Here is a 576,716-nt window from a genome sequence, read left to right as displayed (position 1 = left end):
CTCCCCCTAGAATGTGGAAATGTAATCCCTTTTGGCTAGAATTAATTAATGCTGATCAGGTGATCGCCAAAGAAATTGCAGAATTCATACATATACATAGAGATGAGCCTAATAGAGTCTTGGTCTGGAACACACTGAAGGCCTTTCTAAGAGGTATCCTTATCAAGGCAGTATCTTCCTTTAAAAAAGAAACACAACAGACAGAACTGGACCTACAGAGCAAGGTGCAATATCTAGAGCAGGAATACTTGAGGGACCCAGTGTCGGCTAAATATGAGGAATGGCAAAAATATCTTAGAAGTCTAACCAATATACATGAAGAAAAAGCCAAATCTGCTATATTTTTTCAAAAACAGGCATACTATAAACAGGGTGAACGCACAGGTACCCTACTCACTAAAATCTCTAAAACATACTCCACCCCTCCAGTGATCTCATCGATATTAAGCCCTCAGGGCAGTGAAGTTAAATTAACACTACCGGGAAATTAACACTACCTTTAAAGAATTCTATGAAGATCTATATAAATCCAAATCTCCTGCCACTCAGATCGATTCAGAAATTTATTTATCAGAACTCTCCCTTCCTAGGTTGACTCCTGAGCAACGCGACCAACTAGATGAACCCTTTTCAGTAGCAGAACTTGAAATGTCTATAGCCAGCTTTCCAAATAAAAAGGCCCCTGGACTCGATGGTATACCCATCGAAATATATAAGAAATTCTCTGATGAATTAACCCCTATACTTCTAGAAACATACAACGAAGCTTTTAAAGCTGGAGAACTACCACCCTCTATGCGAGATGCTCTCATAGTAGTAATCCCCAAGCCAGGGAAGAATCCGCTGTTGTGTGAATCCTACAGACCCATCTCCCTTCTCCCTGTGGATATTAAAATTCTCGCTAAGGCCTTGGCCATAAGACTAAATAATGTGATATTAGACCTGATACACCCAGACCAAACTGTCTTCATGCCAGGTAAAAATACTGCAATCAACATCCGCAGACTAATGGCCAATCTACAATGCACACACACAAATACAGGAAAAAGGGCAGTGGCCTCACTGGACATGGCCAAGGCCTTCGATAGTTGAATGGCCCTATCTACAGGCAGTATTGGCGAAATTCCTGGATCTCGGAACCCTTCAATCTTCACAGAGGCACCTGCCAGGGCTGCCCCCTCTCTCCCCTTCTCTATGCTTTGGCAGCAGAACCCCTTGCTTGCCGAATTAGGGCAAACCCTGCCATAGTGGGTCTTAGAACAGTACACACACATGAAAAAATATCCATGTACGTGGACGACACAATCCTGTACTTGGCCGACACTGGACCCTCCTTAACTCAGGCACTTGAAACTATCCAGGAATCTGGATATTATTCTGGCCTCCAGCTGAACAGGGATAAATCTGTGGTCCTTCTTATAGATGAACCACCTGATATATCCTCGGTACCGGCATCTCCTCTCAAAATTGTCTCCTCTTTCAAATACCTTGGAGTCACCATTCATCTAGACCCCAAAGCCTATCTTAAAAATGAAGTTTATCCCCTTCTTCAATTGGTTAGGGACAAAACCAGAGTCTGGACCAAGCTGCCATTGTCGGTCGCGGGAAGAGTTAATATAGTTAAGGTGGTGTTGCTACCCAAAATTTTGTACATAATTCATCACTCCCCTATATATATATAACCCAACAATTCTTCAAAAAGTTACGATCCCTAATTCTCAGCCTGGTTTGGGCCAATGGGCGAGCAAAACTACGATACCTACTTATGCAAAACCCCAGTGGGGAAGGCGGACTGGCACTACCCGCATTTGATAAATACTACATAGCAGCTCAACTGCACCAGATGGCAGTTTGGTTCACTACTGACATAACATATAACCCTGAGCTATATGGGTATGAAAGCGATCCGAGACAGGCCTCTCTCGCCCTTGATCTTCTTCGAGGAAAGCTTCCTTCTGGAAGACAAGTCAACACACTCCTTGACCAGGCAGCCAAAGTGTGGCGCCAGACACTCAAATACTTCTCGCAAACTAAAGCCGAATACTACACTCCAATCTGGGAAAACCCCAATCTCCCCCAATTTCAAACTGTACCGGACTATCATGCATGGGCTTCAAAAGGTATTGTTTTTTTGGGCCAACTTCTAACAAGCGGACAGTTTCCCCCATTCTCCTACTTTGTATCCAACTACTCGCTCCCTCAGACGTTCCTATTTAGATACCTGCAGCTCAAACACGCCTTTAAAGCTCAGTTTCATTTACTCCAGCTTGAGCTGGACACCTCACATGTTCTAAATGCCATTAAAAATGGCCAATATAGACACATGGTTGGGGACCTCTATCTTACTCTAATAAATTTTAAAGCAGATATATACAATACCCCCTCCCGAAGCAAATGGGTTAACTGTGGCCTGGTTATCGAAGATGATGACTGGGATGATATATTGCAATCAGTGAAAATGGTCTCACCATCCATCCGTGAACCTATGACCCAGCTTTATATCCTTCATCAAACTTACCTCACTCCTCACTGTGTTGCTAAATATGATGAATCATTTTCTCCCACTTGCCCTAAGTGCTCATCAACAGACCCCTCTTTTTATCATTTAATTTGGGAATGTACAACTATTAATACATACTGGAAACAGATCATTCAGTTCCTGCACGATAAAATGGTCACCCTTGACCCATTGCTATGTCTTCTTGGCCTTATAACTAATGAATCCCTTGACCAAAATATCAAAATTTTTATGTCTCAAACACTTTTCCAAGCCTGCCAAGAGGTGGCGCTAAAATGGCTGGCCACAGAAGCTCCCACCCTAGAGTTGAGCTGAAATTTTCGTAATTTCGCATTACTAAAATTACGCATGCGAAATTTGCGATTACGATGCGAAATTACAGTAGCGTAATTGCCATTAAAATCGTAATTGAAAATACCGTAAGCATAATTTTCAACGCGTAATTTCGCGTTTCGTTCATGCCGTAATTTCGCATTAAACGCTACCGTAATTTCGCGTTAAACCGTAACGCTCCGTATAATATAAAAAAGCCGCCGACTTTAAGGGTTAATAGCAAAGCCCCCTTAAATGCTAAGAGCCTCAAATTTGGAGAATATATTAAGGAGATCAGGAGGAATAAGAGGAAAAATTTTTTTTTCAAAAAGACCTTATAGTTTTTGAGAAAATCGATGTTAAAGTTTCAAAGGAAAAATGTAAACATTTAAAAACCCGCCGACTTTAACGGTTAATAGCAAAGCCTGCTTAAAGTTTAGGAACACCAAATTCCCAGGGTATATTAAGGGGATCAGTGGGAATAAGAGGAAAATTTTTTTTTAAAAAAGACCTTATAGTTTTTGAGAAAATCGATTTTTACGTTTCAAGGGCGAAAATGTCTTTTAAATGCAGAAAATGTCAGTTTTTTTTTTGCACAGGTAACAATAGTGTATTATTTTCATAGATTCCCCCAAGTGGGAAGAGTTTTACTTACTTCGTTCTGAGTGTGGGAAATATAAAAAAAAAAAACGACGTGGGGTCCCCCCTCCCAGACCTCTTTAACCCCTTGTCCCCCATGCAGGCTGGGATAGCCAGAATGCGGAGCACCGGCCGCGTGGGGCTCCGCACCCTGACTATACCAGCCCGCATGGTCCATGGATTGGGGGGTCTCGGAAGGGGAGGGGCAGCCAAGCTTTCCCCTCCCCCTCCGAGCCCTTGTCCAATCCAAGGACAAGGGGCTCTTCTCCACCTCCGATGGGCGGTGGAGGTGGAGGCCGCGATTTCCTGGGGGGGAGGTTCATGGTGGAATCTGGGAGTCCCCTTTAAAAAGGGGTCCCCCAGATGCCCACCCCCCCTTCCAGGAGAAATGAGTATAGAGGTAGTTGTACCCCTTACCCATTTCCTTTAAGAGTTAAAAGTAAATAAACACACAAACACTTAGAAAAAGTATTTTAATTGAACAAAAAACATAACCACGAAAAAAGTCCTTTAATATTCTTAATTAACCATTAATACTTACCTGTCCCTTTAAATAAATGATCCCTCGAAATAGCCTCGGAAATGTTCTATCAGTTACAATGTGTTATGATCGCTTCTGTAGCGTTTACTGCTGACTGCACTGGTATTGCAAACCAAGCAGTTCTAATGTCATTACATGCATTTGCTTGCATAGTTTGGTTTGCACTTAAGCTAGTTGCTGATTCCATCTGCAGTCGCTCTGAAGTTTATGACAGTTTAATATGCTTTTGTGTAAACAAACATTGTCTGCTGCAGTGGAGGGGCGGTCCCTTTCCTGCAGGCTGCATATCATTGTCTGCCTTTTCCTGCTATCAGCCTGTGATTAATTACCATTCACTTGTGTGGGAATCTGCAGGTCTGCTCCCATTGGATGACCTCAGTATAAAGAACTGCTTCCTGCAATGCCTCATGGGCTATCATAGTTTCAGACTCTATCTGTTACTCTGCTCGTGCCCCACCTCGTTCCTGGTCCGTGTGGACTGCGCTGACTCCTGCGAAGGGGTCAGCGAGTCCTCCTAGTTCTGCTCTTGTTCTAGAAGTTGCTACTTGCTTGTCTTGTGTCATATATTGGTTCATCGCCAATATATACGCATACTTGCGCATTTTGTTATTTTCCTTGTATTCGTGTTACGTTAATATATCAGTGTCGCTGATATATACGTACACGAACTGTTTATTTCCTGTGTTCAGCTAGTCAGTTTTCCAGCACGTTTTGGTAGTTTGCGCGTATCGTGAACACCCGTGCTGAGCTAGTTATCCTGTTCCTGGTCCTGTTTGTGGATTGCGTTCATCTCTGCGAAGAGATAACGAATCCTTCTGAATCCTGTTCCTGGTCCTGTTTGTGGATTGCGTTCATCTCTGCGAAGAGATAGCGAATCCTTCTGAGTCCTGTTCCCTGTATTACTTCAGTCTTAGTCAGAGTTCCTGCTTATGTCATATATCGGTTCATTGCCAATATATACATATGTTAGTCAGACGTTACGAATAGTTTCATTGATAGCTGTAATTGTAATACGCTAGGAAAACATACTTATTGTATATTTATCTGTGTTACGTTCATCTATCTCGATCCTGCTATTTCCTGTCTCTCCTGTCCTGTTTTTGTGAGGCACGCCATCGCCGCAACGCATTGGCTGCCTCATTCCAGTCTGTCTGGTTTTGGACGCTTGCTGTCGCTAAGTAATCGCTAGCTAGCAAGCGTTCATTCTGTCTACCTGTCCTGATCTCCTCAGTCCTGGTTTATGCGCTCAGCGCTACCTTGCGCTGAGACGTTATTACGAAAGTGTTTGTGGCTGTTCAGATCTGCACCGGCTCTGTGCACCACAATCTCCTATTGGAGTCAGTCCTCTCCTCCACTAAACTGGGGATATCCTGATCCCTTGTGCTGGTGTGTGTACCTCCTTCACGTCAGCTTATGTGTTGTATGCTGACTGTGGAGATTACACCCCCAAGCTTAACATTATGATAGCCCCATTACCAATCCCCATTGTGGGGGGGGTTCCCAGCAAAAATGACACTGTTTGTTTTGGTTCCTGTTCCTTTAAGAAATTTGAGAAGCTCAATTCTGAAACAGAAAATGAGTTTTTTTCTGAATGTGCCAGGTTCCTGGCCAATCCTGAGCTCCAGGCTACTCCTGTTTCAACGTGGGCCCCCCAGCTAGTTTATGTTTTATTTAAGGGAAGATTGTTTCAGTGGGCCTACGATGTCTTGGATCATACCAATTTAAAAGAAAGACCACTGGAATTTCTAGCGTTTGTGATCCATAACTGGCTGCGCAAAACCGATTTGCCTAGCCCTTTTGATAAGCTCCTGGCAGCTTGTCAATCAGCTGCTCCTTCTACTGCCTACAAAAATAATCAGCAAGCAGATAATTGTTCTGATAACTTTTCTTCTGCTAAGGCAGCAGGGTCTAAAGCCAAACGTAAACGCTCCAAAAGAAAAGCGTTACAATCAGCGGAGTCGTTGCCCGTGGCGACTGCGCATCAGATCTGTAACGAGACTCCACCATTAGCAGATAATAAAATTCAGTCACCATTCAGGGGAGTCAAATGGACCTATGAAACTACTAATGAACTTTCATTGCTAGCCAGGGAAAATAAAGGTTCTTGTTTAAATGAATTATCTGAATATGATTATGAAGATATATTACAGAGTATTGAACAGATCAATTTATTCGTGCAGCAAGGGAAATTTGCATACACTACAGTTCAATACTTGCTACAGGTATTGGAGATCCTTAGGAATAAGAAATCGGCCAATCACCTGCTAAATAACCCAATGTATGTTTCTGCCACTAACACATTTGCAAACTATGATCAGCCGGAATGCTCAGCTGTTAAATATGCATGGGATCCTCCATTTGAGAAAGGAGAGATGGAAGCTCTGGTCTATGAATGGAAGAAAGATGCAAGTTCATTTTGTCAGTTTTACAGTGCAAAAAGTGAATTAGTATTGAATGCATGCATTAAGTCTGCTTATAACCTAATAAAAACTGGTGTGTGTGGGTATGACTTTGTGGCTCCATTGATCGATGTGTGGAGAATGATTCTGGACGATTTTTATGCAATTCAATCAGTTGATACCAGGGAAGACACACTGTCAAGTGGAGATTGTTCCACTTCCTCAGTTCCTGAGGACTCGCCTGCTTCAGCACCTTTGGCTGATTCAGCGAGTGATTCTGAGCTCCTTTTGTGTGAAATTGAAGTTCCTGTAATTCCACCCTGTACCATGGATAACTCAGTGTTACTTCCCAGTAAGACAGAAATTACTAATACTTCCTTAATCTTGCCCTGCACAAATTTCTCAGCAGAGGACCCAGAGGTCCTGCTGACTTTCGAGTCCAGCCTAGCCAGTACTCATGACTCTTTGTTTAGTGAAACAGACACCAGAAAAATCTTGCCTGTCTCTGCAAACACTTCTGCAGAAATTACCTGTGTTAATAAAGTTCAACTCCTGTCTGATCCAGCAGATGCCAATAGATGCACTACATCAGTTTCCGAGTCCCAGCAATCCTGTCTAGTAAACTCAGAACCCCAGCATCTGAATTTTCCAATTTTACAAATGAATGGTGATTCAGATGCGCAAACATTGTGTCTTGATCTTCCTGTTTCTACACCTCGCTCTAGTTTCGTGAATAGCTCAGAGCATCTGCTATGTGAACCTGAAATCGCAGAATTATTACCTTGTTCAGAAAATTTTCCAATAAATTTGCCCTGTACCATGAATTGTGCAGTAGATCTCTCCAATGAAACTCAGGTCACAGAATCATTATGCTGTCCAGCAGGTGCTTCCATGGTTTTGCCCTGCAATATGGACTGTTCAGTGATCCTGTCCAGTGAAGCTGTGGTCGCAGAGTCTTATGCTTCACCCAGTACTTTGGATACTTTAAACCCTTTAGCAGAGGAGGCTGAAGCACTGCTTACCTCAGTTGGTGTTGCAGTAATATTCACTTGTCTAGCAGCTGTTTTGGAATTACAGTCTGCTCTAATAAAACTTGATGAATTTCTGCCCAGCGAAGCAGAAGCCATTGAAATATTGTCCTCGTCAGCAAGTGTGTTAGATACCTTGCCCTGTACACAGTCTGATTTAACCAATGTTGTTGAGTCCCTCTCCAGTGTTGTAACAGCCGAGGAACTCCAGCCCTGTCCTCTGAATGTTTCAAAAGTCTTGCCCTGTAACATGGATAATTCTGACTCGCTGGAAAAAATAATAGAAATCTCAGAATTTCAGTCCGGGTTAATGAGTGTTTCTGAAACCCAGCCCTGTATCCTGGAAAATTCTGGTTCTCTGGCCGGTGTGGCAGAAGTTCCAGAGCCCCCTTCCTGTCCAGTGAGTTACTCAGTTTTGCCTAGTTCAGTGGGGATTGCTGCAATATTGACTTGTTTTGCAGCCCTTCATGAGCTCCAGTCCAGTGTTTTTGATGAGTCTCTGTCTAGTCCAGAAGAAGCTATGGGAACCCTGTCTAGTTCAGTGCATACATCAGAAGATTTGCCCTGTCTTGTAAATGCCCCTGAACATGATTTGTTAATAACCCTGCTGGAATCAGCGACATCTAAGTCTGATCCTGCAGTTTTTAGTGAGAATCCAGTAACTATGAAGTCTAGTCATGATGAATTTTTTTTGCCCAGTTCTGGTTTCGGTCCTGTCTTGACTGACTTTGAGGTTCGCAGTTCCTTGACATGCCCAGAGGTTTCTCTTGTGCCGGTGTGCCCAGATGTGCTTCGTATGCCAGACTGCCCAGATGTGTCTGTGTTAGCGTGCTCACGTGCTTCCCTAGTGGAGACATGTTCTGATGTTGCCGGTTGGCCTGCATGCCCGGAGATGGTTCTGGTCCCTAAAAGCCCTGATCTTGATGTTTGTCCTTGTGACCCTGACTCTGGAGTTGCCCTGGGTTCCATAGGGGTTCTTGATAGTTCTCCATGTGAGCCTAAGGGGCGTTCTGACCTGTGGGGATCTCTTTGGAGCTTCCAAGTGTTCTGGGAGATCTCTGAGGAAACTTGTCCTGGTACCTTGGACTGGTTCAACGGTGGGTTTTGTGTTGGTAGGGACAGTTCCGGTGGGCATTGCAAAGGCTTTGGCGTTTTTGGACAGTCCTTGGAAGGCGGTGGGTATCGCGCAGAGAGTTTCTTGGGGTTGTTTTCTGGAAGTCGTGGTTCTGATGGGTGTCACACTGAGGCTTGTAGTGCTGACGGGCATGGTTCGGTAGGTTCTGGTTCCAATTGGTCTAGTTTTGGTGAGACTGATTCGGGAATTTGGTTTTGTCGGACGGATCCGACCTTCATGAATTTTCAGTCAGATCAGTTTGCTGGATTTCCCACTTCTGATTTTTTGGTTTGGGTGGTTCAGGAGAAATATGTCAGTTTTCATAGGCGTCCAGAGGCCGCGTTTAAGGGAGGGGGTACTGTTATGATCGCTTCTGTAGCGTTTACTGCTGACTGCACTGGTATTGCAAACCAAGCAGTTCTAATGTCATTACATGCATTTGCTTGCATAGTTTGGTTTGCACTTAAGCTAGTTGCTGATTCCATCTGCAGTCGCTCTGAAGTTTATGACAGTTTAATATGCTTTTGTGTAAACAAACATTGTCTGCTGCAGTGGAGGGGCGGTCCCTTTCCTGCAGGCTGCATATCATTGTCTGCCTTTTCCTGCTATCAGCCTGTGATTAATTACCATTCACTTGTGTGGGAATCTGCAGGTCTGCTCCCATTGGATGACCTCAGTATAAAGAACTGCTTCCTGCAATGCCTCATGGGCTATCATAGTTTCAGACTCTATCTGTTACTCTGCTCGTGCCCCACCTCGTTCCTGGTCCGTGTGGACTGCGCTGACTCCTGCGAAGGGGTCAGCGAGTCCTCCTAGTTCTGCTCTTGTTCTAGAAGTTGCTACTTGCTTGTCTTGTGTCATATATTGGTTCATCGCCAATATATACGCATACTTGCGCATTTTGTTATTTTCCTTGTATTCGTGTTACGTTAATATATCAGTGTCGCTGATATATACGTACACGAACTGTTTATTTCCTGTGTTCAGCTAGTCAGTTTTCCAGCACGTTTTGGTAGTTTGCGCGTATCGTGAACACCCGTGCTGAGCTAGTTATCCTGTTCCTGGTCCTGTTTGTGGATTGCGTTCATCTCTGCGAAGAGATAACGAATCCTTCTGAATCCTGTTCCTGGTCCTGTTTGTGGATTGCGTTCATCTCTGCGAAGAGATAGCGAATCCTTCTGAGTCCTGTTCCCTGTATTACTTCAGTCTTAGTCAGAGTTCCTGCTTATGTCATATATCGGTTCATTGCCAATATATACATATGTTAGTCAGACGTTACGAATAGTTTCATTGATAGCTGTAATTGTAATACGCTAGGAAAACATACTTATTGTATATTTATCTGTGTTACGTTCATCTATCTCGATCCTGCTATTTCCTGTCTCTCCTGTCCTGTTTTTGTGAGGCACGCCATCGCCGCAACGCATTGGCTGCCTCATTCCAGTCTGTCTGGTTTTGGACGCTTGCTGTCGCTAAGTAATCGCTAGCTAGCAAGCGTTCATTCTGTCTACCTGTCCTGATCTCCTCAGTCCTGGTTTATGCGCTCAGCGCTACCTTGCGCTGAGACGTTATTACGAAAGTGTTTGTGGCTGTTCAGATCTGCACCGGCTCTGTGCACCACAATCTCCTATTGGAGTCAGTCCTCTCCTCCACTAAACTGGGGATATCCTGATCCCTTGTGCTGGTGTGTGTACCTCCTTCACGTCAGCTTATGTGTTGTATGCTGACTGTGGAGATTACACCCCCAAGCTTAACACAATGTAACAAAGTTATTACAATGTAACAACTTTGTTACATTGTAACTACGCCGCACCCGACGTCACTCGCCGCCGCCGCATACGCGTCTGCGCTGCACACATTCCCGACAGAGCTCTGAGCTATATAGCTCAGAGCTCTGAGAAGCATCTTTGTATTTTGGCTCCAAGGAGCCCCATTGGTCCTTAGCAGACCAATGGGGTTCCTTCAAATCAAAAGGAACCCCATTGGTCTGCTAAGGACCAATGGGGCTCCTTGGAGCCCAAATACAAAGATGCTTCTCAGAGCTCTGAGCTATATAGCTCAGAGCTCTGTCGGGTCCGTGCAGGACGCTAAGTCCCCGCAGCTCCCGCTGTCCACCCCGCCCACATCTGTCACCCACATGTCACCCACATGTGGGTGACATGTGGGAGAGGCGGGGAGGGCAGCGGGAGCTGCGGGGACTTAGCGTCCACCCCGCCCACATCTGTCACCCACATGTCACCCACATGTGGGTGACATGTGGGTGACATGTGGGAGAGGCGGGGAGGGCAGTGGGAGCTGCGGGGACTTAGCGTCCTGCACGGACCCGACAGAGCTCTGAGCTATATAGCTCAGAGCTCTGAGAAGCATCTTTGTATTTGGGCTCCAAGGAGCCCCATTGGTCCTTAGCAGACCAATGGTGTTCCTTTTGATTTGAAGGAACCCCATTGGTCTGCTAAGGACCAATGGGGCTCCTTGGAGCCAAAATACAAAGATGCTTCTCAGAGCTCTGAGCTATATAGCTCAGAGCTCTGTCGGGAATGTGTGCAGCGCAGACGCGTATGCGGCGGCGGCGAGTGACGTCGGGTGCGGCGTAGTTACAATGTAACAAAGTTGTTACATTGTAATAACTTTGTTACATTGTAACTGATAGAACATTTCCGAGGCTATTTCGAGGGATCATTTATTTAAAGGGACAGGTAAGTATTAATGGTTAATTAACCACTTGAGGACCTAGGGCTTTACCCCCCTTAAGGACCGGCCACTTTTTTTCCATTCAGACCACTGCAGCTTTCACGGTTTATTGCTCGCTCATACAACCTACCACCTAAATGAATTTTGGCTCCTTTTCTTGTCACTAATAAAGCTTTCTTTTGGTGCTATTTAATTGCTCCTGCGATTTTTACTTTTTATTATATTCAGCAAAAAAGACATGAATTTTGGCAAAAAAATGATTTTTTTAACTTTCTGTGCTGACAGTTTTCAAATAAAGTAAAATTTCTGTATACATGCAGCGCGAAAAATGTGGACAAACATGTTTTTGATTTAAAAAAACCCATTCAGCGTATATTTATTGGTTTGGGTAAAAGTTATAGCGTTTACAAACTATGGTGCAAAAAGTGAATTTTCCCATTTTCAAGCATCTCTGACTTTTCTGACCCCCTGTCATGTTTCATGAGGGGCTAGAATTCCAGGATAGTATAAATACCCCCCAAATGACCCCATTTTGGAAAGAAGACATCCCAAAGTATTCACTGAGAGGCATAGTGAGTTCATAGAAGATATTAATTTTTGTCACAAGTAAGCGGAAAATGACACTTTGTGACACGAAAAAAAAAAAAAAAAAAGTTTCCATTTCTTCTAACTTGCACCAAAAAAAAATGAAATCTGCCACGGACTCACCATGCCCCTCTCTGAATACCTTGAAGGGTCTACTTTCCAAAATGGGGTCATTTGTGGGGTGTGTTTACTGTCCTGACATTTTGGGGGGTGCTAAATTGTAAGCACCCCTGTAAAGCCTAAAGGTGCTCATTGGACTTTGGACCCCTTAGCGCAGTTAGGCTGCAAAAAAGTGCCACATATGTGGTATTGCCGTACTCAGGAGAAGTAGTATAATGTGTTTTGGGGTGTATTTTTACACATACCCATGCTGGGTGGGAGAAATATCTCTGTAAATGACAATTTGTTAATTTTTTTTTACACACAATTGTCCATTTACAGAGTTATTTCTCCCACCCAGCATGGGTATGTGTAAAAATACACCCCAAAACACATTGTACTACTTCTCCTGAGTACGGCGATACCACATGTGTGGCACTTTTTTGCACCCTAACTGCGCTAAAGGGCCCAAAGTCCAATGAGTACCTTTAGGATTTCACAGGTCATTTTGCGGAATTTGATTTCCAGACTACTCCTCACGGTTTAGGGCCCCTAAAATGCCAGGGCAGTATAGGAACCCCACAAATGACCCCATTTTAGAAAGAAGACACCCCAAGGTATTCCGTTAGGAGTATGGTGAGTTCATAGAAGATTTTATTTTTTGTCACAAGTTAGCGGAAAATGACACTTTGTGAAAAAAACAATACAAATCAATTTTCCGCTAACTTTTGACAAAAAATAAAATCTTCTATGAACTCACCATACTCCTAACGGAATACCTTGGGGTGTCTTCTTTCTAAAATGGGGTCATTTGTGGGGTTCCTATACTGCCCTGGCATTTTAGGGGCCCTAAACCGTGAGGAGTAGTCTGGAAATCAAATTCCGCAAAATGACCTGTGAAAGCCTAAAGGTGCTCATTGGACTTTGGGCCCTTTAGCGCAGTTAGGGTGCAAAAAAGTGCCACACATGTGGTATTGCCGTACTCGGGAGAAGTAGTACAATGTGTTTTGGGGTGTATTTTTACACATACCCATGCTGGGTGGGAGAAATATCTCTGTAAATGGACAATTGTGTGTAAAAAAATCAAAAGATTGTCATTTGCAGAGGTATTTCTCCCACCCAGCATGGGTATGTGTAAAAATACACCCCAAAACACATTGTACTACTTCTCCCGAGTACGGCAATACCACATGTGTGGCACTTTTTTGCACCCTAACTGCGCTAAAGGGCCCAAAGTCCAATGAGCACCTTTAGGCTTTCACAGGTCATTTTGCGGAATTTGATTTCCAGACTACTCCTCACGGTTTAGGGCCCCTAAAATGCCAGGGCAGTATAGGAACCCCACAAATGACCCCATTTTAGAAAGAAGACACCCCAAGGTATTCCGTTAGGAGTATGGTGAGTTCATAGAAGATTTTATTTTTTGTCACAAGTTAGCGGAAAATGACACTTTGTGAAAAAAACAATACAAATCAATTTTCCGCTAACTTTTGACAAAAAATAAAATCTTCTATGAACTCACCATACTCCTAACGGAATACCTTGGGGTGTCTTCTTTCTAAAATGGGGTCATTTGTGGGGTTCCTATACTGCCCTGGCATTTTAGGGGCCCTAAACCGTGAGGAGGAGTCTGGAAATCAAATTCCGCAAAATGACCTGTGAAATCCTAAAGGTACTCATTGGACTTTGGGCCCTTTAGCGCAGTTAGGGTGCAAAAAAGTGCCACACATGTGGTATCGCCGTACTCGGGAGAAGTAGTACAATGTGTTTTGTGGTGTATTTTTACACATACCCATGCTGGGTGGGAGAAATAACTCTGTAAATGGACAATTGTGTGTAAAAAAATCAAAAGATTGTCATTTACAGAGGTATTTCTCCCACCCAGCATGGGTATGTGTAAAAATACACCCCAAAACACATTGTACTACTTCTCCCGAGTACGGCAATACCACATGTGTGGCACTTTTTTGCACCCTAACTGCGCTAAAGGGCCCAAAGTCCAATGAGCACCTTTAGGCTTTCACAGGTCATTTTGCGGAATTTGATTTCCAGACTACTCCTCACGGTTTAGGGCCCCTAAAATGCCAGGGCAGTATAGGAACCCCACAAATGACCCCATTTTAGAAAGAAGACACCCCAAGGTATTCCGTTAGGAGTATGGTGAGTTCATAGAAGATTTTATTTTTTGTCACAAGTTAGCGGAAAATGACACTTTGTGAAAAAAACAATACAAATCAATTTTCCGCTAACTTGTGACAAAAAATAAAATCTTCTATGAACTCACCATACTCCTAACGGAATACCTTGGGGTGTCTTCTTTCTAAAATGGGGTCATTTGTGGGGTTCCTATACTGCCCTGGCATTTTAGGGGCCCTAAACCGTGAGGAGGAGTCTGGAAATCAAATTCCGCAAAATGACCTGTGAAATCCTAAAGGTACTCATTGGACTTTGGGCCCTTTAGCGCAGCTAGGGTGCAAAAAAGTGCCACACATGTGGTATCGCCGTACTCGGGAGAAGTAGTACAATGTGTTTTGGGGTGTATTTTTACACATACCCATGCTGGGTGGGAGAAATAACTCTGTAAATGGACAATTGTGTGTAAAAAAATCAAAAGATTGTCATTTACAGAGGTATTTCTCCCACCCAGCATGGGTATGTGTAAAAATACACCCCAAAACACATTGTACTACTTCTCCCGAGTACGGCGATACCACGTGTGGCACCTTTTTGCACCCTAACTGCGCTAAGGGGTCCAGAGTCCAATGAGTACCTTTAGGCTTTACAGGGGTGCTCAACATTTAGCACCCCGCCCACTTGCCAGGACAGTTAACAAACCCCACAAATGACTCCATTTTGGAAAGAATACACAACAAGGTATTCCATGAGGGGAATGGTGAGGTCATTGAAAATTTTATTTTTTGTCACAAGTTAACGGAAAATGACACTTTGTTAAAAAAAAAAAAAAAAAAAATTCTGCTAACTTGTGACAAAAACTAAAATCTTTTACGAACTCACCGTGCACCTCACATAATACTTTAGGGTGTCCTCTTTCCAAAATGGGGTCATTTGTGGAGTCTGTCCTGGCATTTTAGGGTCTCTGCAATCATTACATGTATGGCCAGTATTAGGAGTTTCTGCTATACTCCTTATATTGGGTATACAAGTAATGCACTCTGGGCTGAAAGGAAAAATGAACGGCAAACATACCTTGCTCCACATCAATGGCAGATCTTCCTCCACATCAATGGCAGTGATAACCTCAGGAGAGAGACACCCCGTGCCACCCTGCACTCAGGGTGAGCCACCAACTTATGTGACTGGGCCTCAGAACTTTAGTATACAGCATTATGCCTGTAGGATACAGCAATATGCCTGCCAATAGAGATGACTCTGTGTGGCATTAAAGCATCATCATAGGCCCAAATCACATATAAACCGGGGGTGTCCACACTCAAGGGAAATTCAAACATGCCGTCTTATATCGCCAACCCAGGACAGATCAGCAATATCAAGCATGGAAACCGATCCTTCTTCCCATTTTTATGCTTACCCGTTTGGTCTTCAAGCTTACCTCTCCTCTCCCTGCGACAATGTGCGAAAGACCACTGAGTGTGTGCCTACTCCTGTGTCTGGAGTTCCCTAGGTTCTAATAGTGTACCTGCTCGTGGTACCTCTCAAAACACGGCCCTACGCATAGACCAGGCTGGTCAGGACAGCGGGGACAATAATAAACGGTGTCACTCCTTGTTCCAGCCCTGCTGCAGACACGGCAACGTTTTCTTCGGATGCGTTGACCTGGGGCACACGGAAGCTGATAGGCGTAATGCCTTCCATGCAGTCGGCTAGTTGCATCTGGGGGGGGGGGCCTGGCACCTCCTGGATACAGGATGTCCATAATGATCTCTTCCTGAAATTGGAGGAAAGATCCAGTTCTCCCAGCCTTACTGTAGAGAACAAAGCTGTTGTAAACTGCCAATTGAATCAGATAAAAAGACACTTTCTTATACCAGCGTCTTGTTTTCCGGGTAACTAAATAGGGCGCTAACCTCTGGTCATTGAAGTCCACCCCTCCCATGTTGACATTATATTCGTGGACGACAAGGGGCTTTTCAATGACCGCAGTTGCCCGTTGAATTTGGACTGTCGTGTCTGTGTGAATGGTGGACAGAAAGTAAACGTCCCTCTTGTCCCTCCATTTCACCGCGAGCAGGTCTTCAGTACGCAAGGCGACCCTCTGCCCCCGTAAAAGTCTGGTGGTAACGAGCCGTTGGGGGAAGCCCTGGCGACTAGGCCGCGCAGTGCCACAGCATCGGATTCCTTCTAACTTTAAGTGCTGAAAGAGGGCCACACTTGTGTAATAATTGTCCACAAAAAGATGGTACCCCTTCTGGAACAAGGGTGACACCAAGTCCCACACAACCTTTCCACTGCTCCCCAGGTAGTCAGGGCATCCGACCGGCTCCAATTTTGAGTCTTTTCCCTCATAGACCCTAAAACGACATGTATAGCCTGTGGCCCTTTCACAGAGCTTATACAGTTTCACCCCATACCGGGCGCGCTTGCTTGGGATGTACTGTTTGATGCCAAGGCGCCCGGTAAAGCGTAAGAGGGACTCGTCTACGCAGATGTTCTGTTCAGGGATATAAGCATCTGCAAATGTTGATGACAGGTGGTCTATGAGGGGCCGAATTTTGTGGAGCCGGTCATAAGCAGGGTGGCCCTTTTCATGACAGGTTTTGTCGTCGTTGAAGTGCAGGAAGCGCAGGATGGACTCAAATCGTGTCCTGGACATGGCAGCAGGGTACAAGGGAACATGATTTACTGGGTTCGTAGACCAATACGACCGCAGTACATTCTGTTTCATTAGTCCCAAGTGAAGGATAAGGGCCAAAAAGATTTTAATGTCGGAAACTTGGACTGGTTTCCACCCGAAAGGCTGGGCATACATGCTCTCCGGGTGCTCGGTGATGAATTGTGTGGCTTTACGGTTGGTCTCAACCACAATTAAGTCCAAGAGAACCTGGGTGATGAACAGCTGCAAAAAGTCTAGGGCTGTTCCTAGATGAGCTGTCGCCACCTGGACTCCAGACTGGGCGGTGAAAGGGGGCACTACGGGTGCGGCGGAATCAGGGGATTGCCAATCTGGTTGTGCCAGCACCTCTGGGAGTCTATGGGTACTACGGGCCCGTCTTCTTGTTGGTGGCTGCGACGGGGGTACTACTGCACTTGCCACCGTACCAGTTTCAACTTCCATGCTGACGCTCACCACTTCGTCAGGGTCTACGGAAGCACTGGCACTAAGTCCAGGAGATGCTGCGCTGCTGGTGCCTGCCTCACCAAGAAAACTATCAACAGCGCTAGCACCACCCTGCTGCCCTTGAGGCGGATCCTGCGCCACCTGCGGTCTAACGACTTGGGGTCTGGTACGCCTGGCTCTAGCCGGGACCATAGCCTCGTCATCAGTATCGGTCAGGGAACCACTGCTTTCTACAGGTTCAAAATCGGACCCGGAAGATTCGACGGATGATTCTTCCCAAAAGAACTCATCCGACTGGTCCATGTACCTGTATACCTCGTCATCGGAAAGCCCCCTTCTTGCCATTTTGGATTGCTAAATTTATGGGGTTTTCCTCCGAGACTACCCAGAAAAAAAGAGCACCTACCTAGCAAAAAGGGAGTATTTGAGAGGTATTGGGGTTGGTGGGAAGTGGGGTCTCAGAGGCAATCAAACAATCACGGGACAATCAAATCCAATTACAGCACAATCGACTCCAATCACAGCACAAGCAGATCTGATGCACTCGGAAGGTGATGGGGGGAGGGTGGGATTGGGTGTGGCGGGAAGTGGGGTCTCAGGCAATCAAACAATCACGGGGCAATCGAAGCCGATCACGGGACAATCAAATCCAATTACAGCACAATCGACTCCAATCACAGCACAAGCAAATCTGATGCACTCGGAAGGTGGTGGTTGGAGGTGGTGGGGGGTGGGGGGGTGGGGTTGGGTGTGGTGGGGGGGAGGGTGGGGTTGGGTGTGGCGGGAAGTGGGGTCTCAGGCAATCAAACAATCACGGGGCAATCGAAGCCGATCACGGGACAATCAAATACAATTACAGCACAATCGACTCCAATCACAGCCCAATCAAATCTGATGCACTCGGAAGGTGATGGGGGAGGGTGGGATTGGGTGTGGCGGGAAGTGGGGTCTCAGGCAATCAAACAATCACGGGGCAATCGAAGCCGATCACGGGACAATCAAATACAATTACAGCACAATCGACTCCAATCACAGCCCAATCAAATCTGATGCACTCGGAAGGTGATGGGGGAGGGTGGGATTGGGTGTGGCGGGAAGTGGGGTCTCAGGCAATCAAACAATCACGGGGCAATCGAAGTCGATCACGGGACAATCAAATACAATTACAGCACAATCGACTCCAATCACAGCACAAGCAAATCTGATGCACTCGGAAGGTGGTGGTTGGAGGTGGTGGTGGGGGGGGGGGGGGTTGGGTGTGGTGGGGGGGAGGGGGGGGGGGTTGGGTGTGGTGGGGGGGAGGGTGGGGTTGGGTGTGGCGGGAAGTGGGGTCTCAGGCAATCAAACAATCACGGGGCAATCGAAGCCGATCACGGGACAATCAAATACAATTACACCACAATTGAATACAAGCGCAGCACAATCGAATACAAGCGCAGCACAGTCAAATACAATGCACTTGGACGGTGATTAGGGGGGGGGGTCTGAGGGCGATTTGAGGGGATGGGGGGTTGATCAGGAGCCTGCACGGGGCAGACTGAGTCCTGATCTGATGAGAGGCAGACACAGGGGGTTACTGATCAAAGATCAGTTAGTGATTGCTGGGGAGGACAGATGTAAACAAACAGCAGGGGATGTAATCAGAAGGGGGGTACGAGGGCAATCGAGGGCCTGGGCAGGTGATCGGTTACCCCCGCGGGGCAGTTAGGGTCTGCTCTGATGGGTGGGGGTGCTGAGGGCTGATGGACAGGTGATAGACAGGTGATCAGAGGGGGATCAGAGGGGGATCAGAGGGTAATGTAGCTGTATACAAATGTATACAGTATACAGGGGGGTAGTCTGGGATGGGGTGTGGGGGTGATCTAAAGGTAGGGAGGGGGGATCAGGGGTGACTAGGAGGCAGTTAGGGACCTAAACTAAGGGGCAGCGTCGCTAGTTAGTGGCAGGTGGGGGGGTGGGGGTTTTGCAGGGGTGCAAGGGTGCTGGGCAGGGGTCTGCTGGGGTGATCAGGGGGGGTATGAGGCCTGGGGTGGGTGATCAGGGAGGCTGTGGGCAAAATCAAGCTGCGTGCAGTGAGACTTACAAGTGCTTCCTCCTCGCTGGTGGTCTCTGGAACAATGAGACCACGAGGCGAGGAGGAAGCACGTATAAGGCACTTTGTTTACCTAACAAAGTGCCTTATACTCAGGGATTGGCTGATCCTGCGGATTCCTCCGCTCGCCGGCTCTGCTAAGTGGCCGGCGAGCGGAGACAAAATGCCCGTGCTTCGATCCCGGGCGGAGGATCGCGTCACGGATGACGCGATCGCTCCGCCCATGCCCTTAAATGGACTGCCGCCTCTGTGGGTGAGGCCGTCCTGCAGGGCTCCACTTCCCCGCCGCCCCTGTGTAGTGGGCGGTCGGGAAGTGGTTAAGAATATTAAAGGACTTTTTTCGTGGTTATGTTTTTTGTTCAATTAAAATACTTTTTCTAAGTGTTTGTGTGTTTATTTACTTTTAACTCTTAAAGGAAATGGGTAAGGGGTACAACTACCTCTATACTCATTTCTCCTGGGAGCGGGGGTGGGCATCTGGGGGACCCCTTTTTAAAGGGGACTCCCAGATTCCACCATGAACCTCCCCCCCAGGAAATCGCGGCCTCCACCTCCACCGCCCATCGGAGGTGGAGAAGAGCCCCTTGTCCTTGGATTGGACAAGGGCTCGGAGGGGGAGGGGAAAGCTTGGCTGCCCCTCCCCTTCCGAGACCCCCCAATCCATGGACCATGCGGGCTGGTATAGTCAGGGTGCGGAGCCCCACGCGGCCGGTGCTCCGCATTCTGGCTATCCCAGCCTGCATGGGGGACAAGGGGTTAAAGAGGTCTGGGAGGGGGGACCCCACGTCGTTTTTTTTTTTTTATATTTCCCACACTCAGAACGAAGTAAGTAAAACTCTTCCCACTTGGGGGAATCTATGAAAATAATACACTATTGTTACCTGTGCAAAAAAAACGGACATTTTCTGCATTTAAAAGACATTTTCGCCCTTGAAACTTAAAAATCGATTTTCTCAAAAACTATAAGGTCTTTTTGAAAAAAAATGTTTTCCTCTTATTCCCACTGATCCCCTTAATATACCCTGGGAATTTGGTGTTCCTAAACTTTAAGCAGGCTTTGCTATTAACCGTTAAAGTCGGCGGGTTTTTAAATGTTTACATTTTTCCTTTGAAACTTTAACATCGATTTTCTCAAAAACTATAAGGTCTTTTTGAAAAAAAAAATTTCCTCTTATTCCTCCTGATCTCCTTAATATATTCTCCAAATTTGAGGCTCTTAGCATTTAAGGGGGCTTTGCTATTAACCCTTAAAGTCGGCGGCTACCTAACATTGATACATGCGTCAACTTTTCCGCTTCGGGAGCATGAGCATACGCATTAATTTCGTAATACCCGTTGCAATGCGAAAATTACGCGAAAATTATGCTTACGCGAAATTTCGCGAAATCCTTCTTCATTACGATTATGTACTTACGGCCATAAACGTAATTACACTAATTACGCGAAATTTCGCGAAATCGTAATTACTCCATTACGCTCATCTCTATCCCACCCTTCAGAGCTGGGTATCAAGAATCGACCGGGCACTCCCGTACAAAAAGCTAGTATACCTCCACAGAAAATCCCCCTCAAAATTCAATCTAATATGGGATCGATGGATAGAGCGGTAGACATTATTTATTCAATATAATCTAACAATCTGCTATACAACATTTAAGATCTATATGCCATTGTATTATATCATGCAATATGCCCTGGTAAAATCCAAGGTGAGACTCATAGCGTGTGAATTTTGATATAAAATTCCTGACTGTATACATGAACCTTCTCTTCCTTTTATAATGTAATGCCCACATTTCAATGTAAGTCTTTGCATTATTTGAAATGATGTTGTATTGTGTTCTGCCTTGCACCGGCAGTGTTTGTAATTTATCCTTCAACAATCAATAAACTTGTTCTTGGGTTAAAAAAAAAAAAAAAAAAAAAAAAGTTTATCTCGGATCCACTTTAAAAAAATGTAATTTTCCAAATTATGATCAAACTTGGGAAAGTTTCTGCAAGCCCTGGTTATTAGCTTATCACAAAGGTTGATATTTGTGTCCTTTTTCTGGTGTCCTGAGTCTTCTGGGGCTATGCAAACAAAGAATGGCGCTGTAACAATTAGTGAAAAAAAATGGCTTGCAAAAATGCCGTAGGCGCACCTTTAGAATAATGGATTGCTGTGCATCCGGTTTGTTGTCAAATGACTTATATGTGACCTCGATTTAATAATGAGTTGTAGAATTAATTTTGATGTGTCTTATAGCTTGAACCCCTGTCACATAAAAATAGGTAGTGACAAACTCAATCCGTCATGAAAGAAAGATGTCCTTTTTAAAGTTATGATCTTAGGAAAGTTTCAGTAAAATTACACGAGTCGGTAGCTTACAAAACACCCACCTTTGAATAGCCCTGGTTGATAGCTTTCCGTAACAATGACATTTGTATGTCAGTATGGTGCAAAAATACTTTGTGGAAAAAAAATGGCCTGTCCAAAGCTACCTGGGCACTTCGTTGTTAATGGCATGCTAGGTGCCCAGATAGTTATCAGATATGGGGTATCCTTTTAACCGTGATAAATTGTAGAATATATTTTAGGGGTTTTTTTGGGTTGAGACCTATGTCAGACCTAACTGAATCAAAAGCAACATTTTTTTTATTTCCATATATTCAGTACCAAAATAAAAAGCTTGTAAAAAAAAAACAAAGTGACAGAATTCAAAACCGAATAGATAAATCGTTGTGCAGTAACTACAGGGGAGACAGACAGGAGCTGCATCGCCTGGATCGATCAGGAGGTGAGTGTGTGTATCTCCCACTGCCTTTGCTACACTGCGGGTTGGGAGAAGCGAGCGAGAAGGGTATCTGGCCAGCAGCCTTTTGATTTAATGAGGTGAAGGTGGACACGTTTGGACCCCTATAGATGAGGGGCCTTGGGGCAATTGCCCCCTTTGCCTCTATGGAATCGCCAGCCCTGCACACAGTAACATATTGAAGCCTAACATTGAGTGCCGACCACCTTTCTCTACCTCCCAAAGGTATTGGGCAGTGGGAATAATGTATTCCATATAAAGATCTGCATGTACTGAATTCATGTTTAAAGGCTACCTTATATTTATAGGTGACTCATAAGGTAAGTGCAGTTACAATGATGCTGTTTTGTTAAAATGTGATGCATAACAGAGTCTGGAGACCAAATAAGTCCTTGTAATGAGTATGGTGTGATACATACGATTCCAGAACAAACCCATGGAATTGAAAAATCCTTAACATACCAACATGCTACATGAAATGTTGCATTTAGATTGTAACATGCCTACAACTGTCTTTACAATCATAAATGGCAATAATCAGGTCAGAAGTAGTTTAGGGAGCAGCATAGTTTTGATAACCACCACACATCCAGTTCACCATATGTAATTGATCCACTCCTCAATCATTTTAACTGAATGGGTAATAGTCTGGTACTTTGCCGTTTGCCGGGAGCATCCACTAGGTGGCGTTAATTACTATTCCCCCTTCAGGCCGTCATGGATAGTAGGGAAAGATGTAATTCTGATGGAGTTTTATCGCCACCTAGTGGATGTGCCCTGCTAACGGAAAAGTACCAATAGTCTTAATTATTTTTAAGAGCAGTAAAGTCAATGAGGAATGCCTACATCTGGAATGTTATATTTGCTGAATTAAACAATAGCTTCATGCAGTGTCAGTCTATACCTAGGGATATTATTTGGAAGACATGTAGGCTTAGTATAATTTACCATCAGGCTAGAATTTTTATGGCTAAACAAGTTTTGTTTTCCAAAGTCTAGACGTTGTCATTCCTAGCTTCAAGGGTCTGGTTTAAAATTTGATTGCCATCCATTCACTGACCAATGATACTGCATATTCTTTTCTTTCTTTTTTTTTTTTTTTTTTTCAGATTGGATTTAACCTCTTGAGGGCCAGAGGTTTATACCGCCCTAGTGACCCACCCATTTTTTACAATTCTGCACCTCACAACTTAAACAGATTATTGCTCGGTCATACAACTTGGCACCTAAATTAACCACTTCCCAACTGAGGGGTTTTACCCCTTGACCACCAGAGCAATTTTCACCTTTCAGCGCTCCTTCCATTCATTTGTCTATAACTTTATCATTACTTATCGCAATGAAATGAACTATATCTTGTTTTTTTTTCGCCACCAATTAGGCTTTCTTTAGGTGGGACATTATGCCAAGAATTATTTTATTCTAAATGTGTTTTAATAGGAAAATAGGAAAAAATGTGGGAAAAAAATTTATTTTCAGTTTTCGGCCTTTATAGTTTTTAAATAATGCATGCTACTGTAATTAAAACCCATTAAATGTATTTTCCTATTTGTCCCGGTTATAAAACCGTTTAAATTATGTCCCTATCACAATATTTGGCGCCAATATTTTAATTGAAAATAAAGGTGCATTTTTTTCAGTTTTGCGTCCATCCCTAATTACAAGCCCATAGTTTATAAAGTAACAGTGTTATACCCTCTTGACATAAATATTTAAAAAGTTCAGTCCCTAAGGTAACTATTTATGTATTTTTTTTAATTGTAAATTTATTTATTTTTTATTAAAAAAAAAAAATGTTGGGGAGTGTGGAGGTAAGGAGTTAATTTTTTGTGTAAAACTAGTTTATTTGTATGTAAAACATGCTTTAGGGTGTAGTTTTACTATTTGGCCACAAGATGGCCACAGTAACTTTTTGTTTAATGCGACCTGCAAGCGTCCTTCCGGAAGCTTGCAGGAAGTACTAGGAGGCTGGGAAGTTTTTTTTATCTCACAATGATCGCGCTGCTCAGCGGAGCAGCAGCGGATCATTGCAGGGCTTAGATCAATGAACGGGAATGGATTTTCCCGTTCATTGATCTCCGGGCGAGCGGCGGGCGTCGTGTTTGCGGCGGGAGTGCGTGCTAGAGCGAGGGGGAGCGCGGGCAGCGGCGGGAGCGCGGAAAGTACGGATTTCTCCATCCCTGGGGGTTAAAGGATGGAATAAGGGACGGAGAAATTCGTATGCGTGGGGGTAAAGTGGTTAATTTTACCACTTTTTCTTTTCACAAATAAAGCCTTCTTTTGGTGGTATTTCATTGCTGCTGCTATTATTATTTTCTTTATTAGTAAAAAAAAAAAGCCAATATTTTGAAAAAAAAAATAAAAAAAACTATTCTTCTTATTCCCCCCCACCCTCCCCCCGCCAAAAAAATGTGGCCCTAGACTACATAACATACACTAAACAATACTTATATAGACATGGCAGGGATGGCAGACATATACGGCTATGGCAGGGATGGCAGACATATATGGCTATGGCAGGGACTAGATTGTGAGCCCCTCCAAGGGACCGTTAAATGACAAGCCTTTACTCTGTACAGCGCTGCGTAAGATGTCAGTGCTATATAATTATTTCTATAATTAATTATCTAAATAAGCAGCCTGCCAGCTCCGATCGCTGGCTGGCACGCTGATCGCTAAGGTCTCAAGTGCACAGTGACGGGAGAGAGCGCTTGTTCGAGCGCGAGCCCCTGTCAAATCTCGCTCCTCATGAGATGACACAATAAGATGGCGCAGAGGAACAACAGAGCCAATCTGCCGTCACTAAATGGCGTTAGCCGGTCAGCAAGAGGTTAACTAACTTTAAGAATAATTTCTACAATTATGATACAGTGTTACAGATAATGCTACAGGTCTCTGCACATTATTCCACATATGAAAAATGCTATACAGTATGTCTGACAGGCCACGTGCCCTATGGCCTGGTTGGCATTTAATGCTTTCTTTTCATGCACAGAAAACAATCTTGCAGTATGCGGCATGCCTTCCACCCACTACATGTTTTGTAAAAGTATTGTGTAGTAGCAATGAAAGCATTTGTTTTAATACAATCGTACGTGTGGTATGAGTCATACATTTGCATTTTGTAGCCTTTCCAATCTGATTTTCTACTGTAGGCCAATAGATCTTATTTGTTATGCTACCTTAAAAACACATCTACAAAAACAACCCACATTTATATAACAAGATATTTCTCTCCTCATCCTCCAGGATGGCTGCATAACATGAGAGATAGCCTAGCTCCTCCCCCAAAGGAAACACCCCTGATACAAACTTTTGCATAAGAAGCCCCTTCCTACCCACACACCTCAGTTTTGCTGTGTTTCCCTCCTTGGAAACATCCGGATACGAACGTTCGTGGACTCCTCTCTCCCTGGATGCCTGGATGCCTGCATGTGAGCTAGCGTTGCTTGCGCTGGCGACAAGCGGAGGCGTACTGTCGGTCGCTTGCGCCTGCTCCTCCTTTTGGGATTGGAGGGGCGGGTCGGGATCCGTGGGAGCGGTGGTCTGCCGCTCGTTTAGGGAGGTGGTGGCAGAGGAGTGTCCTGCGTGTCAGGACGACACCCGGAAGTACAAAACAAGCTACTTCCGGGTCAGGTCATCTGGCCATGTGACTTCCGCTTTTTAAGTGGGAAGGCGGCGGCGTCTCAGCGCCATTTGAGTCCAGCCACAGGACTGTCCGGGGGAGCATGGAGCAGGCAGAAGGCTCCTCCGTGGAAGGCCGCAAAACCTCCAGTGACACAGCAGAGAAGGTAGGCTGTTTGTCGGCGGTGGTATCGCTGTCGGTAGACAGTGACACTGGTGTAATGTTAGCCTGAAGGGGCTGTGTGGGATTATTACTCCAGGTGTTACCTACTGACATGCGTCTATGTGTCCAGCCATGGCTTCCTAGTGGTTTCTAGTGGCTGGAAACACAAGGGGAAAAAATAATGGGATGCTGTAGCAAAGGGGCAGGCTGGAGACTAAAAGAAATGTTTTGTTTCTCTAGGCATTGCCGGTACAGCCAGCTACAAAGCATAGAGAAAAATCCAGGAGATGCTCTAAGTGTGATGCAAAACTTTCAGCCTCCTGGTCGAAATCAGTATGCCAAAATTGTATTGCAAAGGATAAGCCTGATCCATCGATTGTGATGCTAAGTTTTTTTTTAAATATATTTTATTGATTATTTGTGGGTGAGAAAAAGGGTACATATGTACATGTAACATGAAGCAAACGCATATGTTGACACAGAAAGCATTTATGTCATTAATTTTCCCTTTTCCTCCCCTTTTTTTTCCCTACTGTCCCTCCCCCCTTCCTCCCTTTCCCCTCCCCCCCTGTGCTCAATGCCAATGACACTTATATTTATATCCGCACTGGTACCAGAAATATCTCGTAGTTTTATGAATTGTGTTAACTCAAACTTTCCTCAAGACTGAGGTCATACATTTCCCCTTTACTCCTTGTTTATTTCAAACCTTCCCAAAATGTATCCACCCAAGCAGATTATGGCTTATATTTAAGGGCTCCCAGGTTATCACCTATATCTTCCAGGCAATACCAAGTGGTAAAAGTAAAGTTTCCCATCAACGTATTGATTTCTTCTTGAGTGAAAGTGTCCAATATGTAATTTTTCCAGATTTTGAAGAAGGGTTTAGTCCTTTTTTCCAGGGATTGCAAAGTGTAGAGTTTTTCTAATAAAAATAGAGATGCCAGTTCCTGTTTAAGTAGTGACAAGGTGGGAAAGTTCGGTGAAATCCACTGTTGAAATATAGCACGCCTGGCTGAGGCCAGTATTATATGATATAGAGCTGATGGTTTTTTTGAGGAGTCTTCCTGTTGCTTGTCACAGTAATGAAATAGGCACAGTTTCATTTCTTTTGCCACTTGTTTGTGACATATACTATTTGCATAATTAATAACCCTATCCCAAAAATGATCTATAGCATAACATCCCCAAATACAGTGTAGTAGGTCTGCCTGTGAATGCTTACATTTGGGACATTGCGGGACGTAATAACTTGGAGGATTTTTGTACTTAATATTAAATGCGTACTTTGCTTTATGTAGAAATAATAGGTGTGAGGTTCTATGCTGCTCATTCTTAATTAGGGATCTATATTCGCTAAGTCCCTGTATAATCGTATGACCAATATCTTCCTCTGAGATATCTTTTTTCCAAACTTGGAATGCTATGCCTATCGTTTTGTCCTCATTAAACCTGGATAGGCCTGTATTGATCAAAGCCAGGGACTGTGCCGGTTTCCCGGGAGCTATCAAACTATCAAATGCATCCGGCAGGGCTACAGAGTTCAGATTCTTTACGTGGGACCTGACTAGAGATTGTACTTGCAAATATTGGAGAAAGCTGTTTTTTGGGATGGAATATTTTGCAATTAATTCTTGGAATTTCAGCCACTTCCCAGTTTTCAGGTCAAAGAGATTTCCCAACCTGGATATTCCCCTATCCTCCCAATCCGAGAAATATTGTTGGGTTATACTGTCAGGGAAATGTGGGTTACCCCATATCGGCATATATTTGGATATGTATATTGGTAGGTGTAATAGTTTGCGGACATGCTTCCAGGTTGCCACTGTGTCTCTTATAATTGCATTTTGGCGGAGACGCAGAGGCAGATCTTTTAATTTAGAGTGCAGGAGGCCAGAGAGAGCCCAAGGTTTTGCTACTTCACTCTCCAGGGCATAGTTGGAGTATTTGTCCATGTTTTTCAGCCAGTCATGGACATGCCTTGTTAAAGAGGCTAAGTTATACTTTCGTATATTTGGTAGGTTGAGTCCTCCCAAGTCTTTGGGGGATTGTAGCTTTTTTAAGGACACTCTGGGTTTTCTCCCTTTCCATATGAATCTGGAGAATGCTGCTTCCAGTTGTTTTATATCTTTATGTCTAATGAGGAGTGGTAATGTCTGCATTGGGTATAGTAGTCTTCCCATTGTAGTCATCTTGATCAGGGCCACTCGGCCTGCAATGCCTACAGGGAGTTCATGCCATTTTACTAGTTGTTCCCTTATGCTAGAGAAAAGGGGGGTATAGTTTAGAGCATACAGCTGAGTAGGGTCCCTAGGGATATTAATTCCCAGGTATTTTATTTGTGACTTTACTATCTTTATTCCTAGGTTTGAGTAATCTTGTTTGTTTGCTTGCTTGGATAAGAGCATCAGTTCGCTCTTTTCTTTATTTATTTTAAATCCTGACACTTGTGAGAACTCCTTAAGAATTTGGAATACCTTAGGCATTTGGTTTGTGGGGTCTTGGAGGAAGATAAGAATGTCATCTGCAAATAAGGCTTGCTGCGTCTCAATCTCTCCGATTGTGATTCCCTGAACATGTTTTCTGAGTATTGCTGCTAATGGCTCTAGAGCTAAGTTGAATAACAATGGTGACAGGGGGCATCCCTGGCGTACCCCTTTCGTTATGGGGAAAGATTCTGAGATGAATCCGGGGGTTGAGATTTTGGCTTGTGGTTCTGAGTATATTGTCTGAATAGCGTTTAAAAAGAGGCCCTGAAAACCCATTGTTTTCATGACCCCTAGCATCCAGTCCCACTCCACATTATCAAATGCTTTCTCCGCGTCTAATAAAAGCACTGCTGCAGACTTATTTGTAATTGGGTATGCTCTAATGTGTTCTAAAATTGTTAATACTTTTCGTATATTTGACACTCCCATCCTTCCTTTGATAAACCCTACTTGGTTGGTATGGATGACCGATGGCATAATAGTAGATAACCTATTGGCTAAGATTTTGGAGAGGATTTTCGCATCTTGATCTATAAGGGATATGGGACGATACGCCCCCGGGTCTTGTAAATCTTTACCTGCTTTAGGCAGAAGCCTAATATATGACAGCTTTCCGGTATTAAGATAACTTTGGTCTTTTATTATTTTATTAAAAAGTTTTGCTAGTGGCTCTACTATTTCTGTTTGCAGTATTTTGTAGAATTCGCTTGTTAGCCCGTCAGGGCCCGGAGCTTTTTGGTTTTTTAGACCTTTGATGGTCTCTCTGACCTCCTGCACCGTTATTTCCTCATTTAAGAAGTTGATTTGATCATCTGTGAGCTTGCCAATTGGTAAAGTTGACATGGTCTCTTCCAAGTTGAGGGGGCCCTTCCTTTCCGTTGTATATAGGTTTGCGAAATATTCTCGGAAGAGATCGTTAACTATTTTGGGATGTGAATGTGTCTTCCCTGCAGCGTCTTTCAATTGGGTGGGTATCTGTTGTGTGTGCTTATACCGCGCTATGTTCGCTAACAGTTTACCCGCTTTTTCCCCATATTTGTGAAATGTTAGATTTGTGTATGGTTTTTGGGCTTCTACCTGTAATTTGAACCATAGATCTCCTTTAGCTTTTGCTTGCTGCCAGCTATCTCTGTTTTCAGGGGTTGGGGTCTGCTTAAACCTTTTGTAAGCTTCTCTTATTTTATTCACTTCCGCTGTATATTGGCCATGGGCTCTTCTTTTTTGGGCGGCTACATATGAAATAATTTTTCCCCTAAGGACTGCTTTTGCTGTCTCCCAGTGTAAGATTGGGGAATTTTCATGTTCCTTGTTATCTATCGCGTAGTCTGACCACCACATTTTAAGCTTATTCTCAAAGTCCTCATTCTGATAATATTTACTTGGGAAGCGCCATAGAACATCAGTGCCTCGTGGGTAGGTTTCTTCTAGTTCCAGCAATACTGGCGAATGATCTGAAATAAGCATATCTTCGATGCTTGCTCTATTTAGTCTTGTTAACATAGAGCTGTGTATCAGTATCATGTCTATTCTGGAAAAACTCTTATGCTTTGGTGAGTAGTAGGAATATTCATGTTCTTGGGGATATCTATATCTCCACGAGTCAAACAGATTGCATGCTTCCATAAAAGGTTGCAAGTATTTATCTCTGTGTTGGAGATTAGTTTTAGGATGACTTCTGTCTTCCCACATATTAGGCACTGTGTTCATGTCACCTCCCACTAGTAAGTTAGGGCATTTTTCTGCTAAAAGCGTGTTCTGTAATTTAGTTATAAAGCCTTCATGTTTGTCATTTGGCCCATACACGTTATATATCACCATACTTTCTCCTGACAGTTGAAGCCGCACCACTGCCCATCTACCTTCTGAGTCGTGGTTTTCTGATAATAGTTTATAGGTTAATTTGTTGCTGATTAGGATCAATACTCCTGCTTTCCTGCCCACCGCAGGGGACCCGTATACGGCTCCTACCCAATATTTTTTCATATATTTAAATTGGTCTGCTCGCAGATGGGTCTCCTGCAGAAGGCATATATCTGGTTTAAATCTTCCCAGATGTCGAATAACTTTTGATCTCTTCTCAGGGGTCTGTAGACCTTTAATGTTCCATGAGATTAATTTCATATTATGTTATCCAGAAATTTGTTTGAGCAATATTGGTGCGGCTTCTTACCTCTATAATGACATTTTTGTACATTTGGCATTGAGCACTAATACCCTGTCGTCTTTCCCTCCCTTTCCCTTCCCCCCCTTGCTGATTTCCCTTCTGTCTATACCCCACAACTAGCCACATCATCGACTTCTCTTTTTTCCCGCAAAGTATAAAACTCCCATTACTTCTCCGTAGATCATTTTAACACCCATGATCCCCTTTCATGCATAAACACTTATCAAACCCCTCACTAATAACAGCAAAGAAAACTTTTTTTTTTTTTTTTTTTTTTTAAGTGAGTAACAGTACACAGCAGGCAGCAAGACAAGATGTCAATGTGTGTTCAGGGATTCCCTTTCCCCTGCTGCCGCGGGCCGAAATTAAACTATTCAGCCCTCTGTAGCGTGTAGTCCCAGTTCAGCCTTATATTGAGTCTACCTGCTGGTCATGTATCAGGACTTGATCTCACCGGACTCACTGGTGTTTCTTGTTGTCCGCGGTCATACCGCTGTAAGAAAGAGCGTGCAGCCTCTGGTGTGTCAAAGGTGTGCTGTTTGTCTTCGGTGTCTGTTATTTTCAAGATGGCTGGGTAGATTAAGGCAAACTTCAGGCTTTTGGCCAGTAGCGATGTGCAGATAGGAACAAATGCCTTTCGTTTTTGTGACACCTCTGCCGAGAAATCATTAAAGAGCCTCACTACGTTGCCTTGTATGATGAGATCACTGCCTCGGGCTCTATATGCTGACATTAGTGAGACTTTGTCTGAATAGTCTAGGTAGCGCGCCATTACCATGCGGGGGGAAGGCCTTTTGCTTTTGGGCTTGAGCGGGCCCACTCTGTGCGCTCTTTCTACTTTTAGGGGCATCTGCAGGCCCAGTAATGCTGGTATCTCTTCTGCACACATCTTCTGAAGCTGCTCTGGGGGTATCTCCTCAGGTATTCCTACCAATCTCAAATTGTTCCTACGTGATCTGTTTTCTAAGTCTTCTATGCGTGCATACGCTGTAGAGTTGTCATGCTGTAATTGCTCAATGATCACGTTGGCTTTATTCAGATCGTCTTCACATGTCCCCAGTCTCTGCTCCGTTTCTGCTATGCGCTTAGCTTGTAGGGTAATCTCCCGTTTTAGAGGCTTAAGCGAGTTGGCAATAGACTTTTCTATGGTGGCCTGCAGATCTGGTGTCAGGACCTTCCCCACTTCGGCTGCTAACCGTTTATAATCTATGTGCATGGCGTACCTTCTTTGAGAGCGGGTGCTGTGTTCCGTATCTCCAGAGTCAGTGTCTGATAAGTCTCTTTGCTCTTCTTCCGCATTCTTTCTGCTCTGCGAGTTCTTAGCCTTCTGCGCGGATTTTGCCCCCGCCATCTTGGGCGTCTCCTTGTCCACCTCGCGCTGTTCCGGCGGCTGTGCTGTGTTAGAGCGCGTGAGGTATCTCTCCATGCGGCGTATGTCCTCCTCTTGCTGTTATGTCGTGTTTGAGGGGTTTGAGGGTAAGCTGCTGGTGCGTTAGGGGATCTTAGGGCGTCAGATCAGCCGGAGCTCTTCTTCCCCTCAGCTTCCATGCGGGCGCCGGAACCGGAAGTCGTGATGCTAAGTTTCATGGAGTCAATGCAGAAAGAATTTACTTCAACTTTTCAGGCCTTGCGCTCAGTAATGATGACAAACCCAGTGCCACCGCAACTGCCACCTGTGTCGGCCCATGTAGAGTTTCCTGTACCCGCTTCGAGTCAGGAGTCTCGATCGCAGAGAGGGGCAGGGGCTGCGGCCCAGGAGGTTCAGGGTTATGTTGTTTCTACTTCAGCGGAAGACTCGGTTGAGGAGATTGAATCTAGAGCAGATTCAGGATCAGATTCCATTGCAAAGGATATGAAATCAGCAAAGTACCTATTTAGTGCAGAGGAAACGTCAGAGCTTTTGAGAGCAGTCTATGATGCGGAGCAAATTCCTGACCAGGTCACGATCTCCTCTGCACAGGACGATATTTATATGGGATTACAGGGTAGTGAAGGTAAGACTTTCCCCATTCACCCAGCAATTAAGAAGATAGTTACAGACCAGTGGATTGATCCAGAAAAGAGGTTATACATACCAAAGTCGTTTAAACGCAGATTTCCTTTTAAGGAGGAAGATATAGCCTTATGGGCAAAGTGTCCAAAGTTGGACGCGGCACTCTCACAGTATTCTAAGGATACGGATCTATCCTTTGAGGATTCGGGTGCACTGAGAGACCCCATGGACCGTAAGGCGGAGACTATGCTCAAAAGGGCCTGGGAGGCCATGGCATTTGCATTTAAACCAGCAATGGCTTCCATTTGCATTGCAAGAAATTTAATTAAATGGTTGTCGGGTCTAAGAGACCATTTAGTAGACAGGGACCCCAAGAGAGCCGGAAAGAGCCAGAGCTCTGAAAGAATCAGTTCTCACCTTATTGAAGCAGGATGTGATTTGCAGCGTGCCAGAAGAGCAGTTGTACCAGGGTTACTACTCCAGGGTATTTCTAATCAAAAAACCCTCGGGGGAAATATCGCATGATTTTAAATTTAAAGAATCTAAACCCGTTCATTCAGGTGGAGAAGTTCAGAATGGAGAGTATATTTACCATTCAGGCCTTGATCCCCAAGGACGCGTTTATGGTAACTTTCGACTTAAGAGATGCTTACCTTCACGTGCCCATCAATCCAGCTTACCAAAGTTATTTAAGATTTGCAGTAGCTCTGGGAGACAAAATATACCATTTACAATATCGGGCACTCCCGTTTGGTATAGCAACTGCACCGAGAATTTTTACAAAGATCATAGCAGAGGTGATGGCACAGTTACACCGTCTGCAGATCCGAATCATTCCATACTTGGACGACCTGTTGATTCTGGCAGATTCAAAAGAAAAGTTATTGGCCGATTTGCACCTGACATGTCAGGTATTGTCAGACCTGGGTTGGCTATTAAACATAGAAAAATCAATGCTGAATCCCAGTCAGACAGTGCTGTATCTGGGGTTCAGGGTAGATTCGGTTCAGGAAATGACTTTTCTGCCAGCAGAGAAACAGGAAAAAATAAGACAGAGGGCATATTCTTTCAGAATAAAAAGCAGGGTATCGTTAAGAGACGCAACTTCCTTGTTGGGCCTTATGACCTCGACCATACCGGGAGTGGTATGGGCACAAGCACATACGAGAACATTACAGGAATGGTTCCTGCAACATTGGAAGCAGGGAAGAGTGCATCTCGACAAGAGGTTCACCTTATCGCAAGTAGTCAAGGACTCCCTATTGTGGTGGGAGGACCAGAGCAATCTCAATCAGGGCAGGATGTGGCATCCTCCTTCTACCATCCGAATATTCACAGATGCCAGTCTGTGGGGATGGGGAGCGCACTCAGATCTATGGCACGCTCAGGGAGTCTGGAGTCAGGGCATGTGCAGGGAATCATCGAATTTCAGGGAGCTCATGGCGGTAAAGCTGGCCTTGGCCCAATTAGCCCCCCACATAAAAGAGACACACGTTGTAATTCTCTCGGACAACATTGTGACAGTCTCTTACATTCGGAAACAAGGGGGAACCAGGGTAAAGAGGCTCAGAGACTTGGCCTTGGAGATTGCAGCTTGGGCAGAGCACAATCTAAAATCTCTAACTTCAGTTCATATAAAGGGCTCTCTAAATTTTTTGGCAGACCAATTAAGCCGACCCAAGTTGCTGGAAACAGAATGGGCATTAAACTCAGAGGTGTTCCACCAGATAGTACAAATGTGGGGGAGCCCGAGTGTGGACCTCTTTGCGTCCCCCAACAATGCAAAGACAGAGTTTTTCTTTTCCCTAGATCCAGCGTGTCCCATGGAAAGGCTGGATGCTCTAGCATTGCCATGGCCCAGGACTCTCCTTTATGCCTTCCCCCCGTTTTCACTGATTTCTCGTTCAATCTGGAAGATAAAGAAAGAGAAGGCCAGAGTTATATTCGTAGCGCCCTTTTGGCCACGAAGGATATGGTTCCCAGATTTGTGTATCCTGGCAGCACAGGGTCCTTGGTTTCTACCTCACAGGAAGGATTTGTTAATACAACAGGGGAGATTCCATCAGAGTCCAGAGAAGTTTTCCCTGGCAGCCTGGCTCTTGAATGGAGGGCGTTAAAGAAAAGGGGGTTTTCGAACAGAGTGATATCCACGATGGTTTCATGTAGAAAGATTACTACGAGAAAGATTTATTGTAAATTTTGGAAAGTTTATTGTTCCTGGAAAATGAGAAAAAATTTAGTAGGGAACGATATTGCTACGATTTTGGAATTCTTACAGGATGGAGTGGATTTAGGTCTATCACCTAGTACATTAAGGGTTCAGGTTTCGGCCCTTTCCTTATTTTTGAATATTAAGATTGCCAGAGATTCGGCTATCATTGATTTCTTAAAGGCAGTATCTAGGGCTAGACCGATACCGACAAAATTTGTTCCCCCATGGGACCTAAATTTGGTCTTAAGGGCTTTAGCAAGAGATCCTTATGAACCCCTGAATAAGGCTTCTCTAAAGGCTCTGACGTTAAAAACTACTTTTTTAGTCTCTGTCACATCAGCTAGGAGGGTTGGTGACATTCAAAATTTATCAATAAAGGATCCGTATATGCAGATATTTCCAGATAGGATCATATTCAGGACAGATCCAGCATACTTACCTAAAGTTAGTTCACGCTATCATAGGTCTCAAGAGATTATTATACCTTCCTTTTGTGATCCACCAAAGAATGATAGAGAAGCAGAATGGCACAGTTTAGACGTCAGGAGAGCGGTAATACAATATCTTGACAGGACAAGATCTTTTAGGAGATCAAATCATTTATTTGTTTCCTTTTCAAACACAAAGAAGGGTTTAGCGGTGTCGAAGGACACGATTGCCAGATGGCTCAGAGAGGTAATAGCTTCAGCCTATGTGCAGGAAGGACAGAGTGTGCCTAAGGGCATCAAGGCTCATTCGGTTAGATCACTTTCGACCTCGTGGGCTGAAAGGTCTGGTGCATCACTAGAGCAAATTTGTAAAGCGGCAATATGGAAGGACCAACACACATTTGTCAAGCATTACAGAGTGGACCTACTATCCAGCCAGGATTTGTCATTTGGTAGAAAAGTTCTTCAGAACATCATCCCTCCCTAAGGTAATTTATTTCTCGCTGGTCTCTCATGTTATGCAGCCATCCTGGAGGATGAGGAGAGAACTCTGGGTAGAACTTACCGGTAGCGGTATTTCTACGAATCCTCCAGGATGGCTACCTTAGTTCCCACCCGATGATGGTCTATTGTGGCCGGATTCAGGGGAATTAAGGTAGCGGCTGTTCGGAAGGTGATACTCTGCAATAACTGAGGTGTGTGGGTAGGCAGGGGCTTCTTATGCAAAAGTTTGTATCAGGGGTGTTTCCTTTGGGGGAGGAGCTAGGCTATCTCTCATGTTATGCAGCCATCCTGGAGGATTCGTAGAAATACCGCTACCGGTAAGTTCTACCCAGAGTTCTGTATGTAACCGTTGCATACAAGCTACGTGTCCTGGATAACTTTCAATTTTTTTGCAAACAAGGTGAAAGAATCATGTAACTTGATTCAAAGGATAAATAAAATGAGGTTGTGAACAGACTGAAAATCACACATTGTGTATTATTACCTAATATGAGAATATATTCCTCAAACAACCGTAAGATTTATAAAGCAGAAAATTATGTAATGTGTTATCCAAGCACATAGTTTATTGATGTTTATGCGTGCGCCTGTTCTGTTTTTATTACACATATTTGTATACTTAGTGCTCCTTTTTAAAGAAAAGCTTGACCTTACCAAGTGTTTTAACTGGTTTATAGTTGTTCTTTTACGCTGTATTAAATGCCACGTCATCTATTGTTTTGGGATTTTTTTGTAAGTATTCACTGTTTGGTTTATAGAACACTGGAATCCAGTGGTATGGTCTATTAATAAGTACTTAGTGCAGTTGTATGTTCTCTTCATGTCTGCACGAGTTTCCTCCGGGCACTCGGGTTTCCTCCCACATTCCAAAAACATACAGAAAAGTAAATTGGCTTCCCCATAAAATTGTCCCTAGACTGTGATGGACACCTAACTATGGTAGGGATTAGATTGCTCCTCTGAGGGACTCTTAGCAACAAGACTATATACTCTGTACAGTGCTGTAGAAGATGTTGGGGCTATATAAATAATAATAATAAATTGTCTAGTGACTAGTCTCTAACTTAAGGGGCCAGTTTACAAAGAACTAGGAAATTCCGTAAGTATGTCAGAATTATTTTAACACTTGATGTAGCCATTAACCAATATTAATAATGGTAACCAGTGAATTCCTTCTGTAGACTTCTGATCATGCTGAAAGTCATCAAAGGAAATTTTTATTATCCTATTTTTGTATATGACCTGGCCTAGTCTCTACTCATCAGATACATTTTGACATGTTTAAGCTTTTATAAATCTTCACTGTAATTTTTATGTATTTTTAGTGTAAACAATAGACAATATATTCCTGCTATGTGTCCATGACCTAGGTAACCTTGCCATATACACTCCCTCATTATTGAAGAAACTACGTTTTGCACCTTAAAAGGAATGGTATCATTCTAGATTTTTTTTTCCAGCATCTTATGTTATGTAATCCTAGTTTGACTTGGATGGATTTTATCTGGAATGGAATACATCAAGTTGATATATTTGAGAAATTACAGGAACTATAAATATCAGGTAAGGTCATATTTTATTCTAAGTATACACAGTGCACTGAACTTTAATAATACATTACTGATGATGAAGAAAGTCAAATACAAATTAAGTATTATGTAAGCAACTTAATACACTTTAAAAACATCCAGAAAAATATGGTTTGATGTACTTTAGTTTACGCATTAGAAAGTGTTACCTTATTAATAAAGGTATACACACTTTAACATTTCTTCAACTCTAACATATTTTCCAAGGTGTACAAATATATGCAATGTATATGTGTTCTTTTATTTCAAAAGATGCTGCATTCCAGAACCAAGAGCAAATCAAGCATCAATGCAATACTTTTCTAACATGATATGAACATTCACTCAGTTTTGCTTTGTTATCAGTGTGCTGCAGGATTAAGAAAAAAGATAACTAAGAGAAGCAAGTGTGTCAGAGGGGAGGTCTACACCTAAGTTCAGTAGGTAGGATGCAGTAATGTTCTTTGTTGGTTGACAGGGAGCAGAAAATCATTGCAGCAATTGTTTGGAAACTTCACCATAATGTTGATAGATATAGGGAGGTTAGCATTAGTATTGGATTAGCGGTATGTATTACAACTAAAATACATTACTGTTTTTTTTGGGATTAACAAATTATCAAGACATAAGGGTTAGGGTTATTCTTTCAGCTTTTTAGGTTTGGGGACATATTAAAAGTAAGTTAGGAGTATTGGGGGATGATTCATGAAACTCTGCTGCTAAAGCAGCGCAAGCTCCATGACCAGCACCGTCCTCCAATTTTAAGGCTGCATGCTACGCTCGCTCTTACAGAGTAGCATGTCTTCCTTAGTTACGTGCTTTGCTTACATAGAGACGCAAGTTCCTTTAAATCCCGGCCACTGCTTTGAAGTATTGCGACCGCGATACTTCACTAGAGTGGCCGCTACTGCGTTAAATAATATGGTTACTATGTTAATTAAGATAGTAGCGGCCACTCTAGGGAAGAATTGGGCAAGCAATGCAATTTGCGCCTTTCACTTTGCCACATAGACCACAACTGACGTTGTTTTGTACTATACATTTTTTGTAAATGCTCTTCCTGTTTCCTGAACACCTATGAGCTACTTGGGTACAAATAGGAACAGAAAAAGATGTGCAGTGTTCACTGACTACAGATGACAGATATGTAAGTCCAACTGATTTTGCACATACATGGACATTGATTGGGGTATGGAGAGAGATGGGGAAAAGATTACTGATATTTTACTATTGGAATTAACTAGCAAAATTGCTGTAATCTTACCAGTACTCTACCAGTGGCTATCTTCAGCGTCCTTTTTGAAATTTCTTAAATGTACATATCCTTTCTCCATGTGCTGCTTGTCATGTGATCGCAGAATGCCGGTAACTGTTTATTCATCAGCAATAACATACCCCCCCCACCCACCCACCTTTCCCGTTCCTCCAAAGAAACCAGAAGGTACAGTGTGTCTCAAATAAAATAAATGTAATGTTTACTTAATTGATTATTTGAAAACTGCTGTTACTTCCTGGACAACCCTCATAAAAAGCCTGGAACCCACTAAAAAGCGTTAAGCGCCATCGCAATTGCTAGCGATTTGTGATAGCATCTTGGGAGCGTTTTCCCTGCTCCTATACAATTCATTAGAATGGAAATGCTCCCAAAATGCTGCATGTCCTGTGATTGCAATTTGCTTAATAGCAATCTCTCTAGTGGAATCTGTCCCATCCATTTACATTGACAGAGCATTTAGGGAAATTGCTACCTATTGAAAGCGCTCCCTAAACACTCAAAAAAATACTCTAGTGCAGGGGTCTCAAACTCAATTTACCTGGGGGGCCGCAAGAGGCAAAGTCAGGATGAGGCTGGGCCGCATAAGGAATTTCACAATCGCGGCGCATCGCCGCCTCTGCCCGCTCCTCTCACTCTTCCTTCACCGAGAGGGGCGGGGAGAGGCTGCGATCCGTGCGGCGATTGACGTCAGGAGGGGCAGAGCTGAAGCTGAAAGCTCTGCCCCTTCCAGGAAATGCCGACGGATTGCCCCCCGGGCGATTTGGGGGCTCTGCAGCCCTCGTTTAGCGGCGGGGATGTGGTGGATTACTTGGGAGCACTGAAGCAAACTATAAGGAAGCTTTTGCCGGCGAGGGCCACAAAATATTGTATCGAGGGCCGCAAATGGCCCGCGGGCCGTGAGTTTGAGACCCCTGCTCTAGTGGGTTCCAGGTCTTAGGCAGCTAGGGGGTTGTCCCCACAGGTCTTTAGGGAAACAAAATCAGTATTGCATATTATTATCCTTATTTAGCATTTTTCGACACCCACAAGAGGTAGTAAGTAAGTAATTCAAATTACAACAGGCACACAGCAACAAAGTAAGGGGCACTAACCTTTCATTGTTGCAGGCAAAGAGAGTGTATGCATTTTTTTTTATTGTATTTTAGTGTTGACTAGCCAAGTGTTCCTCATTTTCCTCATTGGACTATGCAAAGAATGTGTTGACATCTGTGTGTTATTTTTTTCCTATACAATATGAAGTTCATATGTTTATACTGGCATTGTAAAATCTGCAAGTTAAACTCAGTGCATTTAAAAATATATAAAATAAAGGTCCTTTCATGTAGAGGACATGGCATACAGTGTCTAGAAGAGAACTGTATAGACAAGTGTTTAAAAAAGAAAACTATTGCATGGTAGCAATTAACTGCTGCCTTTGTGTTTTTTAAACAATGGGAAATATAGTTACATGTAAGAATAATTCAGAGTTTGTCTTTGAATCTTGGCTTTCGTGTCCCTGAATAATCCATGCCAAATACACTTGCTGACACATGTCAGTAATGCCCTGCACTTTCTTTTTATGTCAGGACATTGGAAAGTTAATCAGCCAAGTTTTGCAATTCTAACCTGTTGGACTGAAAATGGTAATGTCAGAGGATTAGTCTACAGTAATTACTACATGATGTGGTGAACTTGAGATGCCTCCTTTTAGTTTGGGAGTTTCAAGCTCATCAAACCTTTGGCTCCCATTCTGAGCATTTGTCCAGTTAATGTCTTACTGTGGGCTGCTTTTCACCATCATATGTTTAGTTCTTGGAACAACTGCAAAAAGTCCAAATAAATTTGAAACTGGACCTATCTCATGAAATCACTTAAACCTTAGACCAATGTCTGTAGGTGTCCTGTGTTTTCACATCAAAAGCTATTTAATACAAAACTACTTCAGCCTGCAGCAAACGTCTATAGACATTTTTGTGTCCCCACATTCCTTTGCCACAGATGTCTAAAAGGCGTTTAGTAGAAAGTTTTGGCTTAGTGCCAATATATATGCAAATAATTCTAAGTTGATACAGAAGTATGCAAATGTTACTGAAAATCTATGCAGCTTGAATATGGACCAGTGAAATGCTTTTACTGCAAATTCGATTAGACCGTTTTACAATAGATTTTCATAATAATTAGTATAATTTTGTATCATAATAATTAGGATATTTCTCAATAATAATCCTACTGACTAATTTGGACTTTGGTACATGCAGATTTGGGCGAGACATTTAATAAACCCAATACAAACATAGCTGGCACTGGTGTGCAGCTTTTTCGTTAAGGAAAAAAAAAAGCTGGCACTCTAAAGATGGCCACACACATGATACAATAAAATGATCTGATTTTACGGCAATTCGATAAATATGATCTGATCGCTTGAAAAAAATCGAAAGCTTTTTTTTTTCATTCGACTGAAAAATCTGATCGGATTTCCCGTGTTTTTTTTCCGATTTTTATTGATCCGGAATGCAGGAAATTTTTACTTCAGTTTTTCTAAAGATTGTATGGTATGTGTTAGATTGTCAATTTATTGATTTACACACCCTAGCAATTTTCTCTGCGTTTCCAAATATTTTTAACATAATTGGGGGGAAATTGAACATATATGTGTGGTACATTGGTCATATTTTTGAAATGTTACAACTAGTCAGAAAAATGGATTGCACTTCTTGAATTGAACAGATATTTAAAAAAATTGTATGGTGTGTGGCCACCTTTAGGTTTAATTCAGGTTGTTTTATAAAGGCTTGTTATGCTTGTCTATATCTTCCTGCAACAAGCTCTATGCAAAACTCAATTTCAAATTTTTTATATATTGCTTTGCCAGATACAGTAATAGATGCTAAATTCTAGCCAAAATATTGTTTTAAGTCTTGGATAAATTAGGAGAGAGTTAGACATTCTGGTGGGTTTTGTATTGCTGTCTGTATCTGTGTTTGGTAGATTTCTTTTGTTTTCACGTTCCAGTGATATCATCATCATAGATCTAATATGATTTGATGGTAGCCAAAAGTGTCACCACACCAGTAAAAAAAAAAGTGGGAATGGAGGAAATAACTAAAAAACTGAGAGGTACTATCTTTCCCCTACTTTATATTACTCTTGTTGCAGAGATTTACTGACCTCCTGTCTGCACAGGAATTGTGAAGTCTCTCTCCAATCGAGGTACAGTCACCCAATGGCAGTAACACAGAATTAGTTGTACTGAGCGAACATGATTGAGTTTTTCTTTATGTGATTTATGTAAATATGATATGAGATGTTGCCATTGTACTATTTTACTATTAATTGTTCTACTTTAACTAATTTATGTATTAACTGTATAATGGCTTTCAATGAACAAGTGATAGTGTATATTTATGGCCAGAGCATATTATTATTATTATTATTATTATTATTATTATTATGTATTTATATAGCCCCAACATCTTCCAAAGCACTTTACAGAGTATATCTAGTCATGTCACGTAATTAGGCAGGCGCATACATTTTGGCATGACAAAAAATAAATGAAATCAATATTTAGTAGATCCTTCTTTTTCAGAAATTACAGCCTCTAAACGCTTCCTGTAGTTTCCAATGAAAGTTTGGATACTGGTTGAAGGTATTTTAGACCATTCCTCTTTACAAAACATCTCTAGTTCATTCATGTTTGATGGCTTCCGAGCATGGACAGCTCTCTTTAACTCACACCACAGATTTTTAATTATATTCAGGCCTGGGGCCTGAGATGCAGGGATGCTCGAATGTACCCAAATTTGATTCTAGTACATTCGAATTATGGTCTGGGTCAAATTCGGATTTGGCCGGTTCGAATGGACTCGAATCCGGGTCAGGGGAAAATTCGGCCGTGATCACAAATTCGTGATTCAAAACCCGCCGACTTTAAGGGTTAATAGCAAAGCCCCTTTTTAATGCCAGAATCGCCAAATTTGCAGGTTATGGTAAGAAAAGAGGGAGCAAGGGAAAAAAATTTCAAAAAGACCTTATACTTTTTGAGAAAATCAATTTTTAAAAGTTCAAAGAAAAAAACCGATACATTTAAATGCCGGTCAATGACAGATCGTGAGAAATCTTTCCCAGCAGTTAATAGCAAAGGCCCCTTACATCCTAGCAACACCAAATTTGCAGGATATGTTAAAAAGATAGTGGGAAACAATATTTAAAAAAAATGTAAAACATTTATTTTTGGGGAATGTTCTGAGTGTGGGAAATCTGAAAAAAAATGGCGTGGGGTCCCCCTTCCCGAGCCTCTGTAACCCCTTGTCCCCTATGCAGGCTGGGATAGCCTTCGAATTCGACTTCTGGATTCATAAAAAACTACCCGTGATCTGGTAAATTTAAATTCGAGATCACTGGCGAGCACCCCTGCTGAGGTGGTCATTCCAGAACGTTGTACTTGTTCCTCTGCAAGAATGCCTTAGTGGATTTTGAGCAGTGTTTAGGCTTGTCTTGTTGAAAGATCCAGCCTTGGCAAAGCTTCAGCTTTGATTCCTGGACATTGGTCTCCAGAATCTGCTGATACTGAGTGGAATACATGCATCCCTCAACTTTGACAGGATTCTCAGTCCCTGCACTGACCACACAGCCCCACAGCATGATGGAACCACCACCATATTTTACTGTAGGTAGCAGGTGTTTTTCTTGGAATGCTGTGTTCTTTTTCCTCCATGCATAACGCTCCTTGTTATGCCCAAATAACTCAATTTTAGATTAATCAGTCCACAGCACCTTATTCCAAAATGAAGCTGGCTTGTCTAAATGTGCTTTAGCATACCTCAAGTGGCTCTATTTGTGCTTTGGGCGGAGAAAAGGCTTCCTCTGCATCACTCTCACATACAGCATCTCCTTGTCTAAACTGCACAGAATGGTTGAACGATGCACAGTAAACTCCATCTGCAGCAAGATGATGTTGTAGGTCTTTGGTGCTGGTCTGTGCGTTGACTCTGACTGTTCTCACCATTCGTCACTTCTGTTTATCCAAGATTTTTCTTGGTCTGCCTCTTCGAGCCTTAACTTGAACTGAGCCTGTGGTCTTCCATTTCCTCAATATGTTCCTAACTGTCGAAACAGACAGCTGAAATCTCTGAGACGCCTTACTGTATCCTTCTTCTAAACCATGATGGTAAACAGTCTTTGTCTTCAGGTCATTTGGGAGTTGTTTTGAGACCCCCATGTTGCTACTCTTCAGAGAAAATTATGCAGGTCAGGGGTCACTGAGCTTACCAAGACAATTTGAGTTCCAATAATTAGTTCTAAAGGTTTTGGAATCAATAAAATGACAACCGTGCCCAAATTTATGCACTTGCCTAATTGTATTTAAACAATTATTGCACACTTTTTGTAAATCCAATAAACTTAATTTAACTTCTCAAATATCACTGTGTGTGTCTCCTATATATTTAACTGACATTTTTTATCATAACAACCAACGATTTATACAGGAAAATCATGCCAATTAACAAGGTTGCTCAAAGTGTTGCAAGGATATAAAATACAAACTCTGCAGATAGTGGCCTGGTTGAAGTTTAAACTGGGCACCCAGCACTGCAAGGTGAGAGTGCTGCTCACTACGCCACCAAAGAGCCCAATAGCAGACTCTCCTAACACGACTCCCAACCTTAACTTTTTTTTTTTTTTTTTTAACAATTGGATTTTATTAACGAAAGATTCAACAATATACAGAGGAATGCAAGAGAATGCGGTAGGATCCAGGTACATTGGGTACATATTACATATTACAGGCAAAACAGTTTTTAAAGGCAGGGTGAAAATGAAGCATTTGCAGTTGAGCTTTGCCTGCGCCATAGTAGGTTTTAGAGGTTCTTATAATATATTGCTACATGTGTGGATCGCAGCCGCAATCCACATAACAGTATAACTAGTTGTTTTACATTGCTGACTTACAGTGCTGGCTCGTCGTAGGAAGATGTAGGCCCTGGGTGGACATTCAGTTCATGGGGAAAAGACAGAGAAATAGAGATAGAAAAGGTGCAGATGAATAAGTCCTTCTTTCAAGTGCTTCCCATTATTTGTTTGTAAGTAGCAGATTTCTTGGGGGTGGGATATCCTCCATGGGTCCGTTAGGGACAATTTTTGTAGGTGATTTTTAATATGGCGTAGTGCCGCGTATGAGAGAGTGGTCGAGCCGTTGGAGCAGTCCTGAAGGGGATTCAACGGTACATTGAGATCTCCTCTTAGAATCAATATGCTCGTGGTGAAGTCTGTCAGTTTGGCTAGGGTAGCGGACAGAAAGGAGGGTTGTTGCTTATTGGGGGTATATATGTTTGCAATGGTGATCATTTGGTTAGCTAATCTTCCCTTAACAAATAGGTAACGACCTTCTGTGTCTCGGAGGGTCTCCTCCAACGTGAACGGCATGTCCCGACGCATGAAGATTGATACGCCTTTGGTTTTAGTCGTTGGGACGTTGCATGAAAAGCTATGGGGTATCGTGAATTAAATCTGCTAGGTATATGATTAGATCGGAGATGTGTCTCTTGTAGGAGAGCTATTTAAACTTTTTCCCGGTGCAAATAGTCAAAGATTATGGATCTTTTCTCGGGAGTGTTAAGACCGTTCACGTTGAAGGAGATTAACCTCCATTTCGTCTGGTCGCCAGGCATTGTCAAGGGTTTTTTACCTTTAAAGTGTACTGTCTCAGTGGAAAACAAATTCCCCCTTAAAGTGAGATGAGTCAGGAAAGGAAGGACTAGGGTGGAGAGAGAAAGTAGGGAAAGAAGAACGAGGGAAAGAAGTAAGTCAGAGATGTTTCCACGACGAGCCAGCATATACGCAAGTGTATAGTTGCAGGGCAGCTGTGAGGGGTAGAGATCCCACTTGGATGCGGCCTGGAGGGACGCACCCAATTCCGGTAGTGGGGTAAACAGTTCAGTGTATAGTTAACACACTGGATGGGGGTTATGGAAGGGGCAGCGAGGGACGGCCTAGTTAGGGAAAGTATATGTACTATATGAAGTAGAAATATACTGTATTGAGAATCGGAAAATTGTACAAATAAGCTGCCCTGGCCGCCAAGAAAAAAAGTGGGTTCTAACCCACCAGACCTATAAGTGCAGAGTGAACCGTCTCCTCAGTCTCTTCTAAAAAGAGATACGGGAAAATAAACCTTCCCCCCCAGGCGTGGATAGAGAAACACACCGTCTGGGAAGGAGTGCAGAGACTCACGAGAGGGTATTCAAATTTTCAACCAGGCTAAGTTCTTTATCATAACTTGAGATACGGCAAGGAATATTTTGCTCATGCCACATGACACCATACATCGGGGACTATGGGGGTGGAGATATATGTTGAAAAGGGGGGAGTTGGGGTTTTGAAGAATATCTTCATCTCGAGGAGTTGGATATGCCATGTTGGTGTAAATTGCATACACCCAGGAAGCGTGTATATAGCCCCAGGGAGGGCGCTTCTGTTTCTTAATACTGTAACCCATTGGTTGCAAGGTAAACTCCCGATACGCGGTGTGATGGGGTAGGCAATACTCCGAAACACAAAAAATCTAACCTATTCAACATAGTCAATACAAGTAGTGTGGGAAATGCATATAGAACAACATACATGAAAGTAAATCCTAAATGTGCATGACATTTCGTCCTATATCACAGTAATGAGATCCTCAAGAAGAGTATTGGAGAGTCTTTTTACTAAACTCAAGCACACCCCAGAAGAGAGATGGCATATTGTACAACAGGATACTCAGATTAGGGTGTGTCCACCACCATTGTCCCATGCTTGTATAGCAAAGACACAGAAAAAAGAAAAAATTATCAACAGTTATTTTGCTTGTAAGATTTATGATGCTTGGCAGAAGAACACAGCCTTTATAACGGTGTAAATAATAAAACGTTAAGGCAAACAGTGATGTCCGGGGATAAGCAAACTTATCTTTTAAGGCTTAAGCATAAGGGAATAGTTACCAGGCATTGATGGTTGAGGTAAGTGCGACATCGCTCGTAGTGTCAGGAGTGAGGACCACTTATTAAGGAAATTATGGAGAGCCGTCAGTCATCCTCCGCCGATGAGCTAGATTCTTGCTGAGATCGGTTGGAAGTTGATCCAGCTCTTGAGTCACGGCTTCTTGAGCGGTGGAGTGACTTAGTTGCTGGATTCACAGCAGGTCTGGGACCTCCGGGTCCCTGCATGCCCGGACGTTGAAGTGCAATGTCTCCATCCCAGTCTGGGAGAGTGATTGCAGGGATTCCGAGGTCCTTGCAGAAGTCTTCCAGATCCACTAATGCACGCAGCGTATAGGTTTTCTCATCTGATGTCACGGAGAGGGAGAAGGGGAATCGCCATTTGTATGTCAGGCCCTTCTTCTTTATGGCTTGTAGTAAAGGCTTCAGTAACCTTCTTTTCGCTAGGGTGATGTGCGAGAGGTCCTGATATAGTTGCACCGGTGTTTTGTTGAAGAAGATCTGGTCTTGCGTTCTTGCTGCCCGCATGATGTTTTCCTTGAGCTGGAATGATTCGAGGCAACAGATGATATCTCTTGCTTTATCTCCATCTGCTCCGCAGGGACGCAGGGCCCTGTGTGCACGAACGAAATCAATTTCCGTATCTGCCGGCCTTTCCACAAGATTATTAAAGATGGCGGAAAGTGCGTCACAAATTTTCTCAGCCGACACCGATTCTGGTAGGCCTTTCAGTCTGATATTGTTTCTGCGGCCTCGATTGTCTAAGTCCTCCAGTTGTCTAGTGTGATCAATCAACCTGGATGTATGTTTAGAGGAGGTTTTCGCCAGGGTTTTAAGCTGGATCGCTTTTTGGGTGTCAGCGGCCTCCAAGTTGTGAAGCCTCGCACCTAGTGCAGCGACGTCCGCCCGGATCTCCGAAACTGCCGAGAGCATAGAGCTTTTGATGTCTTCGGCAAACTGCTGAAGGTCAGCTAAGGTAGGGGCACGTTGTTGGTTGCCCGATGGTTGTATGGAGTTTCCCTTGGGCGAGGAATCCGGGGAGGATTGAGCTTGTCCTTCTCGGGCGGGCGCCATCTTGGAGCTCGGAGCGGTCTCCTTCTGAGAACGAAATAAGTCTGGTAGAGTCTTCCCTGCCTTGGTTTGTTTGCTTTTGCCGGTCGCCGGTGTGTTCTGTTGGCTACGGGTACCCGGCATATCTTTTTAGGGTCCGGTGGGAGAGCTAAATATTAAGTTTAGGCGGCCGTGGAGCAGGAGAGGTGAAGTTAAGCGGCCATCTTCCTGCAGTGCCAAGCCACGCCCCCCAACCTTAACTTTTAACCCCACCGTCCTATAAATCCAATACTCGCCACTTGGCTATATAATAGCAGACACCTGGTGGTCGGCAAAATATCTATAAAGCTGTTATCTAGAAAATGGGTTATTAAATAACAAAGCCTTGGCACCTGTTAAAATATCAACTATGTAATAGCCAACCAACTATGTAATAGTCTGCTGGTAGGCACTAAATTTATAGCCCATTGAGGGGCACCCAACTGTTTCAGTCTGAGCCTGCTGTATACTGTCAGTTACAGCCTTGGTCTGCAGGTGGAGCTCCTGAGCCCTGCTCATGAGCAATCCAGTTCTGGACTCCAGATACTCAGCTCCCACCATCTCTCCAATGTAACTGCAGCAAGTGTCTCCACTGGCATATATTCAATAGCCATTAATTATTGGTGTGAGATGATGTCTGTAGGTCTGGACAAGGTGATGATTGAAACTTTGAAACCAAGTGATACATTATTTAGAACAGATGGGACAGACTTTTAACAACGTTGAAAACAACAGCATTATATTTCATGTGTTAATGTGTGTACATTGTACCTATTCATTTGTGTCTAAACTTACAAACTAAACTCCAGTCCTGCCAAACTGTGGTAAGTAATCTATCTTGAACAGCAGGCAATGTTTAATAAAACACATTTGTAGCTATAAATAAAGAAGGCATACTGTTAGATAATGATGCCAGCATGATTCTGAAGGCACCCTGTTTTAACTTGTTGCCCCTACATCTACTATAAACTTTAGTGCATTAGCTGCTTCAATGTATTTCATAAGTGTAGCAGATGAGATGATGAATGAAACACTTTTCGGCCCTTCCAACATAAATTTCACATCAACGCAGGCTAAAACAGCATTTCTTGAATAGTCAGGTGTAAGGGATGTCTTTGGCAGGATGGTTGGAAGTCTTGTGTGTGTTTACCATATGGGGCAGAGTTTTCTATTTCCAAGAAATGCTGTGAGCAGAATTCATATTTTAAAAGCAAAGAAAAGTTATTTTATATGTTATTGTGTTAGATGCACATTTATCAGCAAGTGTTATACTGAACGGCAATCATTTTAATGCATTCTTTAGTAAGCTGAAGGCCTGTTTGGTCTACTACATTTGTCCTTCAGCGAGAGAAAAATATGCCAGCTTATGTTGCACCTATATGCACTAAAGCACTTTATTTAATCCTGCATGTTACTTGTGCTACATTTCTGTTACATGTTGTAAGTACTGCTGCGGTGTACTTTGTAGAGTTTGCACTTTCTCTACTGCGGTTTTTGTATACATTTTTATTTTTTGCTGTCTCAGTTTCCCACTTATCAGAAATCAGTTACAATACAATACAATAACATTTGTAAAGCGCTTTTCTCCCATGGGACTCAAAGCGCAGTTGTGTTAATCTCTGTACAAACACCTGATTAAACTTGGATAATAATGACCACCTCTGTTGAGAATCCTGGGTGTGCACGCCAGCCCCCAACCCCTCTCGACCGATTGGCCAGAAATCCGTCCTGATGGAGCACTGCGGCTGACAGCATTGTTCTCCCTGCTTACCTGGCTCTCCCTTTTATCACTCCGGGTTTGCTCCGGGCTCTTTCACATCTAATCTGATTTTCAGTGTTTTGACACAACGGCAATAGATTGTGTTAACCAAGGTAAAATGAAAGTCCATAGACTTTCATCTTACCTTTCAAATGTAACACTGCAGTTTGGCGCATTGCGGTTCGATGCACCTGGGAGCTTATAGTCGTCCAGTGCCAGCGTTTCCCTCCGGGTTAATTAGAACTACCGCCGCTAATCAGTGTTGCACCGCAATTTCCCACATCACACAACGCATGCACAAAATCAGGTTCGTGCACGCGTTGCTTAATGTGAAAGAGCCCTCAATCTTCACTAGCCTGCAGGCTAGTGATGTGTCTGTCAGCCGTGGCCCTGTAATGTCGCTCGAGGCATTGTGTACCGATTTTCGCCGTGCATGGGTCTTAAGTCTTACTACAACAGTCATACAGGTTACTTTGAGCCTAAATGTGGCCTTGTTCTGGACCTACATGTTAGCAGCAAATTCCTCCCTGATAAACCTGAATCTTTAGTTTAGAAAAAAAGCATACAATCAAATTCAGACTGGCTTTCCACTCCACTATACAATGCAGATGGCAGGTCGTTTGTACATCAACATATGGCTTCTGTGCTGCTCTTTATTGTAGTGCTAATGCCATTCAGCACTGCAGGGCAAAATGCATGCAGGAGCATGTTATCACCATACACTACTGTGCATTGAATAAGTGGGACTATCAGACAGTGGCAACTATGCACTTATGATGTACTGCAAAAGAGCACTTATGCAGTAAGACAGTTGACATAGAGCATTGCCACGTTTTTGCCGGAATAGAAAAATACCTCAAAGGTTAGTTCATGGGAGCCAACTGAGAAGTAGGCAAGCTTATGATAATTAAGAGGGAGTGCTTTTAAAGAGGTTCTGAGCATTAATGTAAATACAGGAGGTATTGGGGCAGTATACTGTCCAGTAATGCAAACTAGACTGGCACTGGCAAGACCAGTAGATAGCTGTGTGGATGATTGTGTTACAAAGATAAAAGCTAGATGTCCATAAATGCCAGACTAATAGATGGCCTTTCATTTTCATTTAACCACTTGCCGACCGCCCACAGCCGATGGGCGTTGGCAAAGTGGAAGCCGAAAGGACCGCAATATGCTCATGGGCGTTGCGTCCTTTCGGCATGCCGGGGGAGCGATCGCATCACTGGTGACGCACGCTTCCCCCGGCAACTGGCTCCGCCCACGACAACCCGCCCAACCTTCGGAAGCGCCGGCGGGTTGTTAACCCCACGATCGCCGCTACAAAGTGTATAATACACTTTGTAATGTATACAAAGTGTATTATACAGGCTGCCTCCTGCCCTGGTGGTCCCAGTGTCCGAGGGACCACCAGGGAAGGCTGCAGCCACCCTAGTCTGCACCCAAGCACACTAATCTTCCCCCCCCCGCCCCCTGATCGCCCACAGCACCCCTCAGACCCCCCACCCCCCAGACCACTGTTTGCACCCAATCACTCCCCTAATCACTAATCAATCACTCCCTGTCACTATCTGTCAACGCAATTTTTTTATTTTAGGTCCTAACTGCCCCCTGGGGGCTCCTGATCACCCCCCACCCCTCAGATTCTCCCCAGACCCCCCCCCCCTGTGTACTGTATGCATCTATCCCCCCGTAATAACCCACTGATCACCTGTCAATCACTAATCAATCACCCCCTGTCACTGCCACCCATCAATCAGCCCCTAACCTGCCCCTTGCGGGCAATCTGATCACCCACCCACACCATCAGATCGCCCGCAAACCCGCCGTCAGATCACCTCCCAAGTGCATTGTTTACATCTGTTCTCCTCTCTAAACACCCACTAATTACCCATCAATCACCCCCTATCACCACCTGTCACTGTTACCCATCAGATTAGACCCTAATCTGCCCCTTGCGGGCACCCAATCAACTGCCCACACACTCAGATTGCCCTCAGACCCCTCCCCCCCTTATCAATTTGTCAGTGCATTATTTACATCTGTTCTTCCCTGTAATAACCCACTGATCACCTGTCAATCACCCATCAATCACCCCCTGTCACTGCCACCCATCAATCAGCCCCTAACCTGCCCCTTGCAGGCAATCTGATCACCCACCCAAACCATGAGATCGCCCGCAAACCCGCCGTCAGATCACCTCCCAAGTGCAAAAAAAAAATCTTCTATGAACTCACCATATTCCTAACAGAATACCTTGTGGTGTTGTCTTTCTAAAATGGGGTCACTTGTGTGGAGTTCCTAAATTGCCCTGGCATTTTAGGGGCCCTAAACCGTGAGGCGTAGTCTTGAAACCAAATGTCTCAAAACAACATGTGAAATCCTAAAGGTACTCATTGGACTTTGGGCCCCTTAGCGCAGTTAGGGTGCAAAAAAGTGCCACACGTGGTATCGCTGTACTCAGGAGAAGTAGTATAATATGTTTTTGGGTGTATTTTTACACATACCCATGCTGGGTGGGAGAAATCTCTCTGTAAATGAACAATTGTGTGTAAAAAAAAATCAAAACATTGTCATTTACAGAGATATTTCTCCCACCCAGCATGGGTATGCGTAAAAATACACCCCAAAACACATTATACTACTTCTCTTGAGTATGGCAATACCACATGTGTGGCACTTTTTTGCAGCCTAACTGCGCTAAGGGGCCCAAAGTCCAATGAGCACCTTTAGGCTTTACAGGGGTGCTTACAATTTAACACCCCCCAAAATGCCAGGACAGTAAACACACCCCACAAATGACACCATTTTGGAAAGTAGACACTTCAAGGTATTCAGAGAGGGGCATGGTGAGTCCGTGGCAGATTTCATTTTTTTTTTTTGTCACAAGTTAGCAGAAATGGAAACTTTTTTTTTGTCTCAAAGTGTCATTTTCCGCTAACTTGTGACAAAAAATAAAATCTTCTATGAACTCACCATGCCTCTCAGTGAATACTTTGGGATGGTCATTTGGGGAGTATTTATAATATCCTGGAATTTTAGCACCTCATGAAACATGACAGGTGGTCAGAAAAGTCGGAGATGCTTCAAAATGGGAAAATTCACTTTTTGCACCATAGTTTGTAAACGCTATAACTTTTACCCAAACCAATAAATATACACTGAATGGGTTTTTTTTATCAAAGACATGTAGCACAATAAATTTGGACAAAAATGTATACATAAATTTTACTTTATTTGACAAATTTTATCACAGAAAGTTAAAAAAATATTTTTTTTGACAAAATTCATGTCTTTTCTGATAAATATAATAAAAAGTAAAACTTGCAGCAGCAATCAAATAGCACCAAAAGAAAGCTGTATTAGTGACAAGAAAAGGAGGGAAAATTCATTTAGATAGTAGGTTGTATAACCGAGCAATAAACCGTGAAAGCTGCAGTAGTCTGAATGGAAAAAAAGGCTCTGGTCCTTAAAGAGAATCTGTATTGTTAAAATCGCACAAAAGTAAACATACCAGTGCGTTAGGGGACATCTCCTATTACCCTCTGTCACAATTTCGCCGCTCCTCGCCGCATTAAAAGTGGTTAAAAACAGTTTTAAAAAGTTTGTTAATAAACAAACAAAATGGCCACCAAAACAGGAAGTAGGTTGATGTACAGTATGTCCACACATAGAAAATACATTCATACACAAGCATGCTGTATACACCCTTCCTTTTGAATCTCAAGAGATCATTTGTGTGTTTCTTTCCCCCTGCAGCTATCTTCCACTGAAGTGTCAGGCTGTTTCTTCCTGCAGAGTGCAGACAGCTCTGCCTGTATGTAATTCCTCAGTATGTGAAAGCCCAGCCAGCTCAGAGGAGGATTTATCCAGCTTGTAAAAGATAAGAGAGAAGAGAGAAGCCGCCCTAATCTAAATAACACACAGGCAGTGTGCAGAGAGGGGCCTGGAGGGGGGAGATGCATCACAGAACCACAACACTGAAGAACTTGGCAGCCTTCTAGACACAGGCTGACAAGTCTGACAAGAGAGAGATAAGTTGATTTATTACAGAGATGGTGATAGTAGAACGTGCTGCAGTAAGCCAGAGCACATTAGAATAGCTTTTGGAACTTGTAGGATGATAAAAAACAGGATGCAATTTTTGTTACGGAGTCTCTTTAGAGAGAACCTGAGGTGGGAATTACTAATACTATTGGGGCACAGAGGCTGGTTGTGCACACTAAGACCAGCCTCTGTTGCCCCATCGTGTGCCTCCATGTCCCCCCTGCTCGCCGTTATAGACCCCGCAGTGCTGGCGACACGCAGCGTGTCGCCAGCACAATGTTTACCTTAGCGCTGTCTGTCAGCGCCGCTCCTCCGCGTCGGCGCACCCGCCCGTGTCCCTTCCCTCCCGCTGATAGGAGTGAAGTGACGCGGGCGGGTAGCGGGGATGCGGAGGAGGCGGGGGAGCAGCGCTGACTGACAGCGCTTAGGTAAACATTGTGCTGGCGACGCGCTGCGTGTCGCCAGCACTGCGGGGTCTATAGCGGCGAGCAGGGGGGACATGGAGGCACACGATGGGGCAACAGAGGCTGGTCTTAGTGTGCACAACCAGCCTCTGTGCCACAATAGTATTAGTAATTCCCACCTCGGGTTCTCTTTAAGGGCTAGAAAGACTGTGGTCCTCAAGTGGTTAAACTCTTTCATGGATTAATCTGTGAGTAGATTGAGTAGTGTTGTAGGGAGTTCCAAAGGGTAAAGACAGCACAGCATGCAAAATCCCTTTTCCCGGGCTCAACCATTTCAGCCCGCGAGTATTTTCACCTAATGCTGGGGATACACGGTACGTTTTGTATTGTGTATCGAGCCGCACGATAGATTGTGGCGCATCCCCGCGCACGGCCGGATCGATTCCCGCTCGTACCCGCGGGCGGCTTCTTATCTTCCGCTCGTTTCTTCTATTGTCCTGCCTGCCGATATTGAGCGCGGAATCGATCCGGCGGGGTATTGGACACGTTGGAAATTATCAATCGAGCCATCAGCGGCTCAATTGATAAAAAAAAAAAATGTACCGTGTATCCCCAGCATTATGCATCAGAGCAATTTTCACCTCCCATTTATTCACCAATAACTTTATCACTCCTAATCACAATTAATTTATCTATATCTATATATTTTTTCCGCCACCAATTAGGCTTCTTTGGGTGGTACATTTTGCTAAGAATTATTTTTTTCTAAATGCATTTTTACAGGAATATTAACCCTTTCCACTCTGAGTTTTTTCCTAAAGCGAGTCGTTTTTTTACAGAAATGCACTCTCCCTCTTACTCTCTCTCCCATTCTTACATGGAATGTAACATAGTAAACATGGTATATCTTATTTTAAATAACACATTATAAAGTTTAATTTAATACCTTGTTTGGACAGTTTGGCATCTTCTATTGGCTGGTAGCAGAGAAGAAAGACAAGGTATGGTAAATTTTACAGCAATTTCCTGGGCGTAATCCTGGTTTGCGTGAGCAAGTTTCGCAATAATAGGTGGTTTTATGTCTGCCACCCGGTGTCTTCATGTCACTACACACGATGCAATCTTTGGTATTTCGATTGGGAATCTGAGCAATGAAATGCTGGCTACTATTTAGACGCTCCTCCACGTCCATTGCATAGGATGCCATTGCTCCTCTATGCAACTTTGCAAGCAATCTGCAATGGAATATGCAAGGAATCTGCAAGAAGGAATCAGTAAGGAGTAAGCAAGGAATCAGCAAGGAAAATGCAATGCATTGGTCACTTCCTGGTAGCGTTGATTGCGCACTTCCGATTTGGGGCAGGGGGGTACCACCTGTGTGGGCATGTACTCTTACATGCCCACTATACAAGGGGAGAGAGATCGGACTTTGCCCCCCGCAGATGTGCCTGCAAACTGCTGCTGAAATTATGTCCCGCATAGTGGGGCATACGAGTGCAACGGGAAATTTGCGATGTCCCGCTATGTGGGACATACGAGTGGAAAGGGTTAAGAAAACAATGTAAAAAATTATTTATTTCTCAGTTTTTGGCTATTATAGCTTCAAAATAATACACGCTACCATAATTAACACCTATGTATATTATTTTTCCCGGTTATTACAACTTTTAAATTACGTCCCTATCACAATGTATGGCGCCAATATTTTATTTGGAAATAAAGGTGCATTTTTTCAGTTTTGTGTCCATCGCTATTTACAAGCTTATAATTTAAAAACATGTTCGTAATATACCCTCTTCACATGCAAATTAAAAATGTTCAGACCCTTGCATAACTATTTATGTGGCTTTTTTTTTTATTGTATTTTTTTTTTTCATAAAAAAAATTATTTGGGAAATTTTTGGAGTGGGAGGTAAACATTTAATTTTAAATGTTATAATGTGGGTTTATTTTATTAAAAAATGTATGTAGATGTAGCTTTACTATTTGGCCACAAGATGTCCACAGTGAGATTTTATTTATTTTTCTTAGCCCTGGAAGTGAAGTGCTCGCTTTCAGGAAGTATTAGGAGGACGGGAAACTTTTTGTTTTGATTTGTTAGAAAGCGGTTTCTGATAAGAAACCTTCGGTCTTTCTACCAGGGACTTAGATCAATGAATGGGAACTTTGTTCCCATTCATTGATCTCTGGGCTAACGGGGGACCACACATGCACACAAGCACGGGCGCCCGCGTGATCGCGAGCGGCAGCGCGCAGCAGCCCTACAGCAGTCGCCTGGACATGACAGCCACGTCCAGGCAGCATAAATGGTTAAAAAGAACCCTAGGTGGAAAGTTTTTTGTTAAGCAAGATCTGGGGGGCTGGCTGAATCAGGTAGCATCAATTACCGCTGCTCCTGCAGCTCCTACATCCCGCAATCATGAAAAATGACAAAAAAAATTGGCAGCATTCCATGGGGTCGTGTCGCTGCTGCTCTGGCTCTGAAAGCAGGGGAGAAGAGTGCCAGAAGCTTAGAAAGGATGGGGGAGAAGCAGAGCTAGCCAATTAGAGCAGGGGAAGGGGCGTTCCTAATGCCAGAGTGTGCATTTTAATGGAGCTGCTCTCCTGCAGGGGCAGCCCCTTCCTCTCATAGATTGCCAACAAGCAGCTTGTTGCCAATTTTGGAGGGCCGAGAGTGGCGCGGAGGGGACACAGAGGTATGGCATGAAGCAGGTAACATGCCTCTATGTCCCATCTGCACCCCTTGCGCCGCCTCGGGTACACTTTAAATTATGATTATTATTATTATGATGTAGACATTTCAATGTTAGAAGCCAATCTTGAAGAGGGCTCTTCATTTTATGGATAACTAGTGGAGTGATCAAGGAATCAACCTTATGTGGTTGACAAGGGTGACCTAATAATATAAGAAGTCCTCTGAAGCACTTCGCCAGTTAGAGAGGCTTTTATAATGTGAGCTACATAGATTGCACATCTGAGATTTTTGAGGCAGTATAAATTCACTGCAAAGTCTAGCTAACCTGTGACATGTAACTCTTCACACAAGAGAAAAGGTTAATGGCAACAGCTTTGTTTTGATTTACACTTGTAAATTTATACAAGGTTCAAAGTAATTAATAATCCTACTCCAGATACCAAGACTGTAACAGTTCAACAGCCCCAACCTTTCTAACAGATTTACACATAATACTGCAAAAAGATCTGCACTGTTCTCTCGCCTAATAGCTTTTCTGATCATCCAATATTTTTCTGTTTCCCAAAACGTCAAAGGTTCCTTCAACATACCCAAATATTGCTGCAACTGTATTTAGATTTTCCATAGGTATTCAGAAATAAAGCGATTACCATAAAAATGTCAAAATTAATAAATCTTTTCCTTCCAGCTTCATAGTTCAAGCACATTAATCTGTAATGGCTTTGACCTGGCTTAAGTTGTCACTCAGTTTTTGTGTAAAAGCTAGTGACATAAAACAGTTTGGCATCTGCTGCTGCATTGTATGTCCCAATATTCCTGCTGCGTGCATTAACAAAATTGATTTGTAAATCACATTTGTGCTATTATTTTACATTCTAGAAAAAAAGTACAATGATATACAGTTGATGAATATACTGCTAATGGTGCAGTTACAATTGTGTTCCTTTCTCCCTTTTTAAAAATACTGTATTTAATTTGTGGTGCGGAATATTAAAAATTGCATTACTTTTTTTCAACTTTTCTAAAATATTTGGTTCCAATGAATTGGATGTAGAATAGTAAAGCTAGGAGCAGGGGTATATCTATGCTTCCCCGAGTCCCCCAGCAAACAACAGTTATGGGGCCCCCTGCAGAAAATACCCCCTCCTTCCCCTGGGAGCCCGATGGCTTTGGGAGCTTGCTCCTCCTCCCTTTTCCCTTGTAGAGAGCAGCAGAGCTGTGTAAATATATTTACCTGCTCTCATCACGCCCTGTCTCCTCGTCCCCCCCAGAAGTCTCTCTGCTCTTTACCTGTCTTTATAGCACATTAGAATTAGTGCCACGTTTACTTTAAAAAGAACCTAAAATGGTTAAAAATTAGAGGACAGCTTTACTAGTTGCTGCCTTACCTCTCAGTGGTGACTATTTACTAAATTATACCCTTTAATCATGGGTGTAACCTGGCTGCATGGGGCCTCCCGCAAAAACTTTGTGGGGCTCCATGCTTAAATATCCTTAGAGCCCCCCCCCCGGTATAGGTAGCCAGCGAGCCCCAAAGTATAGGTAGACAGCCCCCCTCCCCCCCCCCCGTATAGGTTACCAGAGAGTCCTCCAGTATATGTAAAGGTAACCAGAGAGCCCCCCCCCCCCCAGTGTAGGTAGCCAGAAAACAACCCCAGTATACGTGGTGACAATGGGCAGAAGTTACTCACCTCTCCAGAATCCAAACGGACCTCCTAGACCTCCCATCTGTTCATTACCTTGAGTACCACAGGCTTACACCCTCCTAGTGGCCAGGCCATTTCTCACAATTCAGCACTTTGCACCTTTAACAGTTTATTACTCGGCCATACAACTTAGCAGCCTAACGAATCTTGTCTCCTTTTCTGCCCACCAACAGAGCTTTCTGTTGGTGGGATCTGATTGCTGCTGCAATATATATATATTTTTATTAATATAATTGTTTTTTTTTCTTTTTTCCCCTCTTCCCTCCCTCCCTCTGAGAGCCAATCATAATGATCATCTCTCATAGGCATCAGCCTATGAGAGGGGTCTGTTTTCGTTCCACTCCAGGGGACAGCCAAGTGACAGGGCTGTCTCCAGTACAGCGCTGCGCTACTGTAGACCGCAGCACTGTGCTAAGTAAATACCAGCTTTTTTTTATTTAACAGCCTGTCAGCCACTAGAGTTGGGCCGAACGGTTCGCCTGCGAACGGTTCCATGCGAACTTCAGTGGTTCGCGTTCGCGTCCCGCAGGCGAAGTTTTGCGGAAGTTCGGTTCGCCCCATAATGCACCATGAGGGTCAACTTTGACCCTCTACATCACAGTCAGCAGGCCCAGTGTAGCCAATTAGGCTACACTAGCCCCTGGAGCCACTCCCCCCTAATAAAAGGCAGGCAGCGGCGGCCATTAAGCTCACTCGTGTGCCTGCGTTAGTGAGAGTAGGGCGAGCTGCTGCAGACTGTCTCTCATAGGGAAAGATTAGTTAGGCTTAGCTTGTTCCTGGCTACATACCTGTTCTGTTCAGTGAGCCCACCATACCTGTTCTGTTCAGTGAGCCCACTGGATACCTGCATACCTGTTCTGTGAACCCACCACTGCATACCTGTACTGTGAACCCACCACTGCATACCTGTTCAGTGATTCCACCACTGCATACCTGTTCAGTGAACCCACCACTGCATACCTGTTCAGTGAACCTGCCACTGCATACCTGTTCTGTGAACCGACCACTGCATACCTGTTCTGTGAACCCACCACTGCATACCTGTTCAGTGAACCCACCACTGCATACCTGTTCTGTTCAGTGAACCCGCCACTGCACACCTGTTGTGTTCAGTGAACCCGCCACTGTATACCTGTTCTGTTCAGTGAACCTGCCACTGTATACCTGTTCTGTTCAGTGAACCTGCCACTGTATACCTGTTCTGTTCAGTGAACCCGCCACTGTATACCTGTTCTGTGAACCTGCCACTGCATACCTGTTCTGTGAACCCACCACTGCATACCTGTTCTGTTCAGTGAACCCGCCACTGCATACCTGTTCTGTTCAGTGAACCTGCCACTGTATACCTGTTCTGTTCAGTGAACCCACCACTGCATACCTGTTCTGTTCAGTGAACCCGCCACTGTATTCCTGTTCAGTGAACCCACCACTGCATACCTGTTCTGTTCAGTGAACCCGCCACTGCATACCTGTTGTGTTCAGTGAACCCGCCACTGTATTCCTGTTCAGTGAACCCACCACTGCATACCTGTTCTGTTCAGTGAACCCGCCACTGCATACCTGTTGTGTTCAGTGAACCCGCCACTGTATACCTGTTCTGTTCAGTGAACCTGCCACTGTATACCTGTTCTGTTCAGTGAACCCGCCACTGTATACCTGTTCTGTGAACCTGCCACTGCATACCTGTTCTGTGAACCCACCACTGCATACCTGTTCTGTTCAGTGAACCCGCCACTGCATACCTGTTGTGTTCAGTGAACCCGCCACTGCATACCTGTTCTGTTCAGTGAACCCGCCACTGCATACCTGTTCTGTTCAGTGAACCCGCCACTGTATTCCTGTTCAGTGAACCCACCATTGCATACCTGTTCTGTTCAGTGAACCCGCCACTGCATACCTGTTGTGTTCAGTGAACCCGCCAATGTATACCTGTTCTGTTCAGTGAACCTGCCACTGTATACCTGTTCTGTTCAGTGAACCCGCCACTGTATACCTGTTCTGTGAACCTGCCACTGCATACCTGTTCTGTGAACCCACCACTGCATACCTGTTCTGTTCAGTGAACCCGCCACTGCATACCTGTTGTGTTCAGTGAACCAGCCACTGTATACCTGTTCTGTTCAGTGAACCTGCCACTGTATACCTGTTCTGTTCAGTGAACCCGCCACTGTATACCTGTTCTGTGAACCTGCCACTGCATACTTGTTCTGTGAACCCACCACTGCATACCTGTTGTGTTCAGTGAACCCGCCACTGTATACTTGTTCAGTGAACCTGCCACTGTATACTTGTTCAGTGAACCTGCCACTGCATACCTGTTCTGTGAACCCGCCACTGCATACCTGTTGTGTTCAGTGAACCCGCCACTGCATACCTGTTCAGTGAACCCGCCACTGCATACCTGTTCTGTTCAGTGAACCCGCCACTGCATACCTGTTCTGTTCAGTGAACCCACCGCATCAGTGTGCGCATACCTGTGCAGTTAAGTGAACCTGTGAGTGCACCAGTGTGATATACCACTCCGTGCATACCCGATATGGACAAAACAGGTAGAGGAAGAGGTAGTGCCAGAGCCAGAGGAAGGCCACCCGGCAGGTCTGTGCAAGGTCGTGTAAATGTAATTTCGTGTGGACCTGGCCCACAGTACAGTGCTCGGAAGAAGGCACGTCCCATCACCTCCGAAGATTGTCAGGACGTGGTTGAGTATTTAGCGACACAGAACACCTCATCTTGCTCAGCCACCAGCGCTACTACTAGCACCACTTCCGCTGCATTTGACACTTCGCAAGAATTATTTAGTGGTGAAATCACTGATGCACAGCCATTGTTGTTACAGCCAGATGAATTTTCACCAGCTCATATGTCTGAGTTACGCAGCAACACTATGGATGTAACGTGTAAGGAGGATGAAGGACCGACTGATGGTGCATGTTTGGATTTTTCTGAGGCAAGCGAAGCTGGGCAGGATGATTACGATGATGACGATGATACGGATCCTCTGTATGTTCCCAATAGAGGAGATGAATAGGGGGACAGTTCAGAGGGGGAGTCAGAGAGTAGTAGGAGGAGAGAAGTTGCTGAAAGAAGCTGGGGCAGCTCTTCGTCAGAAACAGCTGGTGGCAGTGTCCGGCACCATGTATCGCCACCTATGTACAGCCAGCCAACTTGCCCTTCAGCATCAGCTGCTGAGGTCCCCATAGTGCCCACATCCCAGGGTGGCTCAGCGGTGTGGAAATTTTCTAATGTGTGTGCCTCAGATCGGAGCAAAGCCATCTGTTCACTCTGCCAACAAAAATTGAGCCGTGGAAAGGCCAACACTCACGTAGGGACAAGTGCCTTACGAAGGCACCTGGAGAAAAGGCACAAACAGCAATGGGATGGCCACCTGAGCAAAAGCATCAGCAGCACACAAAAGAAAAGTCACCCTCCTTCTCCTCTTCCTCCTTCAGGTGCATCATCTGCTTCTGCCGCTTTCTCCCTTGCACCTTCACAGGCACCCTCCTCCACTCCGCCTCTGCCCTTGAGCGCTTCCTACTACTCTGCCCACAGCAGCAGTCAGGTGTCCGTGAAGGAAATGTTTGAGCGGAAGAAGCCAATTTCGGCCAGTCACCCCCTTGCCCGGCGTCTGACAGCTGGCGTGGCGGAACTGTTAGCTCGCCAGCTGTTACCATACCGGCTGGTGGACTCTGAGGCCTTCCGTAAATTTGTGGCCATCGGGACACCGCAGTGGAAGATGCCAGGCCGCACTTATTTTTCTAGAAAGGCCATACCCCAACTGCACCGTGAAGTTGAGAGGCAAGTGGTGTCATCTCTTGCGAAGAGTGTTGGGTCAAGGGTACACTTGACCATGGATGCCTGGTCTGCCAAGCACGAGCGGGGCCGCTACATTACGTACACAGCCCATTGGGTCAACCTGGTGAACGATGGCAAGCAGGGCGCAGCGGACCAAATTGTGACAGCTCCACGGCTTGCAGGCAGGCCTCCTGCCACCTCCTCTCCTCCTGCTACATGCTCTTCGCTGTCCTCCTCCTTCTTGGCTGAGTGGCAGTTCTCCTCTCCAGCTACACAGCCCCAGCTCCGCAGGGCCTATGCTGCATGCCAGGTACAACGGTGTCACGCCATCTTAGACATGTCTTGCCTCAAAGCGGAGAGTCACACTGGAGCAGCTCTCCTGGCTGCTCTTAAGAAACAGGTGGATGAGTGGCTGACCCCGCACCACCTGGAGATAGGAAACGTGGTGTGCGACAATGGCAGCAATCTGCTTGCCGCTTTGCATATGGGGAAGCTGACACACATACCCTGCATGAAACATATCATGAATCTAGTTGTTGAAAGATTTGTGTCAAAGTACCCTGGCTTAGCGGATGTCCTGAAGCAGGCCAGGAAGTTCTGTGGGCATTTGAGGCGGTCTTACACAGCCATGGCACGCTTTGCGGAAATTCAGCGGAAAAACAACTTGCCGGTGAGACGCCTGATTTGCGATAGCCCGACTCGCTGGAATTCGACCCTGCTGATGTTCTCCCGCCTGCTAGAACAGAAGAAAGCCGTCACCCAGTACCTCTACAACTACAGTAAAATGAAACAGTCTGGGAAGATGGGGATGTTCTGGCCCGACAACTGGACACTGATGAGAAATGCATGCAGGCTCATGCGGCCGTTTGAGGAGGTGACCAACCTAGTACCCTGGCTTAGTGGATGTCCTGAAGCAGGCCAGGAAGTTCTGTGGGCATTTGAGGCGGTCTTACACAGCCATGGCACGCTTTGCGGAAATTCAGCGGAAAAACAACTTGCCGCTGAGACGCCTGATTTGCGATAGCCCGACTCGCTGGAATTCGACCCTGCTCATGTTCTCCCGCCTGCTAGAACAGAAGAAAGCCGTCACCCAGTACCTCTACAACTACAGTAGAATGAAACAGTCTGGGAAGATGGGGATGTTCTGGCCCGACAACTGGACACTGATGAGAAATGCATGCAGGCTCATGCGGCCGTTTGAGGAGGTGACCAACCTGGTGAGCCGCAGTGAAGGCACCATCAGCGACTTGATTCCTTACGCTTACTTCTTGGAGCGTGCTGTGTATAGAGTGGCGGATGAAGCTGCGAATGAGCGTGACCAGGAACAGTTATGGCAGGAACAGGCATGGGACCAATTTTCATCAGACCCAGCTGTTTCCTCAACACCTGCGGCAGCACAGAGGGGGGAGGAGGAGGAAGAAGAGAAGTCGTGTGCAGAAGACGAGTCAGACTCAGAGGATGATGAGCAAGGTGTTTCTTTGGGGGAGGAGGAGGAGGGGACGGCGGCAGGAGAACAACCGCAGCAGGCGTCGCAGGGGGCTTGTGCTGCTCAACCTTCCCGTGGTATTGTTCGCGGCTGGGGGGAGGAGGTTGACTTACGTGACGTCACTGAGGAAGAGCAAGAGGAGATGGATGGTACATCTGGATCCGACTTTGTGCAGATGTCGTCTTTTATGCTGTCCTGCCTGTTGAGGGACCAGGGCCGGGCCGAGGCATAGGCTGGAGAGGCTCCAGCCTCAGGGCGCAGTGTAGGAGGGGGCGCAGAATTCATTCAGCTGTCATTCCTAATTGTGTTTGAAGCAGAAAGAAATAATACAAGGGGATACATGGCAGTGACTGCAAGCCAGATAACTAGATATTAAGGTGTTGGGGAGGTTGTGGGCCCTGTGGCGCCTCTTAGTCAATAGCAATCAGTGTGTGATGGCTGGGGAGGCAGGGATGGAGGGGCGCACTTTGGTGTCTCAGCCTTGGGTGCTGGAGGACCTTGTCCCGGCTCTGTGAGGGACCCCCGTATAAAAAAACCTCAAGGGGAATGAGCTGTACTGGGTGGCCACACTACTAGACCCTCGGTACAGGCACAAAGTGGCGGACCTGTTACCAACTCACCTGAAGGTGGAAAGGATGCAGCACATGCAGAACAAGCTGTCAACTATGCTTTACAATGCCTTTAAGGGTGATGTGACAGCACAACGCCAGCAAGGTACCACTGCCACTAATCCTCCTACCGTGTCCACGCAGTCAAAGACAGGACGCTCCAGCGATCTCATGGTGATGTCGGACATGCGGACGTTCTTTAGTCCAACGCCTCGCCGTAGCCCTTCCGGATCCACCCTCCACCAACGCCTGGAACGGCAGGTAGCCGACTACCTGGCCTTAAGTGTGGATGTAGACACTGCTGTGAACAGCGATGAGGAACCCTTGAACTACTGGGTGCGCAGGCTTGACCTGTAGCCAGAGCTGTCCCAATTTGCCATCCAACTTCTCTCCTGCCCTGCCGCAAGTGTCCTGTCAGAAAGGACCTTCAGCGCAGCTGGAGGCATTGTCACTGAGAAGAGAAGTCGCCTAAGTCACAAAACTGTTAAGTACCTCACCTTTATCAAAATGAATGAGGCATGGATCCCGGAGGGCTGCTGCCCGCCCCAAGACTAAGTCAGTCCCCGCACACACAGCATCTCTGCCTGCACGCCGTGTGACTGGCTGCCTGGCCTGCCCCAAGAAGACTAAGTCACTCCCAGTCCCTCCACACAGCATGTCTGCCTGCAGGCCGCTTGACTACCTTCTCCACCACCAACAACAGGGTCCGGGACTCCAGGCGGATTGCTGAATTTTTTAGGCCGCTGCTAGCAGCGGCCGCTGTAATAATTTTTCTGGTGCGTGTACATGACCGCCTAATTTTTCTGGCTGCACTGCGGGCAGCTGCAACAACAAAAGAAAAGGCATGTACATGCGCCCATTCCCCTTCGTGATCATTACCTTGCCGTGGTGAAGGGGCTTGCGTATCACAATGAAGCAATGACCGGCGCCTAGATGAGTGTCTCGGGGGCACACCCACGATAATAAGGTTGTTGCCTCATTGTGGTCAGACCAAATTTGATCAGCTGGACAGTCACTGTTCTGTCATTCAGCTACATCAGCCAGGCGACCATATGGGCTGTAAAGCCACCAAAATCTGCACTCTCGCCATGGTGCGCACCAGTCCAGCACGGCCGTCACTACACAAACAGCTGTTTGCGGTGCGTTACACGGTGAGTTTGGTGTGTCAGTGTGAAGCAGTACCTTAATTACACTACCTGATTGATGTATACACATGCAAGATGTTTTAAAGCACTTTAGGCCTGTCATTTAGCATTCAATGTGATTTCTGCCCTTAAAACGCTGCTTTGCGTCAAATCCAGATTTTTCCCGGGGACTTTTGGCATGTATCCCACTCCTCCACCTGGGGGTCCAGGTGTTAGACCCCTTGAAACATCTTTTCCATCACTTTTGTGGCCAGCATAATTTTTTTTTCAAAGTTCGCATCCCCATTGAAGTCTATTGCGGTTCGCAAACTTTTCCGCGAACCGAACCTTACGCGGAAGTTCGCGAACCTAAAATCGAAGGTTCGGCCCCACTCTATCAGCCACAATGGCAGGCTGATCACGGAGCATCCGCATTAATGCAGTTGCAGATTGTTGGTGATTCTCCGCTGATGTCTAATTGTACCAGAATGAGATTAGGGGCTAGTGCCTCGTGGGCAATCTCAGATAAGTCTTGTTTTTTTATCCTATCTGGTATGTGTCCTTATGGATACGCTCATTGCATAGTTAGAATGCAGTTGCATTCACCGTCAGCTTAGGGTCACCTCAATGAGATTGGCTTTTGTTGTGGCTGAGGGGCTTACCCTGCATGTCTGGGTATATGCTGTCACAGACCAAAAGGGCCGGTCTGCGATCAAGGTCAATCGATCAGAGTCAGAAATCCTCTAACACTGTCATTTTGCTCATCACGAAGCGTAACCTGACTTCGCAAGTTGATGAACTGACTAGTGGAGAGGCGTTCGGACGCCAAAGGATTCACCACACACATACAATACAAAGATCTGCCACCAAGTGGGTTACACAGCCAGCTACTGTAATTATGCTAATACTTTGAGAACGCTCTGCAGTATGCAGGAATCTGGGTCAGATCTGAATATCTGAGCCGGGTCCACGCATACGGGTTATAAATGTACACTTCTATTAAACACAGGGTAGTGGTTTCAGGAGAATAGGTACGATTGTGTATGTTCAGCAACAGGTCATAACCGCTAAACGATTTTTAAACGTTTAATAACAAAAATGCATTACATACATTTATATACACTAATTACCATATACACGCAAAGCTTTAAAATAAAATGGAATAATTGTGAAAGGTTTACTTAGCTGAGCATTCCTTGTGAGATATTGGAAGAAATAAAGTCCAGTTTAAATGCAGGCATTGATATCAGAAAAGTCCTTGAAAGAAAGCATGCGTTCGGTCCTCCTGGAATGCATGCATAGACACTAAATGGTTTATAAAAGCGTTTAAAAGCAGTTTTAAAACCGATAAAGGTTTGAGGTTGCTTACCTCAAGGACGACAAATCTTTGTAGGGACAAAAGATTTTATTGGTAGCACAGGCAACGCGTTTCAAGGGTCTGAGCCCGCTTCCTCATATTCATAAGTGGCCTGCGACCCTGTATTAATTGAGGCTACACATGCCCATTCTATCGCGTTTGGTCTGCGCATGCTGAATAAAGCAGTTTCCCGACTGACCCCTGACAGTTGGAAAATTGTAATTCGAGTGGATGATAGAACTGGTTTATGGCTATCAGAAAATGAATTTTTTTGTATTTCTGTGACAAGCCTATTTTGAATTACAAATACATTAAAGTTCTCTTTGTTTAATTCTAAGATTTTGGAGGGAATCCCTTATCGCTACTGGTTGTATCAGGTTTCTTTGGGAATGAGCTGTGCCAGCAACTGGTCTCAGCAGGAGGGTTAGCCACCTGTGACATTCCTCTCCAGGTGAGGGGTTTGCTTCCCTTCAGAAGAGAGGGAAAGGAGAGACATTTATTTAAAAAGAAAAAGAAAATTGTCATTCTGTTCTGCTGTGCCTGAACGATACAGAATCGCTCATCGTCTCGATTTCGGTATTATTCATCACATATGCGGCACCAACAAATGTAAATTATTGAGGTATTGTGTTCATCCAATGGCTTCATGTGAGATTGAGCTGAGGTCTGTATTGTCTTTTGTGCATAGCCCAGCCTCTTAAGCTCCTCATGTGCTAGTTATTAGACTGATCTGAGCGACTACCACTTTTGTTCAGTGTGAGTGTCTAAGGTTACCTAACTTCAGACCATTTTTGTTATATTGCTCAGTGCATGGTATAGTGCCAGCAGTTTGAGCTGGAATTTAGTGTGTGGAATAAACAAAACCCCCTTTTTTCCTTTTGTAGTTGGTGACCATAAAATAGATTGGCATGGAGCTTGACCCCCAGAAAGGCTTTGGGGGCAACACTAAGGGAATCTAGGCATTAGTGTGTCTATCTCACATAGTCATACAGCAATATACAGATTTTAAACATATGAGGAACATCTGTCTCCTAGCAGTGACATAAGGTAGCATCTTGTGGCAGAGGCATTGCAGGTGAAAAGTGATAAACATTCACACTTAGACAGGACGGGATACATGTTTTATAGGAGCTCTTGGCTCACCATTCACCCGAGGAACTTAAGTGTTCTTTGGTGGTGGTAAAAAACAAAAACCGACACTTACCTGGGGCTTCTATCGGCATAACATGTCCTGCGTTGTCCGCCTACGATCCTCCTACAATCCTCGCTTCTCCGCTGCCGGTCCCGGTCTAATATTCCTCTAAATAGATGAATAGTGCTTTCTGCTTTGTCCCGCGCGCATTATTCGGAGCTTACTGCGCAGGTGCAGTACGAAGTTAGACACGTAATTAGACCGGCATCGGTGGCGGGGAACGGAGGATCGTAAGAGGATGGTGTGGGACATGACAGCTGCAGGGGGCCGATAGAAGGCCCACGTAAGTGTCTGTTTTTGTTTTTTAATACCACCAAAGAACCCCTTTAAGGCAGTCTGTAGGAAATAGAAAATGTACTTGAAAATATACATGTAGCATGGAGGTAGCATAGAGGAATGAGAAATGTCTATATACATGACATCAGCTGGAACATACACAGCTGGTAGGACTTTGCATCATCAAAGTGAGTTATATAAAGCTACACACTTTACTTCTAAGGGATTGCCTATTTTTATTACTGTAATCATTTTCATTAGCCTTTAGCATTGTTGCTGAGCAACTAGCAAACAAAATGGTATATTTATAATTTTTAGATACAGCATTTAAGCTGATAAACTGACTCTACTGATTGCTGGGGCACAGATCTACTGAGCTCAGTGTTTATTTGTTGTAAATGTATTAAATCAGCATGTTCAATGTATATGCCAGATGAGAAGAGCAAGAAAGCATTTCAAAATGGTCCCTGGTGATACAAGTCAACAATCGTGTTGTAAACATTAGAACAAATACAAACATCTTGACCATAATTACCCTGATGAGTACACAACCCTCCTAGAATGCTTCTTACTGATCAGTTATATTGTGTCTCTTCAGGCACCCACACAATTTCTCGGTTGTGCATGGTCCAGAGGATAGCAATACACTCGATTTGTTTATACTATACTATTTAATTTGCTGTCCCTCATCTTACTATTATATGACCTGCATTAGTCTGGGCATACAGTATAATGGTTGGCGAAGTGGAGCTGTGATGCATGCTTTCTGCACCATCATTTTGCACTCAGCCTAGGTGCCACAGTCAATCATAGTTGCTGGTTAGGCACAATGCAAGACATACAGTGGACCTGAAGGTTCTGTGGTCTGAATGGCATCAATGTAGAGAGCCCACACGGGTTGCTAACATAAGAACGGATTTACTAACTTTTAGTGTGCAAGGACGTTTATTTTTTTCCCCTACATGAAACCGAAGGAAATAAATTACTGAAAGAACTACTGGAAAGGCAAATAACACTTTCCGGTGTTATTGAAAGTTGGAATTTAAAAAAAAAATGATATTGAAAATAACTTTTTTTTGTTTTTGTTTTTCTACAATATTAACTACTTAAGGACCACAGGCTTAAACCCCCCAGTGACCAGACCATTTTTTACAAAATAGGCCACTGAAGCTTTAAGGCTTCGCTGCAGGGCCGTATAACTCAGCACACAAGTGATTCCCCTTTTCTCCCCACCAACAGAAGAGCTTTCTGTTGGTGGGCTATGATTGCTCCCCCAATGTTTGTTTATTTTTATACAAATATTTTTTGTTTATTTTTTCAATACATTGTTCTATTTATTTTATTTATTTATTTTTACCCTCCCGACCCTCCCTCCCTCCCCTAGCCAGCCTGTGACAGCGATCGGCTGTCATAGGCTTCAGCCAATGAGAGCTGATTGCTCTCCTGCGTCCCAGGGGACAGCCGTGTCACACGCCGCTGGTAGAGATGTGCAATCTCCTGCAAATCCCCGCCCTAGGACTTTACGCCAATTACCGTTAGGCGGTCCTGGGGCTTCCGCCGCGGTCACGCCCGACGGCGTGACATGGTCAGCTAGAAGCTAAATTATAAATTATCTACAGTATTTGCACATTGTAAAATTTTTCCCAACCCTGATTTATATTCTGAAATGTATCACAGGCGGCAATATCTTTAGTACTGGCAGGTTATCTCTGCAGAATGTTTTGTTACTGAGAGTTCTAGAGCCAGTAGACTGTACTCTTGTATACCTGTTACAAGAGTACAGACTGTTTCCTTCTCTGGAAATTTGAGCCCATTCATTCGCCTGATTTCACACAAGACGGATACCAGCTTAGGACTTCCTCTGCTAATAGATATATTAGCGCTGTGATTACTAGTGTACTCCTAAAAAAACTCTCTGGGTGGTGCATTCCAGCCATTGTAAAACCTAGGAGTCTGTTTATCACTTCCTGTGATGTATTTATCTGATAAGTCATAAGACAATTTTGATGTACAGGACACATGTTATGAGTATATTTCAATTTTAAATTCATTTAATTAATGTGAAATTTATATTGTTCTTGGAATTTCTACCTTATAAAATCCAGAACAGTGACCAGCCAGTCTATGTTGTTCTTTTTAGCTAGAAAGAATGTGGGCAAATAAATATTTGATCATTATCAAATATGTTTTTAAGCACTAGCACCCAACAGAAGGTCCCTAAAATGAGTCAAGTACTTAAAAAGGGAGAAGGAACAGAAAGTATGTCCTGCTAACGTACAGTGTTGTCGCTGGGAGTGGGACAGCCCCAAAAACGGGCCTTAAAAAAGTGATTTCTCATCACTGTTAACAAGTGAACCCCACTTAGCTATAAACTAAAAGATTGGTGTCTTTCCCATGTTTACCTCGGAAGCTGCATTAAATGCCTTTCCCTGTATATAGAATGATTATTCTTCACTCCCCTATTTTGGTGTACAGTGTTCTGCACACAATGTGTCTTCCCACGCCATTTTTGTTGCATTTGGCTAGAATACAAGCCAGAATTGTTGCCTCCCTGACTTCAATGGGATTCAAAGTTGACTTCTAAATGAACCCCAGAACATTGCAACCAATTTAGGAGAACTGCTATCGAACTAAACAGCAAGCAATTTTACCAACACGAATTAAAGATCTAAGAATGATTTCAAAATACAAATATTCCACAGATCTGAAAAAATATTCCACAGATAAATAAATTCAGCAGATCTGAATCGGGAGTATTTAATTTCTGGTTTGTAATCCTCTGACTTCAGGATTTTGCCAATAAACAATATTTAGTTATTACATGCTTCTCGTTCATCTGTTTTTTTGCAGCAGTACAGCATGGCCTGTTCTGTGAAAGAAATGTTTTGTCTGTGTAATTTAAACAAATACAAGAGTAACATGTCAGTGGGGCCATATTATTTTCAAGCTAAGTGGAAGTCCCGTCATATTTTTTCAATTAAAATCAGAATGGCCTTTCAAGGCCCAGTAAAAATGTAAATTGTTCTGGTCTCACCACAGAGACCACATTACATCATTGGGCATTAAAAGTTTTTGCACATTCTGATTATTTTCAGATTTGGAAACAATGTGGATTCAAGAACTGTCCTTTTGGCAGCCCATTGTTTTCCCCACTATCAAGTTTTTGTATTAGAATGGCTTTCACCGCTTGTAAACGATTGTTGGCATTTTACCTATGCAGCAGTCAGACCACAGTCAGATCACAGCTAAGTATAAAGTAACAGTGTCAACCTGTTGTTTTTGTTGACAACAATGTTAAAAAAAAGAAAGAAAGGTTTACAGCAGTAGCCGCTTCAACAAAAGCTTCACACACGCACATACAGTGGCTTGCAAAAGTATTCGGTCCCCTTAAAGTTTTCCACATTTTGTCATATTCCTGCCACAAACATGAATCAATGTTATTGGAATTCCACGTGAAAGACCAATACAAAGTGTTATACACGTGAGAAGTGGAACGAATATCATACATGATTCCAAACATTTTTTTACAAATAAATAACTGCAAAGTGGGGTGTGCGTAATTATTCAGCCCCCTTTAGTCTGAGTGCAGTCAGTTGCCCATAGACATTGCCTGATGAGTGCTAATGACTAAATAGAGTGCACCTGTGTGTAATCTAATGTCAGTACAAATACAGCTGCTCTGTGACGGCCTCAGAGCTTGTCAGAGAGAATATTGGGAGCAACAGCACCATCAAGTCCAAGGAACACACCAGACAGGTCAGGGATAAAGTTATTGAGAAATTTAAAGCAGGCTTAGGTTACAAAAAGATTTCCAAAGCCTTGAACATCCCACGGAGCACTGTTCAAGTGATCATTCAGAAATGGAAGGAGTATGGCACAACTGTAAACCTACCAAAAAAAAGGCCATCCACCTAAACTCACAGGCCGAACAAGGAAAACGAAGATGAGAAATGCAGTCACGAGGCCCATGGTGACTCTGGACGAACTGCAGAAGTCTACAGCTCAGGTGGGGGAATCTGTCCATAGGACAGCTATTAGTCATGCACTGTACAAAGTTGGCTTTTATGGAAGAAGAAAGCCATTGTTAACAGAAAAGTATAAGAAGTCCCATTTCTAGTTTGCCAATAGCCATGTGGGGGACACAGCAAACATGTTGAGGAAGGTGCTTTGATCAGACGAGACCAAAATGGAACTTTTTGGACAAATTGCAAAACGCTATGTGTGGTGGAAAACTAACACTGCACATCACTCTGAACACACCATCCCCACTGTCAAATATGGTGGTGGCATTGGAGCAGGGCCAACATTAACTCAATAAATGACCTATATGAAAACCACAAGCTTAAGACCTTCAAATCACTTCAGACAACTTATAAACTTCCACACTCACAATTATTCACTTACCATAGAGTCTACAACATATTAAAATGCAATGCAAACGTAGGGACCCTTATCCACATGCTGTGGGAATGCCCGCTAATCCAAAGAGTATGGAACATTACTGAAAATCTGATTAAAAAAACCGTCCTGCAAAGCTTCAAACTTTCCCCTGCCTTCTTTAAGTAGGGATAGATACTCTTCCTAAACAAGTCCAACCTCAAATTTGTCATATCATACTAGCAACTTTATCACTCATTCTTTCCAATTGGAAATCGGCCGATCAGATATCCACCCAAATGCTCTTATCTCTAATCAATAGAAACTTCACAATGGAGGAAAAGATTAGGAGCAGAAGCCTTAACTCCCATTTCAACTTCTCTCTCCCGGAAAATTGGTTGTCTTTCACCACATAACCTTGAACATTAGATGCAGATGAATATTTATATTTATATGTATGTAACGAAAATAGTGGATTACCTAGTTTAGTTTAAGTTGTTATATCTGTTTGTTATGCTTTCCTATTTCAGTTATCGTGCCTTACCAAGCTTTATCCAAAATTTGGACATACCTCCAGAGGCGCAGTTACAGAGACCCTACAATTAGGAAACACGACTCTCCTTCCATCTTAGAGTTCTATGTCTCATCTTTCATGCGACACAAACAGTGCATATACTAGTCTCAAGATACACTGTTGATAGGCCCTAGGCCCCCTTTTATCAACAGTCACACTGCGCAACCAGGTGCACATGGTATCAGCCTAGTCGGCTCAGTTAATGATACCATGTTTGGTTTCTCTTTAAAGAAAAATATTATTACCAAGGACTAGAATGTTTGATGTCTAATGATGATCAATGGTCACCTTCTTACAAATGGTACCTGAGATGTGATGCCTTTCATACTGTATAAGCCTTTCAATGCTCCTGTAACAAGGGTATATAACTGTATCTTTATATATATATTCTGTTAAACTCATATTCTGCAACTAAATGCTTGAAAATTTCAATAAAAAAAGGATTTTCATGGAAAAAATATGGTGGTGGCAGCATCATGCTCTGGTGGTGCTTCTCTTCAGTAGGGACAGGGATTGATGGGAAGATGGGTGGAGCCAAATACAGGGCATTCTTGGAAGAAAACCTCTTGGAGTCTGCAAAAGACTTGAGACTGGGGCAGAGGTTCACCTTCCAGCAGGACAACGGCCCTAAACAGAAAGCCAGGGCAACAATGGAATGGTTTAAAACAAAACATATCCATTTGTTAGAATGGCCCAGTCAAAGTCCAGATCTAAATCCAATCGAGAATCCGTGGCAAGATCTGAAAACTGCTGTTCACAAACGCTATCCATCTAATCTCACTGAGCTGGAGCTGTTTTGCAAAGAAGAATGGGCAAGGATTTCAGTCTCTAGATGTGCAAAGCTGGTAGAGACATACCCTAAAAGACTGGCAGCTGTAATTGCAGCAAAAGGTGATTCTACAAAGTATTGACTCAGGGGGCTGAATAATTACGCACACCTCACTTTGCAGTTATTTATTTGTAAAAAATGTTTGGAATGATGTATGATTTTTCGTTCCACTTCTCACGTGTACACCACTTTGTATTGATCTTTCACGTGGAATACCGAATAAAATTGATTCATATTTGTGGCAGTAATGTGACAAAATGTGGAAAACTTCAAGGGGGCCGAATACTTTTGCGAACCACTGTACACTAGATTTTCGTTGCTTGAAATTATAGTTTGTGTCCACCAGGGCTGCTGTGGATGTCATTAGTGGTCCATTTTACTGGATCATAAATGATGATGGAAGTGTAGTGACCAGTGGAGTCCAAGGACCTTCCAGAGGAGACAAAAGGTGAGACAGGGACATCGGGAGCCCGTGATAGTGTAGTATGTCAGGGCTATGGGCCACATAACAGAATACATTTGCAGGATACTCAAAAAGGTGAGTTGCAAGACCGGCAACCATAATATGTACGCAAGTGAGAACAGCTCATCCCCACTCGGGTTCTTGTCTCTTCGATGATGCAGGTTGCACTACATAAAATTATAAGGTATGTTGGTTCAAAGGAACCCACAAAAGACGAACAGCATGAGATATCACTGGGAGGGAGGAGGCGTCTGCTTCCTAATAAAAATTTGTTATTAATTTGGTTTACCTCCTTCCTTATACAGGTTAGCCATTTTTACTTATTCATCTATATTTTTATACCTATATACCTGCACTTTTGGGGCTCCTCCTCCCTCTCAGTCATAAATGATGACTTTTTTTTTCTGTCCCCAAAATAGGTCCCCTGCTTGTCCTCCCATCAGGTTTCTCTCTTCTTAGGTAAGTATCTAACTTTTTTTAACCACCTCAAGTTTGCTTTAAATAGGAACTTTAACTGAGGATTGAACTTCATTCCAATCAGTAGCTGATGCCCTCTTTCCCACGAGAAATCTTTACCTTTTCTCCCTGTATAGCTGATATTGTGGTGGAACCCCTCCCATAGCGTGATGTCATGACCATGGCTCCCTGTGTCGTGTGACAAAAGCTAGAATACATACATGTATATGCTGCCGGACCTCTAGGGTATTAACTTCAGCTTTTGTCACATGACACATTGAGAGAAGGCATAAGGAGGAGGAGCCTGTGGCATGGAAAAAAAGACACCAGACATGGAAGGAGGTGCGGTGGAACAGGTAAGAGTGTAGCTTTGCTGCCAACAGTCTGGCACTGGAGTTTTATTAAGGCCCGGTTCACACTGGCATGGATGGAAAACTGATCCGTGTAAAAACTAATCCGTGTGTAACGATCGGTGTCAACACACAGAGAGAATCTGATTATTGGTGATCTGCAGTATCACCAAGAATACAGATCTATACCTGATTATGGATGATCTGCAGAATCACCAATAATACAGATATAGCGCTAACCTCTGGACACCTCTAGATATATATATGGTGAGTGTTTGGTGTAACAGTATGACTTTGAGCAACCCACCTGATGAACAGGTGACCCTAAGCAGTACAGAAGATACTGCTATGGAGGGTATAGAAACCTTCCAGCAGCCTGAGACTCTCCAAGGGGTGGAGTCAGGCTGAAGGTAGGAAGGACCAGAGAGTGAGTGACACCTGAAGGTGGATGTCACTGACTGATCTTGGAGACTATCTCTTAAGTGGAGAGAGATAGCTCTCGAGGTCGGGCAAGCCAGGTCGGCAACACACAGACAGATAAAGTACAAAGAAAGAAGACTGATTCGGTATCCAAGTCAGGCAGGGTTTGGCAACGAGATATCAGATATGCGTGGTACCGAATCAGAAAGCAGAGGGATAGTCAGGAAAGCAAAAGGTCATAACAAATAACAAACAATGCCTAGTCTTGGGTGTGAGGTCCGTGGTCTCTACACCCTGGAACTAGTCTGAAGTACAACAGAACGATAATACAAGTTCCCTAGTCTTGGGTGTTATGTCCGTGGTCGCTACACCCTGGAACTAGTCTGAAGTATAACAGAATGATAATGCAAGTTCCCTAGTCTTGGGTGTGAGGTTCGTGGTCTCTACACCCTGGAACTAGTCTGAAGTATAACAGAATGATAATGCAAGTTCTCTAGTCTTGGGTGTGAGGTCCGTGGTCTCTACACCCTGGAACTAGTCTGAAGTATAACAGAAAGATAACACAAGTAATCTGGCTCAGTGTGAATTCCCAGGTCCTCCTGGTTCAAACACACTGTTGGATCTGACTAAGGTCTGAGTGCTTCCACGTAGTGATCGCAACGGCAGACAACTTGAGAGTGGCCAGCAGTAACCATATATAGTGCATTGCTCTCTGGCGCCACCCTGAAGTGATCAACCAATGGCTACCAGCTCTGAGGTCAGCTGACCGGCCTGGTCAGCTGATCCTTCCTTGGCCATCATAAAAGTTCTGCCTTTCAGCGCGCGTGCGCGTATTCCTAAACCTGTGTGAGCTAACAGGCTCAGCCACACTAGCTGCACGCTGCTGCGTGCAAACCGCCGCGCTGGACGCGGAACCAGCCACCTTACTGTCGTTACATGCGGCGGCTTTTCCGCGTTCTGCCATGTCACTAGATGCACGCTTCCGCGTGCAGACCGCCGCGTTGGACGCGGAATCAGCCGCCTTGCTGTCAGTACACGCGGCGGCTTTTCCGCGTTTTCTCACACCGTAGCAGGGATAGTCAATGCAACGTATCCATCAGTCTGGAAAAATGGCAGCAGACTTGTGGTCCGTTCGTCGGAACGTGCTATCTATTCAAAAGGGCCAATGTGAACAGATCCATTGGTTAACATTGGATCCGTTGCATCCGTTTTTGTCCATTCAGTTACGGTCCGCTAAACCTTCCATCTTTTAGGCCTATGTGAACCATGCCTTATGCTGGCCAGTAGGCACTCTTTTGTGGTTTTATTGACCTGATGAAGCAGAAAATGCCTGAGAAACAAGTTGACTGACCCTACTTTTGTGCAATGACCTTGGCTGCTCTTTGTTCCAGGGGAAAGGTAAGCCAACTACACCTCTCCTTTTTTTAATTATTTTATATATTTTTGGGCGCCTCCACTTAACAAATTGTTATTCCTTCCATTAAACCTCTTACCACAGCTGAAATGCAGAAAATAGTGCAGCCTCCTAGACTGACACGATAAAACAATCAATGAGTTAAAATGTGTTCTCTATCACAGCAACTAAAACGTTTAAAACACAGTTTAAACTGACGTCTTCTTGGTTGCTTACTTTGGCAAAGTTAACTAGCAGCAGTTTATAAAGCAGTTTTAAATATACATATATATGAGTTTAATTAATGAAAATCATTTCCTAACAAGATCGGTCTGAAAATCATTGTTGGGCAATGTAATTCTCTTAATGAAGTAGTCATTTGGGATGCACTTGCTAGCATGGGGATACATGCAGCATAATTCATCATTGCAATTGTCATGCAGCCAATTATTTACCGTCTAACATGCTGTATTTCCCAGGCCTCCTACATGTTTAATGCTTGCAATATCACTGCCACCACAATGAAAAGTCTATGATAGAGTCTTGGAATAATTTGTATGATTTAAATCAAAACCCGTTAGATTAAAAGCCTTTTGAAAGCAAATCCCTCCAAAAGACAAATCTATTTCTAGAGCCAAATCAACTATTGACTTGATCTTATGATCCAAGAAACAATAAAACATTTTCATTTAGAATAGGCATAAACTATGTGCAAAGACATAGAGCAATAAAATCCACATTTCTCAGCTCACGAGTACAATGCCATTTCTGATGAGCAGAATACATTTGTATATTCTCTCATTACACTGTTTATGTAAAAATAACTTTATGTGGAATAACAAATGCACAGAGGGTGACAAAGAAAATCCATGCAATCTACTATTGCAGTAGTTGAATAATACTGAGGATTGCATGTTCTACTCACGTATGTGAGAGTTTTCTCCATTGCCTCCAACAGCCCTCACCCATTCTTTCAAGAAAAACTAATGTTATTTGTTTCTCTCCAAAGTTAGCCCTAGGGTGCATACACATCTAATTTTGATTGGCCAATCAATGCCCAAATTTAACACCTTTATGTCGTATGAAGGCCAACAGTTTTGGGGGAACTTAGGCTTGGTGAATATAATTAATGGGACCCTGAGCAGAGCTTTAAATTGAAAATTGGCACTTACCTGGGGCCTTTTTCAGCCCCCATGTCCCTCAGCATCCTCCGGGTCCCCTCCTTGGTCCCGCTGATGGCCCTGTTAGCGCAACAACTTCAGCTGAAGTCATGCGCAACTGTGCATGCGCTGCCTGTCCACGCACCCAGCTCGAAAGACTGAACTTCACATGCGCAGGAGGCTTACAGCAACTCACGCGTGATGGAGCAGAGTACGCGGACCGGCCACCGATGCATAGTTGTGCATGACTTAGGCCAATTTTAAGTGCCGATTTTCATTTTAAAGCTCTGCACAGGGTCCCTTTAAACTTAGCAAAGTTTTTTTTTAAAGACAATGATAAATCATTATATAAACAAACCCAGGGAAGTGTTTTTGTCAATTAATGGGAATCTGAAATGAAAATAAACTTATACTTTCCTAGTGGTTTTGCGTCACCCTGAGCCGTTTGGTTACTCTGTAGTACTGCAAAGAAATAGAACATTAGTAGCACAGATATGAGTCTCCAGTACAAGAAGAGTTAAGAAACTTCAGTTGTTATCTTTGCAAAAGTGCTTTTCTGAGCTGTCCGACTCAACTTGGGTTGGCAGCAGTGCTGTTCTCTGAAGCACTTATCTCAACCTATAAACAATGAATAAAATAGTAACTTGCACTAAAAATAGACCATTTATTTGTTCAAAATGTCAGTATTAGGTACTTCAGTACCGTTAAAACACACCACCTCAACATACACTCCTAACACTCACACCCGTCATAGAAGGGCCCTTCAGACAAAAATTAAAAATCGAAATGCACAAATCTTTGTTATGCGGCCATATTAGTTCAAGGTTCTACCAAGATCACCAAAAATGGCTCAAAAAGCATTAAAAGGGCAAAGCTTGTCTGTCAAAAACCTGAGCGGTTTTTGCCTTTTTCATGATTGCTAACTCAGTAAAGGACCAGCCCTTAAAGCGTTGCTATCATATAAATCCGGCATAGTGGGGTCTGCACCCTCTATAACAGTAATTATAGATTGACGGTATACCTTGAAATGAATCAGAGCACTCAGTATATGATTTTATATAAAAAATTGTATTTGCTTATCATAAAGCATATATACAAAATATGAACAGTTCCAAGTAGTGTTTCCTTATAACAGTATTCCATCTCATCAAGGCTTTATAGCCAAGCAATTATCAATCTTCTAAGTACATTCAAAAAGTAATATAACAGTTGTGTTATGTAGAATAAGATCAAAAGTAGTCTCATCTGTATCAATAGCTATGTATCTAGTAGCTGTGTAAAACTTGTAGTAATCTTCTTAAAGAAATAGCATAAAAAATAGCTTCTAAAAAACTTCTTGCTAACATCTTAATAAAACTTAATGCTGAAAAATTAATAAAGTAAATCACCAGAATATTAAGCATATTACCCCTTCTCTGTCATCTCTTCAGCATCTAGAACCACTTGTGGGAAGGTAGCTTCTGCCTCATGTGTCTTCTCAGGAGATTGCTGGGCTTCTGCAAACTATGAGCTTTCAGGCCCTACTTTTATAGGGGTTGGAGGCAATATGGCTGCCTAATCTGGACTTTCCCTGAATCCCAGGCTCTGATTGGCTAAAGCTTTCGTGCGTCAATGCTTTATCATGTTTTGATTACCTAAGTCACAATATTATTGTTTATAAATTCTTAATTACCTTATCTTGTGGGAATTTACGTCATTTGGAGTGCTTGACATTTTGTTTAGGTCATTTCTGACGCACGTAATTAAAAATGGACGTCAACAGCCATCTTGTCTGTTGGCTGACCCAGACATGGAGACTAAACAATGTCATTCATGACGCATTTCTGATAAAGTGTTCGCTGCTAATTATGTTGGAATGTCTTGGTACTTCCCCAGACATGAGATTGGTCAGGTTGACACTGTAACCAGACCTGTGAGAGCCTTCAGCAATTTAAGGCTTATTGAAACATACAGGGCTTCTAATATACTTATTTAAATATAAAGCTTATTATATAATTCTTCTTAAAACAATTAATCATATAAGAAATAATTGCATATTAAATCTTAATAATATAAAATCATTTCCCATATATTTGTCTTTCTGATGAAGAAATAAATATCTAATTTCATCCGGCAGAGGTCAGCCTTTCATAACAAATAACAAACAGTATTAATAATGTTGATTTCATAAGACCGCCAGGTGGCATCATGGAATGATCTTTAACTAATTGGGAAAACAACTTCTTTGTTTAATATTTCTATAACTTGTTCCCAAAACATCATGTGTTATCAGCTTTCTGAGACTAGAGCACGTCAACAATTCTTCCAGAACCAAAACAATCCTACGAGAATGTTTTACTGTCTCATCTTTCACGGGTAGAATACAGCTTACATGTAATTCAAAGTAATACATTCTTTATATAGGGTTTAACAATAACTATTTCTTCCTTTAGAAGGACTGTATTGATCATTAATATTTAGATTAACAATATCTGTGTGTAATAATTATGTGCATTTATAATTACTGCAGTAATGTGAGTTTAACTTGCTTCTCTGTCTTCACACAGAAGCCTCTTTAATTATCAAGGCCACGCACTAGCATAAACAAGAATGCTCTGGCTTTTTGTAACCAGTACGTCTATTATCTGCAAGCTTGCAAGTTAAAATCTTCTAAGCTTTACAGCCTGAAATATGTTATGTCACAGAGCAATATAAAGTACTCTAACTTTTCACTTTACAATGAAATTTTGCATAGAACATTAAAGCTTAAACCATACACTTATGACAGCTTTTTCCTGCATAAATAAAACCGCTAGAATTCTGACATCCCCCCTTGCAGGAAAATGATGGCAGATGATTAGCGATCTCTGTAGTTGTTATATTTCTCCGGAAGGAAAAAAAAATCTATAATCAAAATTAAAAGTAATGCAATCTTTCATTCTTGCAAAACCTTGCTCATTAAGTAACGTTTTCTGCTGTGTTGCCAGCCTGACAATAAACTCAATAGTAAAATTAATATCTTCTCCAATAAACATATTTTGCTGGTCTAGATATGGCTATAGTCTTTGTATATGACATATGTATGGATTCACCCTTGAATTTGTAGTTTCTATCACTGTGGTAGCTTGTGTAGATATGTAGGAAAATTCTAGGCAATATTTGTCACACATTTTAAGACGTATGGTAAAACTTAAAGTTCAAAGTGTATAAACAGGAATTATACCGTTCATGTGGCCCCTAGGTTCTTTTGAACACAATACATTCAACATTTTATTCTTAGCTTACAACAGGTTAATTAGTTAGTTGGTTAGTATTATGTATTAATACAGTTAATTACACCTTTCTTATACCACAAGATTTCTTTCACAAATGGTATGTAGTAAAATAAAGTATGTGTAGTTTACCAGCAGAATCCCATAAAATATCATCTTTTTATTTAAATATAGATATCATATCAAAAATGTAGGCATGGAAAAGCTCTTTAGCAATTCAAATTGCAAGCTAAGTAGTTGCAGGAGCTGTTTTCAAATATATTCTCAATAAAACATATATATTAACATCTCATTGTTGAAGTTGCTTCTCCACTTCATGTTTCCAATATTTAGGAGTGATTCTCTCTCTTGAATTAATCAGGATCTTTACTGTTGAATTAAAAGTCTCTTGAAACTTATGTTGTAGACTGTCAGCATTCTTGTATGTAAATCTTGCATGTTTACTTCCGCAAAAAGTCAAATGTGATAGATTATTCTGTAGATTAAGTGTGATATACGATTATTTTCTTGTTAAGCACAGTCTCTTCTCATGGCAATATTTAATGCAGTTACATGCTTGATCCTGGATATGTCATGTGTAGATCTTCTCTCTGATGGAAGTAATTCTCCGCACTAATCATTCATTAGTATTGGCAAGAAGTTTTAAATCAGGACGATACAATTTATTGGCTAACTACAAATGAATAAGAATGAACAAACTTTCGGCCTTGCAGCCTTTGTCAGGTTTACATCCTGTTAGTTTGCAAGCTGGTGGTACAGACAGCTTATATACATGCAACATCAAAAGGGAAAACAGATATTTTTTTCAAGCATAAATACATCATGAAGATGCCTTAATACAAACAGACCATCTAAATGGGGTAAGATAAGGATCCTTGTTTACTTTATTGCTCACAGACCTGGTATTAGGATTGACCCAGAGGTATCGTAAATTCTTAGTTCAGAAGTTCAGCTAGAGTGGCTGAGACAGTTCATATATCATCAATCTCATACCAAGATAGAAAGTTGTTGTCCTTATTCAAACCCTTCTGCACAGCTTTGAAACAATTTATAAATTTTGTTTCTGCTATTAATCGGTCATTTGACGTTTTGAAGCCGCCCTTCAGGGCAGTGACACGAAGATCATCCATGCTGTGTCCGTTGGACTGAAAGTGTGTAGCAACTGGGAGTCCAGATTTGGTATCATTAATAGTGTGCCTGTGTCCATTCATACGTTTGCGCAGAGTTTGTCCAGTTTCTCCCACGTACATAACATTGGGGCATTTAGCACACATGATCAGATATACCAGATTGGTGGACCCACAAGAAAATGTACCTTGTACTCTGTACTCCTGTTGTGAACCTGGTATCGTTACCATGTCAGTGGAGTAAATGTGTCTGCAGGTCCCACATATTTTTTTGTCGGCAGGGTGATGTTCCGTTTTGTTGAGGCCTATTCAAAGAGCTCCTGACAATCATCTGTTTTAGATTGTGTGGTTGCCGATATGACAAGAGTGGAGGTTTAGGGAATATCTTTCTCAGTCTGTGATCCTTGTGTAAAATGGGATGAAGTTCCTTAGCAATCCTCCTTAAGATTTCCAGGTGTGGGTTGTAGGTGACAACCAAAGGGACACGTTCCTCTTTCTGGTTTTGCTTATATTTCAGGAGTTCAGTCCTGGGGATGTTGCTGGCTTTCCTGATTTGGGCCTCAGCCATGGGAGGACTGTAACCTTGTTTAATGAAAGTGTTCTTAAGGTGATCCAGGTGCTTGTCTCTGTCCATCCTGTCAGAACAAATCCGGTTGTACCTTATAGCTTGGCTGTAAATTATAGAGTTCTTAATGTGCTTGGGATGAAAACTGTCATATCTTAGGTATGTGGGACGGTCTGTAGGTTTACGATACACAGAGGTTTGTATGTTGTTACCCCTGATGTATATGGTGGTGTCCAGAAAGTTAATCTCTGTGTGAGAGTAGGTAAGTTTCAATTTGATTGTAGGATGGAAGGCATTGAAGTTCCTGTGGAACTGGAGAAGATCATCCTCACTTGCGGACCAGATGATTAAAATATCATCAATGAAGCGGAAGTAGGCCAAGGGTTTTATGCCACATGCATTGAGGTATTCCTCTTCGATTTTGGCCATGAATAGATTTGCATACTGTGGAGCGAATCGCGAACCCATTGCCACGCCCATCTGCTGTAAATAGAGGTCCTGTCCAAAAGTGAAATAATTATGAGTGAGAATGAATTTGATCAGTCCAGTAATAGGCTTTACAGGTATGCCCTGACCCTGAAGATATTTACGGCAGGCCGCAATACCATCATCATGGGGAATGTTCGTGTACAGGGACTCCACGTCCATCGTGGCCAGTATGGTTCCCTCAGGTACTGGGCCGATGGCTGACAGTTTGTTCAGGAGGTGGGTGGTATCCTGTAAGTAGCTGGGTCTGTTACAGACAAGAGGTTTCAAGATGTTTTCCAGCCACCCTGAGATGTTCTCTGTAAGAGTTCCGCTCCCTGAGATTATGGGCCTGCCTGGGTTTCCCTCTTTGTGGATCTTGGGAAGCATGTAAAAGCAGGCTGTTCTAGGCTCTTAAGGGATAAGGGTCCTTACATGTAGTCTGATGTTTGCAGGCAATCTGTTAACCATCCTATTAAGTGCCATCCTGTAGCCTTTTGTGGGGTCCACCTGTAATTTGGCATAGTGAGCGGTATTGGATAATTGTCTTTGTGCCTCCTGGATGTAGTCACTGGTGTTCATTATGACTATGGCACCACCTTTATCCGCTGGTTTAATAATAATGTCCTTATTCTCCTTAAGGGATCTGATGGCCTGTCGCTCCTGTGGTGTTACGTTCTGGGCCAGTGTCTTTCTTTTACTCAGGATCCTGTCAGAGATTCTGCGTCTGAATTTGTTGATGTATTTATCCAGGGCCGGGTTTTTTCCTTCTTTGGGGGTCTATCTTTTTTTCTTTTTTTTCTTTTTAGATCTGGTGCGTTTTGGTCCATTATCCATTGTATCACAGGCTTCCTTATCATGGTAGTGTTCCTTGAGTCGCAGCTTTCTGAAAAATTCCTCCATATCTCCACAGAGTGCAATCCTGTCAGTAGTCATTCAGAATTTTCTTTTCTGGAAACTTCTTTTACAGGTATCATATGTTTCATATAGCTTTCAGTCAAGTATCTGTAAATCTTGTATGCAGTAAGGATCCCCCCTTGTGCCGCTTTATAGCAATCTAGTATCAGTCCAGTGTTTTACTAGCAGTGAAGTCTGCCACTTTAACACATTATTGACAGTTCAGGTTGTTTAGAACATTTCATCTGTAATATTATCAATAGTTTCGCAAATAACTCTGTTTTCTGAGTTGACTATGGCTAGTCATCTTGCATCTTTACGTCTAGTGTATAAGACAGTCTTTGCATATCATGGCACTTGAAGGCGTTTCACTCTCTTAGTTTCTTCAGTACTTTTCTTGAATATATACGGATTATGTATTTAATTGATATTTGAGCTGTTCTTGTCAAGTCATGTAGCGGGTGCTCCTCTAATTATGGTGCATCTTCCTTCTCCACCATCAGGCAATAACTTGTATGCTAGAACCAGTCATAGGGCAATTTCATTTGTCCCAGGATGCTTTCTTGGAACTTGAAAAGGATGAGTAACAACGGTCATCTACAAGTTGTATTATTAAACGGAACGTTGTATTATTTTCATTATCAGTCGGGTTGCAATTTAGTACAGTTTCATTCACTATGCAGAGCTGTGTGCAGATTTACGATAGTCCCTTGCTGAACATATCTTTTCATCATTTAGGATATTTTCATCTCTCTTGGAATTCAAACAAATGTTAAACAGTCCTTTATTCTGGTGAATTGGATTTTCTCTTTTAATTGCCCATGTATTGCATATTTGAACTTTTCTGAAGAATATTTTTCTTTAACTTCATGTGAACAGTGCAGTGGCGTAGAGGTTAGTGTTCTCGCCTTGCAGTGCTGGGTCTGAAAGGAGTTTGTATGTGCTCTCTGTGTCTGTGTGGGTTTCCTCCAGACACTCTGGTTTCCAACTCTTCAGATAGTACTGAAATGGCTAGGTTGGGCATCCTCTTCAAGGATAAAGGCTGTATGAGCAAATCCAGCAGTCATTCTTGTTCAGGCGCTGGGCATACTGTTGATGCATCAAGTTCAATTTATTTTGAAGTTTTCCTTGTAAGTTGCAAAGTTCAGCTTTTGTAGTCATCAAATGTATCAGGTACAGCAAACCCCATTGTATGGGTTTTTTTGCGGATAATTGATATTGTCCTCAGCACCTTTGAGAAAAAATAAAAAGGAAGAGGAGAGAAGGGAAAAACACAAAAAGTAATATGCAACATTCTGGTGAATTTTCAGCATAAAAAAACTAAACTAACTACTACTACTACCTTCCCACTTGTGGTTCAAAAAGAAAAATATTATTGATGCTATATGGTGCTGGGTGCATTCTTACTAGTTTGCTCTAGTGTTCAAACTTATAACAGCAGGTTCCTTCTCTTCTTGCTTATCTTTTCTTAAGTTCATCTTAGTTTGTCTTGTAAAAATCAAAGTAGTATTATCCATTTTCTGTAAATGTTGAGATATGTCTTCTCTTTGAAAAGTGTTCATTTTCTTCTTCTGAAATAAAAAAAAAAAGTTCACGTTTAAGCTGTGTATTAAATCCATTGATAGCATATCATACACGTCTTCATTGGTTACTTCATGTGTGTCGTGGCTTTTATCATAGCTTGACATCAGTAAGTCCTTTTCCATGTACAAAAACATTTTCTCTTGTTATCTGTTGTTCATCAATTTAGTTATCTGTTGTCCTCAATGTCACACTTCTTGAATAGAGTATTCATCTTGAAACTGTTCTTCTTGAACTTCGTCAGTCAATTACCTAAGGCATGGATTTTTCTTCCAGTCTCTTGGTGTACATAACTTCTTTTCTCCTTTATATATTTAAAAGTCTTCATCAATCTAGGCTTCATTCTTCACATTAGGCCTTTAATCATCTTGTACATCTAATGTAGTTTAGTGCAGTCTTCCATAGTACCAGCTTGAATGCTGTGTGTCATTATTGTGAACAGTTATCTCCTTGTTTCTCCTGTAGTATGGCTTTCTTCCTGTAACTTCTCATAAGTCTTTATTGCATCTGCTTCTGTATCTGTAGCATGGTAGTATATCGCTGCATAGGTAGAAAAATCTATATCTTCCACATCTTCTTCATATACGGAATCAGAAATAGAATATCTATGTATATTTATCAGTCTTTTTCAAAAACTTTACATTGGCTGTCTTCTTCTAAAACTGGGTGATCTTGACATCTTAGTCTTGATATCTTGATATGATGTAACAGTCTCTATTGTAGTTTCAAATGTCTATCAAAACCTTCTTTCACTCATCTTCTGGTATTTTCTATATCAAAAATCTGTCCTCTTCTAGTTCATCAGATTTATCTGTAAAAACTGAATATTTCCATCTTCATCCTCTAATGCTCTCTCTTCACCCACCTGATAATCTCATTTATCTTTTAACCTGGTGTCTTTGTCTGTCTTGTCTTCTTTTCTTGTATTCCTTCAGGCCCACTTTTCTCTTAGTGTTGTCTCGATCTTCTCTCAGCTGGTGCGTCAACCAGTGGTTGGCGTTGTTAAAGAAGTAAAAGTACTTATTAGTCCTCACACTTCTCTGGTTACTCCAGTTCCAATTGTTTCTTCTTCAGCTGTTGTCAGATCAGAGCTTCTTATAACATAGCCTCCTCAAATGGCTTGTCTTCATGTTGATGTCTTTGCATAGTCTTCTAGCATGTAGCTTTCATCGCTTATCTTAGCGGTTTTCTTCTGGGTGCCTGCAAGGAATGCTTGTTTGGAGTCTTCTTTGGTTCAGACAAAGAAGATTATCTTGTGAGACTTCCAAGCTTCAAAAACAACATTTTCATTTCTTCTTTAGTGAAACCTTCTTAGTATAATGTAGTCACAAAAATAGAGTCTCTTGATGCTTCTTAATAGGATCTAGCCTCAAAAATGAGTAGAGATTTCCCCCCTTGAGGCTAGGACTATAAAAATGAACCTTCTTGTTTAACGGTCACTTCTGTATATTCATGCATTACATCTCAACATGGCAGCTGCTATATATGAGTTTACATCACTCTTTTAGCTTCTCATGATAAAAAAATAAAAAAAAATAAAAAAAAACAACACTTCAATCTTCACTACTTGAATCTTCACTAGTGCATTCTTCTTTTACTTCTTGGCATAATAGCTTATTAATGTCTGTATAAAAAGACTGTAGTAGGCTTTTTTTTGTCTTTCTTTCTTATCTTCAACAAAAAAACTGAGATCAGCAGTCATATATATAAAAAAAAATCTTTCATTTGTAGTCTTGAGAGAGAAAAAAAAAACAAGTGTCATATCTCTTTAAGTCTATCTCTGAATGCATGTTGTGTTGCTACCATTTGGAGGATTGTCTTGTCTTCTTCTGTGTCGGCATCTAGTAGTGCTAACCACACACTAAAGATTCTTGTTCTCATAAAAAAAAAATTACAAAAATTAAAATAAACATTTCTTCTTACATCTCATTTATGTCTGCTGCAACTTGTCTTGTATCTGTAGTCTTCTACATTTAAAGAGCCATACATCTTTAAAACAGGATTTTTCTCTTTTTTTTCAAAAAAGTTATTTATAGGAGCTTTTGCTTTCATCACAAAGTCTGTTCAATTGTCCAGTATAAAAAACAATGTTACTTCTCTTGATAGTAGTTCTCTTCATGTATATATATATAAAAAAAATGTTCTATGTTTGACAACATCTGCTCTCTCATTTTTCTTTTTTCACTGAGCTTGTCTCAAAAAGTTTTCTGCACTTCTAAGGTAGCCATTTTCATAATGTATAGCTATATACTCTGCTTCAGTATGCTGCTCCAATGTAATCTGCTTCATTTTGTCAGAAAAGTACATGTAGCGCTATTCCTTTTCTTAGGTTCAATAGGTCAAAGTATTTATTTTCTCTTCTAAGTCATTTCATAGACTATAAACTGAGTGTGCTCATTAGTAATTTTCTTCTATGAGATTTTAAAGCATAAGAATATCTTCCTTCTTTGCTTTAGATTTTTGGATGCTTCATTTGCATATCCAACTCTATATTTGAGTATATAAGTACTTTTTTATTCTCTTATCGCGATAGAAAACTATGGTCTATATTTCCACCATAGAAAGTATACTTCAAGATAACAATCAAGATAACCATCAACTGTTGGGCGCCAACTGTCAAAAACCTGAGCGGTTTTTGCCTTTTTCATGATTGCTAACTCAGTAAAGGACCAGCCCTTAAAGCGTTGCTATCATATAAATCCGGCATAGTGGGGTCTGCACCCTCTATAACAGTAATTATAGATTGACGGTATACCTTGAAATGAATCAGAGCACTCAGTATATGATTTTATATAAAAAATTGTATTTGCTTATCATAAAGCATATATACAAAATATGAACAGTTCCAAGTAGTGTTTCCTTATAACAGTATTCCATCTCATCAAGGCTTTATAGCCAAGCAATTATCAATCTTCTAAGTACATTCAAAAAGTAATATAACAGTTGTGTTATGTAGAATAAGATCAAAAGTAGTCTCATCTGTATCAATAGCTATGTATCTAGTAGCTGTGTAAAACTTGTAGTAATCTTCTTAAAGAAATAGCATAAAAAATAGCTTCTAAAAAACTTCTTGCTAACATCTTAATAAAACTTAATGCTGAAAAATTAATAAAGTAAATCACCAGAATATTAAGCATATTACCCCTTCTCTGTCATCTCTTCAGCATCTAGAACCACTTGTGGGAAGGTAGCTTCTGCCTCATGTGTCTTCTCAGGAGATTGCTGGGCTTCTGCAAACTATGAGCTTTCAGGCCCTACTTTTATAGGGGTTGGAGGCAATATGGCTGCCTAATCTGGACTTTCCCTGAATCCCAGGCTCTGATTGGCTAAAGCTTTCGTGCGTCAATGCTTTATCATGTTTTGATTACCTAAGTCACAATATTATTGTTTATAAATTCTTAATTACCTTATCTTGTGGGAATTTACGTCATTTGGAGTGCTTGACATTTTGTTTAGGTCATTTCTGACGCACGTAATTAAAAATGGACGTCAACAGCCATCTTGTCTGTTGGCTGACCCAGACATGGAGACTAAACAATGTCATTCATGACGCATTTCTGATAAAGTGTTCGCTGCTAATTATGTTGGAATGTCTTGGTACTTCCCCAGACATGAGATTGGTCAGGTTGACACTGTAACCAGACCTGTGAGAGCCTTCAGCAATTTAAGGCTTATTGAAACATACAGGGCTTCTAATATACTTATTTAAATATAAAGCTTATTATATAATTCTTCTTAAAACAATTAATCATATAAGAAATAATTGCATATTAAATCTTAATAATATAAAATCATTTTCCATATATTTGTCTTTCTGATGAAGAAATAAATATCTAATTTCATCCGGCAGAGGTCAGCCTTTCATAACAAATAACAAACAGTATTAATAATGTTGATTTCATAAGACCGCCAGGTGGCATCATGAAATGATCTTTAACTAATTGGGAAAACAACTTCTTTGTTTAATATTTCTATAACTTGTTCCCAAAACATCATGTGTTATCAGCTTTCTGAGACTAGAGCACGTCAACAATTCTTCCAGAACCAAAACAATCCTACGAGAATGTTTTACTGTCTCATCTTTCACGGGTAGAATACAGCTTACATGTAATTCAAAGTAATACATTCTTTATATAGGATTTAACAATAACTATTTCTTCCTTTAGAAGGACTGTATTGATCATTAATATTTAGATTAACAATATCTGTGTGTAATAATTATGTGCATTTATAATTACTGCAGTAATGTGAGTTTAACTTGCTTCTCTGTCTTCACACAGAAGCCTCTTTAATTATCAAGGCCACGCACTAGCATAAACAAGAATGCTCTGGCTTTTTGTAACCAGTACGTCTATTATCTGCAAGCTTGCAAGTTAAAATCTTCTAAGCTTTACAGCCTGAAATATGCTATGTCACAGAGCAATATAAAGTACTCTAACTTTTCACTTTACAATGAAATTTTGCATAGAACATTAAAGCTTAAACCATACACTTATGACAGCTTTTTCCTGCATAAATAAAACCGCTAGAATTCTGACACGTCCTACTTCCAGCACTAGGTAATATGGGCTGAGCAGTTCCATGATAACTTTTCACTTATCAAACTCTTCTTACGCTTCCGCAGCTTGCTAAATTGTTGCACACTCTGTAGTCAGGAGGAGCTCCACTAATCAAAGTTGAGTGTGCCTCGACCTACACCTCTGCGTCCACCGAGGTGCTCAGAACATCAAAGCAGCAAAGAGGTCGGCACCACTCCAAACATGAAGAAAAGCTCTTTTATTGCATCACCATTGTGGCTTAAACAATTTGTTTAAGCCACAATGGTGATGCAATAAAAGAGCTTTTCTTCGTTTAAGCCACAATGGTGATGCAATAAAAGAGCTTTTCTTCATGTTTGGAGTGGTGCTGACCTCTTTGCTGCTTTGCTTGCTAAATTGTAGTGACTCATGTTTCAATAGTAGTGCGGTCTTAGCCCGGAATCAGACCTTACCCAGCCACTGGTCCGCTCACCCGTAATCTGTTATGTCCGGACGGATCCTTTCTCAGTAATAGTCCACTCGTTACCTCCCGCTGTCGGCTTCTGTTAGCGGCATACGTCACTTCCGGTTGTAAAACCCAGAGTTCAGCTCGCCACACGTCCATTCAGCTGGTATCGGCTACCTGTTACAATTCGGTGACGTCACCTTAGACCACTGGAACTTTTGTATTTTTGGTAGCCGCTGCATGCTTACGCGACTAACCAAGTTGTGGCTCTTTGTAGCAGATTACTGCAAATGTCAAATAAACCTCAACGCGTTTCAGCCAATATCGTTGACCCTCATCAGGAGGATTTGTTAATACTGAGCCATTTGGACTCCGGGACATCTTATCTATAAAGTTTCCACCTCTTCTATTACGTTGTATTATCTCCAACCCATAAAAGATAGTGCCCTTTAGGTTTCCACCATGGTTTTCTTTATAGTGTTTGGACAGAGGTTGTCCTTCACTTTTATTTTCAATATTATTGAAGTGTTCCCCTATCCTCCTTTGTAGGGCTCTTTTTGTCCTCCCCTCATACCTCTTATTACAAGGGTACTGGATACAATAATAATTTTGAAAGTAATATATATTTCTATAAAGCAACATTTTATGACCAATGCAGAAATATGCATGTTACAAGAAAAGGCAAGCGTAATGTAGGAGCTATAACTTTAAGTAGGGTGGACCCCTAATGAATTTGCATATGGGTGGAGATGAATGGCAACAAATAAGATATACATATACTGGAAAGATGACTGGCGGTTCAGTATTAACAAATCCTCCTGATGAGGGCCAATGATATTGGCTGAAACGCGTTGAGGTTTATTTGATATGTGGAGTAATCTGCTACAAAGATCCAGAACTTGGTTAGCTGTGTAAGCGCGCAGCGGCTACCGAAAATACAAAGTTCCAGTGGTCTAAGGTGATGTCACCAAATTGTAACAGGTAGCTGATAAACAGCTGAATTGACGTGAGGCGAGCGGAACTCTAGGTTTTACAACCGGAAGTGACGTATGCAGCTAACAGAAGCCGATAGTGGGAGGTAACGAGTGGACTATTACTGAGAAAGGATCCGTCCGGACATAACAGATTACCAGTGAGCGGACCAGTGACAGGGTAAGGACTGATTCCGGGCTAAGACCGCACTACTATTGAAACGTGAGTCATAACAATTTAGCAAGCTGCGGAAGCTTAAGAAGAGTTGGAGAAGTGAAAAGTTATCACGGAACTGCTCAGCCCATATTACCTAGTGCTGGAAGTAGGACGAGCTTTGCCCTTTTAATGCTTTTTGAGCCATTTTTGGTGATCTTGATGGAACCCTGAACTAATATGGCCGCATAAGAAAGATTTGTGCATTTAGATTTTTAATTTTACTGTACTGAAGCACCTAATACTGACATTTTGAACAAATAAATGGTCTATTTTTAGCATGAGTTACTATTTTATTCATTGATTATAAATTGTTCTTTAAGGGTTAAAGGGATCCTTTTTGTAACGCGCAGCAGCTCATTTTGTAATAACCACAGAGCGCTAGAGTGTCTGAAATTTACTTATCTCAACATGTCTCTCACTGTGTCTTGTTTGTTTAAGGTTTTTCTGCCAGGAAGTTCAAAGGGTCGTTAGCTGGTCTCTGTTTCATCATTTAAAATACGGAGTGTAATTTGTAAACTGCAAATATTAGAGAATGATGCAATGTTACAGAAAAAAACTATATAACTGAAAATAAAAATGAGACTTTTTTTATACTAATGTTCTATCAATCATCCGTAGTACATGTACAATTCATTATATCTTAAGGTTTTGGGGTTTTTTATCTTCAGTGTCACTTTAAAAGTGTTTAGGGGTACAAGGGGCATGTGAGATAATTTTACCTATATTACTGGTTACTTGGTAGACACATACTTTTCTAAATGCCAAAATAATCCTGAGAAACACTAAATTAGACAATGTAAGCCCAAGGCTTCACAGTATTGACACTCTATCATGCTGTTGTCACCAGCCAAGTTGCCGGGCAACCAAGGACAGATTTTTCCATGCATGCTGTGCTGAGAAAACTGAGGTTGGAAACTGGTCCTCAAGTTCAATTACTTCTTACGTTTCTGGGATAATAAAATTGTGGACATAAACCTTACAACGGAGACCACATCACAATGAAGAATTACTGGAACTGAAGGCTTCAGGTTTATTTTATTTTTATTTTTTGCTATTTGCATGATGTTTAGAAGAGATTTGTTGTTCCTGGAAAAACATAAAACCTGTGAGAGTGGTTTATTAAAAGTAGCTAATTGTATAGCTCATTCCGGGATAAAACTCTTTAAAGTAAAGTATTTAAAGAGGAACTGTAGTGAAAATAATGTAATGAATACATTAGCTTATTTTTTTTTACAATATTAATTTATAAATTATTTAGTTAGTGGTTTTCCCACTGTAAAATATTTTCTCACCCTGATTTACATTCTGAAATGTATTGCAGGTAGCGGTCTTTAGTGCCTGCATCTTTAGTGCCTGCATCTTTAGTGCCTGCAACCTGCATTGCTGAGGAATGGTAAGGAGGTGTGTGTTTTGTTCTGAACTGGATAGAAAAAATACTTTGGCCCATATGCAATTAACTTTTTCCCCTGAGTTTTCTCCTAGGTGATATTTTTAAACTTGTCAATAACATGCCTTTTAAGCCACCAGCAAGCAAGAAAATACTAAAATTAATTTTGATAGTACCTTTTCACCTACTTTTCTGTACTTTTCAGTTAAGTGCCAGAAAATTATTTTAACCACTTCAGGCTTACACCTCCCCCCCCCCCCCCCCCAGTGACCAGGCTATTTTTTTTACTATTCAGGCCACTGCAGATTTAAGGGCTAACTGCAGGGCCATACAACTCAGTACACAAGTGATTCCCCCCCCCCCTTTTCTGCCCACCAACAGAGCTTTCTGTTAATGGGCTCTAATCCCTGCCAGGATGTGTTTGTTTTGTTTTTATTTATTAGTTATTAGTTATTTTATTTTAAATAAAATTGTCCTTTTTGTATTTTTTTTTACCCCCTCCCTCCCTCCTCCCGCCAGACAATCACAGCGATTGGCGGTCATAGGCATCATTCTATGACAGCTGATCGCTCCTGAGCTTCCCAGGGGGACAGCCAAGTGACACCGCTGCCCCCAGTATAGCCCTGCTGTAGATTACAGTGCTGTACAATGTAAATAGACATCAGTTTTGCCATCTAACAGTCTCCTAGCGCCGATCGCTGATGATGCACGTGCATCGGCGTTGAGCGGTCATGGGGCTGCCGCCACATTCACGCCAATTGGTGTGGAGTGGTCGGCAAATGGTTAAATAGAAAATGTAACATTTTCTCCTAGCAGAAGATTCAAGTGAAAAAGTTATTTGCATATGGCCCCGGTCTCCCAGGGTGCACTGGGAGAAGAAAAAGCCACATAGCTAATAAGCTAATCACAAACCTATCAGCTTAGGTTTGACATCACTGGGAGGGTGAGGCTGCTTTAAATTAGAGAGGCATACTTGTCTGGAATGCAGGAGATGAAACCTCTTTCAAATCAGGCTTATGAAAAACATAAAATCATAGTCTTCCTCTGTCCACTACCTACAAAGGGTTAGCTAATTAGTCAGTTGACACTAGTTATCAGCCAGTCCTAGGATGTGCTTTTTGTTGACAAAAGTCTTTGATAGAAGAAGTATTAGTATTATCGCATTTACAGATCTAGATAGATGTTAGCAGAATATAGATATGAAAAACTTTTTATACTCCTCCAACTGATATCAAATATACAAACTCAAAAGTATACTGAAGCTTTAAAACCTGCTTCTGGGGAACTATAAATTGCATAATTGACACATTTATTATCCCAGCTGTTAACGGTGAATCCAGCAAGATTAATGTATTGGTTGTTAATCAATGACACTCTGTACCACTGAAATAGGAACCTATTAGGAGGGGAGGTGCATCTACAGACCCTTACTAAAAGTCTGCACAGACTGTCCAGTCCTCAGTCCCTTTTTGCTGGTTGGAAGGGCAAGTTGGTCTCCTCCTGCAGGCTAAGCAACCTACAAAAGAGGCTGCCAGTGCCTTGATCTATTATTTCAGATCTCTTAATCACAATCTGTTCAACTTCAGAAAAGATAGAAAGCCCTTCAAAATCAGTCTCCTAAAGTCAATGACCAAATGTCAGCATATATTAGCTAGAGAACTTCTATATGCACATGACGCTGCACTTGTTGCAAACTTAGAGGAGGAGCTGCAGGAACTTATTCCAAGATTTGGTCATGCCAAACTATGTCAACTATTTTCTATGAGTGTGATCACCAGAAAGACCGTTGTTATGGACCGTTGCTATGGTTCAAGGAACAGACCAGCAGCCCAACATCACACTGGATGGTGCTACTCTTGAAGTTGTTGATGATTTTTGTTATCTTGGCTCCACAACATCATCTATACTATCCAATAGCAAAGAAATAGACTCTCGCATTGGCAAGGCCTCAACAACTTTCAGGAAACTTCATGCTCGCATTTAAAGAAACTAAAAACTTACTATTACCACCAGTCCATGTGTACCAGCCTTGTGTCTTGAGCATTCTTTTGTACGCATCAGAGATGTGGACAACATACACACACTACACCGCACTACCGCACAGAGTGTGTGCGTGCCAAGATTTTAACTTGTGCTGCTCAATTTAAGCTGCACTGATTTAGCAACCCCTTCGTGTGTTTCTTGTCTTCAGGCACCCATACTGCATGTTTCTGGTCTTCAGGCACCCATACTGTGTGTTTCTGGTCTTCAGGCACCCATATTGTGTGTTTCTGGTCTTCAGGCACCCATATTGTGTGTTTCTGGTCTTCAGGCACCCATATTGTGTGTTTCTGGTCTTCAGGCACCCATATTGTGTGTTTCTGGTCTTCAGGCACCCATATTGTGTGTTTCTGGTCTTCAGGCACCCATATTGTGTGTTTCTGGTCTTCAGGCACCCATATTGTGTGTTTCTGGTCTTCAGCCCCCCCCCCTTTTTTTCTGTGCACTTATCCTATTGTTTCCTAGTACACTGTAGATAGCCATATAATTATAATTTCTAGTGGTGCACACTCATATTGTGTGTTTCTGGCCATTGCTACGGTAACACGCTTTTATATTATTATCAACCATAGTAATAGCTGCGCTAATAGTATAACTCGCTGTACTTGCTGCTGTGCTCTGTGTGGGCACAGCAGTATTACTGCAATAATTGTGCATCAGTCCTCAAAACTGCTGTGATCAGCCAACTTTTATGTCACAAGCAAAACTGTATACAAGTCACAGTGTTCTGGTGGCAGTCTAGTTTCTACTGCATGCAGAGAGTTTAAGATAGATCAGAGAAAGTTTATAAATGTGCAGTCCATAATAAGCCATCTGGGCTTTGCAGCTGCCAAGTGAAGTTCATGTGTAGCCAAAGATTCCTGGCTGCATGTTGTGATCACATTATAGAAAACGGCACATGAGGAGCAATTCAATATAAAGATTTTTCTCAAATGATAATTCTGTCAGGGAAATGGAATTGTCTGATGCAGTCATAAAAGCTAGTGCTATCCTGGAGTTAATGTTCACAAACTAAAATACAGTTCCAGATGTGCTTCCTAAAGCTTATTAAACCTTAGGATTACCTTTACTTCATAGAAGAAATATCCAGCGATGGAGGAGAAACTATTCATCATCTATACAGTAGAAATAACATAAACAAAAAAAGATTTGAACATCCAGCTTAAACACAAGGATTACAGATGGAAAGCTGGATAGATTTCAGCAGGAAAGCAGGTGCACCTTGCCTTACTAGATTACAGCTACAACTTATGTATTTCTTTTAGTATTTATATAGTGCTGACATCTGCAGCACTTTACTCAGTATTATAGTCTTTACACTAGCTGTTCCTTAGACCGGCTCACTATCTAATCCCTACCATAGGCATATGTCCCAATTTATGGCCAATTTACTTATCTATTTGCTTTTGAAAAGTGGGAGAAAACCAGAGTGCCCATAGGGAACCCATGCAATTACGGGGAGAACAAACAAACTCTATGCAGATAGGGCTGGATGCAATTTACTTTTTATCCTAAGTTTTCTCCTAGGTGTAACGATTGTGGAACTTTCTCCGTGACCAGCGCACAACGCGTGCGCTGATACGGCGGAAATCCTCCACAAGCGTATATTTGCAGGAACCCAGCAAAAGGTGCTACGCACCCGTAGAGGGAAATTCCTGTCGGCAGATGGCGCTGGGGAGTGCAGAGGAACCTATCCTCTGTACCTCCACAAATGCCAGACAGGAATTGTACGAAGCACAGAACACAATCGCAAGAGAAACGATTGCGAATGAGAACGAGCATAGGGACAGGTTGTATGTGTGTGCGCCAACCTAGTCGCCACCCCGCGACAGTGCACACACAACAGCAGATATGAAATAGGAACGCGATCGCGAGAGGTGCGATCGCCAGACGTGACACAAGGCACATCAGAACAGAATACGAGGTTAACAAAGGCACAGCAAATAATACAATGAGAATAACAAGGAAAATAACAAACACTAACTGAACGCGAACACCGCACTCATTCGCAACAGTGCACACGTTCGTGCGCGGTTTCCACGTGATAAGCACAATAGAGACTAGCACGCCTAACTAACCAAGACAAGACAGACACCACACAAACGCACTTGCTACACGGTTGCCTTACCGCAGGCACCAGCAAGCGCACGCAAACAGACAGACAACGAGAATCGATCAAACAGGAACCACTGCTCTTACTGTCAGAGCCAGTGCGAACCAAGTATCAGAAAGATCCACTGCTCTTGCTGTCAGAGCAGTGTGATCCAAGCACACGACAAACAGAAGGAGTAACCAGCAGCGACCGCAGCCGAGGTTAGCTCCAAGATCCAGACCAGAGGAATCCACTGCCACTAACGCTAGGGCAAGTGCGATTCAGACAGACAGAACAGAAGGATCCACAGCACTAGCGAAAGTGACTAGCGCGATCCAGGAAGACAGGACAGAAGGATCCACAGCACTAGCGCAGGATGCTAGTACGATCCAGGGAGGCAGAACAGAAGGATCCACAGCACTAGCGAAAAGAGGCTAGCACGATCCAGGGAAACAGATCAGAAGGGGCTACCAGCAACAACCGCTGTTGCGGTTAGCACCCAGACACACAGAATGATTTCCTGTCGCTGGGACAGGACAATCGCAACAGACAAACAAAACAGATAAACAATCCTAACTGCACTAGGGAAACCTGCCTAGTGCAAGTTCCAGGAATAACTCTAAGCTGATCTTCAAACAAAGAGCATGGCTGACACTCCTCCAGGAGTGTTTCACAGGAAGGTGTCCTTATGACCAGCCAAGCATTGTGGGAAACACATAGTACTTATAGAGCAAGCCCACAATGGATGTGGCTAGGCAATTTGCATGATAAACGCATGCAAATTCCTCTGCAGCAAGCTGCAGAACTGACAAAAGGTCTCTCTTAAAGAGACCTGCAGAATGCAGACCTGAACAGTGGTCAAAAAGCTGCCTGTCTGCACAGGCAGCTGAGCAGATTCTCACACTAGGAGATAATTTTCATCTTCTGTTTAAAATAACTTTTCAGCTCTCCGTTATTGACAAAGTTCCAAAAAGTAGGGGAGAAAGTACTGGGAGTATTTTCTTGCTCTCGGGTTGCTTAAAAGGCATTTTATTGATACGTTTTGAAATAGCAACTTGGAGAAAACTTAACGTAAAAAGTGCTTTGGATTGGGCCCATTGGCCCATATGTAATTTCTCTTTTCTTCTAGGTGATACTTTAACTTGGCAATTAAATACTTTTTAAACCACCAGCAAGCAAAAAAAATACTCAAAATAATTTTGCTAGTATTTTTAACTACTTTTTGGCACTTTTTCAAATACAAGATGTAAAATGATCTCAGGAGAAAACTCAGGAGAAAAAAGTTAATTGCATACGGGCAATAGTGTCTAGTCCCAGATTCAAACCAGGGACCCAGTAGTGCAAGACAAGTATGTTATTCAATATGCCACCATGACACCCATATCTAAGCCTACTTACTACAACACTGTTATACTATGGGTCTGATTTACTAAGAGTTTCTTCAGCTGAAGATTATTGGAGAAGTAAGTGATTCTGCAAAGCTGGCTTAGGGATATGAAAAATCATCTATTTTTATGTGGCAAATGTTAGGAACCTTTGTCTGAGTCACCCCAGATAGTGATGGCTGCCATGAGGATTTTTAATTGGAACTTGTGTGACTTTTTTCATGTGCATGTACCCATAATCATATATATTTTTTTACAAACTTAGGCTGCCTTGATGCAGCAGTCGACCCCAATCCCGTTCATCCCTTAGGCTGCTGCTGCTGGCATTTTCCTGTTATTGTTGCACAGTTTGTGGGTTGATATATTGCTTATCTGGACTTTGATTTTGATATACCACTTATCCACTTATCTGCTACTTTGTGGTTATTAAATATTGTACTACTCCGACTCCTACTCCCCGTATGTGGCGAAACCAATTCCACAACCTGCCATACTTGGCGAATACAAACAATTCTGATTCAAGGACTTAAAAGTTGGCACAAAGGTGGTCAGTTTCTGCGAGACAATGCCCCAGCATACAGAGCTCTGAAAATATAGCAGCTAGGTCAGATACAGTAAGGTTGGTGCTGGATATGTTAGAAACCTTCCGTATTTGTTATTTCCAGCTTTAAAAAAAATGGCTGTAGGATCAGAAATTTGTATTGAATAATGTAATTCAAAGAACAGAGTTTTGGTTTTCTAAAGAATAGGATGACTTCTTTTTGGAGGGGTTAAGACACAGGTGACAAACTCAAGGCTCACAAGCCGAATGCGGTCCTCCTTGCCTTTTTATGTGACCTTTGAGAGCTTCAAATGGCTATCAAACATTAAAAGAAAGACAGCATGCCGCCTTCCTGTCCAGAGGAGCACACCAGCTACAGTGTTTACAGTGATTAAAACATTTTCAGTTTGAGCTGTGGAGCAGCAATGACCCATGCCCCCCCTCCCACCAAATACAGTATGTGGCCTCATCCTAAGATCAACCCCCCCCCCCTAACTCCCTTGTGGCTGGTAAAACACATACATGTCCCCTCATCTCCTCTCATAGCAGAGTAGCGCAGCAGAGCAGTGCAATATTTACCTGCTCCAGAGATGCATTGTGTATCTTCTATTCATCCAGTGAGAATGAACATTTTGCCCTGGGTGTCCATGTTTTGTTTCTTGTGAGATTCAGTAGCATTGGCGCACCAAATTTTCCACCCAATCCACTGTGTATACCAGGCATGGGCAAACTCGGCCCTCCAGTGGTTACGGAACTACAAGTCCCACAATGCATTGCAGGAGTCTGACAGCCACAGTCATGACTCATAAAGGCGAATGCATTGTGGGACTTGTAGTTCCGTAACAGCCGGAGGGCCGAGTTTGCCCATGCCTGGTGTATACTGTGCTGCAACTGTATTTTTCTAGCACATGTTAAGTCCCGGACTTTGGCTCTACCTCCTTTAGAAGGCTGTTTATTTTTATGTTTAATTGTACTTTTGATTTCTGCCTTTTAGTTTGTGATGCTGCTGTATGTCATGCTTTGTTCTTTTTTTGCTAGATATTTTGCAGAAATAAAAAAAAAGAAATCAAAAAAGAAACTGATCATTTTGGAGTGGAGCTATATGTTGAATAAGTACCACATTTCATGCTTCTCTCTCTTCTACCACATGGTTGGACTTTTCAGCACCTCCTTGTACAGCAAATTGCCATTCATTACAGTAGTATTGTTATAATGCCAAACTGATGCTAGAAGGATATTAAACGCCTGTATACACTAGTTATAATAATTAGCTTATAAGAAAAGACATAAATTCTTGTTTGATTTGAAATCTGTTGTTTATTATGCATATTTCCCTTGTTAATTGATGCAGTCATACTGTATAAGCTTGTGGTTTCAACTTGTCAGTGTACAAATGGATAGACACATATAGATGCAGATTATTCAAAATCCTCCAGTACTGTAAATCAAAGCCTATTCATCCAAGAATCCATCTCCAGAAGTATCTCTGGTGGAGAGCTAGTCATCATCTCCCCAATCAGACCCATTGCAAATCAGGCTACGGTTACATATTTTACATTACAGCATTACATAATGTGCAGAATACATAGAAATAATAAGTGACATCCTATACAATAAAATGCAAGTGTCCCTGCGTCATCAACTGAATGGTTGTGTGCCCCTGGCTTTTTTGTACTGAGCATGTGCGCAGCCAGGGCAGTTAGGACACAGGGCCAGATCTGACAGTTTGCTGTGTGTGGTTCACAGAGGTTCTCATTGCATTGTGGGAAATAACAGCTTTTTCCAACTACCAAGCAAGCAGCTCCCTGTGTGCATATACTTCACACAGTGGTGGGGAATGAGCAAGCGGGATGCGTATGTGCGCGCATTGCGGGGGTATCGGCTGTGAACTAGCGTCGTTTTTTAATGGACGGGCCTTTTTACTAGTAGAAATAATAATAATGGATCACTTCTTACTCCTTTGCTTTTTTTTTTCTTTCTGAGTGGAAAACTCACAGCGTATACTAAAAATAATGGAACTTAACCACTTAAGGACTGCAGTCATAAAACCCCTTAAGGACCAGACAGTTTTTTTCCATTCAGACCACTGCAGCTTTAACGGTTTATTGCTCGGTCATACAACCTACCACCTAAATGTATTTTACCTCCTTTTCTTGTCCCTAATACAGCTTTCTTTTGGTGCTATTTGATTGCTGCTGTAATTTTTAGTTTTTATTATATTCATAAAAAAAGACATGAATTTTGCCCCAAAATATTTTTTTTAACTTTCTGTGCCGACATTTTGCAAATAAAGTAAAATTTCTGTATACATTTTTGTCCAGATTTATTGTGCTACATGTCTTTGATAAAAAAATCCAATAAGTGTATATTTATCGGTTTGGGTAAAAGTTATAGCGTTTACAAACTATGGTGCAAAAAGTGAATTTTCCCATTTTGAAGCTTCTTTGACTTTTCTGAGCACCTGTCAGGTTTCATGAGGTGCTAGAATTTCAGGATAGTATAAATACCCCCCAAATGACCCCATTTTGGAAAGAAGACATCCCAAAGTATTCACTGAGAGGCATGGTGATTTAATAGAAGATTTTATTTTTTGTCACAAGTTAGTGGAAAATGACACTTTGTGACAAAAAAAAAATAAAAATAAAAAAAGTTTCCATTTCTGCTAACTTGTGACCAAAAAAAAAAAATTAAATCTGCCATGGACTCACCATGCCCCTCTCTGAATACTTTGGGATGTCTACTTTCCAAAATGGGGTCATTTGTGGGGTGTGTTTACTGTCCTGGCATTTTGGGGGGTGCTAAATTGTAAGCACCCCTGTAAAGCCTAAAGGTGCTCATAGGACTTTGGGACCCTTAGCGCACCTAGGTTGCAAAAAAGTGTCACACATGTGGTATCGCCGTACTCAGGAGAAATAGTATAATGTGTTTTGGGGTGTATTTTTACACATATCCATGCTGGGTGGGAGAAATATCTCTGTAAATGACAATTTTTTGATTTTTATTTTACACACAATTGTCCATTTACAGAAATATTTCTCCCACCCAGCATGGGTATGTGTAAAAATACACCCCAAAACACATTATACTACTTCTCCCGAGTACAGCGATACCACATGTGTGGCACTTTTTTGCACCCTAACTGCGCTAAGGGGGCCCAAAGTCCAATGAGTACCTTTAGGATTTCACAGGTCATTTTGCGACATTTGGTTTCAAGACTACTCCTCACTGTTTAGAGCCCCTAAAATGCCAGGACAGTATAGGAACCCCACAAATGACTCCATTTTAGAAAGAAGACACCCCAAGGTATTAAGTTAGGAGTATGGTGAGTTCATAGAAGACTTTATTTTTTTGTCACAAGTTAGCAGAAAATTACACTTTGTGAAAAAAACAAAATCAATTTCCGCTAACTTATGACAAAAAATAAAATCTTCTATGAACTCACCATACTCCTAACGGAATACCTTGGGGTGTCTTCTTTCTATAATGGGGTCATTTGTGGGGTTCCTATACTGCCCTGGCATTTTAGGGGCCCTAAACCGTGAGGAGAGTCTTGAAACCAAATGTCTCAAAATGACCTGTGAAATCCTAAAGGTACTCATTGGAGTTTGGGCCCCTTAGCGCAGTTAGGGTGCAAAAAAGTGCCACACGTGGTATCGCCGTACTCAGGAGAAGTAGTATAATGTGTTTTGGGGTGTATTTTTACACATACCCATGCTGGGTGGGAGAAATATCTCTGTAAATGGACAATTGTGTGTAAAAAAAATAAAAAAAAATAATTGTCATTTACAGAGATATTTCTCCCACCCAGCATGGGTATATGTGAAAATACACATATCTTCTATGAACTCACCATACTCCTAACAGAATACCTTGGGGTGACTTCTTACTAAAATGGGGTCATTTGTGGGGTTCCTATACTGCCCTGGCATTTTAGGGGCCCTAAACCGTGAGGAGTAGTCTTGAAACCAAATGTCTCAAAATGACCTGTGAAATCCTAAAGGTACTCATTGGACGTTGGGCCCCTTAGCGCACCTAGGCTTTAAAAAAATGTAACACATGTGGTATCGCCGTACTCAGGAGAAGTAGTATAATGTGTTTTGTGGTGTATTTTTACACATACCCATGCTGGGTGGGAGAAATAGACAATTGTGTGTAAAAAAATAATTGTAATTTACAGAGATATGTCTCCCACCCAGCATGGGTATGTGTAAAAATACACCCCAAAACACATTATACTACTTCTCCTGAGTATGGCAATACCACATGTGTGACACTTTTTTTGCAGCCTAGGTGCGCTAAGCGGCCCAACCTCCTATTCACAGGTCATTTTGAGGCATTTGGTTTCTAGACTCCTCCTCATGGTTTAGGGCCCCTAAAATGCCAGGGCAGTATAGGAACCCCACAAGTGACCACATTTTAGAAATAAGACACCCCAAGGTATTCCGTTAGGTGTATGGTGAGTTTATAAAAGATTTTATTTTTTGTCTCAAGTTAGTGGAAAATGACACTTTGTGAAAAAAAAAATCAATTTCCGCTAACTTTTGACAAAAAATAAAGTCTTCTATGAACTCATCATACACCTAACGGAATACCTTGGGGAGTCTTCTTTCTAAAATGGGGTCACTTGTGGGGTTCCTATACGGCCCTGGCATTTTAGGGGCCCAAAACCGTGAGGAGTAGTCTAGAAACCAAATGCCTCAAAATGACTGTTCAGGGGTATAAGCATCTGCAAATTTTGATGACAGGTGGTCTATGAGGGGCCAAATTTTGTGGAACCAGTCATAAGCAGGGTGGCCTCTTAGATGACTAGGTTGTATTGGCACTGAAGTGCAGGAAGCGCAGGATGTTCTCAAATCGTGACCTGGACATGGCAGCAGAGAACATGGGCATGTGATGTATTGGGTGCGTAGACCAATAAGACCGCAATACATTCTTTTTGACTAGACTCTTGTTTAGGAGAAGGCCCCAAAAAATGTTACGTTCGGAAACTTGGAGTGGCTTCCACGGAAAAGGCTGGGCATAGTAGCTTCTTCGATTGGCGGTTGCGTATTGTGTGGCATAACGGTTGGTCTCAGCCACAATTAAGTTATACCAGCAGTGATCAGAAAAAAAAAATTCTGTCACTGCGGTGGGGCGGGTGAGGGTTTGGCCGGGTTATCAGAAGTCCGCAGGGGGGCAGATTAGGGCCTGATCTGATGGATAGGAGTGCTAGGGGGTGACAGGAGGTGATTGATGGGTGTCTCAGTAGGTGATTAGAGGGGAGAATAGATGCAATCAATGCACTGGGGAGGTAATCGGAAGGGGGTCTGAGGGGGATCTGAGGGTTTGGCCGAGTGATCAGGAGCCCACACGGGGCAAATTAGGGCCTGATCTGATGGGTATCTCAGGGTGTGAATAGAGGGGGGAATAGATGCAAGCAATGCACTGGGGAGGTGATCGAAGGTATCTGAGGGCGATCTGAGGGTGTGGGCGGGTGATTGGGTGCTCGCAAGGTAGTGTTGGGCGAACAGTGTTCGCCACTGTTCGGGTTCTGCAGAACATCACCCTGTTCGGGTGATGTTCGAGTTCGGCCGAACACCTGGTGGTGTTCGGCCAAACTGTTCGGGTTCGCCCGAACGGCTCAATGCCTGGCCGAACAGGGCCCCTGTTCGGCCGAATACAGCCCCCCTATGGGGTCGCAGGCATAAGGGGGGAGCATACCCCGGTTGCGGGGGGGGGGGGGGGTCGGAAATTCCCCCCACCCCCTCCGCTAGCGCTCCCCCCTCTGCCCGCTTCCCCATACAAAAGTTTAAGGAAAGTAAAATAATACCAGTGGTAGTGGCTGGCAGTGGCACTGTGAAGTGAGTCAGGAGGAGGAGTCCGGAGAGTGACGCGTTGAGGGAGGCCGGGCAGCGGGCGGTTCAGCGGTAGTACCCTTGTGGTACTTCCGCCCTTTCTCTGATCTCACGTCCTCTGCGTGATAACGCACACGAGGGTACGCGTGACGCGTACCCTCGTATGCAGAGGACGTGAGGTCAGAGAAAGGGCGGAAGTACCAAAAGGGTACTACCGCTGAACCGCCCGCTGCCCGGCCTCCCTCAACGTGTCACTCTCCGGACTCCTCCTCCTGACTCACTTCACAGTGCCACTGCCAGCCACTACCACCGGTATTATTTTACTTTCCTTAAACTTTTGTATGGGGAAGCGGGCAGAGGGGGGAGCGCTAGCGGAGGGGGTGGGGGAAATTTCCGACCCCCCCCCCCCGTGATCGGGGCATGCTCCCCCCTTATGCCTGCAACCCCATAGGGCCCCCAAAAGCGGGATGTTCGGGGAGTTCGAGGTTCGGCCCGAACATGCCGAACATCGCGGCCATGTTCGGCGAACGTTCCCGAACCCGAACATCCAGGTGTTCGCCCAACACTACCGCAAGGGGCAGATGAGAGTCTGATCTGATGGGTAGCAGTGACAGGGGGTGACGGGGTGATTGCTGTGGGCGATCAGGGGGCGGGGGGGGGCAGATCTGTGTGCTTGGGTGCAGACAGGGAGGGCTGCAGCCTGCCCTGGTGGTCCCTTGATCACTGGGACCACCAGGGCAGGAGGCAGCCTATATAATACGCTTTGCATGCATTACAAAGCGTATTATACTCTTCAATTGCGGCGATCGAGGGGTTAACAACCCGCCGGCGCTTCCGAGCGGCCGGCGGGTTGATGTCGCGGGTGGGCAGAGCCTATTGCCGGCGGATGCGCCAACCCGCGCGATCCCCAGCAAGATAGAGTCCCAGGACCTGACACCCATCGGCGTTACGTGGTTCTGGGCATGCCACTTTGCCGCCGCCCATAGGTAGTGGGCGGTCGGCAAGTGGTTAAAGAGGAACTTCAGTGAAAATAATGTAATAAAAAAGTGCTTCATTTTTACAATAATTATGTATAAGTAATTTAGTCAGTGTTTTCCCATTGTAAAAGCTTTCCTCTCCTTGATTAACAATCTGACATTTACCCCATGGTGACATTTTTACTGTTGGCGGGGGATGTCAATGGAAGGAGATGATGCTTGCTTTTTTGGCAGTTGGACCCAGCTGTAAACCGCTGTTATTTCCCACAATGCAATGCGGTCCACAGACAGGAAACTGTCAGGACCATGGGGTAGGGTTAGACATATAGATAGATATTCTAGGTGGGAGGGATTAGTGTTAGGGGAATAGATAGGGATGGGCTTTGGGAGTGGGGTTAGTGTTAGGATATGGGAAAGCAAATAGTAAAATTGATAAGAGAAAATTATTGATATCCTGACTATTGGCAATACCCAGTAACAGGCTCCTACTAAATGTACCTAAATATAAAGCAACCCTCAGAGAATATATTTGGATTGGCACTTTGAAGAATGTGGCGGAAGAGCAGTCACAGTAATACAATGGCACCTGACAGCGCCTGATGTAATGTGGTACCGCCTTTTAATACTTAAAGTATTTACTGCCCACAAGTTCACTTTTATTAGTGATACCACTTCTCTAGATGACATGCCCCATATGCAATTAACGTTTTCTCCTGAGTTTTCTCCTAAGTGATATATTCACACCTTGTCAATATAATCCCCTTATAAACCAAAAGCAAGCAAAAATAAATAAATAGATAAATATGATACTACTTTTTCACCTTCTATTTGACACTTTTTTCAATTACAATGTGCTACAAGGTATTTGAAAAGAGAAAATGAAAAATATCTCCTAGCAGAAAACTCAGGAGAAAAAAGTTAATTGCTTATAGGCCATGGAGCAATATGCAATTAACGTTTTCACCTGAATTATCTCCTGGGAGATAATTTTCATCTTCTCTTTAACTGCCTAAAGACCGCTCCACGCCCACGGGCGCGGCCGCGGCGGCATCCCCAGTACCGCCTAACACCAATTGGCGTCAAGTCCTGAGGCTGCAGTTTGCAGGAGATCGCGCGCAGGCTGCATGCACATCTCCTGCTCGGGGGGCGGAGCGCCACCCCGCCTTCAGTCTCCGAGTGGCAATCTATTTACATGTACAGCGCGTCGATCTGCATCAGCGCTGTACTGGGGACAGCCGTGTGACACGGCCGTCCCCTGGGGCACTTGAGAGCGATCGGCTCTCATAGGCAAGGCAGAAGCCTATGACAGCTGATCGCCATGATTGGCCGGCTGGGGGGAGGGAGGGGTTTGGGAAAAAAAGAAAAAAATTGTCAAAAATAATAAAAAAATAATTATTTTAAAAAAATAAACAAACACTGTTGGGGGGGGCGATCAGACCCCACCAACAGAGAGCTCTGTTGGTGGGGAGAAAAGGGGGGAGGGGATCACTCCTGTGCGGCCCTGCAGCTTGGCCTTAAAGCTGCAGTGGCCATTTTACTAAAAAAAGGCCTGGTCTTTAGGGGGTGGTATCACTGTGGTCCTAAAGTGGTTAAACTAACTTTTCAACATTTTACAATTGAAAAAGTACCCAAAAGTTGGTGAAAAAGAATTATGAAATTTATTTTGAGTATTTTCTTGCTTGCTGGTGGCTTAAAAGGAATTTTAGGACAAGTTGTGAAAATATCACTTGAGAGGAAACTAAGGACAAGAAGTGAATTGCATATAGGCCATGGTGTGATACAACTTCACTAGATGACATTTATTTATTTATTTATATAGCGCCGACATATTATGCAGCGCTGTACAGAGTATATTGTCTTGTCACTAACTGTCCCTCAGAGGGGCTCACAATCTAGTTCCTACCATAGTCATATGTCTATGTATGTATCAGGTAGTGCATGTATTGTAGTCTAGGGTCAATTTAGGGGGAAGCCAATTAACTAATCTGTATGTTTTTGGGATGTGGGAGGAAAACTGAGTGCGCGGAGGAAACCCACACAGACACGGGGGAGAACATACAAACTCATTTTTTTTTTGGGCTGGAACATACAAACTCCTTGGCTGGGATTCGAACTTTAGCTTGCTTACCGTTTCCCGAGACAATTTTGGTCACTACGCAGGTCTTTGGTTTAAAACTTCCTATCATCATAATAATTAATTGAGCCGCTCTATCGGCCACATCATCTCAAATCAGCCAGTTTATCTAAAATCAAATGAGCGCTGCGAGTACTCAGTCACCCGCTGGGAGCAGCAGGATGTGTAGCCGATGGCACCCAGACAATTTGTAAATTGTTTCTGCTGCTCCGGGGGAGAGGTTAGTGTTATTTTAGCGCCGGTTCAAGCAACCGGCAAGCACATGTAGGCAGCATCAGGCAGTCCCCACCTGTGCCGGATACTGGGGATCTTGCTGTATATACATACAAAGAGCTGCAGTACACAACAAGAAAAAAGGTATGGGATTTACAGCATTAGTACAAGCTCTTAAAGGACATTGAGGCGGAAATAAACTATTGTATCTATCTTCCTTCTCCTAAAAATGATTTAGTTAGTGCTCGTTGTAAGATCTTTCCTCTCCCTTATTTACATTCAGACATTTATCACATGGTGACATTTTTACTGCTGGCAGGTGATGTCACTGGAAGGAGATGCTGCTTGCTTTTTTTTTTAGTTGGAAACAGCTGTTATGTCCCACAATGCAACAAGGCTCCCACAGTGTGATGTCAGGGCCTCGGAGCTGTGAGTCGCTGACATCACACTGTGGGAGGGGTTTCACTACAATATCAGCCATACAGAGCCCCCTGATAATCCATTTGTGAAAAGAAATAGATTTCTAATGAGAAAGGGGGTATCAGCTACTGATTGGGATGAAGTTCAATTCTTGGTTATGGTTTCTCTTTAAAGAGAACTCGAGCTGAGTTTGAAGAATGTGATCTGAATACAGAGGCTGGATCTGCCTATACAGCCCAGCCTCTGTTGGTATTCCAAACCCCCCTAATGTCCCCCTGCACTCTGAAATCAGACATAGATCACAGCCGCGCTGTGTGGCTGTGTTTTCATCTGTAGTGTCAGTCTCTACTGCTCCCCCGCCTCCTGCAGAGCTCCGGTCCCTGCCCCCCTCCCTTCCCTCTAATCAGCGAGGAGGGAAGGGAGGCAGGCGGGGACCTGAGTTCTGCAAGAGGTGGGGAGAGCAGCAGACTGACACTATAGAAAAAAACACAGCCGCTGCGACACGCTGTGTGTCGACAGCACGGCTGTGATTTATCAGGGATTGCAGAGTGCAGGGGGACCTTAGGGGGGTTTGGAAAAAAATATGATATGTATGTGTAGTACAGCTAAGAAATAGATCATTAGGAGCAGAGACATAAGTCTAACATTTGTTTCCAGTACAGGAAGAGTTAAGAAACTCCAGTTGTTATCTATGCAAATAGCCATTGAGTTCTAAGACTTTGAAAGTTGCAGAGAGCTCTGACTTCTGATTAGGTTATCTCAGCTGTATTGTGTTTTTCTTTTGCAAAGAATAGTTCAGGACAGGTCAAATGTTCACTGCCTGTTCTATAAAAACATTTAGAATGCTGAGTAATGTGTAAATTGCACATATTGGAGATGATGCAATGTTATAAAAAAAGCTGAAAATAAAAATATGAGAATATTTTTTTTGCTACCAATGTTCTAGTAATCACCTCTACTACACAGCCAATTCATGATATCATGTTTTTTTTTCGCTTCAGTGTCTCTTTAAAGTATAGGAGGGTTAAAAAAACATGAGGAAGTTCAGAAAGTCAGTAATATTTTAAATACAAAAGTCCAGAACATGCGATTTCACAATATTCTGTGCTATTGTGTATTATGGTACACCTGCACTTTAATTTTAATAAAATGCTAGATCAAATCATGAGAATTCAGTTCATGCAGAATTTTAGAACATAGAGAATGAACCAATGAGACAGTTTTACAGTTGGGGCTGCCTGAACATTATAGCATTATAGATTTACAAAATGTACCTTTTTGTACAGTCTACTGTCTACTGCTAACTGGCTACTGGAAAATCTAATAATGTGCTTGGTAGAAATAGCTTATTGGACGTAATAAGAGGGAAGAAGAAAAAGCAATAATTTCATGGTGACGTCAGATCAGAGTTCATGCCTCACCCGAGGTTTCATTAATCTTTGTTGTCTGCAAGGATAATCTACTGTTAGACCTCCACACATGCACAGACTTCACATACTGGAAATAAATGGGGTAGATGAGGGAAAATCTGGATTCAGTAAGAGTTGTGCGTGCCATTGGTGATAAAATCTAAATTGTTCAACGTCTAAGATCAGAACCATTGGGAGTAGAAGTGTGTCTGGAAAATGTTTAATTGGTCTGTTGGGCTCTTTAAACATTGTTATGGCTAAAGTGCAGAGATGTTGTAAGCAAGAAGTCTGGGAAGAAAGCAGTTTATAGAGAAAGTTGTGCTTTTGTTGTTCGGTTTTACAGTCCCAGTCTGCCAGCTATTACTTATTGAAGTATCTTATGTAAAACAAACAGCTTTCACAGCTAATTCTCTCTAAGGAGAGTGGATCATGCAGCTATTACCATATACACCACTGTGCTTACCATTCAGGATAACTATAAATACAATTCCTACAGACATTTGAGGACAATCTAGTTGTATGTTATCATGTCTGACATATAAATAAGGTACATAGACCTTGAAGGACAAAAATTCTCATGAGTTTTCTTACCTTGGAGCAGATTCATTAACATTTCAAGACCAGTTTGTTCACTAGCGCATGGTATTGCGTCTTGCTGGATGCTTGTTTCAGTAAAAGAAACCTGAGGTGAGGGACATGTGGAGGCTGCCATATTTATTTATTTTTAAACAATACCTGTTGCCTGGCAGCCCTGCTAATTGTTCTGGTAAATAATGTCTGAATCACACACAAGCATGCAGCTAATCCTGTCAGATTTTAGTCAAAAACATCTGATCTGCATGCTTGTTCAGAGTCTATGGCTAAAAGTATTAGAGGCGGTGGATCAGCAGGACAGCCTGGCAATATGCATTGTTTAAAAGGAAATAAATATGTCAGCCTCCATATGTCTCTCACCTCAGGTTCCCTTTAAGCTTATGTGAGATTTATATAACATGGGAGTAGTTTCAGTAACATAATGCTCAGTATCTAATCCAGTTATCTCAGTGTATCAGCTCAATTACTGCCCAGTATAAGTTTCCTAGGCACTGAAGCTTTCTGTTTCAATGAGTTTTATTGAATTCAAATCAAATAATAGCAGGTACATAACAAAGTTTTGAAAAATTTTCCAAACGAAAAAGTTGAACAAGTAAACATTAAGGGCTCGTTTCCACTATAGCGAATCCGCATGCGGGCACTGCATGCGGATTCACATAGTCAATGTAAGTGGATGGGGCTGTTTCCACTTGTGCAGCGGCGGGAGCGTTTTTCGGTGCGGCAGAAATCTGCACGGCAGAGCCGTCAGATTTCGCGTGCGGGAGGAATGCGGGCGAATCGGCGCTAATGCATTTAATAGGGAAATCGCATGCGGCTTTGTCATGCGGATTTCCCCGCGATTTCGCATGGTTTGCTATGGAGCTTTACTCAGGCAGTGACATGGTTAAATTCGCCTGGCTCCTTGCCATGCGAAATCGCATGCAAAATCGCGGCTAAATCCGCATGCGGAAACGCAGCCGCGTGCGATTTCTTCTGCGGTGGAATCCAGGCAATTCTGCACTGCAACAGTGGAAACGAGCCCTAAAGGTTGTCATACAGTGCAAAATATTGGTATTGGTTTTGAAGCATAACGTTGTATTGTTTAGTATTTGTGTTTCTTCACAATGATCATATATATGCTTTAAATTAAAAGGCAACCTCGAAGACATTGGATCAACTTCAGGTCCCCAGCCTTTATTCTAGAAAAACAATTCTAGCATGTTAGGGTAGTCAATGGTATCTGGAGAGCCCATGTTGGGTTCTTGATATGGTAAGGTGGCAGCCCCAGTGGTACCTCAAGGAGACCCTGAGGATACAGGGGATATGTCAGGTGTCTGTTCAGTTGGGTTCAAGTGGAGGGAGTCATAATTTGTTTGTAAGTGTCAGAGTCTTGGAATTCATACCAAGAGGCCCAGATAAGGGTGATCATTTCTGCTTTGTCTTGGGCTAGTAAGATATTTTCCTCTATTTCTTTAATTGTTTTGACTCTGTGAATCCACTGTTTGATGGTCAGGATTGATGCAGACTTCCACATAGTTGGGATCAGGGCTCGAGCAGCATTTAAAAGAAATGAGATTGAGGGTTTTTTATAGCTCTTTAGGGATTCAGTGGAGCCATGTAGCAAGAAGGTTTCTGGGGTAAACTGGAGGGTGGAGCTCGTAATCTCCGTGATTAGTTTGTGGATTTCAATCCAATACGGTTGTATTTTGGGGCAATCCCAGGCCACGTGTTTTAGGTTTTCATTATTCTGTTGGCATCTCCAGCATACTTGTGATGAGGAGGGGAAAATCTTTTGTAGCTTGGCCGGGGAACGATACCAGGATGTGAGGAATTTATAATCCTGTTCCTGAGCAAAAACATTTAAAGATGATTTATGGGCTTTAAGGTACAATTGTTCCCATTTGGGAATCTGAGAATTGCTTGCCCAAGGCTTGATGCCACTCTTTCTGGAAGAGGAGACGTATTTGGGTATCAACTGGGCTAAGTAGGTTGTACAACCAGGAAGTAACATGGCGTTGAGGACCTTGTGATTTACATTTCTGATCAAAAGGGGGGTGTGGACGTCTTAAGTGGGCTATTGGTTTGATTGACAAAATGTAACGTAATTGAGGTCAGAAGGTTATATCTGGCTAGGTTTTCTCTTTTTTGAAGGGCTCCTAGTCTGAGAAACGCTCCCCTGAATACCACTTTGTGGGCTTCCCAAACTGTTAGCGGTGATATGTCATCGGTGGTATTTTCTTTAAAATAGGTAGCTAGGGTCTTAGCTATTGTGTCATGTATTTCAGTGTCTGCCAGTAGTTGGGGATTGAGTCTCCAGTGAAATTGTTTGTTTCTAATTATTGGACAGGTTAGATTCAGGAAAACCGGGGCATGGTCAGAGATGTCAATGTTGCCAATAGAAGCCCCCTGGACAAAGTCTAAGTCCGGTTGTGAAATAAAGAGATAGTCTATTCTAGAGTATCTTTGAGCTGGGTCTGAGTAATAAGTGTAGTCTCTACCCTGTGGGTGGAGTATACGCCAGGCGTCCACTAGGGATAGTTCTTTTAGTTTTAGCTTAAGCTGGTAATGCCCTGTAGGTGATTGCTGAGTGTCCTGAAGAAGTGTCGATAAGGCAGGAGTGGGACATTTAGGTTGCCCTCTAGAAAAATTATCCCTTTGGAAAACATTTGCAGGGAATTCAAAGTTTTAAGCAGGAAGCTGAGCTGTCCCACATTTGGAGCATATAGATTGGCAACAGTGACATCTCTTGTACCAATAGTTCCCTTTAGGAAGATGTTGCGACCCTCTGGGTCAATCATCATGTCTTGTTTTCGGAAAAAGCAACTTTTGTTAAAAAGAATGGATACGACTTTAGTTTTGGATTGTGGGTTTGAGGCATAATAGTGGGTTACATAGTGCCTGGCAGATAGTTTGGGAAACAGTAAATTCGGGCGCCTGAGGCTAGTGGACAAATCGGGCGCCGCCATTCACTCCTATAATAAATATCGTTTAATGGGCGCCCGATAGGAAAAAAGGGCGCCGGAGAAAACTAACGTTTTAAAAGCGGCGCCCGGAGACTTAATGTTTTATTACTGTTTCTCATGATTACACATTATTTAATGATTTATACATTTTTAAATATTATTTTTAAACGAAAAACAGTACAAAATTTTTTTCCAAACATTATTTTTAAACGAAAAACAGTACTTTTTTTTTTTTTTTACATTATTTTTAAACGAAAAAACCAACAGGGGGGTCTTAGGTTTAGGCACCAACAGGGGGGTCTTAGGTTTAGGCACCAACAGGGGGGTCTTAGGTTTAGGCACCAACAGGGGGTCTTAGGTTTAGGCACCAAAAGGGGGGTCTTAGGTTTAGGCACCAACAGGGGGGTCTTAGGTTTAGGCACCAACAGGGGGTCTTAGGTTTAGGCACCAACAGGGGGGTCTTAGGTTTAGGCACCAACAGGGGGGTCTTAGGTTTAGGCACTAACAGGGGGGTCTTAGGTTTAGGCACCAACAGGGGGGTCTTAGGTTTAGGCACTAACAGGGGGGTCTAGGGGTTAGGGGTAGGTACAGGGAGGGTTACTTAGGCACCAACAGGGGGGGTCTTAGGTTTAGGCATCAACAGGGGGGTCTAGGGGTTAGGGGTAGGTACAGGGAGGGTTACTTAGTAATTTTTTTTTAAACGTTATTATACGTTTCACTATTTAAACGAAAGATTAACGTTTTTACAATTGCCGATTTAATGCACATTATTTAATGATTTATAACTTTAAAAAACATTAATTTTAAACGAAATACAGTACAATACATTTTTAAACGTTATCCATGCTTATCGTTAAAAACCCGGCGCCCTTTTTTCCCAGCGCCCCTTTTTAACGTACGCGATAGTTTGGGAATCTGTTCTAAAATGGGTCTCCTGCAATGGTGCTATAGAGATTCCCTCTTTGTGCAATTTGTCCAATAGTTGGGATCGTTTCTGCGGGGTATTAAGACCATGTACATTGTATGAGCAGACTCTCCAGGTAACCTAAGTGTCTCGATTTAATGGTAGAGAAGTCATTATGTGATTGGAAGAGTAAGAGGGCAACCTAAAAAGGAAAAACCCTAGTAGTATAATGATAGGGCTGGGGACCCTAAGAAACATTCGGATCAGTCAGACGAACTGAGTGCTGTGTGTCCGATAGAAATCAGTTGCGCAGTCTTTTAGAATGCACACTGGTTGTGGGAGGTGTAACCAATTAGAGGTAGCAAGAATGTAGTACTCTAACACCACCAATCCCCTCGGCCTAAAGGTCAGTAATTATTAAGTATTATTTTAGCGCTTAGTTAGTTTCTTTTAACTTTCGATTTTTGAGAAACTAATCATAACAAAACAGTATGAATAGGTGAATTACCAGAAATATGATTGCAGCAAGTATTCTCGTAGGCAGGGGCGTAGCAATAGGGGGTGCAGCGGTAGCGACCGCATCGGGGCCCTTGGGCCAGAGGGGCCCCGAAGGGCCCTCCCTCAACTACAGTATTAGCTCTCTATTGGTCCTGTGCTCATAATAATCACTTCTATAGATAGCTTTGAATAGTGGTAATCATTAACAAGCTGTTCCCCATCCCCTTCTTGCTCCTCTGACATTGTAGTTACCATTGGCAGGTTTTGGTGCGCCGTATCAATTGTTATGTATAGAGTGCTTGAGGGGCCCCATTGTAAGACTTGCATCGGGGCCCACAGCTCCTTAGCTACGCCACTGCTCGTAGGATTAACTTAAATTCTACTATACATTTGCATTAGGTAAAGAAGTGCATATTATACATCTCAGAGTAAGAGTAAGGTTGGTAGAGAAGATACAAATAGGTCACTTATTACTATTACTAAAGACTTTCAATCAAACCTATATGAGAGGAAAAAATGAGGTTATTCTCACATGCAATGTAATCAATCAGACTACTAACCTGTAATTAAGATTGAGCATTGGAGAATGATTCCTTTTGAGTCAGTATGAGTTAGGGTACTTTCAAGTGCAGTATTCTGATAAGTAATAAAGGTGAAGATCAGAAAAGAAATTCCTTGACTCTTTCAAGGATGGTGTAGGAATTAGGAGGATATAAAGTTGAAGAGAAATCGAGAGCTCAATATGGTGTAGTATGTCAAAATTGATTGGATAAATGAAACAGTGAGATGGTAATACTCACAAACACGGGTTACCACCTAGGTAGCCACTCATTAGGCAGGTGAGGAGATTCTGTCCTCACTCAGGATTAAGAAGTCGCTCCCTGTTCCAATACTGATAGCGGAGGGGAGGAGGGAAGGGGAGGGAGGGAGGAAGGGAGAGCCTCATAGAGGCTGGGGAAAAAAATAAACAAACGGCCACAGCTGCGCTCCTTAGCTGGGCTGTGCACGAGGCTGAAAAGCCTTCACAGCCCAGTACTGCAAAAAATTGCCTTTTCTTTAGGGGGGTTAGCACTGTAGGCGTCAAGTGGTTAAAGGTTATCAGCTTTGAATCCTGGGCAGCGGATGCCGTCTGCAAGGCTTCCACTTTCTGTGAAAGATCATATACTTGCTTCTCGAGGGAGCTTAGCCTCGTGGCGAGGCTCGTCACTTCCTCCTTAAGGTCTGAGAAGGCAGCAGTAAGAGTACGTTTGATGTCGGCTGCGATGTCTTGCATGATGGATGTGGTAGGGATCTCTTGGAGCATATCCACCACGATACTGCCTTCAGGGGGTTCATCCGTGTGTAGCGCAATGCTGGTATCGCTAGCTGTAGTTGGTGCGGGCGCCATATTGGGTGCGGCCTGTGTGGTACGCCCCGCTTTCAGAGGGTGGAAGATCTCTGTGATTTGGAGGTTTGGTTGTGCACCTTGGTCACCAGGAGGTTTAGGTAAGGACATGTGGCCGTTTTGGTTCCTCTCATCACGCTAGGATTAAGTGGTGGGCCGAACAATGGGGATCAGTGGAGGAGCTCGTCTCTCAAGCGGCCATTCTGCTCCGGCGTTAAACCACGCCCTGTGCTGAAGCTTTCATTGGATGTTTGGCTCTGAGAAACACTCATTTTATTTTAAAAGCAATTTTAAAAGTGGTCTGGAGTCCTGCTTTGTGGAACCACCAGCCCCATACACACCTGTGGAGTCTGTGCAAGAGGAGACAAATAAGCATGTGTCTCTCCTGCTGCATTATTTGCCAGTGCTTTATGTCTGTTAGCAATGAGGTAAGAGGCTGAGGTAGTTGCCTTGCAAGGGGGTAGCAACTAATCCTCCTAGAAAGTACAGACCACAGTGCTGAAGGTCATGTTAGGTCTTCAGAAATCCCCTTAACCTGGTGGGGATGCCTGGTAATTAGGGGTAAAATGTGCTATGTCTAAGTTCCAAACTGAGGTTTTTTTTTCCGGTCTAGGATTCCGCAGCTTTCTATTCCTACTTCGCATCTTGCTTAAAAAGAATTGATTGAAGTGTGTTGACCTCTGATCTCCAGTATTTCCTTGAATATATGAATGTTGGTTGCAGAGTTACTGGTTCCTTTAGGACATTCCTGCCATATGTTTATTTTATTTATTGTATTTATAAAGCAACCAACATGTTATACAGCGCTGGACATTAGTTTAAGTTGCAGACAATATTTAGGTGTGACATACTAGCAATATGACAATACAGGAATACAAGAAAAACCAGATCACGCAGCACACAGTATGAATAGAAGGTAATGCTTAGTCAGTCACTGGATAGGAGTGTGGAGATTAGGCAAGTTGAGTTCACTCATGCATAGCATGGGTGCACAGTAATGGAGGTTCATGATCAGGTAGGACACAAAAGGAGGAGGACCCTGCCCAAAGACTTACAATCTAGACGCAGGGGTGCCCACACTTTTTTGGCTCGCGAGCTACTTTAACCACTTGAGGACCCACCCTTTACCCCCCCTTATGGACCAGCGCTGTTTGTTTGGATCTGTGCTGGGTGGGCTCTGCAGCCCCCAGCACAGATCCGCGGCCACACAGAGCGATCAGATCGCCCCCCCTTTTTCCCCCCTATGGGGATGATGTGCAGGGGGGGTCTGATCGCTCCTACCTGCAGGCATGTTGCGGGGGGGGGGGCACCTCAAAGCCCCCCTCCGCGGCGACATTCTCCCCCCTCCCTCTCCTACCTGCTCCCCCGGGAGATCTGGGCTGCACAGGACGCTATCCGTCCTGTGCAGCCAGTGACAGGACATCCCCTGTCACATGGCGGCGATCCCCGGCCGCTGATTGGCCGGGGATCGCCGATCTGCCTTACGGCGCTGCTGCGCAGCAGCGCCGTACAAATGTAAACAAAGCGGATTATTTCCGCTTGTGTTTACATTTAGCCTGCGAGCCGCCATCGGCGGCCCGCAGGCTATTCACGGAGCCCCCCGCCGTGAATTGACAGGAAGCAGCCGCTCGCACGAGCGGCTGCTTCCTGATTAATCAGCCTGCAGCTGGCGACGCAATACTGCGTCGCTGGTCCTGCAGCTGCCACTTTGCCGACGCACGGTATAAGCGTGCGGTCGGCAAGTGGTTAAAATTTGCAGAGTCCAGGAGATCTACCAATATTTAGTTAGCAGGTATACGTGTCTTCAGTATAGGTAGATTGGTATAGGGGCCTTCAGTATAGGTAGCCAGGTATAGTGTAGTTAGGTGTAGGGGCCTTCAGTATAGTTAGCCAGGTATAGTGTAGTTGGCTGTGGGTGCCTTCAGTATAGTTAGCCAGGTATAGTGTAGTTAGGTGCAGGGGCCTTCAGTATAGTTAGCCAGGTATAGTGTAGTTAGGTGCAGGGACCTTCAGTATAGTTAGCCAAGTATAGTGTAGTTAGGTGCAGGGACCTTCAGTATAGTTAGCCAGGTATAGTGTAGTTAGGTGCAGGGACCTTCAGTATAGTTAGCCAGGTATAGTGTAGTTAGGTGCAGGGACCTTCAGTATAGTTAGCCAGGTATAGTGTAGTTAGGTGCAGGGACCTTCAGTATAGTTAGCCAGGTATAGTGTAGGTAGGCATAGGGGCCACTCACCTCCCTCCAGTTCCAGCGGTGGTGTCTGGGGCTCCTCCTGGTCTCCCCTCCATCAGCCGCGCTGCGAGTGCCTCCGGAGTCTGGCGAGCTAAGGGGGCGGTGGGCAGCGTGCATTGACGCATTGTGCCCAGCACCGCCCCCAGCTATGATGTGGCAGCAGCGTCCTCCTCTCCTGCTCTCCGCCTCCTCCGATTGGCCAGCGGCTGGCAGCAGATTCTGACAGCTGCCGGCCGCAAAATTTTACATGACATCACATTCGGCCGCGATCTACCAAATAGGCGGTTGCGATCTACCGGTAGATCGCGATCGACCTATTGGGCACCCCTGATAGAGGGAGAGGTAGGGACACAAAAGGTAGGGGACCAGAGTTCAGCTGCAGGATTAGAGCACTTGTGAGGGGTGGTAGGCCAGAGTGAAAAGGTGAGCTTTGAGGGCCTTCTTAATGATGTTGAAGGAGGGGACTGCCCTAATGGTGGAGGTAGGGAGTTCCATAGTATTGGAGCAGCTCTTGAGAAGTCCTGGAAGTGTGCATGGGACTGGGTGATGTGGGGGACGGCCAGGCGAAGTTCATTGGAGGAGCGGAGTGAGAGGCTAGGTGTGTACCTATGAGTAACATCGGAAATGTAGGTTGGACAGGTTTTGTGGACAGATTTGTAGGTCAGACACAGCATCTTGAGTCTGATTCTGGACTGGATAGGAAGCCAGTGGAGGTATTCACGGAGGGGAGCTGCCATGGTGGAGCAATGGGAGGAGTGGATAATTCTGGCTGCCGCATTCATGATGGACTGCAGCGGGGCTATTTGGGTCATAGGGAGACCAGACATTGCAGTAGTCAAGGCGGGAAATTATGAGGGCATGGATGAGGAGTTTGGTGGTGGCAGAGATCAGGAAGGGGCGTATCTTGAAGATGTTACAAAGGTGGAAGTTGCAGGACTTTGTGAGGTTTTGGATGTGGGGAGTGAAGGAAAGTGCGGAGTCCAGGGTGACTCCCAGACTGTGGGCTTGAGAGGTAGGGCAAAAGGTAGTGTGGTTAACAGTGACATGCACATCTGGGAGGTTCAGGGATGGCCGGGGTGGGAAGATCATAAATTCTGTTTTGTCTAGATTTCGTTTCAGGAACCTAGCTGACATCCAGGAGGAGATGGCTGATAGGTAGGAGGAGACCTTGTCCATGGTAGTGGTGGATATGTCAGGGGTGTGGAGGTAGATCTGGGTGTCATCTGCATACAGATGATAGTTAAAACCCATGGAGGAGATAACCTTGCCAATGAAGGATGTATATAGGGAGAACAGTAGGGGGCCAAGGACCAAGCCTTGGGGGACTCCCACCGAGAGGTGGTTGGGGGTGGATGAGGACTCATTGAAGGAGTGGTTGGAGAGGTAGGATGAAAGCCAGGTTAGGGCAAGGTCATGAATGCCCATGGACTGGAGGGTTAGGAAGAGTAGGGGATGATCTACTGTGTCAAAAGCTGCTGAAAGGTCAAGGAGGAGGAGAGTGGAGTATTTACCTTCAGCTTTTGCTAAGGCAAGGTCATTGACCACTTTGGTGCGAGCTGCATCTAGGTCATCCACATCTCCAGCATATGTGTGGGGCACTTGGAATACTTGATGTAAAAATGATGGGGTCTTGGATCACTGCAATAAGCGATCCTTTGGCCTTTGGATGCTATTGGACTTTTGTGTTTACGTTGAAAATACCTCTGTCATCTTCTCAGCTGGAATCTGCCTAATCAGCATAGACCATCTGAAAATCTGACTCTTAAAATTATCTTATTGACCAAACTATGGAAGTTTGATATATATGACAGCAATTGTTCAAAAAGGGATAAGCTCTCTCTGTAAGTTGCATAGTGGTCCATCCTTGTATTTACTACAGAATTTTTTTTTTAAAAGGAAAGGGAAACCTAGTTCCTGCATGCTTATGATTTTACCCTGTTTAAATAGCAGATTTATGACCTTCAAACCTTTAATCAGCAGTTGATCAAAAAGAGAAGAATGTGGTTATTGAAGAATTAAAGGGATACTGTAGGGGGGGTCGGGGGAAAATGAGCTGAACTTACCCGGGGCTTCTAATGGTCCCCCGCAGACATCCTGTGTTGGCACAGCCACTCCCCAATGCTCCGGCCCCGCCTACGGTTCACTTCTGGAATTTCTGACTTTAAAGTCAGAAAACCACTGCGCCTGCATTGCCATGTCCTTGCTCCCGCTGATGTCACCAGGAGTGTACTGCGCAGACACAGACCATACTGGGCCTGCGCTGTGCGCTCTTGATGACATCAGCGGGATCGAGGACACAGCAACGCAGGTGCAGTGGTTTTCTGACTTTAAAGTCAGAAATTCCAGAAGTGAACCGGAGGCGGGGCCGGAGCATCGGTGAGCGGCTGCGCAGGCACAGGATGTCTGCGGGGGACCATTAGAAGCCCCGGGTAAGTTCAGCTCATTTTCCCCCGACCCCCCTACAGTATCCCTTTAAGTGATGTATCTAATGCTGTTAGTGGGCCCCACTGGGAGGAGACTCTGAGTGCTTTGAATCAGTTATCCCACATCACAAGTGTGTTTTTAGTAATAAGACAAAGGATATGTGAGCTGCTTGTTGTTACAGTGCAAGAAATCTAGGCTGGTTCTACTAAATGTAACACAATACTTTGCAGTCTCTCTCTATGAGTTGTAAATTAACTGCTTAGCACATAGAAGACTAACTTATTGAATAAAGATTTAATATTGCAAAAAGTGGAACAGTGCAGAAATAATGTACACAAAAATATTAAAGTGGACCGGAACTCTTGCACAGGATAGAAGGAAAACATAGAGAAATGCACCCTGTATGTATTTAAAGAGTTTAAAATGTCTAAAAGTGGGAATACAAGGGTCGATCCGACGGCCGATTAGCCGCCGGATCGACCTCAGCTGCGTCCTCACGCGTGCGCACGGATCGATTGCCGAGCGGGCGGGCGGGAGTCGAACGGCTTGATCGGGCCAGCTGAATATTATCAGCTGGCTGGATCAGCTGGTCGATACACGGTACAGAAACGTACCGTGTATCCCCAGCATAATTCCCCCTCATCTGTGTCTAATCACAAGTTGTAATTAGAGCTCTCCCCGTGTCACCTAAATGCCAAAGCAGATAAGCTCATTTCTAACCACAGGATGTTAACAATATGTCTGCTTCCATGAGCACAGGAAGAAGAAACAGTGCAGATTTATTTCAGGATTTGTATCAGCTGTAACCAAGAAATGTTTTAGTTTTTTTACGGTTATTATGCTGTTGTGTATTTTTTAGAGCCGAGAGGAAGTTCTGAGTTCAGGTCTGCTTTAACAAAAAAAAGTAAAAATGACTATGACACACAACAAGACATTTGTTTATAAAAATAAAAGGAAATGACACAGAAATAGAACTTTACCCTTGCGTAATGTCTAATTTCTGGTGCAGGAGGATGCAATGCTGATTAGATCAGGATAACCCTTGCTGTGTAGTACCTCCAGAAGATGGAGCTTACTGTATCTCAGAGCTGACCATTTAGGCTGAAATGTTCCTTCAGGTTATGGCAGCAATTTTCGGAGGAAATTATTCCTTCCTACCAAGTCGAGTTGCAGTGGTGGAAGTGGTGCACACCATAGGGTGTAGCCCATAAGTTCCTGGGTGCTCAGACCAATTGTAACTGGACAACCAATAAATCAATAAGGTAAATGGTCGGCATTCCAATCAGAAATATAACATCTTTATTGCTGCATAGTAAAATTATCCAATGTGTCTCTTTTTCAAGAACCAAAATGCCAAAGCAAATGTGATCACGGGGAGAAAGTTAGATATGCACTCCAGGGTGACTGCAGCAGCCTTCTTATCAAATGGGCTGACATCCCACTTTAGGTGTATTCACACATAAGACATATGGGCTGCCCAAATACACAACTGTTCATGTGCTTCAGATAGTTTCCTATTTTGACAATGACTCAAATACACTTCACTATACACATTCTAGTTCTCTCTACACATCACTTGCCTGGTCTTCTCATTAGCAGTATGTTAATGAATGGAGCTGATGACTAGGTGATATTCAAATGTCATTACAGCACACTTCAAAGGAAATGAATGCAAATGTATACACTTTACATATGATGTCATTTCTCACACAACAAACATAATTTGTGGACAAAAAATGGTCTCTATCAGCTAAGATGGCAACCCTGTCCTCCATATTGTCACACTCCCTTTTCCAGATAAGCAAAGTGGGTCATTTTTGACCCCCTACTTGCGTAAGCCTAAAAAAATTACTTTACATGAAATAAGACAAAGTATTCTATTAAAATAATAAAAAAAAAAACATTTTCCTTCTATTTTCACCTGTATTTTCTTTCAGGATCTTCTGTTCTGTACCCTTCTTTCTTTTTTTTTAAGTATTTCAAATACTTCTGTTTTCTGACATCATCCTCTTATGTATATCTTTCCCTTTTTTTGGCACACTTCGTTCTGCCTTGCTCTTCTATTCTTTAAGTTCTTCCTTTTTTCTTTCTTATTTTCTAGTCTTCTATTCATCTTTTATTCTCTTCTGTTTGTCTATTATCTTGATAGGAGATAGCTCAGGTATGGGCAAACTTGGCCCTCCAGCTGTTAAGGGACTACAAGTTCCACAATGCATTGCAGGAGTCTGACAGCCACAGTCATGACTCATAAAGGCAAATGCATTGTAGGACTTGTAGTTCCGTAATGGCTGGAGGGCCGAGTTTGACCATGCCTGAGATAGCTATTTGCCATCCTTTCCTACTAGGATCAGAAGTCCAGTCCTATCCTATTGAACCATGTAGCTTGCCCTCATAATTTCCTGGGTATCCTTCCACTTCATTTCAACTAATGAAGCCTCTTCATTAACAGAGACATATTTTCAAGGTTTAAAATTAAAATAATTCAGAATGGCTGTATTTTCTGTGTGACAGTATTGTCCTACTTATGATGGAATTTATAATAATTATCACTATTAAAAAATCTCTGATTATTGTAAAAGGGAGACCAACTTTTCTTTGTAGTTCTCATGGTCTAATGGTACTATAGTTATCATGGTCAGGAGTTTGAATAATGTAACTATAAGAAACAGACAGTAGTCCTTGGTTTAATACATGGATCAGCAAGTAATAAATAAGAATAATTCAGAACTTGTTAACAGTCCAAATTCTGAACATGTACCAAATAGCTCTGGCGAGACAGTGAGTAATAGTAACTGGGAACTACATTCTGGAAAAGTCCACTGACGTATTGTTCAGCCAGGACTTTAAGCCGTGTCATTTTGAGAAGAATAAAAAACAGGAAATAGCATCCCTGTTAATGGTACCCAGTGGAGGAACATAAACAGAGCAGCCAAGAGCAACTATAAGGACAAGGCAGTGCTTGGCATTCAATTCTCTGATCACTTTATACCATAGTTGGGCAATTCTAGACTATGCAATTTAGTAAGAACAATACTTGAGACATCTCGTTTGATTTTAAATGCTTTAAAACATGCGTCTATGGAGGTTCTTGCCCATCCAGATCATGGTATATCTTGTACTAAGCCAAATTCTTCCTCAGAATTGTTTTAGAAAACGTTGTCACCACTAATCCAAGTCTCTTTCTCACGTATATGGTTTTTCAGAAAAGCTATTCCAGCACTTTACAACGTAGCAAAGGCTGATAGAGTTCATTGCAGAACCATGATATCCAGAAATTCAGTAACCACACATGACCTCTTCTGCTTTTGACCAGTTGTTTCCTAGCACAATCAGAACCTTTCACCTAACCTATACCTTGATCTACAGGATCTTCTCAAAAAATTAGCATATTGTGATAAAGTTCATTATTTTCTGTAATGTACTGATAAACATTAAACTTTCATATATTTTAGATTCAAATACACACAACTGAAGTAGTTCAAGCATTTTATTGCTTTAATATTGATAATTTTGGCATATAGCTCATGAAAAACCCAAAATTCCTATCTCAAAAAATTAGCATATTTCATCCGACCAATAAATGAAAAGTGTTTTTAAAATAAAAAAAAAGTCAACCTTCAAATAATTATGTTCAGTTATGCACTCAATACTTGGTCGGGAATCCTTTTGCAGAAATGACTGCTTCAATGCGGCGTGGCATGGAGGCAATCAGCCTGTGGCACTGCTCAGGTGTTATGGAGGCCCAGGATGCTTCAATAGCGGCCTTAAGCTCACCAAGAGTGTTGGGTCTTGCGTCTCTCAACTTTCTCTTCACAATATCCCACAGATTCTCTATGGGGTTCGGGTCAGGAGAGTTGGCAGGCCAATTGAGCACAGTAATACCATGGTCAGTAAACCATTTACCAGTGGTTTTGGCACTGTGAGCAGGTGCCAGGTCGTGCTGAAAAATGAAATCTTCATCTCCATAAAGCTTTTCAGCAGATGGAAGCATGAAGTGCTCCAAAATCTCCTGATAGCTAGCTGCATTGACCCTGCCCTTGATAAAACACAGTGGACCAACACCAGCAGCTGACATGGCACCCCAGACCATCACTGACTGTGGGTACTTGACACTGGACTTCAGGCATTTTGGCATTTCCCTCTCCCCAGTCTTCCTCCAGACTCTGGCAACTTGATTTCCGAATGACATGTAAAAGTTGCTTTCATCCGAAAAAAGTACTTTGGACCACTGAGCAACAGTCCAGTGCTGCTTCTCTGTAGCCCAGGTCAGGCGCTTCTGCGGCTGTGTCTGGATCAAAAGTGGGTTCATGCTTCCATCTGCTGAAATGCTTTATTGAGATGAAGATGTAATTTTTCAGCATGACCTGGCACCTGCTCACAGTGCCAAAACCACTGGTAAATGGTTTACTGACCATGGTATTACTGTGCTCAATTGGCCTGCCAACTCTCCTGAACTGAACCCCATAGAGAATCTGTGGGATATTGTGAAGAGAAAGTTGAGAGACGCAAGACCCAACACTCTGGATGAGCTTAAGGCCGCTATCGAAGCATCCTGGGCCTCCATAACACCTGAGCAGTGCCACAGGCTGATTGCCTCCATGCCACGCCGCATTGAAGCAGTCATTTCTGCAAAAGGATTCCCGACCAAGTATTGAGTGCATAACTGAACATAATTATTTGAAGGTTGACTTTTTTGTTTTAAAAACACTTTTCTTTTATTGGTCGGATGAAATATGCTAATTTTTTGAGATAGGAATTTTGGGTTTTCATGAGCTGTATGCCAAAATCATCAATATTAAAACAATAAAAGGCTTGAACTACTTCAGTTGTGTGTATTTGAATCTAAAATATATGAAAGTCTAATGTTTATCAGTACATTACAAAAAATAATGAACTTTATCACAATATGCTACTTTTTTGAGAAGATCCTGTATCTTCCTCTCCTGTGTCTAGCACTAACGTAATGTTAAGTTCAGATACCAGAATACCACGTACCTAAGTCCAGGGAGTAGTGGTGAGGACAGCTTCTCTTGAAAGTTACTGCCTGTCACCCTTGAAGATGAAAGAGGGAGCTACAGGCAGCGATGGGCAGGAGAGCTGGTGCTGTAATCTAGTAGCAGGTCAGTCCAGTAGCTGGTGGAATGACAGATAGTGGATACACCATTTGGCAGGCTGGTGGGTTGGCTGGACAGGTAGTATTTGCAGCAGAGGTGTCTGGAACAGCAGGAGCAGGGTCAAGAACAGCAAGCCAGGATTCAGCAATGGAGTGGGTACTAGTAGAGCCTACAGGCAGGATTCAGCAACAAAGAGGATAGTCAAACAGTCGATAACCAATCAGGTTCTCAGAAACGCCAGGGTCGGTATCAAAGTAGGTAGTTGGGCACAGTAGAGGTTGGCAACGTGACTGGTACTCAGACAAGCCAGGATCCACATCAGACAGGGAAAGATAACAAATCATACCACAGAATACTCACACTAACTGCAATACTACAGGGACTTGCTAGCGGCACTCTTCAGTTTAAATAGACCTTTTGGTGTGTGAATGTATATGCAAACACGTTAACATGGATGCCGACACATGCACTTGAGTTTAATTTGTGTGTACTGTTTGTCCATTTGACTAAGGATGATAAGCGGATGAAAAATGTAAATTAATCTTAAATCTTTAACAGAGAGTTTACCAAAATCTAGAAGTAAACTGTACTCATCTATCGACTTCAATTAACTAAGATATGTAGACAGAAAGGAGAAAAAGCGCACACTGTGATACTAGTAGGTGAGGGCTCTAGGCCCTATAGGAAAGGTCTCACCTGGTTGGCAAGGCTGGAGAAACCTATTTAGGTTTGCCAGTTGTCACGCTTGTTTTCATCTTATGCCGGGGCCCTGGCTTGCACGGATATCCTCACGGTCTTGGATGATGATCTGGTTGGAATTTCACAGTGGTTATTGCAATAAAGATTTCAAACACAGCCTTTGCATATCATTGCAGCTAACACTGCCTTGCTTTGCTGGCTGTTTTTATCTCCTACTACACTCATAGCCGGGGAAGCAGGCTCGTACCGGCTGAGAGCAGAAAAACGTTTACACGCCCACCACAGCATGTTCCAATAACCACCATGGAATCCCGACCGGATCATCATCCAAGACCCTAAAGATATCTGTGCAAGCCAGGTCCCCGACATAAGAGGGACACAAGCGTGACAGCTGGAAAACCTATATACAGTTGTGTTCAAAATTATTCAACCCCCACTGAAATTGAGTGTTTTGGCCAGTTTGACACTGATTTTGATCATTTCAGTCATCTTGTTTACAATTAAATCAAAGAGGCACTTGTAAGTCAGACAAATATAACATAACATTTATAATGAAATGACCACAAATGTCTTTTCTGTGCGCACATCATTATCAGTTTTATTCAACCCCCAAGTGACATTCATTCTTAGTACTTAGTACAACATCCTTTTCCAGTTATAATAGCTTTTAAACATGAAGCATAGCTTGACACAAGTGTCTTGCAGCGATCTACGGGTATCTTAGACCATTCTTCATAGGCAAAAGCCTCCAGTTCAGTCACATTCTTAGGCTTGCGCGCCGCAACTGCTTTCTTTAAGTTCCACCAGAGGTTCTCAATTGGATTTAAAGTACACCTGAATCTGTAAAAATAACCTTTAAGGGGAAAAACATGACACAGTTACTTACCTTATTAGGATTTCCCTTGCTGTCATATCGGGCACTCCAGCTCCACCATTCTTCTGTAATTACATATCTTGATTTCTGCATGCGCACAGTAAAAGCACTGACCATCTAATTATTTCTGGGTCAGCGCCAATGTCTGTAATACATTCTCTATAGAGCAGTGGACAGGCTGTAATGTTCCTGATTGCCACAAGAGGGCTCACACAAGCAATATTTGTACCGCTCCGTACACTAGATTCAAAATGTATCTAAATTCACAGCTCTGCCTGCAGTCACACTTCACAGCTCTCCTGCTGTGTAGTGAGAGCTGCGAGACAGGCAGTAACTATGCCGCCCACTAGCAAGGACGAAAGAGTACGCAGAGAGGAGATCATAGAGACGATGAAGGGATAAACTGCCTCTTCCTCTCCACTGCATTGACGTTCTGTCAGGAGTCGAAGATCACAGAACGGCAGAGTGGGGGCACCAGGGTGCAAATTATGGTGAGGTTTGTGCTGTGGCTCAGTCACAGCACCTGCAGCATAAAAAAACACTGTTATAACCACTGTTATTAAAACACAGCACACGGTTCAGGGGTACTTTAAGTCTGGTGACTGCGATCGCCACTCCAAAATGTTCCAGCCTTTAATCTGCTCTAGTGGACTTGGAGGTATGCTTGGGATCATTGTCCTGTTGAAAGGTCAAACGTCTCCCAAGCCTCAGGTTTGTGACGGACTGCATCACATTTTCATCCAATATCTCCTGGTACTGAAGAGAATTCATGGTACCTTGCACACGCTGAAGCTTCCCTGTACCTGCAGAAGCAAAACAGCCCGAAAGCATGATTGACCCCCTGCCATGCTTCACAGTAGGCAAAGTGTTCTTTTCTTCAAAGGCCTTGTTCTTCCTCCTCCAAACATAGCGTTAATTCATGGGCCCAAACAGTTCTAATTTTGTTTCATCAGTCTACAGAACACTATCCCAAAACTTCTGTGGTTTGTCCACATGACTTCTGGCATACTGCAGTCGACTCTTCTTATTTCTTATTTATTTATTGTATTTATAAAGCGCCAACATATTACGCAGGGCTGAACATTAGTTTAGGCTACAGACAATATTTAGGAGTGACATACAGCAAAATGACAATACATGAATACAAGAAAGACCAGATCATAAGTACAAGGTAATGCTTAGTCAGTCACTGGAGGGGAGCATGGAGATTAGGCAAGCTAGGTTCACTCAGATGCATAGCATGGGTTCACAGTAATGGAGGTGCATGATCAGTTAGGCCCTAAATGGAGGAGGACCCTGTCCAAAGGCTTACAATCTAGAGGGAGAGGTAAGGACATGAAAGGTAGGGGACCAGAGTTCAGCTGTGGGTTTAGAGCACTTGTGAGGGGTAGTAGGCCAGAGTGAAAAGGTGAGTTTTTAGGACTTTCTTGAAGATGTTTAAGGAGGGAGCTGCCCTAATGGGTGGAGGTAGGGAGTTCCATAGTGTTGGAGCAGCTCTTGAGAAGTCCTGGAGGTGTGCATGGGACTGGGTGATGCGGGGCGGTTAGGCGAAGTTCATTGTAATAGCGGAGTGAGCGGCTAGGTGTGTACCTCTTAGTAAGATCGGAAATGTAGGTTGGACAGGTTTTGTGGACAGATTTGTAGGTCAGACACAATATCTTGAATCTGATTCTGGACTGGATAGGAAGCCAGTGGAGGGATTCACGGAGGGGATCCGCTATGGTGGAGCGATGGGAGCAGTCGATAATTCTGGCGGCCGCATTCATGATGGACTGCAGTATGGCTGTTTGGGTCACAAGGAGACCAGACAGCAGGGCATTGCAGTAGTCAAGGTGGGAAATTATGAGGGCATGGATGAGGAGTTTGGTGGTGGCAGAGGTCAGGAAAGGGCGAATCTTACAGATGTTAAGAAGGTGAAAGTTGCAGGACTTTGTGAGGTTTTGGATGTGGGGAGTGAAGGAGAGTGCGGAGTCCAGGGTGACACCCAGATAGCAGACTTGAAAGGTAGGGCGAATGGTAGTGTGGTAAACAGTGACATGCACATCTGGGAGGTTCATGGATGGTCGGGGTGGGAAGATCGTAAATTCCATTTTGTCTAGATTTAGTTTCAGGAACCTAGCGGACATCCAGGAGGAGATGGCTGATAGGCAGGAGGAGACCTTGTCCATGGTAGTGGTAGATATGTCAGGGGTGTGGAGGTAGATCTGGGTATCATCTGCATACAGATGATAGTTAAAACCCATGGAGGAGATAACCTTGCCAATGGAGGATGTGTATAGGGTGAACAGTAGGGGGCCAAGGACCGAACCTTGGGGTTCTCCCACCGAGAGGTGGTTGGGGGTGGATGAGGACTCGTTGAAGGCGGTCGTGAAGAAGCGGTTGGAGAGGTAGGATGAAAGCCAGGACAGGGCGAGATTGTGAATGCCCATGGACTGTTGGGACTGGAGGAGTAGGGGATGATCTACTGTGTCAAAAGCTGCTGAAAGGTCAAGGAGGAGGAGAATGGAGTATTTACCTTCAGCTTTTGCTAAGGCAATGTCATTGACCACTTTGGTGAGAGCAGTTCCGGTTGAGTGGGCAGGCTGAAATCCAGATTGCAGTGGGTCTAGCAGTGAGTTGGCATTGAGGTACTGGGTCAGGCGTTTGGAGACAGCCTGGGAGTTCTGACATGGAGGCCTTCATTACGCAGTGTGCGCCTTATTATCTGAGCTGAAACTTCAGTACCCGCATCTGACAAATCTTTTTTCAGTTCCTCAGCAGTCACACAGGGACTTTTCTCCACTTTGCGCTTCAGGTAGTGCACAGCAGTCAAAGTCAGCATCTTCTTTCTGCCACGACCAGGTAGCATTTCAACAGTGCCCTTTGCCTTGAATTTGCGAATGATGCTTCCTGTGGTGTCTCTTGGTATGTTGCAATCTTCTTATAGCCTTTGCCCTTCCTGTGAAGAGAAATCACATCTTCTCTTGTCTTTCTGGACCATTCTCTTGACTTCACCATGTTTGTAAACACACCAGTAAATGTCTAGAAGGAGCTGAGTATCACAGTCATTTTAAATCTGCCTAATTGGTGCTTATCATGCTTGATTGCTGCTCGTTAACATCCACAGGTGTTTTCAATACCTGTTCGAAAACACTTGAATGAACCTCTGTTTTTAAGAGTGGTAGTCTTCAAGGGGTTAAATAATTGTGTCAATGAAGAAATCACAAAAAAAAAAACATTTAATACTGTATTACAAAAACAATTGATGTCATTTTAGTTGCATTTGGTTCTTTAAAAAGTCCTTGTAAGATTTCAATCTGAACAATTACAAATGTACACTAAATTCCCTAAAACCTTTTACAGCATTGGGGGTTGAATAATTTTGAACACAACTGTAGGTTTCTCCAGCCTCGACAGCCAGGGTGAAACCTTCTTATAGGGCCTAGAGCCCTCACCTACTAGTATCACAGTGTGCGCTTTTTCTCCTTTCTGTCTCCATATCCAGCACTATTCTATACAGGTAACAGTACCTGTGATACAAGGGGACCCGCAGATCACTCTCTGTTAGTAAACCTTACTACCAGATTCCACAGATCTACAATTAATTAAGACACGTTCTGTAAAAATTGTATGTTTGGTAATTTACCTCATGCAGTATTTTAGGCTTTTTTTTCATATTTATTAAGATTTTCACACAAGCAGTTATTGTTCAGTAGTTCACTAAAAAACTGCATGACAATTTACTAAAATTTTTACATCATGCGTATTTCATGTGATATTTTAAAGGGACTCCGAGCAGTGCAGAAACTATGGAAAGATGCACATCATTTTAAAGCTCTCTTTCTCCTCTTTCCAATGATATATAAACCGCCACCCTACGCCTTTTAGTTTTCGCTATTTTCGCGATTGAAATTGCCGCGGCCGCGATTTCGATCGCAAAAATAGAGAAAACTAAAAGGCGTGGGGCAACGATTTAGGTGTCGTCAGAAAGAGGAGAAAGAGAGCTTTAAAATGATATCCATCAAGCCATAGTTATATTGTATTACACAGGGCGACTTTTTGTCAAAGTCAGCAGCTGCATTCAGCAAAATGGAGCTGCTGACACTGGGGAGAGTGTCGTCCTGTGTAATACAATATAACTATGGCTTGATGGATATCATTTTAAATCTCTCTTTCTCCTCTTTCTGACGACACCTAAATCGTTGCCCTACACCTTTTAGTTTTCTCTATTTTCGCGATCGAAATCGCGGCCGCAGCAATTTCAATCGCGAAAATAGCGAAAACTAAAAGACGTAGGGTGGTGGTTTATATATCATTGGAAATGATATATATATGGAATATATTGCATCTTTCCATAGTTTCTGCACTGCTCGGAGTCCCTTTAAGGAATTGTGGTATTTCATTTAGTGTTTAAGTATTGCGGTACATAGAAAATGGATAAAAGATGTGATACAAATAGCAATTTTTTTTATCATAGTGACAAAATGCTCGTCCAAGCTGCATAAAATGAGCATTACATTTTTGTCTGCTCAAAACCATTAGTGTCTTATTAACTATTGTATATTTACTACATAATAGTATTGTGAAATTAGGGAAATATGTTATTATTAACCTTCAGATTTTCAAAAATCGTTTAATTAGTTCTCAAATTTTTCTGCCGTTTCCTCACTTTATAACCTTTTGAATGGCTGTTTGTTAGTTACCGACAGCTCCAGACTGGAGGTAGAATACCAAACATCTCACTTGTTTTACGAGATCACCTCAGAAGTCATTAATTAATCTCACTAGTCAGTAATTTCAGTTTTCCATGAGTAAGAGCCGTAGGGCTTGTTCACACTACAAGAGCTTTTCTAAGCTCTTTGTGATTTTTTAAAGCTCTTGCTAATGTAATGCTATGTTTGTGTTCACACTTGAGCGATGTGATTTTGTAAAAATCCCCCATAACATTGCATTGACCAGAGCTTTTCAAAATCACAATCTCTTGTAGTGTTAACAAGCCCTTAAGGTGGCCACTAACTGTCCAATTTCTAGCGAAAAATCGTTCGAGCGATCAGAAATTCTGATCGGATGAAAAATCGTTCACTACACCATCAACTAACCAATCTTTGCTTCCTATCTATCACGACCACCAAGAAAATCCAAATTTTCGTTCGACGAAAATTCATTCGGGCGACATTTTTTTCACTCGTTCATAATCGATTGTGTCCACCAATGGAGATTATTTATAACCAATCCGATCAGAATTTCTGATCGCTCGAACGATTTTTCGCTAGAAATTGGACCGTTAGTGGCCAGCTTCAGTGAATTGACATTTCACAAAATGTTCAGTAAAATCAGTTGTTCTCTGTTTTACTGATGCTTAGTAAATTGAAGCCAAAATGTGCAGAAAAGCATACATTAAGTATCAATTGTAATGTGTGTTGTAACGTGAGTGTACATGTTACACAATACACATTGGGCGTGAACCAAATTCACTTTTTCTCCTAGGTGATATTTAACATGATAATAATGCCTTTTAAGCCACCAGCAAGCAAAAAAAAAAAAAAAAATACTCCGCATAATTTTGACAGTACTTTTTTTGCCCACTTATTAGTACTTTTTCAACTGCAGAGTGCTGAAAAGTTATTTTAAACAGACGATGAAAACTATCTCCTAGGAGAAAACTTAGGAGGAAAAGTGTACTGGAATTTGGCCCATACTGTGAACATGCACCCCCTTCTTTCTTTTCCTCCTCTGTCTCAATTTTAGGTTTCATGTAAATATCTTGACATAGAAATTACTTTCTTGTCCACTAAAAGTGTCATGAATATTTGCCCAACCCATTTTTTTTGTTTTTTTTGTGCACACAGGTTTTATGATCTCATATTAGTTATCAATAGAGATGGTCAAGGAGATGCTAGCAATTTGGGGATACATGAACATTTAAGGAAAATTATATGTAGCTTGGAATTGGGCCAATCAAAATCAACAGGAAGTGCATTTGATTGGTCCAATTTTAAGCTGCATACAACTTGCATCAATCCGGAATTATTTTCATCATATTGGCCAACTCAAGTTATCCGGCAATCTCTAAGTAGGATTGGTGCCGAGGTAAAGGTTTAGAACATCATGGTACAGATCACTTCTGGTACACTTTAAAGTGGAACTTTAATGCAAAACTAAACGTCATCCAAAACAGCAGATACCCCCTTTCCCACAAGAAATCTTTACCTTTTCTCAAATAGATCATCAGGGACCTCCGTGTGCCTGTCATTGTGTTAAAGCCCCTCCCACAGTGTGATGTCAGGGCAACAATGTTAGGACTTGACTTGAACTTGAAGGTGTGAATGGCAAGCGGGGGGAGGAGAAAGTTATGGCTGTGATGGGAGGGGTAACAAAACTGTCTTCTTTTGCCAACAAAACACTGAGCACTGCATATCTCCCAATGCTAAAGCTAACAACAAAATCACACATATAGCAGTTAGCTTTGCTGGCATGATCTGACTTCTCAGCTTATTGTGTAAGGGCCCTGGAGTCGTTTAACAGGCATTGCCATGTGTATTCCCTTTGCCTATCTGTATTCAGTGCAAATGATGTACAGCTGTTCATCTGCGCCTTCCTTTGTACAACTACTCAGGGTCCAGCTGCCTTGAAGTCAGAATAGAATATTCAAGCCAAATTAGGTCATGGATTTATTCAGAAGAGTGTTTAAAACATTTCAAACTGATAGTGTGCAACAGGCTCTGGGAAAACCCTCAATGCTACTTCTTCATCCTGAGATTTCTGTACCAGATGCTAGTTTGTCAGGTTGATAGTTATTAGATCTGCAGAGTCATTAGATGGTTATTAGAGACCTGCAGAGGCATTTATTAAAGGGAAACTGAAGAGAGAGGTATATGGAGGCTAGCATGTTTATTTCCTTTTAAGCAATACCAGTTGCCTGGCAGCCCTGCTGATCCTTTGCCTTTAATACTATTAGCCATAGTCCCTGATGTTTCAGACTTTAAAGTCAGATCTGACGAGACTAGCTGCATGCTTGTTTCTGGTGTTATTCAGATACTACTGCAGAGAAATAGACCAGCAGGGCTGCCAGGCCACTGGTATTGATTAAAAGGAAATAAATATGGCAGCCTCCGTATACCTCTTACTTCAGTTCCCCTTTAAGTCTGTCACACAGCATATAGAGTGCAACGGTGTGCTACATATTCACAACAGGGAGGCTCCGTTACCATATACTGCAAGAAAATGCCATAAGACATTCCTTAATTTATTTTTAGCCTGTTTACCATCTCTAATCCATCACAGATCTTCACCAAATGCATGCAGTGAACTGTGGGCATACTGACAAATCATCTGCTTTATAATGTGTGGCTGGGTTTGCACTGGCTCAGCACCACATTCTGATGCATGCAGGCATGAAAAAGGTTTCCTAATAGACGTTTTGACTGGTCCTCAAATATTCATGGTTGTTTGCAGTGAAAGTTTAATATAGCAAAGAAAACCTGCTGTCAATACTGTTATGTTAGCATCTGAGAAAATAGTCTGTAACCATATATTCCTACCAGTGCAATGCACAGGACCCAGAAAGAAACTGACCACCAAAACTTTAAAGCAAACCTGAACTGAAAATGAAAAGTCAAAATAAACATGCAAGTCATACTTACCTGCTGTGTAGTTTCCTCATCAATTGCTTTCTCCCCTCCTGCGCCCTGTTTGTCCACTGTGAACAACAGAATTCTCTGTGCTCCATTTTGAAAATGTCCATTACCCCATAACAGCTTTCTGGTCAGCACACTGTTAAACTGTAATATTGCTCACCTTATGCCTTTAGGATAACATAGGCATTACCTTGTTCATCAGTTGTCATTTCAGTTATAACTGACAGCAACTGATATATAAGTGTCCGCAACCGATATATTTCAGTTCTGACAAGATTTTGTCAACTGGAAGGGATCTTGTAAGAAGAAAATAGTGAGCTTCTGAGAGGAACTGACGGTGCGTTAACTATATAATATCTCCTCCATATATTTCTTAATTAATCTCCAGATATCATCTCTCCTGTAACCTTTGCTCCTCCCATGATACCCTTTCACGCTCTTATCCAAGACTTTTCACAAGTATCACTTCTCTGTAATTCTCTCCCACAGCCTGTTCGTCATGTTCTGGGCAGCAAGGTGGCATATGAGTTTTTGCTCAATGACACATTCATTGAAGTATGCCAGAGATAAAATCTATGGACTTTTGACCCTTTTATCTATTTCCTGCTCTCAGAAGCCATTTTCTGCTAGGACAGTGTACAACTATAAAGTTGTATAGTAATCTGACCCAGTCCTGAGAAAGAAAAAAAAGGAACACAGCATAGTTATTTGTGTGCTAGGCACTGTACATACCCATGTCTATCTCATCATGTCACGTCAACTCGGGTAGTCCTTTAACCTCCCTGGCGGTTCATTTCTGTCTGGAATTAGGAGTCAAAAGCGGTACATTTTTTTTTCAAGAATTTTAGACCTCCAATTCTTAAGTCTTAACTCACCAAAATATATCAGAATAGAGGCCTGGTAGACATTCTGCATATAAATAAAAGACTGGAACACAAATTTGCTGAAATAATAAAATTTATCAATAAACTGAAAAAATAGGAAAACTGTACAAATAAGGCAGCAAGAAGATAATTATACACATTATGTACATGTATACTTAGTACACCTCCCGTGTATGATAAGTTTTAAAGCAGGGAGCAGCACAGAGTCCAACATTGCAGTCAGGGCAGTAGATGCGCGACTCCTTCCTGACTTTTTTGCCCCTCTCATCGGTCTTCGAGCAGCACACCACACATGTCCTGGTTGGTGTGTTTTTTTTGGCGGTGGGAGGTATGTGCTCCGGGAAGTGCCGGCCAGTGAGTCGCTCCGGGTTAACGACATAGGAGGCACGTCGCCCAGTTCTGGCATCTGTGGCAGTCTGGTACCGCAAACAGATACACTCGCACATCCTCCATATGTAGTCCGCGTGAGTAATTGGCCTTTCACTGCGCTGCTTGTAGAGTATATAAGAATTCCACAGAGACTGCTCCAGAAGATGTCGGAATATCTTTTTATAGTATTTCTTCTGCTGCTTGCGGACTGCGGGATAAAATGTCACTGCTTGGTCCGCTCTGTCCACTCCACCCATTGTTTGGTTGTAGTCCACCACAACCTGCGGCTTCTGTATTTCCTTTCCTGCTCTCGTTTTGGTGGGAACAGTGGAGGTGTCGTGGACTGTGGAAAGGAGACAAACGTCTTTTTTATCCCGCCAGCGGAGAGCCAGCATCTTTCCTTTCTGCCAAGCAGCTATGTCCCCTGGTTTCAATTTCTGCTTCCCAAAAGATGTAGGCATCTCCCGCCTGTTCGGCCTAACTGTGCCGTAGGCATCAGTGCGACGCTTTATGAGGATCTCAAAGAGTTCCGGGGAAGAATAAAAATTGTCCGTGGTGACACAATATCCCTTGTCCAGTAACGGCTCAGCAAGTGATAAAACGGAACTTGTCGCCACTCCGTAGTCGCTGAACCGGGGATTAAACTTTGTTCCCTTTCCGGTGTACAAAACTGTATTCCAGATGTACCCGGTTGAAGACTCACACAACATATAAGATTTGATTCCAAAGCGGGCCCGCTTAGAAGCTATAAATTGCAGCCAGCTCAGCCTCCCCTTGTAAGCCATCAGGCTCTCATCCACGGATATATCCCGCTCTGGAACATACGTGGTCCTGAAGTTCTCCACCACCATCTCGTACACTTCCCAGATTTTTTTCAGTTTGGGAGCAGGGTGAGTGGACTCCTCAAAGGTGTCGTTATTGGCGAAATGGAGAAATTTCATGATGAGCGAAAACCGGTACTCGCTCATCACCGTACCAAAGAACGGGGTCGCTATCATTTTGTTGGTGGTCCAATACCACTTCTGCAGGGGCTTCCCCACCACCCCCTGCAGAATGATAAGTCCCAAAAATAGCCAAATATCTTCTTTGGTGACCGGCTCCCAGGTCCTGCTTCTTGAGAAGGGGCGTCGTGGAGCAGCCAGTTGTTGGGAGGCATAACGATTAGTCTCCTCCACAATCTTCTCAATAACGGCCTCATCAAAGAAGAGCTGCAGGTAGGCCAGGGGGTTGTGCTCACACACTTTCTTCAGGCCAGGCTCCCCAGTAAAAGGAAAACGGGGGGGCGGTGGCGGTGCCTGAGAAAGGTCAACGGGGCACCAGACCCGGACATCGCTAACATCCGTGGTGATGGAATCACTCTCGCTGTCGCTACCTGGGTCGGATGAGAGGTCCCCAGGTGCGTCACTGTCGCTTGAGTCCGCCAGTGACTGCAAATCGCTGTCCTCCAACTCCACCAGCGATTCCGCAGCGAGCTGCCTTCTTGAAGCGGACGCCATAGCAAACTACAGGCAGAAAACGGCAGGCAGAGAGTTGTCAAAATCCAGGCAAAAATCGGTACACAGTAAATCAATCAAAGTCCAGGCAAAATCAGTGCAGGGAGAAGGCAAAGAGAATAGTGAAAAATCCAGGCAAAAATCAGTAACGGGTATCCAATAATCAGTAATCAATCAATCAGCAACTCACAGATCAAACAGCCAGCAGCCACGGTCTCCAGAGAGCAAATGGCAACATTGAATTGAATACAAACTAACTTGTATTCAATTCAATGCTACTTGTGGCCAATCAGATCACTTGTCATTTTTTTTTGTTTTCATTTCTGCCTCCCTACCCATGTGGCCAATCAGATCATTTGTGTCATTTTTATTTTTTTTCCTCTCCCTCCCCCTGTGGCCAATCACATTGTTTATTATATTTGACTCTGTGTTACTTCTCCCTCCCTACCCCCTGTGTCCAATCACAGTCATTTATTGTTTTTTTTTTTTCCCTGACTCCCTCCCTCCTTCCCCCATGATCCCACGCTGCCGCACAACGTCACGCATGTACGCCGCTCCATGCCACTGATAGGCCGCCGGGTCCCCGGAAGATCAGCCAGGTAATGGGGACTCCGGCGGCCGGGAGGGAGAAGCCTGGGTCCCGCTGTGCAGCGCGATCAGCGCGCGGGACCCAGAGAGACACTGCGCAGCATGTATTTAGCCAGCCCGACCTGTGTTCGGGCTCACCGCTTTCAGCACACAAAGCGGAGCCCGAACACAGGTCGGGCTTACCGCCAGGGGGGTTAAAGAGTAGTGAATTGCAAGCAGTATTATGCAGCACCACAAAGGGGCTAACAAAGTCACATGGAGTCAAGTTAAGGGAAGTTTTAATTTTTGAAATTCCCCTTCACATGTTTGGGTTAAATGAATCCATATTTGATCTCAGGACTTGTAAACACTGCTCTAACATTATAGGCAGTTACTTATTTTCATATGATGAAGAAAAGTAGAGGCAGAAGAGGAAAAAAACATTCCATAAAACAGAATTTAGGTCAAATAAAGAAAGCAGGCCAATATATCGCAAAGAAGCAACAGTAACTGTTTAAATTTTACCTTTACTGACATCTCTGTTGACTTGATTCACTGCCAAGTCTGTTGCATACCCTATTTTACTACAAATATTACTACTACATTTATAGCTGCCCATATTTTATGAGGGAGATTTCAGCAGCAAAACTTGTGAGTTTATTTTTTCTTTTATCAGATCATTCTTAAGGAAAATTACCTGTCTACGGTGCAATTGGATTCTGAAAACATGCTTCCACCTTAAGGTGACCAATGCATTTCATTTATAGGAATTAAAGTGAAAAAAAGAGAGACACTGGAATAAATGGGATTACTTAGAAACTGTATATTTATAGAAAATATTTTGCATATAAAGAGCTTAAATAAATTATGGAACACTATGTACATATGTAAACCTTATTATATTACAAAAGAGCGCAAACTCTTTGGTATGACATCATGCGCACAGACATAGGTGTAACATCTCTATTGCACAAAACAAAAGCCAAACAATTTATAGAAATCTAAACTAGTCTATTCAAGTACCTAAAATAATAAAGATTGACATTTCTAAATATATATATGTATATTTACCTCATAAATGGCATTTTAGCCTTCTTTAAATACAAAATGGATTATATCATATCAGGATTTTGTTTTCCAAACATCGAAACAGAAAAAGAGACAATAAGCAAACAAACGCAAGACAGTACAAATTTTTCAACGTAATAAAGCTTATTTGTTTCCCAGCAGTAATAAGGATTTTCAGCTGTCGCGTAGCAACTAAACATTGCAGGCAATAAAAAGTTGTGGTTTGACATAGCACAACAAAAGAATAATCAGTGACTTTGTTTTATATGCATTGGACCATTCAGAGCGAGTCCTTGCCCGATTGCATTGCAGATCCAGGTGCCTGTGCATAGCTTGAGCAGATGGTTAACAATTGCGGGGTGAAAAAGCAAAAAAAAAACAACAACCTTATTCTAGTATGCAAATAAACAAAGCATAGCAAGTTATGCTTTGGAGAGCTGTCTGGAAAGTTAATTACACTGGTTTCTTGCGGTATGAGCTTCTGTCGCACTTTTAGCTAAATAACTGATGGCAGCATTCCTTCTGGAACCCACGTTTACTAGGAGTGTTGTACCGAAAGAAGGGTTACCATTCTGCATCTATAAAGACTGATAGATGGGTGTGTAATTAGCCTTGAAAGCATTACAGTACTAGAGGGCGCTAGAAAGCATTGTTAACAAAAGGAACAAAATGCAAGATGTGGAAAAATAGCATGGCATGGTGTGGAAATAGTTCAAAGCTATTTGGACAGACTTTCTTTTAATGTAAATAAGTGATTTTGCGCCCACTGAATCTAAAATCAATACGATTGGCTGCAACAAGTTATAAGTGGGGTTACTTTCTTTTAATGTTCAGTTCTCCCTAAATTGACTTTTCAACTTTAACACTGACAGATTAACATTTTCCAGAAACTCGGTATCCTATAAGGGGCCCCCCTATTACCAACAGGCATTTATATTACACTATGAAAATGAAAACATTAGGGGGAGGGCTTGGCCTTGTTGGGTTTCCATCAGGAAGATCCAGATAGAGCTATAAGAGTTTGGAAAACAATTCATCTCATCTCCGTAAAAGAAAAATATCAGTTTTGGGTCAACTTCTATGTTCAGATTTTTGGACCACACCCAAAAAATAGCATAGTGCGGCTACATGTCGTCCTTGTTTGTTATGACAGAGGTCAGATTACTAGACTCCATACCACTGAGTGTGGCAAGGGCCACTGAATCGCAGATTAGTAATGAATGATGAAATGGCACACTCCTATAAATAGGTGGTATGTACACAAATCATAAACTGTGCATGTGCTGCGCATAGCTGGTCATAGAGGGCCTAAACCTATGTTATATGTGTATGTTTAATAATATCGGGGTCTTCACGTTTACTATCCTGATGTACAATTAGATTTCTCACGATGTGTAACAGGCACTATAACATTACCGCGTGGCACTCCAGTTACCAAACAATGCTCAGCACTAACAAGGTTACTGGAACACTGTGTATGCAGTAGAACGGTACAAGTCATGAAGGTAAGAGTGTAAATGTGATGTGAATAGTCAGCATGTTAATGGTTTTCTGCACTGTATATTACAGATTTAACACCTGTTTCTATAAAAACAGTGACTAGGCATTATATATTGTGAATTCTGCCCACCTTAACATTTAGAGAAGATTCAAACTAACACCTTTTCCAAATCGCTTATACATATCTGAATGTGCCAGAAGATGTCTGCTTTATAATAAATGACTGAAAATCGCAATATTGTACTGGATTGTAGCAAAAGAAACCCAAAATAGCAATAGAGAGGATATGTCTTGTTACATAAAAAAAAACTTGTCAATATATGTCCACAAACTCAAATAGCTAGATATCAAGGGCCAAATGCAATTCTCTTTGGCCTCAATTCACTAAGCTTAACTCCTGTCTTTAATAACTCTTCTGAGCTGTTTTACAATTATCGCCACGGTGATATAATTGTGATAACTGTACAAACAGCTCAGAAGAGTTATTAAAGACAGGAGATAAGCTTAGTGAATTGAGGCCTTTGTCTCCTAGGAGATCAGTATTTTGAAATTAATAAAAGTACCCCAAAATTGGTAAAAAAAAAAATACTATCAAAATTCTTTTTAGCATTTTCTTGCTTGGGGTGGTTTAAAGGGCATTTTATGACAAGGTGTGATAATATCACCTAGGAGAAAAAGAGAATGGCAAGTTTCCACGTAAGAAGCACATTCAATATCATAACGGTATGTGTCCTGTAATAAATATATCATTATGATGTAATTATTAAGCAACTCCCTACTTGCCCTGATGTCAACATGAGGCTGATGAAATGTACTGTCAATTCTGCATTCACCCAGCTATCATTGCACCTAACCTCTGCCACATCCTTATGGTTACTCCATCATATCCAGGTACAGATCCACATGGCCGCATTAAGAAGACACCAGAAATGCAAATACCTCTGGGCCCCCATCTCTTCTGCTCCTTGCATCAACTTGAGAGCCCCTTTTTGTGCTTTTTAAACTTGGCATGCCCTAGTGTAGATACTTGGTTGCTATCTTTGCCACTTTGATGTTTGGATAGACAGATGACCTATATGGCTGATTTATGTGCATAATAGAAGCATCAAGTTACATTATAGGCATCATTATTATGATTGTGTGATACTGCGGCTACTAACTCTAACTTCCTATTTTCTACTACATTGACTAAGATGACCACTGCCTAATACGAGCTTGGTTTATGCATGCCCAAAAGCTGCACATTGTCTTCCAATTCATGTCATAACAATGCAATTTCACATCCACTGGCTGCTACCACTCTATGGGCTTGATTCACTAAACTGTGATAACTCATATAACAGACGTTTTTGTGCGCATTTTCGCGTTTGCACGCTATCGTGAATTATAGCAGGAAAAATTTCTATTGCGCACGATAATTTGCAGTAGCACGCAAATGCGAAAATGCATGCAAAATCGGCCGTGATATGAGTTATCACAGTTAAGTAAGTCAAGCCCTATAATCGCTATGTGTTGCTAACTGCTCTGGTGACACCAGCCTCTTATGCAGTGGATTTATGCCTCTATGGTCGGGTGGTCAATAACATGCAAATTGTTCTGAGTTGATGAAAATGTACTTGCTAATTTTAAGCAAATGCATGCAGCTTGAAATTGTAATAATCAAATTTTGCTGCTGAGGCATTTGATAGGTCCATTGCCAAGCTGCATATATTTGCAAACATAACGATTTTTGCCAGTTTGGAATTATTTGCAACTCATTGACCATCCCTAATGTATGGATCTGCACACCTGAATATTACTTATGTCACAACAAGAGACTGGAACTTCTATTACTGTTTCTCTCATTTCAGGTATGGTGAAGATATGTTTCTACCATGCATCCACAGTAGGTGCACGGGCACTACATGCTTAGCTGATGTCATTTGAGTTTGTGGATATATGTGTAGCATTTTTTATGGTGATTAGTTTATGAAGGTTTTTTAATAGGCATTTAATTTTGTAAATTATATTTAACAGGACAGAGAGATATCTTTCCTACACTAGAGTTTCAGTTGCTTTTGTTCATTGTATCTACAGCAGTTTTAAAGGAATGAATGATATTTTTTTTTTGTTAATTCCTCTGGATTGTGAATAACACAATCATCTATTTCTTATGAATTCCTACAATGCTTTAAAGAGAACCCGAGGTGGGTATTTTATATCTTAAGAGGCCACAGAGGCATGTTCTGTGCATAATTACATGCCTCTGTGTCTCTGTATTTCCGCCTCTAGTCCCCACCTCCCCCGGGGTCTGCTGCCCCCCCCCCAAAAAAAGCGATAGGCTCACGACAATCTGCTTGTCACTAGCCTTGTATTTACCTGCAGCCTGTCATTCTAAATCGGCTCCCCTGCCTCTATCCCCGCCGCTACCCACCTCCATGAGCTTACTCCAATCGGAAGCTAAGCTGCGACCTGGGAGGTACTTGCTGGGTCGCAGCTTAGCTTCCGATTGGAGGAAGCACATGGAGGTGGGCAGCGGCGAAGACAGAGGCAGGGTAGCCGATATAGAATGACAGGCTGCAGGTAAATACTAGGCTAGCAACAAGCAGATTGTCGCTAGTCTAGCGCTTTTTGGGGGGGGACTAGAGGCAGCAATACAGAGACACAGAAGCATGTAATTATGCACAGACCATGCCTCTGTGTTTTCTTAAGATATAAAATACCTGCCTCGGGTTCTCTTTAATATTGGGCTGGTTATATAACCATCCAGCCTAGCAATATGGAAGATAATATGAAGGTGTGAACTAGTGAATATGGATATCCTCTTGAGTACATGGCTTTCTTTGTATGTATGTAGAAGTTACCCAGCAAGTCTACTATAAAGACACAGCAATATCATTCTACAACAACAAAACTGAATTCATCAAGCAATACAAAATGTGAACTTATCTGGACAGTTCAAGCTGAGGAGCCATATATTCTGCATTTTAATTCCTTCAGATGATAAATGCCCAAGTTTTATTGTGTCAGGTTATGTGAACTTGCCACTTCTATTCAGTTCTAGCACCAAAGCTAGATTTAATACCAAAGGAGTCACTCACACAGAAACTGCAGATTATTGTGCCATGTGTGAAGCCTCACTCCTATAGTCACCAGTCAGCTAGATATTTTGGTAAGAGGAAAAAAAAAGAAGAATATGGACACATTTGGTTGCTTTCATCTTCATTATCCACATTTGATTCCAGGTTGTTTAGACAAGTTCCATTAGAGAGGCCATAGACATCTATGTGGATTCCTAGTGCCCTCTATGTCTCCCCCAGCTCTGAAGAGGGAGCAGGCACAAAGGTGGAGATAAGACCACTTTGTGTACGTGGTCTTAGCTCTACAAATTAACAGCTCAATCTGAGCCACTGAGCTCCTCACGTATTTACAGCAACTGTTTTAACATTCATAATGCTGAAAAGGCTGCAATGCAGAACAGACATTCGTCTTGTCTGAAAAGGAATGTTTTACGTTCCACCAGGAAAAAATCTGAACCCTACACTTTATATTTTATACTGCATGCTAAACACTGGCCATACCAAACTTATTGCTCTCAAAAAGGATATCTACTTTACTAAAGAACATCATAGGCAGTAAGCAACAACAAAAAACAAACTTTTGTAGTTTTAAGGGAAACTGATGGCTATAAATCTTCTGAAAACCAAGAGTAGCAGCATTGTTGTAAAATTATAAATATTAAAAAGGAACTCCATAAAATGTCAGGACTAAAATAGATGGCAATCTGCAGGTTTCTTACTTTCCATTGCAGCTGTCTAAGCATTTTGCAGAGCATTTCTGGGTTAGAGGATATCATGCAGATAGTTATATAATTTCCACAAGGGATTATGGTCTACACTTACTGGAAAGCATTGTGCAACATAAACCAGAAATGGTCCACAGCCACATAGAAGCCACCAGACACCTGTCTTACAAGTACTCATTCGATTTGCAGCCACAAAGGTAGCAACTGAAGCCTGCATATCACCACTTGCCTCCTTGGCACCCTGACGAATATGCTTTATGAAGTCATCCTTTAACTTGCTTTAAGAAAAGCAAAACAAAATAAACATTTTAGAGCTGAAATATTAAAGATGCCTGTCTGAAGTATGCTATATCGATGAAATAACCTTACAGTATTGGTTGACTAGAAGAAAATGGTCCAGCTAAAATGGTACCATTAGTGTACATTTTTTAAATCTAAAAACAATTCAACACATTGTGCTGCATGAATGGTATAGTCATAACCCAAGTGATGGGACATTCAATGGAGACTTGTTTTAATGGTTGTTGGTCGGCAACAAAAGTCTACAGTGCTGTGTTATTGTTCTACGTCACAGTATGGAGTTCCAGCAACGCTCTTTTACAGTGACTTTCCAGCAGAGCTGACAAAGGCGTTTGTTGACAGTATCTAGCCAAAAATGGCATAGTCTTACTTTGATGATGTCGTGTGTTTACACAATCCATGACTTTACAAATTCAGGAGGAATCGCTTACAGAAGACAAAAATTATCTCCCTTTGGTGTTGAGAAACACAGTGCAAAAATATGGCCACAGCTAAAGAGTAAAAAAAGAAGCTTCAAATATGGTCCAAACTTCATAACTTCGAAGATTTGTCACTGCTGAAACTATTAAAATTCTCTGCAGTTTTCTTTCGTAAATTTTCTATCCAGCTTGTGCTGCTCAGCATGGTTCTTGCTAGGCCTGAGGAGGACTGTGGTTCATTTAACCGCATATTTTTACCAGATGTAATAAGTTCACCATAACCTTCTTGGTGAGCAAAGGCATATCCTGATCTTCTGGAACTCGTTCTGTGAACCCGACGCATATGATTTGCAAGTGGCTTCCGCTTCTTCTTAGCCTGCTGCAGATAGCGAACCTTCAAGCAAAAAACAAAAATAATCACATTTTGTAGCTTCCACGCTACAGAAAAGTCCATGATTTACGCATCCAAACCTTTACTAAAATCAAATGGTTTTTTGGTCGGTTTACAAAATGACATCAAGATTCCAAGTCAATGAGATCTTTTTCTATGCAGTAAAGACCCGATTAACTGGACTGGTCTCAACTAACCAGCTTGCCTGGGGTGGGGGGGTTGAATGGTGGTGGAACTTCTGAGTTTTGCAGACCTTTAGTGCAGCAGAAGCGATGTACCCAACCTCCGGGAGCTGTCTTCTACACATCCTGCAGCTGCCAGCGACTTTCCTGTGTGTATGTATTGCTCTAAGCAAGTCACGTGACCCGCATCGGCTCGCATGCACTCTTCGGGAGTCGTACAGGAAGTGTAGAAGATGGGGCTCGGAGGTTGGGTAAGCTGTCTCCGCTGCGTACAGATATGCAAAGGGGAGGTTAGTGTTATTATAGCGACGGTGGCTTGACTTTTCAAGCAACCTGCAAGAACACATATCCGGCATCAGGCAATCCCCGCCTGTGCTGGTTAACACGGATTATACTGTACATTACACTTTAAAACTATATCTAGGCAATTATACATTTTCAAACCTACAGAAATAAAAAAGAAGTGTCTAAATTAAGGCTGAATACAACAGCAAAACATAATGCTGGCTCTCTTGGCTTAACGTTCAAAAATTAGGATTCAAGAGTGGGTGATTTACTCAACCACTAATTCACAGACCTCTCAGCAACCCAGTCTAGCACCTGCTATGTCAAGGATGGCAAATATTAACTTATTAGCAGACTAAGTTTAATCAATCCAGACCAGATTTGTTACATCACTTATGATATCCTGACGGGGGATCTCTGGATAGGTGTTAATCAGGCTCAGAGTTTAATAGTAATAAACCTTTAATAGTGCCTATCGACAACCATCTGATCTCAGTTATTACTGAAGGTTAGTACTGAATATTATATTTAGGATATTTTACTAGCATCACCATTATAAATGTTTTAACTATTTAAGTGCTGCTCTAAGGCACGTATCCCTACCCATGGAACATCAGTCTTGAAAAGAACTCATCATTTCACTGGAATTTAACGCTAAGAAAACTCTTTAGAATTTCAATAAAAAAATGTAACGATTGGTGTCAGCACACAGAGAGAATCTGATTATTGGTGATCTGCAGTATCACCAAGAATGCAGATATATACCTGATTATTGATGATCTGCAGAATCACCGATAATACAGATATATTGCTAACCTCTGGACACCTAAGGTATGTGAGTGTTTGGTGTAACAGTAATACTTTGAGTAGTGCACCTGCACGCAGGTGATCATAAGCAGTAAGGAAATACTGCTCTGAAGAACACAGAGCCTTCCAGCAGCCTGAAGCTCCCCAAGGGCTGGAGTCAGGCTGAAGGTCGGGAGGATCAGAAGGTGAGTGACACCTGAAGGTGGATGTCACTATCTGATCTAGAGACTATCTCTTAAGGGGAGAGATAGCTCTCGAGGTCGGGCAAGCCAGGTCGGCAACACACAGATAAAGTACATAGACAGAAGGCTGATTCGGTATCCAAGGCAAGCAGGGTTTGGCAACAGAGTATCAGATATGTGAGGTACCGAATCAGATGACAGAGGAGTAGTCAGGAAAGCAATAAATCATAACAGATATCAAACAATGCCTAGTCTGGGTGTGAGGTCCTTGGTCTCTACACCCTGGAACTAGTCTGAAGAATAACAGAATGATTTCCACGAGTTCCCTAGACTTAGGTGCGAGGTGCGTGGTCTCAGCACCCTGGAACTACCGTCTTTCCCCGAATATAAGACACTGTCTTATATTCTTTTTGGGGAGGAAATGTCTGCTAGGGCTTATTTTCGGGGGTGGGAGGGGCTAGACGCTGTGTGTATGGGCAGGTGCGTGGTCTCTTACCGCACCTCCCTTGTGGCTGCGACCCCTCCGTTCCTGGTAATTCCTCCGGTGGCGGCGGCATAGTAATCCATCTGTGAGGGCGCCCTGTGACCCTCACGCAGTACGCTAGGCCAGCTCTGCGCTGGCGCTCTCTTCCTGTCATCATGTGCGCCCGGCAGATGCGTCCCAGGCGCACACTGATTAATCAATGTGCGCCTGGGACGCATCTGCCGGGCGCACATGATGACAGGAAGAGGGCGCCAGTGCAGAGCCGGCCTAGCGTACTGCGTGAGGGTCACAGGGCGCCCTCACAGATGGATTACTATGCCGCCGCCACCGGAGGAATTACCAGGAACGGAGGGGGACGCAGCCACAAGGGAGGTGCGGTAAGAGACCACGCACCTCCCCATACACACAGCGCCCCGCCCCCAGCTAGGCCTTATTTTCGGGGTAGGCCTTATATTTCAAGCATGCTTGAAATATAAGGGAGGCCTTACTTTCGGGGTAGGTCTTACTTTAGGGGAAAGACGGTAGTCTGGAATATAACACAGATGACAATACAGTTCCCTGATCTTGGGTGCGAGGTCCGTGGTCTCAGCACCCTGGAACTAGTCTGGAGTATAACACAGATGACAATACAAAGTTTCTGGCTCAGTGTGAATTCCCAGGTCCTCCTGGTTCAAACACACTGTGGGATCTGACTAAGGTCTAACTGCTTCCACCTAGTGATTGCAACGGCAGACAACTTGAGAATGGCCAGCAGCAAGTATATATGGAGCAGTGCTCTCCAGCACCACCCCTAATTGATCAACCAATAGAATCTTGCCCTGACGTCAGCTGATCAGCGTGATCAGCTGACCTTCTTCTGTTTAGCACAAAAGTTCTGCCTCTTAGCGCGCGCGCGTGTTCCTAAGCCTGTGTGCACTAACAGATCCAGCCACACCAGACCCACGCTGCTCCGCACAAACCGCCGCGCTGGACCCGGAATCCGCCGTCCCCTACTGCTGTCACAAGCGGCGGATCTTGCGTGTTCTGCCCTGCCACCAGACGCACGCGTCCGCGTGCAAACCGCCGCATTGGACGCGGAAACAGCCGCCTTCCCACCAACAGACGCGGCGGCTTTTCCGCGTTCTCTCACAAAAAATAACTCCATTCCCTGCCTGTGCCAGACAAATCAGAAATTGCAGAAACTGAAAAACAAATCACGACCTCGCCCATTATTAGGACTTCTTAAATAAAAAAAAAAGTCACTAGAGTAAGGATGTATGTAATAACTTTAGAGCAGAAGCAAGTAGGAATTAATAATGAAGATTGCTGAAACAGTTACATTATATAGCAGAACCCGGGCCTGATAAAATGTTCACTTTCTTGCAGGAGATACTTTCTCATTTTACCCACAAACTAGGCCGATCTGTGGTTAAGCCCACTCCCCACTTTTGGCCTAAAAAATATGCTATATGCCGTGACCCCGCTGATTAGCCGACCCTCAATGTGCTGTCCTTGCCTCCCATGTAGAGAGTGCATCATAAGCGTGTCCCTGCTGCAGGGTGCGCTTTAGAGCATGCCAGTGAAAGTATAGCTACCTCTCCTCACTCCAGCTTGCATTCTTACTTCTCCCAAGCAGTTTCTGACCTGGCTGCTAGAGTTCCGGTCTCACTGTCACTGTGACCGCAGTGAGCCTGGATCTCTAGCGGCCAGTCCAGAAGCTGCAGGGGGGAAAGAAGCTGGAGCCAGCATTGGTAGCTATGCTTTTCAGTGCACTTCCAACACGCACTCTTCATAGGGGGGTTCCACACATAGGGCTCCATTCTCTAAAATGTGATAACTGCTATCACGCGATCTGCGCACAAAGGTTTTTACGCGAACTGTGTTACTTTGCGTGATAAGCGAAGGTTTGCGTGCGATCACGAGCATGTTTCACGTGAAACGCGCACACCTTCGCTTATCACGCAAAGTAACGCTGTTCGCGTGAAAACCTTTGCATGCGGCAGATCGCGTGATAACTGCTGTGATAGCAGTTATCATGCTTTAGAGAATTGAGCCCATAGCGTGACGCTAGTATTGCGGGGTTAACGCCCGCGATACTAGTGAGGTCTGTTTTGAGGGGGTCCTCCATCTCTCCTTTGCCAAGCTGTCCTGCCTTACCATTGCTCCATACTGGGCTATGTATCTTTTACACTATAATCCACTTGGGCACTTTATCTCTATAGGCTGCTTCCACTTCAGGGGTTGTTTTATAACTTTGGTGGTGTTCATAGGCAATTAGCTAGTTAGAGTATATATTCTCATAGCATGAGCACTTTTGTATTTGATGATTGTTATGGTATTTTTTCACTGTATTTCTTTTAAGGTAATTTATTGAGCATCACTTTTATATATATTCATTTGCATTCTATTGCACGGTACTGAACTTGGGTTCAACTACCCTGGGGGCTCATTATTGAGCCTCTAGGGTTTGGTGCATCACAAGTGGCCAGTATTATTCATTGGCAAAGGAATTTTATGGTTCATGTTTTAAATGGTTCTAATATTTTTTTAACTATCACGAGTGCCAAACATATTGAATTATGGATTAGGTTGTAATAAAGATCATTTATATATTTTTAAAAATATCTGGGGAGTGCTGCATTTTCTAATGGTTTCCTTGTTTTTGTAAGAACAGAATTGAGTGTATACACCTTGAACAGATACCTAATACTGAATAGAAGTGGTGTACAATGCAGAATGTATCATTAATGGGTAAATAAGTGAGCCTGAGAGTGATCTGCTTCTGTCCAAGCTGCTGGGACCCGGGGGAGGCTGAGCTCTGTATTGGCACTCTGGGCTCAAGGAGGACAAAATGGAAAGTAGGGATGGTCATTTCTAGGGGAACTCTTGGGAGAAGCATGTGATTTGTTTGATCAGCTGATAGGTTTGCAAAGCTTAGATTTGCTGTGGTCACATCCTGCTTTAGCACATGATCATGACTAGCAAATCATAAACTTGCATATCTATCACCTGACCAAACTGATCAAATGCTTCTCCATGAGTTATCCTAGACATGACCATCATTACTGAAGGAGGAGACACACAGGGGGTACCAGGAGTGAAAAACAGTCAGTACCCACTGGGAGTTGGCCAACTTGTTAAGGGCTGAACTCTCATTGCATGGGGTCTGCATACTGTCTGCACTACTGATTTAAATAACACGTGCTTTCTACCTTACCTTATCACTTAGTGTTGGATTCAGATCCACCTTCAAAAAGCGGTAAGTCAGCACAGGCACGACACAGATCACAGTGGTCAGGAATATTACAAGCCACACACTTTTCTGACTTAGGGAATTTCTGGCATTTCCTGTTGATAAAATTGAAAGTAAGAAATGATTTGTGCCATTGGGGAAAATAGAGGTTTACTATTACTAGGCCGGCTATTGTTTCCGGGACACAAAGACAGGGTGACATTGTGGTAAACATAAAATAAGAAAGTCTATCAAGAACAGTAGAGCTTTTTTTCTGATGCAGATAATTCCACAGCCAATTTTAAATTTCTAAGTGTAATTGCACATTTTACTACATTTGTGGAAAAGTTATTATACTGTTCTTAAAGCTGTTTCACAAACAACTTTTGCATATAAAAATCAATCTAGCATAAAAACGCTGCATTAAAAGTAAAAACTTCACTTACCCACAAAAGAAAAATGACTGGGAAATATAGCAAAGATTCCATCTCCATGCATGGCAAATAAGATGGAAAAATACACAGCAAGACTGCCCCAGATATAGAAATGGTTGATAGCAGTCCAGTAACTGGTGTCCAGGCCAATCTGTAACACAGGAATTGTAAACAGCTTTCCATATGTCTGTTACTGCGGTTATGAAAGCATTGCCATCCATACTACTTGGTTACAATACGAAACGTTCTACTAGTGATTAACCATTTACACAGTTTCACTGTATCTCAAATTAAAACCTCCAATAATTCATTTTTATAAGCATGATTTTGAAGGTGTGTGATCATCTTAATTGTGGGCTGTCTGCAACTGGTGGCAAATAAACTCAGCTGGCAACTAGTAGCAAATTACAGAAGACTACAGCTTTCTCGCCTCTTCCCTCGCAGTCAGAATGCTGGCTTGGCCTTCAAAACGGTAACGGCACTCATGTTAAATGAATCAAATACAGGCTACAGTGGTGGACATGTGATCGCGAGTGGCTATATAGCTGCTCGCTGGGAGGAGAAGTAGTGCATCAGAGTTTGGCTACACTGTAACAACAGGCTTTTTAATTACCAGCCTGGCTTGGCAGCTAATTAGTGGGATCGAATCTGCTGTAACATAGTTCACGCTACATGCTAAATTTAGATCTATTTCGTCCCGAAATAGATCGATCCCATCGATCGCTCCGTGCGGGAAATTACCGTCGATCGCCCGCGGGTAGGGAGCACGTTGCTAGCGGCGTTCGAGTGCCCGACGACCGACGCAATACATTACCTGCTCCGACGGCGCGACTCCCCAGGTCTCCGCTGTCTTCTCCGCTCTGGTCTCTGGCATGCTTCACTTCTTCCTGTCCCGGCAGGAAGTTTAAACAGTAGAGGGCGCTCTACTGTTCAAACTTCCCCCAGACAGGAAGAAGTGAAGCATGCTGGACCCGGAGACCAGAGCGGAGAAGAAGACAGCGGAGACCTAGGGAGTCGCGCCGGCGGAGCAGGTAATGTATGCCGGAAGGGGGGGGGGGGGGGTGGAGCGGCGGTAGCAGCACCACCACCACAGATTGTGAGTTGATTTCAGCCTGAAACCGTTCACAATCTGTTTGCAGTAAAGGCAGCCATACGATCCCTCTCTGATCAGATTCGATCAGAGAGGGATCTATCTGTTGGTCGAATCTGATGGCAAATCGACCAGTGTATGGCTACCTTAAGTGGGAGTCGGATAGTGTTATGCAAAGATAGGGGAGAGATAGTGTGAGAATTGGGGTAGTTAGCAGAATATTAGTATAGGTAATTATTGATATTCTACTATCAGGAATACCTATAATCTGCTATTGCCTGGTGTCCATTTGTGCTCACATCTCTTTTGTATATATGCTCAAATGCAATGTCCCATGCTGACAGCCACTTTCTCATGTGCAGTGATGGTGCTGCAGCTTCCACTCTGCATTAGAATCAATGGAACAACATCTAGACATGAGTCTACAATAAGGGACACAGACATCACCGGACCTGCATGATTTATGTTCTTTAATGTCAGATACTGTAATGTATTTTTTCTAGCTTTGCACTAGAAATTAAAATGTGTAAATTCTGTTTTAAGAAAGCAACTATATTTTCCATGATTTGTATTAGTAGTGGCCTACAAGTCTAGGTCAGCCATTTGCAAGTTACTTAGGATGTATCCACGCTCCAAATGTACAGTTACTTAAGTCATTAACCCCCTCCCGGCCGTCTAACGCTGATCGGCGTAGGGAGGGTGGCAGCCCCAGGACCCCCTAACGCCAAAAGGCGTCAAGTCCTGGGGCGGGGTTTTGCAGGAGATCTCGTGCTCCACTCCGTCATCAGTCTACCAGAGGCGATCGCTGCTAGCAGACTGTTTCTCCATCTATTTACATTGTACAGCACTGTGATCTACTGCAGCGCTGTACTGGGGACAACCGTGTCACTCGGCTGTCCCCTATAGAGGCTCAAGAGAGATCTGCTCTCATAGGCTGATGCCTATGACAGCCGATCGCTGTCATTGGTTAGCAAGGGAAGGGAGGGGGTAAAAAAATATATTAAAAAATAGAGAACAAACATCGCTGGAGCGATCAGAGTCAACCAACAGAAAGCTCTGTTGGTGGGCTGAAAAGGGGGGGGGGGGATTGACTTGTGTGCTGCGTTGTATGGCACAGCAAGCAGTTAAAGCTGCAGAGCACTAAATTGTAAAAAATATCTTGGTCACTAGGGGGGTGTAAGCCAATGAAAGTCCTGAAATAATTAAATAAGAACTTTAACCAAGGATTGCACTTGCAGCCAATACTCCTTTTCACACTAGAAATATTTACTTTTTCTCAAATAGATCTTCTGGGGGGTCTGTGTGGCTGATATTATGGTGAAACCTCTCCCACTGTCTGACGTCAGTGCCATGGCCCTGACAGATTTCTGGCTGTAAACCTAGTTGCATTGTGATAAATAAAGGCTGTTTTCAACTGCCAAGCAAGCAGTCTCTCGCTTATAAAATGTAGTTTTAGATATTGATTCCAAATATTGAAAAATTTAAGTTTTTTTTTTTTAATTGATGAGCCACATTGTTGGCATGCATGTTAAATTTACTATTGAGATGGCCTGGCTGCTAAAAATGGTGCTTGGTTCACTTTAAATGAGTAATTTACTTATTTTTTTCCCTAGGATACGTGAAGCAAGCAGTGTAAGAAGTCCTGTACATTGTTATGTATTGTCTGACAGTGGTCAAAAGACTGAGGACCTGCTCACTCTAGTATCAGCTGTAAGCCAGCACTTGGGTAGGAAGAGAAACTGATCTGCTAAGATGAAAAATAATAAAGGCAAAGTACATTACCTGGACACTGACAACTATCACTAGACTGGTAGCAATAGTGACAGCAAAGGACTGATAGTCTGCTATGTGTTTTCCATCCGCACCAGATGAATTAAAAAATGCCCCAAATGGTACAAAGAAAAGAGCAAATGAAGTGTAAATTCCGTGTAATACACAAATAAAAAATCTTCTCTTGTTGAAAAGTAAATTCAGCTGGCCAGGCTCGTAAAGCTTAGTGTAGTCCATACAGTTTTGTTCATTCACATCCTGCAAATAATCAATAATCATAAGATATATGGGCACTCCAGAATTTATCAAGTAACTTCTTAAAGTACTGCTGTACTGACAGTTTTAGTCCTATTCCTATTAAAGAAAGAAGAAAAAAAAAAACACCGCATAACTCATCTACTCCTGGATCCCTTCATTGCCTTTTCTGCCCTGTCAACTCTCCCGTTCCACTGCTGTGTCCTCTTGCATCTACAGTTATCTTCACCGCTATGGCGCTGACAAGGAAGTAACCCGAAAGTACTTCCGGGTCAGTGCTATAGCAGTGAAGATGACAGCAGATATGCAAAGACATGGCAATGGAACGGGAGAGCTGACAGGGGAGAAAGAGCAGGGATCCAGGAGAAGAAGAGTTGTGCAGTGGTGTTTTTTTCAGGTCTTTGAAGCATGGCGGTATAAGGGGTGCTCCTAGGGAGAATAACTGCCATTTGCTCCCCACCCATTTGATGTTCTAGTCAGTAGAAGATTTCGGCTCACTAGAACGGGGTCCCCTGAGGGCACTGGACTGAGAGAATGGTGCTGCAATTTATGGCACCTATATCAATCAAACCCCTCTCAGTTCAGGGGTACTTTAAATATAGCCATGGCTTTGCTAGAAATTGCTATAAAACAGCAGTCTACCTTGTTTTCCACTGGTAATATAGACTAAGGAGATACAAAGTTAGAGAATGCAGCCCAGAAAAAACAATGTCATAGTAGTAACAATCTTAAAATACTCTTTCTTCTAAATTGAAGCCATAGTCCATAGATGTGTCTATAAAACTGCTCACTAAAGGTGGCCATACATCAGGCGACTTGGCCGCTGATCGACCATCCGATTAGATTATTATAGAATCAGATGAAAATCAGTGCTGCTCAGTGCATGCCCGACCGACAATGCGACCAATTTAGGGCCGACTGCGACAAAGCCCCCGGCGCTGTCCCCCCAATGTAAAATGCCCAGTGTGTGCTATACATTACCTGTCAGTGGTCTCCGCTTGCTCCCTCCATTGTCTATACACGTGTGCCACATGGTTGCCTAGTAATGTTCCCTTACTATGCAACCATATGGGGCATGCGTGTATGGACAACGGAGGAAGCCCAGAGCAAGTGGAGGCCGTGGACACGTAATGTATATCTGTGCACAGGGGCACCGGGGTGACATTAAACATTACGGTGGACAGCGTCGGGCCCGGAAAGGGGGTTGGATGCGGTGTCACAAGGCCGATTCCTGATAAGTTTCAGCATGCAAGCTATACATTACATTACCTTAAGGTGTTATTACTTGCTGTCAAACAGATCAGATAATAGCGGTTGTCTTTCACTGTCTTTGTGTATACACATGCCGCTCCCCATGTTGTGCTAAATGCAATTACATCATTCACACTTTCTATTTATAAATCCTGACATTTTAAAGAGGCAAGAATGGACCACTATAGTGAAAAATTAAATTATGTAAAATACATTAAATACATTCAAATAAGAAGTACATTTATTTCAGAGTAAAATGAGCTATAAATTACAGATTCTGGACTCCTTATGGAGGATTCTCAGGCTTTTCTTTATTTTCAAAAACACTTAGTGAATGGCAGTTGCTCCATTCAACTGCCAAAATAGTGTGCAAAGAGGTAGGGCTCATTTCCACTAGTAAGTGATGCAAATGCGGCTACCGAGACGCATCGCGTCACTTCTGCCGCTGGCCGCATCACTTCTGCATCTCCCGATGCGGAAGTGAATTGAGGAGATGGGACGCGCGGGCGGATGAGGCCGTGCGAAAATCTGCAGCATGCTGCAGATTTTCGGGTCGCTCCGCACCGCACATCATGCACGCAGTGAAAACTCTTCCACTGGCGTGCATGTGTTTCAGGACACCTGCGGTGCGATGTGGCTATGTACTTTTCTGTCAGATATCTTCTACCTACTGTAAGTAACAGCAACAAAGCAGAAAGTAATTTCTGGATCAACTATGGAAAAGAACATACTTCTTTGTATGTAGCAGGAGGAGGTGGCAGCACTTCACAAGACAGGCTGCATCTGAGTGACCAACTGCATGGATGTGCAGAGCCTAGATGTAGGCAGGTTACACAACTTGCATTCAAAACGGATACAACAAAATGGAGGATGTTGGCTTCCAAAAACAGTTTGCGCGCAGCAGCGCTGCCAATTTTGCTCTGTTCTTATTTGTGTTTGTATGTATTTTAAATTTGAAAATCTTTCGCGATAATGGTCCTTTAAGGTCCGTACACACAGGTTCACTGATGTCGCCAGTCTGAGAATGTGACTTGATCACTCAGGTGACATCAGTGGACTGATGCAGTACACAAGCCAGACAGTTATGCAGCTGATGACACGTTCTGTAGCTATGCTGGGAGGGACAATGTAAAGCACAGATGTGGCGTCAAGTGGCGGGCAGTTACTTGGCTGAGTTAATCGCCGGAGGGATCGCTAGCCGAGCAGCAGTCTCTCACCAGGGGGCTGCTGTACACATGCTGGATTATCAGCTGAGCCGGTTATTATGGGTTGTCTCAAGCAACTTTAATCATGCATGTGTACACGCCTTTAGACTACATACACACTTTAGAAGACCGTCTACCACAGGGACTGCGACTGGATCCATTGAGCAACAGTTTATGAAATACACCTATTGTGGCCAAATACATAAATTATTATGTAGTCTTTCATTGCTGCCAACTATAAGTATAAATTATAGCCACTTCTGTCCAAGATCTGATGCTGAATTTCAAAGTTTTATACTGCAGCTGTATTACAGAAACTATAGCACAATGCACACAGACATATCTGTCTAGGCAAAATAATAATTCACTGAAAAATCCATTGAAATAGTCAAATTTAGAATGAAAGTCAAGAGGCCAAAGTGTAGTCGCAAAAGATCATACCTGGTCAAACAGTCCCATTGCTAGTACAGGAAGTGATGTATACACAATGTTGAAAAGTGTAATAAACCACTGGTCATAAACTGTCTGTAAAAGAGAAATAAAAAGTAATTAAACCCACCACTGCATTCACATGCGTAGATAATTATTTTTAAGTTTGTTTCCAAACTACTGAAATAAGCAGACAGTGTGTTCATTTGCTTAGATTGCATTGCTAGTCCACAGCTTGTAAACTTTGCACTATGAGCAACAAATAAGCACTATGTTCCCATTAACAGAAATTACTACTATGTGGAGAAGAGGTCCAAATATAACACCCTGAACTTTATTTAACGGTTCAAATAAATGCAGATGAAAGAAAACTGAAGCCAATTTTCTAACTTTTTTTTTTTTATTCTCTGGTAAGAGTGAGAAGGAATTAGAATATCCAGTGGCTTAGCTAGGGTGTTTGACACCCGGTGCGGATAATTCACCGACACCCCCCCCCCCCCAAAAAAAGCGAAACACGCAGCAGTGGACATGACATGGGTGGGGGTAACTGTAAGGCAGTGGGCTAATATAGGTAGCCAGAATAGTTGCCCCCAGCATAGGTTAGATATGTAGGTGCCCCCAGTATAGGTTAGTTAGGTAGGTGCCTCCGATATAGGTAGCCAGTATAGTTGCCACCAGTATAGGCTAGGTAGGTAGGTAGGTGCCCCCAATACAGGTTACTTAGGTAGGTGCCCCAGTATAGATTACATAGGTAGCTGCCCCCAGTATAGGTTAGATTGGTATGTGCCTCCAGTGTAGGTTAGATAGGTAGCTGCCCCCAGTATAGGTTAGATTAGGTAGGTGCCCCCCAGTTAGGTTAGATAGGTAGCTGCCCCCCAGTATAGGTTAGATAGGTAGCTGCCCCCCCCCAGTATAGGTTAGATAGGTAGCTGCCCCCCAGTATAGGTTAGATAGGTAGCTGCCCCCCCCCAGTATAGGTTAGATTAGGTAGGTGCCCCCCAGTATAGGTTAGATTAGGTAGGTGCCCCTCAGTATAGGTTAGATTAGGTAGGTGCCCCCCAGTATAGGTTAGATTAGGTAGGTGCCCCCCAGTATAGGTTAGATTAGGTAGGTGCCCCCCAGTATAGGTTAGATAGGTAGCTGCCCCCCAGTATAGGTTAGATAGGTAGCTGACCCCCAGTATAGGTTAGATAGGTAGCTGCCCCCCCCAGTATAGGTTAGATAGGTAGCTGCCCCCCAGTATAGGTTAGATTAGGTAGGTGCCCCCCAGTATAGGTTAGATTAGGTAGGTGCCCCCCAGTATAGGTTAGATTAGGTAGGTGCCCCTCAGTATAGGTTAGATTAGGTAGGTGCCCCTCAGTATAGGTTAGATTAGGTAGGTGCCCCCCAGTATAGGTTAGATTAGGTAGGTGCCCCCCAGTATAGGTTAGATTAGGTAGGTGCCCCCCAGTATAGGATAGGTAGGTGTCCCCCCTAATGGAGGGGAGAGCCGCAGCCGCGGGGAGGGCAGCCCTCCCTCTCCCTCCCTCTCCCAGGGCTGCCCTCCGTGCTCCCCCCTCCAGAATTCATAGAGCAATGCGCAGGGGAGCCTGTGTACTAAACGGCTCACCTCCCTGCGTTCCCATTGCCGCTCAGTCGCCGCTGGTCTTCTCCTCTCTGCATATGCTGTTACATACACTGCTTCCGGCTAAACAGGAAGTAGCGGCGACTGAGGGGCGATGGGAACGCAGGGAGGTGAGTCGTTTAGTACACAGGCTCCCCTGCGCATTGCTCTATGAATTCTGGAGGGGGGAGCACGGAGGGCAGCCCTGGGAGAGAGAGGGAGAGGTCGGGCTGCCCTCCCCGCGGCTGCGGCTCTCCCCTCCATGCGCACCCCCTTTAAGGCGGCTGGGGTCACCCCACCTGGTGCGGGTCGCACCCCCCGCACCCCCGTCACAACGCCAGTGAGAATATCTGTCTGTTCATCCTTGACAGTGCCTCAAACTACAGAGTGCCCCCTGTTATGACGAGTAGCTTGATGACAGTTCTGCTTCTGTTTATTTTATTTTCCTTTTTTTTTTGTTTTCTGGAAGAATACTGTGCTTTACGATTTAAAATATGTCTTCCAACTGTTGCAAATAGTAGCTTGGATGACCATTCTGCTCTATTCTTTCTTTCTTTGCCCTGTAAGAGTACCTTGCACTTGAGGCTAGTTTTACACCTGGCCAGAGCGCTATGGTGCGATGCTCCGCCCCCTCACATCACACCGCTACAAAATAGATTCATATGACCCTGTGGCCAAGTGCGCCTACTGAGTCATATGCATAGTGCCGCCCCCCCATCCCTCTTCCGGTGACATACTCCCTGCTGGACAGGAAGTACATCAATGGAATTCTTGGCTTCTCCGTCGTATTTGCATTGCGCTGTGCATGCGGCAACGCCCCAAAATTTTTAATTTTCTGCATCGCCCAGTGACTTACATGCATTCGGTCACCACGGAAGTCCAACAGTAATGCGCTGTTGATTTTTTGGCAGATCGGTGGTGAAATGGACATTTCCAGCACAATGTGATGCAGTTAGTGTACTAGGCCCCATAGATTTTCATTGCTGTTGCGTTACCCTGCGGGTAGGAAGGCTAACGCAACACAAAGTAAGTTGCCTAGTGTGAAAGGGGCCTTATTGTTTAAAACATGTTCCTATTATTAAAGAGAATCTGTACTCTAATATTCTTACAATAAAAAGCATACCATTCTATTCATTATTTTCTCCTGTGCCCCTCTGTGCTGTTTCTGCCACTCTCTGCTGCAATCCTGGCTTGTAATTAACAGTTTTAGGCAGTGTTTACAAACAAACTAACCAGCTTCTAATAGGCTCAGCTAAGCATAGTGTGTGAGTCATTCACAGTGTGCAGGGGGCCTGCAGAGGGTGTGTATCACTTCTACCAATCACAAGCAGCCCTGCACATTCCACACAATCAATCCTTAGCCCGACAAACAGGACAGAGGAAAGATACATTGATTTATTAGAGACAGTGCAGTTAGGAAAGACTGCAGTAAGCCAGAGCAGATTAGAACAGGCATAGGAACTTATAGGATAGAAGAACTAAGGCTGAAAAATTTGTTACAGAGTCTCTTTAAGGGCCGTTTTCAGGGCACTGTTTTCACACTTTGCTTAAATACTACCTTTTCAGTCATTCCTTGTCATTAGGGAGCTCATTTCCCATGTTACCTAAACGGGTTGGCAAAGTATATCATATTTTCCAAACAAAGCAAACATTTTGTACTTTGTCTAAAAACATAAAGGTATTCTACAAAGAATCCTGAGGTCTCGTACTTTGCCCGTGACATACACATCTCCATACTTTCCTTGCCTGCTTGCTTCCATAACAATAGGATGAAAGGCAAATTTGCAATCTACTCATTTAACAATTTTATGGACACTATGTATAAATTGGAGATTTTAAAATGTAAGACTATAAAATACACCTCAAGTGATTTGAAGAAAAAAAAAAAAAAAAAAGAAAAAGTTACTTACCTCAGAAGCCTCTGCATAGTCCAGAGATTTCCTGGAAGAGTCCATCGTTCCAGTACAGGGTCCCTCTATACCTATTCGACATAAATTAGCTGAATAGGATTCTTCAGGCAGCTCTCCAGCCATGGACAAGCGCATCATAACTGGCAAGAACCATGCATGCCCAGTAGAACGAAGCACTCAAGCACAGAGGTAAAGTCTAGATGCACTCATCCACGGCCAGGTGTGTGGCCGGAAGGTGAAGAGGGACCCAGCGCTGGTGGGCTCTACCAGGATATGGGAAGCCTCTGGACCTTTCAGAAGCTTCTAGCTACTGATTTATCAAACTCTCATGTTTTGAATTGCTCAGATGTACTTTAAATATTATACTGCTTTGGCTTTTCTTTGTGATGGAGTGTTCTAATCAATTGTATTTCTGCTTCAAATCTAATCGACTTAAACCCAGCGCAGTTTTCTTCCAAACATTATATTGAACCCTGCTTGAAATCTGCCATTTTACTAGGTTCTTTAAGATGAAGAGATCACCATATGTTTCACATGAACATTACAAGCAATCAAGGAGATTTTTAGTTTAGGTGACAGCATTCTGGCTGCTTCACAAGAATCTAGGTAATGTAAAATGTGATGTCAAAAAACAGATATGCAACAAGAAAATCATCTGATGGGTCGCATTATTATACCAAACAAACATTTACACACACAGCATTAAAGGCAAACAGGTGGCATTAATAGTGCACTCAGAAATACATTTTTCTGTTCAATCATTTTTAAATCAATTTTAAAAAGGTCTTCAGAGTTAAGATTTACGGCACAGTTAAAACCAGTCAAACATGTTAAGACATAACAGAGACCGCTAAACGAAGTCATATCTATCAATTATACACACATTTCACATTCAGATTATTTCATTTTATGACTTGTTATTCAGAGAATTTCAGTGATGAAGAATGATGTAACTAACCATCAAGTAATACATCATTCATCAGATTTGCTATATTGCCTATTTTGGTATCTTTTTAAACCAATAAACTCTGACTGCCAAGTATTCTATTTCTGTACTGCTCAGTATGGCTACTCCAGCTTTATCTGCGCCTGACAGTCTGATAGACTCTGCCGATAATGCACGCCAACGTAATTTAATTAAAATGAACCACCCATGAAGATAGCTCTCCTAAAATGACTTGGTGAAAAAAACACGGCTTTCTCCAAAATTGGATAATTAATTTCAGACGTCAGGGAGATTGGTTTTAATCTACGAGGTGGCTATCACTAGCAAATGATAAGTGTTCTCTTGTGGAAAAGCAGACAGCATGCTGCTTGTAAGAATGATCGATCTATTCTCAACTTTAAGAGACAAAGTAAATTCTTCTTTTGAATTTATGCGAGTCTGGTTAGCAGCAAGATATTTCAGTCTAAACTGGTTTAGAAAATAAGTCAGATATATCAAACATCGATCCTACTTTCTTTTGGCAAAAACTTGCTACAGATGAATGTTAGGGTTGGAAACCTTTGTGCGCCTTCTCACACAACTTGGAGAAAAGGGGTGGACTAAAGGCAAGGCACAACATAATCATTTAGTTATAAATGAATTGGACAAAGGAAGCACAACTACTGCATAGTACGTAGTAAGTAAAGTCTGCTTAGTGCAAACCTTGGATTATTTGATTAGGAAGTGTAGGGTTTACATTTAGCATTTTGCTGTTTAAACACAAAGCCAGATCCTGCTTTAATCTTTGGGTGTGAGAAAAAAGACACAGGGACACCGGGAGCCCAATATCGTGCAGTACCATCTGGTTAGGTTGGATAAATACCTAAAATAATGTATATATACTCACAAGTCAATTTTCAATAAGACAGATTTTAATATGCACATCAGACAACTCGTTTCGCGGATACAATCCGCTTCATCAGGTCAATTTCAAGTGCCATAAAGGAATTGGCTGTACTGATAATCCTGGGCGCCTGTGCTAACATCAAGGCTTATAGAGTCTCTGTAAAGTGATGCATACGAAATAGGGAATGCCTTTTCAGATGGCCCGGGGAATGTGTTGATCGGCTGAGTTAATCACATTTCCCTTAGGTCTATATGCCTGCAAGATACAATTCTGAGATCTGTATTAAGGCTTCTAACAGCTTAGAAAAATGTGGCCTCCTAGTGGATAGAATGGCACCTAATGAATGGTTCTCACCACTCAAATATGAAAATAAACACACCTGAAAGGCAACACCTGTGCCTGGAACTCTGAACCACGTAATAAGACACCAAAATAAATATGCTCAAAAACTGCACAAGTTCTTAAATGTAGAAATATTTAGACTCTACACATACCTCTGTAACAAAGGGGTAAATACAATTGATACAACTGATACCATTCACATCATACAATAAAAATATGCAACAATAAATTACTTGTACAATGTGTTTTAACCACTTTGTCCTCCTTGACGTATAAAAACGTCAAGGAGGACAGGCGCGCTCCCGTGGCCGATCACGCGCACTCCCGGCCGCGGATTCGGTAGCCACGGAATCAATGTATCGGGCTATGGAGCCCGATCACTGATTCCTCTCCCCCGCTGAAAAAGCGACAGCTTCTCTCGGAAGCTTCGCTCTTTTTGAAGCTGTGTCCCTCTAAGCGTACATTGTACGCTTAGAGTGAAGTCATGTAAACAAACTCGAGATTGCCATCTTGTGGCCAAAAAGTAAAACTACAAGTAAATGTAAAAAAAACATTACAATACACAAATATTTCCCCAAATAAAACACTTTTATATCCCACCCTCCCAAAAATGCCCACATAAAATGTTTAATAAAAAAAACCAAAAAAACATTACTATAAAAAAAAACAACACATAAATATTTACCTAAGGGTCTAAACTTTTTAAATATCTATGTAAAGATGAAATATTTCTCTCAATTTTTTTTTTATAAGCTTGTAAATAGTGATGTATGCAAAACGGAAAAAATGCTCTTTTATTTCCAAATAAAATAGTGTCGCGATACATTGTGATAGGGACATAATTTAAATGGTGAAATACCGTGACAAATGGGCAATTACAATACGTGGGTTTTAATTATGGAGGCATGTATTATTTTAAAACTATAATGGCCGAAAACTGACAAATAATGAATTTTTTCATTTTTTTTTCTTATTCTTCCTGTTAAAATGCATTTACAGTAAAGTGGCTCTTAGCAAAATGTACCCCCCAAAGAAAGCCTAATTGGTAGCGGAAAAAACAAGATATAGATCAGTTCATTGTGATAAGTAGTGATAAAGTTATAGGCTAATGAATGGGAGGTGAACATTGCTCAGATGCATAAGCTGAAAACGACTGAGATGTTAAGTGTTTAAAATGCCTAAGTAATGTGGCTTCATGGAAAGGTAATAACAAGCTTTTTGAACAGTCATTGAACTACCTAAATATAGTAACAGAAACTCATTTTATGCTGCAATTGTAGATCACCAGGAAAATGTATACAACAAACGCCAGCTGATAACATACTGTATTCTTCTTATATCTGCTTGCCAGTCTTATAGAGGACCGTAAATACTCAATGTGTATGACCTAAGGTGAGAGATGACTACTTACCTGTGCAGAGAAGCCACAGAAGAATCCAAACCAGAAATGAACTAGGGTGAAGGCAAAGTTTTTATAGAAGAAATAACAAAGGAATTTACACATTCGGAAGTATGACCAGCGACCATGAACCAAAAGCAGTCTTTGTAGGTATCTAAACTGAGCAAATGAGTAATCACTGGCCAGCACTGCTTGCATGCCCTCCTGTCCACTGATACCAACTCCTATATGGGCACCTGCAATTAATCAAACAAAACAAGTCAGCTGTTATTCTACTGTACAAATGTGGTGTTCAACTTGTATGTTATATGTAAAGTATCTACTAATCTACTGCCACTTCCCATTAATTTTGCAGTAAAACTGATCAGTCTGCTACTAACTGAACAGCTAAAATGCAAATGATGCATCAGTAGAGCTGCAGTTGGACATGTGGGCATAACCTTTAAAGTATCCCTTCCCAGGCTCTTCCATAAATACAGAGAGTGCAGAATTATTAGGCAAGTTGTATTTTTGAGGAATAATTTTATTTTTGAACAACAACCATGTTCTCAATGAACCCAAAAAACTCATTAATATCAAAGCTGAATATTTTTGAAAGTAGTTTTTAGTTTGTTTTTAGTTTTAGCTATTTTAGGGGGATATCTGTGTGTGCAGGTGACAATTACTGTGCATAATTATTAGGCAACTTAACAAAAAACAAATATATATCCATTTCAATTATTTATTTTTACCAGTGAAACCAATATAATATCTCAACATTCACAAATAAACATTTCTGACATTCAAAAACAAAACAAAAACAAATCAGTGACCAATATAGCCACATTTCTTTGCAAGGACACTCAAAAGCCTGCCATCCATGGATTCTGTCAGTGTTTTGATCTGTTCACCATCAACATTGCATGCAGCAGCAACCACAGCCTCCCAGACACTGTTCAGAGAGGTGTACTGTTTTCCCTCCTTGTAAATCTCACATTTTATGATGGACCACAGGTTCTCAATGGGGTTCAGATCAGGTGAACAAGGAGGCCATGTCATTAGTTTTTCTTCTTTTTCTTCTTTCCCTTCTTGCCAGCCACGCTGTGGAGTACTCGGACACGTGTGATGGAGCATTGTCCTGCATGAAAATCGTGTTTTTCTTGAAGGATGCAGACTTCTTCCTGTACCCCTGCTTGAAGAAGGTGTCTTCCAGAAACTGGCAGTAGGACTGGGAGTTGAGCTTGACTCCATCCTCAACCCGAAAAGGCCCCACAAGCTCATCTTTGATGATACCAGCCCAAACCAGTACTCCACCTCCACCTTGCTGGCGTCTGAGTCGGACTGGAGCTCTCTGCCCTTTACCAATCCAGCCACTGGCCCATCCATCTGGCCCATCAAGACTCTCTTGAGATATTTCTTGGCCCAGTCTTGACGTTTCAGCTTGTGTGTCTTGTTCAGTGGTGGTCGTCTTTCAGCCTTTCTTACCTTGGCCATGTCTCTGAGTATTGCACGCCTTGTGCTTTTGGGCACTCCAGTGATGTTGCAGCTCTGAAATATGGCCAAACTGGTGGCAAGTGGCATCTTGGCAGCTGCACGCTTGACTTTTCTCAGTTCATGGGCAGTTATTTTGCGCCTTGGTTTTGCCACACGCTTCTTGCGACCCTGTTGACTATTTTGAATGAAACGCTTGATTGTTCGATGATCACACTTCAGAAGCTTTGCAATTTTAGTGTGCTGCATCCCTCTGCAAGATATCTCACTATTTTTGACTTTTCTGAGCCTGTAAAGCCCTTCTTTTGTCCCATTTTGCCAAAGGAAAGGAAGTTGCATAATAATTATGCACACCTGATATAGGGTGTTGATGTCATTAGACCACACCCCTTCTCATTACAGAGATGCACATCACCTAATATGCTTAATTGGTAGTAGGTTTTCGAGCCTATACAGCTTGGAGTAAGACAACATGCATAAAGAGGATGATGTGGTCAAAATACTCATTTGCCTAATAATTCTGCACTCCCTGTATGAATGATCAGCATGATCAAGCATTTACGTCTCTAAAACAGGATTTACATATAAGCAGTGAGGGGACAGCAGACACGTCACACTTATATTGGAGGAGAGCAACAAAAATTGGACAATTTCTAAACCCGTGAAAAATAATCCTTCTCCCAATGACAGTTAACCCTTTCTAAAGCACGGTCAGACTTAATCTTTCTGATCCACTTTCAAGCTTAGTCCGACAGTGGACCTTTCCCCCAAGCTCCTGATGTCAGACAATGTATAACAAGAAATATGGCAGCCGCTGGAGGCACTCTCGCCAGATGTAGTCCAGCATGGCGTCAGCCTGTTTAGATGAAAGTGTCGAGCTTTTATCACTGCCGTCCCCACACTGCACAACTGCGCTGCACAATAACAATATTAAATGGGTGCATTTGGGCTCCCCACAGCCTGCGCAGCTGCCAGATCTAATCCAGCATTGCATCAGGCTACTCGGATCAAAGCGTTGGACTAAGTTTGACACTTTGATTTCCTTCAGCACCACACTATGCCACATAATTGCGTATTATGCTACCACATGTGCAATGCAGGGCAGGGCTGCAGGGTGCAAACTGGAGCCCCCACTGATAGGTGATTATGAAGTTTGATTGAAAAGGGTAAAAACCTGGTATCTGTTCTCAAAGAGACGAGAGTGTACTTTCTGTATGACTGACAGCTACATTACAAAAAAAAAGTATAAAAAAAAATTAAAATGTAAAGACTGTGTGCAAATATAAATCCCAGTGCAAATTAGTTCTAATATATAAAATAAATTGCTATTTATAGGCTTAACATATAAGGAAGCCAAACCTTCCTCTTTTTCACAAACCAGATGTTGTAGGATTCGCCGGTAGCTTTCTAAATCTTTCTAAATAAAAAATGACTATTTGAGAGCTTATACTGTAAAATTGCAGACATTGTGGATCTGTATATTGTAGCTGGCAGTTTGAGGAACGTTTTTGCATTATAGGATTATCGCGTTCATACAAAGTCTGTTTTACAGTGTACTGTGTAGTAACAAAAAGGGGTTTCTCATCTCCTTAACATCCTCCTATGCAACAGAAGACGATACTTTAGTTCTGGTGTTCAGACTGCTCTGCTCAGCAGATAAAAATCTTAACCTTTGGATGTATTTGTGCTGGAGGAGAGCTATTATAGATGAAAGATAAACTGTGATTTTAGGCTTCAGCTGTAAGGGGCACTGAAGGTGAAATGTAGACACTGTTAGGCAAGAAAGCTGCAGGACAGGGAACATTCTTATTTTATCTAGATAATCTATTTAACATATAACCTATAGCAGCAAAACATTAGCGAGCTGTATATATGATGGCTTACTTTTTATCATACTGATGTCATTGGCCCCATCTCCTATTGCCAGGGTAACTGCTTTTTTATACTTTTTTACTAGTTCCACCACTTGAGCTTTCTGAAGAGGAGTGACTCTGCAGCAAATCACAGTTTTGCACATACATGCAATCTCCAGGAAATCTCGCTCCATGTCTGCTTCTAAGGCATGTGCCTGGAATGAAAACAAGATAGATTTAAAGAGAAGGATAGCTTTTCTATTCCGTTGTAGCCAGGTAGTTTCTTCATGTAATGTTACTAAGAGGAGATGGCTCCACCACGGTCAGTAATGCAACTAATTCCAGTAGGGCAGGGATATCAAACTACAGTTCCTAAAGTTCCCTGCACATTTTTGGCACAGCTCAAATTAATTGATGGGACTGAATCAGAAAAGGTGTGGTGTCAAGTAGGACACGTCTCCATTTCTCTTTCCATCCTAAACACTGGCATGACTATGGGGCCCTTGAGGACTGGGGTTTGACACTCGTGCAGTAGGTTCTCCTTAATATTCTCCAAACTTTTGTTAATTAAAGTTTCAACATTTCAGAGTCAACAAGAACCCCTTCCTTAATTCCTTGGTAACGCTGAAATGTTGGAACTTTGATAATAAAAGTCTGGAGAATATTAAGGAGAACCTACTGCCCGAGTGTATATTGTGGAGCGCCTACTGGAGGTAAAAGTACAGCAATGATTATGTGTAAATCCTGTGGATTAAGACTTCCTTTATCTATTTCACTCTTCTGATGAACAATATGTAAACAGAAAATAAAATATCCCCAAGTTCTTAATTTTTTTTATAATTAAGGTGCATTTCCAATCACAGAAATAGGACATATCTATCTGATGCACAGAATCATACCTGACCTGCATTGTTTTTTCTTGGGCCTCAGTTTGGCGTGAGTATTCTAGACTCACCTCTGAGGGGCCCATTTATAAATCAGAGGACTCTGATTTACAAACACTGTATATTGTGGCGCAAAAGACTATTTTTTAACCCAGGAAAATCTTCTCAAAATTGGGGGGTCGTTTTATACGCCAGGTGTTGTCTTATAGGGCGGGTGCTAAAACTTCCGAGCCAAACTGGAGAATCTGCAATTGCCGCATACAGTGGGGGGAGCTCAAAAACGTCTACGGCCGCATCCCCACCGTATGTAGCGACTGTATGAAAGCAGCAAGGGCAGTGCTGTATAAGTGTGGTAGAAGAAAATCCACTCACCAGGATTTGTGGAAAGAAGTGACTTAAAGGGAACCTAAACTGAGAGTGATAGGTTTCCTTTTAATCAATACCAGTTGCCTGGCAGTCCTGATCCCTTTGGCTGAAGTAGTGTCTGAATCACAGCGCAGTGCACAATTTCTCGAAGACCTTGCCTCCTGGCTCCCTCACATCCTCTCCTCTGACCTCCCCACCATCATCCTTGGGAATTTCAATATTCCCATCGATGAAGCCCAGAGCTCCGCTGTGACCCGGCTACTCACCATTGCCAACTCACTTGGACTAGTACAACACGCCAACACCCCCACTCACACTGCAGGTCACACTCTCGACCTTATATTCACTAAATCCACCACCATTGCAGACCTTGACATCGCACCCTTTCCACCCTCAGACCATCACCTTCTCACCTTCAACCTTCTCACGGAAGGCACCTCCAAATTACCCACCCACCCGGTCGATGGCAGCGAGACCTACGCAAGCTCAACCCTAGTGTCCTTGCTGACCCCCTCCATGCCCTCTCCTCCACTCTCCCCACCCTAAACTGTCCTAATCTTGCTGCAGCTCAGTATCGCCAAAATCTCTCATCAGCCCTAGAGAAAGCCGCTCCACCAATATTTTGCCGCAACCGACCCCCTAACCCCCAGCCCTGGCGCACTACCCATACTCGCAACCTCCAGAGGAAAACGCGCGCCACTGAACGGAAATGGAGAAAAACTAGACTTAACCAGGATTTCCTACAGTGCAAGACCAACCTGCTGCAGTTCCACACTGCCCTTGCTCATGCGAAGCAGGAATACTTTACCAAAGCTCATCGGAGCACAAGCTTCCAACCCCCGGCGTCTTTTTGCCACTTTCAACTTCCTGCTTAAACCCACCCCCCACCCTCCGTTTCCTCCCTCTCTGCCACAGATTTAGCCACCCACTTCACCAACAAAATTGTCTCCATCCGCCAGGAAATATCCAAACTCCAATCTTCACCTCCCACCCCCTCCCAACCAGCTCCTCCTCCACCCTATCCTCCCCTCACATCCTTCACTCCTACTACCACCGAGGAAGTCAACCACCTACTGCAGACTTCCCGTACCACTAATTCCCCCCTTGACCCCATCCCTTCTGATTTACTCCAGCCTCACTTCCATGGAATTGGTCCCCGTCCTCACTACCCTGTTCAACCTCTCCCTATCCACAGGCACCTTCCCCTCAGACTTCAAGCAGGCCACTATACTACCCCTGCTCAAGAAACCCTCCCTCGACCCCTCGCAATCCTCCAACTACCGTCCTATCTCCCTCCTCCCCTTTGCATCAAAACTCCTTGAGCGTCTGGTTCACAAACGCCTGACCCAGTACCTCAATGCCAACTCACTGCTAGACCCACTGCAATCTGGATTTCGGCCTGCCCACTCAACCGAAACCGCTCTCACCAAAGTGGTCAACGACCTTGTCTTAGCTAAAGCTGAAGGCAAATACTCCATTCTCCTCCTCCTTGACCTTTCAGCAGCTTTTGACACAGTAGATCATCCCCTACTCCTCCAGTCCCTCCAGTCCTTGGGCATTCAGGATCTCGCCCTGTCCTGGCTTTCATCCTACCTCTCCAACCGCTCCTTCACAACCGCCTTCAATGAGTCCTCGTCCACCCCCAACCACCTCTCAGTGGGAGTCCCCCAAGGTTTGGTCCTTGGCCCCCTACTGTTCACCCTATACACATCCTGCATTGGCAAGGTTATCTCCTCCATGGGTTTTAACTATCATCTGTATGCAATTGACACCCAGATCTACCTCCACACCCCTGACATATCCACCACTACCATAGACAAGGTCTCCTCCTGCCTATCAGCCATCTCCTCCTGGATGTCCGCTAGGTTCCTGAAACTAAATGTAGACAAAACGGAATTTATGATATTCCCACCCCGGCCATCCACAAACCTCCCAGATGTGCATGTCATTGTTAACCACACTACCATTCGCCCTACCTCTCAAGCCCGCTGTCTGGGTGTACCCCTGGACTCCGCACTCTCCTTCACTTCCCACATCCAAAACCTCACAAAGTCCTGCAACTTCCAACTTCGTAAACTCTGTAAGATTCACCCTTTCCTGACCTCTGCCACCACCAAACTCCTCATTGATGCCCTCATAATTTCCTGCCTTGACTACTGCAATGCCCTGCTGTCTGGTCTCCCTATGACCCAAACAGCCCCACTGCAGTCCATCATGAATGCAGCAGCCAGAATTATCCACTGCTCCCATCGCTCCACCACGGCAGATCCCCTCCTAGAATCCCTCCACTGGCTTCCTATCCAGTCCAGAATCAGATTCAAGATACTGTGTCTGACCTACAAATCTGTCCACAAAACCGTTCCAACCTACATTTCCAATCTTACTCAGAGGTACACACCTAGCCGCTCACTCCGCTCTTCCAATGAACTTCGCCTAACCGCCCCCCGCATCACCCAGTCCCATGCACGCCTCCAGGACTTCTCAAGAGCTGCTCCAACACTATGGAACTCCCTACCTCCACCCATTAGGGCAGCCCCCTCCTTCAACATCTTCAAGAAAGCCCTAAAAACTCACATTTTCACTCTGGCCTACTACCCCTCACAAGTGCTCTAAACCTACAGCTGAACTCTGGTCCCCTACCGTTTCGTGTCCTTACCTTTCCCTCTAGATTGTAAGCCTTTGGGCAGGGTCCTCCTCCTTTTGTGTCCTACCTGATCATGCACCTCCATTACTGTAAACCCATGCTATGCATCTGAGTGAACCTAACTTGCCTAATCTCCATGCTCCATCCAGTGAGTGACTAAGCATTACCTTGTACTCATACTGTGCTGTGTGATCTGGTTTTCTTGTATTCCTGTATTGTCATTTTGCTGTATGTGACCTCTAAATATTGTCTGTAACCTAAATTAATGTTCAGCACTGCGTAATATGTTGGCGCTTTATAAATACAATAAATAAATAAATAATCACACACCTGAAACAAGCATGCAGCTAATCCAGTCTGACTTCAGTCAGAGCACCTGATCTGCATGCTTGTTCAGCGGCTGTGGCTAAAAGTATTGGAAACACAGGATCAGCAGGAGAGTCAGCCAACTGGTATTACTTTAAAAGGAAAAATCCATATCCTTCTCAGTTTAGGTTCCCTTTAACGCGTTCCCGATGATGAGGTGAGGGGGCACCTCACTGACAAGGTGTAAGTAAACAGTGGAGCAAGCTGCAGGCATCCGGGACACCCAGGGTATGGAAAAAAAGATAGAGAGCAGTGCTGTGCCCAGGAAAACATGCCTCTTTCACCTGTCTGGCCTGCCCTTGTATCCTATTTCTGTACCTCCTTCTCTGCCTCTCAGATCTCACTCCTGAGGACTGCAGTGAAGCGGCACAGGCATGCTTGTGCGAGATCTGAGAGGCAAAGAAGGAGGTAATAGTATACAAGGGCAGGCCAGACAGGTTAAAGAGGCATGTTTGCGCTACCGCTCTGATAGTCTTGGAGACAGGGATAGCTGACCAATCCAAGAAGGCTTTGTATACAACAACCAGCCAATCGCCGGTAAGGTACATCGCTTGCCATGATTGGCTGGTTGTTGTATACTGGGTTCCACATACAGTACAGTACCTGTTTATACAGTATAGCACCAGTACATACAGTACAGTATACAAATGTCCAAGAGTCAAGAGGGGTAGTCTTATAGGGTGAGTATATCCCAAAATGTATATATTAACTGGAAAGTTGGGGGTCAGCTGCAATGTCACCTCCCTGAGCTGTGATAAAACTGCATTTTTTCTGTAATCAGCCGCAGAGTTTTTTTTATTCCATGTAAGTCTGTCTTGTATGCCCACACTGCTCCTCTCTAAAACTACAATTATAAGGACCACTACTATGAAAAATTGTAGAATGTATTTATACATAGAAGATGTACATTTGTCCAAGAGTAAAACGAACTATAAATTACTTTTTCCCCATGTTGCTGTCATTTATAGCAGGTAGTAAAATATGACAGCTCTGAGAGGTTTAGGGCTATTATCAGCTTCAGTTGTGTAACACTGTACAGTGAAATGGTGCCATCAATGTTGAGGAAATGTTCATTATGTATTTTCTTCTGACACTAATAATTTGTTTTTTTTATAAGATGCAGTCGTATAGAAACAAATGATGTATTAATTATTAAATGTTGCTCTGACCAGGAAAAAAATAGTGATATAGCTTAGCCAGTGTATCTTAGTTTTGAATGATTCATCTGTATTATTACTGCTTCTAGATCACAAATGGTGGCCACCTGGATCAATAATGTTGTTACTGGAGATAAACCCCCTCCCCTTTAACATATTTTACCTCATTATGTATATTTCTTGTTTATGCTCATGTGTTTTGAATTGCTTTTATTGTACTTTATACATCTGTACAGTAGATGCATAGGTTTGGTCAAATGGGTGATTGACACAGTTTTACCATAGTACTATTGTTCTACTCTTACTGCTTCGTAATTAACTAGATTTTAACTCTAATACTAATCTAAAGCTGAACTCTAACTACCCCTAACATTCACAAGATTTTCTACTGGGACATAGAGTCCTGATAGCTACTGTGAGCATAATGCACTTGAAGATGGTTTTGCTGCTTTAAGCTGACAGACATAAGGTGCGTGTACTAGTCTAGTCATTGTGAGATGTGGAAATTAATGGAATATGATTTGGTGCAAAAGAAAGCTATGTAAACCATTATATCGTAGTGAGTGGGCAAAAAGGGTCCAAAAAGTAAATCAAAACTTAACTTTGAAGGGTGGTGCAGACTTCTAAAACCAGAAGATACGGTGCAGGCTGCACCATCCAAAGCTATAAATAAACACTGCTCTCTTTAACTGTGGGAATAAAAATGTGACCAAAAACAATGAGTGGAATAAAAGTGCATATTGTGCTATTTAAGCTCATTTGCAGTTCAACAAGACTGACTTTTGTTGGTCTCTAGAGCGGAGTTCCTCTCTGTGGAACATTTTATCATCGTTTGGACTGTTAGGTCAAACATAACAATGAAGTGAAATGCCTGATTACAGCAGTTCTGTTCACCGTCCCATGTTCCAATATTAGTACAAGAAACACATTCTCTAATCAAAACAAATTTCTTTGGCAAGACAACAAGGTCTTAATTTACTGGAATCCCACTGGAGAGATTTTAACTGCAGTGCACTGGATATCAGGACTCGTATTAAATACTTTTAAGGTCAGTTTGTGCTCTTAAATTCACAAATAATGACAGAAAGTATCCTTATGGAGCTGCAAAGCATATAAACTTTCCAATATCAGTGTGCAAAGACATTTTATCACAGACAATTAATGTTAGTTGGCTATGAGATAACCCAAATAAATTAAAACTAAGCTTATGATGCAACCACTGAAATAGGGAAAAGCTGCATGCAAATGACTATTTTGTACATAAAATAGTCACGTAATCTAGCCATGGTGTAAGAAGTATGTCTGATGGCTGCATCCATGTGTTCCTACATGTGTTGTGTCCGTGAGGTAAATGTGAGCAATATAAACTGAACATATAATAAAGAATCATCAGAGGATACCTTTAGTAACATCTGCATGACAAAACAATCCTTAGGAAAAGTATATGTATGAAAATTACTACTGTTACTAAGGGCTGGTTCAGTCAGACAAATGTAGCAGCATTCATCTCAATGCATTTACCATTGTCAATGATTGTGCGAATGTAGATTGAAACTCCCGAGAGCCTGCATGTAGCGTGTAGCGGTGGCTGCATTTGGCAGCCGAGAGTTCCCCTATAGGGCTCAAAACAAGATGTTTGAATGGAAACTGATGTGAACTGATGCCAAAGGCTTTTCTGCTCAGTTGCAGAAAACCGTGTAGCATCAGCTTAACGCACTGCATGAAGAAGGCGATCTGAACCAGCCCCAAAAGTCTCCAGAGAAAGTCTCTCAGTGTCACAATAAACTTAGTACCTTTTGACCTTCCAATGTTGCCTATTGATCATTTAAAGCCCAGCTCATCCTCCCAGATTTTCTCCTCAGTAAAGAAAATCAAGAGAAACCCCTAAGGTTTATTGCGAACATGCATCAGCATAGACAGCACAGAAAACAGCAATAGGATACCAACCTTCCTCAGAGACTGATACAGTGGATTGGTGCCTTATTTGCTTTTCTGTTTATGGTAATCTCTGTAAATTTCTATCACATGCTATGTGCTTAACTACTTTCATACAAGATTAGATGAGGGTTGAGAAAGAAAAAAAAAAGATGGGATAGGGGACTCAAAGGACACTAAGGCAGGAAGATGTTACGTAAATTTGGGCGCGACACCTACCATTACATTTGGGAATAACCATAGGCGCCCATTATACACTCGGCTATAACTGTAAATCTGGGCGCGATAACATTTAGGACATTTTGTGAGAAAACAATAGTATGAGTCCATATATACCTACTGTATATAACATTATATGATTTTTTTTTAATGGGTCGATTTTTTTCCTTTTTACTTTGGTATAATATGTTTTAATGAAACTATGTTGTTTATGGAAATATGCTGGCACAATTTCTGGATCCTTCATTTATTATAAATCTATACCTTTTATTCCATTAAAACTGTCCACCTTAGCCATCACAGCGGAGTCTTCTTTAACCACTTAATGACAAGCTGACTTATAAAACCGTTCTGCTAAAGCCTCTTAATGGCTCCAGGATGTTTTTATAAGTCAGACAGTGCTACTGCCGCTGTGCGCGTCCCTGCATGTGCATTCCCATGCACAAGCACGTGAAAATAGTGAAAAAAAACACCATAGAAAAAATACACCTTTATTTCCAAATACTATATTGTCACCATACTTTGTACTAGGGACATAATTAAAATCTTGTGATAACCAGAACAAATAGGCAGATAAAATGTGTGGGTTTTATGCACAGTAGCAGTGTTTATATTAAAACTATAGGGGATGAAACTGGAGAAATAGTGTATTTTTTCATTTTTCCCTTTAAAATGCATAGAAAATAAAGTAATTACTGAGAACAAATATCAACCCCAAAAAGCCCAATTGGTGGTGAAAAAAAACAAGATCTAGATCATTTCATTGTGATTAGTAGTGATTAAGCTATTGGCAAATTAAAGGGATGAGCACTGAAAGGTTAAAATCGCTCTTGTCCATTAGGGTAACAACCCCTTTGGGGCGAAGTGGTTAAAATATATGTGTGGAAATCTATTTTTGGGCTTCTAACTCTCAGGCAGGAGTCACACTTCCTAAAATTGTATATGTTTGAAGGCATGTGAAAAAACATGCGCAATTGCAATTATTCAAGTCAACGGATCATTCAGGAATCAGAAATTATTATTTGTTGCATGCATTTTAAAATCTGCTTTTTTTCCCACACGGCTTGTGTTTCCCCAATTAAAATGTACTTAGATGCAATACAGAAAATAGCAAATTGATGCAGAAAATCACGGATGGAAAAACCCAATCACAGAGTACTGGAAAACCTAAAATTGCATGTAAAATCATGGGAGCAAGTGTGACCCCTACCACAGCGAAAGAGAACCACCTATTAGATCATCATTTACAACAAAGAGAACACTAACCAGACTATGTCCGTTTATCACTAAGGCATATTCTCCAGTAACAGTCTCCTCATATACAGAATCGAGCTTTGTTTCACTCATTTTCTCAGAAAATTGGTGGCCGTTGTAAAGGTGCACACTTTGCCCAAATGTTGTTTCTTTGGCTTTCCTGAAGGAAAGAAAGACAAGGTAGAAAGTCAGCTAACTAATAAATGTCACACAACTTTAGTAAATGTCACACAAATCATAAAAGATGTAGAAAAGACTAAATGGTACCTCAGTTCTTCTCGCACCTCTGTTACTGTGCGTCCAGATACGATAAAAATATCATTCATGTCATCTGTGAGCATGTGGCAAGAGTAACCAATGTTCATAGCAGTTTCTAGGGGGAAAACAGAAATCTTATGAATTAGCACTTGCTGTTTTTGACTACAATACAATAGTGAAAACACAAAAGGCCCATACACACGTCCGTTTTTTTGCGAACGACGGGTCGTTTGAATGACCCGTCGTTCAGTCGTTCGCCTGCTAAATCGGGCGTGTGTACAGACTGTCGTTCACGTGATAAGAGTGAGTTTGAGCGATCTGCCGGGCGGATCGCTCAAACTCACTCTTATCACGCGAACGACAGTCTGTACACACGCCCGATTAAGCGGGCGAACGACTGAACGACGGGTCGTTCAAACGACCCGTCGTTCGCAAAAAACGGACGTGTGTATGGGCCTTTAGAGCTGGGATCCACTAGCAATCACAATCTCCAGCGCTCAGCCTGGTGCTATTTATTAAACATTTTAACAAGCGTTTTTCCTAGGATTTTTGTAGGAATTCACGATTTGCATCATTCCTTCAATTGCAATTGCTCAGAAAGTGCTAAAGGAAGTGTGTTTGTGTTCAATTACAAATCACATGTGCCTTGGTGGCTGAGAATGTGGAAGGGAGATGTGCAAAGAGCACCATTCTATAGGAGCACAGGGGAATGACAGACAACAGAGTATAGCAAATCAGGAACAATCATTTAGTCAAGAAAAATCTAAAGAGTTTACTTAGCTTAAAGTGTAATAAGTGACATGTGGCATGATGAGACAGACCCGTGTATGTACAGTAGCAAGCATATTAATAACTAGGCTATGTTCCTTTTTTTTTTTTCTGTCTTAAAGCGACTCTGTAACAACATTTTCAGCCTTATTTCTTCTATCCTGTAAGTTCCTATACCTGTTCTATTGTGGTCTGGATTACTGCAGCCTTTCCTAGTTGCACAGTGGCCTTTGTTATATAATTTAATCTTATTTTCTCTGACGGCTGTGTCGGGCTCAGGCACTCGGGCAGGAATGTGCCTCTCTGCTCGTTATAGGCAGAAGCTATACACACCCTCTCCACACACCCCTGCAGGCTCTGTATGGGTCACAGACTGAGCTCCTCTCAGCCTATCACATGCTATGTCTTTTGTTTGTAAACACTGCCTAAAACTGGCAATTACAAGCCAGGATTGCAGCAGGGAGTGGCAGAAACAGCACAGAGGGGCACAGGAGAACATAATGAATAGAGTGGTATGCTTTTTATTGTAAGAATTTTAGAGTACAGATTCTCTTTAAAGAGTTAACATTCAGGTATATAAGTGAAAATGTATCTCCAATCCCTGACTGATAAGGAATTACAGCAGTACAATACTTTCCTGGCAGAGAATAGCTTCTGAGTGCAGGGGGTGGATTCAAAAGGTTAACAGTTTCATATATTTTAGCTCTCTGAGACAAGGACAGACTGTGTTATTGAGCAGAGACAACATCTACTTTAAATTTTCAGACATAGCATAAAACTGTGATATCAAAATAGTCATTTTTAGGAGTAGGAAGATAGATACAATTGTTTAGCTCATCAGTTTATTTTCACTTAAAGAGGAACTTCAGCCTAAACAAACATACTGGCCTTGATTCACAAAGCCATGCTAATGCATAGCAAGGCCGCGCAATGTTACTCCTGTGAAGTTTTACACGCGCACAGGTTTACATGCGCGCACTATCAAAGCTCTTCGCATGTGCGCGCAAAGCTCTTCACACAATGCGCGCATTGTGCCACGTTAACACGTGAAGTGCTTTGTAAGCGGGCGTGTAAAACTTTGTGCAAGTAACATTGCGTGCTTTGTGAACCAAGGCCCCTGTCATTAAGTTGTGTTCATTAAAATAGATTTTCTTCTGTGCAGCTAAAAATGAGGCTTGGGTAAGAAAAACAAAGTTCTGGTGCTGTGAAACTGTTAAAGAAACACCAAGTCTTTTCAGTGCTGCTGAGTAGACATTTAGTCTGGAGGTTCACTTTAAGGTTCACTTTATATCGGGAAGGAAACTACTAAAGAGAATGATTACAGGGGGACTCTGCCTGGACTGACCATATGGTTCCTGAAGAAATTATACAATAAGTTAAAATTTGTATCAATAGTTGAGGATAAAATAACATAGACTCTAAAAGTGATGGCTCTGAAACATTACACTTTTTGAGATGTCAGCATTTTTTTCAGCTCATCATCTGCTGTAGCTTTTAAAACATTACACACTTCTAACATTACTGGCAAAGATTTATTATTAACAGATAAATTGGTCAGTCTGAACTCCTGGAAGATATTCTGCTCGCAGCATGTTACCACATCTGTTTTCCTATCTTTCTGAAAATAAATGAATTTTAAGCTACATAATATAAGATTTATTTTTTTCATTAGCTTTACCTTGAAATAATGACAGAAATACTGATATGACAGGAATCTGTATACTCACCTCAAAGTCATTTTTCTTTCCTTATAAATTCATGGCAGCACACATTTTAGTATATGCTCCACCCCTTTTACCCGATAAGACCAATAGCTAGATAAATGCGAGAGAGTGGCAGTCCCTGCTGTCTTAGTAAACATTCTGATTTACTGGAATGGATTGGTTGGGGATCTTGTGCTCTCATGGATACATTATGAATGAAAAATGACTTTTAGGTAAGCATACCATTTTCCATTTCCCTAATACTTCCATGGCAGCATACTAGTAGTAGGTATTTAAGTAGAAGTGAGAAAATAGAAGGTTGGGACCGAATATGCTGGTAAGAAAGTTACTGGTATAGTATTTTTTATTGGCATAATCTATGCATTGCAATGTGAATAGGAGAGTAACATTTTGTTACCCTATTTAACATTATTGATTTCCTCCTGGTACTACTCTGTAATGAGACGTGAATGTGTGGATGGTTAATCAGTTGGTCGCTTGGCAAAGGATGTCCTGAAGGTTGCGATGTTTCTAGTAGAGTGGTCCGAGACCTGTTCTGGTGGAGGAAAGCGTATCGCCCTGTTAGCTCCTTAGACATCTTGGACAAGCAGAGAAGATAATGGTTTTGATGATGCTGGTTCTCCTTTCCTGTACCCAGAAAGTTTGATTTGTGAAACTTGTTTAATTAATGTTAATGTAGGCCTTATTAACCAAGCCACATCCAAGGAGTGGAGGCTAAAATAATCTGTGTCCAGGAAGTGAGGCAAAGTCTAGTTTAGATTGCAATTTTATGCAAATGATACCTTTGGTATACAGTTCTAGATAGGTCTGATGACTACTGGGAAGGAGTTTAGGAATGGTTCTTGATGGCCTAAAGCCTCAAGCTTTTATACCCTTCTGGCAGAAGAGATGGTACCCAGCTTAATTTTGGAATAAGGTGCTGTGGACTGCTGAAACTAAAATTGAGTTATTTGGGCATAACAAGGGGCGTTATGCAAGGAGGAAAAACAACACAGCATTTCAAGAAAAACACCTGCTACCTACAGTAAAATAGGGTGGTGGTTCCATCATGCTGTGGGGATGTGTGGCCAATGCAGGCACTAGGAATATTGCCAAAGTTGAGGGACACATGGATTCCACTCAGTATCAGCAGATTCTGGAGACCAATGTCCAGGAATCAGTGACAAAGCTGAAGCTGCGCCGGGGCTGGATCTTTCAACAAGACAACGACCCTAAACACTTCTCAAAATCCTCTAAGGCATTCATGCAGAGAAACAAGTACAATGTTCTGGAATGGCCATCTCAATCCCCAGACCTGAATATAATTGAAAATCTGTGTTGTGAGTTAAAGAGAGCTGCCCATGCTCAGAAGCCATCAAACCTGAATGAACTAGAGATTTTTTGTAAAGAGGAATGGTCCAAAATACCTTCAGCCAGAATTCAGACTCTCATTGGAACCTAGAGGAGGCTGTAATTTCTGCAAAAGGATGATATACTAAATATTGATTACATTTCTTTTTCGTGGTGCCCAAATTTATGCACCTGCCTAATTTTGTTTATACAATTATTGCACACTTTCTGTAAATCCAATAAATTTCATTTCACTTCTCAAATATCACTGTGTGTGTCTCCTATATGATATATTTAACTGACATTTTTTATCGTAACAACCAACGATTTATACAGGAAAATCATGACGATTAACAACGTTGCCCAAACTTTCACATCCCACTGAAAGTGTTGGAAGGGATGTGGGGGGCAGAGGCACCCTTTTGCAACTTTTATGGTCATGCCCCAAATTGAAGAGGTATTGTGCAGTTTTTTTAAGGATTTGTAAGAAAGTGACTTCCCAGTGTGTCCTGTTGCAACTGACTAAAATCAGGAAATATAAGAAGACTCTGGTACCACATATGTTAAAAGCTGCAAAGAGCTCGATTCCCCTTATTAGGAAGTCCTGCACTGTACCATCTGTGGGGGATTAGTTCAAGAGAATTAATGAAATAAGCAGATTGAGGAGACCATGTTAATGAACAGAGATCAGTTCAATATGTATTATGGCATATGGGTGAGGTGGACAAATTATAAGACCTCCGAGGAGTATGACATGTTTAAACCTTAGTTGTGTACCATCGCATGTTCCAAGATATTTACCTCAATAGATACCGTTGCTTAAGACCGCCAGCTGTTTGTTTATTATTGTGTTTGTTACAAACTTTTCTATTGTTTTATTGTCACATTGATTTAAGTATACTAGTTCTCCATAGTTTCCCAGGTCTAGGCCTGGAGGTGAGATTTCAATTTGTTTTTTGAGCTATGACAAGTAACTCGCTGTGTTTACTGGAAAGCGTTTGAGGCAGTTTTCTGTGTTTTATCTGCTGTAATTTGATTTAACAATTTACTGCGTAGATGCTTTTCATGAGGGTGTCAAATATATGTTTTATATCGAATGTATAAGACTTTGTGCTTTTTCCTCAAATAAAATATGTTAAAAAATAAATAAAAGAAAATACCCAGGCAGCAGTCCTCTGCAGGGTCAAAGGAAGCCTTTGACAGAAGGTAGTGGAAGGCCCCATTTGGGAATAAAAAAATGTGTCTTTGTAGAGGATTTGATCGGCATAATGCCTTGGGGAAAATTGCTGTACAAGAGGATAACATGCCCAACTTTGGCTAGACAGGGCTGGCAAAGCTAAAATTTGCACCTTTATGGAGCAGAAGGCTAGACCTTTGCCAAGACTTTATGGGAGGAATGCTAGAATATAGTGTGGCTTTGGCAGTAAAAGATCAAATGTTTTGGCCATGAAATGTATGTATTATCCCCATTTTCTGTTGTATGTAGAAGTAAGTTCTATTGATGTAGAACCCGGCTCTCTACTTTGCGGCGCCCAAATTACTGACTGAGCGCCGCTATAGCTGTAATTCACATTATGGCCTATGGTCGCAACTAAAATTTTAGTGCCGTTATTGCCCGATTCAGGTTCCCCATCCGCTTCAGGGTCAACTTCAAGATTCTGTGCTTGGCCTACAAATCGGTGCACAGGACCTGCCCGACCTACATCTCTGATCCTGTCCACCGGCCTGTCCTCTCCGATCCTCCATTGACCTGTCCCTGTTGGCACCATGTACTTCTCACTCCCATGCACGATTGCAGGACTTCACTAGGGCTGCCCCCACTCTCTGAAACTTGCTCCCACCAGCCATCAGATTTGCCCCCACCTTTAATATCTTCAAACAAGCCCTCAAGACTCACCTCCCCCCCCCCACCCCCACACACACACATCAGTACCATATAACGTTGTGCTGGGCACCCTCTCAATAGAAACACCTATTGTGTCTCTACCCCCACCCTTTAGATTTTATAGATATGTTATATCTACAAGTTTCTGCTTAAGTAGCTTAGTTATTCATATCAACTGTAGCAAGAGACTTCTAATGGAAAGTGTGCAACATGTTGCCTATATTTCCAGAGACCTTAAAATGATCTCTTAAAGTAAAACATGCTTCTAAGTTAAGCATATTTATAGTTAAAATATGTGTTAATTTGGGCATCCCTGCTCTCTCCCTTTGTTGCCAACCTTAGCTTGATAACTAACTCTGCCTTGTCACCTGTCTGCCTCAACCTTTGCCTGAGAAGGAGTTAGACGCAAAAGGATTGTATAGAAATAAAGGAGCTGCATATCTACTAATGACAGAGAAGTGACATTGCTTTGAAAAGGATTGAGACTATATTGGCAATGTATGTTTTTATGCTGGTGAAGTGAAGTTAATGGACAGCTTAATGTGAAGTGACAGGGAATTACCAATATGGCACATTTTATGGGATGTATTATTGTAGGAATTGGCTGCTTTTTGGTGTTTATGGAAAAGCAGTTTTTTTTTACTTTAAAGCTTTTAAACTTTTCAGATACCTCCAGATCAATGCAAACACATGATGGATGTTCAGCATTACCTTGCTTGTCTCCAGTTAGGATCCACAGTTTAATGTTGGCCAGTAGAAGACTTGCAATAGTATCTGTCACGCCTTCTTGTAGTTTGTCTTCTATTGCAGTAGCGCCAAGCAGCTGTAACAAGGAAAATAATGATAGCCATGTTTAAACAAAAGTAAATGATCTGACTATAAAAAAAGAAAAAAAGAAATGGTGATTGTGCTATTAAAGTGCTGAACTGTCGCACTGTTACTTTCTTTAAAGAATTCTTAATGGTAGTTTGTTAGGGAAAGGGCATAAGATGCCACATTTATCAAGGATCTGAACCATTGCCATCTTCTGTGTGATTTTATACATTCCCTTTCACAAACTCATATACCTGGATAAACCACCCTTTATTACTGAATGCCTCTGTATTGTCCTTAAAGTGTAACTGTCGGGCATAAAATCAAAAATCAATTTTTTATTTTTATCTGGTAAACAAGTAATAAGGATGCTAACCATGCAATCCAAAAGTTAAAATCTCTATTACTTTTCTTGTAAATGATCATTCCCCAGTTTACCTGACTCTTATTTGGTACGTTGCCACACAAAGGAAGTTGCACGGCATGCTGGGTTGTCATTTTTTGCTTCCTTATTTCCCCTCAGACTTCACTAACATACAGAAGCAAAAAAGGACAACCCAGCATGCCCTGCAACTTCCTTTTTGCGGCAATGTACCAAATAAGAGTCAGGAAAACTGGGGAATGATCATTTATAAACAAGAAAAGTAATAGAGATTTTACCTTTTGGATTGCCTGATTAGCATCCTTATTACTTGTTCACCAGATAAAAATAAAGAATTGATTTTTGATTTTATGCCCGACAGTTACACTTGAACAACTATTGTGGGCTTGCTAATATGACATTACATCACTGGCCCACCATACTTATGACCCACCTAGTAGCCTATACCTTACATCAGGGATGTTGAGCTCCAGTTCTCAGGGGTCGACATCCTCACCCATTTTTGGCACAGCTCAAATTAAATGATGGGACTTAATTAAATTAAATGTGGTTCATCAAGTAGAACACAGTCCAGTTCTCAGTCCATACTAAACACCTGCATGGATATGGTCCTTGAGGACTGGAGTTTGACAACTGTGCTTTACAAACTCAGCCATTAACTGCTGTAACTGTAAGGAGCATTATAGCTTAGGACAGGCATGGAAAAACTTGGCCCTCCAGCTGTTACGGAACTATAAGTCCCACAATGTATTTGCCTTTATGAGTCATGACTGTGGCTGTCAGATTCCTGCAATGCATTGTGGGACTTGTAGTTCCGTAACAGCTGGAGGGCCGAGTTTGCCCATGACTGGCGTAGGATGAACCCTTATGTTGTTGTCTTGTTCAGATAGTACAGTCAATCCTCATAAACAGAACTGACTGCTGTTTGTGCTACCCTCACCTTCAGGGCACCCACAGAGCTCTACATTTATAGTACACAGGTAACAAGCCACATAAAACTGGCTTGTAGGCCAGGGTGGGGCTGATGGAAAAGGGCTAAACAAACCACATTTAGGAATGTATTTCCTAACAATTGTGAACAAAAGCTTAAAGAACCACTACCTCAACACATTTTAATAAAAGGTACATTTGTTCCAGAGTAACATGTACAATAAATTTATGTTTTCCTATGTTGCTGTCACTTACAGTAGGCAGTCACATTTTGACAGATCTGATAGGTTTTGGACTAGTCCATCTCCTCATGTGGTTTTCTTTAGTTTCAAAAACAGGAGAAAAGTAGTTTATAGTGCATTTTACTCTGGGAGAAAATTACTTCTTATACATGTGTATCTTAAACGTTACAATTCTTTGTGATAGTGGTCCTTTAAAAGTGTAAAGATCTGTTCATAACATCAACTGCACATTTGATATCCATTATTTCAGTTTACTTCATCCCACAAAACCAAAATATCCGTAAACAGCTTTATCCTTCCTGAACTCTTACACTCTGGTTTTAGATTTCTGCACATTATCTTTCAACAAATGGCTTAAACTAGAGGTCTTATGTGTAATTCAACTGGAACATACCATCATATCACTCTCTATTTGTTCATAAACAGCTGCAAGACGTTCTTCTCTGTTATCCAGAGCAGTGCTGGCCTCATGATGGAGCTTCAGCCACGACTTAAAGTCCTCTTCACTAAGGTCTCTGTACGCCAAAGCCAATGTCCGCAGGCCTTCACCTGCAAACTCCTGAAGAAATAACATTGAATTTCGTAAGTATAAGAAAAATGGGTGGATGTAAGTACACTCTTGATTGAAATGTTGACATTTTAAACACAAAGACAACAATATTAACTGCTTTGCAGGCAGAGAAAAGTGTTGCCTTTAACAATTGTTATTTATAAGTCATTAATATATGGAAAGTTATGGTCCATTCCAGACAGATAGGAGTCAATGGTGCGGCAAGGTTCCTGGATTCCATGTACATGTACTTCAAGTCCCAGGAAACACAGCACAATATCTTCCTTGTAATAATATTGTGAGGTCCATTAAACTATATTCAAACAGAAATAGTTAAGTTTTGAAATATCACTTTTTGGTCAAATTAATCTTCTGTAGCTAAAAATACTTATGTGACCTGAAGCAGTCACTATTTGGCTCAGAATCACCATGCTTCTCACTCAGACTTCAAGAGGATAAGGCATACAGACAGTTCTTGGAGAAGATTGCAGTCTGAGCTCTGAAGTCTATACTAAAGGACATGGCTACTGAAGGGGCACTAAACCTAGTACTTTAAAGGGAACACAAGGTGAGAGACATAGGGAGGTTGCCATATTTATTTCCTTTTGCCTGGCTGTCTTGCTGATCCACTGCCTCTAACTCTTTTTAATCATAGCCCTGAACAAGCACGCAGATCAGATGTTTCTGACAAAAATCTGACAAGATTAGCTGCATGATTGTTTCAGGCACATTACTTTACAAAATCAATCCTGTTATCGAGGGGGAGCAGATTGGACAAGTTAGAAATAATTGCTTTGACCCATTGATCTGATGGGAAGTTGCACTGTGTGTACCTTAGCATCCTTTATAATAAAACCCATGTCTCTGCGTCCTGTCCCTGTGTGTGTGTGTCCCTGATTCCAGACCTGACAGTTTGCTTTCTAAGCACCTCATTGCATTGTGGGAAATAACAGCTTTTTTCAACTGCCAAGCAAGCAACATCTCCCTGAGGGCCCGTTTCCACTATCACGAATTTGCATGCGGTGCCCGCATGCGAATTCGCATAGCCAGTGCAAGTGGATGGGACTGTTTCCACTTGTGCGTTTTCCTGCACGTTTTTCTGTGCAGAAAAAATCTGCAGGGTAGGGCCCTCAGAATTCGCCTGCGTGTGGAATGCAGGCGAATCGCACGCAATGTATTTAATAGGGAAATCGCATGCGTTTTCCCCATGTGCTTTTTGCCGCGATTTCGCATAGGTACCCATGTTAATTCACACAGGCAGTAACATGGTTAAAATCGCATCACCCTTACCTATGCGAAATCGCGGCAAAAAACGCATGCGGAATCGCACCCGCATGCGATTTTCCTGCGGTGATTCGCCGGCGATTCCGCAACGCTATAGTGGAAACGGGCCCTCAGTGCATATACTTCTGACAGTGGTGGGAGACGGGTGAGCAGGACGTATCGGTATGCCGGGTTTTAGCGGCCGTGGCCTAGCACCTGTTTTTTAACGGGCGGGCCTTTTTACTAGTTACATATAAAAGCAGTTGCCTAGTAATGATATCACATTGGTGTCAAGGCTACATTGTTCTGTATTCAGGGTTCAAGCAATAGTATTTGGTCAATACTATTGATATACTTTGACTATATCAAAGTATATCAACCCTGTTGCATAGACTTTGATGTTTAATTGTAAAGACAAAACCTCTTAAAAGATTAGTGAACCTATAAATGTGTTAAACCAACTGTCGAATCAAATCAGCCCCTCAAAGAGTTCTCCCATCCCTTCTTATCATTGACCCCTGTGGCTAGGGTCCAATGCGGTGCACTCCCTCCTCCCCCTGTATGTTTGTCAGCATGCAGACAGCTTATGCTGGTGTGTGCGCATGGTGCACATGGACACATAATGTTAGCTCCCTTGTGCGATTGGTAAGATGCACTGTCTTTCCCAGGAGAGGAAGTTAGGATGTGTGCTCCTAATCCATTGATAGGTTTGATGCAATGAATGTGTTTGCATGTCTGCACTATGCATGGGTACTTCTACGCAGTATAGGTGACTAAGCATAAGAATGCATTCTTCTGTGAACTAAAACCCTGGCTTTTAATTTAGCTGTAGGGATAACAGTTGTGCCTGGATGAGTAAATCTGTGAATGCATTTGTTTGAACATTTGCATGTGAGAGTGCGAAGGGTTAATTGATTTTTCCCTGGATACCTAACTGCTGATATTAGGACTGACCACTGCATTCTGTAGACCAAAGCCTTGTTATCAGATCCCAATTGATTTGCAAATAAACACATGATACGGATTGCACAGATCTACCATGGGCATCAGTAGGCTGGTTATGCAAGGTACAGGGAGAGGCAGCAGGGCTGTTTCGGTTGCATGTAATTCATGTCCAAAGCAAGTTAATCCCTCCCTCTCATAGGTAATGTTCATGGTGTAGTCATCTAACAACTCAAGTTATTGTCACCAGTATAGTACTGTACCCTAATCAAACACCTCACATAGGACAAGTGCCGCCAAAATATCCTCTCTATAAAAAGTACCACCAATTATTCCACTTTTTTAGCAAGTGCCATCATAATACCACTTCTTATTGCAAGTAGATGCTTAACCTAGCTTAGTTCCTGGCCGTAGAAACTACGTCCAGGAACCATGCGCGCTACCGCGGCCGATGGTTCGTTAGCCAGGTAATCAGTGAATCGGGCTATGGTGCCCGATCACTGATTCCTCTACCCCACTGAAAAAGCGACAGCTTCTCTCGGAAGCTGCACTTTTTCTGGCTGTTGCTTCCCTTATGCGTCTCTCTAAGCGTATGTTACGCTTAGAGTGACGTCATGTAAACAAACTCATGGCCGCCATCTTGTGACCAAAAAGTAAAACTACAACTAAAAGTAAGAAAAAATAAAATTCAAACACACATTTACATTATAAATCTCTTGTTTACATCCCACCCTCCCAAAACTACCCAAATAAATGTTTAATATAAAAAAACAAAAAACATTACAATAAAAAAAAACATGTACGGTAAATATTTACCTAAGGGTCTAAACTTTTTAAATATCAATGTAAAGATGAAATATTTCTATATTTTTTTTTATTTTAAACTTGTAAATAGTGATAGATGCAAAACGGAAAAAATGCACCTTTATTTCCAAATAAAATATTGTCGCCATACATTGTGATAGGGACATAATTTTAACGTTTGGGGAAAGGCTGCGCGTCCCTAAACACATGTTGCAATTGAATGGTTAATCGCACAGGCATACACCGCCTCTGTCAGACTGAAAAATGCATGCCCTGCATCCTAGACAAGTGCTAACATTTATTAAACTAGGAGGAACTTTAGCTTCCAATATGGTTTGCATGCAAAGTATATTATACTAGACACTTGCGCCACGGTAAGGCAAACCTCCGGGCAAGTGACCTAACCTAAATTTAAAACCGTGGGAGCAGCTAAGCAAAAAAAATGTGTAACTTACATTTTGTGGAACAGCGAGGAGAACGCCAGCGCATACCACTAAGGCTGCATCTGAAATGACCACCAGCTCAGTGTGAAGCACCTAAATAGATTTTCAGCACACTTTGCATTCAATTCAGATGCAAATCATATGCAAATCTGCTACTACTTATTATGCAAACAGGAAACTCAGGAGGAGGGGCTGGGAGCAGCTAACCTGACAGTTACATAGTTACAAAGTTGAAAAAAGTTGGGGGGAAAGGCTGCGCGTCTCTAAACACATGTTGCAATTGAATGGTTAATCGCACAGGCATACACCGCCTCTGTCAGACTGAAAAATGCATGCCCTGCATCCTAGACAAGTGCTAACATTTATTAAACTAGGAGGAACTTTAGCTTCCAATATGGTTTGCATGCAAAGTATATTATACTAGACACTTGCGCCACGGTGAGGTAAATGTCCGGGCAAGTGACCTAACCTAAATTTAAAACTTTGGGAGTAGCTAAGCAAAAAAAATGTGTAACTTACATTTTGTGGAACAGCGAGGAGAACGCCAGCGCATACCACTAAGGCTGCATCTGAAATGACCACAAGCTCAGCGTGAAGCACCTAAATAGATTTTCTGCACACTTAGTGGTATGCGCTGGCGTTCTCCTCGCTGTTCCACATAATTTTAACGGTGTAATAACTGGGACATGTGGGCAAATACAATACGTGAGTTTTAATTATGAAGGCATGTATTATTTTAAAACTATAATGGCTGAAAACTGAGAAATAATGACTTTTTTCAGTTTTTTTCTTATTCTTCCTGTTTCTTATTCTTATTTTTTTCTTATTCTTCCTGTTAAAATGCATTTACAGTAAAGTGGCTCTTAGCAAAATGTACCCCCCAAAGAAAGCCTAATTGGTGGCGGAAAAAAACAAGATATAGATCAGTTCATTGTGATAAGTAGTGATAAAGTTATAGGCTAATCAATGGGAGGTGAACATTGCTCAAGTGAAAACGACGGAACACGAATGGGTTAATTCACCACTATAACAAGTGGTGTCATACTTCTCCCCTCATAATAGGCATAATTGTAATGCAACTACTATAACATGCAAGTGTAGCTATACACTTTTCCCTACGAGTTAATGTATTATGTCCCTCTATAACAAATTCTGTCACAATGCCCCCACCACGACAAAGACAGCCTTTATTTAAGGGTCCATTTACGCACCACGCATCGCACCAGATTTGAAAAGTCAAACTGTGCGTCATAGCCACTGCACGACTCAAGAAAGAAGAAAATAATCAAGACACTTCTGGTGCACTTCCGGAATTACCACAGTACTGCACTGCAGTTCTGCGATACCCGGAGCACTTCCATCGCATCGTATCACACCGCAGGCAGTATGTCATGTTTCACTGAATTTATCACAGGTGGCAATATCTTTACTGCTGGCAAGGTGCATCATTGTGGAATGTATGTTTGTTGTGTGTTGTGAGCAGAAACAACATCTGGTCTCCCAGATTTCTCAGGGGCAGAAGGGTGCATAACTAAATAACCTAAGAAAAAACATCACTGTGAGGGTGGGGTTACATACCAATATACAGTATATTTATTTATTTATATATAGCGCCGACATATTACATAGCGATGTACAGAGTATATTGTTGTCACTAACTGTCCTTTAGAGGGGCTCACAATCTAGTCTCTAACATAGTCATATGTGTATGGATATATGTATTGTATTGTATAGTGCACGTATCATAGTCTAAGGCCAATTTAGGGGAAACCAATTAACGTATCTGTATATTTTTGGGATGTGGGAGGAAACCAGAGTGCCCGGAGGAAACCCACACAGACACGGGGAGAACACACAAACTCCTTACAGATGTTGACCTGGCTGAGGTTCGAACCTGGGACCCAGCGCTACAAGGTGAGAGCTCTAACCACCATGCCACCGTGCTGCCCTATATAGTGTATAGCAATATGTAGATATAGGAAATGTTTCTGATGCTGAAACCAGGATAGTTCATGTAAAATTGGGTATCCTGAATAAGTGAGTACTTCTTCTATATGTCGTTGTGGTTATTTCTTTAAAAGGTAAGGTCCTCTCAAGGTACATTGGAGTGTTTTAACAATCAAACTTTGAAGCAAAACTTAAAAGTTTCCAGACACCGTAGCTGTGGACATTAGATTCAATAAAACCTTTGAACCTAACATAAACATCTTTTGTGATCTAGCAGGCGGGAGTGCAGGGTGTCTGTGGGCTGGCTGTAGCAGAGCATGTTCCGGTTACAACATTTCAAAGTGCAGTTGTGCAGTACAAAGCTAGCAATTGGTATCAACATGATCACTATTAGTTCAGATTCCTGCTGGCGATGCTTGGAAATGTAATTAATATGAAGTGGGCAAAGTGGTTAATAATGTAAATTATTGATATCAGGAAGAGATCAATCGATTCTGTTCTAATCCAAAGTGCATTGTGTACAGCCAGATTTTCTCATTATAACGCCACATGAGATGAAGTTAGAACATACAGTACATATAAGCTGATACATATCTTGCAAGCTAATGCAGAAATACTCACATTGAGATGATCTGAAGTGATGTACATTAATTCTTCACTACTAACATGAAGCCTCTCAAACAAGATAGTGTCTGCTCCTTTACAGTAGAGTTTAATCTGTCCTTCCGGATTTCGTACTGTGAGAAAAAAGCCACTGAATTAGCAAAGACAAATGATGAGCATATGTGACACTGACATAAGTATCCAATAACATGATTTACCACAGCAGTTACATGTTTGTCAAATACAACTTGTATATTGGCAATGCAACACAAACATAACTCACCCTCAGATGTAAGAATCCCCTCCTCTAATCCACTAACAAAGTCAATCTGTCAAGTGAATCAGTGAAGGCTTTTCAGATGGTGCTGACAGACTAGCTTTTTGTCCTATGGCTTAAAGGATACCTCAACTGAAATGTGACATAATGAGATAGACATGTGTATGTACAGTGCCTAGCACACAGATAACTATGCTGTGTTCCTTTTTTTCTTTCTCTGCCTGAAAGAGTTAAATATCAGGTATGTAAGTGGCTGACTCAGTCCTGACTCAGACAGGAAGTGACTACAGTGTGACCCTCACTGATAAGAAATTCCAACTATAAAACACTTTCCTAGCAGAAAATGGCTTCTGAGAGCAAGAAAGAGGTAAAAGAGGGGAATTTCTTATCAGTGAGGGTCACACTGTAGTCACTTCCTGTCTGAGTCAGGACTGAGTCAGCCACTTACATACCTGATATTTAACGCTTTCAGGCAGAGAAAGAAAAAAAGGAACACAGCATAGTTATCTGTGTGCTAGGCACAGTACATACACATGTCTATCTCATTATGTCACATTTCAGTTGGGGTATCCTTTAACTGCTATGTCAGAACAATAAGCAGTGGACCCTTGGGATTTGGTAAAAAAGGAACTATGGGGCCTAGCAATATCTACATAAAAAGTAAGCAGTGGTGACACCCATGTTATGTGACCTGTTCACTTTATGGACGCACGTAAATATATGGGGGGCTACAATAGGTAAGTAAAATGCTGGCTTCCTCCCAAACACAAACACCATTTCCGAACCTTCCTTAGGGACAGATGCATTTAATTTCTTATCCAAATATAGTGTGAAGGTCCCTTTAACCCTTTTAGGATCGGCAGGCTCTGGCCCCTTAAAGGGGAGCTGAAGAGAGAGGTATATGGAGGCTGCCATGTTTATTTCCTTTTAAGCAATACCAGTTGCCTGGCAGCCCTGCTGATCCTCTTCCTCTAATACTATTAGCCATAGCCCCTGAACAAGCATGCAGCAGATCAGGTGTTTCAGACTTTAAAGTCAGATCTGACAAGACTAGCTGCATGCTTGTTTCTGGTGTTATTCAGATACTACTGCAGAGAAATAGACCAGCGGGGCTGCCAGGAAACTGGTATTGATTAAAAGGAAATAAATATGGCAGCCTCCATATACCTCTTACTTCAGTTCCCCTTTAAGGACCAGATGTTCCCCATTTTACTGGCAATCACAGAGATCACAGAGCCAGGAGCTAATTAAATTGTCTCCTGACTAGCGCATGGAGCCCAGCTGTCATAAGACAGCTGAGTGCAGCAGCAGTGATAATGCGCAGTGATGGGAGACTGAAATCTACATCCTGGCAAAGTTAACGCAAACCTGCACTGAAAATAAACTGAAGAGATAATGAATTGTATGTGTATTACAAATGGTAAATAGAACATTAGTAACAGTCTCATAAGTTTATTACACCAACCTACCCCCCCCCCCCTTTGATGCCTAACACTAACCTCCCCTTTCTGATGCCCAACACTAACCTTTCCTCTCTAATGCCTAACACTAACCTCCCCTCTCTGATGCCTAACACTAACCTCCCCTCTCTGATGCCTAACACTAACCTCCCCTCTCTGATGACTAACACTAACCTCCCCTCTCTGATGCCTAACACTAGCCTCCCCTCTCTAATGCCTAACACGAATCTCTCCTCTCTGATGCCTAACACTAACTTCCCCTCTCTGATGCCTAACACTAACCTCCACTCTCTGATGCCTAACACTAACCTTTCCTCTCTAATGCCTAACACTAACCGCCCCTCTCTGATGCCTTGACGCCTAACACTAACTTCTCCTCTCTAATGCCTTGATGCCTAAAAATAACCTCTCCTCTCTAATACCTAACACTAACCTCCCCTCTCTAATGCCTAACACTAACCTCCCCTCTCTGATGCCTTACACTAACCTCTCCTCTCTAAGGCCTTGATGCCTAACACTAACCTCTCCTCTCTAATGCCTTGATGCCTAACACTAACCTCTCCTCTCTAATGCCTAACATTAACCTCTCCTCTCTAATGCCTAACACTTACCTCCCCTCTCTGATGCCTAACACAACCTCTCCTCTCTGATGCCTAACACTAACCTCCCCCCCTCTGATGCCTAACACTAACCTCCCCTCTCTAATGCTTAACACTAACCTCTCCTCTCTAATGCCTTGATGCCTAACACTAACCTCTCCTCTCTAAGGCCTTGATGCCTAACACTAACCTCTCCTCTCTAAGGCCTTGATACCTAACACTAACCTCTGTTCTCTAATGCCTAACACTAATCTCTCCTCTCTGATGCTTAATAGGGATGATCACAGATATGCAAATTGTTCCAAGTTGATGCAAATGTATGCACATTTTTATGCAAATGTATGCAGCGTCCATTTTCAAACTGCATACATTTGTATAATTTTGGAAAAATTTGCATTTCATTGATCATCCCTAATGCCTTACACTTACCTCCCCTCTTTAATGCCTAACAATAACGTCTCCTCTCTGGTGCCTAACACTAACCTCCCCTCTCTGATGCCTAACACTAACCTCTCCTCTCTAATGCCTACTACTAACCTCTCCTCTCTGGTGCCTACCACTAACCTACCCTCTCTGATGGCTAACACTAACTTCTCATCTCTGATGCCTAACACTAACCTCTTATCTCTGTTGGCTAACACTACCCCTCCCCCACCCTATTTGATGCCCAACACTAACCTCCCCTCTCTGACGCCTGACACTAACCTCTCCTCTTTAATGCCTAACACTAACCTCTCCTCTCTGATGCCTAACATTAACCTCCCCTTTCTGATACCTAACACTAACCTTTCCTCTCTAATACCTAACAGTAACCTACCCTCTCTGATGCCTAACATTAACCTCTCTTCTCTAATGCCTGACACTAACACTAACTTCTCCTCTCTCTATAAGGCCTTGATGCCTAATGCTAACCTCTCCTCTCTAATGCCTAACACTAACCTCTCCTCTCTAATGCCTAACACTAACCTCTCCGCTCTGATGCCTAACCTTAACCTCTATTCTCTAATGCCTGACACTAACCTCCCCCTCTCTGATGGCTAACACTAGCTCATCTGAATAACAACAGCTGTTAGTGTTTGGCTGTGGGGATCAAAGCACTTACACTTGGCTGATGGGCTAATAGTACCATTACTTTAGCCATTATTAGATTAATAGATTAAAAAAATGTAGCTGGCTTCAGATTCAAATGGAAACACATAAAAAAAATGAAAAAGACTTTTGAAGCAACCACGTAGATCTATGACAATTTTATAATGAAAGCAGCAGTTCTCTTAACATTTCTAGACTGGCTTTTGGATCATCTTTGCCAGAATAGCTGCTGTCATTAGAAAGATTTGCATACTGTTGGGAGCTTCCACAGGGTTCATCACTATTCCTTCTGTTTTCAAGAATACAGAAAAATGCACTGCAGTCTATCCACATACAGTACTTAACCTCTAGTGCTATCTCAGCTATCCCATAAAGATTACTTTTGTGGAAGGACTACAAGTGTTAGCATACTCCCTGAAATGGACATTGTGCCAGTTCTTTTACTTTCAGAATAGTTAATTCATGTAATTTGTATTCCTGTATAAATATACGTGAATACCGTAAGCAGTGTGATTGGAAAACTACTGTGCAAGGCAAATCCATAAAACTAAAAAGGTGATCTGAGGATAGTTTGATGAAATAGTCAATCAGTTCAAAGCTGTGATTGTTGCGTGTCTCGGTTGGTAGAACAGTAAGCAGAAAACGAAAGCATCCATCTACATAAAACCAAACAACCCTCTGAATCTTCTCCGTTTCATGGATTACTACACGCGACTCCCTCCCACTGGCTGGAGAAGTATATTTACTGGCCTCTCTTGTCTCCATGTGGATTAGCAGACACGGAAGGGGTGGATAAGGAACTGTGATGAAGAACAGAAATTTCTATCTATTCATGGTTTTGGTTAGGAAATCTCTGAGGACAACTGCATCTTACAGCCAATTTGTGTTTTAGGAGCTGAATGTTTTTTCTTTCCACACAGTGCATATAAACTTTCCACGTCTAAGCTACAAGAACTGTCCTCTATATGTAATGGCTTTCCTGGCTCAGAAAGAACAATAAATCGGAATATAGGGTTATGGGGGATTAGAAATAATTTCACTTCTAAAGAAAACTAATACCGGACAACGACCACTTTGATAAAATAAATCACAACTGTTTACAGACAGCCTGGACATTTTTGCAAACAACATTCATCAGAAAGTCCTGCTGAAAATATAAATTGTAAAAGGTGATCAGGTTATCAGTGGAGCTCCTCCACTTGTAAAGGGACCACAAACCCCAGCATGTCCTGCACTAATATTACTAAACTATACTTCATAAGTGTTTATCCACTTGCTTATTAATGAAATAGAGGTTGTGTTCAAAAACTGCCTCAGTGTTTGCAAATAACGAAATTATTTTTTAATATCAAAATTGGCATCCATCACATATTAACTTAAAGACAATTGGAATTGGTGGCCCTTATTCAACACACTTATCCTCCTAGTAGATAATTTTTTGTCTTCTGTTTAAAATACATTTTCAGCACCCTGCAATTGAAAAAGTACCAAAAAGTAGGTGAAAAAGTACTGTCAGAATAATTCTGAGTATTCTCTTGCTTGCTGGTGGCTTCAAAGGCATTTTATTGACCTTGTAAAAATATCACCTAGGAGAAAACTTGGAGAAAAAGTGAAATAAATTAGTTTTAGCATTACAGCAAGGCTTGGTGTACAGAGGCGCCAGAGTAGAATAAAAACGTTTAAAAACCGTCTAAAAGAGGGGGATGTTCAGGTGGACTTACCTCCCTCAAAAATATAAAACTCAATTGAGTCACAATATATCAATACAAAAATATTTTATTGAACTCCACTTAGTGCAACGCGTTTCGCAGGTGTGGTCCTGCTTCATCAGGCAAACAGGAGTATAACTATAAAACAAACAGAAATATATACAAACATAATGACCCATAGAAATAGCTTAAAATAAAGGCGCAGTTTAAAAACATAAGAAGACATGATAAAATTGTAACATTTTTGGTCGCAGTGTAGTAAAAACTCGCTCTGTCTAAAAATTGCATCTAATTGATCATAAAATATGCAAAAGAATCCAAAGTGTACACAAAAGTTAATAAATATCCATAGTTGTCAATTGATATGTTAAAGTTCATCAGCTTACAGATTAAAGGATAGTCAGTTTAGTAAGTATAACATATAGTACTATTTTATGGCCCTAGAGCTTACTTGCAAGAAGAATTACTAACAGTCTAAACTGATATAATAAAATTCAGCACCTTAGCAAGAGTGACTTACCTCAATGGGTCTAGATGCAGAAGTGAGCGCCTCTGTGTAGATGTGCGAGGGGGCTCTGCTTATATAGGGAGTGTGGTTGCACTAATTGATCCTAATGCACCAATCAAAATCTGCCATGTAAGCAAGGCGTGCCAATTTGGGTGCACCTGGAAGTGGTCATGAGGCTGGAACGCACAAATGGACATCAAGGCAGCATGGTGGTATAGTGGTTAGCACTCTCGCCTTGCAAGTGCTGGGTACCTGGTTTGAATCCCAGCCAAGTCAACATCTGCAAGCTTTTTTTATATATATTATATTAAGTCTCATTAATTATAGTAGTATATGAACTCTGCGAGTGGGCAGTATCTATGTAAGGACTAGTCACTGGTATTCGTTGTTAAAAAATAATCATAAAAAAAAAATAAAATAAAAATAAAAATTATATATATATATATATATATTGAATGAAAAGAGATGTCATATTGCATTATTTGTGAAACTGCTAGTAAACTAATAGATCAGAAGAGACTATATATTGTTAACACCAGTTTTTGTGGTGATCAGATAACAGTGTCACCATCTAGTGGTGAAAGTATATATGATAGCCCAATTTATGTACAATGCTGGATAAAATGATACTAAAAGCTCTGAATTTGATACAAGCAACATAAGAATCAAACACAAGTTAAAATGGCAATTATAAAATATTATTAAACAGATTAAATGGGAGAAGATAAGATCATAAAGTAAAAGAGAGGACCATTAAAACAGTATATAATTGTGAGTACTAAAAATCAGGTATTTTATAGAATTAGATGGGGGGTTGGATCAGAAGATTTTCTCAAGAACCTCATTTAACCCCATGGGTATTAAGGTCCAAATTCTGAAGACCTTAGTACCCATGGGGTTAAATGAGGTTCTTGAGAAAATCTTCTGATCCAACCCCCCATCTAATTCTATAAAATACCTGATTTTTAGTACTCACATTTATATACTGTTTTAATGGTCCTCTCTTTTACTTTATGATCTTATCTTCTCCCATTTAATCTGTTTAATAATATTTTATAATTGCCATTTTAACTTGTGTTTGATTCTTATGTTGCTTGTATCAAATTCAGAGCTTTTAGTATCACTTTTATCCAGCATTGTACATAACCTGGGCTATCATATATACTTTCACCACTAGATGGTGACACTGTTATCTGATCACCACAAAAACTGGTGTTAACAATATATAGTCTCTTCTGATCTATTAGTTTACTAGCAGTTTCACAAATAATGCAATATGACATCTCTTTTCATTCAATATATATATATATATATATAATTTTTTTTTTTTTTAACAACGAATACCAGTGACTAGTCCTTACATAGATACTGCCCACTCGCAGAGTTCATATACTACTATAATTAATGAGACTTAATATAATATATATATAAAAAGCTTGCAGATGTTGACTTGGCTGGGATTCAAACCAGGTACCCAGCACTTGCAAGGCGAGAGTGCTAACCACTATACCACCATGCTGCCTTGATGTCCATGTGTGCGTTCCAGCCTCATGACCACTTCCAGGTGCACCCAAATTGGCACGCCTTGCTTACATGGCAGATTTTGATTGGTGCATTAGGATCAATTAGTGCAACCACACTCCCTATATAAGCAGAGCCCCCTCGCACATCTACACAGAGGCGCTCACTTCTGCATCTAGACCCATTGAGGTAAGTCACTCTTGCTGAGGTGCTGAATTTTATTATATCAGTTTAGACTGTTAGTAATTCTTCTTGCAAGTAAGCTCTAGGGCCATAAAATAGTACTATATGTTATACTTACTAAACTGACTATCCTTTAATCTGTAAGCTGATGAACTTTAACATATCAATTGACAACTATGGATATTTATTAACTTTTGTGTACACTTTGGATTCTTTTGCATATTTTATGATCAATTAGATGCAATTTTTAGACAGAGCGAGTTTTTACTACACTGCGACCAAAAATGTTACAATTTTATCATGTCTTCTTATGTTTTTAAACTGCGCCTTTATTTTAAGCTATTTCTATGGGTCAGTATGTTTGTATATATTTCTGTTTGTTTTATAGTTATACTCCTGTTTGCCTGATGAAGCAGGACCACACCTGCGAAACGCGTTGCACTAAGTGGAGTTCAATAAAATATTTTTGTATTGATATATTGTGACTCAATTGAGTTTTATATTTTTGAGGGAGGTAAGTCCACCTGAACATCCCCCTCTTTTAGACGGTTTGTAAACGTTTTTATTCTACTCTGGCGCCTCTGTACACCAAGCCTTGCTGAAATCTTGAGTCCACCCTCGGTGGAGGGGTGCTACCCCATTTCCTATCTACAGAGAGCGACATCTTAAAAACCTGAGTGGGGTCAGGTTCTAATACTCCCCACCTGCACTTGAAGTGGTTGCCTATGGGTAACTCATGTTTGTGAGTATATCTAAATATTTTGCTTTTAACCACAACCAACTTAACAATACTACACCATATCGGGCTCTCGATTTCTCTTTGTTCTTCCAAGCATAGTTTTAGCATTAGTCTCTCCAGGTAAGATCTATATCAAAATTGAAAATTGCGCAAAAAGGGGGATCAGCGCAACACCAGGCCGCCTCCGAATGGCCTCCATCAGAGATGCGCTGAGCCCCCCCAGGAACTACAAACGCACCTTGAACCCAAACAGAAGCTCTGCATATACACCAAATGCATGGCTGTTAAGTGGGAGCAGCTGACCAAAAACGAATTACATTAGTACATAGCAAGGAAATGAACAGCGCTACTTAAAAACAGACCAGTGCCTACCTGCAAAAGAGTGCAAGGCCTACTTGTAGGGTCGAATACACACCGAGCATACACATGACCAGTCTACCACTAGAGGAGGATGTTGGTTTCCATTAACAGCTTGCATGCAACCTATTAAGTACTCGTCCCTCCCACTGCAAAGAAGTCAATCCTCCATGGGAGGGTAAACAGAAGCTCTGTATATACACCAAAAGCATGGCTGTTAAGTGGGAGCAGCTGACAAAAAACGAATTACATTAGTACATAGCAAGGAAATGAGCAGCGCTACTTAAAAACAGACTAGTGCCTACCTGCAAAAGAGTGCAAGCCCCACTTGTGGGGTCGAATACACACCGAGCATACACATGACCTGTCTACCACTAGAGGAGGATGTTGGTTTCCATTAACAGCTTGCATGCAACCTATTAAGTACTCGTCCCTCCCACTGCGAAGAAGTCAGTCCTCCCATGGAGGATTGACTTCTTCGCAGTGGGAGGGACGAGTACTTAATAGGTTGCATGCAAGCTGTTAATGGAAACCAACATCCTCCTCTAGTGGTAGACAGGTCATGTGTATGCTCGGTGTGTATTCGACCCCACAAATGGGGCTTGCACTCTTTTGCAGGTAGGCTCTAGTCTGTTTTTAAGTAGCGCTGCTCATTTCCTTGCTAAGATCTATATCAAAGCCTGTGTGTAAAAGCCCACAAGACAGGAAGGCATGAAATGAGAAAGCTGTCTCTCTCATTGCAGACTAAAGTTGTGTACCAACCTGAGGAAATTCTGATCTATATGATCTTCTATGATTGTGTCAGTTAACAGTTTATCCCTGAGGAGGGTACAGATGTTCTGCTTGGCCCTTCTGTACTATGGAGGTTGGGAGAAAGAATAAGCAACAGGTTTCCACTGCAACATACAGGGGGGACTACAATAGCAGTTAGGCCATGTTCACATTGCATTTCGCTCGCGTGGTCGTTCGCGTTGGCCATTTTTGGGGGGGTTGCTCCTCCCGGGGCTTGGGTGGGCGATTCGTATTTGTGCACAACGCATTTATACACACTTTTCCCGAGCGGTTTTTTAATTCACTCCCTGACGCAAGTCAGGAAGTGAACTCTTTGACCCAGAAAATAATAAATACAATGTATTTATTCTTAAAAACACAAACGCAATTGCTGCACAAAGCGATTTTCTGAGCATTTTGCGTTTTTCCGATACCTTCCATTGAGGTGGAATAACCCCGATATCAAGGGCACCTCCTGTATTCACAAATTAATACTTCTGATAACACAAATATAGTGTGTAAGTAGCTTAACCCCATTTCCATTACTACTCAGAAAATTAACTTTCCTGTGACACACAAACACTGTGCTACAGGAACACGAATTAACCTATCTTGCTCTGTATATTTGCACAATATCATGCTTGAGCCTATTTCTTCATAGTTTTGGTACTCAGAGAATAACTGGAAACTACCCAGTGTGGTCTCAAATCATGATTTATCCTCTCCAACCTGCCATTGCTGAGCAATCACCACAATCAAAGGGAAAGTTTGTTTTAGAAGACAAGTCATTCCTATATTTCAGACTGCAAACAGCAGGAAAGAGTTAAGGCTACAAAAAACAAAAACAAAACATGGCTGTGCCTAAAGGCACACCATCAGGAAAACTGCTAGGAAAATCCAGCCTAGACAGCTGTGCTACGTGTGGTTATATTAAGCTGAAATAGTACATTAACAATAATGTTTTTTTTTGCCAAAAGCAAGGTCTGCATTAGTCTATAAATAATAGAAAATATCCATATAACACAAGCAGAAAAAATATCAGAGAAATAAAAAACAAAAAGACAAATTCTTTCAAAAGTTCAAGGGGTGCGGAAGGGAAGAACAAGAGGGAAAGAACATGGGAACTATCCAAAAAAGACATAGACAGTGCTAGGAGGAACAAACCAAAAATGTGGAGAGAAAAATTGTAAGAGAATACACATTTTCTAAATATAACCATTTTATTTGAGGGAAGATCTGATTTTGATCAGCCTGGAATTTTTATCTATTAGAACAGAGTGTCTAGTTCCTGTCTATGGAAATCATAGTAAAATTTCCAAAGAAATCACAGCAATTTAAAGGTAAATTCTATCAGATGGTGAGACTTCTGCACTAGCTTAAGCAGAGGCGTTCCACACAATTTTCCACTCATTTTAAATAGCCCTGTCAACAGGTCTCATCTTACAGTATACTACTAGAGTGGACTGCTTTGCATTAACTTTACATTGTGATCTTATTAACACGCATATTTTGACACGGACTCTACTATATCCATTCTTAAAGTGGGATTCTACTCCCAAAACAAAACTTTAAGTAAACAAATTTTCGGCAAAACAGGAAAAGAGGGCACAGACGCCCTGGGAGAAAAAAGGGTGCCGCCATAGGCACCCATTATAAAAGCTACGATTTGCGGCGGCACCTCCGGCCACCCAAATTTACCTCCTTTGCCAAAAATCGCGGCTTTGCAGTAGCACCTCCAGTCGCCCAAATTCACCTTCTTTGACGTAAATTGCGGCTTCAGCTCACAGCGTGGCCTTGGTCAGCTGGCCTTTTACGGACGCTGCTGAATTCCTTACGGAATTCACGGGCAGGTTATTTTGTATGTAAATTTACGGTATGTCCGTAAATTTACGTAAGGTTGCCAACACAGCTTTGACTCTGTACAGTATATGCAGGCAAATGGGGTCATTCATAATTGTATTTGCGATTGGCGGTTGCTGGGCAATGATCATCAGCATGGTAACCATGTAGCATTGCATGATCACACCTCCAGTTGCCTTCAAATGCCTGCTCACATACAGGAGCAGATGACAGGTGGTGAATCCACCAGTGTCAGCTGTAAATGTGAACTAAGCCTTTCATTGACTGAACTCCACATCAGCTCTGTTGCTTGCTTGACCACATGTTGATAATAGACACGTTCTAAATCCCCTTAGTGTGCATAATGCAATAAAATACAAACACATGAGTTCAGTATAAATATGTATGGTACTACGTCTTGGTGTACTTTATATTGTTATGCACACCCAGAAGCTATAAGACAGCAAGTAAATACTTGCAAGACAGCAAGTATTAACTGTATAATGTCAAGGAGAAGATGGGCATCAGCGGTTCTTTCTTTCTTTCTTAGAGTGAAAAGGTTTTATCTTAAGATAATCTAGTAATAGTCTAATAAAAATGCAGTCAAATGTGAACACACATGATGCAAGTCCTAAATCACTGTGTGAACGGCCATTGGCATCACATATACTCTAGTGCTTGGACATCATAAACTTTCAGGAGAGAAAGAGTATCAGGATCAAGTAACAAAGCAGGATGAGATATAGCTACAGCCAGTGTTCAATCGTCATCTATCTGCTTGCTTTGACAGACTACAAACTTGCACCAGAAGCTAACCATCCCAGTGCAGAATCGAATAATGTATTACATGCACATAAACTCAAACAATATCAATCTGTTTTCAGCAAACCATCTCATGTCCTAGGCACTGAATCAGAACACCCAGCTGAATATGCAAGTCCTCAGCTAAGGTGCAGGGAGGCGAACAAAGAACGGCCTACTGTGCAGAAATACAACAGAAATCGGTGACCAAAATCCAGTCAGGTGGATCAGAAAGCCCGTCTGATCTCATTAATTAATGCTCCTTATTTACTTGTCTCATGGGTTATTCCTTCTTATCTGTCTCCCCTCATCAGTTCTCTATCATTATCAGTCTCATAAGTCTAAAGGCCCTAAACATGCTGGTCTGAACTTGGCCATGAGGGACGATAACTACGGCCACAAATCGGGCTGTCAGATCAGCATGGGTACGGCAGCCAGACGATCAACAAAGATTAGGCAAGTCTGATCTTTAGTGATGCCCAATGCACTAGCACCATCATTGTTGCCACCAGTGGCATAGCTAAGAAACTTGGGGACCCAGTGCGAGTTTTACATGGGGCCCAAGCACTCTATGGATATGGAGCCCCAAAACCTACCATGGACTGCTGCAGTGTCAGAGAGGTGTAATCAGAGTAAAGAAACAGTTTGTTAAGGATTACCACTATTCAATGCACATATAGAGGTGTTTATTACCAGCACAACACCAATTAAAAGTTAATAAGATGAAGTAGGGCCCCTAGTAGGTCCCCTGGTCCAGAGGCCTCCGGTGCGGTCACTACCTCCGCATCCCCTACTGCTACGCCATTGGTTGTCACTGTTAACCCTCCTGCCGGAAACCACTCTGTCTCATGCCACTCGTTGTCTCTTTGCCCCTCCCCCCGCATAGCAACATACACATCGTCAGCCAGAGATGTGTGTACAGCGTCATTTCTGCTCTGTCACCTGCAGGGATCAGTACCCGACTCCTTGGGCGACAGGGATCCTGCAGATCAATGCCAGGTGAGTATGTAGCTTTAGTTAGCTCTCCTTGGGCCTGATGCACAAAGAAGTGTTAAAATTGCTGTGTGCAGGCAGCATATGGCAAGGGATTAACATATTCCTCTAGGTGCTGTTATGTAATTTCACAACAAGCCACATATTGGCACTCACCTTCCACCACTCAAGATTCTCTGGAGCCCTGTTTGCTGGTTCCAAGTGGTAAATATAAAATAGTCAGAAATAATATTCCATAGGTATAAAGTAAAAACTACCAAACATAATTTCAAAAAAAAAATTAGACATGATAATTCAAAATGCCTCACCTATAACGGACATTCTTTTCCTGACATTGTTGAAATCTAATATTGCTAAAAGCTGGTATGTTACAATTTTCCCCATTTCTTGCACAGTGATGGTCTCGGGCGTTCGGGACTTGAATATGAATCCAAAATTTCTGGCAGCAGTAACCAGCGCTCCTTCATCTGGCGATTGCACTTGGTAATTGAGTTCCCCTGTGTCATTAATTCCAAGGAAACGAAAACAAAAGACACATTTGTTGTAGTTAATTAAAACAAATAGAAACAAAAAGCATCATAAACATAGCCTGGAATACCCAAATCAGTTTACAAACACTGCTGTTTTTTAATCAATGGTTTTGGTTGATTAAGATCTACAATAAAGACATGGCAATGTAAAATTTGTATGCAAAGACTTGTAACTGCTTGCCGACCGCTCCACGCGTGGTGTGAAAGTGGCGGCAGCCCCAGGACCCCTCCAGGCCAATTGGCTTGAAGTGCTAGGGGCGGAGGTTGCAGGGGATCGCACGCGCCGATGCGTGCACATCCCCCGCTGGAATGACAGAGCTCTACCCCGTCATCAGCCTCCCAGCGGCAATCGCCGCTAGGACACTGTTAGATGGCGAAAGGCCTATGACAGCTGATCGCTGTCATTGGCTGCGGGGGGAGGGAGGGCAGGGGTTAGGGCAAAATCATTAAAAAATTGCAATATTTATTACAAATATATATATATACAGTATAAACATACAGTATAAACAGGCAGGGATCACTTTTGTGCTGATGCAGGGAGGCCTTAAAGCTGCAGTGGCCCTATTAGTAAAAAATGGCCTGGTCACTAAGGGGGGTTTAAGAACGCGGTCCTCAAGTGGTTAAGAAGGAAAAAATATCTATCGACCGATCGATTGATGCATGTATTTTGTTAAACAGCAACAGTGGGCATTGTAGGCCTACAATATAAAGTCCTTCTTAGTTTTGGTGTCGCAATATAGATAAGAAAACTTTACAAAATCAACTTCATTTTATTTTTACAAAAGTTTATAAAACACATTGATTTTGTAGTACATAAGAATTATATCATGCTCTCTCTGTATAATACACATAAAAAAACATGGCAATTGAGTTGGCCGTATCAAAGTGTCCCCAAAAAAGTATTATAGCATTACAACCTCGCATAATTATATATGTCAAACTCATGTATTAACATGAGTTCAAGAAACAGAGAATGAAATGGTAGACGGTCTATAAACACTGGAAAAAATAGTTCTTGGTCTTATAAATTCCAGTATGAAAGGTCAGAGTGAAGATGTGTGGGACCCATCTGTAAACATACACACTATGAGCAATCATCCTGGTATCAGGTCTGAGTCATAGCAATGCTGAAAATGTCTGAACTGCAAACATTTGTCTGACCTAAAACCCACAAGTAGCAAAATTATAAATACTGTGGCACTTCTTTAAATAAGCCTTCAGTAATGTGCAACACATAATCAACAGTCAAGTGGAATTCTGTGTACTGGTTAACCCATTCAGCTAACAGAAAGTGATCTTTTTATAATGTTATAAAATGACATATAATGTTATAAAATGAAAAAAAAAAAAAAAAACATCAAGCATTAACAATTTTTTTGTTAAACGGAATCTCAATGACTTGAAAATTAGGGTATTTTTGCTTGAAGCAGAACCTCAAGCTAGCAACAAAAATAAATCTTGCTTGAAAATATGATCCTAAGTTAAAATATTTTTTGTATAGGCTACAGAGTAATTGAGAAATATCTAACTGAAATGTCTTTTAAAAGGATGAAGGGTTAAGACATTTGTGTATACCAGGACTGCATATTTCAGCCATATAGGGATTATTCAAGAAATCATATATACTGTATTTAACATATATACTGTATTTCGGGAAAAGACTGAGGGCAGCGGCATGGAAGCGATCCATGCATATGGGGCTGGAAGAAGCCCCAGTTATGTATACAACTTTTACGGCTCGGTTCACATTGAGCCCACATCCATTCCTGCGCTGTGTTCTGATCCGTGAAGTGGAGAGGAACAGAAGGATCGTGCAGGTCGGAAACGGGAGAGGGGGCGGAACGTAGCAATGTGAACTTTCATCGGGAAAGCATTGCTTCGGCTGCTGCGTTCCGTTCATCGGAGCGGAACGTAAGCTATTTTAGGCTCAATGTGAACCGAGCCTTATTCTCTCTGGTTAACTTTAAGATGACTGTTGCTAATAAGTTCAATTATCTGAATTCACTGATCTACTGTATTTGCTATAAAAACTTGAAAAATATGAATAAAAAAACCTTGAAATATAAACTAGTCCAGATGGATGAACTAGAAACCTGATGCGTTGAATTGCTTGCATGCATGCAATTTGCCGGATCAGCCGGTGAGCCCACAAGCTAGCATTCACAGGTTTCACCTGCTGAACTGCACTGCAACAGTGCTGGCCCCGGTCACCTCTTCCCCCTTCTTACCATCCTGGAGTTTAGACTGACCCATCCGCCCACTCATCCATCATCATCCAGCACCATAGAGAGCTGGATAGGTAGGCTGGATGGGCCGGAATAAGCATTTTTATTGAATTAAAAGCATAAAGGAAAGTTTGTAAAGCATTTATGGACAATTATGGAGTAGGATCAGTTGAGATATTACCAACAAAAGAAGGTATTCAGCAATCATCATCATTCATAAAGGAGTACATGCTGTAGTAATATTGAGTAGCGCTGCTCTAGGATCAGCACACCTTAATAATTTTGACAAAAAAAGTCCGCATAACGATTTGATTATATTGTAATTTAAAATGTGACTGTGAAATGATTGGAAAATTAAACTTAACTGCCCAGCTGGCTGAGCCTTACAGAGATCATCGCTCTGGCATTAATTACAAGTAATTTTTTTCTCTGTTGATTATGTGAGGATTGAGCAAGAGTGAGGGCTGAGATTTTGCTTCAGCTTACAGATATTTGCAATCTGCCTGGCATAAATAAACTAGCTGTAATTTGTACAAATTCCTTGTTTACTTAAGGAACCTGAACTTGTGTGACTACGGATGCAGCCCTTAAGCTACAGAAGGGCCCAGGGGCAGGAAAGGAGGGCAAAAATTCCTTACCCACTTTCCCTCCAATGTAGGGTCTTTTCTGCACATCTTCAATGATGGCCATGCAGAGAAGTGCAGGAGAGAATATAGTGTTATTGTTTTAGTGCACTCTGCAATCCCTATGCTCCCACCTGCCTCATCTCCTACACTCTTGTCTTCTCCATTTCAACGGTCTCTCAGTGCTCCTCTGATGCCACACGAGTTACAACTGTAGAAAATGCATCGTAGAAGAGAAGAATCCCGCTGCACCGGCCGTGGATTGAAAGTCCAATTTTTATTAAGCAATGTAGACAAACAGCATAAAACAGCTCACGCGTATCGGAGATAACTCATGACTCCTTAATTAAGCTATAATTAAGGAGCCATGAGTTAGCTCCGATACGCATGAGCTGTTTTATGCTGTTTGTCTACATTGCTTAATAAAAATTGGACTTTCAATCCACGGCCGATGCAGGGGATTCTTCTCTTCTATGATACATATGGCTTGCTGGTGTGTCCTGCTACCAACTTAGGAGTGGAGAGGTTGTAGCAACCTGCCATTTCATCTTTTTAGAAAATGCAGTCGTAAGGAAAAGAGAGTCACAAGGCAATCTGGAGAATAGTGACTGCAGTGCATGCAGGGACAGGTAATAACACCCGCTTCCTTGCACTACTCTGCATAAAAGAAGAGGGCATGGCTATATAGGGGGAAGGGGTTATGGTATTAATCAGGGGAACCTGGCTAGAGAGTTGGAGACTGGAGCAACTGGTTATACTGTTGTGAAATGATTATTGCTATGAGGGGGTGAGGAGGGTACCTCATTTTGGTTTAGGTGGGGGGAAGTCGCTGTGGTAATATGGGTACAGTGCTCAGAGAAGGTGGGGAAACCATGCCATAAATCCCTGAACTCCTTTTTTCACTTTATTTATTCACTCCATGGAAGTCAGCAAGAAAGGATATCGGCTGCATGATCACTGGTCCAGGTCACCAAATTAACTGATCTATAGCCCAATGTATAAGTAATTATTGGCAACCATAAATGTGTGATAACCATTGGTTTTGAGTAAATCGATAGATTAAATAAAAATCATGTGTATTGAAGAACTGGACAGGGTGGAATAAATGACAAACCTTCATTTTTCTCTTCAGACATGACCGTGTGACAAAGAGACAGCAATCTGAAGAACTCCTGTACATGGGGTTCCTCCAGCTTTATGGACTCAATTAAGCTGTGATCATAAAATTGGAACTTGCAATCAGCAAGAGAATTAAAGGTGAAGTCCACTGGTGGTGTTTTCTGGAAAAAAAAGAAAACATGTCAGACTGCTAAACCTGTGTAAAATGTCTAGCTGGAAATGACAAATAGCATAAGACAATGAAAGGACAACTATTGCGAATGTAATGTCTAAAATGCATGTGTATATATATTTTTATTAGACATACACTTTCCCCGAGTAAGATGCACTATAAATTACTCTTTTTTGCTGACACTTACAGTATGCAGTAAAAATCTGACAGGTTTTGGACAAGTTCATCTCCTCGTGGAGGAATCATAGTATCATTCAGGTTGTTAAATCAAATATTCGTGGAGGTGGTTTAGAAAAAACACTCCTACAACGAGAAAGCAGCCTATATGTATAATCTGGGCTCTAGGGTGCCAGGGGACCTCAATGTAGATTTTTCTTTTAAAAGTTATTTATAATTTGACCCCTTGTGATATCTCTGAGCCAACACAGTATTGAATTAAAACTGTTAAGTAAATTGATTTTTCCTATTGAGAAAATTAGTCTTTCTGCCACTAGATGGCGCCCACAGTACGCAATGCCGTTCAAGTGAAAAAACTCCCTTGATGGGAGGAGTGATGGCTGCGTATAAGTAGGGCAATGCAAAGCATTACTGGGAAACCACTTCCGCCCTGAGGAAGTGTGGGATTGAACCAATCGAAATATGTAGGCGTTTCCTTCCGGGCACCATATGACAACGCCGTCCATGCCACCTGCAATAGTGTGCACTCTGTAACTGCCTACGGAAGTCCGCTGTCCATCCACCCGGCGCTCATACCGAGTGCAGCTCTGAGCTAAAGCCCTGGATATCGGACTTAGCAGTATCTGGAGACCAGACAGGAAGCGTCTGTTCAGCGGATGGGTGAGAGACTTCTGCCATCAGTCAGTTTCGCTTGTCTTCTAGTTGCATACTCTGGTGCTTTTATGTGCTGCCCTGCTTGCTCTTGCACACACTTCATGCTGGCATATCTTTGAACTCAAGAGGTTCACTGATCCAACAACTGCGATTGAGTTGTGAATTGGACACTTTTGTCAAGTATTGATATCGCTGGGACTTTTGCAGTGGCAATTGCTTAAAGAGGAACTTCAGCCTAAACAAACATACTGTCATTAAGTTACATTAGTTATGTTAATTAAAATAGATAGGTAATATAATCTCTTACCCACCCTGTTTTATAAAAACAGGCAAATGTTTGATTTCATGACGGCAGCCATCTTTTTGGTTGAAAGGAGGTGACAGGGAGCCTGAGACACAGTTCCAACTGTCCTGTGTCCTGATCACCCCTCCCAGTTGCTAGGCAACGTGAATAACAGCATAGGAAATCCCATCATGCTTTGCACAGCTCAGGGAAAAACCGCCCGGCAGATTTCTTTGATGGGGCGGAGCTTAGGTAAAAATGCAGCAACAAATGATGCTTGGGTAAGAAAAACAAAGTTCTGATGCTGTGAAACTGTTAGAGAAACACCAAGCCTTTTCAGTTCTGCTGAGTAGATTTTTAGTCCGGAGGTTCACTTTAAGGAATGAAAGCATTGGACTAAGGCAGTTGGCCTTCTCCCATTTTTTCATCTTGAACTGTGCCTAATGTTATCAGCAAGACTCTAGTGATCACTTGAGGAATGAAAACTGGGACATCTGTTCTCTATACTGTTGCTCATAGCTAATAGGTGATATTCAGGGGAATTATCCTAGCAGAAAGTGGCGGATGGCGTGTGAATGGTTTGTTAGCGTGGGCCAGCCATATTGTTTTTAATTATTTGACAGATCTGTCAGATATTTTTATTAGATGTTTGTCCAAGTATGCACTTTACATTTTTCTATGCACAAATAAAGTGACCACACAGTGGTTTTCTCACGGACATACACGCTAATTTGTGCCTTTTTTCCTGAACCTATATCTAGGAATCATAGTATCTCCCTTATTCCTTGCAAAAGCACTCACTTGGAAAAATCTATACAAACATGTCAGCAAGCCTCCCTATGAGCTTACTATTGGCAGTTGGACTGAGTAACTGCTGTTCAGTAAGTGGTTTTAAAAATGAAGAAAACCCTGAAAATCCCACATGAGGAGTAGAGATGGGCCGAACCTCCGATTTTCAGTTCGCGAACTTCCACAAAAGTTCTGGCCATAAAAGTGATGGAAAAGATGTTTGATGGGGTCTAACACCTGGAGGGGGGCATGGACGAGTGGGATAGACGCCAAAACTCCCGGGGAAAAATCCCCCCCCCCTTCCCCCGAGACACTCATATCGTCGTCGGTCATTGCTTCATTGTGATATGCAAGCCCCTTCACCGTGCCAAGGTAATGATCATGAAGGGGAATTGGCACATGTGCATGCCTTTTGTTTTGTTGTTGCAGTGCAGCCAGAAAAATTAGGCAGGCATTAATAATAATAAGGTCGTTGCTTCATTGTGGACAGACCAAATTTGATCAGCTGGACAGTCACTGTTGTTCTATCATTGCGCTACCACAGCCCGGCGACCATATGGGCTTGAAAACCGCTATCCCCACGGTGCGCACCAGTCCAGCACGGCCGTCACTATGCAAACAGCTGTTTGCGGTGCGTTACATAGTGAGTTTGGTGTGTCAGTGTGAAGCAGTACTCTAATTACACTCCCTGATTGATGTATACACCTGCAAGATGTTTTAAAGCACTTTAGACAAAGACAAGACATATAACATTTATATCGCGCTTTTCTCCTGGCGGACTCAAGGCGCCAGAGCTGTAGCCACTAGGACGCGCTCTATAGGCAGTAGCAGTGTTAGGGAGACTTGCCCAAGGTCTCGTACTGAATAGGTGCTGGCTTACTGAACAGGCAGAGCCGAGATTCGAACTCTGGTCTCCTGCGTCAGAGGCAGAGTCCTTAACCATTACACTTTAGGCCTGCAATTTAGCATTCAATGTGATTTCTGCCCATAAAACGCTGCTTTGCATCAAATCCAGATTTTTCCCCGGGACTTTTGGCATCTATCCCACTCATCCATGCAAGAACTCAGATGTTAGACCCCTTGAAACATCTTTTCCATCACTTTTCTGGCCAGCATAAGTGTTTCTAGTTTTCAAAGTTCACCTCCCCATTGAAGTCTATTGTGGTTTGCGAAAGTTTGCGCAAACCGAACTTTTGCGGAAGTTCGCGTTCGCAAACCGAAAATCTGAGGTTCGAGCCATCTCTACTACATAGGAAAAAGTAATTTATAGTGTATTTCACAATGGAACACATATACATTTTATACAAATGCATAAGTGGATTTTAAATGTTTAAATTTTTTGGAATGGTGATCCTTTGAGGTAATTAATTACTGCAAGTACAAGCTAAAGGGGTTTGCCAGCTCATCTGCACTACGTCTGCAAAGTACTGATCCTTAATTGTAACTAAAAGGACAGATAAGTTAGGATACCTTTTTTTCTGGAAAATGAACAGTCACACACATACAGTGCATAAAAGATGGGAATATTTTGAAAGCAGAGCATGACCGGGAAACATTAGAGTACAAATCCAGGAAACCACTAGTCACTTATAAATGTTGCTATTGATTTAGTGCTTAGCTTAGTAGCATTTTAATGCCAGAATGTTGCATTCAATTTCAATCACACTTTATGTAAACAAAACTGCTTTACTAATAAACTGTTTTTTTTTCCATCCCGAGTGATTCATACGGTTTGCATTCACACTAATACCTGCTCTTCTACATTTATTTATTAATCGTATTACAGGATGAATAGTTGAACAACCCCTGTATCTATCTTCTCTGTTAAAGCAGACTAAAATCCCTGCAATTTATTTTTACAACCTTACTACATATCTTCAGTGAGGGCCAACCTAAACAACCTATTACAAATATACAGTATTAATATGTGGGTAAAAGACTGCACAATCAGATTGTAAGGAGAGCTGCTGTTTCGAACACAGTAAGTAACTAATTACAAACAGCACAAATCAATAGCATAGTTCACAATTAGCAACTGGTAGATAGGTAACGCTAAGGCCTGGTGCACACCAAAAACCGCTAGCAGATCCGCAAAATGCTAGCAGATTTTGAAACGCTTTTTCTTATTTTTCTGTAGCGTTTCACCTAGCATTTTGCGGTTTTGGGAAGCGTTTTTGGTGTAGTAGATTTCATGTATTGTTACAGTAAAGCTGTAACTGAACAGCTACTGCAACAAAAAACGCCTGGCAAACCGCTCTGAAGTGCCGTTTTTCAGAGCGGTTTGCGTTTTTCCTATACTTAACATTGAGGCAGAAACGCATCCGCAATCCAAAATCTGCAGCAGCCCGGGAGTATGCGTTTCTGCTAAACGCCTCCCGCTCTGGTGTGCACCAGCCCATTGAAATACATTACCCTAGCGGATCCGCACCCGCAAGCGTATCGCAAACCGCAGCAGAACCGCTCTGGTGTGCACTAAGCCTTAGGCACTATTTAAATAAGGAATCCCAACAATATTCTACAGTGTCTTTAACTCTTTAGCAGCCAATTTTTGTAGATGTTTGCAAGTACTCTGGGCCAAATTATTTTAGCACATTTTTTTCTTCTTTGATACATTTCCTTGCTTCTAATTAGTACTGCTGTAAGGTGTATTTATGGCCACTTGTCACTAGAAGCAGTGTGATACAATAACAGAAGACTTCTGCTCTCAGTTTCTATATTTTCTGCTAGTAGAGAGAGATCAAAGCATTCTAAGAATTTACAGCACAAGTTCTGTCAACTGAGGTCAAAAGCAGTGCACTTATATCAAACTCGAAAACTCTATTGAAGCTGCTAATGGGTTAAAGGTCATACACTAGTGTGCATACTGTAGTTAAGGGCACAGAGTACAATAGTTATTAATGCATAGCAAAAGCTTCTATAAATCCATAAACTTTAATTAGCTTAACATTGATAAGAAAAAGGGCACGTGTATGTGCTGTGCAGCAGTATGCTCTAACAACAAACTGCGGTATACATTTCGAGCGCTAAGAAGAGCTGCAATAGTCAGCATAGTTGAATAGCATCAGCTCTGCAACAGAGAGCAGTGCAGGTGCCAAGCTGTTGCGTAAAACACATGGCCTGCTGAATTGCAGAGCTATGTGATAGTGTGCCCAGGCCCTTATTATGTTGTTCTGAGCCAACACTCTAATTATGTTTTTTGAGGTACACCCTGCTTATTGTTATGCTTGGTGCACACGCCGATAAATTCTGTGTTTTGGGGTAACGTTGCCTAATTGTTATGAGAGGAGCTGCCTGAATAATTATTTTCTAAGCAGTGGATGTTGTAGAAAAATAATATTTTATTGCATCTCATAAAGTGTTTTAAAAAGTAACAATGGCATTATTTTTTTTTGTATTACAGGATAGGGGGCTTCATCAAAAGTTTTGCAGGGCAGGCCCACTGTCTTTGGCCTATAATGGCCATGCCCACTATTCTGCATGGCAAGCTACCCGCAGGATGCACAGGCCCAAGTCTGTGATAAACTACTCCCCAAACTGCTTTTTACCCCCTTAAGAGGCGGCAACTCTTGTTTGGATGGACTGGCCTTGATCTGTTACTAAGAGGAAAACCCATACTGGTGAAAACCTATTGATGAGACCATCACTCTCAAAGTCCCTAAAGGCCAATACTCACCATGCGATTCTCCAGACAATTTTTACGATGACTGGCGATTTTTTAAGCAAAGAGTGGTCATTTCTGCGCTCCTGCAATGTGGGTACAGGCGCGCAATCATTTAGCGCAAATAATGGCCGTCAGGGTGGATCGGATTGTTGAGATCCCCGGCGACTCAGCGCAAAGTACTGTAATCGCTTGACTTCCCATTTGCATAGTCTTGTGCCCTTGTGTAACGTCGTGAATAGGGAGAGGACTTGCTGAATGCTTGTCGTTAAGGGGAGGTCGCTAGACCTGTCGGGTGGCGAGCATTCAGCTTAAAGCAACAGGGTAAAGGTAAGCTTTGTCCAATTTAAAGAACTGCTTTCTGTGTTGTGTTATTAAATCCATATGTATTATTATTATTATGTATACATTATTATGTAATAACATACATTTACAAAATAAAAAAAAATACTAGGTGCCTTGTGTAGTTATAGAATAAAGGAATAACTACCTCATTAATTTCTACTTTTCGACCCAGTTCATCTCGAACTTCACCTATAACACAAGAAAAAACAAAATAAAGGTATTGAGGGGCATACTAACATCATATTAAGAAATACTTTCTTTTGGTCTAAAGCTTTAAAACTATATTAAATATAAACCTATGATAATGTGCCCCTAAAGGATGCTATTACTAGACTCTATACGGGCAGCATGGTGGCGTAGTGGTTAGCTCTCTCGCCTTGCAGCGCTGGGTCCCTGGTTCGAATCCCAGCCAGGGCACTATCTGCAAAGAGTTTGTATGTTCTCTCCGTGTCTGCGTGGGTTTCCTCCGTGCACTCCGGTTTCCTCCCACATTCCAAAAACATACGGATAAGTTAATTGGCTCCCCCTAAAAATTGTCCCTAGACTACAGTACTTACACTACATAATATAGACATATGGCAATGGTAGGGATTAGATTGTGAGCTCCTTTGAGGGACAGTTAGTGACAAGATATATATATATATATATACATTGTACAGCGCTGCGTAATATGTCGGCGCTATATAAATACTAAATAATAATAATAATAATACTAGCAGGGTCCAACTGGCAACCTAAAGCTAGAAGTATTGGAACTTATATTGCTCTAATATAGGCATGAAGAAGAATCTTATCAAGTACGTGTTTAGGCTCATATACACATACCAACAATCTGACCAACTATCTTCCAATCTTGTCTGTTGGAAGACAAGTTGGGCGTGTGTACACCTGGCAAACAATTAGATAACTAAATGATAATAGGTTGTTTGCCAGATCCAACCAGTGGATCAATCTGCCCAACTATCATGAAGGTGCGTACAAGTACAAGTTGAACAACTTTGTTGTTTTTGAATGTGGGCATGCTGTGCAGTTTGTCACTTAGCTTGCATGCATAGTATTTAAGTGAGTTGGTTGTTTTGTGGGTTGGCGTGTGTGTACGTACTTGTCAGGTAAACAACTTGTTGTGTGGTTGGTCATGTTGTGCAGTTGGCTTTGCATTGTATGAGCCTTTTGGTTCATAAAAAACACTTGAATGGCTTTCTCTAAACACTTATAGCATACGTTTGTACTTTTTTTTTCCAACATCAGAAGCATTAATGAACAGGAAAGTCCTAAATTTAAGGTGACACTGTACTAACGACTGGTCACTGACTGGGCACAACTGTTTCAAGGAACAACAAACTAACAGATAAATAGACATATAATAGATTCCACCTACCATACAGTCTTCCATAGATCGAACATTTGTTAAATGTCATGATGTTCTGAGTAAGTGTTCCTGTTTTGTCAGAGAATATGTACTCTATCTGCCCTAATTCTTCATTAAGCGTGGTGGTCCTAGCCTCAGCAGGTGTGCCTTTTTTGGAGTAGTACATTTTACGGTCCCAGTTGATAAAGTAACTATGACCAAGTCGAATAACTTCAACACTTTAAAAGAAAACAACAAAAACAGAAAGTAATTACTAACATCTACCATAGAAAGATACTACAATATGGCAAAATATAAAAAAAAAGCTATTCACTTGCATATGATTAAATTCAAGGTTCGGAGTGAAAGGGTAATGCATAGATATGTTATCTATAACGATAGCATGCCTTTAATATCAAAATAAATTTTGGAGAAGCATGATGAGTTGTGTTAATTACAAAAGGAAAAATAAAGCATAAATCATTCTAGGAAAAGCTATACTTTAAGATACCTCAGACTTCACTATTAAAACTAAGAAAGTAACAACTTCAATTTAATCTGAAATGCGCATTTCATGTCATGCCCCTGATGTCAACTTCAGGCCCTGCTCAGGAAGAAGTATGCAATACGTCTGGAGAAGAGGCAAGGCATTTTATGAGATGCTTCTCAAGTGTTGTCTTTTAGGCGCCATTCACGTCATGCATTCCGTTGTGGTTCCTGAAAGGTTGCAGTGCAGTGGCAACTTGAGACATACTTTCCAATTGAAGTAGGAAAAAAAAAATCGCAAACTGAAAATTTGCATAAAAACACGCAAAAAAAAATAAAAATTGCACAGCATGGTTAATTTTAAAAGTACCCCACAAAACTGCAAATGCAATTTAGGGCCCCATTTTGCAGAAAAAAATACAAGTTCTCAGTTTTCACCTATTATTATTATTATTATTTTAAAATAAAAAGTGCCATTGTAGATAAAAATCACAATTTAAACTAGCTATTTTATTTTACAAAAAAATAAATAAATTACATTTTGTTGCTACTACAATGTATAGCGATATTTAATTTTAAAATAAAAGTAGATTTTTCTGTGTTGTGTATTTTTTTTATTAATACTACAATGTTTATAAAAACATGTCTAAAGGTAAACAAGGGGAAAGAAAGGCTTATACAGATTAGTTGCTTTATTATGCAGGAGGTGTGGTTTCAAAAGTGGGTGGGGTTTTAGGAGGTAGCTAAACAGTATTTTCATAATAAAAACCCCCATCTTTTTCTTATAGTTTGCCCTAGAGAAATAGTGGTTGCCCATCGTATTTATAGCTTTCCCCGGCATCTAGTGTAGCTTTCCCTTGGGTTTGATGGTCCCTTCCATTTCATTTTTTTTCCCTTAGTAGTCAAGTGGTCCCTCCCCCTTTAAGGTATTATATTTGTAGTCTAGAGGTCCCCCTTGCCCTTTAAGCTATTCCCTGTTAGTCTACTGGTCCCCTGTCTATCCCACTATTACTGAAAGTCTTGAGGCCTCCCCTCCACCTGAATAGTTTTACCTGGCAGTCTAGTGGTCTCCCCTTAAAGTGTAGAGATGTACAGAGGCACCGGTAGGATAAAAGGTCGCTAAAATGTTTAAAACGTTCGGGATGCGGTGGTGGACCAGTCAACCCAAAAGACAGACACAAGTACTGTCGATTACAGTCGAAAGCAATTTATTCACATACTCCTTAGCACAAGTTGCAGCGCGTTTCACGGGCAGAACCCCGCTTCATCAGGCAATAATAAACAGGAGCAATAAACAGCACGGAGTCCAAATGGAGCTTGGCACCTCTGTGGAGGTAACCCTGGTTTGTTAGTATAATACTTACACTTTACATTATTTCACCATTTTCCAGTGCATACTACACTATATTGGGCTCTCTGGTCTTTGTTTTGTTCTCCCCTTAAAGTGGTTCCCCAATGGTCTAGTGGTACCCCTCGTTCCCACAGCTCTTCATGGTAGTGTAGAAACCCCCCACCCCATTAGCTTTCCCTGGTAGTCTAATTGTCCCCCCTCCCCCTTTAAGCATTCCCTGGTAGTCGTAGCAGTTTCTCCCGTTCCCTGATAGTCCCTGGTAGTCTAGTGGTTTCCCCAACCCCCATTGCAGAGGCCAGCAGACAGGAGCCACAAAAAAGCTAATAAATTTAACACAAAAGCTGTACTGATGTCCATTATAACATCTGCCCATACAGTGTAATGTATTTTATTTTTTTGGGGTGCAATGTATACTATTTGACAAGCTATTTTCAACATCAATTTCACTGTAAAAATCAATCTGGACACAGGGGGTACAGCTAACACATAACAGGAAATAGCATTTCTACAGCCTAGATTGCATATAAACCCCTTTAGCTTATCCTTATGCCTTGTAAGCCGTTTTCTTATACAGTGTTTCCACTTTCCAGGAATACCAATATATGTTCCAGGTAGGCTGTTTGCTTACAACACTTTGTAGCTGATAGCCTCCCAGTTATAAAATTGGGTTACTACTACATGAGTGACTATTTATGCAACATGTTGCAGAAACATGAAGCGATTTGTACAATATTTGTAGAGGTTCTACTAGCAGCTAGCCAATGGCTGACGTCTGACAGGAATTTAAGGAGTGACGTTTTTGCAGGCAATGGTCTCTTCTGTTGCAAATCTATTGCTAGATACTGGTTGTAGTGACTAGTTGCTGCAACAAAGTCAACAACTTCACACGTTGAAAGCTAATGAAAATGTATGTGTATACAGTGGACACTGAAGAATGCACAGAAGGCATTTGGATAGAAGAGAACAGCCATCGTGAATTATTATTATTATTCCCTTTTTATAGAACTGACATACTGCACAGTACTTTATAGCTTACATTGAATCATTCCATTCCCAAGACAACCATGAACAATATATCTTGACATTTCTTAGCCAGGAAAGTGCTGAAAAGCTATTTTATAGATAAGGTGAAGAATAATTAATAATTCAAGAGTTGGTAAATCAACCCCTTTGACTTAGAGGCAGGAATAATCCTTGTCACAAACAAGTGTCAGATACTAAGCTATCCTAGCCAGAATACATAGCCTGAAAAAAAAACCCACAGCAGAAGCCACATGGGCTTTAGACATCTGCAATCTTTCTAGTTAATATTTACACATGGCACTTCATGCTGATACAGTAGTCTTATGAAAAGGGCTTTTCTAAAGTAGAATAAGGTTGCTTCAACTGAGAACCTTTTTCTTTTGTAGAAGTTGTTTTATCACCGATCAAGAGCAATTTATTGGCTGACGATATTCCTAGGCACTTCATTCAGCCAACAGTCTGGCTGATTGACGTGCAGATGTTAGTTATTTAAAGGACAACTATCAAAGTTAGTTAAAATTCTAAATGCCACATATATTTCCAGTAATTACTAGCAAACAGCAATACAAAGGTTGTCTCTCTCTGCCACGCAACCAAAGTAAACAGTTTACAGCCAGGGAGAAGTGTAACCTAGATACATATTACAGCTCTGCCCCCTCCCCCCTCCATCCTGACACAATTGTTACATTCAGCTGATAAACAAAGCTAATTTTTTCACACAGACTGAGCTGATAGACCTCTGAAAAGGCTTCTAGTATTGCTTACTAAACGCTCTATAGGAATGTGGGTTTCATAGAAAAACTGTTTCTTTGATATTTGTTCTTTAAGTGCCTGGCTAAAGCTGTGTGATGACCACAAAATGTTGAGGAAAGCATGATAAAATTGCATTGTATGTTGATGTCGAATAGCCCTGAGAGCCCCTATCCTTGGTTAGGGATGTTTTTTTAGTTTGACATTGATGATCCATTTGCCCTTCTTACCAACTAAAATGTGCACCTCCCTATTTCCAAAAGTGCATCCTCTCTCGTTGAGGTCTAGGTAAGCTGCAGTGTTAGTCCTCCAGTATTGGGCCATGCCTTTATGATAAAACAGCTGGACATATTAATCAATTCCTGCTTTACTGAAGGAAGCAATCATCAGGCCTCTCCTCAAAAAACCCTCCCTGGACCCAGACGCAATGACCAGCTACAGACCTGTCTCTAACCTCCCCTTTCTGGGCAAGCTAATTGAAAAAGCTGTTTACCTCCAGCTAGAAGCCAAAATCCTACAAAACAACAGTTATGACCCATTCCAGTCTGGCTTCAGGAAACACCACAGCACTGAAACTGCCCTCATCCAAATATGCAACCACCTGCTCATGGCAAGAGACAGAGGAGAGTGCTCCATCCTCATACTGCTAGACCTTTCTGCAGCCTTTGATACAGTTGACCATGACATCTTGATAAACAGGCTACAGGAATACTGCGGCATTGATGGCATAGTTCTTCAGTGGTTCCAATCCTTCTTGAGTGGCAGAACCCACAAAGTGTCTATGGGGCCCTTCCTGTCCACCCCTGTATCACTTAAGTATGGGGTGCCCCAGGGCTCAATCCTCTCTCCCCTGCTTTTCACGATTTACATGTTACCGCTGGGAAAACTAATCCAAAAACATGGCCTGACATACCACTGCTATGCAGACGACACCCAACTATATCTTTCCTTCAAGCCTGGTGTGACAGACCCAACTTTAACTATAAACGCCTGCTTACGTGAACTACAGCAATGGATGAATGACAACTGGCTGAAACTAAATGCAGACAAAACTGAAGTCCTTCTGATAGGAGGGCAGAGCATGATAACAAAACAACTTAACTTGCAGTCTTCACCACTGGGAATAGGAGGCACGGATCTGCGCAGCTCTGATCATGTGCGTAGCCTGGGAGTTCTAATTGATTGGGATTTAAACTTCAGAACTCAAATCTCTGCTGTGGTGAAATCATCCTATTTTCACCTGAAGAACATTGCAAAAATCAAGCACCTCATTCCCCCAGAAGATCTGCCAACCTTAGTCCACGCCTTCATCACATCCCGACTGGACTACTGCAATGCTCTCTACACTGGCCTTCCAAAAAAGGACTTGTACCGACTACAGCTGATACAGAATACTGCTGCCAGACTGCTAACCAACCAACCCCGTCACTGCCACATAACGCCAGTCCTGCACTCCCTTCACTGGCTACCTATAGAATGGAGGGTCCTATTCAAGATCGGCCTACTGACATTTAAATCCCTGAATAATTTAGGCCCTGGATACATGAAAGATATGTTGCAGCTGCGTAGCAATCCCCGCATTCTCAGATCAACAGGTTCTAATAATCTAGTCATACCCAGAGTCCACTTGGAAACTTTTGGTCCCAGAGCCTTCTGTCATGCTGCCCCTACGTTTTGGAACTCCTTACCTCAACAGATCAGGACAGCTCAATCCCTGGACGTGTTTAAATCCAGACTGAAAACCCACCTGTTCAGTTTGGCATTTGCAGAAATATAACTTTTGTTGTGTGAATACTTCATCCTACTAATTACTGAATCTGAGAGAGCCTAAGCGCTTTGAGTCCTATGGGAGAAAAGCGCTATATAAATGTTATTGTATTGTATTGTTGTATTGTAATTCCCAGTTGCTTTATTGACTGAAGATTAGTCTGACATGCCCATTCCTCATCTCCTAACAAGTTCCTGGAGTGCGCATGTGAGTGAGGAGGAGGGTGCTGGAAGGTGTGAGGGTGGGGGAATCTGGTCTAATATCTAGTGGTGCAAAGTACAGTAGTAGTATGGATCAATATTAGATATCTATCATTTACTTTATCTACAAGTGTATAACTAGCAAAATTATCTTTTTTTTTTTTCTACCTCTGGCATACATTCTAAGAAGATCTTCTTAAACTGTATGCTACATTGCAAAAAGGGAAGATAGCAAGACAAAGAAATCTAGCTAAAAAAACTTGTACCTCCTGTTTGACTCCTACCACCCAACTGAAGCACAAGCTGAATATAATTAAAATGCTACACCACTGGGCTGAGATTATAACTACAGCACAAAAGTGAAAAATAAGAAATATATACACCTCAGAGGAGCTTTAAATGCTTGTGGCTAACCGAACTGGGCGTTTGTATAAACAGCAAGGTCAAGAGAAAACACCAGACTAAGTAATAGAGGAGAGAAACAAAAATCACAGAGCAAATTTAGAGATCTCACATGCAACTGGAGTGCCAGGGAAAAAATGACCTGGCATTTCTGTTTTCCTCTGTAGTGGAAGCAGTAGAAGAAAACATCTCTGCTTTCTTCTGTAGCGGAAAGCTACATATGTTGTCCTCCATTCTGTGTCTTCTAAAATTGGCTAAAAAGATCATAATTAGTCTAAGTAGGATGCTGCATTCTTTTGCATTTGGAAAGAAGTCAAATACATGTTCAAGTATTTACCAGTCATTAGACACTGCTTTTGAAAGTAGTGGTGCGCTTTGATGATTGTGTATTTGCTTTTCAATAGCTATTGTTTGTATTGTAGTGCTTAGCTTTCCTCTGAGATGACTGATTTAATTGATCCCTGTCTTTGCAAACTGTTACTTGTAAACTGTAAAATGAAACCTATGTAAGCATGAAATTGATTGCAAGAGGGAGACTTGTATCTAGACAATCGGTGTAGGTCATGCTGTAGGTGCTTGCTGTACATGTTAAGGGCTCTTTCACATCAGAGCTTGCGTTGGAGAACGCTCAAAGCATACGTTTTGTTGTATGCATTTTAATATGCGTTGCACTGCAGTGAGTGTGCGTTTTTAATGCGTTTTCAATGTGCTACAGCACATAGGAAAACGCAGGTAATTTTTTTTCTTTTTAGTTTTCAACTTTCTACATTGTTCCTCCATTGCATTCTGGGACTGATTGCCTGCGTTAACGGTTTAAAAACATGCATAGTGTGCGTTTTACATTGACTAACATTGTAACGCATAAAGCTAGCGTCGGCCGAAAAACTGCGCCTGGGTGCAGTGTAACGCAACGCACAAAAACGCAGCGTTATATGTGAAAGCTAAAATGAAAGTCTATGGACTTTCATTTTACCTTGGGTAACGCAAAGTTTACCCGTTGCGTTGAAACGCAGAAAATCTGCCCTAATGTGAAAGAGCCCTAATAAGCTCTGGATATTTTTGCTTCTCCTATCCATGGTATTTGCTATCTACCACTTCATTCCCTAGTGACAACAGACACTTACAATCAAGCTCTGGTGACACAGATACAGAAAGTGGGAAGATTTCTACCAAAGGGGACTCGGACAGCTGGCAAACACTGGCTTTACCCAAAACTGCTAAAAAAAAAAAATGTTGGAGACCAGCTGATAAAAGGGGGCTTTCTGGGTCCCTATGCTATCACCCCACTCCTCGGACACTGGAAATGGGAAAGATCCCTTTGTTCATAGACATGCTCTGCAAAGTGAGAGATGTTGCTTTCCACACCCCTTTTGCAGAAAACTACCTAATAGTATGGATGCAGGGGGCTGTACTGCCTATAAAGTGGAACGGGGGGGGGGGGGGGGGTGAAGGAATGCTACTTAGAATACAAAGTAGAAAAGACAAACAATGTCTATCAAAGACCCATTGTTGACACCCCTTGCACATGTAATTTATCAACAATTACGTCACTGGTAAACACATCGTTCAGCTGGGGCTGCTCCCACATTTATCAAATAAATACAGGATGGCACTGAGTAGGCAATTGAGCACATGTTTGCACCATTTCTCAATTCATTTCTAAGCAACCACACTCAGCTGCAGTAGCTAGACATAGCTCTGGGTATACAGAATAGCAATAACCTGGGGGAATGATAAATAATTAGAATTAAAATGGAATGTTTGTAAAGTTTCCTCTCCTAATCCTTGCATTAAAAAGAATATGTAACCTTCCCTCCCACATCTTTCCACAACACTAATAAAGTCACTAATAAAGTAATTGCAACAGATTTAAGCTGAGAGATCACAAAATGCAATCCCTTGGTTTAGTAAATTGGACAATATGTTTTATTACAAAAGTTGCAAAGACAGTCTTTAAGTTTTATTTATTTGTTCTCTCTTCCCTCCTCCCTTCCATCACTCACACTCCCTTTCTTCCACCCCCGCTTCACTCTATATCTTCCGTTTCTGGTCCTCCCTACCTTATTCACTACATTCACATCCGTACCTACCTTCATACCGCTTACTTCTTACGCCCTACAGTTTTGTTTTTTTTACCACCACAGTTTACGTTAAGTAAATATTCCTCACATTATGGCTATCATGTTGGACAATGCAGTGCAGTGTGCATCCTGCAACATGTATGCATGCCTTGATCAGTAGATTGAGGGTGCTTACTGTTGCCCTGGGTGTGTGCGTGTTGCTCAGTTAGGGGCTGAAGTTAGAGAGCTAAATGAGCACCTTGTAACACTGAGATGCATAGACAGCATGGAGAAGAGCTTGCATCTTCCAATCATGATCCAGACACTGATTGGAACCAGTGAGGATGTGGAGGGTAGAGCACAGCTCGAGCAAGAAGCAGAGGTAGCTGCTAGTTGGGTCACAGTTAGAAGGGGTAGGGGAAAAAATGTAAGGAAGGCTAGTCCCGATATGTCCCTCCCTAATAAGTATGTTTGTTTGCATAATATTGGTGTAATGAATAGTGACATGTCAGCTGCGGTGGATAGCAGTACCACTGCAGCTGCTTCGGGTTCCCTGTCTGCCAGTCTACCTGTGCCGCGGGCGTCTAGCACGCCGAGGACAGGTGTGGGCGGTAGTCACAGATCGGCTGCGGTGGATGGTGGGTCTACCGCGGGCATTGCTGGTTCTCTGCCTGCCAGGTTTTCCGCGTCCCAGGCATCTAGTACGCCGAGGACGCGTGTCTCTGATGGACTCAGGAGCACTCTAGCGTGCGTGTGTGCGCGCTCGCCGTCAGGATTCTTATGCCAGGAGGAGGCGCGTCAGCTCACCGGCTGGTCGGCTGACGTCAGAAGGCACGCTCGCCTCTCCTGATTGGCTGAGGCTGGTGAACGTGCCTTGGGGGTTCTCCTCCGCTTCTTAAGCCTCTTGGCTTCACTTGCAAATTGTTTGCTGTCGTGAATACTTCGTGTTAGCGCTCAGACCTTAGATAGTTCCGGTGTGCTTTGATCTGGGAGGAAACCAGGGATTTCACACAAGACTAGGAATTATTATTACTATTGTCGATTACTGTTTATTATCTGTGTATGACTCTGGCTAGCTCTGACCTATCTTGCTCTTAGTGATTCTGTACCTTTGCCTATCTGATCCTGAGTCGCCAACTCAGCTTGTATAACGTTCTGTCTCTGTCTCCTGATTTTGTACCTCTGCCCATCTGATCTTGCTGCCAAACTCTGCCTGAAATACGTTCTGCCTCTGCCTGTCGATTCTGTACCGTAATCTGTCTATCTGTTGCTGAACTGATCTGTCTGACCACTCTACTCTCATCAGAGAGCCCGTGTCTCTGGTGAGAGGTGCAGTACTAGGAGTACCCACCAGCTCCTCTGGTGAGGTATTGTTTATACTGTCAGTACTTACTGTTGCACCAATCACTACACTCAGTGCATTAAAGTGTGTATAGCTCACCTTACCTCTCGGTGGCTATTTGTATTGTTAGCTACACCTCAGTATTGGTATATCTGTATTATTGGTGATTCTGCAGATCACCATATAATCAGGTATATATCTGCATTATAGGTGATACTGCAGATCACCTGATAATCAGATCTCTGATCTTGCTAGCATCAATCGTTAGAATTGGGGATAATGATTCTGGAGTAGCAACGCTGCAGCAGGTTGTGTCCCTTAGCAACCAAGGGACAGACTGCTGCAACAAGAATGGAAATAGGAGTGCACCTAAGGCTAGACAGATACTGGTGGTAGGGGATTTAAATATTAGGCACACAGATAGGGTAATCTGTCGAAGAAACCATGAATGCCGTACAGTCCATTGTCTTCCGGGTGCTCGCGCTAGGCAAGTAGCAGAACGAATTGACAGATTATTGGGTGGGGCTGGGCAAGACCCGGCTGTCATTGTACACATTGGTATCAATTACAAAGTTAGTGGGAGATGGAAGGTCCTCAAAAATGATATTCAAGTACTTGGAGATAAACTTAAAGCAAGGACCTCCAAGGTGGTGTTTTCTGAAATACTACCACTGCCATGCGCTACACTTGAGAGACAGAGGGAGCTTAGGGAGTTGAATAAGTGGCCGGGAAATTGGTGTAGGAAGGAGGGGTGTGGATTCCTGGAGAACTGGTCAGACTTTACAGTCGGCGACAGGTTGTGTACAGTAGGGATGGGCTGCACCTAAATGGGGAGGGTGCAGCTTCATTGGGGGAGAAAATGGCTAAACGGTTGGAGATTTTAAACTAGGTCTGGGGGGAGGCAGGAGGGAAAAGTTTCTATGTGGACAAGATAAGGTAAAAAGACAGTGGGGGCCTAACATTAGGGGGGGGGGGGGGGGTTAAGAGGGGGTGGGGACAGCGTAAAGAGTAGGAAGGTTGGTAAAACTTTAAGTAGCCCATTAAATGTAACCAAACTTGGAAAATGTGGTGGTAAAAATATGAACTACATGGTAAACAATGCTAGGAGCCTTGCAAATAAAATGGATGAACTAGAGTTCATTCTGCTTGACAAAGGCTATGACACTGTGGGAATTAGAGAGACATGGATGGATGAAAGCCATGATTGGATAGTGAATTTAGAGGGATACAATGTGTTTAGGAAGGATAGAGCAGGGTGAAAATGTGGATTCGGTTTATCTCTTTGTTAAAAACTCTTTTACAGCTGCAATCAACGATGAGATGGATGAAAACTGTGAAGATGTGGAGTCCGTTTGGGTCAATATTCATGGTGAAAATAACTGTTGCCAATTGCTAATTGGGATGTGCTACAGGCCGCCACATACTCATGAAGCTGCAGAACTGCAATTACTACAGCAGATTGAAAAGCTGCAAGTAAAAATGAGGTCATAGTTATGGGCGACTTCAACTATCCAGACATTGATTGGAATATTGAAGCTACTCATTCTGGTAAAAGCGGCAGATGTCTTGCAAACTATAGGACAGTCACCTGACTCAAATGGTAACTGAACCAACTAGGGGGAATACATGACTGGATTTGATCATTTCAAAAAGACCAGATAATATATCAAATGTGCAGGTTCAAAAATATTTGGGTAATAGTGATCACAATATTAAACGTTTGATCTGGTGACTGATAGGCCACGGAGCAATGGAACAACTAAAACTATGAATTTTAGAAAAGCAAAGTTCAATTAACTCAGGCAGGCACTACGTTTGCTGGACTCGGATAATATACTACAAGGGAAGGACACTGAAGGGAAATGGCAAACATTTAAAATTATTCTCAATCAATATTGTAGTAAATATATCCCATATGGAAAAAAACATCTAAGAATAAAAAAAGGCCTCTATGGATGAATATAAAGGTTAGAGATAAAATGAAGTGGAAAAAGAATGCCTAAACAGGCGGAGACCGAGGCTGCATTAAGCAATTATAAGGAGTGCAATACAAGTTGTAAAAAAGAAATTAGGCTGGCAAATATTAAAGCTGAAAATCAAATCGCTAAGGATATCAAATTTAACCCAAAGAAGTTTTACAAGTACATCAACTCTAAAATAAGAAAGGTAGAATGTATTGGACTCCTAAAGGATGAGGGAAGGAACTTAATGGTGGATGACCAAGGTAGGGCAGAGCTATTAAATGCTTTCTTTGCTTTTATTTACAAGGGAAACAAAGCTGTTGCAAATTACAGAAGCAGAAGGGTCTCAATCTTCCAATTGTAATATTAAATACTTGATGCAGGAAGAAGTCAAGGTAAGACTAAATAAAATAAAAACGCATAAGGCACCTGGCCCAGATGGCATACATCCATGGGTCCTAAGGGAATTAAGTTCAGTTATCCACAAACCCTTTTATCTTATCTTTTGTGACTCTTTTTCAACTGGCACAGTTCCAATAGATTGGCGTACAGCCCACGTTTTGCCATTATTTAAGAAGGGCAAAAAATCAGATCCGGCAATTATAGACTTGTAAGCTTAATGTCAGTTGTGTGCAAACTATTTTAGGGGTTGCAAAGAGATACTATACAAGACTTCATAGCATAAATTATTTAATTTCTCAGCATGGGTTTACTAAGGACAGGTCCTGTTTAACTAAGATGGTGAACGCTAATGTGGATATTGGGAATGCTGCAGATGTGATATACCGTATTTCGCGCCGTATAAGACGCTCCGGAATATAAGACGCACCCAAATTTAGAGGGCAAAAACCAGGAAAAAAATACTAAACCTGGTGCGTCCATATTCCAGGAGCGTCTTGTACATGTTGTGTGCTCCTGTGTACCTCATGTCTCTTCCTGTGTGCCCCATCTGTCCTGCTGTATGCCCCATGTGTTTTTCTATGTGTCCAGTGTGCCCCTTCTCCCCATGAGTACCTGTCTGCCTGTCTCCCCCATGTGTACCCTGTCTGCCTGTCTCCCTCTGTGTCCTGTTTCCCCCATGTGTCCTGACTGCCTCTTCTCCCCATATGTCCTACTGTGTCCGTCTCCCCATGTGTCCTGTCTCCCATATGTGTCCTGTGTGTCCCTTCTCCCCATGTGCACCTTGTCTACCTGTCTCCCACGTGTCCTGACTGCCCCTTCTCCCCATGTGTCCTCCTGGGTCAGTCTCCCCATGTGTCCTCCTGGGTCAGTCTCCCCATGTGTCCTCCTGTGCACCTCTCCCCATGTGTCCTCCTGTGTCAGTCTCCCCTTGTATCCTCCTGTGTCAGTCTATGTCCTTCTCCCCATGTGTCCTCCTGTGTCAGTCTGTGTCCCTCTCCCCATGTGTCGTCCTGTGTCAGTCTGTGTCCTCTCCATGTGTCCTCCTGTGTCCCTCTCCCCATGTGTCCTCCTGTGTCCCTCTCCCCATGTGTCCTCCTGTGTCAGTCTGTGTCCTCCTCATGTGTCCTCCTGTGTCAGTCTGTGTCCTCCCCATGTGTCCTCCCCATATGTCCTCCTGTGTCCCTCTCATCAGTCTCGTTTGCCCCTTGTGGCATGTGCCTGGCTCCCCTGCGTGGTGTCCCCCTCTAATTTCCTCCTGCCCCCTCCATCCATGTGTGCATCTCCCCGGTGCCCGCCCCACCCCCACGCGCGTGTCTCCGATATCCTCCGATGTAAAGCCTTCCTCCCTCCGGGTCTGCAGCTGCAGCGGCTTACCTCCTATATGCCGCCGGGAAGACTGCAGACACCCGGCTACTCCATGTGTTCCCTCTACTGCGCGGCTTGTACTGATGACGCAATCAGTACAAGCCGCGCAGTAGAGGGAACACATGGAGTAGCCGGGTGTCTGCAGTCTTCCCGGCGGCATATAGGAGGTAAGCCGCTGCAGCTGCAGACCCGGAGAGAGGAAGGCTTTACATCGGAGGATATCGGAGACACGCGCGCGGGGGGGGCAGGTGGGGGCGGGCACCGGGGAGATGCGCACATGGAGGGGGCAGGAGGAAATTAGAGGGGGACACCTTAAGCACGCAGGGGAGCCAGGCACAGCGAGCGCACACACAGGCAGGGAATCCCCAATGGCGTCGGGTCGGCGGTTCATATCGGCGGGCGTTCGCAAGTTGGGGATTCCCTGCCTTTCCCTATTTTAGGGGGAGAAAAAGTGCGTCTTATACGGCGGAAAATACGGTACTTGGACTTTGCAAAGGCCTTCGACATTTAGATTGTAAGCCTCTGGCAGGGCCCTCTCCCTTCGTGTTTCCAGCTTGATTATGCAATCTTACTGACAATCACCCCTTTTGTGGACTAGAACAATCTCTATTTTGACCTATGACATTGTATTGTGATCAAATCATTTGCATGATCTTGTTTTGTTGTGAGTTTCCTGTATGTCCTACCTTGTATGTTAACCCTTTTATCTATTGTGCAGCGCTGCGTAATATGTTGACGCTTTATAAATACAATAAATAATAATAATAATAATAATTGCTCCCCATATCAGTCTAGTGCAAAAGTTGAGGATGCAAGGACTGGTGAAGAGTCTGTGAGCATGAATAGAGAACTGGCTAATGGACAAACAACAAAGAGTTGTGGTCAATGGATCATATTCAAACTGGGTGGCTGTAAGCAGTGGGGTCCCACAGCGGTCAGTACTGGGTCCAGTGCTCTTCAATGTTTATTCATGACCTAGTAGATGCAGTAGAAAGCAATGTTGCTATTTTTGCAGATGATACAAAATTGTGCAGAAGCATCAACTCTCAGGAAAATAGGGACATATTGCAACAGTATCTGGATAGGATGGCTATATGGGCACATACAGTGGCTTGCAAAAAAAAATAGTCCCCTTGAAGTTTTCCACATTTTGTCACATTACTGCCACAAACATGAATCAATTTTATTGAAATTTCCCCATGAATGACCAATACAAAGTGGTGTACACGTGAGAAGTGGAACGAAAATCCTACATGATTCCAAACATTTTTTACAAATAAATAACTGCAAAGTGGGGTGTGCGTAATTATTCAGCCCCCTGAGTCAATACATTGTAGAACCACCTTTTGCTGCAATTACAGCTGCCAGTCTTTTAGGGTGTGTCTCTACCAGCTTTGCATATCTAGAGACTGAAATCCTTGCCCATTCTTCTTTGCAAATTAGCTCCAGCTCAGTCAGATTAGGTGGACAGTGTTTGTGAACAACAGTTTTAAGATCTTGCCACAGATTCTCGATTGGATTTAGATCTGGACTTTGACTGGGCCATTCCAACACATGGATATGTTTTGTTTTAAACCATTCCATTGTTGTCCTGGCTTTATGTTTAGGGTCGTTGTCCTGCTGGAAGGTGAACCTCCGCCCCAGTCTCAAGTCTTTTGCAGACTCCAAGAGGTTTTTGTAATAGATAGCAGGGATACTGCCGCAGCGGTAAGCGGCAAGGCGGCTATCCCCGCGTCTCAGCCGGTGACCTTCGCCGTGCAGTTACATGCTGGAGTTTTGCCTGGTCCTTCAGTTGCACGTAGACTGAGGGCTACGCGCCAGGCGACAGGACCTTTATGCGAGTAGAAGGGGAGTCAGCTGATCGGCCGGTCAGCTGACTCCAGCAGTGCTCCGGATTGGCCGAGTGACTGGGGCGGCGATGTGGAGCGCTTTCAGTATATATAGGACCGGCCTGTTAGTTGCTCTGCGTCTGCTGTTGCGAATGCTACGTGATAGCACTCAGACCTTAGTCAGATCCCAAAGTGTGCTAGAACCAGCAGGAGCTGGGGATCCACACTTAGTCAGATTCTTTTGATAGCTTAAAGTACTAATTGAATTGTAATATGTGTTATGACCTTCTGCTAGCTCTGACTACTCTTCTGCTTACTGATTCTGTGCTTCTGCCTATCTGATCCTGTTGCCGACTCTGCCTGAACACTACTCTGATTAGCCTTCTGTCTCTGTACCGTATTTGTCCGTTTGTTGCCGAATCTGCTTGTCTGACTCTCCTGTCCTCACCAGTGAGCCTAGTCACTGGTGAGGGATTCTCAGTATAGTAATCACCTGCTCCTCAGGTGATTAGTAGCTGCAGTACAGTCTGAATCACCTGCTCCTCAGGTGATTAGTAGCTTCAGTACAGTCTGAAGCACCTGCTCCTCAGGTGACCAGTAGCTGCAGTATAGTCTTAATCACCTGCTCCTCAGGTGATCAGTAGCTGCAGTACAGTCTGAATTACCTGCTCCTCAGGTGACCAGTGGCTGCAGTACTGTCTTAATCACCTGCTCCTCAGGTGATCTCCTGCTGCAGTGCAGTCTGAATCACCCGCTCCTCGGGTGATCAGTACCCTTGCCTTACTGTATACCACCCGCTCCTTGGGTGAACTGATGGGCGCAGTGATGTGAGCGCGCCCGACGTACGCTCAGGAGGATGCCGGGACCCAGTATGCGGCTGGAGGAGGGCTAAAGGCTGCCTAGCCGCACTAGCGTCCATGCGTACTGCGCAGCCACGGCTCCTCTTGGTGGCCATCTTAGAGGTGGAATAGCGCACGACCCGTGAGGTGGGGTCGGTTCCTGACCTGGGGGCATTGAAATAGATACATTGGCGGCGAAGCGGAGCAGAGGGCACGGAGGGTCTCCGCCTTGAATTTAAAAATGACACAGGTAAAAAAATGTTTTTGTCTATTTGGCCTCGGAAGTCCTTTAAGGGGGGATTAGATGCTTTCATTGCAAAGACATCCATGGCTATAATTACTAGGTAATTCCCGGTGGTGTTGATCCAGGGATTTTGTCTGATTGTCATCTGGAGTCAGGGAGGATTTTTTCCCTTTTTGGGCTAATTGGACCATGCCTTGTAAGGGTTTTTCCCATTCCTCTGGATCAACAGTGATATGTGAGGGTGCAGGCTGGTACTTTATTCTCTTGTTGAACTCGATGGACGTATGTCTTTTTTTCAACCCAAATAACTATGTAACTATGTAACAGGCAAATAAGTAGCCTTGTATCTCCACTGTATGGAACTATTGTCTCTATTCCTAGATGCTCTAGAAGGTTTGGAGATGTTAGGACTTCATTTAAAGTATCTTAATACTTGTATAGTTTTTCTTTTGTAGCAAAAGTAACCGTGGCAATAAAAGCTTCCCTTCTAGAATGGAGACTCTGCATGTCATCTGAGCCCATGAAGATGGTCATTACCAGGATTCTATCTTCAATATGCTGGAACTGCATTTTCTTGTATCATGCTCGCTTAAACAAAGCAGACGAAATGGCTGTTTTGCACATCAACAGGTTGGGAGGGGCAACATTCAAATCTCTGAAATGTACACATTACTTCTCATATGGCCTTGAGCTTTGACCAATAATCTATATGTTGCATACATTCCAGTGGTAGGAAATGAGTGTAAGAATGCTTTAAGAGAAAACCATCTGCGTTGACTTAGCTGACTCAGGAAATGCTTCAGCTCCTGCAGCTAGCTTTGACATAGTGCAAAATAGATTTGTTCTTCTCTATCAGATCATTGAGAATGCATTGCTTTGTGCCAAAAACAGTCACTAAATAAGCACAGAAAACAAACACCTTTTAATTCCAATAGAGTCTTAAGTAAGTAAGCCAGAAGGGCTGGCTTGCAAATATGTGGTACTGTATTACAATTACATGATGAAAGTAGGTCCACAGCCCTTGAGGGCAGTGGTTCCCAACCTTTTTCAAGTTGTGACACATCATGCAAAGCATTCCGATATTCGTGACAAATCACATATGTATACTGTAGTAGGGAAAAAAAAACCCTAATAAAAATGTCAGCTGCTAATTAGTGGCTACTGCTTCTGCAGGCACAGTAGCGGCTGCTAATCAGTGGCTGCTACACCTGCTACCACATTGGTGGTGATGACTGAGTGATAGAAAGGGCAACTGATTACCTCCACTGACCACACTACCAGTCTCTACTAACTTGTAATACACTTTAATGGAACGAGCAACGTTGGTGTCCTAATATAAATCACTAGTGGGAGTATTCACCAAATTGTAAACTTCCACCAAAAGGTTGACATTGTACCCACCAATATATAAAAATATAACTTACATGGCACTTAGACTAGTCCAGAATTAACAGAAAACTACTCCAAAGGATGCTTGATGTCTTAAAGAGGAACTCCAGTGAACATTTTACTTTTGGCAGGTGATGTAGCTGCTGCATGGTTTTTGGCAGTTGGAAACAGCTGTAAAGCCACAAAAGTACGAACTTTTCTTGTGGGAGGAGTTACTTGTGGGAGGTGTTTCACCACAATATCAGTCATACAGCGCCCCCTGATGGTCTGTTTGTGAAAAGGAATAGATTTCTCATGTAAAAGGGGGTATCAGCTACTGATTGGGATAAAGTTCAATTTTTGGTCGGAGTTTCTCTTTAAAACGCATTTTTGAATGGAATATATCTCTCACCCATGAACCCACTGTTCTGTGGAATAACTGCAAATAGTTCAAGGGCTTGTGGATCACCCCTTGAGTTGAAGAGGGGCATCATTAACGCTTTACTTTATACATTGGTGTAGCTCCAGTTGCATGCAAATGATAGCTTAAAAAGTACATATAAACTTTTGTGTGTATTATTCATGTGTGTGTGTAAGCCCGTGTGAAACAGCCATTAGTCTGCAGGTTACTATACTGCTTTCTTCACCAACACTTATTCTCACAAATAGTGATGCCCCATGTGCATGTGAATTCATGGAGAAGCAGGTGATGAGTTTGATCAGCTGATTTTTCAACACTTTAACTTACTGTTTTTGGCACATGATTAGCAAATCAGACACGTAAAAATCTATCACTTGATTAATCAGATGACATGCTTCTTCACATGCATACACAAGGCTCACTATCCCCAATACCTAATTCCTTACTTTTTGCAAACAATAGTACATCATACCCCTGTACTATTTGTCTTGCATTGGAAAGCATTTAAGGCGCACTGTGCTGAAAATTACACTATTCTGATAACTCTGTTAGCATTTTGTTTGCCGGCAGGTACATACCCCTTAAACTTGGTTTAATCCCCAGCAGAAGCCTTTTTATAACAGAATTTCTTCCTGCACACAGAGCTCTAACTGTTTGCTACTATGGGGTAGCTGTTGTAATTTTTCTGAGAGTATATATGCAAATAATGAGGTATCAGAAAGCAGAACTGAACTCACAAGCTTTTGATTCAAAGGCAGAACCACTATCACCATGCTTATAGGTCTGCCTTGTAAAAGTAGCATAAAAACCTTTATTCTACCTGTGGAATGCCCTTTCTAATCCTTTATTTTGCCTATGGAGGACCCTTCCCAATTCTTTCTTCTGCTTGTGGAGGGCCCTTCCCAATTATTTATATTGCCTGTAGGAGGGCCCTTCCCAACTGACAGAGGAGCTACATAAAGATGCATTTTATTTCTCAATACTAGAGTGTCTGTAATGTCAAATGCCATGAACAATGAGATAATTTCCCAAAATACCAATTCTTTAAATGACATCAAATATTTTTAACAAAAGAAGAGAAAGAAAATGGCACCATAACATAATATTCACAAAACATTAATTATATGATATTCCGTGTAATACATAAAATATATATTTTTAGAAGGGACATTTCTTTTCAGAATCTGAGATGAAGACAAATCCAAATGAACGCTTCTAAACAAAACATGACTCACATTCAACAGCAAAAATCATTTACAGAGCCACTGTTACAGTAACTCCCAATTACCAATGTAATTTACTGCAATAGTCTGGTAAATCCAGAAGCTCCTGCTTATTTAAGAGATTGATGTTTGCGGTCTGTAATACGTATCCAAAACACCAAAGGGACTGGAAAAGGAAATACATTTTCTAAAGGGGAATGAAGCCCAAAAAATACATAAGAAAAGAAGAATCCATTGGAAAGATGATTACAAATATGCAAGCACTAAAAGCAGCACGAGCTTTGGAAGAGCAACTTAATCATCCACTATTTTGGTTGTCTTCGCTTACTGCTTACTGTGATATACACTGACCTAAAGTGATGCAGTATGGGAGTAACTTCTTGCTGACATGAAGCTGACAATTTGCAAATATCCTCTGTGTTAAGAGTGGAAAGTTGTATTAAAAGGGGCACTATGGCAAAAAAAATTTAAATATAAAATATGTGAAAACATAGACAAATAAGAAGTAAGTTTTCTTCCATAGTAAAATGAACCATAAATTACTTTTCTCCTATGCTGCTGTCACTTAAAGTAGGTAGTAGAAATCTGACGGAAGTGACAGGTTTTGGACTAGTCCATATCTTCATAGGGGATTCTCAGCAAGGCTTTTATTCTTTATAAAGATACTCCCTAAAAAGGATTTAAACAATGATGCTGGCCATTTTCCCTGCTCGCTACACAGTTTTTTTGGCAGTTGGACAGAGCAACTGCCATTCACCAAGTGCTTTTGAAAATAAATAAATCCTTGAGAATCCCCTATGAACAGATGGGCTAGTCCAAAACCTGTCGCTTCTGTCAGATTTCTACTACCTGCTGTAAGTGACAGCAACATAGGAGAAAAGTAATTTATGGCTCATTTTACGCTGAAAAAAAACGTACTTCTTATTTGTATATGTTTGCACATATTTTAAATTTTACAATTTTTCACAATAGTGCCCCCTTAAGCATAGCATTTTTATTAACCCACTACAAAATCATATTGGTTTGTAGACAATAGATGAAATTTGAGTGTAATCCAACTTTTAAACCTAGATGTTACTGTGACAAAAATGATGTCTAATAAAATAGTTTAGGAATGTCCCTACACAAACACCTCCCTCTATTCCCTCTGTGCCTCCAGCATCCACCTCTGTGTCAGGCCCAGTGCACACCGAGCGGTTTTTGGAGCGATCCGCCGGCCGCATCCGCCTGGAAAAATGCTTGGCTAATGTATTGCAATGGGATGGTGCACACCGGTGGTTTGAGGTTTTTGCCAAGCCGCAAACACGCCTCCTGCTGCGCGTTTGCGGTTTGCTAAAAAACCTCAAACCGCCGGTGTGCACCACACATTGAAATACAATAGCCAAGCGTTTCACTGGCTGATGCGGCTGGTGGATCGCATACAAAATCCGCTTGGTGTGCACCCGGCCAAATATCTGCTCTCTGCTCCCAAAACCGCTAGCGTTTTGACGATCTGCTAGCGGTTTTGGTGTGCACTGGGCCTCACCTCTGTTCTTCAGCGTCTTCAATGTTCCCCTCTGCACCACCTCTGCCCTTCTCCTCTCTGTCACCTTTATCCCACTATGCCCTCAGTGTACCACAGCAAAATATAATTTTACCGATTTTTTTTAAAACCTTTAATTTTTTAAAAATAGAATTTTTCAAAAACTACAAGGTCAAATGTTTTTGACTTGCTCCCACAGAATCAAATTTCACATTTCCGGGCCATTCGTATCGGTGGTCATTTGTAAGAAAGATGTTCGTACTCCAGGGACTACCTGTATATCAAAATTACACAGATTTTGTATTTTAAGGGTTAATGCCGTGCAGGCGATCTCAGGTAAATATGCTCTCAGGTTTTTTTAATTCTATATGGTATGTGCCCTATTATGGATACGCTCATTGTATGGTTAGGATGCATTTGCATCCACTGTTACTGTGGGGACCGCTCAATGAGACTGGCCTTGTCGTTGCTGAAGGGCTTACTCTGCATGCCTAGGGATATGTGAAAACCAACAAATTTCAAAGATTAAAGTGTTGTGTTCATCCCCTGGCTGCATGTGAGTCGAGGTCCCTTTAAAAATTATTTTATCTGTTTTGACTTCATTGCATTTGTGGTTAAGTTTCTGTATGACACTTGTTTTTCTAGTAAGTTGCTTAGATCTAGTCCATAGATCAGTCTCAAAAAGTTGTAAGGCTTACTTTGTACTTTCTGTAACATATTTTAATTGACTCAACAGTCTCCAATATACTTTATTTGTGGATGATAATGGATTTCGGAATTTTATTGATATTCTTGAGCAAAGATAATAAAAGTCAAAATAAATAAAGGACGTCACAGATATGTGTTAAGGATATCCACTCTGAACATTGCAATATTTATATATGTATTATATTAAGTTATATGAAGAACTGGACAAAAAAAAATAATACTACAAAAAAAAGACAAGGATGAGGCACTGAAGACAGCAAAACAAAGTCTTCAGAATGAATTGAGCTTGACATTCTACTGTGTGACGTGAAAGTATTTTCTCTTGGCATAGTAAAAATATATTTTATACACAAAAGAGGTCTGTGTTTATAAGATGCTACAAATGATGTGCATGCTAGGAAATAAAACTCTTTCTGGGAAAACTAATAGAATAATGGCAAAAAATATGCACATATTGTTCCTCCTAATGCCTTTAAACATATTTCCACTTTCTAAAAGCAGACAAAAATCCAGGCCACCGTAATGGGGTTATGCAGAGTTGTGGGTTAGAAAATCGACTAACGCCCTTAAAGAATTTCCAGCACTATTAAATATAATGTGCTACTCTATTGCAGCTGGGTTAAACCAGAGCCTGTGTAGTTTACTGTACTGTGACAGAGGTTGTACAATTGTGACTAAACTAGGGATGATCAATGAGATGCAATAATTTCTCCTCATATTCAAATTTTATGTAACTAATATGCATCTTGGAATTGGACCAGAATAACTTCCTGTCAATTTTTACTGGCCCAAGTTCAAGCTGCATAACACTTATATGAAATGAGAATGCAAGAAATGATTTGTATCACATTGATGATCCCTAGTCCAAACTGCTACAATCTGGTAACTTTGACTGTTGACAATTTTTATGACAAAAGAAGATTTTGCAGTTAAAAATCCTGTTTAAAGATTGGGTCATGCAACCTTAGGCAGTCCAGCGGATGAAGTTAACCTTAGGCTCTGTGGGTTATCAGATAGCAATGGAGCAGGGCACGTGCAGGCCTTTGTGAGAAATTTTCAGCCTGAAGTTTTTGGAAGCCTGGAGAGCAGGATATGGTTGGTGAGAGGTGTCCTGACTCATTCTAAATCAGCTTATCAAGGAGCTAGAAGCGAACCTGTCAAAATCAGTTTAGTAAGCTGAATGCATGTACAGGTATAATGAGTCATAGTAAGGCCACGCTTACTATCTGTTCTATAATGTATCGTCGAACGATTTCCTAATTCATGTTTTTAATCTCCCATGGGATGACAGGAAGTGTACATGCTTCCTCAGTGTACATGAGATCAATTCTTTCACTTAAAGCGGTTTAAAACCCTGACATAATATTCAATAAAAACATGTTTACCTACTTTTTATATGTCATACGGTTATCATATTTGCATTTGTGCATAAGTATTATTATTCATTTAGAAGTTATTGGTTTCTAAAAGTACAGTTTTTTGCTTTGTGAGCTGACTTTGCATTTTATTAATAACTGGTTTTATTTGTTGCTGTTTTGCAGGGCAGACAAGCTTTCAGTGTCTCTGTCTACAGCAGCTCCTGCACAGTCAGAGAATGTGTCACATTCCTCACTTGTTATCTTGTGTTTACTTAAATGTATCATTATCTGAAAGTTTGGCTGCAGCATTTCTCTGCACAGAACTTTCAAGCTCTGTGTGTAACCCTTCGAATGCTTGTCTAGTAAAAAAAAATAAAAATGCTGGTTGCATATAATATGCTGTAAATAATGTTTTAGAGCAAAGTTGAAATGCAGGATTATATTCCACTTTAAACATTTGCTCTGTCGCCAATAATCAATTCTGATTTGCAACAAACAAAAATTAAGACTTTTAGCAGGCAACAAACAATACAATCCCTGCAAGAAGCAGTTTATTTTTTCCCAAAGCAAAAGCTGTTGTAGGTTAATTGAAAACTGGTGCCCAAAAAATCATGCCATCAGCATCACATGACTAGAGGTGGTCAAACATGACCAATGGTAGTAGCTCAGTTAGGCAGGAAGAGCCAGGCACAATTTGCTACTCAGGCCTGAGTCTCACTCCATGCATATACAAAAGTCGATAATTTCAGAGCAAAGAAAAATTGCAATCACAATATCACAACCTATATAAAATGCATACATTTACTTTAATTCAAAGAATTTGGACACAGATTCACATTAAGCCAAATATACAGGATCTTCTCAAAAAATGTGCATATTGTGATAAAGTTCATTATTTTCTGTAATGTACTGATAAACATTAGACTTTCATATATTTTAGATTCAAATACACACAACTGAAGTAGTTCAAGCCTTTTATTGTTTTAATATTGATGATTTTGCCATACAGCTCATGAAAACCCAAAATTCCTATCTCAAATAATTAGCATATTTCATCTGACCAATAAAAGAAAAGTGTTTTTAAAACAAAAAAAAAAGTCAACCTTCAAATAATTATGTTCAGTTGCACTAAATACTTGGTCGGGAATCCTTTTGCAGAAATGGCTGCTTTAATGTGGTGTGGCGTGGAGGCAATCAGCCTGTGGCATTGCTCAGATGTTATGGAGGCCCAGTGTGCTTCGATAGCGGCCTTAAGCTCATCCAGAGTGTTGGGTCTTGCGTCTCTCAACTTTCTCTTTACAATATCCCACAGATTCTCTATGGGGTTCAGGTCAGGAGAGTTGGCAGCCCAATTGAGCACAGTAATACCATGGTCAGTCAACCATTTACCAGTGGTTTTGGCATTGTGAGCAGGTGCCAGGTCGTGCTGAAAAATGAAATCTTCATCTCCATAAAGCTTTTCAGCAGATGGAAGCATGAAGTGCTCCAAAATCTCCTGATAGCTAGCTGCATTGACCCTGCCCTTGATCAAACACATTCGACCAACACCAGCTGCTGACATGCCACCCCAGACCATCACTGACTGTGGGTACTTGACACTGGGCTTCAGGCATTTTGGCATTTCTCTCTCCCCAGTCTTCCTCCAGACTCTGGCACCTTGATTTTCGAATGACATGTAAAAGTTGCTTTCATCCGAAAAAAAGTACTTTGGACCACTGAGCAACAGTCCAGTGCTGCTTCTCTGTAGCCCAGGTCAGGCGCTTCTGCCGCTGTTTCTGGTTCAAAAGTGAGTTCATGCTTTCATCTGCTGAAAAGCTTTATGAAGATTTAATTTTTCAGCACGACCTGGCACCTGCTCACAGTGCCAAAACCACTGGTAAATGGTTTACTGACCATGGTATTACTGTGCTCAATTGGGAGAATAGAGAATCTGTGGGATATTGTGAAGAGAAAGTTGAGAGACGCAAGACTCAACACTCTGGATGAGCTTAAGGCTGCTATCGAAGCATGCTGGGCCTCCATAACACCTGAGCAGTGCCACAAGCTGATTGCCTCCATGCCACGCCGCATTGAAGCAGTCATTTCTGCAAAAGGATTCCCGACCAAGTATTGAGTGCATAACTGAACATAATTATTTGAAGGTTGACTTTTTTGTTTTAAAAACACTTTTCTTTTATTGGTCGGATGAAATATGCTAATTTTTTGAGATAGGAAATTTGGGTTTTCATGAGCTGTGTGGCAAAATCATCAATATTAAAACAATAAAAGGCTTGAACTACTTCAGTTGTGTGTATTTGAATCTAAAATATATGAAAGTCTAATGTTTATCAATACATTACAGAAAATAATGAACTTTATCACAATATGCTAATTTTTTGAGAAGATCCTGTACACCTCACATTTTAATCTTCAATGATTGTCTAAGGCAAAAATGTAGTGTGTGTAAAGGTATCTTCTGACATTACTGACAAGGTTATTAGTGATCTGTCATGTTGGATAACTGAAGACTGAAGGCTATTGAAGTCATGTAGTGAGTGGGGTGCTTCTCACTTGCCTTTCCCTTCACCTTTACTTAGAACACAACAGTCTGTGGGAATTATTCAATTCACTTTTTCTCTTAAGTTTTCTCCAAGGAGATAATTTTATATCTACTGTTTAAAATAACGTTTCAGCACTCTGCAACTAAAAAGGTACAAAAAAGACAGTGAAAAAGTACTGTCAAAATTACCATATTCAGAGTATTTTCTAGCTTGCTGGTGGCTTAAAGTGTGCCAGAGACTAAGAAATGGAATTAATCGTTACTTACCTGGCACTTGCTCCAGCCCCATACGCACATGTGAGTCCCCTCCCCCGCAGTTTGCCGTTCAGCCATGATCAGCTCCGGTAACTGTCTCAATCGAGTCAGTACGAGTTTACTGCACATGCGCGGGAGGTCCACGCATGCACAGAAGACCCAAACTGGACCCGACTAAGCCTGTTTCCCGATCGCAGCTGAACGGCAGACCACAGGAGGACAGCGAGGGACTCACATGTGCTTATGGGGATGGAGGAACCCATGGTTAGTATCGTTTTCTTCTATTTCTTAGTCTCTGGTTTAGTTTAAACTGCCTTTTATTGATAAGGTGGGAAAATGTCAAATGTCAACTAGTAGAAAACTTAGGAGAAAAAATGAACTGAATAAGGGCCTGTTTGTCAGTAGAGAGATTGTACCTAAACTGCCACCTAAAATGCAGTTCTTTATTGCAATAGATATTTAAACTGGGTACCTAGCATTATACATATAAAAGCATAAGCTATACCATTAAGGGGTCTATGTAAACATTAGTGTTAAAATCCTGAACTCTTAGTTCAAATTTTTAATGTGACAAATGCTGGTAACCTAATTCAAGATACAATGAGGCACTCATTGCCACCTCGCACATCTCTGCCACCTCAAAGGTGACACATGCTTATCAACTCTATGCAACAACAATCCCAAGCCTGACCCACTCAAAGAGCTGACTGTTGGTAAATCCCCTCTACCAATGGTGGCAGTTTTTTCTGAGGGGTGAAAGTATTCTCTCGCTCTCATTGGTCAATCTTTTTTCATAACGTTCAAGTCAAAGACAGGCAGCAGAAAGAAGAGTATCACAACTCATGGTAGTGTGTACACTTAAACAGAAACACACAACGGTCTGTTATAGATTGCTATGTTGCGTAATAAGCAGTTGGGTGAATTATAAAGCAGCAATATGTTGGTGCTGCATAAATGAGCCTGAGTATTTACACTGTCCTACCGTGTATCTCCTAGTGAAGCCCACCGCCACCAAGCCTGTTCATTTGCTGCCATGCCAGGAGTCTGGGCCCCTCCACCACCATCAAACTGGCTGTCTTCTCCTTCTGCAGCCAGAGGGCGTCCCCATCCTGCAAGGATCCAGCCACGGGTGCCTGTAGTGTCCGGATCAAGCCACGGGTGCCTGTAGTGTCCGGATAGCCCCAGCATCCCGTCTGCAGTTCCCAACGAACCATCTGCCTCCACTTTCGTACCCGGCCACACACAAGACTGCACTTCCAGACCCAGTCCTGCTACCGCCATCACTGCAGACCTGGCCACCCACGAGGCTGCAAACAAGTGCCTCCAATCCTTATTCTGTGCAGTGTCAGAGCAGCATGACAGGTGTCTGGACCCCAGCATTGAATCAAAATACCAAACAATTAACCCCTCTTGGTCTACAAGCATCTTCTCCTTACTGTGCTGCTGTTAATGTTATGTATTAACACAATAACAGCAGCACAGTGTTGGCATGGAGATCATGAAGTGTTAACTGTTCCATATATCCTGCTTCATACATCTTGCCTCATAAGTAAACAAAAATGTCAGCGTATCTGAGGCATTTGATAGTGTCACTACAAACATGGCATTTATACTTGAGACTTATATTTGAGTCATCATAAAATTCCAGATTACGAGGGTCAAATATTTGGGTTGACTTATACACGAGGTTGACTTATATTTGAGTGTGTGCATACAGATGAACGTTAAAATAAAAAATATATATAATAATATGAATAGAATAGTCATATGCTAAATAGTCTCCCCTAGAACAATTCTACCCAAAATAGAATAGATCGTTATGGTGTGGTTTGTCAGTTAACTTAGTAGCTTGATTGCTGTAATGTAACAAAATAATCACAACAGTATCAAGAACAGTTGAAAATGGTCAGCTTCAGTACATGATTTCACATAAGATGTGTTAGCTAAACAAGCATAAATTTCCATTGATAGAAGCCTTCAATCAAAAAGTAATGATAAGGTGGAAAGAGCAGTAAGGCCTGGTGCACACCAAAACCCGCTAGCAGATCCACAAAATGCTAGCAGATTTTGAAACGCTTTTTCTTATTTTTCTATGGCGTTTTGCTAGCGTTTTGCGGATTGCTGCAGCGGATTTCAGTATAGTAGATTTCATATATTGTTACAGTAAAGCTGTTACTGAACAGCTTCTGTAACAAAAACGCCGGCAAAAGCGCTCTGAACAGGCGTTTTTCAGAGCGGTTTGCATTTTTCCTATACTTAACATTGAGGCAGAAACGCACCCGCAATCCAAAACATGCCTCACCCCGGCATTTTTCGTTTCTGCAAAACGCCTCCTGCTCTGGTGTGCACCACCCCATTGAGATACATTGACCAAGCGGATCCGCAGCCGCAAGCGGCTGCAGAAACGCTGAAAAAGCCGCTCGGTGTGCACCAGCGCTAAATGTTGGGGGTAAAAAAGGGAAGAAGTGTAAAGCTAACAAAATTTCAAAATTGGAAGAACATATCTAGTTTACCTAAATGTGTGGACAGTTGGAAAGGGCGTACGGTGTTTGCAAAAACAGCATGGGTGCCAACGTTTATTTGCAATGTTTTTATGCATCGTTTTGATATGTAGCATAAACGCATATATCCAAAATATGCTCATATGCAAACAAAGAAGTTGGATTGCACTGATCTAACAAGAAGAGATGGCTAAACTACTACTCATATTATTGCCTTTCAACAGGTTAGGGTACTGAACATCTGGGTCAGTTTTTATCACAAATGTATGGCATACAAGTCCCAATAATTTGCATTGCACGATTTGCATATATTAATATTGATACAAACACTAGTTAACGAAGAGGAAGAAATATGTAAGTATAAAAATTCACCTCAAACAAGTCTTAAATCTTGGACTCAAAAAAAGGCCTTAAGCAACAGAACACGTTAACATAAAATGCTACACAGAACCATTGATAGCGCAAGAGCACATACACATATAAGCATTAAACAAGGCAAAAACGTATACGTTTATGTATGCCTATATGTGCACACATACATACACAGAAAATATACTTCGTATAGAGGTTAAAACCAATTTACAACTCTGTCAGGTGAGTCTATAGAAAGGTATTTTGGGAAAATGGACATGACTATGACAACAAGAGCCAAAAGAGAATGGGAGAACTACAGGGTGACGAGGAACAAAACTACAGTGACTAGTACATGAGGTACGTCAAGCGTGGGCGCTCAGGTGCAGGAGTGACAATGTTGCCCCCACTGCTTACCTGTCAGCTGCTGAATGAAGCAAGAGGGAAACAAAATTGTGGACATATTCAATGACAATGGTCATTAATAACAAAAGAAAAACAAGAAAGTTAATTTAACTGTGGAGCATTGATTTCACTACTGGTGAGAAAATTTACAAAAGGTACAGCTGACAGAATAAAAGACAACAACATGGCTTAAAATTAAAATGAATGCAATCACAATATGACATGACAGTCTAAACTTTGATTTCCCTTTGATAAACTCATTTTTTTCTAACTACATTTAATGATTCGATCATTTAAACCAGACATAAGCAACCTGCACATGACCCACAACAATTGCCAACAGATGACTGTAGTTTGTGCAGAACTCAGAATCAAATATAATCGAATTTCTGGCTTTGCATGTTAAAGTATAATCATTGCTCAAACAAAGGCTTTTAAAGGCATTTGCTCTTTGGCTTACCTTACATACAGTGAAATGGGCACTACAGTATTCAGTATGATGATGTAAGACCAGAATGTAAGGAATCCTGAGAAAACAGCGCTATTCACCACCTCATCCCAGTACAAATAGACTCTGAAACGGCTTCCCACATGGTGCTCCCAAATAGAGTTTCCAACAGCTAAAATAACTCCCATGCACACCAAGAAACCAAATATCTGCAAAACACATCAAAAATGAACACACGTTTGTCTATTTCCATATACCACTTGTCTAAAAGTAAAGAGCAAAGCAATCTGAAAGCAAGAGCTGCTTGAAGTTAAACAGACTATACAGTGTACAAAAAAAATAAAACTTTCTACTGTTCCTCACTTTAGTTAAAGTTATGATGACTTCCAGGGTCTTTTTCTTGTAATGGAATCCTCGAACCTCGCATGCACATACTTCTGTCACGTAGCCCCACCCCCTGGCATCCTTGCAGAGACGTACTATGGCGCTTTCATGGCACTCTCAATCTTGGATAATTATAGTGCCTAATGAGGGTGGGGCTATGCCAGAGGTCGACACACAGGGTTCTGGGATTGCAATACAAAAAAACGTACCCAACAATTCATTATAACTTTAGCTTAAAGTTAACCTGAAGCAAGAGGTATATGGAGGCTGCCATCTTTATTACCTTTTAAACAAAACCAGTTTCCTAGCAGCCCTGCTGGTCTATTTGGCTGCAGTAGTGTCTGAAATGCACCAGAAACAAGCATGCAGCTAATCTTGTCAGGTCTGACAATGTCAGATACACCTGATCTGCTGCATGCTTGTTAAGGGCCAATGGCTAAAATTTTATCAGGCAGATTAGATTAGCAGGACTGCCAGGCAACTGGTATTGCTTAAAATGAAATAAATATGGCAGCCTCCATATACCTCCCGATTCAGGTTCCCTTTAACCTCCTTGGCGGTCTGATTCTTTCCAGATTTTAGGGTCTAAAAGCGGTGCAATTTTTTTTCACTCTTTCAGACCCTAAAACCTGAAAAAAATCATTCTGGCAGTGAGATCTGCAGCAAAATAAAAAAAAAAAATGTACCTTCCTGGGCTCCTGTGCTGCAGTTTTCTCTTTGTCCACAAGATGGCGCTAATATACATATAAACGAACTTCTCTATATTTCTCTAATATAGAGAAGTTCGTTTTCAATATTAGCCCCGCCCCGATGACATCACGCTGCCACCACCGCTCTGCTGCCACCACCACGGCTGCGCTGCTCCAACTGGCTGCCGGGTCCCCGGAAGAATAGCGGGGACATGGGGGATCCCGGCGGCCAGGGAAAGACCCCACACTGCCGGGGAGAGAGGCTGGAGTCCCGCTGCGCAGCGAGATCGCGCGCGGGACTCCACAACTTCAAGTAAAGCTCTGCAATGCATACCCCGACCTGAGCTCGGGATCACCGCTAATAGCTTGTTTTTTCTACCCCGAGCTCAGGTCGGGAAAACCGGCAAGGAGGTTAAGAGAAGTTTTTTTTTACACTGTATAGTCTCTTTAGGCTGCTTACACACAGGGACGTTACAGGCGCACGTTAGTGCGCCTGTAACGCTCCCCCAACGCACAGCAATGTAACTCAAGTGGGCTGTTCACACAGCCCACGTTGCGTTACATGTAACGCTGCACGTTGCCCGGAAAGTGCAGCATGCTACGGCGTTAGAGAGGCTACAGCCGCGTTAGACTGTTTACACATGCGCAGTAGGGGGCGGAGAGGAGGCGGGGAGAGCCAGCTACAGTAGCCGCGCACATGGCTACTTAATATTCACTGCACTGGCGGCCGCTGATTGGCCGGTGGGACCACGTGATGCGGAGTGTCTCGCTCCGCGTCACCTGGTCCCGCCGGCCAATCAGCGCCACTCTGGGAGACTTTATCGGAATAGAGCCGCCTAACGCGGCTCACTCTACCACTCTTGCAGCACCATACGTTGTGTTAGGTGCACGTTATGCGACCTTAACGTGACACCTAACGCAACGTCTTGCTGTGCAAGTAGCCTTAAAGTAGATCTTCAGTGTACAAAAAAATGTTTTGGTCATTTGGAGCTTCTACCGGCCCCCTGCAGACATCCTGTCCTATACCGGCTCTTAAGGAAGTTTGCTCATACTGCTCCTGCGCAGGACTCTCCCAACCACCGGAGCGTTAACGAGGATGTGTGCAGTCAGGGCCGCGCAGGCGCAGTTGCTGTCAACTTGGTTGGCGGTGATGAACGTGAGCCACGGCACGGGGACTGGAGGATCCTTGTGGACCGGCGTGGGACAGGACGTCTACAGGGGGCGGTAGAAGCCCCAGGTAAGTGAAACTTAAAAAAAAAAGAAAAAGGACAACTATAGTGAAAAGTAAGCAGTTAAAATCTGACAAATCGGACCAGTTTTGGACTAGTCTATCTCCTCATGGGGAATTCTTAGGCCCCATTTACACTTAATCAGTTGGAACGTGTTTTTTTTTCTTGACAGCAGTGCATTATGAAAAATCTTTCAGTTAAAACGCGTATAGTGTGAACTGAGCCATTGGGAAACATGGGTACTACTTTGAAAATAATTTGTCCTTTCAGTTATAACTGAGAGCAACTGATTAAGTGGAAATGGGGCCTTAGGGTTTTGTTTTCAAAAGCATTTCATGAACAACAGTTGCCAAGTCTAACTGCAACAATAGCAAGATACCAGCCAGCCTTCCTACTTGCTTGCACATTATTTTGGCAGTTACACTTAGCAACTGCATTTCAGGGAATGATTTTTGAAAATAATAAAATAAATACTAATAACTCCCCATGACGAGATGGACTAGTCTAAAACCTGCCAGATCTGTCAGGACATTAACTGATTACTTTTTTCTTGCACTCTTTCCTAAGCCTAAATATTGTGGTTGTAGAGCAAAACTATCCTGTACCTGCTTGTCAGCACTGTAGCAGATAGAGTAAGATGAAACTTGTGACGGTACAGTCATGGTCAATGGTGGAAAAAGTCATAGCACCCATCTCCCTGTATGTGATATAGAGCTAGAAGTGGGTACAGAAGTCATAGGCCCTTATTCAATTCACTTTTTCGCCTAAGTTTTCTCCTAGAAGATAATTTTTCATGTTATGTTTAAAATAACTTTTCTGCACTATGCAATTTAAGAAGTACCAAAAAGTATGTAAAAGGTACAGTCAAAATTTTAGTAAATATTTTTTTGCCTACTGTTGGCTTAAAAGACATTTTATTGATAAGTGTAAAAATATTACCTAGGAGAAAACTTCGGAGAAAAAGTGAATTAAATAAGGGCCACAAGCCCATGTATTATTAGCATTCTCTCCTAGTTGATATTTTCACACCGTGTCATAAAATGCCTTTTAAACAACTAGCAAGGAAATACTCAAAATAAGTTTGAAAGGACTTTTTTTTTTTTTTACCAACTTTTAGATACTCTTTCAATTATAAATTGCTTAAACGTTATTTGAAAGATAATGTGAAAAGTATCTCCTAGGAGATAACTCAGAAGAAAAAGTTAATTGCATATAGGCAGCAGTAAAATTAAGCAGTTACATTTTATTAAAGCGGAATATAACCCAGCATTTCGACTTTGCTCTAAAACATTATTTACAGCATATTATATGCAACCAGCATTTTTTTTTTTACTAGACCAGCATTCGAAGGGTTACACACAGTTTTAAAGTTCCATGGAGAGATATGCAGACGCATCCGAAGTTCAGATAGATACATTTTGTTTACTTAAATGTATCTAAGTGTGGAATGTTTTAGAGCAAAGTTGAAATGCAGGGTTATATTCTGCTTTAAATGGCTTCTCCCACTTGGGTAGTCCCTAAGGCAATGTTGAGATACAAAGGGGCTTGTAGATAAGTGTGCCCTTTACTTTACACACTTCTGAGATAATTTATTAAGGAGATGCAAAGAGGTAACACTTTAAAGTACTGTAATTAATTTTTTGGGGGGTTAATTAAAATAGTACCTTAGCAACAAACAAAAATGTACCTTAGATTAGCCATAAATGTAATTAACTGTAACTAGTTAGTGGATTTTTAAATTGTACTTTGTCTTTTGAATATACGTTTTATTTCGTGTCTATCTACATCTATCTGTATTACTGAACTTAAATTCAACTCAATGCCCTACTAAGTCAGGTTATGTTGCTTTAAATTTCTCAATAACTTTATCCCTGACCTGTTTGGTGTGTAATTTGGACTTCATGGTGTTGTTGCTCCCAATATTCTCTTAGACAACCTCTGAGGCCGTCACAGAGCAGCTGTATTTGTACTGACATTAGATTACACACAGGTGCACTCTATTTAGTCATTAGCACTCATCAGGCAATGTCTATGGGCAACTGACTGCACTCAGACCAAAGAGGGCTGAATAATTACGCACATCCCACTTTGAAGTATTTTTTTTTTAAATGTTTGGAATCATGTATGATTTTCGTTCCACTTCTCACGTGTACACCACTTTGTATTGGTCTTTCACGTGGAATTCCAATAAAATTGATTCATGTTTGTGGCAGTAATATGACAAAATGGGGAAAACTTCAAGGGGGCCGAATACTTTTGCAAACCACTGTAGTTATTGCTGGTATGCTGGGAATACACCATGAGTTTTTTGGCAGATAGATGGCTCGATAGATACATTTTTTTTTCTCCGCGATTTTCTCATAGAAGTGAATGGAAATCAATCAGAAAAATGATCAGAAAATTGAGTGTAAAATCGATCAGACATTAAACCTGCCGAAAAGAAACGCATTGTGTATTCCTAGCATTACATTGACTAGGATTCAACCAGTTGTGCAATTTTGTCTGAAAATAAGATCTGGTAAAATAATATTTACTGACTACAGTTGGGAAACAATTTTCTCCTCCAGAAAAATAAATATGGTAACTGCAGCCAAAGGTGCATTGGCCGAGATTACATAGTTGTGGCAAAGAGAAAGCAAAGTGACAGAACCCCAATCAAAGTCAGCTGTAAAGCACAAAATATGGGTATTAGAAGATACACCGTATTGCTTTCATTATTTACTATCAAAGTGTTCTTTTATATTAAGCTGTGCAGCTCAATTCCATACTAAACTTTTTGTTTTAGATTATGTGGAAAGTGGTTTAATTAGAGCATTGTTAGGGTTTATTTCCTTACTGAGGGCATAGATAGAAGTTAAAATGTTTGCTCTGCTCTATACAAGACAGATCAACTACAGCTGGAGGAAATAAGGACTCCTGACCAAAATGATTAGGGATTCTGTTGATCCTACATGAATTCTCCTGCAGACCAACTAAAAATGACCAATAAATGATCTGCTTTTGGTCATAGAATGACTGGGCAAGCTGGTGTATATCGATTAATCCGGCACATGCATGGATCAGAGCAGTCAATGGATTACTAAAGGAGAGTCATCCAGAAAGAAACAGCATTTTGCTTTAATCTGCCTAAAATATATTCTTTCACTGTAATTTAACTTGTATCTGTCAGAATAATCTCTTCTCTCCTCACACTGCTTGTCATGCGACTGCAGAACGCTGGTCCACTGTTTGTTATGCAGCATTAACACGAAGGTCCCCACACCCAGTCCCTGGAGTGTAATGCTACTACAACAAAGGGATTTGAAATGACGAGAAATAATGAGAAGATACAGTGGCCCTTATTCAATTCCATTTTTCTCCTAAATTCTTTCCTAGGAGATTTTTTTTTCATCTTCTGTTTAAAATAACTTTTCAGCACTCCGCTAATGAAAATGTACCAAAGTAGTTTTGAGTATTTTCTTGATTGCTGGTGCTTTAAAAGGCCTTTTATTGATCTTGTGAAAATATCACCTGGGAGAAAACTTAGGAGAAAAGGGCCCAAATGCACTTAACTTTTTTCACCTGAGTTAGCCCCTAGGAGATCATTTTCATTTTCTCTTTAAACTAACTTTCCAGCATTTTACAAACTGAAAAGGTACCCAAAAATTGATGAATAAGAACTATCAAATTTATTTTGAGTATTTTTTTGTTTGCTGGCGGCTTAAAATGTATTTTATAACACGTGAAAATATCACCCTGGAGAAAACTCAGGAAAAAAAGTGAATTGCATATGGGCCAACGTGAATTAAATAACAGCAAGTGTGTCTAAAATAAAACAAACTGTTTCATTAATTTTTTTAACCTTAACTGATTAAATTAGAATGGTGGTTACTCTCCGGATGACCCTCCTATAGAGGAACCTGCAAAAAATGTTTAGAACAAAAGATCGCCCAGAAAACCCATGTCTATGGTTTTTATACAATACAATAACATTTGTAAATGACATTGCAGCTGTTTAAGAAATCGATCAGAATAACAGATAGCAGAATGGATCTGCTAAGGTGTTCCAGGCCTAATGGAGTCCCCCCCCCCCTCCAAATTTCACACTATTACTCTTTGTGAATAAGAAAACAAACTCGGCTCTGCTTATCATCACAAGCCAAATATACATTAGTTCTATTCCATTAGAAAAATATGCATACAAGCCAGGGACATCAGCCTACTAGAAATATAAATGATGTGGACAAATGCATCTGTACTACACTTACTTGCTTATAGTGTGCACCAGTGCTCCCCAGCCCTGTCCTCAAGGCCCACAAACCGTGTATGTTTTGTGGAAATCCATAGAAGCAGTTAGTGACCATATCCACCCTCCCCCTCAAATGTTTGTGGTTACCTGGAAAACATGCTCTGTTTGAAGGTCTTGTGGACAGGGTTGGGGAACACTGGTTTACAGGACTGTTCAGCCAAGATCAGTACTGACTATTTGGCCAGCAAAGGCCCATTTTTCATTACATAAATTGTCTTCATGCTTATGCAAGGTGATCATACTTTAGAAGCATTTTCTGCTTAAAACCACACTTAACCACATCTATCATTTGTAGTTTCCTCATCATTAAGTAAAACTTACCCATAGAACCAAAGTATTCATAAGTCGATCAATGCTGGTTCTTTTAAATTTTGTTTTACCACTGTTCTGCATTAATTTAGTATCTGGTCCTGCAAAAATATAACACCAAGTCATTGCCATTGCAAACCACCTCATGTCCTTAAGTTCCACAATACTCTGAAGTACCAAAGAAAATGAGTGAACTTAACATCCCAACCAATAAATAATGTTTTACTGTAAGACAATAACTTAAAGAGTTTAATTACCAAGTCAAGTAAAAGTCCTCATATGTTTAGTCTGTGGTATATACACTTAGGCTCGGTTCACATTAGGCTTTTTCAGCCTACGTTCCGCTCCGATGAGCGGAACGCAGCAGCCGCAGCAATGTTTTCCCTATAGTAAAGTTCACATTGCTACGTTCCGCTCTGTTCCCTGCGTTCCGCTCATCGGAGCGGACGTTCCCGACATGTCGGGATCTTGCGTTGCCACTCCGCTCATGGAGCGGAACGCAAGCGTACGGGCAGATGCGTCCTAATGTGAACCCGGCCTTAGAGCGAAGGTTTTCCAATAAACCTCCACTGCCAAAAGACAACCCTCAATCAGGTGTGAAAGTGCAGACATATTCTTACTTACAGTATGAGGTTTTTTGCAATTTAATAGCTGATCCTAAAATTAGGCATATTATCTTTAATAATGTATTTGTCAGGAGGAAGGAATTCAGTAAAGGTGACCAAGGAAGGAATACAATAAAGGTGATTTTTTTCTTCACCTAAACCAGTGGAATAATGTTGATGATATACCAAATCCATGTAATAACAGCTCCTAGTAATGCTGTACTCTGAGCTGCAGGGACTTGTGATTTATACACAAATGGGACAAGTATGATAACTTAAGGATGCAAATAGGATAACTGTATGGGCCATACCATGTAGGAAAACAAGTATTTTTTTATTGTATGTTATGTTAGACTGTAGTTCACTTTTAAACTTGGATGTTGACAATGGCGCAGTGGTCATCTGCTAAACTTACAGTATTTTAAAAAAAATCCTGAATTTTTGTCAAGTTTCACTTCAGCTATAGTTCATAAATATGCAGTTATCTCTATGAGCTACCCTGTCAAATGCTTAATTTAAAACGGTGTAGGCGAATTTATCAAGAGGTGATGATTTGCTAACATTGTTCACCACTTTTTAGTTGAATTGAACCTTGGATCACAATTACCTAATAGACCATCCTCTTTAAAGTGAACCTGAGGTGAACATAAACTGATGAGTTAAAAAAAATGCATTTATGCTCTTACTCCTCAAAATGATTTTCTTTAGATATCACCTGGTTTATTTTATATTTAAACATTTACAAACTAGATTGAGTGTGTTGTTGCCTCTGCTCAGTGCCAGCCTAATAAGTGTCCCAGAGTTATAAAAAGGTTCAAGAGTTCATGTATTTTATCTCCCTCTGCTCTCGGAAGTTGTATTCTGCCAGGAAAACCTGTATGGCTGTTATTTTCTTTTCAGTGATGTTATATTCCCAACAAGCTACCAACAAGACAGAAGCTGTCACTTCCATGTCTAGAAATTAACTCTTTCAGGCAGCAAAATAAAACAAGTAAAACAGCCTGGTTATAAATGTTTTGAACTGTACCTACACATGTTTATCTCATCATGTCAAATATCAGGTACACTTTTAAAATGGCCACACACTAGATAAAAGACGTTTAAAAAAACACCTGTTCTCTGTTTAATCAATGGCATTTTCCATTTTTAAAGCGCAGGAGGATATTTGGCAATTTATTAAGTGACTACCGGCTAATTACTCCTTCATATATGTAGCAAGGTTCACCTCAATGCTGGAATCTTGTGATCTGCAAAAAATAATGGCAGGCCATAACCTACATAAATAGGTACATTAATAGGGATGATCAAGAAGATGCTAATAATTTATCCTTGCATTCGTAAATTATATGCAGCTTTGAATTGGACAAATCAATAACTTCCTGTCAATTTTTACTGGTCCAAGTTTAAGCTGCCTAACATTTACAGTTTGAACTTGGACTGGGAGGTTGGAGACCACAAGTACTGCCCTGATTATTATTAATTCACATCATTTAAATAGTTCTGGAGTACTCTGCAAAGGGTGGGAGGCAACACCTGCCAATATAATGGGCAAGGGACTCTTTCCGAATCCAGTTTCCAGTAAGAAGTGAAGGTGATAGTATAGAGGGACTTATGATAGATTATGGAAACCCCCAGAAATTCACTGAGGTAAACTAGGTAATTTTTTTTTACCAACTACTGATCTACAATTAGGAGTAAAGCTTAACAACAATATTTTATTAGAAATAGCTAATCATTTTAAATCAATATATAAACAAAAAACTGTCCTTTTTTCTTCTTTAAAGAGGCACTATGGCGAAAAATTGTAAAATTTAAAGCATGTGCAAACATAGACAAATAAGAAGTACGTTTTCTCCAGAGGAAAATGAGCCGTAAATTACTATTCTCCTATGTTGCTGTCACTTACAGTAGGTAGTAGAAATCTGACAGAAGCGACAGGTTTTGGACTAGTCCATCTCTTCATAGGGGATTCTCAGCAAGGCTTTTATTCTTTATAGAGATAGTGCCTAAAAATGATTTAAACAATGATGCTGGCCAGCCTCCCTGCTCGCTACACAGTTTTTTGGCAGTTTGACAGAGCAACTGCCATTCACTAAGTGCTTTTGAAAAGAAATAAATCCCTGATAATCCCCTATGAAGAGATGGACTAGTCCAAAACCTGTTGCTTCTGTCAGATTTCTACTACCTACTGTGACAGCAACATAGGGGAAAAGTAATTTACGGCTCATTTTACTCTGGAAAAAACGTACTTCTTATTTGTATATATTTGCTCATATTTTATATGTTACAACTTTTTGCCATAGTGCCCCTTTCTTGTTGCTTGCAGCCCAATGCCCATCTTAGCCATGTCTTGCCACAATACTATTTAGAAGCCCACTTGAATTTCCCACCAGTACTTTCTATTGGCCCATTTGTGTGGACCAATAGGAACTGGTGGCAGGAACAATAAAATAAGCCTCCAGAACAAAATTGAAATAGAACGGTCCCAGTTGGTTCTATATATTGTTTCCTATAAATGTGGTGAGAACAGGTAGTGAGCAGAAAACACCATAAAAGAACAAGAACAAAAGAAAAAGAACAAAGCTAAGTACAGAAGATTTGCAGAAGGTTTAAGGAAGCAGAATAAAACAGAATAAACGACAAAACAAATAAACAGAAGAAAGAAACCTACATACTATATGAAAGATAATATTTTGAGGTTTTTAAGCCAAGGAGTCATTGTGGGAAGGGAAAGGTTATGTTTTTTTTTAATCAAATATAGCATTTTTTTACATTTGAAACTAAATTAATAATAAACAGCAATTTCAGTGAAAATGTTTAAAAGAAGAGATAAAACCTAGTCATAATACCAGAGTGTATAAAGCATTCAGAACAAAGGACAAGATCTTACTAAATGTTACCTGCAAAGATGACCATTCCAAAGCACCATTCAGTATTTCTGAGAACACAGCCTCTTAATAGTATCTTGCCATTGTTTATTGAATACTTGCTGTCCTTCCAAATTAGTGTTCCATTAAACTTGTCTAGTTTGTTGTTTGGAGGCTCACACAAGACTTCCCCTGTAAAAACAAAGTTTAGTGATCAATAATACAAATATATATATATATATATATATATATATATATGCATTTATGAGTTGATAAAGAAGACAATATCGATATTTACAAGTCAAATCCTTACATTATATGCAGTACATGCACCATGTTATAGTTGTGGCACTAAGATGCTTAAAGAGAAACTCCGACCAAGAATTGAACTTTATCCCAATCAGTAGCTGATACCCCCTTTTACATGAGAAATCTATTCCTTTTCACAAACAGACCATCAGGGGGCGCTGTATGGCTGATATTGTGGTGAAACCCCCCCCCCCCCCCCACAAAGAAATTCTGAGTACGTACTCCTGGCAGTTTCCTGTCTGTGAACCTTGCTGCATTGTGGGAAATAGGTGTTTACAGCTGTTTCCAACTGCCAAAAAAGCAAGCATCAGCTACATCACCTGCCCACAGTAAAAATGTCACCATGTAATAAATGTCAGAATATAAATCAGGGATTTAAAAGATTTTACAATGGGCAAACACTGACTAAATCATTTATACATAATTATTGTAAAATTGAAGCACTTTTTTATTACATGATTGTCACTGGAGTTCCTCTTTAAGTATCCAGTATTGCTTAGGCTAACATTCCACTATCTTTACATTCATTTTATTTGCTATAACGTAAACAGGGGCGCCAAGAGAGTAAAATTAGCTAAAAATTGTTAAAAATAGTTGGTGGCAGCAGTGGTGGACTTACCTCCTTTGAATAGACACAAAGCTACTATGTGATTCAAAATTACAGAAGTTTATTGATTTACTCCAAAGACAGTGTTTCACAGGCGTGACCCTGCTTCATCAGGCAATAACAAAGGAGCAAATATTGAGTATTGAGTTTATTGAGTAAATCAATAAACTTCTGTAATTTTGAATCACACAGCATCTTTGTGTCTATTCAAAGACGGTAAGACCATGATTGCCTCCTCAGCAATTTTTTTTTTAATTTAGCTAATTTTACTCTCTTGGCGCCTCTGTTTACTTTATACAATACCAGAGTCCACCCTTGGTGGAGGGGTGTTTCCCCCATTTTCCCTTCAAATCTACAGCAAGCAACTTTTTAATCCTGAGTGCAGACAGGTCTAATCTCCCCACCTGCATCTTCAGTGGTTGCCTATTGGTAACCCTGGTTTGTGAGTATTCGTATTACTTACTTTACGCTATTTACTTTTACCGGTACTTACTACACCATAGTTGGCTCTCGGTGCCCCCCTTTTTGTATCCTCTTACAAGCGAATATGAATTTGCTCATTGGAAACTATCAGGCTGGTAATATACAAGAAAGGGTTCTGCTCCACATTTTCCAAAATATTTTTGTTTAAAATTCCATTAGACAGGGTGTAAGCTTGCCATAAAACTCGAGTCTGCTGTCAAGATCTCATGTAGCTTGGCTATCTGCATTTACATACTTAACAGTTAAACTATATAAGGAAATACAAGGCAATACAAGTAAAAAAGTGTGTGTGTGTGTGTGTGTGTGTGTGTGTGTGTGTGTGCGTGTGCGTGCGTGCGTGCGTGCGTGCGTGCGTGCGTGCATGTGTGTGTGTATATATATATACATACACACAGTCTAAAAGAAAATGGTTAAAGTGTTTTCTCCAGTTGTCTCGAGACAAATGTAAATAATAAGGTCCCAAAGGATAAGGGTAGCTTTACAGGGTTATTAATAATCATAAACCATTCCTGGAGCTGTCACAGCTGAGCAAAGCAGTATAGATAAAACTGATTGTTTACACCTCACTTGCAGTAACAGGAAGAACAGGCAGTCAAACAGAATTATTTTTTTTCTTCCTTTCTGAATGGCCATTTATATGGCGAGAAATCTGAATACAACTACAGTAGTTCCTGTGTAAAAGTTTACCTCAGCTTTACCAGTGTAGCTGTGCAATTCAGAGAAAACATTGGACAGCAATATAAAACTTCATATCCACTGACCTTACTTTAAGGAATTTAAGGATCTTTCTGCCTGCAGGAGCAATCTACTTTTCTGTGTGTACTGGTTTGTTGTAAGTAAATGTTTTTCTAATTGAAAGGGTTACTCCACTTTAGCGTGAAAATCTATAAAACCTACATCATCACTATACAAGTCTGTGGCTGAAGTCCATATATTTCAGTTAAGACAGAACAGGATGCTGGAAGAGGACTAGTTAAAACACTTGTAAACATGTAATTTTAAAGGTATTCTATTTGTTTAACTTTCCATTTAATATTCACCACTCTCAGCACTATATGAATGAATTATAAAGTCAAATTAAGAAAGCAGCATAATATTTTCAACCCACTGCTGTTAATTTATAACAGAACATGCAGAACATGAGGATCCAGCCTATCGGAGCTGGATTTCAAATATTGTCTTTTATTAGGCAGCAAATGATTTTAACCTTACCTGGGTAATAGAGCATAAAAGGGGTAGCTGAACATTTGTACACATGGATGAGGACTGTTGCCCTTAAAGAATAGGCACTTGATCTCTCAAGAAACAGAGCAGAAACTGTACAGATGGGTTGTTAGCCTCCAGGCTAGCAAAATGGAGCGGCGCACAATAGGGTGTCAGGGTGCAAGTGGGGTGAGTGGGGAGAACAATACCCTTAGCCAGCACTCAGTTGAGTCAGTCAACTAGGAGGATCAATTTCTGAAAGGGATGAGGGCTCCAGTACACGTTAAATTCTGGGTAGAGGCAGAAGTTGTTATCCGCTGTCGTTATTTCTTTCTTTTGCAAATGTGCAGACAAATATGACTGTGTTCACAAAAATAAAAACATTTGCATACTGTCCTTATGTGGAAGAGAGCTGTGGGTAAGCAAGATGCCAAGTGGTCTAATAACAGTTTCAAGCTATGGTGCATCTTCTGAGGCTTTGTGAGCTGTGATGTCTCATCAAAGAGCAAATAAGAGCCAGTGCAGCAGTATCACATGTCCTGCAGTGTGGCTCTGGTTGAACCATATTCTGTGCCCTGTCACCACAATAATTAAATACACTGCAGACACCCACATATTAGGATATGGGATTTTCATACTAGTTGGGATCTTCTCATTTACAAGAGCAAGTAATTAAAAGATTGTGTCTCCCTAGAGGTGGTAATCCCCACTAATATCCTAATGGGTGGATGCATGCAGTGTGTTTAATTACTATGGTAACAAGCCATAGAATGTGGGCGCACCAGAGTGATGTGGTGGGACATATGATATAATACTAACTCTTATTTCCTGGTTGAGCAGACATTGCCACACACAGAGTTTCAGAAAAAGTATAATAAATGTGGTTAGACTGCCCTACACTCTCGTTTAACTACAGTCCTCTACCACCCAGGTACGGTATTGCAATAGCACACTCTAGTTTGCTAAACTTAATTCTCCAATACCGGAAACTTAAAAAAAAAAAAAAATACAGACCAGTTCTGTGGATCCCTCATGTTCTCCTGCGCTCCCCACCACTTGCCAACCTTGGTAAATTAACCTAATAGTCTCTACAGGGAGTGCAGAATTATTAGGCAAATGAGTATTTTGACCATATCATCCTCTTTATGCATGTTGTCTTACTCCAAGCTGTATAGGCTCGAAAGCCTACTACCAATTAAGCATATTAGGTGAGGTGCATCTCTGTAATGAGAAGGGGTGTGGTCTAATGACATCAACACCCTATATCAGGTGTGCATAATTATTAGGCAACTTCCTTTCTTTTGGCAAAATGGGTCAAAAGAAATACTTGACAGGCTCAGTAAAGTCAAAAATAGTGAGATATCTTGCAAAGGGATGCAGCACTCTTAAAATTGCAAAGCTTCTGAAGCGTGATCAACGAACAATCAAGCGTTTCATTCCAAAATAGTCAACAGGGTCGCAAGAAGCGTGTGGAAAAAACAAGGTGCAAAATAACTGCCCATGAACTGAGAAAAGTCAAGCGTGCAGCTGCCAAGATGCCACTTGCCACCAGTTTGGCCATATTTCAGAGCTGCAACATCACTGGAGTGCCCAAAAGCACAAGGTGTGCAATACTCAGAGACATGGCCAAGGTAATAAAGGCTGAAAGACGACCACCACTGAACAAGACACACAAGCTGAAACTTCAAGACTGGGCCAAGAAATATCTCAAGACTGATTTTTCTAAGGTTTTATGGACTGATGAAATGAGAGTGAGTCTTGATGGGCCAGATGGATGGGCCCGTGGCTGGATTGGTAAAGGGCAGAGAGCTCCAGTCCGACTCAGACGCCAGCAAGGTGGAGGTGGAGTACTGGTTTGACCTGGTATCATCAAAGATGAGCTTGTGGGGCCTTTTCGGGTTGAGGATGGAGTCAAGCTCAACTCCCAGTCCTACTGCCAGTTTCTGGAAGACACCTTCTTCAAGCAGTGGTACAGGAAGAAGTCTGCATCCTTCAAGAAAAACATGATTTTCATGCAGGACAATGCTCTATCACACGTGTCCAAGTACTCCACAGCGTGGCTGGCAAGAAAGGGTATAAAAGAAGAAAAACTAATGACATGGCCTCCTTGTTCACCTGATCTGAACCCCATTGAGAACCTGTGGTCCATCATAAAATGTGAGATTTACAAGCAGGGAAAACAGTACACCTCTCTGAACAGTGTCTGGGAGGCTGTGGTTGCTGCTGCACGCAATGTTGATGGTGAACAGATCAAAACACTGACAGAATCCATGGATGGCAGGCTTTTGAGTATCCTTGCAAAGAAAGGTGGCTATATTGGTCACTGATTTGTTTTTGTTTTGTTTTTTAATGTCAGAAATGTGTATTTGTGAATGTTGAGATGTTATATTGGTTTCACTGGTAAAAATAAATAATTGAAATGGGTATATATTTGTTTTTTGTTAAGTTGCCTAATAATTAAGCACAGTAATTGTCACCTGCACACACAGATATCCCCCTAAAATAGTTCAAACTAAAAACAAACTAAAAACTACTTTCAAAAATATTCAGCTTTGATATTAATGAGTTTTTTGGGTTCACGGAGAACATGGTTGTTGTTTAATAATAAAATTATTCCTCAAAAATACCACTTGCCTAATAATTCTGCACTCCCTGTAGAACTAGTGTCTGAAACTGCTGTTCTTTAACAGACAAATGCTAAATGGTGTTGCTTCTTGCTGTGTTATATTTTATCATCTTCCAGTGTACCTGTCCATACAAATGTCACATCCCATACATTTGTTCTTCAGAAAAGAGTGAACGCAAATCGTATATAAAAATAATTTCTATTTTTCGTCCCCTTTTTTTAGTGCTTTGATTGCAGTATCATAATTACCCTAAAGTGGCAATCTGCAGCCCCCTTGAAAGGAGTAACAGATCACCAGCCTCAACCTTTATCTTGTTCCAGAGAATAAAGCAGTGTATGGCTCATTGCTTTGCATTGTCAAAAAATATGTGTCAAAATCAACCAAGATATGGTTCACTCACTTAGCTAAACAGGGGTAACATGAATTGTTCAAGATTTACAGCAGAAAAGTCTTACCACTAAATAAATATCCAAAATAAACTTAAACCAGGAACATAACAGCATAAGCCACTTGCTTTATCTTAGATTTGAAAAAGCCTCACATTTTAAAGCATGAGAACTAAGACTTCTTGTAATTTCGTTTTTGCATTATTATTCTGACCTTTAGTTTACTTTATTAAGTCTTGGACTGAATGTTTTCCAAGCTGAGACAAGAAATGATGATGCATTTGATGTTTCAGGAATGTAAAAAGCTCTAAATTTCAGAGTGAGTAGGCTCTAAATTCACCAAAATTGTCATCTATATAATACATTTATTTTCTCTAACATGTATGAGAAATCTTCTGTCTGGTTGTCTTTTACATGTACATGTCAGATGTTCTTGTTAGGTTTAAAATCGTTTTCTGCAAAGTTTTAGTAATGATGACAGTTACAGACAAAATATACATAAAGACAGTATGGTATGGTTTGGTATGCGAATAAACCTGTCACCATGTAAAGAACTGTAAACACACTTTGTAGATTCAAAACATGAATGGAGAATCCCACCAGACCCACCAATGCTACTTTTTGGTGATAAGCCCTCCAATTGGAAATTCCCACAACATAATTTAGCCCAGCACAGTGCCAAGGCTGCCAGGCTCCATATAGCAAAGCAATGGAAACAATCCACATTATCGTGCAACTAAAGCAATCATTACTGATTTCATAATTTCTGAAAGAATTATAGCGATTATTAATGACACTTTTGAAATATTTACTAAAACCTGGCAGCCATGGCTTTCAGTGTTTGGTGAGGGGGGCTTAAGAAGCGTTACATTCTCCGTTTGAGGTTTACCCATATGGTTTAGCAAAATGTCTAATATTGCATAATAAAAATTAATATCTCAGTGAGAAGCACTGTGTCTCACTCTACTAATGAATAATATTTATTGTTTTATTATACTTAACCACTTAAGCCCAACTGGACGAGATTTCTCGTCCAGTTGGGCTGCGCGCACTCCCGCGGGTCGCGCGCGCTCCCGCGGGCCCCCCCGTGCGCGCCCCCGCTGCTGGCCGCTAGATTACCGATCAGTGAAAGGGATTATAAATCCCTTTCGCTGATCGGACCCCCCCGGAGAAAAGCCGACAGCGTCTCTTCAGATGCTGCGGCTTTTCTGAGCTCTGGGCTCCTTTCTTCTGCCTGGGAGCGAGATCGATCGCTCCCAGGACTTTTTGATTCTGGCCATCTTGTGGCCAAATAGCAAATTACACCTGTAAAAAAAAAAAATTCAAATTAAACATATAAATATATAAAAAAAAAACCTGTTTACCTCCCACACCAAAAAATACCCACATACAAGTTTAAATAAAAAAATAAAAAAAATTACAATAATAAAAAAAAACAAAAAAACATAAATAGTTACCTAGGGGTCTGAACTTTTTAAATATGCATGTCAAAGGAGTATATCAATATGATTTAATAAATTATGGGCTTCTAAACAGTGATGGATGCAAAACGGAAAAAATGCACCTTTATTTCCAAATAAAATATTGTCGCCATACATTGTGATAGGGACATAATTTTAACGGTGAAATACCCGGGGCATATGGGCAAATACAATACGTGAGTTTTAATTATGGAGGCATGTATTATTTTAAAACTATAATGGCTGAAAACTGAGAAATAATGAATTTTTTCCATTTTTTTCTTATTCTTCCTGTTAAAATGCATTTACAGTAAAGTGGCTCTTAGCAAAATGTACCACCCACAGAAAGCCTAATTGGTGGCGGAAAAAACAAGATATAGATCAATTAATTGTGATGAGTAGTGATAAAGTTATTGGCAAATGAATGGGGGGTGAAAGTTGCTCGGATGTAAAAAAATGTCAACCCTTCGGGCTTAAGTGGTTAATGTCGCATTCATGGCTAACGGAAATGTTTTTTCTTCAAGATCAGAGTTTGTTAATACTGTCATTTAGTTGTTGGTTATATATTGATATGCTTTTTCTCATGCTGTTTTGTACTACAATTTGATTTTATATCAATAAAACAATTTGAAACTAAAACATGAATGGAGAATAATGTAGAGATCCTAGAAAAGTCAAAATGGCTACATTTCCTCAGATCATACACATTCACTATGTTGTACTTGTCAGGCAAACTCTTGTTACTGAATGTGAGATATTACTGAGTATGGCAACTTACTTTGCTTTATCAACCTAGACCAACGTAAATTGCTTCAGAAATAGGATTTTTTTTCTAAAGTTTCCTAAAGTCCAATTGTTTATACGTGGGTGAGATTTAGTCTCACTGCGACTGAAAAGTTGTCCTTCAAAGTCTCACTTCAGGCCAACTCAATGGGCTACATTCACTAAACTGTGATAACTGATATCACAGTTGCGCTAGCGTTTTGCGAGCGTTATAACGCACTTAACGGTTTTCGAGGGTGCAAACGTGAATTTTCACGTGAAAACAGCGGCATTTTCACACAAAAATTCGCGATTGCGTGTGAATAATGTTACGCACATTATAATGCGCGCAAAACGCTAGCGCGACCGTGATATCAGTTAGCATGATTTAGTGAATCAAGCCCATTATGTGAACAGCAATAGTTTAAAAGTCTGTTGCATTAGGGACGCTAGCTCTTAGAATAGCAAATATCATCAGAAATGTTATTTTCATATTTTTTTCGTTAAAATATATAGCAGAGGTGGAAATCAAGTACTGTAAATATTATTCATTCATGATAAGCCTGCATTCTTGAGCTGAAATATTTTTTAAGTTACGACTTGAAAAGCAACTTGTGGCCAGTAATGTACTTTAATGATAATGCATAACACAACATCTGAAAAGGGTGCACCGCAGCATATTTTGAAGTGTAATCACTTCTAATGTCATGGTGAAAGTCCAAAAACAATAAACTTTACCCTCATTACAAACTATTCCACAAGTTTATCGCTCCCGTTGATCTGAACTTTCTACAATTTGGCTCTCTACTAAAAAAAACCTCCAAGCTAATCAAATTCAAATTAGAGAAACATTAAGCTTTGAATGCATGCCCATCAGAATGAACAATTTAAACTCTGATGAAAAAGGTAAAAGACGTATGTGGAGTTCCATAGCATTACTTCAAGAAAAGAGGAAAAGTACTACACATTTTTCTAGTCATTTTGTGCAGGGCTATAACACTACCCATATTTTTTTTAAATAGCTTTCATAAAACATATAATTTTGTAAATGTTCAACACTATACTACCTGACATTTTATGCAAACTTATGATTCAAAACTGTTTAAACACATCAAGCCATGTATATGACAAGACCTCTGAATCTGTCATGTGGTATCTGGCACAAGACTGTTTGCGTCTGATCCTTTAAGACCTAAAAGCTTCAAAGTGGTACCTCCATTAATTGTAGCCAATATGCTTTTTTTCTAAACAGAATGGTCAATCAAGCAGATTTAAAAGCAGTTACAGGTTTATTGCAACATTTTGCAGGTGGCTTTCAGAGAAAAACGTATTTCATTTTGAACTGCCTATGTGTCTCTTGCTGCAGCTATGTTCTCTGCCAGTGTCCTGGGGCACTCTGTAGTGGCTGCCGACTTGGCCGAGCATGCGCAGAAGCCGCCGACCTGGCTAAGTCCATGACTGCTACGGAAGGGACCCCAGGACACTAGCAGAGTGCAGAGCTGCGGCGAGGGACACACAGACATCTCGGGGCTGAAGGAAGCCCCAGGTAAATTAATCTGATTTTCTTTGATTTGCCTCATTCATCCTTTAACATGAAAATTACTGTCTATTTTATGTGTGTTTTAAACTGAAGAGAACCAGAAACAAAAACATTGAACTGTATTCTTATTATCTTTTATTTATAATGTGCCAACATGTTGCACAGCACTGTACAATAAAAAGGGTTGCAGGAGACAAATCTGCGTACATACAAGTACAGACTATAACACAGGAGGCAAATAGGGTCACTAAAATTTATAAAATGAATGAGTTAGAACAAGGCTTTTCAACTTTTTCACTAATTGTACCACCTTTATCACCTGAAATGTGTCAAGTACAACCAGTGTGCATGCGCAGTAGATTGGACCCGATCAAGCTTGGCCGTTTCCACCGGACCCTTAGTGGAGAGCCGCTACTGCGCATGTGCACACGCCGGCAAGGAGGTCTTTAGGGGGTCCTAGTGCTTGATCCCCTTTACCAAGGAAAAAGGGGGAAGCCTCTTTATGATCCAGAGGCTTCCCCCTCCTGAACTTTGCGGAGGCAGGATGGGACCAGGACAACTGGCAGACAGGCATTTAAGTGGCAGGCAAACCCGGTATGTACCACCTGGCCAACAGCAAAGTACCACTGGTGGTACGCGTACCACAGGTTGAAAAGCTCTGAGTTAGAAAACAGGAAAACAATTGAGTTCTTGGAATATTATGGAAATGTACATTTTAGCCCGTACTTCATAATTAAAGCTAGGCTGGGTAGTCTTCCGCTCAATTTCTCTGTGTTTAATACTCTGGACCATATGCAATTAACTTTTTCTCCTCAGTTTTCTCCTAGGAGATAATTTTGTCATCTTCTATTTAAAATAACGTTTCAACATTCTGCAACTGAAAAAGTACCAAAAAGTAGGTGAAAAAGTACTATCAAAATTATTTTGAGTATTTTCTTGCTTGCTGGTGGTTAAAAAGGCATTTTATTGACAATTTTGAAAATATCATTTTGGAGAAAACATAGGAGAAAAAGTGAATTGCATATGGGCCCCTGTTTCTAACAACTGTCTACAAATGGCTCTACATAAAAACATTATCTTCATTTTTTTTTAGTAATGAAGATGAAAAGAGAAAAATGAACAAATGTTGAGATGTAAATATTACACAAGAAATTAACAGAACTTCTTTACCAGCTAAATTGTTTCGCACCATCCCTTTCTTTTATTAGACCAGTGGCATTTGAAACAGGCTTAGTGCCATTGCTGTGATATGTTATTATTAATTGATGAGTTGATTTTGGAGAACATTATAACAACATAATATGCTTTCTTCAAATATTTTTTTTCTTGAGGCTGATTTGTTTTTACTTGAAAATGCACAAATGAGTTCCAACTCATGTCTAAACAATCTCATGAAATCTCTCCTTAAGCTGCACTGAAGAAAAGAGATCACATTTTCCCGAATACCATCCAATTTCTTCCAGATAATTCTGACTTAGAATTAAAATTAACCAAGACTGTTTCATGAAGGGTAATTATAATGCTTTGGTTTTTAATACTTTTGTCACAATCTCACACGGGGCATCCTCTGTTGCAGCTGAGCTGCAGCCAGACAGTGCTGAATTCTCTGCATGCATGCTGCTCCAAAGTGCTGCATGCATTTGCAATGAGTGCCATCTGCAATCAGCTTGAAGTTTTCATAAGGAGTAGCACAGGCTTGATTAATTACCATTAAGCTGTGTTGGATTTTTCATGTCTGCAAGTCTGGTCTAGGTGGATGTCCACATAAAAGCCTCTGCCTGCTTTATCACCTTGCCTGTCATAGTGATCAGCATAAAGTAATGGTCCAAACAAAAATTCACTTACCTGGGGCTTCCTCCAGCACCTGGCAGCCGTCCTGTGCCCTCGCCGCAGCTCCGGTGGCTCCCGATGTCCTTCGCTGGTTGGCTTCATCTGCGCTCCACGGCACACGTCACGTGGTCCCGCCAACGTCATCCTGTCTGTACTGCACAGGCGCAGAACTACTGCAATCAACTCAATGTAAATGTGCGCTCACTCGCTATTAACACAATATCAATAACTAATAAATCAATAATTTGATATACAATGCAATAAGTGACTTAGTACGTCAATTTACATGTCCATGGGTCGCAGAATCAATCACCAAGCATATAGTGTATGGTCCAATTTCTCCACTCCATCCTGCGCTCACACGTATCACCTCCACACTTAGTAATAGTATCACTCATAAAAATAGAAAAGGAAAAACATAGCATAATACTGTTTTGGTGAACTTGTTTCTCATTCACAGACTCCCCAGTGCCATGCATTCACTTGTGTATCCACCAAGAGCTCAATTATCATAAGCCCTCACCATGTGTCATAGCTGTCAGGTCACAGACAGCAATAAACCATATGCAGTGAATACTCCTTCCAAACTGTACGAGCAGTGAAGCAACCACCTTCCAATGCTTAAACCAAGGACAGAGTCTCACAGGTCCTCACCATATTGTAACGATCGGTGGGCGCAGAGAGTATCTGATTACCGGTGATCTGCAGTATCACCGGAAATACAGATATATACCAGATTATAAGTGAACTGCAGTCTCACCGATAATCCGATATACAAACTAACCTCTGATCACCCGAGTAGAGTGTAGTGTTTGGTGTAACTGTAACACTAAGAGGACAAGGCCTCAATGCAGTAAGGAGTACTGCACAGATTCCTTCCGCAGACCTGAGCTCTCCAAGACGGGAGGAGTCAGACTGATAGTAGGAAGGAATATCTGAAAGTGACCCTCAGGAGGAAGGATCGCTAACAGAGCGAGGAACCGCCTCTAACGGTAAGGTCGGTTCTCGAGGTCGGACAAGCCAGGTCGTACACACACGGACAGATAAAGTACAGGATCGGGAGGCAAAGGCAGAGTCAAAGTACAGGCAGGGTTCAGCAACGGGGTATCAGAAATATCGGGGTACAAAATCAGGAGGCAGAAGCAGAGTCAAGGAACGAGCCGGGGTTCGGCAACAGAGTATCAGAAATATCGAGGTGCAAGATCAGAGTTCAGGAGGATAGTCGAGGCAGGCAAAAGTCATAACATATAATCACAATCAAACTAGTACTTTAGCTATCAAATATCTAGCTAAGTGTAGGATTACAGCTCCAGCTGGTCCCGGCACACTTCAGGATCTGACTACGGATCTGGGTGCTCCCACGTATGTGATCGCACGCCAGACAAAGAGCAAGTGAACAACCAGCAGTATATATACTCTAGGACCTTTCCAGGACCTCCCTAATTGCTGGTCCAATGGGAGCAGTGGAATTTGTCAGCTGACCCAGCTGGTCAGCCGACACCCTTCTAACTGCTATTTAAACTCTGCCTCTGTGCTCGCGCGCGTGTAAGTCTGAATCTTGGTGGACTATCAGTCCCAGCCACACCAGTACTGTTTTGCAATGTATCTAATGCGGGGGTCGCCTCTGATGTGGATTCCGCCGTTACCAATGCGGATTCCGCCGCACTGCCCATGCGGCATGCAGCGTTTTTTCCGCGTTGTGACGCCATGCTGGACGCGGAAACAGCCGCCTCACCTCGAGAGACGGCGGCTTTTCCGCGTTTCCTCACAGTACCCCCCTCCCGAGGAGTGGACTCCGGACAACTCCCACCAGGCTTCTCGGGATGTACAGCATGAAATTCCTTCACTAACTCGTCCGCATGTATGCGGTTCCTAGGTACCCATTGCCTCTCCTCAATCCCGTACCCCTTCCAATGTACGAGGTACTGTACCGAGTTCTGTACAGTACGTGAATCTATGATCTTCTCCACTTCGTACTCGGGTTGGGCATCCACCAACACGGGAGGAGGAGGAGTAGGACCTACCTGGACTGCTGGTTTAAGAAGGGACACGTGGAAGGACCTCACCCCCCGCATGCTGGTGGGAAGGTCAATGGAATAAGTAACATTATTAATCTTCTTGGTCACAGAAAATGGGCCCACAAACCTGGGACCCAGTTTGGCAGATGGCTGCTTCAGGGTCAAGTGACGTGTGGACACCCAGACTAGATCCCCTGGCCGAAACTTCCATTCCACGGACCGTCTCTTATCTGCTTGACCCTTCTGACTCTGGAACGCCTTCTGTAAATTCCCCTTAACAATTCCCCAATTGTCCCTGAGTGATCTCTGCCAATTTTCCAGTGCTGGAAATGGAGACGAGACAACTGGAAAAGGGGAAAATTTGGGTGACCTCCCTGTTACAATCTGAAATGGGGAAAACCCAGACGAGGAATTCTTTAAATTATTTTGAGCGAATTCCGCGAAGGGCAAAAATTTCACCCAGTCACTCTGCGCCTCAGAAACGTAGCATCTCAGAAATTGCTCCAGGGATTGGTTAATGCGTTCTGTCTGCCCATTGGTCTGTGGGTGGTAGCCTGACGAGAAAGACAATTTCATGCCCATTTGGTGGCAAAATGCCCTCCAGAATCCAGACACAAACTGGACTCCCCTATCAGACACGATGTCTTCCGGAATGCCATGCAGCCGGAAGATGTGAATGATAAACAATTCAGCCAGTTCTTGAGCCGAGGGGAGTCCTTTCAGGGGCACAAAATGGGCCATTTTGCTAAACCGATCGACTACCACCCAAATGACCGACATGCCTTCAGACCTGGGCAATTCCCCCACAAAATCCATGGACAAGTGGGTCCATGGCTCACTCGGGGTGGGCAAAGGCTGCAACCTTCCTACAGATGCCAGCCGGGAGGGCTTACTCCGGGCGCACACCGCACACTCCCTAACATACTCCTTGCAATCTGTTGCCAAGGAAGGCCACCAAGCACACCTGGCAATCAGATCCTGCGTTCTGGCAGCTCCAGGATGACCAGCATTCTTATGGGCGTGAAAGAGTTGCAGAACCTGTAACCGGAATGGTAGTGGTATGAACAAGACCCCTTCGGGTTTCCCTTCAGGAACCTCCTGCTGAAAGGGACCCAAGATCTCTGTCCACTCTTCCCAAGACTCCGTGGCGGCTAACACCAGTTTCTGCGGAATGATGGATTCAGGAGTGTGAGGCTGTGCTGTCTCAGGTTCGAAACACCTGGAGAGGGCATCTGCCTTGATGTTTTTGCTACCTGGAGTGTATGTGATTATAAACCTGAATCTCGTAAAAAACAAGGACCACCGGGCCTGACGAGGACTAAGCCTCTTAGCCCCCTCGATGTACTCCAAGTTCTTGTGGTCGGTGTAAACAGTGATCGTGTGCTCTGCCCCCTCCAGCCAGTGGCGCCACTCCTCAAATGCCAATTTAATGGCCAGGAGCTCTCTGTTGCCTATATCGTAGTTTCTCTCTGCCGGAGAGAACCTACGGGAAAAGTACGCACAGGGGTGTAGTCTTCCCTGTAACCCTGATCGCTGAGACAGCACAGCCCCTACCCCGACCTCCGAGGCATCGACCTCAACAATGAACGGATAAGCGGTGTCGACATGTCTCAGGATTGGTGCGGAACAAAACAATTTTTTCAGACTAGAAAATGCATTCTGAGCCTCCGGAGACCAGTGGGTAGTATCTGCCCCCTTTTTTGTGAGACTGGTAAGGGGTGCAATGATCGTGGAGTACCCTTTTATAAACCTCCTATAATAATTTGCAAAACCCAGGAATCTCTGGAGGGCTTTCAGACCCACAGGTTGCGGCCATTCTAGGACAGCTGTGACTTTAGCAGGGTCCATTGACAGACCTGAGGTAGAAATCACATACCCCAGAAACGTGACGGATGTCACCTCAAAAATACACTTTTCTAACTTGGCGTAGAGTCTATTCTGTCTTAATTTGTTTAGGACAAATTTCACATGGACCCTGTGTTCAAGGAGGTTATTGGAATAAATTAATATATCATCGAGGTATACCAGTACGAATTTACCCAATACCTCCCGGAATACCTCATTGATTAGTTCCTGGAAGACGGCGGGCGCATTGCACAACCCGAAGGGCATCACTAAGTATTCGTAATGCCCGTCGGGTGTGTTAAAGGCCGTCTTCCATTCATCGCCCCTTCTAATGCGGATTAGGTTGTATGCCCCCCTCAGATCTAACTTAGAAAAGATCTTTGCAGTAGTGACCTGCGTGAATAAGTCGTCTATCAATGGTAACGGATAGCGATTCTTTACCGTGATTTTATTGAGACCTCGGTAGTCGATACAAGGTCGAAGACCCCCGTCTTTTTTCTTAACGAAAAAGAAACCGGCCCCAGCAGGTGACCGAGAGGGCCGAATAAACCCCTTGGCCAGGTTGTCACGAATGTACTCCTGCATGGCCAACTTCTCGGGACCGGACAAGTTATACAGGTGACCCCTAGGGGGCATACAACCAGCACGGAGATCAATGGGGCAATCGAACGGGCGATGAGGAGGTAATTGATCAGCAGACTTGGGACAAAAGACATCAGAAAAATCGGAATACACCTCGGGAACACCCTCCACATACACCTTGGTCTGACCCAATGTCACCTTTCCTAGACACTGTTGGTGACAACGATCAGACCATCTGGTTACCTGACCCGTGGCCCAGTCGATTTGTGGAGAGTGGGCCTGTAACCAAGGCATACCTAAGATAATAGTGGAGGTTGACATGTTCAAAACGAAAAACTGTAACTGTTCCCCATGCAATACCCCTATCGTGACCCTCACCTGCGGAGTCTGAGACAGGGGACGATCCCGTTGCAGCGGGGAATCGTCTACTGCCGTGACCTGAATGGGGGGACTTACTGGAGTGAGAGGAATACCCAACTCCCGAGCAAATTCAAGGTTCATAAAATTGGCCGCTGAGCCAGAGTCAATAAAAGCTTCAGTGTCCACAGACTTATCCTCCCACGTAATAGTACAGGGGAGAAGTAACTTCTTCTCTTTTTGGGGTGAAAATGAAGTGCCTAGGGTGTCACCCCCCACTACTCCTAGGCAGACCCGTTTCCCGACTTGTTAGGGCAGTTTCGCACCCTGTGCCCTGCTTCTGCACAATACAGGCACAGTTGTTCTGTTATTCTCCGCCTACGTTCCACCTGGGTCAATCTTGATCGACCAATTTGCATGGGTTCGGGTGGTGGTGAGGCTGGAGAGGGTGACACCGGTGGAGATGCCGTTACTGCGGGCGTACCAGAAGGTGCCACATACGAAGTCACCCTGACCCGGTGACTGCCCCTAGTCTGCCTCTGATGGCGTAGTCGACGATCGACTCTGATGGCCGATGATATGGCCTCATCGACTGTTGCGGGCTCGGGTAAGGTTAGCATCAAATCAGAGACCTCCTCCGACAACCCAGATAGAAAATAATCCATCAGAGCAAAATTGTCGAATCTGGCGGTAACAGACCACCTACGAAATTCTGCTGCGTAATCCTCGACCGACCCTCTGCCTTGCCGCAAAAGTTTGAGCTTTCGCTCTGAAGTTGCCGCAAGGTCAGGGTCGTCGTATATTACGGCCATAGCCTTAAAAAATTCCTCGACTGAGGTCAGAGCTAAACTAGTGGGGGACAGGTTGTATGCCCAGGACTGGGAATCACCAGTTAACAGTGTTTTAATGAAAATGACCCGTTGGGTCTCAGTCCCCGAGGATCGGGGTCTTAACTCGAAGTATGACAACACTCTACTCTTGAAATTCCGGAAGTCAGACTTGTGGCCGGAAAATTTATCAGGTACAGGCATACGTATGTCATCACTAGGAGGGGATCGCACTGAATCAACTGACGTCTGGAGGGTTTGCACAGAGCCTGAAAGGGCATCAATCAAAGCTTTGTGCTGGCCCAGTGCTTGATGAAGGTTATCCACCGAAGTGGCAAGCATACCCAGACGACCAGTGTTTGCGTCCATTTTGTTTTTTGGTCTGGCGTTCTGTAACGATCGGTGGGCGCAGAGAGTATCTGATTACCGGTGATCTGCAGTATCACCGGAAATACAGATATATACCAGATTATAAGTGAACTGCAGTCTCACCGATAATCCGATATACAAACTAACCTCTGATCACCCGAGTAGAGTGTAGTGTTTGGTGTAACTGTAACACTAAGAGGACAAGGCCTCAATGCAGTAAGGAGTACTGCACAGATTCCTTCCGCAGACCTGAGCTCTCCAAGACGGGAGGAGTCAGACTGATAGTAGGAAGGAATATCTGAAAGTGACCCTCAGGAGGAAGGATCGCTAACAGAGCGAGGAACTGCCTCTAACGGTAAGGTCGGTTCTCGAGGTCGGACAAGCCAGGTCGTACACACACGGACAGATAAAGTACAGGATCGGGAGGCAAAGGCAGAGTCAAAGTACAGGCAGGGTTCAGCAACGGGGTATCAGAAATATCGGGGTACAAAATCAGGAGGCAGAAGCAGAGTCAAGGAACGAGCCGGGGTTCGGCAACAGAGTATCAGAAATATCGAGGTGCAAGATCAGAGTTCAGGAGGATAGTCGAGGCAGGCAAAAGTCATAACATATAATCACAATCAAACTAGTACTTTAGCTATCAAATATCTAGCTAAGTGTAGGATTACAGCTCCAGCTGGTCCCGGCACACTTCAGGATCTGACTACGGATCTGGGTGCTCCCACGTATGTAATCGCACGCCAGACAAAGAGCAAGTGAACAACCAGCAGTATATATACTCTAGGACCTTTCCAGGACCTCCCTAATTGCTGGTCCAATGGGAGCAGTGGAATTTGTCAGCTGACCCAGCTGGTCAGCCGACACCCTTCTAACTGCTATTTAAACTCTGCCTCTGTGCTCGCGCGCGTGTAAGTCTGAATCTTGGTGGACTATCAGTCCCAGCCACACCAGTACTGTTTTGCAATGTATCTAATGCGGGGGTCGCCTCTGATGTGGATTCCGCCGTTACCAATGCGGATTCCGCCGCACTGCCCATGCGGCATGCGGCGTTTTTTCCGCGTTGTGACGCCATGCTGGACGCGGAAACAGCCGCCTCACCTCGAGAGACGGCGGCTTTTCCGCGTTTCCTCACACATATATTCTAACTGCCAACCAACTGACAGCAGAAAAGTGCAAACCCACACTCTCAGCTTGCCTCCTCCTGAGTGCCAATCTTTTGCACCAACATCAGTGGCCTCTCACCTTATTATTTGCTGCCCAAGTTATAAGACAGCAATCGCACTTTTTTTTGTCCCAAGCAACTTCCACAGCGTCTTCTCAGCAGTATAAGCCACTATAAGCAGATCTCACAGCTTCATATCTTATGCTGCAAATCTAGTGACTAAAGGAGCTTAACATAGTTAAAACGTATCATTTATTTAAAAATCTAAAAGTAGTGCACTCACATCTCCTCAGTAAAAACACGTATATCAAAAAGACAGATCCAGCATGTTGACTTGCCCACGCCTGTAGCTCCACCTGCGCAGTACAGACCTGATGACTTCGGCGAGACAACGTGACCCGCGCCGTGGAGCGCAGATGAAGCCGACCCGGAAGCCGACCTGGCGAGATCGGCTTCTGCAGCGAAAGTCACCGGGAGCCACCGGAGCTGTGGCGAGGGCACAGGACGGTTGCCAGGGGCTGGAGGAAGCCCCAGGTAAGTGGATTTTGATTTTAATTATTGCTTGGATGTTTCCTTTAAAGAGAAACTCCGACCAAGAATTGAACTTTATCCCAATCAGTAGCTGATACCCACTTTTACATGAAAAATATAATGATTTTCACAAACAGACCATCAGTGGGCGCTGTATGACTGATTTTGTGCTGAAACCCCTCCCACAAGAGGCTCTGGTACCGTACGGTACTCTGGGCAAACTGCCACAATGTAACAATGACACACACAGGAAATGGCTGTTTATAGCTGTCTGTTAAAGCCAGAACAGCTACATAATCTGCCCACAGTAACAATGTCACCATGTAATACATGTCAGAATGTGAATCTGGGAGAGGAAAGATTTTACAATGAGCAAACTCTGACTAAATCATGTATACATAATTATTGTAAAAATTAAGCACCTTTTTATATTAAATTATTTTCACTGGAGTTCCTCTTTAAGCCATAGCTGCATTGCTGGGTTTTGTGTGATTATTTGTTAAATTGCATTGTTCTGCAGACAGCTCGCACCTGCGCAGTATAGCGGACCTGATCCACCCTGGCTGTTTCCGCCAGATCCTGAGCGCTAAGCCGCCAGTATACTTGTGTGAGATGCATCACAGGCTTGTTATGATTTAGGATCCCGATGACTATTGCGCCTGTGCGCTGACAAGCCCTTGTTGGCTTACTTTCGGGGGTTCCCAGGGCAGTAAGAGGGCTGAACAGGAATACAAGGGAAGCCTCTTTAGAATCCAGAGGGCTTCCCACTACCAAGTTAAGTACCCCCTAGGGGCACTTTTTTCACTTTATGTTCACTTTAAGGGCCCTTTCACACTTGCATCAAATTACAATGCAACAGAGCTGAAAAGTCGGACCGCACAGTACTGTTGTGGTGTAACTATTCAGTGATGCAACAGTACAATGAAAGTCCCTATCCCTACAGGTAACAAGCATTATGCATATGTATAGGACTTGATTTAAATTGCCTTTTCCATTTAAGTAAACTAGACAAATCTACTACATAATCTGGCCAGAAGTGGAAAAGAAAACCTTGCCTTTAACACTAGGAAAATCAAACCCAAACCAGACCATCATTGCACCATTTTGGCATGGAACAACTATTTCATAAATTTGTTGCAACTCTCAGGACATAAGAGATCTATGATAATGTGGAGAATCATTGGAATTACAAGATAAAAATACTTTGTGCCTTCTTTTATGCCATCTGGACAGCACATGTCAGGCTGACAGTGAGCAGGTCTGTGGCACACTGGAGGAGGAGGAAGAGCGTTGGTGTGAATGACCCACATGTCTTGGAATATCCATTACTGCTTTATTTCTCTAGCTACACAATCAATTCTCATTACAACCATTCTTCAATGCTACATGCTACTTCAGTTCTGAAGATAAAAGAAGGTATCTTTTAGTAGGGAGGGAGCGGAGAGAAGTCTTAATGAGGAAGCAGGAGAGGTCACAAGGTGGGAGTTTGTGCAATATCTTTGTTCAAATTAATACAGAAGAAAAAGGGAAATGTAGAAACCACTGAGAATTCACGACTGATACAACAGCTTAACTGAAAATAAGCTGTACTGTCAAGAGTAAAGACGCTATTACAAAATAAAACAATAATGAGTAAAATGGTAAGGAAAGAATACAGATTAATTCAGGTTAGCACAATAGTGGTGGCAACCAAGAAAATGTGTTTACCGGGTCAAGGAATGAAGGTAAAAATGCTGACTATTAATAGGATGTAGCCACAACTGTAACTGTATTGTTCTTTAGAACTAAAACAGACTGTGTTGCATCTTCATATAAGAAAAATGCATAAAATCAAAATTATGAAACAAAAGTAAAATAGTGAAGAAGAAGGAAAAAAAACCACAATGCTGTACATCTCGTATTAGCATTTAACAATTTGTAAAGCAGTATCATAATCTTTTATAAATGTAAAATTTAAGTGAGAGAAACAAACACAGCCAACGTGATAGAAACATGGGCAATAAGGCAATCCACAGACATAAACATGGTGATTAGTGGTTAGATATAAATCAAACAGGAAGGCAAATACAACAATAACCTCACAACATGAAATAGAAAGTCCTAAGGGAATAAGGCATAGGAAAAATAAGTGTATCTAGTCAGTAAGCTGTACATAAAGCAAACTAGAGCGGATAGATAAATAAATAATAATAATTGCTTACCTAAGAAAAAGGAAGCCTCTGGATGTTCCAGAAGCTTCCAGTGTCCTGCTCGACCCTACGGCCCCTGGCCAGGACATGCTTTTAGTTTGTGCTCTTCACCCTGGCCCTTAACAGTATTTTCACTTAGAAAGTAAACAAACATGTACTCTGCAATGAGATCACAGATGCACTAGAAACACTGATCATAGTTGGAGACAACCTGACAGATGCCAGTGTACAACCAGACCTCCTCAGACCACAGTGTAAAAAAAATGCAAGTAAAGCAATGTTTTTCAAAATAAAGCATTTATCATTCGGTTTCAGAACTGCTTGTTCTAACTGTAGCTCTTTGGCTGTGTTGTGTTTGTATCAACAGTCATTCTTTTATCTTCACAAACAGAAGAAGGTCCTTTATGTGTGCATTTTATGGAGTTCAACATTGCCTATGTCAAATAAAAACATAACATAGAGCTCTGAGGTAAGGGGAGATTGTTCTCTCATTTACTGTTGTTGATGTCTGGCCATAGCTGGGAATCCAACAGCACCAAGAGTTTAAAGAAAAATGAAAACAGTTAATGTACAGCTCGTTGTCTGTGCTGCCAGAAACGCAGGTGGTAAGGTTTATAACTCACCAGCTTGACTTGAGGAGCTCTGCTCCCCTTGGCAAAACTTTCATGGCTTTTTTTTTTTTTTTTAAGTGTTTTGAAGCTCTGGGGCCATCCCCACCTGCATTACCGTGGCCAACCCCCAGCTCAGCAGCCACGGCCTAATTGGCAGCTGTCAAGCTGGGGACAGGCCACGGCGCGCAGGTGGGGGCGGCCACAGAGCTTCAGAACATTTCAGTCAGCTGAGGGGGCAGAGTTTATGATATTTATGATTTACGGGCAAGATGGTGAGCTATTAACCCTACACCACCTGCTAATCCTGGCAGCACAGACACAAAGCTTTACATCACAGGCTTTGTCACACACATATTTTTCACTCTTGGGGCTTGATTCACTAAACTGTGAAAAGTCATATCACGGCTGTTCTCGCGCGCATTTTCGCATTTGTGCGCGATCGCGAATTTGCGTGCGCAATCTCAAATTATTGCGCGCAATAATATTTTCGCATGAAAACTATAGTTTTCATGCAAAAATTTAAATTGTGCACGATAATTCGCGATTGCGCATGCAAATTCGCAATCGTGTACTAACGCAAAAATGCGCGTGAAAACAGCCGTTATATGACTTATCACGGTTTAGTGAATCAAGCCCTTGGTCCTCTTTAATCAGTTCCGATTGAACTCTGTGCCTGTTTGGAGACTCTTATCTCTTCCAGGGCATAGATTTCAGTATCCCTGCTTTAGTTGCCACTACACTCAGCTGTGCACCGGTCAGGAGCTAATTTCATTGTGAGAAAATCCCATTGATCAGTGTAAAAATAGAAAAAAAAATGTCCGAAATAGGTTAAAATAAAGCTCCACTCCCCCTCACCTCTGAGAATGCCAGATGAGCAAAATCAGTTGGGAAGTGAGTAGGAAGCACTGAGATTGTTTTACTAGGCACATTTTATTTGGTGGGCCCTGGTAATGGACACCCTATGTAGGTGATTTTTTTTACTTCACACCATTTGATTATGGATTAGAATAATAAAGTAGAATGCACTTAAGAGTGCGTTTTTCAGTTTATCGTCTACATTATATATGTTGAACTCTGGTCTGTGGGCCAAATCTGGCCCACAGTGCTGTCACATTTGGCCCACAATTGGGTTCTCCACTTTGCATTATATTTGGCTCACCAGCACCTGAGCACAAAGCCTACATAGCTAAGTGCTGCTGCAAATATGATGCCACATGGTGAAGGGAGAGGGACCATTAGACACCAAGAAACTTGGTTCCAGTTTTCAATTTTGGCCCACTGAGAATTTGAGTTTGACACCAATGCTGTATATATTATTAAGTGAAGTAAAGGAGGAACTGGAACAGTGGATAAGTGTGCAGATGTGATCACACAGATGTACTGGAAGCGTGTGCTGCAAACACTGTTAATCTTATTGGGTTGAAGACAGGCTGGTAAGACTTTCTGTAGATTGTAGTAATATCATTATTTGTTCGTTAACGATAAAAAGCACAGTGGTGCACCATTCCCTGGATTCCAGTAATTTGTACTGAAAATGATCTGTACACATAACCGGAACTCTTTCAGACATGTAGGATTTTACATTCCTGTATAATTAATGCAGTAAACACAGCATAGCAGGTAAGGTGCTGTCATACTCACGCTCGTAGCTCCCGGCAGCGGCGTCCTTCCTGTTTCGCGCGCGCGCGCGTCTCTGACTGCAGTTTGAATACTGTGGCTGGGGGCGTGCGTACGCGTGCGCGTGACCGAACGCGGCTTTACGTACGCATGCGCGGAGCCTTGTGTTCGCGTCTGCGCACGCGTGGCGTGCGTACGTTGGCGCCAATCTGCTGTGGCCACAGTATAAAAGGCCAGCCTTCCCCTGTAACAGGTGCTGTTCGTTCTGACAGCTAGTGTGGTTCCTGGTGACGCTCTGCCTGCTGACCAGCTCTGCCTCTATTACCGATACTCCTGATCTCGACCCGGCCTGCCTGACTACTCCTGTTCTGCTCCCCTTGATACTTACCTCTTGCCTGATACTGGACTCTGCTATTGCCTGCCGCCTGCCCTGACTCGGATTGTACACTGGACTCTGCTTTTGCCTGCCGCCTGCCCTGACTCGGATTGTACCCTGGACTCTGCTATTGCCTGCCGTCTGCCCTGACTCGGATTGTACACTGGACTCTGCTATTGCCTGCCGCCTGCCCTGACTCGGATTGTACACTGGACTCTGCTATTGCCTGCCGCCTGCCCTGACTCGGATTGTACACTGGACTCTGCTATTGCCTGCCGCCTGCCCTGACTCGGATTGTACACTGGACTCTGCTATTGCCTGCCGCCTGCCCTGACTCGGATTGTACACTGGACTCTGCTATTGCCTGTCACCTGCCCTGACTCGGGTAGTTCCGGATTCTGTCTTCTAACAACTCCACAGTGAGGTGTCACCGTTCTCTCAACCACCAGCTGAGATTATCCCAGCAGTGACCTGGTGAACACTAAGCAGCGCAGTCTAGCATTCCCTTCGGGGGGTGTTAGTGAAGACCCGTGGGCGCTTAGACTCCACTGCTGGGCAACATCTCTTCCTTCGGTGGAAGGGTCAACGGTGTCTGAAGATCTAACAGGTGCACCAGCATGCACAACATTGTATTCCTTGCTTTTTAGGGAATTAAATTATGAATCAATGATACAAACCAAGACAGTAGAATTATTGGTATCTTTAACACTAAGCTAAATAATATCACTATAAATTCCAGCAAGTTTCTTAAAAAAAAAAAATATGTTATAGTAGCTGCCAACTTAAAAGATATTTTTTCCCAGTATTCAGTTAAACAACGTCTTGTGTAGTGAAGACATACGTTTTATCGATTTTTGTAGTAATGTGGAGTAACCCATTAAACAATCACTGAACCACTTGAGGACTGCAGTGTTTACATTAATTTTTATTAATATATTTTGCCCCCCCCGAGCAGGACATGTGCACGCAGCTCTCTTCATAGGAGATTCTCAGCAAGGCTTTTATTCTTTATAAAGATATTCCCTAAAAAGCATTTGAACAATGATGCTGGCCAGCTTTCCCTGCTCGCTACACAGTTTTTTGTCAGTTGGACAAAGCAACTGCCATTCACTAAGTGCTTTTGAAAATAAATAAATCCCTGAGAATCCTCTATGAAGAGATGGACCAGTCCAAAACCTGTCGCTTTTGTCAGATTTCTACTACCTACTGTAAGTGATAGCAACATAGGAGAAAAGTAATTTATGGCTCATTTTACTCTGGAAAAATGTATTTGTTTGCACATATTTAAAATTTTACAATTCTCCGCCATAGTGCCCCTTTAACAATTGGAAATGCACAAATAAAAAGGTCACTTCTATCTTACCATACAAACTATTGATCTCCAGAAAACAAAAAAGAAAAAAAAAAAAAACACAGTTACCGTCAAACTCTGCAAGCCGGGAAATATCTTCTCCAAGATCTGCTGTTACCGGGAGAGCTTGCCGAACTTTCAAATTAGTCTCCCTGAAACATAAGCAATAATATGATACACAGCATGTAATTTTTACATCAGTTCATAAACCTGTACAATATAACATTAGGCCTGGAACAAAGGCAGAAGAAATGACGACAACATCCAGCAGCTACATGTAAATGCAGTAACATAACACCAGGCAAAGATAAACAACAACACTTTGTACCCATAAACCCTGCCATTAGTGGCACTCTACTTAGATTAATGACCTGGAGCTATCATTGCATACTTCCACAGAAAACAAAAAGTTGCGAATGCTGCATGCAATTACCGTAAATAGTTTTCTGTGGCCATTTATATTAACAAAGGTTAGGATAATGTCATTCGACCTATACAGATGAAAAAGGGTCAGATATAACTCAAACTGTGTTAATGTAGGAAAGTGATGCAGACTATACTGATGACATGCAAAGACCAGTATTCGTTAACAACCAACCACTACCTATAGTGGGTTTTTTTTTTAAACTTGGCTTAAGAGGTATATTTAAAAAAAATGATTAAAAAACCCCCAAAACTATAAAACAAAACCTTAGAAGGACCCAAAAGGACTTTGGTAAAAGATACATTGGGATGGGGTTTGCACATTTGGTGATGTCACTGCTATGTCATAGCATATTGATTTATTCATATTTTAGTTTCTTTTCGCCCATTTGCAGATGCCCCAAACATTGACATCTGGTAATGCCACTGACATTCATACACTGAAATATTGAATTGCCATTTCTGTCTTTCTGAGCTAATTGCATATCAGGGGGATTTACAGTGTGCAAAAATGCTAAGCTAATTAGAGTTTTTATTTTATTTAATTTTTAGCAAACAATAGCAGTAATGTACTTACTTCACAAAATCTGCAGATATTCTAAATGCCTTGGCATTTTACCGCACAGTTATGAACTAAGTAGATGCAGTACATTGCTAAGTCATATATGAAAATAGGTTTATTCCTCCATAAATTTAGTATTTAGAAAAAAAATCTACAAACGCAAAAAGGTTTGATACTCTCTATTATACCTAAGAAAGAATGATGCAAATGTAACCAAATGAAAGAAGAAAAAAACAAAAAGCAATAATATAACCAGACTGTATAGAGTGTTTTCATGTCTTAATTGCATCATCATTCATTCACTCATAGATACTTCAATGTTTACATTACAAATACACTAAATCCATTGTAGGTCAGTTCTACAGGATTGTATATGATGTAGTACACACATAAATATGTCCAATTGTTGCTGAAATGTTAAACAACATTCATACACTCAATATGTATTTAATTACAGGTTCATGATAAAAAGTTACTGTGCAGGATACAGACTGGTGGGACAAACAATTGGGAATGTGTAACTGACTTCTTATCTCGCTTACATTAACTAGAATTGTACTTATGCTCAACTAGTTACAGGAGTGTTTCTCAAACCTGTCCTTCTTACTCTCCAACGGTGCATGTTTTGCAGGTAACCTCACCTATGAACAGGTGGGGTAATTAGTGTCTCAGCTACTTGGATCCACCTAGTTGAGACACTAACTACCCCACCTGTGCATAGGTGAGGTTACCTGCAAAAACATGCACTGTTGTGAAGTCACCTGACAGGTTTGAGAAACACTAATTCACAGTATCATGCCCCCGAACACTAGAGGGCAGTCTTGGCCTTTGCTTGGATTGTGCATAGAAACAGCCCTGTATGTAGAAGTACTTCTATTTTTACATTTTCCATGGAGTTCCTCCCTACTTTAAACCAACTTTTTTGTTTGATAAATACAGTTGAATAAAATTTTACGACAACTTTATGTAAACTTAAGCAGCTTGTAAATGGATGATTTTTGGTACAGTTCCAAGCAGCACACATTTTTATAGAATTTGCATAAAATCGAAATTATTAGCATTTAACAGACGATCTCTAGTGCCTAAGAAAAACAGGATTACGACCTGGTAATTCTATTTTTGACAACCCTCCAGGACAGTGACATTGAGATTTGGGCTCCGCCCCCCAGAAACAGGAAACACCCAGCGTGAGCTCTATAAATCTGGTCCCAGGTATCCACACCTCAGTTGTGCACAAGACCTGAACCTAGTCATACTGGATACCCTAATACTTCTTACCCACATCAAAATACATGATGCTTAACGGGTGGGAACTAAGGACTGTCCTGGAGGGTTGTCAAAAATAGAATTACCAGGTCGTAATCCTGTTTTTTTCGTCCAACCCTCCAGGACAGTGACATTGAGATGATAAACAAGGAATCACCCACCTTAGGGCGGGACCACAGCCTGTAGAACTTTCCTCCCGAAGGACTGTTCTCCTGCTGTCATCAGATCTAGACGGTAATGTCTGACGAACGTGTTGACACTCCTCCATGTTGCTGCCCGGCAGATCTCTGATGCCGATGCCCCAGCTCTATAGGCCCAGGAGGTTGCCATAGCTCTAGTAGAGTGTGCTGTGATCTCTTTAGGTGACTCCAACTGCCTCAATTTGTAAGCTTCCTCAATACAAACCTTGAGCCATCTTGCTATCGAAGCTTTGGTCATTTTTTCTCCCACTTTATTTCCAGTGAAATTAACAAATAACCTGTCTGTTTTCCTGAGTTGCTTCACTCTTTTTAAGTATATTAGTAAGCACCTCCTTACATCCAGCTTGTGCCACTGCTTCTCTTTTGGATGAACTGCTTTATTGCAGAAGGTAGGCAATATTATCTCTTGCCCCCTATTAGACACTGATGATACTTTTGGTAAAAAATCAGTTACCGTCCTTAACGAAATTTCTTCTAGAGGTTCGAATGGCTCTTCCATAAGTACATTGAGAACTAAAGATAGGTCCCACCTAGGACATGATTTCTTAACTATTGGCCTTGATCTTTCTACTGATTTCATAAATCTGATCACCAGGGGATCTAAGGCTAATTTCTTATCAACGAAAACAGAAATTGCTGCTACTTGTACCTTAATTGTACTTAAGGCCAAACCCCTCTCAATTCCATCTTGCAGGAACTCCAGAATTGTCGGTAATTTATTGTCTTTAACTTTATTTCTCTTTTTCCAGTCTAAAAAAGTCTTCCAATACTTAGAATAGATCGATCTGGTTACTTTCTTTCTGCTATTCAGAACCGTCTTGATCACTCTGTCTGACAAGCCCTTGGACTTCAGAACATCCCTTTCAGAAACCATGCTTTTAGATGCAGATTTGGAACATGTACCCATCTGTGTTCCTCTTGATCTAAAAGTAATTCCTCCTGAGGGAGGAGTAAAGGATCTTTTTTCAGCATTTTTAGTAACAACGGGTACCATGATCGTTTTGGCCAATCTGGTGCTATTAATATCAGAGTCATTCTGGACAGTTTCAACTTCTGTAATACAAGAGGAATCAAGGGGATTGGTGGAAAGGCATATGCTTTGCTGAAGATCCAATCTTGGGCCAACGCATCTATTGCACATGCTCCCTTCGGATCTAGAGAGAAAAACCTTCTGCATTGAGAGTTCGTCTGATTGGCAAAAAGGTCTATTTCGGGCCACCCCCATCTGGCCGTTATCATTCTGAATACTTCCGGGTTGAGCCTCAGCTCGGAATTTGACAGTCTTTGTCTGCTTAGAAGGTCGGCCATTCGTTTTAATGTCCCTTTCAGATGGACTGCTGTTAACGATAGCAGATTCAGCTCTGCCCAATCTAAGAACTTCAGTGACACTTCTAGGAGTTTTCTGGACCTTGTCCCTCCTTGTTTGTTCAGATAGGCTACTACTGTTATGTTGTCTGAACGAACCTGAAGATGATGCCCCTTTAGACACTCTGATGCTTGTAATAGGGCCATATGAACTGTCTTCATTTCTCTGAAGTTGGATGACTCTCCCCTTACTGGGTCTGTCCATGACCCTTGCAGGTATAGTCCGTCCACATGGGCTCCCCAACCCATCAAACTTGCGTCTGTTATAATCTTTGTTGGAGGAGACCGCCATAGTCTTCCTAACTGAAGATTTTTTATATCCATCCACCAAGACAGTGATTCCTTTACCCAGGTTGGTATTGATAACACGCTTTCTAAATCGCCCTGATTTCTGTTCCAGTTTTCCAGTAGCCAGTTCTGGAGAACTCTTACGTGAGCCATTGCCCAATCTACCGCTGGTGCTGTTGAGGTTAGAAGACCCACTATACTCATGCACTGCCGTACTGAGATGGCGTCTGCCTCTAGAAGGCTGACTATTGTCGACTGCACTTTTGTCACCTTGTCCTCTGGCAAGAACAGTCTTTGAAGGGGTGAATTTATTATGAACCCCAAAAATTTGATCACCTGGGATGGATCCAGATGTGACTTTTGGTAATTTACTAACCAACCCAGGGTTTCTAACTGACCTAACACCCTCTTCAGATCTCTTTGAAGCAGTACCGCATTGTCTGCTAGAACTAATAGGTCGTCCAGATAAGGGATTATTATAATGTTCTGGAGATTAAGATTTCCTACCACCTCTGCCATTACTTTCGTAAACACTCTTGGTGCTGAAGATATTCCGAAAGGAAGGCACGAGAATTGATAATGCAGCACTCCGCCGTCTCCTTGTACACTGAATCTTAGGTACTTTTGAGACTCCCTTCTGATTGGGATGTGCCAATAAGCGTCTGTCAGATCTATGTTCACCATAAACACGTCTGCATTCAGTAAGTTCCTCATCGTATACACAGTTTCTATTCTGAACTTTTCGTATACAATAAAGGGGTTTAGTGGTTTTAAGTTCAGAATCATTCTGAATTTTCCGGTTGGCTTTTTGATCAGAAAAATTCGAGAATAGAACCCTCGGTTTCTTTCCTGAGGTGGTACCTCTTTTATGACATTTCTGTCCATCATGTCTCTTAGTAATTCCTGTAATGCCATCCTGGCTTCTCTGTCTTTCGGCATTAAAGTCTTTACAAACCTCACCGGGGGCTTTTTTATGAATCTTATCTTGTACCCGTCTTTTATTAGGTCTAAAATGAATTGATTCGAGGTTATCTTTCTCCACTCTGGATGAAAGCGAGATAACCTGCCCCCTACTTTCAGCCTGGCGTCACTGGTGCTTGCTTTGGGGCTCCGCTGGCTTATGCAGCGGAGTCCTCCTAGGCCCTTCCTTATTAATTGGCCAAGTCCTTTTTTGGACCCCTTTATTTCTCGCCTGGTTATTGCGGCGAAAAAAGGGCCTATTCGGCTTGAATTTCTTTTTCTTCAGGAATTGATAATTTCCTGCTTGCCGTCTTCTCCAAGACTTCTTGGAGCTGAGGGCCAAATAACAGATCCCCCGTAAAGGGTAGATTACATGCCTTAGACTTGGACGATTGGCTACCGTCCCATGTCTTGAGCCACAGATTTCTGCGGGCATGCGGGCATTAACTAGTGCTGTTGTCTTTGCTGTAACTCTTAGTGACTCTGTTGAAGCATCAGTAACATAATTATTAGATTTCTTAACAACACTCAGAGCTTCTAAAATGTCCTTTTTAGGAGCATCAGTTTTGACTAATTCTTCCACCCTCTCTATCCATAATAAAGTGGTCCTAGAGACACAGGTGGTGGCTGCAGCAGGCTTAAAGTTAGTTACTGCTGCTGTATAAGCTTTTTTAAGTGACAAATCAATTTTCTTGTCTGCTGGGTCTTTAAGGAAACCCAAATCCTCAAAAGCAAGTTCATTCTCCCTATTCATTAGACTGAACGCTGCGTCTAACTTGGGACAACCTTCCCATAGTTTTGCATCTTCTTCTGAAAAGGGGAATCGCTTTCTAAACCCTCTGGAAATAAAAAGTTTTTTCTCTGGGTATTTCCATTGCGTATTAATTAGGTTTTTTGTTGAGGGATGTACAGGAAAATTTAAATGTGGTGTGGGATCCATACCAGAATATAATTTATCATGTATGGACACAGGAGCGGGAGTGGTCTGATTAATATTCAAGGTAGTGTGAATAGCCCGCACTAATTCATCAGTCTCTTCCACCGGAAATCTGAATCTTGAAAACATAAGTTTCTCATCCGTATCACTTTGATCTGACATATCATCCTGTGATAAATCCCTGTTAACCTGTCCTCCAGGAAGAACATCCTGTATTTCCTCTTCTTCTTCTTCATCTGAAGAAATTAAACGTCTTGTAGTTTTTACAAGAGCTTTTCGTGGCTTAGGATTCTCCTTGGGAATAACTGCCACAGGAGGTACCACAGGAGCTGACCCTGTAGGCAGATTTTCCCTGAATGCTCTAAATGTCTCTACCATTTCATGCCTCATGGTAGTCATAAACTCTTTGCAGGAGGCAGTATTCTCGTCATTAATTAACTTTGTAATACATCCTTGGCAAGATGCTTTTGTCCAGCTAGTTGGCAAAACAACCTTACAGACAAGGCAACTCCTGGACCTGTTAGAGCTATCGGATAAGTCCGAAGTCTCCTGAAAAACATATGAAGAGAATAATACCATGAGATTAATTACTATAATTCATTAAAGCCTGTAATTAATCACATAAATCCTCTCCTGAACAGATGTGATGTTTATTCATATATACTCTGTGTATATAGTGAGCTGTTTACCAAAAAAATGAATATCATCTGTAAAATAAGCTTAAGTACAGCAATCAGACAGATAATTTAGGATGCATATCAATTCAAGTGTAGCTCATCTAGACAGAATGTAGATGCATACAGCTGCTAAAATGTATTGCAGGAGAGAGAGAGGGAAAAAAAAATTTTTTTTTTTTTTTTTTTTTTTTTTAAACTTAATATATTTGGTGATACTGCACCAATAAATCCCTCCTGCAAACTTAGAAGGAAAACATCCAACATTATATGCAGCTGACCCAGTAACCAGCTCACTCCCCACAATGAATGCACCATGTAGTTAACATTCATTCAGGTAGCTATGCAACAATTACTTATGCAAAACACATTGAGCTGCACAAAAACCAATCAGTCACATGTGAACAAATGCTTTTCTGAACTATCAGGACTTTTACAATACTTAAACTGGTAACAAACATCTTGCTCCATTTAAGTAATCAAATCACCAAGTAGTCTAACATGCTTTTTCTGATCTATTAATTAAACTTAAGATCAGTGCAGTTATCCATGTTTAACTGGTTTTAAACAACAATGTGCCACCACAAAAAGACAGCTTCAGCAAATATCCTTGATCTAGCCACTGTCATTCATATGCTGACTAAATACATCTGAGCAGCATAATCAAACCTCAGACCAGTGCGGCGACCAGTCAGACCGTGATCAAACGCGGCTCCCCACAAGATCTCCGCCGGCTTACCTGATCCTGAAGTTTTCGTGCGTCCATCCTCGGCAAAGGCCAAACGCTAAGTGCCACAAGGAACGCACACAACGCTGTTTTGCAGCCGCGCAAAATGCGGAAGTGAAGTCACTCGTCGGCGGAAGTACCGCTAGACTGGGGGCAAAGCCATCCTTCCTCCGTGCAGAGCCGATATTCCCCCACCGCTGCGTCCAGGACCTCCGTCAGGGCTGCTCCGCGTTGTCCTCCCTCTAGCACGCACAGCCGCTCAGGTGGCTGCTAGAGGGGAAAAACCTGTTTAAGCAGGTAAGGAGCTTTCTGCTGCAACAATATTCCAACCCTCCAGGGTAGTGAAGCAGGCTCCCTCAGGGAACTATTACCAGCCTCAGCACTCCCAGGCTGCTGACCAGCTAGCTCCCTTTACAGAGCTCATGTTCCCAGGGAAGGAAACACACAACTGAGGTGTGGATACCTGGGACCAGATTTATAGAGCTCACGCTGGGTGTTTCCTGTTTCTGGGGGGCGGAGCCCAAATCTCAATGTCACTGTCCTGGAGGGTTGGACGAAAAAATATTATACGGACAAGGTGATAAAAATCATCAGACCTGATTGATGGATCTAGGTGAGCAAAGGAAAACATTTTCAAAATAATAATTTTCAAAAGTGAAACCTAATTCCAAGCACAAATGTTTCACTAGGCCTGCGTAGGCAGTTAGTGACAGAGTGTGCGTTTTATGTGGAAAAGCTTCATGATTAGTTGATGCCAAATAAACAGTTTTAGACAGCTTGTCAGAAGCCCCTATCCCAGCAGTTTACTCTACAACAGATTGCCAGCACCGGAGCTGCACGCTTCTTGGAGACACCATCTGTGCTCCACCCATTTTCTATTTAAAGAGTACGGGGATCTTGAACCAAGTAACACACCTGCCCACAGCTCTTGCTACTAATTCTTAAAGTAAGTGAAATAAAGGTTGCCAACCTAACTTACCTGGGGTTACTTCCGGCCCCCCTGTAGTCCTTCTGATCCTTCTCTGTCTTTCCTCAATCTTTCATTCAGCAGCTGTCTTTTTCTGAAACCAGCATGCGCAGCCGCGAGCCACACGCCTCTGGATCACGCTTCCTTGTGCAGTTCATAAAAATGAAAACTGCACATGCGCCAATGAATGAGGAATTGCGTGGCTGAGCTGCGCATGCACAATAGACTGCTACTGGCCAGGATTCAGCGGAGCCCAGCGGCCGAATGGAGCATAATGGAACGACAGCGAGGGACTAGGAGGACCGCAGGCGGCTGGAAGAAGCCCCAGGTAACCAAAACTGCCTAAACAAAAAAGTTTGCCTTCTCAGGTCATGAGACCAACTTTTTAAACATTCTTTTATCTCCAAAATCCTTATTTAAAACAAAAGGCTAATATTTGGGCACTCTACCCCTCGCCATAGTGCTGCTGTGACTGACGAAGCAATAGGTGAGCAGCAATTGCTATTGCATCTTTGGAACTAATGAAGCTGTGCACAGCTCCTCAAGTGAATAAGAAAACAATGTATGCTCATGCACATTTCCCTGTGCATCGCCAGCAATTGCACAGTTGAGATGGTGGCCCATCTGCACATATACAATATCAATTGTCGCTCTGTGAACAGCATATGCCAAGTGTGTCAGTGTGGCATCCACCTAAAAGTCTCTTTAACACGTTGGCCCTTATTGAGGCTGGAATAATTTAGGAATAATAAAACATAATAACATAAGGTTCCTCTCCCTGAGCTAAATCACCCCAAATTGTCTATAACATGTAACTTGCAAAAAATGGTGGGGGCCACAAAGCTGAATTCCCCTGTGAAAATTGCTTTTTATTGATAGAATGGACAAGGAGTTTATTTAACCCTTGTGCTAGGGTAGATGGAGGTACCGTACCTATTCCCATGTGTGTGCATGAAGCAACTGAGAGGGCTTATGGTGGAATCTGGGAGCACCATTTAATAACAAAAAGAACCTAGATGTTTACCCCCTCCCAGGTAAGCGTGGTGACTTTATTTCTTACATTAAAAATAAAAATAAAGAGTCAAAGTTCATTATATTAAATAATTTATTATAGTTCTAGCTGATATGAAATAAGAAAAACAAAATCCTCACCCATCAAGTTCAGCTGTTTCCACGTAACAAAGGCCATGTGGTTCGCTACTGGAGAGGAGGAGCAAGTCAGCCTGTGAGAGAGAGAGAGAGAGAGAGAGAGAGAGAGAGAGAGAGAGAGAGAGAGAGAGAGAGAGAGAGAGAGAGATAAGCTCCTTGTTTATCTGCTTGCATGAAACATTTCAGTTGTCACATCTCAGTAACACTGTTAGACCCCATGTAGCAATACAAGGTCTTACAGGACCACTGAGGTTACAATCCATTTTGTGCACAGTGGCCAATTACAAAGCTTCATTGTTTACCAACCCTTCATTTTATGATTTAGGAATGACCGCACCCTTAGTATAATTATGAGAACAGCCCAATTACATGATCCGAAAAGAACACAGCAAAACATTCTGAAACAAAAACACTGACTATAGTTCATACATTTATTGTGTCTCTGCAGATTTAGAATTATTCTCCCAAATGTCATATTTAGTATGATCACATAAGACTTCTGGCAGAGAATAGTAGTGATGTGATTAATGCATCCCATCAACCATAGTATGGTGGTCACACGATGTAAAGTACACATTTCTTTATCTTCTTTCTTAAAGAGGACCTAAACTATTTTGCAGGTGAAAAGGAAAACACAGAGAAACCCACCCTGTTTATATCTGGACATAACAGCCTGTCTAATTCATCCTTATCTGGAAGTAATGAGCCACTGTAATTTGAGCTGACACCTCTGTCTGATCTGTGCCTCGATGTGCCGTTCAGACGGGCTATATGTACACACAGGCGTTTAGCCCTGTATGTGCTCCCAGCAAACCAGGAAGTAGTTACACTGCAGCATCTCTGAGGATCTCTATAAGCTGTAACAAGGACATTTTTTTTCTGTAAAAGGTTATCATGCTGTTGCTTATCTTTTAGAGCAGAGAAAAAGTCCTGTGTTTAGATCCGCTTTATGCATTCTTTCACGCGAAAAAAATTATGATATCATGAATTGGTTGTGTGGTAGGGGTAATTACCAGAACATTGGTAGCAAACAAAATATACTCATTTTTATTTTCAGTTATACAGCTTATTTATATAACATTGCACCATTCTCTAATACTTGCAGTTTACACATTACTCAGCATTCTAAAAGTTTTTGCAGAACAGGCAGTAAACTTTTGACCTGTCCTGAATTGTTTTCTGCAAAAGAAAAACACAATACAGCTGAGATAACCTAATCAGAAGTCAGAGCTCTCCACCACTTTCAAAGTCTCAGAGCTCAATGGCTATTTGCATAGATAACAACTGGAGTTTCTTAACTCTTCCTGTACTGGAAACAAATACTTATGTCTCTGCTCTTAATGCTTTATTTCTTAGCTCTACTAGATAGACAATTCATTACATCATAATAATTTTTTTCCGCTTCAGTGTCTCTTTAAGGATGAAAAAAAATGATTCCACATATATCAGCACAACATGCTATTACAAGCAACCTCTGCTTTTCATCTTGCAGCTAGCTGCGCTTTCTTTGTCAGGGCAGACAATCCAAAGCATGCTTACTTACAACTATGACTGCACATACTCTTTGATGAAGAGAACAACTGAATCTCCCATTGCAGAGTATCTGCAGTTCATTTACAGACACACCCAGTTGGCTCTTTCCATGTAGGTGCAAAATAAGCTTGCTTGCCTCAAGAGGAGTTTTTCTTAGACAAATGCTTAATATTTCCTTTAATTCAGTTTAATGAAAACGGTCCTGCTCCTGGCTGCAGACGTACACCTAAAGACAGCGCATGGCAAATAAGGCTGTTCCATGCACAGTAGAATTAAGCACTTGTATATGGAAGAATAAAAGCTGTGCATGCATTGCTTTACTGGAATGTGCTGACCTCATTTGTGCAAGTCCAGTCTGGATTCACTTATCCACAGCTGGAACAGCGGGCTCTACCAGGGTTTCTAGAACCTCTAGAGGCTTTTTCGCTACTGAGGTACAGTGGCTGGATGGTGTAGTGGTTAAGACCTCTGCCTCTGCCTCTGACACAGGTGACCTGAGTTCGAATCTTGGCTCTGCCTGTTCAGTAAGCCAGCACCTATTCAGTAGGAGACCTTGGGTAAGTCTCCCTAACACTGCTACTGCCTATAGAGCGCGTCCCAGTGGCTGCAGCTCTGGCGCTTTGAGTCCGCCAGGAGAAAAGCGCAATATAAATGTTCTGTGTTTGTTTGATATCTAACTTATTTTTAAAAATACATTTAGGTGGACTTTAGGAGGACAGGGTAAGCAACCAAATAGACATAGTTAAAATGATGTCTGTCACTTTGGTTTACAAGTATGCTATTACTGCCCCCATTAAAGAGAACCCGAGGTGTGTTTAAAGAATGTTATCTGCATACAGAGGCTGGATTTGCCTATACAGCCCAGCCTCGGTTGCTATCCCAAACCCCACTAAGGTCCCCCTGCACTCTGCAATCCCTCATAAATCACTGCCATGCTGTGAGGCTGTGTTTACATCTGTAGTGTCAGTCTCAGCTGCTCCCCCGCCTCCTGCATAGCTCCGGTCCCTGCCCCCGTCCCTTCCCTCCAATCAGCAGGGAGGGAAGGGATGCAGGCGGGGACTGGAGTTCTGCAGGAGGCGGGGAGAGCAGCAGACTGACACTATAGAGATAAACACAGCCAGCTCTGACAAGCTGTTTGTCAGCAGCGTACCTGTGATTTATGAGGGATTGCAGAGTGCAGGGGGACCTTAGGGGGGTTTGGGATAGCAACAGAGGCTGGGCTGTATAGGCAGATCCAGCCTCTGTATGCAGATAATATTCTTAAAACCCACCTCGGGTTCTCTTTAAAGAGGAACTTCTGCCTAAACAAACATACTGTCCTTAAGTTACATTTGTTATGTTAATTAAAATAGATAGGTAATATAATCTCTTACCTACCGTGTTTTAAAAGAAAAGGGCAAATGTTTGTCATTTCATGAGGGCAGTCTTTTTGGTTGAAAGGAGGTGACAGGGAGCATGAGACACAGTTCCAACTGTCCTGTGTCCTGATCACCCCTCCTAGTTGCTAAGCATCGAGAACATCATCAGCAATCACATCATGCTTTGCACAGCATCAGGGGAAAAATGCCCAGGCAGTTTTCTTTGATGGGGCGGAGCTTAGCTTCTGTACAGCTAAAAATAAGGCTTTGTTAAGAAAAACAAATTTCTGATGCTGTGAAACTGTTAAAGAAACACCAAGCCTTTTCAGTGCTGCTGAGTAGATTTTTAGTCTGGAGGTTCACTTTAATGTAAACCTGAAGTGAAAATAAACTTATGAGATAAATAATTGTAAGTGTAATGATGGGAATGGTAATTAGAACATTAATAACATAGAACTGAGTCCATTTTCATTTTCAGTGTCATTTTTAAGATTGAATTCTAAAACATGAGCCTTGACAGTCTGCTTCATACAGCTGCAAAACAAACAGAAGTAATGACCCTTTGAACTTTCAACCAAGAAAAACCTATGAGTAGCATTTTCTCAGCCAGATAATAGCATTTTGCCTTCTATATACTTATCAGGAAACTGGGCTGAATTCAACAAGCTGTTAGACAAGTTAATTTGCATAGAGAAATGCAATAGATTTTAACACTTGCTGTCCAGGAAAACAAAAAAAAGGATTTCTGACAAATGCTTAGTGGACTAATACTATGCGTACCTATGTTTATCTCAACCAGGGCTCTGATTCACTAACCTGTGGTGATATTGCCATTCATGGTTTCAAGGCAATAGTAATAATACTACTGCCAGCAGAGTATTATGCGTTGTGCAATTAGCCTGATCTACGGTACACAAATAATGCGAGCGCTGTTACAATAATGTGTGTTGCACTGTGCATTACCTTAGCAACTTTGGCATTACTCGTGTAATGCAGGTAGTGCTGATTGCGCAATGCACAATACAGCAATAATACCACAGGTTAGTGAATATGAGCCCTGGTCAGATAAACAGTAGTACATGTAGTACTAGTCCTACTAAAAAAATTGTCTGAAGTCAGTTTCTGTTTTCCAGTACACCGAGTATAAAAAAACCCCTATTAATATTTTCTGACAACTGTCTGTGCATGGGAATGGTACCAAAGGCTAGTGAATATACCTCCATGTCACTTCAGATGTGCTTTAAAGATACTGTAATTAATTTATCATTAGCACAATAGTTTAGGAAACTAACGCAACACGCTGTTCAGCTATGGCTAAGTAGACTGTGCTATTTTATGGGGAGGGGAGGAGGGACAATGGATGACAAAGGAGCAAGTGATATTCCATGGCATAAGATCAAAGATGCTCAGTGAGCTCTTTCATCATTTAGTGATCCACCATTGTTAGGCTGTAAACAAGCTAGATCTGCAAAAATGGTCCAAAACAATTGTTTCAGCCACACATTATCTAGTATCTGTAAGATGTTTTTAGACAGACTATTCATCAGTTAATAACTGTTAAAACTGTATTATCAAATAAAATACTTTTTCACCCTTGGAGACTAAAAAGTATAGTTTTATAAAAGGCAATCTAAAAAGCTGAAGCTGTCATGTTAACAGTGTATCAGAAGATCACTAGACTTTGGCCATCAAAGCTCAATAGAAGAAGGAAAAGAAAAAAAAAAGTATGAAGAATTCTGAAGCAGGGCACTTCTGCCATCTTTTGGTAGTAAAATGGTACTGCAACCTCTGCTTTTGAAGGTAGACATCTACAAGGTGGACTACACAGCCATTAAATGTTTGCACATCCAGAATATGATTCTAGTACCTATGCCATAGCTTATCTTTTTTATGACCGTTTGACTAAACATAAGAAATGTTTAATACTTGATCTCTCAAAATGCCTGAAACAAATTCAGTCTGCATTACTCATGGAAATCAGATCATTTAGACCCATTCTAATATTTTCATTGTTTACTGTGTGCATTACGGATTGTCAACATAATGTTTCCTTTATTTTCAAAAAGAAAGTGCTTCAATGTATAAAGTCAATAACTATAGCAGTTCCTATAAAATCAATATTATAACAACAACAATTCATTTTAGTACTTGCTCAATAAAACAAAATGCCAACAACAAAATCTGTATTCCACCATAAGAAGAATTCTCCTTGAAATTACCTAATAATAAATAGATTTTTTTACTTGCCAATAAGAAGTACTGCATTGTATGTGTCGTCAATGCTTTATTAACCCTCATCCTGCCAACATATTTTACATGCAAATCTCACAACTGGGGTCTGAATGGGCCCCATGCAGTTTCTGTAATTGCTGATGAAAGTAATCATCACAGAATGTCCTTTGAATGTATAACTAGTAGTTATACATTGTTTCTCATGCAATAAAATGATAAATATTTTGTGGTCCGTTTGGACCCCAGCAACAAAACCACTGCAGTCGACACAGTAACATACAAAATAATTAAAGAATATCTGATTAGGACTTATCGTTGATGAGGTTACAAATTCCTATAACAGTGGCTGTTAATAACTTCCAGTGTTTCTATAGCGCCTGCAAAATTCTGCTTGGTGTCCAACAGGACCCCAGTGGGTAGGATAAGGGTTAAGGAAGATTTGTGGATTCAGATCTGCTTAAAAATGAGGAGTTGGAACAAGAAATTAGGACTAGCATAAACTATTTTTATAAAGAAAGTAGAACACCAAAGCTCTGGGATACACTAAAAATGCGTAATCAGGGGTGTCTTTATTAAATTAAAGATAAAGATAAGAAAAAAGGCTACAAGAGCTCTTTAATAGGATTGACCTACAGAATATAAAGCTAATAACTCTAATGGATGTCAAAAAGCAATTCAGGTGGTTAGAAGAGAAATTAATAAGGTTTTAGACCAAAAACTAATCAGACAATTTACTATCCAGGACAAACAGTAGCGGCTAGGGGGCAACAAATAAGGAAAAAGTCTAGCAAGGAAACTACAAAAAGAGTAAGAAGGTTTATTGAAAAGGTAAAGACAAAGTATGTTTACAGTGCCCAAGATATAGGGAGCACTTTTACGCAATATTATAAAGAATTGTATAACCTAGATAATGACACACTACGGTAAAAGACTGGCCCATGTGGCGGGACCTGCGGCTTCCGGTTATTGGCGAACACGCAAGAGAGCCCCATAAGAGAAAACTCGTTTTTAGAGGCAGTTAAATCTCTTAACACTGGCAAAAGCCCAGGTCCAGATGGGTTTACAGCTGATTATTATCATCACAGACCAGATTTAATAAATGATAACTGTAATATAGAAACCTTTTCAAAATTAACTATTAAACCTGCTATATCTTTGATACCTAAAGAAGGGGCTGCTATCCCCAATCACAGTAAATTTAGACCAATCTCTATAATAAACATTGATGTGAAAATTTACTTCAAGATCCTGGCTAATAGATTGAAGCTTACTTTGGATTCTCTGTTGAGATACCAGCAAACTGGTTTCCGCAAAGGAAGGCAAATGTACAAAAATATCTATACTGCCTTAAGTTATACTGTACATACATACGTCTAATAGACACAAAGCAGTATTATAGGCACTCAACACCGACAAGGCCTTTTGACAGGTTGAGCAGTAGTTTCTATTCTCTGTTATAAGAAAGGTTGGGTTGGGAGAGGACCTAGTTAGCAGCAATTTTTCAGAATTTAATATATCCATTGGTGCGAGACAAGGGTGTCCTCTCTATTTAACCTGTCACTGGATCCCCCGATTCCCCTGATTTAGCGGACTTAAATGGGCTAAGATGACTTCAAAATCTTAGCAAATGCAGATGATGTTTTACTGTCTCTCCAGGAGCTGCAGGTCTTGCTACTGGAGGTTGACAAAATTCTGCAATCCTTTGCTCGATATTCGTATTTCAAAGCGAACAATAATATGTCGATATTGTTGGACCTAGGCTTCTCTTTTGAAACCAAAATCTGGTCCAGACTCTTTGTAGTTATACTTGAAGAAGCGAGTCTATTAATTATTTAGGGGTAAAAATTAGTAAAGATCTCTCCCAAATATTTCTTCTTAAATAATAACCCAATCATGGTGGATTTCTAGAAGGCTATGGCTGGTTGAGATAAACCTTGCTTTAGTAGTATAAATAGAGTTGCAATCATTAAGATGTTGATACTGACAAAGATTTTGTTTCTGTTTCAAAACCTGCCCATCATGATTCCGTTTCACAACCTGCCAATACTGGTTTAAAGAGAATCTGTATTGTTAAAAATCGCACAAAAGTAAACATACCAGTGTGTTAGGGGACATCTCCTATTCCCCTCTGTCACAATTTCACCGCTCCCCTCCGCATTAAAAGTAGTCAAAAACAGTTTTAAAAAGTTTGTTTATAAACAAACAAAATGGCCACCAAAACAGGAAGTAGGTTGATGTACAGTATGTCCACACATAGAAAATACATCCATACACAAGCAGGCTGTATACACCCTTCCTTTTGTATCTCAAGAGATCACTTGTGTGTTTACCTTCTGTCCCCTGCAGCTGAGCTCCCATGCACTGAATATTAGTGACAGGCTGTGAGGCTGATCCTTTCTTCCTGTCTGTAATTCCTCTGTATGTGTCAGCCCAGCTCCTTTCACAGCCTATAACAGAGGAGGATTTTTATCCAGCTCTCTTCTATCACTGATAAGATAGCAGAGAAACTGCTGGCTTATGTAAATAACACACACACTGGAGTGTGCATAGAGTGGCCTGGAAAGTGGTATTCATAAGCAGACCAGCACGGAAGAGTTGGCAGGCTTTCAGACACAGGGCGACAAGTCTGACAGGGGAAAGATACATTGATTTATTACAGAGACAATGATAGTAGAAAGTGCTGCAGTAAGCCAGAGCACATTAGAACAGGTTTAGGAACTTGTAGGATGGTAGAAAAAACATTGTAATTTTTGTTACGGAGTCTCTTTAAGGCCTGTAAGGACATGTTGGTTTACTTAATGTGGAAAAAAAGAGCAAACATTTTCATATGGCACCTTAATTAGGATAAGAAGACTAGGCTGACTTGCAGTGCTTGACTTAGCTAGTTTACCATCAAGCAACACATTTAACCTGCATTCTGACTTTAAGAGAGGTTGGAGTGTGGGAATAAGGTCGACTATTGGGCTGGAATGGAATTGCATATATTGAAAGATGATACAGCACTGTCCTGGAACCTAAAAAGTATTAGAAACTCTGGCTAGATCCTGCACACATTCCTTGATAAAAAACAAGCCTGACAGTATGGATGTCAGGACAGTGGTGGATAGTCCACCCTCACTGTTCTATCTTGCACGCAACCACAATTTTGTCCCTGATCTGGACCAGGCCTGGTTCAGAACGGCATGACTAGATCTTGAAAGCAGAATTTGCTACGCGCTGGAATGGTTGGCCTGGGGGCAGCTGACCCAGGTGGGAGGAGCTATGCCTGCAGTCAGCTTCTGCTACCTGCAACTGGCTAGCTATATCAATTATATAATGAAGCATTTCGGTCCAATTCGCCTGGAACTATTTGAACTTTGAAATGCAGTTTATGAACAATACTAGACCTCGAAAAGCCCTTTCATAGTCATCTCAACATTTAATTAAAGCCAAAAATATTGCCGATATAAGGGCTAGGGTTTGCTGAGAACAGGATTTTTTAATAGTACTTGATAACAAGAGTTGGTCCAGAAATATCAGATATATCTGTCTCCCAAACAACACTGTCTTCCAGATTATGCAGCATAAGTTAGTCATGAGATGGTCCCCACAAACAGTTTTGATAAGGGGTTTGCCAACGTCTTGGAATGTTGGAGATGTTTATCAGGAAGAGGAAGTTTTTCTCATATATGGTGGTCCTGCCCTCCTTTACTAAATTTTTGGAAGGGAATAGAATATTTGCTAAAAACAAAGTTTGATAAGAGCATAGTAATTATTGAAATCACAGCCCTATTCGGATTTGATCCACTTTGGCTGGATGACAGGCTCAGAAAAATGGTCCATACTGCCACCTTGATCATGAGGAAATTAATTTCAGAAATGTGGGGCAGGACAATCATATCATCAATCTCAGAATGGCTTGCAAGTGTGTGGAGACTGAAACCACTTAGCTCTGAACTTGCCCCAGTGGAGAATAGTGTATGGTGCACGGGCAGCACGGTGGCGTAGTGGTTAGCTCTCTCGTCTTGCAGCGCTGGGTCCCTGGTTCGAATCCCAGCCAGGGCACTATCTGCAAAGAGTTTGTATGTTCTCTCCGTGTCTGCGTGGGTTTCCTCCGGGCACTCCGGTTTCCTCCCACATTCCAAAAACATACGGATAAGTTAATTGGCTCCCCCTAAAATTGGCCCTAGACTACAGTACTTACACTACATAATATAGACATATGGCAATGGTAGGGATTAGATTGTGAGCTCGTTTGAGGGACAGTTAGTGACAAGATTATATATATATATATATATATATATATATATATATATATATATATATATATATATATATATATATATATATATATACACACACTGTACAGCGCTGCGTAATATGTCGGCGCTATATAAATACTAAATAATAATAATAATAATAATATGGTGCAATCTCAAGGCCTTAAGGCCCATACACACGTCGGACTTTTGCGAACGACGGTTCGTTTGAATGTCTCGTCGTTCAGTCGTCCACACGCCAAATCGGGCGTGTGTACAGACTGTCGTTCGGGTGATATGACTGGTTTTGAGTGATCCGCCGGGCGTGCAGACAACTGAACGATGGGACGTTCAAACGGCCCGTCGTTCGCAAAAGTCCGACGTGTGTATGGGCCTTATGGGAGATCCGTTTAAAATACTGCCTTGCGAGATGTATGGACACAGTACAATAAGTCTCCATTTGTCAGTATTCATGGTCAATGTGAAACAATTAGTTGGATGTGATTGTTTCATAATCGGCTGGGAAATGAATTAACAATTGACATCAATCATATATAGAGGAAAGATAACACACACTCCTATGCAATTTTCTTCTCATTTCAATCTTGTGTTAATCATTTTATCTTAATGGATATGGATTGAAAATGAATCGATAGGCAACATTCTAACAGAGCCAGACATACACATGAATGATCCCTGGTATTTCAACTAATATTTTGCAGATACTGAACTTGGGATTTGTCACTGGCAATCAATAGGCTGTTTTTTTACCTGATCCAATCATTTCCTTGATAGGAAACAAAGGTTGCAAGGCGTGTATCAGGCCTTAAAACCAAAATAACGTTTCATAGTCTTCAATCAGGTCCTCTTTTTTATGTTGTGCATCCCTATTGGTCGTTTTTACATACATTGTGATTGGTCCATCTGAATTTGGTATTGCGTATATAAGACTGCATGTTTGTGCTGGATATTAGAGAATGCATTAGATATTATGATATCTAGAACGATATTAGAGATCGCAAGAAACATTATACTTTGAAACAAGGGGCTGCAGCTGACTACAAGCTGATTTCTCACATGTATTTTTTTTTGCATATAACTTCAATAAAATAACTTATTCTTCCAGCAGTGCTGCTATGTAATTTTTGCTACTATTGATTCTGGAGGGTGGCAGGATCTTTTTCAGTCATAGCACGCTGAGTCTTCATTGGAGTGCCGGGTCCACCTTGTTTTTAAAACCAAAATAAGACAGTGGGATACCAGGAAAAACAATGATTAAATCTATGGCAAAATGTATTAATCTAATTTGTTTATTCTCACTTCAGTTCAAATTAAGATTAACATCTGACCCTACAAGGGGCCATCTTATAAGGAACATACCATTAAGTTGTGGGGACTTTAGTTGTAGAATACTTTCATCTGACTACAATTTATGTCCAATGCAAAGGCGGTTTAAACCAATGCATAAAATGGCTTATTTCTCTGCTGTAGACATCATTGTGCAAAAACAAATCAAGAAATCATTGAAAAGAAATAATAAATATTACATACAACCACAAACTGATTGTTCTCCAGCCGTATGATATCTCCTGCTTTTACATTCATCCATTTTTCATTCTGAAGTCTGTGAAAGACAAAGAGAAGAAAGAGAGAGCATAATTGATTTCGTTTCACAGAATTCCTCCTGCCATTTTCAATCAGCCTGAAAGCTAAGTAATTCTGTAACAAAAGAATGTGAGGATCCAAGATGTAAAACCGTGACATTTCAAGCACACTAATACGATTCCATGAAAACAGCATTGGGAAGCAAAGTGCAAACGAGGATGAATTTCCTTACCAGCTTGCTAACAATTTGTTTAGGAAGATTTCCAAATGAAAAAAATAAAATAAAAGTGGAAACAAAGCTGGAGCAACGAAATGCTCATCTTGAAACATTTTTCTTACTCAAGCCTTCAAAATAATCAGAGCAGGTCTTGAATTCTGAACACTTACCATAGAGACTTGGTGATGTACTATGTCAAATTATGCTACATTCTCGTACGTGCTGAATGTTGGGGATTCCACCACAGTTATGAGAAATATGACATTTACATCACTGTAACCCAGGATGCAAGGGAAAATATCTGGGCAGTGCATCATTTGATAAAGCATGCAGTAATAGACTCTCTCCAAACATAATCACATACCTATCATTAGAGATCTATAGAGATTGCAATCTTGACTTCATTGAAAAAAAAAAAAAAAAAAAAAAAAAAAAAGATTCTAGTCTTTTGTCTGCATTGCTCATCCTTGGGTTACAATACATTATAAAACAATAACCTGTAGCAGGCCTAGTTACTAGGTGTTCAGACATGGAGCTGGTAGATCATGTGATTAGCACTAAAAATTAGTAATAAATAATCAACGGTAAAGTAATAAATCTGCACTCAACAAACAGGAGAGATTATTAAAACTTAAGATCAATTAACTATGAAGAAAATGTTAATATATATGATAATAAGATAATGATTTCTTATTTTTTTGTCTTTTATATATTTAGGATGCTATGCAATCTATACTTTTACCACTAGAGGAAGCCCAAACATCCTTTATGCATTTACACACTTTGATTTATGCACCTTTCCTTTCACAAGGTAAATCGTGTAAATGTTTATGCGCACTTGCACAGCACACATACCCTGGATGCATGCACATCGTACTTCTTATATATATACTACATAATAAAACCCCTGTCTCTGCATCCGTGTGTGTCTGTGTGTGTGTCCCTGCGTTTGCGCTACTGCGCATGTGCTGCAGGGACACCCTTTGGATGTAGCAGGACAGACAGGGGGCGGACGGGTGCGCGTGTATGGCGGATGGGTGCGCGCGCATGCGCGCTGGCCGCGGTGACGGACCTAGCCCGTTTTTTCTTTTTCCACCGTATTAATGATTATGCCTTTGTTCTTACTTTTAAACCTAAAAACTTGGACTGGATTTTTTTTTATTAAATATTTGATTGTAATTTCCCTAGGAGATAGTTTGATTTTGTTAATGGTTACTTTTCTTCTGTTTTCCCTATTTTAGACTGAACAACAATTGGTTACCAAGTTGTAATATCCACTTTCACATTATATTTTATAGCCTTATTTTTCTCATAATGAAAATATCCAGCTAAAAAGTCAGGAACCTTGGTCATTTTCTGTGCGTTCAGGTTTATTCCTCAATCATTATATATTTAAATTATCATTGAGTCTATAGATGGAATACAAGTGCCAAATGTTGTCTCCTTGGTTGAAAAACTTGCATGAAGCAACATAATGCAGTTTGCACGCTCTCTTTTATTTTATCTCTATTGAATGCATATTAGACAATTTTATTCCAACATGCTGGCAGATGCATTCATTTTATACTTATTGTATAAAATATATTACTAGGAACCTTAGCCAGTTTAATAAGGGGCTCTAGGTCTGTCACCGCCACCACCTGTCAGCGCCCCCCCCCGTGTGCACACACGCCTGCCCATCCCCCTGGCTGTCCTGTTTCCATCCGAACAACGGCTGTCCCTGTGGCACATGCGCAGTAGCGCAAATCAGGGATACACACGCGTGTGCACACACACACACACACACACACACACACACACACACACACACACACACACACACACACACGGACATGAGACGCAGAGACACGGGGGTTTTATTAGGTAGGATAGAAGTGGTCCAGTCCTGCAAAATGCATTGGAAAGGGCCAATAAGAAGCCTTGTTTATGGAGTTTGATCTTATTGTTAGGCAAGTACTTACCTTCCTTATCATACTGTACTTATATACTTTTGGGAGCCTCCATAACCCCCCTCTAAAAGAGAAACCGTAACCAAGAATTGAACTTCATCCCAATCAGTAGCTGGATACCCGCTTTCTCATGAGAAATCTATTCCTTTTCTCAAACCGATGATCAAGGGCATCTGTATGGCTGATTTTGCGGCGAAAGCCCTCCCACAGTGTGATGTCAGCGCCTCACAGCACTTAGGTACTGACATCACACTGTGGGAGCCTTGTTGCATTGTGGGAAATAACAGCTGTTTCCAAGTGCCAAAAATGCAAGCAGCATCTCCTTCCAGTGACATTGCCTGCCAGCAGTAAATATGTCACCATGTGATGAATGTCAGAATGTAAATCAGGGAGATGAAAAATGTTACGAGTAACACTGATTAAATCATTTATACATAATTATTGTAAAAATTAAGCACTTTTTTTATCACATTTTCACTGGAGTTCCTCTAAGTTGCTCTAACAGTAGTACTACAGTTTTGTTTCCTTTTCCCCAAGTCCCACCTCCTCACTACCTGTCGCTTGGAGTGTGCTGATAGGAGTACATAGAGTCAAGCGAGCAACAGGTGTTTCCCACAAGAGACACATATTAAGTTGCAGTTGAGCTAGCATACAATGTAAGTAGTACCCTCATTTGGATACTGTCCAGAGAATTCCTTATAGTACACTAAGAAGGGTCCTGCTTCACTTTTTTTCTTTTTTGTAGTCCATCACTTAGGTACTTCCAATCATTGCCTTCTTTTTGTTTTCTTATTTGCAGCATGTAGATTTTCTAATTTTTGTGTTCAGTCTCTCATAGAAGAACAGGAAATCGGTGGTTCTCTGCCTTGCATTTTCCTTCCACAATGTATGTAAGAATGAGTGTTGGTTAACCTGAAACGTGTATCCTGGCCTTTTAAAAAACTATGACCTTGAATCAGGATACATGTAAGTACTGTACCGTAATTCCAAACCAAACTATTTTGCTTAGAAATGTACCTCATCTTGTTTTAAATCAAAACATTGGTCCTATAACTGGGCTATGCAATGTCAAAAGATTACTCTTTACTTAGTATAGAGCTACAAACTATGAAAACTGCTCACCCTGCAATGACAATGTGGTCAGTAAAAGAAAGTATTAGGCAAAGCTCTCTTACATTAACTTCCATTAATTGTCTTTGCAAGGTTGGACAGACAATTGAGAGCTGTTAAGAAAATAAACTGTTTTCCCTGCTGTATTGACGACTTATTCACTTGCCGTGAACTCTGTGTTGGGTTAGTCCCCAAACATAGAGAATGATGATGAAAAGGGTAATATAACTCATCCTCTTTTGCTCATTTTCTTTCAAATCCAGCACCTATTACGCTTTGTACTTTTGTCCTTAGTTCTGAAGACCAGAAAACCCCTGCACTGCATCTTTCACTAGATTGTTCTTACTAATGAAACACAGGGCCTTAAAATCACATTTTCCTCATCAGAATGAGGTAATTGGGGATAGAAAGAGTTAATTCAATGTGAAAAACTAGATACATCAGGATCCTTTCATAGTAGAGAAAGGTGATAAAGAGGCCAATTGCCAAGCCTTACGATGATACACACCAGGGCAAAACTGAGCTTCACAATAAAATACTGCCATTGAATGCTGTCCAGGACAGCATGTACTTGGATTGATATAAAAGATGTTGTCTTCCACTTTTGGGCCAAATGATCTAGTAAAGCAATATGTTGATTTTGCAGGGTATGTTTCCAAGCTGAATTAGTATTTAGAATTGCTTTAAATATGTCAGACAAGTGTAGTATACATACATATGCATTTGTAAAAACTTTCGCTATAATTGTAAAGATAATGGTCCTGGCTCAAAATGTTCTCTTAGTGGATATTTTCTGATTTCAACTACTAAATCTCTTTTCAGCACCTAACTATTGAAAAGTATAAAAAGTAATTTTAGTTACTTAAAAACTTTTATGTTAAATACTTTTTTTTCCTTGCTGGGGACTAAATAGTTTAATGTGTTGCTTTCTCTCTTGGAGAAATTTTCTACTAGAAAAAGATGCAAGGGAAAAGCCGAAAGTGGTTCTAACTTGTTACTACTCTATCTAAAACTAAAATAAAACAATATTCCTGGAATTGGGCTCTAACAGTCCTATATTAGTATACTTAGCTGTTCCTAGATAAAGCCTTGGACCCACTGGGAGTGATCTTGCAACACTCGCCATTTGCCAAGGATCTGCAATGCACTATCCCAGTGGATTCTCAATCACAAATTGCTGCTTGCAGCACTCAAAATTGCAAACTTCCACGATTGCTCTGTGATCCTTCATAAAGTCCAGTGAGTCCATTTCAAGCTGCATAATTTTGCATACTACACTATAACATTTGCATTAACGAACAGTTACTTGCATCTCTTTGGCAATCCCTGCTGTCTCTGATTCCCATGCAGGTGCCACAGTCTGCTGCACAGATTATAGTGTAGAAGAAGAACACAGCAATAGTTATGTACACGTGTGGCTTATTTAAGGGACTTCTACATACCTGGGGCTTCCTCCAGCCCCATCCGCTCGGATCGCTCCCACGCCGCCATCCTCCGCTGTATGCAGCTTCAGGAACTGGGTCCCGTCACTGCCGTCAGTTGGCTCCAGTCTATGCACGAGAAGTGCGCCCTCTACGTATCTCTCCATCTCTCTCGAAATAACCTCTGACCTCTTAATCCAGTGTTAAATAGCGGCAGACCTGTTCACCACCCGCCCGCCCGCTTTACCTCACGGCTGCCACTGCTCCTGGCCCCGTCCTGCAGATAATCCACGTTCCTGTTTATTCTCGGCATAATTCACAAGGCGCAGAGTAGCGGTGACATGTTGTAAAGGGCAGCTACTGTATCCAATAAGAGTGCTGCCCTATACAGGAAGTGATCTCTGTTTACTTCCTGTATAGGGCAGCGCTCTTATCGGATACATTAGCTGCCCTTTACAACATGTCACCGCTACTCTGCGCTGTGTGAATTATGCCGAGAATAAACAGGAACGTGGATTATCTGCAGGACGGGGCCAGGAGCAGTGGCGAGGTAAAGCAGGCGGGCGGGTGGTGAACAGGTCTGCCGCTTAGGGCTGCCAGGAATGTTAGCAGCAGCAGCAGTGAGGTAAAGCGAGCCCTAAATAGACAGTAATTTATAGCACCCAATCCCACCACAGTCACAGGCAAGCATAACGCCAGCACCCACCTACATAAGCCCCATATAAGCAGTGCAGCATGCAACAATTTATAGCACCCACAAGGTATTATTTAGCAGGGAGCAGGGGGGAATCTGGCTATATACACTAAAGGTCATGGATACCCCCAGAAAATATAAGACCTCCCCGAAAATAAGCCCTAGCACATTTTTTGAAGAGTAATTTAATATAAGACAGTGTCTTATTTTCGGGGAAACACGGTATGTATGCATTTCAGTTTAAATCTATCTATCTATCTATCTATCTATCTATCTATCTATCTATCTATCTATCTATCTATCTATAATGTCTATATCCCTCGAGATTGTATGCCTTCCGGCAGGGTCCTCCTCATGTCTCCTACCTGTTCATGCACCTCCATTACCGTACACCCATTCTATGGATCTGAGTGAATTTGAGTGAACTCGACTTGCCTAATCCCCATGCTCCCATCCAGTGACTGACTAAGCATTATCTTGTACTCATGCTGTGCTGCATGATCTGGTTTTTCTTGTATTCCTGTATTGTCTTGTTGCTGTATATCACCCCTAAATATTGTCTGTAACCTTAACTAATGTACAGCACTGCATAATATGTTGGTACTTTATAAATACAATAAATACAATAAATAAATATATAAACTATTCTTATCTTTACATGTAAGACACACTATGTATAACATATAGAATTCCTAACAGGGTGAAGATGCACACAATAAATTTATTATATCTGTAGGCACATTCTAAACTTTGAGATGCCTTGGACTCAAATAAAGACACTTGGGATCATATAATCCTTTAAAGGAAATGTCCAAGCAAAATAAAAAAATGAGTTTCACTTACCTGGGGCTTCTCCCAGCCGCATGCAGCCATCCTGTGCCCTCGTAGTCACTCACTGCTGCTCCAGTCCCCCCCCTGGCAGCTTGGCGACCTCGGAGGTCGGCGGGACGCATTGCGTACATTTTTACGCATTCCCGCTAGTGCAGGAACATTAACACATACATTTTTACGCATTACTGGTTCATTGCATAAAAATGTACGCATTGAACCAGTAACGCGTAAAAATGCATGTGTTAATGTTCCTGCACTAGCGGGAATGCGTAAAAATGTACGCAATGCGTCCCGCCAACCTCCGAGGTCGCCAAGTTGCCAGCGGGGGACTGGAGCAGCAGTGAGTGACTACGAGGGCACAGGATGGCTGCATGGGGCTGGGAGAATCCCCAGGTAAGTGAAACTCATTTTTTTATTTTGCTTGAACCTTCCCTTTAAGACTTGTTCAAGGCTAGAGGCTGTACCAACATTCTGCATCAGCAGTGAGGTAGACTATACTATCTTTTTAGACAAGAAATGTTCTGAATTTTATTGATTCAGACTATTTAGTATTAAATTGTAATAAAATCTGAATAAAATACCTATTCCTTGTAACCATATGACAGATCATGCACAATATAGAAAATATGTACTTCAAAACACACTTTATAAAATTTTACCTTCTTAGATTTTATATTTTATTAAGAAAAAAATTATATATGTTTTTATTAAATCTATAAACTCTTATAACTAATTGTTTATTATTTGAAAATCCGACAACTTGCATTGCTGCATAATGCGTGCGGTAGGCACGGATCATGCAGCAACGTGCTGCAGACCTTGCTTCGTCAATGCAGCGGTTTGGATACTTCCAGCACACTACGTTGCATTGCATTAAGTGTGCAAGTCTCCAGGGAAGCCTAACACAGGGTGACGCAGCACATAAGTGTGCGAGGGGCCTAAGAATAACATCGGATTCATTCAGTAAAACGCTGCCTTGAGGGTCTAGAGCAAACAAGATCTAAAAAGGAGACATTAAAACAGTACTTCAGAATGTGATAAATAAAAGGATTTCCCTATTCATATGAATTTCTGCTATTAATCTTTGAATACTGTTTTTTGTTGCACATAATATGCATGTGAATGCAAATCATCTGTTTCTCAGCTTATCGCCTAACTCATCTAAACAGACTTGCCTACTGGCTAGTGTCTAAAACACACACAGCTGATACCTTCTAAAAAAATAAAAACATTTTAAAAAGCTTACATTAAAAATGTTATTCCTATTGAATGTCCAGCCTAATCGCACTTGAGGGAGTTTTCAGACAGGGAAATATTAGATAAGGTAATAGAAGAGCAGGAAAGTGGCAGTCATGAGCATATTGGCAAGGGTGTCCAAAACACAGAGGAATTTAAGCAGAACCATTTGATGCTGGTTGGTTGTCCTTTTCATCAGTTAACAGTAAATTTTGTCATTCAAAATGTTCATTCATAACAATTTAAAGCGGCAGTTTCTTTTTAACAATTTGTATGAAATGTGTTGGCTAATTGCTATTGTTTCCCAGCTGTGAATGCAGCAGGATCCATCCTGATCATCCTATCCCCTCCCCATAGGACAGAGTATGCAACACAGAAGAAAGCCACACAAGCAAGCCTGTACAGCGAGTTGTCACACAATTTGAACAGAAAAAAGAATTTTAGATGTGAAAAAGTCTGAAGAATATTTGAAGCATTGGAAGTAGGGGTATGAATATGAGTGCTGGAGAAAAATACATTTTAGTAATGAAATTCTAAACACTTTTGTGTATCCAACTGTTAAATTGGCATATATCTCCAGTTTTTGAGGTCACTTTCAGTCCTAAAAATGTTACTCTGACTGAATAACACTGATGCCCACAGACAGACACCGTAAGGATCTGAGGTGCTCACCAGTTTCCTTTCAGACCCTATAATCCCAATCTCCACCATGAACTTCACCTATAGACAAGACCTTGCTGTCTGGAAATGTCTACCACACTTTAATTACTCTCAGGACTTAATTGTACAAGGTATAGAATCTAAGAACAAACAAAATGATGAAACTCCTAAGAGCTAAATAGAGACTGAGTCCAGGGATGAGGTCAAACACAGGAGATAATATCTAACTAACTATCCAAGTGATATGCAAACTGTGGGTCAGGAACATGCCAGGGGTCATGCACAGCAGCCAAGTGAATAAACCAGAGTTGAGACAAATGTGCAGTCAGTACAAGCAGAGTTCAATACAGGTGGCAATCCAAAACGTGGTCGAAAGGTCAAGCAAGGTTGTCACATAAGAGCAGTCCAGTCCCAAATCACACCCTAGCAGTTAAAAGCTATCATGGGAAATGAGCAATGGGAAGGGGCAGAGTTTTATTGGAGCTGACACCAATCAGGTGGGACAACAAGTCAGAGCAGTCCATAGGCTGTCAAAGTAATGGAGTAATAAACTGATTAATCCATTATCCTCTAATGCAGGGGTAGGGAACCTTTTTGGCCGAGAGAGCCATAAACCCGACATATTTTAAAATGTAATTCCGTGAGAGCCGTACAAAATGTTTAAAACTAAATACAAGGAAATGTGTGCATTTTATGCAAAACCAACACTTTAAAGTACAATATGTGTCTGAATTCTTTTTAATAATGTTGTTATGCAGTCCCCATTACATATATTCCCTTCTTCAGAGTGCTGGGCGGGGGGAGATTGCAAAGGGTGGAGAGTGGGGAAGGCCGGTTAGGGTGCTAAGTGGGGGAAGGCAGGTCAGGATGCTGGGTGGGAGAGGCAAGTCAGGATGGGAGCAGCAGGTAATGTTGCAGGGTGGGAGAGGCTGGTCAGGTTGGGAGCAGCAGGTCAGGTTGCAGGGTGGGGGGAGGCTGGTCAGGATGGGGGAGGCTGGTCAGGATGGGAGCAGCAGGTCAGGTTGCAGGGTGGGGGTAGGCTGGTCAGGATGGGAGCAGCAGGTCAGGTTGCAGGGTTGGGGCAGGCAGGCAATGTTGCAGGGTGGGAGAGGCTGGTCAGGATGGGAGCAGCAGGTCAGGTTGCAGGGTGGGGGGAGGCTGATCAGGATGGGAGCAGCAGGTCAGGTAGCAGGGTTGAGGCAGGCAGGTAATGTTGCAGGGTGGGAGAGGCTGGTCAGGATGGAAGCAGCAGGTAATGTTGCAGGGTGGGGGGAGGCTGGTCAGGATGGGAGCAGCAGGTCAGGTTGCAGGGTGGGGGGAGGCTGATCAGGATGGGAGCAGCAGGTCAGGTAGCAGGGTTGGGGCAGGCAGGTAATGTTGCAGGGTGGGAGAGGCTGGTCAGGTTGGGAGCAGCAGGTCAGGTTGCAGGGTGGGGGGAGGCTGGTCAGGATGGGAGCAGCAGGTCAGGTTGCAGGGTGGGGGTAGGCTGGTCAGGATGGGAGCAGCAGGTCAGGTTGCAGGGTTGGGGCAGGCAGGCAATGTTGCAGGGTGGGAGAGGCTGGTCAGGATGGGAGCAGCAGGTCAGGTTGCAGGGTGGGGGGAGGCTGATCAGGATGGGAGCAGCAGGTCAGGTAGCAGGGTTGGGGCAGGCAGGTAATGTTGCAGGGTGGGAGAGGCTGGTCAGGATGGGAGCAGCAGGTAATGTTGCAGGGTGGGGGGAGGCTGGTCAGGATGGGAGCAGCAGGTCAGGTTGCAGGGTGGGGGGAGGCTGATCAGGATGGGAGCAGCAGGTCAGGTAGCAGGGTTGGGGCAGGCAGGTAATGTTGCAGGGTGGGAGAGGCTGGTCAGGATGGGAGCAGCAGGTAATGTTGCAGGGTGGGGGGAGGCTGGTCAGGATGGGAGCGGCAGGTCAGGGTGTGGAGAGGTAGGTCAAGTTGCTGGGTCGACAGGTGATATTGTTTGGTGGGACGGAGGGTAGGTGAGGTGCTGGGTGGCAGGTGATATTGTTTGGTGGGGGGGGAGGCTGGTGAGGTGCTGGGTGGCAGGTGATATTGTTTGGTGGGGGGGAGGCTGGTGAGGCGGTGGGTGGGCAGGTGATATTGCTTGGTGGGGGGGGGAGGCTGGTGAGGTGCTGGGTGGGCAGGTGATATTGCTTGGTGGGGGGGGGCTGGTGAGGTGCTGGGTGGGCAGGTGATATTGCTTGGTGGGGGGGGGGGAGGCTGGTGAGGTGCTGGGTGGGCAGGTTTGGGGGGGGGGGAGGCTGGTGAGGTGCTGGGTGGGCAGGTGATATTGCTTGGTGGGGGAATGGTAAGGTGCTGGGTGGGCAGGAGATATTGCTCGGTGGGTGGGGGAGGATGGAGAGGTGCTGGGTGGGCAGGTGATATTGCTTGGTGGGGGGTAGAAAGCAGGTGAGGTGCTGGGTGGGCAGGTTGGGAGGGGGAGGCTGGTGAGGTGCTGGGAGGGCAGGTGATATTGCTGCTTGGGGGGATGGTGAGGTGCTGGGTGGGCAGGAGATATTGCTCGGTGGGTGGGGGAGGATGGAGAGGTGCTGGGTGGGCAGGTGATATTGCTTGGTGGGGGGTAGAAAGCAGGTGAGGTGCTGGGTGGGCAGGTTGGGGGGGGGAGGCTGGTGAGGTGCTGGGAGGGCAGGTGATATTGCTGCTTGGGGGGATGGTGAGGTGCTGGGTGGGCAGGAGATATTGCTCGGTGGGTGGGGGAGGATGGAGAGGTGCTGGGTGGGCAGGTGATATTGCTTGGTGGGGGGTAGAAAGCAGGTGAGGTGCTGGGTGGGCAGGTTGGGAGGGGGAGGCTGGTGAGGTGCTGGGAGGGCAGGTTTAATACTAAATAAAAATTATTCTATCTGAGTTAACCAGTCTGTCCCTAAGCTAAAATCCCCCAAAGTGCTGCTTTACAGACAGCACACTCACCAGGCCAGGCAGCGTGGCAGAGTTCCACAGCGCGGGCTCCAGCCTTTCCTCTTCACTGGCCGCAACACCAGTCTCCTCACTCTGCGTCACCATGGGGGCGGAGTTACAATACGTTGGCCGAGGCGGTGCACAGCATGGCCATGTGAGGGGAGGCGGAGATCTAGGAGGAGGCGGACTAATGAGGATGGAGGCCGGACACGGAGAGGAGGAGGCGGCGACGGCGGCACACGAATTTAAATTTTGACACAGTCTCCCTGGCCGCGCTGTCACCAGAGATTTAGCGAGCCGGAGAGCCACATGCAGGCTTGAAAAGAGCCATATGTGGCTCGCGAGCCATAGGTTCCCGACCCCTGCTCTAATGGCTAGCACCATCGCCACAGGGAATAAGACAGACAAGTGGTCACGTGTGTCTAAGGGACCTATTTATTCACACATGTGCAAGGATGTAGGGAATGTCTCTCATATGAAGTTTTTTTCTTTGCATCCTGAATGATTCTCCTGGCAATTCTGTATTAAATTTTGTTGGTCTACCTGACTGTAGCTGGTGAACAACTGTTCCATTCTTGGATCCCTTCTCTTCTCTGTCAACTCTCATGGCCTGGGACCAGTGCTGTGGAGTCTGTACATAAAAATCCTCCAGCTACCCAGTTAATGATTCCACCAACTCCGGCTCCTCTAATTTGCATATAACAATCTTGTTGATTGAAAGTATGCGACATTAATTAGCATTTCATCACTTCCAAAGCTTAGGAATTTTAAAGCTATATTAAGATGGCATCTGCTTTTGGGAACAAAAATCTCCTGACCAGGAAGCTGACACTCTACCTTCTTGGCAATCACGGCCTGTCATTGTCAACGTGAATGCCCCAGCATGTTGTCTGTATAATATGATTCACAGGAGCCCCATATTAGCCAGGTTCCGGTGTGTAGCCCTACCACCTTGCAGAAAAAATCTCTATATTTTCTATATCTGATATAGAAAAGGCCAGGGCCATTTTCTGCAAGGGGGCATATCTATGCACCGGAACCCAGCTGAGACGGTTAAACAGATTCTTATCAAACAGACAATGTGTTGGGACATACTAACTTTTAAGCATTAGCGTTCCTCTGTGTTTTGTTTTGTTTTATGTACACCACAGATGCATTTTAACTAAACTTAGGACATGGCTGTAGAGTAGCTGTTTAATAGAGATCAAAACTATTCCTTGGTAAAAGTACTTGAAGAGGGTGCAGACAGGAACAAAGAACATCAATTGGGCCCTAGGTAATCTAACTGTGAGTACATCTATGACTGATGTGCAGGTACTCTGCAAGAGAATGGGGAGATTCTACCTCTATTACACATTCCTTATGCACCATCTGAACCAGGTTTACGGGTGATAGACAACACCTCTGTGTTTAATCTACACAACATTCTCAGTGGATTCACAACAGCTCTGCGGGGAGTGCATATGTAGAGTATAGTACAATTGTGTAACTTAATTTGTTGTCACCATTCCCAAATTTAACAACCTATCAAATTAATTGATTTAACAAACAAAGGAAGTGCATATATTTTCATATAAATTTGCATAAACCTGCATGTACGCAGAATTATTTGCATCTCATTGACCATCCCTACTAGTGTCACAACTACATATCAGGCATTATTCTTACAGCAGAGATTCCTGTGTACACATCAGATATAGAATCACATTCAGATATGTATATCTGACTTTAAAAATATGGTGACTGCTGTATTGCAGGAACCCAAATAACTTATTTTTTGATTGGTTTATTTCATTTTTGTGGACTAAACACAGCTATTAGTGTTTATATGTTATTAACTATGACTTATCTGAGAAATAAAACATTTTATCATATTTTCTCTCTTAATTACAGTTCAAGTCTATTAAGAGTCTGAGCATTTACCCCCCCGCCCCCAATTCTATCTCCTCGACTCAATAGGCCTGCCTGGGACAATTAATATAGTTATTAGGTTTTTAGTATCACTTCTACACTGATGACCAAATCTATATTGATGGCACCCAAATATAATTCTCAGCTCCTAACTTCCTTACATTATTACATTGAGCCTTACCACTGATATGCTGTTTCTGTGTCAGGAACACTACGGTTCTGCCAGAGACCCTGCTTTCTGTTCCATAAGTGTCTGAAAAGTACTAATCTGTTGTTACAGGTCAACATCTGCAAGGAGTTTGTAGGTTCTCCCCGTGTCTGCATAAGTTTCCTCCCACATCCCAAAAATATACAGATAAGTAAATTGGATTGCCCCTAATATTGGCCCTAGACTACGATACATACACTACACAATACATACATAGACATATGAACATTGTAGGTATTAGACTGTGAGCCCCTCTGAGAGCGATATAAATACTAAATAATAGTCCTTTATTCCTGGAGAAAATTGCTGTGAACTGTCATAAGTGTCCACTTCTGGATTCACAATATTCCTGTGCTTGAGGGGATCAATGGAACCCCTCCCTTATATAAGAATATGCACAAAGCCTCTAACGTCTGACAATATCAATACTACAGTCAGCACAAAATTGCAATATCTCTGTGGTGTTATTATTTTTAAATGAAACAATTCCAGTATACATTTCTGGTATCCCCATCACACATTAAAGGAATTTTGTTTCTACCACATACTGTAAATAAACATTTAACTACCTTAGAGCTTCACTTAAAATGTAAATTCTAAAAAAAAAACATTCCTTCCAAGGTAAAAGAAGATATTTGATAAACAGATGATGTGAATGTTACTGGCTAGACACACAGATAAAGCACATATTGACCAAAAGTAATGACAGCAGCTAGACAAAGATATATAAACGACCTTACTGAAGACAAACTGCACATCTTTTTCTTTGTAAAAGTACACCTACATGGAACAGAGAGCCTGCGTGTGGTCTTTTGGCACTGCTAACATCATAACAATGTGCTTCAGTTCATTACTAGGCAGCCAGCCATCTGTTTATGAATCAATGGCTTTCAGTAGACAAAATAATGATATTGTGATACAGTGTGGGCTGGCTTTACGGTAAGATTGTTTAGGACCTTTTATGGAGAGTAACTCATACAATTAACTGGTTAAACTATACAATACAGCTACATAATGCCACAAAATGGCAATACCTTGCAGAAAGCTTCCTGCCTCCACACCTAAAATAAACCTTAAGTAAAATAAAGAAACCAGCTCAACCTGAAGCAATGTTATAGAAGTAACAAGGGTTAAGGGCTCTTTACCATTAACCTCCCTGGCATTCTGATTCTGCGCAGCCGCATGGTCGCGCTTGGTTTTTTAAACCTAATTTTTTTTAATCATGTAGGTAGCCTAGCGCTAGCTACATGATACCCCCCTCCCTGCCGATTCCCACCCACCCTTCCGATTGCCGCCGGCGATGATGCCCATCAGGAAATCCCGTTCTGAACGGGATTTCCTTCAGGGCTTTCCCCGTCGCCATGGCGATGAACGGAATGACGTCATCGACGTTGTGACGTCATAGGGAGTCCCGATCCACACCTCAGCGCTGCCTGGCACTGATTGGCCAGGCTGCACAAGGGGTCTCGGGGGGGGGGGGGGGCCTATTACGCGGCGGGTAGTTGCGGATCGGCAGCGAGCGGAGAAGCTGCATTTCAAAAATAAGATTATTCAAATCGGTCCACAAGGGCCTGAGCGGTGCCCTCCGGCGTTAGCTCAGCTCGTCCAGAACGCTAGGGAGGTTAAGAAACATGATCTCAATCCTGCTGCGATCATGTTTCTTTCTATTTCCAATACTGTGATTTCGCCGTGATCCGATGGGTTTATGGTGCAGTTGCGGTGCATTTGAGTTTTTCAATAGGAGGAAAAAACAGGAGGGAAAGTATTTTAAATTGCGGAAAAATCACACAGCGGCATGATTGCTATGTGATGTTCCTACCCTCCTATACTTTGTATGGGAGCTCAAGTGTACAAAAAATGCAGCAAGCAAGAACATTTCGATAGGCTAACACCACAGAAAAAGCGCAGCACACTAAAAGAAACATTCCGTGGTTTTCATCAGTTCCAAGTGTACCTAGTATTTTGCAACCGGAAGTGCAAAATGCACTCAATGGAAAAAAAAGTTATAAAGGTCCACTTAAAAAAAGGCAACCTCAAGAAGATGGAGAAACAATATAATACTTAAATGATACCTAAACTGACATGATGAGATTAACATGTGTAGGTGCAGTGCCATTGCTGCATAGACTAGGCTGTGTTCCTTTTTTCCTCTTCTCACTGTAATGATTAAGAAATCAGATATGCAGCCAGACTATAGCGTAACTCTCACTGACAACTAATTACAAACCATAAATCTCTTGCCTGACAGAGAACAACTTCTGAGTGCTGGAAATAGATAAAGAAACTTAGTTGCTCCAATAACTGGAGCCTAGAGGTGCCTCATATCCGATGTTGGTGTTCTAGGAAAGAGCTCTCATCTCCATAAGGCCCGGTTCACATTAGCGGTCGCCGTCCGGAATCGCCGTGCCGGAGCCGGACCGCATGCGGAACGGACGCACGGCATAGCAATGAAAGTCTATGCGTCCGTTCACATGCGTCCGTTTCGTCCGGACCGGAGCCGGACCGGATCCGGACTCCGGCATAAGATCCAACATGCGCTATTTTTTGGTCCGGCTCCTCCGGCAGACGTATCCGGAGAGGAGCCGGACTGTTGCATCCGGCCAATACAAACCAATGAGAACCGGAGAGCGCACAACACACTGGCTATAAAAACCGGACGTTCTACCCCACTTCCTATGCTTCTTCTAGTGGCCATTTTGGATGGGGACCACATGGGCCCAGCGTTCACAGAGTGGAGCAGCAGGGATTTCATGCTGGAGCTCTTTGGCAGCAACATGTCTGATGATATGTCTGATAACGAGGAGGTGAGGCCTTCTCCCCACATAGTAGTAGGTGAACAACAGGAAGGAGAGAATTCCCAGGTACGAGTAAAAAAATGACTGGATCCATGGTCCCAACTGCAGTCTCTGTATCCACGGATGGTCTCCACACGTCCACCTGTCTCCTTCAATGACCCCAGAGCTTCTGCTGACCTCCCAGACCCCAGGTATTTACAGGTTGTTATCTCTTTAAGAAACCGGACCTGATCCGGATAGGAACCGTACGGATTAGGTCCGGTCCGGATCCGGTGCGGTCCGGACATCCGTTCCGGTTTTTACAAAACCGCAAGTGTGAACGGGGCCTTATGCTAAACCATAGCTGCTAATGCACTGAACACGCCCACCACAGGCTTCTTCAAAGCAGGCAGGCTGTACTGGCTAATAAATTAGGGCTTTCCTAAATACCAAGAGAACCAGAGCAATTAACTCCTTACGCACTGTAACTGTTGCACACTTCATAGAAATCCAGGTCAGATAAACTAGTTAGTATACGTTTAAACTTTTCATATGTCTGTATACTAGGCCACATGTATTATCATCCAACGCTACAAGCAATTCAATTGTCAAAGCTAATTAACAATCAGTGAGGGATCTGTACATGTCATCAGTTACCCTCACTTACAGCAAACTTGAAGTTTGAAAATATGGTGAGATAAACAATCCTAATCCTAAACAGGACTTTCCTGAAATCCCATATTCTTATTTTTTGTCTAAAAGTTAAAAATGTAGGTTTAAAGTGTTTTACTGTCTCATGCGAAAGACAACAGTTTTTTATTTTATTTTTAGCCCCCACACAGACAAATCTGGAGCTATTGAACTGTTCCCTGCTCTTAGAATTGTATCACCTCTAATTAGTTAACAGTGTGAGCTACACTACAGTTCAGACTACAGTCTGACAGCAGATAAACTGCCATGAAGAGCTTTGTATTCCTACACACATCTGATATTTCTGAGCGACTTGTCATTCAAACTGGTTGTTTGAACGACAGTTTGGCATGTGTACAAACGATCGTTAGACTGATAGCAGCAGTTTTGACTGATCCGACTGGCGGATCCGTGGACTAACTGTCATTCAAACGACAGTTAGGTCCGTACATGTGCACAAACGACTTGTTATTTGAAAGTCTGTTAGTTTGACACTAAAAGACATTCAAAACAAGTCGTTTGATCAGTCTTTTGATCTGGTCCATTGTTCTATCCAGTCCATTGACCAGTCAAACGACATGTAAATTAGCTGTAATTAGCATTTCAAACGTTTTGTCATCTGTGTGTACAAGGAGTCTGAACGACTTTTTGTTTGAATGACAAGTCGTTCAAACGTCCGGTTTGTACAACAATTGGGCATAAAATCAGACGTGTTTACACACCTTAGGAGTGAGGAAAAACACAATGTTAATCAGATTTATTAAGGGACACTTATGCACTTGGACTTTCAACGTTCATGCATCACCATTGCACTTTATATATTTGTAATAATTTGTTATGCAGTGACAATTATAGTAACAGAAATTAAGCCAAACTAATCTCTGAAGTTAGGCCTGCAAGTGTCAGGGTGCCCAAAAAGAAGATCCAGTGTGACCCATACATAACAATATGATCTCTCCTCTTGTCAGTCTCTGAAATCAGAACCCTTTATCTTTTAGACACCCCTTTTTATTGTCAGTGATGGAACATTACAAGCAAGTGTGCCAGGTTGCAGTCCTCAGACATATCTGTCTGGCAACAGCTGACAACATGAAGAATAGGTGCAAAGATATGTCATGAGGCTGACCCACAGTCAGGCACAGGCCAAGTGTTGAGACAAAATTTGAACTAGCAGACTTCAGGGCTGGCCGTAGACAGGATGTGGCCAGCACCCGACCTGGGATCATCAGCTGTGGTAGACAACCAGCATGATTTATGGAAAAATGTTTTGGAATGTTTTTGTTTTTGAAAGTTTTTTTTTCTTTATTTTACCTGCCATGGACAATATAATGGAAAATATGCTATGTATGACCAGTTTTTTCTCATCAGTTCATGTATGAGTTATTACCTGTGGATGACCATACAGGTAGTCAAGTATGGTTTGGCATCTGGGAACAAAAGAACTTGAGCAAAATGTATTGCTCAGGCATGGCAGTGATAATCTAGACTTCCTTAAAGGGAACCTTAACTGAGAGGGATATGGATGTTTCCTTTTACACAATCTCAGTTGCTTGTCAGTCCTACTGAACTCCTTGGCTGCAGTAGTGGCTGAATCACACACCTGAAACAAGCATGCAGCAAATCCAGTCTGACTTCAGTCAGAGCACCTGATTTGCATGCTTGTTGAGGGGCGGTGGCTAAAAGTATTAGACCCACAGGATCAGCAGGAGAGTCAAGCAACTAGTATTTTAAAAGAAACAATCCATATATTTCTCAGTTTAAATTCCCTTTAAATAGTCTTAAGTCCCATCTACACCATACAATTTTTTTCATTGAATCGATTCAATTCGACATGTCCAATCGGGATTTGATTCAATGTAATGTGCCATTGCAAAACAATGGCAAATTGAATCGAATTGAATCCCGATCGGACATGTCGGACTGAATCAAATCAAATCAATGAATAGAACAAAAAATTGTATGGTGTAGATGGGGCTTAAAAGGGCCAACTAATGATACAACCTTGATTGTGCAATCTTACCAATCTATTTAGTGGAATTGTAAACTGAGTGAATATTCTTTTGAATGGTTACTTTAGGTAGTCCCTCATAAGTGGTAAGATTGTACAATCAAGATTGTATCATTGATGGGCACCTTAAATTAATTAAATATCCAGTTAGAGATTAAAGAGTTTCAAGCACCAATAAAGATGGGCTGAATTCCCTGAGACAGTGGCAGGGAAGAAGTAGCAGGATCTCATTGAGAACATAAGGTTCCTGACTAAGAACTAGCATACGTTATGCCTCAGACATCAGAGTCTGAGGATCAGACAGAATGGGCAGCAGAAGCCACAGTCACACACTGGTCTTGGAACTAATCAGTCACGGGAGAAATTTTCCTTTATTTCTTATGGAGGTCATCTTAATTACCTATGTGGAAAACAGGGAATTCACCGTAACAGGCAAACAACCATATAAACTTGACAGATACTCTAATCCTTTCCCACTGTGGTATCCAAAACTAAACAAAAACGTTTTGGCTGGAATTCTACTTCATACTGAGATATTACTTTCAGTCAGAAACAACTCATAAAGCAAATAAAAATCATAAAATATGCCGCCTGCATAACTAATCCCAACTTTATTATTTTTAAACCTTTAATAATTTTTTTGCAGAGGGGAAAAGGAGGAAAGCAAAATATACTTCAGTATGTGGTAAAGAATCTTGAAAATGACTGAGGGTGTCTGAGGTCAGCTGTACTTAATACTGCGCAGCCTATATTTAATCAAAGCAAATCAACAAATTGATTTAAGAAAGCACAAAGGAAAACTAGGAAACACACACCAAAAGTGCATTCAGAGCAGTCCAAGTTCTAATCACTTCATGCATAAAACCCCTGGTGTGAGTACTACTAGAAAAGATCTCTGCATCAGGAATAAGTGATCATCTAAGCCAAAGTTCTAACAGAAATCTGTTTTATCCAAGGCCAGGGTAGTACCTCAACTCATATGGCAGTTATAAAATTCACATACTTCACACCAAACGCTCACAACTAACACTCAGTGGAATTCAAATTGGTTTTGCAAAGGGCTGTACCTTCAAAAATAGATCCGGGACAATAAACTAGGCCAGTAGAACTATGACACATTGAAGAGCTTGTTTCTATTATACAAAAATAATAATAATAAAATCACCAAAATGTCACGCTCTTGCCTTTTCATAGGTTCCTGGCAGATTACCGCTTGGATCTTGTGTACAATTTCTTATAATGTCAATTGTTTCTCAAAGGATTGTTTCTCTTGACTGGTAATAGTTATTTTTGAATATTGCCCACGATAGTGTTCATATGCATCACTCCTGAAAATGCTCAAGATGCAAAAGGTCACTATTTAGTGACCAATGACAAGCAAGTAAGCAATGAAGGATTCCTTTAGATTATCCATTTGTTACTAAATCATCGATTCTATAGATCAAGATGAGCATTCAATTTTTCTAACACATTGAAGCTGATGGTAATTTCAAGTTTATTAAGATAAGTCAGTTTTAAAACTACTCGAATAATATATAAGGTTTTCCACCTTACACAATTATATCTCATCTCCAATAAAATGTATTTTCTTTTGGCTCTAACAACCTCCTTCCTTCTCACATTACTACATCAGTACCCACTCCAGCAGTAGCATTGTCTGCCACCTCCCACTCCTGCTCACATGATGCCACTTCCCTCACTTGACCATGTCCCCTCCCCTGCATCTGTGCTGAGGGTGGCATAGAAGTGTCCATTTGTCCTGGGTTATTCTTCATGTAGTGACTTCAACACGTGTCACATGGGATGTTTACAGGGGAATATTCTGGTATAGGGAAGAGACTGCAGTGTGCTCCAGAAGCTAGTGAGCAGACGGTTCAGCAGTGGTAAGCCAACATAGTAAGACTGCAGTGTTCCCATCAACAATTTTCTTTTGGGGGGAGGGGGGTGTCAAAACTTCATATTTTCTGGATTGAACAATGAATACATATAACATTTGTCATTCTAGCTTGATAAGACAAAAGTTTTAATATACTGCAGACATTTTCCTGAAATATGTGCTAAATAATCCATTCACAGTCAATAAAAACAGGAGTATTGTACAGATTTCTATGCAAATTATGAAACACTTGAAAAAAATAGACATTTCCCTTGAGGAACTGGTTATAAGCAGGGGCGTAGAGGCTCTGTGATTGTGGGGAGGGAGGGGGCTGAACCACTAACCTTCACTTCCTCTTACACATGGGCATATACTTCAGATCAGGTGATTTTGTGGCTACACTTGTTTTGGGTGTAAAGATCATGATGGTCACACTTGTTTTATGACTCTTGTCAGATGGTTACTGAGGCCGTGAAGGGCACCAAGGGGAGACAAGGGAACGGTGTGAACATTTGAGGGCCCTCATCAAAGTTTTGCTGGGGGGCCCCATGAATTATAGTTACAACACTGGTTATAAGTAATAAGAATGTGGCACCTGTTATAGAAACCAGGCAGTCATCCAGTTGCAGCCTTTCTATTTGGATCCAATAGTCGTTAAGCACAGTAATGGTGCCCATACATGGAACAATTTTTTCATCCAATCTTACCATTTATATGTAATATAAGGGAACTGCCTAAATTAACCCTTCAGTATATTCACTTAATTGACCATTATAGTACATAGAAATGGTAAGAATGGATGAAAAAAACTGTACTATGTATGGGCACCATAAGCCTACCAGTGTACTGGTAATGTGAATTCCTTGACAATGCCAAGCTCTGAAATGTGGAAACTGCTATGGGCTGCAAATAGCATAATGTACAGTGTTATATTTAAGCATAGCAGCCAGTTACAACTAAGCCTGTGAAATTGATTAGGCTAATTTACTCTTACCAGCAACCTCAGTAATGTAGACATTTTGTACAGCATTAATTTGCTCCAACTGAAAAAAAGAGGCTTTGACAGCAACATATCTCATAATATACTGCATGGGAAGAAGACATAGGACACTGACAATCATCAAGTGACACTATGCAGGTGCTGCAATTGCATTTCATTCTAATGAATGCTGAATAAAGCACCTGGCTATTGCTAACAGCAAAGTATTTTTGTATAAACAAGCTAGTTTAAAATAAGTGGACTAATGACAGATATACTATATATATATATATATATATATATATATATATATATATATATATATATATATATATATATATATATATATATATATATATATATATATATATATATATATATAGTTCTCATCGCCCATGACAACATGAGGTTTTAATTATCAGAATAACTGGAAGCATATTTTTTTTAAATGTTATGTCACAGGAAAAAATAGCCTACATTTATTTTCTGATCCCAGCAACTCTGTACTTTTACATACATGTTTGCACCGCCACAGGCTTAGTTTCCCCTTGTGCCAGCACTTGCATCATGAAAATAATCTGAATCCCCTAGCCGTGCCATGCAAGTCTATGTGGATTCCCATGCACGATGCAATTTTAGTCCGCCGACCGTCCATTTTGTTTTACTTGCACGCAAATTTTGGATGCAGCCTTTTGATTTCAATATACGGTAAAGACGTACAGGCTGCCGATGATGATACTCTACATGCCCAAATAGTGATGAAATATGGATTAAACTTATCATTTATTAAAGAGAACCCGAGGTGGGTTTGAAGAATGTTATCTGCATACAGAGGCTGGATCTGCCTATACTGCCCAGCCTCTGTTGCTATCCCAAACCCCCCTAAGGTCCCCCTGCACTCTGTAATCCCTCATAAATCACAGCCATGCTGCTGACAAACAGCTTGTCAGAGCTGGCTGTGTTTATCTCTATAGTGTCAGTCTGCTGCTCTCCCCACCTCCTGCAGAACTCCGGTCCCCGCCTGCATCCTTTCCCTCCCTGCTGATTGGAGGAAAGGGATGGGGGCTGGGACCGGAGCTATGCAGGAGGCGGGGGAGCAGCTGAGACTGACACTACAGATGTAAACACAGCCTCACAGCATGGCTGTGATTTATGAGGGATTGCAGAGTGCAGGGGGACCTTAGTGGGGTTTGGGATAGCAACAGAGGCTGGGCTGTATAGGCAGATCCAGCCTCTGTATGCAGATAACATTCTTTAAACACACCTCAGGTTCTCTTTAAAGAGGGCTCCCAGATTACAACAAAAGTCCCCCAGGACCTATCCACTCTCACCTCCTACTGGGGACCTGAGGTGGAGAGGAGACCCTTGTAGGGGCCATTGAAAAGCCTCTGTAGAAGAGGAGGAGGCTCTGCCACCCACTCCTACAGAGCCCCCCATATCATGTGCCATGTGGGCTGGTATGGTTAGCATGGCGGAACCCCAGGCAGGTTGACACACCCATCCTTGCTATGCAAGGCTGCATGGGGAGAAGCAGTTAACCGGTTCAGCCCCACAGTGTCCAAAACCTCATGCATCCGAGCAACGTTCACCTCCCATTCATTCGCCAATAACTTTATCACTACTTATCACAATGAATTGATCTATATCTCATTTTTTTCTGCCACTAATTAGGCTTTCTTTGGGTGGTACATTTTGCTAAGAATTATTTTTTTCTAAAACCATTTTAACAGGAAGATTAAGAAAGAAATGTAAGAAATTCATTATTTCTCAGTTTTTGGCCATTGTAGTTTGAAATTGATATACACTACCATAATTAAAACTAATGTATTTTATTTGCCCATTTGTCCCAGTTATTACACCATTTAAATTATGTCCCTATCACAATTTATGGCGCCAATATTTTATTTAGAAATAAAGGTGCATTTTTTCAATTTGCGTCCATCACTATTTACAAGCTTATAATTTAAAATAATATAATAATATACTCTCTTGACATGCATATTTAAAACGTTCAGACCCTTCGGTAACTGTTTTTTTTTGTTTTTTTTTTTATTTTTTTATTTTTTTTTAATTTATTTTTTTATTAAAAAATGTATTTGGGTAATTTTTGGTGTGGGAGGGAAACAGCACATTTTAAATCTAAAATAATGTAATTGTTTAATAAAAAATGTGTGTGGGTGTAGTTTACTATTTGGCCACAAGATGGCCACAGTCAAAAAAAGTCCTGGATGCGAACAATCTCGCATCCAGGAACTCGAAAAAGGACGGGTAATTTATTTTTGGGGGGCAGAAAGACGGCGGTCTCTGGTAAGAGATTGTCGTTTTTTCAGCGGGGGACATAGATCGGTGAATGGGAAATATATTCCCATTCACTGATCAGGGGGCTAGCGGTAGGCGGCGGGAGAACACGCGAACGCTCGCACCGCGCAGCGGCAGAGCCTATCTGGACGAACATGCTTGTCTAGATAGGCTGAACTTTTTAAAGGAAGTTTAAAGGTGAAGGGATTTGGGGGGGGGGGGGGGGGGAATACCAATTTTTTGATAATTCATTAAGAAAAAAAATGTGCCCCCCCTTTTCAAAAGCTTTAAATTAACCCCTTCTACCTCATTTGGGCTGGTATATTCAACCTGCGTGAGGCTCTACCACACTAACCATACTGCCCCACATTTATGGGAGGGGCTCTGTAAGAGGGTCAGCAAAGCTTCCCACTGTACTACAGAATCCTTGTTCCTATCATGGTAAAGGGGCTCTTCTCTACTTACGGTGGCCATGGGGAGGTGGGAGTGATTAGGTCCTGGTCGTCTTATGTTGGAATCTGGGAGCCCCATTAACCACTTTGCATTGGATCGGGTGTAAATAACTTTCTGGGCTGGATGCGAAGTATAATTGGCCAATCAAATTATAAGATGTTCGATTGCTTAAACTGCTGTCAATGATTTAAAGACCAGGGAGTAGACCAGCTTGCACCAGGATCCTTAACTGTGCAAACGTGTACTGCAAGGCAAGAAAAAAAGACTAATAGCTTAATTTATTAGTACCATAGCCACATTTATTAAGTAATTTATTAGTATCATGCTGTCACGATGCACATCTGCTGATGACTCTGTTGTGAACGTATGGCATGGACTTCAACTATGCACCAGCAGGTGGCCTGTCATTGTGTACAAGGAGTTCCAGTTCTTAGCCTGGCCTGCAGAGGCCTCTAATTGAACTTTGATCATCTACCACCAGCTGCTTCCTGTTACATGGACTATATAAAAACTGCCTCTTCCTCCAAACAACTGCCAGAACCGCATCCCCTGTAGGTCTGAGTTCCTGGATACTCCTGTTCCTTGATCCCTGATTCTTGTTCCTTGTTTGCCTGATCTGATAACCTGTTGCAAAACCTCTGCTTGTCCTGACTCTGCTCTGTTTATTCCTCTGTGCCTCGCTTGTATCCGATTACTCGTTGCTAAACCTGATACTCTGTTCTCTGTTCTGACTTGTCATTGCCTGTTCCCTGTGATACTGCGCTATTTGTACATATTTGTATGTTTGTATATTTTCATCGTTTGGGATTGCCGCTGATCGAACCTGACTTATGGCTTTGAGCTCATCCCGCTCCACTTCATAAGAGCATGCGATTGCACGGCAGAACTTCAGACTGGTGAGATATCACTAATATGCTATTGCCATCTGCTTCAATCACTGCATTTATGCTCTTGCTTGCTTATTGCTGATCCTGCTTCCGCAAAATTGGTGAAGTATGGACTTGCTGCAAGACATATGTTTACATATGCACATTGGATTTCAGTCCGAGGAGACCTTACATCACGTGTGGCTTGCTTCTGCTTTGCTTGCTGGAATTATGCTGTGAACTTTATTTCTCTCTCTAAACCCATTAACAAGTCAGAAGTTTATGTTACTGCTATTAGCAGTAGTATATCTGAAACGATTACCCGGCTGTGTGGTTGAGTTGTGGGTGATTGCATGGTGGGATGGTCATTCCTTTGTCTTTTAAAAATAATTTTTATATGTTGTAATAAATTGCTCATGAATACAATTTTGTAGATTATTTTTTGAAAAAACAATTGTTGGTTAGTTCTTATTGGGATTACCTGTAGCCTCCTTACCGCTCCATTTTTGTGCCAACATATTCATCATTTTTTTGCATTAGTTAGATAGATATTTGCTGTGTATGTGGTTCGCATAGGTTTGCATCATTGTATATATCACTGCAATTCCTGGTTGTTGTACATAGCTTGCTGTGCATGTGGTTGCATTTATGCACCGTATGGTTTTCATTAAACACTTTTGCACGCTACTGTTCCTGTTTGAGTGTCAGTATTTCTGCAAATTGTGGTCATTCCTTGCAATACCTGCTTGCTTCGTGACACGTGCTATGTTGTGGCTACGGTACTAATAAATAAGGCTATTAATGTGAAATCCATGCCGAGTCCCAGTCCTTTTTCCTGTTCTGCTAAGTTTAATTGGATCAGGTGATGTTATCGTTGCTTGATTTTACAAGTTTGGGAATTGGATCGGACCCTAAGAGTGAGATTTTGGGTCGGTTTCCTTTAGTGGAACAGTCCATAGCAGTCCAGAAGCACACACATACACATCTGTTTTTCTAAAGGCACCATATATTTGATATTTCCACCACATGTTAAGATAAAATCCTAATTGTTTGCATTTCAGATTTGACAAGCCTAAAATCATAATTGTTCTGAAGCCAGAAAGGTGAGCTAGCGGCACCATCATTCATATATGACAACGCAATTTTTTGATAGCTTGGAAAACTAATTTCTAAGTATTCTGCTAACCCAACTTTCCAAATCAAAGGATTTTCTTAGGTTTAGTATGTGTCACAATAAACAACTCGAGAATTAAAACCTGCCTGGAAACAGGCAAGACATAGGGCCCCTGAGACAGATTATAATTATCATAGGCTTACGATGCCTGCTGTAAACATACACTAAAATAGAAATCCAGACTTCTCAGTTTAAAGCAGGGGGGATTAAATAATGCACACAATGTGGTATGGCCTTCTTAAATGTCCATTTAAGGTGAAGGTCTTCCAACTATAGTATGGACATAAATGTGACGGTGGGTTGAAGTTTAGTGTTACAACTCAATTTATCCCAAATCACAGCCTTTCCATCCTTTTCAATGCCCCTTACACCCCTACACTTCCATGTTCAGGTGTATGTGGAAGGTGGTACATTGAGCTAGTGCTCTTGCTAGGGAATAATGCTAAAATATTGCACACTTGCCATGGCATACTTTATATTGCTGAATTAGTGCAATAGCAGAAAGCAGTAACACGTGTGTGTTTTAAACTTGGTTTAGCCATCTAAAGTAAAAGGTTGAGTATTTGTGTGCCAATGCAGAATTACCACTCTTTTCTTTTCTTAAGAATATTAAACATATTTCTCTGGAAATAGTGTTTTTCATAAGAAATAGTGTTTGCAAAAGGTCACGAATGCACGTCCATATGCTGGTAGAGGTATGTGTGCTAATAGTACATGTTCTTTTATTATTATTTGTCATTAGTCACCATGACAAACAAGCATCTGATATAGTGATTTAAAGGAAACATGAGGTAAAAATAAACTGATGAGAAACAACTGCATCTATCCTCCTCCTCCTACAAATAACTTTTTTTTAGCTATCCCATAGTTCTATTTCATCTTTAACCTGCTGGGCGGTCTGGACGAGCTCAGCTCGTCCAGTACCGCCGGAGCCTGCCGCTCAGGCCCTGCTGGGCCGATTTGGCTCAAATAAAAAGCAGCACACGCAGCCGGCACTTTGCCAGCCGCGTGTGCTGCCTGATCGCCGCCGCTCTGCGGCGATCCGCCGCGAGCAGCGGCGAAAGAGGGTCCCCCCAGCCGCCTAAGCCCAGCGTAGCCGGAACAAAAAGTTCCGGCCAGCGCTAAGGGCTGGATCGGAGGCGGCTGACGTCAGGACGTCGGCTGACGTCGATGACGTCACTCCGCTCGTCGCTATGGCGACGATGTAAGCAAAACAAGGAAGGCCGCTCATTGCGGCCTTCCTTGTTTATTCTGGGCGCCGGAGGCGATCGGAAGAACGCCTCCGGAGCGCCCTCCAGTGGGCTTTCATGCAGCCAACTTTCAGTTGGCTGCATGAAATAGTTTTTTTTTTATTAAAAAAAAACCCTCCCGCAGCCTGCCTGGCGATCTTAATAGAACGCCAGGCAGGTTAAATCTACTTTTTACATTTTTACTGTTTCATTGTGAAGTAGAACAGAGCTAAAATCTATGAACTATTGACCATTGTTCTCTCTTTCCTGCTCTCAGACTCCATTTTCTGCCAATAAATTGTTTCATGGTTGTATTTCCTTATCAGTGAGGGTTACTGTCACGTGCATATCCAATGTTTAACTCTTTTAGGCAGAGAAGACAAAAAAAAAAAACAACAAAAAAACACAGCCTTGTTAAAGCAGCCCATACACTCAGCCGATTTTCTGGCCGATCGATCGATCCCGATCGATCAATCGATTGCAAATCGGTTGGCCAATCGACCGATCGACGGCTGATTTCGATGGATTTCCATCGAACTTGCAGGGTGGAAAATGTAGGTCGATCTGATGAGATTGCTTATCAGTTTGCATTGGCCTTAATGGAAATCTGATAGCAAAAAAATGCCATCAGATCGAATTTCAATAGATTTCAAACTGAAATCTATTGGAATTCTATCCTGGTAAAAAATGTTCTAAAAACGCATCAGATAGATCATCAGATGCATTTCTTATCTATCTGCTGCCAATCTGACGAGTGTATGGGCACCTTAACTGAGTTTTGCACTGTACATACACGTCTTCCTCATTATGTCACATGTCACCCTGTATATCCTTAAATGAACTGTTACGATAATGACTATTAATACTTCTTTTTACCCTCAGTTGGATCACCTTAATATTACTTACAGGCATCTTGCACAATATGGATAAAGAAAATAATGTTCTGTATTGAAGAAGCTGGATTTCCATGTCTATAATACAACTTATCTGAATAGCCCATTATAAAATGTTGTAGGTCTTTCTTGTGTGCTTTTCTTTTGGATGCATTCCTTTGCATAGTCTAGATGTGCACTGGTAAGATAACAGGCTCCTTTCATTTGATTTTAAAGGAAAACTGAGAAGGGAGGAACATAGGACTGCCACCTTGGAATTCATTTTAAACGCAAGCTGCATTGCTGCATAACTATTACTGCCATGTTAATGTTTTTTGTTTTTGCTTCAGTGTTGTCTCAATAACACACGTTATAAGCAAGTAGCATCAGAGTTGAGTATGGGCACTAATCTGGATATTTATTCTGGGTCAGTGCTTTAAAATATTAGATGAAGAAGACTAATATGAGATACAGGCAAATTTTATTTCCCCCCCAAAAAGGAATAGATACCATCCCACTTTCACACCAGTTTTTTTTCCTGTTGTAGGGAGTGGAGTAATATCACCAGAGCTGTGGAGTCGGTACAAAAATCATCCGACTCCAACCCCTCAGTTTATTGAAACCACCGACTCTGAATTCATGTACCCAAAATTGCTCCAACTCCACAGCCCTGAATATCACCACAACAAATCTAACTGTCCACTTTCAACGTTATAAAATTCCAGCATGTCTTCTTACAACAGATGCAGAAGGAGGTAAAGGTAACCTTTACACAAATGGCAGTGTATCTGTGAGAAAACGCGGAAAAGCCGCCGCGCGTTCTGACAGCAAGGCGGCTGATTCCGCGTCCAACACGGTGGTTGAAATGTGACGGTGGGTTGAAGTTTAGTGTTACAACTCAATTTATCCCAAATCACAGCCTTTCCATCCTTTTCAATGCCCCTTACACCCCTACACTTCCATGTTCAGGTGTATGTGGAAGGTGGTACATTGAGCTAGTGCTCTTGCTAGGGAATAATGCTAAAATATTGCACACTTGCCATGGCATACTTTATATTGCTGAATTAGTGCAATAGCAGAAAGCAGTAACACGTGTGTGTTTTAAACTTGGTTTAGCCATCTAAAGTAAAAGGTTGAGTATTTGTGTGCCAATGCAGAATTACCACTCTTTTCTTTTCTTAAGAATATTAAACATATTTCTCTGGAAATAGTGTTTTTCATAAGAAATAGTGTTTGCAAAAGGTCACGAATGCACGTCCATATGCTGGTAGAGGTATGTGTGCTAATAGTACATGTTCTTTTATTATTATTTGTCATTAGTCACCATGACAAACAAGCATCTGATATAGTGATTTAAAGGAAACATGAGGTAAAAATAAACTGATGAGAAACAACTGCATCTATCCTCCTCCTCCTACAAATAACTTTTTTTTAGCTATCCCATAGTTCTATTTCATCTTTAAATCTACTTTTTACATTTTTACTGTTTCATTGTGAAGTAGAACAGAGCTAAAATCTATGAACTATTGACCATTGTTCTCTCTTTCCTGCTCTCAGACTCCATTTTCTGCCAATAAATTGTTTCATGGTTGTATTTCCTTATCAGTGAGGGTTACTGTCACGTGCATATCCAATGTTTAACTCTTTTAGGCAGAGAAGACAAAAAAAAAACAAAAAAAAAACACAGCCTTGTTAAAGCAGCCCATACACTCAGCCGATTTTCTGGCCGACCGATCGATCCCGATCGATCAATCGATTGCAAATCGGTTGGCCAATCGACCGATCGACGGCTGATTTCGATCGATTTCGATGGATTTCCATCGAACTTGCAGGGTGGAAAATGTAGGTCGATCTGATGAGATTGCTTATCAGTTTGCATTGGCCTTAATGGAAATCTGATGGCAAAAAAAATGCCATCAGATCGAATTTCAATAGATTTCAAACTGAAATCTATTGGAATTCTATCCTGGTAAAAAATGTTCTAAAAACGCATCAGATAGATCATCAGATGCATTTCTTATCTATCTGCTGCCAATCTGACGAGTGTATGGGCACCTTAACTGAGTTTTGCACTGTACATACACGTCTTCCTCATTATGTCACATGTCACCCTGTATATCCTTAAATGAACTGTTACGATAATGACTATTAATACTTCTTTTTACCCTCAGTTGGATCACCTTAATATTACTTACAGGCATCTTGCACAATATGGATAAAGAAAATAATGTTCTGTATTGAAGAAGCTGGATTTCCATGTCTATAATACAACTTATCTGAATAGCCCATTATAAAATGTTGTAGGTCTTTCTTGTGTGCTTTTCTTTTGGATGCATTCCTTTGCATAGTCTAGATGTGCACTGGTAAGATAACAGGCTCCTTTCATTTGATTTTAAAGGAAAACTGAGAAGGGAGGAACATAGGACTGCCACCTTGGAATTCATTTTAAACGCAAGCTGCATTGCTGCATAACTATTACTGCCATGTTAATGTTTTTTGTTTTTGCTTCAGTGTTGTCTCAATAACACACGTTATAAGCAAGTAGCATCAGAGTTGAGTATGGGCACTAATCTGGATATTTATTCTGGGTCAGTGCTTTAAAATATTAGATGAAGAAGACTAATATGAGATACAGGCAAATTTTATTTCCCCCCCAAAAAGGAATAGATACCATCCCACTTTCACACCAGTTTTTTTTCCTGTTGTAGGGAGTGGAGTAATATCACCAGAGCTGTGGAGTCGGTACAAAAATCATCCGACTCCAACCCCTCAGTTTATTGAAACCACCGACTCTGAATTCATGTACCCAAAATTGCTCCAACTCCACAGCCCTGAATATCACCACAACAAATCTAACTGTCCACTTTCAACGTTATAAAATTCCAGCATGTCTTCTTACAACAGATGCAGAAGGAGGTAAAGGTAACCTTTACACAAATGGCAGTGTATCTGTGAGAAAACGCGGAAAAGCCGCCGCGCGTTCTGACAGCAAGGCGGCTGATTCCGCGTCCAACACGGTGGTTGAAATGTGACGGTGGGTTGAAGTTTAGTGTTACAACTCAATTTATCCCAAATCACAGCCTTTCCATCCTTTTCAATGCCCCTTACACCCCTACACTTCCATGTTCAGGTGTATGTGGAAGGTGGTACATTGAGCTAGTGCTCTTGCTAGGGAATAATGCTAAAATATTGCACACTTGCCATGGCATACTTTATATTGCTGAATTAGTGCAATAGCAGAAAGCAGTAACACGTGTGTGTTTTAAACTTGGTTTAGCCATCTAAAGTAAAAGGTTGAGTATTTGTGTGCCAATGCAGAATTACCACTCTTTTCTTTTCTTAAGAATATTAAACATATTTCTCTGGAAATAGTGTTTTTCATAAGAAATAGTGTTTGCAAAAGGTCACGAATGCACGTCCATATGCTGGTAGAGGTATGTGTGCTAATAGTACATGTTCTTTTATTATTATTTGTCATTAGTCACCATGACAAACAAGCATCTGATATAGTGATTTAAAGGAAACATGAGGTAAAAATAAACTGATGAGAAACAACTGCATCTATCCTCCTCCTCCTACAAATAACTTTTTTTTAGCTATCCCATAGTTCTATTTCATCTTTAAATCTACTTTTTACATTTTTACTGTTTCATTGTGAAGTAGAACAGAGCTAAAATCTATGAACTATTGACCATTGTTCTCTCTTTCCTGCTCTCAGACTCCATTTTCTGCCAATAAATTGTTTCATGGTTGTATTTCCTTATCAGTGAGGGTTACTGTCACGTGCATATCCAATGTTTAACTCTTTTAGGCAGAGAAGACAAAAAAAAAACAAAAAAAAAACACAGCCTTGTTAAAGCAGCCCATACACTCAGCCGATTTTCTGGCCGACCGATCGATCCCGATCGATCAATCGATTGCAAATCGGTTGGCCAATCGACCGATCGACGGCTGATTTCGATCGATTTCGATGGATTTCCATCGAACTTGCAGGGTGGAAAATGTAGGTCGATCTGATGAGATTGCTTATCAGTTTGCATTGGCCTTAATGGAAATCTGATGGCAAAAAAAATGCCATCAGATCGAATTTCAATAGATTTCAAACTGAAATCTATTGGAATTCTATCCTGGTAAAAAATGTTCTAAAAACGCATCAGATAGATCATCAGATGCATTTCTTATCTATCTGCTGCCAATCTGACGAGTGTATGGGCACCTTAACTGAGTTTTGCACTGTACATACACGTCTTCCTCATTATGTCACATGTCACCCTGTATATCCTTAAATGAACTGTTACGATAATGACTATTAATACTTCTTTTTACCCTCAGTTGGATCACCTTAATATTACTTACAGGCATCTTGCACAATATGGATAAAGAAAATAATGTTCTGTATTGAAGAAGCTGGATTTCCATGTCTATAATACAACTTACCTGAATAGCCCATTATAAAATGTTGTAGGTCTTTCTTGTGTGCTTTTCTTTTGGATGCATTCCTTTGCATAGTCTAGATGTGCACTGGTAAGATAACAGGCTCCTTTCATTTGATTTTAAAGGAAAACTGAGAAGGGAGGAACATAGGACTGCCACCTTGGAATTCATTTTAAACGCAAGCTGCATTGCTGCATAATTATTACTGCCATGTTAATGTTTTTTGTTTTTGCTTCAGTGTTGTCTCAATAACACACGTTATAAGCAAGTAGCATCAGAGTTGAGTATGGGCACTAATCTGGATATTTATTCTGGGTCAGTGCTTTAAAATATTAGATGAAGAAGACTAATATGAGATACAGGCAAATTTTATTTCCCCCCAAAAAGGAATAGATACCATCCCACTTTCACACCAGTTTTTTTTCCTGTTGTAGGGAGTGGAGTAATATCACCAGAGCTGTGGAGTCGGTACAAAAATCATCCGACTCCAACCCCTCAGTTTATTGAAACCACCGACTCTGAATTCATGTACCCAAAATTGCTCCAACTCCACAGCCCTGAATATCACCACAACAAATCTAACTGTCCACTTTCAACGTTATAAAATTCCAGCATGTCTTCTTACAACAGATGCAGAAGGAGGTAAAGGTAACCTTTACACAAATGGCAGTGTATCTGTGAGAAAACGCGGAAAAGCCGCCGCGCGTTCTGACAGCAAGGCGGCTGATTCCGCGTCCAACACGGTGGTTTGCACGCGGAGGCGTGCGTCTGGTAACATGGCAGAACGCGGAAAAGCCGCCGCATGTACTGACAAGCGAGTCGGCTGGTTCCGCGTCCAGCGTGGCGGTTTGCACGCAGCAGCGTACCTCTGGTGTGGCTGAGTCTGTTAGTTCACACAGGTTTAGGAATACGCGCACGCGCCGAGAGGCAGTACTTTCATGACGGCCAAGAGGGGACCAGCTGACCAGGCTGGTCAGCTGACTTCAGAGCAAGTTTCTATCGGTCCATCACTTAGAGGTGGCGCCAGAGAGCGCTACACTATATTTAGTTGCTGCTGACCAGTCACAAGTTGTCTGCCGTTGCGAACACTACGTGGAACCAGGGTGACCTGGGAATTCACACTGAGCCAGATTACTTGTATTGTATTCTGTTTATGCTTAGACCAGTTCCAGGGTGTAGAGACCACGGACCTCACACCCAGACTAGGGAACCTGTGTGATCAATCTGTTTATGCTTAGACCAGTTCCAGGGTGTAGAGACCACAGACCTCACATACAGACTAGGGAACCTGTGTTATCAATCTGTTATACATCAGACTAGTTCCAGGGTGTAGAGACCACGGACCTCCCACCCAGACTAGGGAACTTGTGTTACCATTCTGTTATACATCAGACTAGTTCCAGGGTGTAGAGACCACGGACCTCACACCCAGACTAGGGAACTTGTGTTACCATTTTTCAGACTAGTTCCAGGGTGTAGAGACCAAGGACCTCACACCCAGACTAGGCATTGTTTGATATCTGTTATGACTTATTGCTTTCCTGACTACTCCTCTGATCTCTGATTCGGTACCTCGCACATCTGATACTCTGTTGCCAAACCCTGCTTGCCTTGGATACCGAATCAGCCTTCTGTCTATGTGCCTTATCTGACCGTGTGTTGCCGACCTGGCTTGCCCGACCTTGAGAGCTATCTCTACTATTAAGAGATAGTTTCCAGATCACCCAGTGACATTTGTCTTTATTGTCACTCACTCTCTGGACCTTCCTTCTTCCAGCCTGACTCAGCCCCTTGGGGAGTCTCAGGCTACTGGAAGGTTTCCTTATCTTTAGAGCAGTATTGCCCATACTGTCTCTAATTTCCTGTGCTATACTCAAAGTACTACTGTTACACCAAACACTCACATTATCCAGGTGTCCAGAGGTTAGCAATATATCTGTATTATCGGTGATTCTGCAGATCATCAATAATCAGGTATATATCTGTATTCTTGGTGATACTGCAGATCACCAATAATCAGATTCTCTCTGTGTGCTGACACAGATCGTTACAGTATCATAGACCTTTCTGACTCCTTTGACATATCAAAATGCATTCACAGAGGTTACCACAATCATCTCCACTCAGATCTCTTTAACCCTCCCAGATGATAATGAGTATTTGAGAGAGACTATGCACATCCCTATAGACAGAATGGTGAGTATGACAGCAGGAGGACATATCCTGGAGGTGTCAGGCATGTAAAAGTTAACTCAAACTTTTCAGTCAGATGTACAAAAACTACAAGGTAATTCCCAGTTTACACTAGGGCTGTGGTCCTAAAGGACTCAAGTAAACCAAATTTTGCAGGAATTGTCCAATGCCCAAACAAAACACACTTACTAAAATGACAGTAACTGCTACAGTTGTGTGCCACTTGCACATTTGATCACTTTAAATCCCTAAATACAAAAAATTAAAGAAGAAACCTTTCTGCACAGTGATCATGGTACTGTAACGATTGTGGAACTTTCTCCGCGATCAGCGCACAACGCGTGCGCCGACACGGCGGAAATCCTCCACAAGCGTATATTTGCAGGCACCCAGCAAAAGGTGCTACGCACCTGTAGAGGGAAAATTCCTGTCGGCAGATGGCGCTGGGGAGTGCAGAGGAACCAATCCTCTGTACCTCCACAAGTGCAAGACAGGAATTGTACGAAGCGCAGAACGCAATCGCAAGAGAGGCGATTGCGAATGAGAACGAGCAAAGGGACAGGTTGTATGTGTGTGCGCCAATCTAGTCGCCACCCCGCGACCGCGCACACACAACAGCAGATATGAAATAGGAACGCGATCGCGAGAGATGCGATCGCCAGACATGACACAAGGCAGATCAGAACAGAATACGAGGTTAGCAAAGGCACAGCAAATAATACAATGAGAATAACAAGGAAAATAACAAACGCTAGCTAACCGCGGACACCACACTCATTCGCAACAGTGCACGTGGTTATGCGTGGTCTCCACGTGATAAGCACAATAGAGACAAGCACGCCTAACTAACCATTGACAGACAAACATGAAACAGAGGACGCTTACGCTTGCTTAACGGTCACCGAGCCTCCAGCAAGCGTAGCAGACAAGACAGACACACGAAAACAGGGACAAGCGAGAGATAGGATCCACAGCACTAGCGAAAAGTGGCTAGCGCGATCCAAGTACAGAGTAGCAGAACAGAAGGATCCCCAGCGCTAGCGAAAAGTGGCTAGCGCGATCCCAGAAGACAGAACAGAAGGATCCCCAGCGCTAGCGAAAAGTAGCTAGCGCGATCCCAGGAGACAGAACAGAAGGATCCCCAGCGCTAGCGAAAAGTGGCTAGCGCGATCCCAGGAGACAGAACAGAAGAGATAGCTGGTAGCAACCGCTGCACCAGCTATACTCCAAGAACAGAGATCAGAACCATTTCCTGTCGACCACCTTTGGGGCAGGACAATGGCAACAGGCAAGACAAGACAGAACAGGCAATACAGATAATACAACCTGACTGGGCTAGAAGGGGAGCCTAAAGCAACCCCCAGGAATTAACTATACTAGATAGCAATGGCTGACACTCCAGCAGTGTCCATCAGGAACAGACCATGGAAAGGAAATGACCAGCAAAGCCTTCTGGGAAACATAAAGCTCTTATAGTGCCAGTCATCAAAGAAGGCAGGTAGGGGATTTGCATAACGAATGTATGCAAATTCCCCAGCAAGAGAACAGACCAGCACTTGCAATGGAAAGACAGGTCTCTGTTCCAGAGTCCTGCAGCATGCAAACCTAAACAATGGTCAAAAGGCTGCCTGCCTGCGCAGGTAGCTGCGCGGATTCTCACAGTACCCCCCCCCCTCTAGGGATGGATTCCAGACATCCCTCAAAACTGGTATCATCACAAAACTCTAACTGAAGACTCATGAAGGTCGGGGCAGCCCGACAAGGCCCAATTCCAGAGTCAGTCCATCCGAAACCGACCTCATCGGAAGCAGAAGCCACCGAAACATGCCCATCAGCACTACAAGTCTCAGCGTAACACCCATCAGGACTGTGGACACCAGAGAAGAAGCCATCGACACCCTCCAGACAATACCCACCACCTTCCAAGGAGCGTCCAAGAATACCAAACCTGCCGCAATACCTGTTCGAAGTGTCCCTTACAACACCAAAGCCATTGTTGATTGTATTCAGGGCACCAAGCAAAACCTTTCCCGGAATCTCCCAGAACGCCTTGAAGCTCCGCAGAGATCCCAAGAAGCCAGAACGCTCACCAGGCTCACATGGAGAACCACCAAGAACCCCTATGGAACCTATGATCATTCCAGACTCAAAATTAGCAGGAAACTCATCAAGATCAGGACTTTCAGGAACCACTTCTGGGCATGCAAGCAGGCAGGCTATATCGGAACATGTCTCCACTGAGGAAGCATCTGAGTACGCTGGTAACCGAGGCACACTTGGGCTTTCTGGGTCACAGAGCACATCGGGGTACACTAGTACAGGAGAAACCTCAGGACATGTCGGGGAACTGCCAACCTCAGAGTCCGACACGACAAGACCAAAACCAGTACCGGGCAGAAAATCATCACGAGTAGAGGTCACAGGTACTGGTCTTTCAAAAGAAGACTCGGACTCAAATTCAGAATTTTCTGTAACTGTAATATCATCATTGACTACACATGAATGAAGCTCCACAAGAGCTGCAAAAGTAGTCAGCAAGGCAGCAATGCCTACGGAAGAGGGTAACACCTCAGAAGGACTTGGGGGGCAGGAGACATCTCCTACAAGGCAATATCGACTCATCCAGAGAACAGGGTGGAGAGTCAGAACTTTCTTCAAAGCAAGAAAGGGACTCCCAAATGTCAGTGTGATTGGACATCGTTTTGTTATTCATGGTACAGGGCAGGTTCAGAGAAAGCGTCTCTGAATAAGGCAAAGAGGGTTCAGCATCAGATTCGCAAAACTGAAGCGCTGTCTCACTCTTAGATTCGGCTAACAATGTCAAATCCGAGGAGCCAGGACACAAAACTTGCGAATCAAAAATCACTTTAGGTTGTGAAACTGACGCTTCCATAGCGCAAACCTCCGCGATCTGCGGAGCAGACTGCAAGGCATCCAGGACCGAAACGCTGGAGCAACTGTCCCCAGGCAACGGGCCCTTACAGGTGTGAACAGGGCGAGACAGAGACTCATCTGCAGAAGAAATAGTGACATCAACAGGACAAACTTTATTAGGCATATTAATTTTACTTTTGACGCTGCATAGTCGAGAACTCTTTCCCATAGCAGGGTCACAGACGGAAGATCTCAAAGATCTGTTACTAAATGACAAAGGATCCCACACATCCTTGAGGAAACCGGCAGACTCATGCCGATCACAATCTGCAGGAACATCCGAGAAACAGGCATCAGATCGCACAGATTCAAACTGCACACTGTCAGGAGAGAATCCTTCAGGATTCGCACAGGAATCAACCACAGCGGCACACTCATTCATTTCAGATTGCACAAAGTCAAGACTCACATGCTTTACCCCAGAAAGGCAGGAACAATCATCCGACAACGATGTCTCTTTATTGGAATCAATTGGTTGGTGTGTGTGCAACTCATCCAAAATCGTTTGCCATACATAGATCACCAGATCCACATCATCCTTGTCACATTCATCGGAATCAATCAGAAGGTACATAGAGTCAAGACAAGCATTCAAGACATCTTCGCTTTTTGCGATGTAAAAATCGCAAAAGGCTTTCCAATCCAAATCGAATTCCTCCAGCAAGGCCCCAACATCCCAGGAAGCAAATGGGGGTTCAAACAGGCCAGTATCCACATAATCTCCATAGGTTTGGAGTTCAGGAACAAGAACAGATTTTCTAACTGCTTTAATGTAGTGTGCGATCCTACCTATAGCAAGATCCACATAAGCTTTGGATTGGGGCAAAAAAGCCGGAGACGGAACAACATCATTACAAACATCAATAGGGAGTGTTTTATTCCGATGCTTGCATTTTTTAGTTTTTCTCTTTTTCGCCACTTTGCATGTCTGCTGTTTAAAACCTGAAGTGGCAACAGACACATTGAACTGATTGTCATACTGAAAGGTTTTGTATGGAAGGGAAAGATCAGCTGACTTATCAGCAGCTACACACTCAATCAGAGCAGGTGGTAAGCCAGGCAGTTTAAACCAGTGAGAGAATATCTCTGCAAGAAACTGATACAGATTACCATTCCAGGAATTGATTTTTAACAAATCATATGCCCAGGTGATCAAATCGTTTTTTAAGAGCACATAGGCAAAAAGAAGAGCTGACGTGGACGGATCAGAAATCTGAAAGGTGGGATTCAGACAAAACCTCACACATTCAGAAAGAAATTCCGCCTTGGTCTCTGAATTTAGCCTTTTAAAGCTCTTAAAGACACAGGACCCAAACTCGACAAAATCGTACAAATCAGAAATTCCGTCTACACTGGGGATTTGGGTTTGGCTGGTCATTCTGTAACGATTGTGGAACTTTCTCCGCGATCTGCGCACAACGCGTGCGCCGACACGGCGGAAATTATCCACAAGCGTATATTTGCAGGCACCCAGCAAAAGGTGCTATGCACCTGTAGAGGGAAAATTCCTGTCGGCAGATGGCGCTGGGGAGTGCAGAGGAACCAATCCTCTGTACCTCCACAAGTGCCAGACAGGAATTGTACGAAGCGCAGAACGCAATCGCAAGAGAGGCGATTGCGAATGAGAACGAGCAAAGGGACAGGTTGTATGTGTGTGCGCCAATCTAGTCGCCACCCCGCGACCGCGCACACACAACAGCAGATATGAAATAGGAACGCGATCGTGAGAGATGCGATCGCCAGACGTGACACAAGGCAGATCAGAACAGAATACGAGGTTAGCAAAGGCACAGCAAATAATACAATGAGAATAACAAGGAAAATAACAAACGCTAGCTAACCGCGGACACCGCACTCATTCGCAACAGTGCACGCGGTTATGCGCGGTCTCCACGTGATAAGCACAATAGAGACAAGCATGCCTAACTAACCATTGACAGACAAACATGAAACAGAGGACGCTTACACTTGCTTAACGGTCACCGAGCCTCCAGCAAGCGTAGCAGACAAGACAGACACACGAAAACAGGGACAAGCGAGAGATAGGATCCACAGCACTAGCGAAAAGTGGCTAGCGCGATCCAAGTACAGAGTAGCAGAACAGAAGGATCCCCAGCGCTAGCGAAAAGTGGCTAGCGCGATCCCAGAAGACAGAACAGAAGGATCCCCAGCGCTAGCGAAAAGTAGCTAGCGCGATCCCAGGAGACAGAACAGAAGGATCCCCAGCGCTAGCGAAAAGTGGCTAGCGCGATCCCAGGAGACAGAACAGAAGAGATAGCTGGTAGCAACCGCTGCACCAGCTATACTCCAAGAACAGAGATCAGAACCATTTCCTGTCGACCACCTTTGGGGCAGGACAATGGCAACAGGCAAGACAAGACAGAACAGGCAATACAGATAATACAACCTGACTGGGCTAGAAGGGGAGCCTAAAGCAACCCCCAGGAATTAACTATACTAGATAGCAATGGCTGACACTCCACCAGTGTCCATCAGGAACAGACCATGGAAAGGAAATGACCAGCAAAGCCTTCTGGGAAACATAAAGCTCTTATAGTGCCAGTCATCAAAGAAGGCAGGTAGGGGATTTGCATAACGAATGTATGCAAATTCCCCAGCAAGAGAACAGACCAGCACTTGCAATGGAAAGACAGGTCTCTGTTCCAGAGTCCTGCAGCATGCAAACCTAAACAATGGTCAAAAGGCTGCCTGCCTGCGCAGGTAGCTGAGCGGATTCTCACAGGTACCCAATTGTGACCAGGATAGTCCTCTACCAACATGACATAATAAAAATACCATTAAGTCATTTAAACACTACCTTCAAAATGGATGTTTATAAACCTTTAGTGCAAATAGGACGTTTATATAACGCCAGCTATTCTGCCAAAGTGCATGTGCGTGCATTTGTACCCTGCAGCCCATGGCATGAAGTGGCGAGACAAATCATTTCCATTCCAGTCAATGGAAACTTGGAAGTGAATAATGGTTTCTGCTTACACTAACTGTGTTGGCGACACACCTAATTGCATATTATATTACACACAAAAATTGTGCGCTGTTAACGCAGGTCCAGTCTACAGGTCAAATCCATGAAGATTACCAATTTTCAGTAAATATCTGTAAACAAAGAAACCACTGAAACTGCATGACAAATAATACCTTTACAGCCAGTGTATTATTTATTTCACCAACATCTACAATGGCCCTTGCCTTTACTAATAACTACCTCCTAAGTGAGGATAACAGGGAACAATAGGTAATGAACATTGTAATATAGTAGCTGTAAATGCAGTAGCAGAGCCACTCCTCTTCATTCGTTTAGTCCACTGTGGCTCTTCGTGACCACATGACGTAGGCAAATCAGGAAAAGCACAATTGTTTCTTTTATTACAATGTTACAATTATGCTGCTTACTGTAAAAAAAACATTAAAGTGGACCCAAAAGAAAAATACAAAATTTCAGAAATAAAATCTATTTTCTAAATTATAATAATAAATAGCAGCCTTTTTTCAGCTGCATGATGACAAATATAAAATATTTTACATTTATTAGAGGAATCCCTCCCTTCCTTTCATATTGCCGGGATTTTTCGGCAAACTGGTGGAGAAGAAAAAACAAAAACAGGGGAGGTGATCTCAGCTTGTGTGATATTTCACATGGACTGATTACAAACACACCCATGATCTAAAACCTCCTACTTATCTCAGAAGTAATGGCTGCCACCTGTATAACTCTAGTTATGAAAAGAAAAGGGTGAAAAGCATGCAGTGAAATGCTCATAGGCTTAAAGGAGTGTATATTTATCTTTGTATGTGTCAGCGTGGTGCAACTAAATATTTTGAATAAAAAAAATGTTTGGTTTGGGTCCGCTTTAACAAAGTAATTCACTGTAGAGGAATATGGATGGACTATATCTATGGGCAAATCTGCTAATAGGTCTAATAATAGTACCCCTTTGGAGAAAACATGAGTTACATTCTAACCAAAAAATTTGAAGGTAAGGCTGCACATCACCTTTTTTGTAGTGGTTGTTTTAAAAATTAAGCCTGGAGGAAACCCTGAAAACTTCTACTGCATTTGGATAACTTAGTCAACCATAGCCACATCCCCACTGGCTGACATGGCCATAGTCCAGCCTCTGCTTCAATACAGAGAATAGACTATGATCAGTTGGTTGGGGTGGGAGCATGGCTAGGGGCACTCAGGTCAGTTGTGTATATCAGGTAGAAGTACAAATGTGATGTCTTTTTTGCTCTGCAAGGATCATTGACTTCTATGCACTGAGCCAGAACTTTGCAGTGGGCTAATCAGATTCTGGGGTTAATGACTGATTCGTATCAGCATTATATGGTTAGGCAACTGCCAGTTACATAATCAATAGTTTCCAAAACTGATTAGTAATCTGCACAGTTCTGGTTTTGGCCACAGCAATTCTGGAACAAGAAAAACGCCTAAAGTGGAATTTTCTGCTCAGCTGTATCAAAAAGTCCAGAGACAGTAAAATCTGACAGGGCTCTTAGTAGCCTCAATTTAAAAAAAACAAAAAACACAAGAGGAGGTCATAAGACAGCGTAAATGGGGTTTTCATCTGTTTTTTCATTTTGTTTTATTTTAGCACAGGTTTAGTGTTATCTTGGATTTACAGTACTGGCTTCATAAACAACTTTTTAAAATGAGCTAGTACTGTATATCTAATTTTAAAGAGCAAACCAGTATTGCTTATCTTCCTAAGCCATGTGTATTTGCAGGTTCAGTTTGGCAGCCTCAACTGCATGCAGTTCTGACAATGTTACTGTAAAGATTGTGGAATTCTTTCCGTGGTCAGCGCACAGGATGCGCGCTGACACTGCGGAAATCCTCCACAAGCGTATAATCTGAGAGAACCCAGCAAAAGGTGCAATGCACCTGTAGAGGGGAATTCCTGCCGGCAGATGGAGCCGTGGAGTGCAGAGGAACAGATGTCAGATAAGAATTGTACGAGGGAAACCAAGTGAGAACGCAATCGCAAAAGATGCGATTTCCAATGAGAATGAGCACAGGGACAGAATGTATGTATGTGCACCAATCTAGTCGCCAACCCGCGACGGTGAACACACAACAGCAGAAACCAAGTAGGAACGCAATCGCGAGAGAAGCGATTGCCAGAAGTGATACAAGACTGAGCAAGACAGAGCACGAGAGTAGCAAAGGCACAGCAAACCACAATGAGAAGATAAGGAAAATAACAAACGCTAGCTAAACGCGAACACCGCACTCATTCGCAACAGCGAACGCGTTTACGGCGCGGTCTCCACACGATAAGCGCAACAGAGACAAGCACGCCACCCTAACTAACCAATGCCACACAAATACGAAACAGAGAACGCGAACGCTTGCTTAACGGTTACCCCACCGAGCCTACAGCAAGCGTTCGTATCAGACAAGACAGAGAGAAGGAGCAGCCTGCCGCCTACACTCCCAGACCGAGTTCAAAAGGAACCACCGCTGCTACCGCTAGAGCGAGTACGATCCAGACAGACAAACGAACAGAAACAGGAATAGGTCAAATAAGATCCACCGCTCTTCTGCCAGAGCGAGTGCGATCTAGGTTCAGAGACAGGACAGGAAGGATCCACTGCTCTTTCCGCCAGAGCGAGTGTGAACCAAGTAAGGAAACAGAGTTAGCAGGATCCACTGCTCTTTCCGCCAGAACAAGTGTGATCCAAGTACAGAAACAGAGCTTAGCAGGATCCACTGCTCTTTCCGCCAAAACAAGTGTGATCCAAGTACAGAAACAGAGCTTAGCAGGATCCACTGCTCTTTCCGCCAGAGCAAGTGTGATCCAAGTTCTGGAACAATTGATTCACCATCGCCCACCACTGGCGACAGTGCAATCGCAAGGACAAACAGAAGACAGAACAGGCAATACAAATAATACAACCTGACTGTACTAGAGGGGTGCCTAATGCAGTCCCCAGGAATACGCTAAGATAATCTTTAGCAAACAATAGCAAGGCTGACACTCCAGGAGTGTTTCAACAGTAACAAACCATGATGACCAGCAAAGGATTGTGGGATCACATGGTATTTATGCTGCAAGCCTTCAAGGGAGGCGACTAGGCAATTTGCATAATCAGTATATGTAAATTCTTCAGCAGAGCAGGTCTGAAGCTTGCAAAGCAGAGACAGGTCTCTTATCCAGAGACCTGCACCCCACAGAGTCAAGGAATGGTCAAACAGCTGTCTGCCTGTGCAGCCAGCTGAGCGGATCATTACAGTTACACCCTGGAGGGACACAGAGAATGATAGATTTTATTAGGAAGCAAGACTATAATGGCAGGAGATGGCTAATTAAGTGTTAAGTGAATTGAGAATACCATTTGCTGCTTCTTAACACAAGATCATAATGCAAGCACAATTGTCCTTTTATGACCTCTGTAATTAAAGCAAATACTGTTTGAGTGTGCACGAGAATCTGTGTGGTCCAGTTATTCATCTGTCAGTTGCAGATCATGTGAGCCAGTCTAATATATACAATCCAATATTCTGCTTAATAAACAAATGTAACGTCAATGAAGTAAGCCCTTGCCACTATACCAGGGTTATTTTCTATCTGGATTAAAGATTTTAGCTTTTGAACCACATACAGATCAGATTCAGGAAAACTCAACTATGTGATTATTCCTTCCAAGAAATACTGAATAATTTTCTGTTAAGTAAACCAATGGAATTTTTCTTTTTAATTCTGGCTTATTGCTAATCTACAGCTATAAGAAGCTAATGTCAGTGTGACCTGTCTTGTAGTAACAAAGGAAGATATAAAACGCAGACCTGTTATTTTTCTTTTCTTGCTTTTTTTTTTTTCAGAAACAAATAATGTGTTGGCATAAAAAATGATTGGCAAATAAGGAAGATTTAAATTAGTGACATTAATTTAAAGGATACCTTAGGGCTGTTCAAAATGTAAAAATGTGGGAGCAGGCATGTGTAGGAAGCTCTCCTCATGCCCACCACTTCCCCTGTTCCCCTCAGTCCCCCTCCATAATGTTCTAATGGCACCCCTGAAACTACTTCCGGGTCAGGAGGGTCAGTGAGCAGTGCACAGGTGCTGCCCAGCGATGTGAGTCCTTGATCGCACGCCCGCAGCCAGGAGCGCTCTGCACATGACGTCACAACTACCGAGTGTGCATACACAGAGCACTCCACGGCTGCGGGCATGTTCAAGGATGCGCGCCGCTGGGCAGCACCTGTGAACTGCTCACCTACCCTCCAGACCTGGAAGTAGCTTAGGGGGCCATTAGAATATTATGGAGGGGGACAGAGGAGAACAGGGGAAGCAGTGGGCATGAGGAGAACTTCCTACACATGCCTGCTCCCCTTGTTTTTACATTTTGAACAGCGCTAAGGTATTTTTTAAAATGAATGTCACTTATTTAAATCTACCTTTTTTGCCAGGCATTTTTTATGCTAACACACAATTTGTTTCTGAAAAAAAAAGAAAAGAGAAATAGCAGGTCTGCATTTAATATCTTCCTGTCTTACTGCAAGACAGGTCACACTGACCTTTGCTTCCTATAGCTGTAGATTAGCAATAAGCCAGGATTAAAAAATATTTTCCCCGTTTTTACAGTTTCAATAGCGCTAAGGTATCCTTTAAAGAGACTCTGTAACAACATTTTCAGCCTTATTTCTTTTATCCTATAAGTTCCTACACCTGTTCTAACGTGGTCTGTCTTACTGCAGCCTTTCCTAGTTGCACAGTCGCTGTAATATCTCTGTTATCTAATCAAATCTTCTTTCCTTTGTCAGCTTTGTCAGCTCAGGCAAGAATGTGCTGCTCTGCTTGCGATAGGGAGAAGCTATACACACCCTCTCCACGCCCCCTGCAGGCTCTGTATGAGTCACAGACTGAGCTTCTCTCAGCCTATCACATGCTGGTTAGCAGCCATGTCTTTTGTTAGTAAACACTGCCTAAAACTGGCAATTACAAGCCAGGATCTCAGCAGGGAGTGACAGAAACAGCAAAGAGGGGCCCAGGAGAACATAATGAATAGAATGGTATGCTTTTTATTGTAAGAATTTTAGAGTACAGATTCTCTTTAAAGAACAAGCGACACCCATGCTAACCTAAATATAAAAAAAACACATATATAAGTAGATAAATACTAGTTCTATGGGCAACAACACTACACCGTCGTTCAGCACCATATCACAGGAAGTGTGATAACTTGACTCATCACAGCAACAGCATAGGAGATAGAACTGTGTAGGTATGGCTCTCATACTATATGGAAGGGGGTAAAGTTGGTCTGTGATCTTTCATTTTCCAAAGACTATGGTCTGATGTGTGTATGAGCCTTTTGAGCATGTTGCATTGGCTCTGCTATTGCAGGGAAAGAGTGTCTGGGAAAGTGGTTGAAAGTGCATATACAGTATCTCACAATAGAGAGTACAACCCTCAAATTTTTTAAAATATTTTATTACATATTTTCATGGGACAACGCTAAACATATTACACTTTGATGCAATGTAAAGTACAACTTCTCTGGTCGACCATGGCAAGGCCTGTTCAGAGTGAAACCTGTCTTGTTAAAGGGAACCAGAGACGAACGATCTCTAAAAAATGAAAAAAGATGTTATACATACCTGGTGCTTCCTCCAGCCCCATAAGCCTGGATTGCTCCCACCCCGCCGTCCTCCGCTGCCTCTATCACCGGTACCGGGTCTCGTCACTTCCGCCGGACGCGACCAGTCTTCCGCATGCACAGGGGCTCGCTCCAACTCTGTACGTATGTGCCTACGCAGTGCGGAGGGAGCACACTGCGCTTGCGTCAACTGGCCGAAATGACGGGACCCGGTACCGGCAGACAGAGGCAGTGGAGAAAGGCGGTGTGGGAGCGATCCAGGCTAATGGGGCTGGAGGAAGCCCCAGGCATGTCTAACATCTTTTTTCTGTGGTCTCTGGTTCTCTTTAAACCATCGCACCTCATTTATAGGGTGTTGTCAATTTTCTTATAGTGTATGGCAGAGCTACGTGCGAGGAGGCGGAACCACGAACCACAGGGAAGTTTGATTGCATGTAAGGGCTGGCATCATGCTGAGCGCTGATCCGGAGCAGAGCACGGGGGAGAGCCCGGTCAAAACTCTATGCTATTGAAATCGCCTGATGTTTGTGAGTGTTTTTAAATTTGATATGTTTCTTTTATTAAGCGGTGTTGCACTATGAGAAGTATTATGTTTATTGGAGGTACTATTGGTCTAAAAGGAACGTATTAGTGTTCCTCTGTAGTGGGGGAACACAAAGTATTGCTACACAGGAAGAGGAAGCTTCTGTTGTGTGTAAGACACAGTGTGACTGCAGGAAGAGGAAGTTCCTGTCTTGATGCAAGATACAGTGTGACTGCAGGGCGACGGCCAGACAGCCAGGAAGGGGGCTTAAACCCTTCGCAGCGAGATTTGGCTCTGTCTAAGAGTCAAAGGATCTGGTGAGTCTGATTATAAACTTTAGTACATGTGAATTTACTCTGTGGGATCTCTGGATATTATTGCAGTACCACTGAGAGACTGTATTAGTGATTGCAGAATTACTGAGAGACTGGGTTCTGCTATACTGTGAATTGCATGCTGGCAGCACTGTTGTATTTTCTTTTACCCACTTTTGTTGCCAGAGGTTTAGATATTAATGGCTGTGTGTTGAGTTATTTTGATGGAACATCAAATTACGTGGTTATACAAACTGTACAATGACAATTTTACATTTTATCAAAGTGTCATATCTTCAGTGATGTTCCATGAATAAATAAAATATTTTCAAAAATGTGAAGGGTGATCTCACTTTTGTGTGCATGTCCCAGATTTCTCTCCTCTGTGTTCTCCCTGAAACAAGTTCTCAGATGACAGAACAGATCTGCTCCAGGAATTGCTGTTCTTCTTGAAGTTCAGCTAGTTCATTAGTTATTAGTTCAGCTCAAACCAGTCATAAACTGGGAAGCACATGGTTGCGCTGGACAAAGAAACATTGGTATTTGGATTCTGTACTGCAAACAGACTTGCTAGTAATTTCTGTTGTTTTGATTTAGGACAAACAGTAGGTTTGCTCTGTAACGATTGTGGAACTTTCCCCGTGATCAGCGCACAACGCGTGCGCTGACACGGCGGAAATCCTCCACAAGCGTATCATTTGCAGGAACCCAGCAAAAGGTGCTACGCACCCGTAGAGGGAAAATTCCTGTCGGCAGATGGCGCTGGGGAGTGCAGAGGAACCAATCCTCTGTACCTCCACAAATGCCAGACAGGAATTGTACGAAACGCAGAACGCAATCGCAAGAGAGAAGATTGCGAATGAGAATGAGCAAAGGGACAGGTTGTATGTGTGTGTGCCAATCCAGTCGCCACCCCGCAACCGCACACACACAACAGCAGATATGAAATAGGAACGCGATCGCGAGAGGTGCGATCGCCAGACGAGACACAAGGCAGATCAGAACAGAATACGAGGTTAGCAAAGGCACAGCAAATAATACAATGAGGAGATATGGAAAATAACAAAAGCTAGCTAACCGCGAACACCGCACTCATTCGCAACAGTGCACGCGGTTATGCGCGGTCTCCACGTGATAAGCACAATAGAGACAAGCACGCCTAACTAACCATTAACAGACAAACATGAAACAGAGGACGCGAGCGCTTGCTTAACGGTTACCTCACCGAGCCTCCAGCAAGCGTAGCAGACAGACACACAAAAACAGGGACAAGCGAGAGATAGGATCCACAGCACTAGCGAAAAGTGGCTAGCGCGATCCAAGTACAGAGTAGCAGAACAGAAGGATCCCCAGCGCCAGCGAAAAGTGGCCAGCGCGATCCCAGAAGACAGAACAGAAGGATCCCCAGCGCTAGCAAAAAGTAGCTAGTGCGATCCCAGGAGACAGAACAGAAGAGATAGGTGGTAGCAACCGCTGCACCAGCTATACTCCAAGAACAGAGATCAGAACCATTTCCTGTCAACCACCATAGGGACAGGACAATGGCAAACAGGCAAGACAAGACAGAACAGGCAATACAGATAATACAATCCTAACAGCACTAGGGAAATCTGCCTAGCGCAGATTTAGGAATTACTCTAAGCTGATGTTCAAACAGAGAGCAAGGCTGACACCCCACCAGGAGTGTTACATAGGACGAAATCCTTATAAACAGCGAAGCATTGTGGGAAAGACATAGTACTTATAGTACACGCCTCCAATGAATGTGGCCAGGCAATTTGCATGACAACGTATGCAAATTCCTCTGCAAGCACAAGCTGCAAAACTGACAGAAGCTCTTCTTTCCAGAGTCCTGCAACATGCAAACCTACACAATGGTCAAAAGGCTGGCTGCCTGCACAGGCAGCTGAGCAAATCATCACATGCTCCCAGTAGAAAGGAATTGCGCATTTAGTAATTAGCAGCTCATCTATTGTGTTTTGTTTTATTGTTTTATTCCTGTAAATATTATAAGCGGTGTGCACATAGTGGGCCATATGCAATTCACATGGCTGATTGCAGGAACGCTCACACTGGTTTCCACGCCGCTCCCACACTGTTGTTTCCTGATACAGCCACACCAGCAGCAAAGCTCCTTGTGATGTTGCATTACCAAGTTCACTGGCACCGGAACATCGCATTCGAGTGATTAGATGCACACCACCTTAAACCCACAACAGTTGCTTACTGGATTTTCATTCAAATTTCGCTGTGATGTACACTAGTGTAAGCCTCAGCAGCATATATTAAAGTTTGTAGAAACACTTAACCTGGAGTGAGCTGATGTCCGCCTGCTTAAACTGCAATTAACTTCTTGTATGCTTGGACAACTGTTCAAACGACTGCTGTTTTGTGTACTGCGGTGCACTTAAGTCGCACAGAGGAAAGTTGGCAAAATTTGGAGTGAACTGATGTCCACCGGTCTAAAACTGCCATTATCTATTTGTGTGAATAAACATTAGTTCAATAACTAGTTGTCCTGTGCACTGCAGTGCACCCTAGCTGCATGGAATAAAGTTGGCAAAAACTTTCACAGTGGATTAAAGAGTAACTGTCGGGCATAAAATCAAAAATCAATTCTTTATTTTTATCTGGTAAACAAGTAATACGGATGCTAACCAGGCAATCCAAAAGTTAAAATCACTATTACTTTTCTTGTTGATAAATTATCATTCCCCAGATTACATGACTTCTTTGGTACACAGAAAATTTGGTACACAAAAGAGAAATTGCAGGGCATGCTGGGATGTCTTTTTTTGCTTCTCTACTTCCCCTCAGACTAAACTAATGCAGCCTGATTGGCTGAAGCCTCTTTCCCTCCTGTTTTCCCCTCCCACACCTCTGTTCCTCTCTGATTGGCCAAAATTTCTCAGGCTGAAACAATGCACTTTCTATAGGGAAGGGCGGGCAAATCAGGCAGAGGAGACTAAGGGCGGATATTATATCACGCCTGGCTTAAATATAGCCACAGTAAATATGGAAACTGTCTAGAATAGGATTCTCTACTTTTCCTTTATAAAATTCACAGGAATCATAACGTGGACAGTGCAATACATATGTTATGTAAGTAGAGCAAGTATTTATCTACTTATATATTTGTTTTTTTCCTGAGATAGTATGGCTGACAGCTCCTCTTTAACTCAACATCACCATCAAATCTACTGTATATTATACACTGGAATAAAAGTAGCTTTAGTGGTTGAGCCAGCCAGCTGTATCCGCAGTGTGGGTGTCAATGGTGGTGGTAATGATGGACTTATAGAAGGCAAACCACAGGCATTTGCTAGATGATCGCCATGTGCATCAGTTGCCATCCGTCCCCTTTAAGAAATGAGTGAGCGCTCACTGAAAGATCTTAGTCGTTTGAAATGTATGTGAGTTTTTTAAAGCAACTTTTTCTACAAAAAATGTGAGATTGGCTAATGCTGTAATAAATGCAAATGAGATTATTCCAAGAATTTTCTGTGGTGATACTTGCAGAATATAAGAACTTCGTGCAGACAGGGTCTGTGCGATATAGGGATCCATATCTAGTGTAAAGTATGTGTGATAAATAAGATCAGTTAGGCGTATTGTAGTACATGTGCAATTAAACTTATTAATTTTCTAAAAAAAAAAATAAAAAAAAAAAAATATCCAGCAAGTGTTAGTATTTTTTAGTGATATAGTCCATATGGCAAAGCATGGGTAGGGTCTGTCTGTTCATTAGTTAAAGAGAAACTCCAACCTAGAATTGAACTTTATCCCAATCAGTAGCTGATACCCACTTTTACATGAGAAATATAATGATTTTCACAAACAGACCATCAGTGGGCGCTGTATGACTGATTTTGTGCTGAAACCCCTCCCACAAGAAGCTCTGAGGACCGCGGTACTCTGGGCAAACTGCCACAATGTAACAATGTTCACAGACAGGAAATGGCTGTTTACAGCTGTCTCTAACAGCCAAAACAGCTAGGAGCAGCTACATAACCTGCCCACAGTAAAAATGTCACCATGTAATAAATGTCAGAATGTAAATCGGAGAGAGGAAAGATTTTACAATGAGCAAACACTGACTAAATCATTTATACATAATTATGGTAAAAAATGAAGCACTTTTTTACTACATTATTTTCACTGGAGTTCCTCTTTAAGGGTTTCAAATCTAGTCTAATGTAACTGTTGCTTTCATTTGCTTTGGGCCTCACTTAAAAGTCTGTGTTCCACTGAGAAAAAAAATAAAGCATGCAACCCTTGGTGGCCATCCTGTTTTTGTAACAAACTTGCACTGTATGTATATTACAGACAGAAAAAAAAGTACCCATGATGCTGAGCATGTGGGTGGTAGAGGACTGTAAAGGACCAACCAGATGGAAAGGACCAAGACATAAAACACACTGATCAGATTCCACCTGCCAATGCATACTATGTAACTGAGCCTGGTGACTAGGAGGAGGAGGAGAAGAAGAGGAGGCAGTGGTGAAAGATGAAATGCATAACCCAAACTGTTACCAAGGAAGAAGCACTCACAGCAACGGACAGGGTAAAAAGCATACTGCACAGTAGCAACAACTGGGACAGGGTAGTAGAGTGTCCAAAAAGTATAGGAGCTCTGGCATTCTGCAATACTTGGCAAGAACACTTGAAACTGAATAAAATAGTAAACACTAAGACATCATGTGCATGAGTAAACTTGTGAAGGTCCACCACACAGATGAGTGGAGTGCTTACCTGGCCCAGAGAACAGATAAACTGTCTCACCATGCTACACTGTAGAGCTGCATCTTCCTTCTATACTTTTCATACCAAACAAAAGGCATACAGCAGCAGAAATGCCACCTCTCTTTGTGCTGTGCTTACTGTGTTACTGAGTCCACAGATCAGGAGGACGAAATAGTCTCTTTTGACTGGGTGTGTGGCAGAACAAGCTTTGAAGTGATGGACCAGAAAAGCATTGGAGAGGGACGTGAAAGTTTCACAGCAGCAAAATCCTAAGAGAGGGAGCAGGACCATAGCCATCTGGGCATTCTTTAATACACTGGCTTCTAAACAAACAAATGGTATCTGCTATACCTCTCTGCATGTGCAATGAGGCAAAAACGTTAAAAATACTTAAAGTGAACCTCCAGACTAAAAATCTACTCAGCAGAACTGAAAAGGCTTGGTGTTTCTTTAACAGTTTCACAGCATCAGAACTTTGTTTTTCTTACCAAAACATCATTTTTAGCTGCATTTTTAGCTAAGCTCCACCCATCAAAGAGACCTGCCCGGGCGGTTTTTCCCTGATGCTGTGCAAAGCATGATGGGATGTCCTATGTTGTTATTCACGTTGTCTAGCAACTGGGAGGGATGATCAGCACACAGGACAGTTGGAACTGTGTCTCATGCTCCCTGTTACCTCCTTTTAACCAAAAAGATGGCTGCTGTCATGAAATTAAACATTTGCCTGTTCTTTTAAAACAGGGTGGGTAACAGATTATATTACCTATCTATTTTAATTAACATAACTAATGTAACTTAATGACAGTATGTTTGTTTAGGCTGAAGTTCCTCTTTAAGTAAAGTCTTGTACACACACTAGATGAAACTTGGCTGGCAGGCAGATAATGACCACCTCTGCCAGTGATCAGCCTGGCATATCAATTCAGCCAATCACTGGCCAAGAGCATTGTTTTCCATTCACCCACCTCACGAGTGACATCATTGCAGTGCCACTCCATTGGTCCTTCATTTGAGGCTGTGGTCCATTTCCTATCAGATTTCAGCAAAAATTGCATTATGGAAACAAGCTGCATTATTTTATTTATTATTTATTTAAGTATTTATATAGCACCGACATATTACGCAGCGCTGTACAGAGTGTATTGTCTTGTCACTAACTGTCCCTCAGAGGGGCTCACAATCTAGTCCCTACCATAGTCATATGTCTATGCATGCATCGTGTGGTGTAGTGCATGTATCATAGCCTAGGGCCAATTTAGGGGGGAAGCCAATGAACTTATCTGTATGTTTATGGAATGTGGGAGGAAACTGGGGTGCCCGGAGGAAACCCACGCAGACACGCATTATGTGGTGGATTGACTGCTACTCAATCACTTTTTGATGAGGTAGTAATCAATAATTTCTCTGTAAAAATCGCATTCACTTGCATTAAAATCGCAGTAAAATTGTCACGATCGTGTACGTTTTACGCGTCCGCGATTTTATGCGACCACTGTGATTTTTACCGCAATTTTAATGCAAGTTATAGTGTGTCTGAGCTCTAACAGAAAATGTAAAATGTTTTGCAAACATAACAGTCAGTAATAAATATTATGGATTGGGAAGTACTTTTACATTTCATTGAGGTCCCTTTTGCTTGCATTTAGCTTGGAGTTATTTATTTTAAGAAGAGTGAAGGAAAATAATTTTTGATTGGGCAAAAGCAGTTAACAGGTTAAAGTGGACCTGAAGTCTTGCATAGGACAGAAGCAAAACAGAGAAATGCACCCTGTATGTACTTAGAGAGTTTCGCCTGTCTAATTCCTCATCTGTGACTAAGCACAAGTTGTAATTTGATCCCTTAGCTGTGTCACCTGACTGCCATGGCAGATAATCTCATTTGTAAGCACAGGATGTTAACAATATGTCTGCTTCCATGAATGCGGGAAGTAGATAAACTGTAGATGTATTGCCGATTTTGTATCAGCTGGAACAAAGAAATGTTTTTATTTACAGGTTATTATGCTATTGCTTATGTTTTAGAGCTGAGATGAAGTTCTGAGTTCAGGTCTGCTTTAAAGATGTCCTGAAAATGTAGGTCACAGAATGCTGGATAAACTAGGTTTCTGTGCCTTCCTATCTATCTCAGAAACACATTTATAAAAGATTAGATGAAGAACATGAACAGAATTTACAGTTTGCTACACACAGTATTACCCTGCACAAAGTTATGTCAAGGGATTATTTGCTGTGAATGACAACAGGGGAAATCAGAAGGCTATACATATCAAAATCAACTCTGTCATGAGTGAAGAATGGTTGGAGAAAATTTATTTTTAATCATTCTTAAAAAAACCTTCATGAAGTGTACAAACCATTGGCACTCCAACTCCATGCATGTAATAACTGGACTTTTCTATTTCATTTTGGCAAAGAACCTTGTTTTTACATTTCGAGAAGGTTTCAAGCGCATATGGTCTCCAGATATTTACTTCACTCCACTTAGGAACCTAGGCGTTCAGTTTCTAGATCAGTTAAATAATTATTGGGCTGCATCAGACTAATTACATGCAGATCTGCTCAAACAGGACAATACGAAAGGGGAAAAGGTCAAGCAGTCACCTGATGTATTGTTGACATGAGCATGATCCATCTACATTACAACTGTGAAGACAAAAACAGAATCAGGACACAAAAAGGGAGAGACCTCAAAGGAATACTCTATTTGTCCTTGGTATTATTTTTTTACAAAACGTTGTTTTTTTTCTACCTATATAATTTGTTTGGCTAACACAGTACAGAAACTTTTTTGCTACTATCATCTATTTGTCCTTGAAATTTGTAACTGATTATGGGCCCTGCTTCATTTATCTCTCTAGCCATGCCAATTTGCAGTAGCATAGCTTAGGAGCTCTGGGCCCAAGTGCGAGTTTTACATAGGACCCCTCAAAAATTGGAGCACCAAAACCTGCCATGGATTTTCACAATGTATGATTGTAGGCTGGGGAGGGGAACAGTTTATTAATGGTTGCAACTAATCAAAGCACATATATAGGGTGCTCATTACCACCTTAGCACTAATAAAGAGCTAATAAAGCGGTTGAGGGAAGGCCCCTACTGGGCCCCTCCTGTTCAGGGGTCCTGGTGTGGTTGCTACCTCTGCATCTCTTATTGCTATGCAACTGCCAATTTGTTACATTGCACAGCCAGACTACCTTCCTATACCTGGAACATCTATGTGTATAACAAATGCCACCCCTGCTACGGCAAACAATGCATGGATTAGTAAACTTACAAGCGGATTATCTGACATATTAATTCTGATTTTGTGATATTTTGACTGGATACAGTGCAAAGCTGCAATTGTATGCATCTAATATCCAGTCATGGACTCCATGAATAGGGATGTACCTGTTAGTGCATACTAGTGTAAGATTTATGATAGATTCTTCTCCCCATTAAAGTATATCTTTAAATCCTTCCCCAGCTGAGAATTATTAGGTATTCAAAATCTATTTTTTTTATTTATTTTTTTATGGGACCCATTGGATGGGGAGACATCCCTGTTACCAGTGACTCACCTCTCCTCTCACACCCACATATCTATTTTACTGTAATTCACAGGTAAAATGTGGTGGTCCTTTGACCCAGCCTCGGCTTTACAGTCTTTAGGACAGTCTTCAGGAGCTGAGCAGCCCTTGGCTTACCACAGTGCCTTCTGGGAGGTGGTGTTTGCCTGCAGCTACTCATTCTCCTTCTCACTTTAAACTATGGGAGGTAAACAATGTCTGCCACTATCCCTCATTGTTCTATGTAAGGTGACATAGCTGGACTCCACTGACCTCTCCTCCTGCATTGGGGCCTGGCATGTAGAACAGATGGCCTTCAATAATGCTCCCATCTGTACTGGCCAGTTGAGGTGGGGTGTGACCAAATATGGGGCATTATTCAGATGACCAAGCTTCAGATCATGTGGAGGAGAGCTTGGCAAGTCCTGGAGGGCCTGACTGCAAAGAATTTAGGCATTTTTAAAGACCTTTATGTAACGATCGGTGTAACACAGAGAGGATCTGATTACCGGTGATCTGCAGTATCACCGAGAATGCAGATATATACCAGATTACTGATGATCTGCAGTATCACCAATAATCAGATATATCTCTAACCTCTGGACACCTGAGTGATAAGAGTGTTTTGGTACAACAGTAATACTTTGAGGATCGCACCTGGAAGACAGGTTCAAGAGCAGATAGGAATACTGCTCGGCAACTGGTTCCTTCCGTAGTCTGGACTCTCCACGGGGAGGAGTCAGACTGACAGTGGGAAGGACAGAGCGTGAGTGACACCAATGGAGAAGTGTCAATGACAGAACTGCGAGCTATCTCCTAACAGGAGGGATAGTTCTCGAGGTCGACAAGCCAGGTCGTAAACACACGGACAGATAAGGTACAGAGACAGGAGGCAGGTGCAGAATCCAGAGACTAGCCGAGATTTGGCAATAGAGTATCAGAATGATAAAGGTACAAAATCAGAGATCAGAAGAATGGTCAGGAAAGCAGAAGGTCATAACAAATAATCAACAATGCCTAAGCTAAGGTGTGAGTTCCTTGGCCATCAACACCTTGGAAACTGATCTAGAATATAATACAGATAATAACAGACTTCCTAGACTAAGGGGTGAGATCCTTGGCCATCGACACCTTGGAAACTGTCTAATAACACAGATACTGACAAGGTCTGAGTGTTACCACGTAGTGATCGCAACGCCAGACACCAGAGAAATGACCAGCATCCAGTATATATACACCAGCGCTCACTAGCGCCTCCCCTAAGTGCCGGACCAATGGAAGTTGCTGAAATTGTCAGCTGACCGGCTTGGTCAGCTGACTCCCTTCTGACTGTCATAAAGGCCCCGCCTCTCTGCGCGCGCGTCCTCCTGAGCCAGTGTGGACTATCAGTCCCAGCCACACCAAACGTGTTGAAATGTGTCAGCCTGTTTGAGCGCGGGGGCAGCCGCACCGCCAACCGAGCATGCGGCGGTTTCCCCGCGCTCAGCCATTGTGTCAGTAGTAGGCCTATGCGTACCGCCTGCCGCGTCGGACGCGGTCTCCGCCGTCCTGACCGCTGGGCATGCGGCGGTTTCTCCGCGTTCCGTCCCGCTAGTAGATGCGTGCCTAAACACTCCAGATGCCATGCTAGACGCGGAATCAGCCGCCTCACTCTGAGTATTTGCGGCGGCTCTTCCGCGTTTTCTCACACTTTATTTTTCAGAAATTGGGTTTCGAGAGATGTTTAAGTGCAGTTTTTTTACACGCAAGACAAGATAAAGGCATGTATATCTGCTGTTCTTTTATCCTATCAGCTTTCACTGATAGAAACATGATTACTCCGCTAATATAAATCCTGTATATTCAGGGAAAAACCTTCTGTAAGGAGGAATAGTAAGTATAAGGTTTTTTTAAAGAGGAACTGTAATGACAAAACGGCCCCTGGGGGGTACTCACCTCGGGTGGGGGAAGCCTCAGGATCCTAATGAGGCTTCCCACGCCGTCCTGCGTCCCTCGGGGGTCTCGCTGTAGCCCTCCGTACAGCCGTGACGCAATATTTACCTTCCTGGCTCCTGCGCAGGCGCTCTGATGCCTCTCGGCGCCGAAGTAGGCGGAAATACCCGATCACCGTCGGGTCTGCTGTACTGCGCAGGCGCATGTTTCCGGCGCCTGCGCAGTAGAGCGGACCCGACGGAGATCGGGTATTTCCGTCTATTTCCGTGCAGAAAGTCGCCACAGCGCCCCCGCTGGAGCCAGCAAAGGTAAATATTAAACTGACAGTCGGCACAGTCGCCGGCTGTTCGGAGGGCTGCGGCGAGACCCCCGTGGGACAGAGGACGGCGTGGGAAGCCTCATTAGGATCCGGAGGCTTCCCCCACCCGAGGTGAGTACCCCCCAGGGGATCTTTTTAATGTTACAGAGTCTCTTTAAGCCTTTCTCTTCCTAGGGAACAATTGCCACCTTATATTATGAGTGTAAAGAAACTCTCAAAAATAAAACCAGGATTAAAAATCTGACAATACAGCAAAACTCTGCTACCTATATTCACTTTGCTAACCAAATCACTGTTTATGCAAAGTTTTTTCCATTTCCAGCACAGACAACTCACAAATGTAAATAATGGTGTACCAGTGAGACAAAGTCCTGCTTGGGAAGGGGGGGGGGGGGCAGTGTTTTAAGTCTGCATTGTTTTTATTGGGAAAATATGAAATACTACAGATAATGTTTTTTTATAAGGTTGTGAGCAGAAGAGCATGTTGCTTTTCAGCAATCGTAGACAAATCTCTATCTTTACAAAAGTCATAACTGTTGACTTGGTGATTAAGCTCTACTGTCATAGAAGCTTACAGATGACGACAGAGAAGAGCAAAAGGCATTCCTGGGACAGGTTCAAAAAACACTGTCACAACAATTCCTACAGCATTCTGGTACAATATATTACATGAAAAAAAGACAGGTTTGATAAATGGAACACACGCTTATTATTTATCTATGAGACATAATTATGGTTACATATTGTGTAATTTTAAGTTATTATTTCTCAAATATTTGAAGATGAACTTCAGAAAAAATATAAAAATGTATATACAAGTTATAACTATATTCATGCAAACTTCATGAAGTCATTAAAAAATAAATAAATAAATAAATAAGCAAACAGTGGAATAGAGGTAAAGGTCTGGTTATAGGGACCCTGAGCAGGTGGTAAAAACAGAATTTACACTTACCTGGGGCTTCTTCCAGCCCTCCATAGGCCGCAAGGTCTCCCAGCGTTCTCCTGTCTCCTTCCCCGGTCCCGGCTGCGGTTACAGGATGACCGTCGGCCCGAAGTCGTCAGATCTGCTTCCCACTTCTGTGGACTGTGGAATTACACCGACCGGCTATGCGTCATCATGCTGGCGTGAGAGTCCTGCGCATACGTGGTTCTCTAAGATTTATCCGTGCATGAGCAGGAGTCTCACGGCGTAATGCAGCAATCCACGGAAGCAGGAGGAAGACCTGATGACTTCAGGCCGAAGTTGTCCTGTAACCGGAGCCGGGACCAGGGAGGGAGCCAGCAGGACGCTGGGGGACCTCGCGGCCTTCAGTGGGCTGGAGGAAGCCCCAGTTAGTGTAAACTCTGTTTTTATCACCTGCTCAGGGTCCCTTTAAGTTCTGCTCACATAGTCAAACAAACAGTTTTTAAAACCCCGTTCTGGACTGGTAGAATTTGCATCTCAAATAAAAAGAAGTATAAAGGTGGCCACACATCTAGTGATTTGGCGGCCAATCAATCATCCAACTCCATAATTATGTGCTGTCACACTTTAGGCTTGGCCCCTCACTTTTCACTGATTAAACCACTGTTGCAGCAGGTAAGCAGGGAATGCCATGACTGCAGATCCACTGCCTAAAACAAAAGATATACCTTAGTAGTTCTTAAAGGTATTCACAAAAAAAAAAAAAAAAAAAAAACAAACAGCCACGCACCATTCGTAAAGTAAATTTTAAGATGTACCTCATGAGAAAAACATCAGTAATTTGTATCAGAGGTACCCTTGTACCACACGTGAGGTAGAAATCAAATTTCATTTTTTTGCTTTTTTCGAGAAAAACGAGAAAAAGGCAAGGCAAGCAGTATATGGTTTTTTAATTAACTAATACTAGTGAGTAAGCAAAGGGAAAATTGACCTTAAAAGTCCAGTTTTGTAATCTACATTTCTGCCATGACCTAAGAGTTTGTTTGTTTGTTTTTTATTTTGAGAAGGTTATAAAGTGCCGAATATCTTTTCTCTTTCTTGGTTTTTAACTGGATAGTGTATGTTTCAAACACAATTTTATCTGAAGCTTACCATAACTGAGGAAGAAAAGACAAATGTCAGGTGTTGTTAAACCATGAATCTTTCTCTTTTAAGAAAAGTGTGATGAGGAAAAAAAAACCCAGGGCTGAAAAGGGAGGAAAAAACATCTGCAAAATATGTTACTACAATGTAAGAGCCAAGATGGATTTGATAAACAAGAAATGCCAGATGTGAGCCTCACATGAGGAATCCAATGGAGAACAATAAGTCAGCGGTGGGCATCTTGGAAATTAGTTTGCATTTTTGTTTAATTGTACATTTTTTATGTATATACGCGATACAGAGAGCTCAGTAATAAACACGCAGAATATGATAACAGAAGTAAATAAAACATCTGGTCCAGGAAATGTTATGAAGATTAAATACATATTACAGTTCACTTAGGAGTGCTATGACTGCAATTAAAATGAAGATCTTACATTGGTCAGAATTTTAAAGTTGTTTATTTGTGCAAAGCTAGTACAGGAGGCCACTAATGTTAATTAATGGTACCACAAGCCCTAATGGATAATATGCTAGTAATAGAATTAAACACATCCTGCTTGTTGTGACCCAACCTTTCTGTACAAACCTTGTGTTTAATGTTTGACTATGACAAGTAAACAAAAACGAGCAGAAGATTCCTTCAATGTTTTCCATATACGGGAACAAGTGATAGCCATTACATGAATTAGGACACTTTCTCAGATGATGCATTGGATCAGTTCGACAGAGAAGCGATTAAGTGTTTTAGGCAAAAAGAATTTCAGTAACAGTGAATTACCAGTAATTGAAAACTGCAACTCATCCAAACCTGAAGTGTAATACACCACAGAATATTAAAATGCACTACAACATTCTTCTCTGATCTGAACCCAATAGTCACAAAAATGAAACCTCCGAAACTCAGAACTTCAAGTTATATATAAAGATATCAAGTACTAAAATGTTGAAAATGAAGAGCAAGCAAAAGTTTTGCTAATTAAAAGTAATTGTACATTTTTATGTGACGTAAAATTACTGTTATGTGGCCTCAGCAGCGCCTAGGTAAACCTCTGTCTGGGAGGGTCCTTAGTTGTTTTCAATGTTCCTACTTTCCCTTTACACCTTCTTGAAGGGAACCTGAGGCGAGAGGCATATGAAGGCTACCATACTTATTTTAAACAACATCAGCCTTGCAGTCCTGCTAATCTTTCTGGCATTAATGTCTGAATCACACTCCTGAAACAAGCATGTGGCTAATCTAGTTTAACTTCAGTGTAAGAGCATCTGATCTGCAGGTTGTGTTTAGGGTCTATGGCTAAAAGTATTAGAGCAAGAGAGTCAGTAGGACAACCAGGCAATTTGCACTGTTTTTGCAGTACGTCAACTGAAAAAAATTGGAATGCTGCAAGAGCTGCTGACCAGCTTTTACACTGCCATCATCTAATCCATTCTCTGCTCCTCTGTTATTGCCTGGTATGCAGATGCAACTGCCAACGACATGTACAAATTACAAAGAGTAATCAACTCTGCGGAGAGGATCATCGGGTCACCCCTGCCACCGTTGGATCTCTTTCACAATTCTAGAATGAGTACCACGGCCACCAGGATTTCACACAAACCCTCCCACCCTGGCAGTCTTTACTTTCAGCTTCTTCGTTGGGCTGCCACTGCAGAACCATCCCCTCCAAAACCATCAGGTGCAGGAACACCACCTTTCACCAAGCAGTCCTCTTTCCAAGCAAAATTCCCTAGCCTCCCACTCCAACCCTCCTGGCACCTTTGTGCAGTACTGCACCCACAACTTAATGTTTCTATTTTTATTTCTGTCTACAATGGTTGTCAATTCACTGTCTACTATTACTATTTTTTATTTATTTAGCACCAAAATCTTCTGTAGCATTGTACAATGTTCCAAAACATACAGTAATGGCGAGAATAGATACATGAGCAGTTCAACATGCTATACAATCAGGACAACTAGTGATAGAAGTACAGTTGAGACACTGGGGTAGTGCACAAAGGAGTTAGGAGATGAGGCAGTGAGTATTAAATTAAATTATTAGCTTGTTTGAACAGGTGTTTCTTGAGAGTATGTTGAAAATTTCTAGGCTTGTAGCAAGACGGACGGACGAACTGTGGGAGAGAGTTCCAAAGGAGAGGTGACACTCATGAGAACTCCTCATCATTTACCTTATGACGAGAAATGATTAGAGCAATTACAAGCATTTTAGTAGCTTCTTTTTAAGATGGAAGTAGCAGGAGATTGTTAATGTCCAGAGTTACCCCCAGACAGCGAGCTTTAGGAGTCGAGGTGATTGGGAAATTTTCTAAATAGATGGTTACTATGGGTGGGGGAGCAGAGAGAGACAGATGAAATATCACAATCTCTATTTTGCTTATATTAAGTTTGAAGAAGTGGGATGACATGAATATAGAAACAGCAGACAGACAGTCAGGGACTCGAGATAATAGTGTAAAGATGTCAGGAACTGAGAAATAGATTTGAGTGTGATCAATGTAGAAGTGATACTGGAAACTAAAAAAAGGAGTATATTAAACTGTCCCAGGCAATTAGTTTAGATGGAAAAGAGAAGAGGTCCTAGAATGGAGAACACCAACAGATAGCAGGCACAAAGAAGAGTTTGGCAGTGGACATACTATGAGCACTGAGTGCTTTTGTGACCATCAACGCTTTCTGAGCAGTTTTTAAAAAACGCTCCTATTGACTCGATTTTTGAAAAAAATGCAATTGCTGTGATTTTAATATAAGTTCTTTTTTAAAAAACACTTAGAAAGCACTGATGGTCAGAAAAACGCTCACAGTGTATCTACGGCCAAAGTGGTGGAAAAGGAGACAGTGAAAAAGCATCCAGACAGGTAGGAGCTAGTCCAAGAATTTGCTAGGCCCTTGAACCCAGTGACCAGAGTGTCTGAAAAGGAGAGAGTGATTAACAGAGTCAAGGGCAGTGGAAAGGTCGAGGAGTATTACTGTAGTAAATTGTTGTGATGATTTGCTCAGCTGCCTGTGCAGGCAGGCAGCTTTTTGACCATTGTGTAGGTTTGCATGCTGCAGGACTCTGGAAAGAAGAGCTTCTGTCAGTTTTGCAGCTTGTGCTTGCTGAGGAATTTGCATACATTGTCATGCAAATTGCCTGGCCACATTCATTGGAGGTGTGTACTATAAGTACTATGTGTGTCCCACAATGCTTTGCTGTTCATAAGGAGTCTTCCTGTGAAACACTCTGGAGAGTGTCAGCCATGCTCTTGGTTTGAAGATCAGCTTAGAGTAATTCCTGGAAACTGTGCTAGGCAGATTCCATAGTGCAGTTAGGATTGTTTATCTGTTTGTTTGTTCTGTTGCTGTTGTCCTGTCCCAGCGGTGGTCGACAGGAAATGGTTCTGATCTCTGTTCTTGGAGTATAGCTGGTGCAGCGGTTGCTACCAGCTATCTCTTCTGTTCTGTCTCCTGGGATCGCGCTAGCCACTTTTCGCTAGCGCTGTGGATCCTTCTGTTCTGTCTCCTGGGATCGCGCTAGCCACTTTCCGCTAGTGCTGTGGATCCTTCTGTTCTGCTACTCTGTACCTGGATCGCGCTAGCCACTTTTCGCTAGTGCTGTGGATCCTATCTCTCGCTTGTCCCTGTTTTCGTGTGTCTGTCTTGTCTGCTACGACCGCTTGCTGGAGGCTCGGTGAGGTAACCGTTAAGCAAGCGTTCGCGTCCTCTGTTTCATGTTTGTCTGTCGATGGTTAGTTAGGCGTGCTTGTCTCTATTGTGCTTATCATGTGGAGACGGTGCATAACCACGTGCACTGTTGCGAATAAGTGCGGTGTTCGCGGTTAGCTAGCGTTTGTTATTTTCCGCATCTTCTCATTGTATTATTTGCTGTGCCTTTGCTACCCTCGTATTCTGTTCTGATCTGCCTTGTGTCACGTCTGGCGATCGCACCTCTCGCGTTTGCGTTCCTATTTCATATCTGCTGTTGTGTGGCCGCGGTCGCGGGGGTGGCGACTGGATTGGCGCACACACATACAACCTGTCCCTTTGCTCGTTCTCATTCACAATCGCCTCTCTTGCGATTGCGTTCTGCGCTTCGTACAATTCCTGTCTGGCATTTGTGGAGGTACAGAGGATTGGTTCCTCTGCACTCCCCAGCGCCATCTGCCGACAGGAATTTCCCTCTACAGGTGCGTAGCACCTTTTGCTGGGTGCCTGCAATTACACGCTTGTGGAGGATTTCCGCCGTGTCAGCGCACGCGTTGTGCGCTGATCACGGAGAAAGTTCCACAATCGTTACAGTATGAACAGCCCAACCCAAAACTCCAGTGTAGACGGAATTTCCGATATGTACGATTTTGTCGAATATGGCTGTTGTACCTTTAAGAGATTTAAAAAACTTGAACCCGAATCAGCAGACGAATTTTTGTCTGAGTGTACGAAACTGTTAGCGAACCCTGAATTCCAATGCACCCAAGTGTCTACCTGGGCCCCCCAAATGGTCTACATTCTGTTGGGGGGCGAAATGTCAATGTGGGCTTATGATGTGTTAGATCATACCACCCTGAGTCAAAGACCCCTGGAATTCTTGGCCTTTTTAATTCACAATTGGCTGAGATTACCTCAATTACCATACCCCCTTAATGAGTTGTTGTCAGCAGCTCAATCAGCTGTTCCATCTACTCTTTCATCCATAAAGCAGCCATCCAAAGCCTCTAAGTCTAAACGTAAAAGATCTAGGAAGGCTTCCCAGCGGAAAGATCCGTTGCCCATAGCAACTACAAATAAAGAGGTTATTTCTGTCAAGTCTGAAATGGGCAAAACCATGCAGTATGATAATGATGTTTATAATGCATCTGCTGATCAGTTTCCAGGTTTTTTGCCCCAATCCAAAGCTTATGTGGATCCTGCTATAGGTAGGATCGCACACTACATTAAAGCAGTTAAAAAATCTGTTCTTGTTCCTGAACTCCACCCCTATGGAGATTATCTGGATACTGGCCTGTTTGAACCCCCATTTGCTTCCTGGGATGTTGGGGCCTTGCTGGAGGAATTTGATTTTGATTGGAAAGCCTTTTGCGATTTTTACATCGCAAAAAGCGAAGATGTCTTGAATGCTTGTCTTGATTCTATGTACCTTCTGATTGATTCCGATGAATGTGACAAGGATGATGTGGATCTGGTGATCTATGTATGGCAAACGATTTTGGATGAGTTGCACACACACCAACCAATTGATTCCAATAAAGAGACATCGTTGTCGGATGATTGTTCCTGTCTTTCTGGGGTAAAGCATGAGAGTCTTGACTTTGTGCAATCTGAAATGAATGAGTATGCTGCTGTGGTTGATTCCTGTGCGAATCCTGAAGGATTCTCTCCTGACAGTGTGCAGTTTGAATCTGTGCGATCTGATGCCTGTTTCTCGGATGTTCCTGCAGATTGCGATCGGCATGAGTCTGCCGGTTTCCTCAAGGATGTGTGGGATCCTTTGTCATTTAGAAACAGATCTTTGAGATCTTCCATCTGTGACCCTGCTATGGGGAAAGTTTCTCGACTGTGCAGCGTCAAAAGTAAAATTAATGTGCCTAATAAAGTTTATCCTGTTGATGTCGCTATTTCTTCTGCAAATGAGTCTCTGTCTCACCCTGTTCTCACCTGTAAGGGCCCGTTGCCTGTGAATAGTTGCTCCAGCGTTTCGGTCCTAGATGCCTTGCAGTCTGCTCCGCAGATCGCGGAGGTTTGCGCTATGGAAGCGTCAGTTTCACAACCTAAAGTGATTTTTGATTCGCAGGTTTTGCGTCCTGGCTCCTCGGATTTGACATTGTTGGCCGAATCTAAGAGTGAGACAGCGCTTTGGTTTTGCGAATCTGACTCTGAAACATTGTTGCTGGGTCCAGAGAGAGTTTCTCTGAGCCTGCTCTGTACCATGAATAACAATATGATGTCCAATCACACTGACATTTGTGAGTCCCTTTCTTGCTCTGAGGGAAGTGCTGATTCTGCACCCTGTACTCTGGATGAGTCAATGTGGCCTTGCTTAGAATCCCATGCAGTGTCCCTAGAGGCTCGTCTGGGTATTGCCACTATACTCACCTGTTTTTCTGCAGTTTTGGAGTTGCAACTAGTTTGACTGCTACGCAGAATTCTGGGTGCAGCGAGATTAAAGTTAGGGAGTCAGTGTGTGGTTCAGTGAATATTCCTGTACATTCCGCTCATGGTGATGAAATTCAGTCTCAGTTTATGGTGGAACCTTCCCTGGGACATCTGCCCTGTTCACAAAATAAAGTTCCAGTTTTGCCCTGTAACATGGATAGTACAGAATCCTTCTTAGAAAACTTGAAAAATGATGTTCCTGAGGTCTTGTTTGATGTTCTGGAGGTCTCCGAGTTCCTCCCAAAGGGTGCAGAACTTGTAGGAGATGTCTCCTGCCCCACAAGTCCTTCTGAGGTGTTGCCCTCTTCCGTAGGCATTGCTGCCTTGCTGGCTACCTTTTCAGCTCTGGTGGAGCTTCAGTCATGTGTAGTCAATGATGATATTGCAGTCACAGAAATTTCCGAATTTGAATCCGAGTCTTCTTTTGAAAGTCCAGTGCTTGAGACCATTGCTCGTGATGATTTTCTGCCCGGTCCTGGTTTTGGTTTCCTCGTGTCGGACTCTGAGGTTTGCAGTTCCCCAACATGTCCTGAGGTTTCTCCTGTGCTGGTGTACCCCAATGTGCTCTGTGACCCAGAAAGCCCAAGTGTGCCTCGGTTACCAGTATACTTAGATGCTTCCTCGGTGGAGACATGTTCTGATTTAGCCTGCCTGCTTGCATGCCCAGAAGTGGTCCCTGAAAGTCTTGATCTTGATGGGTGTCCTTGTAATTCTGAGTCTGGAATTGTCATTGGTTCCATAGGGGTTCTTGATAGTTCTCCATGTGAGCCTGGTGATTGTTCTGCCCTCTTGGGATCTCTGTGGAGCTTCAAAAGGTTCTGGGAGATTCCGGGAGAAATTTTGCTTGGTACCCTGGATAAGATCAACGGTGGCTTTTGTGTTGTAAGGGACACTTCGAACAGGTTTTGTGGCAGATTTGGTATTTTTGGACGCTCCTTGGAAGGTGGTGGGTATTGTCTGGAGGGTTTCGGTGGCTTCTTCTCTGGTATCCACAGTCCTGATGGGTGTTACGCTGAGACTTGTAGTGCTGATGGGCATGTTTAGGTGGCTTCTGTTTCCGATGAGGTCGGTTTCAGGTGGACTGACTCTGGAATTGGACTTTGTCGGGCTGTCCCGACCTTCATGAGTCTTCAGTTTGAGTTTGTTGCTAATAGCACTTTTGAGGGTCGTCTAGAATTCGACCCTGGAGGGGGGGGGGGGGGGGGGGTACTGTGATGATTTGCTCAGCTGCCTGTGCAGGCAGGCAGCTTTTTGACCATTGTGTAGGTTTGCATGCTGCAGGACTCTGGAAAGAAGAGCTTCTGTCAGTTTTGCAGCTTGTGCTTGCTGAGGAATTTGCATACGTTGTCATGCAAATTGCCTGGCCACATTTATTGGAGGTGTGTACTATAAGTACTATGTGTGTCCCACAATGCTTTGCTGTTCATAAGGAGTCTTCCTGTGAAACACTCTGGAGAGTGTCAGCCATGCTCTTGGTTTGAAGATCAGCTTAGAGTAATTCCTGGAAACTGTGCTAGGCAGATTCCATAGTGCAGTTAGGATTGTTTATCTGTTTGTTTGTTCTGTTGCTGTTGTCCTGTCCCAGCGGTGGTCGACAGGAAATGGTTCTGATCTCTGTTCTTGGAGTATAGCTGGTGCAGCGGTTGCTACCAGCTATCTCTTCTGTTCTGTCTCCTGGGATCGCGCTAGCCACTTTCCGCTAGTGCTGTGGATCCTTCTGTTCTGCTACTCTGTACCTGGATCGCGCTAGCCACTTTTCGCTAGTGCTGTGGATCCTATCTCTCGCTTGTCCCTGTTTTCGTGTGTCTGTCTTGTCTGCTACGACCGCTTGCTGGAGGCTCGGTGAGGTAACCGTTAAGCAAGCGTTCGCGTCCTCTGTTTCATGTTTGTCTGTCGATGGTTAGTTAGGCGTGCTTGTCTCTATTGTGCTTATCACGTGGAGACCGCGCATAACCACGTGCACTGTTGCGAATGAGTGCGGTGTTCGCGGTTAGCTAGCGTTTGTTATTTTCCGCATCTTCTCATTGTATTATTTGCTGTGCCTTTGCTACCCTCGTATTCTGTTCTGATCTGCCTTGTGTCACGTCTGGCGATCGCACCTCTCGCGATCGCGTTCCTATTTCATATCTGCTGTTGTGTGTGCGCGGTCGCGGGGTGGCGACTGGATTGGCGCACACACATACAACCTGTCCCTTTGCTCGTTCTCATTCGCAATCGCCTCTCTTGCGATTGCGTTCTGCGCTTCGTACAATTCCTGTCTGGCATTTGTGGAGGTACAGAGGATTAGTTCCTCTGCACTCCCCAGCGCCATCTGCCGACAGGAATTTCCCTCTACAGGTGCGTAGCACCTTTTGCTGGGTGCCTGCAATTACACGCTTATGGAGGATTTCCGCCGTGTCAGCGCACGCGTTGTGCGCTGATCACGGAGAAAGTTCCACAATCGTTACAATTGGCCTTTGAATTTTGCAGTGAGGAGGTTGTTTGCAACATTGGTAAGGACTGTTTCAGTGGAGTGGTAAGATCAGAAGCAATGCTGGATAGGATCTAAGTAGGCAGGAAGTCAGACAGTTTTGAATAGATGTGTCATTCCAGCAGTTTGGAAGCAAAGGGAAGAATTGAGACTAGACGATAGTTAGAGAGGGCTGCAGGGTTCAAAGAAGGGTTATGTTTGCTTGTTTAAATGAGGAAGGGAAAATGCCAGTTGCGATGGAGAAATTGAAAATAGTTGTTAGAGCAGGGATGAAGGAAGAGGAGAGCTAAGTGATAAGATGAGAGGGAATAGTCCAGAGTACAGGTGATGAGGTGAGCTTAATGGTGCCCATACACAGTACAATAAAAACATTCTATTTTCTTATTTTTTTCAACCAAAACGATCGAATCAAATAAACGTTAAAAAGAATCTTTTTTTTTTTATCAAGAAAAACGAACGATTATCCGATTTTTTCAATAAAAATCTAATCGGACATGTTGTAAAAAATGTTATATTCGATCAAACGGAATAATCAAATGAAATTATATAATCGAAAAAAAATAAATTGTATCATATATGGGCACCATCAGAGATAAGTGAAGAATGGTGTTGTTCAGTAAAAGCAGTGAAAGCCGTTAGAGAGGAGGAGGTCAGAGTGACATACTGGCCAGGTAGAGAGAGGGGGGGGGGTAGTTTTTAGTGGGTGACCAAATCGGCAGAGGTGAGGAAGGTGGAGTAGATGGTTGGACTGGTAAAAATTATATCAACTTTGCTACTAAAGTATGATGCAAAATCTTCAGCTGATAAACATGAGGGTGGGGGAGGAGCTGAGAGGATGGAAAAGGTAGTGGAAGGTGTTAAAAAGTTGTTTAGGGTTATGGAATTGTGAAGAGATGAGTGAGGGGAAATATGCCTGCTGAATTTTTATAATGCTGGAAGTCTTCTGCAGTTGTGCTTTTCCTCAACAGCCTCTCTGCCACTGCCCATCACCTGCACTACTGCCAATGCCATGTGTACTACACAGAAGTCCAGGTATGACAACTGTCATACTTGTCAAATAAAGCGGATTCTGAAATAAGTCGGATTCCATATTTCTCTCACCTCTAGTTCCCTTTGGTGGCTGCCTTTTTATATTGCTAGTGTTACAATATTGCCAGGGAATGTGGGAAGTGTAGTCAGACCTGTACTGAATGTAACTACAATATTTAAATACAAAGAAGAGACCAACATGCATAAGAGTTAAAGTAAAAGGGAAATTCTGAGCCTGATCCTCTGACTTGTCCCTTTCAGAGAATATTCATACAGCGATGAAGGACAGGGATCCAGTACAAAAGTTGTCAACCTACAATTGGAATACTCAATGAAAACAATTTCTAATAGTAATAAGCTATCACATTTTGTGTGACCGCATTGAAAGTCGTAATGTCCCATTTCTGTAACTGCAAGCCATAGCATGTAAAATACTTTTCTGGGTACAACAGATTGCCCCCAGGGCCCAGTGTTTTTAGGCCATGTGGATTTTTATAAAAGTGGATGAAGCTGTTCAAGCCGCTACCAATTGACTGCCATGGTCAGAACATGAGGCAAAGAGCAAGTGACCTTTGCCTAGACTGTCAGCACAGAGTGTGGAATCCCCATCTCTGCATTTTAGCCTCTACTCAACTATTTCCTCATTTAGCAAAGCGGGGTGATGCATAGTGAAAAAACTCATCATACAAGTATAGGCTCTCTTCAAAATTCATGCACATTAGAGGATCTTGAGATTCTGATGAAGACGGCCACGTCGTCGAAACATGTTAATCAAGTTGCTGACTGTAACTCTATAGGGGCGCCCCAATTGATTACAGAGTGATCCTGCGTTTCTTCTATCAGCCACCTATAAATTGTGATAGACGAAGTGGATTTACAGTGGTGGAACGCAAGGAAATCACTTCAGCTATCGGGCTGACGCGCACTGGGAAGTGACGTCTTCGCCCTGAGGACGGAGAACCGGAAGTCGTTCATCCGAGAGGACCGAGTTGCAACGCTTGGAAAAATACAGCTGACCGCTGGAGCGGTACTGTGCGCTGCATCCTCGGAGGGACACTAGACACCGGGAGAGGACTCCCCAGGTTTGGAGGAGGTGTCTTGGGAAGGAGACTATTTGCTATCATTACAAGTGGTAAGATCCGATAGGAAGCTCGCTGTATGACTGGGAAACTTATTGTGGTGAAACTTGCCAAAGAATTTGCGGTGCAATTAACTTTTCGTTTCCATCAACAGTGAGGTATTGATCATTCAATAGGAGAGACACCCAGCGCTCATGATCCTCCATTTTTATTATAACAGGAATTTTAATTGATTGTTTTTTGCAGATCTGCTGGATATATATCAATTTTTTAAGGGGAACCAGCATGCTTTCATTGTGTGATTGGTTGTGTGTATAAAATATATATACGCCTCAGTTATAGTATCTGTCAATTGGGAGTTTACTGTAATAAACACGTTTTTATATTTTTCTTTTAAATCCATATTTGTGTATTATTCCAAATCCAGCGCACCTCCTAGTGCATTTTATATTAGATTTGAGAGTCCTGGTGTGGTAAGGGGGTAGCCACGCCTTTGGTGGTTGCAGCAGGAGGACGTTTTTTAGGAGAATTGACCACTCCATAATATCTTGGGCAGCGCCCTCCAGTGTGTTCCTTTTTGAGACATTAGAGGATCTTATTGTAACCTTCCCAGCCACATAAAGTAGGTATTATAGCACAGTCCATATGGAAACCGTGTTCTGTTAAGTTGGAAGTGATAACAGCCTCTTGATGCATTGATGCATTAGATGTATTTCTCAACACTGATTTATACTGTTTTCTACCAGCATACATGAGGAATATGAACTTTATATAAAACCCATCTCTGTGTGAATGTTTTTTCTGGAAGTATAATTTAGAGAGTACACATCGAACCTTTGTGGAGCAGAGGGAAATGTCCTTTTACAGAAGAACAGAGCAGAGCGTGTTAGCACCGCTTGTTGACAGTGCCAAGATGGTGATTCATTATCTAATTATACTAGGACTGCAAGATCAGGAGAAATAATATAAGAAACACTTCCAACTCAAGAATAGGGGGTAATGTCAGTCACTGCTCAGTTGCGGCAAAGATTCACCTGTATACACTCTACAAGGTATAGATGAAAAATGAACATTCATATACCATGAAAATTGCAACAGTGTTGAAAAACAGAATCAGCTAAGCAGGTTTCTTATGATGGCAACTGCTATCTCCAAAAGATGTGCAGCTTCCAGAAGGACAACATTTTTGCACTCCCTGGCCAACTTATATATGGGGTGGTGGGAGGAGCTCCACAATATGGGGTGGTGGGAGGAGCTCCACAATATGGGGTGGTGGGAGGAGCTCCACATCTTTGAAAATAGCAACCCATTCAGTAATCGTTATGTCTGGTTCAAGGGTTATATATCTCCTGCTTTGGTCAAGGATACCTTTCGACTTAGATTCATTTTTTTTCTATAGATTAACAACAATAAACAATACTATGCAAATCATTTTTCTCCAATGACAATCAATCTTTTAGATTTCATGTTATCGGTTTCTGATTGTGGCCAGTGTTTTCCTAAATCTGCCTGTTGAAAGCCATGAACTGGATATTCTCCTTTGTTAGCTTCCAGCAATGCAGCAATGCACTTTGCATTCAGTTTTTAAGAGACAGAAAACAAAATTAACCATGGACACAAAAAGTGACAACCAATGTACTAGATCAGTCTGAAACAAAAAAAAATATCCCTTTAAACTGAACACTTTTCCAATCCAGTATAGTGTAAATAGAGCCTTTAAACTTAGATGAATGCCAATATTCCTGAACACCTCAAGAAGCCGGGTGTAGATGTGATCTCTCTTCAGGAATTATATCTCAATGGATCCCGATCGCTCTCACTGTGCAGGATTACTCCACCTATACCTCTCACTCTAAGGTTGTTTTGGTTTTGCTTCTATTTACTAAAAATGTAAACTAACAGTGATCCCTTCGGACAGAGAAGGCAGAGACTTGTGTGAGCACTAAACGCTATATAAAACTGTGTTGCTGATTTTAGTGTTTCTTAATTGACATCATTAGGAACCTTCATTTTGTAGCCAGATGGCCTCCTGTACCGACCCCATTGATTGTCCTTTTTAATTATACCCTCTACCCTCACCACAATAAATTAACCTCTGCATACCCACAATCCGATGACTCTACACATACCAAGCTACTGCACCTCTGAGGAAGTTTTGAGTCAATACACTACTCTCCAGCCATAATATATAACCACTCCCACTGCACACATTCCTTAGGACTGTTATTTCCCCCAGAACTGCTTTTTGGGGGTTACATCCCTGCTCATTCCTCTCACACCAAGTGCCTCCTATTGCCCAACTGTCAACTGATTCCTAGCCTGGTTTCCAGCTTGAGCATGAAGAGACATCTCCCCAACCTGCAACTTAAAGAGAATCTGAACTGAAAATAAAAAGTCAAAATAACCATACTTGCATCCTGTGTAGTCTACTCCTCAATCTCTTTCCCCTCTCCTGCTTCCCATTTGCCCAATGATCAATGGAATTCTCCGTGCTCCATTTTAAAAATTGCCATTACCCCATAACAGTTTCCTGGTCAGCACACTGTTAAACTGTAATATCACCCACTTGAGCCATAGGGAAACATGGACATTACCTTGCACATTAAGTTGTAACTGACAGCTGCTTATATATAACTGGTATATTTCAGTTCTGACAAAATATTGTCAGAACTAGAAGGGATCACTGTAAGAAGAAAATGGAGAGCTTCTGAAAGGAATTGATGGCGAGATAAGTATGTAATATTCATTTGCAGCTACGTTATGTATTTTAAATAATTTTACTCTCTTCAGGTTCCCTTTAAGAAACCAAGCCTACTGTACAGCCTGACTCTGAAGACTCCAGGCCCACTGTGCAGCTGGGGTCCTAGCCTACTGTCCAGTCTGACCCCAAGGAATGCAAGTCTGTTGTTCAAACTTGTTCAGACTCCGAGTCAGTTTGACATTTCAACTCTGAAGAGAACTGACCTATCTGATTCTGAGGAGCCACAGTCTACTTTCTAGCTATACTTGGAAAAAACATCTCCCCTCAGCCCAGGCTTTGAAAATAATCCTGACATTTGGATTGCTTTCAGTAAAAAAAATTCAACAGGCAAAAAATCTCTGTTTATGCCAACTGACCAACAACATTGCCCCAATTCATTTACCGTACATTCTCTCTTAGAGTGGCGAGAGAGCTAGCATATTTAGGTATCAGCATATTAAAAAAAAACTGCCATCCTTAATCAGTTAAACCATCATCGGGTTTAACCTGCATTATCACAGAGTTTGCAAAATAAGAATTTCCTAATTTACATTAAAAAAACTAATATAGGGCCTGTTATGATCATGTCTGCAGCGTTTACTGCTGGCTGCAGTGGTATTGCAAACCAAGCAGTTCTAATGTCATTACATGCATTTGCTTGCATAGTTTGGTTTGCACTTAAACTAGTTGCTGATTCCATCTGCAGTCGCTCTGAAGTTAATGACAGTTTAATATGCTTTTGTGTAAACAAACATTGTCTGCTGCAATGGAGGGGCAATCCCTTTCCTGCAGGCTGCATATCATTGTCTGCCTTTTCCAGCTATCAGCCTGTGATTAATTACCATTCACTAGTGTGGGAATCTGCAGCTCTGCTCCCATTGGATGACCTCAGTATAAAGAACTGCTTCCTGCAATGCCTCATGGGCTACCATAGTCTCAGATTCTATCTGTTACTCTGCTCGTGCCCCACCTCGTTCCTGGTCCGTGTGGACTGCGCTGACTCCTGCGAAGGGGTCAGCGAGTCCTCCTAGTTCTGCTCTTGTTCTAGAAGTTGTTACTTGCTTGTCTTGTGTCATATGTTGGTTCATCGCCAATATATACGCATACTTGCGCATTTTGTTATTTTTCTTGTATTCGTGTTACGTTGATACATCAGTGTCGCTGATATATACGTACACGAACTGTTTATATCCTGTGTTCCGTTAGTCAGCGTTCCAGCACACTGAGCTAGTTATCCTGTTCCTGGTCCTGTTTGCGGATTGCGTTCATCTCTGCGAAGAGATAGCGAATCCTTCTGAGTCCTGTTCCCTGTATTGCTCCAGTTCTAGTCAGTGTTCCTGCTTATGTCATATATCGGTTCATTGCCGATATATACATATGTTAGTCAGACGTTACAAATAGTTTCATTGATAGCTGTAATTGTAATACGCTAGGAAATCATACTTATTGTATATTTATCTGTGTTACGTTCATCTATCTTGATCCTGCTATTTCCTGACTATCCTGTCCTGTCTTTGTGAGGCACGCCATTGCTGCAAACGCATTGGCTGCCTCATTCCAGTCTGTTTTATTGTGGACGCTTGCTGTCACTAAGTAGTGGCTAGTTAAGCAAGCGTTCATTCTGTCTACCTGTCCTGATCTCCTCAGTCCTGGTTTATGCGCTCAGCGCTACTTTGCGCTGAGACGTTATTACGAAAGTGTTGTTTGTGGCTGTTCGGATCTGCACCGGCTCTGTGCACCACAATCTCCTATTGGAGTCAGTCCTCTCCTCCACTAAACTGGGGATATCCTGATTCCTTGTGCTGGTGTGTGTACCTCCTTCACGTCAGCTTATGTGTTGCATGCTGACTGTGGAGACTACACCTCCAAGCTTAACATTATGGTAGCCCCATTACCAATCCCCATTGTGGGGGGGGGGGGGGGGGGGGGGGGGGGGGGGGTTCCAGCAAAAATGACACTGTTTGTTATGGTTCCTGTTCCTTTAAGAAATTTGAGAAACTAAATTCTGAAACAGAAAATGAGTTTCTTTCTGAATGTACCAGGTTTTTGGCCAATCCCGAGCTCCAGGCTACTCCTGTTTCAACGTGGGCCCCCCAGTTAATTTATGTTTTGATTAAGGGAAATTTGTTCCAGTGGGCGTACGATGTCTTGGATCATACGAATTTGAAAGAAAGACCGCTGGAATTTCTAGCGTTTGTGATCCATAACTGGCTGCGCAAAACCGATTTGCCTAGCCGTTTTGATAAGCTCCTGGCAGCTTGTCAATCAGCTGCTCCTTCTACTGCCTACAAAAATAATCAGCAAGCAGTTAATTGTTCTGATAACTTTTCTTCTGCTTTGAATAAATCACCTAAGGCTGCAGGGTCTAAAGCCAAACGTAAACGCTCCAAAAGAAAAGCGTTACAATCAGCGGAGTCGTTGCCCTTAGCGACTGCGCATCAGATCTGTAATGAGACTCCGCCATTAGCAGATAATGAAATTCAGTCACCATTCAGGGGAGTCAAATGGACCTATGAAACTACTAATGAACTTTCATTGCTAGCCAGGGAAAATAAAAGTTCTTGTTTAAATGAATTATCTGAATATGATTATGAAGATATATTACAGAGTATTGAACAGATCAATTTATTCGTGCAGCAAGGGAAATTTGCATACACTACAGTTCAACACTTGCTACAGGTATTGGAGATCCTTAGGAATAAGAAATCGGCCAATCGCCTGCTAGATAACCCAATGTATGTCTCTGCCACAAACACATTTGCCAACTGTGATCAGCTTGAATGCTCAGCTGTTAAATATGCATGGGATCCTCCATTTGAGAAAGGAGAGATGGAAGCCCTGGTCTATGAATGGAAGAAAGATGCAAGTTCATTTTGTCAGTTTTACAGTGCAAAAAGTGAATTAGTATTGAATGCATGCATTAAGTCGGCTTATAACCTAATAGAGACTGGTGTGTGTGTGTATGACTTTGTGGCTCCATTGATCGATGTGTGGAGAATGATTTTGGACGATTTTTATGCGATTCAATCAGTTGATACCAAGGAAGACACACTGTCAAGTGGAGATTGTTCCACTTCCTCAGTTCCTGAGGACTCGCCTGCTTCAGCACCTTTGGCTGATTCAGCGAGTGATTCAGAGCTCCTTTTGTGTGAAATTGAAGTTCCTGTAATTCCACCCTGTACCATGGATAACTCAGTGTTACTTCCCAGTAAGACAGAAATTACTAATACTTCCTTAACCTTGCCCTGCACAAATTTCTCAGCAGAGGACCCAGAGGTCCTGCTGACTTCTGAGTCCAGCCTAGCCAGTACTCATGAGTCTTTGTTCAGTGAAACAGACACCAGAAAGATCTTGCCTGTCTCTGCAGACACTTCTGCAGAAATTGCCTGTGTTAATAAAGTTCAACTCCTATCTGATCCAGCAGATGCCAATAGATGCACTACATCAGTTTCCGAGTCCCAGCAATCCTGTCCAGAAGCCTCAGAACCCCAGCATCTGAATTTTCCAATTTCACAATTGAATGGTGATTTAGATGCGCAAACATTGTGTTTTGATCTTCCTGTTTCTACACCTCACTCTAGCTTCGTGAATAACTCAGAGCGTCTGCTATGTGAATCCGAAATCGCAGAATTATTACCGTGTTCAGAAAATGTTCCAGTAAATTTGCCCTGTACCATGAATTGTGCAGTAGATCTCTCCAATGAAACTCAGGTCACAGAATCATTATGCTGTCCAGCAGGTGCTTCCATGGTTTTGCCCTGCAATATGGACTGTTCAGTGATCCTGTCCAGTGAAGCTGTGGTCACAGAGTCTTATGCTTCACCCAGTACTTTGGATACTTCAAACCCTCTAGCAGAGGAGTCTGAGGCACTGCTTACCTCAGTTGGTGTTGCAGTAATATTCACTTGTCTAGCAGCTGTTTTGGAATTACAGTCTGCTCTAATAAAACTTGATGAATTTCTGCCCAGCGAAGCAGAAGCCATTGAAATATTGTCCTCGTCAGCAAGTGTGTTAGATACCTTGCCCTGTACACAGTCTGATTTAACCAATGTTGTTGAGTCCCTCTCCAGTGTTGTAACAGCCGAGGAACTCCAGCCCTGTCCTCTGAATGTTTTAAAAGTCTTGCCCTGTAACATGGATAATTCTGACTCGCTGGAAAAAATAATAGAAATCTCAGAATTTCAGTCCGGGTTAATGAGTGTTTCTGAAACCCAGCCCTGTATCCTGGAAAATTCTGGTTCTCTGGCCGGTATGGCAGAAGTTCCAGAGTCCCCTTTCTGTCCAGTGAGTTACTCAGTTTTGCCTAGTTCAGTGGGGATTGCTGCACTACTGACTTGTTTTGCAGCCCTTCATGAGCTCCAATCCAGTGTATTTGATGAGTCTCTGTCTAGTCCAGAAGAAGTTATGGGAACCCTGTCTAGTTCGGTGCATACATCAGAAGATTTGTCCTGTCTTGTAAATGCCCCTGAACATGATTTGTTAATAACCTTGCTGGAATCAGAGACATCTAAGTCTGATCCTGCATTTTTTAGTGAGAATCCAGTAACCGTGAAGTCTTGTCATGATGATTTTTTTTTGCCCAGTCCTGGTTTCGGTCCTACCTTGACTGACTTTGAGGTTCGCAGTTCCTTGACATGCCCAGAAGTCTCTCTTGTGCCGGTGTGCCCAGATGTGCTTCGTATGCCAGAGTGCCCAAGTGTGTCTGTGTTGGCGTGCTCACACGCTTCCCTAGTGGAGACATGTTCTGATGTTGCCGGTTGGCCTGCAAGCCCTGATCTTGATGTTTGTCCTTGCGACCCTGACTCTAGAGTTGCCCTGGGTTCCATAGGGGTTCTTGATGGTTCTCCATGTGAGCCTAAGGGGCGTTCTGACCTGTGGGGATCTCTTTGGAGCTTCCAAGTGTTCTGGGAGATCTCTGAGGAAACTTGTCCTGGTACCTTGGACTGGTTCAACGGTGGGTTTTGTGTTGGTAGGGACAGTTCCGGTGGGCATTGCAAAGGCTTTGGCGTTTTTGGACAGTCCCGGGAAGGCGGTGGGTATCGCTCAGAGAGTTTCTGGGGGCTTTTTTCTGGAAGTCGTGGTTCTGATGGGTATCACACTGAGGCTTGTAGTGCTGACGGGCATGGTTCTGTAGGTTCTGGTTCTGATGGGTCCAGTCTTGTGGGGACTGATTCTGGAATTTGGTCTTGCCGGGCTGTCCCGGTCATCATGAATTATCAGTCAGATTGTTTTGTTGGGAATTTCAGTTTTGAAAAGCGTCTGGTATCCGCTTTTAAGGGGGGGGGGGGGGGTAATGTTATGATCATGTCTGCAGCGTTTACTGCTGGCTGCAGTGGTATTGCAAACCAAGCAGTTCTAATGTCATTACATGCATTTGCTTGCATAGTTTGGTTTGCACTTAAACTAGTTGCTGATTCCATCTGCAGTCGCTCTGAAGTTAATGACAGTTTAATATGCTTTTGTGTAAACAAACATTGTCTGCTGCAATGAAGGGGCAATCCCTTTCCTGCAGGCTGCATATCATTGTCTGCCTTTTCCTGCTATCAGCCTGTGATTAACTACCATTCACTTGTGTGGGAATCTGCAGCTCTGCTCCCATTGGATGACCTCAGTATAAAGAACTGCTTCCTGCAATGCCTCATGGGCTACCATAGTCTCAGATTCTATCTGTTACTCTGCTCGTGCCCCACCTCGTTCCTGGTCCGTGTGGACTGCGCTGACTCCTGCGAAGGGGTCAGCGAGTCCTCCTAGTTCTGCTCTTGTTCTAGAAGTTGTTACTTGCTTGTCTTGTGTCATATGTTGGTTCATCGCCAATATATACGCATACTTGCGCATTTTGTTATTTTTCTTGTATTCGTGTTACGTTGATACATCAGTGTCGCTGATATATACGTACACGAACTGTTTATATCCTGTGTTCCGTTAGTCAGCGTTCCAGCACACTGAGCTAGTTATCCTGTTCCTGGTCCTGTTTGCGGATTGCGTTCATCTCTGCGAAGAGATAGCGAATCCTTCTGAGTCCTGTTCCCTGTATTGCTCCAGTTCTAGTCAGTGTTCCTGCTTATGTCATATATCGGTTCATTGCCGATATATACATATGTTAGTCAGACGTTACAAATAGTTTCATTGATAGCTGTAATTGTAATACGCTAGGAAATCATACTTATTGTATATTTATCTGTGTTACGTTCATCTATCTTGATCCTGCTATTTCCTGACTATCCTGTCCTGTCTTTGTGAGGCACGCCATTGCTGCAAACGCATTGGCTGCCTCATTCCAGTCTGTTTTATTGTGGACGCTTGCTGTCACTAAGTAGTGGCTAGTTAAGCAAGCGTTCATTCTGTCTATCTGTCCTGATCTCCTCAGTCCTGGTTTATGCGCTCAGCGCTACTTTGCGCTGAGACGTTATTACGAAAGTGTTGTTTGTGGCTGTTCGGATCTGCACCGGCTCTGTGCACCACAATCTCCTATTGGAGTCAGTCCTCTCCTCCACTAAACTGGGGATATCCTGATTCCTTGTGCTGGTGTGTGTACCTCCTTCACGTCAGCTTATGTGTTGCATACTGACTGTGGAGACTACACCTCCAAGCTTAAAGAGAGTCTGAAGCGAGAATAAATCTCGCTTCAGACCTCATAAATAGCAGGGGCATGTGTGCCCCTGCTAAAACGCCGCTATAGCGCGGCTTAACGGGGGTCCCTTCACCCCCAAATCCCCCTCGATACACCGGGGGAGCGCTTCCTGGTTGGGGCAGGGCTAACCGCCGCAGCCCTGCCCCACGCGCGTCTGTCAGCGCGTATCTCCGCCTCTCCCCCGCCCCTCTCAGTCTTCCTTCACTGAGAGGGGCGGGGGAGAGGCGGCGATGCGCCGCTGACAGACGCGACTGGAGGCAGGGCTGCAGCCGTTAGCCCTGCCTCCAGGAAGAGACAGCCAGCGACTTTTTCTACGACACACTTTTGCGGGGGGTGGGTTGGGGGTGAAGGGACCCCCGTTTAGCCGCGGGATAGCGGCGTTTTAGCAGGGGCACACGTGCCCCTGCTATTTATGAGCTCTGAAGCGAGATTTATTCTCGCTTCAGAGTCTCTTTAACAGGGCCCCTCCATAAAATGAGACAATATAATAACATTTCTTTTACTCACCTGCCACCGAGAAGCACCTGAGACTGCCGATTGTTGACTTGATTATCAGTCTTGTGACGAAACTTTAGAAACAGAAAAATGCTAATGTAAGATGGCTGTACCTACATACAGGTAACTAAAATAAATGAGGCGTACTGTATGCAAGTTTACTGCGAGTGCACCATAATATCACATGTGTTACATTCTAAAGTCATGACACATACAGTATACTCCTTTGTAATATAAGATTTTCAATCAACACAAAAAAAATGATATTCAGTTTTCACCATTAAAAATCTCAACTACAATATTGTTATGACTGTACACTGAATATACAAATTACATATAACGTGATATCTTATTTTTGGTATATCCAAATCATATCTGCAGAAATGTACAAAATTCTATAAAGTGCAAGAAAAATATTACAGTGTTGCACCCGATAACTAGCCCATTGCTAAAATTTAAATAATTACTTAACAGAACGATGATAGAATTAATATTTCGTAACAATTTCTTACCTAAAATATTTATTGCTAGATAAATTAATTTCGATAAATCCTATGGTGCCATCCAGTGGCAACTTGCAGTAATATTTATTGTGCAGATGATAAGCTTCTCTAGATTTTGAGTAATTCGATCTCCATATACACAAAATATACTAATATTTGCGTATGTTTTCATATACTACAGAATGGCTTTACAAAATTGCAGGTACACTGTACCATCAGTAATGCTAGGCCACACTACAGTGCATACGGAGATTTCATAGTCAAATACCGACTTTAGCCTGTTATAGTTACAGTCTTCTATTACCACTGCTTCCTATCACACAAAATGTAAATGCAGATTAACAGAAACACCTGTAGATTTCTGGCAACAGTTAAATAAACAAATATGAGAAAAGAAACAAATCACAACAATAAAATACAAAAAAATTATATGTGTTGATAGCGTTAAAGCAAAATAAATTCCATTAATATTAAGGGTGAGGTTTAAAGGTAGGTGTCAGGGAGGGACTTAAAGGGATACTGTAGGGGGGTCAGGGGAAAATGAGTTGAAGTTACCCGGGGCTTCTAATGGTTCCCCAGTGACATCATGTGCCCGCGCAGCCACTCACCAATGCTCCGGCCCCGCCCCTGGTTCACTTCTGGAATTTCAGACTTTAAAGTATGAAAACCACTGCGCCTGCGTTGCCGTGTCCTCACTCCCACTGATGGCACCAGGAGCGTACTGCGCAGGCCCAGTATGGTCTGTGCCTGCACCGTGCACTCCTGGTGACATCAGGGGAAGCGAGGACATGGCACCGCAGGCGCAGTGGTTTTCAGACTTTAAAGTCTGAAATTCCAGAAGTGAACCGGAGACGGGGCCGGAGCATCGGTGAGTGGCTGCACGGGCACAGGATGCCTGCGGGGGACCATTAGAAGCCCCGGGTAACTTCAACCCATTTTCCCCCGACCCCCTACAGTATCCCTTTAAGGTTAGACATTACGTTGAGGGTATTCATCAACTGGAATGTTAGTTTTAGGACTGGGAACATGGAATGCCAAACTAGCCAGGCTGAATTCAAATGTACCCTGGTTGGAGGGGGTTAGTGGTAGACATTAGGTCAGTTTAGGGCCAGGTTAGTGTTATCAATAAGATAATAATATTGGGTTAGGGTCCATGATAGATTAGGACACAGTGTAGCTTTGGCACAGATAACAAAGGTTCCAATTAGGAATTTTAGGGGAGGTGTTGGGCACAAAGATAACATAACAAGTATTTAAGGATTGCAGTCGGTGATGGGGTTAGAATTAGTGTTGGGCAACAGTGGGGTTAGACTATGGTTGAGGTTGGGGTTAGGCTAGTTGGTAGGGTACAACCCTAGGAGACGTTACCTGGAGTAAGAAAAAGAAGCACGATATTGGGTGTAGCACACTTAACTGTGATATTTTCCACCTAGTTAATCAGCATGCCTGAAAATATATACTTTACATGTCCTATTTTTTGGGGGAAGGATATCTATTTATACCACATAATCTTTAGCAGATAGTGAGGTCAGTTAGTAAAGTAATGGTCCCTTCAAAACTCGTTTGACATAGATCCAAAGTGTTAATGTTGGCAGACACTTTATTTTTTATTTTTTTTATAGTAAATAAAGGGCATTTTGCATAGCTTGGGTGATACATTACCTTAGTTTGGTTCCTGTCTTAGAAGAAATGAAATTACATAAGGCAAAGACAAAAATAGACTTGTGGAGTATGCTGTAAATAATCTATAAGCCAAAATGCGACAAAAATGCTAACGTTAATACGTACATAGTCATCGGTGGCATCTTTAACAGCAGTGATGGTCAGTACAAGAACTAAAGGCACAATGGTAGTAAACCATGACAAAGAAGAAATTTCTGGGATTAGCTACAATGAAAAACACAAAATAATTACTATTCATTAACTGCAACATACTAAAACATTACAAAAGGTGCACATTAATCAAACAATTAAAAAAAAAGCCAGATAATACTATGGCAAAAATACTATCCATGTTATAAGAGCCCTAACTAACAAAATTGTTAACATCTAAAATAGAGTGGAACTACAGTCAAATTCTTTCCCTTGCTCCTACAGCTAAAAATGGCCACACACAATACAATAAAATGATCCAATGGGAATACACTAAAAACGATTGGCTGTAAAGAAAAATTGAAAGTTTTTTCTTCGATAAAAAAAGATCAGGAGTGTTGGATTTTTCTGATCAATTTTTATGAAAATTGAATGGTGTAGGGTAGACTGTCAATTTCTTGATGCAAAGAACCAAGCAATTTTTTCAGACTTTTCAATAATTTTTTTTTCACATTTGGTGAAAAGTTGGATATGTGTGTGGTACATTGGTCAGATTTTTAAAATGTTACAATCAGTCAGAAAAAGCCCAAAATTACTTACGGTAATTTCTTTTCCAGAAGTCGGAAGGACAGCAACCCTGAGACATGTCTCCCTCCACATTCACTGGACAGGAACTAGATTAAACAATTTGCATAATTAGGTAGGCAGGGCACACACATGTATATATATATCGTTATGTCCTTACCCCCTCAGTTAATAAAAAAGACTCCGCACATAATGATGCTTCCAATAACTTTTAATAAGAATAGCGGTGGGTAGTAAGGGTGCTGTCCTTCCGACTTCTGGAAAAGAAATTACCGTAAGTAATTTTGGGCTTTCCCAGAACGTCTCAGGACAGCAACCCTGAGATGAAAAACAAGAAATAATATTTAGGGAGGGATTACAGCCTGCAACACTTTTCTGCCGAACGTTAAGTCGGCACTAGACAATACATCTAGCCTATAATGTCTCACAAAGGTGTTCTGACTTGACCAGGTGGCTGCCTTGCAAATTTGCTCAACTGATGCTCCTGCCCTCTCTGCCCAGGAAGTTGATACTGCTCTGGTAGAATGAGCCCTGACCGCCGAAGTCAGCTGTTTGCCTTGTTGAGCATAAGATAGAGATATAGCCTGCTTGATCCATCTGGCTATGGTTGATTTTGAGGCCTGTTTACCCCTGAACTTTCCGGCAAATAATACTAATAATGCATTGGAAGTCCTCCAGGACTTAGTGCGCTGAAGATACTCCAGAACACATCTTCTAACATCTAGGCAATGTAACTTCTGTTCCTTCTGATTGGAAGGGTTATTACAAAAGGAAGGCAGAAAAAATTTCTTGAGATCTGTGGAATTTCGAAACAACCTTAGGTAGGAAGGAGGTATCTAGACGAAGTGTAATTCTGTCGTCACTTATAACACAATATGGTTCGAGAATTGACAATGCCTGCAATTCCCCCACTCTTCTGGCTGACGTTATTGCTAGAAGAAAAGCAGTTTTGATAGTTAAAAGTTTATCAGAACTATCCACTAATGGTTCAAAGGGTGGCTCACATAGCCCCTGTAGCACAGTGTTCAGATCCCAAGATGGCACTCTACTATGGATTGTAGGTCGAATCCTCCTGAGTGCTTTGAAGAATCTGATGATATCTTCTTCCTCTGCCAATTTTCTGTCAAGAAAGACTGTTAATGCTGAAACTTGTACCTTCAATGTACTACTACTTAGACCTTTCTGGAATCCATCTTGAAGAAATTCTAAAACTGAATTGGAATGACCAGTATCTCTAGAATTCGCCTCACACCAATTGTTGTATACCCTCCAGGCTTTAGAGTATATTTGGCGCGTCACCTTCTTCCTGCTTTGTAACAGTGTTTCCGATAACCTATTAGAAAATCCCTTACTTTTCAGTATTCGCCATTCAGGCTCCATGCTGAAAGATGAAGAAGGCTCAGATTGGGATGCACCGCTGGTCCCTGAGTTAACAGGTCCTCTTGATCTGGAAGGATCAGATGATCCGTAGCTAATCGTTGTAGCAGAGCAAACCACGGTCTTTTTGGCCAAAACGGGACAATCAAGATTGCTTCCGCCTGGTCTCGATAGATTTTGTTCAGTACTCTGGAAATCAAATGTAGAGGCGGAAAAATGTACATTCTGTGATGGCTCCAGCTGATCGAGAAGGCATCTACTACCCATGGTTCGTCTTGGGGACAAAGAGAGCAAAACATCCGGCATTTCGCATTGCTCTTTCTGGCGAATAAGTCCACTTGAGGAACAATCCAGTGTTCTGTCAACTGATGAAACACCCGGTCGTTGAGACTCCATTCGTCCTGGGACAGACTGCATCTGCTCAGGTAATCTGCTAGGCAATTTAGTGTCCCCTTCAGGTGAACCGCTTTTATAGACTTGAGACTGCGCTCTGCCCAATGCAGAATCCTTGATGCCTGCTGTTGCAGTGACTTGCTTCTTGTGCCTCCCTGGTGATTTATGTATGCCACCACTGTACTGTTGTCTGTACGTATCGTCACGTGGGTTTTCCATATCTGTATCTTGAATGCTAGTATGGCTTCCCAGACTGCTTGCAGCTCTCTGCTGTTCGAAGACCTGTTGCTGATCCGGCTTGACCATTGTCCCTGAGCTGTCAGAGAGTCCAGATGCGCTCCCCATCCCCAAGAGCTCGCATCCGTTGTTATGATGTACTGGGTTGGAAACTCCCAAAGATTCCCTGTTGACAGATGTTGTGGCTCCGTCCACCACAGTAGTGACTGCTTGACACTCCAAGGAATCATCACTCTCTTGTCCAGGGAGGAGAGATGCTTGTCCCACTTTGATAGGATCCAACTCTGGAGACTTCTGGAGTGGAGTTGACCCCACTGTATTGCAGGGAAAGATGAGGTTATTGTGCCCAATAAGGCCATCGCTTTCCTCAAGGATATTGTTTTCAGACTCTGAAAAGAGAAAACAGACTTTAACAACAAGGAAGATTTTTTGTCAGGTAGAAAAAGTCTCTTATTTGTAGTACATATCTCAAACCCCAAAAATTCCATCTTTTGGAGAGGCTGAAAGGACGATTTTTCCCAATTAATTAACCACCCCAATGTCTGAAGGAAGTCTATGGTGGACTGAGTCTGGGATCCCACTAACTCAACAGAAGGTCCCCAGATAAGTAAATCATCCAGGTAAGATATTACTTGAACAGACTGAAGCCTAAGCCCTGCCAAGACTTCTGCCATGATTTTTGTGAATAGCCATGGAGCCGATGATAACCCAAAGGGAAGGGCGACAAACTGAAAGTGTCTTACCTCTCCTTCTAACACCACCGCAAATCTCAGGAACTGTTGTGATTCCAGATGAATCGGCACATGCAAATACGCATCTTTTAGATCCAATGATGTCAGATAGGAGCTGTCTTGTAGTAGGTTCAATACTGAGCGGATGTTGTCCATCCGAAACTTTCTGTATCTTACTGCGGTGTTTAGCCTTTTTAGGTTTAAGATGAACCTGTAACTCCCTTGAGGTTTCTTTATTAGAAAGACTGGGGAGTAAAACCCCAGTGTTTCTTGACATTTTGGGACTCTCCGTATAACCCTTTTTTCCAATAGTAAGCTTACTTCTGACTGGAGGGCCTGGGCCTGAACTGGAGCTCTTGGGGAAGGGGTCACCCAGAATTGAGATGGTGGTGGGGCTATAAACTCTATCTTGTACCCCTGGAGAATAATGTTCAGTAACCACTTGTTTTCGAACTTTAACTGCCACTGTTCGAAAAAATGAGCTAGTCTGCCCCCCACTGGAATTCTGGCGTCATTGTTTTGTTGGTTGACCTGTAGAGGTATATGGAGTACTGGGTTTGGAACGCTGGGACTTGTTGGGAATCCATCTTCTTCTCTGGTTCCCCTTGTTTTCCTGTTCGCTTTTCCCTGAAACACGAAAGGAACGGTTAGGGCGGAAAATCTTTCTTTTATATGGGAAATTTTTCTTTTTATCAGCGGACCTCTCAAGTGTTTCTTCTAACTTGGTTCCAAATAACAAGCCCCCTTCACATGGAATACTACACAATTTTGATTTAGATGAGGTATCTCCCTGCCATGTTTTCACCCAGATTCCTCTTCTGGCAGAATTAACTAGGGCTGTGGTTCTTGCTGTGAGTCTGACTGAATCATCAGCTGCATCTGATAGATAGTTTGTTGCATGTAAAATTTTTGGGAAAAAATTCAAAAGTTCCTCCCTAGATACCCCTGAGGCTATCTGAGACTGGACTTCTACTAACCAAATTTTTAAAGATCTTGCTACCGCTGTAGATGCAATAGAGGGTTTGAAATTTAAAGATGCTGCTTCCCATGCCCTCCGCAAAATATTGTCCATTTCCTTATCGATAGGGTCTTTTAAACTACCAAAGTCTTCGAATTGAAGATCTGATCTCCTGGATACTTTAGAAAGAGATGGGTCTAGTTTGGGTGCAGTCCCCCAAAACCTTTGGTCTTCAGGGCTATAAGGATATCTTTTATTTAGTGATTTAGGCCAGAAAGCCCTCCTATCTGGATTATCCCACTCTTTCCTGATAATCCCCTTAAGACTACTATGCACTGGGATGAAAGTCACTTGGGGTTCTGACAATGTTTCATACATCTGATCTAATGGAGATAAAGTCTTTTGCTCTATAGTAATACCCATGGCTTCATGCATGGCTGCCAATAACTCCTTCATAAAGTCAGTGGAAAAAGCAAATTTCTGATTCTTTACAGTTTTTTCAGCAGATTTTTCAGTCTCTGAGGGTATCTCTTCCAGAGATGAAATATCCAATTCCCCTTCTGACATTTCTGAATCTTCAGAATCGTCATCTTTCCTTTTCCTTTTTAAAGTAGGGTCCCCTATAGGAACTGAACCTGAAGGACCTGGGATATCTGATACTGCCGGGGCTGCAGAGACTGCTGCAGGCACTGAAGGCATTTGTACATTAGATACTGCAACCTCTGGAACCTTGATAGTCTGCACAGCAGACGAAATTTCAGATCTAATCCATCCTTTTAACTCCTTTAACATAGTGGGGGTTTCTTCTCTAACCACCTTTTTAGTACAATCTTGGCATAATACTTTTGAAGAGGATGACATATAATTTCCACATATAGCACATTTTTTCCCCGATTTATGTGTTGCTTTAGAACCAGCATGTGGTGTAGTCTTGTCAGTTTTATCAGGTTTATCAGGCTTGTCAGGCTTATCAGCTTTGTCTTGTCTTGACCCAGATTTGGAATCTGATCTTTCCATTTTAGGCTGTAATAAAACAAATAAATACCAGCCATTAGCTCAGCCAAGCCTAATAACCCTCCTAAGGGATATGTAAACAATTACCACAATGTTACATACCAGAGAGGGTACGGAACTTGTCTCCACAGAGCCCTGGGAGGAAGATCCACCGGCAGCCTCCATAGTCAAACACAAAGTGAGACTAGGACATCAGCTTAATAGCTGATTTAAATAATTGCTTAATGCCCAACCCTTCTTGCATTATGCAAACGTTAATTCCTACCTGCTGTAGTAATCCCCTTAGCGTTCCTCCAGGCAATCCCCTGCAGCTGAGTGTGATGTGTCAGCAGACGCTGACTTCCATGCTGCAATGGCCGCTGGAACGCACGCCGGGTCAGGAACTTCCTGCTTCCGGCTTTCCGACTTCCGGTCACGTGAGGCGCCTGTCACGTGACCCTGGGGCGGGCAACTTCCGGATTCAGACGCCGCTTGTCCTCCGAACACAGCACAGGGGGAGAGGCCAGTGCGTGTAGCATGACCCCGCGCTGAGACAACTAGCCAGCGCCGACAAAGGGGATCACACCAGCCGCGGCTCCTGTGGACTCACATGGGTGGCCAGCCTTACCCCCTACATCTAGCATCCTGCTGGACAGGAAAACAACTGAGGGGGTAAGGACATAACGATATATATATACATGTGTGTGCCCTGCCTACCTAATTATGCAAATTGTTTAATCTAGTTCCTGTCCAGTGAATGTGGAGGGAGACATGTCTCAGGGTTGCTGTCCTGAGACGTTCTGGGAAATTGATTTCAATTCTTGAATTGAAAAGAGGTTTAAAATTGTATGGTGTCAGCGCATGCGGGTTCGCGATAGTGGAAACAGGCCCTCACACACTTTTAGACACTAAAAATCATACCGGTAGATAGATCTTCATCAGCCCTGCACATTACACACCTCCCATGGATCCAACTCGGGGTTACTGCTCTGAGCTGCGGATTTCCGTCCGAGCATGACTCGTGATTACCGCTAACAACACCTGAACTGAGAGGGATATTGTGGCTGCCAATTTTGTTTCTTTTAACACTGAACATTATCTGGCTGTCCTGCTGATCCTCTGCCTCTATGGGCTAGTTTTCACTACCCAGCGTGCACCTTGCAGGATGCACACCGGCACTTGAAGTGATGCAAGCACGCATCCAGATCACTTAGCTCTGTGCCATACATAGGAATTCGGATGCATGTTGCAGAAATCTGCAGCATGTCGTCCAGATTCGCAAAGGCATTTGATTTGGAATGCAAGTCATTGGCCACATAGGCAGCGCTCCCCCATGCATCTTGCCTGCAGGGAAATGCTGCAGATTCGGGACAAATTTGGCCTTAGTGGAAACGGGCCTTATGCTTTTAGCCGTAGACTCCGAACAAGCATGCAGATTATATTTTACTAAACTGAAGTCTGACTAGATTAGCCACAAGCTTGTTTTAGGTGTGTGATTCAGACCCTATTCCAGTCAAAGATCAGCAGGACTGCCAGGAAACTGGTATTGATTAAAAGGAAATAAAAATGGCAGCTTCCTTATCCCTCTTCAGGTATCCTTTTAAAAAGTGCATCTGAAATTGTAACGTTTGAGAGGCCTGAAAACAGCAGACAGTTTGAAAAACTGGTGCTAACAGACTGGACTGAACATTGTATTACTATTCTGTATTGATGCTTCAAAACTAGCTGGGCAGAATTGTGATTTTTCCACAGATGGCAATGCTTTGGGCCAAAGGCTGGTAAGACATCTTCAGTTCCTCGCAAAAGTGAGTCCATCCCTCACATTTTAAAAATATTTTATATCTTTTCATGTGACAATACTGAAGATATGACACTTTGATACAATGTAAAGTTGTCGGGGTACAGTTTGCTTAACAGCGTAAATTTACTGCCCCATAAAAAAGCTTTAGAAAAAAAAAACCCTAATACTTACCTACAGAGAGAGAAGCCTCCAAATACTAATGAGGCATCCCTCGCTTTCTTCCAGACCCCCGTTGACACTCGTGGACTCTCCAAAGAGTACCAACAAGGGCTTGTCAGTAAACTGATTAGGGCCATACTCCTCACAAAGCTTTTGTACCTGACCTTTGGCTTGGATACACAGGAGGGAAGGAAGGAAGGAGAGAAGGAGAAAGATAGAAAGAAAGAAAATAGGAGATAGGCTTTCCCAAGCTTTATAAACAGGTCTTTTTGTGTTACTTTGGATCTAGAGATGGGGAGAGGAGAAAATAGATGCTAGTATAAAGTACCGGTACTATAAACTTCTAAAAAGCTAGAAAGGTGGTATGTCCTGGACCTTGACAATAATGGCCCCTATTACATGGAGGTCATTGAGGCATAAGAAGCTATCACAAGAATGCAGTTCTACACAGGATTACAAGTGCTCAGATGTAACTCCCACCCTGGAGTTACCTAAATAAACCCCCCCCCCATCTAATGCCTAACCTTAACACACACACCCCACTCCCTCAAGGTGCTTAACCTGTATTACTTTTGGGCACCAAAATTACTGATACTAATAGACAATCATTTACGACCGGGTACTAAAATGAAATTCTATGTAGTAGCCTGTCGGCTACTACTCGCATTGACCAGCCAAATGACCGGCTAAGGGCCATATTGCCGAACATTGGCATCTTTGAAACACCTGCCAGTAATGACGCCCAAAAGACCTGATCCAGCTACAAGGGTTTACACACTGTACCGATCCAAAAAAGTCCCTGAAAATGAATTTCAGATGCACAAAATTAAATTATCATAAAGTAACACACACAAGAATAACATAACTGTAAAATAAAAACAAACTACAAATGCTAGAGGGTAGATGGACAGAGAGAGAGAAATGGATAAATGGAATAGAATAGAATAAAGTTGTATATGTGGGATTTAAACCCACCTTCACATAAAACTATGACATTAAAGAACATACCTGCAATATCAGGAGGAAAAGGAAATATGCATTGGCAACTCGCTGGAATTGTTCAAACAAGTTGATAGGCAGAAACGTGAGTATATTATATTTGGAAGTCTTGATGGCATTATTCTAGAAACAAAGGAAAAAACAGGTTGATTATAGTAAAAAAAAAGAAAGCTGCGCAAACCAAATTACATTTCTTTAAGTGGCCTAAAACTCAGCATTTCTTCTTTGCTCTAAAGGTTCACTTACAGCCTTATGCTGGGAATACACCATGAGTTTATTTGGCAGTTAGATGGCTCGATAGATCATTTCCGACAGGTCCACTCTCATTTCAATCATTTTATAAACGATTTTGTCATAGAAGCGAATGGAAATCAATCAGAAAAACAATCGAAAATTGATTGGAAAAACGATTGGAAAGTAAATCTGCCAAAAAAACCCGAAGCATTCAAACAGTTAAACACAACACTTTGTTTTGCAGTGGAAAGCTCCTTCAGCTTATGATCCGCATCTGAAGAGGTGATAACATCTTTTGTTTACATTTCTCGGTTGATACAATTAGTTCTGCCAAACCATGTGCAGAAATGGAATTGCTTGGAGCTCACAAGCAGACATATGAGAAATTATCACTAGATAGCTCTGGATTTCTATATTAAAATCTATTAATAAAATGCAATGGCAGCCATTTAGAGCAGATAAACTGTACTTTGGGAACTTGTAATTTGTAAACAGGCGATTTTACTTGTGCACAAAAGCAAATATGGTAACTGAATGGGTGATAAAAAGTAGGAAACCCCATTTTTATTGAATGTTAGGTGAGAGTTTTATTAAACTTTAACAAGATCTGTGTAAGGACAGCAGGGGGAGACAAAGCAGCACATTGAAAATCCACAGCGAGAAAATACTTCTCTATGTCAGTACAAGGGAAGTTTTGTTCTCTGTGTAAATACATCTCTCAAGATCACAGAGTAATGGATACCCTAAAGTGGCCAATCTTCACAACATAAAATGCTGAGATGAAACAGCCTGAACCCATTTCACTGCACTAAATCACATATATGAAATACATTACTTGAATGTTAAAGTTTTTTTCAGCAATCACATACAATTAATAAAATGATTTGGCTATCTAGCTGTTAATTTCACATGTTCACCCATAAAGCTTACATGTTTTACTGCAACAGTTTCATAATTTAATTTAAAACCATTATTTCTAGGTTTATAATCATTATTTGGAGAAGGTAGGTCTGGTGTGACTGAGAACTACCAAACCAAACGACCAGAAAAGGAGCTGGATAGAGAATAACGATGTCGGCCTTCATATTCCTCTCCCCACAGGCTTCATTAAAGAAAACCTTAAAGTGTACTCTAGGCAACATGTGACATAATGGGCTAAATGTGTATGTACAGTGTAAAATATATTAATAACCAGGCTGTTTTTCTTTTGCTGCCTGAAAGAGTTAATTTTCAGTCAAGAAAGTGTAAACCTCACTGATAGGCAAATTGCAGCCATAAAAGTTTTCCTGGCAAAATACAACTGTTGAGGGCAGGCGAGAGATAGAAAAAAGTAAATAGTCCATGTACTTTAACTCTGGGACATGTAATAGGCTGCCATTGAGCAGAAACAATAAAGCATTCTTTTTACTTTGTAATTGTTCAAATACAAAATAAAACCATAGGATATCTAAAAAGTAATTTTTAGGCATAGTAGGATAAATGCAATTGTTCATTACCTCAGTTTATTTTCACCTCAGGTTCACTTAAAGTGAAAATAAACTGATTAGATAAGCAATTGTATCTACAGTCCTAATTGGATTTTCCTGGAATCCCATAGTCTTATTTCGGTATTAAAAGTAAAGAAACTACCCTCTTGTTCAAACAAAAATGAATAGCGCTAACTACTCTCCCCTTATCAACTCAATTATATGACTGTAATAGATTGCGGAAAAGCCGCCGCGCGGACTGGCAGTGAGGCGGCTGGTTCCGCATTCAGCTCAGCGGTTTACACGCGGCGGCGTGCGTCTGATGTCACTGGGCCTTCTAGTGCACACAGATTGAGGAATACGCGCGCGCTGAGAGGCGGAACCTTTATGACAAACGAAGAGGGATCAGCTGACCAGGTTGGTCAGCTGATCTCAGAGCGGGCGGCTATTGGTTGATCAGCGATGGGTGGCGCCGGGGAGCGCCGCTCTATATATAGTTATTGCTGGTCAGTCTCAAGTTGTCTGCCGTTGCGAACACTTACGTGAAAGCACTAAGACCATAGTCAGATCTCACAGTGTGTTCGAACCAGGAGGACCTGGGGATTCACACTGAGCCAGATTACTACTGTGTTACTATTGTGTTATACTTCAAACTAGTTCCAGGGTGTTGAGACCACGGACCTCACACCCAAGACTAGGGATGCTGTGTTACTATTGTGTTATACTTCAGACTAGTTCCAGGGTGTTGAGACCACGGACCTCACACCCAAGACTAGGGATACTGTGTTACTATTGTGTTATACTTCAGACTAGTTCCAGGGTGTTGAGACCACGGACCTCACACCAAAGACTAGGGATACTGTGTTACTATTGTGTTATACTTCAGACTAGTTCCAGGGTGTTGAGACCACGGACCTCACACCCAAGACTAGGCCTTGTTTGATATCTGTTATGACCTATTGCTTTCTGATTCGGTACCTACGCATATCTGATTACCTGTTGCCAACCCTGCCTGTCCCTGGTTACCGAATCAGCCTTCTGTCTCTGTACCTTATCTGCTCGTGTGTTGCCGACCTAGCCTGCCCGACCTTGCAAGCTATCACTCTCTATTGAGGGATTAGTTCTCAGTGCTGCTTGTGACGCCCACCTTCTAGGTGTCACTTAGCCACAGGGCCTTCCTGCTATTCAGCCTGGGGCTCCACCCCTTTGGAAGTTTCAGGCTGCTGGAAGGTCTTCACACTTCCCAGAGGGAGGTATTTCTCATATGGCCAAGGACCACCTGCTCCTCGGGTGGTCCTACTCAAAGTAATTACTGTTGCACCAAACACTCACACTATATAGGTGTCCAGAGGTTAGTCATACTCGGATTATTGGTGATTCTGCAGATCATCCATAATCGGGTATATATCTGTATTGCTGGTGATACTGCAGATCACCAATAATCAGATTCTCTCTGGGTGTTGACACCGATCGTTACAATGACAACCGGATAAAAACAACATATGGCTTTCAGAGAAGTTACAATAATAATAATTTAAAAAAAACAAAACACTTTTACAATACAGAATAGGGAGATATTATTTAAAACACAAAATGATTGTATAATAATAAAATGAGCAGTTACAGTTCATGTATGGAAATGTACAATGGCTGTTGTACATTTTCAAACGTGACGTGACGACTCATTTTAATATGCAATAATTTTGTGTTTTAAATTATGTATGCCTATTCTGAATAATAAAAGAGATGTTTTATTGTAATTGCAGTGATGCAAGAAAATTGAAAACTACAATTGATTTTAACTGTGATTAATATGTTGCTGTGAGAATGTATCTAAATTTGCTACTATATTCACATCATAGTTTGGGATTGGTAGATCTCACTCATGAATATGCAAATTGTAAGTCTTCCATCAGGTCCTCTTGAGACCTATAAAAGATGTGTGATGTGTAATGGACTGTCAGACTCTGCAATGATTTGAGAAAGAAGGGTCGAAACGCCTGTGTGTCATCATCATGCAGACATGTTTTTACTAATGTCTTTTTACTAAGAGCTATAAATAAAGAAACTTGAATACTGGATGGTGCGGACCTTTGAAGATTGCTGAAGTTTCCCTGTGACTCCAGGGGTGGTCCCTGCACAACAAATCCATTGGTGCAGCAACGTTGGTTAACTAAGTTTCATACAGACACAAGAGGACTGTTGTCCGGCAGGAATATGAACTGGATCCGTCAGGTGACAGAAGCAGAGTCTGTACAGATGCATAATTAGCCTACAGGCTAGTGATGCATTTTATTGCTATCAAGGGATAGGACGGCCACCAGCGTAGCACACGACGGAGAGGTCAGGGTAAATAGAACAATGCTTTCAGCTTTTTCTTGGTCAAGACAATCATCACCAGGCAGATTCCTCACCAATGCACTGAGGGAGATCGGGGTTGACTGTACACATGCTGGATTCTTGTTTGGCAAATGCTTCTGCACCAATGGCTGGAGATGTGCAGAGATCAATCTTGGAGTAACAAGTAATTGCAGTAACTCCACACGATCTGCACCATCAATGGTCCATCTTTATTTTCAATCCATTAAAACATGATAAAAGATTTTGTGTATCAGCAGTCTCTGGCCCTTAAAGAGAACCAGAGGCAAGTATTTTATATCTTAAAGCGGAATACAACCCTGCATTTCAACTTTGCTCTAAAACATTATTTACAGCATATTATATGCAAAAAGCATTTTTTTTTTACTAGACCAGCATTGGAAGGGTTAAACACAGAGGTTTTAAGTTCCGAGCAGAGGTTCAGATAGTTACATTCTATTTAGTTATATGTATATATTTAGAAATGTTACACACTCTTTGGCTGTCTTCCAACTCCTTCTCTGTGAGAGAGATGAGTCACAATAAACACTTAGATACATTTGTGTAAACAAAAAGTATCTAACTCAGCTTCGGATGCGTCTGCAAAAATCTCCAGGGACTTTAAAGCCCTGTGTAACCCTTCCAATGCTGGTCTAGTAAAAAAAAAAAAAAATGCTGGTTGCATATAATATACTGTAAATAATGTTTTAGAGCAAAGTTGAAATGCAGGGTTATATTCCGCTTTAATGGGGTTCTGTGGCCCTTTTTTAAAATGCAATTTAAATGAGTTGATATGTTCCTTTTATAAGTACTAATCTTTCTTTCCCTGTCTCATGTAGAAAGAGCTGTGCTGTCTCTCTCCTACTCCTTTCTAATTATTCATCTAGTTAGAGGAATATTGTGCTGCAGGAAGAGGCAGACAGTCTAGCATCTGTTCTTCCCTCCCCCTGCTGCATGTCATCTGATGAGTCATCCCTGACCTTTCTGCAAGCTCCAGACAGCAGGGGGAGGGAGATCTGCCTCTTGTGGCTTCAGCTCAGCTGTCACATCACATCACAAACCATACTAATAGGCTTATTGACCCTACAGGTTATCTGTGATATAACTGTTACATAGTTATTTTGGTTGAAAAAAGACATACGTCCATCGAGTTCAACCAGTATAAAGTACAACACCAGCCTGCTCCCTCACATATCCCTGTTGATCCAGAGGAAGGCGGAAAAAACCCTTACAAGGCATGGTCCAATTAGCCCCTAAAGGGAAAAATTCCTTCCCGACTCCAGATGGGAATCAGATAAAATCCCTGGATCAACATCATTAGGCATTACCTAGCAATTGTAGCCATGGATGTCTTTCAACGCAAGGAAAGCATCTAAGCCCCCTTTAAATGCAGGTATAGAGTTTGCCATAACGACTTCCTGTGGCAATGCATTCCACATCTTAATCACTCTAACTGTAAAGAACCCTTTCCTAAATAAATGGCTAAAACGTTTTTCCTCCATGCGCAGATCATGTCCTCTAGTCCTTTGAGAAGGCCTAGGGACAAAAAGCTCATCCGCCAAGGTATTATATTGCCCTCTGATGTATTTATACATGTTAATTAGATCCCCTCTAAGGCGTCTTTTCTCTAGACTAAATAAACCCAGTTTATCTAACCTTTCTCGATAACTGAGACCTTTCATCCCACGTATCAATTTTGTTGCTCGTCTCTGCACCTGCTCTAAAACTGCAATATCTTTTTTGTAATGTGGTGCCCAGAACTGAATTCCATATTCCAGATGTGGCCTTACTAGAGAGGCCACCAGCTCACCTCTCCTGCACAGCAGTACAGGGAGACTGTGTACTGACCTGGAAGCACTTTACATTGCAGCCATCTTGCCCAAAGGTTTAAAAATTATATTTTATTAATTTATTTATTGGTAGCAGGGAGTGGCGAAAATAGGTGAAATAATGGGGGAAACAGTAATATGTGTATTTGAATGTGCTGTAAATTCACCACAGATCTTCTTTAAGAGAACACAGAGGCATGTTCTGTCCATAATTACATGCCTCTGTGTCTCTATATTGCCGCCTCTAGTTTCCCCGGGGGTCTGCTGTGCCCCCATGTAAAAAGCGCTAGGCTAGCGACAATCTCCTTGTCGCTAGCCTTCTACTTACCTTCAGCCTGTAATAATTGTGCGCTCCCCCACCTCTGTCCCTGCCACTAGAGTTGGGCCGAACGGTTCGCCTGCGAACGGTTCCATGCGAACTTCAGTGGTTCGCGTTCGCGTCCCGCAGGCGAACCTTTGCGGAAGTTCGGTTCGCCCCATAATGCACATGGAGGGTCAACTTTGACCCTCTACATCACAGTCAGCAGGCCCAGTGTAGCCAATTAGGCTACACTAGCCCCTGGAGCCCCACCCCCCTTATATAAGGCAGGCAGCGGTGGCCATTACGGTCACTCGTGTGCTGCCTGCGTTAGTGAGAGTAGGGCGAGCTGCTGCAGACTGTCTCTCAGGGAAAGATTAGTTAGGCTTAACTTGTGCCTGTCTGGCTGCATACCTGTTCTGTGAACCCACCACTGCATACCTGTGCTGTGAACCCACCACTGCATACCTGTGCTGTGAACCCACCACTGCATACCTGTGCTGTGAACCCACCACTGCATACCTGTGCTGTGAACCCACCACTGCATACCTGTTCAGTGAACCCACCACTGCATACCTGTGCTGTGAACCCACCACTGCATACCTGTTCAGTGAACCTGCCACTGCATACCTGTTCTGTTCAGTGGACCCGCCACTGTATACCTGTTCATTGAACCCACCACTGCATACCTGTGCTGTGAACCCACCACTGCATACCTGTTCTGTGAACCCACCACTGCATACCTGTGCTGTGAACCCACCACTGCATACCTGTTCTGTGAACCCGCCACTGCATACCTGTTCTGTGAACCTGCCACTGCATACCTGTTCTGTTCAGTGGACCCGCCACTGTATACCTGTTCATTGAACCCACCACTGCATACCTGTGCTGTGAACCCACCACTGCATACCTGTTCTGTGAACCCACCACTGCATACCTGTGCTGTGAACCCACCACTGCATACCTGTTCAGTGAACCTGCCACTGCATACCTGTTCTGTTCAGTGGACCCACCACTGTATACCTGTTCATTGAACCCACCACTGCATACCTGTGCTGTGAACCCACCACTGCATACCTGTGCTGTGAACCCACCACTGCATACCTGTTCTGTGAACCCACCACTGCATACCTGTTCAGTGAACCCGCCACTGCATACCTGTTCTGTTCAGTGGACCCGCCACTGTATACCTGTTCAGTGAACCCGCCACTGCATACCTGTTGTGTTCAGTGAACCTGCCACTGCATACCTGTTCTGTGAACCCGCCACTGTATACCTGTTCTGTTTAGTGAACCCACCACTGCATACCTGTTCTGTTCAGTGGACCCGCCACTGTATACCTGTTCAGTGAACCCGCCACTGCATACCTGTTCTGTTCAGTGAACCCGCCACTGCATACCTGTTGTGTTCAGTGAACCCGCCACTGCATACCTGTTCTGTGAACCCGCCACTGTATACCTGTTCTGTTTAGTGAACCCGCCACTGCATACCTGTTCTGTTCAGTGGACCCGCCACTGTATACCTGTTCAGTGAACCCGCCACTGCATACCTGTTCTGTTCAGTGGACCCGCCACTGTATACCTGTTCTGTTTAGTGAACCCGCCACTGCATACCTGTTCTGTTCAGTGGACCCGCCACTGTATACCTGTTCAGTGAACCCGCCACTGCATACCTGTTCTGTTCAGTGGACCCGCCACTGTATACCTGTTCAGTGAACCCGCCACTGCATACCTGTTGTGTTCAGTGAACCTGCCACTGCATACCTGTTCTGTTTAGTGAACCCGCCACTGCATACCTGTTCTGTTCAGTGGACCCGCCACTGTATACCTGTTCAGTGAACCCGCCACTGCATACCTGTTGTGTTCAGTGAACCTGCCACTGCATACCTGTTCTGTGAACCCGCCACTGTATACCTGTTCTGTTCAGTGAACCCACCGCATCAGTGCGCATACCTGTGCAGTTAAGTGAACCCACCTACCTAGTTTGATATACCACTCCGTGCATACCCGATATGGACAAAACAGGTAGAGGAAGAGGTAGTGCCAGAGCCAGAGGAAGGCCACCCGGCAGGTCTGCGCGAGGTCGTGTAAATGTAATTTCGTGTGGACCTGGCCCACAGTACAGTGCTCGGAAGAAGGCACGTCCCATCACCTCCCAAGATTGTCAGGACGTGGTTGAGTATTTAGCGACACAGAACACCTCATCTTGCTCAGCCACCAGCGCTACTACTAGCACCACTTCCGCTGCATTTGACACTTCGCAAGAATTATTTAGTGGTGAAATCACTGATGCACAGCCATTGTTGTTACAGCCAGATGAATTTTCACCAGCTCATATGTCTGAGTTACGCGGCAACACTATGGATGTAACGTGTCAGGAGGATGAAGGACCTACTGATGGTGCTGTAACGATCGGTGAAGCACAGAGAGGATCTGATTACCAGTGATCTGCAGAATCGCTGGGAATACAGATGTATACCAGATTATACGTGATCTGCAGTATCACTGATAATCCGATATACTAGCTAACCTCTGTTCACCTGAGTAGAGTGTAGTGTTTGGGTGTAACAGTAACACTTTGAGGACTAGGCCTCAGTGCAGGCAAGGAGTACTGCACAGATTCCTTCCGCAGACCTGAGCTCTCCAAGACGGGAGGAGTCAGACTGACAGTAGGAAGGATGTCTGGAAGTGACCCTCAGGAGGAAGGGTCGCTAACAGAGCGAGGAACCGCCTCTAACAGTAAGGTCGGTTCTCGAGGTCGGACAAGCCAGGTCGTATACACACGGACAGATAAAGTACAAGATCAGTAGGCAAAGGCGGAATCAATAGTACAGGCAGGGTTCAGCAACGGGGTATCAGATATATCGGGGTACAAAATCAGGAGGCAGAAGCAGAGTCAAGGAACGAGCCGGGGTTCGGCAACAGAGTATCAGAAATAACGAGGTACAAGGTCAGAGTTCAGGAGGATAGTCAAGGCAGGCAAAAGTCATAACAGATAATCACAATCAAACTAGTACTTTAGCTATCAATAATCTAGCTAAGTGTAGGATTACAGCTCCAGCTGGTCCCGGCACACTTGCGGATCTGACTACGGATCTGGGTGCTCCCACATATGTGATCGCACGCCAGACAAAGAGCAAGTGAACAACCAGCAGTATATATACTCTAGGACCTTTCCAGGACCTCCCTAATTGCTGGTCCAATGAGAGCAGTGGAATTTGTCAGCTGACCCAGCTGGTCAGCCGACACCCTTCTAACTGCTATTTAAACTCTGCCTCTGTGCTCGCGCGCGTGTAAGTCTGAATCTTGGTGGACTAAGTCTGAATCTTGGTGGACTATCAGTCCCAGCCACACTAGAACTGTCTTGCAATGTATCCAGTTCCAATGCGGATTCCGCTGTTCCCAATGCGGATTCCGCCGCTCTGCCTATGCGGCATGCAGCGGTTTTTCCGCGTTGTGACGCCATGCTGGACGCGGAGACAGCCGCCTCACCTTGAGGGACGGCGGCTTTTCCGCGTTTCTTCACAGGTGCAAGTTTGGATTTGTCTGAGGCAAGCGAAGCTGGGCAGGATGACTACGATGATGACGGTAATAGGGATCCTCTGTATGTTCCCAATAGAGGAGATGAAGAGGGGGACAGTTCAGAGGGGGAGTCAGAGAGTAGTAGGAGGAGAGAAGTTGCTGAAAGAAGCTGGGGCAGCTCTTCGTCAGAAACAGCTGGTGGCAGAGTCCAGCACCATGTATCGCCACCTATGTACAGCCAGCCAACTTGCCCTTCAGCATCAGCTGCTGAGGTCCCCATAGTGCCCACATCCCAGGGTGGCTCAGCGGTGTGGACATTTTTTAATGTGTGTGCCTCAGATCGGACCAAAGCCATCTGTTCGCTCTGCCAACAAAAATTGAGCCGTGGAAAGGCCAACACTCACGTAGGGACAAGTGCCTTACGAAGGCACCTGGAGAAAAGGCACAAACAGCAATGGGATGGCCACCTTAGCAAAAGCAGCAGCAGCACACAAAAGCAAAGCCACCCTCCTTCTCCTCTTCCTCCTCCATCAGGTGCATTATCTGCTTCTGCCGCTTTCTCCCTTCCACCTTCACAGGCACCCTCCTCCACTCCGCCTCTGCCCTTGAGCGGTTCCTGCTCCTCTGCCCACAGCAGCAGTCAGGTGTCTGTGAAGGAAATGTTTGAGCGGAAGAAGCCAATTTCGGCCAGTCACCCCCTTGCCCGGCGTCTGACAGCTGGCGTGGCGGAACTGTTAGCTCGGCAGCTGTTACCATACCGGCTGGTGGACTCTGAGGCCTTCCGTAAATTTGTGGCCATCGGAACACCGCAGTGGAAGATGCCAGGCCGCACTTATTTTTCGAGAAAGGCCATACCCCAACTGCACCGTGAAGTTGAGAGGCAAGTGGTGTCATCTCTTGCGAAGAGCGTTGGGTCAAGGGTACACCTGACCACGGATGCCTGGTCTGCCAAGCACGGGCAGGGCCGCTACATTACCTACACAGCCCATTGGGTGAACCTGGTGGTGAACGATGGCAAGCAGGGCGCAGCGGACCAAATTGTGACACCTCCACGGCTTGCAGGCAGGTCTCCTGCCACCTCCTCTCCTCCTGCTACATGCTCTTCGCTGTCCTCCTCCTCCTTGGCTGAGTGGCAGTTCTCCTCTCCAGCTACACAGCCCCAGCTCCGCAGGGCCTATGCTGCATGCCAGGTAAGACGGTGTCACGCCATCTTAGACATGTCTTGTCTCAAAGCGGAGAGTCACACTGGAGCAGCTCTCCTGGCTGCTCTTAAGAAACAGGTGGATGAGTGGCTGACCCCGCAACACCTGGAGATAGGCAACGTGGTGTGCGACAACGGCAGCAATCTGCTTGCCGCTTTGCATATGGGGAAGCTGACACACATACCCTGCATGGCACATGTCATGAATCTAGTGTTTCAAAGATTTGTGGCAAAGTACCCTGGCTTAGCGAATGTCCTGAAGCAGGCCAGGAAGTTCTGTGGGCATTTGAGGCGGTCTTACACAGCCATGGCACGCTTTGCGGAAATTCAGCGCAAAAACAACATGCCGGTGAGACGCTTCATTTGCGATAGCCCGACTCGCTGGAACTCGACCCTGCTCATGTTCTCCCGCCTGCTAGAAGCGAAGAAAGCCGTGACCCACTACCTCTACAACTACAGTAGAATGAAACAGTCTGGGAAGATGGGGATGTTCTGGCCCGACAACTGGACACTGATGGAAAATGCATGCAGGCTCATGCGGCCGTTTGAGGAGGTGACCAACCTGGTGAGCCGCAGTGAGGGCACCATCAGCGACTTAATTCCCTACGCTTACTTCTTGGAGCGTGCTGTGCGTAGAGTGGCGGATGAAGCTGTGAATGAGCGTGACCAGGAACCGTTACGGCAGGAACAGGCATGGGACCAATTTTCATCAGACCCAGCTGTTTCCTCAACACCTGCGGCAGCACAGAGGGGGGAGGAGGAGGAAGAAGAGAAGTCGTGTGCAGAAGACGAGTCAGACTCAGAGGATGATGAGCAAGGTGTTTCTTTGGGGGAGGAGGAGGAGGAGGGGACAACGGCAGGAGAACAACCTCAGCAGGCATCGCAAGGGGCTTGTGCTGCTCAACCTTCCCGTGGTATTGTTCGCGGCTGGGGGGAGGAGGTTGACTTACCTGACGTCACTGAGGAAGAGCAAGAGGAGATGGAGGGTACTGGATCCGACTTTGTGCAGATGTCGTCTTTTATGCTGTCCTGCCTGTTGAGGGACCCCCGTATAAAAAACCTCAAGGGGAATGAGCTGTACTGGGTGGCCACACTACTAGACCCTCGGTACAGGCACAAAGTGGCGGACCTGTTACCAACTCACCGGAAGGTGGAAAGGATGCAGCACATGCAGAACCAGCTGTCAACTATGCTTTACAATGCCTTTAAGGATGTGACGGCACAACGCCAGCAAGGTACCACTGCCACTAATCCTCCTCCCGTGTCCACGCAGTCAAAGACAGGACACTCCAGCGATCTCATGGTGATGTCGGACATGCGGACGTTCTTTAGTCCAACGCCTCGCCGTAGCCCTTCCGGATCCACCCTCCACCAACGCCTGGAACGGCAGGTAGCCGACTACCTGGCCTTAAGTGTGGATGTAGACACTGCTGTGAACAGCGATGAGGAACCCTTGAACTACTGGGTGCGCAGGCTTGACCTGTGGCCAGAGCTGTCCCAATTTGCCATCCAACTTCTCTCCTGCCCTGCCGCAAGCGTCCTGTCAGAAAGGACCTTCAGCGCAGCTGGAGGCATTGTCACAGAGAAGAGAAGTCGCCTAAGTCACAAAAGTGTTAAGTACCTCACCTTTATCAAAATGAATGAGGCATGGATCCCGGAGGGCTGCTGCCCGCCCCAAGACTAAGTCAGTCCCCGCACACACAGCATCTCTGCCTGCACGCCGTGTGACTGGCTGCCTGGCCTGCCCCAAGAAGACTAAGTCGCTCCCAGTCCCTCCACACAGCATGTCTGCCTGCAGGCCGCTTGACTACCTTCTCCGCCACCACCAACAGGGTCCGGGACTCCAGGCGGATTGCTGAATTTTTTAGGCCGCTGCTAGCAGCGGCCGCTGTAATAATTTTTCTGGTGCGTGTACATGACTGCCTAATTTTTCTGGCTGCACTGCGGGCAGCTGCAACAACAAAAGAAAAGGCATGTACATGCGCCCATTCCCCTTCGTGATCATTACCTTGCCGTGGTGAAGGGGCTTGCGTATCACAATGAAGCAATGACCGGCGCCTAGATGAGTGTCTCGGGGGGCACACCCACGATAATAAGGTCGTTGCCTCATTGTGGTCAGACCAAATTTGATCAGCTGGACAGTCACTGTTCTGTCATTCAGCTACATCAGCCAGGCGACCATATGGGCTGTAAAGCCACCAAAACCTGCACTCTCGCCATGGTGCGCACCAGTCCAGCACGGCCGTCACTACACAAACAGCTGTTTGCAGTGCGTTACACGGTGAGTTTGGTGTGTCAGTGTGAAGCAGTACCTTAATTACACTACCTGATTGATGTATACACATGCAAGATGTTTGAAAGCACTTTAGGCCTGTCATTTAGCATTCAATGTGATTTCTGCCCTTAAAACGCTGCTTTGCGTCAAATCCAGATTTTTCCCCGGGACTTTTGGCATGTATCCCATTCCGCCATGCCCCCCTCCAGGTGTTAGACCCCTTGAAACATCTTTTCCATCACTTTTGTGGCCAGCATAATTATTTTTTTTTTCAAAGTTCGCATCCCCATTGAAGTCTATTGCGGTTCGCGAACTTTAACGCGAACCGAACCTTCCGCGGAAGTTCGCGAACCAGGTTCGCGTACCTAAAATCGGAGGTTCGGCCCAACTCTACCTGCCACTGCCTGCCTTATTGAACTTCCTCCAATCGGAAGCTAAGCCGTGACCTGGGAAGTACTTCCTGGGTCGCGGCTTAGCTTCCGATTGGAGGAAGCTCACGGAGGCGGGCAGTGGCGGGGACAGAGGCGGGGGAGTGCGCAATTATTGACAGGCTGCAGGTAAATAGAAGGCTAGCAATAAGGAGATTGTCGCTAGCCTGGCACTTTTTACAGGGGGGCACAGCAGAACAACAGGTTTCAAACAGGGCATAGATTTCAATCACTGCTGTCCAGAAGTGGTTAAATAACTTCACAGTTAGTTTGTGTACACAATGCTTGGAGGTGAATTTTCATAAATTTAGCAAGATAGGTTCAGCAATCTTCATTTACCCCACCCCAATTAAGCAGTACACAAATAATAATTCTAGAAACTGTAATGAAAAACTGATCTGCCACATGCTTACTTCTTTGCAAAGCAAGCTGCTGCACTTAATATTTGGTGTGACCACCCTTTACCATCAAAACAGCATCAGTTCTTCAAGGTACAATTGCATACACTTTCTCAAGGAACTTGGAAAGTAGGTCTTTCCAAATATCCTGGAGATTTTCTGTGAATGTAGGCCAATTCAAATTTTCTATGCAATCCTAGACATACCACATGATGATGTTGAAATAAGGGCTCTACATGGGTCACGCCATAATTTACAGGTCTCCTATTTTTCTTTAGGACCTGTTTCCACTAGCCGAGGTGAAAAGCAATTATTGCATCACACCACACCGCAAGCAAACTGCAACCAATACAAGTCAATGGAGTTGTTTCTATTGATGCAAATTTATGCTGCGATGCAATGCGACATGGAGGGAATTATGGATGCATGCTGCAGATTACCGCAGCACACACCCGAATCCACATTACCGCTAATGGGAAGCCGCATCCTAATATCCAGACGGCGACTGGAAGTGTACCCTGAAGATAGTTCTAGTTTATCTGCTGCATACAAATATGGGGCCAATTAGACACCTCCCTGATGGTACTGCATGGTGGTTAAGCATATCCCTGTACTTCTCAGCTGTGAGGACACATTAATACTGAACAAATCGTACACTCGATTTGTAGAAATGCAGCCCTTAACATGCAAGGAACCTCCAACACGTGTTTACTCTTACTATGGTGTATGACCTGTGATATGAAACGGTCTTCCATAACCTCACCTCAGTAGCAGTTTGGCTGTCCCTCACCCAGTTTTAAGCACCTTACACAGCTGTTTTACTGTGTTTCAACCTACATATAAAAATGAGAATCATTAGCAGTTATTTGGTATAACTGGTTTATCCTGCACCTAACTATAATCCTACAAAATCTCTAACTTTGAGCAAGTGTACCCATGAGAATTGATGCGGTTTCGAAGGCAAAGGGTAGTCATAACAAATATTGATTTGACAAAGATTTTTCTTTTGTTAGTTCATTTTGCATTTTTATAAACTATTAGAATGTTTGTGAAAGCATTCACACATTACAGCATTTTTGCCACTTGCATAAAAAGCGTTTTCACGGTATTGCAGAGCCGGATCATCCACAAGGCAAATCTAGGCAGTTACCTAGGGCCTGGAGAGAGTCTAGGGGCTTGGTGGATGCTAGCCTGCACCAAATCTTACTAAAAAAAGGCCGGTGACCATCAGCGGTGGGAAAAAACTGCTATCTTGTCTAAGGCCCCATTTCATGTTAATTTCTGCAGCACTGTACTTCATTTTAAAAGCCTATGCTTACGAAGTACCACAAATATAGATGAGATTATTCCAAGTAACTCTTGGACACAAACATTTATTAGTAGTACAATCTAATTCTGTAATTTATATATGAAACACCAAAGTGCACCAGTACAAAAACCTCTTTATGTCACCTCAGGAAACACTGCACAGATGGTCTGCTTCCAAGCTTCAGTATTAGCTATCTGCTTTCCTCCACAGACTGCTCCTCCATACACCACAACATTCACCTGTTTAACATAGTGATGATAATGCATTTCACTGGTTCAAATTCTACCACCTTCAAAACATGCCAGCCATGTTCAGCGATCTAGCGCACCACACAAGGCCTTGTGCTCACATTAACTCCATTTACCAGCTATATAAGCCACCTTCTTAGAACATTGGGGCACTCGTATGCTTTTAGAGCCAATCCACAACTTTTATTGCCCAGGGTTTCTGATTTTATGTTGCTGGGGCTGCACTTTTGCTAGTATGTTTTACAGAGGAATGTTGTGGCATACTGAGGAGGAGCAGTCTGTGGGGGAAAGGAGAGCCCAGCGCATTTTAACTACAATAATTCTGTAATTTATTTCCAATCTTTCCTCATTGCCTTCAGTGAACTAAAATACGTATTCCATTTTGCTTTTTGTGCGATTTCCTAACTGTTTTAAATAGACACTGACGCGAAAAAAATATATGATATAAAGATTTGTATGTGTAGTACAGCTAAGAAATAAAATATTAGGAGCAGAGACAGAAGTCTAATAGTGTTTCCAGTACAGAAAGAGTTAAGAAATTCCAGTTGTTATCTATGCAAAAGAGCCATTGAGCTCCACGACTTTCAAAGTCGCAGAGAGCTCTGTCTTCTGAAGCTTGTTATCTCAACTGTCAGTCACTGTATTGCTTTTTCTTCTGCACAGGACAAGTCAATAGTTCACTGGCCTGCTCTGTAACATCAATTAGAATGCTGAGTAGTGTGTAAACTGCAAATATTAGAGAATGGTGCAATGTTATAAAAAACACTATATAACTGAAAATAAAAATATGAGAATATTTTCTTTGCTACTCATGTTCTAGTAATTATCCGTACTACACATACAATTTTTTATATCATAATTTTTTTTCGTTTCAGTGTCTCTTTAAGAATTCCCTGAATCCCTCAGAAACCCCCACGGGACATGCGTACCTCAGACAACAGTTCGCATCTAGCTACGTTCTTAAAGCCGCTGAGAAAAATAAATCTTTAACGCCCCATTATCTTACATGTTTAAATGTGCCAGTGAAGAAAAACTGGCAGTATGTGAACCTGTATTATGGGGGAATCTGGTAATGATAAAACTTCAATTGCACATGTCAGACTACGGTAATTGTAACAACGCTGTAAAGGGAGCGAGCAGTTTACAGCCATGTCACGCAGCTGAGACCAAACACATGTCGGAGCGTATAACAGAGCAATGGAAAATTAGATGCTTCTCAGATATTCCGAGCATTGTGTCAGCCCAGGAGGGACCTGACAGCTGGAAAACAATCTGTTGACCGTGCAAATAAAACTCCACGCACATCAAAACTGAGCGCTCTAAGCTACCACCAAAAAACACTTTACAGCAAATTCTCCCTTCATCCACAACGTATAGCCTGAGTCCCCTATGGATGACTGAAAATATGTTTTAGGGCTCTTTCACACAGAGACGTTGCGTTAGAGGGGATGTTAAGGCCGCACAACGTTCCCCTAACGCAACGCATGGTGGTGCTAAACTAGGACGCTACATAGAGACGCGTTATGCGTCTCTTGGTGCGCCCTTTTCGTTCGATACTGGTAGAACGAAAACGGCGCATGCGTCAAGCCTGTGGAGACCACGTGATCGGAACACTCTGCATCACGTGGTCCCGCCAGCCAATCGCCCCACAAAGCGGCAACTCCAGGAAGTAAACACTGCACGTCACACAGTGCAGTGAATATTAATTAGCCATGCGGCTAGAGACAATAGCGGACTCTCCCCACCTCCTCTCCTGCACTGAGCATGTGCAAACAGTCTAACGCGGCTAAAACCGCGTATAACGCACAGCATGCTGCACTCTCTTGAACGTCCAGCGTTACACTGTAACGCAACGTGGGCACTGTGAAAAGCCCATTGATTTTTCATTACTGTGAGTTGGGCTGCGTTACAGGCTGCTCTAACGTGCGCCTGTAACGTCCCACTGTGGAAGCAGCCTTAAACTTCACCGTGTCCCCGCCATTCAGATTTTCAGCATGTGTATTATATATAATGTATGCATAAAAGCTTGTGCACTCAGAAGTTTGTATATTGCCTTTGATCAAGGTTTTTGAAGAATTTTGGACTGACATTAGATATATTGTTTTGATTCTGAATAGAACACATTGAGCAGTGCTTAAAAGTAAAACTATACTTTGAAAATTGTTACAAACGTTTATCAGTGCTCCATCACGCATCTTGTGCTCCATCGGGCTTCTTGCGTTTTCAAATGACTATAACTCAGTCGTTTCACTTCAATTTACAGCCAGTTATGTATTTCCAAAACTAACTGAAGGTAAAATTATACACAATCGTGTAATCTGGACAGACTAACTAGAAAATTCCCACCTTCCTGTATGATCAATTAGCTAAACAGAGTAAAGGCTCGTACACATGTATGAAGCATGTCACTCGGCAGGGATTGGGACGCCATCCCTCTGGTGACATTGCAGGCGTGAGGCTCTTCAGACATATCGCTAGCCTGTAAGGCAATGAAAGAGCGGCGTCACACTGCGGGAGGAGTGAGTGTGTAAGCCATGCCCTTAGCCAGAGCACATCCAAAGCAAGCACAGCCTTAGGCCAGCAGAGAACAGGAGTGGAAGTGGTGCAGAGCGGAGACCAGAAGAGAACAGCAGTGACCTATCTATGATACCAGCTTGCTGCTGTGGCAGTTTGGCTGTTCTCCACTCTTCTGTGCCTCCCCCCCTCCACACCTGACTTTCACCCAGTTGTTTGACTGACTGCCTCAAAACCCCCCTTCCCCAGTAGTAAGTTGCCATCTTCCAGCAGGGGTTCAGAAAGTGAAGAGGGGCAGAAAAAGGACATGTGCAAAGGGGTGGGGGGGTTGACACGACAGAACGGAGAAAAGGTGGGCTGTTACAATGGGCTGGTATAGCAGATAGGCCACTGCTGTTTCCTTCTGGTCCCCGCTCTGCATCCCCTTCAGAATAGGGGGTCTCAGGGATTTGGCTGACCGAAGCTGCCATTTCCTGGTCCGGCAGGCTAAAGCCCAAAAATGTAATTTACACACAGGTTTCCTTTTGTATTTGCTGCATCAGCGGGCCACTGAGGTACTTGATCCAAAAGCAATGTAGTGAGACACCTGTACACATGCTAATTTGTTGACTGAAGCCTTGCAGAATGAGTATCTGGGGACGAGTTTCCCAAGAGTGTGTACGTGCTTTAAGAAGACTGTATGCTCCACTATATACAGTGGTGTGAAAAACTATTTGCCCCCTTCCTGATTTCATATTCTTTTGCATGTTTTGTTACACTTAAATGTTTCTGCTCATCAAAAAACGTTAACTATTAGTCAAAGATAACATAATTGAACACAAAATGCAGTTTTAAATGATGGTTTTTATTATTTAGTGAGAAAAAAAACTCCAAATCTACATGGCCCTGTGTGAAAAAGTGATTGTACCCCTTGTTAAAAAAATAACTTAACTGTGGTTTATCACACCTGAGTTCAATTTCTATAGTCACCCCCAGGCCTGATTACTGCCACACCTGTTTCAATCAAGAAATCACTTAAATAGGAGCTATCTGACACAGAGAACAGTGTTCTCCCCAGAGCCTTTCAACTGGGCGGAGCGCCCACCTGACCCTGCCCTCCCGCCCGGCTGCCGTTTGTAGCAGAATTACTTCCTCTTGAATCATTATAGCAGCAGCGGCTGTGTCTGTGCAGCCAGCTCGCTGTCATTCAGGGACGTCATCTCCGGCTGCCCTCTTCCCCAGCTCCCTTCCTAGTGTAGAGGGGCGGGGAAAGCTGTTAAGTTACACACAGGACAGATAAACTTGCACCGCGGGACGCCTGGCTCTATTCATTCCGACCTGCAAGTCTCTTGTCATAACGGGGGAGGGGGGCTGTGCGCTGCTGTGATAAATGCCTTTTATATGCAGAGTTAGCTTCACACACACACTCGTACTGTCCTCACTAACTAGTGATTAAACAGATGTGGAGAGGAGAGCTGTAATGTCGCAGCAGATTTCTGCTGATAGATTATAAAAAGGTGGCATTACTGACCTTATTTCTAGAAAATAATAAAGCAGTTTAGCTGTAATTTTATCTAAACTTGGAAAATACTTGTGGTTATTGCAGTCTAAACTTCAGAGCACTTTATTCAGCAGCCTCCTGCTGATATTCATAGCAGAGTATCTTCATTACAGATGATTGGTCCTCTTAAAGTGTGTGTGTATATTGTGTGTATGGTGTGTGTATAGTGTGTGTGTTGGGTGTGTGTATAGTGTGTGCCTATATTCCGTGTGTGTGTGCGCATATATTTTGTGTGCGTGTATAGTGTGTGTGTGTTTTTATCCTTGGCCGCCCCCACCCATTCAGTACTACCTAGCGCACCCCCCCCCCCCCCCCAGTGTGATTCCACACCCAGTGTGACCCACCCGGCTACTTTTTCATGCCACCCGGCTGGAAAAATATTCTGGGGAGAACACTGGAGAAGTAGACCAAAAGCACCTCAAAAGCTAGACATCATGCCAAGATCCAAAGAAATTCAGGAACAAATGAGAACAAAAGTACTGTAATTGAGATCTATCAGTCTGGTAAAGGTTATAAAGCCATTTCTATAGCTTTGGGACTCCAGCGAACCACAGTGAGAGCCATTATCCACAAATGGCAAAAACATGGAACAGTGATGAACCTTCCCAGGAGTGGCCGGCCGACCAAAATTACCCCAAGAGCACAGAGAAAACTCATCCGAGAGGCCACAAAAGACCCCAGGACAACATCTAAAGAACTGCAGGCCTCACTTGCCTCAATTAAGGTCAGTGTTCACGACTCCACCATAAGAAAGAGACTGGGCAAAAACGGCCTGCATGGCAGATATCCAAGGCGCAAACCACTTTTAAGCAAAAAGAACATTAAGGCTCCTCTCAATTTTGCGAAAAAAAAATCTCAATGATTGCCAAGACTTTTGGGAAAATACCTTGTGGACCGACGAGACAAAAGTTGAACTTTTTGGAAGGTGCATGTCCTGTTACATCTGCCGTAGAAGTAACACAGCATTTCAGCAAAAGAACATCATACCAACAGTAAAATATGGTGGTGGTAGTGTGATGGTCTGGGGTTGTTTTGCTGCTTCAGGACCTGGAAGGCTTGTGATAGATGGAACCATGAATTCTACTGTCTACCAAAAAATCTTGAAGGAGAATGTCCGGCCATCTGTTCGTCAACTCAAGCTGAAGCGATCTTGGGTGCTGCAGCAGGACAATGACCCAAAACACACCAGCAAATCCACCTCTGAATGGCTGAAGAAAAACAAAATGAAGACTTTGGAGTGGCTTAGTCAAAGTCCTGACCTTTATCCTATTGAGATGTTGTGACATGACCTTAAAAAGGCGGTTCATGCTAGAAAACCCTCAAATAAAGCTGAATTACAACAATTCTGCAAAGACGAGTGAGCCAAAATTCCTCCAGAGCGCTGTAAGACTTGTTGCAAGTTATCGCAAACGCTTGATTGCAGTTATTGCTGCTAAGGGTGGCCCAACACTAGTTATTAGGTTCAGGGGGCAATTTCTTTTTCACACAGGGCCATGTAGGTTTTGAGGTTTTTTTTCTCACTAAATAATAAAAACCATCATTTAAAACTGCATTTTGTGTTCAATTATGTTATCTTTGACTAATAGTTAACGGTTTTTGATGAGCAGAAACATTTAAGTGTGACAAACATGCAAAATAATAAGAAATCAGGAAGGGGGCAAATAGTTTTTCACACCACTGTATTATGAAGGCTGGGCTAGGCTTATTTATCCTTTCTCACTATTGCTTATGTGCCGTTTCACTCTCCAAATCTCTACACTTGTTTCTTATTCACCTCAGAATATAGTTCAAGCTATTATAATCAAGTTCAAGCCGTTAAAGAGAACCTGAGGTGGGTTTGAAGAATATTATCTGCATACAGAGGCTGGATCTGCCTATACAGCCCAGCCTCTGTTGCTATCCCAAACCCCCCTAAGGTCCCCCTGCACTCTGCAATCCCTCCATAAATCACAGTCACGCTGCTGACAAGCAGCTTGTCAGAGCTGGCTGTGTTTATCTCTATAGTGTCAGTCTGCTGCTCTCCCCGCCTCCTGCAGAACTCCAGTCCCCGCCTGCATCCCTTCCCTCCCTGCTGATTGGAGGGAAGGGACGGGGGCAGGGACCGGAGCTATGCAGGAGGCGGAGGAGCAGCTGAGACTGACACTACAGATGTAAACACAGCCTCACAGCACGGCTGTGATTTATGAGGGATTGCAGAGTGCAGGGGGACCTTAGTGGGGTTTGGGATAGCAACAGAGGCTGGGCTGTATAGGCAGATCCAGCCTCTGTATGCAGATAACATTCTTTAAACACACCTCGGGTTCTCTTTAAGCTTCGCCTTTAAAGGGAACCTAAACTTAGAGGGATTTGGATGTTTCCTTTTAAACAATACCAGTTGCCTGGCAGACCTGCTGATCTCTATGACTGCAGTGGTGACTGAATCACAAACCTGAAACAAGCATGCAACGAATCCAGTCTGACTTCAGTCAGAGAACCTGATCTGCATGCTTGTTCAGGAGCTGTGGCTAAACATATTAGAGACACAGGATCAGCGGGAGAGTGAGGCAACTGGTATTATTTTAAAAGGAAAAATACATATCCTTCTCAGCTTAGGTTCCCTTTAAATAGCGCCATATTCCTGACTTCCTTTTCTTTAACTAGCCTACTCTCTGAAACTCCACCCAACATCCTGTTGGCCATGTCCCATATATAACACATTAACATAGGTTCTGAAATTCCAAGTCTTCAAAATTACCTGCTCATCTCCTTCTCTATCTCCATATGACATTTTTGAATAACCATAGTCCACAGTGCCAAATCTACCTGTTGCTTTGTTCCTTCACCCCTCATTGTATGCCAATTCAAGAGGGCTCCTTTTTCCTCCTGTGTTAGTTTATGATGATTATGTACAGTATTTCACAAAAGGGAGTACACATCTCACATTTTTGTAAATATTGTATCATTTTTATTGCACAACATTGAAGATCTGAAACTATGAGGTGTATGCAACAAACTGCGTTAAGCAGAATTACTTGCATAACATCTTACGCACGATGAGTAAAGTGTAATGCAATGCATGTGACGTATTGCATTCTGCAACAATTAAGAGAGGAAGTTCTGATTTAGGTCTGCTTTAAAAACATCATTAGATAGTGTCCTCAAAAATAACCTAATTAGGCCACAGGTTGCAGATACAACATAATTAGCAATAATGCCCCCCCTAGATAGCATAATTAGGCAGCATGTACCCCAAAAAGCATAATTAGGCAGACTATACTCCAAATGTTATTAGGCAGCATGCCCCCCTTCCCCCAACATACTAAGTCAGCATGTACTCAAACATTTTAATTAGGTTGTTTGTACTCCCCCTATAAATACCATAATTAGGCACTAGATAAACTTGTGATATACCATCCCAACATTACCAAGAGCTAGCCACTGTAGCATTTATGATTCCAGTGCATTAATTAACATTTTGTTTCTGCAGTATAACAATAAGACTGTAGCATACCTCTTACTAAAAACTATTTAGAGATCATAAAACTCCTGTATGCCTAACAAAAACCTTTTTGAGATGAAAAGTTCAGAAGTTCAATCTTTTTCTATATGGGAGATACTTAACCTTTAAAACCACAATATGACTATAGGATTCTTATAGGAGTCCTATTTAGGAATATAACTATACATAATGGTTTAGCCCATCAGTTTATTTTCACTTCAGTGTTTCTTAACAGTACATTCTGTGTACTTTGCAAGCAATTAATTCACCTTTCTGCATGTAATGTGCACCTTCCTGTCATTCTATTTAAATCGCCTGCAGTTAGTAACACAGTGACTTCTAATTGTAACTTGAGATGGATGTTGATCTTGACATTAATGAGGTTCAGCAACCTCCAAGGTATGGATTATCCTACAAAGGACAATCCTTGATATTTAACAGATCGTGACAGTGCTACACTAAACTCTGACTACCAGCATGAACATTTCACAGGTCAAAATGAGTAATGATCCATAGGCTCAATTGCATAGAAAGAAGGCAGAGTGGCTGTTAATGAGATTCCAAAGCTCAGGAAAACTAGATGTATTTTAATAGAAACACTTAATCTGTGATATTAGAAAAAAAAAAGTAAACTTGAACAGTTCACAAGTCTCAGCAGCTTCTTGAGTAAACACCAAATCATAAAGCTGTCTCTCGACTCCTTGACAGTTGGCATTCAACTGGTTTAAAGGACACCTGCAGTGATAGGTATATGGAGGCCGCCATATTTGTTTCCTTTTAAACAAAACCAGTTGCCTGGCTGTCCTGTTGATCTTTCTTGCATCAGTAGTATCTGGATCCCACACCTGAAACTAATCCAGTCAGGCTTCAGTCAGAGCAGCTGATCTGCATGCTTGTTCAGGTTGACCGCTAAAAAGTATTAGCGACAGAGGATCAGCAGGACAGCCAGGCAATTTGCATTGTTTTGTTTATTTTTAACCTCCCTGGCGGTATGGACAAGCTGAGTTCATCCAGCAAAAACTTGCAAAAAACGTTAATGACGAGATGAGCTCGTCCATGCCGACAGTGAGATTTCCTGTTTCTCTGCCCCGCCGGCTGCATTTTTTTCTTATCAGAGGGATTCCCCAGGATGGCTGAATGCCTGACTGCACACTGTGGGTAGCGATCTGTGCTACCCACAGCGTGCAGAACAAGCATCCAGCCACCCTAGGGAATCCCTGGGCAGCCAGCGGGCAGAGAATGTGCGGGGGATCCCCCTTGTATGTGGAGGCTGTGCTGGCGGGGGATCCCCCTCTGTGCGGGCCTGGGGAACCCCTTTATATGGTGGCTGTTGCGGGCGGGGGATCCCCCTCTGTGCGGGCGGGGGGATCCCCCTTCTATTGTGGCTGTTGCGGGCGGGGGATCCCCCTCTGTGCGGGTGGGGGGATCCCCTTCTATTGTGGCTGTTGCGGGCGGGGGATCCCCCTCTGTGCGGGTGGGGGGATCCCCCTTCTATTGTGGCTGTTGCGGGCGGCCTATCCCCCTCCTCCCCCTCCCTCCCGATCTCCCCCCTCCCGATCTCCTCCCCCCCCTCTCTAAGCCCATTGAGTAAATAGATGTACTCACCCGAGGGCTTTCTCCAGCGATGGCAGCAGCACTTCCTCCTCCATCTCCGAAGTCTCATTCTCTGTACAGTTACATTACGAGGCTTGGTGACGTCACCAAGCCTCGTAATGTAACTGTACAGAGAACGAGACTTCGGAGATGGAGGAGGAAGTGCTGCTGCCGTCGCTGGAGAAAGCCCTCAGGTGAGTAAATCTATTTACTCAATGGGCTTAGAGAGGGGGGGGGGAGGAGATCGGGAGGGGGGAGATCGGGAGGGAGGGGGAGGAGGGGGATAGGCCGCCCGCAACAGCCACAATAGAAGGGGGATCCCCCCACCCGCACAGAGGGGGATCCCCCGCCCGCAACAGCCACAATAGAAGGGGGATCCCCCCCACCCGCACAGAGGGGGATCCCCCGCCCGCAACAGCCACAATAGAAGGGGGATCCCCCCACCCGCACAGAGGGGGATCCCCCACCCGCAACAGCCACAATAGAAGGGGGATCCCCCCGCCAGCACAGCCTCCACATACAAGGGGGATCCCCCGCACATTCTCTGCCCCGCTGGCTGCCCAGGGATTCCCTAGGGTGGCTGGATGCTTGTTCTGCACACTGTGGGTAGCACAGATCGCTACCCACAGTGTGCTGGGGGGGGGGGAGGATCGGGAGGGGGACATCTGGCTAAACACCTGGCTCACTATATACCTGGCTAAACATCTGGCTCACTATATACCTGGCTAAACATCTGGCTCACTATATACCTGGCTAACTATACCTGGCTGCACATCTGGCTAACTATACATCTGGCTAACTATACCTGGCTGCACATCTTCTACCTATACATCTGGGTCTTATACTCACCATTGGCATGCTGATCCCTCGTCGCGTACCTCTGATAGCTTCCCCAGTGTCTTCTTCCATGTCCCTTGGCAGATTTTGCTTCTCCCTCGGCGATCACATGTCCCCCGTTGATCGGCGTTGATGACACCAGGGTCACACAGAGTCATCAACATCTTGCAGAAAATACTTTTTTTTTTAAATTGAATTCAATACAATAATCTGTATTGAATTTAATATAAAAAAAAAATTGGTTGCAAAAAAAAAAATGGTTGCAAATTATTGGAAATTAATTGAAACACTTTTTGCACGGAAATCCTGGGGAAACTGAACGCCAGGGTGGTTAAACAAGAACCTTTTATTGAACTTCCAATAGCATGGGAAAAAATACTTACAGCAGATCAAATAGCACTATACAAAATCATGGTAAACTGTAAAAATTTTAAAAAAGAGCAATAGAACACAGTTAATCACACAAGAAGGGGTGCATACATTAGCCCCAAAGGCCACACACATTGTAGCTAGGTAGGTTGTGTGTGTAACAACAAACCAGCTAGAAATCGAGCATTAAATAATAAGCATTGCACTCCCTGGTTGATCATTGGAGCTACAAAGATTTACCTACCAGTAAGCCCACGTTATTCAATGTCCATTATCTATCCATCCATCCATCCCATTTAAGGTGGAACTTTTTAGCCGTGTTTCTATGCATAAAGGACAACCTGTGGTAAACCAAGGTGGAGTCAATCCTCTTGCACCAAGAGGATAATGTAAGGAAAGTGGATGATAACCACCTCAGTGACACTTCGTGTCTCGTTGAAAACAGGATCTGTGCCATGAAAGTTCTAGTGCTTGAGTGCAATCCATCATTGGATATAATTTCCAGCAGACACATAGCAGGAATTAGGGTAGTGGGGCCCTCCATACTAACATGCAGAAAAGTAACTCCCTATTTGTTCCCAGAATGTTTAAAGCACAGGACAATTCTACAGCCGGTACCTGAAAGATAGCATAGGGTGTTGGAATTTAAGATAGTCGGTGGTAGCTGTAGGGTTATATTTGATGAAGTGGGCTGAGGTCAGATAAGCCTGATAAAGGATAAATAACTGCAATTTGTACTGTAATTTCAGTACTAGAAGAAAGAAGTACATAATGCAGAAAAATATGTACCGGTAAACCTGTATTTCAAAATTAAAATATCTTCACCATATATTGCAGCAGCAACAAAATGTAAGTTTTATAATAAACCAGTAACCCCCCCCCCCCACCCACCCCCCCCCCCCCCGATTCTTTTCAATTGTTGCAATATGCAGTTTCCGTTTTTTTGCTTTTGTTTTTTTGCACAACACTTGAAAAGCAATTTTAAAACAGGCCTACCCTTTGGTATTGGAGCAAAATCCGCAATTGCAATTTCATGAATTGCAATGACTTCTGTGGGTTGGCCTCTATTGACTTCCATTAGCCTAGCTCTTCTGAAATCACTGGTGATAGCAAAGCAACGCTCATACTTGCTCTACTTACATAACATATATGTTAGCACTGTCCACATTTTGATTTCAGTGAGTTTTATATAGTGAATAAAGAGAATTCTGTTTCTGTCAGTTTCCATCTTAGAATTCCTGTGTCTGAAGCCAATCCTGATGTAATTTCCTCCCTTACTCTGTTTCCTCTCCTCTGCCTGATTGTGTATGTATGTATGTATGTATGTATGTATGTATGTATGTATGTATGTATGTATGTATGTATGTATGCCCCCTCCCTCTCAGTCTTCAGCCACTCCCACACAACTCTGCAGCGGTGTGTGCATCCTCACAAATCATTGGGTGACTTTGCAGACCTGGTTTATCTGTATGGATCGGATTTCAGCTGAGTCACTTTCTCAGCTTCTCAGCACAAGAAATATTGGCCAATCAGAGAGGAACAGAACTGCGGGAGGGGAAACCAGGAGTGAAAGAAACTTCAGCCAATCAGGCTGCTTTAGTTATGTATGAGGAGAACAGGGGAGAAAAAAAAAAAAAAAACAACCAGCATGCACTGCAACTTCTCTTTTGCGGCAGATGTACCAAGTAAGAGCCAGGGGACCTGGTAAATGGTATTCTATTGAGAAGAAAAATAACCACTACACCACTGAGGGGTTTTACCCCTTGAACACCAGAGCAATTTTCACCTTTCAGTGCTCATTTCATTTATTCGTCTATAACTTTATTATTACTTATCGCAATGAAATGAACTATATCTTGTTTTTTTCGCCACCAATTAGGCTTTCTTGAGGTGGGACATTATGCCAAGAATTATTTTATTCTAAATGTGTTTCAATGGGAAAATAGGAAAAAATGTGGGGAAAAAATTATTATTTTTCAGTTTTCGGCCAATATAGTTTTTAAATAATGCATGCTACTGTAATTAAAACCCATGAAATGTATTTGCCCATTTGTCCCTATTATAAAACCGTTTAAATGATGTCCCTATCACAATGTTTGGCGTCAATATTTTATTTGGAAATAAAGGTGCATTTTTTTCAGTTTTGCATCCATCCCTAATTACAAGCCCGTAGTTTATAAAGTAACAGTGTTATACCCTCTTGACATAAATATAAAAAAAAAGTTCAGTCCCTAAGGTAACTATTTATGTTTTTTTTTTTTTTGTATTTTTATTTTTTGTTAATTACAAAAAAAAAAAAATTGGGGAGTGTGGGAGGTAATGAGTTAATTTATTGTGTAAAACGAATGTATTTGTATATGTAAAATGCTTTAGGGTGTAGTTTTACTATTTGGCCACAAGATGGCGACAGTGAGTTTGTGTTCATGCGACCTGTAAGCGTCCGGAAGGACGCTTACAGGAAGCAGTATGAGGCTGGGAAAATCACAATGATCGCGCTGTTTCTCATAGAAGCAGCAGATCATTGCGGGGCTTAGAACAACGAACGGGAATGGATTTTCCCGTTCATTGATCTCCGGGGCGAGCAGGCGGCGGCGTGCAGGAGCGGCGGAAGCACGCGCACGAGGGGCGGGAGCGCGGACAGCGGCGGTAGCGCGGGGGGTACGGTTTTATAAGGGTGGAAAAAGGGACGGGGAAATCCGTACCGCGGGGGGTAAAGTGGTTAAGAGAGATTTTTAACTTTTGGATTGCCTGGTTAGCATCCTTATTATTTGTTTACCATATAAAAATAGAGAATTGATTTTTGATTTTATGCCTAACAGTAACTCTTTAAATAAAATTTACCTGCATGCATTAGCCCCAGAAATGTACCGTATGTATTTTATGCTGGTGTCTGTGTATTATACCCAGTGAACAAGACAGCCACAACTGTTTTACTGGGTAATGGATAGTTTTTAAGTCATATTTTAGCCTCTACAGGAAACAGCTGATTTTACCCATCAACTCGCCAAATGCCAATTCAGTAAACCTATTACTGTACTGAAAAGTAACATTACTGACTAGTGAGGTACCGTAAATAGAAAAGTCAAGAAATTGCAATTCACAAAGATTAAAGCATTGGGTAATTGAAGTAAAAGTGTTGGTGTAACGATTGGGGAATTATTTCCGTGGTCAGCGCACAAGATGCGCGCTGACACTGCGGAAATCCTCCACAAGCGTATAAAATACAGAACCCAGCTATGGTGCTATGCACCCGTAGAGGGAAATTCCCACCGGCAGATGGAGCTGTGGAGTGCAGAGGAATAAGCCCTCTGCACTGCCACAGATGCCAGATGGGAATTGTACGCTGTGAAACAATATAGGGCAAAATAGCCCTTGGAGAGAGAGAGAGAGAGAGAGAGAGAGAGAGAGAGAGAGAGAGAGAGAGAGAGAGAGAGCACAGAGACAGAATGAATGTCCATCAATCAAGTCGCCACCCGGCGACGGTGAAAACACAACAATGAAAACCAAGTGGGAACACAATCGCAAGAAAGGCGATTGCTAATAGCGACACCAGACTGAGTAATACAGAGCAAAGGAACAGAATAAAGACACAACTGATAACAAACGGTAATCCAACACACAGGAGCAGACAGGACTAACTACACGCGGTCACCACACGTTAGGCGCAATAGCGACAAAGCGCGTGCGCGGCACGGTCGCCACACGAGAAGCGCAATAGCGACAAAGCGTACCAACCCTGACTAACCAAAAAACACGAAAACAAAAGAGAACGTTCCAGACAGACAGACATATGGAGCAACCAGTAGCAACTTCTGCTCTGGCTACACTCCCAAGGCAGAATACAGAAGGAACCACCGCCTCTACCGCTAGGGCGAATGCGATCCTAACAGACAGAACGATTTCCTGTCGACCGCCGTTGGCGACAAGACAATCGCAACAGATAGACAATACAAACAATACAGGTAACAAACAACCTGACTATGCTAACAGGAATGCTAGGGCACTCCCAATAAACTACTCTAAGATAACAATATTAGCAAACAGTAAGCAAAGGGCTGAGACTCCAGGTGAGTTAGCAGGAACAAACCATCATGACCAGCAAGGAATTCTGGGAGGAAATGGTATTTATACTGCAAGCCATCAGAGGAAGCAGCTAAGCAATTTGCATGACAAGTGGATGCACATTCCTCACCAGAACAGCAACTCTGCAGCTTGCAGAGTGGAGATAGGTCTCTTTTCCAGGGACCTGCAGCACTCAGACCTAACAAATGGTCAAAAACCTGTCTGCCTGTGCAGACAGCAGAGCAGATCATTACAGTTGGTTATTTATCTACAGCTCTAACCAGTCAGTAACTCAATCTCCATGCAACAAAAGTTGAAAGATGTAGCAAACAGTCAATAGGGAGAGCCACACAGCCAGAAGGGAGAGCCAAAAGCTCTGCTTCTCGCTCCATTTTATCAGATACTCTGGCGGGCGGGACTTCAAAACGGCAGAGGAGGAGACGTTTATGGATTTTCTGTACCCCTTTAGATGTGCATATCTGTGTACTGATACACAGAAGAGCTCTCTCTAGCTAGCACAGATGCACTTCTAAAGGAATGCCGGGGATGCCCTAGACAGAAAATAGAACAGCTCATGCACAGACTTGTAAGAGAAGTGATAGCTTGCTGTCTGACCTGCTCCACGGCTGGTGAGACTTCTGAACAGGGCTTAGTGAATTGAACATCTTTTTTTCGGTAAATAACCGAACTTCTAACACAAGTAGGAAATCTTAGTTAATTTGGGAAAAAAGTGTAAAATACCGAATGCTGCATTTTGCAGACCTAAATTATTATACCAAACTGCCCCCAGTGAATTGAGGCCTATGTGTGCTATGTGTGAGTCATACCTGAATTATAAACCATGATTTTTCTTAGTCACCCCAACCTCCTATCGCAAATATCATTATCAGAGGATCAAGTAAAGAATATGGTTTGCTCTGAAGAATAAAATAAGGGTTTATAGAAATTCTAAATTGTATGAAAAAGCTGGTTTGTATATTCTTCATCAGAAGAAAGCACACCTTCTCTTTAATTGCTGGCTGATCAGACAGACTAATGTACCTCCTTTCAAATCATCGCCCACCAGCTGCATGAAAACACTGAAATTAAATGGAAGCTGATCTGCAAGTCAATTATTAATGTGCCTCTTCTATGAAAGAATAAGAATACAGTAAATTTCTACATTCAAAGGACGCAACAATGATGCAATCTCTGGTTTGCGCACATTGATATTTTATTATCACTTGCAGAAAGATTTCCATGAAGAACACAAGGTGATTTTTTACTTTCAAGGCTTTCTATATTCAGCAGCTTGTGTACAGACCGAAGGTGTGCCAGGTATCAAATGTCTACCCTGAGGGGATGCTGAGCAGCCAGGGATTTCTGCTGCATCCAATTACTGTCACTATCTGCTGGAAAGAAAATGATTAGGTAACAGGAATACAGAGGGGAAGCCCATGACTTAACCTTTATAGTGCTGGGAAGCTTAGTCAGCACAGGAGAGATTTCAGAATGATACCATGCCAACGTTGCATCATAACATTAACCGTTTAATGAAGGATGGAAGAAGGGCTTGTGCTAAAAACAGAAGTAAAATAAAGCAGGCATAACAAAGAAATTCATTTCATAGCTGGATAAAAAAAAAGTCATCTGCAACCCCTGCTAGTACTGAGGTGGTAAGCCTTCATACTGTATTGTACTTCTACACTTTCATACACAGCAATCCACTAAAACAACTCTTTCAAGGACCTCTGTCGCAAAAATCTTAAAATTTAAAATACATGTAAACATACACATATAAAAAGTGTGTTTCCTCCAGAGTAAAATGAGCCACAAATTACTTTTCTCCTATGTTGCGGTCACTTACAGTAAGTAGAAGAAATCTGACTTTACGGACTGATTTTGGAGTAGATTAAAAAAGAAATATAGGGAGCACAGAGCTGGTGTATAATAGTATGAAATATTTATTGCAACTTCTTATGGCCTATAGACATACAAAAACAGACAAACATGTACCCTCCCTTAAAACCAAAGGGAGGGTACATGTTTGTCTGTTTTTGTATGTCTATAGGCCATAAGAAGTTGCAATAAATATTTCATACTATTATACACCAGCTCTGTGCTCCCTATATTTCTTTTTTAATTTACATACACTTTTATGGGTGAGACGAGCCGATTTTGGGTGATATCCCGTACCCTCTTTGTTAATTGATTTTGGAGTAGCCCATCTTCTCAAGGGGGGTTCTCAGGGTTTTCTTTATTTTTATTTTTTTTCACAAATCAATTTTTATTTTGAACAATAAAAGACATTACAGGAGAAGGCACAGTGCTCCCACAACAGGAGATATAAAGGTGCACAAGGGAAGTGGCAAGGCAGCAGTATATAGTATGAAGTATAGGTGAACAGTAATTTAATTGCCATAATAAACTTCACATGCATCAGATACATCCCATATTGCCAATGCTTACAGGAGCCTCTGGCATCTATGAGTGGATTCATTTATAATTGGAGTACCGTGCCAAGAGAGCAGAAGGAGGTAGTAAAGAGAATTAGATAGAGAGGGGAAGGAGAGGAAGGGATAACGAACAGGAGAAGAGGTAGGTAGAGGAGGGAGAAGGGAAAAAGAAAGACTCCGGGCTCACCCCCCACCCCCACCCAAACCGTGCCAGCAACCAGCTAAGTACTGGTATTAGGATACATGAAGATTAAAGTGTGAGATTGGATCCAGCCGTCATAGCGTTGTTATACCATGGTGCCCATATTTTATGGAACCGTTGTATACAGTTACGATTCTTGTATGTCATTTGGTATAGAGGAAGAGCGATATTGATCGTGCGTTTCCAGTGATTAATAGATGGATTGTTATTACCTTTCCAGACTCTTAGAATTTCTTTTCTTGCATAGAAACATAATATGCGAATTAACAATTGTACATACTTGCTACACGTTTGTTCTTCAAATAGACCCAGAAGGGCTAGTTTTGGTGTACAGTCAAAGTGTGATTCCAAGATTTCATTTATAGTATCAAAAATGGCCGTCCAAAAAGTTTGGATTCTAGCGCAGCTCCAAAACATGTGTAGGAATGAGCCATCTTCAGCTGTGCATTTTTGGCATAACACACTGTTGGATATACATATGTTATGCATTCGCACTGGAGTGAGATATGTTCTATGCAAGAATTTCACCTGGATCAGTCTATCTCTGGCTGAAATAGGAGTTCTAACAAAGTCTTCAAGTATATCCTCCCAGTCTGTATCATCTATGCCCTGAACATCTAGGTTCCACTTTTCTTGGGATCTAAGAAGTTTTTCGTTATTTTTGGCGAGTAATACTGAATAGATAACTGAGAGAGGTTTATCTAATTGTTGTGTCAGAAGTGTATTCTCTAAGGTATTGACTATCAGCTCTGGTGCACCAGAGGGGAACTGCGCTGAAAAGGCGTGACGGAGTTGTAAATATCGAAAGAACATCTTGTTCGCGATGGAAAAGGTTTGTTTAAGTTCATTAAATGTTAACAGCGATCCATCGCGAACAATGTGCTGTAAGTTTTTGATACCTGCAGTAGCCCACACTCTAGGATCAGGGATCTGGGTGAAGTGAGATAGGTTAGGATTCTCCCATAAAGGGGCATATGGGGAGAGCTTTTCATTCACACCCAGAAATTTCATTGCCTCCACCCACACCTTACACACTGTTTGCATCGGAGCAGTACATCTTTCATCATTAGTCGTTCCCCTGTATGGTAGTAGTGTAAGCCTCTCATAGGATCCCAGTCGGGCCGCCTCTGTTACAACTGCAGGGTTATATCTGTCTTGAGCAAACCTTTTCTTTATTTTTAAAAGCAATATTATTATAGGATATGCTGCGCCACCTATAATGATTACCACCAACCACAGATCAGAGTTCTATATCTACAGTCACTTCTATTGCAGTCCTGTTAGTGCGCTGTGTATGATCCACTCGAAGTAGCCTTTTGTAAAAAATAGTCCACTGCACTCTTCCAGGGGTCAGATCTGCAAGAATAACCTCACATAGCGTGATATGCTTCATAGCGTGATACTGCTTCGCTACGCAAATCACTCATGCACCACCAACACTTCAGTGCCTGTGACTATCAATGCAGAGCTATGTGCCCACCACCTCAAAAACTGGGAGGCTCACCAGATGCAGACCACCTCTTTTTCCAGGTGGGGCTCTCACTTAAATTGTATGCTTCACTTCGCTCATCAGTGATTCATACCCATCATGAGTTTAAAATTCGTCCTTTTAATAAACTCAATAAAACTTCATTGCGCAGCATATCGATCCAACAATAAAAACCATTGCGCTTCTCACGCACTCTAGCCACTTACAAGATCCAAAGAAATAGATGGCGTATCATAGCGCCATAGCTCCGTGGAGCCAGTTCGCCTGACGCAGTCACGTTGAGGGTGGTGGAACACGGAAGCACTGGGCAGGAGCGGACGGCTGAGAGCGCAGGGCGGTATACAGAGAAAGAACGCCAGGCCTAGCAGTCTTACCGCTATGATACGCCATCTATTTCTTTGGATCTTGTAAGTGGCTAGAGGGCGCGAGAAGCGCAGTGGTTTTTATTGTTGGATCGATATGCTGCGCAATGACGTTTTATTGTGTTTATTAAAAGGCCGAATTTTAAACTGATGATGGGTATGAATCACTGATGAGTGAAGTGAAGCATAAGATTTAAGTGAGAGCCCCGCCTGGAAAAAGAGGTGGTCTGCATCTGGTGAGCCTCCCAGTTTTGAGGTGGTGGGCACATAGCTCTGCATTGATAGTCATGGGCAGTGAAGTGTTGGTGGTGCATGAGTGATTTGCTTAACGAAGCAGTATTACGCTATGTGAGGTTATTCTTGCAGATCTGACCCCTGGAAGAGCGCAGTGGACAATTTTTTTTTTTACAAAAAGTTTTATTTTTAAAAAGCACTTAGTGAATGGCAGTTGCTCCGTCAACAAAAGTGTACAGTGAGAAGGGAGGCTGGTCAGCATCTTTGTATAAATCTTTTTCAGGGAATGTCTTTATAAAGAATAAAGGCCATGCTGAGAATCCTCCATGAAGAGATGGACTAACCTATAACCTGCAGGTAATGTCAGATTTCTACTACCTACTGTAAGTGACAGCTACATAGGAGAAAAGTAATGTATGGCTCATTTTACTCTGGAAGAAACATGCTTCTTATTTGTAGGCGTATTAAATTTTAAGATTTTCGTGACAGTTCCTCTTTAAGAAGATGATGCAGAACAAACTGTGTTTGCAGGTTATGACTAACTACACAATAAAGACTACTATGTGGGACTGGGGTGCCTGCCAGCATGGCGAGGTCACTCCATAAGCAGTGTATGGAAATAGGTGTGGTCACACCATAGGCAGCAAAGGAGGACTATACAGTATGTCAAGGAATCAAATGGTAACCACCAAGCATGATGTATACAGTGAATGATGATGATGATGATGATGATGATGATGATGATAACTGGGTGTAAATGAAGGGATGTACCTACCAACATAAGCAGTGTACTTAGCATGATGTGGTGAGAAGTGCCGATGCTACCATATGGAAGAAATATTGAAAAAAGAATAAGGTAGAAGAGGAAATGTATTGGCATCACACTTCAGCAGCTTTGTAGTCAGGCTATTTTATATTTTAGCTATCCCCACTCAAATTTGCATTCTTCATAACTAGCCCCTTCGTGCTATTTAACATGTATCCACTGTCATGTAATCCCATTCATATGCCCACCGTAACTGTGCAGCCCTAAAGTGTAGCCCATTACGTACATTAAGCTCATACTTACTATTAGTCCCAAAGTAAAGTTAGAATGTAAGACCCAGGTGATCCCCGCCTTATATCAGTTCCTATGCTCCAATCTCCTCTGCAGTCTTCACCTTGTGTGGCCAGTCCCCACTCAGCCGAGGGATGACAGATGCACCATCCCAGCACTTGGTTACACCCAGGCCTTCAAGTGTGCAATGTATAGAAACTGAAGGCCATAAGACGTACAACCAGGATTCACTAGGCAGGGATACAGGCAATAATCGTGATCAAACAGTCCAGGGTCATGCACAGAAATCAGATGGCAGTCACATGTAGGGGTAGGAAAATCATGGTCAGCTAGCCAAGGTCATACACATACCGACAGGATCAAATACCAGGGAAGAGGTAGAAGAATATTCAAACAAGCTATGGTTGGTCCAGGTGGCAATCAAATGATAGTCAGGTATACAGGCAGGTGTCAAACAAAGAACAAAGCAAAGAAAGCAAAGGTAAACCCAGCAGCTAGCTCTAGCGTCTTAACACTATCACAGGCAAGTTGCAAGTGTGCTATCCAGGTTTAAATACTGCCAGTAGCTCATCAGAAAGTACCAGTGAACTTGCCAGCCAATAGTGGTGCTGAAACTGCCTCCAGTGATTGGCTCAGCGTGGTCAAACACTGATGGCACCAGAGAGTGTATGTTGAGCATCCCCGTTGCTTGGCAACAACGATGGAAGTCCATCCGTACGAGGGGGACCTGAGGAGATGCCAACAACATGTGGGGAGTCGGGCAACAGTCCACGCCGTCTCCCAGAGACAGTCAGGTCTTCACTGGAGCCAGTAACACAGAAGTAGCAGTTGTAGATAAATAATGGATATTTCAGGATTACCAGGCAAGTATGATATTTCTATTTACCACATTTTTCAGACCATAAGACACATATTTTCTCCCCCAAAAGAGAGGTAAAAAAGTCAGTACGTCTTATGTTCTGATTAATACAATTCGGACCCGTGCCAACCTTAATGCTGTAGCAAAGGGTTGAGGACCATGCTGCATGGGGGGGGGGGGAGCAGAGGAGTACTGTGTAAATGTATCTGTCCTCTCATCTGTGCCCTCTGTCCCAAGCATGTCCTCCTTTGTCCCTTAGATGTCCGCTATGCCTGCACTTTCATACGTCATATAGCAGAACGCTGGCTGTGCTGTTCCCTCTCATGTAGGCTGAAAAGGAAGCCCGCTGCTCCGTACACTCACTGCAGCCAACAGTCTTGTGGGTGGGACCACGTCTCGTCATTGGGGCCAATCATAGCACTACACACACACACAAACACACACACACACACACACACACACACACACACACACTCACACACTCACACACTCACACACTCACACACTCACACACTCACACAGAAACAGATCACATTGCTAACCTGCAGGCTAGTGACTAATCTGTACAGCCTCGGCCCTGCAATACTATGTAACTATGTAACTATGTCTGCAGAGAGGTCAGGTCCCCGCTGGGTGACATGCCACGTACATATGCACAAGGCATGCTATGCCCCTGAGCTTACCTATTGGTCAGTTAAACTACGCATCACATTCAAGTGAACCCGAGGTGAAAATAAACTGATGAGATAAACCATTATATCTATCCTCCTCCTACTACTACTTTTTTAGTCATCCCAGGATTTTATTTTATATTTAAACATTTAGGAAGAAGATTGAATGGTTTGTTGTCTCTGTTCAGTTGTAGTCTATTAAGTGTTCCTAAATGAAAATACATGAACTATATTGACCCTTTCTCTCTCCCTCTGCTCTCAGAAATATGTAAAAAAATGTATTCTGCTAGAAGAACTTTTATGGCTGTAATTTGCTTATCAGTGATGTTTACTATATTCCTGACAAGGTACCTACAAGACAGAAGCTGTCACTTCCATCCTTAAAGGTTAACTCTTTCAGGCAGCAAGATAAAAAGTAAAACATCCTGGTTATTACTATGTTTAGTACTGTACATACACGTGTTTATCTCATCATGTCATATGTCGCCTCAGGTACACTTATAAGGACCAATACAAATTATTAGCATCTCATCGACCATCTCTATTTACTATCTCATGAAATACGGTAGGATATTATTTATATCAAAATAGAAAAGGTACATCTACAGATGAAAAGAATGGCTAAAAAAAACTCAATTTAGATCTTCTCTGTTTATATTAGGCCATGCACTGGCTAATTCTACTATTTCTGCAGGAGAGTTGATATTCATACTGCTCAAACAGGAAGACTGATTTTATCACTAACACAGGAAAGTCTGTTTCGTGTGGCAGTTTTCACACATTTTCCTTTGTACAAGGAAAAACATGTAGAGATGCAGATTTTTCTACAGTAGTTGCCATTTGTGCTGTGTGTATGAAAGGTTTGCTGTCTCATTCTTACAATTCAAGTTAGAAAATGAAGGAAGGATTATGAGCACTTTTTTTACAGCACACTTTCCTTACACCTGCACCTATGAGCACTGAACACTGTGGCTTTATGGGTCAGGTCTGGCTATTCCACAAATTTGTTTTAGACTGACACAAACAGTACCAACAATAAATATGGAAAAACCATGGGTTGCATTATGTGTGTGAGTGAAAGTTTAAGTGCACAGAAACAAAAATCTATATACAGGATCCGTCTCAGCAGATTAAATGTAACATGAACCGACCACTTCGTTGGCCAACATAAATCAAGGTCATTTTTACAAAGCTTAGGATTCATGCATATACAGTAATAGATGTGCTTCTAATTTAATATCAGCAGCCTAGATATACCAGTGCCTAGACATTTAAAGCTGAACAATCGCTCTGTCAAACCTGCAGAATCTCACTTCGGAATATGACTAATGTATCAAATGCCACCCTCTGAGGCAACTAGTCCCTGACCTTCGAAACAAAGATTGGGTGTGAGGTAATTTTGGTGCACAAAATTAGTTATCATGGCCCTAAGTAAATAGCATAGCCGGCCTTTGACCTGAGCGACCGGAGTGGTCGCTCAGGGCGCCAGCTTCCAAGGGGGCGCCTATAGCTGGTTACCTATACTGGGGGCACCTACACTTGATTTCCTATACTGGGGGCACCTATAGCTGGCTATCTTTACTGAGGGCACCAACACCTGCCTACCTATACTGGAGGCACCTACGCCTGGCTACCTATGGGGGGATGGAGACCTTCAACTGACTTCCTATACTGGGGCACCTATGCTTGGCAACCTATATTGAGGGCACCTACACATGAGATCCTATACTGGTTGCACCTATACCTGGCTACCTACCTGTACTGAGTCTGAGGGCGTTTTTTTTTTTGGGGGGGGGGATGCACTGCGGCTATAACACGTGGTGCAAATTGACGGTGCTGTACTATCATTCTAAATGGGGGTGGGGGGGCTGCTAACTATCCCTCTGATTGTTTTTAGTAATATTCCTGAAAGGTTCTAGCCTTCATTTTTTAAGTATATTCAGGATAATGCACTCTTTCCATCCATTTGTGGTTTTTAATAGTATTTTTTCTATTATACATATGTGATGTGTCACGGAGATCTGAGCGTTCGGTGTGATGTGTCACAACGTCAGAAAGGTTGGGAACCACTGTCCTAGGAGGTAACTCAGGGGAAAAGGTGAATTGCATATGGGCCTGTGTGTGCGTGTGTGTGTATGCGAAAAGAGGATGAAAGGGGGGGGGGCGCAAAAATCAGGTTTCGCTCAGGGTGTTGTGGATCCTAGGGCCGGGCCTGGTAAATAGCGTATTTTTTCGAGGTTAGGAAAGGTCTTAGATGGTTGGGAGATGTTACTCTGCTTCTCTGGAGGTTGGGAGGGTGAGGAAGGTTAGAATTACCTATACAACTGAAGATAGGGTTTGGCATCACTTAAAGGGAATCTGCAGTGAAAATAAACTTACCAAATAATGCATTCTATGTGTAGTACAGCTAAGAAATAGAACATTGGTTTATTGAGGATATTGTAGGTGTACAACTCCCCTTTTGGGCGAGTTTGGTTTAACTGAATAAATGGCTCTCCTATTTCAATATTTCTGTGAAACATAAATTATGCAAGCCTGTTTGAGGGTTTTACGTAAAAAAGAGCAAGAGATCCAGTGACCCACTCGAATATAGATTATGATTATTTTCTTTTTAATATGAACAAAGAAAAAAAATGTTTATCTGGATACTGTTCTCACACAAACACACTACTAGGAGCAGTAATATCAGAAAATGTGAGGCAGCAAAGTGAAACAAACAATGCTCCCCACAGAAACACAAACTACAACTGTCTGTTTACCACAATAACAGGTACTTGGAGATAATTTTCCATGTACTGTTTGTGACAGAAAAGAGTACCAGTATGTGATACACACAAATAAAAAATGCAAATGTAATTGGCAGTTATACAAATGAGGTGAAAGTCTTCTCTAAAGTGGTGCTAAATGTAGTGAAGGAAAACAAAATTAAAACCACTTTTACTAAATTGTAATATACTGTATTAACATGGGATAATGGCTGCTTCATGAGATGGGAATGTATCTCTGAACTGGGCCCGGGAAAGCCTCTGAAGGAAGGTAAAATTAACACAGAGAAATAAAGATACTGGAGGAAAATGTAATGCAGTCTAGAATAAATCTGAACCTATGGTAAAACCTTGTCTTCCAGCATGGCCCAAAGCTTAATGCTAGGTACACACGGTGCAATTTTCTGACAGATCTACTGTCAGATCGATTATTTCCAACATGTCCGATCTCAACTCCCATCGATTTTTCTGTTCACTTCTATAAAAAAATCGTTTGAAAAATCGATCAGAAATCAGATCGGACATGTTGGAAATACTCGATCTGACAGTAAATCTGTCAGAAAATTGCATCGTGTTTATCTAGCATAAAGCACACCTAAACAGAGTAGGATATGGAGGTTGCCATATTTATTTCTTTTTTTAACAATACCAGTTGCATATTATCCAGATAAGATTGCAGCTAAAGAGATCAGCAGGGCTGCCAGGCCACTTGTATTGTTTAAAAAGAAATAATTATGGCAGCCTCCATATCCCTCTCACTTTAGGAGTCCTTTGAAACCAGAAGTACATAAGAATGACAAAACAATGTTAATGCCCTAGAGCAGGGGTCTCAAACTCAATTTACCTGGGGGCCGCAGGAGGCAAAGTCAGGATGAGGTTGGGCCGCATAAGGGATTTCACAATCAGCAGCTGGAAGGGGCAGAGCTTTCAGCTTCAGCTCTGCCCATCCTGACGTCGCTCTGCCCACCCCTCTCACTCTTCCTTCACAGAGAGGGGCGGGGAGAGGCGGCGATCCATGCGGTGATTGACGTGAGGAGGGGCAGAGCTGAAGCTGAAAGCTCTGCCCCTTCCAGGAAATGCGGGCGGATTGCCCCCGTGCAATTTGGGGGCTCTGCAGCCCTCGTTTAGCGGCGGGGATGCGGCGGATTACTTGGGAGCACTGAAGCGACCTATAAGGAAGCTTTTGCAGGCGAGGGCCACAAAATATTGTATCAAGGACCGCAAATGGCCCGCGGACCGCGAGTTTGAGACCCCTGCCCTAGAGTGACACAGTCAGAGTCTATCCCATCAACTACCAGTAGGCATCCTTCATCCTTGGCCACTCCCAAAGACCCTGGTACCTACTCTCATTAAAGCGGTATTGTCAGCCACAAAACCAAATTCTATTTAAACACTGCAGTGTGTTTAAAATGCTGCCAGAAATCTCTCTCTGCAAGTACAAGCTCTCCAATCTATTCAGGAATCTCTCTGCTGTTATTATATTTTCTCAGTCCCCCAGGCTCTTTTCTGTGCCATTGCCAATGACCCTCCCACCTTGCTGCTTCTCACTGATTGGCTGAGCAGACTGCAGCCTTGCTGAAACATTATTCTCTGCTCACTCGTGTTTACAAGCAAGGCTGAGGTGACTCAGCGATTGGAGGAGAAAAGCAAAAAAAAGTTAAGGAAAAAAATGACATCAGGATTTAGCCTCAAACTGTGGGCAAAAAACATGGCCCCCACCAGGAATGGAATTATCTTAATTTACTATATAAAATTCACTGAAATCAAAACATGGACAGTATAACATATGTGTTATGTAACTAGATCAAGTATTTATCTACTTATATATGTGGGTTTTTTCCCCCCTTGCATAGTATGGCTAATCCTCTTGCTTTAAGCTGCGTCCACAGGCACTGTGGAATCTATTGCCTGTAGTAGCCAGTGTACAACAGATTTATCAAGTTTCTGCTCCCTCCATCTGCTCTGACTCCTGCACTGTAGACAGTAGACAGCTTCTCCACTTGAAGCAATGAAAACACTGCACAGCCCACGGCTAGCTAGGCGCAGCAGTGAGCAGCGCTACAGTATGTACACAAACACCATGCTATCTGCCACTGAACAATAACTCTCTGTGCTCTGACATACCCTGACACATACTGTACATCTCAAGCTTCGAGAATAAATATGTATTCTAATATATGGTAAGCACAAAAGCACTAACTAAAGAGGAGGAGGCACAGCAACAGGTACAAGAGGTCTTTTTGGTAGTAACAGGGGTTTGAAGGCCAAATGATAAGATAAATGTGGCATATGAATACAGTTATGCTTAAACCTGAATAATAACCTTTAACGAAAAATATATAGTCTTTGTTACAGCGGATACAAATCCTGCAATAAATATGTAGTGTGTCTACTTCCTGCTTTCATGGAGGCAGACATAGGGTTAACATCCTGTGTTTACAAATTAGCTGCTCTGCTGAGGCAGCAGAGATTCCTGAGCTGACACAACTGAGAGATCAAATTACAGTTGTTCTTAGGTCACAGATGAGGAGGAATTAAGACAGGCTAAACTCTTATAAATACATGCAGGGTGCATTTCTCTATGTTTTCCATCTGTGCTGTGCAAGAGTTTAGGTCCACTTTAAATTTAAATTCAACAGCAAAGAAATTATAGATACATTAGCAAGCTATTTTGTTTTGAAATAATAGCTAACTTTAGAGATGTTTTGACATGTAAAAATATAGTATTATCAATGAACTGGCTATGCTTACAACATAAACAAGATTCAGATAGACTTAATAATACTCACTGCATAATTAAACTTTTCATTGTGATCGTGGTCGTTAGCCTTGACTCGACGTTCCTCCTCTGTTAAAAGGAAAACTTTATTAGCAATTGTCGTTGGCAGTGAAAATAAGTATTAGCACAGCTCACTAACAATAGCTTCAAGCTGACATGAAGGTTGGAATGCATTGGCAATTCACCTCATACCGCCTCATGCCAAGATTTTGTACCTCGTATTTTTATAAGCAGCTTTCGCAGTGTGGATACAACATCTTATAACTAATGCAGATTAACAAGGGCTGAAAAATTACATAAACAGAGATGGCCCCCTTTTGGATCTCATTTGTAATATCAGGAATCTAAGGCTACATACACACTTGAGATAAAAGTCTTTAGCTACGTACACACATACGACAACAATCGTTCGTTGTGAACGACGAACGATCTTTTAATTGACGAAAGAACGACCTAAAAGAACGACCTAGCTTTTAAAGGTGTGTAACGAACGGTTCAAAACGTACGTTACACTGTAAAACTAACGTTACGCATATGACATAACTAAATTTCTATTTCATACTGTCGGTATGTAATAGAGCATATAGATAATATAGTGTTGACAAAACATACAAAAATACACTTTGTCCTGTTAAAATAAAAATTATGGTATAATCATGTAGTATACAACGCGTCACTGGGCACAATCATAGAACGAACGTTACATTAAGAGGGGAAAATTTAATGTGCTGTGACTATAAAACGAAGTGCGCATGTCTTGCCTAGTACGAACGCCTGTTTCTTAACGATGTACTGCTTTTGCGAACGATCGTCGTTTAAAAAAATCCGCCAGGACATATCTCATTTTTAATGATCTAGCTCGTCCATTGTTTGACTTAATGATCGTTGGCTGTTTTTTTTTTTTAAACGATTGTCATTCGAAATGATCGGGAAACGATCATTTCAAACGACTATAGTCGCATGTGTGTACGCACCATTTGGAAAAGGCAAGATCACAGACCAATTTTACCCCATTCCATGTAGTATGAGAGCCATACTCTACACAGTCTATTCTAGTGAGCTGAACTCCCCATCAGATAAAAATCTTTGCAAGATTCTGGACACAAAGATGCTGTACACATTCAACAGATAAGTATCTGCAAAACCTTGTTTAACAGACATTCATCTGCAGATCAGATCCACCAGGATGGATCTTCAGATCTGTAGATGATTGTCAGATATGCAGATGAATGTCTGTTAAACAAGGTGTGTATGAGATCTGCAGATATCATAGACTATGAATGCATTTTGCAGGAACGGATGTTTTGCAGGAACAGATCTTTTGCAGATACTGATCTGTTGAATGTGTACAGCATCTTTGTGTGCAGCATCTTGCAAAGATTTCTGTCTGATGGGCAGTTCAGCTCCATAGAATAGACTGTGCAGGTATGGCTCTCATACTACATGGAAGGGGGTCAAATTGGTCTGTGATCTTGCCTTTTCCAAAGACTTTTATCTCAAGTGTGTATGTAGCATTCGCCACATGTATACAAAGAAAACATAAATATACAGTATGTACTAGATGCCTCCTACAGCCTGTCACAGGAAAGCTGAACTGCTTGCCCATCGGGCAGTTCAGCATTCCATCTGCTGGCCACAGAGTAACTGTTATTATGCAGAAGTTAATAACCCCACAATACTTGGGGTTTAAACGCAGTGCGGTTACCTGAAAGCAAAAAAAACCCTGCATCATGTTTTGCCTGAGTGCGGTGGCCACCTCTGCACTCTCAGTGTCTACAGGATCTTCTCAAAAAATTAGCATATTGTGATAAAGTTCATTATTTTCTGTAATGTACTGATAAACATTAGACTTTCATATATTTTAGATTCAAATACACACAACTGAAGTAGTTCAAGCCTTTTATTGTTTTAATATTGATGATTTTGGCATACAGCTCATGAAAACCCAAATTTCCTATCTCAAAAAATTAGCATATTTCATCCAACCAATAAAAGAAAAGTGTTTTTAAAACAAAAAAAGTCAACCTTCAAATAATTATGTTCAGTTATGCACTCAATACTTGGTCGGGAATCCTTTTGCAGAAATGACTGCTTCAATGCAGCGTCGCATGGAGGCAATCAGCCTGTGGCACTGCTCAGGTGTTATAGAGGCCCAGGATGCTTCGATAGTGGCCTTAAGCTCGTCCAGAGTGTTGGGTCTTGCGTCTCTCAACTTTCTCTTCACAATATCCCACAGATTTTCTATGGGGTTCAGGTCAGGAGAGTTGGCAGGCCAATTGAGCACATTAATACCATGGTCAGTAAACCATTTACCAGTGGTTTTGGCACTGTGAGCAGGTGCCAGGTCATGCTGAAAAATGAAATCTTCATCTCCATGAAGCTTTTCAGCAGGTGGAAGCATGAACCCACTTTTGAACCAGAAACAGCGGCAGAAGCGCCTGACCTGGGCTACAGAGAAGCAGCACTGGACTGTTGCTCAGTGGTTCAAAGTACTTTTTTCAGATGAAAGCAACTTTTGCATGTCATTCGGAAATCAAGGTGCCAGAGTCTGGAGGAAGACTGGGGAGAGGGAAATGCCAAAATGCCTGAAGTCCAGTGTCAAGTACCCACAGTCAGTGATGGTCTGAGGTGCAATGTCAGCTGCTGGTGTTCTGCTGGTGTTGGTCCACTGTGTTTTATCAAGGGCACTTTAGCTGCAGCTAGCTATCAGGAGATTTTGGAGCACTTCATGCTTCCATCTGCTGAAAAGCTTTATGGAGATGAAGATTTCATTTTTCACCACGACCTGGCACTTGCTCACAGTGCCAAAACCACTGGTAAATGGTTTACTGACCATGGTATTACTGTGCTCAATTGCCTGCCAACTCTCCTGACCTGAACCCCATAGAGAATCTGTGGGATATTGTGAAGAGAAAGTTGAGAGATGCAAGACCCAACACTCTGGATGAGCTTAAGGCCACTATCGAAGCATCCTGGGCCTCCATAACACCTGAGCAGTGCCACAGGCTGATTGCCTCCATGCCATGCCGCATTGAAGCAGTCATTTCTGCAAAAGGATTCCCGACCAAGTATTGAGTGCATAACTGAACATAATTATTTGAAGGTTGACTTTTTTTTGTTTTAAAAACACTTTTCTTTTATTGGTCGGATGAAATATGCTAATTTTTTGAGATAGGAAATTTGGGTTTTCATGAGCTCTATGCCAAAATCATCAATATTAAAACAATAAAAGGCTTGAACTACTTCAGTTGTGTGTATTTGAATCTAAAATATATGAAAGTCTAATGTTTATCAGTACATTACAGAAAATAATGAACTTTATCACAATATGCTAATTTTTTGAGAAGATCCTGTAGTGTGCTACATTAATACAGTGCCAATCGAATTTAACCTAGGTTCATGTAATTTTATGTTATTGACATTATTGGGATCATTATCTTTTATGACCAGGGCCACTCACTCAGCATCATTTATTCTGCACAGGGGCCAACTGTTGGCTTTGTCCGCTACTATAGTGTGTGCAGGGCAGTCATGGGTGTGCCAAAGGTTGAACAATTGTGACATCATATTCACTGGCCCTCCAGTTTGCTCCAGTATAAGTATGAACTTTTAGCAATCTGGACAGATGGACTGGTAAAAAACGATAAACACAAGGGCGATGTTACAAACTTCCACTTGGAACCACTTTTACCTTTATGGCATCCACATGAAAAGTGCAGGGCACCCAGATTACTATATTTCAGCTGGATGGATCAATAACTTACAGTCTGCAAAATGTACGCTGTAAAATAAAAGTACACAGAGCCGCAGTATGGTACACTCTCATTTCAGCTGACAGCCCAAGTGATCATTGCCTGAGCTGTCAGGAAGCGGCAGCGTACCAGGATCATGCCTTGCTTAACAACACCTGCATTATTTATACTAAGGCTAAAAATCATTCAGGAAAATGTTAAGCAGTACATTCCAGGCTTCTGCAGATCTTTTTCTTCCCATTAACTTCATTTCACACCATGGCTGACTGCACATTATGCATGGGGAAAACACATCTGAAGGGCAGAAAAACAAATTTGCAAGAACTATAAACACTAATGGTTTACTTATTATAAAACAAGGCCCTGAAAAGATTTCCACAAAAATGACACATTGGGGATAAAGTAAAAACTGGTGCCAGACTCAGGGAACCTTCACAGCTAACACATACTAGTAAAGTAGTTACTGTTTGATTCCTAGGTAGAGCTCAGCTCTGAGGTGTGCAGTTCTGCAGATTACAGTTAGGTTGCTGCAGCAGAGGGAAATATATTATGTCCACTAACAGTACAATGTTTTCATCAGATGCAATCCTTTGACGCACTTTTCACTATCGTAAGTAATCGTAATTGTCGATTGATCCCATAAATTGGTTAATTAGGACATTTTCTGTCTTCAGATACGATTGTAAAATTCAACTTTTGGATTGATTCAATTTTCTATTCCAATTGACCATACAATCATTTTACATTGATTTTCGCCACACAATGCGCAGTTTTCTGTACAATTCAATAGTAAAATGTGCATTGAAAGATCGTCTCTGATGAAAAAATGGTACCGTTAATGGTCACCTTTAAGGTGATTACGAATGATGAAATCTTTTTTGTACAATCTTACCATTTCTATGTAATATGAGGGACTACCTAAAATTTCCATTTAAAGTATTCTAGCTTAAGTAAACCCTTCTACTACATAGATTTTGTAAGATTGTACAAAACAATTGTGTCATAAGTAGGCACCTTTAAATGTGGCGATGTCTCAGCACAAGTCACAGTTACCACAACCAAAGCTGACAGGCTGTGGGCATGGCACAAAAAAAAGTAGAAACCTACAACATGTGTGACCAGGGCTAAAATAATGATGAACACTATCTGGCTACCATAAATACAAGGCTTATCATATACTGTAAAATGCATATATTTCTATGACCTCTGGAAGAAGTCCTAATGATGAAAACAGAACATGAAGTAGCACGTTTCAGTTGCCTCTGGCTGTATGTGAGGTATGCATACCCCTTACTCCAATAAACAAACACAGCAGGGGCTTGTAATAATGGACTGTCAATTGCCACGTACATAAAAAAAATTGTAGCGTAAAATTCGCAGCAACTAAATAAATATTTGTCCACGAGTTTCCTATTTTTTATTACATGCAGATAGTTTTCTTAGAAGATATTTCTGACCACACATAGATAGCTGGCACTATTGCTCTGGCAGTGAAAGAGAAAGAAGCGCTCTAATAGTGCATTAACTTTTTTTTACATTCAGCTTTCTTTAAAATAAGCATGTATGTGGCCTGCCCACGATCCTTCCTCTATGCCACGGTCTGGCCGCTCTGCAGTTTCTCCGCGATGTTCGCAGGTGTAGCGTGAGGGGAAAGAGGGGGCACGACCGCACCTGACCAGGACCTGATGAAGGTGTGGCAAACGCCGAAACCGGTAGTGACGTAGTGGCAGTCACGTGGTGTGGTCGTGCCTCCACTTTCCCCTCACGCTACACTGTCGAACATTGCGGAGAAACTGCAGAGCGGCCCCCGGGTCCTGGCCAGACCGCGGACTAGACCCCCCCGATTTCTTCCGATACCCCGATCCAGCCACTTAATACATTACCCAGCCTGGCTCCACCGTTAGGCGCAACCTCCCTGCACAGCTCCGGTCTCTCTATGGGGAGGATCGGGTCTGCGCATGACGTTGGTGACATCATGTACGATCCTCCCCATAGAGAAGACTGGAGCTGTGCGGGTAGGCAGCGCCAATCGCTTTATAGAGGCTGGGTAAAGTATAAATAGCTAGATCGGGGGATCACAATAAATCGGGGGGTGCCGGCTACCTATACTAGGTAGCCTAGTGCTAGCTAAACCTTGTGGGGGCATTAAATCTATTCAATTCTTCCTGGGGACTCTAAAGCTGCCAAATCTCCTGAGCAGCGTAACGCTAAGGAGGTTAAGGACCTTAATGATTGAAATCTACGCCCTGTTTTGATGGCTACCTGGCTGCCAGGGTGTAGATTTCAATCCACCGACGCTGATCTCGCTGCTGCTGAGAGTGAGTGAGTGAGTGAGTGAGTGAGTGAGTGAGAAAGAGGTACGGTGGCCATACGTCCCGCTTTACCCGGGACGCGTCCCGCCTTCGGGAGGCGCTGTCCCAGGCTGCATGAGGTCCCGGTAAACGTCCCGCTTTCAGCAGCGGGACGTCCCGGCCTCGGAACTCTGGTCACCGTACATGAACTAGCCGCAGCATCTCATAGACGCTGTGCTAGTTCATTCCCCGCAGCCCCGTTCCAGCAGCCTGCATTGTCCTCCGGCAGGCACAGGCAGAGCGGGGCTACGGGAAGATGGCGTCCGGAGGCGGAGCCCTATACTGGAGACTGTCTCCAGTACAGGGCTCCGCCCCTGGACGCCATCTTGCCGTAGCCCCGCTCTGCCTGTGAGAGGAGAGCGGGAGATTGAAGGAGGATCGTCCGGAGGAGCTGCACACACCAGAGGCCGGCTGCGTGAGGGGACCTGTCTTATGTCAGGTGAGTACATGCTTTTTTTTTTTTTTTCCAGGTGAAATGTGCCCCCATTGCATATTTGTGCTGACATGTTTGCCCCCATTGCGTATTTGTGCTGACATGTTTGCGCCCATTGCGTATTTGTGCTGACATGTTTGCCCCCATTGCGTATTTGTGCTGACATGTTTGCCCCCATTGCGCATTTGTGCTGACATATTTGCCCCCATTGTGTATTTGTGCTGACATATTTGCCCCCATTGCGTTTAATTTGTGCTGACATGTTTGCCCCCATTGCGTTTAATTTGTGCTGACATGTTTGCCCCCATTGCGTTTAATTTGTGCTGACATGTTTGCCCCCATTGCGTTTAATTTGTGCTGACATGTCTGCCCCCATTGCGTTTTTGTACTGACATGTTTGCCCCCATTGTGTTTATTTTGTGCTGACATGTTGCCCTTCAATGCTTTTATTTTGTACTGACATGTTTGCCTGCAGTGCGTTTATTTTGTACTGACATGTTTGCCCGCAGTGCGTTTATTTTGTACTGACATGTTTTCCCGCAATGCGTTTATTTTGTACTGACATGTTTGCCCGCAATGCGTTTATTTTGTACTGACATGTTTGCCCGCAATGCGTTTATTCTGTACTGACATGTTTGCCCGCAATGTGTTTATTTTGTGCTGACATGTTTGCCCGCAATGCGTATATTTTGTGCTGACATGTTGCCCGTAATGCGTATATTTTGTGCTGACATGTTGCCCGCAATGCGTTCATTTTGTACTGAAATGTTGCCCGCAATGCGTTTATTTTGTGCTGAATTAAAGGTTGCCCTCAATGCGTTTATTTTGTGCTGACATGTTGCCTGCAATACGTTTATTTTGTGCTGACATGTTGCCCATTGCATTTATTTTGTGGTGTCCCGGGTAACTGTTACTGCATTTATTATTTAATGGTCATAGTTGGCTATGTTTGCTGCTTTAGGGTTACGGTATACTATTAAATAGCATCACACAGTTTCTGCACACCCATGATGCGAATCCTCATTTGACCACATCACGGCGTAACCAATGCTGTTACATCATTAGGTTAGCTCCGCCCATAGAATGTCATGGCCACGCTCATTTTTCAGCGCTGCAGGCACCACGTTAGTTAGCGCAGCAGTCCCCCATTTTTTGTCGTGGCGCGCTTTGCACGCCCCCCCCCCCCCACCCCCCCCCCCCCCTGTCCCAGGTTGAGCCTACAAAAATCTGGTCACTCTAAGAGAGAGAGAGAGAGAGAGAGAGAGAGAGAGAGAGAGAGAGAGAGAGAGAGAGAGAGAGAGAGAGAGAGAGAGAGAGAGAGAGAGAGATATGCCGGATGAGTATCCCTGATTTAGGACACCTCTGATAACTAGTTTGCCAAGTGAGCCCAATTTAAAGGGGTTCTTCCGCGAATGAGGAAAAAAAATCAAAATGGTTTATGCATGTTCTATTAAAAATCCTTCTAAAATAGTGTGAAAATTTTTTCAAAAAAATGAATGGTTTCACCAATACAACATGTAATGTATACAGTGACGGCTGACGGGACTGTGAGGCTAATCCATTTGTTAGGGGTGTTTTTTTTGTTACTTTCACTTCATAAGCTGCTCCCTACCTAGTTTTCATTGCTGTAATGCAGGGCTATGATGAAGTGCTGTGCAATGGCAGTTACAGCTATTAAAATAACGGCTGTGCTGCTCTGTAGTTTCTGCTTGTACTTCCTCACAGAGCTGACCCCCCTCCCCCAGCCTCTCCCTGTAGGCAGAGTGACGGTGTGGGCACAGGAAGCCTGCAGGGGGCTGGGGGAAGCCCCATGTAGGTGAAAAAAAATTGTACTCAGTTTAGGCTTCTTTTAAGCGTGATCACCGTACTGTTAAAAGATTTGTGGCTGACTCAGAACACACATAAGTTTGTGCGGATAAAGGCAAAATGAGAAAGGTTTCTGCTAGAGAAATACATTGGATTAAGCAAGCAGCTGCTAAAATGCCATTACAAAGCAGGAAACGGGTATTTGAAGCTACTTGTGCCTCTGGAGTCCCACAAGCATCAGGGTGCAGAATCGTCCACAGGATTGTAGTTATGCATAAACCTTCTAATCGGCCACCCCTAACCAGTGCTTACAAGCAGAAATGGCTGCAGTGGGCCCAGAACTACATGACAACACATTTTCAAAGTCTTATTTTCTTTTGAGTTCCATGCAACCCTGGATGGTCCAGGGTTTGGAGTGGTGGATGGTCCCCATATCCCAACAAGGCTGCAAGGAGGTGGCGGAGTAATGTTTTGGGCTGGAATCATGGGAAGAGAGCTTTTCGGCACCTTTAGTGTCCCTGAAGGTGTGAAAATTACCTCTGAAAAGTATGTGGAGTTTCTGACTGACCACTTTCTTCCATGGAACAAAAAGAAGGACTGTGCTTTCTGTGATAAAATCATCTTCACACATGACAATGCACCATCTCATGCTGCAAGGATTACCTCTGCATCATTGGCTGTTTTTGGCATAAAAGGAGAGAAACGCATGGTGTGGCCCCCATCCTCCCCTGACCTCAGTCCTACTGAGAACTTTTGGAGCATCCTCAGAGCCCTTTCACACTGGGACATTGCAGTACGGTAAATTTACCTCACCACGCAACCGTGCAATGAAAGTCTATGGGGGAGTTCACACTCCCCACATTGTGGTACGCTGCGTCGGAAGTGCCCTATCTAACGCACTTCAAAACTTACGTTACCGTCCGGCTTCTGCGTCGGAACGGAAGTCATATAGGTCTATGGCAATGTGCCAGTCTTGCTGCAGTTTTCAGTGGTCACACATGTATTTTAGAAATACACTTCCGCTCATGCCATCGATTGCCCAACAGGAAGTGAGCGTCACTTTCTGTTGGCTGGATGCCAGACAGGGAACAGAAGGCCTGTTTTTGGAGGTGAAAGGCCCGGGCCGCACAACTCCCGCCAAACTGCAATGTGAAGCTGGCCTCAAGCAAAAGATCTATGAGGGTTGGAGGCAGTTTACATCCAAAGAGCAGCTCTGGGAGGCTATTCTGATATATTTCAAAGAAATTCAAGCAGAAACTATCCATAAATCTCACACGTTCAATGGATGCAAGAATTATGAAGCTGCTATCAATAATATGTAACTTGACCAGTTTAGATGTTTTTGATTGAAATAGCTTTTGATTTCAGTAAATATGACCTCCTAATGTAAAAAATTCAACAAATTACCATTTTCAGTTTTTCACAACCTATCAAAATGTTTTGAAACTCTGTGCGTAATTTTGGAACAGTGCAAAGACAATCAATTCCATATACACTCATTACTATAAAAACAAGATCACTCTCTGGAAGACTTTCTGAAGCGATATATATTTATGCAACAATATATTACCATTTGAGTATAAAGCCCAGCGTTTTTCCAAGAAATGTATTTTAGTTAAAGTGTTCTCCCCAAGCCCTATTAGCTGGGTACTCCTCCCGGGCTAATTATGGTGTGTGCCCGGCTGTTGGCTCACCTTCTCACTCCTCTCCTATCAGAGCAGCTCATGAAGAGGAGGCTGGACCAGCCAGGAGAGCTGTTAATACTAATTAGGGGGTGTGATGCACAGACTCGCAAAGCTGGTGGCAGCGGCGCTGTTAGCACAGAAGATCCTTTTCAAATGTTCTCCTAATCTGCTCCTGCTGACACATGGGACAGGAGAGCTGCGAGTCTCTGCATCATTAGTATTCATTGTTCTCCTGGCTGGCTCCGTCTCTTCTCTGCGTGCTGCTGCCATCCTGGAGGTAAACTGCTCTAAGCTGGAGACACACAGCAGAGTGCTTTTCAGACTTTTTTTTTTTTTAAAACTAAAACAAACAAAATCGCTATCACTCTATAAACAAGATAAGGAGCGCAGGATATACGTTTAAAAGTTTCCTATTTTATTGTTAGTAAAAAAAGTATATAGCTATATACCAATATATTCACAATACATATATATTCCCACAGGTCTACAAGCTGGTCTGCCGGTGAGTTACACACATAAAATGCTCCACCATGCACTCATACACACTCATAAAACGTCCTCTGGTGACCCTTTTGGGGGAAAAAACGTTACACATGCATGTATATATAAAAAAAGAGATCTTTTTCCTTAAAAAACCTTAAAAAAGAGGAGAGATGAATGTATAAATTCACAGTTGTATTTCCAATGTAACCAGTTCCTGTATTGCTCTCCACAGGATTCCCCCGTATATAGGGGTTTGGTGGCTAAAGTGTCTCTCGTAGTAATCCTGACACTACACTGCAATAAAAACTGCTCCGTGAAAGTCAATGGACACAACAAGCCTCTGAGTTCAGAGAGGTTGCCTGCAGAATGCACCTCCAAAGTGGTAGGATCCACCCAACAGTTACTCACTTGTCCCCTTGTCTTTCTCTCCACATAAACCCAAGGAAGTCCGCACGAGGGTCCGTTAGGGTACCGTAGCGTGTCCTCACTTGTTTGTGCCGCCCGCACCACTCGCGGCTACAGACCTCTGCGGGTCAGCTGATTCAGAGTCTTACGTCACTTCCGTGCGTCCCGGCTCTTTCTACTTCTTAAACCTCTGCGTTCCAGCTGATGATGTCCTGTTCGTCTGGAGGGGTACGGAGAGTTCTTTACGTGACTTCCTCAATGGAATAGGGGTGAATGAATGGGGTCTTAAATTCACATCGGAATATAGCCGTCAACAAGTAAATTTTCTGGATCTGCACATATATATTAAGAACAATAGTATCCTGACACGCACATATGTGAAGCCTACAGATGTGAATGGGTACATTTTAGCTACCAGCTGCCACTTGCCATCATGGTTAAATAATGTCCCTAAGGGACAACTCATACGTCTAAAGAGGAATTGCACGGAAGGGGCAGAATATGAGAAGGAGTTGGAGGTTTTAACTGGGAAATTTAAGGCGAAGGGATATAAGGATGAAATTATTGAAAAAGCAAAACGAGAGGTGGAGGGGATGCAACGACAGGATCTTTTGATTAAGGGCATCAAGAGGGATCTGGAAGATCACTCCCTGAAATTAAATCTGAAGTTCTGTTCTCAGAGTAATGCCGTGAGGAGTATCATTAAGAGACACTGGCCTATATTGAGGGAGGACAGGGTCCTAAATGCGGAGCAGTGCTTTTCAGCGCTGCTAGATTTGGGCGCAGCCGGCGCCTCCATAGACTTCAATAGGAATCATTCCTATTGAAGCGCTCAGTGAGTAACGTCGGCTCCGTCAGAAGACAGAGCCGAAGTTGCTTAAAAACATAATAATTCGGCCTCCAGCAATCGCTGGAAGCCGAATTATTTCATTCCCCCACTATCCATGTCGGCCTGGAGGGGGAATAGTAATTAAATCGGCCCGGACTTGTGCAGAAGCAGGATCAGCCATATACCGCTGTATCCTGCGCCCAAGTCTACCGGCGCCGATTTCAAATGTACGCCCTAAATGAGGTATTACCTGTCCATCCCTCTTTTGTGTATAGGAGACCAGGTAACGTAGGCCTGAAGGTGGCCATGGCGGCTGGTAGCACGGCAATTAGGAAGAAAACTAAAGATGGGGGCTTCGCAAGATGTGGTAGATGTGTGGGATGTAGAAGTACAAGGGGTTATAAGAGGATTACTGAAGTGAAGGGGGCACATGAAAGATATGTGATTGGTGATCTAATCACCTGTGACACCAGAGGCGTCATCTACTGTTTAGTATGTCCATGTGGGAAAAAATACATAGGGAGAACTAAAAGGGAGTTGTTTAAAAGAATCGGGGAACATGTTAATAAATATTAAGAAGGGATGGGAAGAGCACCCCTTATCGAAACATTTTAAGATTTTACATAATTGTGAAGTAAAAGACACTGTCTTCTTTGGACTAGAAATAGTCCATAGGGATCAAAGGGGAGGTGATTATATCGCCAAAATGTCAAGGCGAGAAAGCAATTGGATGTTTAATCTGGATACATTGGCCCCTAAGGGCCTAAATGAAGAAATGGAATTATTTGGGTTTTTTAAATAAAGTGATAATGATGTAATGTCTACGTTGGAGAAAATGGTGTAAACTGGTGACCTAGAGGGGGACTGGTGACCCTGGGGATGTATAATGGTGTTGATATATGATACCAGTGTGAGAAAAGTACCAGCAGCAATATTGGTAGGGGAACTATGAATATTCAGGGTCTACCACTTTAAAAGAAGGGTTAGGGGAGGTGCTGTTAACTATAAAGGAAGAGGAAGTACCGGCAAGCATTATTCCATACATCTTGAGAAAGACATCCGTAGATGTCGAAACATGTCGATGACAGATTGAGTGGGGCGCCCCTTTAATCAATTGGAATCCTGCTGTTCAAACTCTACTTGCAACTATTTGTGTCCGAGTGGTGTGCGAAAGATACAGTGAACAACGCAGCCAGCTGGAACGCAGAGGTTTAAAAAGTAGAAAGAGCCGGGACGCACAGAAGTGACGTCAGACTCTGAATCAGCTGACCCGCAGAGGTCTGTAGCCGCGAGTGGTGCGGGCGGCACAAACAAGTGAGGACACGCTACGGTACCCTAACGGACCCTCGTGCGGACTTCCTTGGGTTTATGTGGAGAGAAAGACAAGGGGACAAGTGAGTAACTGTTGGGTGGATCCTACCACTTTGGAGGTGCATTCTGCAGGCAACCTCTCTGAACTCAGAGGCTTGTTGTGTCCATTGACTTTCACGGAGCAGTTTTTATTGCAGTGTAGTGTCAGGATTACTACGAGAGACACTTTAGCCACCAAACCCCTATATACGGGGGAATCCTGTGGAGAGCAATACAGGAACTGGTTACATTGGAAATACAACTGTGAATTTATACATTCATCTCTCCTCTTTTTTAAGGTTTTTTTAAGGAAAAAGATCTCTTTTTTTATATATACATGCATGTGTAACGTTTTTTCCCCCAAAAGGGTCACCAGAGGACGTTTTATGAGTGTGTATGAGTGCATGGTGGAGCATTTTATGTGTGTAACTCACCGGCAGACCAGCTTGTAGACCTGTGGGAATATATATGTATTGTGAATATATTGGTATATAGCTATATACTTTTTTTACTAACAATAAAATAGGAAACTTTTAAACGTATATCCTGCGCTCCTTATCTTGTTTATAGATTGATTTATTTTGTTTAGTGGGGGAAGGAGGTACCCCCACAATATAAGGTAGCAGCAGGTAATAACTCACATCGTTCTATCCCCGTATTTGGGTATATTTTTTTAATATACAGCGCCCCTGAACTTGACTTCTTTATTTATAAAATCGCTATCACTGACTTGCATTAAAATCTAGGTAAAATCAAGGCAAATTTGCTGCAATTGTGATTTTTCAGAAAAAAAAAAATCACTTTTCACGTGATTTTAACGCAAGTCAATGGGAACGTTTCTTTAAAAGCGATCCAAAAAGTGATATGAAGTGTCTCCAGTGGTGGGGCTGGGAGTATAGACACTCTAAATTTAAAAGAAACCTGTAATGAAAGTAGTCTCAGGTTTTATACTCATTTGGGGCTTCCTCCAGCCCCCTTGAGGCCGCTCGGCCCCTCCTGTCCCCCGCTGGATGGCCTGGTATTCTGACTGGGCCACGCATCAATGAGCAAGCGTGATCTGGCCACGTGCTCGTCCGTCACGCTCCCACGTCCATGAGCGTTCTGCGATATCAATTGGAAGGAAACAGGCCGATTTCACACTTTGAACCAGCACTTTTGTTGCGGTGCAATCGCATCACACCGCAACGTCAAAAACAGTCTTCAGAGATTGCCGCGTCAATGTGAGGTAGCCTCACTTCTGGCAGCAAGCTCCCCAGCGTTCACCTCCTGTGGAGGAAATAGGAAGTGTATTGTCAAAATAAACATCTGCACATGCGCAACGCAAATGCGTGTGGTAAACAGTTTAAAATATCTGCAGCACCATAGACTTACAAGACGTCCGGTTGCTGCACATCACAACGCACTGTTGCGGTAAATTTGCTACTTTAGGTGCATCGCACAGTGGTAGGCATGCAAGGGCCCATAGGTTTTCATTGCTATAGGATTACCCTGTGGTAAAAAAGGGTAACGCAATGCAATAAAAACATAGTGTAAAAGAGGCCTGAGGGGCCCGTCAGCTGGCTCTGGGACCCTAGGCAATTGCGCAGTTTGCCCTAATGGAAGCGCCGGCCCTGTGTTTGACTGTCCCACCCCACCCAGCTAATTTTTCATGCCACCCAGCTGTACAAATATTCTGGGGAGAACACTGTTGTTGGATGGCGTGACATCACAATTAGGTGGTCAAATAGTAGACACAGCCAGTAGTGTGCAGTCACTCGTGCACTTCTTGTAAATGTGAAATCTGTTTCTAACACCTTGCAAAATCAAAATGAGTAAAGGTGGCTAATTCTGTATTAATCTCACTTACGGTTTCCTTCCCATGACAGTTCCTTACAAATGTGATGGACTTGTTTATTTCTGCAATTTTCACAGCCATACAAAAACAGCAAATAGGGTAAAGCGACAAATAAAGATGAATTTTAGTAACAGTCAAGTAATAGCTCTATACATGACATAAATCAGCAGCAGTTGGCTGATAGTGTAATGGTTAAGGGTTCTGCCTCTGACACAGGAGACCTGGGTTCGAATCTCGGCTCTGCCTGTTCAGTAAGCCAGCACTAATTCAGTAGGAGACCTTTGGCAAGTCTCCCTTACACTGCTACTGCCAATAGAGCGCGCCCTAGTGGCTGCAGCTCTGGCGCTTTGAGTCCGCAAGGAGAAAAGCGCAATATAAATGTTATTTGTCTTGTCTTGTCTTGTCTTGTCTTGTCTAAATGCAATAACATTCTGAATCACATGATAAAAATCTACACGACAAAGAAAAAAAACTTACCCAGTTTTTTGCTCTCCCTACAAAACATTGTAGAATCTGATCACCTCCTGAAGTAGCTATGACATAGCCTGTAAAGAATGAAAGATAAAAAAAAAAATCAGGAAGACAAGGTATGTCTTGTAAGAGTTGCAAAAACCAAAGTTCCAACCACACTTCAAAACGTAAAGCCTGTATATTTCTCAATGTGCTTTAGGAAATACTTCTGCTTGCTGTTTCCAAACATTAAGAACACAATGCAATGCTTGTTAGTTCAATTACCCCTTTATTAACCCTACATTCTTTAGTAAACATCACAAGGTTTGCAGCATGAGTCAAATCTTTATGGGGCATAGCTCTCATCACTAGACCAATGTGACTCTAGGAAGAAGGGGATCTGAAACAAAAACTAGGGAATTACTAAAATCAGTCAGACTCATATGGACAAGTCTGGATTAATTTAGTCTCCTTACCAGTCTTCATGCTTGGTGCTTTATACAGCCATAAGAAAGGTATGCCTTCTTTCAATGCTAGGGTTTTACATGTCAGGAGATTAAAAAAATAATTTTGTCCTTAGTAGGTTCCCTAAATTATTTGTATCCAACCTCAGGTTTAAAACACAGAACACATTCCACGGTATCATTATTTATTTAACAAAAGTGAAGTCACAATGGAGAGCCATGTGTGAAAAACTAAGCACAAGATTCAATAGCTTGTAGAAACACTTTTAGAAGTTTGCTATAGGACTTCATCAGTCTTTCTGTTACAATGGATACGGGAGTGGGCTCTGTTGACCTAGTCAAATGCGGTAGGCAAAGGGTCTTGCAGGACATGGGAGTTTAAGTGATGATGGGTCTTCACCACAGCACTTTGAGAGGGATGATGGGCCACCAATCCAGGTTGACAACGGACTATGTTGCTGGCTGGTGGCCACCAGGTCATGACCCCTGAGATTGTCCCCCCGGTGACTCCCTGAGATTGTCCCCCCCAGTGACGGAGGAGTTGTTTGGGCTGAGGCAGAGGCAAATCCGATGAGGAAGGCCAAGGTCAGGGCTGGCGGCCAATTAGCAAACCAAGACTTTAGCTGAGATTGGAGTAGGTGGCTAGCTGGCAGAGTCAAGTTCACCAGCCGAGGTAACGATCGGTGGATAGCTGGCAAGGTCACTATAAAAAGATAATTGATAAAGAGCAGGTAAGCTAAAGAAACAAGGGCGTTCCAGAACAGGCTAACCCAAGCTGACAGAACAATCAGCGCTGAGTGCTGAATGAGGGAAGCGTTTACTGTCAAGAACAGGGTAATTTGGTAACAATGCTGTGTCCAGACTCTTCTCACATTTGTGCCCCAATGTGGTTGCCAGCCTACTGCACGTGTGACATCACACGCGCCCAGTGTGCAATGCCCCAACAACCACGTTGGGCTCGAATCCACAAGAGGAGTGTGAATATAGCATTGGTACCAAATTACCATGTCCTTGCCCATAAACGCTTGCCCCTTAAACTTGCCTGATCTTTGATTATCAATTATCTTCTTGTAGTGACCTTGACACTGGACAAGTAAAGTATTAATGCAGAGGCACCACGGTATACATGTATATTAGGTGGGACAGAAACCAGGAATCTCCGTTGCGTTTGTCTTTTGCAATTACTGCACGCCATTACCACCACACACCTGATCAAGTATGTGGGCCCCAGATTTTCCAGCATGTCCAATCGATGTGTAACCAATTTCAGACCAAAATTGGTTGCATCGTTGATCGGGCATGCTTTTGGCGGCACCTATTTTCATCCGATTCTATAATAATCATCAAATCAGATGGTCGATCGGCCGCCAAATCTACAGATGTATGGCCACCTTTAGATTGATTGGCTGATTGGCCAAAGCTCCTTCCCTTTTGTCTCCTATTGCTGTGTAATGTGCGTACATATCTTCCACCCGTATGTAAAGATCCATAGTGGATTTGTTCACTGCATCAGCTGTAATGCACCATTGTCTTGTATTGTTAATTGTTGTTTTATTTATAACACATAGTTACACCTTGTGTTCTGTTGTACAGCGCCATGGAAGATGCTGGCACTATATAAATCAATAATAATAATCTGAATCCCCTTGGGAGGTCACAAGAGCAGAGAGTGAGAGAAAACCTCTCCAACAAGGACACCCACAGCAATAAACCTTACCGAATGTTTTTGGTGGTTTTCCAAATTACAGTACTCAAAATTTAAAAAAAAATCCTTAACGTGTGCTTTAAATCACAGAGCCTTTTTCACTACAAATTGGCAAGTGCAAAGGAAAAGTACCATTATCTTAGCTTTGCATTTGCTATGAGATTTTTGGTACTTTGCAAACTCCTACTCCGTTTTATAGAAAGGGACCTGAAATTCAGCAAGCTGTACAACTGCGATACACCAGGAAATGCACTAGTGCAAACAAATCACCGCAATTCTAACTCTAAAAAGTGTCATTCCGATAAAAACACGATCATAGTGAAAATTGTATGCAGTCTAAAAGTCTCCTTAGTTCAGGTACACTTTTTAATGTACAGTTATTTAAAAGCATGGCCTCCTCTCCAAATCCCTTATGAAACATGAAGCAAAAATGGTTGGGTTGGAGAGAAGACAACCTTAAATGTTGCAATCTCAAGCAGTCATTGCATATTGGTTTCCAAGAAATGGGACCCTTGATATAAGTTTTTATGTTGCTGTACCTGAATGGATTAGTTTGTTTAGAGGACCATGTACATCTACTTTCATTGTTTTTTAACGGTTTTGTGCAGATTGGGCGCCTGTCCAATCTACATTGCTGCGAGTACACTATTAGAAAGCTTGGTGTGCTGGATTAGATACTTCTATATGTTGCTGTTTTAGACATTATGATTTGGGTCTGCTTTTGACCAGTAAGTGACTTGGTTGAGGGCATTATAGTGAAATGTGTGCAGTTTTTGAAAGAGGATTCACCGTAGTGCCGATCTGTTTTATTACTATTGGATTGGGAAAAGGATAATCTATTGGCAAGTTATTGGATTCATTCCTCATATCTATGTGCTGATGTTATTCTATTATTATTGTATTGTTGTATTTACCAAACCCTAATATTAAATTGCCTTGACCCTCCTAACTCCTAATACAACAAGGCTAACCAATCAGGATGGGCAGTCCCAATAATTAGGACACTCAGCACTGCACCAAAAAGAATGGGTGCAAGTAATGTATTACCTGAGTCAAGGGAGTAACTGTTTAAAATGTAAAAAAAAAAAAAATCATCTCAGCTATCACACTTAACTTAGAGGAAAAGATAAAAATATTTTAAGTTGTTAACACATCACACAGCTACCTTCTTTCAGCTGTAGCAAGACCACAATATTTTTGGTAGTTTCCAACATAGCTGGGCAGAAGGCGCAGCATTTCGCTAACTAGACACACGATAGGAAAACCAAGTGCTATAACTAAAAACCTTCATTGGAAAAAGCTCACAGACATAAAGCCACCTTAACTCATATTGGTGAGAGCATTCTGCAGAACAGACCTCTCACAAAGGAAGTGGTTACACCTTATGCATGTCTGCAAAACATTGGATATTAGCTTCAAATACTTCACCCCCATCCCACGTCCATGCACAAACATAAGCCATAGCAAAATCCTGAAAGCATTAACTTGTCCACATACTGATCTTCTCCTAGTATGGATTCTGCCTTTAAAACATAGTCATTGTGCAAATTGCTTTAACAACTGCCAAGACTGTGGTTGGTAAGGAGCAATCAAACAAATGTAGCCCATGAAAAAATAAAGAGTAGTTAAAAGAGAATTACAAGATGGTCATCAGGGCAAGCTGTACAAGTACACCTGATACATCAGTAATACAGAGACAAGTAGGGCTATACAGGCATAGCTATAGGTCTAAAATACCTTTACTTTTAAAGTAGCAGTTAACACCGCATTAAGAAATGTCATTGTTCTGATGTCATTATTTTACAGATAGTCCAAGTAGGTCACAGGAAATTAGTAAATAGATTTAAAAGGTCCTCTCAGACTGGAGATAACTGGAGAACGTATGTGATGCAGGAAGCATCCCTCTTCTTGAATAAGTTGTTCCATAGCTTTTTCTTGTCAGTTTTTATGCCTGGTACACACCATGCAATGTCAGATAGATGAGTCAAACCAATTATGTCCAACAGGTCCAATCTGATTTCCGTTTTTCTCAGCGATTATTTGAATACTTCTATAAAAAAATAAATAAATAAATAAAAACGACCAGAAGAATGGTCGGGAATCAGATGAGAACTGTCGGAAATAATTGATTTGACCCGTCTATCTGACGAGAAATTGTATGGTGTGAGCCAGGTATTAGGTGTCATTGCATTCCACATCTGGGATGAACCAGCTAGTCAGGTCTCCACGGAGACTGATCAGCACCTGATTTGGCTACCACCATAGACTGTAATGAATATTACAACTATAACGACACAGACCCTATTGCAATAGACTTAATTGACTGATTGATTGCAATAGGCCTAAATAACTGTAATTAGGGCAGTAGCCGGTCCTCGAATAACGCCTCCACAAGAAGTAATTAGGTAATCAGTAGGGGAATATATAAGTGTATTCCCTGAGATTACCTAGCACAGAGAGAGGCCTCCTTCTGCATCTCCCCTACGCCCATCACCAGCGGCCGGACAATACGTACACCCTACCAGATCATATTGAGGTTTGTTGAAAGGTTAATAATTATAATTTGCACATATACGCAGTGACATGCGCATCTCCAGGGTGTCCAACATTTCTAAAAATAAAAAAATAAAAAATTCTCACAGCATAAAAATATGACTCAATTTCTGGAACATATGGAACATATGAGTTTACACAATTAAGTACAGCAAAATGGAATTATATTGGTCAAAACACTATCCAATCAGAGTTAAGTTTGCACAAGCATGAACCATGAACATTTACTGATGAATGTTCAGAATCATCCTTTCCTGTATACATCCCCCAACTGCCACCACAACAAGGCACGACCAGACTCTTCTTGGTGTTAGGCTGAAGAACGGGGTTATATGTATACAGAGATAAGTGCAGACAATATCCTCGGCATGAAGCCAACCAAGATAACGGCTGGGCTACAGAAATAGAGGTAGTGGTTGAGGACAGGAAAGGAGAAGCTGTGTTAAAAAGAAGGGATATCTCTCTGCCAGCAGATAACTCAACAAAGAAGCATTCACCCAAATGCAATTTTCTTGAGGCGTATGTGTGCAATTTGTACAGTTGTTTAAAATCTTTAATTACCACTTCTTACTGCAGCACAATTAAATGTATTTGACTTGGCAGGAAAGGCATGCTTTAGAAACCTGTTAACAGCATTTATGAAATGTCTTCAAAATATCAGACATATGATCTTCATCTTTAGTATGGCTTTGGCACGCATCCCTTTCCTGTAATGAAGCAATAACACAATGTATTTCACAGTACTTCTAATTATTTTCAACCCAATTTCGTATTGGCTAAAACTTTCTGCCCTGAAGCATCTAACACTTGGGGCATCTACAGCATTCAGAATCAAATGTTATTAATCCAAACATGTGCATTTGTCCAATATGGCAATAAGCAATGTTAAAAGGTTAAGTAATTTAGGGCCTAAGGCAGGCAGCACACAGCAATTTTACCGTTACTAACACTGTGGGAGAACCACCTGGTAACCAATTAGCGCCACGCACTTTGCCAGGTTATCACATGCTTTGCTATAGCAACGTGAGGAACCATAGCGGTAACGCATGTGGTGATAATAGGTTGTTCGTCTAACATTAGTATTGGCAAAGCTGATGTATGCTATTTTGCGCACAGCAACTTTACCGTTGCATAGTGCATTAGACCCTTAACATCAGCTGTCAAATCTGCGACAGCCAATACCTGGTTTTGATAAATTAGTGACTTATTGAGTAAAAACTTAACGCTGCCTAAAGAAGGTAAGATAGGATAGTAAGTGAGCAGGCAGTTCATGAAGGCAATGTTTTTGGAAGCAGAAGGTAAATATCTGAGTGATTTAGACAACGGCCAAATTATGATGGTTAAATCACTCAGCTAAAGTGAACCCAAAGTGGCTGGAAAAAAATTAGATACGTACCCAGATACAGGGAAGCCTCTGGATAGTCCAGAAGCTTCCCATGTCCTCCTTGCCCTCACTGTTGCCACGCACGGGCCCTCTCAACTTATCCAAAAAGAGTTTGACGGATATGTTCTTGTGGCCACACACCCTGCAATGCACACAAGCAGCACCATGCTACTACGCAGGCATGGCGGTACTTGTGCAGGCACAGTAAGGCCGCACTCATTCATAAAGAGGTGCACAGCCGCAAACTGTCAGAGGGTCACAGGCAGTAGTCTAGACTCTAGAGGATGTGGGAAACCTCTGAAGGATCTAGAGGCCTCTTCCTTGGTAAGTAGCTAACTTTTTTCTGTAGCCAGCTCAGGTTTTGCATTAAAGTATCTCCACAACTGTGGATACTGTAGAATGTTCCAGTATGCAGTGCTTGGTACTTAACAAAAGTGGTCCAAGGAGAGATAAATGGTGAACTAGAAATGGGATAATCAGTGCCGAAGAATTACCTGTCTGGTAAGGATCAGAACTGAATCATGGAGCAAAGGAAGAAGATATGTGGATGTTTCCCTACCACATACAACCTACTCAAAGATTGTTACATACCATTTACACAAAAAACAAATCCAATCTCTGAAGCGCACATTTACAGCATATATGACGTAAAAAAAATAAATCTGCTGCTAACTTCTTCGAGCCAGATACCACTAGAAACCTACCAATGTATTTTGTAATTCATGCCTCTACAGGCTGTTTTAGTGGGACAAGGGGATTTAAACAATATTAGGCAGATGATTTTCTGGAAGATCAGTGTACACTCACATGATTATAAAAGGCTAGCTCACAAGTTTTGCAGTACACTGCAGGTTGGTTTTACTCTATAGCGGTGCAGTGATCGCACAGCAGGGCATCCTGCTACTCCACCACACAAATCCATCTTCACATGTCCTCGCTCCACGGTGCAGCGACGGGGTCATATGCATAGTCCGGCCCCCCAATCAAAAGTTTGCAATTGCTTTAATGACAACACTCATTTTGAGATGATCATTAAAGGATACCCGAAGTGACATGTGGCACGATGAGATAGACATGGGTATGTACAGTGCCTAGCACACAAATAACTATGCTGTGTTCCTTTTTTTCTTTTTCTGCCTGAAAGAGTTAAATATCAGGAATGTAAGTGGCTGACTCAGTCCTGACTCAGACAGGAAGTGACTACAGTATGACCCTCACTGATAAGAAATTCCCCTTTTTATCTCTCTTTCTTGCTCTCAGAAGCCATTTTCTGCTAGTCACTTCCTCTCTGAATAAGGACTGAGTCAGCCACTTACATACCTGATATTTAACTCTTTCAGGCAGAGAAAGAAAAAATGGAACACAGCATAGTTATTTGTGTGCTAGGCACTGTACATACCCATGTCTATCTCAGGTCACCAGGGCCGGATTACCGACCAGGCAACAAAAGCAGTCACTTGGGGCCCCATTCAGAGTCAAAGGGGCCCCATCAGCACATAAACCAGCCCTTGCCATCCTGTTAGCGGTGGCTGGATGGTATAATGGTTAAAGGGACTCTGAGCAGTGCAGTAACTATGGAAAGATGCATATCATTTTAAAGCTCTCTTTCTCCTCTTTCCAATGATATATAAACGGCTGCTCTATGCCTTTTAGTTTTCGATATTTTCGCGATCGAAATCGCGGCCACAGGACGACTTTTCTCCAAAGTCAGCGGTGGCTGGATGGTATAATGGTTAAAGGGACTCTGAGCAGTGCAGTAACTATGGAAAGATGCATATCATTTTAAAGCTCTCTTTCTCCTCTTTCCAATGATATATAAACGGCTGCTCTATGCCTTTTAGTTTTCGATATTTTCGTGATCGAAATCACGGCCACAGGACGACTTTTCTCCAAAGTTGGCAGCTCGATTCAGCACAATGCAATGAAATATAAGGAACCCAGGGGGATATAATTACAAACATCATGCTGGTAGGTGTGAGGATGTAATGAATTAGTTGTGGGTATGCTTAAAGGCATATCCACAGGCACTGCTTGGAGTCCCTTTAAGGGCTCTGCCGCTGACACAGGAGACCAGGGTTCGAATCTCGGCTCTGCCTGTTCAGTAAGCCAGCACCTATTCAGTAGGAGACCGTAGGCAAGTCTCTCTAACACTGCTACTGCCTATAGGGCGCGTCCTAGTGGTTGCAGCTCTGGCGCTTTGAGTCCACCAGGAGAAAAGCGCGATATAAATGTTATTTGTCTTGTCTTGTCAAATGATGCCATGCGCTGTTGATTGTCTTCAGAGCCAGGCTCTCCTCCTAGGTCCCCCTCCTGTTACTGTGTGCTCTGCCGCTGCCCACTCCACCCTCCCTTCCCACAGAGAACCACAGCTGCAGCAAGAATGATAGCAGCAGATGGCAAACGCTCACTCACCTATCCATGATCCAAGTGATAGAGATCCCGTCATCTGAAACCCATCTGTCTCTTCTACAGTGCAGCCGCTCGCTCTGAACCTCCTGATTCTCAGATCAGACAGGAAGTAGGAAGTAGTAATAGTAGTAGTAACAGAGCGGCAGCACTCTAGAGGAGACAGATGGGCTCCGGATGACGGGACCTCTATTGCTTGGATCGCAGTAGGTGAATGTGATTCATCTGGTGCTGTCATTCTCCCCCACTGCGGCTGCCTTCTCTGCTGGACTATCGTATTCACTGGAATGGAGGCTGCATGGTGGCTGTCTAGTTTGGGAGGAAATTGGTTGTTCGGTGGTGGGAGTGGTTATGTAATTCTGTCTGGGGAACGGCTTCCGGTTTGGCGGTGTCCAGAGCTTTCTGCTATTGCCAGGCTGGAGATGCAGGGGGAAAGTGCCGCTGCTGTGACATCTGGCGCCCTCTTCACAGGGGTGCCCCAGCCTCTGAGTGCAAATGTCCCAGCCATTCATCTCTCACTCTGCATTTTGCCGCTGCTATTCCCTGCATTGTGCACCCACAGAGGAAAGCGTGCTGTTGCCCATAGCAACCAGTAGCTCGGCTGCCCGGTGTGTGCGGCATATTGCTGTGCAGCTGCATCTTCTGATTCTATTACGACACGATGGGGGGGCCCAAATCAGTTACTTTGCTTAGGGCCCCATTTAGCCTTAATCCGGCTCTGCATGTCACACATCACCTCAGGTATCCTTTAACAAACTGGGATGAACAATCTTAATCAACAACTACAGCTGCACAAAATAATTTGAATTATCACTAAGGTGGGAAACGTGGTGAAAACAGTACTGTGTCAAGTGTGTTTCCTGCACAAGAGCTTCTAAGGGTGCCCACTAATTAATTATACAATCTTCCTCCTCAGCCATCTCGATCCAGGCACCCTTGAGCAATGCAGAACAATAATGTTTACATTGGTCTGCTTGTGCAGGCAGAAATAGCCGAGCCCAATCGGGTCCGCAGTAGTCCAAGGCACAAATGTGCAGTAGAGCGGACCCAATCAGGCTTGGCTATTTCCGTTGAAGCGCAAGCTGAAAGCCTTCGCCTGCGCCCAGCAGCGACAAGCAGACATTCGGGGGTCCCTGCACTAAATCGCCCTCTGCTGAGGGGGATGGGGGAAGCCACTTTAATATCCAGAGGCTTCCCCCTCCTGAGGTGGGTACCTCCTAGGGGCACTTTTTTTTTACCTTCAGGTTCACTTTCAGGTAGCCTTACACTGGTCGATATGGCCAACAGACGGACCCCTCTCTGATTGTTATTTGATCAGAGAGGGATCTATTTGCTTGAATCCCTTGACACACTACACACAGTATGAAATCTTTGTAAAATCTGTGTGCTCCTGTCGGGTCTCCCAGTCATGCCTCCCCCCCCCCCCCCCCTTTCCTGTCCAGTGTTGCTGAAGCTTAGTCTCACTTGTCTGCCGCATTGTCCCAGTCTCTTCCTTCCCTACTGGCTGCTCCATCTTGTTTCACTCCCAAGTCCTGGGACGCATGTATGACGCAATGCTGTAGAGTACAGACACTAGGGGCACTGTAGCATGTACCCATACGTGACCACTAGAGGCCTCTAGCATTTAAAATGTCACGCAGGTGCCCCGAGGGGGGAGGGGAGAGAAGCCCTGTTCCGATCAAGTGAAATTTTACATCTTGTAAATTTCAGATGAAAATTGTTCGATCAGGAATCATTTGTGGCATCGATTTCTAGCAGATTTCGGTTGAAAATTGGTTGATCTGGAATTATTTGTAGCATAAATTTCTAGCAAATGATTGACATCTGCTGGATATCAATGAAAGAAAACCAGTAATTGTATGGCCACCTTTAGTGGGCATTCTTATCTGTTTGCTGCGGCAGTTGCAGTGAGAGACTGCCTGAGAAAGTGATCAATGGTATTTATGTATGTCCTAGATTTCCATATGAACAAATCCACATGAGACAAGTGTTCAGGTAAGAGAACAAATCCAGTCCAGCATTCTGTGTTCTCATGGAGAGAGGTGCTCATGTGGGAATAAAAAGGGCTAATTAGTGTAGTCCAAAGCTGTCCTACTCTCTGAGGAACATGGCTGTGCTGGACTGACAAACAAAGGTATCTGTCTTGTGCTGTAAACAGGCTTGCTTGTGTTTCTGATGTTTTCCTATTGCTACAGGTTTTCTTTACAGGTAAATTTCACATATGTTACACAATTTCAATTATAGTATTGAGCTGTACAGGTCTTCTGTAATGTTATTAAAAATTGCCGGTACTTATCCGTTAGCCGGGCGCATCCAGCAGGTGGCGCTAATTACTATTCCCCCTCCAGGCCGACATGGATAGTAGGGAAAGCTGTAACTCTGGTGATTTGTCGCCACCTAGAGGATGCGCCCGGCTAACGGATAAGTACCAAATTGCCTTTTCATTCAGTTTGTATAAAGTGAACAATTTGGCTCAAACTGCACTTCTTTGCAACCATGGCAACAGCAAATTGTTTGCCGTGCATATGATACAACGTTGCTGCATGAGTACTGAGCTGCACAGTGCAGGAGCTATTGAACCCTTTATGAATGCCATCACAAATACTGACTGGCAGAAAATGTTTACCTTTTTGACTAGTATAAAAACGTAAAGGTGCCCATTAACAGTACAATTTTTCCTTCAGTTTAAAGGGACTCCGAGCAGTGCAGAAACTATGGAAAGATGCATACCATTTTGAAGCTCTCTTTCTCCTCTGTCCAACGACACATAAACCGCCGCCCTACGCCTTTTAGTTTTCGATATGTTCGCGATCGAAACCGTGGCGGCCGCAATTTCGATCGCGAAAATCGTGAAAACTGAAAGGCGTAGGGTGGCGGTTTATATATCGTTGGAAAGAGGAGAAAGCGAGCTTCAAAATGGTATGCATCTTTCCATAGTTTCTGCACTGCTCGGAGTCCCTTTAATATAGAGGCGCCAGCAGAGTAAAAGTAACAGATTAAAAGTATAAAATGAGGGTGGACTTAACCTCCCCAGACAAAGACACAACTATTGTGTAAGATCTAAGAAAAAGGGTATTTATTCTTACTCCAACACAGTTTGCAACGCATTTCGCGGGTCTCAAGCCCGCTTCCTCAGGCAAAAATACACACAAGGAGCAACGTATTAGTTGTCCACGCCACAGAGGCGCTATACTGGCATGCACAACTGATAAGTTGCTCCTTATGTGTATTTTTGCCTGAGGAAGTGGGCTAGAGACCCGCGAAATACCATTTTTCTTTGATCTTACACAATAGTTGTGTTTTTGTCTGGGGAGGCAAGTCCACCTTTGCCCCTCATTTTATACTTTTAATCTGTTACTTTTACTTTGCTAGCGCCTCTGTATTGTATTGTTAAGTGATATATATCCACCTGGTGGATGGGTGTGATCACCCTTCTTTCTTGTTCTACTGAGAACCACATTTTATCCTAAGTGGGGACAGGCATAATCTCCCCGCCTGCTTATCTAGTGGTGGCCTGAATTCGGCAACCCACACTCGTGAGTATTATTCACTACATACTATTTTGACATCGTATTATCAATAATACATGCTTGGGGGCTCTCGATTGTCTATCTTCTTGTTTTACAATTTTTCCTTTAGCTTCATTCTTTCGACGCGATTTTTATGATCGAATTGTATAGAAAACTGTGCCATGTGTGGCATAAAATGATTCTTTGGTCGATTGGAAAAGGAAAAACTATTGATTCGAAAGTTAGATTTTATGATCAAATTGAGATGTAAAACCTTCTTAAATTGTTCCGTTAATGGGAACATGCGATAACTGCCTTCCGATTACTTTCACGTTCAAATTACATCGAAAGATTGAATCTGAAGTAAACATTGTATCATTAATGCCCACCTTTATGTTGACAGTATAAGAATGGCAGCACAGTGCTCCACTGCCCATTTCAGCCCCAGTGCTGCAATGGAAGGGATTATAGGGTCGAATGAAAGTAATTTTAGTAATTATTAGTTGTTTTCTATAGGTCAGTGATGAACATTGGCCTCAATTCACGAAGCTTAAAGAGAAACTCCAACCAAGAATTTAACTTTATCCCAATCAGTAGCTGATACCCCCTTTTACATGAGAAATCTATTGCTTTTCACAGACCATCAGGGGGCACTGTATGACTGATATTGTGGTGAAACCTCTCCCACAAGAAGCTCTGAGGACCGCGGTACTTTTGACAGTTTGCCACAATGTAACAAGGTTCACAGACAGGAAATAGCTGTTTACAGCTGTCTCCAACGGCCAAAACAGCTAGCAGCAGCTACATAACCTGCCCACAGTAAAAATGTCACCATGTAATAAATGTCAGAATGTAAATCGGGGAGAGGAAAGATTTTACAATGAGCAAACACTGACTTAATCATTTATACATAATTATTGTAGAATTAAGCACTTTTTTTTATTACACTATTTTCACTGGAGTTCCTCTTTAACTCCTGTCTTTAATAACTCTTCTGAGCTGTTTTACAGTTATCACAATTATATCACCATGGTGATAACTGTAAAACAGTTTAGTAGCGTTATTAAAGACAGCAATTAAGCTTAGTGAATTGAGGCCAATGGCCCCTGTCCTGTCTTGTACTCAGTGCTGTGCCTGAAAGCCTAATGTTGCCCCTCACATACCCACTCAGCGAATTGCATAACTTCCCACCCATTTTTGCCAACAGACCATGGAAAGGTGGGTGAGGAGCCACATCATTAGGTCAGCAGAGATGGTAGGAGCTCCTTGCAGCTTCCAAGGCACAATCTAACTTCCTGCTTCCCAGATGGGACAGGACCAGAGTTTGCCACTGCTACCCCTGCACTTAAAGTTATATGGGAGAATGTTTAGTTGTATTATTTATAAACATTTCAGATACACTAAAAACTTAGAACAAATTTCTGTTAATGTGAAATCATTTGACCTTTCACTTCAGGAAAAAAAATGCTAAAACAAGGATCTTCTGGGTGGAGATGTTTTTGCATTTTAGATTCCCACTTTCATTACACAACAGCTTCATTATTGCAATGCCCTCTATGCACACCTTCCACAGAAGCACATGCACCTCCTCCAGCTAGTATATAATGATGTTGATAGGCTATTAAGAAATCTAAAAAGAAATTTAAAGGCAAGCAACAAATTAAAACCAAATTCTATGTGGACAGGATAAAAAAAATATTCAGTTTTAAAACATTAACCACTTCCGGATACCGGGTGGTTTGGCTGATCTGTGCTGCGGAGGCTCTTCAGCCCGCAGCACAGATCAGAAATCAGGCAGGGCGATCAGACCTCCCCCCTTTTTTCCCCACTAGGGGGATGTCCTGCTGGGGGGGTCTGATCGCCGCCGCGCTGCTGTGCCTAGCGGGGGGGGCTCCTCAAAGCCCCCCTCCGCAGCACTAGTCCTCCCTCTGCCTCCTTCCCTCCCTCTCCCGTCCCCTGTGTGCGGCGCAGGACGGAAAGCCGTCCTGCGCCGGATAGGATAGGCTTTAGCCTATCAGATGCCGGCATTCCCCGGCCAATCAGAGGCCGGGGATCGCCGATCTCCTCTACGGCGCTGCTGCTGCGCAGCGCCGTATATATGTAAACACCGGGGAAGATCTTCCCCGCGTGTTTACATTTACCCTGCGAGCTGCGATCGGCGGCTCGCAGGGTGTTCACGGAGACACCCTCCGTGAACTGACATGGAACGGCCGCTCATACGAGCGGCCGTTTCCATGGAAACCACTTCAGGATTCAGGGGCGTAGTTAAGCGTACGCAGAATCCTGAAGTGGTTAATTTTATTAGAAAAAGTAAGTAATAATACACACCACCCACTGTACACTACAAATCATTAATAAAAACTGGACATATAGCCAGATGCGAAAACCGCAGAAAAACGCTGCAATGTAGTTGAAGACACAAATAAAAACACCTCTGGCTAAAAAATGATGGATTATTCACCCTTAAAGCGGAATATAACCCTGCATTTTAACTTTGCTCTAAAACATTATTTACAGTATATTATATGCAACCTTACCAGCATTTTTTTTTTACTAGACCAGCATTGGAAGGGTTACACAGGGCTTTAAAGTTCCTAGAGATTTCTGCAGACGCATCTGAAGCTGACATAGATACATTTTGTTTACATAAAATATATAAGTAAGTATATATATAAGTGTGGCATGCGACTCATCTCTCTGACTGAGAAGGAGCTGGAGGACAGCCAAAGAGTGTGTAACATTTATCAATAGATACATTTAACTAAATAGAATGTAACAGTCTGAACTTCTGCATATCTCTCCACGGAACTTTAAACCTCTGTGTTTAACCCTTCCAATGCTGGTCTAGTAAAAAAAATGCTTTTTGCATATAATATGCTGTAAATAATGTTTTAGAACAAAGTTGAAATGCTGGGTTATATTCCGCTTTAAATACCATCAAGACTGAAAGTATCTCACACTAAGTCATGCAAAAATCAGCAGTAAAAGGATCCAGTTTATTAATGGTGATATATAGGGAATAGAGGGGAATCAGCAGGCAGCACTCGATTCTATAAATTGAATTTCGGGTTGTAGGAAGGAGGGTTGTAGGTTGAAGGAATAAAAGTAGTTGACACAGGATCCTATGGTTTCAGTTTCAAGCCAGAAGTCAATTTGTGTGCATTTCCAGAAACAAATGGCAGAAAAAATGAAATGTGGAAAGCACAAGGATTATATAACTGCATTAGTAAAAGGAAACTTGGTGTGAATTACAGTTTAAGCAGCAAGCAGCGGCCTGGTTAGGGAAGCACAGACAGGATGGCATATTCCATAACCCACAGCCTTTGGGATATGTAAGCCTAAGCATGAAGTTCACCTTCAAATGTCCACCAATAACATTTGATGTACAATATCTCTGCAATACTCACACAGGCCTCCTAGATCAGATCCCCAGAATGTTCTATACAGTACAGTCTGGACAGTGGCGTAACTAAGGAACTTTGGGGTCCCAGTGCAAGTTTTACATGGGGTCCCAAGCAGTCTATTGATATGGAGCCCCAAAACCTACCAAGACAGCTCCAGTGTCACATATGTGTATTTAGAGTAAGGAAACAATACTAAGGATTATCAATATGCAATGCACATATAGGTGTTCATTACCAGCACAGCATCAATGAAAAGCTAATAAGATGGATAAAAGAGGGCCACTATTGCTATGCCACTTAGTCTGGGTTATCCAGTACTTAACTATCCAGCAGTCTCAATCAACCAGCACAAATCAATCAACCATACAGAGTTCATGGTATGTATGTAGAGTGGGACATAGCACTGAATTAATTAGGCCTATTTTTAACATACAGTTTCAGGTAACCAAAAAACACACTTATCTGGCATCAACCAATCCCCATTGGTGCCAGATAACCAAGACTTTCATGCTACATCCACAAGAAATAGCTTACAGTGTCATCTAAGATGCTAGTGAGGTTGTAATAAGGACCAGTGCTTCCACAGTCTGGCTAGCAATGAGCACAGCTGAGATTCAGTCATCTGCTACTGAACACATGGCAAGGCAATGTGCAGGTTTGAAGTTTCTTCATATTTCCCACTGTTGGCCTTTATTTGTTCTCTGAATGTCACGATTCCTAACTGACATGTGCAGTTCATGAGACAGTCTGCTCCAATTTTACATCTCAAGCTAGGTCCTTATCATATATCAAAAAACCTACCAAGAAAATGCCACATATCAATTCTTCACTCGCTACATTAGTTAACCATAAAACTGAGAAATTATATTCATGATTGGCCTACTGACATTTTGAATCCTGAAACAATTTAGACCCAGACTATATAAACAATAGTTTCAGTTGCACCAGACCTCCCACATCCTCAGATCAGCAATACCTAATAAACTACTCCTACCCAAAATACACCTGAGAACATTCAGAAGCAAAGCCTTCAGTCATGCAGCTCCTAACCTTTGGACCTCCTAACCTCACTTATTTTATTGAGTACAGGTCCATCCCTGGAGGTGTTTAAATGCATACTGGAAATCCATCTCTTCAGTTCTGCATTTACAGACCTGTGACTCTGTGCTGAGACATGTTATGTGCTCTGAGTCCAGCAGGAGAAAGGTCCTATTTAAAGAGAATCTGTATTGTTAAAATCGCACAAAAGTAAAAATACCAGTGCGTTAGGGGACATCTCCTATTACCCTCTGACACAATTTCGTCGCTCCTCGCCGCATTAAAAGTGGTTAAAAACTGTTTGTTTATAAACAAACAAAATGGCCACCAAAACAGGAAGTAGGTTGATGTACAGTATGTCCACACATAGAAAATACATCCATACACATGCAGGCTGTATACAGTCTTCCTTTTGAATCTCAAGAGATCATTTGTGTGTTTCTTTCCCCCTGTTCTCATGCACTAAAGTTTCAGGCTGCTCTTTTCTTCCTGCAAACAGCTTTGCCCTTGTCTGTAATTGTTCAGTATGTGAAAGCCCAGCCAGCTCAGAGGACGATTTATCCAGCTTGTAAAAGATAAGAGAGAAGAGAGAAGCTGCTCTAATCCTAAATAACACCCAGGCAGTGTGCATAAAGGGGCCTGGAAGGGGGAGTTCATAGCAGAACCACAACACTGAAGAACTTGGCAGCCTTCCAGACACAGGCTGACAAGTCTGACAAGAGAGAGATAAGTTGATTTATTACAGAGACTGTGATAGTAGAAAGTGCTGCAGTAAGCCAGAACAGATTAGAATAGCTTTTGGAACTTGTAGGATGATAAAAAACAGGATGCAATTTTTGTTACGGAGTCTCTTTAAGTGTTATTGTTGATGCAAAACCAGATCAAACTGTGTCTTTTTACATTTGTCTACAGGCATGCCTGAAGGTGCCCATACATCTAGCAATGTATGGGCAGATCGACCAAGAGACAGACTGATCCAATTTGATTGGAGAGAGATATGTTGGCTGCATACACAGCAAACCGATTCCCGATAGATTTCAGTATGAAATCAGGAATCTCCCTTGCAATGACTCTGCCTGCCTGGCTGCCCCAAATGTAATATGTCCCCCCACCTGTCCAGCTGCAGCGACTCTCTCTCCTCCACTGTCTCTCTTAAACGCCACCGTCACACTGGGTGTCAGGTGGACAGGAGAGATCTACATTGTCTGGGCATGGGTGAAGGGGGGGGGGGGACAGTGGCCAGGGGGTCTGTCGCAATTGTTGGTTGTCACAATAATGTATGCCATTACCACCGTGCACACGATTGTACAATCAATATTGTCTCATTGATAGGCATCTTAAAACCACAAGAGATGAGTGGGATTTCACACAGTATCAGAGAAAATGGCCAGACTAGTCACCTGACCAAAACTTTTTTCCATAGGTTATAAGATGATAGAAATTATCTTTAGAACCACAACAGATATAAAACAGGAAGTATATAATTGGGCAGCTGACTTTTCTTCCCACTGTCCCTAGAGCAAGGGCACCTCCACTTTGATACAAGAATGTATATAAGTATATATAATACAAGTCATTACACAAACCATTTGGTAAATTGTATTTGGCTTCAGTGTAGAGTAGCTATAAAACTTTATAAAAACTGGTAAAAATAAGAATCAGAGTTAGCTTGCTAGGAATCATGGGAGCAGTATTCAGTGTGTTATGCAAGAAGTCCTAAAGGTAGCCATACACTGGTCGATTTGCCATCAGATTGGACCAACAGATAGATCCCTCTCTGATCGAATCTGATGAGGGATCATATGGCCACCTTTACTGCAAACAGATTGTGAACCGATTTCAGCCTGAAACCGTTCACAATCTGTTGTGGTGGTGGTACTGCCGCCGCTCCCCCCCCCCCCCCCCCCTCCGCATACATTACCTGCTCTGCTGGCGCGACTGCCCCCGGTAACCGCTGCTCCGTCTCCGCTCTGGTCTCCAGGTCCGGCATGCTTTACTTCTTCCTGCCCGGCAGGAAGTTTAAACAGTAGAGCGCCCTCTACTGTTTAAACTTCCTGCCGGGCAGGAGGAAGTGAAGCATGCCACACCCGGAGACCAGACCAGAGCGGAGACGGAGCAGCGGTGACCGGGGGCAGTCGCGCCGGCGGAGCAGGTAATGTATTGCCGCTCTATTGCGTCGGTCGTCGGGCACTCGAACGCCGCTAGCGACGCGCTCCCTACCCGCGGGCGATCAACGGTAATTTTCCGCACGGAGCGATCGGTCGAAATGGATCGAAATTCGGCGTGTAGTGGGAACGATGTGACAGCAGATTCGATCCCAGTGATCTAATCTGCTGTCGATCTGGCGGGAATCGGCCTAGTGTATGGCCAGCTTAAAAGTCTAATTTCAGCTTACATCATTCATTTTGGGCTCTCTAACATTATAAGCTATGGTCCTACACAGTTTATCTACAAGTGGGCTTAAAGCATATCTGAACTGAAAAGGATATTGAGGCTGACATTTATTTCCTTAAGCATTGCTAGGTTGTCCTGCAGATCATTTGCCTGTAATACTTTTAACCATAGTCCCTGAACAACCGTGCAGAGCATGAGTTCTGACTCAATTCTGACTAGATTAGCTGCATGCTTGTTTCAGTTGTGTGAATCAGACACTACTGATGCATAAAAGATCAGCAGGCCAGCCAGGCAATCGGTATTGCTTAAAAGGAAAATATATGGCAGCCTCCATATCCCTCTCACTTCAGGTGTCCTTTAAAAGGAAACCTGTACTGAAAATAAAAAGTCAAAATAACCATACACAGGTCATACTTACATCCTGTGTAGTCTACTTCCCAATCTCTTTCTCCTCCCCTGCATCCCATTTGTCTACTGTGATCAATGGAATTCTCCGTCCTCCATTTTAAAAATGGCCAATACCCCATAATAGCTTCCTGGTTAGCACACTGTTAAACTGTTAATATCACCCATTTGAGCCATAGGGAAACATGGACATTACCTTGCACATTCAGTTGTAACTGACAGCTGCTGATATATAACTGACAGCAACTGGTATATTTCAATTCTGACAAAATCTTGTCAGAACTGGAAGAGATCACTGTAAGAAGAAAATGGTGAGCTTCTGAGAGGAACTGATGGTGAGGTTAGAATATAATATTCTTCATTTGCAGCTACGTCATGTGTTTATTTTAAATAATTTTAGGTTCCCTTTAAAGCGGTATAAAACCCTGACATAATTTTCAATAAAAACAGGTTTTCCTACTTTTTATATGCCATACGGTTATCATATTTGCACTTGCGCATACGTATTATTATTCATTTAGAAATTACAAGTTCCCAAAAGTACAGCTTTTTGCTTTGTGAGCTGACTTTGCATTTTATTAATAACTGGTTTTATTCATTATGTATTGAATTCAGAAATGCTTCGATTCTCTGTCTGTGTCTCCACAGTCAGAGAATGTGTCACATTCCTCACTTGATACAATTAAGTAAACACAAGATAACAATCTACACTTCGGATGCGTCCAGATTTCTCTGCACTGAACTTTCCGGCCTTGTGTGTAACCCTTTGAATGCTGGTCTAGTAAAAAAAAAAAAAATGCTGGTTGTACATAATATGCTGTAAATAATTGTTTAGAGCAAAGAAGAAATGCTGGGTTTTATTCCGCTTTAAGGTAGAGTAGAGAAGGTTATTACTGTTGTCTGTGTCCCCAACTGGAAAGACTTCCATACTTCATATTGTGTCACTTGGTAGCGGAAGAAATTGAAATCTCTTAACCTCCCTGGCAGTACGCAGTTTCTGAGGCTGCGCCCGCGGGAGGGATTTTTTGAATTAAAGTTGTTGTAGGCTTTGTAGCTAGCACTAGGCTAGCTACTATTGTCCCCCAAGTCTTCCCGCACCCTTCTGATCCCCCCGATCGTCGCTGCTATATGTTACCTAGCCGCGATCCTGCGAGAGCCGCAGCCTCCCCAATGAGCTTCAGTCATCGCCATGGTGACGATCGGACATGACGTCTGACATCATCGACGTCATGCGCAATCCCTATCCTCCCCATCCTAGCGAAGCCTGGAGCTGATTAGAGAGGCTGCGCCATCGCAGGATCCGGGTGGTACATATAATGCCTGCGATCACGGACGATCAAAAAAGAGCGGAGGGACATGAGGGACAATGGTAGCTAGCAAAGTGCTTAGTTTTATTGCGAAGTTTTATTCAAAAAATCCCTCCTGGAGCAGAAAAATCCTTTGCGGCGGCAACCCCTAGTGTAGGTCGGGGTTACCGCCAGGAGGTTAAAGTGGATCTGAACTCTTGCACAGGACAGAAGGAAACATAGAGAAATGCACCCTGTATGTATTTAGAGAGTTTAGTACGTCTAATTCCCCCTCATCTGTGACTAATCACAATTGTAATTTGATCTCTCAGCTGTGTCAGCTGGCTGCCTCAGCAGAGCAGCTAATTTGTAAACCCAGGATGTTAACCCTATGTCTGCGTCCATAAAAGCAGGAAGTAGACACACTGCTGATTTACTGCAGGATTTGTAACAACTGTAACAAAGAAATGTTTTTCTTTAAAGGTTATTATGCTGTTGCTTATCTTATAGAGCAGAGAGGAATTTCTGAGTTCAGGCCCACTTTAATTTGCAGACACAGGCCGGTCTGGATAAGCATCTGGTATGCTGGCAAGAGGACAACTTTACCCATGGTCTAAAGTATGTTATAAGCTCCAGCTGACAAAAAAATACTCAACCAAAGCACAAAGAACCGGTTTCTAGCAAACAATATACGGTAAATAAAAATATTACCTGATTCATCTCTAGGGAAGTGGATGGATCTTATCTCTGAAGATCCCAGTGTAGAAATATAATGAGTATGTTAGCTAGAACAACAGAAAAAGAAAAAATATAATTATCTACACAAAGCATTTAAAACATACCAGAGGAAGAAAGAGCAGCAAAAATGTTCAAAATACAATTTTATAGGAAAGTAGTGGGGGTTTGCAAATCATCTGCAGCAGGTGCAGGGCCGGCCCGCCCATGAGGCGGGGTGAAACTTTTGCCTCAGGCGGCACTTCTGGGGGGGCGGCACCCGCCCGTCCGTGGGTGTGGGGGGCTGCCCGAGCTGGAGGGGATAGCGGGCAGGAAGGGGGTATTAGGCCTAGAGGCGGGGAGGGGGGTCGGACCCCCCTCCCTTGCCTGGGTCCCCCGTCCTCCGCTCCCCTCCAGCTTTAAAAAGTGACGTCGCTGGCTGCAGCTATAAGAGGCAACGGGCGGGGATCACTCACCTCTTCCTCGTTCCAGCGTGCGCTCCACTGACGTCGCTTCCTGCGGCGTAGCAGGAAGTGACGTCAGTGGAGCGCACGCTGGAACGAGGAAGAGGTGGATGATCCCCGCCCGTTGCCTCTTATAGCTGCAGCCAGCGACGTCACTTTTTAAAGCTGGAGGGGAGCGGAGGACAAGGGACCCAGGCGAGGGAGGCGGGTCCTACCCCCCTCCCCGCCGCTAAGCCCAATACCCCCTTCCTGCCCGCTGTCCCCTCCAGCTCGGGCTGCCCCCCACACCCACGGCTTGGGGGGGGGGGGCGATTTCTTTCAAGCTTGCCTCAGGCGGCAAAGAGTCTAGGGCCGGGCCTGAGCAGGTGTGGGAAATAACAGTGAGATCATTGAGATAGATTTCTGAAAGATAATACAAAAGAATAATAAATGGCTAGCGACAAGCTATTTAGGTTGGCTGCTGCTTAACAGACCTGGTAGAGAACATGGACTAGAAACACTCCTTTTTCCACTGCCAATTGCAAGTACAGAGGGGAGAAGGCAATCATTTTCCCACTGCACTTGCTTTGCATTTTTTGATCCAATTGTGGTGCGATTGAAAAGTCTCATACAATTGCATTAAATGGCAATAGCACTAAAAATGCAGAAATGCTACAGGCATTGCATTGAGATTCAACTAGATTCGCACCACACTGCAATGCAAGCAATGAATATGGATCACTGCAATTTGCTTGATAAAGCAAGCATCGTTGTAATCTGCAAATCATATGCGCTACAAAAGCTGGGAGCACTCGAATATGCTGTGGTGATTTCTGTGTACTGTGCATGCGCAGAAAGCTCTCGGATGTGGGAGGGTGTTGAGGAGATGTGTGGCCGGGCAGCATTGTAGGGGTTGTTACTGCTTGCCGGAGGGACTCGGACCGACGATTTTGGATTAGGCCTGGACTACTGCAACACCCTTCTTATCATGCCTCGCTCTGAACCACATTGCCCCCTTACAATCCATCATGAACACAGCAGCTAGACTCATCTACTACTCCAACCGCACTATCTGTTGTATGATTCCCCAACGCAAATCTCTCCACTGGCTCCTGATCCACTTCGGGAATAAGCTTCCAGATACTATGCCTGGCCTACAAATCCATACACAAGTCCTGATGATCTACATCTCTGACCTCGTCAGCAGATACACATTAGGTATTAGGCTCACTCCATTCCTCCAACAACCTGCTCCTAAAAACACACACACACACACACACACACACACACACACACACACACACACACACACACACACACACACACACACACACACACACACACACACACACACACACACACACACACACACACACACACACACACACACACACACACACACACACACACACACACACACACACACACCTAGAGGAACTGCAGCCTAAACAAACATACTGTCATTAAGTTACATTAGTTATGTTAATTAAAATAGATAGGTAATATAATCTCTTACCCACCCTGTTTTAAAAGAACAGGCACATGTTTGATTTCATGAGGGCAGACAACTTTATGGTTGAAAGGAGGTGACAGGGAGCATGAGACACATTTCCAACTGTCCTGTGTGCTGATCACCCCTCCCAGTTGCTAGGCACGTGCACAACAACATAGGAAATCCCATCATGCTTTGCACAGCATCAGAGAAAAAAACCCGGTAAGTTTTCTTTGATGGGTGGAGCTTAGCTATAAATACAGCTAAAATGATGCTTTTTTTGCCGCGATTTCGCATGCGAATTCGCATAGGTGAGTGTATATGCGATTTTAACCATGTCACTGCCTGTGTAAATTTACATTGGTACCTATGCGAATTCGCATGCGAATTCGCGGCAAAAAACGCATGGGAAAAACGCATGCGATTTCCCTATTAAATACATTGTGTGCGATTCGCCTGCATTCCACACGCAGGCGAATTCAGAGGGCTCTGCCGTGCAGAAAAATCCTGCACAGAAAAACGCTCAGCAAAACTGACAAGTGGAAACAAGCCCATCCACTTGTATTGGCTGTGCGAATCTGCATGCAGGAAACGCATGCAGATTCGCGATAGTGGAAACGGGCCCTTAAAGAAACACCAAGCCTTTTCAGTTCTGCTGAGTAGATTTTTAGTCCGGAGGTTCACTTTAACTAGAGCTGCACCCATTCTATGGAACTCTCCCCTAGTGCCCATCAGGCTTGCCCCCTCCTTTAGCACTTTCTGTGGGCTATGATCCATCTACTTTAATTAACCTAGTGGTTTTGAAATTGCCAGTGATTTCGAAAAAGCGCTGTAGTGGGCTATAGCCTTCAGAAAGGGCTCAGTCGGTCAGTACTTGAAGAAACCAGCCTGATGTTCTCTCTGCAGGAGAATCTGTTCATGAACATTATCAGTAGAAAATATTCAAATCTCACCCTGACCGCTTTGAAATGTGTCTATAGAATGCACAGATCCATCAAAAATAGTTTAAAGAGAACCCGAGGTGGGTTTGAAGAATATTATCTGCATACAGAGGCTGGATCTGCCTATACAGCCCAGCCTCTGTTGCTATCCCAAACTCCCCTAAGGTCCCCCTGCACTCTGCAATCCCTCATAAATCACAGCCACAATGCTGACAAACAGCTTGTCAGAGCTGGCTGTGTTTATCTCTATAGTGTCAGTCTGCTGCTCTCCCCACCTCCTGCAGAACTCCAGTCCCCGCCTGCATCCCTTCCCTCCCTGCTGATTAGAGGGAAGGGACGGGGGCAGGGACCGGAGCTATGCAGGAGGCGGGGGAGCAGCTGAGAATGACACTACAGATGTAAACACAGCCTCACAGCACGGCTGTGATTTATGAGGGATTGCAGAGTGGGGTTTGGGATAGCAACAGAGGCTGGGCTGTATAGGCAGATCCAGCCTCTGTATGCAGATAACATTCTTTAAACACACCTCGGGTTCTCTTTAAAGGGATATGGAGACTGCCATATTTATTTCCTTGTAAACAATGTCAGTTTGGCAGCCCTGCTGATTTTCTGCCATAAGAAGTGTCTGAGGGCTCGTTTCCACTATTGCTGTGCGGAATCGCCTGGATTCCACTGCTGATGAAAACGCATGCAGATGCGATTCCCCATGCGGTTTTTGCCGCGAATTCGCATAGGTGAGGGTATATGCGATTTTAACCATGTCACTGCCTGTGTGAATTTACATTGGTACCTATGCGAATTCGCGGCAAAAATCGCATGTGGAAACCACATGCGATTTCCCTATTAAATACATTGCATGTGATTCGCATGCGATTCGCATGCATTCCACTCGCAGGCGAATTCTGCGGCTCTTTTGTGCGTTTTTTCACCGCTGAAAAAAAAACGCACCTCAACAACTCTACAGTGGAAACAGGCCCATCCACTTGCATTACATGTGCGAATCTGCATGCGTTGGACGCATGCGGATTCGCGATAGTGGAAACGAGCTCTGAGTGAAAACCCTGGAAGAAGCATATGGTTAATCCAGTAAAACCTGAGTCAGCTGAGTCAGAGTACCTCACATCTGCTGCATGCTTGACTAGGGTCTATGGCCAAAAGTATTGGGGGCACGGGATCAGGAGGGCTGCCAAGGAACTGGCATTGTTATTGTTTAAAAAGAAAGAAATCTGGCAGCCTCCACATCCCCCTCATCTCGGGTTCCCTTTAATGATTAGGAATGAGAAAACATTTCCTGGTATTTTAGTCCCCACGGACCCAGGAAGTAAAAGATGGGTTAGTAAATGCCAATCAGTCAGCGGATGTTTTATCAACAGCCGTCAGCAAGACAATTGTGGAGGGTTCAGCTTCTATTCAGTGTCAGTAGCGCATCTGTCATACTGATCTTTTGGCTTCAGTAGTTTATGAGCCAGACACCAGCAACAAGCATTCAGCCATGACAGTCCAACAGCTGTGCAGCACCCATGAATGTCTGGCCTATTGGATGTTCCAGTGTATTCTGTTGGACAGTCCATATTTGGTAGCAAAAGTTTCCAATTTTTAGAAAACAGTGTAAAACAGACAAGAAAGGTATTCTGCTGTCTTTCTTAGTCAAGAAAATTATATACAAAAGATATTGTAACCTGCTATTTTCTGTGTGCTGCATTCATTGACGTTTTCCCACATAATGAAGCAAACTCAAATTTGTGAAACAAAATATTCTCAATAGTTTTGACTGTACCCCTGTCAAAACACAATTTCATTGTTTAGATGAAGGGATATGTTTCTAGGGCAGGGAAACATAGGAAGAAAAAGAAAGAATTATCCACAAATGCTGTTTGGCCTTTTTTTTTTTTTCTTTGCTTTACCCCATTAAAGTGGACCTGATCTCAGAACCTTCTCTCTGCTTTAAAAGATAAGCAACAGCATAATAACCTTTAACGAAAAACATATTTGTCACAACTGATACATATCCTACAATAAATCTGCAGTATGTCTACTTCCTGCTTTCGTGGAAGCAGACATATTAGACAAGACAAATAACATTTATATCGCGCTTTTCTCCTGGCGGACTTAAAGCGCCATATTAACATGCAGTAGTTACAAATTAGCTGCTCTGCTGTGGCAGTCAGCTGACACAGCTGGGAGATCAAATTACAACCTGTGATTAGTCACAGATGAGGGGGGATTGGACAGGCTAAACTCTCTAAATACACACAAGGTGCATTTCTCTATGCCTTCCTTCTGTCATGTGCAAGAGTTCAGCTCCACTTTAAAAATGATAAGATAAGACAGGGAAATTTATCAACAAATTAACAGATTTATGTGGTACCACAAATGCTTTGGTGGATAGCTGTGACAGGACTGCAAGCAACCTTTATACACGTTTGTTTTTTACAAATCTAACATTATTTCAATATGTATGAAAAGTGACACAAAGTAAATACAATGCTCATGACCAATTTTTCTCTCTAAAAAAGCAAAACCACTGAACTCCAAACATGAAAGAGGAACTACACAAAGGCTCTATCTGATAAAGACAGAGTTAGGACAGTATTTTGGTTTATAGCCCTATCTCCTCCAACCCTCCAACTAAAGGTGCGTACACACATGCGACTATAGTCGTTTGACAGACTGAGCAGTGGATTCAAAAGAGACAGATTAAAGACTTTAATGATATCTCTTCCTCCTCCTTTTAGGAATGGTTATATGCGGTTTCATTTATCGCTTGTGGGTGCAAAAACTTTTTTTTTTTACTGAGAATAAATAGAACCATGTATACATTATAGACACCAACAACCAACTATTTTTTTACAAAATTCAGATTTTTGCAAAGCTGAAGATTATAGGCTCATAGGCTGAATTTAATTTTGGCAAAGCTGAAGAATATAGGCCCATTCAAACGCTCGGTATGTGTCATCCAAAACTATATTAATCCCTGCCAGCAGGGCTGTGGAGTTGGAGTTGAAGAGTCTGAGCAATTTTGGGTACCTGGAGTCAGAGGTTTCATGAACTGAGGAGTCAGATGATTTTTGCACCAAATCTACAGCCCTGGTAAGTATTAAGGTGCGTACACACATGCGACTATAGTCGTTTGTAACGATTGTTCCCTGATCTTTACCAACGACGATCGTTCCAAAAATGAACCACCGACTATTAAGGCAAACGACGAACAAGCCAAATCGCTACAAAAGAAAGTTCTGTCTCGGCGGATTTTAACCAACGACGATCGTTTGCAAAAGTAGTACATCGTTGGAAACGGTCGTTCGTACTAGGCTTGACATGCGCATTTCACTATTTCTCCCTGAAACTTCTCATTTTTATGCGCAGGCGCAATAGTTGCTTTTACATGATGTAACGTTCGTTCTAACTATCAGATCGTTACACACCTTTTAAAACTAACTTTACTTAGGTCGTTCTTTCATCAATTAAAAGTTCGTTCGTCGTTCTCAGCGAACGATCGTTGTCGCATGTGTGTACGTAGCATAAGGAACTTGCCAGGTCTCTGCACAGTCCTGTTTGTAAAGGCAGCCCATGCTGCTGAGGTAGAAAGCCTGCATAGCCTACGGATAGACTGGTAATGGACCCACTAAGGCCCCTTTCCCACTGTCTTCTGTGTCTCAGGTACTGCATTGCTGCTGCCAGTGTTGCTTGGCTACACTGCACAGGAAAAGCACCAGTTTATAGATCGGAGCCCGGGCAGAAGCCCAGGCTCCCACTGGACTGTAAGGCCTGGAACCCACTGAAAACCGCAAACGCAAAACGCAACCGCTAGCGTTTTGTCTGAGCGGTTTGCAAGCGGATTCATGCGCGTTTTGGGTCGTGTTTTGCAACATTGTATTTTTTTCCCCAGCGGGTGCCTAGCGTTTTGCGTTTTGCGTTTTTATCCTGATTGGTCCTGTGAATTATTTTTCATTTTGTTACAGTGTGCTGAACCGCAAAACGCTAGCAAAACCGCTCAGTTTAGGTTTTGCTGAGCGTTTCCGCTAGCGGTTCAATACTTTACATTGAAGCGCTAACGCTCCCAAAATGCTGCAGGTCCTGCGTTTGCGTTTCTGGGAAACGCAAACGCTCCTGTGGAAGTTGCCCCATCCATTAACATTAGCCCAGCGTTTTGGCAAACTGCTAGCGTATCGCAGTGCTGCCAAAACGCTGCCAAAAGCGCTCCTGTGGGTTCCAGCCCTAAAAGACCAATAGGAATCATCCCTCCCCAAGGAATATGCTCATTGGTTCACTAATGATTGGTGAACCGATGAGAATACTCACTGTTGCTACGGATGATTTTTTTTTTTTGCAATCCAATAGGAGCTTGATGGTTCTGTTTGGACAGTGATCATGTATAAAGTGGTGCTTGTTTCAAACATCGGAGCTGAGCGATGGTGGCCGCAGTGGCGGAGGACCCAAATGGTGGTGAAGGCAGCAGAAAGGATGCACGATGGGGAGTACTGGGAATGTGTCGAGAGGCACGTGATGGTGCACAGTGTATTTGGTCAGGATACGCTTTGAACTAATGGCTGTACATCAGGTAAAGTGGAAACCCAGCATAAAGGATAACTTTAAAGGTCTAGTCCAGTCAAACAATGCATACTGACACTTTGTGAGCGGAATATGGAGGCTGCCTTATTCGGTACCTTTTTAAACAATGCCAGGTGTATGTCTGTCCTTTCAATCTTTATTTATTAAGCAATTATTTCCCCATCTGAAACAAGCATACAGCTAGCTGTAGTCAGCTCTGCACATCTTTGCAGCTGGTCAACTCAGGTGCAGCCTGTATTTGGAAGCGCTGCCAATATTTTCTGTTGTACAAAAATGTACATCTAATTATGGCTAGCTGCATCTATGTGTATCAGTTTACATTCAATTAATTTAGATTAGGGTTTCGTGCATAGTTTTGCATCCGATTTGTATTCAATGTGTGTATTGAAGTCCCGGGGGCATTGCACACCTCTGTTGGTTTCATTTCAGCTGCAGCCTGATTAGGAGCGCTGCCAAACTTTTCCCTGTTCTTACGAAACTGTGTAGACCATTTATGGCTAGGAGCCTCAGGTTCATACTATGTTTTTACTGTTAGCTGGTGGTTAGGTTTGAGCTAGTGGTTTGGTCTCTTCCGTGATCTCTCATCTGTGTCAGCTGGCTGCGATGGCAGAGCAGCTAATTGGTAAACACAGGATTTTAACAATAGGTCTGCTTCCATGAAAGCAGGAAGTAGACACACTGCCGATTTATTGCAGGATTTGTATCAGCTGTAAGGCCAGAACCCACTACAAATTGCTATCGCTAAACACATTTGCTAGCGTTTTGTATGGGTGTTTTGTAAGCGATTTCATGAGCGTTTTCTGGCGATTGTGGTAGCAATTTTAAAAAGTGTACCGTATATACTCGCAAGCAAGCCGACCCGCATGTAAGCCGACCCCCCAACTTTCACCTGAAAAATGATTGACCCCCATATAAGCCGGGGGTAGGAAATGCTGGCCGCCTTATTCCCCTAGTGTGTCCCAGTATAGCTAGTATAGTGCCCAGTATAGCTAGTATAGTGCTCCGTATAGCTAGTATAGTGCCCAGTATAGCTAGTATAGTGCCCAGTATCGCTAGTATAGTGCCCAGTATCGCTAGTATAGTGCCCAGTATCGCTAGTATAGTGCCCCAGTTTAGCTAGTATAGTGCTCAGTATAGCTAGTATAGTGCCCAGTATCGCTAGTATAGTGCCCAGTATCGCTAGTATAGTGCTCAGTATAGCTAGTATAGTGCCCCAGTTTAGCTAGTATAGTGCTCAGTATAGCTAGTATAGTGCCCCAGTTTAGCTAGTATAGTGCTCAATATAGTGCTCAGTATAGCTAGTAAAGTGCCCCAGTTTAGCTAGTATAGTGCCCCAGTTTAGCTAGTATAGTGCTCAGTATAGTGCTCAGTATAGCTAGTATAGTGCTCAGTATAGCCAGCATAGTGCCCCATTATAGATAGCATAGTGCCCCAGTATAGCTAGTATAGTGCCCCAGTATAGCTAGTATAGTGCCCCAGTATAGCTAGTATAGTGCCCCAGTATAGCTAGTATAGTGCCCCAGTATAGCTAGTATAGTGCCCCAGTTTAGCTAGTATAGTGCTCAGTATAGCTAGTATAGTGCTCAGTATAGCTAGTATAGTGCTCAGTATAGCCAGTATAGTGCTTAGTATAGCCAGTATAGTGCTTAGTATAGCCAGTATAGTGCCCCATTATAGCTAGTATAGTGCTCAGTATAGCTAGTATAGTGCTCAGTATAGCCAGTATAGTGCCCCATTATAGCTAGCATAGTGCCCCAGTATAGCTAGCATAGTGCCCCAGTATGGGTAGGTGGGTGGGTAGGTGCTGCCCCTCCCCGCTCCCCCCGCGGCCGCCGCTACTATTACCTTAGGCGGCGCCGCTTCCTCTATCCCCGTCCTGCTCCGATAACTGACTCATTCACAGCAGCGCGCCCCTCGCTGCTGTGATGATGGAGGAAACCATAGAGAGCGGCTTCCTGTAGCGGCGATGCCGTTACTATGGGAACCGCTCTATGGTTTCCTCCATCATCACAGCAGCGAGGGGCGCGCTGCTGTGAATGAGTTAGTTATCGGAGCAGGACGGGGATAGAGGAAGCGGCGCCGCCTAAGGTAATAGTAGCAGCGGCCGCGGGGGGAGCGGGGAGGGGCAGCACCTACCCATGACTCGCAATCAAGCCGACCCCCCAACTTTTGGGCCACTTTTGGGGGATGAAAATTTCGGCTTGCTTGCGAGTATATACGGTAAGCGTTTTGCCAGTGACTGTGTAGCAATTAGCGACTGCAGGCCTGGTGCTTCTTTGCGCAACTCTGCTTATAGCATAGGAGGAGGTGAGCCGATGACAGCCAGGTAGTCACCAAAACTAGCTGGGTGGAGCACCCGGCTAAAAGAGCCTGGGGAGAACACTGAGCGTTTTTAACTCTGATTGGTCCTTTCAATTATTATTATTTTTTTTTTTTTTTTTTTTTTTTTTTTTTTTTACAGTGTGTAGTAATTTCAAAACGCTAACAAAATCGCTCTGTGCAGGTTTTGACATGCAATTACGCCAGTGTTTATATACTTTATATTGCAGAAACGCTAACTGCTAACGCTAAACGCTAAAAATACTGCATGTCCAGCGTTCGCGATTTTGGTAATCGCTCTAGTGGAATTTGGCCCATCCATTAACATTAGCTGAGCGTTTAGGGAAATCGCTAGCATTTTGAATCAATCCCTAAACGCTCACAAAATCGCTCTAGTGGGTTTGAGCTCTCACACAGAAATGTTTTTCTTTAAAAGGTTAGTATGTTGTTGCTTATCTTTTAGAGCAGAGAAAAAGTTCTGAGTTCAGATCCACTTTAACCTGGAAGCCAAATGTTACCCTTCCCATTCAAGACCGACCGGTAGTGACCTCTCCCAAGCAGGACACGTGTCCTTTCCTGCACTTCAAGCTGCAGAAAGGAGGAGAGAAAGGGATGGTGGGCTGGGTGCAACGTCACTGTAAAGAAAATGTTATTTTGTGTAGATGTAATAACAGCTTAACTTATTTTTCAGAGATTTGTTTATAGACTGTTTACTGCTACTGTAGCTACCAGAGACAGGAAGAAACTGTCTGATGTCATTCTCCACCAGTGTGTGTTTTTAGTCTCGATATAGTGTAAGATTATAATCACTGAGCCTCTGTGCTGCCATTTGTTCTCTCCTGGGGCAGCTATGGTTTACATTTTTCAAAGTGATGTCTACAAGTGTCTTCTAATATTAGAAACATTTAAATGCTATGAATGTAAGGGAGCTCTATTATCTGGTGTACTACATAAACTCTTATGAATTTAATTCGCAATGGAGTCAATCAGGATTGGTCAGGAGACTAGTCCTGGGAGGGAGCTAGAACAAGGCAGCAGGTAAAATGCTTATGCTGCATCATCTCACATTGCCATGTGTCCATTTGAGTAACTGTCAGGCTGCAAAAGCTAATTTAAACCTCTATTCTCCTGTGTTAAACAGTTTAGAAGGAAGCCAAAAAGGCAATACTGCAGTTAAAAATCTCTCTTACTTTAGATGTTTGCTGACAGCAAGGCTCCGTATTCCCAGGCTCCTAAGGAGGACGCAAGCCGAATAACAGATACTGCAAAGCATTCTGGGGCCCTCCCCTGGCTGCTAGTGAGGCTCAAGTTTCAACAGCATGTAACAGTCTAGCTCACAGCACTAATAAATCTCGGGCAGAGTACACTGCAGGAGTCCGCTATTGTTCCTAGCCACATGGCTAATTAATATTCACTGCACAGTAGTGTTATTCATTACCAGCGTTTGTGAGAGTGGAATCATCAGGAAGCAGGCAGGACATGACGACACATTTGGCTTCATAGGAGACAGACAAACATGGAACCTGCCATGAGCTGTCAGGAGCATCATTCTCTGCAAATACTATATAAAGATTCTGTGAAATCCAAACGTGGACTGTGAAATGCATATGTAATGTAAGTACAGCCAATCTTTAGCTACTGATATATGTGTTTATTTTCTCTGAGACCTTATACCTAACAGCTCCTCTTTAAAGTGAACCTGAACTCTTGCACAGGACAGAAGAGAAACATAGAGAAATGACCCTGTATGTATTTAGAGAGTTTAGCCTGTCTAATTCCCCCTCATCTGTGGCTAATCACAAGTTGTAATTTCATCTCTCCCCTGTGTCAGCTGACTGCCACAGCAAATAAGCTAATTTGAAAGAACAGGATGTGAACAATATGTCAGCTTCCATGAAAGCAGGAAGTAGACACAGAGCAGATTTATTGCAGGATTTGTATCAGCTGTAACAAAAAAAATGCTTTTCTTTAAATGTTATTATGCTGTTGTGTGTCTTTTAGAGCAGAGAGAACGTTCTGAGTTCAGGTCTGCTTTAATGGAAGTCACACTGCAGGGAGCGGAAGACCAGTGAGTACCACAATAATAATAAATGTTTTAAAGCTGGTAACTGCACTTTTCACAGCATTACTGTTTTATTATAAATGTCAATTTATAAACGCTGCTACACAGAACAAGTCAGAAAAAAATCATATAATAAACTCCTTATAAACACAATGCCTTAGAAATATAATCTATATCAAGTCCACATTTGTCTTCTAACCTATCTATCCTTAAGTGTAACGGACCCATACAAATACATCTGCAATAGCTTCCTTTGGGAATGCAGTAGCTCATTTATTAATGATTACTGTAAAGCACATACAGACATTAAGATGCCATAAGCCACAATAGGAAATGGCTAACTATGTCGCCACTAACAGCTCTAATGTCACAGTTTCAGGACATCTGGTACACTCTTGAGTCATCAAGCCAATCTCCTCCAATGAGCTTCTTACAGGCAACCACAACTACACACTTAATATTCCTCAGCAATCATACCGTAACTCTACCATAGGACCACGTTTTCATATATAGCTCTCTACCTAAAGACATGAAAAGAAGCCATCAATATCCATAAATGAAACATGGTGGTATGACAAAATGATTTCAAAGTGAACATTCATCTCAGAAACACTGCTTGTCCTGTTAGTAAGATGATCTTTGCATCAGATCAGCATCGCCAGAAGGATCAATATTTAGAGCTGGAATTTTTCATCTTGCATAGGGCATTGCGAAACTACAATGGAGAAACCTAAACACAGTATAGGCAGATATGGATGAAATGCTCCATGTTTTCCTATAGGAAGGCATAAGGCCCATTCTCTGTATGTCCATTGGTCTGCTGCCATCCGCTCTGGGGAGTGGTCCAGTAGTGGACCTAGGGCTTGATTCACAAAAGAGTGCTAACTGATAGCACGGCAGTTTCTGCGTGCGTTTTCGCGTGATCACGAATTTTCGCAAATGTGAATTTTTGTGCAAAACCGATATAGTTTGCATGCAAAAATTTGCATTTGTGGGCGAAAACGTGAAAATGCTATCAGTTAGCACACTCTTGTGAATCAAGCCCTTAGTGTGAACTGCCCTGAAAGTGGACAGAAAATGTGTACAATGTGCACAAAGCCCTGTAGATTGGCAGTTCAGTTTTCTTGTTAGCACCTGCAACTTTTCCTTTCTTTGCCAAAAGAATTTTGCTAACGGGGTGTTTTTTTTTCTTCATTTTTATACAATATTCATAACCACAAACAGGCAAATATTAACCTAATAGAAACAAACAGGAACACCTGTGCACAGGTATATACACTGAATCAGATCTTTCTTTCTGCAGCTTTGCCAAAAAAAAATGAAGGCTAGCTTCACTGTAAAAGCAGGAGCACAACAGAAACGGAAAGTCGTGCCGCACTTTATCCACGCATTGCATCGCATACAGTAAAGCATACAGTCAATGAAAAGTATGCTTCTCTATCAACCTATGCGTTCTGCAGCAACGCACTGCATACTGTGTGTTGTGATGCCACACACTGTTAAAGGGGAACTTCCGCCTAAACAAACATACTGTCATTAAGTTACATTAGTTATGTTAACTAAAATAGATAGGTAATATAATCTCTTACTCACCCTGTTTTAAAAGAACAGGCAAATGTTTGTGATTTCATGGGGGCAGCCATTTTTTAAATGGGGGCAGCCATCTTTTTGGTTGAAAGGAGGTGACAGGTAGCATGAGACACAGTTCCAACTGTCCTGTGTCCTGATCACCCCTCCCAGCTGCGCACACTAGGCTTCAAATCTCAAATAATAAAAAAAAAAAATCTGTACCAAAACAGCAGAACGAGAACAAAATCATCAGAAATCCCATCATGCTCTGCGCAGTATTGGGGAAAAAATGCCCGGGCAGTTTTTTTCTGTGAATCTAAAAATGAGGCTTGGGTAAGAAAAACAAAGTTCTGATGCTGTGTTAGGCTGCTTTCACAGTGAGACGTTACAGGCGCATGCTAGAGCAGCTTGTAACGCAGCCCACCGCACAGTAATGAAAAATCAATGGGCTGTTCACAGTGCCCACGTTGCGTTACAGTGTAATGCTGCATGTTCTGGGAAAGTGCAGCATGCTGTGCGTTATACTGGGCTTTAGCTGCGTTAGACTGCTTGAACATGCTCAGTAAGGCCACATCTGGAATATGAAATTCAGTTCTGGGCACCACATTACAAAAAAGAAAGATATTGCAATTTTAGAGCAGGTGCAGAGACGAGCTACAAAAGTGATACGCGGGATGGAAGGTCTCACTTACCAAGAAAGGTTAGATAAACTGGGTTTATTTAGTCTAGAGAAAAGACGCCTTAGAGGGGATCTAATTAACATGTATAAATACATCATAGGGCAATATAATAGCTTGGCGGATGAGCTTTTTGTCCCTAGGCCTTCTCAGAGGACTAGAGGACATGATCTGCGCATGGAGGAAAAACGTTTTAGCCATTTATTTAGGAAAGGGTTCTTTACAGTAAGAGTGATTAAGATGTGGAATGCATTGCCACAGGAAGTCGTTATGGCAAACTCTATACCTGCATTTAAAGGGGGCTTAGATGCTTTCCTTGCGTTGAAAGACATCCATGGCTACAATTACTAGGTAATGCCCATTGATGTTGATCCAGGGATGTTATCTGATTGCCATCTGGAGTCGGGAAGGAATTTTTTTCCCTTTTGGGGCTAATTGGACCATGCCTTGTAAGGGTTTTTTCACCTTCCTCTGGATCAACAGGGATATGTGAGGGAGTAGGCTGGTGTTGTACTTTGTTCTCTGGTTGAACTCGATGGACGTATGTCTTTTTTTCAACCAAAATAACTATGTAAGTGACTAGCCACATGGCTAATTAATATTCACTGCACTGTGGTGACGTAACCTTTACTCATAGTGTTGTCCGGATCATGAATGAATCGTTCATTTGATCAGGATCTTTTTTGTGAGTCGAATCATCCGGATCATCACAATGAATGATTCGGTTCACAGTGGATGTCTGTCTGGAAGAAACAGGAACATACAGAATATAGAGCGCAGGGAAAGTCATGTCCTGCTAGTCATATCACCCCCAGTCTGCTTCCCTAGTAAAATTTTCGGTTCAAAGATCCGGATCTTTTCAATGATCCGAATCCTTAAAGATCCGGACTTCCCATCACTATCCTGGAGCAGCTGTTCTATCAGTATAGATAGAACGAAACCAGCGCACCAAGAACTGCATAACGCGGCTCAATCTGACGTCCAACTTCAACACCACCTTGCGTTGCGTTAGGGGCACGTTATGCGATCAACGTCCCCTAAAACACAACATCTTGGTGTGAAAGAGGGCTTAAAGAAACACCAAGCCTTTTCAGTGCTGCTGAGTAGATTTTTAGTCTGGAGGTTTACTTTAAACAGCACCTTCCTGGCTACACTGTGAATGCCACATAGGTGATGCATTGCAGTGCAACGTTCCACATTACAATGTGCCCATTACCTTGCACTACTGAACGGCTCATCACTGGGAACATAGCCTCAAGCTGGCCATACGTTATACAGTTGCCCAAATAGACATTAGATTAGACAAAAACATCTAATTGGGCAGAAATATTATTTTGCTTTTGATCGTAACTGCGATCGATATTATGATCAACATCACGATCTGCATACAGGCATCTAGTGGGACAGCTTTCTTCCTGGTGCAGCAGCAACAACCTGGAACTGAATGCTCTTAAAGTATACCTTAGCGCTAACTTAAATTCAAAAAGGATGACTAATCTGTGTATGGGGAGCCGTGCGGATCCTTACCGCACCTCCCGTGCCCCAGCGTTTCCCTCTGTTCTCTGGTAATAATCCAATTCCCCCTTTTCCTGGTCGGCGTGGTCTGTGACCTCCGATCAGAACATACTGCACTGTACATGCGCAGTATGCCCGCTATGGCACCTTGCAAACACGCTTACATCATATGGCGCCGCCAAGAAATGCGGTCACAAGGTGCTCTAGCGGACACACTGCGCATGCACAGCATGTCCGGGTCAGAGTTCACTGACTGTGCTGACCAGAATTGGATTATTACCGGAGAACGGAGGGTGCGGTAAGGATCCGCAAAGCTCCCTATACACATATTAAGCATCCTTTTCGAATTTAAATTAGTGAGAACGTATACTTTAAAAAGAACCCAGGCAGTTTTTACTAAAGATAATAGGACACAGAGGCATGTTCTGTGCACAATGACATGCCTGTGTCCTATTGCCGCCGCTAGTCCCCCCTACATTATGCTGTCACCCCTGCAGATAGCACCAGGCTAGCAACAATCTGATTGCTGTTAGCCTTCTGTTTACCTGGCAGCTTGTCAATCAGTGTCCTCCTCCGTCTCCCCCCCCGCATTGCCTCCCCCGACTCCTCCATTGAATAGCTCCCCGCATCTGTCAGCTTCCTCCAATCGGAAGCTAAGCCACAACCCAGGAAGTACTTCCGGGTCCCGGCTTAGTATTTGATTGGAGGAAGCTGACAGAGGCGGGAAGCCATTTAATAGATGAGGGGGGACTAGAGGCGGCAATACAATGACACAGAGGAATGTCACTGTGTACAGAACATGCCTCTGTGTCCGATTATCTTTAATAAAAAACGCCTCAGGTTCTCTTTAAGACCATGGAGATCTCAATAGACTTTAGGAGAAAAACCCACCAATTCCCCCTAATCATAAATGGATCTACAGTGAACCTAGTAAAGTTATTTAAATTTCTTGTGTTCGAACTCCAACATCTTAAATTCAAAATGGGATAAAAATACTATCATCATCAACAAAGCGCAACAGAGGATACACCACCTACGGCAGCTGAAAAGCTTGGCCTAACACAAAAACTAATGGTGCAGTTCTATACTGCAATGATTGAATCCATCATGGCATCAGCTATGACTGTCTGGTTTGGCTCATGCTACATATGAGAAAAGGTGAGACTGCAGCACATCATCCAATCAGCAGAAAGAATAATCCGCTGCAGCTTACCTTCCCTGCAGGATCTTTATGCTAGCAGGTGCAGAAAGAGAGCGACCAACATTGCCTCGGACTCCTCTCATCCCAATCACTCCATCTTACACCTTATGCCTTCAGGTGTGAAATACCTGTCGGTCGCAACTAAAACTTCCAAGCAGAGGAACAGCTTCTTCCCTCAGGCGGTAACCATGCTTAATGCAAAACCATGCTAAAACTGCTAGGACTGGAAAGAATAACAGCACAGAACTGAAAATGAACACTTCTCACCCTGCTTACTACCACTTTAACTTAGTATATACTGTCTTCAACCAGTAATATCTATACTGTCTGTGCACCAAAAGCAGAAAAACGACCAACACATGCCGAATTCTTAAAAAGCAGAATATTTATTCACAAAAAATTGTGAACAAAATGTAGCCATAACATCCGGTCTTCCAGAATGGAATTATAGCTCAGTAGTAGTAGTAGCTCTTAGCTGCATATAGATGCATGAAGATCTCCTCAGGTATAGGTTACGCCTTCATTGCAGCCCAATTCTGCTCACAACGGACTGTCGCCGTTTCGAACGGATCAACCGTTCTTTATCAAGTGATAGCATCACCTATACCTGAGGAGATCTTCATGCATCTGTATGCAGCTAAGAGCTACTACTACTGAGCTATAATTACATTCTGGAAGACCGGATGTTATGGTTACATTTTGTTCACAATTTTTTGTTAATAGATCTGCTTTTTAAGAATTCGGCAAGTGCTGGTCATTTTTTTGCTTTTGGTCTATATCAAGTCTGTGCTAGCCACACGGACTAGACCTTGCACAGCCATTGAAGCAAGATAGGTGTGCTGTCCGAGAAGTTGAAATATACTGTCTGTGCGTGAATTGTGTTGACTGCTAAGTCAAATTCCTTGTAAGTGCAAACTTATTTGGCCAAATAAAACTGATTCTCATTCTAATGTGTATGCAAAAACACATTAAATGTTAACGAGGCAATTGATCAACATGGACGTTATTCTACAGTGGATCTGTGTTTCATTGAAAATAACAGCATCGCTTATATTGTGGAGGAGGCCTGAGGCTGTCTCCAGTTCTACAGATGCATTTTTAAAGCAGACAAACAACAAAACCAGAGAACCTTTTAACAGCATCCCTCAAACAACAGTTATTATGTGTTTTATCTTTAAAAAATAATTATATATTTTTTTTCTTTAGTTCTATGTTGCTGTAAATGGAACTTGTAATTATCTTACTCATTCCTGGTCTATAAAGACTCCATGTTAATTTGTTCACTTATCTGATGCAAATCAAGTTGTTGTTGTTTTTCCCCCCATAATCCTTATTTACCAAAAACACTTGTTACCCTCCCAGTAAACTCTATAGATATAGAAGATGCAAAGCATGCTTCCATATTACAAGGCTTATAAAACAAAAAGGCAAATTTCACTCTCGGTATAAAATTGCCATAGTATACAGTATAAATTTGAGCACAAAAGTCTTTCTGCAGATTAGTTTTACTACAAATTATCTTTCCATTTCATCCAGTGGCTAGCTAAGAATTGTCAAAATTGTCAGCTGAAAGTGCACTTCATTGCACCCTTGGTAACAGTTCTGTGTATTCTGTCTGCCCTACAACAGAAATCCCAGAGTGAACGGAGCTTAAAGAAAACCTGTACTGAAAATAAAATTCAAAATAGGCATACACAAGTCATACTTACCTTCCATGTAGTCTACTCCTTAGTGTCTTTCTCCTGTCCTGCGTCCTATTTGTTCACTATGATCAAGGGAATTTTCCGTCCTCCATTTGGAAAATAGCCATTACCCATAACAGCTTTCTGGTCAGCACACAGTTAAACTGTAACATCGCCCACTTGAGCCATAGGGAAACATGGACATTGCCTGGTACATCCGTTTTCCTCTCAGCTATAACTGACAGCAACTGATATTTTACTGACAGCAACTGATATATTTCAGATCTGACAAAATATTGTCAGAACTGGATGGGATTATTGTCAGAAGAAAATGGTGAGCTTCTGAGAGGAACTGATGGCAAGGTAACTCTGTAATTTTCATTTGAAGTTACCTCATGTGTTTATTTTAAATATTTTTACTCAGTACAGGTTCTCTTTAAGGCTGCTTTCACAGTATAAAGGAGCGTACACACATGCGACTATAGTCGTTTGAAACGATCGTTCTCCGATCGTTTCAAACGACGATCGTTTAAAAAAAAACAGCTAACTACCATTAAGTCTAACGACGGACGAGCTAGATCGTTAAAAACGAGCGATCTAGCTTGGCGGATTTTTTCCAACAACGATCGTTTGCAAAAGTAGTACATCGTTGGAAACGGTCGTTCGTACTAAGCTTGACATGCACATTTAACTTTTTCTCCATGGAACTTTTCATTTTTATGCGCAGGCGCAATAGTTGCTTTTACTTGATGTAACGTTCGTTCTAACGATCAGATCGTTACACACCTTTTAAAACTAACTTTACGTTTACTTTAAGACGTTACAGGTGCACGTTAGTGCAGACTGTAACGCAGCCCACCGCACAGCAATGAAAAATCGATGGGCTGTTCACAGTGCCCACGTTGCGTTACAATGTAACGCAGCAGGCAAAAAGAAAGTGCTGCATGCTGTGCGTTATACGCGGCTAAGCCGCGTAGACTGTTTGCACATGCTCAGTGATATTGGAGGAGGTGGTCTCCCCTCCTCCTCCGCGGCCAGCCACATGGCTAATTAATATTCACTACACTCAGTGACGTGCAGTGTTTACTTCCTGGAGCGGCCGCTCTGTGCGGCGATTGGCTGGCAGGAACACGTGATGCCGCATGCGTCCAAGAGTACGCATCACGGCATCACAGGACGCATTAAGAGCCGCTTAACGCGGCTCAATGTAACCTCCAGCTTCAACCCCACTATGCGTTGCGTTAGGGGCACGTTATTCGACCTTAACGTGGCATCGAACGCAATGTCTTAGTGGGAAAGAAGCCTTAGAAGCACTGTGGAATAGATGTACTTTCTATGCACATGAAAATAATCAAGTTGATTGCATATTGCATTTTGCCTTAGGCTGGGAACACACTAGGCGTTGCATGAAAGGTTGCGTTTTGCTGCATATGTGTTTGTGCGTTTTAAGTGTGTTTTGCGTGGTTTTTGCTTGCATTTTAATACATTTGCATTTCGCACATATAAATCGCAAGTGCATTTTTGTACGTTTTGTATGCATTTTTTTTTATATGCGTTTTAGGTTCCGTTCACATTTAAAACCGCAAAACACCAGCGATTACCACTAGTGTTTTGCAGGAGTAATTTTTCCATCATAAATGCGGGAAAATCACTGGACACTGTAGCGGTTTGGGAGAAATCGCGATTATTGTTTCTATACATGCTAATCGTGATCGCTCCGGAATCACCGGCAAACCACTGCATGGAACACTCACTTTCAAAATTGCTGCGCTGCCTAATTACTGATCAACTCCGTTAGTGCAATTAAAAAACAAATCAGTCAAAACAATATAAATATCACCAAAATTGTCACATAAAGTCCAATGAGTGCGCTATGGTTCCTCCTGTAATAAAGTCAATGTCCTTCTGGTGCTATGCACTCCACTGCGCGCTCCTCCAGAGACCTATAAAACATCTCCACATAGTGTGATACTGTATAATAGTGATGGCCCGAACCGTTCGCCTGGTGAACCTTTCTGGGCCTCTTACTACTTCCGGGTCGCAATGACCCGGAGTAGTACGCCTGCGCTGCCCGGCAGAGCGCGTCCTAGATCGCGCTCCCGTTGCCAGGCACTTTCTGCGCATGTGCGTGACGTCATGAGTGACGTCACGCTCATGCGCAGAGAGTGCCCGGCAACAGGAGCGCGATCTGGGACGCGCTCTGCCGGGCAGCGCAGGCGTACTACTCTGGGTCATTGCGACCCGGAAGTAGTAAGAGGCCCAGAGTAGCAGAGCTGTTCGCCGGCGAACGGTTCGGGAACCGTTCGCTACATCTCTACTGTATAACCATTCAATGATCAAATACTCCACAGTGCGGGTGCGAGTGATAACCGTGTCCACACGTGATCCCCACTACCCTAGAGGTCAAAAAGGCTCACCAGACGTAAACCACCGTGATTCAGGTGGCAATCTCACATTCATTAATATGTATCACTCAGAGCATCAGTGATCATATCCAGTTCCAGTAAAAAATCCTTTAATAAAAGCATAAAACAAAATCATCGCGCAGCATGTCAATCCAATGATGAATACACACTGCGCCTCTCGCGCACTTGGGTAACTTACAGACTCCCTTTAGGGATAGAGTAGCGAGTCATAGCGGCAAGTCTCTCCAGCATCAGACGCGTCTCCAATAGCCTCTCTGCGGCGTCCCGCTATTCAGGCTCCCGCGACTCCGGACTTCCGCACTGCGACTCACGTGACCTACGTCAGGCGTACTGGCATCAGACCCCACCAACAGAGAGCTGTGTTGGTGGGGGGAAATCACTCGTGTGCTGCGTTGTGCGGTCCTGCAGCTTGGCCTTAAAGCTGCAGTGGCCAATTATGAAAATAACAGCCTGATCTTTAGGGGGGTTTACCACTGTGGTCCTCAAGTGGTTAAGGGCAGGGCTATCATCAGTACTGTGGTTGGCAAGAACAAGGCAATCTCACTGGCGTGTTCGGTGATGGACTACAGAACCCGAGCACTCCGATGAATATAGGTGGTGATGAGGAGGGGTAGAGTGTTAGAGTACCTATAGTGGATTACAGCTTATAGTTAATTTACCCCTCATTGGGCCTGATGCAGAAAAGGGCAGTAATATTGCCATGCACAGACAGTGCATGCCAATATTAATATTACTTTTGGCAGCGTGTACCGTGAGTTACACTATTAGCATGACCCGTGATACTCGAGTAGCAAAGCCGTTGCTATGGTAACGAGTGTTACTAATGGTAGCACTCGTAACAGTCACACTACTCGAGTACCTTGGGTCACGCTTATAGTACTTATAATTTGCAGTACATGCTGCCGGAAGTAATTGCTGTGCGCTGTCTGTGCACGGCAATATTACCACACTTTAGAGCATCAACCCCATTGCCCCCTAACCTAGGGTCAGCAATCAAATGGGTGAATAACTCACCAGGAAGCAGGCATTACTGTTAAACCCCACCCCCCTAACATGGCACTTTTCACCCGAAGCCTTGCTGAAGACGTCCGGGTCACAGCCTAACATGGCACTTTTCACCCGAAGCCTTGCTGAAGACGTCCGGGTCACAGCCGTTTTGCCAATCGCAATAGCACCATGATTTAGATGAAAACTGCAGTGCTCATTTTCCACTAGCATGTTTTGTTTTTTTCCCAAATCGCAATAGCCGGCCTGCACAATTATCACAGCATGATCACACGATTGCAGTTTGCGTGATCGCAATGCAACACGATTGTGCTTGCAATTTCACTTCCCAGTGGAAAAGGGCCCTTATGCGCTACAATGGGTTAGAGATAAATGAGATGGAGTGGTGCTGAAATGCTAAATGGTATAACTACCACTCCTAGACCAATTTTGATCAGGCAGAAATCAATCTTTTGCTGACATAGGCCACTATGAAAATGTGTATGGCTAGTCTACCTAGGAATTCTTTGATTTAGGTTCATTTTGCATCCTCTTAAACAACTTGGAAGGTCTTTGCGAATAATAAAGACCACTACTACCAGTACCAATAGTTATGTATTGTTCCTTAGGATATTTCTAAACTAATTAATCCTTCTGGAATGGTGTACTGGGCCACCGAATCAAGGACCATTTATGGCCTGAAACAACAAGAATTCTGTTTATAGAAATAGTGTTTCAACACAGGAATCTGCCAAGCCATTAGGCGTCGTCTTATTTCTAAGCTCACTGCATGATCTCTATTGTATATTTGCAGGATAAGATGAAAACTGGGTGATTCTAAGGGCCCATTCACACTTGAGCGTTTTGCCGGCAATTTCGGGAAACCGCTCAAACGCTAGCGCTTTTCAAAGCGCTAGGGTAATAAAAGTCTATGGGCCCGTTCTCATTTGGGCGATTTGCGCTAATCGCTGCAAATCGCCCAAAAACGCTAAACGCAAACGAGTAGCTTGCACCATTTTCAGGCGATTTCCCGGCAATCGCATTTTAGTGCTATAGAAGCGCAAAACGCAATCGCTAAAAAAATCGCCAGGTGTGAATGGTGATTTTTTTGGGGGCGTTAATCGCCAAAAAACGCCAGAGCAAAACGCTAGCAAAATCGCTAGTGTTTTGCGATCAGCAAGTGTGAATGGGCCCTAAAACCTAAAGGACAACTAAAGTGAGAGGGACATGGTGGCTGCCATGTTTATTTCCATTTAACAGCTTCCGGACAGTGGTGATTAAAATCTCTGCCGTTTTGGCTGATCATTCCTGCCAGGGCATGGATTTCAATCACCGCTGCACAGTCCGCTCACTCTCGTTGTTCCCACTACTGTCCGTTGCTGTACCTGTTTGCTCTGCTGTCACTCTGACAACAGATCTTCTGTATATCAGGCAGGAGCCAATTTCTGTGGCTCCGGACGCCGTGGCTGCTGTGAGCCAATCACATTTCTTAAAAGGGCACAAACGGCTCTGATCTTAAAGGGGCCATAGCCATCCAGTCCCAAAGTGGTTAAACAATACTAGTTGCCTGGCAGTCCTGCTGATGTCTTTTGCTGCAGTAATGTCTGACACACACTTGTAACAAGCATGCATCTAATCTTGTCAGAAACATCTAATCTGCATATTAGGTTATGGGCTATGGCTAAAAGAATTATAAGCAGAAGGATCAGCAGGACAGTCATGCAATGTGCATTGTTTAAAAGGAAAAAAATATGGCAGTCTCCATATGCCTCTCACTTCAGTTTTCCTTTAAAGCAGTAGGATCAGCCATACTATTCCAGGGAAAAAAACACATATATAAGTAGATAAATACTTGATCTACTTACATAACACATGTATTGTACTGTCCACGGTTTGATTTCAGTGAATGTTGTATAGTAAATGATGAGAATTCTGTTCCTGGTGGGGGCCATGTCTTTTGCCCACAGTAAAGGCTAACTCGTGATGTCATTTCTGCCCTTCACTTTTTTTCTTGTCTCCTCCAATCACTGAGTCACCTCAGCATTCCTTGTAAACACAAGTGAGTAGGGGATCAGGTTTCAGATAAGCAGCAGACAGGGAAACAAAGGGAAGAGGAGGAATATATTATAGATAAAAAGAACCCCAGCATGCAATTCTTTGGCACTGACTACTAAAGAGCCAGTGCTCCTAAGGTATATGATAACTCCAAATCATAACAGCAGAAAATGTTTTGAAAGTTTTGAATGCAGGATTAGCATCTTTATAACTTAATACACTCAGACCAGTTGCTGTTGAAATTTGATTTTTATGGTGACGATACCGCTTTAAAGCTTCGATTTTTACCAGCCTCGGAGCAGATTCAGATCAGAGAGGGATTGATCTGTTTGCCACACTGGGTGGCAATCTAAATGTGTATGCGTATTGATTTGTATTACTAATCCGGGGATCTGCATCTGCGGTCCCCAGCATGCCTAATCAATCATCTTTCAATCAATGTCAGAAGTTTGTAGATCCAAAGGCATGTTGGAAATTGGCCACTGGGTGGGAGGAGGTGCAGCAGGGGATTAAAAAGTGTATAAAGTTACACAACATGGTGAGGTACAACACCTTTAATCAATCCTCAAATAGTTGTGGCTGAAACAATCATGAGTAACTTGATCAATTGTCTACTGAAGAGTGGACAATTGCTTGCCATGAGGAGTTGCTAACAATCCATGTATAGCTTGCAACACTTTGCTTTATGGCTGACAGAGGGTTATTAATCAATAACATCAACAAAAAAGACACTCATTTACCTTAATTCCACTGTCAAACACTGTATAGATAAGGTATTCTGATTAGTAATTACATCTGGTATCAGAAGGACCTAAAAGGATCCGTAGCAAGACTATTGAAATGCAGATAGGATTGCTGCCAGATTGCTAGCAGCAGAGTAGAATGAAGGAGCCCTTATGCTGGAGCATCAGGCAGCTATGTAAACACAGGCATAAGGAAAGTGGCCAAATGACTTTAGTGGGGGATTCTTGTCACCAGTGGGGGAGGGAGAAACACATCCGCATCTGAAACAACTTTGGGGGCTGCATGAGAATGTGGGGGGCGGCTATACGGGAGTGGCGGAGGATGCTGAGGCTGCTGGATCGCAGCGGGTGTACAGCCAGCCACACAAGCGTACGATAGAATGAGGAAGCCGGGTACGTCCAGGCCTCTCCTCCCTGCCTCTCTTGTACATGGTACGCGAGGAGGGGAGCCGTGCCTCTCCCAGACAGACGCCCCTCCATCACACCTTCCCCGCTCAACTTACCGTGAATGGAGCCCGTTAGGTAAACACTCATCTTCCAGCGGGGAGAGGGTGGGGCCTCGCTGGGACGGGAGCTCCGGGGCTGAGGATGAAGTCACAGCCCGAGAAGGAGGCGTGCTACACAGGGGGACTCAGTGCTTCCGCTGCTGCCCTGCTCAGCCTCCTCATCACACAGGCAGCGCTGCTGCTCCCATCTCTCCAGGGCAGGCTGACATCAGGCCAGGTGTTTCTGCTGGATACAGCAGCAGCACTGCCCCCAACTAGCCCAAACTCCTGCCAGACGTGGCCCATAGAACAGCAGAGACAGCTCTGCATTCACTATGCTCCAGATACGGTTTGCTGGGTATTGCCAGGTAGATTGGAGAGACAGTCACTAAACCTTATCCCTCTTGCTCCACAGCTGCCCAGCTTTCAGTAACTGGACTGGTGTGCAAGTGTTTATATCTCTAGTATTACTTTGTGACCACTGCAGGTTTCTGTGGAGGGATGAAAAGTTGACTTTTGCTTCTGAAGCCTTAATTGTCCTCATTAATGGAGATGATTTGGTGGGGAATCATTCGCTGAAGTAATTTTGCACAATGAAGTGTCCATTTTTGCAGTTAGAAAAAGTTGGGGACCATGGGAGGCAGGAGGTTGTTTTTATTGTTTTAAGCATGCATTTTGGTTAGTTTGTGCAAAGTAAATAGTAGCTTCTTAGCAAGAAACTAGGGGTGCATACACACATCCAATTGTGAACAGCCAATTTTACCTTTTCTATGAAGTATGACAGCTTACCTACACAATTTGTCAAAATCTGTTGGCCCTCATACTACTTTAAGGTGGTAAATTTGTTAATTGATTGGCCAGTCAAAATTGGATGAGTGTATGCACCCTGAGGCCTTGTACACACTTTCAATTCTGATTGACCAATTACTGGATAATTTTACCACCTTTATGAAGTATAAAGGTTCGTATACACGTCCGATAAAGATCGTTCGTTACGAACGATTCGTGACGTTTACACGATATTCAAATTAGACGGAAAAGATCGTTCGTAATGAACGATTGTGTACACACGTGAACGATATAAGTATAAAGTACTGAACGACGAACGATTAAAAAATGCGTGCGCAAACGGAAGTGACGTTATGACAGGCAATAAGAACATGCGTTATCGGACGATCTTTGTACACACTGCAACGATTGAACGATTATCTTTCGAAAAAATCCGCCGGGTTGGATCGGTCCGATTGAACGATAACGATCGTTATCGTTCACAAAAACGATCGTTCACACTTTTTGAACGCACGATTATCGTTCCGATTGTCGTTATCGTTCGTTTTTGAACGATCGTTATCGTACGTGTGTACTCAGCTTAAGGCTTCTTTCACATGCACGCGTGCAGGAGCCGATCTCCTGCATGCGTTGAATAGCCTGCGGCGTGTCGTCGGGATGTTGCAGTGCGACACTGATCTGCGGTGGTAATTATAATTCACCCGACGGGAAACCGCTGGCTCTGGACAATTAAAAGCTCCTGGGTGCATTGAACCGCAACGCACCAAAATGCAGCTTGAGATGTGAAAGGTAAAATGAAAGTCTATGGACTTTAATTTTACCTTGGTTAACACAAAGCAAAGTTTGGTAAAATCAAACAGTGATTGGCCAATCATAATTGAAAGTGTGTACCAGACTTTATTAGGCAGCCAAAATCTCTCTGGGCCATTTAATACTATAGCCTGGTGCATACCTTCAATTTTGACAATTGGGCAATCAAAACTGAAGGTGTGTACCAGGCTGTAGTATGAGAGTTTAGCTACACATTGGGCTCTATTCACAAAGCATTACCACATTCGGTAAGGCTGAAAACAGCTGATTTTACCAATCACCTTCCCAAGTTACAATTCACTAAACCTATCTCCGCACAGAAAATCACAGTTCACGACTAGTCAGGTAAATTACCAACTCGTGCGATGATTACCTCGAGAAATGTCAATTCACAAATATTTCCGCATGCCATTTACCTGCCAAAAGTGTTTGGGTTTTTTTTCTCCAGGTAGATTTGACAGACTGCCTTTGGGGAGAGCCAGGCAGCCAATAGGGAGAGCCACACAGCTTGCTTGTCACTGTGATTGGATGCGACATGGATGCCGGTGGCTCTTTCAGTGTATTAAAACAGAAGACGCGGACAATTCTGTGGGCATCCCTGCATCCCTTTAGATGTGCATATTTGTACTGTAGCACAGGGGTCCCCAACCCTTTTCAGCCCGGGGATCGCTATCCAGACCAAACTTTTCTCTGGGGATGGGGGGGATGCGGCCTAGTGCAGGGCAGGGGGGAGGTGTGTACCAGTCTTTATGTCTGTTTCCATGCAGTTTGACAGACTGAGCAGTGGATTCAAAAGAGACAGATTAAAGAATTCAATGATATCTCTTCCTCTTCCTTCTGGGAATGGTTATGCATGGTTTCATTTATTGCTTGTGCTTGCAAAAACTTGCAATTTAATCCAGTTTTACTGAGAATAAATAGAACCATGTATACATTATAGACACCAACAACCAACTTTTTTTTTTTTTTTACAAAAGTCAGATATTTGCAAAGCTGAAGATTATAGGCTCATAGGCTGAATTTAATTTTGGCAAAGCTGAAGAATATAGGCCCATTCAGACGCTCGGTATGTGTCATCCAAAACTATATTGATCCCTGCCAGCAGGGCTGTGGAGTTGGAGTTGAAGAGTCTGAGCAATTTTGGGTACCCCGAGTCAGAGGTTTCATAAACTGAGGAGTCAGATGATTTTTGCACCAAATCCACAGCCCTGGTAAGTATTAGGCTGGCTTCACACCAGGACATTGCGTTTTAGGGGACGTTATGGTCGCATAACGTGCCCCTAACGCAACGCCTGGTGCTCCCTGCTTTGGACGTCAGAGTGAGCCACGTTGTGCAGCTCACTCTGGCGTCCATGATGCGTACTCTTGTGCGCATGCGGCATCACGTGGTCCCGCCGGCCAATCGCCGCACAGAGCGGCCGCTCCAGGAAGTAAACACTGCACGTCACTGAGTGCAGTGAATATTAATCAGCCATGTGCCTGGCCGCTCTCCGCTCCTCCCCAACGTTACTAAGCATGTGCAAACAGTCTAACGCGGCTCTGCCGCTTACAAAGTACTGCTTGCAGTACGTTATATTATGGTGCAGCGTTAAACTGTAACGCAACGTGGGCACTGTGAACAGCCCATTGATTTTTCACTGCTGTGCGGTGGGGTGCGTTACAGGCTGCTCTAACGTGCGCCTGTAACGTCCCACTGTGAAACCAGCCTTAACCACTTCCCGACCGCCGTATTGACAATTGGCGGCCGGGAAGTGGACCCCGCAAGGACCGCCGTATTGACAAATGGCGGCGGTCCTTGTAGGAGCCCCTGTCACTGTCACCCCCTGTCACGGCCACCCATCAATCAGCCCCTAACCTGCCCCTTGCGGGCAATCTGATCACCCACCCACACCAATAGATCGCCCGCAGATCCGACATCAGATCACCACCCAAGCGCAGTGTTTACATCTATTCTCTCCTCTAAACACCCACTAATTACCCATCAATCACCCCCTATCACCACCTGTCACTGTTACCCATCAGATCAGACCCTAATCTGCCCCTTGCGGGCACCCAATCACCCGTCTACACGCTCAGATTGCCCTCAGACCCCCCCCCCTTATCAATTCGCCAGGGCATTATTTAAATCTGTCCTTCCCTGTAATAACCCACTGATCACATGTCAATCACCCATCAATCACCCCCTGTCACTGCCACCCATCAATCAGCCCCTAACCTGCCCCTTGCGGGCAATCTGATCACCCACCCACACCAATAGATCGCCCGCAGATCCGACATCAGATCACCTCCCAAGTGCAGTGTTTACATCTGTTCTCTCCTCCAAACACCCACTAATTACCCATCAATAACCCCCTGTCACTGCTACCCATCAGATTAGACCCCTATCTGCCCCTAGGGCACTCAATCACCCGCCCATACCCTCAGATCCCAGCCCTGATCACCTCGTCAGTGCATTGCTTGCATCTATTCCCCCCTCTAATCACACCTTGAGACACCCATCAATCACCTCCTGTCACCCCCTAGCACACCTACCCATCAGATCAGGCCCTAATTTGCCCCGTGTGGGCTCCTGATCACTCGGCCAAACCCTCAGATCCCCCTCAGACCCCCTTCCGATCACCTCCCCAGTGCATTGATTGCATCTATTTTCCCCTCTAACCACCCCCTGAGACACCCATCAATCACCTCCTGTCACCCCCTAGCACTCCTATCCATCAGATCAGGCCCAATACAACCTGTCATCTAAAAGGCCACCCTGCTTATGACCGGTTCCACAAAATTCGCCCCCTCATAGACCACCTGTCATCAAAATTTGCAGATGCTTATACCCCTGAACAGTCATTTTGAGACATTTGGTTTCCAGACTACTCACGGTTTTGGGCCCGTAAAATGCCAGGGCGGTATAGGAACCCCACAAGTGACCCCATTTTAGAAAAAAAGACACCCCAAGGTATTCTGTTAGGTGTATGACGAGTTCAAAGAAGATTTTATTTTTTGTCAAAAGTTAGCGGAAATTGATTTTTTTTTTGTTTTTTTTTCACAAAGTGTCATTTTTCACTAACATGTGACAAAAAATTAAATCTTCTATGAACTCACCATACTCCTAACGGAATACCTTGGGGTGTCTTCTTTATAAAATGGGGTCACTTGTGGGGTTCCTATACTGCCCTGGCATTTTAGGGGCCCTAAACCGTGAGGAGTAGTCTACAAAACAAATGCCTCAAAATGACCTGTGAATAGGACGTTTGGGCCCCTTAGCGCACCTAGGCTGCAAAAAAGTGTCACACATGTGGTATCGCCGTACTCAGGAGAAGTAGTATAATGTGTTTTGGGGTGTATTTGTACACATACCCATGCTGGGTGGGAGAAATCTCTCTATAAATGGACAATTGTGTGTAAAAAAAAAATCAAAAGATTGTCATTTACAGAGATATTTCTCCCACCCAGCATGGGTATGTGTAAAAATACACCACAAAACACATTATACTACTTCTCCTGAGTACGGCGATACCACATGTGTGGCACTTTTTTACACCCTAACTGCGCTAAGAGGCCCAAAGTCCAATGAGTACCTTAAGGATTTCACAGGTCATTTTGCGACATTGTTGGTTTCAAGACTACTCCTCACGGTTTAGGGCCCCTAAAATGCCAGGGCAGTATAGGAACCTCACAAATGACCCCATTCTAGAAAGAAGACACCCAAAGGTATTCCGTTAGGAGTATGGTGAGTTCATAGAAGATTTTATTTTTTGTCACAAGTTAGCGGAAAATGACACTTTGTGAAAAAAAACAATTAAAATCAATTTCCGCTAATTTGTGACAAAAATAAAATCTTCTATGAACTCACCATACTCCTAACGGAATACCTTGGGGTGTCTTCTTTCTAAAATGGGGTTCTTATACTGCCCTGGCATTTTAGGGGCCCTAAACCGTGAGGAGTAGTCTTGAAACAAAAATGACCTGTGAAATCCTAAAGGTACTCATTGGACTTTGGGCCCCTTAGCGCAGTTAGGGTGTAAAAAAGTGCCACACATGTGGTATCGCCGTACTCGGGAGAAGTATTACAATGTGTTTTGGGGTGTATTTTTACACATACCCATGCTGGGTGGGACAAATATCTCTGTAAATGGACAATTGTGTGTAAAAAAAAAAATCAAAAGAACTGCGTCGCTGGTCCTGCAGCTGCCACTTTGCCGACGTGCGGTATGAGTGCGCGGTCGGCAAGTGGTTAACAGACATTCATCTGCAGATCAGATCCACCAGGATGGATTTTCAGATCTGCAGATGATTGTCTGATCTGCAGATGAATGTCTGTTAAACAAGGTGTGTATGATGATCTGCAGATGCAATTTGCAGGAACGGATCTTTGGCAGATATTGATCTTTTGTGTCTGTACAGCATCTGTGTGTGCAGCACCTTGCAAAGATTTTTTTTCTGATGAGGAGTTCAGCTCCATAGAAAAGACTGTGAAGGTATGGCTCTCATACTACATGAAGGGTGGTAAGATTGGTCTGTGATCTTTCATTTTCCAAAGACTATAGTCTGATGTGTGTATGACCCTTAAGTATTATATTAGCAAGAGCTTTCAAAGCTTTGCAAAGCGCTCAGAAAATCGCTTCTAGTGGGTTTCTGGCCTAAGGAGTCGGAGTTGAGGAGTTTGAGTCGAAGCCATTTTGGGTACCTTGAGTTGGAGGTTTCATAAACTGAGGAGTCGGATGATTTTTGTACGGGCACTCTGCACTGCTGACCTGTCTGTTCTATTTCAAAAGGACTCTGAGCACCTCTCATGGGTATACCTTTAAGCCAGATGACTTCCAACAAAGTCGTGCTATGACCCCTCTGGAGGAGCCTCTTGCAATGGCCATGCGTGTCACTTCCTCTTCCTGCTTCATTCAGTGATACACTTCTCTAACAGAGAAGACAGAGGTGATACAGAAGTTATAACATAGCCAAGATGGCAGTCGCAATTTTTAAATTGAAATCGAACGAAAACTATTTGGTGTAGAACGGAGATTCAGGCATCAATTTAAAGAGGAGAGCACAAGCTACAGAAAGTTATGCATCTTTAAGTACTTTGCGGTACTGGTCGGAGTCTCTTTAAAGGCATACACATGAGAGGTGCTCAGAGTCTCTTCAAGGATAGAAAAGAGGGTGAAAAGACCAGGAACTTTACTACAGAGACTTAAATAACTGAACAGTAGTGCTCAGTTGTTTGGTCTTGACCTGTTTAACTGGGGAGCCTAGGTTGTGGGCAAGCTTGGTGAAAGCAGGGGAGTGGGGATACTAACCAGTTTCTAGGGGGGAGGGGGCAGCGATTTCTATTTATGCCCCATGCAGGCAGCTTGATTGTTTAACCAGCTGTTGATTAATAGTTTCTGAATATGATTATACCTGTGCAAAGTTCTGGTTCTGCACAGTTATTCCAACCCTTCACAAAGCACTGCCTTGGATGACAAAAATGTAATCTCTGTACTATGTCCGACCTCAGTGACTGCATTTGTGAGGTCTTCACCATTTCCTGTGTCTAAGATATGACAATAAGGGACATATCTAAGTAATAAGGTGGCATTCCACTTTTTGCTGTGGTCACCATGTACATGGCCCCTGTTTAAAGAGAACCCGAGGTGTGTTTAAAGAATGTTATCTGCATATAGAGGCTGGATCTGCCTATACAGCCCAGCCTCTGTTGCTATCCCAAACCCCACTAAGGTCCCCCTGCACTCTGCAATCCCTCATAAATCACAGCCGTGCTGTGAAGCTGTGTTTACATCTCTAGTGTCAGTCTCAGCTGCTCCCCCGCCTCCTGCATAGCTCCGGTCCCTGCCCCCGTCCCTTCCCTTCAATCAGCAGGGAGGGAAGGGATGCAGGCGGGGACTGGAGTTCTGCAGGAGGCGGTGAGAGTAGCAGACTGACACTATAGAGATAAACACTGCCAGCTCTGACAAGCTGTTTGTCAGCAGCGTGGCTGTGCTTTATGAGGGATTGCAGAGTGCAGGGGGACCTTAGGGGGGTTTGGGATAGCAACAGAGGCTGGGCTGTATAGGCAGATCCAGCCTCTGTATGCAGATAATATTCTTCAAAACCACCTCAGGTTTTCTTTAAAATTTAACATAAACACTTGTTCTAATGAACCTAAATAAAGTTTTGTAGCTCATTGTAATTTTTCTTTTACTGCCAATTAGATATGAACATTTACTTCAGCTAAATGCATGAGGAAAAAATGCAGCTAGCATGAATGGATCCTACAAGTATGAATTGGCATATCTGCTTTAGTATAATTATTCTGTGAAGGGAAACCCCTGCCAGAGTATATGCACAGTAGTTGTGCTTGGCAATCACACTGCAGATGCTGGTACCTAGGGAATTAAGGGGAAGGGGCTTTATTTGGGCACCACACCAAGTATTGGCTATGCCATACTGTATGCATATGAAAAAGCTAGCACATCCAAGAATTATCTTTATTGTAAACTTGCAAATAAGCCAACATTTCAGAGCCACGTAGGGCCCCTTTTTCAAGGCACATGTTGCTGTGGGCAACAATCTCTCTTTTGTTTTAGGTTAAACCTAAAAATGAAGTGGGGAGTCTCTTGTCTTCTTCGCACTCACAGATGTGATGTGCATCCAACAGGTGGCTACAGCATATATTGGATATGAAGCACATGCTCCTCCGTTTGAATCTCCCGCCGTGGGAGACTTCGGCAGTCTTCAGAAGCACTCGGGCTTCTAAAGACGGGTGGCTCTGTGCTGCGCATGCATGCACAGTACGGAGCGGCCCATCTTCAGAAGCCAGAGTGCTTCGGAAGATTGCCGAAGCGCACCCAAGGCGGAAGAGAGTAGTCCATGACGTTAACTGTGGAGCCTGCGGGGGAACACTGAGACCAAGAAGAAAACAGGAAGGCTCTATAGGACCCAGAGCCTTCCCTCTCCTTAAGTGTGTATATGTTTTTTTTTTTATTTTTAAATTTGCTTCAGACTCTTTTTTTTTTAAGAAGAGAAAAGATTGCACAACAGGCAAAAGCCTGCTTACAGCAAATTGGTCTACTGTGAAATATGCTTACCTAATAAAAGTAAATGGCGAGCAAGACTGCGCTCAAGCTGGGTTGAAGCTATTGTCACTGCAGCAGACCACTCTGCTGTAAACAGACTTCTGCCTGGGGCCCATGAGATACTAAAACCTGAGTTTAGTTGGGCTTTAATGAATGCTCCGTGCACTTTATGCTATTTTATGTCCTTTTTATCATTTTCTCAAATGAAAACCTGTCAGGTAGGGCAAGTTCAGCTTTAAAGGACACTCGAGGTGAAAATAAACTTATGAGATAAACATATACAATGATGAATGACAGCGCTCCACTTCTAAATTTCTTTATATCTTTCTTTTTTTCACTTCAGTGACACTTTAATATACCCAGGGCTGTGGCATCGGGGAATCGGAGCAATTTTGGGGTACCTGGAGTCGGGGAAAAAATGCCCCGACTCCCAATGAATTTAAACTTGTACCGAGAAATGTCACTGCCGCAGCCAAGCTCACTCTCTCCGAACGCTGCCGCTGTACCAGAAACGCAAATCCACTTCCTGGAATTGGCGAGTTACGTGAGATGCTGGATCACGTGACAGGTGGAGGCTCTTGATATGGTGTCGATATAGCCAGCGTGACTTGCACATTCATCATTGTATATGTGACTCCTGTTGGACTTGTGATAGCGAAAACTCTGAGTGCTTTGAACGTTTAGGAGTAACTTGAACATTTCAGTGTGGTTTGAATAGGGCAGGCACAGTTTGTTGATTTATTATGAGATAAACAATTGTATCTATCTTCCTTCTCCTAAAATGACTTTTTAGATATCCCACTGTTTTATTTTTTATATTTCAATCTACTTTTTTATGTTTTTACGGTCCTATTGTCTCTGCTAAATGACAAATTCATTGAAGTATACCAGAGCTAAAATGTATGAACTATTGACCCTTTTTATATCTTTCCTGCTCTCAAAAGCCATTTTTCTGCCAGAAAAGTGTTTTATGGTTGTTGTCAGGAACCGGCCCGCGGCACGCCTGCGTATACGGTTCCCGACTGCGGGTTTGACCAGATCAAGTGGGAAGCAGCCTTATTCGAGCTACAAACAAGGCTGGGACCGCTGAAAAGCTCCTTACTGCCACCACTAGCGGTTTGCTAGACACATTCACTCAGCTGTCGAGTGCTCAATACGCAATCTGCGTTTTCGTATTTGGGTCAACTTTGCGCTTAGGCCGATTACGAGAACGCCACGCACACACACACAGTTTCAATCTTACACTGTAGTGAAGCAAAACCACTAACAATCGTTCCGAACGATACTGTTAGACTTCCCACTCGGCTGTCGAGCGCAGAAGTGCCCCATACACACAATGCAATTACAATTTCATATGGTAGTGTTGCTCAAGCATACAATTAGGCATGGACGTATACACAGCTACACTGCAGTCTCCTCTAGGCTATGAGTGTTAGTTTAGTACAGCAGAAGTCAAGCTTATTAAATATTAATTTAATATTCCAGGAAAAAAGTGGAACAATGCAGAACAGAATATATACAAAAGATTACAAAAAACAAAATAAAAGGTTATAAAATTAAGAGTTTACAAAGATACACACAAAGCGATTTGCTTACCAAAATACAGGGATCCAGATAGAAGAACCTTGGACTTTTGTGGACGGACACAGCTCTGGCTTGACCAGGAGCCCCTTAGCTTGGGCCTGGAGTCCAGCTGCAGCTACCGTCAGAAGAGGACTGATTTTAGGTATCTGTTCCCCGTTTTTTATAATGGAATATTTGCCTTGAGGCTGTAAGCCTGTTTGGATGGGGGGAACTAGATTTAATTACATCCTCAGACATAATTTGATTTCCAGAGATCTAACATCCACATGTGAAAAATGTACTATAGCCCACACACAACAAAAGACTTCCATAACCTCCAATTTCCCCCAGGTTACAGTGTATTTTAGTACATACAGGAAAAGACTTCCCTAGTCCACGTTACAGGTGACAAACATTGTTGACAGTAATGGCCTGAATAGCCATCTCCTAATTAGAGGCTAGGTAGACGGTTCCTAATTACTGTCCAGGTTCCTTTGCCTATTGAAGGTGACTGGTCTATTCTATGAAGACAATGGCAGTCCCCTTGATCTCTGCCCTCAATGCAAATTTAATCTACATAGAGACATTATCCAGGTGACACCTTCCAAAAGCCAGACTGGCTGACATACAATCCCATATGATACAGTAGTACACAGCAGACACAAAAATGGGAAAATGAAAATATATTACTGTATTATCCTTAACAGCATCAGCACCCCAATATATCACCACAGTTGTAATTACTTATCAGTGAGGGTTATGCTATAGTCCGACCTAGTCATGACCCGGGCAGAAACACTTGCATACCTGATGTTTAACTTTTTCAGGCCGAGAAAGAAAGGGAAAAAAAAGGAACACAGCATAGTCATTTGTGTGCTAGGCACTATACAAACACTTGTCTGTCTCATCATGTCACCTCAGGTGTCCTTTAAAGCCAATGGGTACCGTTTCTAAAAACAAAAAGTCGGATACTCACCTAAGGAGAGGGAAGGCTCGGTCCTAACGAGCCTTCCCTCTCCTCTCCCGGTGCCCTCGGTGCTGCGCTGGCTCCCCCGTTCGCGTCCGCCGCCGCAGTGACTTCGGAAGGCTTCGGGAGCACTCGGGCTTCCGAAGACAGGCCACTCCATACTACGTACGCGCGAGCGCGTCATAGAGTGCGCTCGCGCATGCGTAGTATGGAGAGGCCGCGTCATCAGGTGCCCGAGTGCTCCCGAAGGCTTCCGAAAGCTCCCGAAGGCATGCGGAAGTGGCAGTATTTGACCGAACTGGTCGAATACTGCCACAGGGGATCCTGCGCGAGACCGGGCACCGGGAGAGGAGAGGGAAGGCTCATTAGGACCGAGCCTTCCCTCTCCTTAGGTGAGTATCCGACTTTTTGTTTTTAGAATCGGTAAACATTCACTTTAAGGCTGGGCTCACACTATGATGGGTTTTTACCATGGATGGGGACAGCATATATCATCTTCCACAGCACATTCCCCTTCTTCAAATGTTTTGCTTTAGGCATGTCATTACTGCATTGCCTGACTTGACCAACTTTTGTTCAGTTTCCATAAAAATTGTGCAGATTTTTCAGAACTGTTCTTTACATTGTTAATCTGACTGAATTCATTTGTATGCGATCACTGCTATAAGGGGTGTAACCACAAATCATGCCCCCCCAGCAAAACTTTTATTGCCCCCCCCCCCCAATGTTCATACCCCTTCCTTTGCCTACCTCTGGTGACCCTCACTGCCTTGGAGCCCATCTTGCAAGGGTGATAAAACAAGTGTGGCCATCAGAATCTTCACACTGCATGTGTAGCCACAAAAACACCTGATCCGGAAGGATGCCCCCCCCCCCCCATCCCCACGCTAATGCAGGGGCTGCTACCCTGTAGTTACCCAGACCATTTAAGTTATTTTTATGTTTGCTTGTAAGCAATACAAGAGACTTAAGCCTCACTTGCAAACCTTGCTATATTAAAAGACAACTTACAGTGTATTCAGCAGAACAAGATACTGTTTCATTGCTATTGATTAGTAAACAGAATTTTTGTTTGCGTGGCCTTATTAAATAACATCTTTTGGCATTTACTCCACAGAGGATTCTTTGCTGCAATATTTAAAGCAGTATGTAGAATTTTAACTCCTTCATATGTAATTGTTATGTTGCAAGCATGCTGACCCATGTATTTATTTATATAACTAACCAGATAACTATAGCATTATGATATAATGGTTTTAAAACTTTTTGTTTGAATATGTCACAATTTTGGACAAGGGTGGGAGTAAAATGGCAACGTTTCAGTCACTTATGTTATGACTGCTTTAGCACAGAGCCGAGCAACATTATTGAATAGGGGTTGCATTTAGGGAATGCTGGTGCTTACAGGGACCAGTGAGGCCTGGTTTTGTAGACCTCTGCCCGGGCTGTTTCTATACACCAGAACCCATTTTTGATCCCTACCAACATGTAGAGTTTGTACCAAAAAGTATAATGACCAGTTTGTTGCTGCAGATCTGGAAGCAGTGGAAGTGTCTGGCTAAACGTACAGAGGACTCCTGTAGTGAGGCTTGTTTCTACACAACTGACAGTGGTCCTACAGCAAGAGACTAGGACAGTGATGGTTAACCTTGGCACTCCAGCTGTGGTGGAACTACAAGTGCCATGAAGCATTGCAACACTCTGACAGCTATAAGCATAACTTGGAGAAGCAGAGGCATGATGGGATTTGTAGTTTTGTCACAGCTGGAGTGCCAAGGTTAGCCATCACTGGACTAGGAGCTGGACTGCTGTGAGCTGGTCAGAAACTGCTCTTCAGTTTTACATGCTTCCAGTCAGTCACTGCTGCCAGCTCAGCACTTAGCCACCAAGTCTACAGTCAAATGAATGTCACCTAAAAGTGTTTTTTTGGGGCAGTTAATGAAAGTCAAGCTGTAGGGTAGCTCAAGCAGTTGTTGCAAGAGTCTCATGACATTCCACCTCTGAAGCAATATTAGGCTGTCTGCATTAACCGTTATTCAAAAGACCTGTTCTTGGTTTAATTAGTAAACTCGACTCCTTTTTTACATTCTTGTTTCAAACTGACAAAAATATACTGAAGGATCGATGAGATGAGATAAGATAAGAGGTGGTTCCATTTTCAATGCCGCACAACAGATTGGTGATAAACACAGTGATTCTGCATTGCTGGGGTAGGGTCATTGGTTACATTTCCCTGAGGGGCACTGTTGTCTGATATCATGATCCAGGTGCCTCAGTTTCCTTTTGCATATAATACGTCTTCTTCCACTCAGAATGGCCCTAGTGTTTATACACTTATCTATATGACTATCAGGGCTGGTTAATAGTGGACCACCAGAAAAGAGGAATTTGCCTATTTAATATAAATATAAAGTAGTCCTGCAGTGAATACAGTTAGGTTCGTAAATATTTGGGTAGAGACAACTTTTTTCTAATTTTGGTTCTGTACATTACCACAATGAATGATGGTAATGCTGTGAACAGACAACATGCGGTCAAAGGACCTCTGCATGCAGGTGAAAGAAGCTGCAAAAACAGAGGGAAAAAAAATTCAGGAAATTGCTACAATATTATGAGTTGCAAAATATACAGTTTGGTGCATCCTGAGAAAGACAGCAAGCACTGGAGAACTCAGCAATGCAAAAAGACCTAGACTTCCACAGAAGACAACAGTGGTGATTGATTGCAGAATAATTTCCATAGTGAAGAGAAACCCCATCACAACAGATAACCAAGTGAACAACACTCTAGGGGGTAGAGATGTAGCGAACGGTTCGCCGGCGAACGGTTCCAGGCGAACTTAGGGGGTTCGCGTTCGCCTGCACCAGGCGAACTTTTGCGGAAGTTCGATTCGCCCCATAATGCACTATGAGGGTCAACTTTGACCCTCTGCATCACAGTCAGCAGGCACGTTGTAGCCATTCAGGCTACACTGAGCCCTGGAGCCCCACCCCCCCCCCCCCCCCCTTATATGAGGCAGGGTCCGGCGGCCATTACACTCACTCGTGTGCCTGCTAGAGAGGAAAGGGACAGCTGCTGCAGACTTTTTCTCCTAGGGACAGATTAGTTAGGTTCTAGGCTGCTTTGCTTGCTCCTGACTGATTATTATTGCTTTTAAAGCACCCATCAACAGCAACAGCTCTTTTCAGAGCTCATCCTGTACATATTTTTTTTTTCTGTGTGTCAAACTGACACTTTTGTTGCATTGCACAGCCTTGCTAATTCATAGTGTGTGTGCCACTGCCAGCAGCCCAGTACATTCAATGACTACCTGTGTGTGTGACAGGAAGCTGCACATTGTACTACCCAGTACTGCATATACCCCAGTACCTGTTGTGTTTACTTAACCCACCTCATCACTGCATATACCTAGCTTTGTGTTGAGTGAACCCAGCTCACTGCATCTAACTACCCAGTACCTGTTGTGTTTACTTAACCCACCTCATCACTGCATATACCTAGCGTTGTGTTGAGTGAACCCAGCTCACTGCATGTAACTACCTGTTGTGTTGAGTGAGAACCCACCTCACTGCATCTTAAGTACCTTTACTGTTCAGTGAACACAGCTCACTGCATCTTACTACCTGTTGTGTTGAGTGAGAACCCACCTTACTGCATCTTAAGTACCTTTACTGTTCAGTGAACCCAGCTCACTGCATCTTACTACCTGTTGTGTTGAGTGAGAACCCACCTCACTGCATCTTAAGTACCTTAACTGTTCAGTGAACCCAGCTCACTGCATCTAACTACCCAGTACCTGTTGTGTTTACTTAACCCACCTCATCACTGCATATACCTAGCTTTGTGTTGAGTGAACCCAGCTAACTGCATCTAACTACCTGTTGTGTTGAGTGAACCCACCTGGCCACCTCACTGCATCTAACTACCTGTTGTGTTGAGTGAGAACCCACCTCACTGCATCTTAAGTACCTTTACTGTTCAGTGAACCCAGCTCACTGCATCTTACTACCTGTTGTGTTGAGTGAACCCACCTCACTGCATATACCTAGCATCCCCCCGAGATGGACAAAATGGACAAACCAGGTAGAGGAAGAGGTAGAGGCAGACCCAGAGGAAGGCCACCAGGCACCAGCAGGTCTGTGGCTGTGCGAGGTGGTGTTGCTGTGATTTCGTGCGGACCTGGCCCAAAATACAGTGCTCAGAAGAAGGCACGTGCCATCACTTCCCAAAATCGTGAGGAGGTGCTTGAGTATTTAACACAGAACACCACATCTCCCACAGCCACCAGCACTACAACAAGCACCACATCCGCTGCATTTGACACTTCGCCGGAGTTATTTGGTGGTGGTGAAATCACTGATTCCCACCCACTACTGCAACAACAAGAAGGCGCAGGTACACCACCTCATACGTCTGAGTTAGGTGGCGATAGTATGGACGTAACGTGTGTGGATGGGGATGATGGACCACCTGAAGTTGGTGCAGTTGAGGTGTCTGAGGAAAGCGCATTATGATGACGATTATACGGATACCACATATGTTCCCGGTAGAGGAGATGACCAGGGGGACAGTTCAGAGGAGGAGTCAGAGAGGAGTAGGAGGAGACGACTCCATGATAGAAGCAGAGGGAGCTCGTCCTCAGAAACAGCTGGGGGCAGTGTCAGGCGCCATGTATCGCCAGCTATGGCCAGCCAGCCAACATGCCCTTCAACGTCAGCTGCTGATGCCACCGTAGCGCCATCACCCCAGGGGGGCTCAGCGGTTTGGAAATTTTTTAACGTGTGTGTCTCAGATCGGAGCAAAGCCATCTGTTGTCTCTGCCAGCAAAAATTGAGCCGTGGAAAGGCCAACTCTCACGTAGGGACAAGTGCCTTACGAAGGCACCTGGAGAGAAGGCACAAACAGCTATGGCAAGAACACCTGAGGAAAAGCAGCACCCCTCAAAAGACAAGCCACCCTCCTTCTCCTCTTCCTCCTTCAGGTGCATCGTCTTCATCCACTTTCTCCCTTGCACCTTCACAGCCACCCTCCTCCACACCACCTCTTCCCTTCAGCGATTCCTTCTTCTCTGCCCACAGCAGTACCCAGCTGTCCGTGAAGGAAGTATTTGAGCGTAAGAAGCAAATGTCTGCCAGTCACCCTCTTGCCCGGCGTCTGACAGCTGGCGTGGCAGAACTATTAGCTCGCCAGCTATTACCATACAAGCTGGTGGAGTCGGAGGCTTTCCGTAAGTTTGTGGCCATTGGTACACCGCAGTGGAAGATACCAGGTCACAATTATTTTTCACAAAAGGCCATACCCAAACTGTACCGTGCAGTTGAGAGGCAAGTGGTGTCATCTCTGGCACACAGCGTTGGGTCAAGGGTCCACCTGACCACGGATGCCTGGTCTGCCAAGCACGGGCAGGGCCACTACATTACATACACAGCCCATTGGGTCAACCTGGTGACCGATGGCAGCAAGCAGGGAGTACGTGGCTGCGCAGCGGACCGACTTGTCACACTTCCTCGGCTTGCAGGCAGGCCTCCAGCTACCTCCTTTCCACCTGCTACCACCGCTTCGCTGTTGTCATCCTCCTCCTCCTTGGCTGGGGCCACGATCTCCTCTCCAGCTACACAGCCCCAGCACCCCAGGGCCTATGCTACATGCCAGGTACGACGGTGTCACGCAGTGTTAGACATGTCTTGCCTGAAAGCGGAGGGTCACACTGGAGAAGCTCTCCTGGCTGCTCTTAACAAACAGGTGGAGCAATGGCTGACCCCGCACAAGCTTGAGATCGGCAATGTGGTGTGTGACAACGGCAGCAATCTCATTGCTACGTTGAATTTGGGAAAGCTCACATACATACCCTGCATGGCACATGTGCTGAATCTGGTCGTGCAAAGATTTGTGTCATCTCTGGCACACAGCGTTGGGTCAAGGGTCCACCTGACCACGGATGCCTGGTCTGCCAAGCACGGGCAGGGCCACTACATTACATACACAGCCCATTGGGTCAACCTGGTGACCGATGGCAGCAAGCAGGGAGTACGTGGCTGCGCAGCGGACCGACTTGTCACACTTCCTCGGCTTGCAGGCAGGCCTCCAGCTACCTCCTTTCCACCTGCTACCACCGCTTCGCTGTTGTCATCCTCCTCCTCCTTGGCTGGGGCCACGATCTCCTCTCCAGCTACACAGCCCCAGCACCCCAGGGCCTATGCTACATGCCAGGTACGACGGTGTCACGCAGTGTTAGACATGTCTTGCCTGAAAGCGGAGGGTCACACTGGAGAAGCTCTCCTGGCTGCTCTTAACAAACAGGTGGAGCAATGGCTGACCCCGCACAAGCTTGAGATCGGCAATGTGGTGTGTGACAACGGCAGCAATCTCATTGCTACGTTGAATTTGGGAAAGCTCACATACATACCCTGCATGGCACATGTGCTGAATCTGGTCGTGCAAAGATTTGTGTCCAAGTACCCAGGCTTAGAGGACGTCCTGAAGCAGGCCAGGAAGTTGCGTGGGCATTTCAGGCGCTCTTACAAGGCCATGGCACGCTTTGCGGACATTCAGCGTAGAAACAACTTGCCGGTGAGACGCCTGATTTGCGATAGCCCGACTCGCTGGAATTCCACCCTGCTGATGTTCTCTCGCCTGCTAGACCAGGAGAAAGCCGTCACCCAGTATCTGTATCATTACAGTACAAGGACACAATCTGGGAGGATGGGGATGTTGTGGCCCAACAACTGGACACTGATGCAAAATGCATGCAGGGTCATGGAGCCCTTTGAGGAGGTGACCAAACTGGTGAGTCGCGCTGAGGGCACCATCAGCGACTTGATCCCCTACGCCTACTTCCTGGAGCGTGCCGTGCGTAGAGTGGTGGATACAGCTGTGGAGGAGCGTGAACGAGAAGAGTTACGGCAGCAGGAGTCGTGGGAGCCATTTACACCCGAACCCGATGTTCCCACAACACCTGTGGCAGCACAGAGGGGGGAGGAGGAGGAGGAGGAAGAAGAGGAGTCGTGTGGGGAAGGAGAGGAGTCAGACTCTGATGATGGTGATGATGAGGAAGGTGTTTCTGTGGAGGAGGAAGAGGCGGCAGAAGAAGAACAGCGGCAGCCGTCACAGGGGGCTTCTGCTGCTCCACGTTCCCGTGGTATTGTTCGTGGCTGGGGGGAGGAAGAGGAGTTGCGTCCTGTCTCTGAGGAAGAGCAAGAGGAGATGGAGAGTACGTCTGCATCCAGCTTTGTGCAGATGTCCTCTTTCATGTTGTCCAGCCTGTTGAGGGACCCCCGTATCAAAAAACTCAAGGCGAATGACCTGTACTGGGTGGCCACGTTACTAGACCCTCGGTACAGGCACAAAGTGGCGGACCTGTTAACAACTCAACAGAAGGCGGAAAGGATGCAGCACTTGCAGAACAAGCTGTCGATGATGCTTTACAATGCGTTTAAGGGTGATGTGGCTGCACAACGCAATCAAGGTACCACTGGCAGTAACCCTCCTCCTCCCAAGTCCACGCAGGCAAGGACAGGACGCTCCAGCGATCTCAGGGTGATGTCGGACATGCGGACGTTCTTTAGTCCAACTCCTCGCCGTAGTCCTTCCGGATCCACCCTCCACCAACGCCTGGACCGGCAGGTAGCCGACTACCTGGCCTTGAGTGTGGATGTAGACACTGCGAAAAGCGATGATGAACCCTTGGACTACTGGTTGCGCAGGCTTGACCTGTGGCCAGAGCTGTCCCAATTTGCCATACAACTTCTCTCTTGCCCTGCCGCAAGCGTCCTGTCAGAAAGGACCTTCAGTGCAGCTGGAGGCATAGTTACTGAGAAGAGAAGTCCCCTAAGTCACGACAGTGTTCAGTACCTGACCTTTATCAAAATAAATGAGGAATGGATCCCGGAGGGCTACTGCATGACCGAAGACTAAGTCAGTCCCCACACACAGCATCTCTGCTTGCAGGCCGCTTGTCTTCTCCGCCACCACCAACAGGGTCCAGGACTCTAGGCGGATTCCTGAATTTTTAAGGCCGCTGCTAGCAGCGGCCGCTACACTAATTTTTCTGGTGCGTGTACATGCCTGCCTAATTTTTCTGGCTGCACTGCGGGCGGCTGCAGCAAAGAAACAAAAGGCATGTACATGTGGCCATCCCCCCTTCGTGATCATTACCTTGCCGCGGTGAAGGGGCTTGCGTATCACAATGAAGCAATGACCGCCGGCTATTTGAGTGTCTCGGGTGGGGGTGGCACACAAAATAATAAGATCGTTGCTTCATTGTGGTCAGACCAAATTTGATCAGCTGGGCAGTCACTGTTGTTCTATCATTGAGCTACCACAGCCCGGCGACCATATGGGCTTGAAAAACGCCACGGCCTACACTCTGGCCACGGTGCGCACCACTCCAGCACGGCCGTCACTATGCAAACAGCTGTTTGCGGTGCGTTACACAGTGAGTTTGGTGTGTCGGTGTGAAGCAGAACTCTAATTACACTCCCTGATTGATGTATACCCATGCAAGATGTTTGAAAGCACGTTAGGCCTGCAATTTAGCATTCAATGTGATTTCTGCCCTTAAAACGCTGCTTTGCGTCAAATCCAGATTTTTCCCCGGGACTTTGGGCATGTATCCCACTCCGCCATGCCCCCCTCCAGGTGTTAGACCCCTTGAAACATCTTTTCCATCACTTTTGTGGACAGCATAATTTTTTTCTATTTTTCAAAGTTTGAAACTATCACCTAAGGGAAAACCCAGGAGAAAAAAGTAATTGCATATGGGCCATGCTGTCTGCTCAAATTTTGCTAAATGCAGTCAAATTGATTGGGTGGTGTTTTATGATTCAGATGGACAGTGAACCAAAACATACAGCAAAATACACCTAGGAGTTTATTAAACCAAAGAAGTGGAAAATTCTTGAATGGCCAAGTCTGTCACCTAACCCTAACCCAATAGAGCATGTATTTCACTTGTTGAAGACTAACCTTTGGAGAGAAAGGCCCACAAACAGTGAGGCCTTGTTCACATTATAAATCGCCAGTGCTATCGCAAGCGCTGGCGATTTATGGAGTGATTTTGAAAGCACTTTCAGAGCGATTTCGGCTTTTCTAAGCGCTTTTGTGGAGCGATTGATTTTTCACTTCCTGAATGTATTTATTCATCAAAGGGTTTGGGAAATCTCAATACAAAGCCCTTTCTCAAGTGCTTTTCGAGTTCCCTATACCTGCCATTGAGCCAAAACGCTTAGAAAATGGTACAGGTAGTGAGTTTACGATAAAAAAAAAAAAACGTAATGCTCAAATGTGAACACTGTCATATGAAATCATTACACAAGCGCTTTTAGAGGGATTTGCAAAATTACCAGCGCTTAAAAAAAAAATCGACAAACGCTAATAGTGTGAACAAGCCCTAACTGAAAGCCAGTGCAGTAAAGGCCTGGCAGAGCATTAAAAAGAAGGAAACCCAGCATCTGTTAGAGTCCATGAGTTCAAGACTTCAGCAAAGGGGTTTCAACCAAGTATTAGAAATTAATATTATTTAACAAACGAACACAGAACATTTATATTGTGCTTTTCTCCAGGCGGACTCAAAGCGCCAGAGCTGCAGCCACTAGAACGCGCTCTATAGGCAGTAGCAGTGTTAGGGAGACTTGCCCAAGGTCCCCTACTGAATAGGTGCTGGCTTACTGAACAGGCAGAGCCGAGATTCGAACCCTGGTCTCCTGTGTCAGAGGCAGAGCCCTTAACCATTACACTATCCAGCCACCTTAATATTAATAATATTAATTAATATTTTATTTCCAGTTATTTAATTTGTCCAGTTACTATTGGGCCCCTGAAATTAAGGAAAGTGTTTTAAAAAATGCTTTAGGTGCCTCACATTTGTATGCAATTGTTTTGTTCACACCACTGAAATAAAGCTGAAAGTCTGCTCTTCACCTGCATCTGAGTTGTTTCTTTTAAAATTAATAATAAGTAATGTACAGAACCAAAATTGAAAAAAGTTGTCTCTGTCCAATATAATTTTGGGCCTAACTGTATATACATACAGATGTGTAATACAGATCTCCTGAAATAATTGTTTGTTATATCTTGGGATATCAGTCAACACACAACCATTGTATGAATATGCTGTTCACCTCTCTGTCCTGCATCCAGTTCTGTCCTATGGAGAGGGGAAGGAGCTCACACCAGGAACTACTAAAGCTGTCTGTCAGATAATTTTAATCTTTGTCTCCTGCAAGAAATGTTCTATCTTCAGTTGTTGCCATGTTACTTGATTCTACAGTTGTTCATATTTAACAAAAAGCATAAATCCAGCCTAAGTCCAAGCTGCATAAATTTCAACTGCATTATGTGGCAACCACTGACATTTAGCTACATAACAGCAACTGGTAAAGTATACCCAGATACAGTTGTGTTCAAAATTATTCAACCCCCAATGCTGTAAAGGGTTTTAGGAAATTTAGTGTACATTTGTAATTGTGTTCAGAATAAAATCTTACAAGGACTTTTTAAAGAACCAAATGCAACTAAAATGACGTCAATTGTTTTTGTAATACAGTATGAAATGTTTTTTTTTTGTGTGATTTCTTCATTGACACAATTTTTCAACCCCTTAAAGACTACCACTCTTAAGAACAGAGGTTCATTCAAGTGTTTTCGATCAGGTATTGAAAACACCTGTGGATGTTAACGAGCAGCAATCAAGCATAATAAGCACCAATTAGGCAGATTTAAAATGATTGTGATACTCAGCTCCTTCTAGACATTTACTGGTGTTTACAAACATGGTGAAGTCAAGAGAATGGTCCAGGAAGACAAGAGAAGAGGATATTTCTCTTCACAGGAAGGGCAATAGCTATAAGAATACTGCAAAGATGTTAAACATACCAAGAGACACCATAGGAAGCATCATTCGCAAATTCAAGGCAAAGGGCACTGTTGAAACGCTACCTGGTCATGGCAGAAAGAAGATGCTGACTTTGACTGCTGTGCGCTACCTGAAGCGCAAAGTGGAGAAAAGTCCCCATGTGACTGCTGAGGAACTGAAAAAAGATTTGTCAGATGCAGGTACTGAAGTTTCAGCTCAGACAATAAGGCACACACTGCGTAATGAAGTTCTCCATGCCAGAACTCCCAGGAGCACCCCCTTGCTGTCTCCAAAGAATAAGAAGAGTCTACTGCAGTATGCCAAAAGTCATGTGGACAAACCACAAAAGTTTTGGGATAGTGTTCTGTGGACTGATGAAACAAAATTAGAACTGTTTGGGCCCATGGATCAACGCTATGTTTGGAGGAGGAAGAACAATGCCTATGAAGAAAAGAACACCTTGCCTACTGTGAAGCATGCCGGGGGGTCAATCATGCTTTGGGGCTGTTTTGCTTCTGCAGGTACAGGGAAGCTTCAGCGTGTGCAAGGTACCATGAATTCTCTTCAGTACCAGAAGATATTGGATGAAAATGTGATGCAGTCTGTCACAAACCTGAGGCTTGGGAGACGTTGGACCTTTCAACAGGACAATGATCCCAAGCATACCTGCAAGTCCACTGGAGCAAGGTTGCAGATTAAAGGCTGGAACATTTTGGAGTGGCCATCGCAGTCACCAGACTTAAATCCGAGTGAGAACCTCTGGTGGGACTTAAAGCAGTTGCAGGGCACAAGCCTAAGAATGTGACTGAACTGGAGGCTTTTGCCCTTGAAGAATGGTCTAAGATACCCGTAGATCGCTGCAAGACACTTGTCAAGCTATGCTTCACGTTTAAAGGGAACCAGAGACGCCGCAATGGTAAAAAGAAAAAAGATTTTACGCATACCTGGGGCTTCTTCCAGCCCCATAAGCCTGCAGTGCTCCCACGCCGCCATGCTCCGCTTCCTGGATCGCCGGTACCGGGTCCCGTCTAGAGATGTCGCGAACCTCCGATTTTCGGTTCGCGAACCAGGTTCGCAAACTTCCGCGGAAGGTTCGGTTCGCGGAAAAGTTCGCGAACCACAATAGACTTCAATGGGGAGGTGAACTTTGAAAAATAGAAAAAATTATGCTGGCCACAAAAGTGATGGAAAAGATGTTTCAAGGGGTCTAACACCTGGACGGGGGCATGGCGGAGTGGGATACATGCCAAAAGTCCCAGGGAAAAATCTGGATGTGACGCAAAGCAGCGTTTTAAGGGCAGAAATCACATTGAATGCTAAATTGCAGGCCTAACGTGCTTTCAAACATCTTGCATGTGTATACATCAATCAGGGAGTGTAATTAGAGTACTGCTTCACACTGACACACCAAACTCACTGTGTAACGCACCGCAAACAGCTGTTTGTGTAGTGACGGCCATGCTGGACTACTGCGCAACATGTCGAGATTGCTCTTCCTCACTCAGTGATGTCAGGTAATGTGTGACTTCCTTCTCAACTTTCCATGGCATTGTTAAAACGCTTACGTTTTGTTTTTAAATTACATTTTCTACTTGCTGTGTACTTGTTCAGTACCGAGAATCCTGTGGAGGCGGGCAAGTCTGCCATTGTGACCCCGGCTAATGGCCGGGGAATTAGGGGTTTGAATCCGGTGTGGAGCTTGAGCAACGGCTACCACTACACATCCAAGGAGCGCAGCGGGCAGGCATGCACGCCCGCCCCGAGGTAGTGACCAAAAATAACAATACAGGAGGAGGACTTTCGAGGCCCTGCTGTGTATTTAAAATGAATGTACTTTAAATCCTTTAACGAGAACCAGTTATGGCGGGCAAAGATGACACCACATTCCTTTCACGAGAATCATATGGAGGTGGGCAAGTCTGCCATTTGTGACCCCGGGTAATGGCCGGGGAATGAGGGATGTAATCCGGTGTGGAGCCTGAGAAACGGCTACCACTACACATCCAAGGAGGGCAGCAGGCAGGCATGCACGCCTGTCCCGAGGTAGTGACCAAAAATAACAATACAGGACTCAGGAGGACCTTTTGCGGCCCTAATTGAAATGAATTAACTTTAAATCCTTTAACGGGAATCCGTTATGGAGGGCAAGTCTGCCATTTGTCACCGCGGGGAATGAAGGTTGGATTCCAGCCTGAAGTGGGAGCCTGCTGAGACCCATGCTATAGCTGCCCTGACTGTGCTTTGCAGACCAGGCATCTGTGGTCAGATGGACCCTTGAGCCAGCGGAAGACAAACCAAGTCGAAAGCATTTGCCAAGAATGTTTTACGGAGGGCAAGTTTTTTTTTTGCCCTTTTTTTTTACATTTTTTGAAAATGATAGATAGTTGTATTTTTAAATTGTTTGAAAGTTTACATGGTTGTGTTTTTAAATTGTTTGAAAGTTTAGATAATTGTATTTTTAAATTGTTTAAAAGTGTATCCATTCTTCCTCCCCCAGCCACGAACAATACCATGGGAACGTGGAGCAGCAGAAGCCCCCTGTGACGGCTGCCGCTGTTGTTCTCCGTGGCTTGTCTTTTGAGGGGTGCTGCTTTTCCTCAGGTGTTCTTGCCAATCATAGCTGTTTGGGCCTTCTCTCCAGGTGCCTTCGTAAAGCAATTGTCCCTACGTGACAGTTGGCCTTTCCACGGCTCAATTTTTGCTGGCAGAGACAACAGATGGCTTTGCTCCGATCTGAGACACACACGTTAAAAAATTTCCAAACCGCTGAGCCCCCCTGGGCTGATGGCGCTACGGTGGCATCAGCAGCTGAGGTTGAAGGGCATGTTGGCTGTCTGGCCATAGCGGGCGATACATGGCGCCGGACACTGCCCCCAGCTGTTTCTGAGGACGAGCTCCCTCTTGTATTGCGTTCCGGAGTTAGAGCCTGATCAACGTCTACCACCACACATCCAGGCAAGGAGGGAGGCAGGCAGGCAGGCATGCACGCCCGCCCCGAGGTAGTGACCAAAAATAACAATACAGGACTCAGGAGGGCCTTTTGCGGCCCTAATTGAAATGAATTAACTTTAAATCCTTTAACGGGAATCCGTTATGGAGGGCAAGTCTGCCATTGTCGCCGCGGGGAATGAAGGTTGGATTCCGGCCCGAAGTGGGAGCCTGCTGAGACCCATGCTGTAGCTGCCCTGAACGTGCTTTGCAGACCAGGCATCTGTGGTCAGATGGACCCTTGAGCCAGCGGAAGACAAACCAAGTCGAAAGCATTTGCCAAGAATGTTTTACGGAGGGCAAGTTTTTTTTGCCCTTTTTTTACATTTTTTGAAAATGATAGATGGTTGTATTTTTAAATTGTTTGAAGGTGTACATGGTTGTATTTTTAAATTGTTTACAAGTGTATCCATTCAAGTGCAAGTTATGCACTGACTGCCAGGTATAATGTGCAGTCACAGATGCAGTGAAAGGTATGCAGTGACTGCAAACAGCCGTTTGTGTAGTGATGGCCGTGCTGGACTGGTGCGCACTGTGACGAGAGTGCAGGTGATGGTGGCTTTTCAGCCCATATGCTCGCCCGGCTGATGTAGCTGAATGACAGAACAGTGACAGTCCAGCTGATCAAATTTGGTCTGACCACAATGAAGCAACAACCTTCTTATCTTTTGTGTGCCACCCCCACCCGAGACACTCAAATAGCCGGCGGTCATTGCTTCATTGTGATGCGCAAGCCCCTTCACCGCGGCAAGGTAATGATCACGAAGGGGGATGGGCACATGTACACGCACCAGAAAAATGTGTGTAGTGGCCGCTGCTAGCAGCGGCCTTAAAAATTCAGGAATCCGCCTAGAGTCCTGGACCCTGTTGGTAGTGGCGGAGAAGGCAGTCAAGCGGCCTGCAGGCAGAGATGCTGTGTGTGGGGACTGACTTACTTTATTTTGATAAAGGTCAGGTACTGAACACTGTCGTGACTTAGGCGACTTCTCTTCTCAGTAACTATGCCTCCAGCTGCACTGAAGGTCCTTTCTGACAGGACGCTTGCAGCAGGGCAAGAGAGAAGTTGTATGGCAAATTGGGACAGCTCTGGCCACAGGTCAAGCCTGCGCAACCAGTAGTCCAAGGGTTCATCGTCGCTTTTCGCAGAAGTCTACATCCACACTCAAGGCCAGGTAGTCAGCTACCTGCCGGTCCAGGCGTTGGTGGAGGGTGGATCCGGAAGGACTATGGCGAGGAGTTGGACTAAAGAACGTCCGCATGTCCGACATAACCCTGAGATCGCTGGAGCGTCCTGTTCTTGCCTGCGTGGACTTGGGAGGAGGAGGGTTACTGCCAGTGGTACCTTGATTGCGTTGTGCAGCCACATCACCCTTAAACGCATTGTAAAGCATCATCGACAGCTTGTTCTGCAAGTGCTGCATCCTTTCCGCCTTTTGTTGAGTTGCTAAGAGGTCCGCCACTTTGTGCCTGTACCGAGGGTCTAGTAGCGTGGCCACCCAGTACAGGTCATTCGTCTTAAGTTTTTTGATACAGGGGTCACTCAACAGGCTGGACAACATGAAAGAAGACATCTGCACAAAGCTGGATGCAGACGTACTCTCCATCTCCTCTTGCTCTTCCTCAGTGACGGGACGCAACTCCTCTTCCTCTCCCCAGCCACGAACAATACCACGGGAACGTGGAGCAGCAGAAGCCCCCTGTGATGGCTGCCGCAGTTGTTCTCCTTCCGCCGCCTCTTCCTCCTCCACAGAAACACCTTCCTCCTCATCACCATCATCAGAGTCTGACTCCTCTCCTTCCCCACACGACTCCTCTTCTTCCTCTTCCTCCCCCCTCTGTGCTACCGCCGGTGTTGTGGAAACATCGGGTTCGTGTGTAAATGGCTCCCACGACTCCTGCTGCCCTAACTCTTCTTGTTCACGCTCCTCCACAGCTGTATCCACCACTCTACGCACGGCACGCTCCAGGAAGTAGGCGTAGGGGATCAAGTCGCTGATGGTGCCCTCATCGCGACTCACCAGTTTGGTCACCTCATCAAATGGCTCCATGACCCTGCATGCATTTCGCATCAGTGTCCAGTTGTTGGGCAACAACATCCCCATCCTCCCAGATTGTGTCCTTGTACTGTAATGATACAGGTACTGGGTGACAGCTTTCTCCTGGTCTAGCAGGCGAGAGAACATCAGCAGGGTGGAATTCCAGCGAGTCGGGCTATCGCAAATCAGGCGTCTCACCGGCAAGTTGTTTCTACGCTGAATGTCCGCAAAGCGTGCCATGGCCTTGTAAGAGCGCCTGAAATGCCCACACAACTTCCTGGCCTGCTTCAGGACGTCCTCTAAGCCTGGGTACTTGGACACAAATCTTTGCACGACCAGATTAAGCACATGTGCCATGCAGGGTATGTGTGTCAGCTTTCCCAAATTCAACGCAGCAATGAGATTGCTGCCGTTGTCACACACCACGCTGCCGATCTCAAGCTTGTGCGGGGTCAGCCATTGCTCCACCTGTTTGTTAAGAGCAGCCAGGAGAGCTGCTTCAGTGTGACTTTCGGCTTTCAGGCAAGACATGTCTAACACTGCATGACACCGTCGCACCTGGCATGCAGCATAGGCCCTGGGGTGCTGGGGCTGTGTAGCTGGAGAGGAGATGGCGGCACCAGCCAAGGAGGAGGAGGAGGAGGAGGATGACGACAGCGAAGCGGTGATAGCAGGTGGAGAGGAGGTGGCTGGAGGCCTGCCTGCAAGCCGTGGAGGTGTGACAAGTCGGTCCTCTGCGCAGCCACGTACTCCTTGCTTGCTGCCATCAGTCACCAGGTTGACCCAATGGGCTGTGTATGTAATGTAGTGGCCCTGCCCGTGCTTGGCAGACCAGGCATCCGTTGTCAGGTGGACCCTTGACCCAACGCTGTGTGCCAGAGATGACACCACTTGCCTCTCAACTGCACGGTACAGTTTGGGTATGGCCTTTTGTGAAAAATAATTGCGGCCTGGTATCTTCCACTGCGGTGTACCAATGGCCACAAACTTACGGAAAGCCTCCGACTCCACCAGCTTGTATGGTAATAGCTGGCGAGCTAATAGTTCCGCCACGCCAGCTGTCAGACACCGGGCAAGAGGGTGACTGGCAGACATTTGCTTCTTCCGCTCAAATACTTCCTTCACGGACAGCTGGGTACTGCTGTGGGCAGAGGAGAAGGAACCGCTCAAGGGAAGAGGCGGTGTGGAGGAGGGTGGCTGTGAAGGTGCAAGGGAGAAAGTGGATGAAGACGATGCACCTGAAGGAGGAAGAGGAGAAGGAGGGTGGCTTGTCTTTTGAGGGGTGCTGCTTTTCCTCAGGTGTTCTTGCCATAGCTGTTTGTGCCTTCTCTCCAGGTGCCTTCGTAAGGCACTCGTGAGAGTTGGCCTTTCCACGGCTCAATTTTTGCTGGCAGAGACAACAGATGGCTTTGCTCCGAACTGAGACACACACGTTAAAAAATTTCCAAACCGCTGTAAACCCCGCTGGGGTGATGGCGCTAGGGTGGCATCAGCAGCTGACGGTGAAGGGCATGTGTGCTGGCTGGCCATAGCTGGTGATACATGGCGCCGGACACTGCCCCCAGCTGTTTCTGAGGACGAGCTCCCTCTGCTTCTATCATGGAGTCGTCTCCTCCTACTCCTCTCTGACTCCTCCTCTGAACTGTCCACCTGGTCATCTCCTCTACCGGGAACATATGTGGTATCCGTATAATCGTCATCATAATCCTCCTGGCCAGCTGCACTTTCCTCAGACACCTCCTCAAGTGCACCAACTTCAGGTGGTCCACCATCATCCCCATCCACACACGTTCACACTATCGCCACCTAACTCAGACGTAGGAGGTGGTGTACCTGCGCCTTCTTGTTGTTGTTGCAGTAGTGGCTGGGAATCAATGATTTCACCACCACCACCAAATAACTCCTGCGAAGTGTCAAATGCAGCGGATGTGGTGCTTGTTGTAGCGCTGGTGGCTGCGGGAGATGAGGTGTTCTGTGTTAAATACTCAATCACCTCCTAACGATTTTGGGAAGTGATGGGACGTGCCTTCTTTTGAGCACTGTATTTTGGGGCAGGTCCGCACGAAATCACAGCAACACCACCTCGCACAGCCACAGACCTGCCGGTGCCTGGTGGCCTTCCTCTGGGTCTGCCTCTACCTCTTCCTCTACCTGGTTTGTCCATTTTTTCCATCTCGGGGGTATGCTAGCTATATGCAGTGAGGTGGGTTCTCACTCAACACAACAGGTAGTTAGATAAAGTGAGCTGGGTTCACTCAACACAACGCTAGGTATATGCAGTGATGAGGTGGGTTAAGTAAACACAACAGGTACTGGGTAGTTAGATGCAGTGAGCTGGGTTCACTCAACAGTAAAGGTACTTAAGATGCAGTGAGGTGGGTTCTCACTCAACACAACAGGTAGTTACATGCAGTGAGGTGGCCAGGTGGGTTCTCACTCAACACAACAGGTAGTTAGATGCAGCGAGGTGGCCAGGTGGGTTCACACTCAACACAACAGGTAGTTAGATGCAGTGAGCTGGGTTCACTCAACACAATGCTAGGTATATGCAGTGATGAGGTGGGTTAAGTAAACACAACAGGTACTGGGCAGTTAGATGCAGTGAGCTTGGTTTACTCAACAGTAAAGGTACTTAAGATGCAGTGAGGTGGGTTCTCACTCAACACAACAGGTAGTTAGATGCAGCGAGGTGGCCAGGTGGGTTCACACTCAACACAACAGGTAGTTAAATGCCGTGAGCTGGGTTCACTCAACACAACGCTAGGTATATGCAGTGATGAGGTGGGTTAAGTAAACACAACAGGTACTGGGTAGTTGGATGCAGTGAGCTGGGTTCACTCAACAGTAAAGGTACTTAAGATGCAGTGAGGTGGGTTCTCACTCAACACAACAGGTAGTTACATGCAGTGAGCTGGGTTCACTCAACACAACGCTAGGTATATGCAGTGATGAGGTGGGTTAAGTAAACACAACAGGTACTGGGTAGTTAGATGCAGTGAGCTGGGTTCACTCAACACAAAGCTAGGTATATGCAGTGATGAGGTGGGTTAAGTAAACACAACAGGTACTGGGGTATATGCAGTACTGGGTAGTACAATGTGCAGCTCCCTGTCACACACACAGGTAGTCACTGAATGTGCTGGGCTGCTGGCAGTGGCACACACACTATCAATTAGCAAGGCTGTGCATGCAACAAAAATGTCAGTTTGACACACACACAAAAAAAATGTACAGGTTGAGCTCTGAAAAGAGCTGTTGCTGGGTGCTTTAAAAGCAATAATAATCAGTCAGGAGCAAGCAAAGCAGCCTAGAACCTAACTACTCTGTCCCTAGGAGAAGAAGTCTGCAGCAGCTGTCCCTTTCCTCTCTCTAGCAGGCACACGAGTGAGTGTAATGGCCGCCGGACCCTGCCTCATATAAGGGGGGGTGGGGCTCCAGGGCTTAGTGTAGCCTGAATGGCTACAATGTGCCTGCTGACTGTGATGCAGAGGGTCAAAGTTGACCCTCATAGTGCATTATGGGGCGAATCGAACTTCCGCAAAAGTTCGCCTGGTGCAGGCGAACGCGAACCCCCTAAGTTCGCCTGGAACCGTTCGCCGGCGAACCGTTCGCTACACCTCTAGTCCCGTCACTTCCGGCGGATGCGGTCAAATGTCCGCATGAGCAGAGGCTCCCTCCATACCCTTACGCGTGCGGCTGCGCAGTATGCAGCTGCACGCGTACGGGTATGCCGGTAGGCCTTGTGATGCGGACAATTGTCCGCTGACTGGCCGACTGGCCGAAACTACGGGAACCCGGTACAGCCGGATACAGGAAGCGGAGGGCGGCGTGGGAGCGATCCGTGCGTATGGGGCTGGAGGAAGCCCCAGGTATGTATAAAATCTTCTTTCTGGGGCCTCTGGTTCCCTTTAAAAGCTGTTATAACTGGAAAAGGATGTTGTACTAAGTACTACGAATGAATGTCACTTGGGTGTTGAATAAAACTGATAATGATGTAAGCACAGAAAAGACATTTGTGGTTATTTCATTATAAATGTTATGTTATATTTGTCTAACTTACAAGTGCCTCTTTGATTTAATTGTAAACAAGATGACTGAAATGATCAAAATCAATGTCAAACTAGCCATACACTCAATTTCAGTGGGGGTTGAATAACGTTGAACACAACTGTAGCTCATGGTGATCCAAAACCATTAGGAAAGCATAAGGGGCTAAAGGAGACCCGAAAACTCCTCTTACTAAAAAGCAACCCTGTGTAATTTGCCTTCTAAAATCAGAAGGTACTTGCTATAATTCAGCTTTAAAGAACAAGCGACACCCATGCTAACCTAGAAATAAAAAACACATATATAAGTAGATAAATACTACTTCTACTTACATAACAGATGTATTGTGCTATCCACGTAATGATTCCTTTGAATTTTACAAAGGAAAAGCAGAAAATCTTATTCTAGGCAGTGGCCATCTTGCCAAGCTAATGCTGACATCCTATCCTCCCTGACTCTTGTTTCCCCCCCTCCTTTCTCTTGCTCATTGTGTATTCATTAGCTGCACTCCTCCTAGAGTCTTTTTTTTTTTTTTTTTATTTACACATCCAATCACTGAGTCACCTCAGCCTTGCTTGTAAACACAAGTGATCAGCTAGGCAGGGAAATAAATGGAAGAGGAGGAATATATTATAGATAAAAAGAACCCCAGCATTCAACTTTTTGGCACTAGGGCCAGTGCTCCTAAAGTATGTGATCACTCCAAACCATAACAGCAGAAAAAGTTTTGAATGCAGGATTAGCATCTTTATCACTTAATACACTCAGACCAGTTGCTGTTGAAATTTGATTTTTATGGTGACAATACCGCTTTAAGTGAGCAACTGTGGTTTCCCATGACGTATCACTCCTGAAAGCAAGTGAATGTCACATTATATCTAGCAGATTGCGATGAAACCATGCTGCTCACTTGTCTGTGTGTAAGAACCATTAGACACACCTTTGCAAAGACAGATTGTCAGAGGAAAAGATCTGTCCCGAGAAGGAAATATGCCCCCGTCAACATCACTAATGAAAAGTCCTGTTTACCACTGACCTATGTTGTTCTTATTGTAGTTTCCACAGCTGGGCATCCCTCGCTTGTCTTCCCCATCCTCTCACCATATATGAGGCTGTGCATGGGTTGTTTCCACTTTCATCATTCAGCTGATGGCGTCATTGCACTTTTCATCATTCAAGTGACCTTCTTTTTTGTTTCCCTTACCACCCAAATCTCTGGCCAGTCTGAGTTTTGCTTTGTCAGTCACTGTGAATGACCTCTTGCTGCATTATACTTGTTGTTAGTTCTTGCCCCTAAGGAAGTGAGTGCTGCATTACGAAACTTGTACCAGTCCATGTGCACCTCTACAATAGTAACCTTGAGGGTAGGAACACACTAGGCAGAATCGCATATGTGTTTTCCATAGCGCATAGTGGAAAACGCATATGCGATTTTGCCTAGTGTGTTCCTACCCTGAGACTTCTGCATGGTGTTGGCTGTGATTAATAATAAATGTTTACAATAATAATAATAATTAAAAAATTGTTACTTTTCTTCTTGTACATCATTTTTGAGGATTTTTATTTGTTATTCATTGGCCTCAATTCACTAAGATCATGCTAGAGATAATAAAGCAAGAGAAAACTTACCTCCACACGTGAGAGAGTTATCTTACCTCTTCATTCCTTAAGTTACCTCTCCTGTAGTTAATTTACCTCCTCTGTAGTTAATTTACCTCCTCTGTAGTTATTTTCACACGCAGTTAATTAACAGCCTGTCTTTAACTCTGGAGTTATTTTAAGGATTGGAGAGTTAATTTAAAGACAGAAGAGTTAACTTTAGGCTTGCCTGAGGTAAAATGTTTCCTGAATACTACATGCCTTATCACCATGGTAACAACTCTAGAAGAGTTAATAAAGACAGGAGATAAGCTTAGTGAATTGAGGCCAATGGCCTCAATTCACTAAACTTATCTCCTGTCTTTAATAACTCTTCTAGAGTTGTTACCATGGTGATAAGGCATGTAGTATTCAGGAAACATTTTACCTCGGGCAAGCCTAAAGTTAACTCTTCTGTCTTTAAATTAACTCTCCAATCCTTAAAATAACTCCAGAGTTAAAGACAGGCTGTTAATTAGCTGCATGTGAAAATAACTACAGAGGAGGTAAATTAACTACAGGAGAGGTAACTTAAGGGATGAAGAGATAAGATAACTCTCTCACGTGTGGAGGTAAGTTTTCTATTGCCTTACTATCTCTAGCATGATCTTAGTGAATTGAGGCCATTGTGTGTTTCTTTACCTACAGTTAACCTGCTTTGCAGTTCTTCCTTATTTCTATTGGTTCTTTACCTTTTTAAACACTTCTTCATATCTGCCACTCAGCAGTCTGAGTGGGGTACATGACCAAGCTTTATTAATACAGCAGGAAAAAGTGAGGTCATTGACCTGTCAGCAGGGACAGATCTAGACCAAGTTGCCCTAAGTTGCGCCTGGGGCAAGGTCAGGTTTTGGCGCCTAAACTGCCACTTTCCATCCAAATTTTGCCGCCATTTTGCCGCCTTTTTAAGAATTCAGCAAACTGCGCCTGGGGCAAGAGACCCGCTTGCCCCCCCACCCCCCCCCCCCGAGATCCGTCCCTGCCTGTCAGTGGGGTGAAGTAGCTTGTTTGATTTATAGGACTGGCTGGATACAAAAGCAAATAATTTCACAGACAATATTCCAAATGCATATTTATTTACTTGCTCAACATTATTCCCACAGAACTTTAATACCATTTTTGGGTGAATGTTTTGATTTTCTCACCATCGAGTGAAAAAGGTTCAAGAACGCCACGTTTTTGTATAATTAATTGTCTGAAGAATTTCACAGCAACTCTTGGAATAAATAATATTACCAAAATAAGATGTATTTCTGTATAAATGATCAGCTCCAAGTGAAATCATTCGTAATCCAGGCTTGTCTAAACAATATTAGTAGTGCTCTAGGAAGCATGGATTTCTATTTGTGAACGGCTTGACCTGGAATGCTCTTTTTGGAGAGTTTATTTACTGCAAAGTGAAATGTTCCTGTTACTGGCATAGGAATGTTGTGCGCCATTAGCTCTTCCTCCTGAACTAAGCTGAACCTTTCATAAGTCTTCAGATGACCCAGCTGTGTCTTCTCACCTTGGGCTTGTTGTCCTAGAACTGGCAAATATTGTACACTGTATTTTATTGGAACATATTTCATTTGCCATTGCCCCGGGTTTTAAATATTTGGGTTAAGCCTTGGAAACAAAGAACTACTATTCCATTTTTAATCCAACAAGAATGTGCTGGTGAATTAATTTTCGCAAATGAAATGCAAGCTTCATTTATTAGCCATGGATTTAACCCTTCCAAAGATCTCAGCATATCTTATATTCACCAATTAAAAGAGGAATATGGAAGAAGCCATTACTGACTTTCTTAAGGAAAAAACTCATGGCTGTTTTGCTGATTCTCCTCCAAAAGACATTTGGCTCTATTCACAAAACTTCTTCTTTTTTTTTTAAACAATTTTTATTGAAAAGATTTTTCAAGTGTACAGAGAGTCACATGAAATGAAATGAGATTCAACAGTGTGAGGTTATAAACAGTATGAATATACAAACAGTGGTTTAACATATAGTATATGTTTACCATATTTCAGGCACTTAAGGAAAAATGGCTAGATACAGATGGGGATTTAGTACTAAAAAGGCTAAGTTTAAACCCAGAACGAGAGGAGAAAAACCATCCTATTATTGATGTCTTGGGCTAGAATCTAAATCTAGATGGAGAAGGGAGGTATTTATGGGGTGTATCACCTTGGTAATAGTTATGAAACAGTGGGTGACTATGATCACAGTATGTTTTCTGCGATTTGGTCTTGGCGTTAGTTGTCTATGGTTGTTAGGTCGTAGGTGTGGAGACTCATTTTTGGTTTTTGAGTTGCACATGGGTTATTTGTTGGGGGTGTTTAGTTTGTCTCACTGGGAGGGAGTGGTGGCCAGCTTATTTTGTAGTTGGTGGGGTTGTCTATGTGTTAGTATAGGGGTTTAAGTTTGCGTTCCATTGTGATGTTGAATTCGACATTGTGTTGTAGACGTAATAGTGTGTGTGGGGGGGTATCCGATCCCCATGAGGAGGCGATTAAGGTTCTTGTTGTACATAACAGTTGGGAGATTAATACACGTTTAGGTGGTGGGAAATTTTCTAGTCCTATGTGTAGTATAGCAAGTTGGGGGGTTATTGTAAAGGAGGGGTTTGTGTTGATTTGAATAGTTTTGGATACATAGTTCCAAAGAGGTTTCAGTTTTGGGCATTCCCAGAATATGTAGAGCATAGTTCCAACTTGCGAGCAGTTCGCCAGCAAAGATTGGAATATGAAGGCGAAAAATTCACAAAACTTCTAATAAATCACTTATTTATCACCTAATTGATAAAAATAACCTTTCAGCACATTTACAAGCAAAATAATCACTCAAAGTAAGTTGTGCCTGATTAACTTTATTTCAATATTACTTTCCTTACCTTAATTATACTATATTTTTGCTCTTTGGGAGCTTAAAAATGTAACATAGATAAGCTGAAAACGGGTGAAAAAGCTTTGTGAATCATGCCTATGGCCTCAATTCTGGTAGCTATGTGCGGTAAATATTTATTTGTCTGTAAAATACCTCATCCATTATATTCCTTTTTTTTTTTTTTTTCAATTGTTTGCTTTCTATTCTTAAAACAGAAAGAATTTGCGATAATTCAGGTTGGAGTGAGCTTGAGATGTCTCCCAGTGCAACACTATTGAATATACAGTATGCAAATTAACAAGCTGACACATCATTGCATTCCAGCGGTTCTGGAGGTGTGTTTAGCTTCTAAAGGTGGCCATACACTGGTCGATTTGCCATCAGATCGACCAACAGATAGCTCCCTCTCTGATCGAATCTGATCAGAGAGGGATCGTATGGCTGCCTTTACAGCAAACAGATTGTGAATCGATTTCAGCATGAAACCAATCACAATCTGTGGAGCTGCCGATGCCCCCCCCCCCTGCCAGCTATACATTACCTGCTCCGGCCGGCGCGAGTCCCCCTCTGTCCCCGCTGCTCCTTCTCCTGCTGGACTCCGGGTTCCGGCTGGCTTCACTTCTTTCTGTCCGGGAAAGTTTTTAAACAGTAGAGGGTGCTCTACTGTTTAAACTTCCTGCCGGGACAGGAAGAAGTGAAGCCTGCCGGAACCCGGAACCCAGCGGAGAAGGAGCAGCGGGGACAGAGGGGATACACGCAGGCGGAGCAGGTAATGCATTGCCGCTAGGGTCGGTGGTCGGGCAATAAAATGCCGCTATCGATGCACTCCCGACCCGCCAGCGATCGAGCGAAATCTTCCGCACGGACCGATCAACGGGACCGATTGATTTCGGCTGGAAATCGAAAGTTCTGTCAGCGTTTGCGCAACGGTTTTTACAGCAGATTCGATCACAGTGATCGAATCTGCTGTATATCGGCGGGAAAATCGTTAGGTGTATGGGCCCCTTTAGGGTAACAATGGTTAATTTGCATATATTCAGCAGTGATGCTCTGGGAAACATCTCAAGCTCACTCCAACCTGAATTATAGCAAATTCTTTCTGTTTTAAGAAAGCAAATTTTTGTTTTCCTTAGTATTTTAGTAAGGGGGCTTTTAGGACCATTGTAGCCCCTCACACACTCCAATGAGTTCTGGTTCACCATGAGCTTGCTGGTTAGTCTGTACCTCCCTTTTTTTTCAGCAATTCTGAAAGATTTTTCTCCATTTACGAACATGTGGTAAAATGTGCAGTACATGCATAAAGTGCGGTATTTCAGCGGTAAATAAATAATAGTAGTCTTTGTCTTCCACAAGTTAGGATAGTGTTTGGAAGATGTTTTGGTTTTTGAGGGGGGAGGAAGGGTGTACCAGTACACTATCCAGCTGATTGAATAAGGGCCATTGGCCCCTATGCAATTAAATTTTCTCCTGAGTTTTCTCACAGGAAATGCATTTTCATCTTATCTACAAAATAAATGTTCAGCGCCTGGTAATTCAAACTCTACTAAAAAGTAGGCAAAGAAGCAACCTCAACCTTGTTGAGGGCCTAAAAGACGCTTTATTGATAAGGTATGAAAACCTCTCCTGTGAGAAAACTCTGGTGAAAAGAAATATTAAAACGGAGTGAAACCCAGCATTTCTTCTTTGCTCTAATACATTATATACAGCATATTATATACTACCACCATTTTTTTTAACAGCATTCAAAGGGTTAAACAGAGGATTTAGAAGCTCCCTGCCAGGAAAGCAGGAGGCATCCAAACTGGAGCTATTGTTATTTTGTGTTTACTTAATTGTATCAAGTAAGGAATGTAAACACTTCTCTGACACTACAGACCAGCCTTTCTCAACCTTTTTATCCTGGAGGAACCCTGCAAATAACTTTTGGATCTCAAGGAACCCCTGCAAACAATTTTTTAATCTCGAGGAAATTATTTATTTTTATTTATTTTATTTATTTTATTTTTCAGGAAGCATGGTCTTTAAAAGTATGTGTGGCTGTTTATTTCACTACTCCCTATTACACTGCCACTCATCATACCATCTCCTGATGCCCCAATTTAGTGCTTCTTGTTACAGTACCACCTATTATAGTGTGCTCTATTATGCTTCCCCCACGATAGGGGAAAATGCCAAGGAACCCCTGCAAAGTACTCAAGGAACCCTGGGGTTCCAGGGAACCCTGGTTGAGAAAGCCTGCTACAGACTCTCCTGAACATAGCCAGACAATCAGAAAGCATTTCTGCTTACATTAGAAGATGAATAAAGCAGTTATGAATAAAATGCAAAGTCCGCTCACAGAGCAAAAAAAGTGTACTTTGGGAACTTGTAATGTCTAAATGAATAATAATACTTATGCACAAAAGCAAATATGATAACCGTATGGCATATAAAAAGTAGGAAAACATTTTTTATTGAATATTATGTCAGGGTTTTATACCGCTTTAAATAGAGACCCTTTCGGCTCAATTCAATGAAGTTCTTTCCTGGCCGGAAAAATGCATTAGATGTGAACATGCCCATTGATTAGCTTGGACTTTCTGTTCTAATGTATTTTTACATTGCATTAAAAAAGAGGCATTGCACATAGCATGAATGCGGCCTAAAAGATCAGCAGGATAGCCAAGCAACTTGCAGTAATTTAATGGAATATAAAGCTTTCACATCAAATGTTAAAAACGCCAAGAGGTACAGTAATTATACTGTCAAAAAAATAAAGAACATATTGGAACATACTGTAGATTGATCAGCACACATGGGAAAATCACTTGGGAAGTGTGCATGGGTCTCTCCCTCTGTACTGCCATGCAGTATGGCCAAGCAGACATTACAAAAGCTGTGATCCGCACCAGTTTCAGATCAGAACTACACAAACTATTTCATAATTTAATGTTACAAATTACTTTTCCATTTCTGTATACATAAAAAGTTTGTTTGAAACCATGGGATCATTTGATTTGACTTCACACAACTCTTGTGGCTCTGTTTGTGTCATTGTTTCACTGCTTACTCAGAAATTTCCACTAAAGAAGAACATTTTCCAGTATCTCGGTGCAGACCTGTGGCGATGCCCTATTTTCTGTCCTACTAACCATTCACACTCACCACCTGCTGCTGCTACTTTCACAGTGACACATTACATCCTACAATATAAAGCGCAATGCAATTATATTGTAATGGTATGCTTACATTGGTGCATTGCCACAGACTCAAATGGAATAAAGCAAGGCATGCTGTGTGGTATTGAACAATGTGCACTTTAACCACCCTGGCGTTCTATTAAGATCGCCAGGGCGGCTGCGGGAGGGGTTTTTTTAAATTAAAAAAAAACCTATTCCATGCAGCCAACTGAAAGTTGGCTGCATGAAAGCCCACTAGCGTGCGCTCCCGATCCGTAATTCTGATCGCCTCCGGCGGTCAGAATTAACAAGGAAGGCCGCAATGAGCGGCCTTCCTTGTTTTGCTTACTTCGTTGCCATAGAGACGAGCGGAGTGACGTCCTGACGTCAGCCGCCTCCGATCCAGCCCGCAGAGCGGCGGCGATCAGGTAGCACACGCGGCTGGCAAAGTGCCGGCTGCATGTGCTGCTTTTTATTTCGTTAAAATCGGCCCAGCAGGGCCTGAGCGGTACCCTCTGGCGGTAATGGACGAGCTGAGCTCGTCCATACCGCTAAGGTGGTTAAGGCTTCTTGCACACAGGGACGTTACAGGCGCAGGTTAGTGCAGCCTGTAACGCTCCCCCAACGCACAGCAATGTAACACAAGTGGGCTGTTCACACTGCCCATGTTGCGTTACACTGTAACGCAGCAAAGTGCTGCATGCTGTGCGTTCTCTGAGGCTAAGCCGCGTTAGACTGTTTGCACATGCTCAGTCATGTTGGGGAGGAGGGGAGAGCGGTCGGGCACATGGCTAATTAATATTCACTGCACTCAGTGACGTGCAGTGTTTACTTCCTGGAGCGGCCGCTCTGTGCGGCGATTGGCCAGGCGGGACCACGTGATGCCGCATGCGTCCAAGAGTACGCATCACGGACGCCAGAGTGAGCTGCACGGACGCCAGAGTGAGCGGCTCACTCCGACGTCAACACCAGAGAGCACCAGGCGTTGCGTTAGGGGCACGTTATGTGCCCTATAACGTCCCCTAAACACAACGTCCTGGTGTGTAACTATCCTAACAGTTGCAATGAAGCATACTATTTATGCACTATTGCATTGCATGCGTAACACAACACACATTTCCTCCATTGCGTTGTGATGTTGTATTAGCTCCTAGAATGAGGGTGTAAAAATCGCCCCTTTTCTTCCTGTAGACTTGTGCGCACTGTTGTGATGTGGTAGCCAGAGGTAGCCCCCAGTACTAGATAGCTAGAGGTACACCCTGGTATGAGTAGCAAAATGTGACACCCTGTATAGCTAGCCAGACTTAGCCCTCTCCCCCCCCCTCCCCCTGAAGTATCTGTAGCTAGAAGAGCCCACAGTATTAGGTAGCCAGATACAGCCCCCCCCCAGTCTAGGTAGCCACAATATTAGCCTGTTGCAGCCCCTGAAGAATGGTAGCCAGGCATAGCCCCCCCAGCATAGGTAGCCAGATGACCCCTGCAATATAGGTAGACAGATGTAGCTCCCCAGTATAGGTAGCCAGAAGTCCCCCTAGTATAGGTAGCCAGATGAACCTTACTGTATAGGTAGCCAGAGGCGATTTGGGCGCAGCTGGTGTCGCCATGGGCCGTAATAGGAATTGCGGCTATAGCATGCACTCAGTGAGTAACGTGGGCTCCGTCAAAAGATGGAGCACAAATTACTATAAAAACACTGTAATTCGTCCACCAGCAATAGCTGGAAGCTGATTTACATCTTTTCCCACTATCCATGGCGGCCTGGAGGGGGAATAGTAATTTACACCGCCTGGACGTTTGCAGGAGCAGGGTGAACCGTTTATCGGCTTTACCCTGCGCCCAAATCTCCCGGTGGCTGAATCATATGTAGGTGCCCCCAGTGTAGGCAGCCAGAGGCCCCCATATTGCAATGCCCAGTAGACCGAGAGGTAAGTAACACCATCCAGGCCTGCTGGTTGTGGCAGGTCATGTGATGACTGATGTTCAGCAGCTATGGACACCAAGGCCCCAAAAAGAAAGCCAGATTATGCGTATCCCAGCCTGGATGATGAGTTACTCATCTCTCTCGCTCTTCTCTGCTTTCTCCTCCCTCTGTGCCTATGCTGATCCCTATCCACTACCTCTATCATAAACATCAATGTACCGGCCATTTTTGCATTAGTGGTTTGCCACTTTCTTGGGACATAGCTCTTAAATGGTTTACCCAACCAAATATTTTTGTATCACTTTTTTTTAAAGGCTGGTTCATACCGGGGGCCTGCGGTTGTGTGTGTGGGGGGGACCACTACTACTACTACTATAACTGGGAAAGGGGACCACTAGGCTAGCAGAGAAAAAGTTATAAAAGGGGTGTCCACTGGAGTAGACCACCAGGGAATGTGGTAAAGGAGAAGGGGGAGCACTAGACCGTTGGAAGCAGGTGATGTCTACCATTATTATTTATTGTATTTATAAAGCGCCAACATATTACGCAGCACATGACCTGCTTCCGGCTGTACGATTCCAGTTTCCGTTCCGCTGAACGGACAAGAAAATGCAGCAGGACCCAATTTTCCAGACTGTTTCGCTCAACGGAGCTGAAGGTTTTGCAGCAAAATAGGAACCAATGAAAATGGACGTTTTACAGCACACTGGCTGACAAAATTTGACAGTTTTCCTGGATCCAGATGGCTGGATCCTAGGAAAATGCAGATGTGAACTGGGCCTGACTGTTGGAGGCGATTGCTATGCTTTTACTTTTCTAAGGTCCCTCCAATCTCATACTACCTAAAGGGATGATTGACTATCACTAATCATGATTCTAAATTTCAAGCTTTTTCTGCATACTTCACTATTTCCTGTTCTAGAAAGGTAGGTCACAATTCACACTTACGAATAGTTGTGGTTATCGCTTCACAAAGTTCGAAGCAATAACCAGTATATACACACACATAAAAGTTTGAAGCACAGCTCTAACACGCTACGAGTCTGCCATCTGGTGGCCATATTCTCGCTTTACACTTCCATGCCGTGTTCTCAGAAAAATAAATGAAAAGTAAGGAAAAACAACAGTCCGTGTGAGGAAGTTAAATATCAACTCGCTAAGCTGGTGCCCCAAAACCCAGAACGTAACACCCTTGCAGTCGGGAGACTTGCGAACTGTTCATCTACATAGCTTAGAGCTACTGATAGTCGAGTACCGACACCTGACTAGCCTCAGCTCCCGGAAGCCAAACTACATCTCCCAGAAGTCTGAGCAGTGGTGTGAGGTCACTTGAGAGAAAACCTGGAAGAAGTTGACGAATGCGGAACACGTGGGTGAATGGAACGGCTGGTTGCTGATGTGATGCTGTTCCTTACTGTCTCACCAGATGTTTATTTATGTCTTCTATTTTAAGACCGTCATTTATATTCGTCCAACATAGCTTTGTTATGTAGCTCAGTGCTGTGAGGTTAGTTGTACCGTAGATTGTGTATTGTTAGCATGTATATAGTTCAGGATGCTGTTCCCACTTTCTAGATAGAAGCAAGTAATTTGTTTGTTTTTACCCCAGGTAAGAAATGTGGCGCTAGTTCAGGGGACCCAGTGGGAAACCTAGACCAATGCCCACTGCCTGCTCACAGCAAATTGGTCACATCCACTAATTTATAAAGAACTAGTAGACCCAAGCCGCTTAAAAACGGGCTCTAGGGCTGTTTCTTGCTGCTGCCTGCCGCATGTTACTGCGCACCCGCCGCACGCACACACCTGGCTGAATACTTACATGCCCACCCGGCTCCCTGGCCCTGTCCTCCTGTCTCTGTGAGGCTGGGTAGGTGCTGCGCACATGCGCAGTAGCAAAAAGCACGGACCGGCTACACAGAGACAGCACACGCAGGGACACAGGTTTTATTATAGAGGATGGGGACCCAGGATTGAGCAATAATGCTAAAATTGCACACCATGACTGTTGCCTGAGGCCTTCGGGCACGGACAACTTTGCTAAACCTAATTTGGTTGGTGGCGTGGATAGTATTTTCTGCTGTGTCCATATTGCCACTAGCAGGAAGTCCCCTCAATTAAACTAGCACTGGAAAAGTTGGGTATGATTTACTGTAGTGCCAGTTTCACAAGTAATGCCTAGGTGCCTATACAGAATAACAAAGGCTGTCAGCACACCAGTAGTATTCCAGTGCAACACACTTTTATTGTGCACATAAGACCTACAATTGTGGGCCTCACAGGATTCCCCTTTCTCAAGGCATGTGGTATACAGTAGTATACAGTACCAGTAGTATTGCAATGGAATACTACTGGTGCACTGATGGACTTTGTTTTGTTGTTTATGCATGGAAGTGACAGTGCTTGTGTCACATCGCCAAGCACAGAGAATCTAAAGAACGGTGTGCCTGCTCCCTCTGTGTTTCCTGTAGGGGTCTGTACAGAAATTGAGTGTCTTCCTATTATTTATTTGTTACACTATTGTTTATATAACTCTGTCTACAGGGAAGTATAGACAGTGTTGTGTACAAAACACATGCAAAATACAAGTATTTTATGTATGAGGCATGTCTATTGGTGGGGATCAGGGCCCAATCCCTCGGGCGACATTACAGCTCTAGGACTGTACAGACGTATTGTTAGCCTGTAGGCTAGCAGCATGTTCTGTCCGTATGGGGGGGGGGGGCTACAGAGTGGTAGAGGAGTGATGTCATGCTGCGAGTGAGGTAAGTAGGGAGAACAATGACGTAATCTGCCAGGCAGACCACTGGCTAAGCAGCCGAAGAGGGCCGGGGACTGCTATAGAAACATTGGATTTTTGGCTGAGTTTCATATTGCGTGTGTACTGGACTTTGTTTGCTGGCAAACAGTACCCCTTGTAGCTACTTCCGGATTAGCGAGGTCTGTTATTAGTGCGCAGGCGCTGGCACAGCGGCGCGTATCCTTGGTCACATGGCCGGGAGCACTCTGCACATGATGTCATTCCTGTGACACATGTGCATATATGGCGAACAGTTCATAACATCACTATAATGTCGTAAATTATTTATGGTAATTTTTCTGGTTTCAATATCAGAAACACTTCATATATTTATAGATTACTGTATATTGGGCATGTAACCCTGGCCTCTCAGTGATGTTTAGCTATGCGGAATTATCCTCCCAGAGCATTCTGGGAAACCAGATATATTTTTTTACTGGCTTCAAAACTTTCAGTAAACATTCCGCAGTGAAGCAACTGACAGGATGAAAGATGTCGCCACCAGGGATGCTTTCCAGATGAATTCTAAAAGGATTCCATTCAGAATTCCAGGGCTGTGAAGTCGGAGTCAAGGAGTCGGAGTCTGAGTAATTTTGGGTACCTGGAGTCGGAGTTGGAGTCAGTGGTTTAATAAACTGAGGAGTCGGGAGTCGGATGATTTTTATACTAAATCCACAGCCCTGGTAAGTATTAGACTAAGGAGTCAGAGTCGGAACCATTTTGGGCATCTGGAGTCTGAGCCATTTTGGGTACCCGGAGTCGAAGTTTGAGTCTGTGGTTTCATAAACTGAGGAGTCTGAGTCAGATGATTTTTGTACCAACTCCACAGACAGTTCTGTGGAATACATCCTGATAATTAGAGCACCTGAGCGGGTGGGTGAGGCACGTTTCAAGCTGCGTCATATGACTACCGCTGCTTCCTCCTTCCGGGTTGAAGGAGGAAGCATGGTAATGACTTGACGCAGCCTGGAATACAGCGTGGGGTGGATTAAAGAAGACGGCTGCTGAGTAAGTTTAACCCTCTCTCACCCACCCGCTCAGGTGCTCTGATTATCAGGTTGAATTCCAAATGAAATCCATTAGGAATTCATCCGGAGAGCATCCCTGGTCACCACCTGTGATAAATTTCAGAATGTAAATTGGGGTGAGGAAAGGTTTTACAATGGGCAAACACTGACTAAATAATTTATAAATTAATAATGTAAAAATAAGCAGTTTTACATTATTTTCAGTTAAGTACCTCTTTAACTTGAAGCAGGAGAATGTTTTTATTAAGTGCAATGGAACATGTGTTTTGCACTGTATAAAGTAATGTTCTATAAAATGCATCTAAAAAGTTGTACCATAAATTGTTTTCATCGTGAGAATTTATTCACTTTTTGATGCCACAAAACATGTCACAACTTGACTAATACAAAAATCGGGACACCGAGAGCCCAATATAGTGTAGTAAGTACTGGTAATTGATGAATCTTAAAGAGACTCCGTAACAAAAATTGCATCCTGTTTTTTATCATCCTACAAGTTCCAAAAGCTATTCTAATGTGTTCTGGCTTACTGCAGCACGTTCTACGATCACTATCTCTGTAATATATCAACTTATCTCTCTCTTGTCAGACTTGTCAGCCTGTGTCTGGAAGGCTGCCAAGTTCTTCAGTGTTGTGGTTCTGCTATGAACTCCCCTTTATGCACACTGCCTGTGTGTTATTTAGGATTAGAGCAGCTTCTCTCTTCTCTCTCTTATCTTTTACAAGCTGGATAAATCGTCCTCTGAGCTGGCTGGGCTTTCACATACTGAGGAATTACAAACAAGGGCAAAGCTGTTTGCAGGAAGAAAAGAGCAGCCTGAAACTTCAGTGCATGGGGGAAAGAAACACACAAATGATCTCTTGAGATTCAAAAGGAAGGCTGTATACAGCCTGCTTGTGTATGGATGTATTTTCTATGTGTGGACATACTGTACATCAACCTACTTCCTGTTTTGGTGGCCATTTTGTTTGTTTACAAAAAAACTTTTAAAAACTGTTTTTAACCGCTTTTAATGCGGCAAGGAGCGGCGAAATTGTGACAGAGGGTAATGAGAGATGTCCCCTAACGCACTGGTATGTTTACTTTTGAGCGATTTTAACAATACAGATTCTCTTTAAAGGAAACATCCAAGCAAGATAAAAAACAAAATCCACTTACCTGGGGCTTCCTCCAGCCCATGGCTGCCGTCCTGTGCCCTCTCCGCAGCTCAAGTGGCACCCGGTGTCCTGTGCTGTAGAAGCCGACCTCGCCAGGTCGGCTTCTTGTGCGCTCCACGGCGTGGGTCATGTGGTCCGGCTGACGTCGTCAGGTCTGTACTGCGCAGATGCAGTAGTTCTGTGCCTGCGCAGTGCAGACCTGATGACGTCGGCCGGACCATGTGGAGCCGATCTGGCGAGGTCGGTTTCTGCAGCGCGGGACAACGGGAGGCATCGGAGCTGCGGCGAGGGCATAGGACGGCAGCCATGGGCTGGAGAAAGCCCCATGCAAGTGGATTTTGTTTTTTTATTTTGCTTGGACCTTCACTTTAAAGAGTAAGAAAGAGGATACTCACAAACCAGGGTTACCTCATAGGCAACCACTATACATGCAGGTGAGGAGGTTAAACCTGTCTACACTCAGGATTAAGAAGTCGCTCTCTGTAGATCGGAAAGAAAGGGGGTATATCACCCCTCCACCAGGGGTGGACACAAGTATTGTATATAGTAAACAGAGGCGTCAAAAGAATAAAATAGACTAAAATTGTTAAAAAAGAGGCACCTGGTGCATCCCCGACCATTCACTGTTGTGTGCTTCTTTTTGCTGCCTAAGGAGGCGGGGTCGTGCCTGTGAGGCGCGTTGCAAAGGGCGCGAAAAGCTGTTCCCATCATTTAAAAACTGCTTCCATTCATTTGAGTGGACATCGATTGCTTTTCGACAATGTTACGTTTACCACCATGCAGAAGCCTGTGTGAACCAGCCCTAAAGTACATGTAGGTCACTCATGTTCTCATTGTTGAGAATTATTGGTTATTGAATCTTTGTTTCACTGCTGTGTATTGAAGATGACTGTAGTGTTATTTCATCACAGATGGACTCCGAGCTGAAATTACTTCCCCTGAATCATGGAGACTATGGAACCCAAAGATGTAGACTGGGACCCAAAGCTATGTCTCATCTGAAGGCTAAAATTGGCTTCCCCATCCTGATATCGCTTCCAAGTGGCAGCTGTCTGTGCACAGCCTGGCCAAGGAAAGATCTCGCTGATGGCTTCCTGCAAGCAGACTTCATGTGTTCCACCATGCCAAGAATCACAACAGACTTTGCTAACTCAGTTGTTTGTTTAAGTCAGTTAAAAAGTTTAACTCCAGTCAAGTTAAAAAGGGTTACTGTGAGAGTGGTACTAAGAACGTCAGAAGTAAAACTATATTTATCAGACACAATGTTACACGAGTTGGTGAGAGATTTGCTGAGAAATATGTACGTGTTACCTGATTACTTGATAACAATGACTGATGACTCCCCGGTTGTGCATGTGGACATACTAGACATGGACCCTGTAACCAGTTGTGCTGGCCTAATAACTGCAAAGACCAGCCTGAATGTTAAAGAAACTGTCACACAGGAGTGGTACAGGGTGGCAGCGGACAGTTCGTCTCCGTACCAGGTTGCTGGACTGGATGAAATATGTGCCTCCCTCTGTGAGATTATTAATTTGCCTTTTAGCTATCAGAAAACCCTAGCTACATTAGGTTTAACATGCCCCAAAGGACTTCTCTTGGTTGGTCCTCCTGGAGTTGGAAAAACGTTTTTAGTAAAAGCTGTTGCAAGACAAGTGGGAGCCTATTTAATCAGCCTGAGTGGGCCAGCAATTCATGGATCAAGACCAGGAGAAAGTGAGGAAAACCTGAGGAAGATTTTTGAAAAAGCCAGTGCTATTTCTCAGGCAGGCCCATGCATCCTTTTCATTGATGAAATTGATTCTTTGTGTCCTAAGCGTGGAAACTCAGGAAATGCTCCTGAAAACCGTGTAGTCGCTCAGCTGTTGACCCTCATGGATGGAATTCACAGTGATAATAAAATGGTTATTGTTGCTGCCACTAACCAGCCGGATGCTATAGATTCGGCGTTGAGGCGGCCAGGAAGGTTTGACAAAGAGGTAACTAACTAACTATAATAATTATATATTGCTGATATTTTTTTTAGCAATAAACATATATTGCTGACGTTACAGTGTAGTGGAGAGGAAAGACCTCTTTGGCATGTAGGCTACGTCGACACTAGCGTTGACGGATGTTGGGAGTGGACACCATATTGATCATGCTTCGAGAATGAAACTCAGCAATTCTTCTTTGCACTGTCTAAAACATTATTTACAGCATATTATATACTACCAGCATTTTTTTTTTTACTAGAACAGCATTAGAAGGGTTTAAAGAGGAACTCCAGTGAACATTTTACTGTTGCCAGGGGATGTAGCTGCTGCATGGTTTTTGGCAGTTGGAAACAGCTGTTAACAGCTATTTCCCACAAAAGTTCGAACTTTTTTTGTGGGAGGGGTTTCACCACAATATCAGTCATACAGCGCCCCCTAATGGTCTGTTTGTGAAAAGGAACAGATTTCTCATGTAAAAGGGGGTATCAGCTACTGATTGGGATAAAGTTCAATTTTTGGTCGGAGTTTCTCTTTAACACGGGACAGAAAAGCTCAATGCTGGGAAAGCTGGACGAATCCGAACTAGAGATTGTTATCTTGTATTTGATTGTGTCAAGTGACAAATGTAAGCAAACACTTCTCTGACACTGCGGAGTCTACTGAACAAGGTTTTATACCGATTTAGTGTAGTGATAGTGCCCAGTGCATTTTGCATGCAAATTTCCAGTAGAGAAATTACCATGAGAAGGGCAAAGACACTGCAAGTGACATTCATTATGTTGCTGTGAATGCTGTTTCTTTAGTCTTGCAGAACGTCATCTGACTTGCTAAAGTGATCAGACGATGGCTCATTTGAATTTGCTTCCAGGGCTTTGCCTCAGGACTAAGGCTCTTCTCCCACTTGTGCGCTGTGGGCAATGCAGCTGGCTGCTTCAACACATATTCTACTTCCAGGGCTTTGCATCTCCCCACTTCCGCAAAATGTGCAACGCAGGTATCCATTGCAACACTCAGTACTGTGTTGATACGAGATTCTCCCCAATGTGGTGCAGAACCCATTCATTTATAATGAATGGGATCACACTGGATTGTGAAAAAAATGCATACAACCATGCGTTGTGATTCTGTGGTGAAAGGAGTCAGTGTGGAAGGTACATACAGTGTTTTAATGGATCACCTCTATAAATTGTCAGGTCCGCTATACCACGCAGGCGGGCAGATGGTAAATATTGCAGCTACTACTGTGCCTGCTCCACAGCCGAAAAGCTTGTCGGCTGATTTTTCTGAGGCTGCCATTGCTGGATCTCTGAGGCTTGGGAGGACGGGGCATGTTTAGGATAAGGTATATTTTAGGGCTTAGTGGTAAGTCAAAACAGGAAGTTAAAGTGATCCCAAGCTGAAACTCAGGATCAAAATCAGAGCCATACCTTAAAAGGAAGCCTCAGGATCCTATTGAGGCTTCCCTCGCTGATTTAAAGTCTCCCATTGTTGAGCGTGGCCTCCTCCACATCGGAGCTATTTTTAAAATGGATGACGCAGGGGAGGAGAAAGATATTGAGTAGTAGACTACACATGAGGTAAGTATGACCTGTGTATGGTTATTTTGACTTTTTATTTTCAGTTCAGGTTCTCTTTAAGGTAAGTATCTCATTTTGTACCCAAGCTTCGGTTAGGTTACTCTTTGAACATTGTCTTTTGCTGTCACGTTTATCTTGCATTGCTCAAAATTGTCAACTCGGTACAGAAATGAACAGTCCCAAGATAAAAATTTTCTGTACTCTGCATGGACCTCCCTCTGAAGTAGTTCTACAAGATCTGTTTTACTTCTAGATCATCATTGGAAACCCCACACTTTCTCAAAGAAGAGCTATACTTGAAGTACTCACTTCCAATATGCCTATCAGCAGTGATGTGGACACCGGTGAGCTGGCGGACATGACAGTGGGCTATGTGGGGGCTGATCTCAGTGCATTGTGCCGAGAAGCTGCTATGCAGGTGGTACTTCAGGCTCACCAGGTAAGAGGCTTAACTATGCTGTGTGTGAGGAGTGCTCACTAAGGGCTCTATTCATAAAACATTTGCTGAAAAAAAAATCTTGGAGGGAAAACACTGCATCGGTATTTTAGACTTTTGTGTGCTAATTCATAAAAAAGTTTACACTTGCGATAAAAGGTCGGGGAATTCCCGCACTAAACTAGCGGTGCTGGCTGAGTTGTTACATTTTCTCTGTGCGGAGACAGAGTTACTATAAAGGAGGCAGCCCCATCATCTCTTTAGATGTGCATTTTTTTTAAAAACTGCCTCTCCTTGCCCAGAATCTTATCTGAATCTGTCTATTAGTCTTTCTAAACAATCTATGTAATTGCCGCAGCTTAGAAGAACTTCAAGAAATGTTACACATGCAGGCTTTCTGATGTGAAATTTATCTGAAAACCGGTACCCAAGGGGTTAAAAAACACAGCCTGGGTATTATGGGATGCCTTTTTTGTTCTCCTCTCACTGCTGCTGCCTGGGAGGTCTGTCTCCATTAGCTTGCCCGTTATCGCTGGCTTATCTCCCTTTCTCAACAGTCGGTATTCTCCGTTCCCATTCCGCTTGCTCTAATCTTTATGAATTGACATGTAGTGACAAGTGTTGTGATAATCACTGCATAAGGCGGTAATTTCCCGCACTGCTCAGGAATGTCAGCTTTTCATGCGGAAACAGCTTTTATGAATGGACACTTTGCTAAATGGTCGATAAAGTCAGCTGTTTTGAGCATTACCGCATGTGGGAATGCTTTATGAATAGAGGCCTAAGTGTCACTAAAGTAAGCTGCTATAAATCTGGGTTTACTGTAATTTATTGTAATGAGAACTGGTTGGCCCAATTATTAGGTTTGTTTACATAATTATATATTTTCATAGACCTCAGGGTTATTTGTTTGGTACAGTGTTGAACTGGTCAGGAATCTTGTGATAGCAAAACGTATTATATGGATTATATTCATAGTGGAATGGATTTGGGATTAAACAGCATGATATGAGTAGTGCTTGATGTTAATCAGCACATCCACTGCTCGAAGGTTACTGATTTAATTAAAGTGCTTTTCTTTCTTTCTTTGCTTTATTTGCTCCATACTGCGTATGAACCGATTAACGGTAATTATAAAGTCTCCTTAATCCGTTGTGTTCTTGTTTTTGTTTCAGGATAGCCAGGAGAAACTGGTAACCAGAGCACATTTTTATGACGCTTTTAAAAAGATCCGGCCTTCTACAGCTCGAAGTGCTATCGGTCAGGTGGAGTTTAAGCCAGTCTACTGGGAACAAATAGGTGGATTAGAGGATATTAAACTTTTACTAAAACAGGTAAAGCATGCTTCATAAATCATGTGTCTTTGCCCTGTTATTTTAGCTTTATATAACGTTTTCTGAGGAGAACTCAAGAGGAACTGTAGTGAAAATACTACTCCACAAAAAATTGTGAATTCTGTGTGTTGAGAAACTTAAAATGAAGATCTAGCATGTTTGAACAAGTTATAGAATACAAATAAGCTCACAAGTATAAGACTACTTGGCTTGATAAATAAATAAATTAAAACACAACAAAGGTTCATAATAGCAGAACAAATAAGAGGATATACAGGGCTATGTAGTCGGTACTAAAATCATCTGACTCATCAGTTTATGAAACCAACTATTCAGACTCCAGGTACCCAAAACTACTCCACCTTCACAACCCTGATAAGATACTTTAACTTTTGGATCAATGTATAAAATAAATCATAATGATGTTCAACATTCGAAACCCCTGTAATTATATTTATAATTAGCGTGACGGCATACTATCTCAACCATGCATGTTAGAGAGGTTATCATATAATACACTATGGCCCCTATCCTATTAACATTTCACCTGAGTTTTCTCCCTGGATATAATTTCACATTATCTAAAAATAAATGTTATCACCTAGCAATTAAAAAAATACTAAAAAGTTGGTAACAAAAAGTAATATTTAATTATTTTGAGTATTTTCTTGTATGTTGAAGGCTTTAAAGGTATTTTCATGGCAAGGTTCAAAAATATCTCCTTGGAGAATAATCAGGAGAAAAATTTATACGTTATGGTCCTATTTGTTCTAGTAGCACATAAGCTAAAAGATTGAAACTAAACAGCAATAATACAATTAACAGTTTTTAGCTTTTATGAAATAACTTAATAAATCCTGTACCCCTACTGGCTAATCTTAACATGTAAGAGCGCCTCTGTGTGACTTTTTTTCTCTGTGTGCCTTCAAATGACTGAAATAGGCATATATTTTTGTGTCAAAGGACTGTTTTAGGGTGAAAGGTATGTTAGTGCCGTGCATGCTTTTTTGCTCACACATTTGCATAAAAACCTGTGGACACCCACAGAAGAGGGCCTACAGAGTGTGTATCAAAAGTACCTTGGACCTGTGTGACTGCAAGCAGAGTATTAGCTCCATATGGTGGAGTAAAATAAAATAAATGCCATGGTTGATCTAAAAAAAAGACTGGAAGGAAATAAGATTAATATTTAAAGGAATACTATCGATACCCAAGTGTTCTAAAATGACAATGTACAAATAATGTCTAAGTAGCTGTGTAAACCTTTTCTTACTTTTCATGTTAAATATCAGAGGCAAAAGCTGTCATTTATTGAGGGTAGGATTTAGCTATATTGGGACAAATCAATTGCAGAAGGGGTGTCTGCTTCAATGCACAGCCAGAGTTGCATATCAGACTACAGAAAGCAAATATCAAACATATCAAACTCTGAAATAAAAACAATATGAAAAAGCTGTGAGAATTAGTTACATTTCCTCTGCTCTCTTCAGACAGGTCAGTCAGAAACACAGGACGCAGGATCTGCAGCTGTTGGGAGCTCTCTTCTCTGTCACACACAGAGCTACACATAGAGTTAACTGATCAAGTGTGAGGGGAATTTCCCCTCTCCTCATGGCTCAGTCAGCCTTCAGTTTTGGCGTCAGTAAACTTTGAATGTATTTTGCTAACGGTAAACAAAGAAGTTGCTACTAAAATGTATACACCAGTACTTAGCAGCACTTCCCAAACAATTCCTGTGTCAATTGAAAAAAATAAGTGAATCGATAGTATTCCTTTAATATATAGCATAAAAATATTAATGATTGAAAAAAAATCATACTAATAAAGATAATACTAAAAATTATAATGTTATTACTGATAGTAAAAAAAAATGATAATTCTAAAAATAACAATAAGGCTCGTATCATGGTCCTGTAGATCTTGGCATCGGTGATTGGTGCGGGCACTTCCAGGGCGTGGAGTCTAAGTGAGCACGGGTCTTCATTAGCGCACCCAGCAAGGGATGGTGGGCCGTCACCCCTAATGGGCAGCGGACTACTTTGCTGCCTGGTGCCCACCAGCGATCAGCGTGAATTCACAGTGGCTGGTACAATGATGTGACAGTACTGGGCACTGATTGGTCAGGGTTTAAATACCCTGGCCTTCGCATCAGTGCTGAAGCCCCACCTACTGCCGCCAGCATAAGAGGACTAAGGGTACGCCCGCCTAGTAAGATGTAGTTGCACTGCCCAAGGATGCTGATCCTGGAAGTTCGCCAGTACGGCGTGCACCGGTAACTGAGGAGCCAGTGCTGGATCCTGGGAGCAGTAAGTGTGACAGATCGGTTCTCACTTCAGCACTCTTATTGAATATGAATGCATCATTAAAATGGAGTGGACCAGTGAATTGTCTGCCTAGCTCTGTTTTAACATCACGTTCACATCTGGGGCTGATGCGTTGCACCATAGGTGGCTATGGGCACCAGAAAAAAATAAATAAAATACCACTGTCTTAAACTTGCACATTTTCCTGTCAGTAACATTTGTATGGGGACATCAGATCAAGGCACTCTTGAACAATGCCGCCTGTCCCTAACCTATGGATATAAGTTTTCTGGGAAATTATCATTTCCATGCAAGCTACACTGCATATAGTACATGGGCACTGAGACATAGTCAAAGAATGCAGAAACAAAGTGAATATATCAAGTACCACCAGGGCCCCCTCCTCTTCAGGGCCCCCTCCTCTTCAGGGCCCCATAGCAGTTGCTATGGCTATTGCTACACCCTTGGTTCCAGTTGATCCAGAGGAAGGAGAAAAACCTTACAAGGTCCTTACACAATCAAGGTTAATGAGCCTTAAGAGGGAAAAATTCCTTCCTGACTCCAAATGGCAGTCAGATAAATGTCTGGATCAACTCACTTGGAAATTACCTAGTAATTATAGCCGTGTATGCCCTCTATGCAGAGTATTGCGCGCAGCGGAGACTTTTACTCACCTCCCGGGGTATCCAGACATTGGTACCCGTTCTCCTTCCTGTCCTCGGAGGCTCTGAATCACTCTGGTGAGATTGCCGTCATTGATCTCCCCAAAGTTTTACAGCTCCAATCGGAGGACAGAGGTAAAATTGCAGCTCTGGAGACCAGGGAGGTGAGTGAGAGAAGGGGCTGCTGCTGGCGTTCTTGCAGCATGATTTTTTCCTGATTTTAGGGTCTGAAACCTTTTAGAAAAGACCCTAAAATCCAGAAATAATCATGCTGCCAGGGGGGTTAATAGCCAAATTAATGTGGAATATTATATTATTATTTTTTTACATTGATCCAAATTTCAGTATCTTATACTGTATTCCCCTTTTAATATTTTGCTATTAGGAACCTTTGTGGTGATTTACACTTTTAGCATACTTGTTGGTCTTGTTTAAATATGCTAGATTTTCATTTTCTATTTCTCGATTGCTAGAATTCATCTGATATTTCTCAATAGTTAGAATTCATATAATTTTGTATGGACTACCCATCCAGCTGAACTTTTTTATGCACATATGTACCAGTATGTTTGTACAAAAATATTTTTGTATGGATATCTTGGCCAATGACTGTATGATGTTAATATTTTAAGCACTGTACCCGACAGTGGTCACAAACCCTAGATGCATTGTTTATGTGGCAGTAACATTTTCTACATTATCTTATCAGCTGTTGTCTACACAGGAGGTAAGTGATTAACTTACACTCCTTATCAAGTTTCTAATTATTTTAAATCCCATTTGATTTTGGATTGTGATCTTTAACATTGATTAGAGCAGTAGTAATAATGGTGCTTATTTAGTTGAATGTGATGGTCAATGAGATGCAGATTTCTCTGACTTGATCCAAATTTTATTGCAGTTCAGACTTCAGCCAATACAAATTGACAGCTGCTGCCTTTGGTTGAGTTGTTTCAAGCTTCATACAAATTGCAATATAAAGTTGGAGAAGTCTCACTGATCATGTCCAATGGCGAAATCCCCCATATGCACTACAATGAATGTCGCTAGTGAGCATCTGTAGTGAGCAGATGCATCTCTAGTGAGCAGAGCGATGTTTTTCTCACTAACTGATATCCTGCTGACAGCCAGTCACTAGTGAAAGAGTGACAAACCACTCCAGCCATTGTGCAGTATGTTGAATGCAGGTGGAAGATTTGTTTGCGAGGCCATTCCCTTTAACAAGGCACAAAGGAAAGCATAACAGCCTATAGTCACCAACTGGAATTCATCCTTTCAAACTTTTTTCTTTAATCTTTTCATTGTTTGTAACTGCACATCATTGCAGTTTTCACTTTACTCTAAAGGTGGCCATACGCTGTGTAAATTCCCATCCTGATGCCTATTAACATCCCACTGATGTGTGAACCCCCCACCCTGATGCCTAACCTTAAAGCGGAATATAACCCTGCATTTCAACTTTGCTCTTAAACATTATTTACAGCATATTATATGCAAAAAGCATTTTTTTTACTAGACCAGCATTGGAAGGGTTAAACACAGAGGTTTTAAGTTCCGTGCAGACGTTCAGATAGTTACTTTCTATTTAGTTATATGTATATATTTAGAAATGTTACACACTCTTTGGCTGTCCTCCAACTGAGAGAGATGAGTCACAATAAACACTTAGATACATATTTGTAAACAAAAAGTATCTAACTCAACTTCGGATGCGTCTGCAGAAATCTCTAGGGACTTTAAAGCCCTGTGTAACCCTTCCAATGCTGGTGTAAGGAAACGCGGAAAGGCCGCTGTCTCTCGAGGTGAGGCGGCCGTTTCCGCGTCCAGCATGGCGTCACAACGCGGAAAAAACGCTGCATGCCGCATAGGCAGTGCGGCGGAATCCGCATTGGTAACGGCGGAATCCGCATCAGAGGCGGCCCCCGCACTAGATACATTGCATGACAGTACTGGTGTGGCTGGGACTGATAGTCCACCAAGATTCAGACTTACACGCGCGCGAGCACAGAGGCAGAGTTTAAATAGCAGTTAGAAGGGAGTCGGCTGACCAGCTGGGTCAGCTGACAAATTCCACTGCTCTCATTGGACCAGCAATTAGGGAGGTCCTGGAAAGGTCCTAGAGTATATATACTGCTGGTTGTTCACTTGCTCTTTGTCTGGCGTGCGATCACATATGTGGGAGCACCCAGATCCGTAGTCAGATCTGCAAGTGTGCCGGGACCAGCTGGAGCTGTAATCCTACACTTAGCTAGATTCTGTTGATAGCTAAAGTACTAGTTTGATTGTGATTATCTGTTATGACTTTTGCCTGCCTTGACTATCCTCCTGAACTCTGATCTTGTACTTCGATATTTCTGATACTCTGTTGCCGAACCCCGGCTCGTTCCTTGACTCTGCTTCTGCCTCCTGATTTTGTACCCCGATATATCTGATACCCCGTTGCTGAACCCTGCCTGTACTTTGACTCCGCCTTTGCCTCCTGATCTTGTACTTTATCTGTCCGTGTGTGTACTACCTGGCTTGTCCAACCTCGAGAACCGACCTTACCGTTAGAGGCGGTTCCTCGCTCTGTTAGCGACCCTTCCTCCTGAGGGTCACTTTCAGACTATCCTTCCTACTGTCAGTCTGACTCCTCCCGTCTTGGAGAGCTCAGGTCTGCGGAAGGAATCTGTGCAGTACTCCTTGCTGCACTGAGGCCTAGTCCTCAAAGTGTTACTGTTACACCAAACACTACACTCTACTCAGGTGAACAGAGGTTAGCTAGTATATCGGATTATCAGTGATACTGCAGATCACGTATAATCTGGTATACATCTGTATTCCCAGTGATTCTGCAGATCACTGGTAATCAGATCCTCTCTGTGCTTCACCGATCGTTACAGAACGCCAGACCAAAAAATGCAAATGGACGCACACACTGACCATCTGGGCGCACTTGCCACTTCGGTGGAAAACATCAACTAAGTGCTGGGTAGCCACAAGACTATGATTGATGTCTTATCAGGCTCTGTGCGAACTCTCCAGACGTCAGTTGATTCAGTGCGATCCCCTCCTAGTGCTGACATACGTATGCCCGTACCAGATAAATTTTCCGGCCACAAGTCTGACTTCCGGAATTTTAAGAGTAGAGTGTTATCGTACTTCGAATTGAGACCCCGATCCTCGGGGACTGAGACCCAACGGGTCACCTTTATTAAAACTTTGCTGACTGGTGACTCCCAGTCATGGGCATACAACCTGCCTCCTACCGATACTGCTCTGACCTCGGTAGAGGAATTCTTTAAGTCCATGGCCGTAATTTACGACGACCCTGACCTTGCGGCAACCTCTGAGCGGGAGCTCAAACTTTTGCGGCAAGACGGGGGTTCAGTCGAGGATTACGCGGCAGAATTTCGCAGATGGTCAGTCACGGCCAGATTTGATAATTTTGCCCTCATGGATTACTTCTTGTCTGGGTTATCTGAGGAGGTCTCCGATTTAATGCTAACCTTGCCCGAGCCCAGGACAGTCGATGAGGCCATCACATCGGCCATTCGAGTCGACCGTCGATTACGCCATCAGAGGCAGATTCGGGGCAGTCACCGTGCCAGGGTAACATCATATGTGGCACCCTCCGCTGCACCCTTAGTAACACCATCTCCATCTGTCTCATCCCCTTCGGCCTTGCCTCCACCCGAACCAATGCAGATTGGTTGTTCGAAATTGACCCAGGTGGAGCGAAGGCGGAGAATGACGGATCAACTGCCCGAACAAGTCGGGAAACAAATTTGCCTAGGAGTAGTGGGGGGTGACACCCTAGGCACGCCACTTGCACCCCTTAAAGAAAAGAAATTGCTTCTCCCTTGTACAGTTACATGGGAGAAGAAATCTGTGGCTACTGAGGCTTTCATTGATTCAGGCTCAGCGGCCAATTTTATGAACTTTGATTTTGCTCAGGAGTTGGGTATTCCGCTCACTCCTGTGACACCCCCCCATTCAGGTCACGGCAGTAGACGATTCCCCTCTGCAACGGGATCGTCCCCTGTCACAGACTCCGCAGGTGAAGGTCATGATAGGGGTACTGCATGGGGAACAATTACAGTTTTTCGTTTTACATATGTCAACCTCCACTATTATCCTAGGCATGCCTTGGTTACAAGCCCACTCTCCACAAATCGACTGGGCTACGGGCCAGGTAACCAGATGGTCCGATCATTGTCATCAGCAGTGTCTGGGGAAGGTGACATTGGGTAAGACCAAGGTTTACGTGGAGGGTGTTCCCGAGGTATATTCCGATTTTTCTGATGTTTTTTGTCCCAAGTCTGCTGATCAATTACCTCCTCATCGCCCGTTCGATTGCCCCATTGATCTCCGTGCTGGTTGTATGCCCCCTAGGGGTCACCTGTATAACTTGTCCGGTCCCGAGAAGTTGGCTATGCAGGAATACATTCGTGACAACTTGGCCAAGGGGTTTATTCGGCCCTCTCGGTCACCTGCTGGGGCCGGCTTCTTTTTCGTTAAGAAGAAAGACGGGGGTCTTCGACCTTGTATCGATTACCGAGGTCTCAATAAAATCACGGTGAAGAATCGCTATCCGTTACCATTGATAGACGACTTATTCACGCAGGTCACTACTCCTCAGATCTTTTCTAAGTTAGATCTGAGGGGGGCATACAACCTAATCCGCATTAGAAGGGGCGATGAATGGAAGACGGCCTTTAACACACCCGACGGGCATTACGAGTACTTAGTGATGCCCTTCGGGTTGTGCAATGCGCCAGCCGTCTTCCAGGAACTAATCAATGAGGTATTCCGGGAGGTATTGGGTAAATTCGTACTGGTATACCTCGATGATATACTCATTTACTCCAATAACCTCTCCGAACACAGGGTCCACGTGAAATTTGTCCTAAACAAATTAAGACAGAATAGGCTCTATGCTAAGGTGGAAAAGTGTATATTTGAAGTGACCACGGTCACGTTTCTGGGATACGTAATTTCCACCTCGGGCCTCTCAATGGATCCTGCCAAGGTCACAGCCGTGTTGGAGTGGCCACAGCCAGTGGGGTTGAAGGCCCTGCAGAGATTTTTAGGGTTCGCGAACTATTACAGGAGGTTCATTAAGGGATACTCCACGTTAGTTGCCCCCCTTACCAGTCTCACGAAAAAAGGGGCGGATACCAACCACTGGTCTCCTGAAGCCGTAGCGGCATTTGCTCTATTGAAAAAATTATTTTGCTCAGCACCAATTTTGAGGCATGTTGACACGTCCTTTCCCTTCATTGTGGAGGTTGATGCCTCAGAAGTTGGGGTGGGGGCGGTGCTGTCTCAACGGTCTGGGTTGCAGGGCAGATTACACCCATGTGCTTATTTTTCCCGCAGGTTTTCACCTGCAGAAAAAAATTATGATATAGGCAACCGGGAACTTCTGGCTATTAAGTTGGCATTTGAGGAGTGGCGCCACTGGTTAGAGGGGGCAGAGCACACGATCACTGTTTACACTGACCACAAGAACTTGGAATACATCGAGGGGGCTAAGAGGCTGAGTCCCCGTCAGGCCCGGTGGTCCTTATTTTTTACGAGATTCAGGTTCATAATCACGTACACTCCAGGCAGCAAAAATGTCAAAGCAGATGCCCTCTCCAGGTGTTTTGAACCTGAGACAGCACAGCCCCCCGCTCCTGAATCCATCATCTCGCAGAAACTGGTGTTAGCCGCCACGGAGACTTGGGAGGATTGGACAGAGATTTTGGGTCCCTTTCAGCGGGATGTTCCTGAGGGGAAACCCAAAGGGGTCTTGTTTATCCCACTGCCATTCCGGTTACAAGTTCTGCAACTCTTTCACACCCACAAGAATGCTGGTCATCCTGGAGCGGCCAGAATGCAGGATCTGATTGCCAGGTGTGCTTGGTGGCCTTCCTTGGCAACAGATTGCAAGGAGTTTGTTTGGAGTGTGCGGTATGTGCCAGGAGTAAACCCTCCCGGCTGGCACCTGTAGGATGGTTGCAGCCTTTGCCCACCCCGAGTGAGCCATGGACCCACCTGTCCATGGATTTTGTGGGGGAATTGCCCAGGTCTGAAGGCATGTCTGTTATTTGGGTGGTAGTCGACCGATTTAGCAAGATGGCCCATTTTGTGCCCCTGAAAGGACTCCCCTCGGCTCAAGAATTAGCCGAATTGTTTATCATTCACGTCTTCCGGCTGCATGGCATTCTGGAAGACATTGTGTCTGATAGGGGGTCCAGTTTGTGTCTGGATTCTGGAGGGCATTTTGTCACCAAATGGGCATGAAATTGTCGTTCTCGTCAGGCTACCACCCACAGACGAATGGGCAGACAGAACGCATTAACCAATCTCTGGAGCAATTCCTGAGATGTTACGTTGCGGAGGCACAAAGTGACTGGGTGAAATTTTTGTCATTCGCGGAATTCGCCCAAAATAATTTAAAGAATTCCTCGTCTGGGTTTTCCCCATTCCAGATTGTAACAGGGAGGTCACCCAAATTCTCCCCTTTTCCAGTTGTCTCATCCCCATTTCCTGCACTGGAGGATTGGCAGAGGTCACTCAGGGACAATTGGGGAATTGTTAAGGGGAATTTGCAGAAGGCGTTCCAGAGTCAGAAGGGTCAAGCAGATAAGAGACGGTCCGTGGAATGGAAGTTTCAGCCAGGGGATCTAGTCTGGGTGTCCACACGTCACTTGACCCTGAAGCAGCCATCTGCCAAACTGGGTCCCAGGTTTGTGGGCCCATTTTCCGTGACTAAAAAGATTAACAATGTTACGTATACCATTGACCTTCCCACCAGCATGCGGGGGGTGAAGTCCTTCCACGTGTCCCTTCTTAAACCTGCAGTCCAGGTGGGTCCTACTCCTCCTCCCGTGTTGGTAGATACCCAACCCGAATATGAAGTGGAAAAAATATTAGATGCTCGCAAGGTACAAAACTCGGTACAGTACCTCGTACATTGGAAAGGGTATGGCATCGAGGAGAGGCAATGGGTACCTGGGAACCGTATGCATGCGGATGAGTTGGTGAGGGAGTTTCATGCCTTACACCCCGAGAAACCTGGTGGGAGTTGTCCGGATTCCACTCCTCGGGGGGGGGTACTGTAAGGAAACGCGGAAAGGCCGCTGTCTCTCGAGGTGAGGCGGCCGTTTCCGCGTCCAGCATGGCGTCACAACGCGGAAAAAACGCCGCATGCCGCATAGGCAGTGCGGCGGAATCCGCATTGGTAACGGCGGAATCCGCATCAGAGGCGGCCCCCGCACTAGATACATTGCATGACAGTACTGGTGTGGCTGGGACTGATAGTCCACCAAGATTCAGACTTACACGCGCGCGAGCACAGAGGCAGAGTTTAAATAGCAGTTAGAAGGGAGTCGGCTGACCAGCTGGGTCAGCTGACAAATTCCACTGCTCTCATTGGACCAGCAATTAGGGAGGTCCTGGAAAGGTCCTAGAGTATATATACTGCTGGTTGTTCACTTGCTCTTTGTCTGGCGTGCGATCACATATGTGGGAGCACCCAGATCCGTAGTCAGATCCGCAAGTGTGCCGGGACCAGCTGGAGCTGTAATCCTACACTTAGCTAGATTCTGTTGATAGCTAAAGTACTAGTTTGATTGTGATTATCTGTTATGACTTTTGCCTGCCTTGACTATCCTCCTGAACTCTGATCTTGTACTTCGATATTTCTGATACTCTGTTGCCGAACCCCGGCTCGTTCCTTGACTCTGCTTCTGCCTCCTGATTTTGTACCCCGATATATCTGATACCCCGTTGCTGAACCCTGCCTGTACTTTGACTCTGCCTTTGCCTCCTGATCTTGTACTTTATCTGTCCGTGTGTGTACTACCTGGCTTGCCCGACCTCGAGAACCGACCTTACCGTTAGAGGCGGTTCCTCGCTCTGTTAGCGACCCTTCCTCCTGAGGGTCACTTTCAGACTATCCTTCCTACTGTCAGTCTGACTCCTCCCGTCTTGGAGAGCTCAGGTCTGCGGAAGGAATCTGTGCAGTACTCCTTGCTGCACTGAGGCCTAGTCCTCAAAGTGTTACTGTTACACCAAACACTACACTCTACTCAGGTGAACAGAGGTTAGCTAGTATATCGGATTATCAGTGATACTGCAGATCACGTATAATCTGGTATACATCTGTATTCCCAGTGATTCTGCAGATCACTGGTAATCAGATCCTCTCTGTGCTTCACCGATCGTTACAGCTGGTCTAGTAAAAAAGAAAATGCTGGTTGCATATAATATACTGTAAATAATGTTTTAGCGCAAAGTTGAAATGCAGGGTTATATTCCGCTTTAACCACTCCCTAATGTGTAAACTCTCAGTTCCTGGCTACTAACATTGACTCTTTCCTCTTGATGCCAGACTGTAATGTTTTAATCCTCCATGATAATACACCCTTACTCTACTTATCTATGCATATTATGCTTATATGAACATTGCTGAGATATTGTGAATTGGTGCAACAGCTATTTTACTTATTTAAATAAAATCTGAACACACATACAGGGCCTGTCGCCCGGAAGCCATCAGGACTTGATCTTGATGGTGACAGTTTGGGGGCTAATGATACAGATGCTATAGAGAAGAGGGAGGGGGTGGATGAACAGGGCGCAGTGCACAACCGAGCAGTGTAATGATTGGTGTCAGCAACACAGATATTTCTGATTATTGGTGATCTGCAGTATCACCAATAATACAGATGCTATACCTGATTATGTGGTGATCTGCAGAATCACCAATAATACTAGTATAGCTAGACACAGGACACCTAATGTGGTATTGTGTTTGGTGCAACAGTAATTGGAGAATTTATCTCCCGAGGAGCGGGAGATACAGACACTACTGCAGCCAAGGATCCCCTGAGGAGCAGGGAATCAGACTGTACTGCAACCAGTGGACACCAGAGAAACAAGGACCACTGATGGTGATAGAGAATATGATAACCTGACGAGCAGGTGATCAAGACTAAGCAAAAGTCTAGGTTTCCCTAAGGAAAAGGGAAAACAGACTGTACTGCAGCCAAGAATTCCCTGAGGCGCAGGGAATACCGGTTGTACTGCAGCCAGTGGACACCTGGGCTGCAGGGGTGGTCACTGGTGGAATGAGTGATTATGACTGTACTACAGCCAAGGAATCCCTGAGGAGCAGGGAATCAGACTGTACTGCAGCCAGTGGACCCCTGAGGGGCAGGGACCACTGACTATGCTGCGAGATGATCTCCTGAGGCGCAGGTGATCATTGAACTCTGCTTGCAGCTGACAGACACTTGAGGAGCAAGAGTCACAGGCAGTATAGCAAGGCTGATCACCCAAGGTTTAGGTGACAGCCAGAAAGGTCAGACAAGCAAGGTCAGCAACGTACGGACTGATAAAGTACAGATTCGGAAGACTGATTCGGTATCCAGGTACAAGCAGTGTTGGCAACGGTTATCAGATAGGCGGAAGTACCGAATCAGTAAGCAAGAGAGTGGTCAGGAAAGCAAGAGATGATAACAGGTAAACAGTAATATTAATAATACTAGTCTAGGTGTGAAGTCCTTGGTTTCAACACCTGGGAACTAGACTAACAGATGAACAATAACAATATCCTAGTCTAGGTGTGAAGTCCTTGGTTTCGACACCTGGGAACTAGTCTAAAGGACGGTACACAAGTCTCACAATACAATAGTGCTTAAAGCTATCAACGGAATCTGACTAAGTGTGAATTCCCAGCTCCGGCTGGTTCTAACACACTGTAAGATCTGACTAGGGTCTGAGCGCTCACACGTAAGCATTCGCAACAGCAGACAACTTGCAACTGACAGACAAGTCCTATAAGTACCCAGAGCGCTCCACAGCGCCGCCCCAGTCACTCAGCCAATCCGAAGCATAGGTGGAGTCAGCTGACCGACTTGATCAGCTGACTCCCCTTCTACTAGCATAAAGGTCCTGTCGCCTGACGCGCGCAGCTCTCAATCTGTGTGCACTAGAAGGACCAGGCGAACCAGCAGCATGTAGCTGCGCGGCAGAAGTCGCCGGCTGGAACGCGGAGATGGCCGCCATGCCGCTTGCCCATGCGGCGGCATCTCCGCTATTCATTACAAGCAGTTTCCCACAGGCAGGGTGAGTGGGTAGAGCAATACGCTTGGCATGCTGGATCTTTAGACGAGATTGGGGTGTGCACGCTGTATGCATGGTAGACTCTCACCCTAGGAGGTCTTTATCTGTTGCCCCAGCCAAATTTAATCTAGTATGTGTACATAGCTTAAGTGTGCTACTGCCAGACTTCAGGTTAGCGTTCCTTGGCTTTATTCAATTAAATTACAACTACAGTGAAAAGAATATGGAGGCTGCTATATTTATTTCCTTTTAGACAATACCAGTTGCCTGGCAGCCCTGCTAATCTATTTGGCTTCAGAAGTGTCTGAATAACACCAGAAACAAGCATGCAGCTAATCTTGTCACATCTGACAATAATGTCAGAAACACCTGATCCTCTGCATGCTTGTTCAGGGTCTATGGCTAAAAATATTAGAGTAAGAGGATCATCAGTATAGCCAGGCAACTGGTATTGCTTAAAAGGAAATAAATATGGCAGCATCCATATTCTTCTCACTACAGTTGTCCTTTAACTTATAGAATCTGTCATGAAGCCTAATCGGTTTATAACAGAAACTGGCATTTTCTATCACTAAGTTTTTATATGTAATCGGTGTCACTTCCCTGAGGCTTATAGGCTGCTGGTAGTCACTGGATGGCAGCTAATATTTGATGATGCATTGTGATTTCTGTATTGGTGATTATTTTATCTTTTTTGCATGTTTAGAGCATTGAGTGGCCTATGAAGTACCCAGAAGCTTTCTTGAGAATGGGACTGACATTACCAAAAGGAGTGCTATTATATGGACCGCCAGGATGTGCCAAAACCACACTGGTAAAAGCTGTAGCGACCAGCTGCCACTGTGCCTTCTTCTCAGTCAGCGGTGCTGATCTTTTCTCACCATATGTGGGGGATTCAGAAAAGACTTTAGCACAGGTAAAGACAGGCCTTGAAAGATTTGTGTAACGCAGCTAGGTCACCATATACCATGTGTCATTTAACTGGTGAAAATTAGGCAGTGACATTTTGTTTGGTTGGTTGCTCATTAATAACTTTAGCCACTGAAATTATACTTGCTTTGTCAGAACCTCACAAACATCAGATTTTAACATTGAAAGCATTTGATTGTGTTTCATTTTTTTTTTCTACAGCTGTTTAGACAGGCAAGAGCCAGCACACCGGCAGTTGTGTTTCTTGATGAAATTGATGCTATAGTTGGGTGTCGTTCAGACAGCAAAACCAGCTCAGGGGTACAAGAGAGAATTCTGTCTGTCCTCCTGAACGAACTTGATGGAGTTGGGCTAAAGACTACAGAACGCAGAGGAAACCAGAAGCTGCTGGAAGGCAAGCACTGCCAAGCTGATCCGGTAAGTTGAGCCAGTCAGCACTGTGTGCTTCAGCTGTTAAATATTAAGTAAAAATTCCAGTATTAAGTTTTTACTGTGGAGAGTATCTGTGACGTCTCCTTTTACTTTGTGTCTGTACTCCTGCTATTTTCTGTTCTTCTGCCTCTTTGACTGTGTGGCAGGGCTTTTTTTTTCACGGAAAACTATAGCCAGATAGTTTAAAGTACAGCTTTCAAAATGTACCATGCAAGGAATGGAAGCATAGACTTGAGTTGTATCAACACACTAGCCTCATCCAATTTACAACAGAAAATATTAAAGAACAACTGTAGTGAGAAGGCTATGGAGGCTGCCATATTTATTTCCTTTTAAACAGTACCAGTTGCCTGGCTGTCCTGCTGGTCTATTTGGCTGCAGTAGTGTCTGAAACGCACCAGAAACAAGCTTGCAGACAATCTTGTCAGAAACACCTGATCTGCTGCATGCTTGTTCAGGGTCTGTGGCTAAAAGTATTAGAGGCAGAGGATCAGCAGGACAGCCAGACAACTGGTATTGCTTTAAAGGAAATCGACATGGCAGCCTCCATATCCCTCTTGTTACAGTCGTCCTTTTAAGTCAGCATGATTAAAATATAGTGAAATAAATGGAAAAGGTTTTTTCTTTTTTATTTAGGAGTTCTGACCCATAAAGTCTATCAGACAACAGTACTGTTTAATATGTTAATATGTTTCATATTCTTCTGCTTCTTAAGCATCTTTAATGTTTGTTACTTTCAGATGGAGTTCCAAGAAGTTATAAACAAATCAGTGATGATCGTGGCAGCTACAAACAGACCAGATGTTTTAGATGATGCTTTGCTGCGGCCAGGTAGACTAGACAAGTTACTCTACATTCCACCACCGGACGAGAAGGTAAAATTCCAGAATCTGTTAGGGCTGGTTCAGACGGACGTTTGGAGGCGTCGCGTTCGTTAGCGTCGCGGCAGCAATGCGTTCGGGCTTTCAGCAGCGTTCGCGTTGCGTTCGGATGCGGTCGCGTTTTTTCTTCCCCTAGGGGGACATTACCCGTCGCGGTTGACCGCCCCTGGAAGTTACATGTAGCTTCCAGGGGCTCCTTGAACGCCAAGAAAAATCGGGACCCGAACGCCGCCTTCGTGCAAACGCGCGTGAAAGCTTGGTACAAACGCTCCCATTCACTTGAATGGGAGCGTTTAACGCCAAGCCCCGAACGCGGGCTGTAAACGCTCTGCAAGCATCCGTCTGAACCAGCCCTTAGTTACACCAGTTTTATTTTTGCACATCCATAGAGGGACAATAACATTAACATGTAATCTGTATTAACTTATTAGCTCGTCTGTTGCTCCATGCATATCACCAAATAACACACAAAATTGGGAAGATGAAATGTGGGGTAACTCCTCACTAGTTATACAACTATTAGGTATGAATTTGATATTATATTGAAGTCCAACTATACCTTTCATCCTGGGCCTTACAAAAAGTACCCACAGTACATACCGGTAGCTGCAGTATTGGCTCCGCTCATTAGTTCCGTGTCATCAGTGCTGTCCACACCACAGCGCCGCTGCACAGCGCTCAGGACCACTCACACTTGTGTTTCTGGTGAGCATACAGCCTAGTGATGGTGAATGGGAGAAACCATTGCTCCTGAGATCCACGGGGAGAGCTTCTGCAGTGTGGATAACCCAGAGGGAGATTGATAATGAATCAGGGAAATTGGTACAGCAGGTACTACATGCAGTTATGTTCTTTAGGTTTTGTTAGCCTGTAATCAGAAAGGCTATAGCTGGCCATACACATATAGATTGCCATTCAATTCTCCAAAACGATTGATTCCTTTTTAAAAGGAATTGAATTCTACCACACACACAGCACATTGATTTTCAATAGATTCCAGCAGGGAACCTTTTGAAGATCAATAGAACTGCAGCAGGGCAACGCTATGGGCCTCCGATCTACCGACACCTTCCGCACCCCAGATTGAACTAGATTTCCTATACTGTCCAATAGTTTTGAGTGCATTTTTTTTTTGGCCATATTGATCAACCGAACATTTTAAAGGAATAGATTCCCATCAGATTCGATCAGAGCGCATCAACATAGTTTGTAAACCTATAGGACTATAAAACTCATAGCATGTGTCACTGCAATAACTAGTGGCAGGATGGAGATGCATATCTGCAGATGTAAAACTGAACAGTGGTCCTGATTGGATAGGGTAAGGAATTCCTGAGGGTGAGAGCAGCATGACAGTAAGATCTAGTTTCAAACATTTTAAGGTGGAAATTGGGGATAACCTAACTGGTCCTTCTGATCTGAGGCTGTAAGAGGTCTAATGCAGTTGCCTATATTGTGTAAGGAATTAAATGTTAGTAGGCCAATACTGAAAATAATTCACCATTTTATGGGAAATCAGTGTAGGGAGCAAAGAATCCATATTCTATAACAATGACAAGGTTGGTTTGCTAATATCCAGGTAAGCTGTAGGCAGTGCATGTCCCTGTAAGGTCCGGGCATGCACAGTAGAACGAAGCTGATGGTGCACAGCCTTTTTTCTCAGTTAATGAGTGCTTTGTTCTGCTAGGTGGTGCATGCCAGTTTGGACACATTTGTCTATGACTGGTAGTGCGACCAGAAGAGACCTGCTTGACTAGCTTTTGTTGAATAGGTCTAGAAGGGATCATACGCTGGAGTGGTTGGCAGTAGGATCTGCGAAGCCTTCGGACCATCCAGAGGCTTTCCACTGCTGAGGTAAGTATCTAACTTTTATACCCTCACTTCTGGTTTTGTTTTAGCTTGCCAAGCAGTAGCAATTACACAAACCATGGCAATAGGATTGACTCCTGTGGTCCAATATGCTTTAGTGGACCAGTGGAGGACAAGAATGGTGCTGGGATACTGAGCGTTTTGCCAGCCAAGATGGATTGAAACCACTGGAAATCGAAGCCATCCATGTCACAGTACTTCTACTGCTGATCAAGATTTTACGGTCAGTTGCACTGGAAGGTCTAGCAGAATGGCACAAGCCGAGTGCTGTCATAACATACCTATTGGCAATCATTGTAATAAAAGGACATGTACAATGCAGTGGACACAACAGAGACACTCTGATGAAGGATTCCTGTGAGGGATGGTGGCAGCATATCATGCACGGATCTCTGTTGGTGAAGCTGGAGATAAGCAAGTTCTAAATGGAATCTTCAGTGGCAGCATCCATAGTTCTGTTGTGTTGTGTTAGCTGTGATCTATGCCACCTGTTTTTACTTATACGACACAGTTATTTTCTCTATATTGTGTGACAGGCACGTCTTGCTATCCTGAAAATCTGCACTAGAAATGTCCCTTTACATTCTGATGTATGCTTAGAAGACCTGGCAACAGCTACTTCATTTTACTCTGGGGCAGATCTTCAAAATTTGTGCAAAGAGGTGAGAACTAAATAAGTATAACAGCGACACTGCTCATTTATAGTGGAATTAAAGCTGACAGTCTGCACTTCAACTGCATCTGATTTGTGTCATTTAAAATTCATTGTCCAAGTCCAAATATTTTTGGTCCTAACTCAGTGGTCCTCAAACTAAGGCCCGTGGGCCAAATGCGGCCCCCTGAGGTTTTTTTACCGGCCTTCCACACACAAAATGTATTACTTAAAGAGGAGCTGTTAGGTATAAGGTCTCAGAGAAAATAAACACATATATCAGTAGCTAAATATTGGCTGTACTTACATTACATATGCATTTCACTGTCCACGTTTGGATTTCACAGAATTTGTATATAGTATATGCAGAGATAGATGCTCCTGACAGCTCATGGCAGGTTCCATGTTTTTCTGTCAAATGTGTCGTCATGTCCTGCCTGCTTCCTGATCACAGAAAAGCTTGTACTGAATAACACAGTGTGCAGTGAATATTAATGAGCCATGTGGCTAGGAACAATAGCTGACTCCTGCAGTGTACTCTGCCCGGAGATTTATCAGCGCTTCGCGCTGGACTGATTACAAGCTGCTGTAACGTCTCATTAGCAGCCGAGGGGAGGGCCCCAGAATGCTTTGCAGTATAGTATGCGGCTTGCGTCCTCTTGGGTCTAATTAGCTTTTCTGATAAGCACACATCAAAGGTAAGAGAGATTTTTATCTTCACTAATGCTTTTCTGGCTTCCTTCTAAACTGTTTAACACAGGAGAATAGAGGTTTAAATTAGCTTCTGCAGCCTGACAGTTACTCTTTAAAGATGAGGTCCGCTGAATCTTTAAATATTGGTGGCCTGCATATAGAATAGCAGTGCTGGCACCACACTTCCACATGGAAGCCAGAAAGCAGTCATTTGCTGGCTTCTGGGTTACTGGGTGGAGGGGATGACTTCTAGCAAGCATAATCACATATATTTTGGTTATTGCTGTGCAAGCAATGTTATGGTTCCTTGGCGAAGGGGAAATGGAGGGTTGTACTGCCTCTGTCACTACAGAGATCATGTGTGTATGGGTGAGATTGTGCTGCAAGCTTCTGTAGGCCATTGGGGACTTTATGGCTAACATGAATTGCTATGTTACGGTCACATTATCTGCCCATGCTGTGTTGGGGGCATACTATCTGCCCATGCTGTGTTGGGGGCATACTCTCTGCCCATGCTGTGTTGGGGGCATAACATCTGCTCTGGTTAAATGGCAGACATGAGGGCTGCACGTTAATAGGGGCTGTCTACAATACCTAGGCTTAATGTTATGTTTCTCTACATCATTTTATGTATACTCTGGCCCCTCAGGAGTCTGTAGTATGTTGACCCGGCCCTTGACCGAAAACGTTTGGGGACCCCTGTCTTAACTGTTTAATTAAAGGGAACCAAGCAATGCTTTTTTTTTTTCTCCTGGTTTCTAATCCTTATAAGAGCTGCTATGTTACCCCCTCCCCTTATAGCAGTGTGAAGATAGTATCTGGGACTTTTCTGAACTCTTTGATGCAGTGTCCAATCTACCCACCCCCCTGCTGCTTGTTTGCTTTCTGCTAATGTGTGCAATAAAATAATTACATCATTCCTTATCTGCCTGAAACTTCTGTGGTGGGACAGGCCTTGGAAGTAGGCTAATAAAATAAAACCCTGTGCTAAACATTTAAATGTAAAAAGAAGAGGTAGAATTATTTTTTTTTTTTAATTAATGAGCCACTTTGTTGGCATGCATATTAGCATGTGCTATTGAGTTACCCTGGGTGCTAAACATTGTGCTTGGTTCACTTTAATGAAGGCAGTCATCCAACAGGAAAGATGCTGGTACTCACTGGTTTGCAGGACCTATAGTGCATCCGCAGTGGAAAGTGATGGAGGAATGCTAGACAAGGGGGCAGGGCCGGATGGCACTTATACCACACAATACGGATGTGACGGGTTGCTCCTCATTGCACGAGGTTTCAACCTAGTCCTCTATAATAAGACCCATGCTGTCCCTGTGTAGCTGGGTCCGTGCTTTTTGCTATTGTGCATGTGCACAGCACGGAGCCAGCCTCACAGAGACAGGAGGAGGGGGCCAGGGAGCTGGGCAGGCGTGTGAGTGGGCGGCCGGGTGTGCGCGCGGCGGGTGCGTGCACTGTAACATGCGGTGGTGAGAAAAACAGACATAGAGCCCGTTTTTAAACAGGCTTGGGTCTGCTAGTATTCTATATTTTTGCAAATTGTAATAGGGCAGGTTGAGTTTATGTGGCACTCTATTCTGGGACCTCGCAGTTTTGTTTTTCTATGATTGTAGAGCTTATTGCCTATATTGCACTCCTATGATTTCTCTAGTAAGGTGGAGGTTTGTACCACATGACATCTAGAAAGTGAAGTGGAAAAGGAGGCACAGTACCTGGCACCAAATGCAGCAGGGCAGACGCACCGGAGATGGGAACCAAGAGCGTGCACGTCCAGAAGACAGCTTAGGATCCAATGAGGTAGAAAACAAGGAAGGAGGCACCGCTTCTTTTGTAAAATCCCTTTATTCCGGTGGGGGAAGATGCAGGTACATGGCAGTGGGGGCAACAGATGCCTGACAGCTGTTTCGCTGGTTTAAACCAGCTTCTTCAGAGGCAGATTGTATCTGCCTCTGAAGAAGCTGGTTTAAACCAGCGAAACAGCTGTCAGGCATCTGTTGCCCCCACTGCCATGTACCTGCATCTTCCCCCACCGGAATAAAGGGATTTTACAAAAGAAGCGGTGCCTCCTTCCTTGTTTTCTACCTCATTACATCTAGAAAGTGAACCTTAACATTTACTACACTGATATGCAAATGTATTTTTTATTTTAGGCTGCCCTGGTTGCATTACATGAAAGCCAGCTGCAAGCTTCCTGCGTTAAACAAGAAGACTTCCAAAAGGCTTTAGCATCTCTCCCACCATCTTTAAATGCCAGCTACCTTTTAGCTTATAAAAAGCTCTCTCGGTATACATAAATATTGAACTGTTTCTATGAATTATATTACTCCCTTCTGGCGGTAAAGAATAACACCAATTTAATGAAGCTGCAGAAAAATAAACGGATTTTGTCTCTTAATTTTAATGAGTGAAAAAAAAAAAATCTACTTCAAGAGAACTAACATGTTTTACATATAGGTCTGCAAACATTGCTGAACCATCCGATAGCTTTGTTTTCAGTACCAAACAACAGTCAGCTAAGTTACCGGCTGCATGGAGGTTTTGGGAATCTGATAGATCTTTAGAAAACATTTTACTCATTGATGAAGCAATCACTGAAATAAAATAAAAAACTTGAGCATGAGAATTTCCATTTTCCCCCCCATGAGATAGTGTACACTTGACGTATAGTAGTTGCAAGGAGCAATTGTTTGTTATGCTTTTCTGGACGTGGCAGAAAAAGCAAACTACAGTCTGACAGAGTAACTTTTGTATGATTAACCACTTTTTCCAGCATACACTGGGTATAAAAAGAATCGCCTCTCCTCAAGATATTCACATTTTGTTACTTTGCAGCCTAAAGTGAAGTCAGAGTGTAGGGCAGTGTATACTGTCACTAAAGCTATATGGAGTTTGCATTATTTATTTCTTTTTAAACAATGGCCTCAATTCACTAAGCTTAACTCCTTTCTTTAATAACTCTTCTGAGCTGTTTTACAGTTATCACCATGGTGATATAATTGTGATAACTGTAAAACAGCCCAGAAGAGTTATTAAAGACAGAAGTTAAGCTTAGTGAATTGAGGCCAATGTCTGTTAACTGACCGTCCTGCTAACCCTGTTCCATTAAAGGTTTGTAGACATCCACAACCGGTGTTGCCCAAAGGCATTGGGATTTATTCTTTCTGGTGACAGTTCAGGGGCCGAGCACTTTACAGGTGTCTCGCTCTGCTATAGCAGAAACATATCTGTTGCTGTAGGGAGGGGAAAAGATTGGCAGGGGTAAGAAGGACAATGCACTTAGGGTTCTCTGTTTAAAGGGAACCTAAACTGAGAGGGATATGGAGGTTTCCCTTTAAACAATACCAGTTGCTGGTCTGTCCTGCTGATTTCTCTGGCAGCAGTAGTGGCTGACCAACACACCTGAAACAAGCATGCAGCTAATCCAGTCTGACTTCAGTCAGAGCACCTGATCTGCATGCTTGTTGAGGGGTTGTGGCTAAAAGTATTACAGACACAGGATCAGCAGGAGCAACTGGTATTATTTTTAAAGGAAAAATCCATATCCTTCTCAGTTTAGGTTCCCTTTAAAGATCTGGACTTCCAGCTTAGTAATTTTACATTTTTAAAAGGGAAAGATATGTTCCAGTTTAAAGGGACTCCGAGCAGTGCAGAAACTATGGAAAGATGCATATCATTTTAAAGCTCTCTTTCTCCTCTTTCCAATGATACATAAACCACCGCCCTACGCCTTTTAGTTTTCGCTATTTTCGCGATTGAAATTGCAGCGACCGCGATTTCAATCACGAAAATAGAGAAAACTAAAAGGTGTAGGGCGACGATTTAGGTGTCGCCAGAAAGACGAGAAAGAGAGCTTTAAAATGATATCCATCTTTCCATAGTTACTTGTATTACACAGGACGACACTTTCCCCAGTGTCAGCAGCTCCATTCAGCAGAATAGAGCTGCTGACTTTAGGAAAAAGTCTCCCTGTGCAATACGATGTAACTATGGAAAGATGGCTATCATTTTAAAGCTCTCTATCTGGCGACACCTAAATCGTCGCCCTACGCCTTTTAGTTTTCTCTATTTTCGCGATTGAAATTGCGGCCGCTGCAATTTCAATCGCGAAAATAGCAAACTAAAAGGTGTAGGGCGGCAGTTTATATATCATTGGAAAGAAGAGAAAGAGAGCCTTAAAATGATATGCATATTTCCATAGTTTCTGCACTGCTCGGAGTCCCTTTAACCACTTGAGGACCCACCCTTTACCCCCCCCCCTTAAGGACCAGTGCTGTTTTAGCTGATCTGTGCTGGGTGGGCTCTACAGCCCCCAGCACAGATCAGGGTGCAGGCAGAGCGACCAGATCGCCCCCCTTTTTTCCCCACTAGGGGGATGATGTGCTGGGGGGGTCTGATCGCTCCTGCCTGATAGGTGTTGCGGGGGGGGCACCTCAAAGCCCCCCTCCGCGGCGAGATTTTCCTCCCTGTCCCCCCTGGTGATCTGGGCTGCACAGGACGCTATCCGTCTTGTGCAGCCAGTGACAGGCTGTCCCCTGACTTACGCAGCAGCGCCGTACAATGTAAACAAAGCGGATTATTTCCGCTTGTGTTTACATTTAGCCGCGATCGGCGGCCCGCAGGCTATTCACGGAGCCCCCCGCCGTGAATTGACAAGAAGCAGCCGCTCGCACGCGAGCGGCTGCTTCCTGATTAATTAGCCTGCAGCCGGCGACGCACAACTGCGTCGCTGGTCCTGCAGCTGCCACTTTGCCGACGCGCGGTATGAGTGCGCGGTTGGCAAGTGGTTAAGCATATGCATTTGAATGAATATGCCACAGTGTTTCAAAAACAGGCTCTATAATGGCCTGTAAGAAATGTGATAAACGCCAATGGAAGAACCATTGCAGTTTGTAAACTGTCCAGACTGCTCTAACCCCATTGTCAACCACATGTGGTAGATGCAGGATTATTCAAATATATGCTGTTTGAAAATAAACCAACCAATCAAGAGTCCAAAGTGTAATTTAATTATCTGCAAAAATTCACAAAAGTGCGTTGGCGTTTTGGCATGCACAAAGAAAAAGTTACATCTTGCAGAATAAATTCCACACATTGCCTGCAAATCCCCTTCAACTTTCATTAGCTGCAGTAAATAATACGTGAAAATCTGCATATAAAACATAACAGTACAAAGTTATGTAGCCATTTTCTCTTGCCACTGCTGTCTGTGCCCCCACCATGCTTTTCCTGTGTTTATTGATCAGTGTTTATTGGACAAAGCAATTGAGGGACTCTTCTTTTCTGATAGATTTGAGGTTTATATCAAACCCAAAATCGAATCTATTCAAAATATCTGACAGTATATAGAGATGCTGTTCTGAACTTGGGCACTAGAGTCCAGCCTAATGAGATGTATCATATTTTTTCGCTTTTAAGACGCAAGAAAAAAAAAAAGCCCCTTTTCTATGCATTTTCGCTTTGCAATCGCAAAAACATGTAAGTGTATGCAATTTTTTTTTACAATAGATTCAGAAATGGCAGGGACTTTTTCACACACTTTAGGGGCCAAAAAGTGTGTCTTATAAGGGCAAAAAAAAATATGGTATACTTCCTACCCAAGGGGAGCAGTCATGTCTCACTATTGGCCTGCTGAGGAAAATAACATTACAAAACTGCAGCACTGACAGGCAGTTTTTTTTATGAAAGTGGAATCTGACTTAAAGCATACCTCCCCACCTGTATGTAAACACAGACCATTTATATTGCGCTTTTCTCCTGGTGGACTTAAAGCGCCAGAACTGCTGCCACTAGGACACGCTCTATAGGTAGTAGTAGTGTTAGGGAGACATGCCCAAGGTCTCCTACTGAATATGTGCTGGCTTACTGAACAGGTAGTATTTATACTTACCTGGTACTTCCTCCAGCCCCCTGTAGGGCATAAGCTCCCTCAGCATCACCCTGGGCTGCTTCAGTCCTGCATTGTCTAAACCAGTAAAGTCCTCAACATAGCCAGTTGCTCTTCACTGCACGTGCACAGCTATCTTGGTCGCTCTCCCATGGCCCAGAAGCGTTCTGCGCCTGCGCAGTTACAAGCCTTAACTAATGGCGAGGAAGTCCACGGCCTATAGGGGGCTGGAGGGAAGGTAAGTATAAAATGCTTGTTTATTATAGCTCAGGTTTCCTTTAAAGACCAGTACTCAATTCTGCTGATACCAGAACAACAGTTTCAAAGTCCTTTTACCTTTCACAAGTTTTATTGCAGTAATTAGCTGAGAAGCAGGACGTGCAGTTTATCAATAAATATTTTATTGTAACACATTGTGCAGTCATACCATACTTGTAGGAATAAATGCCAGAAACTGGATTATAAAGTTTGAGAATTGCTGTACATGAACTTATTTGAAGGGGAAAATTGATGTAAATAAAACAATTTGACAGAAAACAGGAAGAAAATTCTTTTACTTCAATAAGGAGGTCTGTTACCCATGTACCTCTGCATAGGGACAACAATATTTACAACTCCATCCCAACCATTCAGTGTTAAAGGTTCACTTCAAAGTTGTTGCTGTACAGTTCTAAACCAAAATGTCCAAAAGCAAGCAAACATAACTTTCATTTACAGAAAGAACTGCTGCTTTAACCAATATCAGTTGCCTGGCAGTGTAGCTGAGCTCTTTGGCTGCAGTAATGTCTGAATCCCACACCTGAAACCAGCATGCCGCTAATCTTTTCTGATTTTTGTTAGGGCTGGTTCCTACTACTAGGTAATGATTTGAAACACTCTTGCTATTGCAATGCTACGAGGGGGGGGGGGATTACATGGTTGGTTCACACTGAGCGATTGCTTTTTGTTGTGTGAAATTAGAGCTTTTAAAATCACAAGCGCTTAGAAAATGCTCTGAGGGTTTGTTCACACTGAGCATTTGCAGATTTTTTTGTAGCGCTCGTGCAATGATTGCCTATGAGAGTATTCACATGAGCGTTTCGATTGCGTGCCATTCTCAAAAGCGCTGCCTGTACTATTTTCTGAGCGCTTTGGCTTATTGGAAGGTATAGGGAAATCGCTAAGCACTTGAAAAAGTGCTTTATATAGCGATTTCATGAGTGCTTTTAATAAATACATTGTATTTATCCTTTTCTGGGTCAAAGAGTTCACTTCCTGACAAACGTCAGGAAGTGAAAATCTCAATCACTCATCGAAAAGCGCTTACACAAAATTGCACAATGCTCACAAAACTGAAAGAATAATTTGAAAAAAATTGCACACAAAAGCGCTTGCGATTTAGAATGTTAACAAAGCCTAACAGTGTGAACCAGCCCCCAGAAGCCTTTGATCTGCTGCATGCTTGTTCAGGGCTAAAATTATTAGATGCAGAGGGTCGGCAGGACAGCCAGGCAACTGGTACTTTCTGCATGCACTCCTCGCCGCAGTCCCCTGCAGTGTTCTGCACCTACGCAGTAGTACTGTGCAGGAGCAGAACACTCCAGGAGACGGGAGTGTGGCAGGGGCGTGCGGCTGAGCCACACATGTGCAGAAGCCCACGACTGACCAGATTTCTGGGAGTTGTATCACCAGAACAGAGAGGCTGAAGCGGATGGCAAAGGAAGCCATGGTGCTCCTGCAGCTGGAAGAAGCCCCAGATAAGTATAAATAAACGCCAGTGTAACATCTGAGGTACACTTTAAGCTGCATACACAACTTAGGTTTTCCTTGGCTAAAGTGATAGTTTCTGATATTTTCCACCTTGATTTTATGCTTTCACACTGGGGAGTTTTGTTACATTCTCTGGGAAAACATGATTGCAATGGAGAAGAAATTTTCCATTGCGCATTTTGTGGGCAGGGCACCCATACAGTACATGCAAAGTATGGTTTACTACAACTGCTAAAGCGCATGTTGTGCAGGACTGCACTCCATGCATTGTGCTATGCCAAAAGAAATGTCACACCGCACTGCAAATGCAAACATACCACTACTATATGTGATTATATTGTCTGATGCAATGCACCATTGTGAAGGTAGCCTTCAAGAGAAACTCCATCCAAGAATTGAACTTCATCCCAATCAATAGCTGATACCCCCTTTTACATGAGAAATCTATTCCTTTTCACAAACGGATCATCAGGGGGCTCTGTATGGTTGATATTGGCCTCTATTCACGAAGCTTATCTCCTGTCTTTAATAATGTTTCTAGAGTTATCACCATGGTGATGAGGCATGAAGTATTCAGGAAACATTTTACCTCAGGCAAACCTAAAGTTAACTCTTCTGTCTTAAAATTAACTCTTCAATCCTTAAAATAATTCCATAATTCTAAAGTTAGACAATCTGTTATTAACTGCTTGTGAAAATAACTACAGCGGAGGTAACTTAACTACAGAGGAGGTAATTTAAGGAATTAAGAGATAAGATAATTCACTGTGTGGTGGCAAGTTTTATCTTGCCTTATCTCCAGCATGATCTTAGTGAATTGAGGCCATTGCGGTGAAACCCCTCCCACAAGAAACTGAGGACCATGGTACTCCTGGCAGTCCCGTCTGTGAACCTTGTTGCATTGTGGGAAATAGCTGTTTACAGCTGTTTCCAACTGCCAAAACAGCAAGCAGTGGTTACATCACCTGCCAGCAGTACAAATGTCACCATGTAAATCAGGGATTTAAAAGATTTTACAATGGGCAAACACTGACTAAATCATTTATACATAATTATTGTAAAAATAAAGCACTTTTTTTATTACATTATTTTCACTGGAGTTCCTCTTTAAGCCTAGTACACACCTTTAATTTGATTGGCTATTCATTGATCAATTACGAGAGTTTACTTACACAATCTGTTCATAGCATTTAAAACCTGTTGGCCTTCATACTACACGGAGGTGGTAAAATTGGTCAATTATTGGCCAATCATAAGTGAAGGTTTGTACCAGGCTTTAGTGTGCAGTGAGGAAGTGGTTAGTGATCCATTGTGCTGGGTCACTAATGACCAACCTCTTATTTTGTTCTTGAAGAAACCTCTTTTGCGGTCCCCACAGCAATCGTTCTGAAACGGACACCCAACATAATTGTTCTGAGCAAGTTATTTTAGGTGTGTATGTGGCTTTAAAATCATTAGTGTAGTAATAGAAGAAGATATTCCCCCTATTATCTATTAGGGAAAACTGCAAGGCATGCAAATTTACTTACTACAAAAGGAACTTCACAAGGAACTTTTTTTAATCGCCTAGAATTATACATTTCGTTTTCAAACTCTCCAGTATTCACTCTCTCATAATACTGATTTATTATTGACATTCAGCTGTGAGAGTTAATACACACTGCATCAGGGCTGTGGAGTCGGTCCAAAAATCCACCGACTCCGACTCCTCAGTTTAAGATTCCACCGACTCCGACTCCTCGACTCCGACTCCTCTAATTTGCATATTACAATTTTTTTGATTAAAAGTATGTAACATGAAATTCTT

At 43.0% G+C, this 576,716-nt stretch overlaps 6 protein-coding genes across 9 annotated transcripts; 1 reads left to right on the top strand and 5 right to left on the bottom strand.

Moving 5' to 3' along the window:
* Positions 1-136,805: 136,805 nt before the first annotated feature.
* LOC137562253 (piggyBac transposable element-derived protein 4-like) lies at positions 136,806-138,515 on the bottom strand. Its single transcript, XM_068273586.1, has one exon. The coding sequence runs from the start codon at positions 138,513-138,515 to the stop codon at positions 136,806-136,808; it is 1,710 nt and encodes a 569-aa protein (XP_068129687.1).
* A 7,413-nt stretch (positions 138,516-145,928) lies between these two features.
* On the bottom strand, positions 145,929-498,074 carry ATP8B4 (ATPase phospholipid transporting 8B4 (putative)). 4 transcript variants are annotated; one of them, XM_068275401.1, is made up of 29 exons: positions 497,774-498,074; positions 472,587-472,660; positions 451,355-451,422; positions 435,960-436,018; positions 393,148-393,261; positions 384,882-384,980; positions 382,603-382,664; positions 301,977-302,049; positions 291,068-291,138; positions 281,616-281,698; positions 256,538-256,696; positions 253,045-253,133; positions 246,146-246,342; positions 217,043-217,251; positions 215,810-215,853; positions 209,582-209,747; positions 205,398-205,586; positions 192,262-192,377; positions 186,086-186,250; positions 184,036-184,147; positions 177,628-177,733; positions 177,373-177,520; positions 168,567-168,750; positions 165,225-165,448; positions 158,139-158,222; positions 154,999-155,244; positions 152,139-152,277; positions 151,678-151,808; positions 145,929-146,544 (listed from the first exon to the last, which is right to left on the bottom strand). In XM_068275401.1, exons 3-29 carry the CDS (start codon positions 451,380-451,382, stop codon positions 146,263-146,265), a joined length of 3,579 nt encoding a protein of 1,192 aa, XP_068131502.1. In that variant the 5' UTR covers positions 451,383-451,422; positions 472,587-472,660; positions 497,774-498,074; the 3' UTR covers positions 145,929-146,262. The 4 variants fall into 4 exon arrangements, with proteins under 4 accessions (XP_068131502.1, XP_068131503.1, XP_068131505.1 ...); XM_068275402.1 differs by lacking the exon at positions 497,774-498,074 and adding an exon at positions 497,268-497,303; XM_068275404.1 differs by lacking the exon at positions 497,774-498,074 and adding an exon at positions 496,338-496,360.
* On the bottom strand, positions 286,723-289,397 carry LOC137563216 (uncharacterized). The gene is made up of 2 exons (XM_068275407.1): positions 288,961-289,397; positions 286,723-288,096 (listed from the first exon to the last, which is right to left on the bottom strand). Exons 1-2 carry the CDS (start codon positions 288,985-288,987, stop codon positions 286,738-286,740), a joined length of 1,386 nt encoding a protein of 461 aa, XP_068131508.1. The 5' UTR covers positions 288,988-289,397; the 3' UTR covers positions 286,723-286,737.
* LOC137563215 (uncharacterized) lies at positions 385,497-389,292 on the bottom strand. Its single transcript, XM_068275406.1, has 2 exons — positions 388,241-389,292; positions 385,497-387,886 (listed from the first exon to the last, which is right to left on the bottom strand). The coding sequence occupies exons 1-2, from the start codon at positions 388,503-388,505 to the stop codon at positions 386,253-386,255; spliced, it is 1,899 nt and encodes a 632-aa protein (XP_068131507.1). The 5' UTR covers positions 388,506-389,292; the 3' UTR covers positions 385,497-386,252.
* On the bottom strand, positions 388,740-390,918 carry LOC137560749 (lamina-associated polypeptide 2, isoforms alpha/zeta-like). The gene is made up of 2 exons (XM_068271899.1): positions 390,303-390,918; positions 388,740-390,209 (listed from the first exon to the last, which is right to left on the bottom strand). The coding sequence occupies exons 1-2, from the start codon at positions 390,363-390,365 to the stop codon at positions 388,740-388,742; spliced, it is 1,533 nt and encodes a 510-aa protein (XP_068128000.1). The 5' UTR covers positions 390,366-390,918.
* Positions 498,075-539,754: 41,680 nt separating the features above from the next.
* AFG2B (AFG2 AAA ATPase homolog B) lies at positions 539,755-570,195 on the top strand. The gene is made up of 9 exons (XM_068275400.1): positions 539,755-539,945; positions 544,333-545,400; positions 547,228-547,413; positions 548,586-548,744; positions 562,514-562,723; positions 562,939-563,154; positions 563,910-564,044; positions 566,456-566,581; positions 569,427-570,195. The coding sequence occupies exons 2-9, from the start codon at positions 544,333-544,335 to the stop codon at positions 569,568-569,570; spliced, it is 2,244 nt and encodes a 747-aa protein (XP_068131501.1). The 5' UTR covers positions 539,755-539,945; the 3' UTR covers positions 569,571-570,195.
* Positions 570,196-576,716: the final 6,521 nt, after the last annotated feature.

Source organism: Hyperolius riggenbachi, chromosome 3 (genome assembly GCF_040937935.1).
Source record: "Hyperolius riggenbachi isolate aHypRig1 chromosome 3, aHypRig1.pri, whole genome shotgun sequence".
Taxonomy (NCBI): Eukaryota; Metazoa; Chordata; class Amphibia; order Anura; family Hyperoliidae; genus Hyperolius; species Hyperolius riggenbachi.
The sequence above is the reverse complement of the archived record's forward strand: the minus strand, read 5'-3'. Positions and strand labels throughout refer to the sequence as shown.

What these genes read in the sequence shown, in the direction of transcription:
- LOC137562253 (XM_068273586.1), bottom strand. Translation starts at nt 138,515, where the DNA reads ATGGCGTCCGCTTCAAGAAGGCAGCTCGCTGCGGAATCGCTGGTGGAG.
- LOC137563216 (XM_068275407.1), bottom strand. Translation starts at nt 288,987, where the DNA reads ATGGACGCACGAAAACTTCAGGATCAG. An exon ending in CACGAAAACTTCAGGATCAG is followed by an intron (nt 288,097 to 288,960) that starts GTAAGCCGGCGG and finishes TATGTTTTTCAG; the next exon opens with GAGACTTCGGACTTATCCGA.
- LOC137563215 (XM_068275406.1), bottom strand. Translation starts at nt 388,505, where the DNA reads ATGTCAAGAAACACTGGGGTTTTACTCCCCAGTCTTTCTAATAAAGAA. An exon ending in CGGTGGTGTTAGAAGGAGAG is followed by an intron (nt 387,887 to 388,240) that starts GTAAGACACTTT and finishes TTCTCTTTTCAG; the next exon opens with AGTCTGAAAACAATATCCTT.
- LOC137560749 (XM_068271899.1), bottom strand. Translation starts at nt 390,365, where the DNA reads ATGGAGGCTGCCGGTGGATCTTCCTCCCAGGGCTCTGTGGAGACAAGT. An exon ending in CAAGTTCCGTACCCTCTCTG is followed by an intron (nt 390,210 to 390,302) that starts GTATGTAACATT and finishes GTTTTATTACAG; the next exon opens with CCTAAAATGGAAAGATCAGA.
- ATP8B4 (XM_068275401.1), bottom strand. Translation starts at nt 451,382, where the DNA reads ATGTTTTGTAGGGAGAGCAAAAAACTGG. An exon ending in AGAACAATCAGTTTGTGGTT is followed by an intron (nt 291,139 to 301,976) that starts GTATGTAATATT and finishes TCTCTCTCACAG; the next exon opens with GCTGACTTGCTCCTCCTCTC. An exon ending in TCTGTGGCTTCTCTGCACAG is followed by an intron (nt 158,223 to 165,224) that starts GTAAGTAGTCAT and finishes TCTCTTTTACAG; the next exon opens with ACAGTTTATGACCAGTGGTT.
- AFG2B (XM_068275400.1), top strand. Translation starts at nt 544,333, where the DNA reads ATGGACTCCGAGCTGAAATTACTTCCCCTGAATCATGGAGACTATGGA. An exon ending in CAGGAAGGTTTGACAAAGAG is followed by an intron (nt 545,401 to 547,227) that starts GTAACTAACTAA and finishes TTTTACTTCTAG; the next exon opens with ATCATCATTGGAAACCCCAC. An exon ending in TTCCACCACCGGACGAGAAG is followed by an intron (nt 564,045 to 566,455) that starts GTAAAATTCCAG and finishes ATTGTGTGACAG; the next exon opens with GCACGTCTTGCTATCCTGAA.